Source organism: Prionailurus viverrinus, chromosome B3 (assembly GCF_022837055.1).
Source record: "Prionailurus viverrinus isolate Anna chromosome B3, UM_Priviv_1.0, whole genome shotgun sequence".
In the NCBI taxonomy this organism is placed as follows: Eukaryota; Metazoa; Chordata; class Mammalia; order Carnivora; family Felidae; genus Prionailurus; species Prionailurus viverrinus.
In genome coordinates, this window is record NC_062566.1 from 13,600,056 (window position 1) to 14,061,821 (window position 461,766).

Here is a 461,766-nt window from a genome sequence, read left to right on the forward strand (position 1 = left end):
ACAAAGTGAAGTGTTCCTGGAACACTAAGGAGAGGGACTCCTCAGGGGCCGAGGGCACGAGTGCCATCACACAGCAGAATGTGCTTAGCCCAGAGAGTAAGAGGTGAGCCCTGATCCCCAGCTGTCCCGGGGTGTGAGCTGAGGACGAGCTCCTCTGAGCCAGCCCCCAGCCAATGGCCGCACACAGCCTGGGGCACGCCCCTTCCCTCCTGCAAGAAATCTTGAGCTCCCAACTCCGTGTCTGCTTCCCAGATGACCTAGGCTGACACGTAGCTCGCCCAGCTTCAGAGAACATGTCCTAGACTTCAGTCACTTTCTTACATCTTGCACCTGCTCACCGTGTCCCAAAACAGCCGAAGGCAGCTGGGGAAGAAAAAGCAAAAATCACAGTTGTACTAACTGGGTTCTCTGTATAATCCCCCTCCCCCTTTTTAAGCTTTATTAAAGCTTTACTTTGAACTAATTTTTAACTTCCAGAAAAGCTGCAAAAATAATCGTTTCCGTATATCCTTCCCCCAGCTTTCCCTAATGTTAACGTTTACATAACCATCCTACTACTATCAGAACCAGGAAACTGACGCTATTACCACTAAGCCCCGCCTCCTGTCACTGGCCAGCATCACCACACCTGTCTGTCACTAGCTCCTCCAGTGCCAGCGCAGCCACTGGCAGGCACACCAGCAATGGGGCCCCAGCAGCTGCTTGCATGTCAAGATCAAGCCCTGCCTTGTGTTACTGGCCAGCACCACCATGCCCACCTGTAGCTATGGCTGTTCCCTTCAGCTGAGAACCTGCGTGCCCCCCACCTTTTGTGCAACCTGAACCCTGTCACAGACTTCCACTGCAGCATGCATACCCACGGGTACAGTGTGAAGTCCTAGGACAGCAGGCACTCAGTTCTGTCAATGCCAGGGAGCCTGTAGTTGGCCTCAGCCCTTGCTATCTGCTCTGACACCCGTTGCTACAACTTTGTCAAGTCACTTCTGCCATTTCATAGGTGCCTATAGCTGGCCCCCCACAGTCAAGTGTGTGCACACCTTTGGTTCCAGCCACCAATGCTGCCTGTCCTGGTCCCTAGCTACTCACTGGCCCTAGAGGCATGTCTGAGAAGCTCAATAGTGCTCATCAAGGAATACACAGTTGTCAACAGTGTGCATGCCAGTGACATGAGCCAAAGAGACATCATGCCCTGATTGGACCCACTACTGCCATGTACTCCTGTATTTATTGCCCTGCACCACTAGACCTGGGTCACAGCATGATCCAGTGTGCCCCTATCTTTAGGTGAAAGGCTTTCCTAACCAAAATCAGTCCATAAAGGCTGGAAAGGTGAGGGAAACAGCTCACTACCAAAGGGATACAGTAAACCTCCGGTAACTGGACCCAAAAAATGGAGATGCAGGTAATGCCTGACAAAGAATTCAAAATAACTGTAGTACAGTTGCTCAGAGCTACAAAAGAACACATAAATGACTTAACTATGAGGAAAACAATACAAGAACAAAATGAGAAGCTCAACCAAGAGAAAACATAAAGAACCAAACACATTTTGGAGCTAAAGAACACAATGAACTGATAAATTCAATAGTTTCAACAGCATAGTTGAATAGAAGAGCAGTGAGCTAGAAGGCAGATCAGTTGAAATTAAACAATTAGAAGAGCAAATAGAAAAAATGAAAAGGAAAAAGCCTACAGGAGTACGGGACATAATGGAAAGAAAGTATGCACTACTGGCGTCCCAGAAGAAGAGAGGGAGAAAGGAATGAAAAACTTAATGAGAATTTCCCAGACACAGGGAGGGAATTGGACGTCCAATTTCATGAAGTAATGTCACCACAAAATTTCAACCCAAAATGTTCTCCAAGAATAATGAAATGGTCTAAAATGAAAAACAGAATTTTAAAAGCTGGAAGAGAGAAAAAAATCATATGAGGGGAACCCCCATAAGGCTATCAGTGGATTTCTCACTAGATACCGTACAGGCAAAAAGAGTGGGATGATATATTCAAAGTGCTGAAAGAAAGAAACTGCCAACCAGGAATACTTCACCCAGCAAAGTTGTCCTTCAGAAATGAAGGTGAAAGAAAATCTTTCCCTAATAAACGAAAGCTGAAGGGGTTTCTCAGCACTAAACTACATTATAAGAATTGCTAAAAGGAATTCTTCAAGCTGAAACAAAAGGATGCTAATTAGTAGCTTGAAAACATATGGAAATATGCAGTGGTAAAGATAAGCATAGAGTCAGATTTAGAATACCTTAATACTGTTAATATGGTGATGTGCTAGATAAGGATTCACCTAGATAAAGATTAAGAGGTATAACTTTGACAATTTGTTAATGGACACACAATAAACAATGTAAATGGTGTCCTCAAAAATGTAAAAGAAGGGAGAAGAGGGTAGATTTTTTATATGGGATCAAATTAAACTTATCAGCATAAAATACACTGTGATATCTATAAGATTTTTTATATAAACCTCATGGGAACTCCAAAACAAAAATCTACAACAGATAACACATAAGAAGGGAATCAAAATATACTGCTACAGGAAATATTTAATTGCAAAGGAAGGCAACAAAAAGAAAAGAATTGAACTATAAACAGCCAGAAAACAATAATATGGCATAAGTAAGTCCTTTTCTGTCAATTATTGTAAATGTTAACAGACCAAATTCTTCAATCAAAAGGCAGGCTGGTTGGCTGGCTCAGTTGGTTAAACATCTGACTTCGGGTCAGGTCATGACCTGAAGGTTTGTGGGTTCGAGCCCCACATCGGGCTCTGTGTTGACAACTCAGAGCCTGAAGCCTGCTTCAGATTCTGGGTCTCCCTCCCTCTCTCTCACTCTCTCTCTCTCTGCCCCTCCCCAACTAGTGCTCTGTCTCTGTCTTTCAAAAATAAATACATGTTAAAAAAAAAATTTTTTTTAAGGCTGGCTGGATAAAAACAACAACAACAAAATTAACCCCCAAAACAAAACAAAACAAAATAGGCAAATAAAAGAGCGACCCAACTATATGCTACAAGAGATTCACCTCAGCTTTAAGGACACACATAGATTCAAACTGAAAGAATGGCAGGAGAGGATAACTCCATGCAAAGGGAGAGCAAAACTGGTAAAAGGAGACAAAGATGGACACTACAGAGTAAGGGGGTCAATTCATCAAGAAGATACAAAAATCATGTGTGTGTATATACCCACCCACACACACACACACACACACATATGCACCCAACATCAGAGCACCTGAATTTTATTAAGCGAATTCTAACAGATTGGAAGGGAAAAATAGAGAACACCATAGAAGGGGACTTCAACAGCCTACTTTCAACAATAGATCATGCAGATAAAAAAGCAGTGAGAAAGCATTGGACTTGAACTGTACTTTAGACCATGTGGACCAAACAAACATATACAAACAATGCCAACCAACAGCAGCAGAATACATATTCTTCTCAAGTGCACACAAATTCTGCAGGATACATCACATGGTAGGTCATAAAAAAAGTCTTGGGGCACGTGGGTGGCTCAGTCAGTTGAGTGTCCAACTCTTGATTATGACTCAGGTCATGATCCAGTTTTGTGGGATCAAGTTCTGCATTGGTCTCTGCTGAGTGCAGAGCCTGCTTGGGATTCTCTCTTCCTCTCTCTTTGCTCCTCCCCTGCTCACACACACTCTCTCTCGTTCTCAAAATAATAAACAATTTTTAAAAAAGTCTTAGCAAATTTAAAAAGATTGAAAAAGTACCAACTATCTTTTCTGACTCTAGTGGTATGAAACCAGAAATTAATAACAGGAGGAAATCTGGAAAAATAGTAAAAATATGAATACTAAAAAACATGCTCCTGAATAAATAGGTCAAAGAAGAAAAAGAAAAATCAAGAAGTATCCTGAAACAAATGAAAATGGAAACAACAAATCAAAAGCTATGGGATACTACAAAAGTAGTTCTTGGTTTTTTAAATTTTTTAAAATATATTTTTGAGAGAGAGAACATGTGCACACACACGAGCCAAGGAGGGGCAGAGAGGGAGAATGAGAATCCCAAGCAGTCTCCATGCTGACAGCAGAGGGCCTGATGCCAGGCTCAAACTCACAAATCACAAGATCATGACTGAGCTGAAATCAAGAGCCAGATGCTTAACCGACAGCCACCCAGGCACCACTGCAAAAGTAGCTCTAAGAAGGAAGTTTATAGCCTACATCAAGACACAAGAAAGAACTCTGATAAACAACCTCACTTTATACCTCAAGGCACTAGAAAAAGAACTATGCCCAAATTTAGTAAAAGGAAGAAAATAAAAAGATCAGAGCGGAAATAGAGACCAAAAAAAAAAAAAAAAAAATTAAAGACCAATGAAAAAAAGAGCTGTGTTTTTGTTTTTGTTTTTTTAAAGACAAGACTGTCGTGAGGAACTAAAAAATACTATAAATGAGGTGCAAAATAAAACGGAGGCAGCCATAGCACAGATTGAAGAGGCAGAGGAGAGAATAGGTGAATTAGAAGATAAAATTATGGAAAACGAGGAAGCTGAGAAAAAGAGAGATAAAAAAATCTAGGAGTATGAGGGGAGAATTAGAGAACTAAGTGATGCAATCAAACGGAACAATATCCGTATCATAGGAATTCCAGAAGAAGAAGAAGAGAGAGAAAAGGGCTGAAGGTGTACTTGAACAAATCATAGCGGAGAACCTCCTGATCTGGGGAAGGAAAAAGGCATTGAAATCCAAGAGGCACAGAGAACTCCCTTCAGACGTAACTTGAATCGATCTTCTGCACGACATATCATAGTGAAACTGGCAAAATACAAGGATAAAGAGAAAATTCTGAAAGCAGCTAGGGATAAACAGACCCTAACTTACAAAGGTAGACATACATAAGAGTAGTCACACACCTATCTACTGAAACTTGGCAGGCCAGGAAGGAATGGCAGGAAATCTTCAATGTGATGAACAGAAAAAATATGCAGCCAAGAATCCTTTATCCAGCAAGTCTGTCATTTAGAATAGAAGGAGAGATAAAGGTCTTCCCAAACAAACAAAAACTGAAAGAATTCATCACCACTAAACCAGCCCTACAAGAGATCCTGAGGGGGATCCTGTGAGACAAAGTACCAGAGACACCACTATAAGCATGAAACCTACAGATATCACAATGACTCTAAACCATATCTTTCAAAAATAACACTGAATGTAAATGGACTAAATGCTCCAACCAACAGACATAGGGTATCAGAATGGATAAAAAAACAAGACCCATCTATTTGCTGTCTACAAGAGACTCATTTTAGACCTGAGGACACCTTCAGATTGAAAGTGAGGGGATGGAGAACTATCTATCACGCTACTGGAAGTCAAAAGAAAGCTGGAGTAGCCATATTTATATCAGACAAAATAGACTTTAAATTGAAGGCTGTAACAAGAGATGAAGAAGGGCATTATATAATAATTACAGGGTCTATCCATCAGGAAGAGCTAACAATTATAAATGTCTATGCGCCAAATACAGGAGCCCCCAAATATATAAAACAATTACAAACATAAGCAACCTTATTGATAAGAATGTGGTAATTGCATGGGACTTTAATACCCCACTTACAACAAAGGATAGATCATCTACACACAGGATCAATAAAGAAACAAGGGCCCTGAATGACACATTGGATCAGATGGACTTGACAGATATATTTAGAACTCTGCATCCCAAAGCAACAGAATATACTTTCTTCTCAAGTGGACATGGAACATTCTCCAAGATAGATTACATACTAGGTCACAAAACAGCCCTTCATAAGTATAAAAGAATTGAGATCATACCATGCACACTTTCAGACCACAATGCTCTGAAACTTGAAATCAACCACAGGAAAAAGTCTGGAAAACCTCCAAAAGCATGGAGGTTAAAGAACACTAAAGAATGAATGGGCCAACCAGGCAATTAGAGAAGAAATTTAAAAATATATGGAAACAAATGAAAATGAAAACACAACAATCCAAATGCTTTGGAATGCAGTGAAGGCAGTCCTGAGAGGAAAATACATTGCAATCCAGGCCTATCTCAAGAAACAAGAAAAATGCCAAATACAAAATCTAACAGCACACCTAAAGGAAATAGAAGCAGAACACCAAAGACACCCCAAACCCAGCAGAAGAAGAGAAATAATAAAGAGCAGAGCAGAAATAAACAATATAGAATCTAAAAAAACTAGAGCATATCAATGAAACCAAGAGTTGGTTTTTTGAAAAAATAAACAAAATTGATAAACCTCTAGCCAGGCTTCTCAAAAAGAAAAGGGAGATGACCCAAGTAGATAAAATCATGAGTGAGAATGGAATTATTACAACCAGTCCCTCAGAAATACAAGCAATTATCAGGGAATACTATGAAAAACTATATGCCAACAAACTGGACAACCTGGAAGAAACGGAAAAATTTCTAAGCACCCACACACTTTCAAAACTCAAACAGAAAGAAATAGAAAACTTGAACAGACCCATAACCAGTGAAGAAATTGAATCAGTTATCAAAAATCTTCCAACAAATAAGAGTCCAGGACCAGATGGCTCCCCAGGGAATTCTACCAGACATGGAAAGCAGAGATAATACCTATCCTTCTCAAGCTGTTCCAAAAAATAGAAAGGGAAGAAAAATTTCCAGACTCATTCTATGAAGCCAGCATTAATTTGATTCCCAAACCAGACAGAGACCCAGCAAAAAAGAACTACAGGCCAACATCCCTGATGAAAATGGATGCAAAAATTCTCAACAAGATACTAGCAAATCGAATTCAACAGCATATAAAAAGAATTATTCACCATGATCAAGTGGGATTCATTCCTGGGATGCAGGGCTGGTTCAACATTCGCAAATCAATCAGTGTGATACATCACATTAATAAAAGAAAATATAAGAACCATATGATCCTGTCTATTGATGCAGAAAAAGCATTTGACAAAATTCAGCATCCCCTTGAGAAAGTCGGGAAAGAAGGAATATACTTAAACATCATAAAAGCCATTTATAAAAAGACCACAGTTAATATCATCCTCAATGGGGAAAAACTGAGAACTTTCCCCCTGAGATCAGGAACATGACAGGGATGTCCACTCTGACTGCTGTTGTTTAACATAGTGTTGGAAGTTCCAGCATCAGCAATCAGACAACAAAAGGAAATCAAAGGCATCAAAATTGGCAAAGATGAAGTCAAGCTTTCACTTTCAGATGACATGACATTATACATGGAAAACCCGATAGACTCCACCAAAAGTCTGCTAGAACTGATACATGAATTCAGCAAAGTTGCAGGATTCAAAATTAATGTACAGAAATCAGTTGCATTCTTATACACTAAGAATGAAGCAACAAAAAGACAAATAAAGAAACCGATCCCATTCACAATTGCACCAAGAATCATAAAATACCTAGGAATAAACCTAACTAAAGATGTAGAAGATCTGTATGCTGAAAACTATAGAAAGCTTATGAAGGCAATTGAAGAAAATACAAAGAAATGGAAAAACATTCCATGCTCATGGATTGGAAGAATAAATACTGTTAAAATGTCAATACTACCCAAAGCAATCTACACATTCAATGCAATCCCAATCAAAATTGCACCAACATTCTTCTCAAAGCTAGAATAAGCAATCCTAAAATTTGTATGGAACCACAAAAGACCCCGAATAGCCAAAGTAATTTTGAAGAAGACCAAAGCGGGAGGCATCACAATCCCAGACTTTAGCCTCTACTACAGAGCTGTCATCATCAAGACAGCATGGTATTGGCACAAAAACAGACACATAGACCAATGGAATAGAATAGAGACTCCGGAATTGGACCCACAAAAGTATGGCCAACTAATCTTTGACAAAGCAGGAAAGAACATCCAATGGAAAAAAGACAGACTCTTTAACAAATGGTGCTGGGAGAACTGGACAGCAACATGCAGAAGGATAAAACTAGACCACTTTCTTACACCATTCACAAAAATAAACTCAAAATGGATGAAGGACCTGAATGTGAGACAGGAAACCATCAAAACCCTAGAGGTGAAAGCAGGGAAAAACCTCTTTGACCTCAGCTGCAGCAATTTCTTACTTGATACATCTCCAAAGGCAAGGGAATTAAAAGCAAAAATGAACTATTGGGACCTCATGAAGATAAAAAGCTTCTGCACTGCAAAGGAAACAATCAACAAAACTAAAAGGCAACCAACGGAATGGGAAAAGATATTTGCAAATGACATATCGGACAAAAGGCTAGTATCCAAAATCTATAAAGAACTCACCAAACTCCACACCCGAAAAACAAATAATCCAGTGAAGAAATGGGCAGAAAACATGAATAGACACTTGTCTAAAGAAGACATCCAGATGGCCAACAGGCACATGAAAAGATGCTCAACGTCACTCCTCATCAGGGAAATACAAATCAAAACCACGCTGAGATATCACCTCATGCCAGTCAGAGTGGCTAAAATGAACAAATCAGGAGACTATAGATGCTGGTGAGGATGTGGAGAAACGGGAACCCTCTTGCACTGTTGGTGGGAATGCAAACTGGTGCAGCTGCTCTGGAAAACAGTGTGGAGGTTCCTCAAAAAATTAAAAATAGATCTACCCTATGACCCAGCAATAGCACTGCTAGGAATTTACCCAAGGGAAATTTACCCACAGGAGTGCTGATGCATATGGGCACTTGTACCCCAATGTTTATAGCAGCACTTTCAACAATAGCCAAATTATGGAAAGAGCCTAAATGTCCATCAACTAATGAATGGATAAAGAAATTGTGGTTTACATATACAATGGAATACTACGTGGCAATGAGAAAGAATGAAATATGGCCTTTTGTAGCAACATGGATGGAACTGGAGAGTGTTATGCTAAGTGAAATAAGTCATACAGAGAAAAACAGATACCACATGTTTTCACTCCTATGTGGATCCTGAGAAACTTAACAGAAGACCATGGAGGAGGGGAAGGGAAAAAAATTTAGAGAGGGAGGGAGGCAAACCATTAGAGACTCTTAAAAACTGGGAATAAACTGAGGGTTGATGGGGGGTGGGAGGGAGGGGAAAGTGGGTGATGAGCATTGAGGAGGGCACCTGTTAGGATAAGCACTGAGTGTTGTATGGAAACCAATTTGACAATAAATTTCATATTTAAAAAAATTAAAAATAAATAAATAAAGACAAGACTGAAAAACCTTTAGCTGGAGTGACTCAGAAACAGAGGACTCAAAATCAGAAATGAAAGAGGAGACATTACAACTGATACTACAGGAATACTATATGAGAGACTACTATAAATAATTATATGCCAACAAAATGGATAACCTATAGGAAATGGATAAATTCCTAGAAACATACAACCTACCAGGACTGAATCATGAAGAATTCAAAGTCTGAGCAGACAAATATTAAGTAAGGAAACTGAATCAGTAATCAAAACCTCTCAACACAGGAAAGTCAGGACTAGATGGTTTCACTGGTGAATTCTGCCCAATATTTAACGAAGGATCAATGACAATCCTTCTCAAACTATTCAAAAAAACTGAAGAGAAGGAAATAACCCCAAACTAATTTTACATGGCCAACATTACCTGATACCAAAGTCATATAAGGAGCCTACAAGACAATTACAGACAGACATACCGGATTGACATAGATGCAAAAATCCTCAGCAAAATATTAGCAAACCAAATTCAACAGCACATTAAAAATATCATTCACCAGGGTCAAGTGAGATTTATGCCTGGAATGCAAGGTGGTTCAATACACACAAATCAAATCAATGAAAGAGATACACCGTAATAGAACGAGATAAAAATCTTAAGATCATGTCAATAGATGCAGAAAAAGCATTTGACAAGCACAACAACCTTTCATGATAAAAATGCTCAACAAATTGAGTACAGGAGGAAGACACCTCAACACAATAAAGGCCATCTATGACAAACCCACACCCAACATCATATTCAATGGCGAAAGGTTGAAAACTTTTCCTCTAAGACCAGGAACGAGACAAAGATACCTACTGTCACTACTCCTAGCCAGAGAAATCAGTTAAGAAAAAAATAATAAAAGGCATCCAAATAAGAAAAAGTGAAACTGTCTTTGCTTGTAAATGATATAATATTATATAGAAAATCCTAAAGATACCACCAAAAAAAATCACTAGAACTGACAAATTCGGTGAATTTGTAGGATACAAAATAAACATATAGAAAACAGTTATGTTTACACACATTAACAACAAAACATCTAAAAGAGAAATAATCCCATTCATGGTAGCATCTAAATAAAATACTCAGGAATAAATCTAATCAAGGATGTGAAAGTTTTGTAGGGTGAAAACTATAAGACTTTGATGCAAGAAATTGAAGATGACACAAAGAAATGGAACCCGTGTTCGTGGATGGGAAGAATATTGTTAAAAAGTCCCCACTGCCCAAAGCCAGCTGTAGATTCAGTGCAATCTGTATCAAAATCCCAATGGTGTTTTCCATAGAAATAGAAAAAACAATCCTAAATCTATATGGAGCCACAGAAGACCTTGAACAGCCTAAGAAATGCTGAAAAGAACAAACCTGGAGGCATCACACTTCCTGATGTCAGCCTATACTACATGGCAGTATGGCGTGGGCATGGCATGAAAACAAGCACATAGGCCAATGGGATAGAATTGAGAGCCCAGAAATAAACCCCTGCATATACAGTCAACTAATAGTTTCTTAATTATTACTTTTTTAATTTTAGAGAGCACAAGCAGTGGAGAAGGACAGAAGGACAGAAGGACAGAGAGAGAGAGAGAGAGAGAGAATCCTTAAGCAGGCTCCACACTCAGCACGGAGCCTGATGCAGGGCTTGATCCCATGACCCTGGGATCATGACCTGAGCCAAAATCAAGAGTCAGACGCTCAACCAACTGGGCCACCCAGGCGCCCCTACAGTCAACAAATACTGACAAGGGAGCCAAGTTACTTAGTAGGGAAAGGACAGTCTCTAAAAATGGTGTAGGGAAAACTGGATGACCACATGCGGAATGAAATTGTACCTCTATCTTACACCACTCACAAAAACTAACTCAAAATGGATAAAACAGATAAAGACTTAAACATAAGACCTCAAACCATAAAACTTCTAGAAATAAACAGAAAAAATCTCCTTAACGTTGGTCTTGGCAATGTGTTTTTGGAGATGATACCAAAAGCACAAACAACAAAAGCAAAAATCAACAAATGGACTACATCAAACTAAAAAGCAAAAGACACAACACAATTAAAAAGCAACCTATGAATGGGGGGGGGGAATATTTGCAAACCACATATCTGGTAAGGGGTTAATAGCCAAAATATAGAAAAACTCATACAAATCAATGGTATAAAAACAATCTGATTTAAGAAGGGGCAGAGGATCTAAACAGACATTTTTTTCAAATAAGACATAGGATATCAAGATGACAAACAGGTACATGAAAAGATGCTCAATTTATCAGTAAAGTGTAAATAAAAACCATAATGAAATATCCCCTCACCTTGCATCAAAAAGAGGTAACAAATTGGGGCATCTGCATGGCTTAGTCGGTTAAGCACCCAACTCTTGATTTTGGCTCAGGTCATGATTTCATGGTCGTGAGACTGAGCCCTGTGAGATTCTCTCTCTCCCTCTCCTTCTGCCCCTCCTCCACTCACGTGCACATTCTCTCTCCCTCTCTTTCTCTCTCTCTCAAAAAATTTTAATAATAAAAATTTTAAAATCTTTAAAAAATGAAAAGAGGTAATAAGTATTAGTGAGGGTGTGGAGAAAACAACCCTCATGCACTGCTGGGTGACAATATAAATTGCTTCAGTCACTATGGAAAACAGTATGGAGGTTCCTCAAAAAAAATTAAAACAACTAACCGTATGACCCAGAAAATCCCACTTCTGGGTATATATCAAGGGAGAGAAAAACAAGATATAAAAAAGATAATTGTACTCCCACACTTACTGCAGCATTATTCACAATAGCCAAGATACAACCTAAGTTGGATAAAAAATGGACGAATGGATAAAGATGAGGGGGTGTGCGCACATGCGCGGGCACACAAACACACACACACACACACACACACACACACACACACACAGAGGAATATAATTCAGCCATGAGAAAGAGGGAAATCTTGCCATTCAGGATAACATGGATGGACCTTAAATACATTATGCTAAGTGAGATAAATCAGAGAAAGATGAATACTGTATGATATCACTTATATGTGAAATCTCAAAAAACTGAACTTTGTAGAAACAGACAAGAATAGTGGTTTCCAGGGGCTGCGGGTTGGAGGAATTGGGAAGGTGTTGGTTAAAGGGCACAAACTTGCAGTTAGAACATGGATACATTCTGGCGATCTAAGTCATAGCATTTTGATTATATTAATACTGTATTATATACTTCAAAATTGCTAAGAGATTAAATCTTAAACATTCTCACCACAAAAAGAAACCATGATTGTGTGATATGATGGAGATATTACACAGTAGTAATCATATTTCATTATATAAATGTACCAAATCAACACATTGTATACCCTAAACTTACACAATGTTACATGTCAATTATGTATCAATTTAAAAAACAGCTCACAGTTCATTAGAATATTAAAAGGGGTGGGGTAGGAATCTCTTCCCAAAAATATTAAGGCATTTTTCCACACCACAAAATGGTAAAATTAGTTGGTAAAATTAGTTTACTACATAGAGAAAAATAAAACTGGATTCCTACTAACATGACACAAGACGGTAGCCTCCAGATGGATTAAATACCTAAAAGTTAAAATAGAACAATGTCATTATACAAGAAAACAACTTTCTGACTTAGTGTAAGGAACTTCTGAAGCAAACCATAGTGAAAAATTTGATCAATTCGATTTCATTAAAATCAGAGAAACAAAACCAAATAACAAAATACAGTGTAATTGGAAATCACCCCCAAAAGTGGTGAGTTCCTAGTAATCTTCACCATTCTTTATAGTTGCATAGCACCACATGGTATGGATGTACAACAGTCGTCCGTGAACAGTCACAGAACTTGTTTCTAGTATTTTGCATGTATCAATGAATACACTTAACCATATGTATCTTCATAATGTTAGATATTTATCTTTAGGGTAAAGTCCTAGAAGTAGGATTGCTGAGTAAGTTCCTGCGTAGTTTTTTTTTTTTTTTTTTTTAAATTTTTTTTCAACGTTTATTTATTTTTGGGACAGAGAGAGACAGAGCATGAACGGGGGAGGGGCAGAGAGAGAGGGAGACACAGAATCGGAAACAGGCTCCAGGTTCTGAGCCATCGGCCCAGAGCCCGACGCGGGGCTCGAACTCACGGACCGCGAGATCGTGACCTGGCTGAAGTCGGACGCTTAACCGACTGCGCCACCCAGGCGCCCCCTGCGTAGTTTTAAGTAGTGCCAAATTCACCTCCCAGAGAAGTTGTTGCCCATTTGCACTTCCTCCAACAATGTATGAGAATGCCAGTTTCCCCACAACTGCACCAACAGAATGTTGTTATATTTAAAATTTTTACCTGTCTGTGAGAAAATATATCAATGTTTAGACTTGTCTTTTTCTATAATGAGTGAACTTGAACATTTTTTCATGTTTGAAGGACATTTTAATCTTTGTGTGTCTGTTCATGTCTTTTTTCCATTTGTTTATTGGGGTTTTGGTCTCTATCCTTCAATTTTTTGTGTTTTATTTTTTTAATCTTTATTTTTGAGAGAGAGAGACAGAGACAGAGTGTCAGCAGAGGAGGGGCAGAGAGAGGGAGACACAGAATTTGAAGCAGGTTCCAGGCTCTGAGCTGTCAACACAGAGCCCAAAATGGGCCTTCAACTCACTGAGAGATCATGACCTGAGCTGAAGTCAGATGCTTAACCGACTAAGCCACCCAGGCACCCCTATGTTTATTTATTTTTGAGAGACAGAGAGACAGAGGGTGAGCGGGGGAGGGACAGAGAGAGAGGGAGACACAGAACCTGAAGCAGGCTTCAGGCTTGGAGCTGTCAGCACAGAGCCTGATGTAGGGCTCGAACTCACAAATCACGAGATCATGACCTGAGCCAAAGTCAGGCACTTAACTGACTGAGCCACCTAGGTGCCCCTCTCTCCTTCAATTTTTAAGAGTTTTATTTATTTATTTATTTGTTTGTTTATTGATTTATTTAATTTAGGGATATAAGCCCTTTGTTACAGGCTATGAATATTTTCTCCCAATTTGTCAGTTGGCTTTTTGTGATACTTTTGTCAGGCAAAATTTTATTATTTTATATAGTCAAATTTATCAAGCTTTTATTGATTATGAATTTTGAGTTAAATTTAGGATCCTTTTCCCTACACCAAAGTTAGAGAGGAATTCACCAATGTTTTCTTCTAGTATTAGTATAGTTTCATCTTTTATATTTAGATTCCTAAAAACCCATTTGGAGTTTATTCTTAGGTATGGGTCTTATATTTTCCAAATGGCTATCTAGTTGTCCAACAGCCATTTATTAAAAAGTTCATCTTTATCCCACTGATTTGAGATGCCACATTGACAGCATATATTAAATTTATTTATGTATTTGGGTTTAATTCTGTGTTTCCTATTTTTATTCTATCATGACCACAAATTTTAAAAGGCTCTCAACTGCCCCAAAATGCAACTACAATCCCCTAGTATTGTTGACGTCCTCATTTTCTGACATCACTACATTTGACCCTTGAATAACATGAGTTTGAACTCAAGGAGGTCCACTTCTACATGGACTTTTCTCAATAAATACAGTACAATGATGTAATTGTATTTTCTCTTCATGATTTTCTTAACATTTTCTCGAGCTTACTTTATTGTAAGAATATAGTGTATATATTAATACATATACAAAATATGTGTTAATCAACTGTGTTATCAGTAAGGCTTCTAGTCAACAGTAGGCTATTAGTAGTTAAGTTTTGGGGTAGTCATGTTCTACAAGGATTTTCGACTTGCTGGGGGTCAGTGCCCCTAATCCCCATGTTCAAGGATCAACTGTATTTTACTCTTTCGCTATTCAAACCTCCAAGACTACCTCTTTTTCTTGCCAGCTTATTACTTCCTGTCACATTTTCCATTGAAAACATAGATGCAATCAAATGAGACCTACCTGGCCTTCCCACCATGAAATCCAGGAATCTGCCTGCATCTGTACCCATGTGCTCTGCCTTCCCTCCAGGTACGATGGATGGACTTTCTGCTCTTATCTATGGCCAAGACTTTCATGTTGTATATTGGAACCCATCACCTCTCTCCCCCTCAATGTCTTCACCCCTGCAACTATCCCCTCTCTGGTAGCAGCAATTTCTACCTCCCTCCTACATCTTTCTCATCAGCATAAAAGCATGCCTTTTGATCACCCATTTCAAAAACCTGACAGGACCAAACTCCTCAGTTATTACCCCTCTGTCTATCTGTAGCACTTATTAGAGCCCACAAAGATCATCAAATCCCCTCCACAGTGCTGTACATAATTTTTATTATTTTATCTATATGATAATGACCTCAAAAACATGGGAAGGAGCTGACCTACATGGATCCAAGAATGAGAACAGGTGCTGAAGCCTTCAGTGGATGAGAGGGAGAAACCAGAAGATCTGTAGATAATGCAATAAAAAAAGGGTAAGTAGATTATGGAGTTCTGAAAGGATTTAGGGAAGAAGGGTTGAATAATGATCTCAAAATGGCAATAAGGAACAAGGATAACACCATAACTGCCTGGACTACTGATAAATGGGCTCTCTTTTTCAACTACTCAGCTGAGACAACACACTGAAAACCAGGGAGCCTAGCACTTGACACATAAGGGAAGGTAATGTTTGTTGAACCAAATCAACTACAGGCCTCACATACAGCTGTCTTGCAGCATGTGGAATTTAGTGGACTTATTTCCAAGCCCCTGCAAGAAAATCTGTCTCTTCTGACTTCCTGTCCCATGACTTATTCCAGTTCACAAATTTGGAGTCCACCAACAGCCCCGCTCCCTTGAATCTGCCTGTAAACCAATCTTGCCCCCTCATGCCACCATTTTGGCTGCCCCTCTTCTAACTCTGGCCTATGAACTTCTGCTCTGGCCATAATGGAATAACAGAGACCAGATGTAATCTTTCACCTCAAACAAAGAATTAGACAAAAGATAGAAGACACTGGACAAAAGAGTGCAGGAGAGTGATTCCTGGGGAAAGAGAAATAAACCAGGTATAACTGGGAAGTGCCCTACCTCATTGCCTAAAAAGTTTCCAGACCAGAGCACAGAGCACAGTAATCTTGCCAAGTTGAAGAGATAGAGTCTGAAGTTCAAAGAGGCCAAGGCATCTAGAATTGTGGGGACAGAATATGGGGAAAGGAAGAGAAGAGAGATGCCCTAAGTCTCTGGCTGAGTACTGAGCTGCACTAGCATGTGAGAAAATCTCAGAGACTAGGAAAAGAACCAACAGAGGAAAGTAGGTGGAACCATTCCCATGCTTATGCAGGGCTAGGAATAACCTGCTTTCCCACCATCCAGAACAGTGAGACCTCTTACACCACAGCATTGAGTAGAGTCTTCACAAGTATCTCATCATACTAGTGGGGTTGAATTAGCCCTAGACTAAAGGCTGCTCTAGACTTGCCCTAACGGAGTATAAAAGCAAGTCTCAAAAGGATCAAACTGATTTCAAACCCCAAAGCCAAAAAATATTTAAAGGAAGACAACAAGATCTAGCACCCAGCAACATATAATTCACCATGTCAAGCATCCAGCCGAAAATTACCTAACATGCAGGAAAACAAGAAAATACAATCCATAACCAGAAAAAAAAATCTACAAAAAGACCCAGAATGAAACACATGATAGAATTATCAGATAAGGACTTTAAAACAGCTATTATAAATACACTCCACATGTTTGAAAGTATGATAAATGATGAAAAATGGAAGTCATAAAGGAAAACCCAAATAGAACTTCTACAGATGAAAAATACCTCTAGTACAAGATGTACTGAATATCCCAATTAGATATTATAAAGGAAATGGCAACAGAAATTGTCCAAGATAAAACAGAAAGACAAAGAAAAATGTGTTAGTTGTGAGACATCAAATGACCTAATATATGGGTAATTGGACTGGAATAATCAGAAAAAAATATTTGCAGAAATAATGGCTTGAATTTTTCCAAATTACATGAAACCATATAAACCTGCAGATCCAAGAAGCTTGATTAACCCCCAATAAAGAATTATGAAAACAACTATACCCAAGCTCCTCATGATCAAATTACATCACCTCTTTAAGGCCTCTCCTCTCCCAAACTAGGAGATTACTATTCTTAAAGTCAGTGCTCAACTATACTATCTCTACTGTCCAAAGATTTTCAATAGCTTCCCACTGTCCATCAAATAATGTCCAAGTCACTTACAGAATTCAAGGTTGTCTACAACCTAGCTCCAACTATTACTGCAGCATTTTCCCACATTTCTGTTTGCTTGCACTTCTTCACTCCAGGCTACTAGGCTACTCATAGTTCCCTGTTCACAAGATCTCCCTGGCTTCCAGCCTCCACTGGAGAGCATATTATGAAATCCCTCCCTCCTTTCAGGTGTCAACTAAGGAAATGCCACCTTCTCTAGAAAACTTTTCTTAACACCCATGTATCATCTTATCCCTTTTCTTCTCATGGGGTCAGCATGTTCTCCCCTATCACCACCTTAATATAAGTGTTATCTTTCCCACCTTAAGGGTATTAAGTACCTTGAGGGCCGGCCGGGTCTTGTTTTCACATAGCCTCTTGGCTCTGAAAGGTTTGGGAATGAATGCATGGTAGCACATGTTCCTTACTCAGGGTGGTGAATGCGTTTTAAAATAACCTGGTATTTCCTGAAGATGTAGGAAGACCCCCTCCCAGATCACTACTGTAGGAGTCCCTCAGGGCTCTTGCACAACAGAGGCAGGGATGGAAGAGGGGAGAGGGCACAAATTGGAGCTGCACATCACCATCATGCCATCCTTCCCAGGGCTGTGGGGCAGGGAGGGTGACCCCAAGTCTCCTCAGCAGCTCCACTGTACCCAGGAGCTGTTCTCCTGGAGAACAGGCAAAAATGGATCCTGTCCCCTACCCCACCCTCATGCCTCCGCTTGGCCTGGTGATGCCAGAAGTACCTCCTCTCCAGAAATAAGCTTGGAGGAACCCTACCCAAGGTGTTCAGTACTGCAAGGAATTGGCTAAGGAAGGCTACTTTACTGATGCAAATGAGGCTTATTTCTCACAGTCAAGGCTCACTGGCACCACTGGCTCGCTAGCACCACCCAGAAAACAGGCAGGTAAATGCATAGGGTTCTTATCACTGCATGGCCAGTACCCTATTGTGGACCAGAAGAAATCTTCTCAATCTTCTCTTCTCTCAATTCTGTCCCCTACTAAAACCCTGCCTTGGGAAGCACAGAGCAGCAAGGCCCCAAGCAAAGGGGTTAAAGAGCACAGGGTCCCAAGCCAGTCAGCCTGGGTGGGACTCCCAGCCTTCCCATTTACAAGCTATGTGATCTTAGCTTAGTTTTTCCATTAGTAAGACAGGAATAGGAAGTGCCAACCTCCCGAGGATATTGTAAGGATGAAATGGATTGATGTATAAAGCTCTTAGAGCATTGTCTGGCATCTAATGAGTACCATGAATTAAATGATGATTGTTTTTATTCTGTGCTGCATCCTAGTCTTTTCCCAAAGAGAAATCTTCACATCTGTTTGGGTCCTTCCTATAGCCAGGCTCAGCCTCCCACCTTATCAACCCAAGTGGAAACTGTCTCAATTCAATGACTTTAGACACGTGCCCTCCCACCTCTCCCCATCCACACTGCATTCTACTAGGCCTTACACGAAGCTGTGGCCATCTCCCAGGTGATGTCTTCCAGATCAGCCTTCCTCACCTCTGCGGGGCACCCCAACCAGCACCTGGCAGAGGCAGTGCTCCACATATGTCACTTGAATAAATGGATGAATTAGTCCACTGGGACGAATTAGTCCATCCCATTGCCTTCTCTTGACACTCCCTCCAGGACACCAGATGTCCTGCCAAAACACAGGGACAGATACCCTGATCTGCTAGGGAAAACAAACATTTTTAAACCCCATCTCACACACAAATGGTTATAACTCTTTCAAGACAACCATTTCCACAGAGAGCTCCTGGCTTGTGTCAGAAGGAAGCTTTGAAGGAATGGTAGAAAACAGGCCAGGAGAGGGAAGTAGAAGCCTCTCTGCTCCTCTTTTAAAAAGTGACATGAGGGGGGCGCCTGGGTGGCTCAGTCGGGTAAGCGGCTGACTTCAGCTCAGGTCACGATCTCGCGGTCCCTGAGTTCGAGCCCCGCATCGGGCTCTGGGCTGATGGCTCAGAGCCTGGAGCCTGCTTCCAATTCTGTGTCTCCCTCTCTCTCTGCCCCTCCCCCGTTCATGCTCTGTCTCTCTCTGTCTCAAAAATAAATAAAACGTTAAAAAAAAAAAAAAAAAGTGACATGAGGGGCGCCTGGGTGGCGCAGTCGGTTAAGCGTCCGGCTTCAGCCAGGTCACGATCTCGCGGTCCATGAGTTCGAGCCCCGCGTCGGGCTCTGGGCTGATGGCTCAGAGCCTGGAGCCTGTTTCCGATTCTGTGTCTCCCTCTCTCTCTGCCCCTCCCCCGTTCATGCTCTGTCTCTCTCTGTCCCAAAAATAAATATAAAAATGTTGAAAAAAAAAAAGTGACATGAAAGCAGACTACTATGAACAACTAGGTCAACAAGTGGACAAATTAGAATGGAAAAAAAAATTAAAAACATATACCCTACCAATACTGAATCAGGAAGAAACAGAAAATCTGAACTGATCAATTATTAGTAAAGAGATTGAATCAGTAAAAATCTGCCAAAGAAGAAAAATCCAGGACCAGGAGGCTTCAGAGTGAATTTTACCAAACATTTAAAGAATTAACACCAATCCTTCTCAAACTTTAAAAAAAAAAGAAAAAAATCAAAGAGGAGGGAGCATTTCCAAACTTACTTTACAAGGCCAGCATTACCTGACCAAAGCCAGAAAAGGACACCATACAAACCAATATCCCTATGAATATAGGTACAAAAATTCTCAATAAAATACTAAGAAACCAAATTTAGCAGCACATTTTGGGATCGCTCACCATGATCAAGTGGGATTTATTTCAGGGATGGAAGATGGTTCAACATACGCAAATCAATCAGTGTGATACACCTTATTAACAAAATGAAGGATAAGAATCATATGATCATCTCAATAGATGGAGAAAAAACATTTGATAAAATTCAACATCCGTTCAAGATAAAAACTCTTAACAATTTAGGTATAGAAGGAATGTACCTCAGCATAATAAGGGCATATATAACAAGCCCACAGCTAACATTATGCCTAGTGATAAAAGGGTGAAAGCTTTTTCTCTAAGATCAGGAATAAAACAAGGGTGCCCACTCTTGCTACTCTTATTTAACGTAGTACTGGAAGCTCTAGCCAGAGCAATCAGGGAAGAAAAAAAAAAATAAAAAGCACGAAATTAAAAAAAAAAAAAAAAGTAAAATTGTCTGTATTTGTAGATGACATGGTTTTCTATACATAAAATCCTAAAGACTCCATCAAAAAAACTGTTGGATCTAATCAGTGAATTCAGTAAAGTTCCAAGATACAAAATTAACGTATGGTAACATATTTATACACTAACAAGGAATTATATGAGAAGAAATAAAATTATCCCATTTACAATAACATTAAAAACAAAGAATAAATTCAACCAAGGAGGTGAAAGATCTCTACACTTAACACAAAACATTGATGAAAGAAACAGAAGATAAAAATAAATGGAAAGGTATCCTGTGTTCATGAATTGGAAGATTTAATACTGTTTACATTTCCATATTATTCAAAGCTGTCTACAGATTCAATACTATCCCTATCAAGATTCCAATGGCAAATTTTACAGAAGCAGAAAAAAAAATCCTACAATTTATATGGAAGCACAAAAGACTTAACAGCCAAAGGAATCCTGAAAAAGAAGTATAAAGCAGGGGCATCACACTTCCCGATTTCAAGCTATATTATAAAACAACAGTAATTAAAATAGTATGGTAAACGCATGAAAACAGATACAGACCAACAGAAGCGAAAACCCAGAAATCCACCCCTGTATATACACCAAGTAATATTTGAGAAGGGAGCCAAGAATACTCAATGGTGAAAAGACAGTCTCCTCAATAAATGGTGCTGAGAAACCTGGATACTTACATGTAAAAGAATGAAGGTAGACCCCTATCTTGTTCCACTCACAAAAATTAACTCAAAATGGATTAAAGACTTGAATGTAAGAGCAGAATCCATAAAACTACTAGAAGAATCCATAGGTGGTAAGCTCCTTGACACTGGTCATGGCACTGGTTTTCTGGATATGACATCAAGAGCATATGCAACAGAAGCAAAAATAAATAAGTGGGACTATATCAAACTAAAAAGCTTCTGCACAGCAAAAGAAAATAGATCAACAAAATGAAAAGACAATCTACAGAATGAGAAAAAATATTTGCAAGCCATATATCCAATAAGGAGTTAGTAGCCAAAATACGTAAAGAACTCACACAACTCAGTTGCAAAATATATTTAAGTACATATATATATATGACATATTATATATACACTCTTACATATAATATATATGCTATTATATTATATATTACATGTCATATATATAATCATAATATATATAATATACATATATGACAATTAAAAATGGGCAAAGCACCTGAAGAGACATTTTTCTAAATAAGGTATACAAGTGGCCAACAGGTACATGAAAAGGTCCTCAACATCACTAATCATTGGGGAGATGCAAATCAAAACCACAGTGAGATACCACTCCATATCTGTGAGAACAGCTATCATCAAAAAGATAAGAGACCATAAATGCTGGTGCAGATGTAGAGAAAAAAGAATCTTTATCATTCTCCCTCAAGCCCAGGCAGACTTCACTATTAACAGAGGCAGTTTAAAGAACTGTGTTTCAGAGGAAGGACTGTGACCCTACCTCAGCTGGGCAGTCCTGCTCGGAGCGACCCTGAGGCTTCTGCTGAGTCTCCACAGCCTTGTTGCCCCAGAGTAAAACGGGAACATCATTTGCCTGATGACGTAGATTCCCTAGGTGCCCACAATGTTGGGCACTATTGTTCAATCAAAAGGACTGAAGACTACCTATCAAATCTGTTTCTTTAAAATATTAACACACTAAAAATGTAGTAAAATGTGTACAAAATGAGCTTCATGGTCTCTCTTATGCATACTTAATAAAGGCACTCTAAAGCACATTGTGCAGACCAATCAGTGAGACTCTGCTGGTTTACCACTTCTGTTTTTCACCTGTTGGGATAACCTTGAACACAAGCCCTGGGCACGCCTCGCCCCCTAGACACGGACACCTCCACCTTCTCCAACACTGTTGTATCATCTCTTCATTCTGAATCACCACCGCCGAAATTTAAAAAAAAAAAAAAAAAAAAAAAAAAAAAAGAGGAATCAATTTTCCTTCACAGAAGAAATTATTTTATTCCATTTGAAAAAAGTAAAGGATACAGATAATTATTCTTTGCCTGGCAAAAGCCATTTTCCCATGGGACTCAGCTCTGCCTGGTGAAGTTAATGGTGACATATTAGAGAAACCTGTGGCCTCCAGGGGCACAGTGAGCACAGACATTTGGCTGGAAGAGCATTCACATGATCAAAACATTTCCTGGAGCAAAGATTCACAAGCTCATTTTATCGTGAAGACCACTGTGGTTTTGAAGAAAACATTTAACTTTGAAGATACTTTAAATTTACTAATTGAACCCAGGGCAAATCATTTTTCACATAGCTGAGAGGAGAAAAATTAGAAGCCCATCTCAAGTATTCTGCTACACTTCCCTCCTCTTACACGATGAAATCTTCTCAACTTATCTCTAGGTCTGATGTGTCAAATGACATAAATCACACTCAAAGCTCCCTATCTGTGCAGTGGGTCTTCCTCCCTGGTGGCAGGCTTCTCCGAGGTTAAGCCACCAGCCATGCAAGCCCATTTCTACTCTTCCTTGGGACCGAGATGGGTTCTGGCCACGCAGGCTCTCAACCCTCACCCCACACACCCCTGCTGCACCTGCAAGGCCTCAGAGGCTGACCCGGGCCTCTCCTGAGCCTCCACGTTGAGCACGACTGCTGCTGTGTAGAAGAGACAGGAAAACCTCAGGCTGATGGGTGCCTGACCCCTCTTTAATGGCCTCCACAGCAAGGGTCACCATGAGGCCCTCCATTAAGTGTTTGGTCTTTAACATCATAAGCTGCAATATACAGAGAGCGTATTTACCCAAAGAAAAACACTGAGTCCCTTTCTAGTGCAATGGTTCTAGAATTCCTTAGAATCAAGAAAGCTGCAGAAAGCATACCCATCCTCCCTGCACTTCCCTTCCAGGTACACACAGGGGCTGCTGCTCTCAGCAACACTGGACTGGCGACTGTTCAGCCTCAGAAGCGTCACACGTTGGGACCTCAGTGATAGGCACTCATTCTTCTCTCTGCACCTACTCAGCTCCAGACACTGGCAACAATTCCTTCTAAGAATGCTAACTTAGGGAATCTGGTTAGCTACTGCAGTGAGAATACACCCCAGGTGAAACTGAGCAACAGCCCCAAGTGTTCCAGCCAAGACGTGCTGGACACACCATGCGGCAGCTTAAAACAGGCTTGTGCGTCACTAAGTTAGCTCTGGAACTACAAAGAACAGAACTGCCGTTTACTCAATATTAGAGCAATTTGGATTTAGGGCATTTTCAATTCTAGAAAGGACACTGCCTCAAAAAAGCTAACTGGTGGGGCAAATATGAAGTAGGGCCAGTTACAATGGTTATCTGTCAGACTCCAAAACAGGGTGATACTCAACGCTACTGGACAGCTCCTTTGCCAGGGAGACAAAGAACATCATTTGTCAGTTGGTCATCCCTTCACAGCAGGCAGGGGACACCGCACACAGCCAAGTGACCAAAGCTGACCCCAGAGGCTCCCACACTGAAGGTCCAAGGCCGCTCTTCAACTTCCGAACACATCCAACGTGGGGGCCCACACAGTGCCAGTCCACAACATACCTTCAAGAAGTGGCACCTGCCACGTGAAAGTGTTTCTCTTGCTGTTAACTTCTGGATGTAGGAGGCTGAGGGTGCTGGTGTTTTGGCTCCCACAGCCTTGGGTTAGGCGAGCCTACTCCCCAAGGTGAGTGTTACTGAGAACACAATGGTGTTTTCTGAAACGTGTCCGTATGTCACAGAAAAGGAAATGCGGCACCCAAGGCTCTGGCCGATGGCAGGTGATGCATGTTAGGAGGTCAAATGCTGACACTGGCTGGATTCTTTAGGAACAACGATGGCTAGTTCCCTGCCCGGGTGGTCTGACTGAACTGGCTGTCTGAAGAGGGGATGGTTGGCACTGGGATGGCTAATCTGGGGGCTTGCCCTGGAACTGCACTCAGGGTCATCGAGCCATTGGGGACAGTAGTTGTGTTCAAGCCACTGGGGATCTCGCCAGTAGCCTGTATTTTAAAATAGACCAAATAAAACACTGGTAAAACAATCCCAATTAGAAGCATGATAAAAACAGCATTCCACCACTGAATCCCACAGTCTGCACCGTTTGTTGGGGTCTTCGGAGGAGCTGGAAGCAGCGGCTGACTGGAGGTCTCTCCACAGCAACTTTCATTTAAAAAGATTTCTGACTGCACAGCGCGCTCAATATTCTGGTCAATGCCCTTAAAGAAATCCGTCAGTGGGCTGGACAGGGCACTGGCGCCTACAGCTGCCCTGTCTGGGTCTGGCAGCTCCTCGAAGGTCACTCTAGTCTCTGAGGATGGGCTTGGGACGGGTCTGAGTTCTTTGTGGGTCTCTGTTAGGATCCCATGATTTTTCACTGGGATCTTAATAGATTTCAAAGCATATAAATCTTGTTCTCTGATGAAGTTGTTGACTTTCTTGATATCTGCGACCTAGGGAAGTCATGAAGACAAGCATCATGAACTATGTAAACTCCTTAGAACTAATATCCAAAAAGTAGCTCTTTCCGAAAGAGGATCCAAGCCCACCCCCCTTTAAGACCCTGATGAATATTGGAAAACTGCACCTGCACACATAATGAGTTTAGGCTGAATAGCTGTTTTTTCGCTTTAACGCAGCCTTATCACAGTTCCGAGCAGATTTACAAGTTTGAATAACATATAATCGGTTTTTGGAAAAGCGTTTTTTGTTTGTGTACAGAGTGACTGCAACAAAATGTTTTTAGGTGAAACCCAGTCATGGTACTAAAAATGCTCTAGTAGCCCTTTCTACTTCTTCTAACTTCTGAGGCAACAATGCCCCCGTCTGGCTGACTTCCCTCCCACATCAGAACCCAGTACAGTAGCTGATTACATTAGCGATCGCCAGACCAAACCTCAGCCAGCTTGACACTCAGAACCGACTTTAACTGTAATTTTCTTTTAAGAGGTAAGTCCTCATGATTCTACCATGTTTTCATGCCCAGAAGTACTGTATGGTATATAAACTTATTTTGTAGATAAAAGCAATCGAGAGTTAATTCACTTTGAGGGTTTCCTAACACTTATGATACTTAGTAACACGTAGGGAATCACAGGGATCTAGCTGGAAAGTACGGACTGAAATCTCCGATTCAATATTAGGACTCCAGGAGAAGAGGCAGCACTGTGGGTTTCACAAAGTAACAAAGAGCAAGACAAATCTTAAGGGAGGGGTGGTGCAAAATTTAAGTCAAACCCTCCCTCAAGCTAATGTTTGGAACTTAATGAAAGTGTCAGAGATGGACTTTAAGGTTTTAACTCCTAAGTCCACTTTAACTAGAGTGTAACTACGGCCAAAAGACCTTTAGACAGCACCTTTTTCAAATCAATCATCTCCATTATTTTACTTATTGAGCAATTGTTTTTATCATCTAGTTGAACTGGGGCCGTGGACATGTTTAATTTACCATGTCCTGAAACTAAAGCATAAGGTGCTTGAGACCTTTTTGTCTTTTCTCTTCATAAACTAAACACCAAAATTTATTTACTTTCAATAGGAAAACTGATTACTTATTGGAGGCATTATATGTACAGTCTTCATGGCTTAATTAAGCCCACTTTTCTAAGAAGCCCACTGCATCCACTCAGATCTTTGTAGGGTAGGATTCATTTGCGGCCCATGTTCAATAAACCATACAGTATGCCTACTAGAAGCTGGTTAGAGAGTCAAATATAAATCTCAGTACAATTGAGAGACCACTATGTGTCCCTAGGAGGTCAGCCTGTGTATTTCCTCTGGGAAATACCACAACATCCTATACAATGTGTTTAGCCATTTGAACCTCGTTAGATAAATAACAAGACACTTTAAGGAAGAAAAGATTTTTAAAACAAATTGGTTAGACAGCCTTAGAGGAGGCCATAGAAAGTTATAACACAGTGTTATTAGCAAAATGAAATAAAAAGTTTCAATCTAGGAGAAAATGCAGCAATTCTATAAATACTTTCCTACTTACTTTGCCATGTTAATCACTCTGAATGCTAAAAACATAATTAAAGAGAGAAACAGGGTTATATAGATACACAGCACACACAGGCTAGATCATGCAGTTCTAAAACAGAGAACGTCAAACTTGACCAATCCAATAGGCTGCAACCAGCAAGAAAGGGTCAGAAAAAGAGAAGTAGCCAAAAAAAAAAAAAAAAAAAAAAAAAGCAACCCTACCAAACAACTCTTGGATAAATTCTGCATGGCATCTTTGGCCCTGGCAGGTCTTACACAAAATATGCTCAAAACTATATAAAAAAGGTTTCTGAAATTACTTGGAGGGACAGGGAGAGAAGTGCTCTGCAGAGAGAGAACTGGCCCAACACCTGAGATTCCTAACCCTCACTTTTTATGACCCCAAGGTTCAGAACTCAAAGTACTTCACCTGCGTTCCATCTCGGGCCAGATGGGAAACCCCTTCACCGATACCACAGGCCTCTGGACACCACCCCTGGGTGGGGGGGGGGTCAGGAAGGGGCAGCAAGGGCCCCCACCCTTCAGTGAGGTCCTCTGTTCCTCTAACTACACAGGAGCCACCTTCACCCGTGTGGTTTCTTACTTTGCAGCCATACTGAAGAGCGAGCTTGTTGAGGCTGTCCTCCTGGGCCAGTTCCCGCTGAAGCAGCACCACGTCCCCCGCTCCTGGCTGGTGAGGGTGGGGGGCACCCTTCTTCTGGCGCTCCTTGCCCCGGGGCCGCAGAGCCACGCGGTGGGACTCTTCGTCAGAGGAGTCCCCTGAGTCCCCACCACCGTTCTCAAACATGTAAACGTGGCTGGTCGGAGTCCTACAGACAATGGCTGGGCCTTGGAAGGTCTTGGTTAACACTTCCTTCTGCCTCATTTTCTTAACTGAAAACCAAACCCCAGGGTTAATTCCACACAAGGCACATCCATTCCTCTTGTGGCTACAGTACAGGTAAAGGACTTATTGCTAGAGAGATTACTCCCGTCCCCTTCCACTATAAATACTCGACAGATACCGTCAGTACAAAAAAGAATTGTGTTTTACGCTAGCTTAGATGGAGGGTGAGGGACAGGTAATTGCCTAATTGCATACTTTCTGCATAGAAAATGAGAAGAATCGCGGGGCACCTGGGTGGCTCAGTCGGTTAGGGGTCTGACTTCAGCTCAGGGCATGATCTTGAGGTCTGTGAGTTCGAGCCCCGTGTCGGGCTCTGTGCTGACAGCTCAGAGCCTGCAGCCTGCTTCGATTCTCTGTTTCCTTCTCTCTCTCTGCCCCTCCCCCGCTCGTGCTGTTTCTCTCTCAAAAATAAAAAAAAGAATAAAATAAAAAAAGAATCCCTCTTTCCCTCTTATTCCTCTTCCAGAGCCGTGTCTCCCCAAAACCCATACAGATAAAGAAACTTCTCTGTTGGGTGTCAGAGGAGTGGAGAAGCTACCAAGATCCCCCCCAAGCAGAGAGGTTCCCACCCTCCCTGTTCTGTGAATCTTAACTCGGAACTTTGAACGAAACAATTCTTGTTCATTACTTTACACATTCCAAAGTATCCTCACCAAGAAGGTCAAGACTTAGGGCTCTTGCTTATGAGACCTAGGGGAGTACAATACTCTCGATTTCAAGTGCCGAAAGCTTGAATTACACAGTATGCGGGGCAAGTTGGGGAGGAAATCCTTGTCGAGCTAAGAAATTCGTCCAGTTTCTCGCAGGTCCCTCTGCCTTCATTACATCCCACGTCTGGTTTTTATTTTCACCTCCTGCCAAGTGCCAAAGCCACGCTACCCCCTCTGCCCTCTCCAAACTGTCCGAATGAGGTTCCAGACACGAAATCTCAAACACGGGGAATGACAGCCTCCGAAAGAGCTGGCATCAGAACCCGGGGGGGAGGGAGGGGGGGCCTTCGGGGACAGCCGGTGGCCTCCCCGCGGCCGTACTGCCCACCCCCTCTAACCCGCACCCTACAGAACCACGGGCCCGGAGGAGGGAGGCGGCGGGCGCCCGAGGACCGGCCGGCCTCCCCATCCGAGCTCGGGGCCTGCGAGGGGCCCCGGCGGCTCCCAGGCCTCAGTTTCCCTCAGCTCTCCTTCCGTGCCAGGAGGGCGGTCCCCAAACGGGCGCTGACAAAAACAAAACGGGGCGCGGCCCGCTCCTAGGCTTAGATGGGCGGGACCCCTACATTCCCCAAAGACACGACCTCCGACCTTTGCCCTCCAACCCCGAACAACCTCCAGCCAGCCCCCGACGGTGGCGGTCACTGCCCCTCCAGAGGCAGGAAGCTGGCCCACCCGCGAGCCGTCCAGCTGGGCGAAGCAGCCGCGCCACTGAGGGCCCGTGCTGTCCCCCACCCAGGACCGCGGCCCCTCCTGCAAACCCCGGTACCTCAGCGCCCGGGATCCGCCGAGACTCGCCGCCGCCGCCGCCGTACCTGCTGATTGGCTGCGAAAATCAGCAGGTCTCCAGGGGGCGGGGACGGCGAGACAGCCAATGAAATCAGCGCCGCGCAGGCTCTGGAATGAGCCGGGTTGAGCTAAGTCGGTACCGGAAGCTCAGCCCGGGGGCGGGGCCTGGGCGGGGCGGGGCTCCAGCTGTCCGACACGACTCTGGCCCCGCCCTCCTGCCTGCCACGGCGGCACCAGCTGGTCCCAGCTGCAGGTTTTGCTTCTGCTGTAGGCTGTAAGACCCCTTACCACCCTCTCCCGGTCCTCTGCTGACTCTCAGTTTCCTCACCTGTAGAAGAGGCCTGTGTGTCAATGATGTTTAACGAGGGGGTGGATTCCCAGGAGAGCGGGTGTCCCCTGCTGAGGCCTCCCGCTGCGAAGCGGCTCCTCTGGGCTGGAAGGACCCGGGGTCTCCACATCTTGAGCCCTTACCACCACAGGAGGCGTTTGCCCCGGCCCGCTCAGGAAGACACAAAGTCCACCAAAGTAAAACACCGAACCTCAACAACACGGACCACAACAACACCATTTACCCAATGTCGATGGTGGAGGACTCCTTAAGCCTAATAGTGATGGGTGAACACTCTCATGCACGAAAGCACAAAGGTTTAAAACTTCAACCCCCCAAAAGGAAACCAAAATTAAAAATCAGACCGTAACCAGGGGAAAATAATTGCAACATACACCACAGAAGATTAATATCCTTAACTGAGACAAACCTCATCGAATTAATGAGAAAGTCATGAAGAGCCCAGTAGATAAATGGGTGGGGACAATTCACCAAAGAATACAAATGATTAATAGGGAAGAAAAATGAAACCTCAGTAGCAATCAAATTAAACTACAAAGCAAAAGGATAAAAACAAAAATATCTCTCTCTTTTTAGGCTTTCCATCCTAGTCAAAATAGGAGTGAAATTCCTTATCTTGGGAGACAAAGCCCAGGATGATGTGAGGGCTTCAGTCCATTCTCTGCCATTTACTCATTCTTTTTAGCCCCTCTCCCTTTTTCTGCTGGATTTTAAACACCCAGATCTCCCACCCCTGGCCCTTCACAGGAATGTCCTTCTTTCAGCTGCTGGTACCCTTGGACTTTCTGACCCCCAGGCCTCAGATTAGTCACTTTCTCAGCAGAGCCCTCCCTGTTCCCCCCATATACCAAGGCTCTCCCTCCATTTACTTGTTAATTGCCAGTTAATTTACTTGTTTAATTGCCAGAATCCTCCTGTCCCTAATTATCTCCTGTTGCTCACCACAACCTGTGTCCAATTCAAAGCCTACACTCAGTAAAGACTGGTTCAACAGGAGAACCATTAAGTGACTTGACCTGGGCTACACAGGAGCTACACAGGAGGGCAGTGGCAGCAGCAAAATCCAAATCCTAATGTGTCTGACTCCAAAAGCCCAGCTGGCCGCCACAGCTGTACTCCTGGCCCAGAGGGCTTGGTCGTGGCCCAGTGGATTTGGCAAGTCTAGGTATCAGAATCTAAGAGTGTGATTACCGGGGAGAGAAGTCAGAGCAGAATCTGCAAAGCTGAATTAACATAGCCACTCCCTGATCAGTTACACGTGTTTCTTTCGTTCAGCATGTCTAATAAAAAACAAATCCAAACCCCACTCCCAACCTCCCCCCACCCCCTGCAAATCCAGGTTCAAGAGAGATTTTATTTGAAAAGATTATTGCAAAGGGAGAAGAAGATTGTTGCAGGAGGGAGAACCCTCTGATTATAAGGTCTGTAAGCATCTCAGGAGTTAGGCAGAAAAGGGCTTTTCTTTTATAGAGAGAGATGAACAAGGCTAGAAGGAGCCAGGTGCAAAGAAGTGGAATAAAAGGGTGGCAGAATTGGGTATTAGACATGAAAACATTCTACCCGAGGCCAGCCTATTCTCGAGAGGGATTGTATGCTGGCTCAGGCTGAATGTGAGCTCAAGTCCATTCGGGCACCTGGATGAAGGAGAGAGGCTTAATGGAATTTCAGTTAACAAGCATTTTGTTCTGATTGATCAGAGGGGACAAGGGGCTCAGCTAATCATTTATGAGGCAAAGAAACAGAATTTAGAGGGTCTGTGTCTCACCTTGTCACAGGTAAACAAGGATGGCATCCATGAGTCTTAATTTAAGTCGTATGGGGAAAGAAGGGTTCTTTGCAATAAGCCGTTTTCCAGAACACAATGGATGGGTGGGGATGGGGAGATCTTAACCTTCGCTGTTTTCCAGGAGCACAGGGCGTGGTAAAGTCAAGCTTCTGTCTGTGGATCTATCTCCCCATCTCAAGCCCTGGAGCACAGTGGTGAGTAAGGCTCTGCAGCCTCTCATGGGGCTTACACTTCTAAAGATGAGCCACAACAAAGACATACATAGAAAGAGCATGACAGATTATGCTAGATCCTTGAAAAAAGAAAAACTAGGTCATATGCATTAACGAAAATTACCCAAACTTCATAAAGGCCAAAGGATGGTTGTGTGTTCTTCCAGTATCACGCTGGAGATTAGGTAGTGAGCCTGCCCAAGAATAATCTGATTCTCTAAAGCAGCAGTTCTCAAAAATGTGGTCCATCTGATCCGGGGGAACCCCGAGACCTTCTCACTGGGTCTATGAGGTCAAAACTATCTTCATAGCAATGCCAACATTATTTTCCTTTTCTACTTCATTCTCTCTTGATAGACAAGTAATTTAGCTAACATATATTGAGTCCATACTGGATACAAGGCCACACAACACTCCTGCAAGGTAAGTATTATTACAATCCCCAAATTACAGATGGACAAACTGAGTGCAACAGAAATCGCAAGATGCCTAGCCGATACCCATTCTAGCCTTTTGCTTCGGAAAAGAACCCCAATATTATCTGGGGCAGCAATGTGCCACGCTGACAGCTTCTTGCAGTGGGGTGTGACTGTGAAGAAGTTTCAGACAATGGATCGTAAGAGGAAAATGTTGGGTGGGACTTCTGACAAAGCTTTTCAAAGGCAGACATCGGGAAAAGCTCTGTATAGTATGGGTGTTCTTTTTACCCTCTTCCCGCTGCCTGGGATGAAGATGTGATGGCAAGGGCACCTGCACTCATATCGGACATTGAAGCAACTTTGGAGGTGGAACCCATGTGCTCAGGACAGCAAAGCAGAAAAGATGGAAAGTGTGTAGGAAAGAACTAAATGTCCCCATTGTTTAAGAGATTAAGATTTCTGTTAGGGGCAGCGATGCAATTCCTGAGTTAGATATTTGGGCACAGAGGTTATATGTCCTAGATGTCATGGCTAGCAAGTACAAGAGGCAGAATTCAACCCCAGACGGTGACTACAAAAGCCCACGTTCTTATAAAGGCTTCTGGGCAGAATTCCGTTTTGCTTTCTCTGCTGGCCCAGCTCAGCCAGGATGCCTACTAACTTGATTCTGAAGGAACTAACAGTTCCTTCAGAAACATACTCTAGTTTTCTCTCCAGGCCCTTGGCTAGGTTGGCTGAGATGCAGGTGAGGTCAGAGAGGAGGTGCTCGAGCCACACGGCTCCCCCTCTGCACTGTGTCAGGGTCACATCCACCAAGGACAGTCCCACGGCTCCGTCGCTGGGACAGCTGCGATCCATCCTCCACAAGCCGGCAGGCCTACTCAGATGCCCCTCAAACTCCTGCCAAACCTAGAGCATCCTGTCTGTCCCCTGTGACAGCCTGCTGTGGACTGAAGTGTGTCTCCACTAAATTCAGATGTTGAAATCCTAACCCCCGATGTAACTGTATTTGGACATAGGGCCTATAAGGAGGTAATTAAGGTTAAATGGGGTCATAAGGGTGGGGCCCCGATCCAACAGAATTAGTGTCTTTGTAAAAAGAGACACCAGAGAGCTTGCTCTCACTGTCTCTCCTTCCCTGCTCACACCCAGAGGAAAGACCACGCAAGGATGCAGCAAGAAGGTGGCCAGATCTGAACCAGAATCTGAACCCTGATGGACCTCGGTCTTGGAATTCCAGATTCCAGAACTGTAAGAAATAAATTGCTGTTGTGTAAGCCATCCAGTCTGTGGTGTTTTGATATGGCAGCCCGAACTAAGACACCGACCTTCTCCCTGGAAGGGCAGAGGATGGAAGGGAACAGATGCTGAGTGGCTGACTTCTACTAGATATTGCAAAACTCCACTGGGCAGAGAGCAGAGATTTGTACTGGCAAAGTCATTAGAATTTCTTAGGCCGCAACTTCTCATTTTAGAGAGAGGAATTTAAGACCCAGAGACATAGGGGACTTGCCTGACGGTGCACAGCAGGTTAGCTGTAGCCTTGAAGCCCGGGGGAAGATGAATGTGTTTAAAACTAGCGCTGCACTTACCAGCTGTGTGACCTCGATCCAGACCTGTAAGCCTTCTGGGCCTCAGTTCCCTCCTCTATGGTCTCGTTCCCTATGCTTGGAACATTTTCAGTTTATGTCTGTTGTCTTAGCACAATTATGAACACCCCTTCGCTTTTCATAGTTTGGACACACCCTCTACCTCTCTTGAGGGCAGTCTGCAAGGCAAAGGCTCCCCACCCACCCCTTGGAAGATGCTGCTAGCTCATCACCGAGGCCCAGGCAGTTGTCAGACCTCTGTGTGGAGTCACCCAAGACAGCCTTAGGAGTTTGTTGGAGAGTGGTAGGGAAGAAGAGTCTGAAAAATATATTGCATTTAGAACAGCAAAAAAAAAAAAAAAAAAAAAAAAATCATTAAAAAGTAAAAAAGCTTAGGGGTGCCCAGATGGCTCAGTTGTTTGGGCATCTGACTGTTTGTTGGTTTGGCTCAGGTCATGATCTTGTGGTTTGTGGGTTAAAGCCCCACATCGGGCTTTGAGCTGGTGGTGCAGAGCCTGTTTGGGATTCTCTTTCTCTCCCTTTCTCTGTTCCTCCCTTGCTTGTGTTCTCTTTCTGTCTCTCAAAATAAATAAACTTTAAAAATAAGTTAAAACATATATAATAAATATAATAAATTGGGTAAAAATATTTGCTCTCTTTGATATGTTAGTATCCTTAATAAAAAAAAGGCATTCAGATCTCAATATGAAAAAAAAAAAAAAACAGTCCATAGAAAAATTGCCAAATGATGCAAACAATTCACTAAAGAAATGCACATAGAGAAAAGGTGTTGGGGCACCCAGGTGGCTCAGTTGGTTAAGCGTCCGACTCTTGATTTCGGCTCAGGTCATGATCTTGCGGTTTGTGTGATAGAGCCTCGTGTTGGGCTCTGTGCTGGCAACGAGGGGTCTGCTTGGGATTCCCTCTTTCCCTCTCCCTCCGCCCCTCCCCCACTCATGCTGTCTTTCTGGCTCAAAATAAAATTTAAAAAGTTCAAACAAAAAAAAAAAGAAAAAAGGTGTTAATTTGACAGATGGTCAAATAATGGAAATTCACATAGCTGCAAGAAGCTGGAAAAAGTCAAATCTAAACGCATGTGGTTGCATAGGTGAGGAAAGAGTGCTCTCAGCACCTGTAGGTGGGAGTTTCAATTGGGACATTGGTAGCATTATGCAGCAATAACTTTTACATTGTGCATATTCTTTGATCTTGTCTCTCATGTTTTGGAATTTGCCAAGAAATAAGTAGGACATGTAAAAAGATTCGTTACAAGGCTGTTCTTAATGGTGAGAGGTGAAACAACAACATCAACAAGTGGCCAACAGGAGGGGATTAGGTTGAATTCATGTAGCTCATTTATGAAATGAAATAAAGCATACTTGTTTAAAATGAGTACTTCTTGTAGAAGTAACAGTTATTCACATGGAAGGATGTTTATGAATAACAAGCACTTTAAAAAATCTCTAGAAAACAGGGGATGCTGGATAGCTCAGTCCGTTGAGTGTCCCAACTCTTGGCTTCCGCTCAGGTCATCATCTCGCCATTCCTGAGTTTGAGCCCCTCATCAGGCTCTGTGTGGACGGTGCAGGGCTTGCTTTGGATTCTCTGTCTTTCTCTCTCTCTCTGCCCCTCCCTTTCTCTCTCTCTCTCAAAAACTAAATAAACATTAAAAAAATAAAAATCTCTAGAAAAAAGAGTAAGGGACATACATCACCCCACACACATCTGAAGGTTGTAAAGCAGAATGCTCAATAGTAGTTATTCCTGGGTGATGTAATAATTGCCTTATTTATGCATGCTTGCATTTTTGTCATTCTTTTTTTAAAATTTTCTTTAGTTATTTTTGAGAAAGAGAGCGCACACAGGTGGGGGAGGAACAGAGAGAGAGAGAGAGAGAAATGGAATCTGAAGCAGGCTCCATCCAAGCTCTGAGCCATCAGCACAGAGCCCAACCCGGGGCTCGAAGCCACGAACTGTGAGATCATGACCTGAGCCCAAATCAGATGTTTAATCGACTGAACCACCCAGGTGCCCCGAGTGCTTGCATTTTTAAACTTGTCTCTGCCACACGTGTTTACTCCCGTTATGAGGAGGTGGTGCACCAAACAGTGGTTAAAGCTGCAGGTTCGTACTGAAGTTGGACATCAAACTTTGTTACAGCCAAATGTTCTACCCTTGTACTAGACCCCCTCAGACGTCCAGTTCTGAAGCCAGCACCAGCCCTTAGGATTAACAGGAAAATTCTGTGACCTCTGTAAGCCCCAGTTTTTTTGTCTATAAAATGAGATCAGAGATAGATAGATCCTGCTACTCACCAGGTGCTTGGCATACAATGAACATTCTGGGAATGTGAGATATTATTACTATGACAGGGGAAACCATAAAGGTATAAAAGTCCATTTTTCTTTAAATAATACATTCCTAACTTAGGGAGCTGGAGGTGGTTTGTGAGGATCGGATCTGTTCTGATTTGGGAACAGGTTTCTCGGGTGAGTTTTAAACATGTTTGTCAGGAGCTTTATTTGTATAGGATACAGTCTCCCCCTGGGCTAAAGTATGAGATGTTGCCCAAGAACAGGAGCCTGATGAGCCAGGCAAGCTGTCCTAGGCAATGTGGGGTGGGGTGGGGTGGGGGGAACACTGAGTGCCTGACCTGAGCTCCCGGGTCATCCCGGGCTGACTTTCGCCCTGGCCCTCCCCTTCCCTCCCACCTGGAGCCTGGGTCTGCTTTGTCACTGCCGCCTTGGTGGGAACTCAGGGTCCATTCTGGTTTCCCTAAAGAGCCATATCCACAAGACCTAGGTATATACAGCAGAGTGTTTAAAGATTTCATAAACGTATCTTACCTTCATTTTGCCCCTCTCAGTAGCAAAACCTCAGCCACCCCCTCCCCCTGCAATTTTCCAATCCTTTGCTTCCTCCCTTGCCAACCTTTAAGCTCAGCTCTGGTTTTCCTGGCCACACCCGGGAATTAGGCCCAGGTTCAGAGAACCCGATGCAACAGTTCCATGGTCTCCAGCTCTTCCCAGTGCCCTGGAGTCATGCAGGGGACAGAAATTTTATAATTTTTATAAGAATTACATGCTGGGGCACCTGGATGGCTCAGTTGGTTAAGCGTCTGACTCTTGATTTCAGCTCAGATCATGATCTCATAGTTCGTGGGATCAAGCTCCACGTTGGACTCTGGGTGATGACAATGTGGAGCCTGCTTGGGATTCTCTTTCTCTGTCTCTCTCTGCCCCTCCCCTGCTTGCATGCTCTCTTTCTCTCTCTCTCTCTCTCGAAATAAATAAATAAACATCTTTAAAAAATTGTTTAGGGGCACCTGGGTGGCTCAGTCAGTTAAGCGTCTGACTTCAGCTCAGGTCATGATCTCGCAGTCCGTGAGTTCCAGCCCCACGTCGGGCTCTGTGCTGACATCTCTGAGCCTGGAACCTGCTTCCGATTCTGTGTCTCCCCCTCTGTCTGCCCCTCCCCTGCTTGTGGTCTCTCTCTGTCTCTCAAAAAGTGAATAAATGTTAAAAAAATTATAAAAAATTGTTTACAAAAAGAACTGCATGCTAAAGCAATACAATTTTAGATATATTAGGTTACAGAAAATATTACTAAAATCAGTTTCACCTTTTCTTTGGTTATTTAAAAAAATTTTTTTTAATGCTTATTTATTTTTGAGAGAGACAGAGTACAAGCAGGAGAAGAGCAGAGAGGGAGGGAGACCCAGAATCAGAAGCAGGCTCCAGGCTCTGAGCTGTCAGCACAGAGCCCAGCATGGGGCTTGAACTCATGAACCATAAGATCATGACCTGCGCTGAAGTCGGATGCTTAACCGACTGAGCCACCCAGGCACACCTCTTTTGGCTATTTTCTCATGTGGGTACTAGAAATGTAAAAATTGCATCAGGTTCACATTACATTCCCTCTGCCTGTGGTGCCTGAAATCCACGGTTCAGAGCCTGCCTTGATCTGAGGGCCACCTTGTTCTTCCTCCAAATGGTCCCGTTTAACAGCAAATATCCTGAACATTTGCATCAGGTCGTAGCTCTGCCAGGAGGTTGATAGCTAGGGAGGGGATGTAGAGAGGCAGGCATGGTGCCAAAGAGACTCTTTTTTTTTGCACCCCCTTCTTCTGCCTTCCCAGACACTCCAACTGGGACTCTTGGAGCTGAAGGCAGCCCACAGGTGGTGTGGGTCTGCTGAGTAGGTGGGAAGTCTCTCAGCTAAAGACTCAGGGGCACCATTCCAGGGCCAGGTCTAAGGGAAAGCTGCATCCGGTGATATTTCAGAGAGCAGAGGGTGAATTCTCCACGCCAGGAGCCTCAGTTGGAAGCAGCACCCCTAACCAGGGTCTGAGGAGGGAGGGAAACTGGAGACCACGGGCAAGGAGGGGCCCTGGGCTCCTCAGCCAAGCATCCTCCAGAGGAAGATTTGCCATCAGGGTTTGCTGGCTGGAAGGACGTTTTGGTTGAAGTTCTGTGTCGTTTCAGATCAGGGTACAAATCTGTGAAACTCCAGGTACCTCTGGTAATGCCACTCATTGGGACCCCCATGCTGCACAAGATTTGATTACATACACAAGCAGGTCTGGGTCCCTCAGTGGGACTGTTCTAGACTGAAAACAGACTTCAAGCTGATGCCTCCTATACACACATAGTAGGTGTTCAATGCCAGGTTGTAAACATCTTGTTAACCCCATGCTTAGAACCCAGAAGGGGCTCAACAAAACATATTTAACTGATTTGAATATGTACTCAACTAAACCTCCTGAAGCACGAAGCTGCCGCTGACTGAGGGTTCTGCTATGTCTCTAAACTTTTCAGCATTATTTCCAGCCTCCAACCCTTTCAGGGAAAAGTACTCCTGTATTAGTTGGGATTTAACCAAGAAACTACTCAGAATACTCACATTGGAGGGAACTGCATGCTGAGATTGGGGTCACAGGTGATGGATAAGCAAAGGGGGGAGGGCATTAGGACAACCCAGAGGGTAGCCACCACTCCTCTAGGCTGGGGCCAGAGGACGGGCTGATGTCATGGGAGTCCAGGGAACCACAAGGAGCCTGTTCAGTGGAAGCTGAAAGCTTAGAGGAGACCGAATTGGCTGTGGAGCTACCTTGTGAGGCAGGAGGGAAGGGAGGGGACTTGTCTCTTACCTCTGCCCAGGGTCAGCCCCCGCTGCTGCTGTGCAAAGCAAAATGAGAGAGGACAAGGGGTGGCTTGGGGGTGTTCTGGCCCAAGGCCAGTATGACCTCCAATTGTCCTAACTTTTGAAAGGGTCTTGGAGGAACTGAACAGCCTGTTACAGGCTGAATTGTGCCTCCTATTAAATTCATGTGTTGAAGAACAAACCCTGGAGCCTCAGAATGTGACCTTATTTGGAGATAAGGTCTTTAAAAAGGTGATTCATTGAAAGGAGACAATTAGGGTGGGTCCTAATCCAATCTGACTTGTGTCCTTATAAGAAGAGGAAAGTTGGACACACAAACAGGGGTGTGTACACGGAGGAAAGACCTTGTGAGGACACAGGAAAAAAAAAAAAAATTCAGCCATCTACAAACCAAAGAAACCAGCACTACAGATCTCAGACTTCCGGCTTCCAGAACTGTGAGGAGATAAATCTGTTGTTGAAGCCACCCTGTGTGTTATGTTTGTCATGGCAGCCTGAGCTGACGAAAACTGCCCAAGATTCCGTGTTGCCAGAGGAGTCAGAATTCAGCACAAATCCATCCCCAGAGTGCAGGGAACCCACTTTTTTAACTGACAGCAGTACAAAAATGCCACCCAGATGTCCAAAGGAACCTCTCCTGCCTCCCCCACTCATCCCTGCTGGGAGGAATCACAGACTGGTGTGTGTGTGTGTGTGTGTGTGTGTGTGTACATGTGCACACTACTGGTATCTGTGAAGCCTGTTAAACATCCTACATTGCACAGGAATGTTCCCCTCCCAACAAAAAAATTATCCAGCTCACAATGTTAATAGTGCCAGCCCCAGAGACCTGTGCTACAGTAAAGCTCCATGTCTATAAGCCCACCATGTGCTTGAGACATCCCAGTAGGCTTTTGGTCTTTTACACTTTAACATAAACAGATGGATAATCATCAATTAGCAAACATTTGAAGAAAGTCTCTGACATGAATGGCAGTGATCGGAACTACAGAGAAAAAGCAACGTGGGTAAAACAGATTATACAGGGAGAAGAATATCAAAGAACTGTTAAAAGAAATGAAGGGAAGGAAGGAGGGAAATAAAGACAGACAGATAGGCAACCTGAGGGAAAGAAAGGAGGAAATGAAAGAAGGTACCAGATCCATGGGACGAGAACAGGATCCCGTTAAAAATGGATATTCCAAAAACAAGCAAGAACTTTTGAGAATTAAAAATGTGATAGTGGAAATAATAAACTCTAAATAGTTTAGAATACAAAGTAAAGAAATTCTTCCAGGGGCACCTGGGGGGCTCAGTTGGTTGAACGACCGACTTCGGCTCAGGTCATGATCTCATGATTTGTGAGTTCGAGCCCTGCGTTGGGCTCTGTGCTGGAGCCTGGAACCTGCTTCTGAATCTGTGTCTCCCTGTCTCTCTGCCCCTCCCCCATTCATGCTCTGTCTCTCTCTGTCTCAGAAATAAATAAACATTAAAAAAAAAAAAAAAAAGAAATTCTTCCAGAAAGGAAAGCAAAAATCAGAGTTGGAAGATAAGAGGGAAAAAAATGTAAGAAAACTAGGGGGCCAGTCCAGGAAGTTTAATATCAAAATAAGAGCAGTTTCATAAAGACAGGACAGGTAAAATGGAGGGGAAGAAATCATCAAAAATATATTCTAAGAAAACCTCCAAATAAAGAATATGAGTATTCAGTTTGAAAGGATGAAAGAGATCCACATCCAGGTACATGGATGTGAAAATGGAGACATTTTCAAATACTGGTGACTAAGTATGATATTGTGATTTATAATAAGAAATAAGGGCACTTGGGTGGTGGTTAAACGTCTGACTCTTGATCTCGGCTCAGGTCATGATCTCACAGTTCGTAAGTTTGAGCCCTATGACAGGCTCTGTGCTAATAGCACCGAGCCTGCTTGAGATTCTCTCTCTCCCTCTCTCTCTGCCCCTCCCTACCTCTCTCTCTCTCTCTCAAAATAAATAGGTAAACTTAAAAAAAATTGTTATAATAAGAAATATGTATTTGGTCTTCAACCCTGTTCCTGGCTCAGAGCCTCCAAAACGCTTGGGATTTCTCAAGTATTGAGAGTAACAGTTTGTTATGTTAATGAGGTGGATTTTGGAAAAGATGGAGCCTGTTTTCCAGGAGAACCAAACATGTGACTAGAAGGTTGGAACTTTCAGTCCCATTCCCCTGACCTCTGGGAAGAGGAGAGGGACTGGAGGCTAAATCAATATCGAATGGCCATTGATTTAATCAATCATGCCTATGTAATGACCTCCACTGAAACGCAAAAGGGTTCAGAGAGCTTCCAGGTTGGTGAACACGGGGAGATTTGGGGACAGTGGTGGGCTGGGAGAGGGAATGAAAGCTCTGTGCCCATTCCCTACACCTTGCCCTGTGCACGTCTTCCATCTGGCTGTTCCTGAGTGATGTCCTTTTATAATAAACTGCTAATCTAGTAGGTAAAAAATTTATCTGAATTCTGTGAGTCACTCCAATAAATTAACCTAACCTGAGGAGGAGGTCTTCGGAACCTCTGATTTATAGCCTGTCAGACATACAGGTAACAACACGGACTTGCAACTGGCACCTGAAGTTCAAGAAGGAGGTCATGGGAACCTCCAGTCTGTAGCTGGGCAGTCAGAAGCACAGGTAACAACCTGGCTTACAACTGATGTCTCTGGCAGTCTTGTAGGACTGAACCCTTACCTATGGAATCTGATGCTGCTATCCCTAGGTAGTGTCAGAATTGAACTGAATTCTAGGATACCCAGCTGGTGTCCTAAGAATTGTTGTGTAGGGACTGCCTCCCCTGTGCTCCCCACCCCTGGTCCCCATCCTCATACATTGAAATTGGGTCCAGGAACCTAACTACAATGAGACTATCTTATGGGCCTCAAAAGGGCAATGAAAAAAACCCACAGCATATTCAAAGAATGGGGATAAGAATGGCTTCAGACTTCTCACTATCACACTGTAAGAAGACAATTAAAACAGTGTCTTCAAAATTATGAAGAGAAATGATTTTCAATCTAGAATTTTTAGATCCATCCTATAAATAAGTGATAATATGGAATAAAAGCATTTTTAGACATGTAGGATCCTCTAGAATTTACCTCCCATATACCTTTTTGTAGGTATACAAAAGCTATACTGAAGGATAGGCTCCTGTAAAACAAGGGAATAAAACAAAAGTAGTGAAAGGGCATCCAGGAAACAGAGACTCCATCACAGGAGAGAAGATGTGGTGAAGGGTGTATATGAGATGTTGGGGGGCAAGTCAAATGTGTCTGAATGTATTAAAAGACACTAGCAGAGAGTTTAGAATTAGATTTTTGACAGAAACATTGAAAACTAAGCAAAAATTTAAAACCTCAACTATTATGATTCCAGGATAAACAAAAACTAGTGCAGAATCTAAAATTCAGAGTGTTCTGCTATATGACTCAGTTGTGAAGACCATGCTGATCTAACCCAGTCATAACTCTATAGGGGACTCACGAAGGGGGTGTCAATGGTGCCGTGGGGCACGAGATCCCCATATTGCACAACCTTAACTGCCATTTGTGGCAGCTAGTGGACAAGGTATGTTGTAGGTTGCATTGTGTTCCCCCCACCACTAAAAAAAAGAAACTTTTTGGAGTCCTAACTCCCAGAATCTCAGAATGTGACCTTATTTGGAAATAGGGTCTTTATAGGGATAACCCAATTAAAATGAGCTCATCAGGGTGGGCCCTAATCCAATATGACTGGTGTCCTTACAAAAAGGGGAAATATGGACACAGAGATAGATGTACACAGAAGGAAGACAATGTGAAGAGACACCAGGAGAAAATGACCATCTACAAGCCAAGGAGAGAGGCCTGGAACAGATCCTTCCCTCAGGGCCCTCAAAAGGAATCAACACTACTGACACCTTGACCTTGGACTTCCAGTCTCCAGAACAGTGAGACAATAAATTTCTTTTGTTTAAGCCCCTCCAGGCTGTGGTGCCCTAGGAAATGAATACATAGTATGAATAAAAATAATCCTCATCTTCTGAACTGGGAAGTTGCTGTAGATTGAATGATTGTGTTGCCCCAAAATTCATATGCTGAAACCTAATCCCCAGCATGATGGTATTTAGAGGTGGAGCATCTGGGAGGTGATTAGGTCATGAGGGGGAAACCCTCATGAATGGGATTAGTGCTTTTATTAAAAAAAGAGAGAGAGAGAGACACAGAAATGATCTATCAGGTGAGGACATAGAAGGAAGGTGTCTATCTGCAAATCAAGGAGAGGGCTCTCGCCAGGAATTGAATTGGTGAGCACCTTAATCCTGGACATCCTAGCCCCAGAATTGTGAAAAATCAATGTCTGTATTTTTAAGCCTCCTAGTTTATGCTATTTTTGTTATAGCAGCCTGAGCTGACTAACACCTCACCCTGGCTTCTCACCCATGACGTTGACATAGTACCATGGCAACATGCCAGAGATTATTAGTGCCTCACTTCCCACCAGTGATGGGGTCTTCACTGCTGGTCAACAGGTGATCCAGCTCCAAAATCTCAGGAAAAGAGACCCACCAGAATCTTGAAGCAGCTCGTCCCAGATGAAGTGAATTTATCAAATCAAGTGGACCCAAGTGGCTCAACGGGTGGACAGTGGTGGATGTTGTGGTAAAACACACCCTCCTAGCTGCCAAGATGGTCACTGATGGGTCAGAGCTGAGTCTGCCTGAGGTTAGGTCCCATCCTGGGGGGCATCACAAGACTGATTAATGTTGAAGTACAAAGGCCTGTCCCTTGAGCTCAATTCTGGACAACTCTGAAAAGCCTATCAGGCCCCAGTTCTCCAAGGGTTGGCCGAGGCCTCCTTATGAGATAATTCCCAAGAGCATTTTCCAATAACCCCCCCTGTTCACCAATTTCAACCTTAGCGTTTTGTTTCTCAAAAAATCAGACCTGAAACACTGATGTTCAAGGTGTGAATAAAACATAATTCATCTAACCTGTCAATGGCATTCATTTTGTTTCCTAGTTTTCAAATATAAAAACTGCTACAGTTAGCGTCCATGTAAATATAGTCTTCCACAGGTATGGGTTCTTTTATTATAGAGTCCCAGGAATGGGAATGCTAGATTTAAGAGTATGTGTAGATTTCATTATACAAGGTATTGCCAGGTTGTTTTCCAAAAAGGGGGGAAACAATTCACATTTCAGCAATGATCTTCAGAGAACCCCTTTTCCTGCATCTTTGCCCAAAATACACATTAACACTTACAGTGTTTGTTGTTGTTAGAGAGAGAGAAATGAGTAGGGGAGAGGAGCAGATTGAGAGGGAGAGAGAGAGAATCTTAAGCAGGCTTCATGTTCAGCACAGAGCCCAACTCGGGGCTCAATCATGGAATCATGACCTGAGCTGAAATCAAGAGAGTGACACTCAACTGACTGAGCCAACCAGGATCCCCAGCACTAATATTGTTTTTAATGAGTCTTATGGGTATTAAGTGATATGTTGTTCCTTTAATGTAAATTTTTCTAGCAACTCACAAGTTTGAACGCCTTTTTATATTAATCATTTAAATTTATTTTTCTGTGAATTGCTGTGTTAATTGGGTTAGGTTCAGCTACATATAGTAGAAAACCCCGAAATAATAGAGGCTTAAATTGAATAGAAGTTTGTGCATCTCCTGTAAAAGGATTCTGGAGGTAGGAACTGCAAGGTTGATATTGTGGCGTTAAAAACTTGTTCAGTGACTCAGAAGTGGAATTTATTTTTGTATATGGTATAAAATAGGGTCCAGCTTGATAATGTTCCAGATGGATGACCAACTGTGCCACAACCATTTGTTAAGTCGCTCGTCCTTTTCCTGCTGAGTTGAAATTCTATCTTTGGTGAGCATTAAAGTAATACACACAATGGGATCTATTTGGGGACATTTTTGGTAAGATGAACTTTTAAACTTCATGACTTAACTTGAAACAAATGAGTTTCACACCCTCTTTCTCTGCCTCTTCAAAGGGTGACTTGTGTACGACTGGTAACAATCTGGAGAAGACCAGATGTGAAGCATGTGGCTGTCTTACCGAGGCATTCATGCTTTGCTTTTTGGATAACCTGATACAAGGCCTTGGCCTGTGTCGCAGATAGTTTTGTAGCCAGCCCAACATCAGTTTGGGTGATGAATGGCCCATTGATGAGCAGGCCATTCACATGTTCAAGTGAGTCATGCTCTAGCTTCCTGGCCATATGCCCCAAAGGCCACCTTCAGGCTCCAGTGTTAGAGGGTAGATGCTGGATCCTGCCCACCCCACTGACACCCAGAGTGGTGTTCCCCTGGCAGCAGTGGTAGTGAGCACCAAATTCTTCTACCCTCGTAACTGCCCCCCAAGACTGCTGTTATGAGGTGCTCTTGTTGTCATCTCCACGTTACAAATGAGGAATGTGGAGAGTAGAAAGACAGAGTACCTCACCTGGCACACCCAGTAGCAGAGGTGGACAGCTAACGGCAGAGCCCGCCCCAGTTAACTCCAGGCTGTGTCCGCCCACTCACTTGAGTGTGAAGACAGATGGACAGCATGGGCATTCTTGTCGCATGTGCTCCAAAAAAACTCAGGCCCAATCTGAGCTTGGGTCAGGCTGCCATGTGGCAAAAGAAGGGGCAGAAGGGTTCCAGGGCTCTGAAGGAGCCTCTGTATTGGCTTCCTGTGTCTGCAGTGTGGATGAAAAGTGAGGGGCCAAAATAAAGAGGGTGACCAGCCTGCCCCACGGCCAAGCTCAGCTCAGGCCTGAGCTGCACTATGTGGGGTGGGAGAGAGTGGCCCCAAACATTCTGGTTCTGAAGTGGCCTCTTGCACCTGGAAGTAAATGTAAAATCTTGCTCACTGGTATAGAGCATCTCTCCCTCCATGCCCCCCCCCCCTCCACCATCCTCCTGTCCTCTCTGCCCCTTTAAGGAAAAAGGTGAGTGTTCTGGAAAACTTCAGGAATGGGAGGGAGAAATTTTTGTGGCTCTGTTGAATAAAGGTGCCCAATTCACCATCATACCTGGTCCTGTGGGTGAAGGAGGTGCCATATTCAACTAATGGGGTTTGGAATCTTCCTCATTAAGGAAAATGCCCTGCCCTGGTGTGGCTGTCCCAAGTGCCTTAAATTTAACTGATGCTGAGTGTGCCATCCCTTGCCAGACTGCTCTGCCCATGATCTGATCGCTGTTCCTCCTCGCCCTTGTCCACTGTCAACAGCAGATGATCATCCAGCTCCTGCGCTTCTGTGTAGTGAAGGGTTAACTCATCAGGCCTGCCTTGTCCAAACGCCACACCCCCCAAAGGTCTTCAGAACTGGCCCTTGACCAGCTCCTGGGGTGTAACATCTGAGTCTCTGAATACCCTGTCTGAAGAGTGTCTTTGATTACCTGGGGCCTTGGGCCACAGCACATATTTGATGTTAACAATGTGATTTATGGTGGGGTGCTTGGGTCATGCTGTATTAGTTTGACCTTTGAGGCTGAAGACTGAGTAACTAAAGTCAGTCACATGGACATCCCATGCCTACATAACTGGACCCCAGCAAAACCCCTGGACACCATGGTTAAGGTGAGCTTCCCTTTGCACATGTTGTCACATGTCACTGCTAGAAGAAATTAGCACTATCCACATGACTCCACTGGGTGAGGACAACAGGAAGCTTGCACTTTGTTCCTCCTGGACTCTGCCTTATGTGTCTTTTCATTTGTGGATTCTAATTTATATCCTTTTGCTGTAAAAACCTGTCACCATGAGTATAACAGCTTTTCTGAGTTCTGTGGGTCATTCTAGCAAATTATTGCCACTGAGGGTGGTCATGGGGATACCCTGGCATAACCCCCCACACTAACCACCTGTTAATCCCTCTGGATGACTTCCTTACACACTCCATCATTCTGTGGCTTGGACAAATGTCATCTGGCTGGTGGTGTGGACAAACAGGATACATAAGACAGGTGGCCTGAGGCCAGTCATCCCTGCAGAAACAAGGGCTAGACTGAATTATTCAAACTGAACTGAACTGGAGAGCCATGTCCGAAGCTCTGTTAGCCTGTGCCCAGGCTGATGGAGGATTTGGGTTGAACTTTTGATAACAATTGTAAACAGATTTTCTTTTCAGGAACACCCTGCCTTGGAATCCTACTTCTTGGGTGGAGGCCAGGTAGGCATTAACTTCTCCGTCTTCCCCAAACACAGATACTTGGACCCTAGAGGTGTTCATAAGAGACCTCAAATATTTAAGGAAATACCACCAGTAGACCATGTAGCCCTCCAATGACTTCCGAGATCTTTCTAAAATGAGATGACCCTTGGTTACTCAAGGAAGTTTCCTGGAGGGATAACAGACTCATTATTTTAGGTACAGCATGCAGGCAGTTTTCCCTACAAGCGAGGTCATCTAGTAGAAAGGGTGGTACAAAATTTGTCTCTGGCTTCAGCTGAAGTGATCAGTGATATGACTTTTGGTCCTAGAAGTGTTTAGTCTCAACACATATGTGCCTGGCATGGCTCTAAGTGATGGGTAACTTCTCACAGAACTTGCACTAAGGTCCTTGAGAAGGGCCTCCAAGACCACCCCTGAAACCCTTGGGGCCAGATAGAATTTGGAATCCCAAAGTTGTGTTTATTTTAGACACGATTTTAGAAGTTTGTATTATATAAAACCCTGGAAGGATTTGGAAGAGCATCTTGTTATTTTTTTAATGTTTATTTATTTATTTTGAAAGCAAGAGTGAGTGGAGGGGGGGACAGAGAGAGGGAGAGAGAGAATCCCAAGCAGGCTTCTCACTGTCAGCACAGAGCCCAGTGTGGGTCTTGAGCCCACGAGTGGTGAGATCATGATCTGAGCTGAAATCAAGAGCTGCACGCTCAACTGACCAAACCACCCCAGTGCCCTGAGCATCTTGTTATTAAGCACATTTATATTTTTGTAGCAAAACATATGAACCGTCCTACAAGTGAAAGTAAATGAGGGATATGAATGACCTCAGGTCAATATAGAAGGTCTTGCACTCAATTTATTATACTTTTCTCCCTTTCTTTGGATCTTTCCGGATTGTGAGGTTGTGGACCTGTTTTATCACCCCCATTTTACAGATGAGGAAACGAAGACACAGAGAGGTGAAGTAACCTGCCTGAGGTCACAGCTAAGGTCTGAATCAGGATTCAAAGGCAGCAGTCTGGCCCCAAGTCCCAGATCTGTGCTCTTTAGTGACCCACTGTCACAGCAATGGCAAGATCGGTGGCATGCCTATTCACTGGCTGGAGATGTCCTCTGGGCCCCCTCTGGCCTGGAGTGAGCCCTCTGTCCCATGTTGCACATCCCAGGCTCTGGGCTACAGGCCCCCTTAGCTGACTGGCTCCTGGGGAACCCTGTCCCCCTAGGAAGAACTAGCCAGGCCCAAGGCCTCAGGGCTTCCCGGTGTCTAAGCCAGCGCATTGGCAGCCTCTTCCCAGACTCTATGTTCTGCCGCTGGAGTACAGATCCATGGTGATCCCAGCACCAAGCCTGGGTCATTTGCTTTGAATGAGGCAAATATGATTTACTTAGATCAGGCTGCTTGGGCTTTTTTTTTTTTTTTTAAGTTTATTTATTTTGAGAGAGACAGAGATGGTGTGAGTGGAGTAGGGGTAGAAAGAGTGAGGGAGAGAGAAAACCCCAAGTAGGCTCCATGCTGTCAGCCCAGAGCCTGATGTGGGGCTTGAACTCACCCAGGCGCCCAGGCTGCCTGGGCTTTTAAAACCACTTCAGGGGCTCCTGGGTGGCTCAGTTGGTTAAGTGTCCGACTCTTGGTTTTGGCTCAGGTCATGATCTCATGGGTTTGTGGGTTTGAGCCCCATGTCAGGCTGACATGGAGCCTGCTTGGGATTCTCTGTCTCCCTCTCTATCTGCCTCTCCCCACTCATGCTGTCTCTGTCTCTCTCTCAAAAAAGAAACAAACAAACAAACAAACAAACCCCAAAAAACAAAAAAAAGCTTATAAGACACTTCACATTCCCATGCCCTCTTGGCCTTTTCCTCTGCAGCTTTTAGGCGGACGAAGGCAATGGAAAGGATGAGTAGACATTTGCTCTGTGGAGGTCAGGGCCACCCCTGTGCTCCCCCTCTCCTGTACCAAATGTCATTCCTCTTCTGTCCCCTCCTCACAATGGACACAGGAGTGCCCGGCTTTCCATCCACCCCCAGGGGAACCATGTCGGCTCTCACCTAGGCCATCCTATGAGCTCTCTCCATTTTATTCCCCTGACGCCTAAAATGATTTTTTTTTTCCGGAAATCTGGGTGCCAAAATTGGCCAGGGTGTTGCTAAAGTACAGCATGGCAATGATGGGGGTTGGGAGGAATTTTTTTATGCCTCCCCCCAAACTGTGCCCCAGGCTGGGGTCTACTTTTTTAAGGGTAGCTGTGGAAATCAAGAGAAAAAAAATCCTGGGAATATTGCTTTGGAAACCTAACCTGGTGCTGTCTTGTGGAAACTTAAGGGACAGTCTTTCATGGAGGAGTGCCAGGGGCACTGAGGCAGGCTGTGGCCTCTCTCTCTCTCCTGAGCCTCCTAAGCACCTGCTTGAAGTACCAACCCAGGGTCTCCCCTACTGGACCAGTGTTTTCCAGACTTTTATGACCATGTTTGCCACCTGGGGATCATGTCCATACCTACAGCTGAGATCCATTTTAATTTTCTTTTTAATGTTTGTATTTATTTATTTATTTATTTATTTATGAGAGAGAGAGAGAGAGAGAGAGAGAGAGAACACAAGCAGGGGAGAAGCAGAGAGAGAGGGAGACCCAGAATCTGAAGCAGGCTCCAGTCTCTGAGCTGTCAGCACAGAGCCCCACGCAGGGCTCAAACTCATGAACCGCAAGATCATGACCTGAGCTGAAATTGGATGCTTCACTGAGCCGAGATCCATTTTAAATGGATGACCCCTGGGGGCGTCTGGGTGGCTCAGTGGGTTAAGTGTCTGACTTGGGCTCAGGTCATGATGTCATGGTTTTGTGGGTTTGAGCCCCGCATCACGCTCTGAGCAGGCAGCTTGGGGCTTGCTTGAGATTCTCTCACTCCGTCCCCTTTTTGCCCTTCCCCCACTCGCACTATCTCTGCCTCTCTCAAATTAAAAAAAAAAAAAAAACTTAAGAAAAGAAAGAAAAGAAAAGCAAGCTTTAGCACATAATCTTACCCTGGATGCCAGTTACATTTTTTATGTAATCATTTCAGCTGCATTCAGCATTTCTCTGCTCCCCAGATGGCTGGGGTCAAGAGGCCAGTGTGATGAGCCCGTACTTACCCCCTGGATCGGGCTCCTTCTCTAGCAAATTCTTCCCTGGCTGTTGGCCTGGCTTCTTCCTTGGGGAGGTCCTATACAGCCTTTCTTCCTTTTTGCCCCCAGGAGAAGTAAATCTTCATTGTTTTCCCCCCAGGGAGATCTGCACTTACTCCCTAATGGAAATTTAAGCATCCTAAAGTTCCTCCTGGCTTCTGCTTTATTACCTTAGGGTAAAATGCTCATCTGTTTTTAAGGAAAACCTTTCAATTTTGTTTAAGGGCTTGAACCCAGTCCCAGCCCAATCCAGAATGATTTGATCACATTAGGATTGCAGCCAGACAAGACATTAGCATCCCCCCTCTGCTTTTTGTTGATTAAGAAAACTCCTTTGTACCCTATGCCTGACATATAGGCTTGGATCTGAGTTTCTGGGACCTGGAACTCATAACTTTGGGGAGAGGGATCCTCCTGATGAAAAATAAATAAAGTGAGAAGGACGGGATTTGATGTGGGGCCTCCGGCAAGTGAGGGTCCCTGAAGCTTCAGTGTCACTGTAGGTCTATCTATGCTGACATGTGTGTTTTATATATTCCTTTGGACCCTTTCTTCACTCTGTATCATCATTTCATGACAAGAAGAGCAGTAAATATTCGCTGAAGGTCTGCCCCCTACAGCCAGCACTTTGCCTATGCTACGCTGTGTGATCTCCCCACCACCAGCCAGAAGGTAGCGATACTTCTGTTTTATAGTATCTGTTCATTAGATAGATCCTTCCCTTCCCTACGGGTTAAAAAAAAAAAAAAAAAAAAGGTTATCTTTCCCAGTAATTCCAGAAACAGGTCTGGAAGGGCTCTGAGTGGCATGAGCTGGGCAATGCTGAGCTGCCTTAACCCCATGGCTTGATGGTGGGGGTGATGGGTGGGTGGTTCCCCCAGGGGACATTAGAATGTTGTCATCAGAAGGGAGTGGCCATAGGGTAGACAGAAACTGTGACTGTGGTCCCCAAGGGTTCCTGGCCATGATGCACTTCATGTGCTCTGGAAGGTAGATCATAAGAGGGTGCAAAAGTGCTCGGCTTGGGGGACCTGGCTCAAATGCAGAAGGGCAGGGTTGGGGTCCAAGATAATAAGTTCCAAATAACTCCACTGTAGGTGGGGTGGAAGGAGCACTGTGTTCACCCCAACCACCTGTGTGAACTTGAACAAAGTTCTTAATCTCTCTGGTCCTCAGTTTGCCCAATAGAGAAAAAGAGCCAATAATATCTGTTGGCCAGCAAGGGGGAGGTGAGGGCCCTCCGTTCCCCAGCTCCCACTGCAGGAAACTCCATTAAAGTCTTCCACCTGGGGGGGCACGGGTGGCTCAGTGGGTTAAGTGTCCGACTCTCTGTTTTGGCTCAGGTCGTGATCTCAAGGTTCATGAGTGCAAGCCCCACACTGGGCTCTGTGCTGACAGTGTGGAGCCTGCTTGAGATTCTCTCTCTCTGCCTCTCCCCTACTCACGCTCTCTCTCTCTCTCTCTCTCTCTCAAAATAAATAAATACACTTTAAAAAAAAAAAGTTAAAGTCTCACCCCTGGCTTCTCTTCACTGTTCCCCCCATCCTTCCCCACCTCGAGCCGGTGGCTCATCTCACTGCCAAGTGTGGGGGAAGAAGTTAGGCATGCTTGTGCTGCCTCTCTCCTCTGTTGGGGGGATGGCCCACTATGCCTCTCTGGCCTCTAAACCAGAAAGGGCTTGGGCCATCTGTCTCAGTCTGGGATGTGGTATTAGGACCACCTGTCTGCAGATGTAAGCCACATTTTACAATTATGGGATATCTTAACTTCCAGTTGGTTGACTCCTGTCTAGCTTCCAGTAGGCTCTAGGAGGAGGGTCTCCCTTCAGCCCCAGCTCCCTGTGGGCTGTGGAAAGGAGCAAGTCCAGCACGTAGTAGCTGCTCAGCAAATATTATCCTGCTGTGTGTGGTTCTCCCCACGCAGGTCCCACTTCTGGTGGAATCAGAAGCTCCCCTTTCTTCTCAAGGGTCCCAGATGACACTCAGGGGTCCCTGTGATTCTGTTGGAATGGCGTCTTCCGGCTGGGAAGAAGGCCAAGGAGAGGCCCCTGGCTGTCCCCTCACATTGGCCCAAGAAAGCACTTACAATGTGAAGGCCCTGGGTGTGGGGTCTAAAGGGTCAGCAGGGCAGGGGTCCTGGAGGGACCATGTGCCCCCCCTCTATAGCCAGGCGGGGTGGGCAGAGGGACCCTGAGTGATGACTGTTAAGGGGAAGGAAAGCAGACCAGGGTAGTTGCCATCACCTGGCCCTGTGTAGAGAGGCCCCATGCAGGCGAGTGCATCATGAGAATCACCCTTGGGGCACCTGTCAAGGCAGCAGAGGGGGGCACCATCCTCCTCAATGACATCACCGAGCACTTACATGTGCCAGGGTGGCGCTGGGGCCACTGTATGAGGTCCTTCATTTTGCATGTGAGGTCAGCATGATTCTCCCCAGTTTACAGATGAAGAAGCTGAGATTCAGTGGCTTGCTCCTGCCCAGCTCCTCCATGACTGTGTCTTTGGCCCACAGCCTAAGGCCTTGGAGAAAGAAATGAGTGTCTGTGGGTCAGGGCACTTGTGTAATACATGCAGACTGTCCCACAAAATGCTTTGTGAACATCCTAATTTGTTCCCATAACTGGGGACTTCCCAGAGAAAAGCCACGTGATGTTGAGGCCCAGGTTTTATAACACCTTCTCTACTTCTGCTCGGGACAAGTGTGGTGGAGCATGTGCCCAAAAAGACCATCTGGCCTGGATCCAAGTTCTCCTGGTAAAATGACTTCCCAGACCCTCCCATCACTGTGATGGGTTGAACTGTGCCCTTCAAGCAGGTATATGTGCTGAAATGCTGACCCCCAGCACCTCAAAATGTGGCCCCAGTTGGAAATAGGGTCATTGAAGATGTAGTCAGTTGAGTGGAGTCATAGGGTGGGCCCCTAATTCAGTATGAACTGGCATCCTTATGAAAAGGGGGGAATTTGGACACAGAGACAGACATACACAGAGGCAGAACACTGTGTGAACATAAAAGCAGAGGTTGGGGTGATGTTCCTACAAGCTGAGGAACCCCAAAGTTGCCAGCAAACTACCAGAAGGTAAGCAAGAGGCCTGGGATGGAAGCTCCCTTCCCCAGAAGGGATCGGCACAGCCAGCACCTTGGCCCCAGCCTTCCAGCCTCCAGAGCAGTGAGACAAGACATTTCTCTTGGTTGAAGCCCCCAGTCTGTGGTACCTTGTTACAGCACTGCTCACAAATGGACAGTAATCTCACCACCACTCAGTGGCCTCAGTGGGCCCCCAGGCTCCGTTCAGAGGGGTTCTCTGCTGCGGACTAGAAATGCCCTGTTACTGCTCTGAGCAGATGCCGACAAGGCCTCACAGGCTGTCATTAGCCTCCTGTTTGCTCTGGCTGACATTCCCCCTTTCTCTTTTCCCAAAACAAACTTGGCCTCTCTGAGGCTCGTTAATTTCTGTTTACAGAGAAGCTCAGCGTATAAATGCTCTCCTAGCTGTTAAAAGGGCTGCTTCTTTTACCTCAGGGTCTTTGTGTCACATTAATTATCCTGAGGAAATTTCCAGGCCCTCCCTTTCCAAATGACTTTCTGGCAGCATCTGTGAACAGCCAGCCCTCCCTGAGGCCCCGACAAAGAGAGGGGTGGGAGGTGCCCTCCTCCTTGCTAACAAACAGAATCTTGGAGAACGTGGTATGTTTCAGGGGGCTGCTTGAACAAACTATTCAACTGTTGTAAAGAGTCCTGAATTGGCGGAACGGATTCCCCAGCTTTGAGACAGATCTAGGGGATCCTTCCCACAGGCATGGTAAGAAACAATGCACACAGGTCATTATTGATTAGTGTCCTTCCGCGGGGGGCTGGTTTAATGAACTGTACATCCATGTGTCGCAGCTGTATAAACTGTGTAAGTGCTTCAGGAGCAGATAAGGAAAGGTCAGCTGGTGTATTGTGACATGAACAAACAGTGAAAAACAGTGGCGAGAGTGTGCTACACTTGTGTGAGAAAGAAAGTTTAGGTATGAATTTGTATTTCCTTCTGTTATGGCCACACCAAAAAGCATAAAAGGGGCTGTGAAGGTTAATTTTACACCATGGTGATACTCATCATTTGTTCAAACGCCAGTCTAGATATCGCTGCGAAGTCTTTTTTTTTTTTTTAGATGAGATTACCATTTATATCCGTAGACTTTGAGAAAACAAGATTACCATCCACAATATGGGTGGGCCTCATCCAATCAGTTGAAGGCACTGAGAACAAAGACTGAGGTTCCCTGGAGAAAAGAGAATTCTGCTTCTGGACTGTCTTTTGAGTCAAGCTGTGACACCACCTCTTTCCTGGGTCTCTACCCTGCTGGTCTACCTTGTACAATTTGGACTTGACAGCCCCCACGAGCACATGAGCCAAGTCCTTACTCTCTCTGTCTCCTCTCCACGTTGGTTCATGTTTCTCTGAAGAAACCAGACTAAGACAACGGTTACCCAGGGTAAACTATTAGGATCAGGACAAAAGTAGGAGTGAGATCAAGGAGGATATGACTGGAGCAAGATTGTTCGATGTACTCCTTTTTATATCATGATTTAAAAATTTTTTTAAAAGGTTTATTTTTGAGAGAGAGAGAGAGAGCAAGTGAGCACAAGCAGGGGAGGGGCAGAGAGAGAGGGAGGGACAGAATCTGAAGCAGGCTCCAGGCTCTGAGCTGTCAGCCCAGAGCCCGACTCGGGGCTTGAGCTTACGAACCGGGAGATCATGACCTGAGCCAAAGTCCAACGTTCAGCTGACTGAGCCACCCAAGCACCCCTATAGATCATTACTTTTGAAGCATGTAAATGTATTACGTATTAAAAATGTATAAAAGCACTAAGTAGATAAATGGATAAATACATACACACAAAGGAATATTATTCACCCATAAAAGGAAGAAAATCCTGCCATTTATGATGATATGGACGACACTTGAGGGCATTGCATTCAGTGAAATAAGTCAGAGAAAGACAATACTGCGTGATCTCACCAATATGTGGAATCTAAAAAAGCCAGACTCATAAACACAGCAAACAGACGTGGTTGTCAGAGGTAGGTGGGATGGGTGAAGGTAGTGAAGGTACAAACTTTCAGTTATAAGATGAATAAGCCATGGGGATGTAATGTACAGCAAGGTGTGTATAGTTAATAATACTGTATTGCAGGGGCACCTGGGTGGCTTAGTCAGTTAAGCATCTGACTTCAGCTCAGGTCATGATCTCATGGCTCTTGGGTTCGAGCCCCGCATCGGGCTCTTGCTGACAGCTCGGAGCCTGGAGCCTGCTTTGGATTCTGTGTCTCCCTCTCTCTCTGCCCCTCCCCCTCTTGTGCTCTGTCTTTCTCTCTCTCAAAAATAAATAAACATTAAAAAAGCAATACTGTATTGCATATTTGAAAGCTGTTAAGATAACAAAGTTTTCATCACAAAAAATTGTAATTATGTATGGTGATGGATGTTAACTGAATGTATTGTGATCATTTTACAATGTACACACATATAAAATCATTGCATTGTATACCTAAAATGAATACAATATTATATGTCAATTACATCTCACTTAGGGAGCCAAAACATAAGAGACTCTTAAAAACTGAGAACAAACTGAGGGTTGATGGGGGGTGGGAGGGAGGGGAGGGTTGGTGATGGGTATTGAGGAGGCACCTGTTGGGATGAGCACTGGGTGTCATATGGAAACCAATTTGACAATACATTTCACATTAAAAAAAATTACATCTTAATTAAAAAAAAAGCAAATAGAAGAACTTGAGGATGGGCACACGGCTGGTGTGGTTCTGGAACATGTCACGATTTTGCTCTAGAGCCAATGGTGACTTGTAGTGGACGACTTGTAATTCTGTTTAGCAACAGAGGCCCCGCCAGGGTGGACTCCGTGGAAGATCAAGAACCCCAGGTGTATAGCCCAGCTCATCTGGGGCATCACATGGGCTCTGTTACCATCCATTTAGAGGAGACAGGACGTACCACCAAACCTGTCTTGAGTGTCTGCAGAGGTGCCAGCCACACTTCAACTTCAGTTTCCAAACAACGGGGCATGACATTGGCTGGCGGCCATCCAAGGTGTTGTGCTGCCCAGACCCACGAGTGATGGGTCGGACTCTCCTGAGAAACTGCCATGGGCTAAGCCCACAACATACACGCTAAGCCCAGGGACACAGTGGCAATGAGAGAGACCACTTATCCTCACAGAGCTCATGTGGTGAAGGAGACAGGAGGTAATGTAAATACGGTCTGGGAAGACAAAGGGCTGCTGTCTCACTCAGTGTGGAAGATGGAGCTCTTTTATAGAGGGGATGGGGGGTGGCTTACCCGAGTGGGTGGCATGAGAGAATGAGAAGGAGCTGGCTGGGTGAGGAGTCGGTGCAGGAGGGACCCCCTTGCTGGGTGCAGAGGAGATACAGAACAGCTCATCTGTTTTCATTCTGCCTTTCACGTGCCAAGGGTGCTGAGGAGGAAACCAAGTCCAGGAGGGAGAAGTGAGCTGTTCAAGGTTTGCACACCCAGCTGTGCATGCTTCTAATCTCAGTGGGGGAGCGGTTCTCTGATTGCTTCTGGTTGTAGCTTCTGGAAGCTGTCAGAAGCCGCAGCTGTGCACAGTTGAGTGGCGAGGCACGGGCTCTGGGGCCAGAGCTGCCCGGGGTTCAAACCCGGCTCTGCCACTTCCTAGCTGCGTACCCTTGAGTCAGCAAGTGGGACTTCTCTGGGTCTCCTCTCTTGAGGATTAGATATGATACTTTGGTGCTCTCTATGTGAGGGTTACTCTACACTTTGTTCGTGTCATTTACGTAGAAAAGAGAATGAAACAGGGCAGGGAGTACATGTAGCAGGAGGGCACAGGAGAGGTTTCACAGGCAGAATTTTGAAGCGATTTCAACTGGTCCTTTGGAACCTCTGGAATGAGGGTTCTACCCCATGGACAGTCCCTGGGCCGGCATCCTTGGCATCCCCCAGGAAGCTAGAAATGCAGGACCTAAGGCCACACCTGGGAACACTGAACCAGAATTTACATTTTGACACCTGGGTTGGTGTGTACCCCAATTTCAACCAAGAAGCACTGCTCTACTGCTGGGGGCCACTACCCATGTCCTTTGGCCTCAGCCAGTCTGGCTCCTGTCCCTCCCTCCACCAAGCTAGCATCCCCAGCTTGCCTCTGGTTCCCTCTAAGGAGTCTTCCTGTGCTTTGCTTTGCTGTCACCTCATGCACGCCCTACTTCATCAGACACCTCCCTCTCTAAGCGATATGAGTTGGAGAACAGGCAAAGAAGGAAGGACTCCAGCCGTAGGAACCATGGTGGGTGCAAGGAGACCCCATTTCTTCCTCTTCTGGTGACAAGAGAGTGGGGGGAGATGTGTCCCCTGAATGGACCTAGAGACAAGGAGACTCAGGCCCTCCTTGGTCCAGAGTTTCCTGTAAGGAGGCCCTTAGGGGGCTCATAGCCTCAGAGCTGAAGAAATGAGGCATGGCATGACTGGGAAGGAAATGGGGGCCCCCCAACCCAGCCCTCTGAAGCCCTCAGAAAGCGCAGAAGAACTCATGGAGGAACTTTGGTGGACAGACAGAAGCCATAGGGCCACTTGAGCAATGGGCATGTGCCTGGAGAGTCACGTTGTGTCCCATACCTTGGCCAGGCTGAGGGGACTTGGGAGAGGTGGTCCTTAGCAAGATAAGGGCTGGAGTAACACTACACTCTGCCTCCAGAGGAGGCATCCCCCAAGGGAGATGTGAGCAGAGGCCACCAAAATTGCTTAGAGGCAGCTCCCTGTGGACCTTCTGTCTCCCCATGTCCTTACCCTGGACTCAGGATAAGCACCCAGGAGAGGGGAAAGAGTAGCTCAGACAAACCTCAGCCCCCTCCCCACCTTCAGGTGGCTGGGTCCTGTCTCTGGCTGGCACTAGGAGAGGGAGAGGAGTTTTTTGTTTTGTTTTGTTTTGTTTTTAACTTTTTTAACGTTTATCTTTTTTTGAGACAGAGAGAGACAGAGCATGAATGGGGGAGGGTCAGAGAGAGAGGGAGACACAGAATCTGAAACAGGCTCCAGGCTCTGAGCTGTCAGCACAGAGCCCGACGCGGGGCTTGAACTCACGGACCGCGAGATCATGACCTGAGCCGAAGTCGGACGCTCAATCGACTGAGCCACCCAGGCACCCCTAGAGAGGAGTTTTTTATGGAATTTGAGAGTAAAGATTCGACACATGAACAAAACCAAAAGAGAAAAAAAAAACTTTTCTCTAACTGTGACTTCCTGCCAGACACTTTTCCTTTCTTCTTCTGGTCCCTATCAAGCTTCTGGAAAGGTTTTCTGCCCTTGCTCCTTCACTTCTTCATCTCTCACAGTTTCTCAGCCCAAAGAAGATTCAGATTACTTAAATCAGGGATGAAGGAGGTGATATGGTTACCAGCCTTACAAAAATAAAACAGAGCAGAAGGGAAGAGATAAACAATTGTATGCCAACAAATTATATATGTAACTAGAGGAAGTAGACAAATTCCTAGGAAGACACAAACTGTTGAAACTGACTGAAGAAGAAATAGAAAATTGAAAAGACCTATAACAAGTAAAGCAATAGTCAGTAATAAAGAAACTTCCAACAACAACCCAAGGCCAAGTGGCTTCCCTGGTGAATTCTATCAAATGTTTAAAGGATAAACAACACAAATCTTTTACAGATTCTACCTGAAAATAGAGGACAAAACTATTCTTAATTCATTCTGTGAAGTCAGTATTACCCTGATACCAAAACCAAAGCTGTAATAAGAAAACTATAAACCCCACACTATGGAGAGATCCCAAATGTCCATTCACTGATGAATGGATAATGAGGTATACAATGGAATATTATTACTCAGCCTTTAAAAAGAAGGAAATCTTGCCATTTGCAATGGCATGGATAGAGCTAAGATGTATTATGCTAAGCGAAATAAGTCAATCAGAGAAAGACAAATACCATATGATTTCACTTATGTAGATTTAAGAAATAAAACAGATGAGCATACGGGAAGGCAGGGAGAGAAGAGAAAGAAACAAACTGCAAGAGACTCTTAATGATAGAGAACACACTATGGGTTGATGGAGGGAGGTGGGTGAGAGATGGGCTAGATGGATGATGGATACTAAGGGGGGTGCTTGTTGTGACGAGCACCGGGTCGTATGTAAGTGATGGATCACTGAATTCTCCTGACCGATATTGCACTGTATGTTAACTAAAATTTAAATTAAAAAAAGGAAAAAAAGAGAAAACTACAAACCAATGGCACTTAAAAGTATAGATACAAAAATCCTCAACAGAATATTAGCAAACTGAATACAGCAGCTTATAAAAAGGATTAAAGAACATGACACAATGAGATTTGTCCCAGGAATCAACATATAAAAGGTTGGCTCAACACACGAAAATCAATCAACATAACACACCATATTAATTAACACACGATCATTTCAATAGACACAGCAAAAGCATTTAACAAAATCCAACATCCTTTCACAATAAACACATTCAACAAACTAGAAATTCAAGGGAAATTTATCAGCCTTATAAATAGCATCTGTGGAGACTCCATATCTAACATCATACTTAATGATGAAAGACTGACAGCTACCCCTTAAGATAAGAAACAAGACAAGAATATCTGCTCTTGGGGCACCATATTCCTATCTCCGTTACTTCACCTGCATGATTTTTGACAGAGCACTTATCACCATCTAAAATATCATATATTTTGGGGGAGGGGAAGGGGTAAAAAAAGTTACAGAGAGGGAGGGAGGCAAACCATAAGAGACTCTTAAATCCCAAGAACAAAATGAGGGTTGATGGGGGGTGGGGGAGAGGGGAAAGTGGGGGGTGGGCATTGAAGAGGTCACCTGTTGGGATGGGCACTGGGTGTTGTATGGAGACCAATTTGACAATAAATTATATTTAATATTTAAAAAAATCATATATTTTACTCAAGTTTGGGGGCACCTGGGTGGCTCAGTTGGTTAAGCAATTGATTTCGGCTCAGGTCATGATCTCACGGTTCGTGGGTGTAAGCCCTGCATTGGGCTCTGTGTTGACAGTGCAGAGCCTTTTTGGGAGTCTCTCTCTCTCTCTCTCTCTCTCTGCTCCACCCTCTCTCTCTCTCTCATTCTCAAAATAAATAAATAAACTTTAAAAAAAATCTTAAAAAAAGAATATCTTCTCTTGCCACTTCTATTCAACATTGTAGTGGAGGTTCTGGCTAGGGAAACTAGGCAAGAAGATGAAATAAAAGGCATTCAGATTGACAATAACGAAGTAAAACTATCTCTGTTTGCTGATGATAGGATTTTGTACATAGAAAATCTCTTCTCAAGATCCATGAAGAAACTATTAGAGTTTAAGCAATGTTGCATAATACAAGATCCGTATATAAAAATCAGTTGTATTGAAGATACACTAGCAATGAACATTCCAAAAATGAAATTAAGAAACAATCACACAATAGCATCAAAAAGAATAAAGCACTTATGAAGAAAATTAACAAAAGAAGCACAAGACTTATACACCAAAAAATACAGAATTAAAAAGGATCTAAATAAATGAAAAGGTATCTCATGTTCATTGATATGAATATTTAATATTTCTTAAGATAGCAATCTCCCCAAATTGGTCTATGGATTCAATGCAACCCTCTTAAAATTCCAACTCTCTTCTTATTGCAAATATAGACAACCTGATCTTAGAATTCATACAGAAATTCAAGGGACCCAGAAGATCCAAAACAATACTGAAAAATAAGAACAAGATTGGAGGACTCAAGAATTCCTGATTTCAAAACCTTCTACAAAGCTACAATAATCAAAATTGGCATAAGAATAGACATGCAGATCAACAGAATAGAAGTGACTGTCCAGAAAAGTCCTCACATTAAAAGTCAATTCATTTTTGACAAGGATCTCAAGGCTGTTCAGTGGACAAAAGAACAGTCCTTTCTAAAAATAGTGTTGGGACAACTGCTTATCCACATTTTAAAAATATGAATTTGCATCTGTACTGCACACCATAGACAGAAACATTAACTCAAAATGGATCTGAAATCTAAATCTAAGAGCTAAAGCTATAAAATTCTTAGAAGAAAACATAGTTTTAAAAATTTGTGATCTTGGATTAGGCAAAGTTTTCTTGGATATGACACTAAAAGCATAAGCAATCAAAGAAATCAAAGAAAAAATGTACAAATTGGATTTCATCAAAACTGAAAACATTGTACCTAACCTAGCACCACCAAGAAAGTGAAAAGACAGCTCATACACTAGAAGAAAATATTTGCAATTCATATATCCATATATCCAGATATATATCCATATCCACATATATCCAGAATAATGTATAAGGAATTCATACAATAAAAAGACAAAAAAATCACTAAAAATAGAGAATTTGAATAGACATTTTCCCAAAGAATATAAGGAGCCAATAAGGATGTGGAGCAATTGGACCTCTCATAAATCCCTGATGTGAATATAAAATGGTGCAGCTGTTCTGAAAAAGTTTGGCAGTTCCTAAAAAAGTCAGACATCTAGTGTAATAATATGACCCAGCAATTCCACTTCTAGGTATATGTGCAAGAGAATTTATAACATATGTTTATGTGCATATGTACATATGTACAAAAATGTGTATATAAGTACTCATAGCAGCATTATTCATAATAGCCAAAAACAAAGAAACAATCCAAATGTCCATCAACTGATGAATGTGTAAACATAATGTGGTAAACCCACAGAATAGAATATTATTCAGCCATAAAAAGCATTAACACATGCTACAACCTGGATGAATCTTGGAAACAGTAATGAAATGTTAGTGAAAAAGAAGGGAAAGAAGCCAGACACAAAAAGCCATGCATTGTATGGTTCCATTTACATGAAATGTCAAGAATAGGCAAACCCATAGAGGCATAAAGTAGATTAGTGGTTGTCAGAGGCTCTGACAAGTGTGGAACAGGAATACTTCTAATGGATGCAGGTTTATTTTTGTGAAGGGGTGATAAAAACGTTCTGTGATTAGACAGTGGTGATCGTTGGATAACTTGGCAAATATACTAAAAGAAACATTGGGTTTTATCCTTTAAAATGGTGACTTTTATGCTATCTGGATTATGCATCAAAAAAAAAAAGTCTGGAATCCAATCTAGGGTCACACATTGCATTCACTTGTTATGTCTCTTTAATCTTAGTTTAAAACAACTCTCTCCTTACCCTTCTCTCATTTTTCCCTCCATAACATTGACATTTTTGAAGAGTCCAGGCCAGTTACCTTGTAGAACGTCCTACAGTCTAGATTTGGCTTGTTTCCTCATGAGTGGTTTCAGTTTATACTTTTTTGGGGGGGTAAGATTCTTGTCTTAATATTTGTTATTGGTAACACACAAATACAATAGATTTTTATAGTGATCTTGTAGCCAGTGGCCTTGGCAAATTCTTTATTAATTTTAATGTCCTGTCTGTTTTTATTACATTTGTATGCACACAATTATGTTATCTGTGAATAATGACAGTTTTATTTCTTCCTTTTCAGTCCTTATCCTTTAATTATTTTTCTTGCCTTGTTGCAACAGCTATCTCCCCAATCTCCTAACACTAACCACAGACAGTGTTTTCCATCTCTGTAATTTCATTATTTCAAGAATATTATATAAACTGAATCAAACAATATATAATCTTTGATATTTTTTTTCTTACTCAGCATACTTCCCTTGAGGTCCATCCAAGCCCTTGCATGCCAATATCCATATGATTTTTAGAATCATATTGCATAGATCTATTTGAGGAGAACTGACATCTTCCAACATCGAGTATACCAATGAACTTAGCATATCCTTTAACCTATTTATATCTTTAAGTTTTTCTTTCAATATTATCATATGATTTTCTTCTTTTTTTCTCTGCTAATATAGTAAATAACTCTGATTTTAAGTCCCTCTTTTCCTTTGCTTTGGAAGAATTTGTTGAAGATTAGTGATATTTCTTTCTTAATTGGGATAATTCACTGGAAAAATTATTTGCATCTGGTTTTTGGGCAGTTTTTAAATTAGAATATAGGTATTTTTAAGTTTCTATTGGTAATGAGTTTCTCAGTGCTGTTTGTCTTTAAACCTCCCTATCTCTCCTTTCACTTTTTGAAGGATACTTCACTGGGTATAGAATTCCAGTTTGCCAGTTATTTTTAATAATGCCATTCCTTGTTTCCTGATTTCCTGGTGTCCATTGTTTCTGTTTCAAAGTCAGTTATCACTTTAATGTTGCTCATTTGAAGGTATTTTTTTTTCCTGAATGGTTTTATGGTTTTTTTCTCTTTGTCTGTTTTTATCAGTTCATTTGCTTTTATTCTTCTTGGGAATTACAGTGCTGCCTTAACCTGTGACTTGATATTTTTTTTATCAGTTTTTGCAAATTCTCTGCTTTTATTTTTTTCAAATAGTATTTCTGTCCTACTCTCTCTTCTCCTTTACTTCTGGGGCTCGAAAATACAAATATGCTAGATATTTTCACCATATCCTAGATACCTCTTAAATTCTTTTCTCTATTTTCCAATCTTTTGTCTTCCTGTGCCTTTGTGTGGACATTTTCCTCTGATCCATCTTCCAATTCACTAATTCTTCAGTTAAATTCGAGCTCTTATTAAACCCATCTGTTGAGTTCATATTTTTTATTATTTTTTAATTTTAGAATTTCTATTTTGAATCCTTTTTATACTTTCTCATTTGCTGCTGAAATTGTATTTTAATTAATTGAACCAATTAATTATAGCTATATTGAAGTTTGTTTCTGATAACTTCAAATCCTGGATGTTCCATAAGTCTGTTTCTGCTGTTCATTGATTTTTTAAAAATATTTGTTTATTTATTTAGAGATGGAGAGAGAGTGTACTGGGGGAGAAGCAGAGAGAGAGGGAGAGAGAGAATCCCAAGCAGGCTCTGCACTGTTAGTGCCCAGAGCCCAGCATAGGGCTGGATCTCAGGAACCATGAGATCATGACCTGAGCTGAAATCAGACGCTTAACTGACTGAGCCACACAGGCAATCTGTGTTCATTGATTATTTTGAATTTTGCTAATATCCTCAGTTACTCCTGGCTATTTTTGATTGAATGCTGGACATTATAAGTAAAAAAACTTAAGAGATAATTTGAGGCTCTGGATTATTGCATCTACATTTTAAGAGGATTACTTTTCTGCACTCAGTTAGACTACAGTCACTGGAAATTCCAGGGTGTATTAATCTAATCAGGGATTGATATGATTTTGAAGCTGGGCTTCAGTTCCTCTGAAGGGTGGTCTCTTTTTAATATTCTGTGGTCAAGATGGCCTCAAATTATGGGCTAACTTCTCTGGGATTTCCTTCCTACCCCACAATTTCTCACTGGTTTGTTAGCTCTCAATGTCAGGCTTTCCTATTGTTATAGGGAGGTAAGTGGTCTGATCCACAGAGGCATTACTGGGCACAGAACCTACCTCACAGCAGCTTGTTTCTTGGCATGTTCTGTGACTTTTGATTACAAAGTTAGGTCCTTGTAACTATCTTTGAGAATTTTTTAAGGCCTGGGGTTAAGTCTTTCCCAGATAATTTATGTTTGCTTTTGGTAGGTGCCAGAAAGAATTACCAACTTTATTTATTTATTTATTTATTTATTTAAATATGAAATTTATTGTCAAATTGGTTTCCATACAACAGCCAGTGCTCATCCCAACAGGTGCCCTCCTCAATACCCATCACCCACCCATCCCTCCCTCCCACCCTCCATAAACCCTGTTTGTTCTCAGTTTTTAGGAGTCTCTTATGTTTTGGCTCCCTCCCTAACCATTTTTTTTTCCTTCCTGTCCCCCCCATGGTCTTCCGCTAAGTTTCTCAGGATCCACACAGGGGTGAAAACATATGGAATCTGTCCTTCTCTGCCTGACTTATTTCACTTAGTATAACACTCTCCAGTTCCATCCACGTTGCTACAAAAGGCCATATTTCATTCTTTCTCATTGCCATGTAGTAAGAATGACCAACTTTAAATCACTTTAAACTAAAATTTCCATTTGGGATTCCTTTTGATTCATACAGGGAGTATGAATCCTCATTTCCTACCCTATGGACTAGGTAAGTGGTTAACATTTTTTTCAGGGAGAATGCATTACTCCTTTTTTTTTTCTGTGGTCACCAACTGAAAGTGTTGATCTTCAAGAGTCCTTGCTTTATGCAGGAGACTCTGATGGGAACTTTTCCCCCAAACAACCAGCATCTTCTATTTTTGTCTCTTGTGCCCAGGATAGCCCAGTGTAACTGGGGCTCTAGGCTGTGGGGGGGAGTGGGCACTGGATTTAGAGTCAATAGACCTAGGTTTGCCTCTCAGCTCCACCATAAACAAATTGTTCCATGCAGACACTTGCAGTTTTATTTTTTTTAATTTTAATTTATTTTTTTTTAATTTACATGAAAGTTAGTTAGCATATAGTGCGACAATGATTTCAGGAGTAGATTCCTTAATGTCTCTTACCCACGTAGCCCATCCCCCCTCCCACAAGCCCTCCAGCAACCCTCTGTTTGTTCTCCATATTTAAGAGTCTCTTATGTATTTGTCCCCCTCCCTGTTTTTATATTATTTTTGCTTCTCTTCCCTTATGTTCATCTGTTTTGTATCTTAAAGTCTTCATATGCATGAACTCATATGATACTTGTCTTTCTCTGACTAATTTCGCTTAGCATAATACCCTCTGGTTCCTTCCACATAGTTGCAAATGGCAAGATTTCATTCTTTTTGATTACCGAATACTCCATTGTATATATATATATACCACGTTCATCCATCGATGGACATTTGGGCTCCTTCCACACTTTGGCTATTGTCAATAGGGCTGCTATAAACAGTGAGGTGCATGTGCCCCTTTGAAACAGCACACCTGTATCCCTTGGATAAATGCCTAGTAACACTTGCAGTTTTATAAAAAGGGATGTAAAAAGTCCTTGAGTCAATAAATATTAGCTAAGCACCTACTATGTGCAAGAAACTTTTCTAAGTGCTAGGAATACAACAAAAATCTCTACGTGTATATGCATGCCCATATATAGTAACCTAATAAAATAAGAAAAAATTGAGTGAAATACATTTTATTTTATTTTTTAAAGTTTATTTACTTATTTTGAGAGAGATAGAGACAGCATGAGCAAGAGAGGGACAGAGAGAGAGAGGAAGAGAGAGAGAGTCCCAAGCAGACTCTGCATAGTCAGCATGGAGCCCATAGTCAGCATGGGGTCTGAACTCACTAACCATGAGATCATGACCGGAGCTGAAACCAAGAGTTGGATGCTTAACTGACTGAGCCACCCAGGCGCCCCCAAAACTAAGTAAAATATATGATATTTTAGATGGTGATAAGTGCTCTGTCAAAAAATAATGCCGGGGAAGTAAAGGTGATAGGAATATCTCTGTGTGTGTGGTGGGGGAGGGCTCATTGGTTTTTTATCCCAAACACCAGCATATGACCTGGCACAGAGTAGTTCAATAAACTTTTGACATAGGAATTAGCAGCTTAGGGGACACCTATCACCATGTATGGCAAATAATAGTAGCTTTTGATTTTAGAATGGCTGTAGTTGTTACTGGATTCTCCACTTTATGCCCGGTTGATGGCAAGTTCACACAGCTGTGCTTAGGCTCAGGAATTATCCGGATGAAAATTGGGATAGAAGTTCAACTCCCTTCCTCCTTCTGTACACCATATCTGCAAATCTACTGAAAAGTCCACACATCTCTTCTCCCCCAGGGAGTAGCGTCCAGGTCTGTGGGGCTGACACCTTGCTGTCTGGGTTCTCCCTGCTCTCCAAGGAGAGGCAGGGAGCCACAAGTCCAGGGTGACTGCTGCTGAAACCATGCTGGGTACTCAGGTGTGGGCCTAGGTGCCTGCCCAGGTGAGTGCCTCGTGCAGAAGGGGAGTAGCAATTGGCAATACGGCCTGACCATGTGAATAGAGTGAGTGCACCCGGCCGGCAGGGGGCGCTGTGGCGTCACCTTGGGTCCAGTTTGTGAGAGTGCTCCTTCCCGCGGGCTTTTGTCCAAGATCACACAGCTGTTGAGTGGCAGAGCTTGGTTTTAAGTTTGCATCTCTTTGACGCCGATGGTTATGGTTTTCTCACTGTCCCGGGCTCAGTTTCCTTGAATGCAGGCTGCAGCTTCTCACTCAGAGAGCCCAGAAAGCCTGGAGTTCTGGCACAGGTCTGCCTTGTGACAAATGGCATTAAAATTGACAGAAGAAGCTCCACTGGGTTTTCTAGAGCTTCTATGCTCTCCCCCTCCCCTGGGTTTCAGCATTAACCTGGGGACTTTAAAGAGATGTATGGTTGTAAGCAAGCCTCTGATCCAGGGCCTCTGATTTCTAGGATGTCTCCAAGGCCTGTGCTGGTCAGAAGCTCATGGTGCAGCACACAGCCAGGTGGCAGTGCTGGAAGGTTCCAGGAGGGATTTAGGCATTCAGCTCCAAATATCTGGTGCTCAGAGTCTGAAGTCCCCCACTGTGGCCCTCCCCACGCCAAGAGCCTGGACTTAAATACGAAATCTCCATTGTGGATCAGATGAATCAGCCCTGAGCCAGAGAGACTTGTGACACTACGATGCTCCCGTGATGACAAGCAGCGGACTGGGGGGTATAATAGAAGCTCTGCTAAGGGACTCATCACTCTGCTTGCAGATCCACTTCTAAGTGCCCCGGGGGCAGCCATGGGAATGCCCTTGCTTATCTGCAATTGCTGACCAGGCTCTTTCTCTTTTTTTCTCCTCTCTCTCTTTGTCCCTCTCCCTTTCTGGGGAGCAAGCTGCCTCCTACCACCCTAAGCCACTGGGTTCTGAATGTTGAAGGGGGCAGAGGGGGTTCTGGTCTCTACTTAGCCACTCTCCCCAGGCAAATCACCTCACCTGGAATGGAGGGTCTTCACATCCTGGTTTTACAGGCTGCTGTTAGCACCAGATAAAGGCTTGGGGGAGGGGGAAGGATTTGAAGGTTTCCCTTGATGGTTCATCCAGGGCCAGAGCTTGTCTCTCTTCTGGCCCAAATGGCCTAAGTCACCATCCCTGTCCATCCACCCTCCCCCAGATGCCAAGTCTGTGGCTGGAGGCAGTGTAAGGGGATGGAGAAGTTTGAGGATGAGAATTCTGTCCACCAGAAGGACTCTGGGCTAGAAGAAGATGGGACAGGATGTCCATTTAGAAAGGGAAATGCCACCTTCCAGGAGATGAATGGTGAGAACAGATATCCTTGTTTTGTTCCTGATCTTAAGGAGAAAGCATTCAGTCTTTCACCATTAGTATGATGCTAGTTTTGTGCTTTTCTTAGGTGCCCTTTGTCAGGCTGAAGAAGTTCCCTTCTGTTCCCGGTTTGTTGAGTGTTTTATCACGAGAGGGTGTTGTATTTTGTCACATGCTTATTTTCAATCTATTGAGATGATGGTATTTTTTTCTTTTATTCTATTAATATTTAAATCTATCAAATTGATTAATATCAATAACATCCTACTACTATATTATTAATATGTAGTACGCTAAATAATGACACCTCAAAGATGTCCAAGTCCTAATCGCTAGAACCGATGAATATATTATTTTACATGGTAAAAGGGAATTTATAGATGTGATTAGGTTAAGGATCCTGAGATGGGGAGATTTTCCAGGATTTTCTGGTTGGAACCAATTTAATCTCAAGGGTTCTTATAGAAGGAGGATAAGAGGATTGGAGTCAGACAGGGTGGCATGATGATGGAAGAGAGACAGATATTTGAAGATACTAGCCAATTTGTGTTGCTTTTTAAGCCATTAAGTTTGTGGTGATTTGTAATAGCAGCAATATGAATTAATACAATTACATTGGCTGATTTTTGTCTGTTGAACCAACCTTCCACTCCTGACATAAATCCCACTTGGCTATGGTGTAAAATCATATACTGTATATACTGGTGTAAAATTAATATACTGCTGGAATCTGTTTGTTGGTGTTTTGTTGAGGACTATATTCATAAGGGATATTGATCTATAATTTTTGTTTTCATGTCTGGTTTTGGTATCAAGGTTATACTGGCCTCCTGGAATGAGTTAGGAAATGTTTCCATCCTTTTCTGTTTTTTGGAAGACTTTGTGAAGGTTTAATGTTAATTTTTAAACATTGGGTAGAACTAACCAGGGGAGCCATCTGGTCCTGGCCTTTTCTTTGTTGGAAGTTTTTTGGTAGCTAGCTAGCTACCTAAAGGTAGGTCTCTTTACTTGTTGTAGATGTATTCAGATTTTCTACCTCTTCTTGAATTAGTTTTGGTAGTTTGTGTCATTCTCAAAATTTGTCCATTTCATCTAGTTTATCTAATGTTTTATCATTCAATTATTCATAATATTGCTTATAATACTTTTTATTTCTGTAAGATTGGTAATGCTGTCACCTCTTTCATTCCTGGTTTTAGGAATTTGAGTCCTCCGTTTTTCTTCTTGATCATGGGAGCTAAAAATTCCTCAATTTTGTCCATCTTCTCAAAGAATTTTCAATTTTGTTCATTTTCTCGTTTTTCTATTTTTATTTTTACTCTTGTTTTTATTATTCTCTACCTTATGCTTTCTTTTAAGCTTAGTTTGCTCATCATTTCTAGTTTCTTAAGGTTGAAGATTAGATTATTTGACATTTTTCTTCGTTTTTGATGTAGACACTTATAGCTTTGAATTTCTCTCTGGGAACTAGCTTAACTGCACCCTGTAAGTTGTGGAATTTTGAGTTATTTTCATTCATTTCAAAGCATGCTCCAATCTCCCTTGTGATTTCTTCTTTAACTCATTGGTTACTTAGGAGTATGTTGTTTAATTTTCACTTATTTGTTGATTTCCCAAATTTCTCTCTGTTACTGATTTCTAATTTCATTTCATTGTGTTAAGAGAACATGCTTTGATTGGAATCCTTTTACATTTATTTAGACTTTTTTAGTGGCCATCCTGGATGATGTTCCATATGTACTTGAGTAGAATGTGTATTTTGTTGTTGGGTAGAAGCTTCTACAGATATTTGTTAGATCTAATTGGTTAATAGTGTTGTTCAACTCTTCTATTTTCTTGCTGATTTTCTGTCTAGTTGGTGTATTCATTCCTGAAAGTGGGATTTTTCAGTCTCCAACTATTAGTGTTAGTTTTTCTAGTTTTCTCTTATATTCTGTTCAGTTTTGCCTCATCTATGTTGAGACTCTGTTAGGTGTGAATATGTGTATAACTGTTAGATATTCTTGATGGATTGAACCTTTTATCATTATACAATTCCTTGTCTCTAGTAACAATTTTTGTTTTAAATGGTGTACAAAACTTTGCTTCTACATAACTCTGGTCCCTCTTACCTTCTGTAAGCTCCTACTTTCACAAATCACAGCTGTATACGTTGTGCACCCATTAACAGACTTATAATTATTGTTTTACACGGTTGCTTTTTAAATCATCTTCCTAAATGTCTCCTTCATCAATCCTCTGGGAGAAGAAAGGAGTTTCACACAAAAAGATAAAATCATACTGTTATCTTACTCAGTTGAGGCTGGTATAACAAAATACCATAAGTTGAATGTCTTACACACCATTTAATTCTCACAGTTCTGCAGGTTGGGAAGAACAAGATCAAGATGTCAAGATGGTTGAGTTTTGGGGGACCCTTTTCTGGTTGCAGACAGCCACCTTCTTGCTCTATCCTTTCATGGTGGGGAAAGAGATCTCATGTCTCTTCCTTTTAAAAGTAAGGGCATTAATACAACATGAGGGCTCCACCCTCAAGACCTAATTTGACCCCAATTACCACCTCCAAATGCCATCACATGGGGGATTAGGGCTTTGATATGTGACTTCTGGAAGGACACAAACACTCATTCCATGGTAACTGTCTTTTAAATTTACCTATGTAGTTACCTTTACCAGTGCTCTTTATTATTTTTTAAATTTTTTATTCTTTATTTTTGAGAGAGAGACAGTGAAGCAGAGTGCAAGCAGGGGAGGAACAGAGAGAGAGGGAGACACAGAATCCGAAGCAGGATCCAGGCTCTGAGCTGTCAGCGCCGAGCCCGACACAGGGCTAGAACTCACGAACCGCGAGATCATGACCTGAGCTGAAGTTGGACGCCCAACCTACTAAGCCACCCAGCCACCCCAGAGCTCTTTATTTCTAATGTGGGTTCACATTTCTTTGCCACCTGCTTCTTCTGCCTTCTTATTTATTCCTCTTTATTGTCTAATTTATCTCCTTTCCCCACAGTTTCAGGCATCCTTTTATTTCATTCTGTGGGCCTGTAAGAATTTAACTTTCTATCTGCACAACCATTGACTTCTGCCAGTTTTCAAGGTCATGGTTCCCAAGTGTCTCCTCCCCCTGCCCTCATCCCAAGTACAATGTGAGGACACCTATCTTCCAAGCCATAGAAACATAATTTATTTGAGGAAAAACTGATTGACTTTTAAAAAAATATCATATTTTCGGGGAGCCTGGGTGGCACAGTCGGTTAAGCGTCCGACTTCAGCCAGGTCACGATCTTGCGGTCCGTGAGTTCGAGCCCCGCGTCGGGCTCTGGGCTGATGGCTCAGAGTCTGGAGCCTGTTTCCGATTCTGTGTCTCCCTCTCTCTCTGCCCCTCCCTCGTTCATGCTCTGTCTCTCTCTGTCCCAAAAATAAATAAACGTTGAAAAAAAAATTTAAAAAAAAATCATATTTTCTATCTTGTCTCTAGAGGCTACGGTAGTAAGTTCTACATTTTCTATTCTACTCTTACAATTGCTCATAATTAGCAGCCATTAAATAAAGCAGTTGTCCCCTTGAGTAGATATGGGGCTGCAGTAGGGATGTTGTAAAACGCAGGGTAGACTTAGTAATGGATATCTGGTAGGAGCAGACCACCAGGGTTGGCCATTAACACCACATTATTCAGGGCCATTGTTACAGGACTAATTAATTGTGAATTAGAGTTTGAGCCACGTATAACTTAATTGTGGCATGGTGTCACCATTAATCATGTTCTGGAATGCTGAGAAAAGACTGAAGTGAGCTAAAAGTCGAAGGTTTAAGGTTTCTTGAAACAAAGCTCATTTAATGGTATTCATGAGTGAATGACGTATTGTGGTAACCAGTCCTTGGTATTAGTCCAATTCCATTGGTGATCCCAGGGGCTAGATAGCTGCCCAGATGCTGAGCTTTCTGGAAAACAGCGATTAGTATTCAGCATGTGTCTGGGGAGAAACCATATACAGCACATCTTGTATTTTCAAAGATCCAAATGGAGACCAAATGAGAAGGAGAGGTTTAAGATTTCCACATAAAATTCAAAAGTTGTATTAGGCTGAAGAGAGGGGCCAGATTTTCTTGCAGTTGGGGACTTCCTCAGGGTCCCATAGGCCTGGAAAGTGACCTAAACATGAGAGTCAACTTTAGAGGGGCAGGAAACAAAGCAAGCTTGGGGTTGGGGAAACCGCTAAGGTGCTTTTTCACGCTATTGGTCCAGTTATTACCATGAACAGCAATAACACTGGCTTCCGTCTCTTTGGATCTATTATGTATCAGGCTCTGTCCTAGGTGTTTTGTGGACACTAAAGTATATAGTTTCGTTTTCAGGACACTCTTTCATGGTAGGTTGTATTATCTTTATTTTAAGATGAGAAAACCATGTACCACATGTACCTGTGGCACTGAGCACACACAAATTCTGGAGTTAGGGTGGTCATGAATCATCTTACTGCTGCCTCTTCACTGTTCCTGTAAATCCATATTGTGGGACTGGTTCTTTCCCTGGCCCTGGATGAAAACTTTGGCCCATGAATTTTCTGGTCTCTCCTAGGTAATAAAAACAGTTCTCTGGTCACATTCTCAAGTCAAGCAAATCTACAAAATATTCTCTCAATTCAGCAGTAAAAATATCTAGTTTCATTTAATAATCTAAATTCTGAACTTAGTTAAAATTGAGATTACTCCTTCTCTCACTTGGCCTGGAAACCTCCTTGGAAGAGGGGTCCATGATAAGCCTCCTGAGTTGTTCTCACTTGGCATTCTTCTTCCATTTGCTTGGGGAGGGTGGAGAGAAAAGGGGAGTATGAAAGTTCCCACTCGTCAGGTACGCATGTGGCTATTGAATATAAGCATTCTTTGGGCCTCGGGGGCACTAAAGGCTGACTTTCCTCCTAGATCACTTTAATAGGTTGCTTGGAGACACACACCCACTGTCCCATTATCTGCTGGGATCTCCCATCTGTAGGGCTATGTGGAAGACATCTTTCCTTCATCTGTGGCTGACTTGTGGCTCTTTCCTTAGCTCCTGGATATGGGCAGGTTAGAGTTGGGCCCTTGTGGTGCCCTCACCACATAATGTTCTTGGACAGGACCTGAACCTCCCCCGTGACCACCCTCCCACCCCAAACTGGCTTTCTCTTACATAGAGCCCACACACTCTGCACACTCTGGAAACGTAGGCTGATCCTGGTGCATCAACCTCTCTTTCATTTTGCCGTCAAGGCAGCTAGGCAGCCTGCTATGAACTGAATTGTGTCCCTCTACCCCCATTTATATGTTGAAATCCTAAGCCCCAATGTGACTGTATTTGGAGATGGGGCCTGTAACAAGGTAATTAAGGTTAAATGAGGTCATAAGGGTGGGGCCCTGATCCAGTAGGATTAATATCATTATAAGACAAGATACCAGAGACTTGTTCTCTCTTCCACTCCCTTTCTCTCTCCTTCCCTCTCTCCCTGTCTCCCTCCCTGCTCAGCATCTAGAGGGAAGACCATGTAGGAACTATGGTGCTGTCTATAAGCCAGGAAGAGGGCTATAGCCAGAAACCAAACCCTGTTGGACCTTGACTTGGGGCTTCCAGCCTCCAGGACTGTGAGAAATACATCTCGATTATTTAAGCCACTTGGTCTGAGAGATTTTGTTATGGCAGCCTGCATGGACTGATACATCTCTCTCTCAAGGTTTTTACTTCTCTGGTGTGAGCTGGGCAGCAGTCTACTGTGCCACTCAAGCTTCTGGGTATGTGTTGAATCCTTGAGAGGTCCTCATTTGGCTTCTTTTCCTAGGCCTAAGGGGAGTAGAAAGTACCGTCTCCCTCTCCCCATTGACAGAGCCAGAGTGAGGCTCACAGCAGTGTTCCCCGAAGAAATCCTTGAATTATTTACTCATTCATTCATTCATTCATTCATTTATATTTGAAAGAGAGAGAGAAAACATGAACAGGGGAGGGGGCAGAGGGAGAGAGAGAGAAAGACAGAGAGAGAAAATCCCAAACAGGCTTCATTCTCAGCATGGAGCTCAATGTGAGGCTCAATCCCATGACCCTGGGATTGTGACCTGAACTGAAATTGAGTCAGGTGCTCAACTAACTGAGCCACCCAGCACCCCAGGCATCATCAGTATTTTTAGATCCATGAAGTAGGTATGTGGTTAAAAGATGTATAACGGGTTTGACAGTTTTGGCCAGGCACTATCTTAGGCATATGGCATCCAGTCTTGATATAAATCCAAACTTCCACATTAATGCCATTTAATACACAGATGGGAAGAAGATCATCTCTGTACTGAATCCAGGTATCTTTAAGATTTGTGGTCTTTCCACAAAAATACTGCACCTGCCTTCTGAAATGGAAGGGTTTCTGACTATAGGCTCATGAGGGCAGGGCTGTGTCTGTCACATTTACCACTGTGTCCCTTGACTTCTGGCATGCTTAGCACAGAGCCTACGCTATCGTGCAGGTGGTAATTGCCACATGGACATCAACCAGTACAGTTCCAGGCACATAACAAGGGTTCAATAAATAATGTTAACATTGTTGAGTGGAACTCTCTAGCACCAGAATGAGGGGTTGGGAATCAGGTAAAAATTCTGGGGTCCTCAGAAGGGTCCAAGGAAGCCTGTTCAGTGAAAGGAGCCTCCATGGGATGCAGCTGTGAAATATTACCGCCTGAACATTTTCCATGGGGCTAGAGCAGACCCATTACCGTTCGGGTCCAGCTTCTCCTTCTCCCCGCTTTCTCTCAGGCATACATGAGCCATCTCTGCTTCCTCAGGGGCTGTAGTTCCACCTGTCCCCCAAAGGAGACAATTGTCGGAGGACAGAACCACAACACTGTGAGCTGGCTGCAGCCGGTCTGAAGGAACTGGTATCTCAGCCACCCTGGAGGAGAAGAGGCCCTGCCTGGGCCCAGACCTCAGATAAGGCCTCAGTCCATGGTTTGGTGGGTCTTTTTGGCCCTTGGTCAAAGCAAGGACTGGGGGGCCCAGTTTAGGACAGGGGCCGAGGGTCATTGCTGCTTCCAGTTTCACCGCTACAGTGCTGTGTGACCTTGGCGAACATCATTACTCTCTAAACAACCTGGGGTGGGGTGGGGGAGTCTGCTGGCTAATGCGTTGCATGTGTATGTTGCAAGGTATAATAAAACAGGCTCTACAAACCATATTTTGTCTTGGAGGGACAAACAGTACAAGCTATTTATTTTAGAAGCATGGCTTAACCAGCTCTTCCAGCTCAGCTCAGAAACTGGCAATCCTGGCATAGTCTCTCAGAAGCAGCAAAGTCTAATTAGGTGTCCTTTTCTGCTTGGAGCCCAGACAGTCTGATCCAAGCAGAAGGCAAAAATGCTGTTAGGCATCAAGGTCCTACCTCTTGTCCTCATTCATTCATCCAGAATCTTTATGGAGCCCTTCATCTGCACCAGGGCCAGGGGGCGTGAGACTGGAAACATACTGGTTTTTACCTCCAGCTTCAACTCCTGTCACTTCCACCACACTACATGCACCTGTGTCCCAGCAACTTTTCATCCATCTCTGTTCTATGGCGCACTCTGTCCCTTCTACCAGGAATGCCCTTTTCTCTCTCCTGGCTGCCAAATCCTAACTCTTCCTTCAAGTACCCTCTCTGTGAGGTTTTCCTGGGCTCTGTTAAGCAGAGCAAGTCACTCTGTGTTCTTGTCACTGCGAGAGGCAAAGACAAGAGCACTTCCCTGGCTTCAGCCTTCCTGGTGCTGAACACAGCCGTGCCCAGTCTGTGCTGACGGATGGCCCTGGTTACTCTGAATTACTCAAAGCCAAATAGGACCTCATCTTGAGGTGATTTCACCCATAAATCTGCCTCAGGACCTAGAACCTGTAGCCAGCATTCCTCCAGGCCTCTGTGGGAGCGGTTTTTAGTTCTGGGAAGGTAATGTGCATTGTAGGCTTACTGAAGGCTGGGGTCCAGGGTGGGTAGACCAAAGGTTCGAAAGACCCCAGGAAGCCTGCATGATAGTAAGATAAGAATATATATTTTGGAGTTTGATTTATTAGTGTTTTCTCTTTTCAAAGAGAGGCTGATTTCCCAACTTAAGAAGGAAGAACAGGCTATGGGTCAGCTGAGAGTGGGTGGGATGAACATGGCAGGGTGGTAAATGGCTGTTGACCATCTGCTTAAACACAACCTATTGACCCATCTGCTCCCCTCCCAGGGAACCCACCCAGCCAGGCAAACAGGCCCTAGAGTATCCACATGTGGGTCCTGCCTGAATCCTCCTGATATAACGTATTAACGGAATATTTAAAGTAGAGCAAGACCAGCAGACCAAGAGACAAAAAGAGAGGTTGTTACTCACAGTTCTCAAAAGGAGGGTGCAGGGCCACATGGGGAAGTGTTAGGGGGTGGATGTAGGCAAAAAGTCTTTACCGTGGTTTCTGCAGGAAGAAATGAGCAAGGCAGGGTAAGCAGAATTAAGATTGCCTAGTTTGAATGATACCAGTGGGCTCTGGAGCATTGGGGCTGTCCCTGGTTGTTCAATACCTGGTCCTTTGGTGATTAAGGCATGGGAGAGTGGCCTGGAGTATGAAAGTGAGAGCCTCACAAAGAAGGTGATTGGGTGTGTGGTGTACTAGTTGGGGATTTGTTGGTTTGCGTGCGGAAAGCACACTCTTGGATAGTCTATCCTGGGATATTCAGATGACCAAGCATCTAGGAATTGGCTAGCCCTGGGAGGAGATCTGTTCAACTACTCAGCTCTATCTTTGTAGTGATCGAGCTGCCATAGACAATACATAAACAGGTGGGTGTGCTTGTTCCAATAAAACTTTAACAATGGGCGGTGGGAAGGAATTGGCTGATGGGCCATAGTTTGCAGATTCCTGGCTTAGAGACTTTGCTGTCCATAGGCAAGCATGGGCAGGAGGAGAATGGAGGGAGATGGAGGGACAGGGCTGGAGGGGCAGCATGTTGCCTTGAGAGTGAGACAGGGATGAGCTTTGAGCAGCGAAGCAGTAAAGAGAGTACTAATTAGACCTCAAAGGGTCATTTTGGTATTAGTATGGTGGCCAGAGGTGGCAAAGCTAGTGGGGAGGCAACTGGAATGGGCCTGAACCAGAACAGTGTCCACTGGGGGTGGGGGTGGGGAAGAAGGACAGACTGAAAGGAATTTAAGACAGAAAATGACAGGACTTGGGGATATTCTGTCTATGGGCCGGTTCTCAGGTTTCTGGCTTTTGCAAGAAGGGGTGGATGGTGGGGTCACTCATTGTGATGAGTAGGCTTGGAGAGGGACCATGAATGTGAGAATTGACTCCTGCCCATTGTAGGAGACTCTGGAGAAGGGCAAAGATGAGCTTCCCACTGTATGTTCCATGGGACACTTCTAAGCAGAAGTAGGTATCAGGGCTCTCAGCCCTTGAAGATATTCAATTTCCTTCTCACATCTGCCATCAGTTGGCTGTTATTCCACAGGGGTTACCTGGCTTTTCTCTTTGGCCGCTTCCAAGATTTGCTCTTCATCCATGATTTCTGCAGTTTCACTACTATGTGTGAGGTACAGATCGATTTCTATTTATTTTGTTCACTATTTGCAGTGCCTTTTGATATAAAAACTCATGTCTTTCTTCAATTCTTGACCATCCTGAGTATCTCTTCAAAGATGGCTCCTCTGCCATTTCTTCCATTCTCATCTTGGGAGGGCCTATCAGACAAAAGTTGATACCTCTCAAACTGTTTTCACTCTTTCTTAATGACATGTTCATTAAAAAAACAAAACAAAACAAAACAAAAAACCCAGAAAAACTTCATTTCTCAATATAGTCTTTTATGTGAAATTCTTCAATCCTACCTTCCAACCATGAATATTCTGATTCCTTCTTCTCTAGAGTTTATCCAGTGTTTTTCACTTTTTCATTCTGCTTGTCAATTATGAGTTTTCTTGTTGGCTCTTTTTCCTATCCTCTTGATTTTGTTTCATGACTTCCAGTTCCTTTAAAAATGTATGTTATTCCTTGATTTCTCTCTTTCGGCATCCTAAAATAGCCATGTAGGAGTCTACCTCACATCTGCAACTGGCTGTGTACAGAGAGATATGTCCATCTGCCATGGCCAGGCAGTGTGGTCTAGACAGATAAAACCCCACAGGACTATCCAGTGTGGTTTGACCTGTCAACAGCTTGAAAAGCACAGGTAATGTCATTATGAAGTGACATTTGTCATGAGTGCAATATTGGAGGTGCAGAATTTATTTGATGGGGCTTACAAGGGAGGCACTCAAACTTTGAGAACTTGGCTTCACTGAATTACAGCCATCCGAAAGACAGCAATCTGATTTCTTCTTGGGCAGAGGTTTGTTTATCCTAAATGCTGAGCCAACAGACCTATTAGTTTTGAACTGACTTAAATATTTTTCCACATTTGGGCAGAGCCACTATTTGCCAACAGAAGGGTACAACAACATATTGTTATGATTCTCCAAGGACAGGGGACTGTGTATCCTTTCCTCCACCCTACAGCTATCACACTGCTCCATAAAAATTTATTGACTTACACTGTAAAATGGTCATTTAGCATAGAAGTCATGATATAAATAAATTTTATATTTCATGATCTGTACATTGAGATGGGTGTTGTTTCTGCCTTGGAAGCCTCTGTCCTGAGTGATGTGGCCCCTGCTCTAGAGGACACAGGGATCCTGCTGAAATTGCTCTAGGGCCATTTCATAAGCCACAACAGACTGTCTCAAGTTAACCAACTGTGTGGTCACACTTCACATGTAAGCATTGTATTTATGCACGTATGTCTACTAGGTGCTTACAGAATACAAATGAAGTATAATATAATATATGTGGATATATCATATAATTATTTTTATAAAAAACAACATTGGAAAAAATCATGAACACATCAAACCAATATTGTTGAACATTTGCAATACTCTCTTCCCTGTACTGTATTCCAATTTAATAAAACAGCATCGGGCTTCCACTGAAGTTTCAAAATTTTTCCATATTTGATAGGTCAACAATTACAATAGTATGTTGACCTTGCAATATACTGTTTTAATAACGTGTTAATACATAGCAATCCTTGGATGGAACTTCCAGAATTGCTATTTTATAGCCATCCACTGGCATATTAAAACTAACCTCAGTGGCCAGAAAGCCAGTTGCTGATGTGTATCATTAGCTGAAGGATTGTTGCACGTGCGATTGGCACACATAGAATTAAGCTTGAAGTGAGCACCCAGAGACCTCTGAAACTTCTAAAGAACAGCTAGTTTGCAAGGATCCTGGGTGAGTGGTTTGAGAGTGCATTTGTAAAGGGTACTTGGCAATCTAAAGACTCAGTGGAAACTCAGTCCCTGGAGGAGCTCGCTGTCCCTAGTGGGCCTTCAGTGAACATTTCTACATCAACAATGGGGTCAAAGTCAGAAGTGGACAATCATCTGAAACTTGGGAATGGGAAAAATGTAGAAAGTGAAAAGGAAAAGAGGAATGATGGGTAGAGGAAGGGAGAGAGGGAATAAATAAATAAAACCGAAGGAGAACATAAGCTAAAGAGGTGGAAAGCATGGAGAAGAGAACATTCTGAATGGAGAGAGAGACTTTGGAAGGAGCAGGGAGGAGCCTGTTGGAGACTGCAGGGATACTCCTTTTTCCTGAGCTTCATTTAGGCCAACCTATGTGTCTGTGCACATAATTTCTATGTGTTGGATTTTATGGAAGTGTTAGTCACTGGGTGGGTACCCGGACAGCCCTGGTAGTGTCCTGATCACATCCTCATCACTCTGATGGAAAGGAGTTTTGTTTCAGCTTGACTAGGGTCTGTCTACCAAGGGACCCTTTGATTTACTGGGCCATTTGCATTTTTCCTACAGAAGGATTGAGTCCCCCAGACCTGAATACATAGTCTTTTCCAAGGGAAACCCTAGCATTCTCCTAAGAAATTCCAGGAGGAGGGCCACGTGGGTGGTTCAGTCGGTTATGTGTCAGACTTTGGCTCAGGTCATGATCTCACAGTTCGTGGGTTCGAGCCCTGCATTGGGCTCTGTGCTGTCAGCATGGAGCCTGCTTTGGATCCCCTGTCCTTCTTTCTCTGCTCTTCCCCTGCTCGTGTTCTCTCTCTCTCTCAAAAATAAATAAACATTAAAAAGAAAAAGAAATTCCAGGAGGAAAACCTAATTTCTTGGTCATTTTTGAGAGTTATCCCCTGGAATGCTGAAGCTGCTCGGGTTCAAAAAGGGGTTATTTATCTGAGAAGGGCTTCAAAACCAAGGGGATGACAATGTCATAGTGCATGGGGGAGTAACAAGTGTCCCTGGTCAAGGAAACCCCACAGTGAGCACCCACATTGCACTGGATCCTGCCAGGCATGGGGACCTGTCCTGACAACTCTATGAGCCTGATGGTTAAACTTTTATTCCAGAAACACCAGATGATGGCGCCACGTCAAGCTTTACAAAGATCCTCACCAAACCTCAGACTCTCTGCCTCCTGAATCTGTCACTTTCCTGTTCCAAAGATAAAATGAAAAGGAGAGGAAACAGCTTCGAGATCACCACGGCAACCATCTGGAAACACCTGTCTCTGTTGGCAAAGGGTGGCTGACAAGGGGGAGAATTTGAAAAACTGCAAACATCTTGTTTTCATTGACTTACAGCTAGTTGTCCAAATATTTGTATCATTTAAGGTATATGCAAGAAAAAAAAAAGTCATTGAATTCAGAGTGCACTTCTATTATCCAGTACAAACACCTTGTGGTACAATCTGAACTTTTCTGAAAATAATCTAAACAATATACATTGTGACTAGCAAAGGGGAAACATGTTCGCTTAGTGTCTGCATGTGTTGGGCATTAGGGATCTGATGATACATGAGGGGCATGGGTGTTTTGCCCTCGTGGCACTTACTTTCTAGGTGGGAAGACAGACTATATGGTAGTGCAACAGGTCAAGGGAGTCATGATAGGTTATGGCAAGGAATGAGGAAATATGATGAGGAATATGATGAGGAAATAAAGATGGCTGCCGTGACTAGGAAGTCACTTCAGATGGCATTCAAGGAAAGTCTGAGGAATAAATAACATTTCAGCAGAGGCATGAAGGATGTAGATAATCAGCCATGGGAAGGTCTGGGCTGGTTGGGGCAACACAAGCAATAGGACCTGCAAAGGCCCAAAGCGGGGAAGAGGGTGGGGGATGATAAGACAGAAAGGAGGCTGTGTGGCTGATGTATATGTGAGAATGACCACGTGGGAGGGAGGACAGCAGGGGCAGGATCACACAGGGCTGTGAGATGAGAAAACTCCAGAGGTGAGAAGCTATTGAAGGGTTTTAAGTGGGGAGGATGCCAGGGTTTATGTTTGGGAGATATTGCTCTGACTGGGGTGTGGAGAACATATTTGGAAGGTGCTGAAAGGAGGGAGGGAGGTGGTCAGGAGGCAGTGTCCTGGTGGGGGTCTGTGACGTGGTGCACAGTGGTGGCAGAGTCAGAGGGAAAGGCAGACAGATTAGAGACATAATTTGGAGGCAGAACCAATGGTATTTATGGCTGCACTGGACTGGGGATAAAAAGGGAAACTGAGGAAACAAGGATGACTTTGAAGTTTTTTTTTCTTTTTTGCCTTTTCTTTTTCTTATCTATCATCTGTCTATCTATCATCTATCTACCATCTACCTATCAATCTATCATCTATCATCTATGTATTTATGCATGTATGTATGTATGTATCTACTCATCCATCTATATAAATATGAGTTACTTAACATACAGTGTAGTCTGGGTTTTAGGAGTAGAATTTAGTGATTCATCACTTACCTATAACACCCAGTGCTCATCCCAACAAGTGCCCTCCTAATGTTCACTGCCCATTTAGCCCACCCCCCAACCACCTCATTAGTGGATAGTGGTGCCATTGAGACGAAGAAACCTCTGGAAGGAGTTTATAAGAGGGAGGAAATTGAGAATTTAATTTCGTAAGATCTAAGCTTGAGGCATGCAGTGGGAGTTGTGCTGTGCTACACAAATCTCCCTCCAGAATCGAGGCCTTCATTCTCCCAGCTCCCTCAGTCTTGGCTGACTCACAGCAGAGTACGTCCCCAGGCCTTGCCCTTGGCAGAAGGGAGATAACTCTTTATGTTTTTTTAAATTTACTTTTTAGAGAGATAGAGCACAAGAGGGGGAGAGAGAGAGAGAGAGAGGATCTTAAGCAGGGTCCACACTCAGCATGAAGCCTGATGCGGGGCTCAATCTCAGGATCCTGAGATCATGACTTGAGCCGAAATCAAGAGTCAGATGCTTAACCGATTGAGCAACCTAGGCATCCCAGAAGGGAGCTAACTCTTAAGACTACACCTTCCCCAGGGCAGCTGGCAGCAAAATACACAGGCCCGCCCCCTTGCATTAGTGTGGGACAACTTTGAAGGGCCATTCCAGCTTCAAAACTCCCTATGGCAACAGCTGAGCTCCTGTTGTGACTGTCAGGGGTCCCTATCTCTCTGTGCCCAACCAACCTTGATGCGCTCGCACTTTGTTGTGTTCCCGAGGGCACCTCCCCGTGAACCTCCCTCCACAGATCTCCACCTCAGAGACTGGTTCCCAAACATGCAAACTAAGGCAGTTGGTGCCAGGAGCGATCCTAAGGAAGCAGGCCCTAAAATAGGATTTTGGAGTTGCATCTCCTGCCAGCTAGATCAAGGGACCTCATGCCCCTGACATCAGTACGAGTGGCATAATGTCTCCGTCATTTGAAAGACACAGGGAAACAGAAATGATAAAGTGAAGAAATTGAATGGCTATTGCTGAGTGTCCCTGATGCATTGGCAAAAAGCAGTAAGAGTGCTGAGGATGATTAATTTAATCCTTAGTCAATTACATGCTGCACACGGGATCCAAGTTGACAATGCTGCTGGGGACCCAGAGTGTTATCATGGTCCCATTCTAGAGTGAAGGGGGATGAGGTTCAGATAATGAATGGAGTCCTGGTCCAGGTTTGATTCATAGTGGGCCCAGTGGTTCCTTAAGACCACCCAGTGATCATTTCCCCTGTCCCTGAATGGGCACTTGGGGTAGATGAACTTAGTCCTCGTCCTGTGGAATAAGGCACCATTATAGTGGGGAAGGCCAAGTGGAAGCCTGTGATCCTGCCTCCCTCTCTCCAGGCAAGAAAGTGAGTCAATAGCAATATTGCAAAATAGCAATATTGCAATGGTGTATTTCAGCATCATGCTTAAAGACCGAAAGAATGCAGGGGGAGGTTATTCCACCATGTCCCCATAAAAGTCATCAGTCTGGCCCCTGCGAAATTTAGATTTGGTCCTGTCACACGACAGTCTTAACCAAGAATTAGTCACCAATGAGTATGCTGTGCCAGATGTGGTATCCTTTCCAGAGCAGATTAACAAGCTTCAAGATACAAGGTATACAACTTTTAAGCTAGGAAATGCATCCTTTTCCAGTTCTATCAGAAAGGAAGGCCAGGTCATGTTCGTGGAAAGGTCATGTTCGTGTGTGACAGACAACAGTAGCCATCATGTACTGTCTTCTCCAGGGCTACCTTAACACTCTGTTATAACATAGCCCCGGAGGGCCTGGACTATACAGGCCCTTCACAGAACCCACAGTGATCCACTGTATCCACGATGTCATGTTAATCAGAGCAGAGACATGTAAATTGGAGGCCTTCATAAAGACACTTGTGCTCTAGCAGGTGGGAGATTAGCACTGTGAATATTCAAGGACACACCGGATCAGTGAAGTTTTTAGGAGTCCAGAGGTCTGGAGCATGTTAGCATGTCCTCAGCAGAGGGAAGGGCCCTTGACTGCATTTGCTTCCCCTACCATTAGGAATGAATCGCAGCAAATGGCAAGCATCTTTGGCTTCTGGAGGCAATTCTGGGAGAATCACTCCCAGGCAGTAGGGCTGGGTCTAATGGAACAGGCCACTTGTGCCATACTGGACTTTAGAACTGCTATGGACAGTAGTTTCTATGGGCCTCTCCTTCCCCTCCTTTTTAAACAGAGAGTATCTACATCAGCTCTCCTGTGCCCATCCCACTCTTTTCTCTTGGGTGTTGGAGGTTGGGAGGAGATAATGTCCCTTCTGAGTTTCATGGTCTTTACATTGAGAGAAATAGTGCTCAAGAAGCTGCCTACCTGTACCTGCACCTGACTTAGATGGTGAAATCCAGGGCCTTGAGCCTGAACATGACGTTGAAATGGGATGGAACACTGGGGGAAAGGTGAGAATATTCTGCATGTGGGAGTATATGGCTCTTCCCCCAAATGGCTGCACAAATTCTCATCTCAGTTGCTCTTCCAGGGTCTTGTCGTTGCCCCCAGCAAGACATAGAATCTTTGAACTTAGGTGAGCCTTTGTGACTTCCTCAACTATTAGAGGATGGTGGACGTGATGCTGTTAAATTTTGAGTAGTTACATGAGGTCAGGAGAGTCATGGTCTCTCTCAGAGTGTTTGCCACTGAAACCCTGCCATTGTGCCTCAGGGCTGCCAAGCAGCCCCTTGGAGAGGTCACTTGTAGGTGTTCTGGCTAACAGTCCTGGCTGAGGTTCTTAGAACCAGCATTGGTTGTCAGATATGCAAGCATGGGAGCCTTCTGATAACCCCAGCCTCTCCTTCTTTGAACCACCCCAGCTAAAGCCACATGGAGGGAGCCAGAGGTAAGCTATCCCCACCAAGTCTCAGATTTGGCACACCTCTGAAAGGCCATCCCAGTATCAGAGCTTCCTGTGGGCTTGCCTGTGCACATGGAGAGGTCGTGTATATATATATGGAGGTCAAGGGAGAGGTCAGGGCCAAAGATGTTCATTTGGGAGATACCAGAATGTGCATGGTTGTCAAAGTCTCAGGTCTGGGTGACATAGCCTAGGGATAAAGTATATAGAGAGATGGGGGTTAGGGCTGAGCCCTGGGGCATTCCATCACATAGAGCTGGCAGGAAAGGAGATCTAGGAAGGAGTTGGAGGAGGAGAAAAGTCAGGACACAGTGGGTCCATAGATAGGGAGAAGAGGACGACCCAAAGGAGAGGGCTGCTGAGGACAGGTGTGAAAACGTCTGTGCAATGGGATACCTGAAGGTCAGGTGACCTGAGAATAGTGTTAATGCAGCACAGGGGGCAGTGCCAGTGGTCTGGAGAGTTCATGGAAATTCCAACCCTAACCCTTCTAGCCCGTGTCCAGAGGTCAATCAACAAACCCACAAAGGAGGTCCTGACCTTTCCCTCCTTGGAGTTCCTGCAGCTCTAGCTCATTCTCTGTTGTTCTGAACTCCAGGCTTGTCGGCTCAATGGGGCTGTGGGCTTCTGAGCTGGTCTTTTGTTCTTTTGTGTTCTCATCAGTTCCAGGGAGTGCTTGGTTCCTACTAGAAACCCACTCAACACTTGCTGATTGAGCGCTTGTCAATTTCACCCAAGAAATTGAAATGGCTGAGGACCACCCCAGAGTCTAAGCGGCTTACGGAGAAATCACAAACCATCAGGGCTGTTAGAAGTTCTAGAGAGATCAGAACTCAGAGAAAGGAGGAGAAGATACTAACAGGTGCCTGAGGTAGATGGCTGATCATTAATGAGAATTAAGACAAGCAACAGCTTTTCTGGCAACTGGGGGGCCGTGGACAGTTTGTCATCTGTTAAACAAACAGTCTTTATTTCACGAGATTTCTGGGGGCTGCTCCAATGTTAAAAGGAAGTGCTGTCTGTCGAATGGAGTTCCAAGTTCTTGGCTGGGGAGCTCTTTCTCCTTGATGCCAGGAGGAGATGAGACCCTGTGTAAATTTTGAGTAGTTACATGAGGTCATGTAACTACTCCCATGAGAAGGAGAGGTGACATCCCTGCTCCCAGTCAGGCCAAGACAGGGTCCCAATAACTGCAGCAATCTCAGTTATGGTGGTGTAGTACCCTTGCTGTGTCCTCAGTCTGGGACGATGGTGGGGCCAGAACCCCTGCTCACACCTGCATGAAGAGGGGAGCTGTATGGACCATCAGCAGGGTTGGGGACGGGGGTGCTAAAGACAGACAAGCAGGGTTGCAGGGAGCAGGTGCCTATTCTGACACGACCAGGGCTGGAGCTCTGAGGGGTCCCCTGCAGCAGGGGTCACTGCACCCCCATGGTGCACGGGCGTCTCCGTGAGCGAGGTGGCTGCTGTTCTGCATCAGACACAGACTGACAGCACAGCTGCCAGACCCTCATGTCCCCACCCGGGGTTTTGCAACCACACAGGGGTGAGGCCTGGGACGGAATGATTTGTTAGTGCTCACGCAGGGAGACACAGCCACCCGCCAGAACTGCATTTACCAGCGACCTCTGACCCTGTCCACAGCTGTGGTCGGGACGCTGTTCCAGGCAAGCTATGTGACCACTCGCAGAAGGACAGGCCTCCCTCTGTCAGCCCCGGAGGACTGGTTTTTGTCTCGTACTCCACAGACAGCTTAAAATTGTTATGGAAAAACATTTTATTAACATGTTCAACTCACTTCCAATGAAATGATTAATTTTTCATTTACAGTGGTGTCCAATGTTTGTCTTCTGTTCTTTTTTTTTCTTTCAAAACCAGCACCAAAAAGTAAAACGAAAATACCATGGGTACAGTACGTAATGTAAGTTAACTAATGGAAAATATATACATTTGACTCTGAAATGGAGAAAAGAGAACAAAGCAATGAGATTATTGCTGCTGAGGATCTTTCCCTGTGTTCTGATAATGTCAAGCCATGGTCAAGTGAGAGGGCTTCATTTGCACCCACAAAAGTAGCACCATAAGGTCGTAAGGCTCTGTCGTTAGTAACGCGTTTGTGCAATCAAAAAGGTACAGTACTTGAGTGACAGTACAGGGTATTGTAAATAAAGAAACGTCACTGTTGTGATCACAGGGTTTCAATGTCTTCTGTACAAAGTGGAACAAGAGTGCCATCATGGCTTCGCCGAAATCAATCATTGCTTGTGCCATGAACAGAAGGCGGGCTGGTGAATTTCAGAGCAACAAGTGCCAGCATGAGCTAACGGAGGTCAGAGAGACATGGACTCTGGGGGAACCAGTGGGTGTTCGATAATAACCAAATCAATTATTTGCATTTTGAGAGGGTGGGGCCCTTGCCAGATGCATCCAGTTGATAAGGTAGCCAGTCGTGGGGAATATTCAGAGGCATCGGAGAAAGTGCTAGCCTAGGGGCACTTACATGCCCAGCTTGGGCGGGCCCCGTAGGTTCCTTAGCTGGCCACCCTGGCTCAGCTCCTCAGCCCCCGAGGCTGCTATCTTTCTGACACTACATGGTGAAGCACAGCCCATTTTGGAACCCTAGCTCCCCAAGAATTTGAGAGTTTTGCAGAAATGGGGTTTGGGGGAGTCTGTCAGTGGCCAAGCCCGAGCTGGGGAGGACAGCGTTTTGCATAGGCTGTGCTACAACACTGACGGGGTTTACACTGCAGGGTGGATCGCGCTATCCTGGCACTCTCTCAATCAGAGCACCCAAGCAAGCTTCTCAAATACTTCTTGTTGATTCAAGAGGAACCGCACAAATCTCTTGTCATCCCTACCACGTCTCTGTCTCTGGAATATTAGAAATCATAAATTGAAACAGCCTGTAAGACGGGGTTGAGAAGGCAGGAGATTTTCTTTTTGTTTTCTTTCTGATTTAAGCTAATGGACCCTAAAGTTGTGACATCATCAAAAACCAAAGCAGATACATAAACACAGCACCAATAAATCAGGAAGAACTTGGAGATGATCCCTGGGACATTGGCATAAGTGAGATTCCCCCGTCTGCAATAAGGGAGAAGGTGGGTTTGTCATGGTAAAGTCCTTGAACATAAGCACCCATCAAACACCCACCAAGCTGGTGAGCAAAACAGGTCTCCTGGCACCTAGGGTCTTTCTCTCCCAGCTCCCAAAGTGGGCAGGGTCCTACCATCTTCTGTGTTCTTGTCATTTCCTCAGACTTCTAGACAGGGCACAGGTCTATTCTGATAGGTTGCAGGAGGGAAAGACCTTCTTCGTGCTTTTCTGAGGGTCATCCTTATCTTACTAAGAGGATGGGTCAATACCGACAGCATGACAATAATGGGTCCCCCAAGGTCTGGGCTGTGGGAAGGCTCGGTGCTTGTGCAGTGATCCGGGCCCCCCAGGCCAAAGGGCTTCTGGAGGAAACCAGTCCCATGCCAGGGCGAAGGAGGCAGAGCTTCTAAAAAGAATCAACTTCAGATAGATGGCCAAGGTCAATGGGAAGCCACGTCTAAGGTGCAAAGCTTTATGAAGTACTGACAAGAGTGGAGGCCCCCAGAATGTGGAGGGGCCACACACCCCTGACAAAGCTGTCCTGAGCTCACCTTTATGCCAGGGAACAGTCCCATCACCCAAATGAACAGATGTCCCATTTCATAGCACCTCGAAGAAAGACTTTTCTGTTTCCCTATGTGGTAGACAGTAGAGTATACAAATTAGATGCCTGCCCAAACCCAAACACTTCCAGAATATTCTCCCCAACACAGGTTTTTACGCAAAACTATGCGGCCCTGGTGTCTTTGGCTGATACAGATTCAGACTGTCAGGGACAAGACTTCCAAGAGAAGGCCTAGGATCTAGAGAACACGTTTTCAGAGATGAGCTGAGAGGCTAAGTGCTGACCCTGGCCCTCTCGGAGGGAGCCATTGGCAGAGGCTCACTGACATCTGTCCTTCCTTCCGGGGTGTTGCCGGCTTTCAGAATAAAGCCTGTTTGAACGTGGAATGTCTCACTGGGGGGATAGTCCCCCTGCCCCCGGCACATCAAGCACCGGGAATTCAAACGTCAAAAGAAAGCTGGACAGAAGTGCTCAGTGACGTCTCTTTCTTTTGACAATTGTCTGTCAGAGGTGTTCCCTTTGAGGTACACAGAACCTTAGAAATTACAATAATTTTGTGACTCATGCCTATTTTTTTCCTTACTGGAGAAAGCCATCCAGTGGCCATTAACAATATATTAAGTACAAAAGCACTAACAGCAAACGTCAAATCCACGCTCAAGTTCTATGCGATTGGATTTTCGGGACAGCCTGGTGGGGGGAGCGGCGCTGTGGTCTGGGGGAGGGGGGTCCCGGCCGCAGGACTGGTGCGCTCTTGGGTGGGGAGGCTTTCAACTAGCCATGTCATCAGGATTCAGGCCTCGCGCTGGCGCGTCGAGGGACCCTTGGGCCACGTGTCATGAGCTTGGTGGTGGTGGCAGCGGCTGGCGCATCTTGTTCGCATAGAAGTCCCTGCACGTCTGGCAGCAGCGCTGGTACCACCGCATGTCCTGACAGAGGTTCTTTTCTCGGATGACCCGGCAGTACACTGTCCACTGGTCCCGCGTACATTTGTAGGTCAGAGCGGCTACAGGGACGGTGGAAACAGAAAGCCCAGGGGTTACGGATGGCCCAGGGACATCAGGATGCCTGCGCAGGGGCGGCCTGTGGTCTGACACACTCCAGAGCTGTCCTCACCGACAAGCACACTGGAGCCTTGCGCAAACGGAGGAAATACACCCCCTGCCGGGGCCATGGGATGCCGCTGTTTTCGACAGGGGACACGCTCCTGTGTCTAACCCAACCCCTTGGCAGAGCATGGGTCTGCCTGCGGCTTCCTCAGGGCCAGGGCACTGTGCACCCTGCTTCTCACCTAAGTGGCACTTGCTGTTATTTTTTTGGAGAAGGACACCATCGTTGCTGACATTCATAAAACAGAACGGCACGGGGCGGTGGACATCAAAGGGCCACCAAAGCATAAGCTCGTAGCCTAAGCAAGTGGCCCGAATCTCCTTCAGGGTCATCCTGCAGAGAGAATGTCCTGCCTGAGGGAGGTCTCTGGAGCATACCAAGGGGGGGGGTGTGTGCATGCAAAAGCCCGGGGTGCCCCTCTGCAAGTTCAAAGACCCTCCAGTGAAGCAACTTAGAAACCCTCTTCATTCTGGCTGTGTTCCAGCATTAGGGAAAGGGGCTCTGGGTAGGAAAATATTCCTCAGGGATTTCTATTTGCAAAAGCGGACACCATCAAAAGGAATCACCAGATTAGTGTTAAATGCTCCTCTTCTCCCTCCTGTGCCACTGAATTAAATACTCCACCCTATCAACACCTCTGTTTTCTTCTCAAGCGTTAGCTTGGGGAGCATCCCATGCGAACGTCACCGAGGCTTCGTGAATGTCGCCCCAGCTCCTTCACTTCTGGAAGAACGCACCTCCCTTTGCCCTCCTCGTGCACAGGAGCCCAAAAACATTAACTGAAGACCACCCTCCCGTGTTCCTCATTGTTGGCAGAGGGACTAAGCAGGACGCTTGAGCCGTTGTTGTGTTTGAGGTTGCCGCTAGCAGACATCTTTTTCATGACAAGAAACGAAATTCCACCTCTGAAACCTCTAACCTTCTACAGAGCTGACAAAAGACCTCTTCAGGGCTCAGCTAGGGCCCAAAGGGGGCTTTCTAGCTTACAGAACTCCCACCTCCCCACCCCAGAAACCCGGGGCCACTCACCGAGGCGAGGGGAGGTGATGGTGTTCACGTTGATCTTGTCATTGCAGACCTCCTGGTGGCACTGTCTGTAGGCTGCTGGCTTCGAGAGGGCGGGGCACTCGTTGCCATGGCGGCCGGTGACCTTGTGCATGCACTGTACTACGCGGGACTGGAGGCCCTTCCCACAGGTTGAGGAGCACTGCCAGACACAGGGACAGCCTGAGCTGGGGGCCTAACCTACGCCCAGGAGTCCTTGACAATGGCTTTGCAATGCAGCTGCCCCTCGGTGTCATTCCCAGGGGCTTGAAATAATGCGGGACAAGGGGCTTCACTGCATCCCAGGTGTCTGACAGAAACCTGCTTCAAGATGTTACGGACTGAATGTCTTTTGTCTCCCCAAATCCCTAACTCCCAATGGGATCGTATTTGAAGGTGGGGCTTTTGGGAGGTAGTTAGGTTTAGATGAGGGTATGAGGGCACAGCCTCCATGATGAGAACTGTGTCTTTATAAAGAGGAAGAGAGACCAGAGTCTGTCTTCTGCTGTGTGAGGACATGGCCAGGACATGGGCCCTCACCAAGAAACAAATCTGCTAGCACCTTGACCTTAGACTTCTCAGCCTCCAGAATCATAAGAACTAAATGTCTGTGGTTTAAGACCCCTAGTCTATGGAGTTTCACCCCAGCAGCCTGAGCTAAGATGCGAGACAGTTGCTAAAACATTAATGTATGAGGCCTGCATTTCACTTCCCACCCTCTCTACCCCCATTCCCAGCAGAGAGCTGGGCTTTTGAAATCCTTGAGACAGTGGACAGGGTGGCCTGATGGCACCCAGGAGGCACTGGGCCTGATGGCCAAGTGGGGTCTTCCCCAGTGCTTTGTGCTGTGGGAGGCTCTGGGGTCTTTGCCTGGTCTTGGTTGTGGAGGGGAGCTCAGGCTTGAGCAGGGTCAAATTTCCCGCAAGCCTGGAGGGTCGGGGCTCAGAATCAAGGTGGAGAAAACGAAGTGCAACCTTTTTTTCACATCACAGAGTCACGGAATCTCATACTGTTTGTGGCTGACAGCTTTAACTCAGACACCAAATCCCGGGCTGCTGGTAGACCTGGGTTTGCTAAAACCCGCCTGGCGTAGCTCAGCAGACATCCCAGGTTCCCAGTGAGCAGACTTGGTAGGACTTTCCCAAGTCCTGTCTCTCTTTGCATCCCTTTAAAGTGCTCCACAGGGAGACTGTCAGCGACTCAGATCCGCCACCCTGATCCTGCTCTCCGAACTCCTGGGCACTTGCACGCTCTCCCAGGAGCCCTTGGAACTGTCTCTCCAATAAGCTGGTCACTTCCAGCCAGAGAGCCAGGTTCCTATGCACTTTCTCCCCATCTGGTGTCCCCTAGTGCCCACACAACCTGTGATTTATGGGGTTCTGAGAGCACTCTGCAAAACTTTAATAAAGCAAAGGCCTCAGGTGCAATAGCCCAGCTGGAGTTAATACCAGCACCTCGGGGTGGAGAAAGGAGAGCGGGGCCTGCCCTCCGAATGCCACATGCGGTGACGACGCCAGGTGCCGTCCGGAGAGTGTGCCTCCCTGTCTCCTCCCCTTTGGGCCGGACCTTGGCCTGTGCTGGAGGGAGGACCTTCCCTCCAGGGGTCTTAGAGGAGTCACCAGGCACAGGCTTGATGGGAGACTGCTGGTACCACTTGTGACCACGTGGGCACTGTCTGCTCCGCAAAGAGCTTTTGTGTGCCATGTGAATTCCTCTGCAGAATCATGTGGGGTTTTTGTTTTTGTTTTCACTTTAGAAGGATAAAGAGGCTCAGAGGGAATGGTGCTCTGAAGGGGTCTTTGCAAATCACAAAGGAGGTGGGAAAACCACAAGTGACACCCCCTGTGGGCTCTGGCATGTTCAAACCAGAACAGGCACGCTCCCCAACAGGCAAGGCGGGCCCCAGGGCCCCCGCTTTGTGTCTTGCTTCACATCCTATCTTCTGGATACACTAGGCATGGGCTGCTTGCGGGCTTGAGAATTCACTGTGCATTAATGGATGCAGACTTCTGGGCCCCACCCTAGACCTTGGGGGTTGGCACTGGAGCACAAGGGAAGTTTGAGGGCTGCTGAGGTGGAGGAACAAGGTCACATGAGGAGATCCCACCAACAGGAGACCTTGAACTTAGGATGGCTGCCATAGCAACAGGACTTATACCTGGGGGGCCTCTGGGGGGGTCGGGGAGCTGACAGCAGGTTGGGATCTGTTCGTGGGATTACCTGGTGAGCTTCTAAAAACCTCGGTGTCCCAGGACAATCAATCAATATAGGTAGAAGGGGCACCCAGAGCTGAGAACCTCTGATTTATCCTGAACTTCTGCCCAGTGGCCTGTGTAGTGGAATGAGCTCTCTCTTCTTACACTGAAGTAGTTGAATATTCATATACAAATACCGTAAAACCTTAGATTGTAACTTGTTCTTCTAGTGCTCTGCAAGATGAGCAAACATTTCTAATAAGTTAAAAAAATTTTTTTTAATGTTTATTTATTTTTGAGACAGAGAAAGACAGGGTGTGAGCAGCGGAGGGGCAGACAGAGAGGGAGACACAGAATCCGAAGCAGGCTCCAGGCTCTGAGCTGTCAGCACAGAGCCTGATGTGGGGCTTGAACTCACAAACCACGAGATCATGACCTGAGCCGAAGTCAGACGGACACTCAACTGACTGAGCCACCCAGGCGCCCCTATTATATACCTTTAAATACCTGAATAAATTATATAGTTTATGGAGACATTTGACTAGCCCACCTATGCCATTAAAGATTTTTTATATGTAAGGTGGTTGTGAAATCAAAAAAATAAAATAAAATCTACTTCCTGGGAAAATGGGATTACCATGTACTTGGGACCAGATTCCTGTGACTATTTGGCACTCAACTGCCTTTGTGAGGAAAAGAGGTATCTGCAGGCTGATCTACAAGTGACATCAACATCCTTTTTCTCATCGGATCTTGACCTGCACCATGGGCCCTGGAGCCACCTGCTATAGGAGACACACCCGGAAGGAAGAATTAGGAATTAGGTGTCTTAATATTCCTTGGAGAGGGGGACCACCCAGGGTGGGACTGGTGGTGGTTGGGGCCCCAGGAAACAGCACAGCCTAATGGAGAAGGTGCCTAAAGCTATGCCTATCTTGCTCCTATGGCACCCCCTGACCGCGAGGTACCCAAAGCCCTGCTGGCTAGGCGGTCGGCCAGGGGTGAGTTACTTCCTGGCCAGGAACCTCAGGAAGTGTTTCGACGTCTTTTGCAGGTGTCATTATTATGTACGTAAAAATCAGGGCAAGAACTCAACCCACAGGTGTGGGTATGCCTTTGTCAAGGGCACAACTGACAAAGGTCTCTGCCTGAAAATGATCAATGACCATTGTAAAACTCAGGTATTCAGGGTGACCTTGATGGATGATTTCCTCCTCTGAAAGTTCTGAGTCATGTTTCACATGCTCTGGGGCCAGGAGGTTGGGTGGGGGCAGGGAGAGCATTCATGATGTCCCCCTGCATATGCAGATGGTGTGTTTGCTTATCCTGTGGGTTCGCTTGTAAGGTTCCATAATAAGGTGGAACATTCCACAACAATTTAGAGGCTGCTGGCCACTGAGCTCAGTGGGGGTGTCTGGTCCAAGGTCACACAGTGAGTGAGTGGCAAAGGAGGGACAGGACCCCAGCTGCCCCATTCCATGGACCAAATTCCATCTTCCTGTACGAATTACAGCTTGCACTGGTGGGAGCCTCTCTGGGAGCCAGGAAATGAAAAGCTAGGTCACTGCCCAGGTCCACCTCTTATTCATTATCTTTCCTAGTATGGGTCACTGGCCTTTAATTTCCCAGTCTGGAGAAAAGAACTGTTCCATGAGATCATGGAATTCTCTCCAAAGATCCCGCATAGAGACTCAAGTGTCTGTTCTCATGGCTCTCCAGCACCTCTGTGAAGCCGGGCAGGGCCAGGTGACAGGCTGGGGGCCGACCCTCTGCTGCTGTGGGGGCATGTAGGGACCCTGCAGGCCCTGCCCCTCATAGGGATTTGCCTCTCAGATTAGGCTTGGCTAAATTTTAGCTGGAGTCCTAGGAACTCTGCTGTTCCCACAGCGGTGGGCTGTGAAAGTCCTGTACTCATTAAAAAGAACTTTTGAGAACCTTAGAGCATTTGCTTATCCACCTGAATTGTGTGTGAGCCAGCCCCACAGAGGCTGCTTCAATGCCTCAGGTGAGAAGACAAGCATGTAACCAAGTGGCAGGTAAAGAAACTTCCATTTCAGTCCAGGTGGTGCTAAGCCTACCCACCCCTGCCGAACACCCATGGGTAACCACACTCTCCCCGACTGGGGTTTTACTGGGGACAGAGCCATAGGGGCAGCACAGGCCTATCGATGAGCACACTCCATCCCTGCTTACTCGCTGTGTGACCTCAGGCAAGTTACTTAACCTATCTGAGCCCCAGTTTCTTCATTTGTGGCTTGAGGATAATAAAACTCTCCTTGCAGAATGATTTCAGTGATTAGAATCACTTGGACGGGTGACCAGCAGGGAGTCTGGGAGAGAGCGAGCCCTCAACAAGTGCTGCTATTATTATTAACAGTTAGCGCTTGGACAAGAACAGAGAGAGCCGACCAGGGAGTCCCTCAAGCCCAGGAAAACACACTGAGTCACTTGGCCAACTAGCTTAGCTCTCCGTGGGGCGGCCATGCCCTGCCTGGCACCAGGCCGCCACAGACAGGTGTTGCGGGGCCACCCTTGCCCGGCTCCTGGCCTTGATCTGGCAGCTCAGCCAGATGACCTCTGAGAGCACAATTAGAAGCTGATTTGACCCTGAAGACAAATGTGATTGCAGACAGGTCTGAAGGGTTGCTCTGAACAGCATCCCCTTGTATGTAACTTGAGCTTGCTGCATTCAGGATAACACAGGCGCAGACAATGGACTCCATCTCTGTCTGCCTCCCCTCCGTCTCAATTTTAATTAAACAGTGAGGAGACCACAGTGTCTCCAGATTGCACCGGATTAGCCCCAAGCATTGCTGTGAAGCCATTTTCAGGCTCTTAAAATCCAAGCAAACAGATCTGTAAAAAAACAGATCTGGTCTTGTTAGAAGCACTCTTTCACTGTTGGGTATTTTTTTTTTCAGGTCGCTCATTACGTTAACATTTAACGTAGCTCCCTGAGACTCGGGAAACAAAGATAGAAATGGAGCAGGGGTAAATCCAGCAGAAAAGCTCCCTGCCAGATGACCTGAAGCAGGGGCAGCCCCCTCCCCAGCAAGTGGCCGCAGCCGCACATCAGAGACTAGGCCTGGTGACTCGCCACCTATCTCAGGGCCCTCCCCTGGCTAGGATGGGGAGTCAAAGACACTTGCAGCGGGAGTTTCACTGGAAATGCAATAACAAAATCAAAAGTTCTGGTGCACAGAGAGCAAAAGGTTCATGGCAACAAAGAGAAGTCTTCGACTTGAATTTACTCATGGGCTTGTGGTGTTAGTTCTGGTGCAGCTATGAAAAAGAGGATTCCCTAAAAGAGTGGGAAGGCCTGTGGTCCCTCAGACCCAAGGACATGGTGGAAGGCTTCCTGCCTCTGCTTCCTTGATGACAATGATGGTGACAATAGCAGTAATAGCAGCCAGGTCCACCTTCTGCATGCCCACTGAGGGCTGGGCCCTGGACTTAACGTCATTCTCGTTAGTCCTTGTTAATCATTCTACTACCAGCGGCTGTGGCCAGGGCAGTGCTCAGAACATAGTAGGTGCACAATAAACACACACCAAATGCGTGAACAGCACCACAAGGGGCACAGGACTGCCTTTCAGAAAGGCCGAATGTGAGGCTTAGGGCGTCCATGTGACTGTTCCCCAGTGACAGCTCCAGGCCCCCCACCCGGCCTCCTCCAGGACCACACCACTCCCCGGAGGGGAGGATCCAGGTCTCTGTCACCCCACAGAGGCCCGACCCTGATGACATGCTCCACTTCGGTGAGGACTTCCTTCTCTTCACTTCTCGCAGCTATAAAATCACCACTATAAATAACACGGAATCCCAAAGGGGTGTTTTGAGAATTAGCTAAAGGAGGTTGTAAAAACCTCAGGAAGGGGAAAACGCTGCAGGAATGTTTGGTGCTTGCATGAGCCCGGGGTTCCGACAGAGTCGGGGGGCGGGTGGGCTGGCTTCCTCCCCGGGGCTCTGGGGTGAGCAGGAGGCCTGGCAAGGGGGAGCCCTCACCGCGCGGTGTAACCGCCCCCACATTCTCCCGTTCTCCCGGAGCCTGGTCTCTGAGGGGCCAGCCCGCCCCCGGGGCGGGTGTGGAGGGCAGAGAATGAGGCAGGGGGTGGGGGAAGAGAATACCCTCCAGGTAAAACTCCATTTTGTGTCTGAGAGGCACTTGGCTGGTGAAATGTCAAAAGCTCTTCAAAAGCATTTTTGACAGATTTTCCCCCGACTTGGCATTGAGCAATGCAAACATCAGAAGCTGTTGAAACCTGAAATAGCAGGTTTTAAACAGTAATGAAAATCCCCACTGTCTTTGCTCCAGCCTTGAAACTGGAAATGCTTTCTTAGACACACACACACACACACACCCTTCAACTCATACTCCCTCGCAAACTGTTTTTCCCTTCTAGCCTCAGCCTTAGCTTCGGGTTTCCCCCAAGCCTCTGAATTTGCAACCTGGCGACCTACAGATTCTGGCTGGGCCACGCCAGCCCGGGAGCCAGAAGGCCAAGCTGACTCCCGAGGATCTGCAAGAGCTCTGGACTGTGCTCTGTGAGCCCGGAGCACAGGGGATTCTGCCTGGCCACTCTGTGTGTCCTTGGGCAGAGGCTGTTATCACTCCGGTAGCTTACCTCTCCCAGCCCGTCAGTGACTGTGCACAAGACGCTCCACCCTGCTGGAGGAGGCTGGCCCAGGAGCCCAGCAAATGCCGAAGCAACCCCTCTCCTGCCTCCTAGCCACGCTGTTGCCATGCGCATACACCGGGTCAGGGCACACACTGTTTTATGGGACCTGAACCACATTCAAAGAGCTGCTTTAAGATAACACATATTTGATAGGCCCATGGAAGAAATGGGATTCCATCAGAGATGCAGCAGAAGACAATGGCAAAAATAACGAGATGATGATGATAGAAACAAGCACCTCCTGGGTGATCTCCCTGTGCCAGGCCTTGGGCTAAGTGCTTTTACAGATGCCCTATAGGGGGGTACCCCTAGACCCAGCTGACAGAGGGTGATGCTGGCTCAAGTTTAGAGGAGGCCACAGCCCAGTGGGGGGTGTGGACCTGTGTCATCCTGACCGTCTGCCCTGCTTTAGGGTCACTGACGTAGCATGTGTCGAAACAAAAGTGTTCCTTAGGGGCAGCAGCTCCTCTGATTCAATGACTAGGTCCAGGTAGTGGTTAAAGCCCAGGCTGCAATGCAGGGGGAGCCACCCCCTCTCTCGGATCCCTTGCTCCACACCAAGGCAGCTGGTTTGACAAAGGACACCACTAGGTGAATGGAGGGGTCAGAGGCATCAGCTATTATTCAGCTCACTTCATGCGGGCATCTCTCCTGGCAATTTCCAGTGACTCTGCTGCTCTACAGCAAGCCCATTTCTCTCACATGAGCAGGTATGGGTCCTGGACTTTCCTCTGCAAGTCCACGACCCAGTGGCAGGCTCTGTTCACCCACGCGAAGTGCTCCACACCGAGGGGGTATTCTGCCCTCTCTCCCTTCTGCCCCTGCCTGAAACGCGTTGAGATCTGATGACCTTCCTTTCATTGGCTGCTTATGCTCCTCAGAGTAATGTCAAATAGAGAGAGAATTGGCTTATCTCTCTCTTCGCCCACGGTGCTGGCTGCCTGCGTGGTATGGCTTCACACACCCCAGAGAAGGGCCCCGATATCCCCAATGTCTCACATACTTCCTCTTTGATGTGCAAGTTTCTTTTAATAAGGACTCAATTTTTTATTTCACAAATAAGGGTAGATAACATGTAGGACCGCAGATAGAGGCAAGGGATGGCCATTATGTCAATGACTGATACAGAGCCCTTGGAGAACAGGTTTAGATGGGGGGTGGTGTGGAGAGAGAGCAGGGAGATACTTGACTTGTTTTTTTTGGGAGGGGGGTGGATCAGTCGGTTGAGTGTCCGACTTCAGCTCAGGTCACGATCTCGAGGTTCATGAGTTTGAGCCCTGCATCGGACTCTGTGCTGTCAGTGCGGAGCCCGCTTCAGATCCTCTGTCCCCCTCTCTCTGGCCCTCCCCCGCTTGCACTCTCTCAAAAATAAATATTAAAAACAAAACAAAACAAGGGCAGGTAGACACTTGACTTTATACCAAGCATATGCCTATGACGATTAGAGCTGCAGGCATAGGTCATCTCCTACCCGTTTCAGGTTAGGAATCTAAGCCTCTGAGGTTATTATGCACCTGGAAGAAAGGTGAATTAAGAGCCAGAAGGCAGGGACCAGACTCTTAGCCCTGCTATTTTCTAGCTGTGTGACTTTGGGGAAAAAAGCCACATCACCACTCTGAGTCAGTTTTCTCATCTGTAAAATGAGGAGGGGGTCAAATGAGACAATATGAGTGAACGTGCTTTGTAAATTTTAAAGCACTGGTGTATGTCAGGGGCCACTGTCACCGGTCCCAACAGGAGCAGTGTCACCCCCTGCCAGCATCCCCATCCACAGTTTTCCCAGGAAGAGGCTGCCTGGGTCCCATAGCACTGTGCTCATACTGGCCCAGTGGGACTCAGGGTGGCCTTCTGCAGTTGGCTCCCTGTCGGTCTGTACCTTGGATGGGTCACTATCCACTCTCATACCCCCAGGGCCCAGAGCGGGTTTTCTGGCACAGAACGGGAGCTCAGGAAATGCTGGCTGAATCCCAGAGTCTTGGCTGCCGGCCCCCAGCTTGGCAGGCAGGCCAGCCTTGCAGAGTGGGGAGTGGGGTCAGACCCCACCAAAACAGGTGCAAGCTTTGGAAGGGGGGTGTGGGCTGAAAAACTTCCCGTAACAAGCCCCTCTCGTGATGCAAGGTCTGTTCGTTGCTAAGGCCGTGGAGCTGAAACCCCCGTCTCCCTGCCTAAAGCACAGTAATGCCTCCACCACTGAGTGAGAGGCTCTCCCAGACTTCCTGGGGGTCTGCAGCTCACACCCTCTTCATGCTTATTTCTTCCTTTGACCTCCTATGGCCCCTGGGAGGTGCTGTGATTTCCACATCAGTCTGGGGCTCGGGTGTGAGGGGCACACCTGGGGCCTGACTGAGGCCTTGGAGTTAGACCAGCCCCCTTCCATGGGACCTTCGCGGGCACCAGGAAGTCAACGGTCACTTTGATCTCTTCAGTGAAAGGGAACAGCCATACTCTTAACACAGACAGCCAACGGTTTTCTTTAAAAACACCATCCATTATGATCCCTCCAGAATAATTTGTTTCTAATTAGAAACATCCCGTCATTTCAGCGGTGATTAATGCCTCTGGTCTTGAAACTGAAACATCTCAACTTTTGATCAAAAGTCATGCTATTCTAGAAAGAAATGCGATTTCCTCCTCTCCCATTTTAAGTGACGTCTCCCTCCCCCCGGGTTGAATACCCAGCAGTTAGCGGGTGAAAACAATGATTTGCACAGATCTGGAAATAGCTAATATCCCAGGAGGGTAGCCAGCTGCAGGCCATTTTTCAAACATGGCAGAGCAGTAATAATGCCCTCAGCAGGGATGGGAATGTGAAGCCTGTCCCTCATATGGGACCCCGGTTACGGTTCAGTCATTTGCTGAGGCTGGGGGAAGGGGAGGGGCCCTGCCTCCTCCAGGTTCTGGGTGTTGTTCTCAGGCACCCTTACCCAGCTACAGGAAGGGATGGGTGCCAGCCCCTTCTCAGGGGTGACTGGTCCTTATTTCAGTGAGTGCAGGATGGCACCTGTGGAATGTCCGTGGACTGGCTGGTCCCTCACCTCCCTGGAGACGGCTTATCTTTCTCAATGGCACCCGTGGGGCCAAGTAACAGGAGACTGCTTGGATGCAAAATGTCAAAGCTTCCAGACACACTGATGCCCTGACGGCCCTTGAAATTCTATTGACTTTCCTTTGGGGCAACTTGTGTGAAGCCTTCAAAGTCTGGAATGTGGGGAGGTTTGGAGGCTGGTTACAACAGAGAGGGTTTAAAAGTGCACTGACCCTTGGGGCGACTGGGTGGCTCAGTCAGTTAAGTGTCCAACTCTTGATTTCTGCTCAAGTCATGATCTTGCGGTTCGTGAGTTCAAGCCCTGCATTGGGCTCTGTGCTCACAATGTGGTGCCTGCTTGGGATTCATTCTCTCTCTCTCTCTCTCTCTCTCTCTCTCTCTCTCTTCTCTCTCTGACCCTTCTGAGCTTGTTTTTTCTCTCTCTCTCTCAAGAAAATAAACTTAAAAAAAATGCACCCACCCCAGGCATGCAACAAGGGGACGGTGCACAAGCCGCAGAGCAGAGACAAGATGTTACTCACAAAGCACATTTAGTCTGAATAAGTGAAAATGTCAGGGTAAGAACCATCCAGTGGAATCCACCAACACTGACCTGATCACCCAGTGAGAGAAGACAAGTATCCCCACGGGATCCTTTCCACTTCTCCAGAGAAGAAATGGGGAAAAACCATGGCAGATTTCTATTAACTGTACAGATTTCTGTAACTGTGCATGTCAGCCCACCCAGGGATGGCGGTGGCAGGAGGGAGTGGTGGTGAGGCAAACAGGGCGGGGGTCCCATGGCTGAGTTCTGTGCAGCTCCTGCCCCACCACACTTGCTCCCAGTATGTTCATGCATGCACAGACTTCCAGTTCAGTGTCCATGACGAGTTTTCAGCTTGGGAGAATGAGCCTGCGCCTGGGTCCTGGCTCTGGCCAGATGTGCTGGGGAGGGGGCCGGTGGCACCCACAAATGCTGAGTACTCTCCCCAAAGGCTCTGTGCACACCAATCAGATGCCAGCAGATACCAGCCCTGGATGGCAGCTGAGATCATTCTGTTCCATTATTCTTTCTTGTTTTTACTTTCCTTGATCGGGGATAACTGATCAAGCTGGCTGTGGTAAAAAGTGGGCACGGTGGCCTTCTAATGCCTTCCTTTCCAGAAAGCTGGGAGGGTTTATTCGCCATGGTCTGGCTACTAGAGAAGCGGGCCAGCTAAAGGCTCTACCTGGTGGGCTGTGTGTGGGAGTTGGCTGGACCACATACCAGCGTCCTCAGCCAAGGAAGCGCCCCTGAACACTGGAGGAGGGAAAGCCTGAGCTACTAGATCTGGGGCAGTGCCATGCTAAGCTTCTCAGGCACTAGTCACATTCATTTTCTGGTGTTCTGCAGCTCCTAGCGCCAGGAAGCTCATGGTACTTCAGGAAACAAAAGTGTCCCTCTGGTTCTCAAAACCAGATGGCTATAACGGCTGGAGAAAGCCAAGCCCTGGAGAGCCAACGAACATGTGTAGGGCATGCTGTGGCTCAAAGGCACCATCATGGGGACTCCGCAGCCCTTCTCGTTGTGTCCACTGGTTGGATTGAGCTCTGAACTGGGGTTTAGGAGCTTGGACTCTGCCAGAGGGGTGTGGGCATGCCACTCAGTCTTGGAGCATCTATTGCTTCTTCAGTGAACCAGGGCTAATGACCCTGGCTGCAGGGCACAGGTACAGAGGTAAACCTCAAAGGGGAAACGATGCCAGGTGCCCTGAGACCCTGATGGGTGCACACAGCCCAGGCCCTAACTGACCACTCCTCCCCTCTGCTTCCTGCGCAGGGATATCTGTGACCATGGAAGCCACTCATCAGTAGCACAGGATGCACTTAGGGTGGTGACCACTAGGACCCTTCCAATTCCCCGAGTATAATGACCGCTTTATTCCAATCCACACCTGGACTTTTGGAGTCCAGATGATGTTATTTTACTATGTTGGGTAGTTGTCCCTCCACATCTTCTGACAGTTCTGACATAGGACACCACAAATGTTTTCTTATTGGTTAGAACCCAAGCTGTTGATAGCCTGTTTACGTCAAGCTGGGTCTGACATGCTTGGCTACGAGACGGTTTTGGGTATGGTTGTATAAAAGGCTGGGTACTCCTACTGATAAGACAAAGTTAGGTGAGATCAGAACGGGTTAGTCCTGGTGCCTGTGCCTCACAATGGTGTGAGCCCTGGGTGATAGGTTTGGGGCAAGAAAACGGGCTGAGATGTCCAAGTGCTGAGTCACATATACTAGCACCTTGAAGGCTCGGAGTGTCTCTGCGAAATGGCCAGGGCCAGTGTTAATGATTCTCCATTTCAGAGATAAAGAGACTGAGAGCCAGACAGATTAAGACACATTAAGTGGTGAGTCAGAGCTGTAACTCGGCCCCTTGACATCTTTCTCACAGGATTCTAGGTTCTAATGGCACTTTTTTTTTTTTTCAAGAGCCTTCAAGTGAAGTTCAAGTGAGACTTCTTCCAATAAGACTCAGCCTGGCAACTCCATACTAAGCGCTATTACATTCATGGAGAAACCGGACCTACTGGCCTCGGTTCTATTGCTCTGGTCAGATTTTCTGATCAGGGCATAAAAAAACAGGAGGTGTTTTTGGTCGTCCCCAAATTCGCAGTTATCCAGATGCTGCATTTCAGCACAGACAACAAACTGGAACCGGAGGAATTTGGCTTTTATGCACTCCAATAGTTTGCAGGAGTTTGTATTCAGACTTGTGGGAAGGTGGCCATTTGGGTACCAGATTTGGGGAAGTTTTGCTTTCCAATGGCCAAAGCATCTCTCCTTCCATAAAGCAGAGGCACAAACCAAAGAAAGGTACTGCCTGGGCCAGGCAGGTAAATCAAAATGCATAGTGGCTGGAGGAGCCTGGGGAGAGGCTGGAGGACCAGGGTCTGGGGGAAGGTACCAGGCCTGCTTGGCCCCAGTTCGTGGTGGCCACGTGAGGACGCAGGCCACATTGGCCGTTGCCAGATTTCCAGACAGGGGCCCATATCCAGAGTTTCAGGTGGAATTGTCCTGTTTTTAAATGTTAGTAACTAATTCTAAAATGTTTAAGACATTGTGCAGGCCATGCAAACACCAGAGGCTCTCGGGCCATCAGTGTGCAACCCAGGAGTGAAGAGGCATCGAGAGAAACAAACAGGGAGTTTTCAGTTGCTAAGACCAAAAAGAAACACAAACACACTCTAGGCTGTCATTAGAAATTTTCTTAGAAAATCCGACATTAGCAAATGTCACTAGAAATTCTATAGCTGTTGGGGCACCTGGGTGGCTCAGTCGGTTGAGCATCCGACTTCTGGTTTCAGCTCAGGTGGTCACCTTGCAGCTTTGTGAGATGGATCCCTGCATCCCATCCCAGCTTTGTGAGAATCCGCTTGGGATTCTCTCTCCCTCTCTCTCCACCCCTCCCCCACTCCCGCTGTCTCTCTCAAAATAAACAAACTTAAAAAAAAAAGAAATTCTACAGGTGTTGGGAAAATGTTCTCTAGAAGGTGTACTGGCTGGGGCTCACATGTGATGACTTAGCTCAGCCCCTGGTAAACAGGCTTCAGAGGTAACAGGTTGACAGATACCAGGTGAATGAGCAAAAGAAGGGCTAAGCAGGAAAGAAGTTTTTATATCGGATTTACATTCCTGTGCTATTTAAGCCTCTCTGTCCCCCAGGGGTGCAGGCCAGGCTCTGGAAGAAGGCTCTTCCTTTCTGCCACCCCCAAGGCTCATACCTATCCGCCCCTGCATCATCCAGGCCCTCACCCAAGGGTCCTGAAGTGAATGGAAGTGTTGTTTGCCCATGAGCCCCCTCCACATTTGCCTCAGCCAAGGCTCCTGTGTGTTCACAAGGCTTTTGCCATGGCCGGCGGCCAAGTCCCCCGCAGGATGCTGGGGCACAGCCAGCACGCAGCACAGGACAGCCAACTGGCACCCGGAGCACCCTGCTTCGTGCTTCGGGGGGGCGTTCGGTTTCCTTCCGACTGCACGCAGCCTGGGGTCACCGGCAGGTGCACAGCTTGGAGAGAAAGCGCACTACCCTGGGTAGACTGGGACCGCCTCGTTGAATCGAGGCGCGTGGTGAGATCTGAGCTCCTGTTTCTAGAGTTTCCTGCAGGGTGGAAACGCAGGCGCGCTGGACTCACCTTGGACCAGTCCCCGGTTTTCCATTCGTAGCAGCCTGAGTAGTCCTCGCACGCCTCCTCTGCTTTCGGCCTCATGGACGCGTCGCATTTTCCTTGTGAGTTGGTGCACGTCACAGTTCGCTTTTGGGTCCCTTTACCACAGGTGGCAGAGCACTGCAAGACACCGGTTGGATGTTTAATCTGGTCTGATTCAGCTCATCAATGCTTGTTAAGTCGCTCCTATGTGCCAGACCCAGTTCTGGGGACGCAGGGGTGAAAAGGATCCTGGTCTTCCGGAGTCTGATGCACCTGGTCCCTTAGGTGACTCCAGCCAAGTGGCTGGTGATGGGGGGAGTAGGGAGAGCTCAGGGGCACCCAGAAGACCAAACTAAGAATTTAGTGGCCTGCTGCCAGGTCCCAAAGACCAATGCAGTGAGTGAGTTCAAGGGGCAAATGCTGCTGAGGACAGACACCAAAGCAAAGATGTGTGAGGCCCCTGGCTCCTCCCGGCTGGCCTGCAGCTATATGCACTCTGCCTGGACCAGCCTGGGGCAAAGGCACAGGTCCAGGGTGGAGAAGGGGGGAGACGCAAAGCCAGGCCACAGGTGACTTTCACGTCAGGCAGGTGGCAAGCTCTTGCAGAGAGCCACGATGACTGTTTTAAGCATGGATGCCAAGAGTGTGATGGAGCCATGTTCCCTGTGGCATTTTACTTTACTTCTTGGGAGACACTTCGAGAGACAGTGTGGGGACGGGGCCCAAGCAGGGCCTGAGGAATGACAAATCATGGGTGAGTCCTGAGAGAGGTCAAGATTCCCATTCCCCCAGGCAGCAAGATACACTGAGTTAGGGATGAGAGATGGAGTGACAAGATGTAAATAGTGCGGTCCTGCAGGGTGTATCTGGAGCCTTCTCCCCGTGAGCTCAGGGAGGGACCTCGCCCGGGCTCAAAGAGGGCTTACCCGCCTCCACACCAAGCAGAAGGAAGCCCAGGCAGAGCCGATTTGTGACCTTGGGAGGACAGGTCTGACAGCATGCATGATCTGGCCAGCAAGAGGAGACATGGCCATAGACCCATGGAGCCCTCCCTCGTATCTGCCGGGTGCGGAAGCCCTGTCTCCACCACGCAAACAAACATGGAACTCATGGCGACAGGGAGCTGAAGGCGGTGTTCTGCCAAGATGTACAGACACAAGGAAACCCAGGCTGCCTGGGAAAGTTCCTCCCAACTGCTGGGTCCCAGAGCTATGGTGGGGACAGCTCGTGAGTGTAGTCGCCCCAACATGGAGCCCTAGCAATGTGAATGCCTGTTTTCATATTTGCTTGATTTATCAGAAATACACTGCAGTGATATTCTTGAGCTACAATAAACTTGATTTTTAAAAAGTTCTATTGTGTCCCCTGAAAAAATGCACATAGAGATCAAATGTTATTCTTTATATTTCCATTATTAATGTTTATCCCAAAATGTTATTTACCTTTATTTATTTATTTTTTTTTAATGAATTCCCTGTCCCATTTAGCTCTCTGACGGGCCCCTTGGGGTTCTTCCCTTCCCTTCCCTTCCCTCCCCTCCCCTCCCCCCTCCCCTCCCCTCCTTTCTTCCCTCTTTTCTTTTTAAAACTCAGATTGGCTTGTTTTAGAAGAAATATATAGGCAGGGTCATGATCCCACAATTCATAAGTTTGAGTCCCAAGTTGGGCTCTGCACTGACAGCAAGGAACCTGCTTGGGATTCTCTCTCCCTCCCTCTCTCTCTGTCCTTCCCCCACTTTTTCTCTCTCTCTCTCTCTCTCAAGGTAAACAAAGAAACTGTAGATGAAATACACAGGCTTCAGAACTGGTCACCTAGGGGGGAGCTGGACAGCATGAGTATTTGGTCCTGTGCATGGGTGAGGGACAGCTTAACAGGACCTTAGATACAAGGAGTCGGTCTATGGCAGGTGTTACCTTCCTGGGCAGGCTGGGTTGTGGCCAGGAGGGCTGCTGCAGGGAGCCTGGGTTCCTGAGTCAACCTTCAACTTCTGCTTCTCTGTACGGTGATGCTCCATGACCATTTCATCAGCCCCACCCTCACCATTTGACGTGCGGGCTCCTCCCTGGCACCGGCACCCACACCACTGGCTCTTTCTCCAACTAGAAGCCTACTTACCACTTATGCCTGAGTTTCTGCATTGTCTTACTCTATTCTGTGTTCCCTATCCCTTTCCCTTGAAGTTCAAATGCTAATGTCCAGTCTGTTTCTTTACCAAACCCTAGCTCAGCCCTTCTGACCACCAGCATTGGCTGGAAGCCTTAAGCCTTGAGAAAGGGGCAGCATTGCAGGTGGGGTTTCCTCTGGGGGACCTAGGAGGGCCATGTTCAGTTTCTCCCTTGGCCTCTGATCCAGGGATGGGGACCAGAAGCCCAGGACAGGAGAGAGTCACTATCTTTTGCCTCCTTCCTGGTTTCTGCTCCTCATTCTAGCAAAGCTGTGAAGAAGGTGGGGTGTAGACAGTAAGGGTGATCAACACTGCTGGCTGAATAAGGGCAACCTTGTTGATCAAATACATTTATCTGCCATCAGAAACGTAAACCCATTTGTTTCCAGAAGAAATATTAAAGGGGTTGATTCAGCATGTGGTCAAGTAGTAGAAATACGAGTTTGGTGAGCATCTCATGAATGGGGGCGAGATTTGATTCCAAGTTCAATGTGCAGAAAGATGCATTTGGCTCAAGGCTGGGCTGAGCCAGAATTAGACTGATTGGTACAGATGCTATTTCAGCATTAGGATCACATATGCGCAAAGATACAGATGTGAAATTAGAGATATTTCTTTTAAAAAAAATTTTTTTGCATTTATTTATCTTTGAGACACAGAGCACAAATGGGAGGCAGAGAGAGAGAGAGAGAGAGAGAGAGAGAGAGAGAGAGAGAGAATCCAAAGCAGGCTCCAGGCTCTGAGCTGTCAGCACAGAGCCTGACACAGGACTTGAACTCACAAACCGTGAGTGAGATCACGACCTGAGCCAAAGTTGGACACTTAACCGACTGAGCCACCCAGGTGCCCCTAGAGATATTTCTTTAAATCTTGCTTCAGTTGTCTCACCTTTTTCAATCTGGTATTCTTTAACACTATGGTGATAGTTGATAATGTCAGGTTTGGTTATTTTGGTAAGGACTTTTTTTTCTCTTTTTTCAATGAGAAAGAATCCAAATGGAAAATGTATGGCTTTGATCTGATTACAGTGTAAATCTTTTTTTTTTTTTTTTTAAATTTTTTTTTTTTCAACGTTTATTTATTTTTGGGACAGAGAGAGACAGAGCATGAACGGGGGAGGGGCAGAGAGAAAGGGAGACACAGAATCGGAAACAGGCTCCAGGCTCCGAGCCATCAGCCCAGAGCCCGACGCGGGGCTCGAACTCACGGACCGCGAGATCGTGACCTGGCTGAAGTCGGACGCTTAACCGACTGCGCCACCCAGGCGCCCCTGATTACAGTGTAAATCTTGTTTGGATCAGGAGTCTGGTGATCAAGGATCTTAGGCTCAAGGTGGGTTGGGGGAAGACTGCATTCCTGCCTCTACCCCTCCAGCAAGTAGCACCCCTCCCTAAAAGAGGTCCCTTGAACGTTTAACTTACAAACCTTAGTACATGTAAAAAAAATCAAAATTTTAAACTCTCTCTTTTCTCTAAAATATAATAACGGGCAGGTTAAAGACTCAAGTCTTTAAATGGGTACATGTTAAGATCCGTCTGAAAAGTAATCCCCATTTCAGAGCAGCCAAGGGCAGACTTTTCGTTCATTAAGAATGGGTTGAATACTTTCTTATTCAAAATAATTCCAACTGTTTGGCAATAAAAAGGAACTTTAAAAATATTTTCCACACTGAAGAGTGTCTTGGATTTAGCCTTTCTGACTTTCCTAGAACACATTTGATGGGGGATCTGAGGGAAACTTGCCCTTTGTTCAGCTATTTTTTTGTTTTATGACCAAACAGTCAAAATCATTAATGCAAAGTCAATGCAAAGCCTTGAAAGATGATATTACCAAAGATAAAATATTTCCAGAATCACTCTTCAGCCTAAGTTAAAACTTAAGGCTTAATTGACCTCTTTCCAACATGTTTTATGGCATGAGGTGTGTGATTCCAACTTGCACACTAAAAACTGTCCCTTCCAGCATCTGCTTGTCTCTTACAATCTACAAAGACTGACACAGAGTTCAAAGAAAGCCTATGATACCACCTTACCAATCTGATCACACTAAAGTTCAAACGTGTTGAAAGAAAATTAAAAGATTGGTCAGTTGTTCTGTCTACCTACTTATGTACACACCTACCCATCTATCCATCCATCCATGCACTCATCCGTCCATCCGTCCATCCGTCCATCCATCCATCCATCCATCCAACTTTACATGAGAATTGTCATAGGAAATGGGATCAAACTGTGATATATATTATCAAAAACGTATACATGATCAAAGCCACATTATCCATGCTTTGTTTAGCCATATTGTTATCTCAGATGGAATTTAAGAATATGTGACTAGAATACATCTTTTGGTTATCTGGGGGTTGGCGAGGACTATGATGTGTGGTATTGAGTCACAAATACCATGGAGGGAAAGGCACCAATTGGGTGGTGGACAAGGCACAGAGGCCCTGTTGGTGGGTTCAGCACTGGCGACAGCCCAGGCACCCACCTGTGACCACTCAGACGCCTCCCAGATGGACAGGCAGTCCTGGCCTTCACAGCTCTGCACTGGTGCTGGCCGGGGGCCCGGGCAATAGAGGGGCCGCGTGGTGACATGTGTGCCGTTCTGCAGCTGGTACACGCAGGTCACCTCCCGATGCTGGATGCCCTTCTCACAGGTCGCTGAGCAGGGGCTCCATGGGCCTGCCACCCACCTGTCCAGGAGGAGGAAAGACAGTGAAAACATAACTGGGTGGAAAGGCCAGTTTCCCCGGAGGGCCTTCTGGACAGATCACGGCATCTTGGGTCTGTAGTGTGAGAGAGGGAGATAGACTCAAAGAGCTTTGCAATCAACTTTAGAAATAATTCTGAAGTATTAGGGCAGAGGAAGCCACATGAGTTGAGTAGTTCAATAGCTTATTCAAAACAGAAATCCTTCTGCACACAACACCTCTATGGCTGATTCAATTATTGCTCCCAAGTGGTCACTCTCCTTGTAGCGGGATTCCATATCCCACCCACTGTCTATGACGTGCTTTGTTCAATGGGGTGTGAGTGGACATGAAGCTGGCCATGTCCCAGCAGAAGCTTTGAGTGTGATTATGTGGTTTGGCTCTGGTTCTCCCTGTTTCCTGCCCTCTGCCATGAGAGCAGCAGGTCCCAATACAGGGGATGCTCCAACAGCTGAGCTCTGTAATAACGTGACACCATTTGTTGCAAGCCACTGAGATAGATACCAGGCTCGTTTGTCACTGCAACAAAACCAGACTGGTATAGCCTATGACAAGGGACACTCCAGGGCCAGCTTGAACACACCAGGACCAGATACCCCCTGCTTTTCAAAGAGTGGATAGCCCTTTTGGGTGGGGACTGTCACTCTTGAGGAGGCAACTTGTGGGCTGTGACAGAACTGAGCTGTTGCAAGTGCTTGACTAGAACTTGGCCTACCTGCCTTATCTTTCAATGACCCCAGTTCCACCATGGCTCCTGTTGGCCTTGTGGTGTTGGAAGGAAGCTGAGCAGTTGTAAATCATGATTTCTCAGGACACTGAGTGGGGCTTTGAATGGCCTTTTGGAGACACAAAAGGACTCTCTCCTGTTTGGTCCCTGCATGAGCCTCAAGTCCACCTAGCTCCCAGGAGCTCCCATATTGACAGAATGGCTCAATCTATGGCCATGTCTGATAAACACACTCCTCTTCATCATCATCGAGTCCTAAGTTGCTCAAACCAAATCTGATTATGCTATCCTATTGTTTAGAAATAACAGCAGTGTTGGGCACCTGGGTGGCTGAGTCGGTTAAGCATCCCACTCTTGATTTCAGCTCAGGTCATGATCTCAAGGTTCGTGAGATCGGGCCCCGTGTCGAGCTCTGTGCTGACAGTGCAGAGCCTGCTTGAGATTTTCTCTCTTCCTCTCTCTCTGCCTCTCCCTCATTCATGCTCTCTATCTAAATAAAACACTTAAAAAAAACCCTAAAAAATATATATCAGCAGTGCCTTTCCACAGGCAGGTCCTTGAGGGGACACTGGATGGTGCCACCCCCCCCCCCCCAATTCTTCTCCAGTTCTAGCTTACTTGCTCATTCACCCATCCTAGCATGGCACATTCACTGAGGGTTTCCCATATGCTGGGCACTGTCCTAGGTTCTGATGATGAGGCAGTGAACAAGACAAGGCCCTGCCCTACAAATCTTACCATCCTAATGGGGACAGACAGTAAATCAACAAATGTATACAATAGACTATAACACAGTAAACTATATATAACATATATCATATATGAATAGAGGAGATGCCACATGGTAGTAAGTGCTTCAGAGAAAAGTAGGGCAGTGTAGGGAAGGTCAGGGGAGGAGGAAGGGGGTGAGCACACAAGTTGGCGGGGACAGCCTCACTGATAAGCTGACGTGTGAGCAGAGCCTGGAAGGAAGCGAGAGAGTAAGCAGAGAAGACTTCCAGGTGGAGGGCACAGTGGGTGCAAAGGCCCTGGGGAGGAGTGTGCTGGCAGGGTTGAGGAGCAGCAAGGAGCCCAGTGTGGCTGGAGAAGGGGGGAGGAGGGAGGAGCGGAGAAAGGGGCATGAGAAGGCACAGGGGGGAGATTCTACAGGCCCTGGCTGGCCACTGTGGCTCTTGTTTGAATAAGATGCAGTCCTGGGGGGTTTGGAGACAGGAGTGACATGCCTGCAGGGCAGCAGCAAGGAGACCAGGGAGGAAGCCACTGCACCAGTCCAGGCAGGGGATGAGGGTAACTTGTACCAGCTGGGGTAGTGGTAGTGGTTGGGGTAAATGTTGAGAAGAGGGAGCTCCCCGGGCCCCTCCCTCCACTGCTCCTCCTCATCCCTTAGGGCAAGCTCAGGCCACCTCCTCTGACTTTCAGTCCCCTTGGAAGAGCTCATCACTGTCCTCTATGCCCCCAGGGAATAAATCCAGGGAAGCTTCTCTTCCCAGACCCCTTGCATAAACTGCAGGATGGAAAGGGATGCAAAGGAGTGTGTGTACCCTGGGGTGTGAGGACAAGTGACATGTTGCCTGTAAGTTGCTTACAGCAGCACCTGGCACACATCAGCCCTTATAACTTGTAGCAATTGTTATTCCTTATCTTCTTGGCAGGAGAAGATGAAGTCTCAGAGGGCAGTGAGCAAATCTTGCCCCCATTTCAGCACCTGACAACTATTTAAATGACACTGTAAGAACTAAACCCAATCCTTCCCATTTCTCCTTGTTCTGGTCTTTGGAGTGACATGATTACCTTCCTAAATATTTGAAGATGGCTCTGTTGTTCCCCTTGTAAGTCTTCTCTTATCCCGATCAAAATAATTTGCATGTGGCAGATCTGAATCCTTTCCCTTCTAATTCTCTAATCAGTCACTACTGTTCTCCAAATGGATTGCTTTGTCATGGACAAAATGAACCAGATGGGGTCTGAAAGCAGCAGGAGAGAATGTGATGATTTTCTCTCTCTTTAAGTGGAGGCTCCATGTTTATTAATGCAGCTCAGCTCCTTGCCATTTCTATTTTCCAAACAAAATAGAACTTAGAGGACTCTCAGCCAGATCCCCTTTGTCCTGACCTTTTGCAACTGACTTTGTGAATACAGACGTCAGGCTTTAGGCTGATGACACCTGCTGTTGTGCTGACCCCAGCTGTGAACAGAGCTGTGTCCCCCTCCTGTCTTTTGTATTTGCTGTGCTTCCTGGAGGCCACCCCTGGGAACTGGGACCACTGCGTCATACTCAAGAGAATGTCACCTGCAGGCTCTTGGCCAGAGGGTGCCGGTGTCTCCATCCCTGGGCACACAACCAGAGCGTGTGCTCTAGGAAATATGCAAATTGACTCTGATCCACACAAAGGTCCATCTGGGCAGCCAAGGCGATGGGGAAGAGCTGGGAGAGGTTCAGCAGTCCTGCCTCAGACGTCTCCTATGCCTCCCGTTCTATCACTGACTGGAAGAGTCAGACCCAAGGGGATCAGATTCTTATAGAGCTGTGAGGGATTGCCAATCTTCCCCGTTCCTCCTTCCTTTGCTTCTGGTGTCTCTTGTGCATTTTGGGTGCTTTGCAGCAGTATGACAGAATGGAAAACAGCCTATGCGTCCCTCCTCCCCTTTCCAGAAGAATCCTTTGACCCCCTGCAATTTCCCCTGTTGCTGTTGCCCAGAGTCTGGCAGAGGAATGGGTGACAGAGCTCCACACATGTAGACATGCATGAAACTGATCTATGGTCAGCCCTGCTCCTTAACTGGAGGGGGGGGTTTCTCTGTCCCCTGGGGCTGTGTAAAAGCGCTGTCCCTGCTCCTGTCCTTGGGGTGATAGTTACTGTCAGATGTACTGAGGATCTGCTGAGATTCAAAACAAGCTTTGTCTGAGGCCAAGGCACCCTTCCAAACCTCCTGTGGCTCTCACAGATGACCCCACACCTGCAAGTTACACGTGGGGCAGCTCATGGCACATTCCCATCTCCTTGCCCCTCCACCCTTCCTTCTCCCCTCCCACTTCCCAGCTCCACACAGGGATCTGGTTATCCAGACGCAACCATGGCATAACACCTCAGGAGAACGTACAACAAAATATCATTCAGCCTTAAAAAGGAAGGAGATTCGAAAACACACTACAATATGGAGGAGCCATGGGGACATCATGCTGAGTGAAATAAGCCAGTCAGAGAAGGACAAGTCCTGAAGGACTCCACTTACATGAGGTAACTGGAGTAGATTCATAGAGACAGAAAGTAAGATGGTGGCCATGAGGTGGGAAGGAATGGGGAGCTAGTGTTTAAGGGGTGCAGAGCTGTACGTGAGCAGGAGGTGGGGTTCTGGAGACAGACGGTAGTAATAGGCACTCAGTGTGAATGTGCCTAATGCCACTTAAACTGTACACTTAAACAGGGTTGAGGTGGTAAATGTTATGTGTATTTTCATCACAATTGAATTAAAAAATTTTTAATATATTTTATCATCAAGTCAGCTAACATACAGTGTATACAGTGTGCTCCTGGTTTTTGGGGTAGATTCCTGTGATTCATTGCTTACATACAACACCCAGTGTTCATCCCAACAAAGTGCCCAACTAGACAGAGAGTGAGAAGGGAAGGGGCAGAGAGAGAGAGGAAGAGAGAGAATCCCAAGAAGGCTCTGTGCTTGATCTTGCGAACCATGAGATCACGACCTGAGCCAAGAGCCAGGCGCTCCTTCAGAATTTAAGGAAGCGATGGTTAGGAACAGGAAGTAAGTGAGAGAAGGACAAGGAAGTGAAGTGTTCTCAAGTCCCAGGGAGGCCATGATGAGCCGGTGAGAAAGGCTGGTGCTCAGCTCTGTGCAGACATCAGGTAACCGCGGAGCATCCCTGAAGGGCGTCTTCACGGAGTGCCTGTTGCCCCGCCTGAGACTTGTGCCCAACCAGCTCCAGGAGAGCTGTTGCCCCACATAGGCCGCAAGTTGCAGGGGATCGGAGCTATTTTTCAGCTACACTTGTTTTTGCTCATCTTGACAAACAGCCACATTCCCTCCGTGAGGCAGGGGGAGCAAAAGATGACTTTCTGGAAACTTTGTTTCTGGTGGCTGAAAGAAACCATTTTACCAGCAGCCAGGAAGTCTGCAGGAGGGTCCTCTGTGGGAGAGGAACATCATGCAAGTAAACATCAGAGTGAAGTCCCACTAATCCCGAGTCCAGGAATGGGAGAAAGGAACTGTGATTCCGTAAAACAATTCATATTACAAGTGCAGCTCAAGCCTGATTGTTTTTTCACTCATGTCCTCTAAAAACCTTAACAGTGACATTTATTAGCTAAGTTTGAGTTTGTAGATCTTCTTAAAAGCAGTAAAATTCATGCTTCAGGAATCCCCCATTAACACTTCCTTAGTTCGGGCCACCCTTCCTCGGTTGCTCTTGAGTCTGGAAGGACTGAATTCCTTTCCTGTCCAGCAGGAAACAGACTCAGCTCCTCCGCACATACTTCAAGTTTGATGCTTCTCATCAGATCCTCCAGGCAGCTCAGTCACTGCCTGAGACCTTGTATTCTTTTTTTCTTTTTTTTTTATTGCTGCTGCAGCAAATGACCATAAACTTAATGGCGCAAAACAACACAGATTTATTATTTTATGCTCCTGGAGGTTGGAAATCTGACATGGATCTCACTGGTCTAAAACAAAGGTGCTGCCGGGGCTGGTTCCTTCCAGATGCTCTGGGAAGACTTGCCTCTTCCAGCTTCTAGATGCTGCCCCAGTGCCTTGGCGTATGCTCTTGTCTCCATCTTCAACGCCAGCAGCATCTGGCCAAGCCCTTCTCATATGCTATCACTCCAACATTCTCGTCTGCCTTCTTCCTCCACTTTTAAGAACATTTGTGATTGCACTGGACCCAAGCAGATGATACAGGATAATCTAGTTTAGGGCCAACTGATTAGCAAGCTGTAGTAGTTTGCTTTTTTTTATTGCTGGAAAAAGTACCACAAACTAGGTGGCTTAAAACACCAGAAAGCTATTCTCTCACAGTTCTGCAGGTTCGAAGCCAGAAGGCAAAGTGTCGTAGGGTTGCTTCCTTCTGAGGGCTGTGAGGAAGATGTTCTATGCCTCTCTCCTAGGTTCTAATGACAGCTGGCAATTCTTGGTGTCCCTTTGCTTGTATGTATGTTACTCCATCTCTGCCTCTGTCTTCACATGATGTTCACCCTGTGTCTCCATGTCCTTACATAGCTGTCTTTGGAAGGACACTAATCATATTAGGTTAGGGGCCCACCCTACCTCAGTGTGACCTCACCTTAACTAATTACAGCTGTAATGACCCTATTTCCAAACAAGGTCACATTCTGAAATACTGACGGCAATGTCTTTTTTGGTGTATGTGTGGTGGTGGAGATGCAGTTCAACCCATCACACAACTTGATTTCCAATTGCAACCCTCTAATTTCCCTAATTTCCCTTTGACATGTAAAGGGAGTTCCAGGAATTAAGATCGAGATCTCTCTGGTGGGGGGCACTATTCTGCCTACATTCCAGTTCTGAAAATTTCAGTTTCTATTCAAAATTCACTTTCTGTTCAGATCTTGATTTGGCTGAGATTTAAACTAGGTAAAAATCTTGTGAAACCCGCTGCAATGTGACTTAGTTGTTACAAAGAAACAATGACATATTTAGGATCAAGTTCTTTTGACACAGTTATTTTATGTTGACTATCTAGGGAATCTTAAATATAGAGAGCCAGAGAGAGAACACTGGTAGGTCATTCATTTTCAACAACTTCAAACTATAAACAAAACAAAACAAAACAAAACAAAACAAAACAAAACAAAACAAAAAACTGTGAGATGTATTTCAACACAAGATGTGTTGAAGCTAACAAGTGTTGTGTCTAAGGGATTCAGTCAACTTTATGCATCTACAAAATGCATCAGTAAGAAGGATCTGATATTGGCTGAGCATCGATCTATGCTTAGCTCTGTGCCAGGAATGTTCCCTACATTAGTTAAATTAACCAACGTAAGGAAAACAAGATGCCAGTATGTGATAATCTGAGCAACTGTTATGGAGACAAATGTCAGGCATAGCATCCTATAGGCCACGTGTAAAACATCACAGCATAAAAAGAATGATGGGAAACATCTCAGCCAAGTGTGTGGTCCTTGGGGGAAAGAGAAACATATAAACAGACAATTTCTTCACTATCTTACAAGTGCTGTGGAGGAAATGGACCTTGAGTTGGGTCCTGATGGTCAATGTGAAGTTGGCCAACCAAAAAAGCAGGACTGGTGCTCTCATAGAGAGAGCCTGCCCATGATCCCATGATATTTAAGCAGCAGGGGGAGGGAGGGAGGAGAGAGAGAGAGAGAGTGCGAGCAAGCAGCTGCCCAGTTTGGGATGGCTGGTTCTTGAAGAGTACTTAAGGGCGGGTGGAAGAGAGGTTGCCTTGGATGTCTCAGGTAACCATGAATCTTGGGACAAGATGATGACTTTCACTGAGGCAGTAGTGCAGAAAAACAGATATAAGACTATTCAAGAGTGGGGTTGAAAGGGCTTTGGGTATGTGGGGTCAAGGTGATAAAGGGGGCAAGAGTCAAGCTCAGGATGGGCTCAGAGGAGGCCAACAGTACCTCCACTGCAAGGGAGAACATGGGGAGAGGATTTAGCTTGGGGGCAGAAGGGTGGGCACCACTTTGAGAGGGTCAGGTTGAGGCAGCCACTGGGCAGCTGAGTGGTACTGGGAAGGGTCTGAAGGTGCAGTTCTGGAGTTCAGGGGTGGGATCTGGGGTGGAGACACAGGGTTGGAAGTCATCAGCAACAAGGTCATGGTAGAAAGCAAGATAAGAACAACTCACCCAGGGAGCTTCTACAGGAAGAAAAGAGGATGGGGGACGGATGGCAGGGGTTGGGGATGCAAGCATCTATGATTGGAATAAGGAGCCAGAGAAGGAGCAGCCAGCAAGGCCAGGGAGGGTGGGAGGACTGTTCAAGAGAAGCCAGGACAGGGTTGGGTTGGAGGAGGCCTGAAAAGCATTCTCTGGATTTAGCCACAAGGAGGTGTTGCTGACACAGGAGAGGTCCCAGGGAGAAGAGGGTGCCAGCACTGTGAATGCAAGGTTGAATGAGGGTAGAGAAGACAGACTTCGAGAATGCCCCTTCAATAAATCTGGTTTGATGCCTACACAGTGGGGTCCACAGACTCTCAGTCCTGGAGTAATAATGCCCAGGCTTTGGAAACCAGGCCTGTCCTCACGGCAGAGGTAAGGAAGACGTCTCACTACTCTCACTGAGGCTCTGGGCAGGTGGGCTGCACATGGAGGAAGGCTGAGTTAGAAGGTTAGACCTGAGGACTGAGGGGTGGAAGCAACGGATCCAGAACAGACAGGGAGGTTTCTCTCATGGACACATCTGTCTAGAGGGGCCACCCCTGCCCACTGGCAGTGGCTTTGGGAAAAGTCATCCCAGCACAGATGGCAGAGTGGGAGACCTGTCAGAGACCTGCATAACGTCTAAGACACGGGTCAGGGACTGGGTGAGTAGAGAGAATGTATGACTGGGATCACCACTGTCTCCCCTTGGGATTTGGTGGCAGAGTTCAGGCCAACTGGCTTGTGTACCTTGAAAACGGGTCTGGCCTGAAGAATGATCGTGTCCATCTGTAAGCCATGGAGGACCCAGGCAGTCTGATTTGGAAAACCAGACAGATCGAAGCTCTCCCTTCTCACTTACTCTTTGTCAAGAGAAAGTTGGAAAGCACAGGCTCACCTTTGCCCTCTGGTGGGTCAGCACTATACTCTGTGTGGGCATGGTCACCCCTCTGCTTTGTGGCCTGGTCCTTCCCTGCTGCCATCTTGCTTTCACCTCCCAGAGCTCCCAGGGGAAGGACTTTCTGCATTACAGGTGGAGAGACCACTGGGACACGTGACCAGGCTCACCCGAGACCCACCAATTATTAAGTAGCGGGGGTTTTTGTGTGTGGTGGGAGGTCCTCGGTGTCCCAATCCAGGGGCTTTGTTTTTCACTTATACAATTATGCTTCTGGTTAGGGTACGCCTGACTAACCTCCCCATGATACCTGTAAATCAAAGGTGCCCACGTATTTCAGTCACACATTCTCAAATTCTCAGAAGCCCACATTCAGGACCTGGACTAGAGTCTTCACCAACTCACCAGCCACGTGACCTTGGGCACATCAGTACTCAAGCCTCAGTTTCCTCCTCTGCACAATGTCGGTAGTACTTTCCTCTCACAGGCTTTGGTGGAGGATTGGCCCACGTGATCTCTGTTTACATGGTCCAGGCCCAGATGATAAATGCATGGGAGGTAAGATCCCAGGGAAATGGCTGGCATGGAGGAGGCCCCCAGGGATGTGGGTCTCTTCTCCTCCTCCCCTGTGCAGGGCTGCTGTCCATTGGGCTGTGAGGGTGCAGCCAAGGAAACGCATACACCTTGCTCTGCCTTCCCGTGGATGACAAGGCCTTTCTCAGCACACCTGAAGCTTCGGTCACTGCGTGTGCTGCACGCTGGGGGTCAGGAGACATGGCAGAGGCCAGCTGGCCAAGTGCCAGACCTCCTGGACTCTCTCCCCAAAACACCACAGAGGACCCTCAGGCAGCAGCAGACTCCCATCTGCCCGAGTCACTCTTGCGTCTCCAGCCAGATTAGAGCTAACAACTCCGTTAAGAAAACAATCAAAACACGACTTCAACACGTGTCATTTATAGTCTCTGAAGATACGTGGCTGCTTTTATGGAACAGATGTCTGTGAAAGAAGGAGCGGGGTGAGGAGGGACAACAGGGGCTTCACAGGCCCAGCTGTGATGCTCTCCCAAGGGGACCAGGGTGATGCTTTACAGCCGCACGTTCGGCTCCAGCTCAGCATTTCTCCATCTATGACTTGAGAATTATGAGTTCTCATATACATTCCCCCGAAAAGTAATATTATTCACATATTTGTTTTTTTAAAGGAGGAAATGAAAACCTGAAGGGCATAATGAGGAACGAATATGCTAGTCTGTGAATGTGAGCTTTTGTGGGCTTGAGGGTGTTAGTCCAGCCCTGAGAACCAAGATGAGTGACTGGCCAGAGCCTGAGAACCTTCCCCATTTTCCTGAAAGGGTCTTTGGATCACTGTGGTTGGTTCTCATTTGCTAGGGAAAAGAAGGCAAAGAGAGGGAGGGGGGATGGAAGGAAGGGAAGGAGGGAGGAAGGAAGGAATGATGGACAGAATTCCACACTTAGCTAAAATATAGTTTAAGGGAAAATGTGTTAAAAATAGTTTCTCGGGGAGCCTGGGTGACTCAGTTGGTTGAGGGTCTGACTTTGGTTCAGGTCATGATCACACAGTTCATGAGTTCAAGCCCTGCGTCTGGCTCTCTGCTGTCAGTGCAGAGCCTGCTTCAGATCCTCTGTCCCCCCCTCTCTCTGCCTCTCCTCTGTTTGTGCTCTCTCTCTCAAAAGTAAATAAACTTAAAAAAAAAAAAAAAAGGTCTCTCTAGAGGAGGTGGGGGAGATGGGCAAAATAGGTGATGGGGATTAAAGACTACACTTATGATGAGAGCTAAGTAATGTATAGAACTGTTGAATCACTGTATTGTATACCCGAAACTAATATAACACTGTATGCTAACTACATTGGACTTAAAATAAAAAACTTGATGAAAAAATGGTTTTTCTAGATATTATACCAGCTAATCCTTTTTGATGGCTTCCTTTGTACTGGGCAATGTTCTCAGCACCTGACATGATTCAACTTACTTGATCCTTACAATGGTCCTATATAAAGCCATCCTACAGATGGGGAAATTGAAGCACAGAGAGGTTAAGTGTCTTGCCCAAGGTCACACACTAGTAAGTGGAAGAATCATAACAGTTCCACTGAAGTGTAAGTCACATAGCATATAATTCATCCACATATGGAGGACAATTCAATATATTCACAGAGTTGTGAAACCACCACCAAAATCAATTTTAGAACACTTTAGTTACCCCCCAAAGAAATCCCTATGCCTTAGCTGCCATCTTACGTACCCCCTATTTCCATCCCTCCCAGCCCTACACAATCACTAATCTACTTTCCATCTTTATAGATTTGCCTCTCCTCGACATTTCATATACATGGAGTCCCATCACATGTGGTTCTTTGTGACTGGTTTCTTTTTTTAGCATAATGTCTCCAAGGGTCATGTATGTTGTAGCATGGAGCAGTATTTAATTCCCTTTTATTGTTGAATAAATAATATTGTTGCATGGATCTACCACGTTTCATTTATCAGCTCATCAGTTCATGGGCATTTGGGCTGTTTCCATGTTTTGGCTATTATGAATCATATTATGATGAACATCTGTGTATAATTTTTGTATGGATGGCTGTTCTCATTTCTCTTGGGTATATTCCAAGGAGTGGAATTGCTGGATGATATGTTAACTCTAAGTTTAACAATTTAAGGAATTTAAGACTTTTCCAAAGCAGCTGCACCATTCTGCATTCCTGCAGTAGTTAATGAAGGTTCTAAGTGCTCTACATCCTTATACATTTTTGCTAGTGTCTGTCTTTCTGATTATAGTCATCCTGGTGGGTGTAACATGGTATCTCATTATAGTTTGGTTTTATTGTGGCAAAAGACACATAACATAAAGTTTAACATTTTAACCACTTTTAAGTGTACAGTTCAGCGGCATTCACTACATTCACACTGCTGTACAGCCATCACCACTATCTGCCAAACTTTTCTTCTTCCCAAACTGAAACTCTGGACTCATTAAACAATAACTACCTATGCCCATTTCCCTCCAGCTCCTGGAAGCCACCATGCTTTCTGTCTCTATGACAACTTATATGATACAACTTATATAAGTGGAATCATACAATATTTGTCCTTCCGTGCGTGGTTTATTTAGCATAATTTTCTTCAAGTCTCATCCCTATGGTAGCAGGTGTCAGAATTTCTTCCCTTCTTAAGGCTCATGGTATGTATGTAATACATTTCATTTATTCATTTGTCCATTGATGGACACTTTGGGTTGCTTCCACTATTTGGCTGTTGTGAGTAATGCTGCTATGAACATGGTTGTATTTTTTTTTTTTTTGGTCTTTGCTTTCAATTCTTTTGCATATATACCCAGAAGTGGAATTGCTAAGTGATATGGTAATTCCGTCTTTAAATTTTTTGAGGAACCATAATGCTGTTTCTCACAATGACCGCACCACTTGACATTCCAATCAGCAATGTACAAGGGTTCTAATTTTGCCACATCTTCGCTAACACTTGTTTTTGATAGTAACTATCCTAACGGGTGTGAAGTGATTATCTCGTGATTTTGAATGGCATTTCCCTAATGACTAGTGATGTTAAACATCTTTTCATATACTTAGTGACCATTTGTATCTTTTTTTTTTAATGTTTATTTATTTTTGAGAGAGAGAGGGAGACAGAGCATAAGTGGGGAAGGGGAAGAAAGAGGAAGACACAGAATCTGAAGCAGGCTCCAGGCTCTGAGCTGTCAGCACAGAGTTCAAGCAGGGCTTGAATTCATGAACAGTGAGATCATGACCTGAGCTGAAGTTGGATGCTCAACTGACTGAACCACCCAGGCGCCCCCTTTTGTAGAAATACATATTTGGAGAAATACATAACCAAGTCCTTAGCCTATTTTTAAATTGGGTTGTTTTTTGTTGTTGATTTATAGGAGTTTTTAAAAATATATTCTGGAAATTACTCCTTTAACAAATACATGATTTGCAAATATTTTCTCCCATTGTTGGACTGCCTTTCACTCTGTTGATACTGTCTTCGATGCATAAAAGGTTTTCATTTTGATCAAGTCCAGCTTATCTCATTTTACTTTGTTTTCTGTGCTTTTCTAGTTATATGTAAGAAATCATCACCAAATCCAATATCCTGACCTTTTTTCCTACGTTTTCTTTTAAGAGTCTTACAGTTTTATCTCTTACATTTAGGTCTTTGATCCACTTTGAGTCAATTTTTGCATACGGTATAAAGTAAGGTCCAACTTCATTCTTTTATATGTATTTACCATTTGTTGGATTTCTTTGTGGTTTTGATTTGTATTTCCCTGATGGCTGATGATACTGAGTATCTCTACTCATGTGCTTATTGGCCATTTTGCAGACCTTTGGAGAAATGTCGATTCGGATGGTTTATCCATTTTTAATTGGATTGTCTTTTTTGTTACTGAGTTGTGTTATTTATATATTCTAGATACGACTACTTTATCAGATATATGATTTCCAGAATTTTCCTTCAATTCTTTTAATTATATTTTCATTTTCTCAATGATTTTGAAGCACAAAAGTTTAAAATTTGGATAATGTCTAGTCATCTATTTTTTTTTCTTTTGTTGTGGTGATTTTGCTCTCATATATAACAAACCATTGCCTAATCTGGAATCAGGAAGATTTATGCCTATGTTTTCTTGTAAGTTTTAAAGCTTTAACTCTTATATTTATGTCTTTGATTCACTTTGAGTTCATCTTTGTCTATGGTATAAACTAGGGATCCAACTTCATTCTTTTGCATGTAAACATCCAGTGTCTCAGCACAATTTGCAGAAAAGGTTCTGCTTACCCATTGAATTGTCTTGGAATCCTTGTCAAAAATCAACTAACAGTAAATTTAAGGGTTTATTTCTAGATACTCAATTATATTCTATTGTTCTTTATGGTCTCTCTTTATGCCAGTACCATACTGTCTTGATTACTCTAAATTTGTAGTAGTTTTTGAAATCAAATAATTTTTCAGTCCTCCACCTTTGTTCTTATTTTTTAATTTTTATTTATTTATTTTGAAAAGAGAGAGAGAGAGAGAGAGAGAGAGAAAGGGAGTGCAAGTGGAGGAAGGGCAGAGAGAGATGGAAAGAGAATATCCCAAGCAGGCTCCATACTCAGCACAGAGCTTGATGTAGGGCTCAATCTCATGACTATGAGATTATGACCTGAGCTGAAATCAAGACTTGGACGCTTAATCAACTGAGCCACCCAGGGACCCCTGTTCTTAAAGATTGTTTCGACTATTAGGGGTTCTTTGCAATTCCACATAAACTTTAAAATCTGTTTGTGCAATAAAGACAGCTGGAATTTTAATAGGGATTGCGTTATAGCAACCTATACCTATATTTTATAGATATAATAGTGAAATTTTAATAGAGATCATGTTATAGCAGTAGATCAATTTGTAGAGTATTTCCATCTTAACAATATGAAGTCTTCCAGTCCATGAACATGGGATGTATTTAGATATTCAATACTTCTTCAATAACATTTTGTTGGGGCGTGGCTCAGTTGGTTAAGCATCAAGCTCTTGATCCGACATGTAGCTCGGGTCATTATCTCACAATGTGAGTCTCGCACCAGGCTCTGCACTGACAATGCAAAGCCTGCTTGGGATTCTCTCTCTCCCTCTCTCTCTGCCCCTCCCCACTCATGCTTGCTCTCTCTCTCTCTCTCTCTAAAAATAAATAAATAAACCTTAAAAAAATGTTTTTTGTTTTCAGTGTAGAAATCTTGTACTTTTTTTGTAAAATTTTTTCTAAGTATTTTATTGATTTTGATGTTACAGTAAACGGAACTGCTTTCTTAATTTCCTTTTCAGATAATTCATTGCAAGGGTATGGCTATGTAATAGATTTTTGAATATTGATTTCATATGTAATAACTTTGCTTGCTCAATGCATATATTAGTTTCAGTAGCTTTTTAGTGGATTCTTTAGAAATTTCCTATATATATAAGACCGTGTCATCTGCAAATAGATACAGTTTCACTACTCCAAACCAGATGCCTTTTCAATGTCACTTCATTTTCTTGCCTAATTTCTCTGTCTAGAACCACTGGTACAAAGTTGAAGATAGGTGGTGAAAACAGACATTCTTGTCTTGTTCCTCTCTTAGGGGGAAAACATTCAGTCTCCCTCAAGTATGATGATAGCTGTGGGTTTTTTTTAGATGTTCTTTATGAGGTTGAGGAAACTCCCTTCTATTCCTAGTTGGTTGAATTCTTTGACTGTGATGAGTATTGCATTTTGTCAGCTGTTTTGTGCTTGTCAATTGCAATGATAATGCGATCTTGTCTTTTATACTGTTGATGTGGTATGCTACCTTAATTGATTTTCAGATGATAAACTGACATTGCATTCCTGGCATGAGTTCCACTTGGTTATGATGTATAATCCCTTTTATATTGCTGGATTCATTTTACCAATATTTTGTTGAGGATTTTTGTGTCTTTATTGATAAGAGACACTGGTCTGTAGTTTCCTTGTAATGTCTTTGTCTAGTTTTGTTATCAGGGTAACACTGGCCTTATAGAATGAGTTGTAAAGTGCTTCCTCCTCTTCTGCTTTTTAGATGAGTTTGTGAAGGACTGATACTAATTCTTTTTTGTATGTTCGGTAAAATTCACCAGTAAAGGCATCTGATCCTGGGCCTTTCTTTGTGGGAACTTTGATTACTAACTCAGTCTCTTGTTATAGGTCTGTTCAGGTTATCTATTTTTTTCTTCAGTCAGTTTCAATAGTTTGTGCATCTGGGAATTTGTCCATTTCATCTAAGTAATCTAACTTTCATATCAGTAGCACTTTTATTTTTTCAAAATAGTAGCACCAAATCTCCACATAATAATGGGGAGAATTGGGGGTACTTAAGGGGTCACATGTGCCAAAGTCACTGTGTTGTTTGAGAACAGGGTAGTGATTTTGAGTAACTCTGGACTTTACTAAAACTCTGACAATTAAGATATATGGGAAACATTTAAGGGTAACCATCAGAAGAACAGAAAAACTAATAGAAGGAAAAGGAAATAAGAAATGCTTGCTAGTTTTAAATGTTTTGTAATTTTCGTTACCATTTCTTCTTTTTCTTTTTTTTTTTTAGAGAGAGAGTGCGTGCAAGTGGGGGAGAGGGACAGAGGGGGAGAGAAAGCAAATCTTATACAGCCTTCACACTCAGTGTGGAGCCCGATGTGGGGCTCAATCCTACAACCTTGGGATCGTTACCTGAGCCAAAATCAAGAATTGGATGCTCAACTGACTTGGCCACCTGGGAGCCCCAGTACCATTTCCTTTTTAACCCATGAGTTATATATATTTCTAGTTTCTGAAAATATAGAGTAAGATGGATCACTACTTTTTACCGCTTACTTCCAATGTAATTTTCTTGTGCTCAAGAAACACAATGTGTTTTGTTACCTTGGTCACCATAAATGCAGCCTTGTCAATCAATGGAAAAGGGATAAACTACCCATTATGAAATGCAGAAGCAACAGATTATCATTTGGAAGAAATAAATGCATTGCCTCAACTCATACAGAGAAAGACATTCTGGATAGGTTAAAGCCTTATATATAAGAAAAGCCAAACCTTAAAAGTTCTAGAAGAACATGTAAGGAAATGTATTTATGACTGGCAAGGTAGGGAAGGAATTGTCAAACAAGACAAATGAAGCACAATCCTCAATTAAAAGTTAATCAATGCAACCTACTCAAAGGTAACAGCTTTTACTCAAACACACCATAGATGAAAAGACAGGAAGATATTTATAATCCAGGATGTATAAATCAATTTCTTGTCAATGCTCATAAACCAATTAGGAGCAGATAAATGGCCCAACAAATTAATGGTCAAAGAACAGGAGAATATATCACAGAGGAAGAAATATCAGTATCTTCTTAACATGTGAAAATAATCTCACTACAGAGCAGTGGAGTTAAAAAATCAAATAGTGATGCACCATTTCCTGCCTACCAGACTGGCAACCCTAAAAGGTCTGATGAGACCAAAATTTGGCCACGACTGGAGTGATGACAGCTTCTCCAGTGTTGGTGACATGGTATCTATAAGTAAGCCCTTTGAGAAAGTTCAAGCTGCACACATCTTGTGACTCTAATTCAGTTTCTATGGGTACAGTTTCTTACACACGTACACAAGAAAACTGGATAAGGATGTTCACTGCATAATTGTTTATATAAACCTCGACTGGCAGACTCTCCGAATGTCCACCAATGGCAGAATGACTAAAATACATAAGATAAAATAATACAAAGTCCAGAAAATAGATGCACCATAGCCACAGTGGCAACATGAACAGATCCCAAAGGCAAAATGAATGGACATATGCTATGACCTTCTTTAAACATGCCAGATTATACTTTTTCTTGTTTGTGGATATATATAAATATAGTAAACGTTTGAAAATTTGGGTGGGAAGCATACACACCAAAGGGAGGGAAGGAGAATAGGACTGGAGGGGTCAGGGAGGATTATAAATATGTCTGTAATATATTATTACTTAAAACATGGGAAGTGACGGGGCGCCTGGGTGACTCAGTCGGTTGGGCGTTCCACATTGGCTCAGGTCATGATCTTGCGGTTCATGAGTTCGAGCCCCACGTCAGGCTCTGTGCTGACAGCTCAGAGCCTGGAGCCTGCTTTGTATTCTGTGTCTCCCTTTCTCTCTGTCCCTCCCCCTCTGGTGCTCTGTCTCTCTCTCAAAAAAATAAACATTAAAAAATAAATTTAAAAAACCATGGGAAATGAAAATGGCAGTTGTGAAGATGTTAAAATGGGGAGGTGCAGTCATAGGTGTTTATTAGTCTCAGTATTTTTCTGTATATGTGAATATGCATACAAGAAAAATACATATACACACCAGAGCCAGGTCAGTATGTACTAACTGACCTTGACTGCAGACAGTGGCCACAGCTGTGGTCAAACAAGAACATGGTGCCCAGGCCCAGGGGCAGACATCTGTTATCCTGCGGCCACAAAGGTCATGTGCTGCCATAACCTTCCTTTTTAAAAGCAAAGCCGAGGGGCGCCTGGGTGGCGCAGTCGGTTAAGCATCCGACTTCAGCCAGGTCACGATCTTGCGGTCCGGGAGTTCGAGCCCCGCGTCGGGCTCTGGGCTGATGGCTCAGAGCCTGGAGCCTGTTTCCGATTCTGTGTCTCCCTCTCTCTCTGCCCCTCCCCCGTTCATGCTCTGTCTCTCTCTGTCCCAAAAATAAATTAAAACGTTGAAAAAAAAATTAAAAAAAAAAAAAAAAAAAAAAAGCAAAGCCGAAAATCCAGAGTCTTTTTGCAATCTCCTTATGTAAAAATGTTGGAAGTGGATTCTAAAACCTTAAGATGCCCGTGTGGGCCAAGCCATGTCTGCTGTGGAATTTGGCCCTGCAGTCTCCAGTCTAGGACTTCACACTTGAATATTCCGGGGAGGTGGCTGTGGTGGTTCAGACTTTAAACCCAAGTAGCGAGATGTGTATTTTCCTCCACCTCTTACCTGAGGAGACCACTCTGCACCATTTGCCTGCCACAAGGGTCCTCCATCATTGCTTTGGTCCCCACGTTCCTGTTCCACGCACATACTAGTTTATCTTTTGATCGGCTGAATAGGTTAGCCCCAAGAAGTCTGTCCTAAGAAGATTAGGAAAAAAGACTCCCCGGGATTAATGATGTGACATGGTTTTCCCAAGACGACAGTCTGAGTAGTACCAATCAGAAATAACACCAAAGTCCTGCACCAAGCGGGCAGCAGAAAACACCCAGTGGCCTGATTAACACCAGCAGGAGTCCCTGCCTGGCCATCGCAGCTACACAAAATTATTCAACGTGAAAACATGCAAGCAGACCTCCCCAACATTCCTCCGTTGCTGCTGCCCCACTTTGGCTATGAAAATGCTCAGAATTTCACAAGACTCTCTGAAAATGTTCCTAGGGGGAGTTCTCAAGAGCTGCAGTGAGCCAGCTCTGCGTCTTCTGGAAGGGGTACAGAGGGGAAAGGCCGTTGTGTTTGGAGGGACAGAGGCAGGGCTCCAGCACGACCAGCCTGAAGAGCTGGCTGACTCTGGCTCTGAGCTCGCCCTGGGAGGGTTCTGGCACACAGATTTATGAGCAAGAGAATTTATAGCTCTGCCCGCTTCCCCACCCACGACTACCTTTAATTGCAAGCCTCACATTTGCTCCCTGCACCCCTCCCACCAAAAGTGCTCCCTGACTGCCCCAGAGCAGACAGGAGCTAGCCAGACCCTTCAACAACAACCTCCAAGGTGACTCTCTGTTGGTCTATTTCAAATCCCTGGTGCCTCACACCATGCTGCTGTGTTAGAAGTGGTGGCTCTGCTGGTTATGGCTTGTGAAAGATTGTGCCCACCGTGAACCTGAGAAAAAATTCTTCAGGGGTGACAGACATCCAGGCCAGGCCTAGGGGGAGAAGGCTGGGTGATGCGGGACCCAAATACCGTTCAGTGACTGGTGTCCTGCAATGTCTACCCTCCTGCACTAAATGAAATGACTCAGGGTCTTTGGTGAGCATAACTTATCCTAAAAATCCTTAATGCAGCTGATGTCTTTGACACGTTTGACACTGGCCACCACTCTGCCTGATTATTGCTGGCTTTCTCCTTGACTCCTTAGATGCTGACAGCTCTTGCCACCCTGTCTCTGGTCTCTGTGGCCTCCTTCTCCCCAATTCTCTGGATTCTGGCCCTCCCTTTGGTTCAGTCTTTGGCTCTTTTGCTCCCATGGCTCCTTTTTCTTTTTCAAGACCTTACTTATGCCACAGTTTCCATAGGTACTTTGATACAGAGGACCCCTGATTCTCCACCTTGGGAATTCTGTCTCTCATTGACAGCTGAGAGAACAGCAGGGAATCCCACCACACCTCTGGATCTGGGTGGGTGTGGTCATAAACCATTCCTATTTTCCCCACTGACAAGTCCCGTGGCCCCTTCTTTCCCAGAGAGCAGCCATGCAGGGTGAGGATCCAGTGGGCAGTTCAGAATGCTCCCTCAGCCATGTCCAAGCATTGCCAAGCTAACCTCCACAAGGAATCTCCAATCTGCCTCATTTTCCCATTTCCATGGCCACCCTTGCCTGGGGTATTGTTACACCCTCCTAACTGGTATCCTGTCTTCTTCCCTTCAAGTGATCTGTGCACTTCTTCCATGGCTTCCATCATGTGACTTTCTCACTCTGAAATTTTCAATGGCTCCCTAGGACCTATTGTTTTTTACATCCTGGGCCTGGCAATCAAGGCTCAGTCTGATAATTGAGTCATTCCTTCAGCCCTGCTCCTCCTTCATTCCACCAAAGATTGCAGATGTTTTCAGGAATATATGCAAGCCAACAAAAATAAGACTCTGGGTTAAGGAAAATAAGAATTAGGATAGATCTAAGGTAAGGGGAACCCAGTCTTATCCCCTGGGTTTTGGTTGGCCTCACATACTCCTTCCCTCCCCAGACTGTCTCATATTCCCTGACCCAGAGATGTGGATGGGCACTGTTCCTTCTGCTTGGCACACCCTCCTCCTTTCTCTCAGTTGGCCAATCTCAAGTGTCTACCCTTCACCATGAACTCTTCTATGGGTTCTAGATGTGCCCTCTTCTACTTCTGGCACTTCTATGGTTCCTAAATGGTCTGAATAATATGGTTTCCCCTGAGAATATCTTCACCTTGCCATAGCTGAGAACCTCCTAGGAGGCAGCAGGTTCTGCTGTTCAGGCTTTTTTTTTTTTAAGTTTATTTATTCATTTTGAGAAAGAGAGAGAGAGAGAGAGAGAGAGAGAGAGAGAGAGAGAGAGAGAATATGAGAATCCCAAGCATGTTTCATGTCATCAGTGCAGAGCCCAACGTGGGGCTTGAACTCATGAACTGTGAGACTGTGACCTGCGCTGAAATCAAGAACCACTTCTTGGCTAAGTCTTTGATGACTCTGGCTAATAAACTTCCTCCAGGTTCAGTTTTCCCTTCTGTGAAATGGGGTGAATAGCTCCTATGCATTAATTGCCAGCAATTAATCATATACGGTCAACCTGTTATTGTCCTACATCCCCTTCCGGGATGACTTATGTCTTCAGTTGGCACATTAAAGAACAGCCCAGGATCTGTGCTCTCCTTCACCCCACACCAAGTACACTGACTTAGCCACACCACTCACAGACCTGCCCACTTCCTCCTCAGGCATGGATCTCACGAAGGCAGTGTGTTCTGAGTACACCCTAAACTTTGGCTCTAGCACGTTGGAGAGACACTGTGCATTAACGCTGCTGGCTAATAAAACAACCAGCAGTTTCCTATAAAAAGTTACAGTGGGATAAATCCACAATAAAATATTCATGCCCTTTATTTCACTTCACAGAAAGATTCAAACATCCCAACTAAATGGAGTCACAGCAGATGCTGGGCAGATTTTCTTCAGGCAAGCAAATGAGGGACAATAATTAGTCTCAATTAAGTTCTCAATAAATTATGTAACAGAGACCTTGAGCCACTCAGCCCGGAGTGCCTTGCTGGGCCAAAGTCGGTGAACCTGTTCCAAAATGATTTAGAAACTTTGGATTGCTTTGGATAATTCATGTTCTGAGTAAATTGCATAAAGTCTTGGCATGAGAGGACATAATGAATACCATAACCACTTTCAATTGAAAATAATAATTTGTTAATAATTTTAATAGCTAATGAGCTACAGAAAACATGTCCCTGAGACCTCCAAACAGAAAGGAAAGAAATTAATTTTATTCCTGGATTTATTAAGTCCATGGCATTAAATCACCTACATACTTTTGAGGTTTTTATTCAGCAAGTATTTCAGAATGATCTGTTTCACCAGAACACAGCTTCTTCTCCTTGATTTTAAAAAAGTTTCCTAAGTATCTGTTCAGTGAAGGTGTCTCTAATTGGGCTTTAAGGATATATCATGAAGAGAGGCACATAGGACTGGCTGTCCCCATTACACCTTCCGGAACCTGAGAGGACAGACTTTTAGATAAGTCTTGTCAAACTGAGTTTTGTGACATCTTCTCCCTTGTGCTGTAAGTGTTGCATGTTGTCAATTTTTAGGTGAACAAGATAAAGTTTTATTTAGAAAGTTGTAGAGAATGTTCCTCCCCCTGGTGAAATACCTGGGGTCACCAGATTCCTCTCCCTTCATGCTCCAAGGCCTTGGTCACATTCTGCTGTGTGGATTATTCTTGTCCACTTTTGATGGGAAGTTTCTAGCATAGAGCTTTGTGCTCATTGAAGACCCAACAAATGTTTTTTGAGTGTAATTGAATTCATGGTTGTCAATGAAGAAAATTGAGAAGTGATCTGGAGTTTCTTGAAAGGATTTTTGTGCTGGTCTCTAGAGGAATCTCTGTCTACACTTTTACTCGTTTTAGGAATCTCTCCTATAGCCATGTTTTTTTGTTTACTTAGTAGAAATTATAAATATAACCCATGCACACTGTAGAAAATCTGGAAGGTACATGGCAATATAAAACAAGACGATCAAAGAACACATATGATCCTAGTCTCTACCTAAACATATTTTCTTCAATGTTGATGTCATACTCTAAACAAGTCATTTTGTATTTTGCTTATTTCACTCTTGAGAGCAGGTGCAATTCCTATATGATCAAAAATCTTTCTCAAGAGTGATTTTTTAATGCTTGCATAACACTCCGTCACACAGATAGAGCCAAATTACTCAACTAGCACATGCTTGTTGGACATTTGGGTAGCTGCCAATTTTGTCCATTTTTTGGATGATTTCCAAAGGGTAGAAATTGAAGTCCTGGATCCAAGGTGATGAGTGATGTATTCAGACAACCAGCAGGAACTGCTAGGATCTGTGTATGATGGCAGCACATTGCACTGTGACTGTTGACATCTGTCCCACTAGGCTGCTGAAGCACCAGCATAGGCATACTTGTTCTCTAGATGATGATGCTTAAAGTATGTGCCCAAGGACACTTGGGCAAGGTCTCTGAAATCCTTCTATATCTGTCTTTAGTGTTTTTTTTTTTTTAAACCAACATACACAACCCTTCACTTGTTCTTAATGAGGCAGCAGTATCCAGGACACTCGCCCTTGACTCCCATCTCCTTCTTTGGACCAGCTGGTCAATGTTTCCTTAGCATGTGGCCTTAACAGATACATGCTCCAGTTATAACCTGACCAGCTTCCAGTCAATAACTACACTGATCGAACATTTCTGTATGCCAGATGTCATCATGTGCTGTAGTTCTCACTGGATCCCTAGTCAGATGAGGAAAGAGAGGTTCCTATGAAGTACCCTGCTCAGGGTCATGTAGCCAGTGAGCGAGGTGGGCTCTCCCATCATACTCCACCCAGCTCTGGTGTTATGCAGCCCAATCACTGCTTCCTGGGACCTCGACACACCTCTACACATATCCTGGCAGGGTGTTTGTCCTGTGTCCCCAGTCATGGGCTCTTCCTATAGGGGCTGGAGCTGCCTTGCTTCTCTTAGACTCTTCCACCCAGAGGAAGCTCTGAAGGGCAGAGGGGAGCCTCTTTATCTTAGGTAAGCCTCAAGTGGACACAACATCTGCACATAGAAGGTGCTCAGTTAAGTCTGTCAAATGAGTGAATGAAGGAACAACTTTAAGCGCTTAGGATGTTTAATGTCAGTGGACAGCCCCAGTCTTCCCACTTTTGAGTTACTTCCATATGTGGGTGTTGTATCTTGTATATTTTTATTTCTGGGTAGAGGGGGCTTTTGCATTAAAAAACTTTTTTGTTATTAACTTCCAACTTTATTGCTTTGTGATCAGAGGGTCTTAAGAGGGTCTTATTTGTACTAGCTCTAATTCATGGAGCTTTGATGCTTTCTTTGTGATCAAATATATGATCAGATTTCGTGAGTCTTCTCTGTGCCCTTGAGAAAAAGATCATTTTCTACTATCTTGGTGCAGTGTTTGAGATATATTACTTACCTTATCAATTGTGTTGTTTAGATCTTCTATATCCTTCATTATTTTTTAATATTTCTTTTTTTTTAGTTTATTTATTTGAGAGAGACAGTGTGAGTTGGGGAGGGGAAGAGAGAGAGGGAGAGAGAAAGACAGAATCCCAAGCAGGCTCTGACCTTCCAGTTTGGCGCCTGACGTGGGGCTCAAACCCATGAAACTGTAAGATCATGACCTGACCTGAAACCAAGAGTTGAATGCTTAACTGACTGAGCCACCCAGGTGCCCCTCTTTCTTTATTTTATATCTACTTGCCACTTGATCTGTCCCGCATTGCTAATGGTGTGTTAATTTCTCTTAAACCCAATAAATTTCTCTCCTAATCCCTTTGCATATCCCATGGTTTAGGCTTGAAGTTGTTATGTTATTTGGGGCATAACTATTCATAACTGTTGTATCTTCATTGTTAATATTCCTGTATACACATCTGCTTTAGTCTTAGTTTTACAAATATTAAAATGTTCACAGTCAGTCCTTTGACCAAAATGTCTCTAGGCATCTCCTAGTTAGAGGAAGAGCATCCTATCACGCAGGGGCTGGCCAACTATGGCCTGAGGGCCAAATCCCTTTGACTCTTGTTTTTGTAAAGTTTTATTGGAACACAGGCCTACATATTGGTTTATATACTGTCTATGGCTGCTTTTGTGCTACAAAGATAGAGTGGAATAGTTATGACAGAGATCATATGGCTTGCAGAGCTAAAATATTTAGTATTTTCCCTTTTTAGAAAAAGTTTGCTGAGTTCTGGCCTAGTAGATTCCTCAAGAAGGGCTCATGGATACAGTATCCTAAGCTCTTGCATATTTAAGGCTGTTTTTCTAAAGCTTCATATTTGAAGCACACTTTTGCTGGATATAAAATCTTCAGTTCATGTTCTTCTTCCTGTTCACGTTCTCCTTCCTGGTCTGCTGTCCTGTCCTGACCCCATTAATATTCTTATGATCACTGAGAACTGACACACCTCTACACAAATCCTGGCAAGGTGTGTCAGTCACTGGAGCCACAAGGAGTGGGTGGGGGATGGAAGCAAGGGAGAGCAGAGTGAGTGCCCTGGTTCTGGCAAAAGCCCCACCACTTAACAGCCACAGGTTTCTGTGGTGCATCCTGGTCCTGTGGCAGTCCCCACCATGGACCCTTGCCAGAGCAGTCACATGCTCCCTGGACACAAAGGAGACCTGGATCTAGCTGTAGCTCCATGGCGATGAGCCATCACCTTGCCCCTGTTTTCCTACTTCATCCATAGTGTAACATCATGGAGACTTGCTAAGTGCTCTGCTGACCTGACCCACCACCCCAATAACACTGTCTTACAGGCACTGGTGTTCTCATTAAACCCTCCCTCATCTGGGGCATGCATGCAGCCTTCTGCCTAAAATGCACATAAACCATCTTCCTAAGTCATTAATTTGTCTGCTAGTTGTGCCAGGGGTTGACAGCAGGCTGAGGCTGAATTCCTTGGACCTGCCCATTTATCCATTTGGGAAACTGAAACCCGCCCTCAGAATTTGGCCCCTTTCTCATCAGCCATGACTTCATAGAACCAATCAGCAGAGATTTGGAGGTAACATTTGTAGAGTTCTGTAGCATCTTGGATTGGATTTCCTTCTGGAATGGGGTTTTGGACACTTCTGAAAAATCATGATGATAACAACAGTGATCATAAAAATGACTTATTTAGCACTTACTGTGTGCCAGGAACTGTCCTAAGCAATTTATTTCTACTAACTCATATAATTCTCCTGATAGCCCTATTGCAGTAGGTGCTGTGTCTCCCGTTTTACGGAGGCTAAGTGGTCTGGTCTAGATCCCCCAGTGGCAACTGTGGAGCTGTGATGGGACAGGAACCCAGCAGCTGAGCTCTCATCCTTGAACTTGGACACACTTTGCTTCCTGGGGCTCATGCTCTACGTTCCCCATATCGTCCTTGGCTGTCATGCACACACATGTTGGTGTGCTTTTTATTCTGCCTTGTTCCAGTTTTAACCTCATTCTCCTTGTTAAAAAGCAATATATTGACTTTATCCTTCCCAGTTTTTCTTACTTTGAAGGTTAATTTAACCAACAACAAAAAGCTGCTTTTGTTGAACCCTTCTAAACAGGGCTTAGCTGGCAGGCCTCTGCTTGACCGGCCTGTTTTCTGGCCACATGTCCCTTTCTCCTGGTGTTCTGCTCCTGGGTAGCTCCCTGGGTCTTCCCCTGTCTCCCCTTGTATGTCTTGTTATGTCTGTCCATGATTATGGAGTCAGAATCAAATCCTCCAGAATTCGCCCTACCTTTTAAGGTGTACTGACCTTCTTTAGCTAGCAGCTCAGAATTATCTCTAATTTGACCTTTATTTCTTCTATTTTCCAAAAGCAGAGAGGTCTGTACTTAACCTTGTTGAATTCCCTTTCCCGACTGTGACAAACTGAAAAAATGATATGGTTAGTCATTGCTTTCTAGGTTTCTGTCACTGTCATATAATAATGACTCTTTTCTTGTTTGTAAGGATTAAAATGAGGGCGGTGGACCCTTTCACAGCACCTTCATCTGAGAGAAGAGCAAGTGGGCAATGCTTTGTCTATAAGCTTGGGTGACCAGCTGTCTGCACCCCTTACGGCCATCATGTCACTAAAGCTTCTGCCATGCAAGGCCCAGAGCCTCCTTGATGGTCCTGCTTGCTTTCCTGACTTGGTTAGGGTCTCCAGCCCCAGTTGCTCTTTCCCCTCAATGATCTGGGGTCTGGGCCACCTCGTCCTCCAGCCCTCAGAAGATGAGCTAACAGACTACCTTTTCTTCCTAGATCGTCCACACCCTCTTTCTAATGGAGGATTTTGGCATCTGCCGTTAAATTCAAGTCACGGGACCTAATCCATCAAACCTGGTTATTCCCACCATACTTCCTGAGTTAAAATTTCAAGTAATCTTTGTTACCATATGTTGGTGGCTTTTGGTGTGGTGCCTGGACCAGCATCATTGGAAAGCATCACTGGGATGCAGATTCTCAGGTCCATCTATAGATCTACTGAATCAGAAACTCTGGGAGTAGGCCTGGTTATCTGTCAGTTAATAAGCCCCCAGGAGATCCTAGTGCACTAGAACCACTACATATGCTATAAAAACAATCACCTGAGGAGCACTTGGGTGGTTTAGTCGGTTAAGCATCTGACTCTTGACTTCAGCTCAGATCATGATCTCACAGTTCATGGGATTGAGCCCCCTGTCAGGCTCTGCACTGACAGCAAAGAGCTTGCTTGGGGTTCTTTCTCTCCCTTTCTCTCTGCCTCTCCTCTGCTCTCTTTCTCTCTAAAAAAATTATAAATAAACTTAAAAAAATAATCACCTGATTTCTGACTTATTTCTGATTAGCTCTGAAAATAGCTGGTCCTCAGGTCACCTTTTGTTCTCCTTGACAACTCACTGGGCAGGTGCAGTTGAAATTTTTTCCCCTCCCTGCTCTCAAGATTTAGTGTAAAGCTCTCTCCAAGTGGCCAGTTTGTGTTTGCTTCCCAGGAAGCGGATTAGGAGTTGTGGAAGGGAAAACACTCCTGAGCTGTGTGCTGGGTGTGGGCCAGAGCACATTCATTACCTCCATGGTGCTAATTTCTGCCCTTAATGCCGTCAGGAATTCCTCTTGGAAATTATGTACTTATATTTCACCAGGCTCCTTCCTTCAGTGGTGTGTAATTCCAAATACAGGTTAGCAGGCAGAGGTGCTGGCAGGTTCCAGCATTTTGTATCCATCCATGTCAAGCGTAACCTTATTACTTACTCCCCACAATGTCTCCAGCTTGGTTTGTAACGAGCCACCTGGGCATGAGACACCTGTGAAGCTTCTAGTCACGCACCATGCCAGTAACCCAATCGTGGGGTCTGGATGATGCGGAAACCCTTTCATATAATCCCTTTTCCTCCCCAAGTCCTACCTCCATCCTGCTGATATTATCTGGAGTTCACAAACACAGCGCTCAGAAACATTCATGATGTCAGAAATGAACCACTCGAGATTTTTCTGTTATTTCAATTTACCCTGAAATACATATAAATTATATAAACTTGTTCTGACAAGAAGGGGAACATTAGCATATACCAGGACCTTCCCCCAATCTTTTATTACCAGGAAAATACTAGCACGGGTTATTTAAATTTTGTAGTTATACACTATTAAAAACGTGGTGTGTGTCCGTGCATGTGTGTGTGTGTGTGTGGGGGGGTGCATGTGTGTCTTATGTCTTAAGAAATGATGGATAATCCATAAAATGCTGGGGTCCAACAGCTGGCTGATGTTTATCATGAATATAGTTTTGTAGCTGAGCAGTGATGATGGTTTTGGCCAGCATTCATCTAGTGCTTACTTGGGATGGAGGAATTTATAGGCATTACTTCATCTAATCTTCTCAAGACTTCTATGAGAGAGGTTCTAACTTCCCAATTTATAGATGGCAAGATCATGTAACTTACCCACGTGTTTGCCTGTAGCTAGTGGTGGGTGCTGGAACCTGACCCATGCTGCAACTGACCAACCAGTCTGTGATCTCAATAACCCCCATGAGAGGCTGCCCCTGGGTAATATGGAGAGAGCAGTTCACTCTTGTCCTCAGTTACCAAGCCTAACAACTTGTGTGTCTTGGTACCTCTACACAATAAGGAAGTAATCATCTTTTCTTCCCAACCTTAAAACTATTCTATTTAAATAAAGGCCAGAGTAAAGCATGCCTGGGAGAAGGACGGATCTAAGGAACTTCTGCAGGAACTGATACTAACAGAATGGATAAGAAGGACTCCTGGGAGGGGTCAAGGTGGCCCTGGATAAAGTCCACATGGGCTGCACTGAGGATGGGTGAATGATTTAACCAGGGGCTAGTCGAGCACACACCAGCGGTCCAAACCAGCCTCTGACCTCCACCCCCTTGTCAATGGAACACCTATCCAGCTCAGACATGTGCTCCACAGTGGGTAAATGCATATGGTGCTGAACGAAACCTCATCTTCAACACAGTGCTGCTTTACTAGGAGATGAGGAATCCTGTCTCTCTGCATATTAAATAATCCATTCATCCATTCAAGCAACTTACTAGCCCTCTTAAGCTCTGGGCACTGCTGGATACCCAAGTGTTCCCTGCCCACATGGCACATTGTAGGTGCTCTACAAATATTTGCTGAATGAATGGCATATTGACAAGGTCCTTGTCCTTGTGGAGAAGAGAATAAGATAAAGAAGGGGAATGATAAACAAAGGAATAAACAGAGCCATGCAGACTACTTGGCAGGAGTGACAGATGTGCCTTGCCCATACCTCGTACTTGGCCATAGGAAAACTCACTGTTTGGCCACAGTGGACATACTGGAGGTGTTAGAGGCTACAAATTTGATCCCTAAATGGGCTGGCTTAGTTTTTAACACAGAAAAATCTTAGACCTGGGCCACAGACCACATCTTACTGGTCTAGTCGCTATAAATTTTGTCTTTGCTCATTCGGGTCTCAGTAAGTGAGTGTGAGGTTCTCCCGCAGCCTCTCCAGGCCCGTGATTGGCTAGCTGGGGGTCAAGAGTGACTTGTCTTGGTTTCACAGGAAAGCACCCCTGCAAGGATATCTTCCTGCCCCCCAAAACTTGGCACATACACAGGCCTCTGGGAAGACACCTTCATATTTGAATCTCCTGTTTTAGCTGCCAAAGTCCTGAATTTTAATTTCATTTCCAGCATGAGTCCAGACAACACAAAGAACAAACCAGAAAACTGAACAACTACAGGTCTTCCTCAATTTATGATGGAGTTATGTCCTGACAGACCATCATTAGTTGAAAATATCCTAAGCTGAAAATGCATTGAATAAACCTAACCTACTGAATATCATGGCCCAGCCCAACTTAAAAGTGCTCAGAACACTTACACTAGCCCACACTTGGGCAAAATCTAACACAAAGCCTATTTTATAATAAAGTGTTGAACATCTCATGTGATTTATTGGTTACTGTATTGAAACTGAAGAACAGAATGGTTGTATGGGTGCAGAATGGTCATACATGTGTTGGTCCTTTACCCTCAAGATCGTGTGGCTGATGGAGAGCTGGGGATTGTTGCTGCTGCCCAGCATCATGAGAGAGGATCATATCATGTGTCACTAGCCTAGGAAAAGATCAAAGTCAAAATTTGTGGGGTGCCTGGGTGGCTCAGTTGGTTAAGCATCCTACTCTTGATTTCTGCTCAGGTCACAATCTTATGGTTCAAGGAGTCAAGCCCCATTTTGGGCTCTGTGCTGACAATGTGGAGCCTGCTTGGGATTCTCTCTCTCTCTCTCTCTCTCTCTCTCTCTCTCTCTTTCTGCTCCCTCCCCTTTTCGCACTCTCTCAAAATAAATAAACATTTTTTTTAAAAGTCAAAATTTTAAGTATGGTTTCTATGGAACGTGTGTTGCTTTCACAGTACTGTAAAGGCAAAAAATCTCATGTCAAACCATGGTAAGTTGGGGACCATCTGTATGGCATTTAGCAAAACTGCTCTAGTGTCTAATTGCAAAACTTCAAACCTCTGGCTGCATGTTTCACGTCCAGAGAAGGGAGCCACCACAGCTTCCTTTTAACCCCCTCACTCTGAGCTGAAGTCTGCTCCAAGGCTATTCACTGCCTTCTCTTGTCCCACTTGTGAATATCTATTTAAAGGTGGCCTGGTCACAAAGGGTTCCTTTTCATGCTATGGTAGAAGCAGGTTGTACTATTTTTAAATAGGAATGTATAGCAGGAGTATGTCAGATTTAAAGTCAGAAAACTTGGTTTGAGTTCTGCTATCTACCTGTATGACCTTGGGTAAGTTTCTTCTCAAAGTCTTCATCTGTAAAATGAGATGACCAGCCCTTCCCTCCCTTCTCACCTCACCACTGACAGGCAGGAATGGACTGGACCCCTCCTACCCTGCTCTGGATTTCGGCCATCTCCATAATTTACATCATATCAAGAAGAACACGACTTCTCAGGTTTTTTAAAATGTTTATTTATTTATTTTGGGAGAGAGAGAGAGAGAGAGAGAGAGAGAGAGAGAGAGAGGCAGAAAGAGGGAGAGAGAGAGAATCCCAAGCAGGCTCCACACGAATAGTACAGAGCCTGATGCGGCGCTTGATCCCACAGACCGTGAGATCATGACCTGAGCCCAAATCAGGAGTCAGATGTTTAACTGACTGAACCACCCAGGCGCCCCACAACTTCTCAGTTTTAAGATTCTCTGCTTTCACGTGTACGACATAGTGATTCAACAATTCTGTATGTTACTCTCAGTGCTCACCACAGTGAGTGTAGTCACCACACATTATTGCAATACTATTAACTATATTTTTATGCCATACTTTTCATCTCCACGACTTGATTTCTTTTAAAACTTGAAGTTTGTACCTCTTAATCTCCTTACCGATTCTACCCATCCCCATCACCCTCCACCTCTCTGGCAAAGACCATTTTGTTCTCTGTATTTATGAGTCTGTTTTTTTTTCCCATCTGTTTGCTAATGAGTATGGAGTTTCTTTTTTTTTTTCTTTGCAGTGATGAAAATGTTCTTCAATTAGAGTGATGGTTGCACAGCTCCGTGAGTTCAAGTACAATTTTAAACAGATGAATTGTAATGGTATGTGAATTATATCTCAATAAAGGTGTTAAGAAAAGATTCTCTGCTTTTACAATAAATTCATTTTCAAACATTCTTTTGGGAAGGAAAGAAGTTTCTCTTAGATTTATAGGAACAGACTGAATTGTCAGTAGGGAAGCAGAAGGACAAGTGAATAGAGTTTAACCAGCAGCTGATGAGATCACTGGACCCAGAGACATTTCTTTTCAGCCGTCACACCTGATCCGGTTACACTCCAGGAACTGGCACTTGTGTTGGTACTTGTTTGGGGGTTAAAATAACCAGGAGAAGCCTGGGTTTGGTAACACATCGTACCACACCCATCACTAAAAGTCTGGAAAAAAAACTCTCATGCTTTGAGAATCGTACAATTGCTGATGCTGAAAGTTCACATCCAAGAGTAACATTCTCATCAGGCTGCCTTTCTTACCGGGACACAGGAATTTTCCAGTACAGTAGCCCTCCTGTTAATAGACTTGCCGGCTCTCACACTAGCTGGATAGCGTCTACTGGATGGTTTTCCTTAGTCTCGCTTTGGTCATGACATCAGCATGCCCCTACGTGTTCAGGGTGGAGGACAGTCTGCTGTTTCCGCCTGCTTGCTGCTGTGTTCCTTTTTTGGTTTTCCTTCTGGTGTCTACGCCATGCTTGGGCGGATCATGTGAGCTGAATCAGGCCAATCAGACCTTATCAGGGAACCTGGAGGGGAGGCAGTGAGTTCACAGTGCTGTGTGGAGCCTGTTGCCTGCAGCTGGCTCCGAGATCCCTTCTCCAAGATATGCTGTTCAGCATCTCTTCAATGTGGGGAGCTACTCCACGTCCTTTCTATGTACTCTTATCTTTTTGTTACATTTGTAGATTCAGTTGCCATTGCCTGGGACCAAAGATCCTTGATGCACATGTTTCCTGAGTCTAGCTTCACTAAAGACAGAACCCAGTGTGTTAGAGAAGCTGGTGGTCTGAGGTCACCTCTGTTGCATTTCTATGCTGTTGCCAGGGCTTTGGAGCAGGTGGGAGTCTCGTGGGGTCAGAAGTACCATTTGTAGACATGTCATTAGCTAACTGGGTGGTCTGCTGCCTCTCGCCATACTTGATCATCTCTTCAGTGGAAGAAAGAGGTCTGAGTACTGAGTGTACTTTTCTGGGAGAGGCATAGGGTCACCTTGCAGGGTGGTGGCCCCTTGAACCTTCTGCCAGGAGCACCTGCCTCTAGAAACTCTAGGAAGAGGGACTTCCAAGATCGAAATTCTCCTGGGGAAATAGCCCAGGCACGGAGTTCTCACAGCAATTCACAGGGTGCAGTGGCACATCAAAAGTGTACTAGTTAGGGACGTTGCAATGATGATCCCCATGTGGCTCTGTGTGATATCCCATTTCCCTTTCTGATGTGACCATGAAGTTCTTCCTCCTTCTAAACTTGCCATGGGCCCTGCTTTGGGAAGTGCTGCTGTGACCAGCACCAGTGTGTACACATAGTGGAGGCCTGGCCAGCCAGCTGGTAGGAGGGTCACAGGACTTGCCATCTATAATTCCAAGAAGTAAGGACACTCAGAGGCAAGACACGCACTCTTACCTTAAGAGAATCATGAATCCCTGTGGAAGCGAACACCACAGCTGGTCTTGGAACAAAAGACACTGTCATGTACCGTTGCTAGTAACTGAACTGGCATTTGTAGCAACCTTATATATTTCAAATTGTGAACCCTTTCCTGTGACATTTGAGGCTGTTCTCTACGACTCTCTCAGGAAAGGTTCTAAGCCAAACAGGGGAAAGGGCCAGGGATGGCTTCACCCTGTACTGACTTCCTCCACCCATTCTCCATCCTGCCTCCTTGTGTGCCCAACTCCTACTATTAGCCTTACTCCACCAGGATTAAAACCTCTCTCAGGCAGGTGCCTGTGTGGCTCAGTCAGTTGAGCATCCGACTTTGGCTCAGGTCATGATCTCGCAGTTCTTGAGTTTGAGCCCCACGTCAGTCTCTGTGCTGACAGCTCAGAGCCTGGAGTCTGCTTCATATTCTGTGTCTCCCTCTCTCTACCCCTCCCCCACTCACGCTCTGTCTCTCAAAAATAAAGATATTAAAAAATAAATAAAAATAAAACCTCTTTCAGAAATAGACCCTATAAATTCACTTGGACACAGGAAGAAGGTTAAGAAAAAGGTAAAATTTCTTCCCTCCCAGGGCAATGTCTTTGGCCTACCAAAGAAATCCTTCATTCCATTCCTTCCTTGACACAATGGCTCCTTAGCCTAACTGTGCAGGCACACAGAACTGGAAGGCTAGCTTCCTTGGAGTACGAGAAGCTGGTATATCTTCCAGCTAACCCCCCCCTGTTCTCAGAAAGCACAAGAATAATGCTGTGTACCATAGGGAAACCCCAAGCACTTGAGATATTTGTAAAAAAGATCCTCAAGATACTGAGGGAGCTTAGTTTTTATAAGTGTGATAAGGCTGAGCAAAGGCCAGGCATGCAGGTACACAGCTTTGCTTTAGATGCTCAGAAATAACCCAAGTCCCATGATGCCACCTCTCACAGGTACCCCTTGGAAGACTTATGGATCCAGCCTATTTGGGGTCCTTCTAGAAAGGCTCAAGTGGTTTCTTAGGAAGCAATGGATGCATAATGCCACTGTAAGGCATTAGTTATTTAAACAATTTAATACAAATGCTGGGGTATTTCCAGAGCATATGCATTACTCTAATCCAGCAAGAATGATCCTGTCTTTGTATGAAGGAGTCCTGACCAAAGCCTCTGTCAAGTTCTTTCTTTTTTTATTTTTACATCTATGTGTACAACGTAATGATTTGAAATTTGCTTATATTGCAAAATGTTCATGGCAGTAAGTCTAGCTAACATCTGTTACCATATGTGACCACAGAATTGTTTTTCTTGTGATGAGAACTTTTAAGATTTACTTTCTTAGCAACTTTCAAACATGTGATACAGTATTTTTAACTATAATAATAGTTATAATAACTATAATAGCTACAATAATGAGCCATGCTGTACATTACATCCCCAGGACTTATTTTATAACTGGAAGTAGGTACCTTTTGACTTCCTTCACCCATTTCACCCACCCCTCCACCCTCTGCCTCTAGCAACCACCAATCTGTTCTCTGTGTTTAAAAATTTTTGTTTTTGTTTTAGGTTCTACATATAAGTGAGGTCATACAGTATTCATCTTTCTCTGACTTATTTCATTTCACATAATGCCCTCAAAGTCCATCCATGTTGTTGCAAATGCCAAGATTTCATTCTTTTTTTATGGTTGAATAATATTCTACTATCTATTAACTTTATTCATCTGTCAATGGAAATTTAGGTTGTTTCCATATCTTAGCTATTGTAAATAATGCTGCAGTGAACAACGAAGTGCATACACCTTTTTGAGTTAGTGTTTTCATTTTCTTTGGAAAAATACCTAGAAGTGAAATTGCTGGATCATATGGGACTTCTATTTTTAATTTCTTAGGAACGTCCATACTATTTTCCATGGCGGCTGCACCAATATTCATTCCCACCAACACAAGGGTCCCCTTTTCTCCACATCCTCATCAACACCTGTTATTTCTTGTCTTTCTGCTAATAGCCATTCTAACAGGTGTGAGGTAATATCTCGTTGTGGTTTTAATTTGCATTTCCCTGATGATTAGTGTCATTGGACATCTTTTAACGTACCTGTTGGTCATCTGTTTGCTTTTGGAAAAATGTCTACTCATATCCTCTGACCAATTTTTTGGTTGGATTTTTTTTTCTTGGTATTGAGTTGTAGGAATTCTCTATATATTTTGGATATTAACCCCTTATCAGAGATACGATTTGCAAATATCTTCTCTCATTCAGTAGGTGGTCTTTCCATTTTTTTATGGTTTCCTTGGCAGAGCTTTTTAGTTTGATGTGGTTCCACTTATTAAATTTTCATTTTGTTGTCTTTGCTTTTGATATCAAATCAAAACAATCACCATCAAGACTGATTGCAAGGAGTTTATTGCCTATGTTTTTTTTCTAGGAGTTTTATGGTTTCAGGTGTTACAGTCAAGTCTTTACACCATTTTGAGTTCTTTTTTGTGTATGGTGTAAGATTGTAGTCCAATTTCATTCTTTTGTGTGTTGCTGTCCAGTTTCCCCATCTATTGAAGAGACTTTCCTTTCCCCATTGTATATTCTTGGATCCTTTGTTGTAAATTAATTGACCATATATGTGTGGGTTTATTTTTGGATTGTCTATTCTGTTCCATTGATCTGTGTGTCTGTTGTTATACCACTACCACACAGTTTTGATTACTATAGCTTTGTAATATAGTTTGAAAACAGGGCGTGTGATGTTTCATTCTTCCTTCTCAAGACTGCTTTGGCTATTTGGGGTCTTTTGTGGTTCCAGACAAATGTTAGGATTGTTTGTTCTAGTTTTGTGGAAAATACCATTGGAATTTTGATAGGGATTGCATTGAAACTGTAGATCTCTTTGGGTAGTATGAACATTTTAACAATATTAATTCTTCCAATCCATTAGCATGGCATATCTTTCCATTTATTTGTTTTTTCTTCCATGTCTTATAATTCTCAATTTATTCCTAGGTATTTTATCATTTTGATGCAATTATAAATGGGATTATTTTCTGAATTTCTCTGATAATTATTAGTGTATAGAAATGCAACAGACTTCTGTACATTAATTTTGCAACCTTACTGAACTCATTTGTTCAAACAGGTTTTTTTTTTTTTTTTTGTGGAATCTTTGGGGTTTTCTATATGTAGTACCAGGTCATCTGCAATGACAGTTTTACTTCTCACTTTATAATTTGGATACCTTTTATTTCTTTTTCTTGACTAATTGCTCTGGCTAGGATTTCTAGAATTATGTTGAATAAAAGTGGTGGGAGTTGACATCATTTTCTTGTTCCTGATCTTAGAGGAAAAGCTCTCAATTTTTCACCACAGAGTATGTCAAGTTCTTATTTTAATTGTCTCAACCATGTACATGGTTTGTTCATTCTTATTGTGATCTTTCTGCTTTGAGGTTTGGAGAAGAGGTGCCATGGGTGAGAAGAAAGGGAGAGACAGGGCTTTCCTCAGGGTGGTATTTGACTGATCTGGGTAGGCTAGGGGCCACCAAGAGAATGGGCAAGTCTGTGTGCTCTAGAAGGACCCTTGAAGTAGGGACTCCTAGTTTCAGAGACTGGCTTCCCTTTTCTGTTTATTGAGTCCTTTCTCACCTTGTCCAGTACTAAACTCTGTGATGAAGGTAGGATAGGGGGCTATTAAGCCAGTATCAAATCATTTGGCTACTTAGACTACTTGGAACATGGTAGTACATTGTATAGATACTAAAAAGAAATGACCAAGTAAATAAAGTGATGGAGTACCAACTGGTAGTTATTCCCTTCATGTTATGGATGCACAAGCCACTGCTCAGAGACACAGGTGGTCACCCCCAAATTCCCCATCCCCCATTGAGAGGAATGCAAAGCACTAGTTTGTGAGTGGGATTCACTGCCTCTGGATTGAAAACGCTGCCTGCTTACTTGTGTGGCTTCACTAATTTGATAATAGGGGGTGGTTTTTTGGTAAGGCCACAAGAATGATGGCTGGCATGGGGAAAAGGACTTTCAGCCTCATTTGCCAGTGTGTTTGGGGAATGGCAGCAAAGTTAGGCACATATCTTACTAGAAAGCTCTCTGGAGAAAAGGCATAGAGGACACAGGGAGGCTTGGGAGATAGCTGAGGGGAAAGGTCAATTCAAACAGGATCAATGGGAGGGCGACTGAATGCACCCATCAAATGATCTGACCCAAGAATCTCCAACCAGAGGCTCAGGGAGAGATCTGGCATTTTGTAGTGGGAGAGAATGGAAGAGATCAGCAGCCCATGCATGATAATGGTGGCCATTAAATTAAGATCTGGTGATGCTTGTTTAAGAGGTGACACCTAAGGTATTTCAGCCAATGCTCCTGTCTTGAGCTCCACATATTCTGAGATACTTGGGTTCTGGTTTGGGGCTGGCCCTTCAGCCTCTGTATTCATGGGAACCAGCTAGAGGCCTCTGCTTAGAGCTGAAAGAGCCTGCACTTTTTAAAATGTGCACTTGTGTGTTTATTTTTTAACAGCCTTACGGAGATATAACTATGCCACAGAATTCAGCAATTCAGTGGCCTTTACCACAATCTAGAATATTCTTAATATGCCAAAAAGAAACTCTATGCCTTTTTGCCACCAACCCCCAATTTCTTCTCTCCCCCTTCTCCTCAGGAGAAATATCTATTCAGATCCTTTATAATTGGGTTATGTGTCATTTTATTATTGAGTTGTAATAGTTCTTTATATATTCTAGATAGAAGGCTCTTATCAGATAGATGATTTGAAAATATATTTTCCCATTTGCGGGTTGTCTTTTCATTTGCTTAATTTTTTTTTCATTTTTCTTGATATTTCAGGGTATCTCAGGACACAGTGGGAGCCTATGAGCACATAAGTTTATAATTTTGATTAAACCTAATTTATCTATTTTTCTTTTTTTGCTTGTACTTTTGCTGTCATATCTAATAAATCATACATAATAAAGATTTTTTTCCTGCTTTCTTTCAAGAATTTTATACATTTAGCTCTTTAGGTATTTGATCATTGGGTTAATTTTCATATATGTGTGAGCCAGGTGCCCATCTTTATTCTTCTATGTGTGGACATAAAGTTGTCACAATACCATTTGTTGAAAAGACTGTTCTTTCCTCATTGAATCCTCTTGGCCACCTTGTCAACAGTCAATGGACAGTAAATGTGAGGGTCTATTTCTGGACTTTCAAATATATACCATGTTCTATATGTCTGTATTGTAACACACTATCTTGATTACTGTAGTTTTGTAGTAAGTTTTAAAGTTGGAAGTATGAGTCTTCCAACTTCGTTCCTCTTTTTAAAGATTTTTTTTGACTATTCAGGGCCCTTTACAATTCCATTTGAATTTCAGGATCAGCTTATCCATTTGTGCAATAAAGATAGCTGGGATTTTGATAGAAATGGCATTTAATCTGTAGATCAATTTGTGGAATATTTCCACCTTCACAATATTAGGTTTTCCAAGCCATGAACATGGTACGTCTTTCCATTTATTGAGATATTCTTTAATTTCTTTTAAAAATGTTTTGTAGTTTTCAGAGTATGAGCTTTGCACCTCTTTTGTTAAATTTATTCTCAAATACTTTATTCTTTTTGATGTTATTGTAAATGGCATTTTTTAAACTTCATTTTTGGTTTGTTCATCATTACTGTATAGCAATACAATTGATTTTAGCTTATTGATCTTATATCTTGCAACCTTACTGAATTTATTGGTTCTAATACTTTTTTTAGTGGATTACTTAGAATATTCTACATTCAAGATCATGACAGCTGTAAAGAGAGGTAGTTTTACTTCCTCACTTCCAACCTGGATGCCTTTTATTTCATTTTCTTGTCTAAATGTCCTGGCTAGAATCTCCAGTAAAATGTAGAACAGAAGTGGCCAGAATATTGTGTCTTATTCTTGTTCCTAGGGGAAAAACATCCAGTCTTTCACCATTAAGTATGATGTTAGTTGTGGATTTCTTATAGATGCCCTTTATCAGGTTGAGGAAATTCTCTTTCAATTCTAGTTTGTTGAGTTTTGTTTTGTTTTGTTTGTTTTTTTAAATCACAAAAAGGTCTTGGGTTTTGTCAACAGCTTTTTCTGCATCTATTGAGATAATCATGTTTAAAAAATTATTTCATTGATATAATGTGTTACATTAATTCATTTTCAAATGATCGATCAACCCTGCATTCTTGGGATAAGACCCACTTGGTCATGGCGTATAATCCTTTTTATGTGTTGCTGGATATGGTTTGCTTGCATTTTGTTGAAGATTTTTCATCAATATTTGTTTAATGTTTAATTATTTATTTTGAAAGAGCATGCATGCAAATGGGGGAGAGGCAGAGAGAGGGAGAGAGAGAATCCCAAGCAGGCTCCATGCTGTCAGCACACAGGTGGATGCGGGGCTTGACCTCACAAAAGATCATGACCTGAGCTGATACTGAGTAAGCCACTGACTTTAACCAACTGAGCCACCCAGGTGCCCCTCATCAATGCTCATAAGAGATACTGGTTTGTAGTATTTTTTTCTAGTGATGTCTTTGTCCGGTTTTATTATCTGGGTAATACTGGCTTCATAGAATAAACTGGGAAGTATTCCCTCCTATTTTTTTGGAAGAGTTTGTGCAGGATTGGTGTTAATTCTGCTTTAAATATTTGGTAGAATTTGCAAGTGAAGGCTACTGGTCTTGGGTTTTTCTTTTTGGGAAGCTTTTTGATTAGTAATTTAATCTACTTACTTGTTATGGGTCTATTCAGATTTTCTATTTCTTCTTTATTCAATTTTGGTAGCTTGTATCTTTCTAGGAATTTGTCCATTTTATGTTAGTTATCAAATTTATTGGCATACAACTGTTTGTAGTATTCCCTTATAACCTCTTTCATTTCTAATTTTAGTAATTTGAGTCTTCTCTCATTTTTTTTCTTGGTTGATCTAGCTAAATTTCATTGTTTTATTTTTGTTCTCTTCATATAATCAACTTTTGGTCTGACTTTTTATTGTTTTTCTACTCTCTATTTCAAATATCACCACCCACCCACCCCCAGCGATAAAATTTGCCCTAAGGACTACTTTAGCTGCATTGTCTAACTTTGATATGTTGTATCTTCATTTTCATTCATCTGAAAGTATTTTGTAAATTCCCTCATGATTTCTCTTTGATGCAATTGTTATTTAGGAAGTTTTGTGCTTTTTTTTTTTTATTTCCATGCATTTGCAAATTTCCAAAAATTCTTTCTGTTGTTGATTTCTAACTTTATCCCATTAAGGTAAGAGAATATACTTTGCATTATTTCAGTCCCTTTACATTTGTTGAGGTTTATTAAATGGCCTAGATGATGGTCTATCCTGCGGAATGTTTCACACGCACATAAGAAGAATGTATATTCTGCTCTTGTTGGGTAGTGCTCTATAGATACCTCTTAGGTCTAGTAGGTTTATAGTGTTGTTCAAGTCTTATACTTCCTTATTGATATTTTCTAGTTTTAAAAATCCATTACTGAAAGTCTGGCATTAAAGTCTCTAATATGGTTGAACTATTTTTCTCTTTATATTGTATATTTTAGGGCTCTGTTATTAGGTACAGACACATTTATAATTGTTATATCTTTGATGGACTGCCCTATACCATTATAAAATACTTTTTATTTCCAGCAATTTGTTTTGTTTTAAAGTCTATTTTGTCTGGTATTTGTATAGGTACTCCTGATTTAAAAAAAATTTTTTTTTAAATGTTTATTTATTTTTGAGACAGAGAGAGACACAGCATGAACAGGGGAGGGGCAGAGAGAGAGGGAGACACAGAATCTGAAACGGGCTCCAGGCTCTGAGCTGTCAGCACAGAGCCCAACGCGGGGCTCGAACTCACGCACCATGAGATCATGACCTGAGCTGAAGTCAGATGCTTAACTGACTGAGCCACCCAGGCACCCCAAGGTACTCCTGATTTTTTATGGTTTCTTTTTGTGACACATCTTTTTCCATCCTTTTACTTCAAAAAGTCTTTGTATACAAATAAGGAGGAAAGAATAATACTTTTCTAGAAAAAATCAGTTATATCTATGGACTATTTACTCCTGTAAGAGAGCCAGCCAGCACAGAACTGTCATCAGTGGCTTTCATGAGAAGGGGCTAATAATCCGGGAAGCTGCCACCAAGCATACCCCAACCTCAGTTCTGAAATATCTCCAGAGATTCTACAAGTCAGAAATACTTCATTGTCTACTCCCACTGTAGAGCCATTCCTTCTTGGTCTGATGTATTCTTTTTCCCCTAGAACGTGGAGAGTACATATTTCCCTCTCATTTCTTCACTGTGATCTTGGTTGTATTTGTTTTTATTCCTCAGACTGAGTTTCAACTTTGCAATTTACTTGTCCTTTTTTGTAATTGCAGCATAAAAAAAATCAATGCAAACATTGAGTGCTCAGTGCTCTTTATATTTTAATACTCAGAAAGTCAGAAAGAGAGAAGGACTTTTAATGGACCCCAGGGTCTACATGTAAAATATTTCTTGACAGGAGAATTCTGTTACCTGTGGAACTCATATCTCGGAATTCTCTTGTCCTCTGTAATAATCAAAGGACAGGGATGTTCAAATAATCAAATGGTTAAGTATGGTGGAAAAGAAGAAAATTGCATCTTCAAATTCAAAATAGTACTCTGAAATGCTTTCTCTTTCTCCATCTGGAATGTTTCCTAATTTAAACAAATAACTAAAGGCTTCAAAGCTTTACTATTTAATTTAAATATGAGTGAAATTCTGGAATTTGATTAGTGTTGGAAAACAGATCTGGAATCCATCTAAATTTCTCCTCACCATTCCCATACTGATAAGGCATGTAAGAGATCAGTAATGCTATTTGCTATATTTCCTTTTCAGGCACTGTTATTTCATATGGTTTGTGGGGTGCCCCTCATCGTAGACCTGTGGACATATGCTAAGGTGTCTGAAAAGTGGGCCAAGCCTGAAAGAGGGGAGTCCCACTCTGAAGATCCCCAGGCTATCACTGTTGACTTGTAGTAACATACAACCATAGGCCTTGCCCTCCTGCCCATGAGCAGTCCTGCATCATGGGCTCCTGTTCTGCCACAGGGGGTAGTCAGTGCCAAAGGTGGCCTCCTCTGACCTCCCACATCCAGGGCATGGTAGATAGAGATGTGGCAATTAGATTTACCTGTTTTATTTTCCAAGAAAGCAGGAAACTTAAAAGCTTAATGTTTTAGACTGGCTAGAAATGGATTAAACAATGTTTCTGTTCAGATTTTGGCTGTATCTAAAGATCCACATGTTCTAGGTTTCATTCTTAAATCATGATCTCACACACACACACACACACACACACACACACACACACGAATACGCTTTCATAAAAACAGGAGGGGTTCCATTCCATTTTAACTAAAACAAGGCACACCTGGTTAAGATAATGAGCAAAGAGGACAAATTTAAAATCCAAATACACTTCCTTACAGATGACTATTCAATTCAACTGGCAGTACAATATTAGATATTCTTTTCTGAATCACTGTAATTCAATGTACAGTACAGTATGTACTGTCTGGGATGAAGTTCAAATCATAAATACTATGGGAAACATCTAATAGCTTGGAATGGCCTTTGCAAGTGGCCAATAAGCTCTAAGAGACTGCAAACATATTAAATCTGGTGAAGCATGAGCTATGTGTTCCAGAATGAGCCCATCTCCCTGTCATACCCCACCTCCTTACTCCAGTACTATCTGGGACTGGGTCTTAAGGAGCTGGCACACGGTGTTACTCTTTGGATGCCAAATGATGGTGGGGCCTCTTCCCTGCAGACTGTGGTCAGCAAGGTGAAGGCTGCTGGCCACAGTCATAACAGCTGAGCTGATCTGTGATTTCTGCCTCTCCTGCCAATGTCGGGGCCAGATTTGCCGATGTGTTTGTGTTGGTGTGCAAGATGCTGGAGAGAGGCCATCTGCCCTGCGTGTCAGATTCCAGATTCCGTATGGTTATGGCAGGGTTTGGGAGAAGTATCCACAGAGCTAGGGGCAGGATTAGAATAAAGAGGTGCTAATGGTGTGCAGTTGGGAAGGTAAAGGAAACTGTCGGGAACTTGATGGAAAAAGAGGGTTGAAGAAAATTAAAGAAAGATCAGGGGAAATAAAGAAAAATATAAGGGAGAAGACAAACATTGCTGTTGTTTTAAAGGTCAAGGAGTAACAATAATATAGAAAGGCTCTTTCACCTTGCCAGATTCAACAGTGAGTTGCATTTTGGCTCCTTCAATAAAATTTACACCATTGGGATCTTGGGCTCTCCTTCCAGGTTACAGGCTCTGTCTTCCAGTCATGCCCATCCCACCTGAAACAGTCATTTATTCTCCAGATGCTATACATCTCCACACTCACCCCCTTCACTAAGGTCCAGTTTTTACTTACAGATTAAATCTCTTTCTGATTATTTAGCACTAGTTTTCTGAGGCCAATCTCTTCACTTTTCTTCACCTTCGTCCATATTGCTATATGTTCTGAAGACAGGTCAACTAGATCACGCTATGCAAGAATTCAAGTTTTATTGTTCAAATATATGTGTGTGTACATACATATGTGCATATGTATATATCTCTACATAACATTTGCATATATAGTGTATGTATGTGTGTATATACATACATGTGTGTGCATCTGTGTGCTTAAATATAAATAAATATAACTAAGATTTATAGGAATTTTAAAATCTATCAGATCACATTTCTTCAAACAATATTCTTTGATAAGCCATGACACTTCATTTTCATGAGTCCACACTTTAAGAATCAGTACAAAGTCAGATGGTTTAAAATATAAACAAACAAACAACAAATAAAACCAGACTAAAAGAGGCATCCAGGCTTTCTTTTCTAGGCTCTGAGACAAATTTCAGGTGCCGTCTTCTATCAATTTCATTTTATCCTCTGCTCTTGGAAACTCCACTCATTCTTTAAGTCTGATTCATATGATTTTACAGAGTCAGGAAGGGGGTCAGAGAGGAAAAAAAGATGACCCAGAAAGGTAGGTCAGAGAGGGGGAGGGAGAAACTAAGTCACATGAGAACAAGGAACCTGTGTGTCTTTCTTACTTCTAAATACCTTGGTACTTAGAACAGGGCCTGGTGAATGGGATGGTACTCAACAAATACATGCCAGATGAGGGAAATTACTGATGTTGTACTGTGCACTTAGGGTCAGGTTGGGTGCTTTTACATGTTTATTTTTGAGAGACAGAGAGAGAGCACAAGTTGGGGAGGGGCAGAGAGAGAATGAGACACAGCATCTGAAGTAGGCTCCAGGCTCTGAGCTGTCAGTACAGCGCTTGACATGGAACTGGAACTCACAAACTGTGAGACCATGACCTGAGCCGAAAATGGAAGCTTAACCGCTTAGCGATTGAGCCACCCAGGCGCGCCAGGCTGGGTGCTTTTAAAAAGAGTACTGAACAACTGGGCAATAAAAAGTAACTAGGTATAACAACATGTTCTTCTTTGTGTAATAAGAACACGTATTTCCTGAGGCAGTACCTTTAGAACTTGGGCTCATGCTGAGGCTGTGGTCCCAGAGTCCCAGAGGGCAGAGCAAGGGTAAGCAGTAATCTAAGGTGGGGCCAAGTCTGGCCTGCAGACTGTTTTCCTACAACCCAGGAGTTGAAAATAGGTTTTTACATTTCTAAAAGGGTTATAAACAAAACAAAGAAAAACAGACATCAGAAACCTTATGTGGCCTGTAAAACCAAAACTACTTATTATCTAGCCCTTAACAGAAAAAGTTTGCTAACCCTCGTGCTAAGGAGATACTAAAAATGTGCCTCTGAGCTTACTTTTAGTCTAAAGTGTGTTTGGCTTGAACTTGTGTTCAACCACGGTGAGACTGCAGGCCTGTGGTCTGTCAGAATGCTCTGTGAGCGTGCGCACGCGCGCGCACACACACACACACACACACACACACACACACACACACACACTCTCGATGTTCTCCATCCAAACTTAGAGCAGCTCCGTAGCACTGAATTATAGAGTTTATACCTTTGTTAATTCATGCTTGGTGATGTGACTTTTGTAGGTGTTTTCCAACATGATTTTCTCGTTAGAGTTTCACAGTGCAACAAAGTTCCTTCCTAGAATGTCTGTGTGTGGCAAAATCATAAAGGTGTTGCATGTAATATGGTGTAATGATCACAGAGCTTTGTTATGGAGCTTTGGATTCATCTGGAATCTAGCTGAAATACTCAAGGCATAACCTAATTACCTCCCTTCTGTCTTTCACTAAAGCTGGGAAATTTTTGGTCATTGTTTATGATTATTTTCTGCCCTAATCTTCCCCTCTTCCTCTTCTCTGACTCTAATTACATTTATGTTAGGATGCCTGATATTATGGCACAGATCACGGAGTCTCTGTCACTGTCAACAATCTTTTATTTCCATTTTCCAGATGGATAATTTCTATTCTTCTATCTTTAAGTTCATTGATTTTTTTTTTTCATCATCTGCTGTTAGGCCCATCGAGTGATTTTTTAAAAAAAATTTCAGACACTATATTTCTCAGTGCTAAAATTTTGTTTGCTTTTAGAGTGTCTCTTTTTTGTGCTTAGGTTTCCTATATGTTCATTGATTGTGGCTATATTTTTTCTTATGTCTTTGAGCATAATTATAATAGCTGCTTTGAAATTCTTATCTATTAATCTCAATATATGTGTCCTCTTGGAGTCAGTTTCCTTTAATGTATGGGTCACATGTTTCTGGGGTTTTTTTTTGTATGTCTAGTAATTTTGGACTGTATCTTGAACATTGTGACTGCTATGTTAATCTATAGCAGTGCAGTTCAATAGAATTAACACATGAGCCATATATGTAATTTTAATTTTCTATTATCCATATTAGAAAATTAAAAAGAGATTGGTGAATTTTACTAATATATTGCATTTAACCCAATGTATTCAAAATATAACTATTTCAACATGTAATCAGTATTAAAAATTACTAAGATATTTCACAATCTCTTTCCATACTAAACCTTTGAAAACAGGTGTATACTTTTACAGCACATTTCAAATTGGACAACACTGCTACCAAAGATGGTTATGTGCTCAGCACAGTTAGGAGTATCATTAGTGAAGAATATTGAGAGGTGGTCCAATAAAAGTAACCCCATCATTTAAATTCTATTCGTTGGCATTCTGCAGAGATACTGTGGGCCTACTATGATATGAAGAAGGAAAGAGTACACTGAGCTTCTCTTCCCCATCACATATGTGTCTCAATTCAATCAGAGAAACTCTGATTCCATGTTTTATATTATTTGGCTTATGTGCATAATTTTAGAAATATTTGGACACTAAAATAGTTTGAAAACATAAATGATTTTAAAACAGGATTCTTAGAGCACCTGGGTGGCTCACTCAGTTAAGCATCTGACTTGATATCGGCTCAGGTCATGATCTAATGGTTGTGAGATCAAGTCCTGCATTGGGCTCTGCACTGAGCGTGGAGCCTGCTTGGGATTCTCTCTCTCCCTTTGCCCCTCCCCTGCTTGCACACACACAAAATAAAACAAAATAAAATAAAATAAAGGGTGTCTGGGTAGCTCACTTGGTTAACTGTCTGACTTTGGCTCAGGTCATGATCTCACGGTTTGTGGGTTTGAGCCCCACGTTGGGCTCTGTGCTGACAGCTTGGAGCCTGGAGCCTGCTTCTGATTCTGTGTCTCCCTCTCTTTCTGCCTGTCCCCTGCTCACACTCTGTCTCTCAAAAATAAATAAATGTAAAAAATAAAATAAAATAAAATAAAATAAAATAAAATAAAATAAAATAAAATAATTCTTGAATGGATTCCTAAGATCATTCTTGCTCCGTCATGCCCTTGAGCCCATGCTGACCTCTCCTCCTCTAGATTCACTTATCCTACTTTCCAATATGTCACAGAGCTGGGCTGTCTCTGTGACCTGTCTGATCTTTGAGTCTTCACGGTGGCAAGGCCTTCCTTCTTTGGTTCTGGGTGTGTGTGGTTGATTCATTTACCAATTGATGCATTTGTGGGATGGCTGCTCATACCAAAGATGCTCAGGGAGACTTCTGAGAGTGAGCCATTCCTCATGGCCTTCAGTGTTAGGGTGGAATTTTATTCTTTCGTTTAAATTGAAGTATAATTAACATACAGCACTATATTAGTTTCACATGTACAACATAATTCAATAATTCTATATATTGCTCACGACAATAAGTGTAGTCACCATCTGTCACCAAACAACACCGCTACCATCTTATTGACTATATTCCCTATGCTGCCACTTTTATCTCCATGTCTTATTTATTTTGTAACTGGAAGTTTGTACCTCTTAATCCCCCTCACCTATTTCCCCTTGCCACCCACCTTCATCCTTAAGTTGCCATGGACCACACACAACCCACAGAGTAAGTCTCACCTCTTGCTTTCCCTCTTATCTTCCCTCTCTCACTCATACACACTTTACCAGTTTGACAAAGCAAAGGAGGTTGGCACGAAAACCAAAATGCTTTGCGAAACTTTTGTACCAGGTGAGAGGCACAAGTTGGTCTTAAAAAGCTGCCATGTCAAAAGTCCAGCTTCTTTATAAAAGAAAAACATGCAGAGAACCACAAAACAAAAACCATGTACCGCAACCCAGAGCAGAATGGGAGGCCAGGGGTGATATTACACACTCTAACAACCACAGCCCTATGCAAAGTCTCACTGAAATGGCTGGAAATAAGGAGGCTTAACTGACAAACACGTTTCACACATTCATCTCGGTTGACAGCCCAAGAAAATTCACTCCAGAGCACATGAGAAACATGGCCACGAAAGCTGGGGTTGGCAACAGACCCCCTGATGGGTTCTAAACAATGTACAGCAAGATCCACACTCACTGGTGTTAGTTTCAGCCACTGAAACAGATCAACCACAGACACTAACCTGTGTTACTTACTCATGGGTTCTCACACTCTGACTTCGATTTCCTTTTTCTCCAAGACAAAATAACTTGGCAGGAGCTGACATGTATCAGTTGAAAGCATGTGATGATTTTTTCTGCATGAGATGTTCTTAGTGGCCTGCTAAAAAATACCTTCTAGCTAGGATTGTACATTTTTATCAGACCTCTCGCCAGAAAGTCAGTATTTCGAGCAAGCAGAAATCACTTGCCAACAACAAGAGAACGTGGCAGAGAGAGGTACTGTGGTGTTAATTGTATCTCACCCCCCAACTCATAGGTGCTTCTACCCCGACCCTGGAGGGTCCAAGTTTGAGAACACGGTGACTTACCGTGATTGGCATGGGTGTGAGTTGCACCTTCGGACCTGGGGCTCTGGACGGCTTGCTTGAGGACAGTCACTGTCATTCACCAGAGTTGTGGTCTTGTTAACAATCCGTGTGCAGGACACAATGGTTCTGCGTTCCCCTGGAAACCAAACACACGGAACTGAGAGGCTATGGCTACACACACCTGGAAAGGCCGTTCATTGATGCGGATGGAGGAACATTCAGGTGCATCTTTTGATCAGTTTGCCATTTTAAAGTGGCTGTTGTAATGCTTTATTGGTTGTCAGAGAGAAAGAACCATAAGGTTAGGGATGAGGGTGTGTAAGACATGACAAGGGGCACCATGGGGCAGGAGGAAGATTCTAGAACAGAATCAGAAAGAGGCAACACCTCAGATTAGCTATGTGCTTAGACAGCTTGGGATTCATTGAGGCCAGAGTTCTGATTTGGCTCTTTAATTTCCAACAAAGATTGCCAATCTCTGTATCCGTTCCTTTGATATTTAAAGTCTATGCAGGTCTGGTCTTGATTAATTACCTGTACATCAGCCCTCACCAGAAGATCATGGCTCCCTATTACAGAATTCCTACGTGTTGGAGAGAAGTGAGAAGCAGAGGGGCTGGTCTGAAGGACACGCAGACCTGCATCGTCCAGGCAGGCAATCTCGAGACAATCTGAGAATCTATTTCGCTAACTACTACTTGTCCAGGGTATCACTTGCATTTGGGAACTTCACTAACTGGTTGTCCCAGATGGATGTAGCCATTCTCTGGGTGTCCCCAAAGCACCCTACACACTGCTTGGTCATGACTTTGCCACGGAGGCAGATGATAGGGAGCAGGGAGGGTAGTTTCTGGAGTCAGGCAGCCTGGCTTCAAACTTCGCTCCATCACTAGCATAATGATCACCGTATCAGCAGCCAGCCACCATGCTTCTGTGCCTCGATCTTCTCAACCAGGCTGGTTTATTTAACCCCCGTGCCTTAGGGTGTTCCAGGGATGGTTAAAATTAAGCGATACATATAAAGAATTTAGAACAGAGCCTAGCAAGGGTTAACACTCCATGTTAGCTGTATTTTATTTTCATTGTTATTTGGGAAGTATGGCAATAAAAGATTAAGAGGATGTCAAGGACAACTATTTGGACCCCAGATTTCTCGCTTGGTCTCCTGGAGAATTTGTCCTTTAGGGATGCCTCAAAAGTGTGGAGTCCTGAATTATACCATCAACTGTTACTGCCTGCAACTGCAGCCTTGGGTGAGTGCAGAAAGCATGGGGCCGTCTCAAGCCACATTTTCGTTTTGGCTGCAGGTTTGACAATGGTGAGTCATCGGTTGTCATCTGACAACCTGAGAGTCACTGGTGTCATAAAAGAATGCCACTGGGCCAACAGTGACAGAACAGTACCCCGCTCCTGCCCCCAGCTGAGGGGAGCCTGCTAACTGCTCCATTTGGGCCATGCTTCGTTTGCCCAAGAAAAAAGTCTGGCAATTAGGGATATGGGAGTTGCTGGATTTGGAGGTTGCAGGGACATTGGCACAGGGGGACAGCTGAGGGATGGGGGGCTCCTAGGGAGAAGTGCAAAGTGGGACAACGACAGGGCTGATGAGGGTTCCTGAAGCTATGCCAACTGCCAGGGCTGCCTGAGGAACAGGTTAAGAACAAACAGCAAGGGCAGTTAGCCAAGATGTGCAGGGGAAGAAAGGAATTCACAGCTGGCCCTGGCAGTGTCTGATGGCCCAATGATGTTGTGGATAGAATTCCTACCTATTAGAAATGGGACAAGTCACTAAATGGTAAGCAATCCTCTACATATCAGATACCTGACAAACACCAACTTGGCGGTCAATAGCCATGTGGAATTGGGTATTGGTGGGGCCATCCCACTCTCTGGGCTGGCATTCCAGAGTCTAGGTGAACTCTCCATCCTAACTCTGTGCCCATAAAAACCCATACATCCTGTGTCCCACCTCTCATCACCGGGCTGTGTGTCCTATCAGGGTGACAAATTACCCTGTCCCAAGGGGCTGTTGGCTAAGAGTTCAGAATGGCTTCCTACTGCTCCCCCTAAACCTCCCCATAATGAATATGGTGCCTTTTGCCGATACTAATTTTTACAGTATGGCAGTTCCTTCCCTGCAGTAGGCATAGGGGCCGATCACTCTATTTGAGAGGTGAGAACATTTTAGTATAGATAGGATAAGTCATTTGCTAATATATGGCAGCAAATTGTGACTCAGCCAGGACTCATGCTCGGAATGTTTCATCAGACTCGTGGGGCTTTTTCCTTCTGCTGTATCCTGTAGTGGGACACCTGTGGCAAAAAGGAAAGAGTATTTTGGGGCAACACATCTGGTTCCCTTCCACCAAACAGTAACAAGTGAAGGTCTATCCTGTTCATCCCCAGGGTCACTTACCTGTCATACCTGTGATGTATCTGCATAGCGGCCAAACCTCCACTCAGGTCAGAGTCCAAGGGCCCTGGGCCATAGGCAAAACAGCCTTGGGGGCACAGCTCCAACACGGAGGAGTTTGGAAGGCTACACAAGTGTTTTGCAGAGAGAGTTCAGTGGGGTGTGCTTAAGTTTCCCGGGAAATACAGGTGACGTGGCCAGCCCTTCTCGTGCCCTCTGCACTGGCTGCCGAGTGCCTCGAGTTCACAACCTTCCTTGAGCAAAACCCCACACCCCATGGGCGCGTGACCCCGGATGCTCACCTCCTCCGCACTGCACGCTGCACCCTTCCCAGCCGCTGTGGGTCCAGATGAACAAAGAGTCCTGGGGTTTTTCTGGCTCGCTTTGATTTTCGGCAGTGTAGTTTACAGGAACGGTGTACTCGTAATGGATTCCATAATTTTGGTCATGAAATAACAACACCTGGATCAGCAGCAAAATAAAAGGCCATTCTGGAATCAAGCGGAAGCATCCAGGCTTGCTGAATTTGCAAACCAGGCCGCCCTTGGGGCTGTCTCTCTACCAGGGTAACCAGTTCGTTTCTGGGTTTCAAAACACGTTCAGTCTAGGGGCACCCCCTTATTTGGGTCTTGGGTTCCTCAGATACTCAACTCAGGGGCTGGAGTGTATGTGGACCATCAGCAGGGAGCTCTGCCCCTTCCCATTGGAGACAGGACCAGTTTGGACGAGGAATTTGGAGACAGGCAAATTTGCGGGCTCTCACTGAACTCTATGTGGAGAGCCCCTCGGTGCAGAGAAAAGAGCCTGTTTCCGCATACTCACCCACGAAGCTGCCCTTGCAGCAAGAAAGACACAAACATACTGTTTTTCCCTAAAAAGGCATGTGAACAAGTAGGGTTATTCTACTTCTTTGAGAATGAACATCACTCTTCAGTCCCCTAGCGCCAGTCATTGGCACATGGAAGGCAGGCTCAAGGGCAAACACAGCCCACCGCAGAGGAGCCTTGGGGACTTCTGTTTAGGAGTCCAAAGACGCACAAGCCTTCTTGTTGCCACAGGAGCTAGGATGTCGATGCCCACGGGTGACAGAGGCCTGGCTTGAGGCTGAAAGCTCAAAGTGAGGGGCGGGGAGCCATCCTGCAGCTTGGGGACCCTTGGGTCTGAAATCCTGGTGAGTGAGCAGATGGATGGGCCTGCTGTTCGTATGACAAGGCATCACAAGCCCTGTAAAGACAGAAGTGCTCTCTCAGCTTTGTTTCTCGACACACACGCTTTGGTGCAGAACAAGCCTTCTTGCGGGAGCCTGGCTGGAGGTGACGTGTCTTTGGGCTAGACTCAGAACCAGTGGGTACTTCTGGGTCAAGGCAGCTCTCAAGTTCACTTCCAGGCCTGGAGAAGCAGCAGACAGCTACAGGCGGAGTGTGTTCCACCTGCCTGGACCCGGGGAGGGGACCGCACAGCTCCTGAGCATCTCCCACCCCTCCCAGAGCTTGACTGGTGGGGTGGGGGTGAGGTGCTAAGAGCAGCCTGAACCGCACACACATCCACTTCTCCAAGAAACAGACGTGCAGTAATGCATTTGGAAAAATGCCTCCAGTTAAAAAAAAAAAAAAAAAGATAAAAAAAAACCTCTTTAAAAGATCTTTATTATCTCAGTATGGGAATAAGACTGGTGAATCAAGAATCCATATGAAACCAATTTCATGCAATTTTGCAGCCACGTATAATTTGTGTGTGTGAGTGTGTAATTGGTTTCAAATGCAGGTCCCCATGCCTCTTATGGACACTCCTGACCCTGCAGGCAATGTATGCACCCCAGTTTGGGGACAGCAGACTTCTATTTAGAGGCAGAGGGGCATGTCTCCTTTCTGGATTTAAAAACTTGAAGTAATCATTTTTCAAGAGAGAAAAGTGATTAATAAATATTAAAAAGGGTTGGAACTTCAGCTGAGTCTTATCAGGCACGGTCTGCATGAGTCCAGGCTGTGCGTTTGCTTTGATGGGCTGACGGTTCACTCACAGTTGATGAAAGCATTGGGCAAAGAAGGAAAATATACCCGTCTTAGGGTCTGATAATAAAGCAGATTCATGTGCTAACAGGTGACAGTGCTGCATGGCTTTTATCTCATCTTATGCTTCCTCTTACATCAGGACAGGAGGATTTGTTCTAATCCAGTAATCTATTGCAGGGCAGTGGCTCCAGTATAGGTTCTTGGGGCCCAGAAATCAAACTTGCAGGGCTGCATCTACAGTGGACTTCGTGGGCTGAGTGCTGGTCGCACGGGCAGGCTGCAGGACGGTTGAAGTCATGCATGGAAACCAGTTCACTCTGATCTCGTCAGAAGGTGTAGCAGGGGTAGGGCCATCATGGGTGATGTTGTACTGGGTGCCCGTGCTCGCAGGCAGAGCTGGTCTCCTCAGGGGATTCCCTGAGAAGTGGCCAGGGAATCTTCTGGCTGTCACCTAACCTTGAACGGCTGCAGATTGCCAGAGACCGCAAATTAATGGAGGAAAAAAAAAATTTCCAAGTGGAGACTTTGGCAAGCACAGAGGACAAAATGTGCTTTGATTACAGACGCACAAGCTGCCACAAAATCCGTTCTTTGGAATGAGACATGGAATCAATAATTATGAGCTATCAGAAGTTAGCCATGAGAACTTCTGGACCCTGAGAAAGAAATGGTGGTATCCCCTTCTCTGGAGATCTTTAATGCTTTTACAAGGATGTATGACCGATGATAAAGTGGTTTACACGGGGTCCCCGCCCGAGACAAGAGGTAAGACAAGGTTGCCCCAACCTGGGCTGACTACCCAGGGAGTAAATCTTCCTGTAGAACCTGGTTCTCCTTCCCGATTCCCGAACTCCTGTTGCAAGCCGAGTCTGGAAAATCTGAGCGACGCTGGTTTGGAAAGAGAGTCAACAGTTCATTTCCAAAAGGTAGTTTCCAATGTGGATATACAAACTGTGGGGCGGATCTGTGCCATCTGATATAAAAACACAGACTCCGAGCGAGGCTGTCTGCTCGATGAGGCCAATTCTCCCTGGCTGCCACATGGTGAAGTATTTCCTTCCTGGAGGCGGTTCCTTTTGAAAAAGATGGTAACTCTCTCTGCCAGTGAAGAGCCAGGGCAAAGTTTTGGGAGGGGGAAATTCTCAGGCATGTGGCAAAAGGGATGAGATAAGAGAAGATGGAGAGAGAGAGGGGGCAGGGGAGGCTTGAGCAGCAGGTGGCCAGGTAACCCACCAGGAGCCAGGTCCCCAGGAACCTCTCCCCAGGGCCCAGGGAAGAAGAGAGCCAGCAGACCCCTTGGAGAACCAGGCTCAAGACAAACACAAAAGCACAGCAAGTTACCATCAGATGCAGTGGTATTTTGGTTGGTCCCTTGGCAGAAATTTTCTCCCACAGGCCCCTTCTAACGTAGCGCACAGTGGTGCCGGCGATCTGGTACTCCCCGGGGAGCTCGATCTTCCAGTCGCTGTTGATGGATCTCTTACTGGTGTCTTTCAGGGCTGGGAAGAAAAAGGGGACACCATGGGAACCAGGGGGAGTCAGTCTGGGTGTCCTGAGTGGTGGGGCAGAAGTCTCAGCCTCCGCCTCTACAGGGGAAGGGAGGAGGGTGGCGTGCAGTGATCCGGCCTGCCCCTCATCCTGCGCGCATCGTAAGGCCGCGGAAGCCTGTCCGGTCCTCCGCTGGTAAGCCCTCCGCTTGTTCCTGGAGGCCCCAGCCCGTTGCTGTCACACACACCAGCTCACCCTGCCGACCTGCCCGCCTCTCTATGGCCTCTGCACTTGTCCGCTCTCCGTGCCGTGAGTGGTTGGTGCCTCGATGCCTCCTCACTCCTTACTCAGCTCCCGGTGCCTCGGTTTTCCCCTGTCCCCCAGCCCCACCGTCCCTGAGTGCCCTTCTTCCCTCTCTGGGTTAGCTCCTCCCCCTTAGAAGGTGAGTTTTCTGTGTACCGGCAACAGAAGCCTGGCTCACAGGGGGCAAACAGCCCAAGGGCCGCAGGACCTGGAGAAACCTGAGAAAGAGCGGTTGCAATAGCGGCAGCTTCAAGTGTGGGCTGCCTCAGAATCCACCCACCCGGTGGGGGTGCGGGGAGGAGCGCCAGAGGGTGGAGACAAACACAGCACAACCACACGTTCCTAAACTCCCAGGGGAGAGGGTCTCCTGCCTGGTGGGTGAATTCTATCTTAACGTGCCCAAGCCTACCAAGAGGGGTTTGCTGCTTTAGCAAAACGCCATCAACTCATTTTACTGTTACCTACCTGGGGCTTCTTACAGTCATAGCCCAGGGGCGCCTGGGTGGCTCGGTTGGGTAAGCGTCCAGCATCGGCTCAGATCAAGAACTCACGGCGCATGGGTTTGAGCCCCGTTTGGGGTTCTGTGCTGACAACTGGGAGCTGGGAGCCTGCTTCGGATTCTGTCTCTGTCTCTCTCTCTGCCCCTCCCCTGCTTGTGCACTATCTCTCTCTCTCTCTCTCAAATATAAATTAAGAAAAAATAAAAGAAGAAGAGTCGTAAAGTTACAGCTTAATCCGGCTTCTCTTAAGGATTTGATAGCCCTGCACTAGTAAAGTGGATGCCTCCTCAAGAAACCACCGTGACTCTTTTAACTCTTTCCCAGTCGAGTCCGGGAACCCGGGCTGCCCACAGACAGGACGGCAGAGCTCCACCAGGGCTGTGAGACTAGGGCTCCGTGGGCTTCGGGTTCACTATGCTGGCTCACGCCTCCACCAGGTACAAAATGTGTTGGAAGAGACAAAGCCAACAGTGTGCTGATCGGCCGGAGCAAAACTGTGGTTTTTCCACACAAGCCACAGAGTGATGGTCTGAGGGCTGACGGTGACTCGTTAGTGTCTCCTCGCTTAGGTTTGGAGTCCTGTCCTTCTCATGAGGAGAGCACTCTGTGGTGAAAGCCCGTTTTGTTTTGTTTTGTTTTGTTTTGTTTTGTTGTTTAGGAAAGCAAAGAACTACTCTGGCAGTTAGGAGAAGGTGGTAAATGACAGTAGGTGACACCAAGTCTTATGCCGCCCCAAAAATGAAACTTCAGGGCACCCAGAGTGCAATGCCTCAGTCTCTATAAATACAGCTGGAGCCCCCGATGCCCCCAGTGGCTTGGGGACACTGCTCCGTCCACAATCAGTGAAATCACGTTCTACCCTGCTCCCTCTTCTCTGCTTACCGAGGCCAGAAATAAAACACTTGCATTTAATACCGATTTTGCATAATAAGAGTTGAAGCCAATAAGGGGCTTCCTGTGAACCCGGAATCCGTGAGCTCCGGGCTGGGTTAGGATCTGGTTGGACCCGGTCCTGGCCAGGCCACAACACCTGGGAGACGCTGGGCCTCTGCTTCCTCATCTCCAAGACATGATGGTCCCAGCCCTCACTCCCGCCCAGCAAGGCTCTCCTGGCACACGCAGAGGACATGCATGCTCAGGACTCCTTGCTTATAGGAACTGCCAAGAGAAACTGAGAAAGAAACAGGGAGGGCCGCTTTCCAGCAGAGCAACTTCCAGTTGGGGTTTCATATCCAGGGTGGTTGTGCAGAGCGAGCGGTTGAGGATTACAGGACTCCAGGGAAGGCTTAGAAGAGAGAAGGCTCTACTTCTTGGAATCAAATGTTTCCCCTCAAGAAATTCTACCTGCTACTGACATTTCCTGGCTCCTAAAAGGAAGTGAGAGTATCAGGATACTCACAATTTCTGCTTCCTCAGCCACCACCTAAAGCCACCATTTAAGGGCCATGTGCTCTGATTTAGCCCCTCATGTACTTTTACCCATGTAACCTTCCCAACAACTCTCCAAGGTAAAGGATCATTTTGCTCTTTCCTCAGATGAGGCAATGGGGGCCCAGAGAGGTTAAGTTACCTGCCTAAAGTCACACAGCTATTACGAGTAGACACCTGAACCTAAACAGACCAAGCTCAGCACCCTTACCATTCTGGCTATATAAATCCCCATATTCCTTAGGTTATAACCTCAGTCTAGAGTTTTAGGAAAAATGCCGAGATGGGCAAATGTCACCCTTGTTTTTAAAAAAAATTTTTTTTTCAATGTTTTTATTTATTTTTTTTTGGGACAGAGAGAGACAGAGCATGAACGGGGGAGGGGCAGAGAGAGAGGGAGACACAGAATCGGAAACGGGCTCCAGGCTCTGAGCCATCAGCCCAGAGCCTGATGCGGGGCTCGAACTCCCGGACCGCGAGATCGTGACCTGGCTGAAGTCGGACGCTCAACCGACTGCGCCACCCAGGCGCCCCTCACCCTTGTTTTTAAAGAGGACAAATTCCAGGCTCGAATGGGTACAGGGTCTCACATTCCATATACCCTCCTAAAAATCACTAACTTTGCAGATTTCCAAAGCTTCCAGTGAACGAACAGCCTCAAATGTGTCCGGTTATGTTAATTATTGGGGAATCTAGGTGGAGCCTGCATGGGTGTTCATTGTTCTAATTTCTCCATAGGTTTGGAAAATTGGTTCTTGCACATGCATATGAAAATTTGGTTTCAGAAATCAGTGCAGGCTGGTGGGATGTGGCAGACAGGCCAAAGGAGGGGCCAGAGTCTCAGAAAGAACTGTCTCCGAAAGAACAAGACTGGGAAGCATAGGGAGTGACCCACACATGCCCCCCCAACCCCCTCCCCCCTGTCAGCCCCTCACGCTTTTCTGAGGGCCTCCTAGCAGGTGCTAAGCACACAGCTCCTGCCCTCAGCCAACTCCCTGTATGGAAGGTGAGAGAATGGATGAACAAAACACAGTTTCATAGACTCTGTGGCAGAGGTGAGTTCGGGGCCCCCCTATGTGTGTGCGGGGGACAGGGACAGGGGCAGATGGGGAAGACTGTCTAAAAGCAATGCAGAGGCAGGGAGAAGGAGTGGCCTGGGAGTGCCTGGTAGGCAAGGACTGGATGGCATGGATCCTGACCTGGGCAGCCATGACTGATGTTCCTGTGGTGGGCTGGTGGAGAGAGGAAGGCTCTGTGTGGAGAAGAGGGAGGCAAAGGAATTTTCTTTTTCCCTAGAAGTTTGGCTGGGCAAAGGAGGTGAGGTAAAGAGTGGCTCTAGAGGGTGGAGAAGGGGAGAGAAGTTTCAGTGTTCCTGTTATTGGGGTGGGGGATTTGAGCATGTCAAGAACCCCCCTCCCTGCACCCCCCCCCCCCCCGCCCCGTAACTTGGGGTTAGAGGGATGAACAGAAGAGTTTCTTTAGAGCCACATGCTGACCACCAGCATGCTTGGGCCCATCTTAGAGAACCTACTGCCCACACAGACACCAGAGGCACTCTGGGGTGACTGTGCTCCTGGTCGCGGCCTACCCACATGCACCTGCTGACTCCCCCACTCAGTGCCCAGGGTTGGGGCCTTGGGTTTAAGACTTGGGGCCCTGACCTTCTTCTCAGGTTATGGGTGCTATGAATCGTGTGTTGTCTGGCATTTATTTCTTCAAGTAACAACCTGGGGTTGCCTTTGGGGATATGTTCTTCCTCTAGCCATGCTGGGCAGACCCCAAACTCACCCCAGTTCCAGGCATGGACCCAACACCCAACCCCGGACAGTGAGAGTCAGTCCCAAGACTTCGTTCACCTTGGGAAGCAGCAGCCTTCTTACCACAGAATTGCCCAGAGACTCGATGTAAGTCTGGGTTACCAGTACATGGGAAGAGGCCCCCAGAATAAGGTCAACTGAGAGAGGACAGAAGTGCCCAGGGGAGAGAATATTTTCCCATGATATCATTTAAAGCTCCTGGATCCAGCTGTGCCTGAAGCTGATGCTCAGCAACTGAGAACTGTGTTTTGCTTTCACATTTGCTTTTTGGAGGTCAGTTAAAAAAAAAAAAAATACTAACCATGATAGGGGCAGAGCAGTTTGGGAAAGATTACTAGTGTGGACTCCTAGAAACCACACTAGGATCCTTACTAGCGTTAAGCTTAGTAGCCAGAGATTTAGAAGGTCTGACATTATCTATAACTTAAACTGTCTCCCAGGCCTCTGCTCCTGTCTGACACTAATGTTCAGGATGAGGTGACTCTTTCTCACTCAGCCTTGTTTGTGCATTTCCCCACCCTTTGTGGGAAGCACTTTAAAGTGACTTAGTGAATTATAAACTGAAAACTTGAAAGCTACCCGGCCTCCATGCCAAAAGTCAAACATCTGGGGGGTCAGGAGTGGGAAGGACTGGGAAAAGTGAGGGAGGGCACACCTGGAGATGATTATGAAACCATCTACAGAAACAGTGCGCAGAGGTGTGGGGGCCAGCCTGGGGAGCCCTGCTTCTGCTGGCAGAGGCACCCACTGTGGGTGAGATGCAGGGGACAGATGTCCAGCCAGCTGGGGCTTGGGGCTCATCAACCTCCGATCACCAGAGGTGATCCCCTACCAGAGGAGTAGGTGGAGGAGACCTTGCAGGAGGTCCTCTGCTTTGGAGGAGTGGGTGTGGTCAAAGAATTGGGGGAAAGGAAGTGAGGGGGCAGGCTGTGGCTAGCAGGCTATGCCAGAACAAGGCCAGCAGCCGACTGGGGAAGAACACGTCAGTCAGTGGAACATTGGTAACCAGCCCCCTTAGGAAAGAAGCCTAGATCTAGAGTGCTTGTTGCTCCCATGGGGTCAATGCCCCCACCATGGAGGATTTCAAGTAATCTGTGTGCCCTCAGTGAACGCAGACCTCCTCCAAGCCACATGCCACTGCTAGGGCACCCCCATGAGCTCTGGAAGTGCCTGTCTTTGTTCTGGAGAGCCTGGTGTGGAGCTGCTGACTTGGTGAAGTCTCCCAGTATCACAGCTTTGGGGGTGGGTGGGTGGGGCTCTCACGTCCCCAGAATGAATAAACTTTGCATGTCCAAGCTCTGCTTGTGGCCACCTCCACGGGCGGCTGCAAGATTCCAGGCACTGCAAACGTGGGTTCGCAACTGCCACTTGGCACCCCCATCCTCAGGACAGTTTGATCGTGATGACCATACTTTGTGAATTTTGCAGTGGGAGGAAAAACACAGAGTTAAAAGTAGGAGCTCAGCAATCCCAAGAAGCATGGAGATCGCCTCAAACCTACTGACTTCGGGTGAGTAATTTAGTCAGCAAGATTCAAAATTTGCAAGGTTTTTGCTGGGGTCCAGCGGTGACCCTGGAACTTCCTGCTGAAATCGGAATTTAGCACCTGAGATTCCTTCAAAAGGGAGGGACAGTGGCCTCAGAGAATCTCCGAACATCAAGATCATTATCAGCAGTGAGTAAATAGGTTCCTTGTGCGTCCAATGAGAAAACCATGTCCTGGGGCCGTGTCAGCTCCAGACAGCGGTAACGCAGACCACCCCTGGCCCATTGCAGCAGCCTCTACCCTGAGCGCGCTCCTTCACTCTGCAGGGTTTGCCAGAGCCCGCCAGGAGGAAGCACCACGGCCTCCCACCCCCCAAGTTGCAGGAATACTTTCCAAGGCCTTGTACATAATGTGGCGTTCCTTTTCTTAAAGAAGGCCCCTGAGTTAAACAAGTTTTGGGCCCCACAAGTTCCCGTCCCTCTCAATCCTGAGGCATCGATGGGTATGGGCAAGGACACCCCTTGTCGTAGGCAGTTTGAGATTTTTAAGCCTAGAAACTCAACAGGGGCTACTGAAATGAAGACAGATGCTTTGATTTGACAGCCAAACGATGGAGTTCAGAACACAGGGAAATCCTGAGCGACTTGATGGGATCTGTGCTGTCTGAAGTTCGGATTCGCTGGGGAGCAAAGTTTCGCTTGCTGGTTCTGCCTGGGTCAGAGGCTGGATGTTTGAAGCCACCGTCTGAGATAGAACCAGCGCCTGCTTTTGTGTATTTGGCTCAGGAGCCATTAGAAGCCTTTTGGCAGCTTTTGGAGAGACTTTTGCAGGGATGAGGATGAGCACGTGCTCTTTCTTGCTACCTGTGAAGAACGAAACCTCCTTAACGGCCTGGAACGTGAGGTCACGTGGCAAATGTCCATTTCCATCCCGGGGCCCTTCTTTTGCCCTGTGAACATCTACACATCGTCCCTGGACTTCAGTGGGGAGCAAGTGGTGGTGGTGGTGGGGGGGATGGGGACGTTCCTGATGGAAGGGCACAGCTCCTCCTTATAGCTGGCTGGAGGCAGGCACGAGGGGTCCAACCCCATCCCCATGCCCTCCTCTTGCATGGCGCTGTGCAGAAGCTGCTTCTTTTTTGTACTTCTCCCTCTTGGATTCCACTGGAAGACTTGACCCACAGTCAACCTACTTCTAATCCTGGCATCCAGTCAGTTCCTTTTATTTCCACTCACAGTTCTGCCAGCTCTGTTCTTAGCTGTGGATGCAAACTGCAGAGGCATTTCCTGTTCCAGGTGGTTTTGAGCAGAAAGCCAGGCAGCGTGGGCTGAAGGTAGGTGGGGTGAAATTCTTCAGGAACTGCTCCCAGCAAATGTGAGAGTAATTCAAAGTTACACTGGGTTGACTTCCAAAGCACCCAGCCCCGAGTGGAAACAAGGCTTGTTTGAACTAACTTTAGAAACATAATGAGCATGGACCACCTTCGGATTTGCCCTTGCTCACACACCAGGCCCTGGAATCCTGGGATTAAAATTTATGAATAAGATAAGAAGACAAAAGCTGGCTACCCCCTTTGCAGGAGGCCTGGTGCTTCTGGGGAAGTTGTCCTGAGACACTGAACCAATTTCCTTGGGCTGGAGGTTCGCTTCTTTGAAGTCCACGTAAATAAGTCACAGCAATGGGCAGGTTTAATGCATGTTAGCCAGGGAAAAGTCGTTTCCCTCTATTGATCTCTGGTTGTAATGGAACACATCAGAGCAATTCCAGGAGGCTCTGTGGATTGCCACAGGCCCAGATGAAATGAGGACCTTTGGACAAGCTGCTGAACCCCTGGAGTCTCAGTTCCTTCCTCAGCGAAATAGGAAAAGCAATACTTTGCAGTACTTAATGGGGGGCGGTTGGGGGTCAGGTCTACAGAGCCAAGCGGGGCTCAGTGACTGGGAACCACAAACATCGATGCTCCTGTTACCTGCATGTGTGGCCCACAGGCTCTGGGAGCTGAGAGGAGCCAATAGGAGAGCTCGCCCCCCCACCCCCGCCATGGGCAGCATCACTATTTACTTGGCCCTAAAGTGGGTTCCAGCAAAACATCTGTGTTTACTACAGAAGTTGAACAATCTAAAGGATTCTGACATCCTTCTGTCATTCTTAGGTTGCCACGGAAAAGCACAGATAATGTTCCTATTTTGGACAGAAACCTGGGGCTGGGATGTCTCGGAAGCCAGGACCGGAAGCCAAGGGGCACCTGCAGGGGCACCTGCTGGCCAGCCAGTAAGTTGACCTTGGAACTGTGCCAGCTCTGGGGATATTGAGATTATGATTTTTGAATAAGATAAGGGTCAAAGGCAATGTCTGCCTCCCAAAGACACCCGGTGACCCCAGGGGGTAGACATGTCCTTTCCAGGTAGGCAAGGGCTGATGAACCAGTCGGAAAGGGTAACATCTGGGAGTGACCCAAGGTGACAGATGCCAGTGAGGCTGACCCAATTTCCTCAGGTGGGAGGAAAGGGGCGGGGGTGGGCTCTTTGAGAATTTGGTAAAAAGGCCATAGCTCCAAGGAAGCTGCCAGAAGCAGCACAAGGCTGTTTTCGAAAGCATGTATAAGCACTGTTCCATCTGCGGCGACAGCTCAGACAGCTGCAATGAGGGGGCCAGGCTAGACGGGGACAGCGTCCACGCCAGGCAGGTGGAAAAACCGCAGGGCTGATGGAGACGGTTTGAGTATGAACCTGTAAGTTTCCACCCCGGCTTAAGGAGCAGCGGTGGCCTCACGGAGGCAGAGTGGATGGCAGAAGAGAAATCTGAAGAGGAGGTGGTGACAGGGTTGCCTGGGACACAGTAGGGGCCCCAGGCGGCTGCTTGCTGGTGAGCCCTGGTGTGGGCACTCAGGAATGAGAGCTCCTGCCCCTACTCCCGCCGTTCCCCAAAGCACATGTGTGAGGATTATCTGAGTGCCTGCAAAGTGTTTTCTTAAGTGACAGGACAGTGGTCTTCGTTGGAAACTTGCCTAAGAGAGGTTTGTTTTATGTCTGTCTAACGAGACTTGGAGTTTCTCAAGTAGAGGCCATTTCAAAGAAAGACCTAGATCCTTCTGAAGCTGCAAAGGCAGGAATGTGGATAATTATATAATTAATAAAAAAATTAGTGATAAAAGCTGAACTAAAAGCATTTCACCAGGAGCTTCATTTGAGCCAAAACAACTTAATTCTTAAGTTTGAAGCCAGAGAGAGATAGATTGTGTCTTATAAATTCTTTTCAATCTCAAATGGCACCTTGCAACACAGACGGAGTTGATTATAATACGAGAAAGCCCAGGAGAAGGACCTGGGTAGGAGATCAGCCACCTCCAGTTTGAAATCCAACCTGAGACAGAACATAGGAAGGAGAAGGGCTGGCGGGAGGGCACGGGTCACAGCATGTCCCATCCCAGGGGACTAGCACTAGAGGCAGGCTCTGAGCACCCTGCTGGTCCCCACAGCAGCATAAAGAGCACATCACTCTACTCTGGTGCTCAAGTACCGGGCAGACCTTTGAGAGGGCCAATGGAGAGGCTGGCAGCTAAGCTTAGGATACACTCAGAGGGACTTCTGTGCCCAAGGAGGTGTTCAGTTGAACAATTCTTCGTAGGCTTTAAAAAAAAATTTTTTTTAAAAAACTATTTATTTTTGAGAGAGAGAGAGAGAGAGAGACAGAGAGAGAGAGAGAGACAGAGAGAGACAGAGAGGGAGGGACGGAGGGAGGAAGGGGCAGAGAGGGAGGGTGACACAGAATCCAGGCTCTGAGCTGTCAGCACAGAGCCCAATTTGGGGCTCGAGCTGTGAGATCATGACCTGAGCCAAAGTCGGTCACCCAAACTGATTGAGCCACCCAGGAGCCCCTCTTCTTAGGCTTTAAGTATGGTTCTGTTGAAGGCAATGAGGAAAAATCTGGAATGGAAGCCAATCCTTCTGCAGACAGATGCAGGCATTTGTGCCTGAAGTCAATAGAGGTGGCTGTTAGGGATTTGGGGTACACAACACTTAGTGAAAACCAGGGTTCTTTTGGCTTCCATTGGATTTAGGGCTATTACTCTTTTTTCCAGCTAAGAAATCATCCCCAGAGCCGTCAACAGCCTCCAGGGGCTCCCTCCAAGCCAGGCAACGGGTCTATGCTGTGTAGGCTAAGGCTGCTCTGAGTTCTCTGGGGGTTACTTTGGGGGGCTTTCACCACCCCAATTCCATCCTTCCTTCCTCTGTCATCTTCCATGACATATCCAAAGCTGGTGGTTCCTCCTGCTCTCCCCCACCCCATCTACTTTGGGGGTGGCTGCACTTTAGCCAAAGACGACAACATTGTGTGGAGTGCTCTGATTACTTCTGTCTTTATGTCTCAAATACTGGTGTAAAACCCATGGCCTGGGAGAATGATGCTGGACCAAATAATCAGCCTGATCATTCAAACCTTAGAACACGAACCACGGATCAGATCGTTTTCATTTTACCCAGAAAACTGTGGGCAGGTTTATCCTCCACCACGCGGATCCTCCGAGCTCCAGCTGGAATGACAGCAGCTTCAATATAACCTGTAGTGACAGACAAGATACAGGTAAAGCACACCTCCACCCTCCATCAGAGGTCCACGTAGAACCCCCCAGAAAGATCCACCCCTATGGTAACTTCAGAGCCTGTGGAATGGGATGGTCCAGCTCTGAGAAATCAAGTCAACCAACCAAGAGTTGTTCTTTGATGGCCAGCACCGCCCAGCTGCCCAAATTCCAGACAGCACCATTTGTATGTGTTAAGAGTTGAGCTGTCTCTCCCCCGCTCCCATTCTTATGTTCAAGTCCTAACCCCCACTATCTCAGAATGTGACTTAATTTGGAAATTAGGCCCTTGCAGATGTAATTCGTTAAGATGAGATCGCACTGGAGTAGGGTGGGCACCTAATCTTATAAAAAGGGGAAACCCGGATGCAGACACGCACACAGAACTCCATGTAAACAGAGGTCAGAATGATGCATCTACAAGCCAAGGGACACCACAGATTGCCAGCAAACCACCAGAAGCTAGGAGAGAGGCACGAAGCAGATTCTTCCTTACAGCAATCCAAAGGAAGCAACCCTGCCCACAATTTGATCTTGGACTTCTAGCTTCTAGAGCCATGAGACAGTCAGTGAGGGTCTGTGATTTATGCCACTCAGTTTGTGGTACTTGGTTACAGCAGCCCTAGCAGACTAAGAGAGCCCCTCCTGGGAGCATGGACGCACAGAGCCCCCGGTCACTTCATCTGCTGGAGGTTCCTTTGGTCTTTGCCGGACTTTGAGCTTTTCCTGAATCTGTGGAATGAGAGCGGAAGTGACTCCCTCAGTGACAAAACCACTCCTTACCACACTGTGCCCCCTTTCCTACTTCCATTGACCTTCAGGAATTTCTGCAACTCTCTCAGTGCATGCTTTTGTCTATTTCCTTGAGTATTTCCAGCTATAATGGGAGCCCTTCAGAGGCCAGAGGGCTTCCTCTGCCCATACTCTGACCCGACTTGTACCCAGACAGTGGGTGGATAATAATGATTCAGGGAGGAAATGGCTGAGGCTGCCAGGGAGGAGGTCAGCAACCAGCGGATGCCTGGTTTAACTGTGTCAATAAAGGAACCCAACACTATCGGTGAGATTCTGAAATGCAGGCTGGTAATCATTTTGTTATGATTTTCATTTGGGTTTTGGACAAGGGTTATGCGTGTTTGCTTCAGCAATTTAGGTGATCATTCCAAATTAGATTATGAATCCTTCCACTGTGGTTCCTAAATGTGATCATCAGAATCAGCAAGGGAGCTTTAAAAATGAGAGATTTCTGAGCCCAACTATGTAGAGATTATGGAAATATCTATTTTTGAGGGGTCTATTTACTCCCTCATTTTCTCCCAGCAAAAGTAGCTTCATTTTCATTATAAAAATAGTACATGATAATTTAAACCACAAAAGGGGGGAAAAACCCAAAATCAACCTGTACCACATTGCACTACAGAAATGACCCCTAAAAAGGTAATATTTTGGTGGCTAGCCTTTTCAGCATCTGTTAATGCACATAAAAATACGTACATCATTTTACACGAATAGGATATTGTACGTAGTTTTAAAAGGTCAAGGACAACTTTAAGATAGAGTTTTGCTAGGCAATATGTGTCCAAGGTGCAAAATTCAAATTACAAAAGGATATGGTAGAAAGTATGTTTCTTTAATAAGATATATCCTGCACTTAGCTACCATTTCATTATTTACATATTATTACTATTTATAATAATTTGTCTATTTTGGCTTGGTTTCCATAAAGCTAATTGAAACATCTGCTCATATGGCAGTTTTATTTCTTCCTTTCTAATCGTTACGGTTTTAATTTCTTCTCCTTTCACCACCGTGACTGGAACTTACAAAATCACGTTGGATGCAACATGGGACTGTGTCATCCTTGCCTTATTCGTGATGTTCACAGGAATGCCTCCAAAGTTGTCCCACTGAAAATGAGGTCTGCGTGATAATGTGATAGGTAACAATTATCAGGTTAAGGAAGTTCCCCTTCGTCCTAGTTTGTTAAAAGCTTTTGTCACAAAGAGGTACTGGAGTGAATCAAGTTCTTTTTTGCCTGTACTGAGGTCATCATATTGTTGTTTTCCCCAAACAATCTGAAGACCTCAGGACAGTTGAACTGTAATCACACTGGTCACGGCTCACATGGCATGTGGGTATCTCAGCTTTGTCTTTCCTTCACCAACACATTTTAGTTAATTGTGATTTCTGTTCTGATGTTTTTCTGTAAATCTTTAGTTATAGTTACATTTCTATTATGTGATTTGTCAGCTGTAAGTGAAATATTTTAATCCCTGGATATTAAAAGACGAGGAGGGGCTCCTGGGTGGCTCAGTCAGTTAAGCGTCTGGCTTTGATTTTCTGCCCAGGTCATGATCTCATGGCTGTGAGACTGAGCCTGTGTCGGGCTCTGTGTTGACAGTAGATAGCTGCTTGAGATTCTCTCTGTCCCCCCCTCGCTCTCTGTCTGACTCTCCCCTGCTTGCGTGCATACATGTCTCTCTCTCTCTCTCAAAAAAAAGAGGAAGTCAGCATAGCTACACTGTGCTCCACTTTCTTACATCTTTTCAATTTTTACTGTATGAATCTTACACTGTATTAATTTATAACATTTATTTTTTGCTAAGATAATTCCTGCAGTTGTTTTAGTCTTAATCCTAAAAATTAATTTAATGTTCATTATGTGTCCCTTTTGCCACAATTTCTTCAGCAAATTCTTATGTCCCTCATGTTTGCACTCTGTGATGGGCTTGTGAGAATTATATTTTCTGAAATGTAATATAGTTAAAAATTATTGTTTGTTGTTTTTATACATGAATGTCAGTTTCATAGCTATAAAATTATTGGCTCACACTTTAAAAAAATTTTTTTTTAATGTTTATTTATTTTTGAGACAGAGAGAGAACATGAACGGGGGAGGGTCAGAGAGAGAGGGAGACACAGAATCCGAAACAGGCTCCAGGCTCTGACCTGTCAGCACACAGCTCGATGCGGGGCTTGAACTCACGGACTGAGAGATCATGACCTGAGCCGAAGTCGGACGCCTAACCGACTAAGCCACCCAGGCGTCCCTCTTGGCTCACACTTTCTCTGAGCTCACTGTAGGCGTTGTTCCATTGAATGTCAATGAGGAGAAGATTGAGGCCACTCTGATATTTTCTTTTCATTAGGTTACCTAAAATTGGGATTGAATGCCTACTAGAGTCTTATATTAAAAATCTGATATCTGGGGCGCCTGGGTAGCGCAGTCGGTTAAGCGTCCGACTTCAGCCAGGTCACGATCTCGCGGTCCGAGAGTTCGAGCCCCGCGTCAGGCTCTGGGCTGATGGCTCAGAGCCTGGAGCCTGTTTCCGATTCTGTGTCTCCCTCTCTCTCTGCCCCTCCCCCGTTCATGCTCTGTCTCTCTCTGTCCCAAAAATAAATAAACGTTGAAAAAAAAAAAAAAATTTAAAAAAAAAAAAAAAATCTGATATCTACTGGACTAGTCACCGTTTAGTATAGTTTTTTCCCGGGACATGAAGGTATACTATTATTATACTTGTTTGGTTTTCTTTTTCAGGGACACCAAATTAGGCTTGATTTTCTTTTTCTTCCATTGTGTTCATTTAATCTCTTACTCTTTTGATGCTTTTTTTTCATTTGCATTTTGCTCGGCTCATTTTTCTCAATCTTGTCCTCCGTGCTTCTTCTTGTGTTCTCAGCAATATCAATTTCCTTGCTTCCACAGGGACTTGGTTTTTGTGATGGATTCATTTTCTTCCTTGACATGTTTCCTCAGCTCTGACAAGTCATGTTTTGTCTCCCTCTGCCACTTCACCATATCTTCATTGGGGTCTTATGTCCTAGTTATCAGTTCTTATTTTATTGAGGCTATTGTTTAATCAGTTTTTGGCATTTATAACAGTAACATTTGGTTGCAATTTTCATTTTCTCCTTGGTAACACTTTGCTGGTGGTTATTTTTTTTTTAACCATTCATTTGTTCTCCTTCCCTTTATTCCTTTCTTATTGCAGTTATGGATACTGCTCTGATTCTCTTTCTAGATTACTAGTTTTTAAGTGACACAAGTTCTAATTGTATAAGCTGCTTGCGGTAGGCTTATACTGTAGGCAAGGATGGGACAGTGTCGTAGGCAACAGCACTTTTTCTTGATTTACAGTAAAAATTACTAGGATGTAAGTTTATGTGTATCAGTGAGTTAATTTTTTAAATATATTTTAAATTTATACAAATACACATGTATATTTTCTCATAAGAATTTTATAATACAAGTAAATCTCAAGTCTTCTTAATCTCACTCCCCTTCCTGTGGGAACTGCCACCATCAGTTTGGTGTATATTCATTCAGATATTTTACTATTTATACATATATTCATGCAAACTAAAAATATACTGTGTGGCATTTTCATATTTATATTTGTCTATATTTTACATAAGTGTTAGGAATAACATTATAACTAAATATTGTATTATACTTTTTTTAACATGCTATTTCTTGGAGATCCATGTGAGTGTGTATAGTTATACTTCATTTTTCATTTAAATTGCTATGTAGTTATGTGACTACTCCCTTAATGATGGACATTTGTTTCAAATTCGTCATTGTTAGAAACAATGCTATATTATATAAAAATATGCACACAAACCCCTAACAAAACACTAGCAATCTAATCCAGCAACATATAAAAAGGATTGTATACCATGATCAAATAAAATTTGTTCCAGGAATTCAAGGTTAGTTTAATATATGGAAATGAATCAATGAAATCTATATAAAACACAAAAAACCACAAGATCCTTTTAATAGATTCAGAGAAAGCATTTGACAAAATTTAATACCCTTTCATGATAAAAGCACTGAACAAACTAGGAATAAAAGGGAACTTCCTCAACCTGATAAACAGCTCTTAGAAAAACCCACAGCTAACATCAGACTCAATGGTGAAATACTTAAAGCCTTCCCCCTAAAATCAGGAAGGAGACAAGGATGTCCATTCTAGGTACTTCTATGTAGCATTGCATAGGAAGTTCTCTTCATGTCAATTAGGCAAGAAAGCTTTTTAAAAGGCATCCAAATTAGAAAAGAAGTAAAAACATCTCTATTTGCAGATGTCAAGATTTTATATATAAGGAAAATCCTAAAGAATACACTAAAACATATTAAAACAGGTTTAGCAAGGTTATGGGATATGAGATCAGTATTCAAGAATCAACTGGATTGCCAGGCATTAGGGCTGAACAGTTAAAAATTAAATTAACAATCTGAATTAAATAGTGTCAAAAAAAATAAAATACTTAGGAATAAACTTCACAAAAGATGTACAAGATCTCTACACCAAAAACTAGAAAACACTGTTGAAAAGATACTGAAGAAGATCTAAATAAGTGGAAAGACATTCCATGTTCATGGATCAGAAGACTTAATAACGTTAAAATGGAATACTTCACAAATTGATTTACTGATCAACAGTGTGTATAAAAATTCCAGCTCTTTGATTTTGCATTTTTGCCAAGAATGACAAGCTACTCCTAAAATTCATATGGAAATACAAGGGACCTAGAATACAGAAATCAATACCTAAAAAGAGCAAAGTTGGAGAACTGACACTAACTGATTTTAAGGCTTTCTAGCCAGTTACAGTAATGAGGATAATGTGATACTGGCATAAAGACAGACATTTTTATTAATGGGGTATAATTGAGAATCTAGAAATAAATCCTTTATTGACTTTTTAAAAGCAAAGGTGCCAAGAATATTAAATGGGGAAATAATAGTCTTTTCAACAGTGTTGGGATAACTGGATATCCACATACAAAGGAATGCAGCTATGTCAGAGGATATGAAAACCCTAACCAAAAAATGGATCAAAGACCAAAATCTAAGAGCTAAGACTATAAAAGTCTTAGAAGGAAACACAGAAGTACAATTTTTTGACCTTGGGTTAGGCAATGGATTCTTAGATATGACTGCAAATGCACAAGCAACTAAAGGAAAAAACCAAAGTAGATTACATCAGAATTTAAAACTTTGTGCTTCCAAAGACACCATCAACAAAGTGAAAAGCAAATTCATACACTGGAAGAAACAATTTGTAAATCATTTTGATAAAGAAACTATACCAAGAATATATAAAGAAAGCTTATAACTCAATAATAAAGGGACAAATAATTAAATTTAAAAATAGGCATAGGATTTTAACAGACGTTTTTCTCCAAAGAAGATATATGGTATGAATGGCCACCAGGCACATGAAAAGATTCTCAAAATCATTAGTCATTAGGGAAATGCAAATCAAAACCACTGTGAGATACTTCTTCATACCCATGAAGATGCCTATAACCAAACAATAGACAAGAAGAGCTGTAGAGAATGTGGAGCAAATGGAGGCCTCATTCATTACCAGCAGGAATGTAAAATGGTAGACACTTTGAAGAAGAGTTTGGCAGTTTCCAAAACAATTAAACAGAATTACCAAATGGCCTACCAATTTTGTTCCTAGGTATATAGCCAAGAAAAATGAAAGCACATGTCCACGCAAATACAGATGTTCACATCAGTATTATTCATAATAGCTAAAAAAAAGTAGAAACAACTCAAATACCCATCAACTGATGAATGATTTAAAAAATGTGGTATAACCATACAATGGAATGTTATTCAGCAGTAAAAAGATGGAAGCCACTGATACATGGCTGTGATGGTTCATATGGGCGAACCCTGAAAATCTTATGCTAAGTTAAAGAAGCCAGTCGCAAAGGCCCACATACCGTATGTGCCATTTATATGAAATGTTCAGAAGAGACAAATATACACAGAAAGTAGTTGCTGAGGGCTGGGGTAGGAGGGAGATGGGGAATGAGTGCTAATGAGTGTAGGACTTCTTTTTAGGATGATTGTGGTGATGGCTGTGCAACTTTGTGCATGTATTAAACACCCACTGAATTGCACATGTTAAATGGGTGAATTTTATGGTGTATGGATTATATGTCAACAAAGATGCTTACAAAGAAAACCCAATACTGCAGTGAACAGCTTTGCACATGTCTTATTGTGCATATATATGACATCCTACCAGTCAGCTGTGAGAATTGCTGGGTCAAATAAACATCAATTTATGTGTTTATGTATAGCTAAATTACCCTCCATAACAGCTTAACTAATAGATAAGTCAACCAACACTATATGAAGTTTTCTGTTTATTCATAGACTTCTAAATACTTGAAATTATCAATCTTTTTTATTATTTATTTTTTAAATTTACATCCAAATTAGCGTATAGTGCAACAATGATTTCAGGAGTAGATTCCTTAAGCCCCTTACCCATTTAGCCCATACCCCCTCCCACAACCCCTCCAGTAACCCTCTGTTTGTTCTCCATATTTAAGAATATCTTATGTTTTGTTCCCCTCCCTGTTTTTATATTATTTTTGCTTCCTTTCCCTTAGGTTCATCTGTTTTATATCTTAAAGTCCTCATATGAGTGAAGTCATATGATATTTGTTTTTCTGTGGCTAATTTTGCTTACCATAATACCCTCTAGTTCCATCCACGTAGTTGCAAATGGCAAGATTTCATTCTCTTTGATTGCCGAGTAATACTCCATTGTGTATGTATACACCACATCTTCTTTATCCATTCATCCATCAGTGGACATTTGGGCTCTTTTCATACTTTGGCTGTTGTTGATAGTGCTGCTATAAACATTGAGGTGCATGTGTTCCTTCAAAACAGCATCCCTTGGATCCTGTATCCCTTGGATAAATACCTAGTATTGCAATTTCTGGGTTGTAAGGTAGTTCTATTTTTAATTTTTTGAGGAACCTCCATACTGTTTTCCAGAATGGCTGCACTAGTTTGCATTCCCACAAGCAGTGCAAAAGAGATCCTCTTTCTCTGCATCCTCGCCAACACCTGTTGTTGCCTGAGTTGTTAGCCATTCTGACAGGTGTGAGGTGGTATCTCATTGTGGTTTCGATTTGTATTTCCCTGATGACGAGTGATGTTGAGCATTTTTTCATGTGTCGGTTGGCCATCTGGATGTCTTCCTTGGAGAAGTGTCTATTCATGTCTTTTGCCCATTTCTTCACTGGGTTATTTGTTTTTTGGGTGTTGAGTTTGATAAGTTCTTTATAGATTTTGGATACTAACCCTTTATCTGATACACCATTTGCAAATATCTTCTCCCATTCTGTTGGTTGCCTTTTAGTTTTGCTGATTGTTTCCTTCACTGTGCAGAAGCTTTTTATCTTGATGAGGTCCCAATAGCTTATTTTTGCTTTTGTTTCCCTTGCCTCCAGAGACATGTCAAGTAAAAAGTTGCTGTGGCTGTCAAGGACCTTTTTGCCTGCTTTCTCCTCAAGGATTTAAAAAAAATTTTTTTTAATGTCTATTTTTGAGAGAGACAGAGAGAGAGAGAGAGAGAGAGAGAGAGAGAGAGAGCGAGCATGAGTGGGGGAGGGGCAGAGAGTGAGGGAGACAGAATCTGAAGCAGGCTCCAGGCTCTGAGCTGTCAGGACAGAGACCAATGTGGAGCTCGCACCCACGAACCAAGAGATCATGACCTGAGCCGAAGTCGTACGCTTAACCGACTGAGCCACCCAGGTGCCCCATCGCCTCAAGGATTTTGATGGCTTCCTGTCTTACATTTAGGTCTTTCATCCATTTTGAGTTTATTTTTTGGGTATGGTGTAAGAAAGTGGTCAAGGTTCATTTTTCTGCATGTCGCTGTCCAGTTTTCCCAGCACCACCTTCAGAAGAGTCTTTATTCCACTGGATATTCTTTCCTGCTTTGTCAACGATTGGTTGGCCATATGTTTGTGGGTCCATTTCTGGGTTCTTCATTCTGTTCATTGATCTGAGTGTCTGTTTTTATGCCAGTACCATACTGTCTTGATGATTACAGCTTTGTAATACAGCTTGAAGTCCATAAATCTTAATATTTGCTAATCTAATAGGTGCAAAAAAATTATGCTGGAGATTTCATCTGCATTTCCCTCACTATTGATGTGGCTTGGCATCTTATTATATATTGGTTGGCTATTTGCATATCCTTTTCAGTTAACTGCCTTGTTGATAAGCATCGCCCATGTTTTCTACTGGCTGGTTTTTGTTTTTTGTTTTTTTTTTGATGAGCAGGAATTTTAAAAGTATATCTTAGGGGCACCTGGATGGCTCAGTTGGTTGATGTCCAACTCTTGATTCTAGCTCAGGTCATGATCACAGGGTTGGGGGATTGAGCCCTCCATTGGGGGCCTCACAATGAGCATGGACCCTGCTTAAGATTCTCTCTCTCTCTCTCTCTCTCTCTCTGTCTCTCCCTCTGCCCCTCTCCCCCACTCGTGGGAGCTCTCTCTCTAAAATTAAAAAAATATATATATATATATATATTTTAGTACCTATCAATATATATTTAATGTTTTGAACCCAAACTTTTTACTTACTAGACTTATTGTAAACATTTTTTCTGTCATTTGTTGTTTTTTTATGAAGCTCTTTATCACATATTTTTGAGAGTCATATTTTTGAGATCTTTTTGTTTTCTGATGGTTTCTTCTTAGAACATTCCATACTAGTTTTATGAATACAGTCGCATTTTGGATCTTTTTAAGAACAGTTGGTAGAGATTTTGTATTTCTATTATTTGAGTGATCTTTTCCCATGCTTTCATCTTACCTTGCTCTCCCCTTTGTGTTGAGACTCCTTCAAGAAGGAGGCCAAAGATGGGCTGTCTTTGTATATACAGATGGGGTTTGGTGACCACGAGGGTTGGCTTTCAGCTGAGGGACAGGGAGCCATTGTTGAGGGCTGACAACCAGAATAGCAGAACGTCAGCTATAGGAGCTGTGTGCCGTGGTGCTGGTCACCAAATATTTCCAGGTCTCTCTCCAGAAATGTTAAGGATGCATCTCCCTACATTCTTAAAATTGTGGGACCATGTGACATACTTTGACCTTAAAAATGTGAGTAAAACTGAGGTGCACATAGGAGCTTTAAGAGCATCAGGACCTGATTTGTTGTGTTCCCTTTTTCCTGCCAAGGTGGCTGTGGCGGCATCTGAACAATAAAATCTGTCAGCCCAGGTCCATGAGTGGCCCAAATACACACACCCTCCTATCTCCCCATGCTGGACATGTAACATGAGCAAGAAATAAACTTTTGTGTTAAGCTACTGAGATGTGGGGGCTTTCACATTGAGTCTTGTTTATTGTGGCAAATCCAAATCTATTAATTCAGATTCATATGTGTATGATGTCCACCTGAGATGTCCTTGTTCTCCTCAGACCTTTTAATAGGCTCCTTTTCATTCGTTTTAAGTTGAGCTCAGGAAGGCAGGAAGTACTTGTTGTTCAACCAGCCATCTTTGATGGAAAGTTTGGTAGCGTCTGCCACACAGACAGCAAATGTCTGGGCATTGTTACTACAGATCCAGCCCCAGAACTTTCTGAAATACATGTTCTACTTGACTCCCCAGATGTAAACACAGTTCAGCCTGAGGGCAGCGGTTGTCTTACTTCTAGTGCCCTGATCCATCCTGATTCCCAGGCAGGATGACTGGAACCAGCCGGGGTGTGGTCCTCCAACGTGATTCCTTCCAGACACTTCCCCCAGCCACGGGGAAGGGCAGTGCTGGCTCGTCCAAACAGCCTGCTGCACGCGACCCCTAGACTGTCCAGTCCTCACAGCGTGAGGCAGGGGTTTTTGATTAAAAACAGTTTTTACTCTAGTAATGCTTCTCTACTTGAAAAAGTCTGGCCACCAAAAACACAACAAAACACACAGAACCAAACCAAACAACAACAAAACACATCTTTTAGGATTACAACATTGGCTTTTGTGCCACAGATTTCTCTCAGTGAAATCCATTCCTTCTGGGGGAGTCTGAAGACTTATTGGATTCTAGGGATACAAGACAATAAAACGTCAAAAGCAGAGACAAAAACTGTTTTGGGGTCAATGTGATTCAAACCCTTCTGGAGAGGAATCTCCATTTAAACCACAGAACTGACCCGGGAATAAGGATCTGCTTGGAGAGCTGAAGTATTCTCGGAGAGAAGCTGCTGTTAATGGAATCTTTCTATTTTGTGACTAACAAACCTCAGTGTGAACATTACTAGGCTGCTAGAATCTGAGGCAATGGATACATCCACCAAGATCCAGATTAGTTCATTTTCCACATTCCCCAGCAAGGTAGTATGTTTGCAACCAATGTCTGGTCACCATGCCTGTGTTTAAACTTAACTTTGGCACAAATAATAATACTGAAAAGGCACCCGTTTTCTCTGTTCTGTCAAGAACCCTGGGGGGATAGAGCAGACGAGCAGTGAAAAGCTCAGGGTAGATGAGGCTTATCCTCAGGTGACCCCTGAGTAACACAGCAGAGGAATCATTGCCATTCATGGGTTCTGCTAACCTTTCTTTCTAAGATGAGCTCCTCTGCTCATGGCATGCAGGGAACCAATGAAAGAGACAATCCCTGAAATGGAAGGCAAATGTTTTGTCCACAGACCAAGGAAACCACCTCTACCTCACTGTCCTCTGTCTGATGGCCCCTACTTTGACTCATAGCTCAAAGCCCATGCTGAAGTTGGTGTAAAAAGTGACCAGAAATGGTAAGAGTCCCATCACCAAGTCCCAGAGCACCCTGCTGTCATCCCTCAAACCAGATGTCCCCCTATGCAGAAGCCAGATACCACATGTTGACTAGGCATGAAATATAATTAAAGGGGGGGGTGATTTACTCTAAGAATTCACAAGATAAAGTCACATTTGAGGTAGCATAGCAGGACTTTATCTTTGGAATAATTTTTCATTCTAGTCTCTGCAATCAAGTAGGAGAAATCCAGTTAGAGGGATGTGATTTGGGTTCATGAGGAAGCCGTGGATAAAATTCAATGCCTTTGCCATCCTCCTGGGAGGACAGGTAATTTTTGCTGTAAGAACGAGTAGTTAGAAGGAACATCAGTGTGATGTTGACTTGAAACCGATCTTAAATCTTCTGACGAGTTAATATCACCAGGCTATGAACACGTTCCCCTGCAAAATAATTTTTGTCTGAATTCCCCAAGTAGCCTTGCTTTTAGATGATCACTTTTTGTGTTTTTTAGTAACATTAACTGTCTTTGAAAGAAAACCATTGAACTGGCAAGGTACCATGATGGAATGCAGGTAAAACTCTGGCTATGTGGCCTGGAGCTCTTTCACAAGATTGTATCAAACATGTAAAAGAAACCAAAGTTCAATTTTTTTTTTTTTGTAGTTTTCTTATAAAATACTTAGGCTTTTGTGTAAGTTTATAGTTTTCCCTTTTTACAAAAGTTGTTTATGAGAATACCTCTATCTTTATGTTTATCCCTAAGGGCTGTTCTGGGTCTAATTGGAAAGACCTCATTGTTTGGGAAGCCGGCGGCCAGACTAATACCCTTGTTCAGTTCCCAGAACGCGAGGTCAGTGTAGGTGGGCCAAAGCAAGGCCATGACCTTATCTCTACTATGAAGATCAGGAGGATGTTATCCCCTGCCCTTTGGGAAACCAACCCTGTGGTATGGAGACTTCGCTATGGAAGAAAGTGCCACCTTTGGCAAATTCTCTGGCACGTCTTCGCATTTTCTGCCGAAGTGTCAGGTGTGGCTGAGAATGAAGACGTATCCATGGCACACTAATGCATGTTTCTGGTCTCCAATCTCATAACCCTTTACCTTTTATAGCTTTAAAATTGGTTTCACTCTACAGTTTTTCTTTTTCGCAATCAGTCCTACACATCGATTATACGTAAGTGATTAATGGCCTTTGTGTTTATCCATGGCTTCATGCATGACTCATTCCCGTCGACTGTGCTCAGAAAATATTCAGGCATGTAAGCGAGGAAAGAATCCCACACCACACGTGTAACCACTGGTACTGCACATAATATATAAACATCTTACATGAGAAACACTTGGGAACAGCCTTTGCCATCACACACGTGGACACCTTCGTACAAGGATTATTCTTGACTGAGGAAAAGAAGTATATTGTACTTGGTTTACATGCGCAGTTCCAGAACTGAGACTGGTGTTCTTAATCACGGTGGAGAGAAGGCTCATTATTTGTTATCATAGAGGGTAAATTTCTCCACAGAACCTGCATACCCCACACGGAGAGACTTGGCACGTGACAGAGATTCTACAGGTAATTACTGAATAAATAAATATGTGACTTGAGGATCCATCCGCACTCAAAAGGGATAGATGACATCACCTTCTCTTTTAAAAATTCATCGTTTAAGGAGGTTCTCTTTGAGAGCAAGTGTAATGCGATTCGGAACCCATAGAGTGGTTCTTGGTGGGGACTTCCGTGGGTACTAGTCATTTTTGTAGCACTGAGGAGGAGCACAGGAGAAAGATACAAATGTCACAATGACAATTTAGTGAAGGAGGTGAAGGCAGCACACCAAGAACTTCCAAATTTCTAAATTAAAAAACTCCACTGTTTGAACTCAACCAAAGGCTTGAGAATGTGCAAGCCCTCCATCCATCCAGGAAGTAATATGACAGCCAATTCGAGCAGATCCCTCCTATAGCCGAGTTGCTGAAGGCCTCGGTGCTTCAAAGTCAGGAGTCAATAGGCCAGGGGGTATAATAAACAGCCAACACTGACCTCTCAAGGACCCAAGAGGGGGATACCCTGGGGGATGTGGACACAGTCCCTGTGTGGGTCTGCTCTGGATTCTCAGCTCAAGCACTTAGGTGAAAAAACCCAGAAGGGTTCAGGCAAGGGTCAGGACTTCAGATAATTGGGCAAAAATCCTGAATTTGATTACTTGTTATCTTTCTGGTATGGTATTTCTTTTTGATATTTACCCTTAAGGGTGATAAGACATTCCTCCTTTTCCCAATCTTTAGGAGCTGGGCTAAGATGAAAGTTACCTTCCTATCTAAACTGACAGGATTACTGAATCCATCCAGCCACACTTAGAGTCACCCAGATGACCTGGGGCTTTATACCAGTCCTAAATTGGGTTTTTCCTTCAGCCTGAAATGCCCTTCCTCCATCCCCCACTGTCAGTTAATTTCTACTGGCCTTTTAGGGCTTGGGGACCACCCTCATCTTTCAGCAGGCCTGGGCCAGGTGGCCCAGGAGAATTTGAGGCCCCGCAGCACCCCCCACTGAGATGCTTTGGCCTCACACTCGAGCTGCTTGCCTGGGGGTTCCCTCCCTCGACTGTGACCGACTTGGGGAACCTCTAGCTTTTATTTCTGTACAACTCATGCTCAAAGTATAGTAGCACTGGGGCACCTGGGTGGCTCAGTCAGCTAAGCGTCCAAACTTCGGCTCAGGTCATGATCTCACGGTTCGTGGTTTCAAACCCCGTGTCAGGCTCTATGCGGACAGCTCGGAGCCTGGAGCCTGCTTTGAATTCTGGGTCTCCCATTCTCTCTGCCCCTCCCCTGCTCATGTTCTCTCTCTCTCTCTCTCTCAAAAATCAACATTAAAAAAATTAAAATGTAGTAGTGTTGAATAAATGTTTGCTGGGTAAATGGACTATTGGTGACCCTTTGTCAGTATCTCTGTATATGTGCATTCCAGAATGTCAGACCACAATTACAGGGTTGATGAAGCTATGTGAAATAGCAATTCATGTATGTGTGAGTGAGCATTTCATGCACATCTTCTGTAAGCAGAATCCACAATGATATAAGCTTCTGCTCACAGACGGTGAACACTTGGGAAAAACAACTTTAGACTTTAAAACAAAGATGTGACATCTGGCAACTGCTCAGGACAGAACTTTTCCAGGTGGGTGAAGCTATGGGTGCTTATCTTTCTCTGAAGGTTTGCTAAGGCTTTTGTGCACCAGAAGCTGGAAGGAAGCACATTAACCACAGGTCTGGGTGGGGGCAGCTACCCCCAGGAGGCTTCCAATGGTTCTCTGTCCCTCCACAGGGGACTGGCTGCCAGAGCCCCACAATCCTGACCTCCCTGGGAGGAAGCCTACACATTCCTGCCCACATTCCTCCTGTGAACAGGTAAGATGAAGAAAGGGGAGGCAAGAAAAAAAAAAAAAGTTACTGTGATTGGAAGAATGCATCTACTCATGATGAGATCAAAGGTCAACAAGCAGATTAGACTCAGGAAAAAACAGAGAACATTTTTTATCCCCATTGGGGTTCTCTTGGAAATGAGCTGCGATGTTGCCTCCAGTGGAGATTTTCAAAGGTGTGTGAAAGAACCACCCTTAGTGTTCTACTGAATTGCCCCGGGGGCAGGAGCGGGCACAGATGTGTTCAACTTGCCTTCCACATAAGGGAGCAACTACAGTTAGTTCAGTTTACTGAACAACATTTGATTTAAATAAAAGGTTATTTTTTTTTTAATGTTTATTTATTTTTGAGAGAGCGAGACAGAGAGACAGAGAGACAGAGCACCCACAGAGGGTGCAGAGAGAGAGGGAGACACAGAATCCGAAGCAGGTTCCAGACTCTGAGCTGTCAGCATAGAGCCCAACATGGGGCTCAAACTCACAAACCATGAGATTATGATCTGAGCCAAAGTAGAACATTTAACCAACTGAGCCACCCAGGTGCCCCAATTTAAATAAAAGGTTCTAATCTCTTTTTTTTTTTTTTTTTTTTTTTAAATCAGTACTAAAACTTGCAGAGGTTTTGTTGCTAAGTAGGCAAGGTCAGAGTCTCATGGCAGATTGGAGCTGGGGATCCAAACAGAGAAAGTGCCATTAGACATGTCAAAACAAATAGAAATCACCAACATTCCAGAGCAGTGTTGTTCGAGAACTTTCTGCGATGATGGAAATGTTCTCTCTCTGTGCTGTCTGGCACAGGAGCCACTAGCCACGTGTGGCAATGGAACACTTGAAATGTAGCTAGTAGGACCGAGGGCTGAACTTTTAAGTTTGTTTAATTGTAATTATAATTAAAAAAAAATTTACACATTGACTTAAGAGAGAGTGCACACGCGTGTGTGCTCGAGTGGGGCAGGGACAGAGAGGGAGACAGAGAACCCCAAGCAGGCTCCTCACTGTCAGTGCAAAGTCCCATGTGGGGCTCAAACTCATGAACCATGAGATCATGACCTGAGATGAAATCCAGAGTCAGATGCTTAACTGACTAAGCCACCCAGACGTCCCTATAACTAAAATTTGAATACCCTAAAGTGGCCTGTGACTACTGTCCCAGAAGGTGTAGCTTCGGAGGGCACTTTCCCCCCAAATTGACTTGCTCTAGCACTACTTTCCTCAGTTGACCTCAGGAGCCACACAGCAGGCACAGATTCTCACACAAGTGTCCTATTTTGTAGACTGGGCACCTGTCTTTAAAATCCAGAAACCAGGCCTGAAATGCACTTCCTAAGCATAATTTTAAAATTAAATTTTGTGCTTACATTTGCCTCTGGTTTTGCTTTCACCAGATCCTGCAAAATCCTTGTGCAATAGGTTGCCCTTTCTGCAAGGTATCAAGAAGGAATGTTTCCGCTAGACCAGGTCTTCTATCCAGATAGAGGAGAGGGGGAGCACGCACAGACTTCTCCTCTCTGCCTCATTCCCAGAGGCCTGTTCTGTGGGACAGAGAGGATTACCTGTGATTGTGTTCCCCTGTGGGGTAAAATTGAAGGGAAAAGCTTCTATGGAAAGTAATCGTTCAAATTTGAATAGAGACTTTTCAGCTCAGCTCTGCCCACCAAGCTACCTTGGTGATGTCGCACTTGGGGGAGCGGACACTCACTAAGGCTTTGAGAAGAGCTCTCTCCCCAGAGGACTTGCCTGCTTCATGCTCCCCTCGTTATGTGTCAACTCAGACACATCCCTGAACATCATAAGCTAGTGTCCCCCAGGACAGGTGATCAGAAACCATTTCCCACCTCTGGGCTAAGCAGCCCATAGCTGCGAAGATAGTTCTAGCAGAAAGCCTCCGAAGACCCATCAGCTGAACTTGGATGGACCTCTGTAAGCACAGTGTTGGGGGAGGTCTACATCTGGGAAACAGGAGACTCCTCTCTTCTGCATTCACAGTTGCCAGAGAGGCAGCTCAGACTTCCCGGAACATTCGGCTTCATGCGTGTTTTAGGGATGTGTGTAAATGCAGTCCTACTTTAGCTGACAGAACACTCAGAGAATCTTCCGTCTATAGGTAAAAACGACCTGGCCAAGTGTCACATCGGAAGACAGGCTGATGCAAAGCGCAGGGGAGCCCATTGGGCAGGTCAGGGCAGCACCACTGGCCACCATAGGGAAACGGCTCGCTTCTAGGAACCTAAAGATAATCTGGCTAAAATGTTTTCTCTTTGCCTTTCAGAAATCATAAAACTGAAGGGCCAGGTCACCTATTATCAACTAGAAGGTGTGTGATCATTGGCTTTGGGTAAAGGAATTAAAATCTATAAACACTTACAGGCTGTCCTGCAGCGGCAGTAACCCTTGGGGCTCCCCCTCACCCACACCCTCCCCACCCCCCATGCATGGCCAGGGTCCCCTGTCCCTCGGGCTTCGCACTCACCTGTGCCCCGAGAGTGGCTGAAGTCGCCCTTCACTACGCGGCAGGTCTTGCCGTCACCACTGCAGACCCCACACCGGTCTTCCTTGGCCGCGGACCCGATGATGCCATCACAGCCGATTTTCTGAACAACCAAAGGGCCGGGTTATTCTGTGTCTAAGACTCAGAGGGATCTTCCAGGAGAATCTCTACAGGGCTGACTTCTCCAACAGGCCTGGCAGGCATGGTGCCTGGGGCCTGCCAGACTCTCAGAGCCCACAAAAATATTTTATTTCAAGATCAGAAGAGAAGGGGCGCCTGGGTGGCTCAGTCGGTTAAGCATCTGACTTCAGCTCAGGTCATGATCTCACGGTTTGTGGGTTCGAGCCCCGCATCGGGCTCTGTGCTGACAGGTTAGAGCCTAGAGCCTGCTCTGGATTCTGTGTCTCCCTCTCTCAAAAATAAATAAATGCAAAACAAAAATCAAAATCAGAAGAGAAAAAAATGAATAGAATCCAGCTTGTATTATATCTGTTTTTATACCCACATAGTTGCCAGACATATTTTTTATTATTTGTTACAGAGGAGGGGACCCAGGAAGGCACATATTTAGGCCTCAGAAGTCAGACTGAGGCCTGAAGCCTGGCCTTTCTAGCACCTCCTGAGGCAGAGGCCATGCCTCTGACTCCCACACATCCACTGGTGTGGCCACAACTTCACAGAATTCATGTTTCCCTGGGGCTGTGTGGGGCACCTGTATCTGGGTTCTAACAGCCAACAGAACAGTATACACAAACGACACCAACTTTTCTGTCGAGGCCAGGAAGCCCAGAGCTCCTTGAGACATGGCTGAAGACATGAGACCCCCCATTTCCCTGTAGAGACTGAGCCCAAGAAGACCCATGTCTCCCAAAACTTTAAAAAAGGCATGTATGAGGGCAGAGAAGAGTAACCTGACCCAGAGTGGTTCTGGGTGGCACAGCCCAAGTCAGTGTGGGAAAACTGGGAAAAGATTGTGAACTCTTGTTTTTCCTTAAAAAGAAAAAAAAATGCGTGAGAATTTTATATTCCGCAAAAAACCACATCTAACTTTATATTCTGGCGAACACGGAGTATGTGTTGGCTAAATTGCTGAAACTCCGCTTTCCCCCCTGAAGTGAGTACTTCCAGAACAAGAACGGAGTTTCTCCACTGCCCCGTGCCCTGCATTAGGGATTGACGGTTCAGGCCATAAGGAAGTCAACAGCCAGATAACTCAGGCCAAGGTGATTTCACTCCTTCCCATGATGCTTGGGTGAGTCTGGCCAGGGGCTTCCCTCCTTGCACCCCACTCCAGCAGGGCGTGGAGTAGAGCTGGCTGAACAGTTCATGACCTCCTGGCTCCCCAACTTAATCAGGACCCCCTGCTTCGTGATAGGAGTGGGTCTTCAACGGGAATGTGCATCCGCCTCTCTAGGGGGGCTGTCAAGGCACAGACTGTGGGATCCTGTGCCCGGCAGGTCTGGGTGGGCCTGGGGATCATGGAGACCCAGACGCCATCTGCAACACCTGGCTGCACCCAAGAACAGCCTGGAGGAAGACGGGCTGCCACAGTGGACCTGGAGCCTGGAGAACATTGCAGGAGCTGCCTAGATTCATGATTGGGACTGCCGGCTGATTATTGTAAAGTTGCTCGATACAAAATTATATGGGCTAAGAATCCAAGGCAGCCACGATCCAAAATTTTGCTCAACCAGCATGGTCAGCGAGGGCCCTGGCTGCACGTGTGCTGTCAATCTGTGCTGCTCCTTTGGGTTCTAAAGCTCCAGCTTGCTTCCGGCCCCCAAACGCTGGCTTCTTTCATGTCATCCTGACCTGTCGCCACACGTGGCTTCCCTCTCTCTCAGGTGCTCTGAGCTCTAGACTCTAACTATGCGGACTTCCTGTTATCTTTTAACCACACTCCTGCTGGCTTGCCATCCCTATCTGGTACCTCTGTTAGGGTTTCCTGATTAAATAGCTTCTAGATGTTCTAAGTTAGCATCCCACTTTGTCCAGACCACCTTTCCCCCAGCCACAATGATGGCACCTGACGAATCGAAGGCCACACAGCAAGTTGTTTGGTGGGGCCAGGAGCAGTACCTCACCTCTTGCCTCCTAGCCCTGGCTGCCTGGGAATCTCCCCTGATTGTCTTCAGTCAAGGACCAGGGTCACTGGGAGGCATTCTGGAGAGGGTAGGGCCCCTTCCCAAAGCCTGCTGGGTTTGCAAGAATGTAGAATAAAGAAGCTAAAAGAACGCGAGAAAAAGGAAAGTGAGGAGAGCATCTGCGCCAGAATTTCAAAAGGCCACGTGCCCTCTGGCTAGGCGATCAGGACAAGGAGGCAAAGTGTGCAGTTTGCAATCTTCCAGAGCAGGAGTTCACTGGGAAGCTGGAAGGACAGGCATGGGAGGTGCTTCAGGGAGGAACAGGGCAAAGACCCCGCTGGGAGGAAGGGCGCTTAGGAGAACACATGCCTTCCTAGATGAGCAAACCACTTCTCCCAGAGTCCCCTGAAAGAAGGACCTCGGTGGAAAGAGACAAATGAGAAGGAGAAAAGGCTGTGGATTAAGTGAGCACTTGCAAAGCGCCTGCACAGCCAGACCAGCACTAGGTGCCCTCATGGCCAATCCTGGCAGGAGACGCTGTTGGCCCCAAACAAGCAGAGGCAAGTTAGGGAGCAATTTTCTACTCCTCCTGATATTCTCGCCACGGCTCCCAAAACGTGGCAAAAAGAACATGTACACAATGCAGCAGCAAAGCTCTGACCAGTACTGATTTAGACCTCAGGGGATCCAGAGTTTAAGTAGATACAATGTTTGGCATTGATTTCCCTTTTTTCTGGGAAGAAGTCCAAGTTAGTTGGGAGCCCAGCAAGGCCTGATGTCTTGGCATGCTTGGCCTGCACGGAACTAGCACCTGCCTCTTTTCTGAGAGTCTAGGATGTTTCCAGGCAAGCCGGTGCGGCCCATCCTCATCAGTGTCTGTTCCTCTCAGGGGGCCAAATAAAGCATCTAAAGCGCATGGGCTTAGATCTGGATCTGAGACAATGGAGGATCCTTTCTGAAACATGATCACCTGCTTATTTTTTTGATTGGGACAATTGTTCTTGAGAGCTAAAATTAGTCTATGAAGATGGTATGCCCTTTCAGACAAAGTCTTGCTCTGCATGTTCTGGAGAACCTAAAGGAAACAACTTCTCTCAGTCTGACCAGCAGTGGTCAGTTTCTAGGGTGGACCAAAGATCTCCCAGGCCCAGAGCCACAAGATCACATGGGGTAGCTGTTCTCCAACTCCAGCATGCCAGAATCACCTGGAGGGCTGGGCGGGTCACCCATTGTTAGGGCAGGGCCCACGAATCTGCCATCCCCAGGGTGTTCTCAGGCAATGCTGTGGGCCCAGGTCAGATTGGGAGACCACTGGGCTAGGTTTGGAGCTCAGAGATAGAGTCCCTCATGGAGACGGCCACTGCCACGGATGCTAAGCTTTCTGTGTCCCAAGGAGGCAGTGTCTACTTAACTGATACCCCCTCCCCCCCGCCCCGTGCCACTGAAAGACCCGAGGCATGAATTCCCACTGGGAAAGTAACTACTGCTGCCTCCATCCTCTGTCACCCCTGAGCTGAAGCAGTTCTGGGCTGAGGTATCCTGGAGGCATGTGGGGGAGGCTAGCAGAGCAACAAGGACAACAGAGGCGGGTTCCCCTATACTCTCAGGAAGCAGATCCCCCCCTACAATGGTGCCCAGGGCAGGTAAATGATCCATGGGAGGCTCCACCATGACACACTCTCAGGTTACAAAACCCCAAATGCCCTCAACTGAGGGCCTCACGGATCACCTGGATGCTGTTCGGTCCTTCTGCTCACAGGGCGGTTACACTGCTACCCCTCTCCACCAGGGAAACAGAAACTCAGATCTGGAGCCTTTGATAGCCTTGCTTGTAGGATTCATATCACCTTATGTGTAAAACTGTCAATGGCTGGATACAGGGGGAAAGTGTTCTGCTCTTTTCTCCCCTTTCCCCACCCAACATCTTGTCTCAATTTTAAAAACCAGCCTCCTTTGCTAAAACTTCACCTCTAAGAGCAAACGTAACTCAGACATGACTTCAAATTGTAGGCTAACTGCCTTCTGGATTAGGGCTAAATTACCCAGGCAGGTAGGCCATAAGCTTCTCTTCCACAAATGTCATGCTCAAGACTGTGGTCACTATGCATATCCTGAGGATAATTACAGATTTGGATAGGAGCCTCAGTTTACCCATTCTATAAACTGGAATATTAACCTCAACCTCAACCTCAGAGGTTAAAAAAAATGACCTCTCCTCTGGCTCACTTCTTGGGACCCTCGTGACAGGTGGGTGCTGTCAGGACAGATGGAGACAGCACACAGACCATCCTCCCCCTAAGGGGATGGGGGACAGCTAGTACCTTATCTGAGCACAGTAGGGCTCAAAAGGTAATTGTCCTTCCACAGAACCCCTGCCCTCTCCAAAAAAGGAAGACAGGGAAGAACAAAGTAGGCAGGACCACAACCTTCCCCTGGTCCCTCTTCGTGAAACATGCAGAGAGAGCCAGTGTCCAGAGGGTCATCCACAGGTGGGTTCTCCCATAATATCAAGCAGCGCCCCCACGCAGTGGGTCACTGCCCCAGTGGGCTTCTCAGATCATGTGCAAACAAGGACACATGGTCACCCTTTGTATTAATTCTTCGAGACACCCAAGGGGTCAGGGCAGGTTTGTATGTTCTGCCCACTGTTTGGTATTATTTTAGGCACCTAGTGTGTTTGAAGGCAGGGCACACAAGGGATGTCAATGTCTAAGAAGCAGCAAATCACAGAGGCAAAGAAGAGAAGTCAAACTAACCTGCCAATAGTGGCATTTTCTCCCTTTGCCCCACAGTTAGTGCAAGTGACATAGAATATTTTTGCAAGGGACTGGGATTTTTTTTTTTTTCAAAATGGAAGTTACCAAAGCATACAACTCATTAATTCTGAATGTTAGAGGAGTTTTAGCAATTGTATTTATGAGGACTGGTGTTCTAAGAGGGCAAGATGACCAAACCAAAGCAAACTCCAAACAATGAATTCTAGGATCTTCCTATGCTTTCCTAGCGATCCCTAGCAGTTACTTTTCCACATACACTAGGCATTCCTGCTACCGGTTTCTGAGATTTCAGAGCAGGTCTTAAAGTTCCTGGTCAGCATCTGCAGGTCTGAGCCCTGTTCTGCTAGCAAACTGGGGTATGTAGGACACCAGGGGAGGACACTGCCGGGGGCATAATTAATCAAAGGCTCAAGATGGTAGGGAACTGGTGGGGAAAGCACAAGCTCTTTTTTGGTAGAGGCAGTCCCTGCGAAACACACAAAAAGCCTAGAAAGGCTTTAGGGCTCAGCACGCTGTGCTGGAGGAGGGGACAGGATGAGCCATGCACACTGCAGCCATTTCTCCCAGACGTGAGAAATATCCATCTTTGGTGATCTGAAACCTGGATTCTGCCCGCAGAATCCTGCCCCTGCTCGGTAGAAGATCACCAGCAACAGACAACCTCCTGGTCACCACATATAGTGGCCATTTCTTCATCTTCTTTGACTTGGTGGCTTTGTCCCCTAATAGACTGTAGTGTCTACTTTTTCTCCACGCTCATGGTCATAGCCCAGTTTAGACCCTCACTATTCAGGACATGACCTATTGTACCTGTTTCCTCCCCTCTGCTGCCAGATTGATCTTCACCTAAGAGATGAGAAGACCCATGGTGGAGTACGTCCACATTTAGGGATTCAAGATGCTCCACGATGCCATGACACCTGCTCATCACCTCAGCTTTCCTCCCTTGTCCTTTGAATGCACACTGAACCCAATCTCCTCCCAGTCCCATTGCCTCTCAGCTACATGACTCACCCTAACAACCTCCTACCTGGTTTCCTGGGTTCCATTCAGGCCCCACACAGCTGATTCTCCATAACCAAGGTGGGTTCACACCTCTGCTTCAATCCCTCCACTCCCGACAGAATGAAATCTAGATTCCTGTCATGGCCTGAGGCCCTGTAGGGTGTGGGCCCTGACACCTCTGCCCTCACATCCACTCCTCCAGCACCTGCCACCCAGATCTCCTCTGCTTCTGGAACCTACCAGCCTTGGAGCCACCTTCTGCCTGGATCATTCTGTTCTGTCTTCATGAGGCTGGATCTTCCATAAATGCCATCTCCCTGGAGAGACCCACCATGCCATTCAGTCTTCCTCAGTTCCAATCCCCCTCTCAATCTATGAAACCATTTTCTTCTTCACATGGACAAGTCCTTGGAGAGACCATGTTTGTGAGTTTATGTGTTTCTCATCTGCACATTGCATGGGGACAGGGACCCTCTCAGTCCTGCTCACCGTTGAACGTCTAGCACACATTAGTGTTTAGCACGTGAAATGTGCTCAATAAATATTTGATGAATGAACCCAGTTCTACCCTATATACTTTCTGCTATGTCTAAACCAAATCTCACTGGCTCTCAATTATGACTTCACCTTTGGTTGTTAGGGTTTTGCTTAAGTCTCATCTTCGGGACAGACCGTAAGCACATGGAGGGTGGTGTCTTACAATTCTTTGTGTATGGTGGCCCATTAGGCAAATAGAATTACTTGTGGAATTTAGGAGAATTCTAAGACTTCTTGTGACTTCTTGTATTCTTGTCCCCCACACCTGATCCCAGCAGCCAGCATGGTGTTAAGCACATCACAGGTGTTCAATAAATGCACAAGAATGATGGCTTCTTACCAAGCTGGGCCCTGGGCAAACTGGGATCAGGAGACTTTGATTTTCAGAATGGGACCTCTGTCTCTCTCTTCTGCACCCTGAACCTGCCAGCAACCCTTCCCCAGTGGTGAAGTTTATTGTCTCTTATTTGAACTGGGACTTTCTCATATAGGTTTGCATGGTCTTTGTTTTTTTGTTTTCTTTTGACCAGGAATAGAAGCACTTGCACTCTTTAACTTCATAGCTATCTTCCAACTATGCTTCATTCAGTCTTTTCTGTTGGAGGGATGCCACTGACTTCTTGTTTTAATTTTAACTGAATGCTTTTAGGCCAGCGGCACAGCCCCCAACCCAGTGTTTCCTGGGCTTCTGTGTTAGTTGCACCAATTCTTACTGTGCTTATCTTTTTTTTTTTCACTTTACCTTTGTCTTATTAAACTACACATAATTTCTTCAGAATGGATGCATGGAAAATAAAATTTCTAAGTTCTTCTGTGTCTCGTAATTATTTTGTCCACATGCTTGATTGATAATTTAGCTGTGGAGAATTCTATGATTATCCCAATTTTCTGCCGGGGTCAGTTTCTCTGTTTGTTTTTCTTGGTCTTTCTTGTTCCTGCTGCTGGTTTTCTTCAAATAGCTGTTGATCTCCAGTTGACCACTCGTATTTGAGAATGAGGTACAGAAAGGTAGACTGAAAGGGCTCTATATTTGGGGGTGGGAGGGGTCATGTGGCAGGCTTCTATTTGGGACTGGTGGGAGGAAAGCTGGAGTTCACCCTTAAACTCAGGAGGGTGAGTGTGTGCTCAAGTGCCGAGGTCGCACATCTGCCTCCGTTGTCCTTATACAGTTTATCACACGACTTTGGAAAGGAGCCCCCTGATACTTTGCATTGAGCTTATCACCTAACAGCCCATCAAGCTCCAAGTGCAGGGCCAGTCATGATCAGCCATGTTGTATGACCCTTTGCCTTCTTACAATTTTCAGCCCACACCTCACTCCCACACTCTGTTCTCAAGTCCTAGACTCCCTTGAGCATTCTGCTTTCTTTTCCATTGCGACTCTCCTCGTTTCATTTCTGTCCTCGGCTGCTTTGTTCCTTCAACGAAACTTCCATTCACTTCCACCCTCCACAAAGAGGTGGTATCTTTCTTTTGTCAAAGGGCCTCTGCTTCTTTTCACCATCATGGTTTGTGGTATTCTGTATTTACCATCGGTTTAGCGGAGTCCCACGTGAGGCTCCATCTGCCAGCTTAATCCAGAAGTTGCAATGGGAAGTTAATTAGACAAAGGGGGGTGCAGGGAATGACTCCAGACTTTTTAGGCACTGCTGTCAGTAAAGGTTCGGCACCAAAAGTCACACACTTCAGAGATGTCAACTGCAGTGTTGTGACATGGGGAGAAGCAGCAACAAGGAAGGTGTTGTTGAAATACAGGCGTAAGCGCAAACACCTGTTAGGTTTTCCTATATGTTTGTTACCTCCTTCTTCACACAGGGGGACTCTGAGGCCAGAGTCTTAGAATTCTCCTAAATTCCACAAGTAATTCTATTTGCCTAATGGACCACTATACACAAAATGGGAGGCCAAGAAACACGGGACAGTGAAAATGGTTCATTGAAATGGGCTCCAGATTCCAGAATCACTAGAGTCCTAAGAGCAGGGGAGACATCTACCCATGCATCCACTCACTGCTGTTCTCTTTTCAGTATGTAATCAAAGGCTCTCCTCCAAGCCAGCGGCTGGTGGAGCACAGATAATTGGACACAGTCCCTCCACCGAGGAAGTTTATGGGACCTGAAAGTCTTTTGGGTGTTTATCAAGCCCAGGATATGCATACAAGTAAGGATCTCAAAGAAGTAGGACCCTAATTGGATGCCTATGAGTGTACGTGAACTGGTGAGGCCTTAAAGAATAGCCAAGTGTACCTGCTCTCAGGTTATCTTCAGATCTACCCTTCACTTTGACTCATCGACTGAAGGTCAGTAGCTCTGAGGGAAGTTGTACATTTGAAACGTATGAACTTGATTTCTTTGTCTCTGCAGGTCAACAGTAGACACTGCGGATGATGGGAGTCCTGATTTATACAGACTTGCCGAAAAATAGACAATGTTTGTGTTTCTTTCCCCAGCTCGCTCCCACTTTTATGAGTGCTGTTAAGTTTCATTTCAGCATGTGAAATAATTTGTGACTCGCTGAAATGAAACTCCACTCAGTCCTCATAAAAGCAGAATAAAATGGTATTTCCATGTTTCGTGTTCTGGTTTGAATCAGCCTGCTCTGTGGAGCTTAGTGGAATCTGCTCAAAATGCCATGTGGGAGCCTCTTGTCCCCTCCATTCCCTACCAGCTCGTCACCGTGCTTCTCAAAATTTCCCAGAACTCCTTCTGCCACCCTAAAATAGCAAAATTTATAGCTGAAGGGAACAGAGGAAAAAGCTAGTAAGTGAACCATGGCAGTATTTCTGGAAGTGCTGTCTTACATAAAATGTGGATGATTTCTACCTTTTATCCAATATAATTAGATAATAGTATTGGTGAATAGGTACAGATCCTTTGCTCACTAAACTCAAGATTTTTTTTTATTACTATTCTTCTCTTTAACGGATTTTCTTTGCCTTACTCATTCACAAGTACCACCGGAATCCAAATCATTCTACTTTGGCAATTACTGTAACTAGGTATCGATACTGTACTTGTATTTAATTTCTTATACTCTTATTTAAGTATGCTCAACATTCTTATAAAACTTTATTAACTCTGACTTTACTCATTTGGATTCTTATGAGAATGGACTCCCCAAGGGGCTAAATTTAACCTTTATAGTTTCTCTCAGAGGAATAAGTGCTGTTAGAAAAATCACAGGTGGTATTTTTAACTTCCGTCAAAAAGTGAGTTGTTTTGCAGGGATTTAACTTCATGAGGTGCTTATGGGTGGATGCTCCCACCACCTACCAGGATGGTGGTCTTCCTGCTAGGACCGGTGGGCTGCCTGGAGGTAGCTGGTACTTGGGAACATCCATGCAGAGGAGATGGCAGTTCTGAGAACTGACGGGTGGGGCAAGGCTCCAATGAGCATGAGCCTGCCCACCTGCCACAGAGCATGGCCAGAGGGGCCACTGTCTGTACCTGTGTGCCCTAGTGCTCCTGTGCTGAGCAGTGGTGCTTGGTTAGTGCTAGTCTCACTTCAGCTGTCAGTAAATGCAATGATTGTTTGAGGCATTTGAGAGAGACTGGGGTGGGGGTTAGGGAAGGGGTGGCATCCGGGAATGGTAAGGCAGGTGTACCCATGTTACTGCCATCACGCCCAAGTGTAGGGCAGGTTCTGGCTTGAAGGCTGGCAGAGACCTGGTAGAGACCTTGGGTGGCATCTCACCCATATTGTTCTGACTGAAAAACTGGATATTTTGCTATCATGGCGCAGGGAAGTTCCCTAATTGAAGAGTATGCAGTAAGAACCAAGGTCACATGAGGCACCTGGGTGGCTCAATAGGCTGAAATGTCCGACTTTGGCTCAGGTCATGATCTCCCAATTAGGAAGTTTGAGCCGTGCGTGGGGCTCTGTGCTGACAGCTTGGAGCCTGGAGTCTGTTTCAGATTCTGTGTCTCCCTCTCTTTCTTTCCCTCCCCCCTCCCCCCCCCCCCACGACTCATGCTCTGTCTCTCTCTCAAAAATAAATAAACATTAAAAAAAAAAAAGAACCAAGGTCACAGAAGGGACCCACTGGCACTGATCACTTAGAGCTGAAATCATGTCTGGCCACTTAACATTGACCCCACTGGCCAGAAAATTTCAGGACTCTTAGAAATGTCTGCACATTGGCAAGAACATTGCAAAAGATGCTGGCAACAGCCCAGAGGTAGCTCAGATGGTGCCTTCTAAAGGGTACAAGTGCTTTTTACTTGGAAAATTGTCCCTAAAGAAATGTTCATCGCCACGCTGTAGGATGGGCCCTGTAAGTGTGTAAGTTACGAAAGAAAAAAATCCTCCACTTGATTTGCTAGCAGATTTATAGAGAAATGCCGGCAATTCCTCATTCTGGTGACAATGATAAGACCTGTGTTCACACCCCCCAAGGCCCTGCACATTCTCCATGACAACGCTGCAGCCCTGAGGGTCCAACTCCACCACCATCACGGCCTCCTTCCCCAGAAGGACACCTTGCCAAGACTCTTGGGCACCTAGTGCCTGTCACCCATGCATATCTGGATTTGATAACAAAGCTAGGCAGGGCCAGAGGGGTCTGGATATTGTCAAGCTTTTTTTCTGGAAAATCCCGTTTGGGGACTAGTTTGACTTTGCAGGGAAAAAAAATCCACTAGGGTTGAAATGGCCCCAGGAATCACCCTAGAGGTTCCATTTGTGTGTCTTGCTGCCTGCCTCCCCTTTTACTCTGTCTCCAAAACGCTGCCCTCAGCCATGCTTGGGAAGCAGAGAGAACAAACAAGACGCACTACCTTATGGGGTCAGTCGGTCCCAGGCCTGGAGGCAGGTTTCTGGTGTAAGTATAGTTAGGGGGAATAATAGTTTCTCTCTCCTGTGACCCCTAGACTTTAAAATTTTTTACATGCTTTTAATAGTTCCATGAATCTGGACATCAGAGATGGGTGTTGACTTTGGGAGGTGTGGGCGCCCCGAAGCATCAGTAGCCACATGGCTCCTGGGATGCAGTTTCTCTTTTCCAAGCAAAGTGAGAAGACCCCTCAGAAGCCCTTGGTCAGTGGACTCCTTGCTTATTAGTCTCATGCTGCAGCTGCTGGTCAATGAAGGCCAAACAAGGAAGAGTGAAAATCAGAGGCAAGCCCTGGTTTTCCTTTCTGTGACAAATGCACAGCAACCCTGCTATCCATCTGCCTGCTGAGGGCTCTGGGAGCCACCGCCTCCTCCGGCTCTCAGTGGGCTCACCTGCTGAGGACACAGCTGAGGCAGCCTGGCCTCAACCATGAGGAGGGCACATGTCTGTGGCTGAAGGCAAGGACTCTCTCATGACAGGTGCAGACCCAACTGAGTCAGCAGGAAATATGGCACATACAGCACAATGGAGGGTGGCATCATCTGAGTCATGGCCCTCTGGGCACACACCCTCTTGACTCCTACCCCAATTCCAGCTGCTGTACACATCAGGAGGATGGCCATTCTGATGGACAAATAGGACCGTTACGCTGGGCCAGGGAGCCTTGTGTCAGGAGGGCCCAGCTTCAGGTGAGCCCCCAGCTCAGGCAGATTTAACGCAGGTGGAAGGTGCACTTCTACCCATCCCCTCTCCCTCCCTCTCTTTTTCCTTTTGTCTTCTTGAATGTTACTTATCATCATTCTAATGAGTTGCAGACATCCAACACCAGGATGGCTTTGGGGACTAAATTGCAGTTGTCCCCAAAGCCAGCATATTGAATTGAATTCCCAGCACATTCAATTCAGCATACTGAACCACCTGTGAAGGAATCTGCTTAGCTCGATGAGATCTTTTATAGCTGAACAGAACATAGCTTGTCCAAAAGCACATGCACATACATCTTCCAGTCTTACCTTAGCATTCTACCTGTTCTTCCCTTCGTCGGAATGGCTAAAGTTATTTTAAGATTTTTGAGATTATGATGTCGCCACTACTCTTCCAGCCACCTCAACTCCCAGCTGGCCTATAGATAAGCTTCATGCTCAGTCACTGCTGAGGGAGGGAGGGGTGCCAAGCTGCCGGAGACAGCACCATGGGTGCCTTATGGAGAAAATCCGTTCCCTCCCCAGGGCTCTGCCCCTCCCTGAAACCTTCTGGGGTGAGGGAGGCTCCCCTCCAAAGAAAGCCCCACCAAAGATACAAGGAAAACATGTCACCTGGCACTTGCCGTGCACACAGAGGTCGGTCTCATAGGGCCCGCAAGGTGTGCCATCCAGGACTCTGTCGGCCACCAGCAGCGGGGACTCCTTCCCAAGGGGTGAGCAGTAGAGTTCACATGGTTTATCTGAGGAGGGAAAGGGGAAGGTGGACATTGATGTGGGAAGTGGTTTGTGGGCCATGCAAGGTGCAGGTGCATATGGATGGTGGCCCAAATGATGAGAGGTCAGCATGGAATAAAGGTCACAGGAACCTGGCACATGCTCAGAGACATGGACCTGCCCCTTGGGACACTCAACACAACAAATGGAGAAAGACCCTCAGGCACAGGTGAACAACACGTGGGTGAGGGCTCTGTGGGCTTTTATTCATCTTATTCTTCCTTTTCTTTAAGACATTAAAAATACCAGGTTGAAAAAGCATTTTGTTGTGTGCTAACATCTAAGTGAGTTGAATATATATGAAGGGTGAGACTAGGAGCGTCTCTTGTTGTGGGGGCTGGAAAGGGGGAGAAGGTGAATCAGAATGCCTTTGGGTAGGAGGGGGGTGTGAGCCCCATGGATGTCTCTACAGCAGTGGCTTTTACTAAAAGCTTTAGTGCTCCACTGGCTGTTGGATAAAAACTGCAGGGCTGAGATATGTAGCAAGAAGGTCCTGGAAGAAACTGAGCAGGAGTAAAATACAGGAACATAGCAGCCTCTAGGACAACTTGGAAGGGTCATGTCAGAACCAAGAGAGCTCCTAGAACATGACAAGCTCTCATGCCTTTGCCAAAACTCTTCTTTCTGCTTGGAAACCTCTCTCTGCACATAGCTTTCTGGGAGATTCCTATCACCCTAGAAGCTTCTACTCCAGAGCTCTCTCCTCTCATGCCATCTCTGACATGGAATCTCCCTCTGCACTTTGCTTATGCCTCCATTAAAGCCCTTAACTATTATCCTATTGTTTTATAATTGTTTGAGTAACTTCCATATACAAGAGGGTTTCTTATAAGGTGAGTTCCATTGCTAAAAGAGTTTGAAAGGGATGGATTTTAATTATTATCTTTGGATTTGAAGAACTGAGAGTACTTGGAGCCCCTGGAGGACAAGGGACTGAGATTTTCTCTCTTGTCCTCAGGCCAGGTCCAGGACCTGGATTGCAGAAGGACTTGGTAAATATTTTAATCTTTCCATATAAACTTTAGAATTAGTTTTTCAATATCTACAAAATAACTTCCTGGGATTTTGATCGGGATTGCACTGAATCTATAGGTCAAGTTGACAAGATCAACTGACATGACAATATTGATTCTTGTCATGAACCATTGAAACATGGAATTTCTCCCCATTTAATTTTTTAAATTCATTCCTTAGAGTTTTTCTCATATAGATCTTATACATATTTTGTTAGATTTATACCTAAATATTTCATTTCTTGGGTGCTCGTGTAAATGGTATTGTGCTTTTAATTTCAAACTCCATTTGCTCATTGCTGGTATACACAAAAGTGATTTTTGTACATTTACTTTATATCTTGTAACCTTGCTATAATCATTTACTAATTCCAGGAGTTTTTTTCTTTTCTTCTATTTTTTTTTTGTTTTTTTTGTTGTTGATTCTTTTGGATTTTCTACATAAATCATCATGTCATCTGCAAACAAAGGTAGTTTTATTTTTCCTTTCCCAATTTGTGTATTTTTCATTTCCTTTTCTTGTCTTATTGCATTAGCTAGGACTACCAGTATGATGTTGTAAAGGAGTGGTGAAAAAAAAAATCCTTGCCTCATTCTTGATCTTAACAGAAAAATCAAGATTCTTTTTTTAATAAATGAATGGATTTTGTTCTTCCGTATGTAACTGAGAAAGAGGAATGCACCCTTCTCTCTCTGTGTCACCTAATTCCAATGATGTTTATGTGATTATTTTGCAAGGAAACCTCCAGAGAGAGAAACAGCAGCACGTCTGTGCTGCCTCTGTCAGGCCCTTTGTTTCCATCATGATCTTTCTCCACTGGGTCCTTCGACTGGTTTCAGGTGAGGAAGAGCAGGGGTAGAAAAAGGCTTCTGGAGTTGACTTGGCCTCAGAAGACCTTGACATTCCAGCTGGATAGTTCTTGTCAGAGCAGATGTGCTGTCTCACCCAGGCTCTGCAGCTTTCATGACTGAATGACATTCACTAAACCACCACCATTTTCAGCAAAGCTCCTCTCTCATGTCTCACCTCCATTTTCCAAAGCTCCTCTCTCATGGAGCTCTGCTGACCAACATGCCCAGTGGGATGTCTTGTCTTATAATACTAGAGAGAAGCTACAGAGGTTCAGTAGAAATGTTCAGCTTGTTTGTTCCAGTTAGTTGTGGGCGGAAACTGCTGTGAAGAGTAGTTTCCCAGGTAAGTAAAGTAATGATGTTTCAATGTTTATTCATTCAAAAAACAGGAATTGAGCCCCTCCGCCACACAAGGCACTCTTGTGGCACTGTGGGGAAAGAAAGATGAGTAGTATATGCTTTTCAAGGCCCTGGTGGTCTAAGGGACAAGTACACAGCAAATCCCAGAAGAGGCAGACTGTGAAAAGCCACATGAAATAGACCTGAGCTGTCAGAGGACAGGGCATTAAGTGGAAAGAATGACCCATTTCCCAGCTAGCAGGCTAGAGGCAGTTGTCCCTCCATTTAAGTGGAATGACCCAGGAAGGCAGCCAGTGGAAGAGGTATGGGAAACTAAAATGTAAACTGAGATCAGGTTCTGGGAGGCTCATCTGACAAAAATTTTGAGGTGCTCTTTGGGACCTTGAGGTTTCCTGTGAGCACCTTGGGGAATTACTGGGAGAATGCAGCACCACAGCCCCCAGTCTGAGTTGACGGGTATATCTTCTTCACATCCTAGGTAGGCTTCCTCTAATGTTACATTGTAAGGAAGGAAGGGTCCCCTGGGTCCAAGAAATCTTAAAACTACATATTTTACCTTTAAACTGCCTCAATACTTGGCATAACTGAGCTTTGAAGTGATTTGTACAATAGCAGTAATAATGGTGATGATTTTGATAAAATCATAAATAACATTAATTATATTCCGTGTACAAGGCAGCATGCTAAGTAGTACCTGTGCACTTCAGGTGGGTGCTGTCATTGCTCCATCTTATAGATGAGCATGTGAAGCTCAGGAAAGGTACAGGCTACCCAGAGTCCCTTGATTGGCAGGGCCAGACCCTAGCCTCTTTGTGCCAGCCTAGTTTTCTTTCGGACACTGGGGGCCAAAAAAACCAAGAGACAAAATGGTGTTACTGAAAACAAACCACTAGTTTCATGAATGTTTCTGGCTTCTGAATATACTCTGACTTGAGCAGAAATGGAAATGGGATTTGGGTGAAAAAGTAGAGGGTCTTTTGAGACAAGTTAGAAAGACCAGACTTCGAGGGGTAAAGACTTTTGGGGGCCCTTTGGTGTAAACAGGAAAGTAGAGATTCTCCAAAGCAGGGGGGTTGACCTCAAATGGAGGATTTTCAGCAATGACCCCAGGCAAGAAAGTATACTCAACTCCATCCACACTGGACTCTTGCACCTGCAGACACTGTCCTCCTTGGCTTGGGAAGTCTGGGGGCACTCAGACTCCAGAACAGCGTTCAGACATAACACTTCCTTCCTTTGCTCAGACTGAAACTCCATTTGTCCATCTCCTTTTCTGAGGTCTGTGCTCAGAATTTAGGGTAACCCACACCTCTAGGAAGGTGTAGTACTCTCTCCCAAAGGGACTCTGGACAACCTTTATAAAACTTGAGGAGAAGCCCCTCAAAATTCCCTGAATATTCCCATTGGATGGGCAATTAACCTCCAGATAAATAAGGTGCTGTGATTTTCTCTGAGCACAGTATCTTACATTCTTAGTACAGAAGGAGATCAAATCTTAAAAGCTATACAACCACACACTCCAAAGAAAGAAGCTTAGAGTGTCCCTCTTGGCTGATATGTGCCAAGATGAAATTCTGATTGAGGCTGGACTGTCTGCTGTAAATCCTGGTCTCTTGCTGGCCCACTTGTCTCCAGGACTCATATTTTGATGAAGAAACCACACAGGGCAGGGGAGATGAGCTCAGGGGCTTGAGGGCCACCTGATCATATCTGCTCATTGGATGCCTGGAGGACTCCTCCTGGTGCTTCATGATGAAAAGGACACTTGTGGCTACTGGCACTCTTGCTGTTCTCTCTGCCAAGTGGTTACAAGGTCTTACTAAGGTGGAGACACCACTGAATTTTGAGGCCATCATAAGTGCTCACTCCAGCTCTGGCTGGCTATCTTGTGTGTGTGGGGGGTACATGCTGAGGAGGCTGCTTTGTCCCCTATCCCCAAAGCTGCCCACCATGACTCCAAAGCCAAGCCTTAGTTGATTGGACCAGAAGCAGCCACTTGACTGTAGTTGTGCCACTCAGTTCTTTTTCTCCACCACAACCTCATAGCCACGCCTCAATTGATTAGACGAAGTGTAGCCACAGGTAGACCAATCAGAGTCTCCCTCTTGAAAAAATCAGCACTAAATTCTGATATGGAACAGCTGTGTCTGTTCATGATTGATGGATCTGAAATAAGTCTATACCCCCTTATCCATAATCCAGAATTCCAAAAAGCTCTGGAAACTGCAAGCATGTTCTTATATTTGTGGCAAACACATTTGGCAGCCAAACCAGGCTTGACTGACATGAGGCTGTTGGTAGTGTGCAGTATCCTCATTAGAGATTGTTCATGGATTACTTGGTAGAGACATCACATGCGTCCCTGGACTGTGGGGTGCTTTCCAGGGCTCCACTGGGAGTATTAAGTAATATACGGTCGATATACTGTTGTTACCTAACACCAAAAATGTTTGGCCATATCTGGCCCCAAAGCGCTCAGATAAAGGATAAAGGTCCTTTATCAGGAAAGGTGCTGTGGGTGACCCATCAGCCTGCATGTGGACAAATCATGAGAAAGCCAGTCTGAAGGTGGGGGGCAGGAAGATACAACTCACAAACACATTAGTTGTGGTGGGCATGGAGAGGGGGTTCAGATATTTTCAGAGGCCCTGGCCTCAGACCCTCATCCGGGCCCTCGGGATCTGAGACACCCTTCATCTTTGCAACAACTTTCTCTGTTTCATTAAGCAAGTGGAGTCAGCTTGGCCGGACTGCAGTCAGAGAGTCCTTAACCATCATACCCTCCAGCCCCTGGAAGGCTAAGACCCAGAGTGGCTTCTGCCATGCCGGGGAGGCGCTGGGAATGCACCTCCACGTCCAGACATGGCCTTCGCCAAGCTCTCCGACACTTCAGTGGGCATGTGGCCTGCTGGCTTGGGCGGGAAGGACTGAACTCCTGAAGGTTTCTACTTAAATGAGATTCCATGGGGAAAGCAGAAATGGGGTGGGTCTGGCAACAGGGCATCTCAATGGGTTTCTGTCTAAAGGCTTTCCCACCCAGAACTATTTTCTAAGGAGAGCCTTTGTCTTCTTTTGGAGATGGTATGGATTTGTGGTCCTGAACCCTCTCTTGGAAAATCTACCTCTGCAAGAATTCTTTTTTTTTTTCAGCAGGAGAAAAAAGAAAAAATATAGCTTCCCCTTTCTTGAACTGTGCGTCACTCGCCAAAGAATTCCGCAGTGATAGCAATTGTATGAATAGGGCAGTCATAATGGGCTTCGAGAGAGCCCAGAGCCCGACCACAGGAATCGTTCCCATCACGGCTGAGCTAGAATTGGGCCTTTTATAAGCCGATTTTTGAGAAGAACGCACTTGTAATCTGTATTCTCCCCCTTGCCCTCTGAATTGGCCATTTATTATTTTGTTTTCATCCTTGTTAAATGCTCCTTTCACAAATGCTGGCTTCTGTTTATATTTGACAGGGAAATGAAACCAAATATGCAAGAAGTCATGACAATTCCACCCCGGAGGAGGAGGTGTCAAGCTACCCTTGCAAAGCCCTGAACTTGGGGTCCCTCCTTCAAAGACAAAATGCATACTGCCTGCTAGCTGTCCTTATCAAATAGGGTAGCACTTTCCAGATCAAAGGCAGTAGCACTCTGGCTATAATTATTGATGGTTTTGGTAGAGAGACATGAAAAGTGAGTGGGCAAGAACATATTCTGAATCCGGCAAGCTTCCCCAAATCGCTGCCCTGAGAAGCTTCTTTGGAGGGGGTTCCAGGGCAGACATCAGTTTCAGCCACTGTGATGATAAGAGAACTAAAGAGCTCAGTGATCCAAAAGTGGTTACAAGTAAAATAGAAGCTTAATCTGGACTTGGAGAAATCTGTGGAAAACCAGCCATTTAAGTGGGATTTCTGCATCGAATAAAAGAGAACTGAAAGCTGAAGCAGACCAAGGAAAGAATAACAACTCTGTGTGCATAGCTGGGTGGAAATGGGTGAGTCTTTCTTAGATCTGACCTCTTTTTGCTCCTGACAAGCAGCAGAAGACACGACAGAGGGCCTAAGGAGTCTTTACCCAGCAGGCTGGGATGGCTGATGGTTTGGAAACAAGTCGGCTCCGCATCAGAACTGACTGCAGTGCTGGAAACAGCTTCTGCTTGGGGTTTGCTCCCTCCAGATTAGGGGCTTGAATGTGCTCGTGACATGTGGAAGCCTCCTGTGTCTTCCTGCATCTGAGGAATGGCCGGGCAGAGAGAAGTGAGGATCCTGGGCGAGCCCCTGCGTCCAGCTGCATGTGTTCCTTTGGGGAGGGCGAGTCTGCTCGGCCTCCTCTCTCCTTGGTCTGCAGAAACAGCTGAGGGTACGGAGGCCACTCTTCTCTTGAAGTCTTGGTTAGGTGATGGTATACCTACAATCACACAGCTCCAAACGGTGGTGTTCTTTTTTAAAAAGGAAAAGGTCTGGGGAGCTCCCAGATGCTTTTAAATGAGCCCATAGCTGAGCGGGTCAGTATTATCTGCGATGATTTAGAGCATCTCATGTTATTTTACAACTCAGTTCAAAGCACGTGGGTCAGGTTGCTGGGTTAAAAGCGACAGGTCTGAGGCCATTACTCCCTGTGATGCCTGGGTCTACCCCTACAGCTAGGTACACTTGACCCTGTAAGAACAGACTGCAGCATGTAGATTTTAGAAGTTCTTTAAACCACAAAGAAGAAACCTAAGACCTGGCACAGGAACTTCATTCTCCTATAGAAGCCTTAGAGACTCTGTTACTGCAGTTCTTATTAAAGCCTCTTCACTTGACACTTCTGAAGTCATGCTCTCTTACTCGAGTATGGGAAGCCAGATGATAGCTGGTTATTTTCTGAGTCACCTCCTCCAGAACTGGGGTCCCTCCCTGCTTCTTATCAGCTGCAGGCACTCAGATAAGTCCCATGACCCGTAACCTCTCCTCTCTGCATGGCTCATTATGCATATTAATTGAGATGATGTATGCAGAGCTAACCTGTGCCTGGCATATGATGTGCACAACAAATAGGACCATATTGTCATCATTACAATACAGTCTTATCTCCAGGAGACAAAAGTCTAAAAAACCCTGAACTAGGCCATGGCCACAGGAGGCTGTGTGGGTGGGTGGGTGGGTGGGTGGGGGGGAGTTTGGGGGGGAAGGCAGTCTTTATCAATGATAAATAGACATCACAAATCCTACAGACAAGATATACCACCTAGAAGTTTATCAGCCACTGGAAATGCCTGCAGCGGCCCATGGGGAAGCCTCCCTTGAGTTGGGAGAAATCTCTTGGAAGGAAAATGTGACCTGTGCCTATCATCGTCTTCAGCGAGTTGTGAACTGGTCTCCAAACTTTTTTTTTTTTTTTTCAAACACTCTAGGCAAAGAGTAAAAGCCAACCCCAAAACGAACCGAGAAAGAAATGCAAGAAAGCATCAACCTTGGAAATAGAGACAGCAGATACAGAGACCCACCATCCTGTCCCTGCAGAGCCTTGCTCTCCTCAAAGCTGGCCCTGGGCCCCTCAGCACATGGCACTGTGCGGCAGGCCGCCAGCACACCCGCCTCGCTGCAAATGGGGGTGCAGGACAATTCTGGTCTGCTGCCCGCCTCACAGCTGCTTTTAAGAAATCTCCCAGGGCTGGGTCATCCAAGTTCAACCCCACTGCTCGAGAAGCGGGCCCACTGCTGCCTGGGGTAGCAGGACTGGAGCGTCCTGTTGGATGGATTGCTGGGAAGGGGGGGCCCTGTGGGTTTTCCCAGGAGGTGTTTACATTCTTGGAGAAGGGGGGGCACTGTGAAAGGACGTGCCATATGCCTTTACCATCAACCACTACTGCTGTCAGCAGGCCCTTCTTCTTGCTGCTGAGCCGGTCATGCGTCTGGCACTGCTGGTCCCGGAAGCTGGGCAGGCCCTTGGGGCAGGGAAGGTTCTCGCAGACGGCGTGCTCCACACTGGCGCCCAGGCAGTGCGTGCCTCCAGGCCCAGGGCTAGAAGGAAGAGAAAGGTCCGTGTTAACCAGACAGTGCTGTGGAAACAGCAGGGGCGTTTGGATTTTGCCTCTCTTGCCAAAAGGGGGAGGGGCCAGGCAAAGTTTCCAAAGCACCCTCCCTCTGCTCTTACACACCATATCTCGGCAATCCCAGCCCCGTGCTGACGGCATGTTTAAGTGAGCCATCAGAAAAATGCATCCAAGAACTGTAAATCAGGGTCATCTGGAAATAGAATACAGTGAGTATAAGTTCGGCAAGATCCACAAATTGTGTCTTTCATCTGAACCTAAAACTTGGCCATCTGTAACACTGACAACCCAAAGGGGAATTTTTAGTGTGTGGGGTTTTTTGTTTGTCTGTTTGTTTGTTTTATTTTTCTATAAAACAAAGGCCTTTAAATGGCTCCTGCATACATTCTGGAGGTCGCTAAGTATGAGTAAATAGCTCGTTTACTTTATAATAAAAAGAATCAGAATGATTAATTAACTTGTTCATGGGCTTTGGGTGGAGACTGGTCAGATCCGGGCTCTGCAACCTTTGCTGGGGCAAGCGTTGAGACCAAATGTGATCAATGACACGGCATGGGTCCCAGCTCTGTGCTTAGACTGGGGTTCTAAGCAGTTCCGGAGACTCAGCTGTGTTCTCTGGCCTAGCCCGTGTGTGTGAGGGGCACTGAGGAGGAACAACAGGACGCTGGTCCAGCTGTAGCTGAAACGTGGCTCTGCCCACCGCTTCCATGAGGCCCTGGGGTGTCCCCATCAGGCTCTGAACCGAGCAACCTCAGTGGCTCCTTTCATTTCCACGAGACCCAAATCACCATGATGGAGTACCGCTATTTTCTCCCTGTACTTTTTACTGAAATTGAGCATTCAAGAGAAAAGAACGCAAATCACAATTGTTTTGCTCAATGGATTCTCACAAATTGCATTTACCTGTTGGCAAGATATTTTTGACACATTAACCATTTCATACTAAGTATTTCTTTTCCTCCCTTTGCCATTCCTTGTGTTTAGACAACTGGAGGCCACCCTCTGATCACATGAGGGGAGATATATCACAGCAGAAGTCCTCAGGCTTTTGTGTCACAAAAGTCTACACCAGGGGCTCTACAAACATTTTTGGCAAAGGGCCAGATGGTGAATATTTCTGTAGGAACTACTCAACTCTGCCACTGTAGCAAAAAAGGAGCCAGAGATGATGCATAAACAAAAGGGCATAACTGTGCGCCAATAACACCTTATTTAGAAAACCAGGTGATGAACCAGATTTGGTCCATGGGCCATTGTTTTCCAGCTCTTTGTCTGCATAAATGTGTTGGAGAAAACGTCTGGAATGGGAAGAAAGGCTTCTTTCATATCCCTATTACCATTTCATATACACCAGACAACATCTCTCTCACCTGGGCATGGTGACAGCCTTGTGAGAGGGTACATACTGGTGGATCTAGAGAGGGACCCTGAGTTCTGATCTCCAAGTTAGGAAATAGCAGAACCTCTCTGAGGTGTACAGGATCTGAGAACAGAGGGACCTTTTGTTCTTTTTCCTTCCCAGAGCACAAGGCAGGCAGCTGGATCTCAGAGAAATGATTGCATGGCATAGAGAGAGTCTCAGACAGCCTCCCCAAGAACCTAGGGCCTGCATACCAAGTGTGAACAGATGAATGGGTTCCTGTGCCACAAAGCACACTGTGGAAGAAACAGAGAGGGGAAAAGCCATGCGGACCAGCAGGAGGACATCTTCTTTGTAATAGACAAGTTCCCATGGCTGGGATCAGAGAAGGGATGGGTAAGGCTACAGATGCTGTATGGTGAGAAGTTCTGGGTTGAATTGTGTCCATCCTAAAATCATATGAAGTCCTAACCCCAATGCCTCAGAATGTGGCCTTATTTAAAAATAGGACCACTGCAGATGTAGTTAATTAAGATGAGATCATACCAGAGCAGGGTGAGTTCCTAATCCAATATGACTAGTCTTGTTATAAAAAGGGGAAATACAGAGATGGAAACACAGAGGGAGAGCACCATGCAGAGATGAAGACAGAAATCAGGGTGATGTTTCTATACTCTAAGGAACGACAAAGATCACCAGCAAGCCACTAAGCAGTTAGGAGAGGTGCAAGGAACAGATTCTCCTTCACAGCCTTCTGAAGGAACCAATCCTTCCAAGACCTTGATCTGGCAATTCTGGCCTCCAGAACTAGAAGTGAAAAAACTTGTGTTGTTTATGCCACCCAGTTAGTAGCAGTTGGTCATGGCAGCCTTAGAGGACAAACACCAGACGACACAAGGATCACTGAACTTAGCTGCAGACTCAGGGAAAATGGGGCAAAAACTCCAGAAGTGATTAAGAATCCAACATGGACTAGAATGGAGTTCAAAAACACAAATTAAAAAAAATCAAAAACACAAATGCAAATGAAAAATTGGTTTCTAGAAAAATAAAGAAAGCTATGTTTTCCTACACACTTCAGGGTGTGAACTGAGATCTGTGCACATCATGTAATTACACTCCTGAGATGTCACTGAGCTTTTTTTTTTTTTATTTAAAAAAAAATTTTTTTTCAACGTTTATTTATTTTTTTTGGGACAGAGAGAGACAGAGCATGAATGGGGCAGGGGCAGAGAGAGAGGGAGACACAGAATCAGAAACAGGCTCCAGGCTCTGAGCCATCAGCCCAGAGCCTGACGCGAGGCTCGAACTCATGGACCGCGAGATTGTGACCTGGCTGAAGTCGGACGCTCAACCGACTGCGCCACCCAGGCGCCCCGTCACTGAGCTTTATTTTAGCTTCCATTGTACCCACCTGTGTCAATTGTTTTTTCCAGGTTTGCATCTGACTGACCCTCATAAACCAACTAACTTTATGGTTAATAGCAGGTTGGTGGAGAGATTAGACAGGATGAGAAAACTCCTGGATCCAGGAGAAAGTGGGTCTGGAAGGATTCCTCATGTGCCTCAGGGTGCTTTCTTCCTGAACTCTGTTTATCTTGTTTCTTCTCCCTGTCCCTTCTCCCACGGGCAAGTCCCCTTTCAGCCACCCATCTAGCTCACTGTCCCATCTTCTCCACCCCCCACCCCGACTCTCTGTCCATCCTTGAGGCCACCTCCACCATGCAGCCTCTTTTTATTTTCTACCTGGAGCCTGCCTGTCCTGACCCGGCTTGGTTCTCTGCTATACTGCTTATCATCAACCTTGTGAAATGGTGAGCTAGATTACTGTCTTCCTCCTACTTTTCTGTAGCTTTTAGCAGAGGAACTTGCACAGGCAAGTTAACAAACCGTTAACAAACCATTAACAAAAGGTAGTTAGACTGAGTTGAACTATATTATCAAAATTTATCTTAAAATGACCAAAAGATAGGGGCGCCTGGGTGGCTCAGTTGGTTGAGCGTCCAACTTGGGCCCAGGTCATGATCTTGTGGTTAGTGAGGTTGAGCCCCATGTCGGGCTCTGTGCTGACAGCTCAGAGCCTGGAGCCTGCTTCTGATTCTGTGTCTCCCTCTCTCTGCCCCTGTCCTGCTCATGCTTTGTCTCTCTCTCTCTCTCTTAAACATTAAAGAAAAGACAATTTTTAAAAAATGACCAAAAGACAGAGCAAGGTCAGGAAGATGGTGGAGGAGGAAGCACCAGGGATCCATTTCTCCACTTAGATGATAATTGTATTGGCAAAAACTGTTTGAAGTGACCATTTTGAAATTCTGGAGTCTGTTTGAAAGCGTGCAACCTACTGGAAAAAGTTTGGCTGGTAAGCTGTGGTGAATTTAGATAAATGTCAGCCTTTATTGTGGTAGTGGCTATCTGTCCTCCACACTCCAGCCCCACAGCAGGCAGCTGTGCCTGTATTCCTGATGTGGCTGGCTGGAGCCAGGGTGGACAATGAGAACCTTATTCTCCAAATACTGGGGTTCTGTTCTGATTATTCAGTGCTACTTTTGATTTCTGAGATGTGGGGACAGAGGGTGGCCACCATTGTTGCAACTCCTCTGAGCTGAAGTGACTTCCAGGGAATTTCAATGAGCAATACATTTTTCCCTTCTTTTCTCCCTTTTGGGAATCAGATATTTAAGGATTAAGTCATTAAGAAGCAACTGCACATATGGGAAAATTTAGAAAGCCACCAAGTATGCTCAGGGAAAGATGAAGTCTCATTAAAGGCTTGAGAAGACCTTATACTTTCACTTAAGATTGATCCCCAGCATAGAGAAACTTTTTAACAACAAAGAAACAGCAAATCATGGGACGGGGGAAGCTGATTATCAAGGCTACATTATAAGATTCGAATGTCCAGTTTTCAACAACAACAACAACAAAATCACAAGGGATACAAAGGGAAAGGAAAGTATGGTCCAATCAAAGGAACAAAATACATAAGCAGAAACTGGGTCTGGGGAAACTCAGATGTTGGGCTTATTAGACAAAGACTTAAAACAACTGTCTTAAAAATGCTCAAAATACTGAAGGAAGATATAAATAAAAATGATGTATGAGAAAATGAGAGTATCAGTAGAGATAGAAATGATAAAAAATTAAATTCCAGAGTTGAAAAATATAATAACAGAAATAAAAAATTCACCAGGTGGTTCAAAAGCAGATTTAAGCAGGCAAAAGACAGAATCATCAAATTTAAATGTAGGGCAACTGAATTATTGTGTCTTGGGAGTGAAAAGAAAAAGAATGAAGAAAAATAAGCAGAGGGGATCTGTGGTAAATGACTAAGAGAGCCAATATACTCATTATGGGAGTCTCAGAAGGCGAAGAGAGAGGAACAGAGATTATTTGAAGAAATAATGGCTGAAAGCCTCCCATATTTGAAGAAAGGCATGAATCTACAAATCCAAGAAGCTCAACAAAATCCCAGTAGGATAAATTCACTGATACATTTTTCAATCAAACTGTCAAAAAAAAAAAAGAGAGAGAGAGAGAGAGAGAGAGAATCTTGAAAGTAGCAAGAGAGAGTCAACAAACACCACATACAAGACAATCTCAATAAATTATGAGCCTATTTCTCATTAGAAACTTTGGAGACGAGAAGGCAGTGGCTTTATACATTCAAAGTTCTCAAAGAAAAAAAATCTATCAACTAAGAATTCTATATCCAGCAAAACTGTCATTCAAAAAAATGATGGAGAAATTCAGACATTTCCAGATAAGTAAAAATTGAGGACGTTTTTGTTTGTTTTTATTTTTTTAATGTTTATCTTATTTTTGACAGAGAGAGACAGAGCATGAGCAGGGGAGGAGCAGAGAGAGAGGGAGACACAGAATCTGAAGCAGGCTCCAGGCTCCAAGCTGTCAGCACAGAGCCCGACCTGGGGCTCGAACTCACAGACCGCGAGATCATGACCTGAGCCAAAGTCAGACGCTCAACCAACTGAGCCACCCAGGTGCCCCCGTTTGTTTGTTTTTACTACCAGACCTGCTCTACAGAAAATACTAGAGAGTCCTTCACAGTTCAAATGAGAAAATGCTAGATGGTGACTTAAGGCCATATAAGGAATTAAAGATCTCCAGTCAAGCAGGCATGATGCTAAGCTTTGTAAGCACTAGAGTGATGCTAGAGAAAGAACAGACTTTTCTCTCTGGTTCTGGTAATTAATTCCTTTCAGCAGACTCCTGCAGTGGCCTGTGATGCAGACTACTTCCCTAGGGCAGCATTCATCCCATAGGGCACCTTCCAAGAACACCAATGCTTTGGGGAAATTCCCAGCCTGGTTTCAGGTGTAGTTTCTCCCCTTGGATAGCTTTCCCTAACACCCCTTAGTGTGACTTTCCAGAGGGTTCCACCAGTGCACCATCTCTGCAAACTTCTCCCTCATCCAATAAGCCTTAGTTTCATCCACTCCAACAAAGTCCAAGGAATCTCACCCATGTGTGTGTGTGTATGAGAGAGACAGAGACAGAGACAGAGACAGAGAGAGAGAGAGAGAGAGAGAGAAAGAAAGAGAGAGAGGGAGGGAGGGAGGGAGAAGGAAAGGGAGAGGCAGAGGGAGAGAGGGAGGGAGAGGGAGGGGAGGGAGGGAGAGAGAGATGGGCACCTTCATCTGTATTTGTTCCTTCTTTGGGTACTTTGCCTCAGATCCAATGACAGTGGCCACTTTTATATTTGCTCTTTCAGTGCTCTTCCGGTGTTCTCTTTATCTCTTAGCAGTTAATTCCCATTTGTTCAATCACCTGTTATAGTTAATTTTTTTTTTTTTACATTAAAATTTCCTGCTCAAAAAGAAAATGACTCAAAGCATTGATTTTTCTTGTTTTCCTTTGGGTCATTATTTGAACAACATAGGAAAAAGAGAGAAGCAATCCATGAGTAGCATGATTTCTTACCCAAATCATCCCAGTATGTCAATCCATGGCCAGCCCCTTCCTTCTTCATGACTGTGTCTATAATCTGGGTTATCTGAGAGCTACCATGACACCAGTGATGGCTTCCCAGGTATACACTGGTGTGAGACAACAGAAAGACACCCTCCATATAGGAAGAGAGAGGAGAATCAATGTGTGGGAAGGGTGTGTGTGACAGGGTGGTCCACAAACTGAAGTTCTGTGGTGGGAGGACTTGGAAGGAGGGGGCCAACTTCACCAAGGAACCCACGTCATGTGACTGTGCCAGGCTTCACTTGTATGGACACAAGGGCTTTAGGGCATGCTGTATTGGGGTTGGCAGACACAGGCAGGAGAGATCACCCTCCCCATGTCTGAGGAGCAGAGGGCTGAGGTTCTCATTCACTCTGATAAGATTCTCTTGGCTACGCAGCATGGATAAAATAAAAAGACACCTAGGAAAACCAAAACAACAGAAACCAAGCTTGGCATGGCTAAAATGAGGGACAGGTGAAATAACAGAATTCTGGTAGAAAAGAACTGTTCCTTTTTGAGGGCTAAAAGTAGGCCTATGTCCTTCCCTCAGCCTTTCCTAAGAGGGCTGCAAGGCACAGACAAGCCTGCCAGGCTCCATAGCCCCACAAGGACTCACGGAAATAGATGGGGATATGACACAGTAATTTGAAATCTCATCTTGAGGTGAGGTGTGGTCAGCTGAGGACACAGGTGAAGAGCTTATATATAAAGAGGCACTTTCACATACACTGCAATTATAGACTAATATGGCCAGAGGGCTTACCTGTTACCTGTTCTTTAGAACCATTACCTTGATAAATCTATGCAAGACATCTGAAGGGGTTTCTGCCTGCATCCTTCAGATGAGGAAATCAAAGATCTAATATCTTAGAACAAAGCTCAGTGGGTAAGAGGTGGAGATAAGAGGTGTGATTCCCAAGAGGTTCTGGATGCAGCTGGAGTAGGCTGGCAAGGGGGCTGCCCATCAGCTGTTGTGAGGCTGAAGCCAGCCTGACATACGAGTATAGTTAGCTGGGATATGATGGACTTTTCAAGAGGCTTCTCCCACATCAATCCTCAATTTCTACTTGTACTCTGTTGGTTTAAGTTTATTTGTTTATTTTGGGAGAGACAGAGATGGCGTGAGTGGGGGGAGGGGGAGAGAGAGAGAGAGAGAGAGAGAGAGAGAGAGAATCCCAACTAAGCTCCACCCTGTCAGTGCAGGGCATGATGCGGGGATCAAACTCATGAAACTGTGAGATTGTGACCTGAGCTGAAACCAAGAGTTGGACATTTAACCAACTGAGCCACCCAGGCGCCCCTCTGTTGGGACTTTATAAACATGAATAAAGTAGAAGATCAGATATAAAATGAAATGACTTGAATGGGCACATCATAAGAAAAGATATCCAAATGGCAAACACAGACACAAACAATGCTCAGCCTCATTACTTGGAAAGGAAATGCCAACGAAAACCTCAGGGAGATACCACTCTACACCTACCAGAAAGGCTAACGTGGAAAAGACTGACAATATGGGGCACTGGCGATGCTGAGAACAAGTGGAAGCCCACTGTGGCTCACGGCAGTGGATATGGTAGGGTTGCTCTGCAAAACCACACCCTCCTTCGGTCACATACACGCACATTAGGAGGCAATGACTCCTACCTGCTGTGAACATACACCTGCCCAACACACACACTTGACTAGATGGGCAGTACTGCAGCAGGAAGCATGCTCTAGAACAGGTGCCCATTTCTCTATGTTATACCTTGATAAAGATTTTTTTTTTAATGTTTATTTACTTTTGAGAGAAAGAGAGAGAGAGACAGAGGCATGAGCAGGGGAGGGGCAGAGATGGAGACACAGAATCTGAAGCAGGCTCTAGGCTCTGAGCTGTCAGCACAGAGCCTGACGTGGGGCTCGAACACACAACTGTGAGATCACGACCTGAGCCGAAGTCAGACGCTCAACCGACTGAGCCACCCAGGTGCCCCCTTGATAAGGATGTTTAAAAATAAGGACAGGGACGCCTGGGTGGCGCAGTCGGTTGAGCGTCTGACTTCAGCCAGGTCACGATCTCGCGGTCGGTGAGTTTGAGCCCCGCGTCGGGCTCTGGGCTGATGGCTCAGAGCCTGGAGCCTGTTTCCGATTCTGTGTCTCTCTCTCTCTGCCCCTCCCCCGTTCATGCTCTGTCTCTCTCTGTCCCAAAAATAAATAAACGTTGAAAAAAAAATTAAAAAAAAATAAAAATAAGGACAAACAATAAGGTAGAGAGGCTTTGGTGAGAGACTGAAAGTGTGGAGAGACAGGTGAGCTCCTGCAGGGCAGGACTGTGGCTTGTTAGGACAGGCTCTGAAGTGCCTTGGGCAGACCCCAGGGCAGAGCAGGGATAAGACAAGGGGTCACTGAGATGAACAGGAACCCAAGGCACTTTCCCTCATGGGTGGATAAACACGTAGAATCAGGATAAGAGGAAGAGAGACACTCCAACTGAGTGACACATGTTTTTTGCTCTGTTCTACTCAATGAAGATAGATTATAAGATAAAGTCACAAAAGTGGTTCAGACCTGCTCACCATCTGGAGGCACAGACTGCTTAACGGACAGCAGCTCCAGGTGCCAGGGGTAGGGTGGGGCTGCTAACGTCCTTTCAGGGCAGCAGACATCCCAGGTTTAAGGCCTCCCCTTCAAGGTATCCAAGTAACACATGTTAACTTAGGTTCAAGCGTAGAAGACTGAGATTTTAAAAAATCCATCCGTGGGAACACCAGGTCACTGGCATTTTGAAAGTAGACACATGGGGGCTTTGCTTTGGAAGCAAAAAGCAAGTATAGGCATATAGCTTCACATCCCACCCCAAGGCTTCCTGCTTGGTCTTAGGAGGCTGACTGCTCTCCTTCTGGATGCTCATGGGGTGATGCTGTGTGCTAACCCCAGCGCATTCCATATCTATGCTCCACTCACCTTCTGGTCCTTCTCTGACAGAGCGGGCTTCTCACACAAGACCATCTGAACCCTTTCTCCTGACCCTACTTCTCCAGCCCTCTCCCTGAAACACAAGCCTCCTGATGGGGTACCAGAATTCAAATTGGAGATGAACTTTCTGCCTTGCAGTCTTTTGGCAGAAACTACCACCCACAGTGACACAAAATTATGGCAGGAAGGGGCGAGCCCAGGAAGCTGGATTAAAAACACGGATGGTCCCCAAGGCCTTGATGTCAGCTGGCAAGAAATATGAATTCCAAGAGCTGTAAAGACCAAGGCTAGAGAGAGAAAAAGGTGGGGTGGGGGAGCGGACTCTCTTGCCAGTATTTTTGGACAGTGAATAAACCAGCTGCAGAAGACGGGGAAGGAGCCAGGAATACAAAGTGAGGTGGGGGGGGGGGGAGTTGGGTAGGGAGAGGTTGGTGGGAGCGTTCCAAGTCCGAGATGTTCATAGCAGTGTGATTCGGACATCCTTGGGAAATCTCAAGGCAGCGAGCCTGGTGATTTAAGGAGTGAGCCAGGCAGAGGACATTGTTTTGGTCAGAGATTGGCTCCAGGTCCTCGATCAGCTGTGCTTTGTAACAATCACCACGTCAGGCTTCTCTGCCAAAGCAGGTTAACAACTGTTGCCTGGACTTCGTAAAACGCTGTCTGCATCTCCCCCGGAAACACCTGGGGCTGCCGCTAAACCACCCACCCAAGGACTGGGCCCTTCTCTTCCCATTCACCTGGGGTGGTTCCCTGAAAGGGAAGGAACCTTATAGAAACTACCTGGGGGAAAGAGCCTGTTGTTGCTTTCCAGAACGGAAAACAGATCTATGCTGTTATTATGAAAGGTTGGACAGGCTACCGAGGCATAAATATTACAAATGCAAAGACATAGTGTTTCTGTCACATGGAGTAAACAAGGCTGGGCTACATTTTGGACTTTGTTCTTGAGAGGGCCCTGAGCCTCCCTAGTTGTGGCCTACAACTTTGCCAGGGTTGGGCAGGTGTGTGAGAAGGTGACCCTCATGTGTAGGGGAACCTGAACCCCACTCATGGCTGTTCACGGCATCTAGGCCTCAGTGAGGTGAGACAGTACAAGAAAGGGGGGGCTAACTGGTGATCTGCCTTCTTGGCATAATAATTTACAATAACCTTTGTGTTTGGGGGGGGGGAGAACAGTATGAAGTATGTCTTCTGGGGCAGTAGAAAAGCAGAGACTGCTTTTTCTCAGCCAGCATGCATCCAAGTGATGAGGTAGGAAGCGCATATCATTGAGGATCATTCTGCTATAAGCACAGAAAGGAGAATGGTGCCCAGACAGGTGTGGCCTTCATGGAGCCCAGAGGCCAGCAGGGGGAGGACAGAGTGAAAACAAGCGAGCAAGTACAAAAGAGTAATTACAAATTGTTATCATACCTGTAAAGTAGAAAGAGGGTGCTGAGAGAGAGGGTAAAGCAGGCACCCAGTCTGGTGCAAGGTGCTCAGGAAGGAGGCCTGAGAGGACATTTAGTTAGAGACCCAAGGAGAGACACAGGCAAGCTGGGGAGAGGGAAAGGAATACTGACAAGTGTTTGGAGCCTGAAGTGCTGTATCTTAGGACAGAAAGGAAGCTGCAGTGAGTTGAATGGTGGCCCCTTCCCCTCCAAGATAATCCTACTCAGAACCTTCGAATGTGACCTTAATTGGAAAAAGGGTCTTGGTTGATGTAATTAAGGATCTCTTGGGGTGCCTGGGTGGCTCAGTCAGTTGGGGATCTGACTTTGGCTCAGGTCATGATCTGGTTCATGAGTTCAAGCCCCACATTGGGCTCTGTGCTGACAGCTTGGAGCCTGGAGCCTGCTTAGGATTCTGTGTCTCCCTCTCAAAATAAATAAACATTAAAAACAAAACAAAACAAAAGGATCTCTTAATCATGAGATGAGGTCATCCTGAATTAGGGTAGGCCCTAAATCCAACTACAGGGGTCCTTAGGCGAGGAGAAGACACACCAAGAAGACCATGTGAAGACAGAGGCAGAGACCAGAGGCAAGTCTACAGGGGCAAAGAATGCCAAAGGGCACCGGAAGCCACCAGAAGGTCAGGGAGAGGCATGGGTGGGATGAATTCTTCAATTTCAAGAAGGAATCAATCCTGCCAATACCTTGATTTCAGACTTCTGGTTTCTAGAATGGGGCGAGGAGGATAAATTTCTGTTTAAGACACCAAGTTGTGGTCAGTTATTACATCAGCCCCAGGAAATGAATACAGAGGCCATGGTCAAGAGTATGGATTTTATTCTAAGTGCAGAAGGAAATGATTGACAGGGCTGAAGCAGGAAGAAATATAACTGGATTTATGCTTAAGTAGATCTCTCTGGCTCTGTGTGGGAAATGAATCTGGGGGACAAGGAGCATGTGGGAAGCAGGGAGGCCAGTGCAAAAGGTCTGAAAGAACAATGGAGCCTCGTTGCTAGGTTCTAAACTAGCTGTGTGACCACGGGCAAGTTACCTAACCTTTCTACCACTCAATTTCTAATCAGTGGGGCCAAAAAGAATACCTATCCTCATAGGGCAGCATTTTTACATGATTCACTTTCTGTAAATGCACAGGCGGGAACGTGGCACACGGTGTGGGCTCACTGTATTTGCCATTCTTCCCCTGAGAGGACACGGAGGAGGAAGAGAGGGGACAAGAGGACCACTCACAGACTCAGGGGCTTTGGACTGTGGCAATGTCACAGAGGGTGGTGCTATGAACTGAGTGGGGAAGTGGGCTGGGAGGACAGATCAGTTTGGGAAGGGTCAGGTCCAGGAGAAGACCAAGGGAAGTCGGCGAGGACTTTTTAATCTGTTTTTGCTTGTCACTATAAGCCTATAACTAGCTGAGTCCTTAGTCCAGAGTCAGAGCCTTGTCAAGGTGTGTGAAGGCACCATGTTGGAAAGGTGTCATTGCGAAGGGGCACAGGAGCCAGGAGACCTGAGAACACCAATATTCTCTTTCTGGTCCTTCTACCATTGCGTGCCCCACAGGATGTTGTTGGATGACAGAGATCAGACATAAAGACTTCCCTCTCAGGGATGTGTCAGTGCCCATAGCCATCTGATGTGCTAAGACCTGCATACCCCTCAGTGGCCTGTTTGTGGTAGCCTGACAAATCCCCCCCATTCCTCAATGATAAAACACAGGAAGAGGGGCAAGGAGAGATAAAGTCCATGACCACCACTGGGTGGGGAGGAAGGGCACCTGATAAAGAAGAGGAATGGAAGATTTTTACAACTTTGGGATTTCTGGAACAGCCTCTCTCTTGAGGCCACTGGGTGTGGAGGGATAGCGTGAGGACCCAGCCCATGAAATCCCACAGCAGGCCAGGCCAGGGAAGCACGTTAACTTGGCTTTCTGAACTAGGGGTTCTTTAGGAGTGGGTGGGCAGAAAGCAGCTGGGATGAGAACAGTGGGTAGAGCCAAGGCATGGGGGATGCCTTAGCCAACATCATGCCAAGAAAACAAAGTCAGGGCCCTTAAAAGTTGTGCCCAATGCATCTGCTCAGCATCGATGACATCTTATTCTTGTAAGGGTTGTCCTTACCTGAATACAATCCAATTGTCAACCGTCTCTGGGCACAGGGTCCTTCTGGGCATTTAAAGGTTCTGATAGGCCCCTACTGTGACATTTCCTGGGTGACATCTGGTGTGGAATGCTGTGCCAAAGGAGACCAATCCTCGGCTAGAGTACAGGAGCTCCAGATGCAAACATGAAGCATCCATGGCAGCTATAAGTCTTACAACAAAGCCTTTCCGTGTAAATCACCCTCCTCTGAGCCTCAAACAGTGCTGTGAGTTAGGGGGCAGGGCACACAGTCTCATCCCATCCCCAATCTTCCATTAGTGCTAATATAGAGAAGGACCATATACTAAAGACAGACCATGTATGTTATATGTATGCCCATGAATTATTCCAACTTCAGACAGAGACACAGGTAATAGCCATCACCTGCTATAGGGAGTGGCCCTGGGACTTGAAGCCTTCTCTGTTTCACTTTGAAGTCCAGCTCTTCCCACCATACCGTGCCAGCTCCCTCTAATGGCAAAACTGATATCCAGAGGGAAGAAGGGGCTTCCTTGAGGACACACGACCAACAATTAAGCCAGGCCTAAATCTCCGCATCCTGATTCCAAATCCAGAGCTCTCTTCTCAGGGCCAGAGATGGAACTATTTTAACTTCCTTACAGAGCCATGAATAAATGGAAACATCTATTAATTTCTCACCATTTAGCAAAACAGGCTTTCTAACCTTCTACACATCTGTGATGGTTACTTTTATGTGTTGATGTGACTGGCCACAGGGTGTGCAGATGAAAGGTTATTTCTGGGTGTGTCTGTGAGGGTTTCTGGATGAGGCTGGCAGCGGGCCTGTGGACGAAGTAACGTAGATGGCCCTCCCTAATGGGCATCGTCCAATCCCTAAAGGTCTGAATAGAACAAAAGGCAGAAGAAGAAGGAATTCACACACGCACCCTGCGCCCCCTACCCCCACTAGGACCTCTCTTCTCATCTTCTCTTGCCCTCCCCTGGGATTTCACCATCAGCTCCTTTGGGTCTCAGGCCTTCAGACCTGACTGGATGACATCACCAGCTTTCCTGGGTCTCCAGCTTGCAGATGGCAGATTGTGGGACCCCCTCAGCCTCCATAATTATATGAGCCAAGTTCTCATCGAGATTCATACATATATTCGTTGATTCTGTTTCTCTGGAGGATCCCAGTATAGCCTCTATGCTTTTAATTAAGAAGTCATTCCTAAAAGATTAAAGACACACCTATTATTTTTCAGCCACTCTGCTAAATACCGGAAGGAAAAGTTTTAACAAGACACAGTATGTGATGCCAATTCTTATAGCACTACTGGGGGAAAAACAGTATTCTTGACGTTGACTAAACTGTGTGCATGTTTTCCTTTAATCGGGAAATTCTTGACCTTGGCTGGCCATTGGGTTCACCTGGAGAGATTTAAAACATCCAGTTCCTGGGTCCCATCTCCAGAATTTGTGAATTAATTGGTCTGGGATACAGCCTGGGCTTCATGATTTTTAAACACAGGAGGGATTTGCTAATTATTCATCACCATGACTTAATTATGGATATAAAGCATTTCTTTTTCACTGATAATTTATAACTTGCTCTTTTTGAAGTGAATGTGATGAAGCTGATGGCACACAGGACATGAAACAGACTCTTTTAAGAAATACTAAAAATGGGAAATTTCAGAGGAGACGAGAAACACCTGTGGGCAAGGAATTTTTATAATTAAGCACAACATCTACCCCTGAGCTTTCTGGAGCAAATGTGCCAAGAACAAGAGGGGTCATGGTGTCTTCTAGGTCAATAAAAGGAAGCTTATAAGATAAAAAACAAGAACAAAACAAAACAAAACAACCCAAAAAACAATTTTCTCTCAAATCGTTCTAAAAGGACCCATGAAAAGTATCTGCATGTACAGGACAGCTGAACCCCCAGGTGCTTTGTGACTCATCAACAGCCAGGCAGCTCCCAGATCAGCTAAGAGCCAATCGAAAGGTGAGCCTCTCTTTCGAAGGTCCACAGGCCTCCCCGGAAGGTCCCCTAAGGAAGCTGCAGGCCAGGGGAGTGTGTCACGCAGCTGTCTCAGGAAAGCTTTCTAGCAAGGCCCACGTGAGGAGTAAGGAGCCATGGGACTCAGGGTATCTGTGCTCACAGAAAGAGCTCTGTCGAAGTTGAGGTGGCCTATGACACACTCAACACCCTGCGTCCGTGGCCCTTGGAGGGACTTGGTCTTACTTCCGCTCAAATTCTCGCAGGAGACAGACCCTCCTTTGCCTAAGGCAGGAAGAGCTGCTGCTGGGAAACCCCGATCAAGGCACCCTGGAGAATGCCTGCTCAAGGGGAACTTACGGGGGGTTGTCACATTTCCTCTGCCGGAAGCGGGCTCCCGTCCCACACGTCCGGCTGCACATGCTCCACGCGCCCCAGGGGCTCCAGTCTCCGTCCACGTGCTCCGGGATGGGTGTCTTGCTCACGCACTCCCCTGCGCGGCACCACTGAAACACAGCAGGGGGGCCCCAGGGGCCCTCAGTGCCCAAGGATCAAACCTGCTCACTCACCCAGTAACTTGCGATTCCCACCACGTGAAAAAGCACCTTGCCGTCCCAAATTGCCTTCTGTAATTCACGTATGAGCAGACCGTTTTGGGGCATGCATGCTGCTTAGCTCTAGCGACCTTCCTTGCTCACTCAACCTGACACCTGTACACCTGTGGCATTTGCAGTGTGCCCTAAAATCCCACGTGACGTGTGCTCCGTTGGAGTTTTCTAAGTTCTCAGAAAAAGGATTAGTTCACATGGCTTACAGAGAGACCTGAGTTTCTGCCAACTTTCCTGACTGGGAGTGCATCTCTCTGGAAGGCTGAGTCTCCTGGCTTTGTGGTTTTGAACTTCAAAGTTGGGTTTGGTGCTTCGGAGATGACACCGTAAGTTCCACACGGGTGAACCTTGGCTCCGAGGATAAGGGAAAGCCAATCCTCTAAAATGGAAATTTCCCAATGTGTGTGGCACATCCAGGGCAGGACAGGTGATTTAGTGGTTCCCAACCATGGCATCTCATTCATTCCTTGCAGGAAGACTAAGAGAACTCTGCGGCTGCTGGCCCTGAACACCTCTCCTCTCCAACACCAATCTCTCCGGTTAATGAAGATCAGGCCTACAGGCTTGCTCTCTTAAACTTGAGCTAGAAGTGAGCAACACAGTTCTCATAGAATTTATTTTATGATAGCCCTTTGTGTATGGCAAGTGATCCTGTTTTTCTACGTATGGTTTATTGACGTGCAAGTTTTAAGTAAATTCACTTGTATGACAAAAAGAGTCGATTGAACAAAAATAGCAAGTGGTTCTTGTATCTTATCAGCAGAAAAAGGAGAGGTGATGTGGGTGCCCCTCTTTTCCCAGAGTGGGCTCCATGGGCATTTCTGGGGCAGCCCAGAGGGTGCTTCAGGTACTCCTGAGTAAAGCACAGACCACTGCCCTTCAGGAGAAACGCCCAATGCTCAGGAGATGGGGGCTGGGGGAGGGCAGTGGGAGGCGGGGGTTACCTTGTCTGCCCCACACTCAGTGCCGTCCAGGGGAGGGTCCAGCTTGGTCTTGCAGGACGTATCTCCTTCCACCAGGCACCACAGTCCAGCGCACATCAGATGCTGCTGACAAGGGAAGGAAGGTAACTGCCTAGAGCACCACACACAGGTCACTACTGGGGGCGGAAGGTGGGGCTTGATGACTGGTTTGGATTGAGAATTTGAAACATGAAGGGAAGGAGGGTCATGAGTCTGGATGTGAAGAAAAAAAAATATGTGCATCATTCAACTGGTTCATTTTAACTCAACAAAATTCTGTGCCTTTATTTCCCATGCTTGTCTCATGGGGATTCAGTTCGGCAATTCCTGCATTAGCTATTGAGGGCCTAGGAGTTGTCCCATGCAGGGCGCAGGCTGGGAGCCAGTAACAAACACATACTTTCCATTTAATGTAGGAAGGTATGAGGCAGACACCCATGGGTCAGACCAAGTGCATAGGAAAGGAATCTCTCCATCCTAACCTCACCAAGGAGGGCTTGCCGGAAAAGGCAGCTTCAGAGCTGAGGCTGGAGGGGCCACTGTGCAGGCCCAGAATTGAGACCCCAAGGGGTTAAAGAAGGCTTTCCATTCTCCCTGTGGTCACCTGCTTTCTAGCTCAGCTGCATCATGCCTAATTTCTTATAGTGTTTCACCTAAAGAATTTCTTAACTGCACAAATAATTGAAATAATTCTACTTAAGAATAGGCATTTAAAAACAGACTCCCATTTGTATTAATAGGAAACCTGCATGTAGACAGAGTGCTCAAGATGGGACTATTTATGAAAATAGCTGGATACATGGCCAGTGTCCTCCCTGGCTGCTTCAGTCTCCCTTGCAGGACTCGGAGAAGACAGCACATTCACCGGCTGCTGCTTCCCCAGTCTCTCCGCTGGAGGCCATCCCCTGACCACGGAGTAACCCTAGGTCATGGGGATGGGAGCTGGACACCCCATCTCCTTGGGTGCGATGGCTCTGAGGCCAGCGCCACACTTATCTCTGAGGGTCCCGGTGGGATGGTCCCATTGTCCATGCAGTCGCCTGCCCATCAGTGTACTTTGGACTTGCCACCCCCCTCTCCCTTCCCTGCCCCCTCACGGTGCTTCCTGGGATCACTTCCCAGATAAACTACTTGCACCCAAATCCTCGCCTCGTGGTCTGAAAATTGAGAACAGATGTACAGAAGGCTCTTTTAAAGACACAGCACTTCTGGGATGCCAAGCCCAAGCACACGGGGAAAAGGCCTGAGCCGCAGTAGGGAGATATCACCCTCCCGGGCGTGGCCAGGGCACCTGCGGGTACATTTTGGGCAGGGTGAGGGTCAAGGGTCCTTGCTCAGGATAGTCACAGTGGGGCTCACAAAGGGTGTGCTGTGCTTCGTGTAGAGTTCTGCTGTTCCAAGTAATCTCAAACATCTGCATAGAATAGTGTGCACTGTGCTGTCTCAAGTCAAAAAATATTTAGAAGCTGAAGAGACAAAAGGAGAAACAGGGAAGGAAAACAGGGCTGGAGGGGCTTTGACAAAGAACTCACAGAGCACAAGCTCTTGCTCATTTTTTCAAGTGTGTCAAAGCCACTCCGTGCCCTTAAAGAAATTGATGATTCAAGGGGAATAGTGTGCCTGTGGGTTCAGGAAAACCCCTGTGTTCCCATTATTGTTCAATTCTCAGCAGAACGGTAAAAAGATGAGAACTCTGAGCACAACCCCAGCTGGTCCCATAAAGACAGACTGCACCTCATTAAATGTTTGATTCCATGCACCTTGACCTCGGAGCTCTTCGAGAGTGTGGTGTCAGCGCGTGGACATGTGTTCATGAGAACAAGGCTGACCCGGCAGGTAATTTATGGGTAGGAGTGCTTGGGATTAGGAGACACACCTGTCCCATCAAGAGGGAGAGGAGGAAGGCGGTGTGAATGGTTTGTTATGCGCTTTATAGACCACGCATTCCCATAAAACTTTTCTAGCCATCAAAGAAAAGGAGATGAGTCTGGCAAAGACTTTCAAGAACACAAAAAGTAGTAACCATAAAGGCCAAAAGAAATGAATTATATTATGTTAAAATGAAGAACTTCTGTGTATCAAGAGACAACCATAAGAAAGAGAGGATATTTGCAATAAAAGGGAGATACTTATAATGCATGGAGCCAACAAAGGATTTGTATCAAGAATATCTGTAAAAACATGAAAGCTCCCACAGACAATTAAGAAAATAGCCCAGTAGAAAAATGGGCAAAAAACTTGAACAGACACTTTACAAACAAGGGCATTTAAACTTAAGGATGGGGTGACTAGCTGGCTCAATTGGTGGAGCGTGTGACTCTTGATGTTGGGGTTGTGAATCTGAGCCCTACGTTGGGTGTAGAGATCACTTAAAAAAAAACCAAAACATAAGGATGGCCAATAAACATATGAGCAGGTGCTTAATTTCATCAGCCACTACCACTTGGTACCTCTACACATGCACCAGAATGGCTAGAATGACAGAGACAGAGGATACAAAGTGTTGGCAAGGATGTGGTATGATATGAATGCTCTAAAACTGATGCTGAGCTTCTAACTTGGTTCAACAACTCTGGAAAACTCTTTGGCAGTACTTACTAACACTGAAGACATGCACATTCTAACACTCAACAATTCCACTCTGACGTATGCATCGGACAGAAATGTGTGTATCCCATTTTTATGAGGTTTAAAAACAAATAAGATAAAATTATCATTTTCTGTGAGTCAGGATAGTGGATACCTTTCTGTGTTTAGTTTAAAAACAAAGACAAGGGAGTTGAGCGGAAAAGGCAACTTTAGAGCTGCAGCCTCTGATCCCAGCTCAGCCACCAGCACTGCCGTGTATGCCCAAGCTAAGCAATCACCCTTCTGTGATTCCTTGTGAGTACAGGACAAATGGTATGGACTGCATTAATGCTTGTCACTGTGGTGCCTGTGAGATAGCTGGCATTCATGTCATGCTTTCCAAATGACCTAGTGCTCTGCCATCTGTAGGACAAAGTCCTGTAACATCTGTCATCCTGAGGACAGCTGTGGAAGGCAGGTAGGGCAGGGCTTTCTCTACTTTTTTCCGTCTTCCCAAAGAACAGGCACATGTTTGTGGAGGTCAAGGGCCTGAGTTGGTCAGAAGCACCAGACTGGGGAGTTCATTTATCAAGGTTCATATCCTGGTTCTTGACCTATGTAGTGGATCCATACGTGTGTTCACTTTCTAAAAAAGAATCAAGCTCTAAATGTATGACCTGTGCATTTTTTATGCATGCTTAGTATACTATTTATGGTAAAACCACTTACTGAAAGAGAGAAGACAAGAGAGAAATGCATGCTCTGATAACGGAAGATTCTCTGGACCAACCTATCACAAGGTAGAAGCGGGAAAATCAGGGCTTCACAAGGAAAGTACAAGGATAGACCACGTGTGGGGGGAGCCATTCCTCAGAGCAGGAGAAAGACTGCATGGTGGATAGTCTTGCAACTGCTGGTCTCTTTAGGTCAGGACACACACACTGGTCTCATGAGGAGAATGCCTGCTAGCCTGGAAATAGCCCTGACACTCTCCAAAATGAACATCCTATCTATAGCTGGTCCAGGAATAACTCAGAGGTGAACAATACATAGAAAGAATCGGGGCACCTGGGTGGCGCAGTCGGTTAAGCGTCCGACTTCAGCCAGGTCACGATCTCGCGGTCCGTGAGTTTGAGCCCCGCGTCGGGCTCTGGGCTGATGGCTCAGAGCCTGGAGCCTGTTTCCGATTCTGTGTCTCCCTCTCTCTCTCTGCCCCTCCCCCGTTCATGCTCTGTCTCTCTCTGTCCCAAAAATAAATAAACGTTGAAAAAAAAAATTTAAAAAAATTAAAAAAAAAGAAAGAATCATCACAGGATCTGTACTAATTAGTACAAAAAGGGAGAAGTTACGGGAAGGAGAAAGCATGTGAAGAATATTCACTCACTGGATAAAATGATCATAAAATGGCTAACAATGTGCAAGCACATGTGCATTATTATTTTTTAAGAACAAAGTAATTGCATTTTTTTTGGTTTTGTTTCTTGTTTTTTAAGTTTATTTATTTATTTTGAAAGAGAGAGAGCAAGTAGGGGAGGGGCAGAGGGAGAGGGAGAGAGAATTCCAAGTAGGCTCCACACTGTCAGCACAGAGCCTGACACAGGGTTCAAACCCATGAACTGTGAAATCATGACCTGAGCTGAAATCCAGAGTTTGACGCTCAACTGACCGAGCCATGCAGGCACCCCTGGTTTTTCACTTTTTGCACTTGCAAAAGGAAAATACATAAGAACTCAGGGAAATGATGGTCAGGTCAAATGAGATAAAATATTAACCATCACAGCTGGCTGGTCTCTCCTAAAGGAGAGAACCAAAGTAATGTAACAGAAAAGGTATTTGAATATAAATTCAAGGGGTGCCTGGGTGGCTCAGTTGGTTAAGAATCTGACTTCGGCTTAGGTCATGATCTCACGGTTTGTGAGTTCAAGCCCCGTGTAGGGCTCTGTGCTAACAGGGTGGAGCCTGCTTGGGCTTCTTTGTCTCCATCTCTCTCTGCCCCTCCGTTGCTCATGCTGTCTCTCTCTCTCTCAAAAAATAAATAAACATTAAAAAAATGTATATAAATTCAAGACCCTATCCTGAAATGAAAGAATACCTCAGTCTCAGATTGAAAAGCAAAGCCTTGTTCCAGGGAAAATGGCGAAGAATCATGAACACGGAGGCATGTCCTGATGAAAGTTACTGGATTTCAGAGATAAAGCAAAAAATATTTTAGGCAGCCAGGCAAAAAGACCAAGTCACTGATAATGGGAAAAGGTATCAGGCTACATGCAGATTTCTCCACGGCAGCCCTCAATGCTGGAAGGCAATGGAACAATGCTCAGAAAGACACAAGGAAAGAAAATGTAACCCAAGCAACTTCTAGCAACTGAAGTGTTGCCCAAATATTTAGGTAACGGAAAATTATTTTCAAACCTATAAAGAGCTGGATCTTTTTTGGGAGACAATACTAGAGGATGAAATTCAGCGAGCAGAGAAATGAGGGGAAAACCCAAGGATTAGAAGTGAACATGGATCAAAGACATTGACTGAAACGTGGGGGCTGAAGTTAGACAACAGAACACAGAGGCTATAAGCTAAGATGAGGCTTATAAGATGAGGCTTATAAGAACAGGCTAGAAAAGAAGGTTTTATGAGATTGTCCATATACATCAATTTCTTTATCGTTTTTGGCTGGGGGAGTAACAAAACATAACAGATAAATATAGTAACTGAGATATAAGAGCTTTTAAAGGTAAAATGTTAACCACTAAGAAAATAATTAAATTGGGGGGTAGAGGGAATGGAAAGAAGGGGGTTGAAGGTAGAAATTCATCTATTTTATCATGCTCAAGGAATTAGGATACAGTAAAATAGATAGAAGTTGGCCTAAGGCACCTTTTGCTTCCAGCAAATGTCAGACCAAATAGTCTGTGGGAGGCAGGGCTGCTCATCCATTACAAAAGCAGTGAGGTATTGTAATAAAATATCATCCTTATTGCTGCGCTCACCAGAAGTAAAGGAACTATTCAAGAAAGCAAACACAAAATACACACATAGCTATATCTGTACATACATACAACATAGTCCAATCTGGGGGTAAGCACATAGAAGAGGTGCATTCCCTTGAGGGCCAGCAATGATCTTGATACTACAGCTGGGAGAGTAAGTCTGGAATCTGGAAGGATTGGTGACATCCCCGGCTTTGGTTGAGACAAATATAAATTCTCTCTGAAGGAAAGCAAATCACCATTCAGCCTCTCACAACTCCACGGTGGTAGTCAATAAAAGTAAACTTACAATGAAACATGGAAACATGAATGACAGCTGGTGGAAGACACAAACACAAGACTTAAACTTTCAAAGTGTTTAGATAACAGAATGATCAGATACAGAATATAGAATATCTATAAAATGTTTAAAGAACCAGAAGATGAGATCACATACAGGAAGATACTATTGAGTATGACCAGGCTAATCTGAAAAAGAAACTAGAAAGAACCTTTTAAAAACTGAATGTATAATTGTTGAAGAAAAGCAGTAGATTCTGACATCATTGAAAGACAGAATGAGTGACTGGAAAATAGATGTGAATAAATTATACACAGTACAGTATGGAGAGAAAAGGAATTGGGAAATACTAAAAAAAAAATGGGTTAAGAGATAAGAAAGAAAAATACTGATGTATGTATCTAATCATAGTCCCAGAAGGAGAGAATAGAAAGAATGGGAGAGAGGAAGTATTTGAGAAGAAAATAGCTGACATAGAACATGTATCATATAGAATAATGAGTTCCCATACTTAGTGGGGGGCAGTCTTCTATTACAGCCCAACAACCCTTCCTCCTGCTACTCATACTGTAAGTGTAACGCCCTCCTCTTGTACATTTGATGAAACTACCAGCTTGCTTTGCATCCATATAATGCAGCAAAAATCACAGGATGTCATTTGAAACAATTCTTGGGCTAATGGGAAAGTCATAATGAAAGTTGCAAATGATAAAGAAAATAATGAAGGTGAAGTGCTAGATATCATGACAAATGAAGGAAGAGTCTCAAATACTCATAGACAAGAAGGAAAATAAATTAAGTATCCATTTGAAAAAGTTTGAAAGGGGAAAAATATAAATCTATAAGAAAGCAGAATAAATTAATGATGAGGAAAGGAGAAATGTATTATTTAGGAAGAAGAAAAACAATAGGCAAATAGGAGTTGGCTCTTTGGAGGAAAAATAAATGGGATAAACTGCTAGTTAATCTATTTAAGAAAAAGGGGAGAAAGCAGGAATAACAGAGAAAGAAAGAAAGAAAGAAAGAAAGAAAGAAAGAAAGAAAGAAAGAAAGAAAAGAAAGAGAGAAAAGAAAGGAAAGGAGGCAGGTTGGGGAGTTGCGGCAAGATGGCGGCTTAGGAGGATGCTGGGCTCACCGCACGTCCTGCTGATCACTTAGATTCCATCTACACCTGCCTAAATAACCCAGAAAACCGCCAGAGGATTAGCAGAACAGAGTCGCCGGAGCCAAACGCAGACGAGGGGCCCACGGAAGAGGGTAGGAAGGGCGGCGAGGCGGTGCGCGCTCCACGGACTGGCGGGAGGGAGCCGGGGCGGAGGGGCGGCTCGCCGGCCAAGCAGAGTCCCCGAGTCTGGCTTGCAAAAGCGGAGGGGCCGGGCGGACTGTGTTCCGACAGCAAGCGCGACTTAGCGTCTGGGAGGTCATAAGTTAACAGCTCTGCTCGGAAAGCGGGAAGGCTGGAGGACAAAGGGAGGGAGAGCTGCTGAGCCCCCGGACAACAGAGCTCAGTTTGGTGGGGAACAAAGGCGCTCACCAGCGCCATCTCCCCCGCCCATCCCCAGCCGAAATCCCAAAGAGAACCAGTTCCTGCCAGGGAACTTGCTCCCTCCGTGCAAACACCCGACTCTGCGCTTCTGTGGAGCCAAACCTCCAGCAGCGGATCTGACTCCCTCCCGCTGCCACAGGGCCCCTCCTGAAGTGGATCACCTAAGGAGAAGTGATCTAAGCCTGCCCCTCCTGCCCCCGAGCACCTTGCCTACCCACCCCAGCTAATACGCCAGATCCCCAGCATCACAAGCCTGGCAGGGTGCAAGTAGCCCAGACGAGCCACACCACCCCACAGTGAATCCCGCCCCTAGGAGAGGGGAAGAGAAGGCACACACCAGTCTGACTGTGGCCCCAGCGGTGGGCTGGGGGCAGACATCAGGTCTGACTGCGGCCCCGCCCACCAACTCCAGTTATACACCACAGCACAGGGGAAGTGCCCTGCAGGTCCTCACCACGCCAGGGACTATCCAAAATGACCAAGCGGAAGAACTCCCCTCAGAAGAATCTCCAGGAAATAACAACAGCTAATGAGCTGATCAAAAAGGATTTAAATAATATAACAGAAAGTGAATTTAGAATAATAGTCATAAAATTAATCGCTGGGCTTGAAAACAGTATACAGGACAGCAGAGAATCTCTTGCTACAGAGATCAAGGGACTAAGGAACAGTCACGAGGAGCTGAAAAACGCTTTAAACGAAATGCAAAACAAAATGGAAACCACCACAGCTCGGCTTGAAGAGGCAGAGGAGAGAATAGGTGAACTAGAAGATAAAGTTATGGAAAAAGAGGAAGCTGAGAAAAAGAGAGATAAAAAAATCCAGGAGTATGAGGGGAAAATTAGAGAATTAAGTGATACACTAAAAAGAAATAATATACACATAATTGGTATCCCAGAGGAGGAAGAGAGAGGGAAAGGTGCTGAAGGGGTACTTGAAGAAATCATAGCTGAGAACTTCCCTGAACTGGGGAAGGAAAAAGGCATTGAAATCCAAGAGGCACAGAGAACTCCCTTCAGACGTAACTTGAATCGATCTTCTGCACGACATATCATAGTGAAACTGGCAAAATACAAGGATAAAGAGAAGATTCTGAAAGCAGCAAGGGGTAAACGTGCCCTCACATATAAAGGGAGACCTATAAGACTCGTGACTGATCTCTCTTTTGAAACTTCGCAGGCCAGAAAGAATTGGCACGAGATTTTCAGGGTGCTAGACAGAAAACATATGCAGCCGAGAATCCTTTATCCAGCAAGTCTGTCATTTAGAATAGAAGGAGAGATAAAGGTCTTCCCAAACAAACAAAAACTGAAGGAATTTGTCACCACTAAACCAGCCCTACAAGAGATCCTAAGGGGGACCCTGTGAGACAAAGTCCCAGAGACATCACTATAAGCATAAAACATACAGACATCACAATGACTCTAAACCCGTATCTTTCTATAATAGCACTGAATGTAAATGGATTAAATGCGCCAACCAAAAGACATAGGGTATCAGAATGGATAAAAAAACAAGACCCATCTATTTGCTGTCTACAAGAGACTCATTTTAGATCTGAGGACACCTTTAGATTGAGAGTGAGGGGATGGAGAACTATTTATCATGTGACTGGAAGCCAAAAGAAAGCTGGAGTAGCCATACTTATATCAGACAAACTAGACTTTAAATTAAAGGCTGTAACAAGAATTGAAGAAGGACATTATATAATAGTTACAGGGTCTATCCATCAGGAAGAGCTAACAATTATAAATGTCTATGCACCAATACCGGAGCCCCCAAATATATAAAACAATTACTCATAAACATAAGCAACCTTATTGATAAGAATGTGGTAATTGCAGGGGACTTTAATACACCACTTACAGAAATGGATAGATCATCTAGACACACGGTCAATAAAGAAACAAGGGCCCTGAATGAGACATTGGATCAGATGGACTTGACAGATATATTTAGAACTCTGCATCCCAAAGCAACAGAATATACTTTCTTCTCGAGTGCACATGGAACATTCTCCAAGATAGATCATATACTGGGTCACAAAACAGCCCTTCATAAGTTTACAAGAATTGAAATTATACCATGCTTACTTTCAGACCACAATGCTATGAGGCTTGAAATCAACCACAGAAAAAAGTCTGGAAAACCTCCAAAAGCATGGAGGTTAAAGAACACCCTACTAACGAATGAGTGGGTCAACCAGGCAATTAGAGAAGAAATTAAAAAATATATGGAAACAAACGAAAATGAAAATACAACAATCCAAACGCTTTGGTACGCAGCAAAGGCAGTCCTGAGAGGAAAATACATTGCAATCCAGGCCTATCTCAAGAAACAAGAAAAATCCCAAATACAAAATCTAACAGCACACCTAAAGGAACTAGAAGCAGAACAGCAAAGGCAGCCTAAGCCCAGCAGAAGAAGAGAAATAATAAAGATCAGAGCAGAAATAAACAATATAGAAACTAAAAAAACTGTAGAGCAGATCAACGAAACCAAGAGTTGGTTTTTTGAAAAAATAAACAAAATTGACAAACCTCTAGCCAGGCTTCTCAAAAAGAAAAGGGAGATGACCCAAATAGATAAAATCATGAATGAAAATGGAATGATTACAACCAATCCCTCAGAGATACAAACAATTATCAGGGAATACTATGAAAAATTATATGCCAACAAATTGGACAACCTGGAAGAAATGGACAAATTCCTGAACATCCACACTCTTCCAAAACTCAATCAGGAGGAAATAGAAAGCTTGAACAGACCCATAACCAGCGAAGAAATTGAATCGGTTATCAAAAATCTCCCAACAAATAAGAGTCCAGGACCAGATGGCTTCCCAGGGGAGTTCTACCAGACGTTTAAAGCAGAGATAATACCTATCCTTCTCAAGCTATTCCAAGAAATAGAAAGGGAAGGAAAACTTCCAGACTCATTCTATGAAGCCAGTATTACTTTGATTCCTAAACCAGACAGAGACCCAGTAAAAAAAGAGAACTACAGGCCAATATCCCTGATGAATATGGATGCAAAAATTCTCAATAAGATACTAGCAAGTCGAATTCAACGGCATATAAAAATAATTATTCACCATGATCAAGTGGGATTCATTCCTGGGATGCAGGGCTGGTTCAACATTCGCAAATCAATCAACGTGATACATCACATTAACAAAAAAAGAGAGAAGAACCATATGATCCTGTCAATCGATGCAGAAAAGGCCTTCGACAAAATCCAGCACCCTTTCTTAATAAAAACCCTTGAGAAAGTCGGGATAGAAGGAACATATTTAAAGATCATAAAAGCCATTTATGAAAAGCCCACAGCTAACATCATCCTCAACGGGGAAAAACTGAGAGCTTTTTCCCTGAGATCAGGAACACGACAAGGATGCCCACTCTCACCGCTGCTGTTTAACATAGTGCTGGAAGTTCTAGCATCAGCAATCAGACAACAAAAGGAAATCAAAGGCGTCAAAATTGGCAAAGATGAAGTCAAGCTTTCGCTTTTTGCAGATGACATGATATTATACATGGAAAATCCGATAGACTCCACCAAAAGTCTGCTAGAACTGATACAGGAATTCAGCAAAGTTGCAGGATACAAAATCAATGTACAGAAATCAGTTGCATTCTTATACACTAACAATGAAGCAACAGAAAGACAAATAAAGAAACTGATCCCATTCACAATTGCACCAAGAAGCATAAAATACCTAGGAATAAATCTAACCAAAGATGTAAAGGATCTGTATGCTGAAAACTATAGAAAGCTTATGAAGGAAATCAAAGAAGATTTAAAGAAATGGAAAGACATTCCCTGCTCATGGATTGGAAAAATAAATATTGTCAAAATGTCAATACTACCCAAAGCTATCTACACATTCAATGCAATCCCAATCAAAATTGCACCAGCATTCTTCTCGAAACTAGAACAAGCAATCCTAAAATTCATATGGAACCACAAAAGGCCCCGAATAGCCAAAGGAATTTTGAAGAAGAAGACCAAAGCAGGAGACATCACAATCCCAGACTTTAGCCTCTACTACAAAGCTGTCATCATCAAGACAGCATGGTATTGGCACAAAAACAGACACATAGACCAATGGAATAGAATAGAAACCCCAGAACTAGACCCACAAACGTATGGCCAACTCATCTTTGACAAAGCAGGAAAGAACATCCAATGGAAAAAAGACAGCCTCTTTAACAAATGGTGCTGGGAGAACTGGACAGCAACATGCAGAAGGTTGAAACTAGACCACTTTCTCACACCATTCACAAAAATAAACTCAAAATGGATAAAGGACCTAAATGTGAGACAGGAAACCATCAAAACGTTAGAGGAGAAAGCAGGAAAAGACCTCTCTGACCTCAGCCGTAGCAATCTCTTACTCGACACATCCCCAAAGGCAAGGGAATTAAAAGCAAAAGTGAATTACTGGGACCTTATGAAGATAAAAAGCTTCTGCACAGCAAAGGAAACAACCAACAAAACTAAAAGGCAACCAACGGAATGGGAAAAGATATTCGCAAATGACATATCGGACAAAGGGCTAGTATCCAAAATCTATAAAGAGCTCACCAAACTCCACACCCAAAAAACAAATAACCCAGTGAAGAAATGGGCAGAAAACATGAATAGACACTTCTCTAAAGAAGACATCCGGATGGCCAACAGGCACATGAAAAGATGTTCAGCGTCGCTCCTTATCAGGGAAATACAAATCAAAACCACACTCAGGTATCACCTCACGCCAGTCAGAGTGGCCAAAATGAACAAATCAGGAGACTATAGATGTTGGAGAGGATGTGGAGAAACGGGAACCCTCTTGCACTGTTGGTGGGAATGCAAATTGGTTCAGCCGCTCTGGAAAGCAGTGTGGAGGTTCCTCAGAAAATTAAAAATAGACCTACCCTATGACCCAGCAATAGCACTGCTAGGAATTTATCCAAGGGATACAGGAGCACTGATGCATAGGGCCACTTGTATCCCAATGTTCATAGCAGCACTCTCAACAATAGCCAAATTATGGAAAGAGCCTAAATGTCCATCAACTGATGAATGGATAAAGAAATTGTGGTTTATATACACAATGGAATATTACGTGGCAATGAGAAAAAATGAAATATGGCCTTTTGTAGCAACGTGGATGGAACTGGAGAGTGTGATGCTAAGTGAAATAAGCCATACAGAGAAAGACAGATACCATATGGTTTCACTCTTATGTGCATCCTGAGAAACTTAACAGGAACCCATGGGGGAGGGGAAGGAAAAAAAAAAAGAGGTTAGAATGGGAGAGAGCCAAAGCATAAGAGACTGTTAAAAACTGAGAACAAACTGAGGGTTGATGGGGGGTGGGAGGGAGGAGAGGGTGGGTGATGGGTATTGAGGAGGGCACCTTTTGGGATGAGCACTGGGTGTTGTATGGAAACCAATTTGTCAATAAATTCCAGAAAAAAAAAAAAAAGTAAAGAAAGGAAAGGAGGAAAGAAGGAAAGAAAATAATCAAAATGTAAAGGAAATTAAAAAAAATAATCAGTAATCACTGAGCTCAATTCTATTACATAAGCTTAAGATGAGATGATTTCCTAACAGCATATAAATTAATAGATCTATTGTTGAGAATAGACTAAAAATGTATACAGTCTAGTTAATACAGAAGACCTAGGGAAGCTTGCCAATGAGCTACCCTTTCTGAAAACCTCTGGCCCAGATGGTTTCTTAGCAGTATTTTCCATAGGGGGATTCTATTTAATCTTTAAGAAACAGATAATACCAATGCATTCAAACTGTTTAATGGCATACAAAAGGAGGGAAAGCTTTCCTTATTGTTTGTATTAATCAATATGACTTTGAAACCAAACTGAACAGGGCAGGAAAGGAGAAAAGCTTCATACCAAACTCATTTATGAACGCTACTGTAAAAACCCTAAATAAAAGTGAAGCATGCACCATGACCAAGAAAGCTTTACTCTGAGAACCTGAAGATGGTTTAATATTAGAAAATCTGCTAATATAATTTGCCACATTAATAATTCAAAGACAGAACTCATCCATTCCTCATTATGGATGCAGAGAAGACATTTACTAAAATTTAATCATAACCTCTTATTAAAGTTCTTAACAATATAAATAAATGGATACTTTCTTCACTTGATAAATACCTATCTCATGGAGAAACATCAGAAGAATTTCTCATTAATGCTTCTGATGTATAGAATGTATATTATTACACTGTTTTTATTTTAGATGAGAAAAGAATGGATATTATCACACTTTTTATTTTAGATGAGAGAGAGAATTAGGGGCTAATATAGAATTATATAACTAAAAACCCAAATGACTCAATTAAAGAACTATTATAATCTCTAGAAGAATTCAGTCAGATGGCTGGACATAAAATGAAAATACAGTAATCAAAGTTATAAATATCAAATACAACCGGTTTTAAAGATATAATGGAATATGGGATTGCAAGCTGGTGCAGCCACTCTGGAAAACAGTATGGAGGTTCCTCAAAAAACTAAAAATAGAACTACCCTACAACTCAGCAATTGCACTACTAGGTATTTATCCACAGGATACAGGTGTGCTGTTTCGAAGGGACACATGCACCTCCATGTTTATAGCAGCACTATCGACAATAGCCAAAGTATAGAAAGATCCCAAATGTCCATCAGTGGATGAATGGATAAAGAAGATGTGGTATGTGTGTGTGTGTGTGTGTGTGTGTGTGTGTGTGTGTATGTGTATATATACACACACACAACAGAGTATTACTCAGCAATCAAAAAGAATGAAATCTTGCCATTTGCAACTACATGGATGGAACTGGAGGGTATTATGCTAAGTGAAATTAGTCAGAGGAAGACAAAAATCATATGACTTCACTCATATGAGGACTTTAAGAGACAAAACAGATGAACCTACGGGAAGGGAAACAAAAATAATATAAAAACAGGGAAGGGGACAAAACAGAAGAGGCTCATAAATATGGAGAACAAACTGAGGGTTACGGGAGGGGTTGTGGGAGGGGGGATGGGCTAAATGGGTAAGGGGCACTAAGGAATCTACTCCTGAAATCATTGTTGCGCTATATGATAACTAATTTGGATGTAAATTTTTAAAAATAAAAAATAAAATAAAAGATATAATGGAATAAAAGACACCATTAAAATAGAAAAATATACTATAGAAATAAATATATTAACAAACTTATAAAATATACATAAAGAAAAATTTTAAATTTCCTTGAGGGAGGGAGGATGTCTTGAATGGATGTAAAGAAATACTACGTAGGAAAACTCAAAAGTATAAAGGCATTATTTTTCCCTGAGTTAGTCTCTAAAGTAATATAACTGAATTTAAAATACCAACATAATTTGAAACTAAACAAGCAGATTCTAAAGACCATATGAAGAAACAAACAAATAATAGCCTGGAAAACTGTGAAAAAGCATATGGTTAGTGCATTAAAATATAAAATAATGGCCATGTAAATATTAAGAGGTACATGATTATATCAGTGGAACAGGCTGGGAAATCCAGAAATATATTTTTTAAATGAGAAATAAAGAAGTATAATGTATTATAAAGATGGCATTTAGAATTTATGGGGAGATATGAATTAATCAGTAAACGGTATGGAGCCACCTGAGGGGCCATCTGGAAACCAACTGAGGTTGGATCCCTACCTCACACCTTACACTAAAATAAATGATTGCTGTATTAAGGATTTAAACATAAAAATGAAATCATAAAAGTACTAGAAGATACGATACAAATTAAGTTTATTTACAATTTAGGAATGGGAAAGACCTTTCAAACCATGACATAAAAGCCAGAAGACTAAAGATATTGATATATTTGACTTTACATACACACAGACACACACACACACACAGACACACACACACACACAGACACACACACACACACACACACACACAGCACACACACACACATATACTTCTGCTTGACATAAAATGATTTTAAAAAAGTAAAAAACAAACATCAAAAAAATCTGTAACTCATATTTCATCTAAAGGGCCAATTTCATTAATCTATAAAATTTCCAACAAATCACTAAAAAAAGTCAATAATCCAAAAGATTTAAAAAGACAGTCCACAGAAAAGACAACGCAACTGGTTTTTTAATATATGAAAAAAATGCTCAAACGCATCAATAAAGAAAGTGTCATTTAACCTGCAAGACTCATTTCCTAAATGCTCAGATTGGCAAAGACCTGAGAGGCTAAGCAGATATGGGAAAACAGGCACTTCCATATGTAGTTTGTGAGAGTGTAAATAGAGAAGCCTCTTTGGAGAGCAATCTGACAATATCTATCAAGGACTGAGGCATGTACATAATTTCATCTAGAGTTCAAAGACAGGCAAAATTAATCTGTGGGGTCACAAAGAAAAACAGTGAGGGTACCTGGGTGGCTCAGTCAGTTAAGTGTCTGATTTCAGCCCAAGTCATGATCTCACAGTGTGTGGGTTTGAGCCCCGCATCCGGCTCTGTGTTGACAGCTCAGAGCCTGAAGTCTCCTTCAGATTCTGTGTCTCCCTCTCTCTCTGCCCCTCCCCCGCTAGCACTCTCTCTGTCTCTCACAAATGAATAAAAACATTAAAAAATTAAAAAAAAAAAGGAAAGAGTGATTATTGCTGAGGGTTACAGAGTAGAAGGGAACTTTAGGGAAGCTTCTGGAATTGAAGAAATGCTGTATTTATTTTTTTAATGTTTATTTCTTTTGAGAGAGAGAGAGCATATATGTGAGCATGAGTTAGGGAGGTGCAGAGAGAGAGAGGCAAAGAGAGAATCCCAAGCAGGCTCCGCAACATCAGCGCAGAGCCCAATGGGGGCTCAATCCCACAAACTATGAGATCATGACCTGAGCCAAAATCAACAGATGCTTAACCAACTGAGTCACCCAGGTGCCCCAGAAATGCTGTATTTCTTGATGTGTAGGTTATACCGGTGCGTTCAGTTTATAAACACACACACACACACACACACACACACACACACACACACACAAAAGAATGTAACTGTACACTTAGGATTTGAACTTTTCTGTGTTTCATGTTATGTTATACATAGGTGAATAAAACTCCAAAAATTACATACATGCAAAAATCGCCTTTTATCCACTTGTAGGCATTTATATTGTAGATTAATGGTTCTCAATTAGGGGTGATTTTGCCCCCCTGCAAGATATTTGACAATGTGTGAAGACATTTTTTGGTTGTCACAACTAGGGGAGGCCCCTGACTTATAGTGGAAGAGGCTAATGACGTTGCTAAATATCCTATAGTGCATAAACCCCACCGCAAAGAATGGTCTGGCCCAGATGTCAAGAGTGCTGAGGTCAGGAAACTACAGATAAACTCACTGGTAATGACAAAAAAAAAAAAAAAAAAAAAAAAAAAAAAAGTAAGTTACAGTGGAGAATCCTCCAAAACACCTTAGCCAGGTGACCAAGGTTAACATCACCAGTATGGCAGTCCCCCTTTATCCATAGGGGATGTGTTCCATGACCCCCAGTGGATGCCTGAAACTATGGACAATACTAACCCTATGGACCCTTATACATACTGTTATTTCCCGTATGTACATCCCTATGACAAAGCTTAATTTATAAATTAGGCACAGTAAGAGAGAGAGAACATTAGCAAAACAGAACAATTATAAAAATATACTATAATAAAAGTTATGTGAATGTAGCCTCTCTCAAAATATCTTATTGTACTCACCCTTCTTCTTCATGTGATGGATGTGAGATGATAAAATGCCCACGTGATGAGATAAAGGAACATCATCACTTCATGATGTGGGCATTGTGACATAATGAGAGGCTACGGGTGCCCTTCTGACCACATGTCAGAAGGGTCATCCGCTTCAGACCGGGGTTGACTGTGGGTAACTGAAACCATGGAAAGCAAAACTGCAGATAAGGGGGCACCACTGCCATAAGATGTATGGTGGGCCCCTTCCCAATAATGCATCGCCTCAATATCATCATGAGGAAACATAAGATAAACCCAAATTGCAAACGTAATTGACTAGTACTGTTCAAGTGATGAGGTCATGAGAGACAGAGACCAAGGAACTACCACAGACCGGAGGAGACCGAGAGACAGGACAACTAAATGCAAAACAGGATGCCGGTACAGGAAGAAGGACATTGGTAGGAAAAGCAGTGAAATCTGCGTGCACTTTAGTGAATAACATTGTACTGGGATTAACAACCTGGTTTTGATAATGATTCTATGATTCTGTAAGATACTGACACAGAAGGAAGCTGGGGGAAAGGCATATGCTTTCTGGACTAGTTTTGTAACTCTTCTTAAGTCTAAAGCTACCTCCCAACAAAAAGTTAAAAAAATAACACAATCTGTAGTAAAGGTGGGGGGGGGGAGGATGAGGCAACTCTATTTACACTGGTACTGAACAACTCTAAAGCGTAGTTAAGAGGAAAAAAAGATACGCAACAGTACAGTAGGATGCTAATATTTGTAGGAAAAAGGGGAAAGCAAATATGCAAACATACAAATTTTGAATTTCACACCTTGTGCATAGATTTCTTATTCAGAAAACAAATTCATTCCCAAGTCACACTGATAACCAAGCATCTGTGGTAGAGATGGTCTTTGCTATAATTATCTAGTACCCACATGCCTATTTACAAAGCACTGATGAGACAAATTCAAAGATTGGCAATGTGGCTTTTCCAGAGTGAATTCTTTCTTTTCATCTTCAATGCCACTGCCTCATTCAAGTCCTCGTCCTCTCTCATTTGGACAAATGCAGTCATTTCCTGCAGGTCTTGTGAATGCAGTCTTCCTCGGGCTCAATATGGCTGCAAAATCTTTTTGAAGACACAGATCTCAACTGAACCCATCCCGCCACTCCCTTTGGGACTCACTGAAAACCCGTACGACATAGCCCCACTCTTCACTTCGTTCCTGCCCCTCTCCTCTGCCTGCTGCCTCCGCGCACCCCTGCGCTAACTGCACCTGACTACCCACATCCCACAGCTCCTCTGTGCCCCTGCCCAGGCTGCTGCTTCTGCTGGGAGAGCCCTCCCGGCCCCTCGTCCAGGCCCACCTCCCTGCAGACTGCACCATGCCACGCTGGAGAAGTGAACAGTAAGCATCACCTGCTGCCTGCCCTCACACAGCTCAGTCCAGGGAAGGAACCAGAAGTGAAGTAAATAAGAGAGAGCCATGAAATCATCCTTTGTATTCTTCAAGGCCAAATCCAGGAGCCCCATCTTTGTGAAGTTTTCCCTCCTCTCCTCTATTCCAACCAGCAAGCACCCATCTGGGTTCAATACGCATTCCACACTCAACTGCTGAGTGACCACCCTACGTGTCTCACCTCCTACCCACTTGGTTCCCCTCCATCACGATCTCCCGGGGGGCACCGGCTGTGTTTTAGTGCCTCCTCATTGCATTAGCTGGCGCATGTCTGGAAGCACATTGAACATACCCCAAAAAAGCTTTGCTGAATGAGCAAATGAACGCATGAATGAATGAATGAACAAATACATTCACTAGTGAGGGAATGCACAGCTTTGATAGTGTGAGGGAAGAGCTGTCGTATTCTAAGCACTTACGGAGATCAGGCATTAAGCTCAGTACTTCATTACTACTCACACCAACCTTGACAGACAGAAACTGTCATAAGTCACACTTTGCAGACTGGGACTGCAGAGCTGGGACATCTCCTGGCCCTACAACACATACTCGTTATGCACTGGTTATGATACTGTCTCTTGATGGCTCCCAATTTCCTCTTCTGCTTCCTCCCCCTGCAACCTCGCATCCTCTGCACCAACCAGGCAGGAATGCCCATCATCGTCTTGTGTTTGCAGGAGAATGGAATGCTCTGGGACCTCCGCCCACAATGTTGCATTTGCAAGCATTGCCAGGCAACATAGTCTTGGTTCAAAGGAAACGTACAGCCACTGAAGCCACATCAGGGGCGGGGGCACACAGGTTTTCCCTGCTCCTGCACCCGAAAGCAGGACACTCTGCTCAAGACCAACTCTTTGATAAGAGGGATAAGGGAGAATTGTGTTTGTAATACACAGGATTTTATCCTGTCCTGGATTTTAAACTTTTTGGTAAATTGGGAAAGAATAAATTTTTATAGGGGGAAAAAAAAAGAGGGAAATAAAGTCAGATGGGAAAGCAAAACAGAATGAACAAAAAAACCCTCAAAACCAAACCAAAGCAGATCAAACAGCAGTGGAAAGCCACTGTCCGGGGCAAAGAACAAGGAAAATGAAACAGCTGTCTGGTTCTAGCATCTGTTACCTCCCTGGCTACACTTAAGCATCAACTACATTTTGCAGCAGAATTACTCAAGCGTCTGCAGGACAAACGAGCCAATGCCCAGCTTCCTTCCCCTGGAAGGAAAACACAGGCAAGGTCTGAGTCCCTCGGAAGACAGCACTGCTCCTGCACTCAAGGCTTTGCCATTTTTCTTCAACTGGCGGTGGTCCGTATTAAGTGCTGGGAAGGCTGTTTTGATCCTCTCCCTCCACTGGGCACCCACTGAGTGTTTGGAGACCAGCTCTGTCTCAAAGCAATACTGAAGGCAATGGTTATGTAAAAAGCCTCAGAAATGTGTTGCTGATAACACAAGCCAAAAGGGAGATACAATAAGAGCTGGACGAAAAAAAGTTACTAAATCCAAATTTTCCACAAGTACTACTGCAGTTTGAAGTCCTCCCCCAGGCTGGCATGCCAGCCCCACTTCTGGAAGGCTCCCTGAGTCCTGAGGTTGGTCACTCCTTCCATGTCCTGTGGGCTGCAGAGATGGTCACCTGGCTGGGGTCACTTTGTGTGTAGGGCGGGTGGGGAGGGGGGACGCTGCCGGGCGAAGGCAGGGTCAGGGCACCCTGTCACACTCCTGGCAAGGGGTGTAGATGGGGGGGGTGGGCAAGAAATGGCAGATAACACACAACTTGCAAAGTCTGGAGAGCTCTCTGAGGAGGCAGTCTACTGTAAACTTCCAAACACTTCTGGAAAATTGGGGCCATCTGCTGCCAAAGCCCAACAGTTTTGAGAGAGGCTGCAGATGCTGGGCAGTAGGCTGAGACTGAGGCAGGCAGGACAGCTTTCAACCTGGCACCCAACCCAACGTCCTACCTCGCGGCTCTGTCTGTCTGAGAGCAGCAGGGCGAGGCTCTAGTTCCGGCCAGCTGCCCACTCCGGCCAGGTATGCAGCATTAAAGGGGCAGGTTTCATTTAAATCAGCAGTTCCCAAGCCCAGCTGAGTGTGAGATCCACCGGGGAAGTAGTCTTCCAGAGATTCAAAGGCCCAAGATCTGGAGTCGGACGTTACAACTTCTGACATTCTTGGGAGGAGCTTCTAATGACCCACCAGGATTAGAAGTGACCAACATCAGAGAAAAGAGCACTGTAGTTCCAGATGGAATGTGACACCCTGAGCTTCCTGGACCCCACAGGGGTCTCTAGCCATCAAGATGCCTGTGAGAATCTCTATGGGATCTGGGAAAGTCTGCAAAGAGCTCTTCCGTCCTGGGGCCTGGGGGTGTGCCAAGAGAGAAATACTGATGCTGGAGAGCAATTCCTGGGGCTTCCAGGGTAGCAGGAGGAACGGAAAGGACAACACAAGGAAAGATGCAGAAAAGAAAAGCCGGCCAACAAGACTGCCAGCTACATAATCTGCTCCACTACCACTGGCTCCAGGATGGAAAAAATGGTACTAGCTAACCTTTCCTGAGTGTATACTACGTCCTAAGCACTCTAACTCATTTGTTACTTAGCCCTCGTAATAACCCTATGATGTTTAAGCAGAGCTATTTTCCCCATTTTGCAGACTAGAAAACTGAGGCAGAAGAGACCGTGTAACTTGCTGAAGAGGCAGAGGCTAGACATGACCCTGGGTGCCTGACTTGGGAGGCTCCCTTCTGAACCATTGTGCGTTATGAACAGAACCTCCACCCTGTACTTACAGGCCAAGAGAACTAAATGGGAAGAACGAAGGAGCAAACAATAGGTAGAAAAGAACACATAATACCCTCGAATATCTATCACCATTCTAGACACTCTCGCCTTCCTGAAACAATTGGCCTATGGCTTCTGTGCTCAGTACTTAAAAAAATAGCATGACATGCACATCTTAGGCCAGTGCAAATGCCATGACATGTAGGCACACCTTTGCTCAAGTCAGTTATAAGGCTGGTGTTCATCATTTCCCAGAACTACCTTCCTTTCCAGGTAGGGCAGTCAGGCATGGGCTTCAATGATGGCAGAACGTGCTGCCGAGAAGCTTGTCCGGTAAAGGGATGAGTGGTCATTACATAGCATCTTTCAACTCTGAATCTCCAGGAACCGGGGCGATGAGGGGGCATAGACAAATATCTTTCATGCTGGAAAGAAGTGAGGGCTTTATGAGGCTGTGATCATTGTCGGAACGTTGCCCGAGCTCCCTATTTCTTGCTCTGTCTCCGGGAGCAATGTCATAGTCTTTCTTTCAGTTGGTGATGCCTATGTTTGCCTTTCCTACCCTCTGCTGCACCTTCCAGGATATCTGAGACTCAACAGCTTTAAAGGCTTGTTACATAGTGACTTTGATTTCCAGTGACTTTCCTGACCAAGACAGGAGGAACTTGTAATCATAAAAAAGATGGATTGGGCTAATTGCATAAAGTTCATTTCCCCTTTGTCATAAATATTTACCATCCAATGTTTATAACTTTTGTGTTTGGACTTTCTTGAAATGCTTTATTGAATTAAAAACATCACATTACCATTGGCTAAAAGAGGAGACAGCTATATTTGCCAATAATTACTGCAACAAATGCCAGCTATTGATGCCAATTTTTTTTTTTTGGTAGTTCATATTTCCATAGACAGCTTTGAGGCTTACAATACCAGCATTTTGCAGATGTAATGGTGATGGTGTGGGGATCTCCAGGGCCCTAGACATGCAAATGGACTATATTTTAATTTTTCTTGGTTCTCTGGTATGCAAATATTTAAGAAGGCAAGAAACCTGGTTAATATTTGAAGCGAGGCTGTTCCCAAAGCAATCATTTTTATGAAGTTATTTACCCTATGCCCTTGAGAGAGGAAATGGCTTTTAAGTTTGACCTTAAAATGGCCATGAATTGTGTTGAAGAACATATACAAAGACCCAGTCAGGAGGTTGTGTATTTGAAATTCCAGCTAAAGAGTAAAATAGCTCAGGGCAAGCTAGCATTTCCTGTTGGGGAGAGACGGGGGCCTGACATGCCTAGTGCTGGGCACCTGGCCTTGTGCTACGAGGCACCTGGGGAGCCTATAAACACCTTTTCAGAACAATATTTGTCAGTGCATTATTATAAAATTCACAAGATTGCCAAGGAAACAAATTTAACTATAATTCGAAATACAAGAATAAATACCAGTTCGTAATATTGTAACATGTATGTATTTCTTTGTCAGCACGTTACCTAAGAAGATCTAGCCGTGGGTCTAATAACCACCATAATTTCAAATATTTTTCTTCCTTTTTTTTTCATTTGAGAGGGAGTAGGGAGAGGGGAGAGAAAGCACACAAGCGAGCAGGGGAGAGGGGCAGAGGGAGGGGGAGGGGAGAGGGAGGGAGAGAGAGAGAGAGAGAGAGAGAGAGAGAATTTTATTTATTTATTTATTTTTAATTTTTTTTTTCAACGTTTATTTATTTTTCGGACAGAGAGAGACAGCATGAACGGGGGAGGGGCAGAGAGAGAGGGAGACACAGAATCGGAAACAGGCTCCAGGCTCTGAGCCATCAGCCCAGAGCCTGATGCGGGGCTTGAACTCCCCGACCGCGAGATCGTGACCTGGCTGAAGTCGGACGCTTAACCAACTGCGCCACCCAGGCGCCCCATGAGAGAGAGAGAATTTTAAACAGGCTCCATGCTCAGCGTATAGCACAACATGGGGCTCTATCTCACGACCCTCGGATCAAGACCTGAGCCAAAATCAAAATCAAGAATTGGACACTCAACCGACTGAGCCACCTAGTGCCCCTGTAATTTTATTTTTTTTAGTATTTACTTTTGAGAGAGAGAGAGAGAGAGAGAGAGAGAGGACAGAGTGTGAGTGGGGGAGTGGCAGAGAGAGAGGGAGACACAGAATCCGAAGCAGGCTCCAGGATCTGAGCTGGCAGCACAGAGCCTGACATGGGGCTCGAACCCATGAACTGTGGATTCATGACCTGAGCCGAACTTGGATGCTTACCCGAGTGAGCCACCCAGGCGTCCCTGTAATTTTAAAGTAGAGGTGACAAAACCACAATGAGATACCACCTCACACCTGTCAGAATGGCTAACATTGACAACTCAGGAAACAACAGATGTTGGCAAGGATGTGGAGAAAGGGGAACGCTTTTGCACTTCTGGTGGGAACGCAAACTAGTGCAGCTGCTCTGGAAAATAGTATGGAGGTTCCTCAGGAAGTTAAAAATAGAACTACCCTATGACCCAGCAATTGCACTAGTAGGTCAAGGATACAAAAATGCTGATTCAGAGAGGCACATGCACCCCAATGTTTATAGCCGCACAATCAATAATAGCCAAAGTATGGAAAGAGCCCAATGTCCATCGACTAATGAATGGATAAAGAAGATGTGGTGTATATATACAATGGAATATTACTTCCATGGAATGGAATGAAATCTTACCATTTGCAACAACGTGGATGGAACTAGAGGGTATTATGCTAAGCGAATTAAATCCATCAGAGAAAGACAAATACATGATTTCACTCATATGTAGAATTTAAGAAACAAAACTGATGAACATAGGGCAAGGGAAGTGACAATAAGATAAAAACAGACAGGGAGACAAACCACGAGAGACTCTTAAATAACAGAGAACAAACTGAGGGTTGCTGGTGGGGTGTTTGGGGTGGGATGGGCTAAACGGCTGACTGGCATTAAGGAGGGCACTTGTTGGGATGAGCACTGGGTATTATGTGTAACTGATGAATCACTGAATCCTATTCCCGAAATCGTTATTACACAGTATGTTAATAACTTGGATTTAAATTTAAAAAAATAAATTAATAAAGAAATAAATTGGTGTAATAAAAAATAAAGTAGTGGTGAGTGTAAATGATAATTTGAGATAGCAGCTACAACTGTCACACAATATGAAAAGATCTGTGAGTCCTAATCACGAGACAGTCACGGGTACTGCTAACCCTGCTGTGGCTTCCTGCCAACATCTACGGTTGAAGGAAATACAGCCGATCACTGAACAGCACAGGCATAAGGATGCCAATCTCAACACCAACAAAAATCCACATATAACTTTCGAACTACTAACAGCTTACTGTTGGAGTCCTTACCAATCACACAAATAGTTGATTACCACATATTTTATATGTTACATGTATTACATACTGTAGTCTTACAGGAAATTTACTGGAAGTAAAAGAACACGTTAAGAAAATCGTAGGAGAAAGTACATTCGTAGTGCTGTACTGGATTTATAAAAAAAAAATCCATACATAAGTGGATTCACAGAGTTCACATCTGTGTTGTTCATGGTTTAACCGTAGTCGTTTCAGTTACAGATTGAAGATAACAAAATATGTAAAGTTTCATGATCCTTGTTCACAAACTCTCTGAAATCTATCCGCAGACCCTGGTTCAGAACCCCTGCTTCCACACGATAATAAAGATGTGTTCATGAGAAACACAGTCCTCTTGGGACGACAGGCCTCTACCTTCTGCCAGGGATAAGCTTTTGTTCCTCATAAAAGGCAGAAGCAAAATGAAAACTCTTCCCACCAGGAGTCATGGGTTAGTATTTTCCTCAAAATATAATCTCTCCAGTTCCTTCTCTTCTTATTTTTATGGGTCCATATTCCAGAAAGCAAAAAAGAAAATGTTCAACTCCTCAGCACTGATGTGTTTCATGGTTTCATTCCCTTGGCAGTTTCCAACCTCTGTTACACTTCATTATTATTTTCTTTTGTGTGATAGGCTTAAAGTTCTAGGAATTTCTAAGATAAAAGATACACACACCCTATTTGTCTCATTGATGTGTAGGTCCTTTTCCAACCTAACCCCCTACTGCTCTGCACAGGAATGCCAGCTGAGGGGCTTGCCAATGAACTTCTTGCCATCTAAAGTCTTTGAGGGAGCCAGGACCTGAGAACATGGACAACTTTCCCACTGCCATGCATGAATGCAGTTTGTAAAGGGAGAGATTCCTTTAGATTTCTGGAGGGTTTTTTTGTTTTTTTGAATGTTTATTTATTTTTGAGAGACAGAGTATGAGCAGGGGAGCAGCAGAGAGAGGGAGACACAGAATCTGAAGCAGGTTCCAGGCTCTAGCTATCAGCACAGAGCCCGACGTGTGGCTTCTACTCACAAACCGTGAGATTATGACCTAAGCTAAAGTCAGATGCTTAACTGACTGAGCCAGTCAGGCACCCCCAGAGTTCTGGAGTTTTAATGGCTTTATGATATTCATTCTTCTAAACTTCCTGGCTTGGAGTGTTTTTCTTTCTTTTTCATGGTATCTAGTAAGTAGTAATTTTTTTTTTCCTATTAAAGGGGGCCTTGTAATACACAGAATTTTGTTGAGAATTGCCTCTGAAATAACCAGAGATACCTTGACGTGTCATGACGTCATGGGTGTGATTATTGTGAAGAAGTCGACAGCTGGAGACATGGGATGAGCACGGGGCTACGAGGAGACCCACATCTAAATAGAACAGGTCATGGGCCCTAATGTAAATTGCAACATCTTCTTAGCATAATGGAATATAAATGTCTATGGACTTATAATTCACCTTTACATAATCAGTTCTAATATACTTAAGGGGTCACAGGGATAAGTGATATATGCTCACATTTTGGTTTTTTTTTTCTTGGCTTATTAGCTATACTTTTGCTGTGTTATTTATTGGTTGATTTACAGTTGGTATTATATATCTTTAACTTATCACAGTCTGTCTTTATGTGCAATTATTCCACCTCATACATAGCATAAAGACCTTACAATAGTATATGACCATTTTCTCCCATTCTGGTCTTTTGTGTGTATATCACACATTTTACATTTACATATGTTATAAACTCTGCATTACTGTATTGGTTTCCTATGGCAAAGCTATTAGTGTTTCCAACTTCTTCTCTAAAAAACATTGCCATAAACACAGTGGCTTAAAATAACACCAATGTCTCATTGTACGGTTCTAGAGGTTGGAAGTCCAAAATCAGTCTCACTGGGCTTAAGTAAAGGTTTTAACAGGGCTGGTTCCGTCTGGAGGCTCCAAGGGGAGAATTTGTTTCTCTGAACTTCCAGCTTCTAGAGACTCCCTTGCTCTCCTTAGTTTATGGCCTCTCCTTGCATGACCCCCACCTCTCATTTTGGCTATCATGTCTCCTCCTACCTATTCTGATTCCTGCTTCCCCCTTAGTAAGGACCCTTCTCATTACATCAGGCCACCCAGATAATCCAGGAAATGTCCCCATCTCAAGATCTTTAACCTTTTTGTCATATACGATAAAGCTCACAGGTTCTGGGGATTAGGACACTGGATATGTACCATGACTATATTCCTATTTTTTTTTTGTAAGACAGTTGTTTAAATGATCAGTGATCCTTTTTTTTTTTTTTAATGTTTTCTTAATTTTTTTTTTTTAATTTTTTTCAACGTTTTTTATTTTATTTTTGGGACAGAGAGAGACAGAGCATGAACGGGGGAGGGGCAGAGAGAGAGGGAGACACAGAATCGGAAACAGGCTACAGGCTCGGAGCCATCAGCCCAGAGCCTGACGCGGGGCTCGAACTCACGGACTGCGAGATCGTGACCTGGCTGAAGTCGGACGCTTAACCGACTGCGCCACCCAGGCGCCCCAGTGATCCTTTTTAAAGACATTTGAACATATTTAAATATATCATATATTCACCCATACAGTCACTACTTCCAGGGTTCTTCATTCCTTTGTTCTGCCTGAAAGACTTCCTTTATTTTTTTTTAATTTCTTTCTTTACATTTATTTTTGAGAGAGACAGACACAGAGCACAAGCAGGGGAGGGGCAGAGAGAGAGGGAGGGAGACACAGAATCTGAAGCAGGCTCCAGGCTCTGAGCTGTCAGCACAGAGCCCGATGCAGGGTTCAAACCCACAAACTGGGAGGTCATGACCTGAGCCAAAGTTGGATGCTTAACTGACTGAGCCACTCAGCTGTCCCTCCTTTAACATTTCTTCTAACATGGGTTGGCCAGCGACATTTCAGCTTTTCCGCTTTTGCATCATAAAAAGACTCCATTTCACCTTAATTTCTGAAAGAGATTTTTGCTGGGTGTAAACTTCTAATGTGACAGGTTTTTCTTTCCCCTCAGTACTTTATTTATTTTATTTTTTTAAGTTTATTTATTTTGAGACAGAGAGAGCGTGAGTGGGGGAGGGGCAGAGAGGGAGAGGGAGAGAATCCCAAGCAGTCTCCACACTGCCACAGAGCCCGATATGAGGCTTGAACCCACGAAACAGTGAGATCACGACCTGGGCCAAAACCAAGAGTTGGTTGCTTAACCGACAGAGCCACCAAGGTGTCCCTTCTCTCAGCACTTTAAAGATGCGGCTCCGCGTCTTTTCTGCTTACATTGTTTTGAATGAGAAATACAGTCTCTTCTTTACCTCTGTTTATGTGTTCATAACGTTTTTTCCTCTGGCACTTTTAAGACGTTCTCTTTATCATTACTTTCAAGCAGTTGGATTATGATAAGTGCTGGTCTGGATTTCTTTGTGTTTCTTGTGCTTGGGGTTCACTGAGCTTCTTGGATATGTGGGATTATCATTTTCATCAAGTTTGGAATTTTTTTTAGCCATTGTTTCTTCAAACATTATTTTTGTCCTTATTCTCTCTCATCTCCTTTTGGGGTGTCAACTGCATATGTATTAGGCCACTTAAAGACCCACAGATCACGGATGCCATCTTCTTTTTCTTGTCCATATTTTTTTCTCCTTGTGTTTCATTTTGGATAGTTTCAATCACTTTGTCCTCAAGTTCACCAATCATTTCTTCTACAATCTCTCATTTCCCAGCAACCTCATGCAGAATCTCTTTCATCTCCAACAGTGTAGTTTTCATTTCTAGAAGTTTCCTTGGGATCTGTTTTATATCTTCCATATCTCTACTTAATGTGTTAAATCTTTCTGCTACCTTCTTGAACCTGGGACCTGATGATAATTACTATTTTAATGCCCTGTGGTCTGTTAATGCTATCATCTGTGTCTTTCTTGGTCAGTTCTGATTTATTTTTCTCCTCATTATGGATATATTTTTTTGCTCCTTTGAAGGCCTAATTTTTTATTTGATGCTAGACATTGTGAATTTTATTTTATTGAGTGCTGGATGGTTTTGTATTTCCATAAATATTTTTGAGCTTTGTTCTAGGACTTGGTTACGTCACCTGGAAACCATTTAATTTTTTCAGATTTTGCTTATAAACTTACGTAGGTGGCACTGATCAGCATTCAGTATAGAGCTAATTTTGCCATGCTACTGATGCAACACCCTTATGCACATTTAAGTGAGCTCCAGAGGCTGTACCTCTAACATTTTCAGATGGTTCTTTTCCTGGCCTTGGGTAGTTTTCTCACACATACATTGCTGAGTACTAAGCTGAAGATTGATAGAGGTCTTGTGCAGATTTCTGAGGTTCTCTTTTTATAAAACTCTCTCTTCTACGGTACTCTGCTCTGTGAACAACTTGTACCCCCAGCTCTGTTTCTTCAACTCAAGAAGACTTACTTCTTCTCAGTTCTCCCTCCCTGTGTCACAGCCTGGAGACCATCCAGGCAGTAAGCCAGGACAACTAGGGGGCTCAGCCTATGTGCTTCACATCTCTCAAGGATCATAATTCTTCCTTGCTTGATGTGCAATGTCATGAAAAATCACTGTTACATACAGTTCATTGGATTTCTCAGTTGCATCAGGTGGGAGGGTAAATCTGGCCCCTTTTACTTTGTCTTGGCCAAAGGCAGAAGTCAAGATAAGAAATTTAAAGGCAACATTGCAACCATGATCATTTTATAATGTGAGATCCACTTTAATCCTCAAGGGCATTAAAGAATAATAATGGTTATAAAGACCTGTGTGGCACTGGATTAAAAGACCTTTCTGATTGGTTCTGGATGTCTCTGGCTACCAAAGGAGTACAGTTTTTACATAATGCTTAATTTTCCATGGCCCTCAGAAGTTCAATACAGAGAAATGCTGATCTCAGAGATGTACACAGACAGATTAGTTCTGTGCTCCAACGGATGGGAATCAGTGTTATCCAGAAAGGTAATAATAACGTACATATCAGCTCAAAACTTTGGGTGCTGGCATTGTGACAGACCCAGTTCTCAGCGCCTTATGTGTATTAATTAACTCACCAGGAGCCTTGGATTTTTACCAATGAGGGCACTAGTACACAAAGAAAGAGACACACAGAGGTGGTCACTAGGAACCAGCCTGTAGTCAGTCACTATCAGATCTGCCGTGCTGCTTTGGACAGTTTCTTGCCCTGGGAGGAAGCCACAGGACAGATCTGTATTGACCCCTGCAAGATATTTGACAGAGTCTTCCATGTACGCTGGTGAACCAGGTGGTGAACTGAGGCTTAGAGAATCGATATATTATAATTATACAGGGAGGTCTCTAACAGCTTTTCCTCAACTCAGCTTGCCCACAGGGTCACCAGTGGTTGGATAAAGTCACATAAGAACTTAAATTTTCTGTTTAGGGTTATGGATGGATCCCAGATCAAAACATAGTTACTGAGCACCTACTATGTGCCAGGCACTGACCAAGGTAGGTGGAAAACACTGGGGAGCAAAAGTAAAATTCCTGCCCTTGAAAGGTTTATAATCCAGAAGAGGGGGATTATCAGTAGTCATGACGAATGAATTATACAGCATATTGAAAAATGCTATGTTTACGGGGGTGCCTGGGTGGTTCAGTAAGTTAAGTGCCCGACTTCGGCTCAGGTCATGATCTTGCAGTTTGTGAGCTCAAGCCTCATATGGGACTCTCTGCTGTCAGCACAGAGCCTGCTTCTATTCCTCTGTCCACCCCCCCACCCCCACCCCGCTCTCTGCCTGTCCCCTGATCTTTCTCTCTCTCTCAAAAATAAATAAACCTAAAAAGGGTTAAGTTTATGAATACAGGGCTTTCCCTTAGGGAATCAGGAGTCCAGGGTGCTCTAAGAGTGGATGGGGGAGGGTTACCCAGTTGAAATTTTAAATAGCAGGTCAGGGCAGGCCTCCTTGAGAAGGTTACCTCGGAAAAAAACAAAATCAAAAAAAAAAAAAAAAAAGAAAGAAAGAAAGAAAAAAGATGAGGGACTTAGTCACGGGGACAAGTGGGAGAAGAGCGTCCAGGCAGAGGAAACAGCCGGCATGAAGCAAAGTGGCCTTGCTAGGAGCATGCCTTCCAGGTTCAAGAAAGAGTGGAAAGGCAGTTCAACTGGAACGGAGTAGGGGAAGGGGAGTGCAGAAGGAAATGAGGACCAGGAAGAAGAAGGACTCATACCAGCATCAAAGAGTCAGTGTTACACAGGAACAAGAAAGGAATAATACGACGTATATACACTCTCCTGTTAGACTGAACACCGACTGAAACATGGACCCGTAAAGGTACAACACGAGGAAATTGATGATAAGACAAGCCTTAGAATCCCACAGTGGGGTGCTGCCTTGGTTTGGCTTTGGGTCATATGGTGTGTCCCAGGCCTAGGGCCAGCACTTCCAAAGTTCTTGGTTCCCAGCTGGCCTTCTGTCTCTCTGTTCTCCGACACTGCCTCCTGTGCATTTGTATGAAGTTACCGCCATCTGTGAGATTCACAATGAAGGCAGCACCCTAGCCTCGCAAGCAGGACAATTTTTGCCAGCTTCCCTGAGGCTACTGGCCATCTAAGTCAGCCGTGCTAACAGGTGCTCTTTCACTCCCCTAAAGAATTGCTCCTGCTAGGTACCAGGGGGAGGAAAATGCCCATTTTATTTTTAGTACTGGTGAAACTCTCAGGAAAAGGCAAGGACGAGAACATATTTTGTGGTTCCTGGTGAGGTGTAGGAATAAAATGTTCAGCTTCCCTGTAACTTACAAAATAAGAAGATTTCACTTTATGTAATTGTATCTTGAGCTTCTAGGGAGAATAAAAAGTGACACAGCTGAGCTGATCATTACTTGTTGACATTTTCACTGTCTTCTAGCAAAATGATGCTAGCAGAGGAAAATAAAATACCAGGTCACCTTCTTCCCCTTCGGGGTCTGTGTTTGAATGACTATATGTAGCTTTCCTTTTCTCCTTCAGTAATAGACACACCTGGGCTCACTCTGCAGCCCATTCCTTCCTGGCTGGGTGATCTCAGCCCACTGCCTAACCTCTCCTAGCCTCTGTCTTCTCATCTGTTAAATGGGGTTCAAAGCCTCTGCCTCAAGGGTTGCAGTCAGGGTTTCATGTGACAGTGCATGGGAAGCTGACCCTTCCTATTCACTCTCCATGTACTCTCTCTGCCTGGGAAATCATGAGCCCCTAGCATAGGCACCTCCCCCCTCCTGTCCCTCCTGGCTCAACTGGTGTGCAATTGGCTCCTAAAAGGCAAACGTGGCTGCAGCTCTCAGGGAGGAGGCAGTCTCTGCCCCACTCTCCGTAACTCCCCATCCATCCTGCCCCTGGTAGGGCCAGTACAGCCTGGCCCGCAACAACCCACCAGCCCCGAGAAGACTCCATGGTGGGCAGAGTGGCTGCTCTGTGTCCCATGACTCAGCTGGGCACTTCCCTCTTCTCCACCCCAGGAGCTCAGGACGTTTCTACTCTTCCTGAATGCTCAGGGTCCTCCCCTGGGGTTTTAATCACATGGATTTCGTGCTGTCACCACACCATCCGAGGACCCTTTGAAACCGCCCTTTCTGATGGTTCTGCATCAGCAGGTACTTTAAAGGACCGAAGGCTGGGAAGGGTAAACAGGGTGCCTCCTGGCTGGCATATGGTATGTGAAGGAGAATCTTAATGGCCGAGGCTGATGGTGAGCACATCAGGCACCAGGGGCAGACAGCCGGGGATGATCGAGTCCTGGGGCCCACTGCATCTCCTCAGAGAGGCGTCCTTCAACCCTGCTGCAGCTGGGCAGAAGATATAAGGCACAGGGGTGTAAAGTGGGACTCAGCTCTCCATTACTCAGCCTGGACGGGACCCTTGCTGGCACCTCCGCAGGGCAATGGGGGAGGACAACGCTGGGCACAAATGCCCTTTGGGGAAACAGCTAGCAGGAGGTGCTAGCCTGGTTTGGGGGTTTCTGCACCCCAAACGATGGACTGGGGACTCCACCCTGATTTCCCAGACCAACTCCCACATAGCCAGGAAGCTCTCAAGAGGCCGCCTCCTGCCTCCCCGCGGTCCAGGCTGACTCGTTCTGCTGGCTGCGACCCCAGGGTCACATTCTAGAGGCACAGTCCCTGGTGTGTCTATCTTGGAGATGGTCTTGCCCTGGGCTGGGGTCTCGCTCGGGGAACGTGGCCAGCCCTCCAGCCTCCCTCCCTGGGACCAGATGCCATCTTGAGCTCCAGCACTTGGAGAGCCCTCCCTCAGGCCAACTGCCACTGGGTGGCTCCTGAGTCCCACATATCCCCAGCTAGTTCTGCTTCTGTCCTTCTGCTCCAGAATGGCACAGGCTCTGCTCCTCGACCTGAGCCAACTGCCAATTGCCAACGCAGGTTGCTGTGGCCTCCACCTGGTCCACGGCATGGAGACTGTGCTGCCCCAGGTCCTGGCGCCTCTACCCCAGCACCCGCACCCACAAAAGTGGCCAAGCCACGGCCTGCTGTCAACAGCATGGTGGGGAAAGTGTGTGCTCTGGGGGTGAACAGACCCGAGTCAAATCCCTGCTCTACTACCTGCTAACCAAGCCATTTCGAATGACTGCTGAATCTCTGAGGCTTCGCGTTACCATCTGTACACTGCGGACAGCAACCCAGGGAACCCGTGGTGACGGCTCATCGGGCTCACACATGTTTAGAAGCCTTAGGACAGGGGTGCCTGGGTGGCTGCGTCGGTCGAGCTTCCGACTTTGGCCTAGGTCATGATCTCACGGTTTGTGAGTTCGAGCCCTGTGTGAGCTCTGCACTGATAATGCGGAGCCCGCTTGGGATTCTCTCTCTCCCTCTCTCTTTGCCACTCCCCTGCTCGCTCTTTCCCTCTCTCAGAATCAATCAACTTAAAAAAAATTAAAAAAAAAAAGCTTCCTGTGTGTGGAAGTGTGTCTATGCACGCATGTAACTGCATGTGTGCATGTGCGCACGTGTGGCTCTCTACAGGTGCACGTATGCAAATGCCCGCGAGGGCGTACGTAAACGCACGTCAGGGTAAGCGAACGGGTGCATGCATATACGTGTGCACGTGTGTGTGTGGAGTATGGATACCTGTGTCCTCCAACAGAAGCCAGACGCTCCATCCCGAGCCGGTCCTCCCGAGGCTGCTTACCTCCATGTTTCTGCAGAAGGTGGCATTGGTGCCAAACAGGATCTGGCATTGCTCGTTGGCACTGTAGTGCATGCCTGGCAGCTTGTGAGGGAGACGCACCACATGCTGGCTCCTGGGGTCTGTGACCAGCAAACAGGTGCTGACTTTCGACCTGAAAGAGCCAAGGGGCAAGTTGACTTATAAGGCTACTTCCCAGGTTTTTGTTTTGATTTGTCACTCAAGAGAAGGGGAGAAGGACACATCTCCGAATTATGTATGGGAAGATGACCCAGGCACTGGACTCTTTTTCTACCTGGCCAAATGCAGATCTTTACTACGAAGACAATGAGGGCTTAGCAACTAGGAAAGGGCCTGGGAATAACACCCCGTGAGGCTAACGTACTTTTCTCAAGTTTGAGCTTTCTTGGGTGAAAATGTATTTCTGAAATCGATTCCCACAGTATTTTCTTCGAATACATCTTTAAGGGGTGCCTGGGTGGCTCAGTTGGTTAAGTATCCGACTCATGGTTTTGGCCTCTTGGTTTTGGCTCAGGTCATGATCTCACAGTTCGTGGGTTTGAGCTCCGCGTACGGCTCTGTGATGACAGCTGTGGTGTCTGCTTGGGATTCTCTCTCTCCCCCCCTCTCTCTCTACCCCTCTCCTGCTTCCTATCTTTCCATTAAATAAATAAACATTAAAACAAAAGAATACATTTTTGAGCAAAATTATCATGAATAAAGAAAAAATAGAAGCTAGGGTCATTTTTCCTTTATTTTGAATAAAAAACAAAGTGCTTATTTCCAACTCTGCGGACTCTCTCGGAGAGCCTGTGTCAGGCCATGGCAGCTGACTGGTCTAGGTGTCCTACCTGAGCACACATTCTGCCCTCAGTAAAAACTGGCTGGAGGCACGATCTGCAAAGGAGGTCAGGATTTCCACCACGATGGAAACATTCACAGATGTTGAGAACAACTCTGAAAAACTGAATTGGGGGCTAAGAGCCTGTGGCTCCCTTAGGAGGTTAAATATTTGAATGTTTTTCAATTCCCAAAAGCAAGGCAGATGGTAGTAGAAAGGAAACCCAGCCTCACCCCAAGATTCTTGAAGAAGAGAGTTGCACGCAAGTATACACAGGCCGACGCTGGCCACCTCCCCCAGGCTCAGACACACACGACATTTTAAGAAAGGCGGTGGGACCAGCAATGTGTATATGAGCAAACGAAAATATCCTGCCTTGTTTCACTGACCCTTCTGGGGAAAATGAAACAATGTCAAGAGGCTTACAACAACATTTCATGGAGATTCTGTGATAACAAGTACTCAGGAAGAAATAGACGCTATTAAAACTAATGAATCCGTTTTTAAGCCTTGTGTAGCACATAATTTTTCCACCCACAGGAAATATCATGAAAGAAGACCCAGGATAGGGACAGAAGGCAGAGTGATGCCTGGCTTCTGCATCCCAAATTCACGGGGGTACTTTAATGTGTTACTGAACCGCAAAGCTCCATATGCAGGTAAGACTCAGTTCCTTCCATCTCCATGTGGTGGACGGATGAATACAACTAAGTACGGAAGTGATCGGGGTCTACCCGTCAATCTGTAAGTTTATCCCTGAGGTCTTGACACTAAAGGATCCTTATGGTACCTGAGCAAAGACTTTGTTTGACGAAGGTCTGAAATCAGATGGCCAGCTCTTCTGTAGCAATCTGCAAGTGGAATGATGCAGATATATTCTGGAAAGAAGGTGGCGGTGAGATAAACACAGCCCATCCTTACATGTGAGGGGGGAGGTGAGCAAGCCCCGCTCCCCAGCAAGTGTGCCCCCTATCAAGGGAAGCAGGCTGAGCATTAAGGAAGTGACTTTTTCTGTAGCAGCCAAGGACACTGCTCTGGTGGTGTCCACTCAGAGTCAAAGTACTGCAGAGAAACGAAATGGGGTTCTTTTCAAGTCCTGGTCACTGTGCTGATATTCTGTCAATCAATAATGCATTTACGAGTAGCAGCTTGGTGCCCAGCATCCTAGCAGATGCACACGTGGGAGGAAGTTTTGGCCAGATATAGGAGACTCACACTGACCACCTCTTTAGGCCAGATCAGAGTTCTAAGTGATTCGTTTCTCTTTCCCACACTTGCTAAGACCTCAATTATTATTATGTCTTCTGGAAGCACTTGTTTAGAAACATTTTTTTATATTTTTTATTACTTTTTTTTTTTTTGAGAGTGGGGGCGGAGCCTGATGCGGGGCTCTCAACCGTGAGACCATTTTCACAACCGTGAAATCAAGAGTCGGACGCTTAACCGACTGAGCCACCCACGCGTCCCAGAAATATTTTCTATTATAGTGCTTGTATGGAATGATTCAAGGACTTACTTGAGGAAGTTTTCCAGGTCATCTCGGCTGCAGGATGACCAAGAGAGGTCACTGGGGTTCCGGCCTTTTACCCACTCTCCTGACATGATGTGGGATCTGCCAGCGCAGGATGAGTGGTCATCATCATGGTTCATTCCCAAGCTGCCCGAGGGAAAGGAAAAGGAGAGACGGACGCTTATGCTATAGGCTTTCATCTGCAGTTCCAGGTTCCAGCATACTATGCTAACTTAAATCAGGTCTGAAACACAAAGAGTGACACAGGCTGATACCCAGTACGCTATTCTCAACAAAGCAGACCAGCAACCACGAGCTTATAGAGACATTGAGCGATGACTTCTTTACTTAATGAATGAAGACAGAGCAGACACAAGGAGCATTTGCTAAGTAAATGAATAAATGAAAAATTACATTAATGCTGTGATATTATCGTTCTTACACTGTAAACTTCTGATGGTTACACTTATTTGTGACACTAAAATAGACCAATGTTAATGATCTAAGTGTATTGTTGCCCTATGGAGAAGTCATTATGGGAAGGTCTAATGGGAACCACCCATGACTTTGACTTATATAATAATATCATAGGTATAAACCTTCAAATCAGTGGAAAATGTGGCTTTTCTGTCTTTCACATCATTAAACCTGGGTCCACCAACATCATACCTGTGGCCTCCATGCCCAGTTGTACCTAATAGACACCAGGATGCCTGTCTAGATGTATGTGGCTGACCGCACACTAGAAGCTGAACAAGGATCTTAGTTTGCTCACATGCTGTCACTGGGGTAACCTGAGGCACAGAACATACAAGGTCAGATGGCCCAGACTTTGCTGACCTGTGATATCCAGGGCAGAGATTCACTGTGCAGAAGGACGCCCATCCTTTGCCAACAAGCCCAATGGAGAAAACATGTACTTCCTTTCATTCAAAAATATTTATCAGAGGTTTCCCAAGTGCCAGCTAATGGACTACAAAGACACAACGGTGCACAAAATGCCATCCCTGACTCCAGATCACTGCCTGCCTGGGCAAGGAGACAACACAAACAGAGATAATTATAAAAAGAGGTTCTAAAGGCTTCTCTGGAGCCTCATTTTCCAGTTTCCATCATACATCTCTGACCATCCTCCACCAATGCCCCCTGCTTGCTGCTTAATCCTGGGGTCTGTCGACAGAGGCCTGCCTGTATTCTTACTCTGCACACCCTCCAAGCCACTCTCATACTCTTGCCAATGGAGACACTCCCTTCACCAATACCATGGGGAGCTGGATTAGCCAAAGCTATCCTAGTCCTTGGAAAACACACCACCTGGCACTCGTGCTCCTGAATCTTCAGACTGGCAGGGGAGTCTCTGATCACCCACATATCTGCTCCTGTGAATTAAGGGAACGCTTATCAAGACTTAACTGAATTTATTCTTAAGCCTATTTATGTCAGTAATACTTGCTATTTCAATTAATACATGAAACACAAGAACAAGAGTAGTTGTTTTCATGAAAACTAACTTAGCTCGCTAAAAATAGCCCACTGCCAAATTGGATGTGGGCAAGACAAGTGTAAGAGATGAGAGGAAAAAATATAAAAATCTGGTCCAGACTGCTTCACAAGGATCTTTTGTGTTCTACCCAATCTAAAAAAGAAAAAGAAACTGGAATTTTAACTCATTTCATTATAACTCGTGGTTTGTGTGAAGAAGGTGACGTGCGAGGGCAATCAGCAGACACATACCCTCTAAGAAAAAGCGTTCACCACCACTGCAATATTGGTGAAAAAATTAACATTTTCATGGCTTAAGCTTAAACCAAATGTTTAAGGCACCTAAGTATAATTTCTTTACGTTTCTCCACTTGAACCTTTTTTTTGGTGGGGGGGTGTCAATTGGTCAATTGACCAACTACTACCCTGTCAGAAGAAAGCTTATCTGTGGTGCCATGGACCCATGTGTTGGTGGCCATGTTTTCCCGTGGTCCAGACCACTCTCCTAGACATCACCCTCTCCCTCTGCATTTCCCAAAAGGCACTTCCAACTCCCCAGGGCAGTTTTCTATCCCTGGTGGAGTCTCTACCAGTGACTGGCACAGAGTGGGCACTCTGTGAATATTTATTGAATAAACTAGCTATTTAATAATGGAGAAAGCACCACAAAAATCAGAGAATCCATGCCCATTACGAGGGCACTAAGTCTAGTACCATGGCGTCTTGCTCAACAGAATGATGAAAGCCTTCTCTGGCTAGATTCAGTCTTGCCCTCTTGCCAAGAAACCAGGTATCCGTCCAATTCAAGTTAAATGAAGAGCCAAGAAATTGTCAGATAAATCTGACCAATAGGAGTAATTTAGATACATTTCTATTGGTTACTTCACTGAATAAAATGAGTCCTATTTTTTAGCACCATTGTTCAGCTTTTTAGTTTTTTTCCCTGCTTGTTATCTATCTACGCCAATAGGTATCTACAGCTATCCATCTGTCTATCTGCCTATCATCTCTTTGTTTTGTGTTAACTTTTTTTTCTTAACGTTTATTTATTTTTGAGACAGAGAGAGACAGAGCATGAACAGGGGAGGAGCAGAGAGAGAGGGAGACACAGAATCTGAAACAGGCTCCAAGCTCTGAGCGGTCAGCACAGAGCCTGATGCAGGGCTTGAACTCATGGACCGTGAGATCATGACCTGAGCCGAAGTCGGACACTTAACCGACCAAGCCACCCAGGCGTCCCTGTTTTGTGTTAACTTTTGAAGGAAGTGGCTGGTTTTTCAAGTGCCTTTAGCAAAGGATGCTAAAAGGCATCTTAAATATGTCTTAGGGTTTTATCTGATATCTTTAAATGAAACTAGAGATAGGGTTTTCGAAATAAACAGATCTTCTGAAAATTTTGATGGATTTCGGTGAACTCTGCTAAATGTGTACAGGTTCCAGAAAGAAAATGTCTCAGGAAAACAGTGGCTCCGTTCTATCTTCAATGACAAGGTGTAAGCACGGCGCACAGACCAGGTGCAACTGGTCTGCTGTCACCCTTGGGGAATATAGTCCTACAGAGAACCAACCTGTGAGTCAGTTTTTCTTCTAGCTTTGCACTTTTATAAGCCGGTTCCCATCATCCTGGGCTGGGATCCCCTGAGTGGCCACCAGATGGGTTTTTTCAAACAACAAGGATGTTGTTTGGGAAACCACAACGGGAGGAGATCCAAGTCCTGGCAGAATGGCCTCACCACCTATGGAGGAATGTTTCATCTGTGACCACTTCTAAGTTTTCTCTCGTGGTCAAGTTGGTCGTAAAATGAAAGAGGTTCCTTTGCTCACACTGCCAGACTCTGCTGGCCAGAGGACCTCGTCTCTCAGGAGACAAAACTATGTTTAAAACAGTGCTCAGAAAAGCTGACTATGCCGTCAATAACCATATGCCTACACAGTGTGCTATGTTGGTGTTTCACTACGCCGGCCCCAGAGAAGGACTTCCCCAAGGAATGTTCCAGTCAGCAAGATCAGCCAAGAGTGGGATTCTCGGATTTCTGGAGCCTGTTTCTAACACAGATCATGCTTGATCTAGTTTAAAATGTTCAAACGCTAACTAAGTGCCTCATAAATTTACAGTTTGATGAACTAGCATTGGGCTGGGAGTCCTGATATTTGAGGTTTACATAAACTACTGTTTAGGCTATTTTTAGATTACATTCAGGATTACTTGCCTGAGAAATGTATGCTGTTTTAGGTTTATGTCCCAGGGCATCTATTACTTCTGGCAACATTATATTTAACAAGAAGGAGTAGCATTAAGCGAACACAGTAATTCTGACTCTAAGTAACAGTGGGGTTAAGGACACGGACATGCCTCATGTCACATGTGACTGAGATTTATCAGACACAATCACAACTTAATGGCCTTGAGTTGATTTTATCTTAAAACAAGTAACACATTGCTTCTGTATTAGCTTTAGGAAATCCAATATGTACCATGCAGGGAGTTCTAAGAGAATCCCTACAATGTTTCACCCCTCCTAGCTTCACCCCAAATCCTGAAAACCATGGAGATGGCTATGTGTTTTAGGTTTGGTATATCTGCCATCTTGAAAGTGTTGGTTTTACCTGGCTCTGAGTCTGTTTCTCAGAAGCTTTGGGATTTTGACAACAGGTATACAATGAGGTCCCACCTCCCCTCCAAACAGGGAACCTGGGGAAATGGCTCCCGTGACGTAGCCTCCACACTGAAGGGGCTGCTGGCCAACCCAGGCCAACCCTATTAGCCCTGTGGGCATACTGACAGTCCATTTTCAGTAAGTGCTCACGGATGCTGCAGTAATAGGGATGGCTCATGGCAGTTTCTAGGAAATAGTAGTTAGATTTGTATTAATTCATATTACTTAACAGTAACAACTAACACATCAGCTTTGTACTGGAAGGAAAATTCTCGACTGTCAATACTTCTTTGACAAGAACCACACTGTGCCCTCAATCTTCAGCTACTCAGAAACGTCACTTGCAAGTATTAAAAGTCACTAGGGGTAACAGGTCGCACTCATTTATGCAGCTTAAATTGTCATGATCATCAATAACCCGATTCAGAGGGAACAAAACAAGTAGGCAACAATAACATCAAAATCCTCTCCCTGTTGGAGGAGTTTTTGTTTGTTTCTGTTTTTGTCCAAGGAAATGAGCCTATCAGCCTTCAGGGATTCAGTAGCAATGCAACCAGCAGAGTAGATCTGGGGTCTCTACAGACTCAGCTTTGCCTCCTACACATACAGGATCATCACAGTAAGAATGATCCTAAGTCACCATGAAGTTTGGATCACCAGTGGGTAAATAATGATCAGCACAGCGTTGGTGTTAAGTGTGCTTTGCTGTAGTGGATTATATCGCAGCAGCTGACAATGGTTAAGACACATGCAGTATACACCGTCTCTTTTCACTCGCCAGAGCACAAAAGTAATGAAAACACTCAAGTTCCTGAATTTACGTATAAGGGATTTTGATGTCAGGTATATGAGTCAGGTCTGTCTCCTCCTTCTGCCTGGGCTTGTGTATTGTGTGTTTATCCGTACAGAAGATTCCCATCAAATGGGCTCTAACTTTTCATTGAACAAAAATGCAATTGACTGTGTTGAGAGAGAGGTCAAGAGAGAAAAAGAAAAGAGAGAAGGCGTGCATAACCTGAGTGATTCTGGCCCTCACTCTGTCCCTGAGCGTGTACATGTGCGTGTGCAAGAGTGTGCATCCCCTAACACAGTGGCACAGCTCTGTGTATCTGCCCTCCTCTCAGGAGGTCTCTGGGCCGCTCTCTGTGAGTGCAGCACGACGCTGAGGGTGATTCTGGTGTTTCACAACACACATTTGCATGCAACACGGGCACAAGGTATGAAGGCTTGACAGGTGAAGTTTAAATTTTATCTGATGCTTGAAGAAATGGCTGCTGGTTCCAACAGGGTCAGGAAGATCAGGTGTGACGGCCTTGGTGTCGGGTGCCTGAGGCACACCTCCAAAAAGCAATTTTTAAAGGTAATGTTGATAACTATTTTCAACTTTTATTCCTGTTTAAGAATCCACTCTGCACAAACAGTTTCAGTATCACTGGGCCATCATTTGGCCTGAGTATCTTCACTTCTATTTCCATTTGTATCTTTATACCCTCCAGATGAAGCAAACACTTCTTTCATTCTTTTTTGTTTGTTTATTATTTTGTTTTAATGTTTATTTATTTCTGAGACAGAGACAGAGCATGAGTGGGGGAGGGGCAGAGAGAGAGGGGGACACAGAATCTGAATCAGGCTCCAGGCTCTGAGCTATCAGCACAGAGCCTGACGCGGGGCTCGAACTCACAGACTGCTAGATCATGACCTGAGCTAAAGCCGGACGCTCAACCAACTGAGCCACCCAGGCGCCCCACTTCCTTCATTCTTGATGAGCCCCTTTGGGGCTGTAAAACTAGGGTGATGTGCTTCAGGTCACACACCAGGCCAGACTCTTTTTTCTGAGACTATCTTTCCAGGCCAGGTAGACCACAGCAGGCACGGTGGCTCTCGATGAGGAGGCTTCTCCCCTTCTGGCACCTTCCCCCATAGACTCCCTTCTGCTTGGACACATTGCACACAGAGCAGCTGGCTTCCAATTTTCTGATAGTTTAATGAACATATGCAAAGAGATGATACTAATTCAAAGGGATACATGCACTTCTATGTTCATAGCAGCATTATTGACAATAATCAAATTACGGAAGCAGTACGAGTGCCCATCAACAGATGAATGGATAAAGAAGATGTGGTGTGTATATATAGAATAGAATATTACTCAGCCATAAAAAGAATGAGAACTTGCAATTTGCGGCAACATGGATGGAGCTAGGGAGTATAATGTTACATGAAATTAGTCAGAGAAAGACAAATACCAAATGATTTCACTCATATGTGGAATTTAAGAAAGAAAACAAATGAACAAAGGGAAAGAGAGAGAGAGAGAGAGAGAGAGAGAGAGAGAGAGAGAGAAACTAAGAAACAGACTCAACCCTAGAGGACAAATGGTTACTAGAGAGGTGGGGTGGGGGGAAATGTGTGAAACAGGTGAAGGGGATTAAGAGCACATTGATCATGATGAATGCTGAGTAACGGACAGTATTGCTGAATCACTACATTGTACACCTGAGTCTAACATAACAGTGTATGTTAACTAATTTAAAGTAATTAAACTAATTTAATTAAAATTTAAAACTTAATAAAAAAAAGAGCTATGCAGAAAAAAATTTCTGTTGCAAGTACATAGTTTATGAGTAGACTTCAGTTCAACCCTAGTAGATGATGTAAGCGTAGACACACCAAAAAACATACACATCCAGTAAAGGGTATCAAGATTTGGATTTCTCTCGATAACTGTCAAAATGAAAGTCTGATTGTGAGCGTGTGTGTTTCAGGATAGTGGTCATCTCATAATTCCTGTTAAAGGCTTTTGAAATAAAATGAATTCTGAAAGAATCTGCTAACAAAGTGAAGTTTTCAATGATAACATACCTTAAAGAAAAAAGAAAAAGGAAAAAAGAAAGAGATGATATGAAACCCCATTCTCATCATGCAGAAGCAGGTGCTATATTTGAGGGTCCTGGCTTTGGAGTCGCACAGACCTGGATGAGGATTCCAGCAACTGTGCACCTCCAATTCCTCATCTATGACTAAACAGGGACAAAATCTTAATGCCACTCATTTATTTGTTCCTTCATTCAACAAATATTTGTCAGGTATCTTCTACAAATAGAAGTCTGGCAGAGGCTAGACCCCTGCCTTCGTGGAGTCTGTATTCTAAAGGACTGGAAGTGAGGCATACGTGGGAACACACACACACACACACACACACACACACACACACACACACACGCTTGAGGGAAGAAGGCTACAGTCCCCAAACTGCAAACCCGGTGCCCTTAGAGAGCCACAGAGTTAACGAGGAAGGTGGGGAGATGCCACACCAAAGGGAAGGTGGGCTCATGGTGAATGGAAAAGGTGCTACTCTGTCAAATGCCTTTAAATTCCATTTTTTGTGGCGCCTGGATGGTTCAGTTGGTTGAGCGTCTGACTCCTGGTTTCCACTCAGGTCATGATCTCACAGCTTCGTGGGTTCGAGCTCCGCATCGAGATCTGCGCTGGCAGTGTGGAGTCTGCTTGGGATTCTCTCTCTGCCTCCCCCTCTCTCTGCCCCTACCCTACTTGTGCTGTCTCTGTCTCTTTCAAAATAAAATAAATAAACTTAAAAAAAATTCCATTTTTCTTTTGCAGTGAGCTAACTGAATAGAACAGGTCTGTCCTGGCAGATGTAGTGCAGGGACTGGAGTAAGGCCCCTGAAGAGCAGCTTTGTGGGAGCCCCAGAAGCCCAACTGCTCTTGGGAGGAAGTCATCCCATCCAAGACTGCAGACACCCCCCAGGACACCTGTGAAGGATAATCACTGATGACCACTGGTCTATACCACTCACTGCCCTTTGTAGGAAGAACACGAAGATGGGGGCCCATGGCACAGCCTCCTGTTTCTTTACATCTCCCAGAGGCAGATCTAGGTTTGAAAGCACACACCAGTCACACTCTTGCTTGTTTCTCTGTGCATCCAGCAGCCTGGGGCTGGTGAAGCCTTGAGGCACACAGGCCTGGAGGGCTGAAGCTATTGCCATCTTAGTGAAAACCGTTTCCTGGCTCTGATAACTCCTACTGGCTCTCCAGCCCCCATGCTTCTGGTCCTGCCCTCACCTCCCCAACCCATGACAAAGATAGTCCTTGAACTGTGACATGGGCCACCCTTCCCTGCTCCACCAGGTCTCAGGGCAGGGCTGGGCACATGGCAGGGCTCGATAAATGGCTATAGAACAAAAGCAGCACGTGAACATCTAGGTCCATATGACAGCTCACCAAGCACCCAGAATACAGGCTACCTGTGGTGTCCTTCCTCTGCCTCATAAACACAAGGATGACTCCAGGATGGGATGGTCCCCAACATGAACACATGAACAAATGAGAGGCACCTTCTTGGGACGCCCATAGCCTTCTGTGCATAGGGCCCTTACTGCTTAAAGCATTCTGTGAGTGCGTCCAGAGCGAATGTTTCCATACGCTTCAATCAAATGATGTTCAAAAATTTTACAAAAAAATATCTACAAAGGTATGTTGGGTTTCTGACCCGGGAAGATATTCTGTAAAAGGGGAGAAGGGCCTTTGAAGCGGATTCCTGGTAGACATTCCAAAGATGCTACGAAAGGTAGCTACATTGATAGAATAAGGATGTACCCTCCCAAGGTGACTACTTAGAAGTGACAGCACTGATTCGGATGGAAAGGCCGTAAGTGTTAAGAAAAACTTCCATCTGTGTGGCGCCTGGGTGGCTCAGCCAGTTAAGCCCCTGACTCTTGATTTTGGCTCAGGTCATGATCTCGCGGTTGGTGAGATGAAACCCCACATTGGGCTCTGCATTGACAGTGTAGAGCCTGCTCAGGATTCTCTCTCTCCCTCTCTCTCTTTCTGCCCCTACGCTGCTTGAGCTCTCTCTTTCCCAAAATAAATAAATAAACATTTAGAAGAAAAGAGAAACTCTACCTATGACAAGGTAAACAGACTAATAAGCCAATTTTCCTTCTTTCCTCTTTGTGTGTGTGTGTTTCCAGAATTATCTCAGATATTTTAAGAACTTTACTCCCATTATGCGTTTGGCTTGTTAAGTTCCACAAAAAGGCCTTTCAGTTTGGGACTGCACTCAATGAACTAATTAATTTGGGGAGAACTAGAATCACTAAAGTTTCGAGTCTTGCCATCCTGGGACACAGGCACCTCTTTATCTTTTCAGGCTTTCTTAAGTGACCTCTGGCAAAGTTTTATTTTGTAAAGAAAGGTATTACATTTCTTATTAGCATCATTCCTGGGTATTCCATATCTCTGGCAGATGTGTGGAATGAGGTTTGCTTATCATTCTTCTGTAACTGATCTGCCTATGTATAGGAAAGCCATAGATTATTCTATATTGGTCTTGTGATTTGCACCATGATGAACACTTATTGTTTGCAATAGTCTGTCAGATGATTCTTTAAAAAAAATTTTTTTTAATGCTTTTTATTTTTGAGAGAGAGACAGAGACAGAGTGCAAGTGGGGTAGGGACAGAGAGAGAGGGAGACACAGAATCTGAAGCAGGCTCCAGGCTCCGAGCTGTTAGCACAGAGCCTGATGCGGGGCTTGAACCCACGCACTGTGAGATCATGACCTGAGCTGAAGTCGAACATTCAAACGACTGAGCCACCCAGGTGCTCCTGTCAGATGAGTCTTTTATAACATGCAGATAACAACCACTCTGACTCTTCCCTTTCAATGTGTATACCTCATTTCTTGCCTTATGAAATTTGGTAGACTTCCAAAACAATGTAAAATATTGTTAGTTACCACATGGGCACCTTTACACTGGTCCCAAGTCAAATGGAAATGCTATTAATACATGTACACTGAATACACCTGCTCTAGAGGGCTTCTAGGTAAACTGGCTCAACTTAAGGACATTTTCTTCTAAATGATCATTTGAGGACTTCTTCACTGCCATTTCAAAGTAAACACTAAGAGAGTTTAACATGGTGGACAGAGTGATGGTCCAAGGAGAAAGAGGTCATTGCTAGTGTTAAAGATTTGCCCTAATTAGTTTGGGGACCTAAGACAAGGTTCCAATCATATCAGGACTGTCTTCCCAGCTGGGAAGTGAGGGGCTTGAACCAGATGACTATTAAAAGGTTTTCCAGTTCAATTGGAACGTATTATGTATGCCAAGTGAAATAAGTCAGTCAGAGAAGGACAGATATCATATGTTTTCACTCATATGTGGATCTTGAGAATCTTAACAGAAGACCATGGGGGAAGGGATGGAGGAAAAATAGTTACAAACAGAGAGGGAGGGAGGCAAACCATAAGAGACCCTTGAATACAGAGAACCAACTGAGGGTGGATGGGGAGGTGGGGGAGAGGGGAAAGTGGGTGATAGGCATTGAGGAGGGCGCTTGTTGGGAAGAGCACTGGGTGTTACATGTAAGCCAATTTGACAACAAATTATATTATAAATAAATAAGTAAACATTTAAAATGATAATAATTTTTTTAAAAAAACAAGGTTTTCTAGTTCAAGATGTAATCATTTCATGATTCTTAATCTGTAGAACTGAATACAATTTAAGGTAGAGTTGCTATTCAGTCTTTTAATAAGAGCTGACTGAACATAATCTTGCACCAGGCATTTTCGGGGCACCAGTTTCACAGCAAGGAGTGGCACACACAGGCCTGCCTGCAGAAATCCCACAGTCTGGCAGGGATCACAGATAAATCAATACGTTCTGACCCATGCTGTCCAGTGAAACTTTCTGTAATGGAGGAAAAATCTCCCTGTGTGCTGTCCAACATGGCCATAGACCACAGGTGGCTACTGAGTGTTTAAAATGTGCTATGTGACCAAAGAATGGAAGTTCTGATGATACGAAATTTTATTTAAGATAAATTTCAAGATCCACCTGTGGCTAAGTGCCACCTCGTTGGACCGTACAGCTGTAGCCAATAATGCCATTGAACTAATTTGAATACCACCATTGTGCTAGGAGCTGTGGATATCATACACTGGTGTAAGAGTATATCCATTTCCACAAATTACTTACAGACTTACAGATTCTGGGAGAAAGAAGACAAGCTGATGACACACCTGGAGAAGAACTAGTGGCCAGGCGTAGCTATCAGGAGCTAAGAGCCATCTTAGAGAAGGGAAACTTCCACACATCGTCTCATAGTGACTTCTTGTACGACCTAACTTACGCCTACTTTTTCTGCCTGCTGATGGTTATGCTGCTGGTACCACCTGTGAAAAGTCCTCCAAATCCCTGGGCTGGAGGGTGAGGTATTGGAAGAGCCTGAATATCCTCTGAGAGCTTTTCACAGCATCCAAGAAAATGAAAGAACATCAGCCTAAGTCGATTTTGACAAGAAGGTGCCTGGAGAGCAAATAAAATCTCCAACAGAAAGAGGGATGCCTCTTCTGTGCAACTAAGCCTGGGACATTCTCAGTATCAAATCCATTTAGTCAAGGAGTGACATAAAAGAATGTGCCTTTGCAGATTGAAAAAGTGAATGGTAAGATGTTAAGTTCTGTGAGGTTCTCCTTAGCTTTTTAAAAGGAGAACATTTACTGGGAAAAAAAAAACCCATTATTTTTATTTCAAAGGAAGACTACAAAAGCACTGAGCTCTTCCAAAAATAATCATAGACACAATGAATGCCATCCTGGCCTCAGAGCTGTTGTCCCTTCTGTGGCCTGCTCTGGGCCTACAATGCAGAGATGCTCCCAGCCAAGGGTTGGTGTGACCTGTTGAAGTCCAGAATGCTGTGAAGCCCATGTAGACACCATCAGCTCCAGAGGCCAGCAGCATCAATAAGGCTGACATCCCTGTGATGTGCTCCCCCCACCCTCCCAAATTGCATGATGGTTCACTGGGCCTCCTGTTCTCCATCAAGTCTATGGTGGGTCCTCCTTTGGCTTAGCTGTATTTGATGGAGGCATGCATGGGGCATGGGAATGAGGTAGGGAAACTGAAAGACTCCCTAAAAAATCTGCCTGTTGCCCCTTTTCCTGCTTCTACTCTTGCTAGGACTTGAACCCTCACTCCACTTTACCCATGCCTCATAGTACAGATAGTGTATGTCCTCCTTACTGGGGACAGGGAGTTAATGATTTCTCTAGAACAGGCAACATCTAAGGAGGAACCAGTGAGAATGACCAAAGCTACCATGTGTGTATTCCAGACCACTGGTGCTAAACAGCTGGAGGACACCAAGAGCCCTGGGTCCAAGGAATAACACCTAGACCCTTGTCTTTGTTCTAACTGGTTCCTGGATGCCTGAGGGACTTTATACCAGACTATTGCCCTCAGTAAAAAAAAAAAAACCCAGGCCCCAAAGAAAAGACTTGTGCTCCATTCCTTTCTGAGTCTCCCAGATGCTCTGTATCTCCTCTCTCTAAATCTTCAACAAACGCTGTGCTGACTCCTATTTGATTTCCATCCTGCATAAAACCAAGGACCCTCTTGGCTGGTCCTGCGGGATCCCCTCTGTGTCCGAGGACCTGGCCTGCCAGCATTAGGAAGCGTTCTGAGAACCCAGGCTGATTCAGCGTAAGTGGGTCTCAGCTCCACTCACTTTTCCTGGTCTGCCAAAGGTGCATTGCAATGATGGGGGAACCAACCCCAAACTTTCGTTCCCGGGTGGATCTACAAGGAGACCATGTGCCCAGCTTGGCGAGCAAGACCATAACAGAGAAGTTGAACAGCACAAAGTGTTTCTCTTTCGATAAACGTGCTCCCAAGGTCCTGCCAAGGAAAGACTGTGCTGTCCCTATCACGGCACTTACTTTGTGAAAGGAAACTGGGAGGTTGGGTGAGAATGACAAACACATGCTTTCTGCTTCTTGGTCTAAAGAGTAATTAGCATAAGGGGGCTGCAGACACCGGACTGGAATAGGGCAGGAAATGGAAGGACAGCTAAAACCTTCCAAAGACGTAAATTCTGGGCTAATCCATCCTACCCTCCAGACGTCAAGAAGGAACTTGCAGTTAACAATGGATGGCACAACTGATGTGCAAATGGAGAGCACTATCCCAGTTTTAGGGAAATATATGGCCACTTCCAATCCTACAGAGCTGGGCTCTGCACAATGCCACAGAGGCAAGCACTTCAGGGAGCCAAGGTCAAATCTCCTGGTCCCTCTGCAGTGGGTCAAATCTCCATTGCCCAGCTCCACAGTGAGGTAGAGAAGGGAGAAGAATGTGGTTCCTTCTCTTCCCACTTCCAGTATCCAACACCCAGGGTTACCTGTCTGCTCCTGTCCTCCTTGAGTCCCTGATTCAGAGGAACCTTCCCTTTCCTTCCTTGCTCCCCAAAGCAGTTTGCATTTTAACACAGTCAGCCTCAGCACATCCATCCAGAGGAGCGACTGTAATGGCAGGTGTGTTGGGCACTGTGGTAGTGGATGAGGCAAAGAGGGTAAAAAATGGTGGAATCCAAGGGCAGGCTTTGCTCACCACACTCACCAGAGGTGGAGATTCATACCCTCCTGTGTCAGCTGAAGGCTGCCGTTCACTACGGTCTGAGCCAGGCAAGCCCAGAGGATATGGAGGCCCTAAGCTGACACCCTAATCGTGTGCTCATTCATCTACCAACACCAACTCCATGCCTGTCACATACCAGGCACGGTTCAAAGCACCCATGTGCCCATGGGACATGCATCAAAGGTGCAGACAAAGGTGGCTCTCTCCCTGAACATGGATGCTCAATGGGACGCTAACAGTGGGAACTGGGAAAGGAGATGCGATACAATGGTGGCCTCCTGCCTAAGAAGGAGAGAGCACCCAGAAAAGCAGAGAAACAGTGTTTTCATTGTTCCAGTACCCGTTATATATATTGCCTCACTCACAGGATACCTTACTGTCCCCACTTCACAGAGGAGGGAAATGAGGCCAAAGGAGAGGGAACTAAGAAGATGAGAAGCTTGCCCAGGGTCAAATAGCTGATAAATGGTCAAGCACAATTTGAGCCTGTGCAGTCTATACTCTGAACTTGCATGCATGGCCCAGCCCTTTGAGGATGAAATTTGCCTCCACACCCAAAGGAGAGCAAACGATGGGACCTGCTAACCCATGCAGGAGTGGCTTGTCTTGAAGGTCGAGGGGCTGGCAGGGAGCCCTCAGAATACTATGGACTGGATATGAAAACCCCTTTTAGGATTAGCAGTGGAAAGCCAAGAGGCACTGGAGGGCTCAAGGTCTACTGTCAGGGCAATGCCAGTAAGACAGTATGGAGAGGAGGGGCCTACAGAGTGTGGACATGGCCTTGCGGAGAACAGGTGCTGGGCAGCAGCCAAGAGCCTTCCTGGGCCCAGCTTGGAGGAATCACACCTCTGGTTCTCTGGGGACTGAGACACTCAGGAGGGGCTTCAGACTTGGTCTCCCTCTAGACACCTCCTAGTTCTCTTACATGAAGCATGCATCTGAGACATTGCTAGCACCCACCCTACCCTCCAGCCTTCCCATAAATACCTGAGGCTCAGAGGACATGGGCAGGAGAGGGACACAGACATATCCAGGGTTATGAAAAGCTGGGCGGGGGGCACGTTAAGGTTGGAGAATGACTCAAGGAGCGTGAGATCAGGGTGGGGAACCTTGAAGTTTTTGTGATCTCTACCCATCCTCTCCTTTTTGATATTTGAAAATTTTGCACATTAAAAAGATATTACTAGGAGACTGCCACTCAGGATACTGACTCCTTTTCTGGTTGAGACCTAGGCTCTAAAGAGCCACAAGATTTTTTTTTTTTTAATTTTTTTTTCAACTTTTTTTTTTTTTTTTTTTTTTTTTTGGGACAGAGAGAGACAGAGCATGAATGGGGGAGGGGCAGAGAGAGAGGGAGACACAGAATCAGAAACAGGCTCCAGGCTCTGAGCCATCAGCCCAGAGCCCGACGTGGGGCTCGAACTCACGGACCGCGAGATCGTGACCTGGCTGAAGCCAGACGCTTAACCGACTGCGCCACCCAGGCGCCCCGAAAGAGACACAAGATTTGAGGCATTAAGGCTTCCTGAAGCTCCTCTGTCTGAGCCAGGGTGGAAACCAAAGCCCAAAGAGAGATGCCCACCCAGTACCTTTCTGCCAGCAGCAGCAAACACTTCCAGGAACCAAGGGTTTCCTGCCAGCTGGTCTGAAATCAGATTTCTGGTCTACCTCCCAGGTTCTGCCTTAATCCAACCCAGCCACCTTGTGAACAGCGATGGGAAACAGTGTCTAAAGTTTGAGAGGACATCACATTAGAAACCCTTCAAAGGTCCTCTATGGACTTGAAGATGAAATTTGGTGTAGTGTTGGAAAACCTCATAATCAGGCCTCAAATGACCATCTTTTAGATTTACCTAGAAGAAATGGCGTACGTTCATTGGTTTTGTATTGGCCTCCCCCACCCCCACCAAGGAACAGAAGGACGGTATTTTTCTCCTTTTTAACCACTGGCATCCCTTACCTAAACAAGAGTATTTTCAAGTCCACCTAGACTTAGCAACTTTGATTTGCTTGGAAGCTTGGATTTAATAAGCTTTCCATTAGCAAACGGTGGCAACTGCCTGACTTCTCAAGGGAGGGTTTTCCTCAGCCGATAGGAGAAGGCCTGGCTTGGATAAGTGTATGGTAGAAATTGAAAAGAGACAAGGGGGTAGGAGATGAAAATGGAGTCTCCCCACCCCACCCCCCACCCCAGTGGCAATCTCAGTCACTAATTCTTCTAGGGGCTGCTGTGTTAATGGGTACTGGAAACCAGCCACCAGCACTTCCTAACCCCTTCAAAGGCAGTGCAGAGGAGGGGATTAGCTGACTTGCAGGAGGGACCTGCTGCCCAGAGAAAACCTGCAGCTTCTCCAAGTTCAAAGACCCCTGAGGGACATCAAAGGGCACAGGATGCTCCAGGCAGCAGAAACCCTAAGGATAGGCTGCTTCCTGCTCCTAATGACCATCAACCCCTTCCTTTCCTTAAAAACCACACATCAGGAGGGGCTTTATGGCCTAATTATTTGGACTCTGCCTTTTCCACCTTTCCTGGGGGGGGGGGTTGGATTGAAAATGTGGGGGAGGCATGTGTATCCCCCTCCCTTCCTCACAGAACTGTGAAATGTATGCTGTGGGTCAGCAGGCCTGAGAGGGGTGCAGCCCCAAACAACTGCAGCCCCAGAGCAAACACTGTATGACTCCCATAAGACCCCAGGGGCAACTCCCACAAAGACCCCAGGGCCTTTGCTCAAGCCCTTCACCTCTCTGTGGATGCCCCTTCCCACACTTCCTACCAGCTGAAGTCCTCTTCTTTCTGTAAGGCCCAGAGGGCAGATAACTGCCTCTCTGTAGCTGCCCTTGACCCTGCCCAAGGATCCCTCTAGCCTGAACTGCCAAGGACCATGGTCCTTCTCTCAAGACTTCCCTAAAGGCAAAACATGTCATTCTTCTTTACTCCTCAAAAACAGCCCAGAGCCTCCCCACAGTCTGGCCCAGTGCTCACCACACAGAAGGTGCGGACAAGTGTTAGTTAAGTGATAGAATAATAAATAAGTGATAGAATAAAATAAGTGATAGAATAAATTGAACAAAACCAAGTTGAGTGTATCTAAGAGTTTCCCCTAAAAGCTTTCACCCTCGTGGGTCTAGGGTCTCTTTGCTATATTTAGGTGGCAGGGTCAGTCTGAAAACATCACAGAATTCTTGTGGGTCCTTCCTCCTGCAAGTGTAATAAATCAGAAGCAAGCCGCCACACCTTCCATCTGCAACAACGGGTTCCCTGTCCTTCTTCTCCAGCTGTAAAGCAGGTTATGTCCCACCTAATGAAAGTGAGCACTAGAGACAGAGAATTTCAGAGACCAATTCTATAGTCTTGCGACCAAGAGGGACCTGGCTCAATTTCTGCAGAGCACTGGCTCTCAAACACAGTCATGCAGTGGAATCTCCAGGCGATCCCTAGAAAACACTACCCCACCAGCAGAGGTTCTGATTTCACTGGTATGAGGCATGACCTGAGCGTCAGATTTTTAAATGCTCCCCAGTGATGGTCAAGTCCATTAGGACCACTGCCACAGTGTTGACCAAGTGGCTCTTGATGAAGGAGCATAAGGCAAGCTGACAGGCTGCAACCTGCCCCCCCCCCCCCCCACCAGGTGCAATATGTGTGATATTCCTTCTCAGGCACTCCAGGCTGCCCAAGAACAAAGGAAAGGGGGAAAACAAAGGGCTAGCTAATAGAGATCATAGTCCTGCAGGACCTATGTCTCCATCACCCCTCCATAGTAATGTGGGAAACAAAGGAGAAGAAAATGGCAGATAGAACTAAACTTCCTTATAACCCACTAACAAATACTTGAGGCTGGCAGAGTAAAACATTTCCCCAGGAACTCCCTCCTGTCTTAATGCTTTGCTAGAGGGAAAAACAACCTTAGGCCTCCAGTATCCTCTGAGTCTTCTTCAGCATATGGAAATCTCACTGGAAACTTCCCCTGGACTTCCCCTAAGAACCCCACAGTATATAACCAGTCTCTCCTCATGTCCCAGGGCAGCTCTTCCTGCCCATGGGTCCTGTCCCCGTGCTTCAATAAATCACCTTTCTGCAGCAAAGACGTCTTGAAGAATTCTTTCTTGGTCGTCGGCTCCGGACCCCATGAACCCACTATCACCCCAAAAACCTCATCAACTCTCAGACTTCAGTGCACACTAGAATCCCCTATCAGGGCCTGTAAAAACTCAGAGGGCTGGGCCCCACCCCAGAGTTTCTGATTCAATAGGTCTAAGGGGACTGGGGATGGGGTGACAGGGAGGGGGATAATGATTTGTATTTCTATTAAATTCCCCAGGGATGCACAGCTGAGAGCCACTATTGATGGTTTTACCAAGTGTCCCACATTGGCCTTGGGTGACAATCACCTGAGAAACTTTGAACACACCAATACCTGGGGCCCACCTCAGACCAAGTGAATCAGGATTCCTGAGCCTGTGGCCAGCACCTGTATTTTTGAGAGGCTCCCAAGTGAGACCGGTGTACCTCCAGAACTAAGAACGTTGCCTCCAGAAACAGGCTGTCCATTAAGATGGTGGCAGGGGACCACACAACAGCTTCTTCCTATGCTGAGCGGAGATGGGCCTCCACGCAGCTTCCATGCACAGACCCCACGCCTGCCTTCTTAGTGAGCACGGACCGGAACCCTCACTCTTCATGCTGTGACGGAGTGCAAATATTTGAGATCACACTCTTGCCCTCCTTTGCTCTTCCCTCCTCTTGCCCACACATTCCAGGGAGAAGCCCACATTGGTAACAAAGAGCAGGACTTCTCATCAAACTTTTGGCCAAGCAACAAAAGGTTTAGGGACAAACCCTTCTTGGTTAGTCAAAGTCAAAATCCTAACTGTACTTTATTTCTGCCTGGATTCCCAGATTGGAGGCAAGACCGAGGGAGCGCATTACTGTTGATAGATTCTGGACACACACACACTACAAGGCCCAAACGTATCATCTGTAAATTCGACCCTGATGGTGAAGATTCTAAGGAACAGACCAATTTCGGGAACGGGACTCCCCCAATTGCTAAATTATTAAATGCTAGTCTGTGTGACTTTCCGTGAAGTATTCTGGGTCCTGTATATATAGACTCATTGTTTCTCTAACACCAAGGGTTTGTCTGAGAAATTTCAACACAATTGAGACCTTGGGGGCTTTGTTACTGCCATTTCTTTTTCCTTTTCTTTCTTTTTTTTTTTTTTTTGAGGCTCTTAAGCAATACTTTTTATCTTAAAAGAGAAATCTTCTCTTCTCCTAGTATAAATTATAGCTTCTTACAGTAATCACTACTGCTTAACTGGCATTCAATTTACAGGATAAAAATATATTCTTTTGGCCGCCTTAACGACTGTGTACACAGCTTGTCCTCAAACCCTCTCTGAGTTTTGGCTCAGAGCAGCTATCATGTTAAGAGGATGGAATGCGGTTTCAAGCAATGCCAGGAGTATTGCATAAGCGATAATTGATATTTTTACTAGCGGCAACTTTGTAGTTGATAATGGGTTATTAAAACAGGAAAAGAGGCCCTCCCCACAGAATCCCATCTGAGATGTAAAAGGAAAGGTGTTCCAGACAAAAAGCCCCTAGGTGTCAATAAAGGGTGGTTCTGGCAGGTCCCATATCTTCCAGAATGTGCAGCCCCAGGCAGAAAGCAGCAGAGAAGAGTAACCTCCTTGTTGTAGGGTCTCCATGGCTGAAGCCAGGGCAGAGGCTGCCTGTTCACCCAGCCACACGCGCCCCGGCTCTAGCTGGGACTCTGTCACGCTTTTGGAGTGAGGCAGGGACACAGAAAGAGCAAGGGTACCAAGTGTCCTGCCATCCCTGCTCCTTTTCAAAAAACGATTTTGATACTGGCTTTTATTGAAATGTCTGCTTTCAACCCTTCTGTAAACCTAACAGATCAGCATCAAATCTGGCAACCCCGATGGGGCGGAGGCTGACTGGTCTGAAATAGGAGCTGTCAAGGGCCAGCCATCCGTCCTCATCTTTGGCCACTTCCACCGCCCAAGCCGTATCCTCCAGGTAGGATGTCAGGGAGGCTTCACCTACTTGAAGGCATCAGAGGGCTCATCCACTGCAAATACCATAGGTTCCCCTGCCCCGCCCCCTGCATTTTGAGGTTTTCAAGAGAATCCCAATTCTTTAGGCAAAGGAACCAATGCACTGATCCTTCGTGCAGCAAAGGAGGCTGAGGCAGAGCAGCAGCTGATGTGCAGGGGGTGGTGAGAGAAGGTGTGCCAAGGCAGGATGGAAACACCAGACCTTAGGGGTCACCTCTCCTCACGGGTCACCTTTTGTCACTTCATTCTCACTCTCATGAAGTCACCAGCTCATGCTCAGTCTTCCTCATATCGCATCAACACCGAGTCCAGCTGCAGGGGCCACACCGCTGCTGATGTGAGTGGCCCCCCAGGAGTCAATGCGGTGGCCCTGCTTTCTGCTTTGCAAGATTTCATATGCTTTCTGTCCCTTCACCCTCCAGCTTCAACACAGACTCAGGCTTGTCAGTGTCACAGGCACAGAAATACTTTTTTAAGTTTCTTTATTTATTTTGAAAGAGAGAGAGGATGAACATGAGCAGGGGAGGGGCAGAAAGAGAAGGAGAGCGAAGATTTCAAGCAGCCTCTGCACCGTCAGTGCAGAGCCCGACATGGGGCTCAAACCTACAAACTGAGAGATTATGACCTAAAAGCTGAAATTGAGAGTCAGATGCTTAACCAACTGAGCCACCCAGGTGCCCCTGAAAATACTTTTTTGTGGCTACGGCTTTTCTTTTTGGGGCACTGGAAGGAAGACAGCTGGAGGTGCAGGGCAGAGAGGGAGAGAGAAACAGAGACAGAGAGTGCCCAAGGTGGTGGAAACAGTGATAGACTGACCTGCTGTTTGTTGTAAGAATTCCCTGGAACAAGGCTGTAATATCCTCCAAAAACAAGGTAAAGGCCCTGTGCCTGGGCCATGAGGCCAAAGTCAGAATGACCCACACGGGTATGGATTTCCTCTGCCTCCACATCTTTCTTTCTGAGTCACCCTAAGTGTCCAGAAGAATTGTCTACAAGCTGTATCTGCAGCTGGTCAAGTCCTGGGGGCCTAGGGCCTACCTTCTTGCTCCCCACCTTCCCTGCTCCATTATGGTTCCAGAAGGCACCACAACAGCAACACAGATGTGTCTAAACCATAAAGGACCATCTCCGGGTAGAAGGAAGAGATGTGAGAAACCCCAAAGACCATAATGAGTGAAGTCTTTCCAAAGCCAACTCCTCCCGACCTTCTCTGGAAACAGGGAGAGCTCTTCAGAAGCAGGGAACACACTCAGCAACAATGTCCAAGTGCCTTTTCTCCGTCATCACAGGGAAAAGTCAAAGGGACAGCACCACACCAGAACCCGTGACAGCAGAGGCTCTTTTTCAAAAGCAACGTCACTGTGTAAGAATGAGGGAGCTCCACATCTTCTATGCTTCTGAGCTCATGAGACAGTCACCTGTCCACATGGGGAAGGCCATAGAATGATGGCAGGGAATGCATGTGGGACCCAAGGTATTTTACAAAAATCCCCTACCCCTGGACAAACAGAGCAAGACTAACGCAATTTTGTGCTACACCCACCATCTCATGTATAACCCCCACATGACCTACTTATTGCTTAAGACACTCCCCCACCCTAGTCAAGCTGCTGAGCACACCCTTACTGGAAACCGGCTCATATAGGAATGCGGAACCCCTAACCGCCAAAGAATGTAAACCCCGCCTTTTGCCCGCCAAACTTGCGCGCCAATTCCGACCAGAGTGATAGGCTAGTTCAAACAGTTACTATAGGGTAAATTGTAATTCAGTTGGCCACCTGCGTGTGGACTGACATGAATGTGCAACTTTCTGTGTGTGTTACAATCTCATTGGCCACTGGCCCCCATAAAACTGCTACACCTTTTAACCTAGGGGTCCAAGTCCCTGCTCCGCCGTGTCGGGTATACTTAGGCCCAAGCTCGAGCTTGTAAATAAACCCTTGTGTGTTTGCTTCGGTATCGGCTCCTTGGTGGTCTCTCAGATTCTAAATCGGGGGCATTACATGCAGAAGAGTGGTTATTACCGACAGCGAACCGATGTGACCAATGGATGCGGGGAGCTTCGAACAGTGTGCGGCGCAGCACAAGTGCTCTATTCCTGCAGCCACCACGATGACTGAGAGGAAGAAGACAATAATGGCAAGTGCTCAACATTAATGAGAACAGCCCTCAAACTTGGCTGTTTGTTGGAACCACCTAAGGAAGTTCAGAAAAATCCTCCCTGTGGGAATCCTGATTTAATTGGCATGAGGTGTGGCCTGGATACCTGCGTTTTAAAAATATCTTTAAGACATTCTCTCTCATTCTGAAATTTAAAATTCGGAATTAAAGGTGCACAGACAGCAAAAAGTGAAATATAGGGAGGTTCTGCGCCTCCCACTATCGCAACATCTTGTGTAATAACTGCAGTGCAACGTCAAAACCATGAAGTTGACGTTGGGACAATCCATAGTGCTTCTCCAGATCTCACCAGTTATATACACACTTTCTGTGCATGGGGGTGGTTCTGTGTAATTCTGTCACACAGCTTCCTGTAACTACCGCCTCAACCGAGAAATCAGAGCACTACCACAAGACTACCCTTTTTCAGCCATACTCACCCTTTCCCCCATCCCTTTAAACCCAAACAACCACCTGTCTGTTCCCCATCTCTGTAATTATGTTATTTCACAAATGTTATGTAAATAGGATCATGTAGTATTCATCCCTTCAAGACTGGATTTTCTTTACTCGGTATAATTTCTTAGGTGTTCATCCAAATGGTTGTGTGTATCCATAATCCATTCATTTTTTACTGCTGAGTAGTATTCTGCAACACGGAGGCTCTACCAGTCGTGTCGTCATGCACCCATGGAAAGACATCTGGGTAGTTTCAAATTTGGGGCTACTACGATGAAAAGCTAATATAGACATTCATGTGTAAGTTTCTAGGTAAAAGTAAGTTTTTTATTTTTATTTATTGATTTATTTTATTTTAGAAAGAGAGCATGAGCGGGGGAGAGGGGCAGATGGGAAGAGAAGGAGAGAATCTCAAGCAGGCTTCACACTCAGCACGGAGCTTGATGCAGGGGGCTTGATCCCACAACCCTGGGATCATGACGTGACCCGAAATCAAGAGTCAGACCCTCAACCGACTGAACCACACAGGTGCCCCAAAGATAAGTTTTTATTTCTCTTGGATAGATGCCCCAGAGTGCAATCACCGGGTTGTATAGTAAATTCTAGGGTTTTTAATGTTTATTCATCTATTTTTGACAGAGAGAGAGAGAGAGAGAGAGAGAGAGAGAGAGAGAGCGCGTGCGCGCAAGCAGGGCAGAGGCAAAAAGAGAGGGAGACAGGTAATCCCAAGCAGTCTCCGTGCTGACAGTGCAGAGCCTGATATGGGGCTCAAACCCATGAACCACGAGAACATGATCCAAGGCAAAATCAAGAGTCAGACACTCAACCGCCTGAGCCACCCAGGCGCCCCAGTAAATTTTAGTTTTAAAAAGAACTGCCAAACTCTGTTCCAGAGTGGCCCTAGCATTTTACATCCCACCTGGTTTCTCCATCCTGGCCAGTATTTGGTGCTGTTGCCATCTATCTTGGTGGATGTTCCATGGGCATCCATGGAAAAGGATGTGTATTTGGCTGTTGTTGGATAGATGTTCTATAAGCATCAGATCCTATTGCTTGATGGGGTGTTCAGTCCTTTTATATTAACTTATAATTAATTGTTGGAACATTTTTATTCTTTAAAATTGTTCTGAGAGGGGCACCTGGGTGGCTCAGTCAGTTAAGCGTCCTACTTCAGCTCAGGTCATGATCTCACGGTTCGTGAGTTTGAGCCCCGCGTCGGGCTCTGTGCTGTTAGTGTGGAGCTTCAGATCCCGTCCCCCTTTCTCTCTGCCCCTCCCTCTCTCTCTCTCAAAATAAACAAACATTAAACAAAATAAAATTGTTGTCAGATAATTCCAACATGTATCACTGGTGTCTGCTGATGGACCTCTCGTTCAAGTTGTGGACTTCCCGGTCCTGGTAGGATGGCTGATTTTCATCAACTGGGTCCTGGATATTTTGGCTCTGATGTTAGGTAAGTCTTATCCTATTTAAGTCTTCTATTTTAGCAGGCAGTCACCCTGGCCTCCTTTTGTGAGCTTCGGTTCCAAAGACACTACAGTGTTCAGGACCCTTCTTCTGGTCTGCCCTGATTTCCTGGTGCTGCTGGGGCTCCCGTTCAGTCCCTGGTGGTGATAACCACAGAGGCGGAGGGAACTTGTCAAATGTCGCCTGGGGTCACCAGGCACCTTCTGGGGGCGAGGGGTGTGGGAAGGAGGAGCTGATGGGCCTGGGTCTCCCTATGCCACTGGTGGGGGCGGGGGGCAGGGTGACAAAGGCCTTCGCTGTTGCTGCAGCCGCTGGCAGATCCGGCTGCCCACCCATGTCCTGGCTGGGAGGCAGGAGCTGGGGTGATGTTAGAGGTTGTTGCTGCAGCTACAAGTAGAGTGGGCACACTGCAGTCTGTTTATGGAGCGTGTGTGAGGGCTCCCCATGAGCTCTCTCTTGGGCTTTGCCTTTCCCAGACCGCTGGCTAGAGAGAGCAGGCTGTTCTTGGGTTTTGTGTGGCTCTAGGTATTCAGTCCAGGGTTTGTGTGTGGGAAGCAGAAAGAAAACCCCAGAACTCACTCTGTGCACATTCCTCAAGCGCTAAGATTCGGCTTTCATAGCCTTTTAAGTGCTTGTCCAAGGACTCATTTCCAAGGTATTTGGTTGTATTTAAAGGACAGGAGTATCGGGGCACCTGGGTGGCTCAGCTGGTTGAGCATCCAACTTCGGCTCAGGTCATGATCTCATGGTTCTTGAGTTCGGGCCACGCATTGGGCTCTATGCTGACAGCTCAGAGCCTGGAGCCTGCTTCAGATTCTGTCTCCCTCTCTCTCTGCCCCTCCCCTGCTCATGCTCTGTCTTTCTCTCTCTCAAAAAATAATAAATAAACTTTAAAAAATAATAAATAAAGGACAGGAGTATGGAAAAGTGACTCTGGACCATCTCATTCCAGTATCAGAAGTCCCTACTGTCTCTTTTAATCCTCCTGACCATGCTGTGAGGAAGGAAAAAAAAAATCAGTATGCCCATTATACAGATGGGAGACTGGGTGGGGAGGGTGCACACGGAGGTTGGTAACTTGCTTCACGTGGGACAAAGCTGCCTCCAGGATTTACACCCTGAAAGCCTAAATTAAAGCTGCAGGCTTGGATTGCACATCTGGGCAGAAGCTCTGAGGAGACTTTTATCATCACCTGCTGACCTCTCTGCACTTGATATTTTGCACTTCACAAAAAATTGCCTATTACCAACTATCTTACTTCCAAAAGCACCCTAATATTATGAAAATGTCCTCACGTGAAACCAGTGCCTGTGATAGTGCTGAGGGTGCGAAGGCCCCATGACAGAGGCCGGGTACCCAGGGCTAGCAGCGTGGGCTCCAAGTTCTGGCCTCCCTGTTCAAATTTGGATTCCACCACCTAGAAGCTGGACCACAGAGCTGTGGTGAGTTGCTTAACCTCTCTGCGCTTCAGTTTCCTTACCTATAAAATGGGGAGAATGACAGTACTGAACCCGTGGGATGATAGGGAGGATCCGACTAATGAACAGATGTAAAAACAATGAAAACAAGCTTGTTTACTAAACCCGTGAGATTTGCTCCTATTTCACAGAGGTGTATATGTGCTATAAGCTTGGCCCTGGGGTCCGTGCACCACCCCGATCCTGGTTCCTTTCGTCTCCTATGCCGTCCGAGGGTCACAGAATCAACCATGAGAGAGTCTGATGTGAGATCAGAGATCAGTTCAGCCATCCTCATATTCCAAGAACCGCTCCTTCAACCCTCAGGCTGGAGGGCCAGCTCTGCAAATACCAGCAGGAGGAAACCAGCACTGCCTCACGAGTTTCTAGACAGCTCGAATTTTAAGAACTTTCTTCCTTCCACTGTGCTGAAACCGCTTTCCCTGTGTTTTGAGCACACTGGCTGGGCTCTGCCCCGGAGGCCATGCAGAGCTCTCTTGTGTCCTGGCAGCCTCTCATGTGGCCCCCTCAGTGCTTCTGTCCCTCTGCATACCTCTTGTTCACATATATGCTCCTTTCTTCCAGCTGTTTCCTTCATCATCCCCCTCCCTTGCATATGGGCATGGTCCTGGCTCCTGATGTCCTTCTTAAAACAGATCCCCTAATACTGAATGCAAGTCTCCTACTTAACTTCTGAAGGGTGGAGCGGAGTTCCAACTGCTTCCTTCATTCCTGGAGATGAGGTTCATGTTAATACGGTCTAAGAATGCCCTGGTTTTGTAAGCATGTAGCTAACCATGCCCCCTTACATACAGGAGATCTGCTTCATCTCTTGTGTCAAGCTTAATCTATGGGCAGTGGCTGCCTACAGAATTAGGAAGTATTATGAGCTGGGACTCAGTGGAAAAGGGTCCTGGGATCAATTAGTAATGTCTGTCAGTGGAAGCAAAGACAGACGTGTTTGTTGGCAGTGACTAGAAGCTTTTCAAACATGCTGCCATTAGGCCATGTTTCTACCATCCTGTGCATTATGTCTGGTTCATCTGGGGCTTAAATAAAATTAAATACCATCTGGAAAGCTGTAAGGCATATGGTTAGTGCACAGACTTGAACACCGACAAAGGGCTTGAAGCTGGATTCTGCCACTTACCATTGGAAGGTCCCTAGGCCTCATTTTCCTCTCTATAAAATATAAATAACCACAGTAGTAGAGATATGGGTGCAAATGAAACGCCATCATGCATTGCTGCATTGGCCACTTTTCCAAGGTGGTCATGGACTTTGTGTACTCTGAATTTTTATACACTGTTCTCCCTCCCATCTTTGTGCCATCTCAATGACTGATGAGCATGCTATCCCTCTCTGCAAGCAGGTCATGACCGAAATGTTAAATCAGGGAGCGCCACGGCAGAAGGAAGCTTCTCTCCCAGACACACACCTCTCAACAACCATGCCTTGAGTAAGGCTGTCCGGCAGTTACAAGTTCATTTGTAGGAGTATCCAACCTACAGTTCCCCCTACTTCTCATTTGGAATGTTAAGAGTTTTGCAGAAACCTTGGTGAAATTTACATTCCCTGCTTCTGCAGAATCTGTTTTGGGTGTGGCTGGTTATCCACAGATTCTTGCCTGACTTCTAGGATTGCCTCTTCTAATTCTGAATGCTCACAAATTATGTCTGACGAGCCATTTGGGAATCTTTCCTACAAATTACCTAAGTCTAAAATGTATACCACTTGTCTCATTTCCCTCTTACAAGATGCCATTTGCCTATTTAAGTCTTTGGCACACCTTGCTTCTCCTTCATTGCTTTTGCACAATTATCAAAGTGGGCTGGCACTCTCATCTGCAAACAAGTTCTATCGGTCTGGGCCAAGAGAGCCCAAATCATGTGAAGCAGCTGGTTGATCTCTTATCACCTCCTCCATCATCTGGGTCTTTAGCTCCTCACAGAACAAGGTGTATGTACAATCTCAGGATGTATGAAAACCAGGTGGGAGGCACTAGGCAGTCAGGTCTTGAGTATGTCCAGCAATAGAGGCAATTAAGTTACAAAAGGCAGTATCCTGCAGGGTGTGGCTCTTCAAAACACAAAGTGCCCCTGGTTTTCAAAAGGGGGGTGGGCTTTATAACCCACTGCAAATTCACAAGTTTGAAATTAGGATTGCTTTTGTGTGTGTCAGGGATATGAGGGGGGGCTCTTTAATTTGCTTTCCACTTGGGTAACCAACCATCATAATGAGCCATCTTTCATGAAGAAGTGAATTTTGTGATCACTTTGTAGGAGTTACTGTATGCACAAGGACCAGAGAACAGTAAGTACTGAAGACTGATGCCAGGTGATCTCCAGACTCAAGCCCCAGGGGCAGACCAGCTTCTCATGACTCAACACATGTTGCAGCAAGAAGAGACCTGGGCTTTAGGGCTCACTCTAAACCTTTGGATTGCAGCATTCCACATAGTACTGGTCTTCTAGAGGTCTTCTAGGACTGAGTAGTCAATGGAAAACGTGAAGAGAGACAATGATGTCTTTAATACCTGCCACCTGTATAATTCCACAAACAGGGCAGCTGGAGGGATGGAGTCTTCACACATGTGTCACTGGTGGCAAGGATGGGAAGAAGCCATCCTTAGGACAAGCACAGTCACTCAGGCATCTGCTTCTGCCACCAAAACCCAAAGAAAATCTGACTGGGAGGGGGCAAGACAGGAATGCCAGCATATCCAAGTCTAGGACCCTCGTCTGCCCTTTGAGCATGTCAAAGACCACTCCCTGCTTTGGGGCTTTTAGGGATAATTTGACATTCCTGTTCAGTGTTTCAGCCCTGCCTCTTCCTTCCATCTTCACATGGCACAACCTCCATTTTGTGGGCAGACCAAACTCTGGTTGATCAGCACATTCCCCAAGACGTCTGTCACTACCCAAGAGTTGGACATTCTGGAGGATAGCCAAAAATGTACCAGATTTTATGATGCACCAAGTTAAATATTTAGACTGGAGTGGGGTCTCTTTCAACACATAGGATGGGTATTGGCCATTCCAACCATGTCTTCAAAGTAAGCTGGTGTCCAAGCTCCAGAGCAAGTTGAGTGGGAACCTGGAACCTAGCTCTGGACGCCGGCGGGAGAGCCCTCGGCGCCTGCTGGCATGGCACGGGTGTTAAACAAAGCATGGGTGGAAAGGAAGGGTCATAGAAGAAATTCCAAAACCAGGGCAAGAAGGCTATTCAAAAAACTGCCCCATGGGAAAAACTTACAAATGAAACAAACATCCATGTTCCCTTCACGGCCAGCTGGCAGGTACAGCATCCAGCCAGAAGCAGCATCCGCTGAGATGGGGTCGGCAGACAGGGCTACCACTCAGATGTGCTGGAACTGCCCTGCTCAGCTGTCTTGCATCAAGAATACCGGGTGCGCCCGATCCCCACATTTCTAGCCGGCTCCCAGGTGGTGTGATGCTGCTGGTGCTCAGACCACACTCTGAAGAGCAAGGCACTGGCTAGCTGCAGTTGCACGTGTTTCTCCAGTCCATTCCTGGTGCACTGTCATCACAGTGGGGCTGCCTCATGCTTCTCTGCCAGATTCTGGACTGGGCATGGGATAGGGGGGTTTTAGGCGACAACTGTCAAGTCAGGAAGGACAATTCGGTTTGGGGTTGGGTGGGGGAAGAAAGGAGTAGGGTTTCTGGGAGCTTGCTCTGCTGACAAAACCAAGCTCTGCATGGATCAGACAGCCAACAGCAAGCTGGCCTTTTTTTTCCGTCCTGCTGATGGGGCAGTTCCTGCCTCCCCTTGGCTGTCATAGAACATGTGCAACAAAGATGAATAAGTAGTGCATGTGCTCTCCTCACCGCAGAGCTGCTCACACAGTCAACCGTCGGTTCATTAGGTGTCACTTACCCAATGAGCCCATGTGTTCCTGTCAGGAAGGCTCCTCTAACCAGAAACCACCCTGCACGTGCCTCTCAGAAATGCACAGGGTGCCAGTTGTCTAGTCCTCAGTGTGTTTAAAGCTGCCTCATGGTGGGTGTCCTACTGGACCTGCTATGTCCTCATTGTGGGGACACTGTTATCAAGTTTGACTTGCAAAGACCATGACTGTTTCTTACCCTCCCTCCTTCTCTTTAACAGTCTACCCAGTTGGAAGCTGGGTGGGAATTGGGGGAGGGGGGAGTCGTGGCCATGGTGCAGGCTTGCCCCCCAAGTGACACATCCCAGGGTCCCAGGGTCCAGCATCTCCCAGTGGCTATGCGCCCACCCCACCCTGCAGCATCAGCAGCTCAGGGGCCCTGCCAGCCCCAAGACTGTTGTTCCTGGTTCGGGTCAAAACTGACCAAGCCGCCTCCTTTCTATTCTCTCTCCGGATGATAATCATAAGTGAGCGTCAGGTAATCACCGGGCTTACTTCACACCTGCCCCCTCTCAACACCACAGAAGTGTGGCTATGATTAACAAGACAATGTCTTTGTAATGCTTCCAGTGACTTGCTAAGAAAATTATAACCACCCTCCTTCTAGATCCATATATTTATGTTTTTTTTTTCCAAGACAGGCCATTCCCAGATCCTCACATGGGCCCTTGGCAACTTCTGTGCTCTGCTCTGACGTCAGGAACAAGATGTGTGATCTCATGGCTCCCCTTGACCCTTTCTGCTGGTCCTTTCTGACACCACCATCTGGCAAAACCACTACTTCCACACCCTGTGTGCCTGCAAATGGACAAGAATGAGAAGGGCTCTTTCCTAGAACATGCTGTTGGCAATGCTGGTGGCAAAGTTCCCAAGGTCTTAGAGAATGTGCAGCTGCCCTCAGGTCTTTAGTCTGGAATTTTCCATCAGCAGTGGGCAGTAGATAAACAAGGATTTCAGGCATGAAGCCAAACACCTTGGGAGAATGGAGGGCATCTCTTAGCTAGCTTGGGCTGCTATAACAAAATACCATAAGTTGGGCAGCTTATCAATAATGGATATTTCTCACAGTTGTAGAGGCTGGAAGTCCGAGATTAGTGAGGGCCCTTTTTTAGGCTGCAAACAGCCATGTTCTCTTTGCATCCTCACATGGCAGAAAAAGAAGTAGCTAGCTCTCGGGTCCTTTCTTATAAGGACACTTATCTCATTTATGGGGGCTCCACCCTCATGACCTAAGCACCTGCTAATACCATCAGAATGGAGGTTATATGTCATCCTATGAATTCTGGGGGGTCACAAATAATCAGCCCCTAACAGAAAACTCCACCTGTAGAGAAATTTCCATCATATACCCCTGCCACCTCCCATGGTCCTTACAAAACCCTAGCCATGTGAGCAGAGGGCATCTTTCCAGGTAAAGGTGGGTAAATCCAGTCACCAGGGGACCCATGTGGGAAGGGCTAGGCCTCAGCACACATTTATTTGCTTGTGCAAAGGGCTTTGCTCGATGTCTCTGGCCACTTAGAGCCATGGGAAGCAAGGTAACTCTCCACTGGCGAAATGAGGCTAAGAGGACTGTGGACGTCCCTTGCTCTGAGAACCGGGAGAAAAGCCACTTTGGTGAAGCTGCCAGAAGCTCTGGCGATCTAACGAGAAAACTGGATCTCATCTAATTCCTGGAATAGTCTGTAACGTAAGGAAGTTCTGAGGGGATTTCGGAATTTGGTTCTTCAGCCAAAGTCAGACTTCCTCCCATTCTCCTCCAACACCATCCCGGACCACAGCCTTTTAGGTAAGGAAATCTACCGACAATTAAATGCAAAGAATTCCTGGGGCAGAGACAGACACTCGCAACAGCTTCTGTAGCCTTCCCTGTTACAGTAATGGTTCTCTGGGGGCAGCAGGCGCCCCACATCCAGCTGGATTTTCCATCAGAGCGATAACGTCCGGCCAATAGCTGCGCGGACTGGCTGCTCTGGATGCAGGTGGGACCACATCTGTCTGCTTGCAGAAGAGCTTTTAATGCTTTTCCCTTTGTTTGTGTTCCCCTCCCAGGCCTGGCCTGGGCAGATCTGGGAAGGCTGTGGTCAAGGTCCTCTTAAGGACAGCAGCTCGGGGCTCGCCAAGCAACTGGAATAAATGTTCTGTCCCCACATTCGACTCAGCGTGAAGGGTAAGACTGCAGAGGACATCCTAGTAAGTTCTGTGCAATTCCTGTTAAGACTGTGCAGTGAGAAATCCTAGCTCAGGGCAGAAAAGCCACATAAATACAGCCATCGGTTACAACATGCCTTTGCTACTCTGGACACTGCACCTCCCATTCAAAATCACACGTCTGGAAGGGGCCAGAAGGAAACTGCTTTTATGAAAGAGATGCTCAGGGCCACACTGAGTGGGCTCATAGAAGCTGTGCAGGGCACAGGCCTGCCTTGCAAATCCTCCGGCACTGTATCCTCTGAAGTCAGAGGTCACTAGCTCAGTGAAGACATGAGGAGGAAGGTAGCTTATAAATTAACGTCAAAGACCCTGCAGCTTCAGGTGGCAAATTTAAGAAATAATGATAAAATGAAAGGCAATGAGGCCTGAACGCTTTGTACAACTCTGGAATTTGGATAAGACTGGCGCGCCCTGCGGATGCTCACACACTGACTTTGATCCAGGGGCCAAATGCCGAGGAAATCGTACTCAGGAATCCCTCTAAGCTCCTCTGCATGAAACCTGAGAGCCCTGAACACTGCTAGCACCACGGATTACCCTTCAGCCTGGAGGGGGATGCCGCGGGAGGCTGTGGGAGCTGAGTGGGAACGGAGGGTAAGACCCAGAGAACCTGGGAGGAACCCTTCTGAAAACCCAGGGTCTGCTCTAGAACCTGTGCCTGTTCTAGAACCAGAACCACCCAGCAGACCTCCTGGGGGCACATACTGCCCCCCCCCCTTTCTGTTCTGTGAGAAAGACTGATCCTCTATGTGAATACGACCACCCTAACTCTAACTAGAACAAAAGCACACTCCCCCTCCTCCCGGGGTTTCTAAGCAGTTATGACATTTCCAGAAATCCTCTTTCAGCTGTGCCTTCTTTATAAGGCTGGCCCATCTGATGTCTATGCTGCACCTACCAGACTGAGACCCCCAGCAAAGGGTTCGGGCAATAGCAGTGGGTGCCGGTGCCATCGCGGGCAGGTGACCTGCCTGATCACATCTGGCCTCCATTCACTCTGCGTCTCCCCCACGCTGCGCTGGGCAGCTCATTGCTAATACAGATCACAGACAAACATTTCCCCTCTTCACACATCTGGATAATGGCTTTCCTTACTTCCTGTTCTGGACTCGAGACCACTCTTTTCAGATTGAACTGCGTCGGCTCCAGTTAGAAGAACATTCCTCCCCCAGAACAGCTGTCTCCTCCCCTTTCCCTCTGCTCCCCAGCCCTCCCTGGACACTCACCCACTCTCTGCCCATAAGCCACGATTCTCAGGGATGGGATTCAGTTGACATTCTGTGCTGCACACCAGGCGAGCACGTCCCCAGGCATGTGTAAATGAGACATCCTTCCAACATCCACTGCCCTGAGCTCATTTGCACACTGTCAACATTCTGGCTGGAAACATCCAGAGTGCCTGGATCTAGCTTTTTAGGGAATGTCTTTATTGGAGGATACCAAGCTTCACATGGGACCTGCCTGGGGCTGAAGATCCCACTTGTTACTTCAGGACATGTGGTGGCATCCCACCTGCCCTGTCCTCATAGGACTGAGCTGGGGAACAAAGTCCCTGCTCTGTTCACGTTTCAATACTCCTTCCAAGGTCGGCCAGTCAGGCCGTGTTTCCAAAACAGGGGATGGGCATGGTTCTAAAGGCCATGGGCATATGAGCAAGTCTGAGAACCCAGCCGTGCCCCACACATTGCTGCAACCGAGCCCATTTATAACTGTTCACATGCCTACAGGTGCACACATGGCTGCTAGATCACCAAACATCGCTCCTTATCAGGACACTTGTATCTCTACGTCTCAGTCCTGCGTTTCTCTCCATTTCTGAGTACTCATGTACTCAGCACCTCAGTCCTCGATGGGGCACAAGCCTCCTGTGGGCCTCCTTCTACCTCTGCTCCTCCATTTCCAGGCTTCTGCCCATCACATTCACATTTTTCCCATCACCAAGTTCTTGACGCTTTGTTCCGGGCCCTCAGTGAGGTCTCCCAGCAGGTGTCGGACGACAGGTAACAGAACTAACCCTGCCTACATACTGCCACTGTCAGGATGGCTGGGCTTTTCTTCACCTGCCTCGCCAACTGTGAGTGCATGTGGTTGGTTTGGTGTTAGGGAAGCAGCGGAGGGCGTGGGCTTCAGGGTGACCGAGAGGCCAGCCAGGACCGGGACAGCAGGACCATATCTAACACTATGTGGCTCACCTGAGGATGGCCCAGAGGGACTGGAGAAAGGGGTTGAGACAGAAGCAAGAAGGTAGAGGAGGCCAAAAAGCAACAATGAAGCCTGAGTACTATTATGAGCCATGAATGTCCCGGGAATCTCCTGGAGGGCCTTCCTGAGCTGCTTCTCCCCCAGAGGGTGTGTTCTAATTGATGTCAGGTGAAACTCAGGCTCCTGCCACTTACAAATGCTTCAGGAGCCCCCCTTGGGCAGCAACGCCCAGCTGTCACCTGTACCAGGGCCCCAAGCTTTCCTGAAGAGAACATTTTGCAGAGGCCACAACCCAAGCCGACCAACCGGAGACAAGATAAATTCCAGAATGGGAAGAGCTGAGAAAGGGCATATGGAAGTCAGAAAAAAATCCCTGGAAGAGCAGGTGGGGAGAGTGCCCACCTGGAGAACAGGCAGCAAGAGCCCAAACATGGGGCGTGGCTTGTGGGTCTGTCAGGAAGTCTTTCTGTAGATGTACTTGGGTTAGAGAGGTCACATAGTTTGACTCAAGGCAAGAACTGATCTGGCTCAGGCTTATCTAACAGAGCCTCCTAAATCCAACAGAAGCTGAGATTTATTTTCTCCAAGAGAAAGCTCTTTGTTTCTACATATAAAGATATGTCCTGTCTTTTTTTTCCCCCTGTGTGTGGGTGGCCAAGTGTGCACTATGTGGTTCCCCTTCCCCCTCTCAACTCCCCACCCAGAAGGGCCTGTGTTTAGACATTTCCCGAGAACTCTCAGTCTTACCTGATTGAGAAGCTGCGTGCATGGCATTCTGGGTCTCCCCAGGCCCCAAATGTTCAGTTGAGACTCAGCTCTGTGCCCTCTTGCCCTCCAACAGTGCTAGGGAGGGCTCTTGCCGTCAAGTACCTCCCCTGGGCCTAATCATGCCATTTTCCCCCAAACAAAAGGCATTCTAACCAGCTGTCTTAGAACCACTTACTTTCTCCCTTCTACACTAAAACTTCCAAATCACAACAAACAATATATTCTAAAATTCCGGTAGATATATATTATATATTATATATTATATATTATATATTATATATTATATGTTATATGTTATATGTTATATGTTATATGTTATATGTTATGTTATATAATATGTTATATGTTATATATTATATAATATGTTATATGTTATACGTTATATATTATATATACTATACCCAGGTGTTTACCACCCTGAGTGTGCCCAATATCATCTGATGTATTATACCCAATTATCTTAATATTATACTAAAGCCACTAGCAACTTCCTCCTTGATCTGTGAGGGTGTCCCTTGATTTTGTTTTTGCTTTTCTCGTGGGCCATCAGCATGGACCTGAGCTTCTAATCCTCGGCAGGGGAGAGTCCTTCCCATGGCCGATCAGGGTTGAGCCTCAAAAGCATGAGTTTGCCCAAGAGAAACAAATGCTTGCTTCTAGCTGTCCTTCTTTAACTTGAAAGCCAAATACTGATAAACATCTTGGACACCGAGGTCTACCATAACGTACCCTGTTCTGGTTTCTCATGGGAAAACACCTGGGCAGTGCTGGCCCAGCTGGGTTGTGTCTCTCAAGGCACACCCTGGCCCCCACTTCATCAATTTCAGTTGTAACCAATACCAGGTGTCAGCTATAGCTCTCTGGAGTAAGAGAGGTCCATCATGGCCATCTTCTAGCATTCAGGAGCTACTCCCCTCTCCTGGCCACTGCAGGATGAAGTAGTTCCTCATTTTCAGCTGGGTTCTCAAGCAATCATGGCAAGACAGAGAGACAGATGCCTTCCCAAATGCACGCTACCACATTTCTGTTCACTAGGTAAACATACAGCTGCCTACCAGGCAGTCTTTCATGAGCAAGAAGGCAACTAAGGTCATGAAGGCTAGAAAATCTCAAAGTCAAAGTCACGGTCCATCACAGCTTCTGTGTGGCACCAACTCGTCCTCCTAGCGGAAGTGCAGAACAGCCCCTCCCAGGTTCTCATCCTCCAACCCCCACCAGGAATTGCAAATCCTTCAGTCCTCATCTAAACCCAGGCCTGGAGTCTTTCCACCCCACTTCTTTACCAGGTAATCACCAGAAAGCTGTCGATTGCAGCTACAGTACTTGAGTTTCGTAGGGAAGCCCCTCTTGCTGACACATTGGCTTTCTTCTGCCACTGACTGTCCCTTCTGCCTTGGTTGGTAGCAATCTGAAGGTGCCTTGGTTTTGTGGAGATGTAAAAGTTGTCTTCTTATTACCCTTCTCTTACAACGTGGATCTTTACTTTAATAGCCCTAACATATGGGTATATTATCATAAAGGGGATCCCAAATCATATCAAGTAGAGACTAGAAATTTTTAAAAAGTAATACTAGTTCCCTAATCTATAAAAGTTAAATAATACCTACCCCACAGAACTGATCAATAGCATAATGAATGCACAGTATCTAACACAGTAGATGTTCAATAAATGAGATTGGATTTGACATAACCATCACTAGTACATTATTAATTCCTGTCCTAAGCAGAATTATTGATATTATCATGGTAAGAATTTTTCATTTAATTCATAATTTAGAACCTATCTGATTGCAGATTGGATCAGAGCCAGTGTACAGTACCAAAAAATTATTTTTGAACTGTAATATGTAAAATACAACCATTCATACAAAGAGACCCAGAAAAGGGGAGAAAACCACAATTTTGGGACTTACGAAAATGAGTCTGAAAACGAGCCTGACATTTGCTTTGCGTTTTCTGACAGCCAAAGCAGAAAGAAAATCAGGTTCACTTATGCGACCCTCATTGTCTGATAAATGCAATGAGTAGCTCATGTGGAAAGTACACCTTTCTCCTAACATTCAGAGCTGGGGTAACTGCTCTCACAGATCCTCATATGAGGTATCTGGGGTAAACAACAGAAGGGCCATGCTTATGTGTGCCCACATGCAAGGGCACACACCCCTCCTTCAGAAGACAAGTTTCACTTTATCAGTATTAAAAGGTTAGGGACACCAGTTGGTGAGTCCCCTGGGGACTTTCTAGGGGTATGCAGAAGAGTACTCTCATTTTCTAAAGCTTTCACTGAGAAATCTTCCTGAAGAACATGGACCAGTTGGCTTAGGTCCAGTGAGAATACCATCCTATCCTTAGTTCACCTGTACTTAAGGAACACAGAGTTAAATTACTCGGAAAACACGGAAATTTAAGTTGCTATATTTCAAAATATACAACAGCTTCCAGGTTTCATATCTGTGAAGCAGTCTGGCCAGTGGTTTCACGAAGAGTGCAGGCTGAGCCTTCTTGTTAGGCCTCCACACAGTCTGCTCTGCAGCTCGGAGCCCGGCTGACCAGAAGGGTCTGCAGATGGAGAGAATGTGGCTTCATTCCCGGGAGGACCCGCTTCCCAGTGCTCATGAATAATCAGAGACAACAGACTTTCTCTGAGAAAACCATAATCACCAGACTAGGGACAGGGCCAAATGCTAACAGAATTTATTGGCTTTGATTAACAATAAGGTGTTTGTTTTTGTAGGTAATTAGAGTTCAATAGCAAGCTATAAAGAGCCCTCCAAGAAATTTAAGCAGACTGTACCTAAAGGCTACTGGAATATGACTAAATCTAACCATTCATTTCTGCAGACCTGTGCTGAGGTGCCAGTGACCCAGCATGATCGCACAGGTCATCAGGGAGAAAATGGCCCTCTGTGTTCTTACTGTCCAAGGAGAAAGGCCTCTGTGCAGCACGTGTGTGTTCACACGTGGGTGCAAAAAGCACTCTGGCATGTGCCCTGGCTCCAAATGCTGCAAGGAATATTGCAGTTCATAGAAATCTATTCAAAAGTCCATGACAACCCACATGCTGGGAAACATTTTGACAACTGCATTCTCAAAACCATTAGGTAGTTGGTTCCGAGGAACTGTGACAGGCTGGGTGGGTCACTGAATAGCAGGAAGGTGTTTGCAAAAGTCGTACTGATTTACACTTTTCTCTCAGCAACCACTCTTGTTTTTTTTTTCCATAAACCAGAAATATGAAAATATATTTGATTACCATTAGTTTTAAATCATAATTTAAAGGGAGGTAGGTAAAAAGGTATAGGCAATGTGCTGTCACCAGTGTTTTATCACTCATTGTGCTCACATCATGATACTCAATAGATATAGAAAAGTCAACTACCAAACCCATCTACAGGAGTGAAAAACAGGAGAATGAGGCCAGATAAAAAGAAGGAGAAGGAGAAGGAGAAGGAGAAGGAGAAGGAGAAGGAGAAGGAGGAGGAGGAGGAGGAGGAGGAGGAGGAGGAGGAAGGGAAGGAGGAGGAGGAGGAGGAAGGGAAGGAGGAGGAGGAAGGGAAGGAGGAGGAGGAAGGGAAGGAGGAGGAGGAGGGGAAGGAGGAGGAGAAGGAGGAGGAGGAGGAGGAGGAGAAGGAGGAGGAGGAGGAGGAGGAAGGGAAGGAGGAGGAGGAGGAGGAGGAAGGGAAGGAGGAGGAGGAAGGGAAGGAGGAGGGGAAGGAAGAGGAGAAGGAGGAGGAGGAGAAGGAGGAGGAGGAGGAGAAGGAGGAGGAGGAGGAGGAGGAGGAGGAGAAGGAGGAGGAGGAGGAGGAGGAGGAGGAGGAGGAGGAGGAGAAGGAGGAGGAGAAGAAGAAATATACATCTATATCTAGCCATAGATAGGGCTAATCCTAGAGGAAATTGCTTTTGTCCTCCTCCTTATAGATGGGCTTTACTCAAGAAGCAGCTTGAATTCACATTGAGGGTCCCAGGCATCTAGTAGTCCATAGATCACTAGGAAACATTTACAGTACATTTATTCCCCCAAGAACTAGATTTCCATTTAACTTTGTTCGAGTCAACCCAATATAAATGTTCCTATTGTTCTTCATGCCCTGACCTCCTCAATTTGCTTATTTATTTTTTAAGTTCTCATGCAGTCATACCACAATTTTTCCTTCAGAGAAAAACAAAACAGACACCTATTGCAGGAGAAACAGTCAACACTCAGGCCACAGTTTTAGAGTTGGCTGGCTGGCTGCCACCTGAGACTTCCTGCAGGTGATCTTACTCATAGACCAGCCACTCAACTCTTCTGACCTTCTGTTTCCTCCTCTGAAAAGACCCTTTCTAGAACATCTTTGGGCTCTGGGGTCCAATGGCGATCCCATCCTCAAGGGAAGAATTTCCGTGTACAAAGGCAGTAGCTGATAATTCTTTAAACCTAAGACACTGACATTCTACCTTCAGACAGCTGGACTTTATCTATGAAGACAAATCCCATTATTTGAACGATATACTTAGAGTGAATCAAAGATCGTGCTGGTCCAGGAAAGGAAATGCAACCAAAGAGGACACTCTGGGAAAAACTTCTTCCCTCTACAAAATAGACATGGACACGGAATTAACATTTCAACTCTCAGAGACCATCTGTTCAGTAATCTCTGGGGCTCCCTGAAGGGCTGGGACCCAGGCTTGCTGACCTAGGTCTGTGTTACGAAAGAAGCAAAGGCTTAGAGCAGAACTGCTTTAGAACTTACAGAATTCAAGTGAAAAAATATATATATTCAGAAAGGAATCGGAAGAGGCAGAACAACACAGAGTCTGATACTTACTTGTGGCCCAGCTCATGAGCGATGGTAAAGGCCAAATTGAGACCATTGTCTTCGGCAAGGACACATTTCCTCTTAGCACTGCACACACCTCCTAAGTAAGCAATTCCTGCAGCAGAGACACAAAACACATCCTCTTCAGAACGTGGGAGGCCCTGACCTTGCGGGGCAAGTCCATACAGTCAATATCACACATGATTGAGAGAGGAGGGGCAAACTGGGAGGATGATGTGGCCACGGGGCTAGAGCTGTCATTCCAGAGCTCATGTGGGGGATGGGCTTGAGCATACCGCTTTTGGATTCACCTAAAAATAATGAACAATGATAGCCACCATGCAGCTCTCCTAAGCATCTAAGCGGTGTCAGGCAATGTGCTGAGTGTATACACATTATCTAATTTAATCCTAATTACCCACGATGGCAGTAACAGAAGGAAACCAAGGCTCAGAGGTGAAAGGTAAGGTGGATTGGCACCTGGCCCAGAGAGGGAGGGAGGGAGCATCTCCCTAAGTCCTGCACTCTGGGCACCTTCTTCCCCTCATCCCAGCCCTAGCCCTTTGAGGGCCAATGCTCTCAGGTGTGAGCAGGAAGCAGAGGAGCAGCGGGGCTCCCAGAAAGCAGGCCAGGGAGAGCTGGGCAGAATATTCAGAAAGATGTTTCAGGAATCCTTGGGAGAAAATGAAACAGGGAGCCCAAGGGAGGGAGAGGACCATGGAAGAGTGAGGGCCTGGAAATCATCACTGAGGATGCGCCCTGTGGACCAACTCCTCTGCACACACACCTGACTGGGGTCCTTAGGCCCCTCCCTGAGACAAGAACCCAACCCAGCCAACTGGGAGCAAGACTAATGTGGGGGACTGGGGTGAGTGAGGGACAGGAGGCTGCCACAGCCTCTGGTGGGCAGATGGGAGTCTTCTAGGGAAGAAAGGTTATTCTGGCAGAAAGGTGTGTATACAACAGGAGGGCCCTGGCCAGGCTGGGCACATCTGAGGCACGTACTGGCCACCTGTCTGCAGGCTGCCCCTGCCCCACGGCAGCTCTCTGCACTTCCTGTTAGCTTCTGCTATCTCTGTGCCCAGGACAGGCATCTCTTACAGATCCAGGTGGCCCTAGGGCTTATCTCAACAAAAGAGTCCATGGACCCCACCCACTCCCAGGGCTTGGGACAGAACTCGAGTGAGGGCTGGAAGCATTGCGGCACCTGCCTCCTCCATACACCATGAAATGGATGAGTGGGTGGTGGCACAGAGTGGCTGGCCGGTCACACGCCCAAGAAGATTCAGTGTTGCTCCTGCTGTGAGTTCGCAAAGGATGTGGGGGGTGGGGGCAGGCATCTGCCCAACAGCCCTGTGCCCTGGGAGGGACTGCGGCCACCAGAGCAAGAGGCACCTCTTTTCCACCCACAACGCCATCAACCGCCAAGCTACACGCTGCCCCATTCAGAGGGCCCCTTTCACAACGTGCACAGGGTATCCCTGGAGCTGACACCTGCCTTGCGGGCACAAGAGTTGGGGAGGGAACGAGTTGGCAGAAGGTGAAAGAGAATGGATGGGGCGGTTGGGGGCGGGGGGGAATTAATTAAAAATGAGCCTCTTTCTCTGCTCCCCCAAAGCTAATCCAATCCTCTTTGTTGACATCAAGTTCTAACTGAGGTAGACCTCAGCCACACACCGGACACCCCCTCCTTCCTCCTGACTGTCCCCCATGAACCCCTTAGAAGTATGGCGCCCACATCCCTGCTCTGCAGGGAGATGCTTCTCCCAGACTCCACTCACATTCGGCACACCAAGCCGGCACCACGGGGCATGTCTATTTTTATTTGGAAACATGCAATGTGCTTGGCCAAGTTTGCAGAATTAAAAAAAAAAAAAAAAGAAATGTTATTTGGCTTCAAGATGCTTTTTTTGCACGTGGACATCATAATCCAGCAATGCAGACTATTGGAAGGAGAAAAATGACAAGCAGAGAAAGGACATGCTCTGGCTTCTCGGTGCCTTCAAGGTCATTATTCTGGTTTTGTTTAAAAATGCTTTGTGGGTTGCTACACCAAGTCCAGCAGTGAGTAGGTGGAACGCTTCTACATAGTGCTGATGGTATGTGCGTGCAACAACACACGCACACACTCTGATGCACACCCAGAAGTGCTCTCCCAGCCCGGACTGTGGCCTCCTGGGTCAATGAATCAATTGGAACAATCAGATGGGGTCGTCCCCGGGAGAAGTCATCTGGTGAATGGGGGAAGGAGGCATCTAAAGCCAGCTGTGCTGAGCTTGCTGTCCCACGAGCGTGTGCTGAACCAGCAGCTTCAATGCCACAGAAACACGTCCCCTGGCCTGTGCCGCACTCAGCACCCAGAGCTGGAAGTCCTGAGTTTCCACTGGGATTAGGTAACACGCGACATGAGGGAAACGGCTAAGCAAGGAGCCTTCCAATAATTGCATTTTAATTTTTCCAAGGCCCAGATGATTTTTTTTAAACTAGAAAACAAAGGGTCGGTTTATTTACAAGAAATGTTCTCACACAAAGGTGGATTAAGGTCTAGTGCTTTCAGTGACATAGTCCAATCGTGAACAGCCTGGTCATAAGAGAGAGCAAGGCAAAGCGTGTAAAAGAGGACGGCCCCTGATCCGGAGTACAGGGGACTTGAGCATTTATGTGCCACAGTGCGGAAATGCATAGAAGTCACAAAACAAGGTCTGGAGAAAATCCCAAGTTGTTGTCAAAGTAAGAGCTTCGGGGAATAAATGGTCATTAAGCCATGAGCTCCCACAGGAAACAAAGCCACTGCTATTCCATGCTCCCTGGAAAGAACAGCAGTGTGGGGCAGAGGGTGTGCAGAAGCCCTGGAGAGAGACCTGTCACCTCAGGACGCAAAGGCACCAACCTGGAAAACCTGCCCCAATCCCACACTGGCACTTGTCAAGAAATGAGGAAATACCACTTTTCTCTACGTTGATTTCCTGTTAAAAAAATGAGGTCTGTAAGCCCAAGTTCTGGGAACATGGATGCTGAAGGTGTGGGACCAGGGGCCTTCCCTGGTCACTGGAATTCCCTACGCAGACAGCAAGACCCTAGAGTGGTGCTTTTCCATGACTTAAAATTCTCCACACACATAAAAAAATCACAGAACTTACTTTTGAAATTTTAAAAACATCAAACAACACATGTTTACAGAGCTCCCTGGAATAAAAGGGAAACAGACAACGGGGTCTTAGGGTCCTCTCTGTGGACAAGCACTGCTCTGCACGCGGGACCCTCCCTTATTTGGCGGGTATGGTTACTGGCCCAATTTACAGACAGGGAAATGGAGGCCCAGTCACTGGTTATAGGGCTGACCAAGCCCAGGCCCGGATCCAAGGGCAGGACTCTCTTTTCTCCAACACCAGGGCTTCTCCAGGCAAACCCTGGGCCTCCCTCACCAAAGCTTTGGTGACCAACAACAATGAATAATCTTTGGGGGTTTTGACAATTTTCATAAATCTTAATGTGTGTTTCTGCAGAGATGGGGGCATAAAATAAAGGTTTCAGGTGTTCAAGTCCAAACGTTTTTAAAACGAAAGATAAAGACTCACGGCATATATGCAACAATAATAACAGTTACCTCTAGGACATGGTGAAGTCATTATAAATCTTAAATTTTCTTCCTTTTTCTCGTTTTTTAAATTTTTTTTTAGCGTTTATTCATTTTTGAGAGACAGAGAGAGACAGAGCATGAGTGGGGAAGAGGCAGAGGGAGGGAGACACAGAATCTGAAGCAGGCTCCAGGCTCTGAGCTGTCAGCACAGAGCCCGACGCGAGGCTCAAACTCAAGAACTGTGAAATCATGACCTGAGCTGGAGTCGGACGCTCAACCGCCTGAGCCACCCAGGTGCCCCTCTTTTTCTCTTGGTTTAAACCTAATATAATGAGTATGTGCTTGCCATGAAAATCAAAGTTCTTGCTTATATTCCATTTATCCAAGGTGACTTATAGCAGAGGCAGAGGTGGGAGCGACCTCCCTGACCACTCCCTGCCTCAAAAAAATACCCTCCAAATTTTGATCCTGAGTATGTGGCCCTTCAGACAGCAGAGATGAAGGGAGGTCACAGTCAAGGCATCACTGAGTGTATGATTGTATCCAAATAGCGGCTCACCCCATCTTTGCTACACTTCTGGCAGATTAGGGAAGCAAAACACGCTTTTATTTTTTTTTTTAATTTTTTTTTCAACGTTTATTTATTTTTGGGACAGAGAGAGACAGAGCATGAACGGGAGAGGGGCAGAGAGAGTGGGAGACACAGACTCGGAAACAGGCTCCAGGCTCTGAGCCATCAGCCCAGAGCCTGACGCGGGGCTTGAACTCACGGACCGCGAGATCATGACCTGGCTGAAGTCGGCCGCTCAACTGACTGTGCCACCCAGGCGCCCCAAAACACGCTTTTAAAAATCTGAAATGCTGGGGCCCCTGGGTGGCTCAGTCAGTTAAGCATCTGACTCTTGATCTCAGTTCAGGTCATGATCTCACAGTTCATGGGATCGAGCCCCACGTCGGGCTCTGTGCTGACAGCACAGAGCCTGCTTGGGATTCTCTCCCTCTCTGCCACCCTCCTGCTCATGCTCTCTCTCTCAAAATAAACAAATAAACTCAAAAAAATAAATAAAAATCTGAAATGTTGATGGGCTGTAAAGAGTTTTTCTGATGCCTGGAGAAGTCTACCTGACTCATTCAGAAAAGCCTGTCTCCTAACCTACCCTCCCAGCCATGCCAACACATTGTGGACATTCTCCCTTCTCCTTTCCTTGATAGGATTGCAATTTTGGAGAGGAAATTGGCTGAGGAGATTTAATTATTTTCTTTCTCAGTAGAAAACTGCACGGTGTAAGCACAGAATTCTTAAACTCTGGGTTGACCATATTCTTTCTAGGTTTAAGAAGTAAACAACACATAGCTGTATAAACTCTGATTTATCCAGCAAATTGTCACGTGTAAACAGTTTACAGCTGTTGGCCTTGTTGCCCATTACTCAGACCTTCTTGGACTCTGCCTCTGAAAGAAACGGTTGAATTTCTTCTACCAACTGCTCCAAGTACTAACACCACTATGGTTATCACTGGGACGCAATGCTGACAATTGTGAGAAAGCAACTTATATTTACTCACTTAGCAATCACAGTGGTTGGGACAGAGTTGCACATTCAGGCTCGTGGACATGTCCTCGTGCTCTTGTAAATATTGCTAAGTGGTTGGAAGTATGAGCTAAATGTGTAAACAGCATTTAAGAGCAAAGTCTTGGGGCACCGGTTAAGCATTTGACTCTTGGGGTTTCAGCACAGGTCATGAACTCATGGTTCGTGAGTTCAAGCCCCATGTCGGGCTCCATGCTGACAGTGCAGAGCCTGCTTGGGATTCTCTCTCCCTCTCTCCCGTCCCTTCCCCACTCACTCAGTCTCTCTCAAAATAAACAAACTTAAAAAAATTTTAAAAGAGCTAAAGTCTTACAGTCTAGTATGTGACAAAAGAAAAGGAATTATAGTTGATTCTTATTATCAGTGGTAGGTAAATTCTAAAAAGTCAGTGTAAACACCGGATTCTCAAATACACAGTCATTGCTCCCAGAGGACATTATAGGGTTAGGCTCCTATGAGCTTCTAGTCACAACATCTTTGTCAACTGATTAATACATAACCTTGTGTTATGTGTTTGTGTTCAAAGACACCTCATTTAATATATGGTTGATTCCTTCACATTGAATTCATGGCCAACGGTCCTATAACTCCTGCCCGAATGAAGTTTATGTATTTTCTCTATTAAGCACATGACAGCCTTTCTCTGCTTTAGACCACTAGACAGCACTTAAGCACTATTCTTGGAAGCCATTGTAAACAGGAAAATCACCAAAAAAAAAAAAAAAAAAAAAGCACAAAAATGTAAAAAAAAAAAAAAAAAAAAAAAAGTGGCACCAGACAGGCCACGAGAAAGGCATTTGTGTACAGTATGACAGCTGGAATGAGAAGGCAAAAGGTCACCCTGTTCATCTGGGAACGTGCCTCTTTGGTGTCTCAAATTTTTGCTTCTCTGCACACGTCTGCAAAATGACCACATAAGCACTACAAAGACTGATTTTGGAGTCACAAATAAATTTTAGCAAGTAGGCAATTCACCAATGCAGAATCCTTGAGTGATGACAATGAACTGTATTCTAAAAAATCATGTCCTATTATCAGACACAGTGGAGTCCTCATCAGCTGCAATCAGGAAATTCAGCCTACATTTAACTGTCACGTTCATTTCCGAACTCTGTACTATCCAAATCGTTTGGTTAACTCAGGTCTGTCCTCCTCCGCACTTTTGCTTCTGCTTCCTCTCCAAGGTGAGTGACCTGCAGGGCCATTGCCTCCACTGTAAGTCACTGACCTCCTAAATGGTTCTGCACAGAGTGGACAAAGCCTCAGATGTGCTGAAAGACAGGCACAGCTTCAAAAAATTGGGACAAAACATTAACGGGAAGGCTCTGGAGGGCTGGTAGAAGTGGCCTGAGCGGCACAGCCCCGCTTCTTGGGACTGAAGAGCACCGCCTTCCAGAGCTGGCCCTGTCGATGGCTCTCTGCCCCAGCTCAGTGCCCCTATCTCCCAGGAGCACAGCTGGATAAGCCTTCCCAGACCTAGCCTTGTCTTAGCAATTCCACTACCAGTATGTATACCAGTTTTCCTGTTTCTTGTTTTCTGGATCCCTTGGGGTCAGCTACTATGAAAGGAAGATGAGTTAGCCAAGGTCTTTATTCCTACACCATGAACAGAGGGTGAGGGCCATGGCTCACAGAGGGGCATTAGTTCCTTCCTTAAACGTGAGCATTGCAGAGGCTGCCACTGTAATTCAAAAGTGCCGATACCTACACACCTATTTACCAAGCAGGATGTCAATAAGCCGAAAAATTCAGCAACTTACTCAAGGCTAAAGGAAGCAGTAAATGCACAAAGTAAAGGGAATAGCTTGCGAGCCTGATCACTGAAGGGTTAAACATTCCCAATTTTGAAACTAGTACAAAATTAGAGTAACCAAAACAATGTAGTAGTTGAATAAACAGACATTTAGGTCAATGGACCATAACTGGGAGTCCAGAATTAAACGTTCACATTTCTAGTCAATCATTTTCAACAAGGGTGCCAAGACCATCCAGCGCAGAGAAAAAAGAGCCTTTTCAACAAATGGTGCTGGGATACCTGGACAGCCACATGCCAAAGATTGACATCACACCTCCTTCTTCATGTGGTACACAGAAACTAACTCCAAGTGGACCGCAGAGCTAGATGTAAGATCTGAAACTATAAAACTCTTAGAAGAAAACATAGAAGTTAAGTCTTTCTGACCTTGGGGTAGGCAAAGCCTTCTTAAGTAGAACATTAAAGGTGCAATGGAGGAAAAGAAAAACTCATGCCAGAGTGTTCATCAAGTCAGACACCTTCCCTGGAACAAGAGAATAGCTGTGTGGGGCTGGGAGTGAGGTGGGGAGAAGTCACCAAGACAGGCAATGGACATACAGACGCATCCCAAGGAAGCTTCCCAGTCTTCCCTGTGCAATACGGCTTTCTGCTAATTGGGAGCCATGGCCCAGCAGCCTTTGGGTCACAGGCTAACTTGCTTAGCCAGTCCAAATGTCACACGAACTGCAGTTTTGGGAAAGGGGGGTTCTTGATGATGGTCAGAGTCAAGGAGAACTATACACTCTTACTCAAGGTTTCCCAAGTGCCTCCAGGATCCAGGACTTTGGGAAAAGATGCCACCCTGGTGAGGCAATCACAGAGCCAAGTCCCCAGAGTGGACTGGAGGGTCCCAGGGCTGGAGCCATGGCTCCAACAACATTTTGATGAGTTAAGTAAGTGTAGGGGTCAACTCTCCCTGGGGATTTACAAGTTCGAAGCAAAAAAGTTTATCCTAACTCTTTACTGCTTTCTTAGAAAACCCAACCGTGCTGGGACAGGGGAGGGAAGAGAAGTAACCGATGATATTCAACAGACCATGACCAACATGAGCCAAGTGCATGGAGACATCCTGCAGATTTCCCACCCTCCAGGGAAGATGGCACTTGTATCCTGGGGGGGGGGGGGGAGGTGGCATCACGTGGGAGGGGATCTCTAGAGTGCAGACTTAACATTCCTCAAATAAGCAAGGTGCCTCTCCTCAGAGGACTCCACAGAGGCTCAGGGGCTTCTGGAAGAGGCCTGGACACCCACTAGAAAGGGCCCCCAGCAGGCCCACCTCAGGACATTGGAGGTGGGGGGTCTGTCCAGACATCCCTGAAGATCTCTTATTTTAACAAATACTTCATCAAGTGTTTCCTGGGCTACCTATACATGACAGTATCATGCCAGGTGTCATGCACGCTTGCATGTACTCCCTGAGCATGACAGGGACGCCGACCCATCTTCTGGCATTTGCCATTCGGGAAGCACAACCACCTAATACTGAGCCTGCTCAAGGTCTGCACCTCTGTAGCACAGCAACCGTGCCTGTGTGTGTGCATGCACGTGTGTGGGTTTGTGTGTGTGCACACGTGAGTGTGCATGTGTGGACATGGTCGCAGGCAGATGACACAGAACACTCTTCCTGTAAGCTGATACCACGAGGTTGATGCCTACACTCCCATAGCAACAGATGCAAACGAATTTTGGATGCTTTCATGCGTTATCAACTGGATTGCTTGGCATTTATTTTTGCCAATAATGTAAGAAGGAACTTTGACGGTCCTGCTTCAACAGCTTTAAGACTCCTCTGTCTTCTTCTCTCCCCGTTAATGTTTTCTCTTTACCGGTAGGTTAAAATGCTCTCCCTCTCCCTCTGGAAAGGTGGGGTTTAGGTGTGGATGAGGCTGAAGGGGCATGTGAGGGGTTTTGTCTAAAAATATCTCTTCCATGAGGGGAAAGAGACAGCTGAGGCTTCCACAGGGCCAGATGTCTCCAAAGGAGGGTCTGTGAGTAAATTGAAGTGCTCCCTGTGGGAACCAAGTGCTCCCTGGAAAGAGAACATATTCCCGACTCAGCCTTCTCATGGCCAAAGGATGTGCCCTGAGTCATAGTCCCTTCTCCACCATTCTGTTTGAGCTTGTTAGAGGGCCCAAAGACAGTGCCACATGGGAAGACGGCTAAATCGTGGTGGCAGCCAGAGCCAGAGCCATGAAGAAGGCAAAATGACTGGTGGCTGATAAGAGGGATCTCATGTACGTTCATCATGCCCAGCATGGAGGACTGCACTGTGTCCCCCCAAATTCACATGCTGAAGCCCTAACCCCCACTGTGACTGTACCCAGAGATAGGCCCCTTAAAGATGTAATTAAGTTTGGGTCACCTGGGTGGCTCAGTGGACTGGGCACCCAACACTTGATTTCAGCTCAGGTCATGATCCCAGGGTTGTGAGATAAAGCCTGCTCTTTCTCTCCCTCTGCCACTCTCTCCCACTCACAGGCTCTTTCTCTCAGAGTGTGTCTCTAAAATTGAAAAAAAAAAGATGTAATTAAGTTTAAGTGAGGTCATAAGGATGGGATGGAATCCAATATGACTGGTGTCCTCATACGAAGAGGAAAAGACACCAGAGACCTCTCTCCCCATGCACGCACAGAGAGCACATGTGAGGACACAGTGAGAAGATGGCCGTGTACAAGTCAGGAAGAGTGGCTTTACCAGAAATCGACCCTGATAGCACCTGGATCTTGGACTTCCAGCCTGAAAACCTGAGAAAATAAATCTGCTATTTAAGCTATCCAGGATGGGATATTTCGTTACGGCAGCCTGAGCAGACGAATACACCCAGCATGTGACCTGGGTACAGATGCAAGTGCCCCATGTCTCCCTTATTCACGTGAGTAACTGACACAGGAACTCGCTATCCTCATGTGCCAGATGACACCAGAGCCGCCCAACATGCTGGGGGACCGGGCTCCCTGTTTAGGACACAGTTTGGTAATAGGAAACCGATCTGGAATGTTGTACGGGCCATCAGTCAAAACAGCAAAAACGCGTGGTAGTCCCAGAGTGGCATTCTGGGAGTCAAGGATGTATCTATGGCTCTCTGTGTTTAAGGTCATAAAACCCCTCAACCAGTGGCACTTGGAGGCACAGAGCTGACATCTCAGTCATGTGGCAGTGGGGTTGGGGCTGGGGTCCCCCTGCCTGGGGAGAAGGGAGAAGATGAGGTTTTGCCAAAGGCACACCCCCGCCATCCACAGCATCGGCATCTTGAGATTGCCCGTCCCTCTGAAATGCTCTCAAAAAGTTCACCAGCACAGCCTCTGAGGGAAGAGCCAGTTTCCAATGATGCTTGTAAAAGTGACACGGTGTGCCAGGTCTGAAGGGCGGGAGGCTCAAAGCTTCTCTTCAAATCCCCAGGGAACTGCAAAGAACGCCAGGGAGAGGGGACAGGGAGAGGACTCAGGGGGCAGGGAGCTAGGGAACCGACCTTCTGGGTCTGCGTGGGAACCTGGGAGCCGCACCAGGCACATAGCAGGCCCCCAAATTTCTGCCAAGCAAGGGAAAGGGAGCCTTGCTGCTGTTTCTGCTCAGTGACTCTCAATGAAAGCGGAACCGGCAGCAGCGGGGGCACTCCATGTGCACAGGGCCAAGCTCAGCAAGCCGGGAAACACAAACGCGGTTGTTCTTTTCACCTTGACTCATTCAAAAACGACGAGCGCACGAGCCAGGAGACACACGGGAGCTTTCGGTGCAGACGGCCAGACAGTGGTTACGTGTGGGAGGAGAGGAGCCATGACTGAGATGGGGCCCGGGGAGGGGCGTCTGCCTGGCGGACGAACTCCAGTGGCTGACCGGGCGGGGGTGGGGGTGGGGGGGACTGTCACACAGACGCTCCCATTATCATAATTCACCGAAGCAATTTAAAAAGTCAGGTCTGGTTACCCCGGAGGGAACAGACACGGAAGGGGCCTGAGCGAGTCTTCCCAGGGCCTGGTAGTGTCAGGTTTCCTAGTCTGTGGTCTGGTGATACAGGGTGCTCAGTTTGCAAATATTTGCTGAGCAGTACACTTAGATGGACCTGTCTCTATGTAAATTAGACTCCAATTGAATTTTAAAAACTATAAAGAGGGGCGCCTGGGTGGCTCAGTCGGTTAAGTGTCCGACTTCGGCTCAGGTCATGATCTCGCGGTTCGTGAGTTCAAGCCCCGCGTCAGGCTCTGTGCTGATGGCTCAGAGCCTGGAGCCTGTTTCAGATTCTGTGTCTCCCTCTCTCTGACCCTCCCCCGTTCATGCTCTGTCTCTCTCTGTCTCAAAAATAAATAAACGTTAAAAATAATTTAAAAAAAATAAAAACTATAAAGAGATGCACATACAAGTGAAATAGGAAAGTACGGACCTGATTTAACAGTGTGGGAATGACCACGATTATTGGCCAATTTAGATGATGGAAACTGGTCTTCTCTCGGGAGCTAATGTATGACATGGCAACTACCATTGATGCTACCGTATTGTTTAATTGAAATTTGCTAATGAGAGCGGCACTTAAGTGTTCTCACTACCCTCCCCCACCCCCCCCCAAAAAAAAAACGAAAGTAAATATGTGTGTGAGGTGATGGATATGTTAATTAACTTGAGGGGAATTCCTTTACAATGTATACATATATCAAACATCACATGGTACACTTTAAAAAGTGTATCTTACAATTTTGTTTGTCAATGATACCTTAATAAAGCTGGGCGGGGGTGGGAAACAGTTCGTATTGAGAGCATTCAAGGGTCATAGGTTGATGAAGTCACAGTGCTAATAATTAGTTAATTAATTAATCACAGAGGTATTAACTAGTCAAGGTCGGGTTTATCAGTATCACCAGACCTCACCTGTATTACCTGTATTTCTCAGACCATATGTGCTGCTTCTAGAATTCACCTTTATCGTCTTGCAAGGACTCTAGCAACGGTATGTTCTCGAAACTTGCCTGAGACAGCCCTGATAAACAGCTTCACTCCCTCTCATACTAATAGCTGTATTTCCACAGTTAGAATAAAATACGAGGTCACACATAGAAATATTTGCCAAGTTAGCAAAAAAAAAAAAAAAAAAAACCACAAGAAAAAAAGAAAAGCTTTCTCAGAATAATTAAGAAACCACATTTCCTGCTAAATGCTTAGCCCAGCAAAGTCACCCTCTTGGGGATACACTGTGAAATCTAAGTGAGACCCCAGGACAAGGGTCAACAGCAGCACCAAAGGCGCTTCCATACTGTGCTTTGTTCTACGCCCCTGTAGGGTGGGCCTGGCTCACTGGCTGTGCATGGGGCTGGGCGGGGGGAGGGAACGGGGAAAAGTCAGGCCAAGCCCCAGGGCATCTCTGTGCACCAGCTCCTGAGCCCAAATCCGTAAATCCCCCAATGGCAGGACACTACAGCTCCCTCAACTGAGAAAGTAACCCAAAGTGGAAGTTGGCTGTCATTTTTGACTCAACATTCATGAGCTAGTCCACCGACCATGACAAGCCCTCCCTTCTGATGGCCTAGGGAGGTTTGGGTGGGGCTCTGCATCTGCTGACGTCATTCCATTTGACATAAAAACAAAATAAAATCTAGCCTCTCAAAAAGCAATGTTGACAAAGAGTAATGCCATGAAGTCAGGAGAGTGCCAAGCACGTGGAGAGGAAACAAGCGGATCTGTGGTAGACGTGGCAGATGAGGAAGATGCCCAGCCTCTGGCGTGGCTGAAAGTGGATGGTATAAATTCCCAGGCCCTGCCTTTGGGCTGAAGTCACTTTGCTGCTCTGAGCTTGTGGACACAACTCATAACCACCCGGCTACTGTCTTGGTCCGTTCAGGATGCTACAACAAAATACCACAGACTGGGTGCTCATACACAACAGAAATTTATTTTTCACAGTTCCGGATCCTGGAAGTGTGTCACTGTGGTCAGGTGAGGGCCCTCTTCCAGGTCACAGACCACAGTCTTCCTGTTTTATCCTCATATGGCAGAAGGGGTGAGGGAGCTCTGTGGGGCTTGTTCTAAGGGCACTAATCTCAAACATGAGGGCTCCACCCTTGTGACCTCATCACCTCCTGACACCATCACCTTGAGGATGAGGATTTCAACATATGGATTTGGGAGGCATGGGGAGGGACACAAATATTCAGACCACAGCAGGTACATTGAGTTTCAGGATTATCTCGGACTGCAAAAATAGCATGAATGTCAGTGTCTCTACCTAAAATGTCAAAGGCAGAGAATAGGTAAGTGTTCTTCATCTTTTAAGCAATTCCACATATTTCCATCTCATTTTTGTGCTGACAGTCCCTATGCTCTATCTCCAGGACAAGACTTGGGGATTCAAGCCTTGCTGTGGCATTCTACCGAGCCTGGCCAGCCTGGCCATCCCACACTTTACCCCAGATGCAGCCCATACCAAACAGGACTTGCTACTCCAAACTAAGCATTCTCGAGCTCCCCCATCCCCCACTTCCAAGTTCAAAAGCTCACAGACCCAGGGAACCTCTCTTTCTCTCCTCCCCCACCCCATCTCAGTAATCATCAAGTGCTGTCATTTCCTGCTGCTCACAGACTTGGAGACTTACTCCTTTATCTCTGGGTCCAAGCCCAGACCTTTGCCATCACTTTAAGCGTGGACTTAAGTCATATCTCCTCAGGGGTCACCTCCCTGTGTCTCCCCACTCTAGTCCTTAAAACACCAGACTGGAGTGTGCCCTCCTCCATTGATTCTTCTCCAATCCTGCCAGGGCATGCTTCTCTCCTCCTCTAGATGCCCAGAGCCCATCATGGTACCTTTACTACAGCAGAAGCCCTGTGTTCATGGCAGCCCAGGCATCTGAACAAACCTTACGTCTGTAAAGACACGAAGCAGCTTCTCTGGCCAATTTGACCTGCATGCCACAGTGTAGGTTAACACATCCTCAAAAAGTTCACAAGTTGGGGAGCCTGGGTGGCTTGGTCGGCTAAGCATCTGACTCTTGGTTTTAGCTCAGATCATGATCTCACAATTTTGAGGGTTCGAGCCCCACATCGGGCTCTGTGCTGATGGTGCAGAGCCTTCTTGGAATTCTCTCCCTCCCCGCCTCTCTGCCCCTCCCCTGCTCACGCTGTTTCTGTCTCTCCCAAAATAAATAAATAAACTTAAAAAAAAATTTTTTTAAAGTTCACAAATGAATGAACACATGCCAGCCCTGCCAGCTTACTCTTCATATAACACCAGCCTCTGCTGCTTCAGAGAGGTCAACTGGAACAGGGAGGAATAAATAAGGAGGAGGAAGATGTTGGTGAATGCTAACATTTCTTAAACACTTACCATGTGTGCACCAGGCCCTGTGCTGATGATTTCCATACATTATCTCACTGTATGCTTATAATCACCTGATGAGCTACATACTATTATAATCCCCATGGTACTGATGAAGAAACCAAGACCCTAAGAAGTCGATAGTTTGCCCAAGTTCAAGCATCGAGTAAAGGTGCTGAGACTCAATTTCAGGGCTTTTGTACCACAGGCCTTGTCTGAAACTTGCACCAGAGGCTGGCAAACGGTGCCCACAAGCAGGATCTGGACCACAGAAATGACGGACCATTTAATAAACCGCTATGGCAACAGGTGATCTGCAGGGCAACAAATGAATTAAGTTCTCCGCCTTGCCATACCATACACAAAAACCAACTCTAAGCAGATTAAATACACAAATGTGGAAACCAAACTTGTGCATTCTATCAGAAGGAAATGCAGGGCAATGCCATTATGATCTTAGATAGTAAAAAATAAAAATAAAAATAAAAATAAAATTAAAGCAATACCTAAAGAGCAGCAATCATAAGGGAAAAGACTGAGAAGCCTAGTTAAATCCACACGGGACATGTCTATGTGACAAAAGGCATCACAAAGTTCAAGACAGAGGGCAGCCAGGATGAAGTGACTTGCGGCTCGCATGGCCAAGCAAAAATGTAAAAGATGTTCCTTCCACCTCACTAGCAGTCAGAAGTGCAAAATAGCCACTCGCACCCAGCATGTTGATAAAACCTAGCAAGGTCATCAGGATTAAAGACTCTCAGGTGCTGGGGGTGCCGGGTGGCTCAGTTTGTTAACAGCCTGACTCTTGATTTTGTCTGAGGTCATGATCTCATGGTCTGTGAGATTGAGCCTGTGTGTCTGTCATCAAGGAGCCTGCTTAGGATTCTCTCTCCTCTCTCTCTCTCTCTCTGCCCCTCTCCCTGCTTGTTTGTTCTCGTTCTCTCTCTCTCTCTCTCTCTCTCTCTCTCACTCTCTCTCTCTCTCTCTCTATCTCAAAATAAATCAATAAAAATTTTTAAAAAGACTCTTGGATGCTGTTAATGAGAGTAAAAACCGGTAGAAAGGCCATTTCCAAGAGCGATCTGGCCCGTCCATAAAAGCTGAAAGATGTGCAGGCATTGAAAAGTGGCTATACCCCAGGAAGTACCAGAATGCATTTCTGCACTGGCATGACCTACCCACTGGCCCTGGTGACAGCAATCTCTGCAATCCTCCCCCCTCCGAACACCTGGGCACGTCCACACATGTCCACATGCATGCACAAATATGCACACATGCACGTGTGCACACATACAACCACAACTCTACAAAAAGATGCTATTACCATCCTCACTGGCCCGTGAGAAAACTAAGGCACCCACAGGATGAGCCACTGTCCCAGGCTCATGCTACAAGAAGAAGAACCCACTGAACCAGGTAGGCTGGCTATAGGTCCCCCTGTCAGTCCCCAGAGGACACCTCTGCTTCAGGGAGCTGGAGGCAGGCAGGGGAGACAGACACACAGCCAGGTCTGCGCAGAACGCATTCCAGGGGCTACAGGAGAAGCCTGCCAACTACTGTTCAAAGCCCAGGGAGTTTTCTATTAAAACATAAACTCAAAAGACTCTAATACAGATGTCTTTAACCCTTAAAACTGTGCAAAATTTGGTACATGTGTGTATTTCTTGCAGGCAGGTTTATAGCGTTCCTCAAATTTCCAAAGGGGTCCATAACCTCAAAAAAGTTAAAAACACTAAACACAGGAATCCCAGAATATAATCAAGGACATTCCCTAGGAAAAAATCCTCTCTGGACAGCCAAGTCAGACCAAAAGATCCTGAGAAAATTACCCTTCAGCCCTCAGGGACTACCCAAGCATTCCTCAGAAGGTGATAACCACCAACGTTTTGCAGAATGTGCTTTTCTTTGCCAGATCTTAACTGACTGACTCATGGAGTAGACGAGTAAGGGTCGAACTCCCATTATTCACGAACAATGTTACTTTTAAAAGAGCAGCCAAAGCAGTACAAACATTGGAAGGTGGATTTTGTCAATTAGGTGCATGCACTTTATTGAGAAAACACTTTAAGTATTCAAGTTATAACGGACACTGTGGTTGTAAAGAATTTAACAATGAAAGAAAAAAAAACAGCTGGGGGATATGCATGCACATGTGTATGATTTACAAATACATAACCCAGAGTGTTGAAATATATATATGAACTTTTCAAAGAAACCACTGTTCTGTTTTGACAAGGCCCCTATCTGTTCCCTGGGGCTGCATTTAACTATAGGACTTTTACTGTATCTTAGAGTGTTTTATTGGATCAGGGAATTGCACGTATGTGGAAGTGGACCTCATACAACAGAGTACAAGTGACATTTGTTACAATTGTCTTTGTTTTCTGCAAATGACTATTTCTTAAAAATGAATTTGTTTTGGGTTAATAAGAGTAGAAACACAACATAAAAGCCATTTGTTGATTTCGCTCTCCACTTGAAGGATACTGACAAATTAGCATTCTCATTCATAAAACTTATGTCAGCATCTGCTGTATCAGCTTCAAGGTTAAGGTCAAAGGAGAATTTATCCTGCTTCATCCTGTCCACAGCACACCTGACATCCTGACAACACCAGCACATGAATAGAACAGAGCTTTGGTTTTCTTTAAGTCCTCCTCAAAATTGGTCTAACATAAACAACCAACCAAAACTTGGAGACAAGGCAGGGAGAATCCCTCTTATAAAAGGATATGTCCTTCAAGACCATCTTCTGAGAAAGTATGAAATTGCAGACAAATTTTTAAGGCATTTCTTAACCACACTGCTGGCCTGGCCACCATCCACTCTTCCTGGTACTGGAAACCACAGAATGTTCTGGGTTCATCTGCCCGGCCCGCCACCCACATAGGATGCTGAAACCATTTCTTAATGCCTCTTGTATTACCTCCCTTAACTGGTCACTCCAATTCCAAATATGCTACAGACTTCTTCTGAGATGGGCTTAGGTTATCACTATGGGAACAACGACACCATGGAAACGTGGAGGTTTGCTGTGAAACTGTCCCATCAACAATTTATCACACACCTGCAATGGTGTCTTAGTGGGATAGAACTGCCCCATTCCATTCTATTGTCCCACTGATCTTTTGAACCTCAGTCTGGTATCATGAAATAAATATTAATCCCAACCCTCTTGGTTTAGAAGATCTTCCATTCAAAAACATAAGAACCCAAGAATGCAAACTGAAAATTCCTGACGCTGTACCGTGCAGGGCAGGCTCTGGCTACAGCCAAAGCCAGCCCCGATGACTGGTTTGAAATGCAGAGGCAATAATAAATCAGACGGACTGGTGGACGCAGGAATCAAACCAGAAGGTGGCAGAGCAAATTTCCCAAAACAAAGCAAGAGGTTGACGGAGGATCAGCTGTTCATGAGATTAAGTGACAATCTTCCTGAACTCCTTTTTAGAGTTTGTGTCTGGATTTTGTCTGGAACGTCTACCAAACTGATCGAGACCCCAAATATCTGGCATTCCTTTTATAACTCCAGCCCTGTGACTGTCCCTTGGCCACGGTAGTGGGACATTTCTAGCCTTGATTTCAGGTTATGACGGACTCTCCTCTTTTATCACCTGAGCTTTTCTAGCACAGATAATGCCACGTGGAGTCTTTATACAACCATCAGAGACTAGGAAGACCTCTGGGACACCCACACTGGTCATCACTGCCCTTGGTGGGCCATTTGTCCCTCCAGCTGATAGTCAGCAAAGTCTCTGACTGTCCTGGTGTAAGTGACCAAGGCAGCAGAGGTCCCTCTCTGGGTATAAGGGATGTTCCACAAGGCCCCTGGGCTTCTCTCTAGGTAAGGGCAAATGGACCTCCCTGAAAAAAGCTTCTAGTGCATTTCCATTCTCCTGCTCAAAGACATGGCAGAATGGCCAATGAACCCCACAAGAGACCCAATTCTTCCAAAGACGGTTCTCAAACTCAGAGTTATGAATTTATGATTAAGGATACTGACTCTCCATAAGAGAATTGGGATTGTGCTTATTCAAGCAGGGCTGACTTGGAAGACACTGTATCCAACATAGCCTTGGCCATTCTTGGGGATATAAACCATGGGTAGACTTCTCTCTAGGCCAGCTGACTCTGAGGGGCTGGGGAAGACAGTTCTGGACTCAGGTCTGTGTCTGAATTCCACTCTGCCATTTACCACCTGGGTGATTATGGCAATTACTTAATCTCTCCAAGCATTTTTCCCCATTCGTAAGATGAGTCTAATACCTAACTAATGGTTTGAGGATTAAATGAATAATGCAAGTAAAGCATTTTTCACATAGTAAACACAGAACAAGTATTATCTATTACTGCAATTATTTTTTACCAAATCCAAATTTAAAAAAAGAAGTTTTAACAAAAAGTATTTATCAAGCTAAAATTCTGTGCCAAACAGCATACAACAATTTCTCAATTATAAGCTTTAGTTGCCAATGTAAAGATGTGCTAAGCCTCTAAATGCTTTTATCAACATGACAGGGGGTTTGGAAAGCACCATCCTCAGTGGTCTTCGGGGCCATTCCTCTACATGCTCTGGGGGCAAGGATGCAGCCTGGTGGCAAGAGCTATCAATGTGCCCTTCCATTGTTTGGAACCATGCTGTATTTCCTCACTCTTGATCTGGGCTTCCTCAGCTGACCCAATTTCAACTTGGATTTTGTACTGATTCCTTCCGTTTTTGTTTTTCTTTTTTTAAAGTTTATTTTTGAGAGAGAGGGTGAGAGAGATAGAGCACAAGTGAGGTGTCATAGACTCTGGGTCTGATGTTCTCTCTTGTCCAGCAAGACAGCAAGATGCAGGATTGAAAATGCAAGAGAGGTTAATGTCTGGGAGGAGACAAGAGCCCCGAATAAGGGTCCTTGCTCCATTTTTATTAAGACCAGAAGACTTACAAGTGTGATGGATGTGATGGACATGTACAAAGAGACAAGGAAATTGTGAACATTAACTCATGGGTGTGGGAGAAAGGGGGTTTTAAAGATATGCGGTGTTAGGGGTTTCGGTCAATACAAAACAAGATTCTGGTGCTGGGTGGAAGGTTGCTTACAGCAAACATGAGGCACCACCTCTGTTTACTTGAACTGATCTAGGGGACAAGAAAGAGCATGCTACCTCAGGGTCAAGAAGGCACCTTTCTTTTGCTAATTATCTCTGCTCTGGGCAACTTTGCCTGCGGTCTAAAGTCCTGTCTACCTGTTTACCTATTTTGGTCCTTCCTTCCTGTGAAAGCAGCTTTCTGCTATTATACTAAGTTGGGGGGCATTTCCACCATGAATGCCTAATCTTGTTTACCTCATCTTGGATGTTTTCATCCTGAGATTTCCCATTCCTATACCTTTGTCCTATACTGCAGGCCTTTGCTCCATTTACCTAAGCTTATTTACCTAATCTTGTTTACCCAAACTTGGGTGTATGCATCCTATGGCTTTCTAATTCTTTATGCCTTGTTAACAAGCTCAGGGAATTCCTAAGCCTATTCCCCCGCAGTGGGGGAGAAGCAGAGAGGGAGGAGACAGAAAATCCCAAGCAAGCTCCATGCTGTCAGTGCAGAGCCCGATGTGGGGCTTGAACTCATGAACCATGAGATCATGACCTGAGCCAAAGTCAAGAGTAGGATGCTTAACCAACTGAGCCACCCAAGCACCCCTGGGTTGAGTCCTTTCAAGCACAGGGCTCAAAGAACTCCCTTTGGGGATACTTCTACCTGCCCGGACCCTGCCTGTGTCCACTAAGCTACCAGGATGCTTAATCCAGATGTTTCTACAAGCCAGTTATCTACATCCTGGTGCACCAGGCATGCCTGATAACTTCCCTGGGCTCCAAAGGGAAAGAAAACCCTTTAAAAACCTTCTCAGGTTTGGAAATAGGAGGATTTCTAAAACTTGAATAAAGATATTTACTAAGATTAAATCTATAATGCATACTGAATGCACTCCTTGCAAACATCATGTTCTGTTGTCTCCCTGAAGTCACCTTACCTCCTTGCTATAAGCCTCCTATGTATCTGATCAAACACAATTCTAAAAATTGATAAAATTAGTTTTCTGAGTCAGAAAATGCTACTTTCAAGAGGAAGAGTTGACATTAAACTTATAACTAGACAATAGTGACTTATCCTGGGAGTGTGTATTATAGCTCAGAAGTATGTTTCTGAAAGGAAAAAAGAAGTAGGATATCTCATATTCCACTGGAGAAAATATCTGTCTGGGTTTCCCCACCAACTTATCATCCAGGCCAAGACAATTCAGTGGAGGAAAGAATAGTCTTTTCAATAAATGGTCGTGTACCAACTGGAGATGCAAGAAAATGGATGTAGACCTGCTCCTTGTATCACATACAAGTATTAACTCCAAATGGATTGTAGACCTAAACATAAGAGACAAAATGATAAAACTCTCAGAAGAAAACTTAGAAGTAAATCTGGGTGACGTGTGATTAGGCAAGGACTTCTTAAGTTTGACACCAGAAAGTACAAGTGTTAAGAGAAGACTCAAGCTGACTTTCATCTAAGTTGAAAAGCTTCCATGTAATACTCTTACTAAGTGAAAAGGGCAGTGCCTGCCTTGGGAGAAAATATTTGCAAATTACCCACCTGATAAGGGAGCTGTACCTAGAATATATAAAGAGTTCTTACAACTCAATAATGGAGAAGAAAAAACAATTTAAAAATGGCAAAGATGCAGAACAGACACTTTTCTCAAAGAAGATCTGCAAATGGACAATGAGCATGTGAAGCGTTGCTCATCATTAGCTGTCAGGGAATTGCAACTGAAAACCACAAGGAGATGCTACCTCACCTTCACCGGAATGACGGTAATTCAAAAGACAGGTGTTGGCAAGGAGGCAGAGATTAGAACCTTCACACATTGCTGGTAGGAATGTAAAATGGGCAGACACCTGGGAAAACAGTTTGACATACAGTTAGCTCACCACTTAGCAATGCTGCTTCTAATTATATGCCCAGGAGACCTAAAAAGCCATCTGCATAAAAACTCTTACATAAATGTTCACAGAAGTATTATTCATAACAGCCAAAAAGGAGAAATAACCCAAATACCCATCTCCTGAGGGTGGATAAGCAAAATGTAGTATAGCCAAGCGATGGAATATTATTTGGCAATAAAAAGAATGAAGAAGTGATACATGCTAAAACATGAATAGACCCTGAAAACATTATGCTATGTGAAAGAAGCCAGAAACAAAAGGCCACAAAGTGTATGATTCCATTTAGATGAAACATCCAGAATAGGTAAATCCATAGAGACAGAAGGTAAATTCGTGGTTGGCTAGGGCTTGGTGGGGGTGGGGGGTAAGGAGGGAGTATGGCCTTCGTCCAATGGGTCCAGAGTTTTTGTCTAGGGTGATGGAAACATTCTAAAATTAAGTTATGGTCATGGTTGCACAACGCTATAAATACACTAAGAAACACTGAAGTCTAAACATTGTAAACAGGTGAACTTTATAGTATGCAAATCATATTTTAATGAATAAAAATAATTTACTCTATTAATAATAAAATAAAATCATATTTTAATAAAGCTGTTTCTAAAATGTTATCCTGCAAAGGTTTTTTGCCCTTTTTCCTAATTAAAAAAAGTTTATCAGAGCAGACATTCTCGAAAACACTGAAGAACTTGGAACAGGAAAATAAAAACCACTCACAACCTTGCCCCTACATAAGGAGGTAATGTTACTCTCCTTAGGGCTTTTCTCATTTCAAACCCAGGATCATGATGGCAGACAGAAGTAAACTGGCACCCAGCATCCCCAGAAGTCCTGCGACTATGTCTTTTAGGTGGTCTCAGTCATCGTCCTAATGTGGGTTGGGGAAGGCAGGTAAGGAGAGAAGCCAGGGAGAAGTCAAGGTAGCTTTATGCTCAGGAGATGGCCAAGGGAAGAATAATTCTGACTTCCCTTGGAAGTCACCCTTCCAGGTGGAACTGAATCCATCACCTGATCTTGGGGTGCTAGAGATCCAGAAGTATTCTGAAGTAAGATGGAAATCATTCAGCTAATTCCCCTAGCTCTCCATCTCCCTCCAACTCTTTTTACCTTCCACTGAACTCGGTACATAACAACTTCTTAAACAATGTGTGCCAGGAATTGTGATAAGCACTTTCTACATGCTACCTCACAATTTTATGTAGCAGGTGCAATTATTATTTCCATTTTGCAGAGGAGGAAACCGAGACCTACACGCATGTCCTTATGTCCTAGGTGCATAACCTATTCCTGACGCACTTGCCATGATCATTTCTGATGTCTACAGTTTTACCCCCAATACACTCATTCATGTATTTAACCAGGGGTGCTAACCCGATGAAGTGAAAGTATGGCCTTGAACACTCTTCAAGTGTTCATAAATTGAACACTTTGGCTCAATTTGGCTGGACAACAGATGTGTGTCAAGTCAGGCCTCTCTACCAGGAGACTCCTCAACCAGGGTCAGACTAACCCCAAAATAGCATTCAGTAGCTTGAGGGTCGAATAGTTTCTTCTGTGTCTTTTTTTTTTTCAACTCAAATCCATCTCAAATGTGGGTACCTCAGTAGCCTAGAGCAGAAACATATAGTTTTCTTGTCTTTGCTTTTCCCCCCCCATGAACCGTTCATTGTGAAAATCTTCACACCGAAAAGTTGAAAGAAAAGTAATATGATCAGCCTTGTTCCTTCCACTAGAATCAATAACGGGTGACATTTTCTTCTATTTGCTTTATCTACCCTTTTGAGATACAATTCACATACCATAAAATTCAACTTTTAAAATGTGTAATTCTGTGGGTGTTGGTATATTCAGAAAGTTGTACAACCATCGCCAGGATCTAATTTTAGAATATTTTCATCACCCCAAAAAGAAACTGTACTCATTAGAAGTCACTCCCTTCTCCCCGTTCCCCCAGTCTGAGGAAACCACTAATCCACTTATGGTCTCTGATTTCCCTATTCTAGACATTTCCTCTAAATGGAATCATACAGCATGTGACCTTTTATGCCCGGCTTCTTTCACTCTGCTTGACATTTTCAAGATTCATCTCTGCTGTGGCCTGAATTCATAATCCTTCTCACTGAATAATATGATCCATTGTGTGGGTATACCTCAACTCATGTAATATTTGGGTAGTGTCCACTCTTGGGAATTTATGAATTTATGAATTCATGCCGTACTTCCATATTTAATTCTTTGAAGAATGGAGGATACGTTTTTTTAAAAAAAATTATTTAATGTTTATTCAGTTTTGAGAGACAGAGAGCAAGCAGGGGTGGGGCAGAGAGAGGGAGACACAGAATCCAAAGCAGGCTCCAGGCTCCGAGCTGTCAGCACAGAGCCCAACGCGGGGCTCGAACTCACGAGCTGTGGGATCATGACCTGAACCGAAGTCGGACGCCCAACCAACTGAGCCACCAGGCGCCCCAGGATATGCTTCTTGATTTCCAATTTAATACTGCCAAGTGAATGGGCAAATGCTTGTGCTGTTCTTCAAACAGTAGCCTACGAGACGTATACAAATATTCTCAATTAAAATAATACAAATAACACACTGCAAAAATTTTATTCTGCTTTTGTTGTCCTTTTGAGGAAACAGAAGCATTTCCCTGGGGTAACAGATATCCCAAGGTATCCTTATAGGTTCCCCTTTAAATATATTCTCGCTTGTTCTAAAACCTGTCAGGTACTGGGTCAATCACGACTATTTGCCGAAGACCCCATATATGTTCCAACTTCCACATCGTTCTCAGGAGATCACAAATCTTTCCAGAATGTTGTTTCTCAAAGAGGTAGGGAAAGGGTGTCACGGTATAGGGGTTTGTGGGTGGTCTGAGGGCTGGTGTACAACTTTCCGGAATCGTATCTACTTCTAAGGACTCTAGGTTCTATTAGCGGGGCCTGAAATAAGGCCCCACTGTTTGTGCTCAGGGTTGGCAGGACCTAGAGACTTCTTCCGCCTCTGCCGACAGTGGCTTGGGGTCTCCAAGAGGCACCATGCAGGCACCATCTGAGGGCCTTGGAAATGCTCTCAGCTCCACCACACGGGGCCCAGATGACACCCATATAGTCTGGAACCTGGTCGGCCATGTGGGCTAGCACATGCCCCAAACTGTTCTAGTAAACCAAACAGCGCCTTAGCCTTAAGACTGCTTTGGTGGTAGTCTGACCTACTACTGCAATCAACCCATCAACTTCCACCGCGACCATTTCCTTATAGCCCCTAGAGACGAATCCACACAGAACAACGTACTGTGGCCGGGGTGTACACACTAACATAGATCCCGGGAAGAAGCAAAGAGTCAGGTAACCACAGAGGAGGTGCTATTTTGTGCAGACGGTTCTCTGCCTTAAGTCTGGGCATCCGTCCGTCTTTGGATCGCTCTTAATACCACACTGGCAGACAAGCCGGACGCTCCTGCCAGCGCACTTGGATCAAAGGGATCATGGCACGTTTGAACAGAAAGGTGTGATAAGAACAATGTGGCTTTGTTCTGCTGGATGGCCCTGCTGCAGGAGGAGGCAGCTCAGATGGGCCTCGGCACTGAGCCAGGGGAGCATGGCGCTCGGGTGACTCACGCACCTGCGCCGCCTGCGAGCACTCCCCACACCAGACTCATGGGCTTGGGTCCCTCCACTCTTGTCGACAGCTATCCCAGGGCACAACCTGCCGTGTTTGGCCCCTTCCAGGGGGCAAGCCCTGGAGGTCAGTGCTCCTCCACCTGGGGAATATTTGGAAATACTGCGTTATGATGACTGTGGGGTCACTCGTGGGCAGAGGCCAGGGATGCCAAATGCTCTTGAGCAAAGCAGACAGACCTGCACACTGAGCATACTACTCCGCTCATGATGTCAATGTGGCTACAGTTGAGAGGTGACCCTTTTAAGGGCAAGAGTCCTAAACCCAGGGGCACCTGGGTGGCTCAGTCAGGGAAGCGTCCAAATCTTGATTTTTGGCTCAGGTCATGATCTGGTGGTTCAGGGGACTGAGCCCTGCATCGGGCTCTGTGATGACAGTGCAGAGCCTGCTTGGGATTCTCTCTCTCCCTCTCACACACATGTGTGTACTCTCTCTCTCACTCGCTCTCTCTCAAAATAAATAAATAAACTTTAAAAAACAGTCACAACTCAAATGCCAGTGAAGACCAGCTGAGTATCCCATGGGTGACACAGGTTCCCTTATAATGTCTTGTGAATTGTGTTCTTTTGACACAAACACACTGTGCTGGCCTTTTCACTACAAACGGGTATTTTCTGTGATTTAACTCTACCAAAAAATACAATCTTTCACATTTTTTTCCTTGAAACGCTCAGCCTTACTGACCCTTCTCTTCATTTTCCCACCTTTTATAAAGATGTAGGTAAAGCAACATTTTAGTTTCCTCTTAACTGTACCACAAGGAAAGCAACTGCACAAATTTGCAAATGAATGGCATTTGCCCTTCACCAATTAGCGCCAGAGAGACAAGAGGTCAAGGCAGACACTGTGGCAAACTGGAAACTGTCTAAAGGGGCAGCCACTGCTCAGCTCGAACAGATTGCTGTCATCCAGGATGTGGGCCAGGAGTTGCCAAACCTATCCAGGAAAGCCGGAGAGTCAGGGACGAGAAAAGCATGGTGTGGTTTTCTTTTTTGGTAAATACTGGAAAACTAATAAGAAAAGCTAAACCAGAAAGAAAGAAAGAAAGAAAGGAAGGAAGGAAGGAAGGAAGGAAGGGAGGGAGGGAGGGAGGAAGGAAGGAAGGAAGGAAGGAAGAAAGAAAAGGTAAACAAAACACATTTGAGGCCAGAGGCAGCCTCTCGGTACCTAGTTTGCGATTTCTGCAGGGTGTGTGAAAGCATTTCACATGCTATCCACCTGTGCTGGTCCCGAGCTGCTCTCACGAGGCCAACAGCTGGACCCTGCCTTCCTGGGACGTTAGGAGCAGGGCAGAGCACCCAGCTCCCAAACAAGGAGACTCACAAGAATCACAATGACTTCTGTTCCAGGGACCTACATGTGCAAGGGTGTCTACACTGGCTGCAGCCCTCTGGTCTTGCTCAGCAATTACACAGCAGAGACATGTCCAGTGCAAGTGTCCGAGTGTGGGGAGTGCAGTGGGGGAAGCATATGCACCTGAGGGGGGCTTCCACGGACGAAGAAGTTTTCGTGAGTAGCGATTTCTTCCTCTGCAGCCAGATGTCAACACCCCAGGGTGGAAGAACTGGCTGAGATTCAGACACGGTTACGCTGTCGTAACGTTACTCAGTCCCCACAAATTCCAAGGAGGGAACTCAAAAGGATTTGACTGGAGACAGAAAAATGCTTGTGATTGTAAAGAGGCAAAAAGTTATCCTTTCTTAGATGTCCCAGTTCTTTACCCCAAGTGCAAAGGTCAGGAAAGGCCATTGTTTTCCCAGCATCCCCTCCGATCTGCCTTGACGTTCCCCAAGGCTTACGTTTCGGAAGCAGCCACAGAGGGACACAGAAAGCTCTTTGTCCCGCACTGGCTGCCTCAGGCACTGACTGACATTCCAGGGAGGGGACCTCCCTTCAGTTCCAGAGAAAGCCCCACGGGCGTAACCCCAGGCTCTGGATAGTTCTACTCTTTGTCTCTTATGGGGCCACCCACAGGTTTTGGGGGGAAGGAACAGCAAAGGAAGCTACAGAATTGGGCAGGCAACTCAAGAATCCCACAGATGTCACCACCAAAGTTCTGCTTGGACCCAGGAGCACCCAGAATTACCCGGTCCCCAGGTGCAGTGCGGGTCTAAGTGGTGGCCTTGCTGGAACCCTGTCATCCCTCTTATGTCCCTGCAGGGAAAATCCACCACCAACTTCACAGCCTTGGGGAATGCGTCCTTTGCGGCCTGAGTTCCACAAGCAACCAATTTTCTTCCATTTGCAGCAAAGCACACAGCCACTAATTGCTCCATTGTTGAAAAGTGTCCAACCATCTTGGCAAAAGCCTTCAAGGGACAAAAATTTCACACAGGGATCTAAAAACATAATCTTTTTTTTTTTTTTTTTAAGGTTGGGGAGGCATATAAAGAATTATTTCTCTCTTGTGGCAGAAAGTGCATGTGGTTTCCTTAAAACAATCAAGTGCCAGGGCACGGACCAAACTAGGACCTAAGAGGGTACAAAGGGGACCCAGAAGAGTTCCCCCAACCTGATGGCTGCTGCACCTGAGGGGCCGAGAGTGGAGCTGTGTCAGCCCATGGGGGATGATCAAAGACAGAGGAAGACGGGTGTCCTATGTCTCCAAAGACAAGCAGGGAATCAGCCAAGGGTGGAAGGGTGCAGGGCCTTTCTGGTCTGAACCCCAGAATCATGAAACATGGAAACAGGCGGAGTCTGAGGGACCATGTCACCACCGGAAGCAAAAACTGGTATCGTCCACAGCTAGACCGTCAAGTGAAGAGAAGACTTCCGGTGCAGCTGAATCTGCGGTATGAAGAAATGCACAAGAAAGACAAGATACTCAAAGGAAATATGACCCTGAAGAAATCCTATAATCCCATCACCACGTTTGAAAATCTGGGGCATGATCTGGAGAGCGAAGTGCAGGGGGTTTCTATCAAAAGAGGAGTCTCTGGAGAGGCAGGTGAGGGGTGAACAATAAAAGGCCTTGGAAGATTCATCTCAGTTGGGATTTCACCCTGTGGGCGTGGAGGAAACCAGGGGCTAGTTTTATGCAGGAGAATGACAGGAATACATTTAAATAGAAAGTAAGCCATGGTAAACTGGTCGGTTTGACCTAGAAGACAGTATCTGGTACAGACTTGGTACCAAAGAAACATTAGGCTGAACCATCTGAAATTGCGGATAGTCAATGGCGTCGACATATAAAAATGACAATGTCACTTGATTCAACCTAATATATGTGATTTGATGCAATTAAGTGACAGGCAACATTTATCATTTAATGACTAAAGATATAGGGAGGGCTGATCAGCACTATCAACAATAGCCAAATTATGGAAAGAGGCCAAATGTCCATCAACTGGTGAACAAAGAGGATGTTGTGTGTGTGTGTGTGTGTGTGTGTGTGTGTGTGTGTGTATATATATATATATATATATATATATACAATTGAATACTAGGTGATGAAAAAGAATGAAATCTTGCCATTTGCAACAATGTAGATGGAACTAGAGGGTATTCACTTAGGTGAAATAAGTCAGAGAAAGATATCACATGATTTTACGCATATGTGGAATATGAGAAACACAACAGATGAACATAGGGGAAGGGAAGGAAAAATAAGAAAACTAAGAGGGAAACAAACCATAAATAAGAGACTCTTAAATACAGAGAACTGAAGGTTGCTGGAGGGGAGGTTAAATGGGTGATGGGCATTAAGGAGGGTACTTTTTGAGATAAGCACTAGGTGTCATAAGTAAGAGATGAATCACTGGGTTCTACTCCTAAAATCAAGACTACACTACATGTTAACTAACTTGAATTTAAATTAAAAAAAAAAAAAAATGGAGGGCTGATCAGAAGAAGGGGAGAGGTGTCTGCATCTGGCCATTTCCTTACTACCTCCCCTCCCCCGGCTCCTCCAGGTGACCTCACCCCTTTCCATGGCTCCAGTCCTGTCTGAGTGCTAATAAAGCCCCAACCGCCATCTCAGGCAGGTCCATGTAGCATGCCTCTTGGACACTTCCACCTGGATTTCTCCTGGCCTAAAGCCAAACCCCAGACTCAGGTCCAGCTCCAAATCAAAAGTGTTTCAACTTGACCCAAGTAACAACTGTCTACCATACTGGATGCTGAGCCAGGTGCTGGTTGGTGAACAAGACCGACATCCTTCATCCTTCATCTCCCACCTGCCATCTACCTTCTGTCATGACAGAAATCCTCACTAGCCCCTCTCCCTCCCTCCCCATTCACCTCCAATTCATTATGAAATCATTTCTATTTGGCTATTTCGGATACCCCCTTTCCTTCATCTCCTCTGACATATAAGTTAGGATGCATTTGGTTGTGAGTGACAAACAAGCTAGCTGACTGTGTCTCGTTCATAGAGACAACATCGCTGCACAAAACAGGGGTCTGGAGGTGGGTAGTTCCGGGTTGATTAGATAGCGGGTGGTGGCATAGCTCTGGGTGGGCAAGTCTGTGACTGCTGGCCTTTCCCTCATGGCCCCAAGATGGCTGCTGTAGTTCCAGGCACGATCCCTGCACAGCAGCTTCCCAGGGAAGAAAATCTTCCTCTAAAGCTCCCAGTAGGCTCTCCTGTAGGTTTCCCTAAATGTGGTCACAGGACCACTGCTGCAAGGGAGGCTGTACAAGGGATTATCTGGCCAAAGGGAATCACCTGCGATGACTGGATCAGCCCCTGAGGGTGGGCACTCGGGCAGGTGAGGTATGAGGGCGTGGCTGTTAGGCATGGAGCTAGCAGCTAGCGGTGTCTTCACAGGGCCATCGTCTTACAATAACTGCTTCCTCCTGATCACCACTCCACCTCCAACCCCTTAAAAGTAAATCAGGTCACAGCATTCTGCCTGAGGCTGTTTAACAATAAATCACTGCAGGGGATACAATCTATGGCCTCCAACAGCACCTACAAGGCCTCATTTGGTATGGCCTCTCACCTCCCTCCTAGCTTATCTGTCACCATTTGGCTCCTTTTTGTCCCTCGAATGCAACAAGCATTTTCTTGCCTCAGAGCCTTCAGAAGGGGCTGTCTCCATATCTAGGATATTCTTCCCCCAACTCTTTACATGGTGGACTCCTCACTTTTCAGGTCTCGACCCTCATGCGACTCTCTCAGACAGTTTCTGTAAGTACACTCTCTTAACACCATGAACTTTGCCTGCATAAACCCTAGCACGGTTTATAGTGTATACCTGCCTGTATGACCATTTCTTTTATGTCGGCCTCCTCAACTAGAATGTAAATGTTCTGACATCAGGAATTTCCCCTGGTCTACACACCACCGTAACCACAGGAGGGCACTCAGAGCCTGACAGGTAGCACATGCAAATGAACACTATCGAATTCACAGTTGGTTAATTAGAGAATGAACAAAACAGCCCTTGAAAGTCAGACTGGCCCAAGGGGAAGAGGAAGGCTCAAGGGTGATGGTGCATATGATACTTTGTGCAGGAAGGCAAGGTCCAGGACCCTGGGTCGGCCAAAGCAGAGGTCTTGGTGTGAGATACAAAAAAACCACTGAACACATAAGGTGGGCAGAGGCTTGGACTTTTGACTGTCATGCTCAGTGTGTTCTTTTTTTAGGTCTCCATCTTTTAGGGTTCTTTTAGGATGCTCCATCCGCCATGTTTCCATGTGGACAGACCTCAGCTGTGGTGAGGTTCTACCCAGTAAAAGTGGGTGGCTTGCCTGCCTGAGGGTCTGGGGGAAGGAGTTCACATGCTCACTAGCCTTGCTGGCTCACCTTTCTACCTAAGGAAAAATGAGGCCCTGGGGTGGGCTCATCATTTACAGCATGGCCTTTCCTCTGCCACGATGGCTGCAGGGGATGAAGCTTGGCCATTCTTGGGTGAAACACTCAGTGACATTCAGGGCTTTTTCCTCAGTCACCTTCTTCAGTAGGAGCTGTGGCTGCCACTGGCTCCAAACTTGGGAGGGGAAGATGGCTACTGTGTGTTAGCCCTAAAGACCCCAACTCAGCAGTTCACCATTTTTTTTTTTAAATTTTTTGAGAGAATGAGGGAACGTGAGTGTGCATGCATGAAGGAGGGGCAGAGAGAGAGAATCCCAAGCAAGGTCCACGCCCAGCACAGAGCCTAACATGGGGCTCAAGCTCACAACCGTGAGATCATGACCTGAGCCAAAATCCAGAGCTGGACACTTAAGTGACTGAGCCACCCAGGCGGCCCAGCAGTTCACCATTTATTCCACAGACAATGGCTATCAAAACACCTTCCTTCCTCCTAAGTGCCTCTCCCCATCCATTCCCAGGGCTGAGTGACCTGGTGAGTGTGGCCCAGGTTCCCAGTCCCATGGTCTCATATTCTGCCCTACTCCTCTGACCTGGACCGTGAGTCCTGACTAATCTTTGCTCATGTCCTGGTCTGTAGCACAGTTCACTCTCAGCTTGGTGGCTTCTGCTCTCTGAAGCACACAGTCCCACCTGTTCGCCAGGGCACTGACTTCACGTGTGCAAGGACACTCCATGGATTGAGAGCCACAACAAGGCTGGCCCCACTAAATTGAAGAGGCCCCACTGTCCCGGACTACAGTCCAGAGTCCACTCCACGCTGACTGCACAGAACCACACGATGTCCCAGAAGCAGCCACTCAAAGGCCACGCATGCTGTTGAAGCTGCTAACCCCCAACCACGCCCACAGAGTCTGGAGAACTCGGCACAAAGCTCCGGCCACCTGAGCAAAGGCAAAGGCTTTCTGCTGAGTGTGAGGAAAATTGTCCCAAGGTGGTGGTGTGCTGAGATGCAGAGGGCAGGTGCACACAGGGCGAAGACAGAAGGCTCACATGGGCTGCCCAGCCAGCACGAGACTACTGCACAGAGTCATGGAAAGCAACCGCCACAAGGAAACCATGACTGCATCAGCCTCCCTCACTGAAGGAAGGCAGACAGGCTGGCAGACCATCAGCCGACTTCAAGGGTTTCAAATCACTCTGCTCTGACCTCTAACCACCCAGCCCATAATGAAGTTTTAGAAGCTTCCTGGTCAAGCCTGCACGGGCATAACGAAAATGAGGCATGTAAGGAGAACCATCAAATTTTCACAGCAAAACCCCTCAGAAACATTAGCAAGGGCACTCATGGCGGGCCGAGGCTGCCTGGCCTTGCTGGCCACTGCCTTCTGACATTCTCAGGGTGATTGCCACATTCTACAGAGCCCATTGAATGAGTAAGTACCCGGGGCTAATGGTAGACGAAATGGTAGCAGATCCTGGTGTGTAAGATAACACTTTCCAGATATGGACAGAGTTGGAGGAGAAGCAGTCTATGCCAGGGATGCATGTGAGTGATTCCCAAACCCATGGGTGGTTGGGTGTGAGGTGCGGGGGAGGGGTGCTTATTCCTGAGGCCAGCACTGGCTCAAGAGCAGACAGAGGTATAGAGGAAACCGGTTTGGATTAGAATGGTCTGAAGATAGTGACAGTATGCTCAATAAAAAGCTCCTGAAAGACACAGGGTCTGAGGGTCCAGAGTCATCTTCATAACGTCCATCTCAGTCCTGGCCACAGGTTAGCTCAGGAGAGACTGATACTGAACACTTCCACCAGATGTAGCAATCCAACAAAAGGTTAGGAAATACTGGCTTTACTGTTTACATGAAAAGTACCTTGGGGGGCGCCTGGGTGGCTCAGTCAGTTGAGCCTCTGACTTCGCCTCAGGTCATGATCTCACAGCTCGTGAGTTCAAGCCCCACGTCGGGCTCTGTGCTTCTGCTTCTGTGTCTCCCTCTCTCTCTGCCCCTAATCCACTCTCATTCTGTCTCTGTCTCTCTCAAAAATAAATAAACATTAAAAAAAAAATTTGAAAAGTACCTTGTGGATAACAGTTACACTAGGAAAAAGATAATTAGAAGAGTAGATTTAAAAATATACACACACACGGAAACATATCTTAGCGGGAGAATCGAAGCCCATTGTTTACACTGAACACCACCACACAGGTGTTTTGACTCTGTCTGGTGACCCAATTAGGAGGCCATCACTCTGTCTCCCAGCAGCTAGGGGACAAGAACCATCTGCAGGGAGGAGGAAGGAGTTGGGATGGGGGGCGGGGAATTATCTCAGCAAGGTAAGTCCTGGAAGGCAGCCACTCTTCCCCCCACTCCCAGCACTGGGAACTCTGTTGGCACCAAAAGGAATTTTGAAGTTGTAAACCCTTCCCCATCAGAGTGCAGATGGAGAGTCCGCACATCCTAGTGGGGGAAATAATCCAAAGCAGTCTTTAAGATAAATACTTCCATCAGGGTAATTTAAGTGCTTTGTATCTAGCGATGGCGTGCCTCATTATTTCCAGCGCTGTGTTATGTTATGGCTCGTGTCGCGTTCAATTCTGAACTCATGCCATTTATCAAAGACAAGAAAATCCCAAAGGCACAACTACTTATCATCAGATAATCCAATGGAAAGTTTAATTGAGGCTTCAGTGCAATGCCTCTTGGCCATGACCCCTACACATCTAACTCTCCAGCTAATTCTCGTTTCATTAAAGTACATTTCCCAGTATGCCAAAGTTTCTTACTTCCTAAACTGGCCACTGGAACTGCACAGATGATGATCGCCTTCTTAGAGGAATGAGTGGCACCTCTCCACTGCTGGCCTGGCCGGGATGGGAGGCGATCAGATCAGGGGTCCAGTTACTGACAGGAGACCTTGCTCCCTTCTCGAAGGACTACGTGTGATCAAACCATATTTTTCTAAGTATTTCACCACCTGGTCTCTTAGTTGGGATTAGAAGGCCTTCTCCAGAGCTGACGTCACAGGATGAGTAATTTCCCAGCATGCCCCGAGGCTTTCTCAGGGCAGGAGGTATTTGGAATCACTTGCTTGGCCGGTCAGGTGCAGGCTTCCCCTGAACTCACTAAATCTTGTCCAAAAGGGTCGACTGTCTGCTGCTTTCTTGTGAGCTTTGAGTATACATTTTTTGGCCTTTGATTCAGCTAACGATTATATTATGTAATCTTGTGGTAATCCCCCAGAGACTTCAGTGATGTATAGGAATTCCTTGTCAGTTTTCTTCTTTTGAGCCCAAATTTGGACTGAGCACAGAGACAAAATCCTTGGCACCAATCTTCATTAGTCTCCACGTCTAATTCCTGAACCTTCATTCTACTTATAAATTACAGTTACTCTAGAACTCAGCAACTCAGCAAAAGTGAATCAAGGAGACCTTAGCCTCACTTGAATTGCTTTCAGGGTCAAGACTTGCTTTCCCTCTGCTGAAGTAATGAAGGGATTTATGCTCAGAATAAAATAAACAGAAAAGCTGGGTTGGGCTGGGGATACCTGGCCAGAAGGCAGTTCCAGATTTCACTGCAAATTTCAGAAGGCAAAACATTCTCCAATAGGGCCAAAATAGCCCCAAAGTAGCACAGAAAGCCAATCCCTCCAGGTGGGACCCCTCCTGCCTGTGGTGTGGAGTCAGCATGGGGGGGCCTCAGCTTCTCCCCTACAGCCACCTCCCCACCCCAATCTGCATCATCTCCCCAAAGGCAGAGGTGACATTCAAGTCCTGGGTGTGGATGCATCCCTGGGCTTTGGAAGCCTGAGGGAGAGGAAAACAGTGCCAGATACAGAATGAACTCTCTGGTATTCCTAGACTAACTTCAAGTCACACGGAGAGGTTATATGCACTATTAGGTTATATATATTTGCACTATATATATATATATATATATATATATGCACTATATATATATATATATGCACTATATATATATATATATGCACTACTAGGTTATATGCACTAGGTAAGCCTATTCTCTTCTTGATCAAAAACATGCTGGTGGGACATAGATGCTACTTTGGCTGTGCCCCTCCCTGCTTGTGCTGGGAAAGCTTGTCTGGCCATGGAAGGCTATGTGGGCAAGTGTCAGGCCCAGAGTTACCAGAACTGCATCCTTCCTCTTGCCGCATGCTCTCCCAGCCCACTTCCTGACCACCTGCTGCCATGGAGTGGTAAGGGTGATGTGGGCTACCGCAGATTGAGCGGGCCTTACCCGCAGACCACACAGCCCAGCTTCATCTCATTTCATACTCACAACACGTCTGTGCACAGACACCATTTCCCTTGCACTTAAGATCTGAGGCAGCACATGTTCAGTCAACTGCCCACAGTTTCACAGGTAGAAGGGCCACCTCAGGGGCGCCTGGGTGGCGCAGTCGGTTAAGCGTCCGACTTCAGCCAGGTCACGATCTCGCGGTCCGTGAGTTCGAGCCCCGCGTCGGGCTCTGGGCTGATGGCTCAGAGCCTGGAGCCTGTTTCCGATTCTGTGTCTCCCTCTCTCTCTGCCTCTCCCCCGTTCATTTTCTGTCTCTCTCTGTCCAAAAAATAAATAAACGTTGAAGAAGGGCCACCTCAGGTACACCCCACTGGAGGTACACCCTGCTTAACCTCCAAGGCCCACTGCATAGTTTTAGTCCTCAAATGTGGAAGCTACCTAGATATTTAACAAATAGCAGTTGCATCTGAAGCTCCTTTATGGAAGATTAACGCATTGGAAGGTTGCATTGGGTATCCTTTTTTAAGATGGTAAGTTGGAGTCATAAATGGGGCTGAAAACTCCCTCGTGGTGGGTCATGAACCTCTAATCTCTCTGAACACCACTACCAATTTATCTGGTCAACAAATTCACTTTAATTCATCTATTCGGTTATGTAATACACATTCATGGGGCCATCACAAGCTGGGGCTGGGAATACAATGGGGACACGAAGACAAAGAAGGGTCTTCTTGGGGTTTGCGCTCCTGCTGCAGAGGCTGACAGCACACAGATACCCATGCAACCTGGGGTACTGATTAAGCAGGAAATGGAGAGGCTGTTTCTGCTTCTCTTAGATGCTATTTGAACAGGGATCTGAAGAAAGGGACAGAGTGAACCATCAAGACGTAAGGGGGAGAGAATGTGGGGCCCAGTGACACAAGCGAGAAGCTCTGAGACAGTGGAAAGCTTAGCAAAGGAGGAACGAATGGAAGGCACAGGTGAGCAAGGCCATGAGCACTGGGAGGTGAGGTCAGTAAGGGAGCCAAGGGCTACGTGTTCTGGGGCCTTTGGGTTTTATCCAAAGCCATTGGAGGAGTTTAAGCAAGGAATGTCCATGATCTATGTTTTAAAAGGAACCCTCTGGTTACCCCATAAGAATGAGCTGTCCAGGAGGTCACCACAGAGGCCTGGAGACCCGGCAGGTGGGGGTAAGAAGCCTGGACCACAAGGAGGAACAGCAGATATGGTTAAAGGAAGTCTGATTCAGAATGTATTTTGAAGGCACAGCAGGTGGGAATTGCTGGTGGTTTAGAAGTATCAGGCACCTCCTGAAACAGACCATCGGACGGCCAGCTGACTTCCAGAAAAGGCTAAGAAAGGTCACAGCCACCATTTTCCACGAGGCAGGCAGGCCTAACGCCAAATGCTTCACATTTGTTCGCATCCTCCGCCCTGACAACACCGCCAGGCCGGCAGGCACCCCGCCACGATTCCACTGCTGTGGAGGGTGAAGGGAATAGCCCGAGGTCGCACTGGTGAGGAGCTGAGCCGGCGGGCCACACTAGAGCCCCTTCTTCTTCTGCTCTGCGACCTGCCTCCTTGGCCTTACACATAATCCCAAATTCACAGCTCTCTCTTTTACACGCAGGCTGTGCAAATCTGGGCGTGGAGGGAAAAGGCTGCTTGGCTCAACACCGAGACTGTCTTATTGATTTCCTTTTCCAAGATAAAAACCTCTTGGGGTTTCCACTTTATCTCAAAACTTATGTTTACCTTGGCAACCGGAGCTCTGTGGCAAAGGAAATGCTGTAAGCAGCCGGTAGAGGCCAGCCCCTGGGGCTCCCGCTGCTCCCCTTGCCCTGCCTCTCTGGGAACCCCTCCATTTAATCAGCAGCCCGGCCAAGGTGGAGAGCAGCGGGCTCCTGAGGCAGCCCCTCCACGACCAGGCACAGCTATTTGGTCCTGTTTGATTCTGTAACCATGGGGTACAGGGGACAGTAAGAAATATCTGGAATAATAGACCAACCAAGAGGAAAGCAGTGAGAACCCAACAGAGGAAGTGTGAAGTTGAATTGGCTTTTCCAAAAAAACAAAAGCAAAAACCACTAATCATTTTCATAGAATTGAAGAAAAAAAAAAAAAAAAAAACAACGACCCTAGAATGCCGTGGGAAAACGAAACAAGGAGCTGCATGCTATATAAGCAGCACCTTTTGGCAATTTGAGAAGCAGGCCCAAATGGCCCCACAGTGAGGCAGGGAGCCAGAAGATTCTCAGTGGGGGGCAGGAGGAAGCGGGGGTGGAGAAGGAAAAATGGTATAATCGTGTTTAGGGAAAGTGTCTTCTTCAGCAGTGATAGGAAGAGAATTCTATTTGCCAGAATACTTGGAGCGTGCTCCGGGAAGGAAGCCAGCGGTGCTGACGTTGGGGAGGGGGTCCACAGTGCTGCTTCCCTGGTAACTTAATGCAGCTGCATTAAGGGTATCTATCTAGCTTCCCTGAGCTCAGATCTCCTTGTTCCTTCCATCCAACACACACACACACACACACACACACACACACACACACAGCCAACAGAATTAAGTCCTCCTGTTTCTCTAGTACTGCCAAGGCTTAATCAGTGGTTCTCAAACTTGAGTGCACATCAGAATCCCCTGAGAGCTGGTGAAAACACAGACTGCACAGAAATTCTAATGCAGGAGAGCGTGGATAGGGCCAAGACTGCATTTCTACCACCTTCCTGCTTCCCAGGTGTTCCGAATGCTGGGATCACCCTTTAAGAACCATTAACTTTGAGCATCTCTTTTCCTGAACGGCAGCACCAAGGACTTCCAGTTCCTCTTCTGACACTTGTTGGGCAGGGGGCACGGAAACAAGACCCACAGAGTTAGCGCAGACGGCACATTTATTATGAGTGCTGGGCCTTTTATCTACGCTGACTCATCCACGATCACCACGTGAGGAGGAATTACGATTATGCCCATTTTACAGACTAGGAAAGTGAAACGTGAGGACAAGAGACATGCCCAGGTCTCTACTGTTAGCAGAGTTGGGATTTGAAATAGGTATGGGGAAACCAGAGGCTGTGCTGGAAACTTCCACTCCCTCCTGCCCTGGACTCAAATCCAAACTTGCACGTCGGGGTCCCTGGGTCCCCGAGGTCCTGCCCCAGAGTCAGCTACCCACTTTGGCAGAAGCACAAGTTGGGTGTCAGGCTGGCCTACATTCTCCCGCTGTGCAACTTAGAGTAACTCAGCCTTGGTTTCTCCATCTGTCTGTTGGAACGTTAGCTTGGACACAAGCACCTGGCAGGTGGGAGAACCTCAATAAACATCAGCCCTTGCTCCCCTCTGTCTCCACAGTCCTTGCTCACATGGTGACTCGTGCCTGAGGAGCCGTCACCCTGACCTGCTCTGAAACCCTGCCCCAGCACCCTTCCCGGAAGACCCACACAGCGGGAAGAGGAAGGCCTATAGCCAATGGCAGGGAAGCAGGCATTCAGAGCAGCACCATTATTAGGGTTCCCCGCAGGCACTTTCTCATGTGATGCTTAGAGCAGGCCTGCAGGAGGATGTTGAGGTCTCCTACAAACAGGGAAACTGAGGAATCCTGACTTCATTAAGTGACATGCCCAATGTCAAGTAAACACCAGCATGAGGATCCACACTCAGGTCTGACTGTGGCCAAGAAGCAGAGCCAGGAGTCCTACATAAGGAAAGCAAAGGTGGAATGGGCCAGCAGACACCCTGCTTGTCCTCACTGGGGGATGGCTGGTCACCCTGGGGACCCTTCCTTTGCTCTTAGGGATTAATACTGGTGGCATAATTAACATCAACACCTCTAGAAGCCCTGGCCTGCCAAACAGATTTCAGGTGATGAGTCTGATTTCTGAATGTCACCCTCTCTCCAAAGTCTTCATCCACTCACTCCTGCTGAAATCTGAAGGCCCTCTTCCTCAAAGCTCCATTTTCCTTCTCTATTTTTCCTCTTTGTTGATTACCTCTACTCCTGCTAAGATGACTTCTAGATCACACATATCCATCTCCTCTACTAAAATGTTCACACCACAAAGACAGGGACCTTTGTTTTGCACATCCAGGATCCCCAGAGCTGGAGCAGAGCCAGGCACACAACAGGTACTCAATGAATATATACAAATGCAAAGCCTGCAGAAGCCAAGTGTCTGCGAGGACACAGGTCTATTCCGAAAACAGTGCATGATAAAGACAGGGGGCAAAAAGGCCATACTGGGTAAAAATAATGATGGACAATCGATAATTGCAGAAAAAGAAAACAAATGGGCACAGATCTGGCAAGAGAGATAGGAGTTAAACCCTCAGGGTTTCCAGTGAGTTCCTTCAATGCCAGCTGTCACTCATTAATGGTATAATTTCAGACAAGAAATGTATCTTTTTGGGGGCTCAGTGTCCCCATCTGCTCACAGGAATAATGATACTTCACTTCAAAGGTTATTGAAAGGCAAAATATAGTTAAAAGACTGGAGCTGAACTGTCTGGGGTCAAGGGTTGGCTCCACCCCTTACACGCAGTATGTGGCTCTGGGCAAGTTAGTTACCTTCTTGTACCTCAGTTTCCCCATATGTAAATTTAGCAGCACTTCCTCAGAGAATCAGGAGGACTAAATGAATTAAAAGCATGAAGGATCTGGGAGCTCCTGGGTGGCTCAGTTGATTAAACGTCTGACTTTGTCTCAAGTCATGATCTCAGTTTGTGGGTTTGAGCCCCATGTCAGGCTCTGAGCTGATAGCCCAGAGCCTGGAGACTCCTTCCGATTCTGTGTCTCCCTCTCTCTCTCTCTCTGCCTCTCCCCTGCTTGTGTATATGCTCTTTCTCTGTCAAAAGTAAATAAATAAACATCTTAAGAAAATAAAAAATAAAAGCATGAAGTCTCTGATGTCCAAGTTCCCAACAAACGGTAGCTGCTCCTAGTTGCAGCTCTGTCACCACCAGACGACAGGATGAGCAGCAGCATGGATGCCATCTGGCCACGTGGGTCCGGTGTGAGGATACAGCAGAAGGCTCTGTTGAAAGCAAAGCTCCTCCACATTCCAAGGGAAGTTCAAAGAAGGCTTGGATCTTGGCACCACTCCCAGGCTCGTGAGGTGCTAAACTGTTGCCTGCTGCTGCCTGCTATGCACTGCGTGCTTGCAGCACCCCCCTTCCCATTTACTGAAGCCCTAACTCCCAGTGAGATGGCTTTAGGAGGTGGGGGCCTTTGGGAGGTGATCAGATTTAGATGAGTCACGGGGGTGGAGCCCGCATGAGGGGATGAGTGTCTTTGTAAGAAGAGGAAGAGAGACCAGGCTCACTGGCTCACTCTCCACTAGTGAGGACACAGAGGTCATCTGCAAGCTGGGAAGCTGGACCTCACCAGACACAGAATTGGCCAACACCTTGATCTGGGACTTTCCAGCCTCCAGAACTGTGAAAAACAAAGGTCTGTATTTAAGCCTCCCAGTCTATGGTATTTTGCTACAGCAGCCCAAGCTGGTGAAGACAATGCCCTTGACCAACAGGAGATGGAAGAGGGCATAAAGAGCTAGAAGAGGCTACCATTTGTGGACATGAGCAAAGAAGAGGGACCCTCTCCAGCGCTGGAGAAGGGAGCCCCAAAGAAGTGCTCTAGGACCACAGAGGCTGCCATCTTGTCCACATGTGGATGTCTACTGAGATGCTAGGTTCCTTGACCTGCCTGGTGCTACTGGACTGAGAACCAGGGCACTGCAGAGAGAACGCCAATGTGGCCAGGAAAAGGATGGACAAGGACACAACACCACTATTTACTCAACTTGACAAAGAAATCTAATGTGAATCTCATCCATCAGGGCCTTACTACCTTCAGGGCAGGAGACTGTACACCCTCTGGGGAAATATGCCCTATCCTCAGGATTGGCTCCCAGGCCCCTGGCTAGTGAAGGAGGAGGTGGTCTCCAGGTTAAAACCATCACTGGACATCTCTCTTCACCCTCAGTCACAGCATGCCCTAACCCTAAAGCCCTAGGTCATGCTGGTTCATCAGTGAATCTGCTCCCCTCACACGGGGTGGTCCAGTTGTTACAGGACTCCTCTCAATGCCCACCTGCTGCCTTCCAGACACGTGAGGGACTCTGGGCTCCACTTCCAGCCCAAGACTGGTTCTGGACTCTTGATCAAAGCTGGGAAACTGCTGATCCACACTTAGACCACCTCAAGAGATAGGAGTTGTTCAGCACCGATGGGCTCCCTGGCCCTCAGTACTGATCTCAAGGAACAGCAATCTTTGCACTTCTCTTCCCTTCTCTGCCCTCAATACCTTCTACAAGGGAAGGAATTTCCCCAAAGATCATGGTGAAGTCTGAGGAGTCGTAGAATACACCACCCCAAAATGTGCCATTTGGGCATAAGGATTATTTTGAATGAAGGCAATTATGAAGCAGTTACAAGAAAATCTCTGTCCTTCCCCCATTTGCCTAAAAGCAGAACATGCATTTGTAAAGGTGCCTCCTTCTCCTTTCCATAGAAGTTAATCACCAGAGATAACCCTAGAACTTTATCAGCCCAGAGATGGCACCAGAGGAATCTATATATCAACACAGGCTTAAACCAGCCCTTATCGACCATAGGTCTTCCTAAGACTTGTCACTACAGAAACCCAAAGTCCTTTGCCTCTGTCTGGTCACTTCTCTAAAACTGTATTTGTTTTTTTGTTTTGTTTGTTTTTTTTTTAAAGATGCTAGATAAGCCTGAGTTCTAACTACCCTTGGAGTTACCCATTACTGCACAATGCTCCCATGTGCATTGCATGTGTTAATAAACTTGTCTGCTCTTCTTAGTTTATCCTCTGTCAGTCAAATTGACAGGCACCCAGCCAAGACACCTAAGACTGGTAGAAGAAAAATAGGTTTTCCTCCCCTCCAACTCCAAGACTGCTTTTTAATTCTTCGTGGGAAGAATGCTCAAGGTTCTGGGCTCTGTCTTTTGTCCTCCCCACACCCCATGGGACACCTGCCAGATTTGTTCCTTCCAGCCTGAACGTGGAGACGGTGCTGCTGTCCTGTCAGTGCCCCAGAGCAGAAGTCCTCACTGTATCGGGACTGCCAAGTACCTCAAGGACAGAGTCTTATATGTACTCAGACTCTGGCATTTTTGGTCATTAGAGGTAAGCGCAGTAGCAGACAAGATGTCAAATTTCAGAGTCTACACACATTTTACTTCTCACTCACATAGAATCCAATGTGTTAGGGTCCATGGCTGCAGCTCCCTGGGGAACCTTTGCCAGTCATCCAATGGAGAAAGAACCTCCAATACTATTCAGAGAGATTTGTAAGGGCCATGCCTAGAAATCATTTCTACTCTCCTTCCCACTGGACAAGGCAGTCATTTAGCCACACCTATTGTTAGGAAGGCAGGGAAATTTAATCACTCAGAGAGAAAAAATATGTGTGGATATCAGCTAGCAGTCTTTCCATAACACCCTGGACTGTGTCAGCAACATGTCTTAACCAAAATTCAGCAGCTTCCTAACCAAGACTTAGCTCTCCCTAACCATGATTCAGCTCTTCCTAACCAGGACTCAAGTCCCCTCCTAACCAGGATTCAGTCCCTCCTAACCAGGACTCAGTCCCTTCCTAACCAGGACTCAGTCCCTTCCTAACCATGATTCAGTCCCTCCTAACTAGGACTCAGCCCCTTCCTAACCAGGACTCAGCTCCTTCCTAACGATGACTCAGCCCTTCCTAATAAGGACTCAGTCCCTTCTCAACCAGGACTCAACCCCTTCCCAACTAGGACTCAGCCCCTTCCTAACCATGACTCAGTCCCTCCTGACTGGGACTCAGCCCTTCCTAATAAGGACTCAGCCCTCCCTAACCATGGCTCAGCCCCTTCCCAACCATGGCTCAGTCCCTTCCTAATCAAGACTTAGCCCCTTCCTAGCCAGGACCTAGCCTTTCCAATGTATCAGTGGAAACCACCCCCCCCTCCCCCATACAACAGCGCTCGTCAGGAATTTCTGATCCAAGTTGTCCATGCCAGTAATTACAAAGGTTGTTTGAATCCAAACCCTAGATAACATCCAGGCCCAGATCTGGTATCTGTGCAACAGAACAGACCAACAGGCTGGCCTGACATAATCTCTTCTTCCTGTTCTGAAGCACTCCTAAGTGTTAAGCTTCATATTTATAGAAAGTGAGCTAGAAACCTCAGAGCCAACTTTCAACTTCATACAGGAGAATTGGGGGTCCTTCCATTTAAGAGCCCAAAGGCCACAGGATTCTGGTAAACTACCTGAAATATACAAGCAACACACAAACATTCTTCCCCAAATTGTAGTTCTGCCTCTGGAAGGTCACACACATCCTACCTTGTGGTTAATTCTGAGCACTGACCACATGGCTTGAATGTGACCAACCCCAGCTCTGTATACCATGAGTCCAACAGTTGAGCAGTCACTGAAAAGTGAATTCTTGACTCAACTATAAAGTGAGGACTTTAATGCCAGATACAGACAATGATGGCCCCATGGGCCAAAAATATCAGCAGTAACTTCACTAAGTCTCAGAGCCTGCATGGTCCAATCTGACCCTAGAATCTAAGCCAAAGAAGCATACCTAGCAACCAAGAAACTTGCAAAAGGCCTCCTAACCCCTACTTGCATCTCTCTAAGAATATTAATGAAGGCACTACAATTCAACCCCCTAGCAATGCTGCTCAGAATTCTCTCTCGTCTCTTCACTCTTCCCCCCACCTAGAGTCTCATCCTCTTCTATCTCATCACCTCCCACTCGGCCTCCCAGGGAGGAAAGCACAAGAACCTCCTTCTCTGGGAATTGTACTTCTCTCATCCTGATTAATTTTTCTCAGAAGAAATCTTTGAAAAGAAGGGGGAGTGAATAAAATTCATAACTTAGCTCTTTTGGCCATCTCACTTAAAAAAATTGTGATAAAGTATATATAACACGAAATTTACCATTTTAACCATTTTTAAGTGTACAGTTCAATAGCTTTAAAGACACTCACATTGCTGTGTAACAAACACTGTCTTGCAACTGTCACTACCATCCATCTTCAGAGCTTTTCCATCTTCCCAAACTGAAACTCTACACTCATCAAACACTAACTCTTCACCCTTCCTCCTCTTGAATGTCTGGCAACTACCATCCTACATGGTCTCTGGGATTTTGATGACTCTAGGAACCTCACATAAGTGGAACATACATTATTTGTCTTTTTGTGACAGGCTTATTTCATTTAGCCTAATGTCTTCAAGTTTTATCCACATTATAGCATATTTCAGAAAACCCTTTGCTTTTAAGGCTGAGTAATTCCCGTGTGTGTGTGTGTGTGTGTGTGTGTGTGTGTGTGTGTGTATTTGTTCATTATTTATCTGTTTATCTGTTCATTGTTCAAAGGATACCCTGAATTGCTTCTTTGTGAATAATGCTGCTATGAATATGGACATACAAATAACTATTCAAGTCCCATTTCTTTTGGGTATATACCTAGAAAAGGAATTCCTAGATGATATTTTTATTTTTTGAGGAACTGCCATACTGTTTTCCATAGCAGATAAACCATATGTTCCCTCTAGGACTATACAAGGGCTCCTGTTCCTCCACATCTTCACCATAACTTGCTATTTTCTGGGGTTCTTTTGGGCAACAGCCATCCTAATGAGTGGGATCAATCATCTTGTTTAACCTTGAGAATAACCCTGGGCATTATTATTCCCATTTTACAGATGAGAAAACAGAGCTGGAGATTTTAGATGACTCATGCAAGGATACTGGTGGAGGCAGGACTCGAACCCAGGTCTAGCTACAGGGCCAATGCTTAGACCACCACACTAAGCCAACCATGGTCCCTAAGGATGGTTCAGTGCTCACTGTGAAGATGGTGGGACTTTTTGGGTGATATAAGAGACCACCACAAGGGTCACACTGTAAAGAAAGCAGCAGTGGGAGCACTTCTCCCATTCTTTGTTCTCACTGGACCTACTGCAGATGTAAAGCTGATCTCCTCACCTCCTGCTCACTCCTGAGGCTTTCAACGAGCAGGAGGCATGCAGGCTCCAAGAATGTTCAAGGATTCACAATCACACAAAAGGCATCTCACAAAGACCTCGTTTCCTGTTTATGATTCTACTCCCTGTCCTTCTTCCCTGCCCCGGGCCCCATTCAGAGAGGGTTTTTGTTGTTATTGTTTCTCACAAAGTTAATAAAGGGTTGGGACTGAGAACTGCATGACTGGAGGCAGAGCAGTACCATAATGAGATGAAGCATCCCACTTCATGCCAAGCTAATCATAAAGCACTCCTCTGGCCATGAGAAATGGAGACGCAGAGGGAGCAATGGAGACAGCCAGCCTCTGCCCATATCATGCCAAGGCCCGTGATAAATAGGGTGGCAGACTGTGGCCTGACACCAATGTTACCGACATTATGTGCAGGTGAAAGGTCACTGGAAGGGCATCTGTTTCAGAATCCCCTTCAAGCCACCTGAGCACAGAAGCTGGGAAGGGGCTAATCAGCAGTCTTGGGGAAGGACACAAGGTACACACTTTCTGAGCTGAACATAGAAGAGGATTCCAAAGCCTACATTTGAAGGGCCACAGCTGGAAACCCTGCAGGGGCCAGGTTTTTTTCCTGTTCAGCCCTGTTGATTTCCAGCCCCAAAGGCAATCAACCATGGCTACGTGTTTTGTTGGTCTCTGTGTAGTTCCAAAATAAATAGAGTTGCGATCTCCAAAGGGCTGGCAGAAGCCTACCCCATGCAAAACAGACCCATGTACTTTCACCATTTTAAAATTTCAGCCATTATGTAACCTTGAACATGACCCTGGCACAAGGAAGAAGAAAAGTTGAATTCAGTCCCCTGGGGCAATTGGTTTCCGTGTGGACTTCCCGCCAAGTCCCAAACAGAAAGCTCCCGCCCTGGGTTCTTGTGTTATCGCCAGGGCAGGCAGGCCTTCTTGGGGCGACTCCCTTCTAGGGAACTCACAGAATTTTGTGGGCACAAAAGAAGCCCCTCCAGACTTCAATATACAGGAAGTATGCACACACACTATGCACTTCTGCCATACATGTGTGTAGTTAGGCATGTGTTTCAAGGCATGTATGTGCACACGTGTGCACGCGCCTGCGCGCGTGTGCGTGCGCGCGCGTGCGCACACACACACACACACACACACACACACACATTCATTCACCTTTTTATTCTCCCAGATACTATTTTCAAGTCACACCACAGGATAGCTGTGCAGAGGTAAACAGGCAGGAAACTCCCCAGAGCCACCCCGTTCTTGTCCACTTCTGTTCTCTTTAGGCATGGTGGCTCTTAGGAAAGTCTTTTAGAAGACCCTCTCCAACATCCAGACACAACTTAGTTGTCATTTTTGAGAAAACAATCTATGCCTACATTTAAAGCTGAATGAGTGAGAGAAGAAGCCAGCTTACTGAAGTATATACTAGCTTTCCCAGAAACTATTAGCTGAGAAATCCAAGCTGAATTTGTGGGGAGCAAAGCTCTAACATTAACAAAATGCAACTTTCCTAACCCTCTTACAGGGATGGACTATTTTTTTTTTTTTTATTGTATGATGAGGAAGGCAGCACTTGTCCAAACAGTCTGAATCCTTGATTGCTAGATGCATGCATATTTGATTTCCAAAATTGAAACCTTTCCTAAAACCTCTAAAAAATCACATATCATGGTCAAGAGCCTGACTATAAATACCAATATAACTTCTAAAAAACAGATGAATTTGCCGAAGACCTAAGGTCATCTGATTTGGGACAACTAACATGTCATTGAATGGTATGCCTTCTCCTCTGTAAGCCTCTCAGAGTAGACACAAAGGACACAGTGTGGGTAAGCCTGACACTGAAGCAACATGTGCCCAGCATGGGGTGGGGTTATAAGGAAAACACATAAGAACTTATTCATTCAACGGGGTAATCAGAGGCAATCATCTGAGACTACTTCTGACAAACAATTTTGTGGCAAAATGGAACCCTAACTTCTGTAAGGTCATAAGGAATAACAAAATAAAGCAAACAAACCCATAGGAAAGCTCTCAGAAACAAAGAAACCCAAAGCTCAAGTCTAATGAGTAAAACTTTTGTATTTTTATCCCAAACAAATTTTCCAGCCTCATTCAGCAAACAGAACCTTGACATCTCTACAATTCAAATACACCCTCACAGAATGAAGACTTAACACTACCATGAAAACACATAAAAATGAATGTGCACTCTGAAGGAAATTCCACAAAAGAGGGCAGAGGGGATCTACATACTTTTTTCAGCCACAGCACCAGTTGCCTAAGCCCTACTTAGACATGACATAGTTCAGAGCTTGATGAACTCCTTGATGCACTTAATAAAAACCCAACAGGTGCAGTGTTAGGACACTAGCCCCACCCTCCCTCGTCTCTCACTGGTTCCCCAGCACATCTTCCTTCCGTGGCCCTGTGTAGGTTGGATTGAAACAGACCTCCAAAGCAGAAATATCAGTCCCCCAAACCTTCATCCTGGTGGGTGATGCTCCTTTCTGCCTTTCCTCCCTCATTGACAGACCTGTTATGTGGAGGTCAGTGGCCATATCCATGAAGTCCCCACTGGGTTGCCCACACCTATCAGGGAGTTCAGCACCAGTGCTGTGGGCCACATAGGGAAGGGCTCCTTCCTCCCAAATTCAGGGATAGCCATGGGACCCTCAGTGCAGAGCAGCAGGGCCCCAGAGCATGGACCCATCTTGGAGCCCCTCAGCAGCATCTCCCTGGCCTTGTGTGTGAAACACTTCACGAGGCCACCGAACATTTATTTCCATTGTCCTTTGTGCAGGATTATCACATCCCTTGACTTGGCAGTGGCACGGGTAAAGGAGGCTTTTCCATTAATTAAAAAAATGAAGGCAAACAAGGAAAAATATAAATCCCAGTAATTAAATTAGTGAAGCTTGAATAAGGTGGCTATCAAAAAAAAAAATTCACCACAGCTCAGTTTACAGCTAAATGTGGGAGCAGGACAAATGCCATGGAACCAAAATCTGTCTGGTCATCCAGGCTGCAGAGATGTGTGTTGGGAAGAGGAATGTGGGAATGTGAACGGCCAACAAAGGCTTCCAGAGGTCTTGCCTTTTCACACTCCTGAGCACTCCTCACCCCTTCTCACCTAGGGCAGCATTTTCCTCAGGATGCTGGCAGCAAAGCCAATGGCTCAGGGTGAACCAATTCAACAAAGGAAAAGCCCACCCCCAACCCCCACAAAGGCAAGGTCTGTAATGTGCAAAGTAAGCACCCGCCCCCCCCTCCCCTCAGTGAGGGGGACAGTTACTTCTCTTAGGGATGAAGCTGTTTTTCCAGATCCTCCTGCCTTGAGTTGTCTCTTCTTGTGTGTGTCCTCCTCCAAGGTAGAGATCAGCAGAACCTCTATGGTGCCATCCCTTTTCCTTCCAGAGCTGGGAGGGAGGGTCCATAAGGTATGATGGTTTTAAAATCATGTTCACTCAGGCTGTGTAGGCAAATCCCTATCCAGTGTGGTAGATCTTGGCGAGCCCCCTCAGGGGTCGGGACCACCTTGGTTAGGGCCAGGGAAGCTCCCCTTGCCTCTGTTAGTAGGACCCTTGTGATGTGCACAGACAGTAAGCTGCAGATATGCTGGTCTCTCATATTTCAATCTTTACTGAAAGGAGTAGTGAACATTGGTGGTTCTGGAATGTCCAGCATCCATCCCTCCTCCTGGCTAAAGCATGCAGACCACCCCCCCTCCCCATGGAGAACTCCTTCCCATGCATTGTTGTGGGAAGCAGTATAGCCCCCCCTGCGCAAGCCCAAAGAGCCAGAGCTCCCCTCACATCCCGCGCAGGTGACCTAGGGCAGGACTGGGAGCTGGTGAAAAACAGCTGGCTGTGCAGAGAGATGGAGGCCATTCCCTACAGGCCCCAACACTGACCTCTGCATGGTGTCTATGGCCTCACCTGCCAGGGCTGCCTAGGGTGCTGTGTTCCCACCAGATTTGCCACCGTCATGGCAGCCCCTTTCTGATAAACGCCCTTTTTGCTTGCTCCTTGCAATCAGGGTCCTGGTCTGCTGAAATGGGCTAAAGCAGATGGAACAATGTAGAGGGGAAGTATTTTTAAATTTTCTTTTTATGTTTATTTTTGAAGAGAGAGAGACAGAGTGTGAGCAGGGGAGGGGCAAAGAGAGGGGGAAACAGAATCCGAAGCAGGCTCCAGGCTCTGAGCTGTCAGCACAGAGCCTGACACGGGGCTCGAACCCATGAGCTGTGAGATCATGACCTGAGCTGAAGTCAGATGCTTAACCAATTGAGCCACACAGGCGCCCCCCCCCTTTTTTTTTTTTGAGGGGAAGTATTTTTAACAGAACCCCAAATTCTACTAACTACCTCAGAGATTCTCCAAATGGATCGTTCAAATTTACTTTTAAATCTATTTTAAGCTACTTTACAGGACAGTAATAAAACATTTACAATGGTAAGTTACTTTCGGAGGGATAGTGGCTGGGAGGGGATAGGAGGGAACCTTTGAAGGGGTCAGATGACATTCCATACCTTAATCTGAGTAGTGGTTTTGAGACTACATACATATGATCACACAACAGTGTAGACGTACTTAATGTCACTGAAACACACACTTAAAAATGGTTAAGATTTTATGTATAAGTTTTATGTTATATACATTTTACCACCATTTAAAAATAGGTTAAAATAGAATTCAAAATGCAGCTTTAAAACTATTTCAATAAATACCAAAAAAGCGCATAGGCATAACTTAAAATTTCACCAAGATTTGCACCCTTTCCCATATGTAAGTTATACCCTAATCAAAACAAGAAAGCACACACACAAAAAAACACTGTAATATGCCAAGTTATAAAACACTGGCGATTCCCAAGCTTTCCTAAGTTTCTCAAGGTACCACATTATCTCATTTTCTGCAGAACCCAGGGCACAGCCCTCCTGGTAGAGCTGGATCCTGAGATTTGAGGGCAGCTGTTCAAAATCTCTTAGCACTGGCAACCACATATCTATGTGATTCAGATTATTTTTTCCATTCCGTGGAATCAAAACAAAATACAAAAATAAATTGGATGCTGGAATGACAAAACTACAGAGATGGAATACAGATACATGGTAGCCAGGGGTTAGAGAAAGGGAGGGAGGCAGGGAGGGAGGAAGGGAGATTCTACAGGAGCAGCCCAAGGGAGTTGCTTGGAGGTGATGGACTGGTTCTGCTCCTGACTCTCCCGGGGGTTGGATGAATATCTACATATGGGATAAAATGTCACAGAACCATATGTAAAAACATACCCCAAAATGGGTTCATGCAAAAACCCTGTGAAATCTGAGTAGAATTTGTAGTCTAGCTCATTGCATTGTGCCAATCAATTTCCTGGTTTTGGAAATAACACTACGGTTACATAAGATGTAACCATGGGAGGAAGTGGGGTGATAGGTACAAGAGACTTCTCTGAATTACTCTGGCAACCTTCAGCTATTCTATAATTATTTCAAAATGAAAAGTTAAAAAAGCACAGAAACAGATCAAATGAGACTGCTAGAAGCCTGTCATAACCCCAGCTTTCAAATTTTTCTCTTCCTGGACTCACCATTGTCCTTACGAACTGACTTAATAGTACAAATAAATTATGACACATTAAAACAAAAGCACCATGTAACTATTTTTTGTTTTCAAGGAAGGGATTCATTTCCTTTGTAAAAGCTGAAAATCACTGAGGTATTGGAAAGAGCATGCAATAAGGAAGTAAGAGACGGGGCTAGTTCAGCCCTGAGCTAACCGGCTGTCACATAAAGAATTATTACAGCTGGTCCATGCAATTAAAAGACTTTGGGGAGGAAATGAGACACACACATCTGGGAGGTCACATAAGGACGTAAGATTTCCCCAGCAGTATGCAAAGTGTCAAATGAATAGTTCTATGGATTGTATTGTGCCCCCCTCCCCCAAATTCCTATGTTGGAGTGCTAACTCCCAATGTAAATGTATTGGGAGACAGGGCTTTTAAAAGGTAACAAAGGTTAAATGAGGTCATAAGAGTGGGGCACTAATGGAATATGACTGGTATCCATGAAAGAAGAGGTGATCAGGGGACGCCTGGGTGGCTCAGTTGGTTAAGTGTCCGACTCTTGGTTTCGGCTCAGGTCATGGTCTCATGGTTCATGAGTTAGAGCCCCATACTGGGCTCTGTGCTAACAGGGCGGAGCCTGCTTGAGATTCTTTCTCTCTCTCAAAATAAATAATTAAATTAAAAAAAAAAAAAAAAAAAAGAGGCAGACCGGACACAGACACACATAAGAAAGACCAGCTAAGGACATGGGGGAGAAGGCAGCCATCTGCACACCAAGGGGAGAGGCTTCAAGGAGAAACCAACAGGGCCGACATGTTGATTTTGGACTTCCAGCCTCTAAAAGCATGAGACAACAAATTTCCGTTGTTTAAGCAGCCCAATCTATGGTACTTCAATAGAATAGCCTTAGCAGATGGGACTTAAGTAGCAAGGTGAACTAGTTCAGAAGAAAGAAGGAAGACAGAACTAGCTGTTCACTCTTTAACAGGGGGTCTGAAATAGAGTACATAATCACAATTGATGGTTGATGTGAAAATTATATACTCAAAAGAAAGCCAGCTATAAATCATATGAAAGAAAACCTGCAATTCCTTCATCTGCGTGTATGCATGCATTCAATCAATCAATCAATCAATCAATCAATTAACAGTGGTGACCAAGACTTGAAAGCCCTGTACCAGGTCACACAGGTGAAGGGCAGAGCTTGGCTCTGCCTGGTACAGAGTCTTCTGGGAAAGACATTCAGGCAAGGGCAATGCAACGGGTATCTCCTCAGAGGCTAGCACAGGGAGTGGGAGGGGTCTGGAGCAGCCTCAACCCCCACCCCCTGCTGGGCAGAAGTGCAGAAGCTGATTTGTGAACAAATGCTGGGAAGGAACAGCCACTCCTTGAAATAGTACATGCTTTTTTGGCTCTGCCAAGGGATACTGGTCTTCCTCAAGCCCCAACTGGACTGCGACGGGTGTCAGCTATCCCTCTGTTGGAGCCGATTTTATGATGCACTTGCATAGCGATTCCTTTATGGAGACAGCCCCTGACAATGAAGCATGGATTGGTGGGGCAGTTTTTGACACTTGTCTCCCAGATTTGTTTAGGGGACTGGTGGAATAGAAGATAAAAAAAATCATTTCAAAAACTCTAAAATGTGACATGAATGCTAGCTATCATCATACTAGATTTTTTGGTAACGTTTATTTATTTATTTTTGAGTGATAGAGAAATAGTACGTGCACACAAGTAGGGGAGGGGCAGAGAGTGAAGGAGACCCAGAATCTGAAGCAGGCTCCAGGTTCTGAGCTGTCAGGGAGAGCCCGACGAGGGGCCTGAACTCACGAACAGTGAGATCATGACCTGAGCTGAAGTCAGACACTTAACAGACTGAACCACCCAGGCACCCCCCATCATACTAGATTTTGTAGGGCCTTTTAAGCCACCTACTTTAAAATGATCAAGGTCACCCAGCTCATATGTGGCCCAAAGGCTCAGGATTACCCACTGCCAGGACTCCCTAGGAAACACAGGTTTTTAAACATTTGAATTCCACAATAATATATATTTTTCAATCCCATACCATTTTACTACAATTCAAAGCACATCACGTTCAGAATCTTGCTCTTGGCAGTACAATATTTCAACCTCCTGGTGGATAAAGGTTAGTGCTACAGCAGTCAAAATTGGAAACCGTCTTGGGGTTTCCTCTGTTAACCAAGGGCCCTATTCCTATGCTCAAAGATTGGTTCCAGTTTGAAACCTACAACATGTCAACAACAAGCCAGATACAACTGAGGATAGAAGAGAAAAAAAAATGGCAAATGAAGAAAAAGCTGAGTGAGGAAGCAAAAGTAGAAGGAGGGAGGAAGGGAGGGAAGGGGAAGAAGAAAAATGTGCCTTGTCAGCGCCACATGTTGGTCTCAGTACCATTTGACCAGAAGGAAACGAGCCTGGTGCCCAGACTGGCAGAGGAGACGTGTCTCACCCCCATACAGTCACCTGTAGGACACTTGGTAAAGATCACCCACATGCACGAGAGTAAACGGTAAGCTTTTGTCTCATGACAACTGTGTTAACTTGGTGGGGGGGGGGTTCCCCTCCTGCATGAGTGACCAAGAGGCTCAGTGCCAACTGTGTCCCCAGCCACAGTCACCTTTAGGCAGCCCCTGGAGACACCTTCTATGGTTTAACTTTTCATACCTTCCTTATTAAGCATCTGTTTGGACACCTTCTGCCATGAGCAACCTCAACATTTATCAGGAAAAAAAAATGAAGTAAAATAAAGTCAAAGAACCAATTTATAAGAAAAGAGGCAACAGAAAAGGCAGAGTGTGTCTGAGGACAGTTCCTCCAAACTAGAAGTCTTACCAAGTCTCCAGATTATCACAGGGGGGGCGGCAGCCCCTTAAATTATTATTATTCTGCCTCTAGACTTACCAACGGTGTCACACGGTTCATCTTTGTGTACGCAGAAATCTGTCCTGAGAAAAAACAAAGACAGACCTGGTCAGGTGTATGCAGTGGCCCCCAAGAATGGGAGAAGAAAACACTGTCAATGAAGCCCGATTGGTTATCCTACTCTGTTACTGGTTCGGGTGGCCCAGCTTATAGTGAAGAACACCAATTAGCCACTTGTCAAGAGTAACCCATCCACAGTGCCCACCTCGTAGGCCCAGTTACCCCACATAAAGCCCCCTTTTATAGCTTAACGACTCCACCTAACACTCAGTTGCTGGGAGGACTCCCTCCCAACAGCTGAGAAAGTTCTTGAAACAGACATTTGCAAATCATGCATCAGAGACGATTAATATTCACTATCGTCAAACTGTAGTGACCTCCACAAGCTCCTCGACGTGGGTAGCAACTGGCCTTAGATGCTGAAGTGACCAAATGGCACTTACAGGAGAAGACAACAAAAGTAATGTCTGAAAGTTATGCCCTTTAAAGCTTCCCAGGATCCCCCAGGTGTGTGGCTGTGTGGGAAGAGCACTGGTCCAGCCCCAGTTCCACAGGTACAAGGGGTTCGCTGTGGCCTCTAGCCACTCATGTGTGAAACAACAGGTCTGGGCCCTTCTTTTCCCAAACCAGAGAGTTCCCATGATACTTTCCCAAAGTTCCCACAGTTAGGGGCTGACCAGACCAGCGGTTGGGGCAATGTCCTGCCTGGGACCGGCCATGAAGAGCAGTGGCCTGGTCCTCCAGGGCCCCATGCTCATCTTCTCATGGAGGCCCATGGAGGGCTGAGAGAAAGCACCCACTCCCTTAAATTCCTTCAGGTTTACAAGGTGTGTTCTGAAGCCACGTCTCATTTCACTTTCCAAGTTCTTCCAGACAAGCCAGCCGGATAAGGTTGACACTAAACCAAGTTACGGAAGAACACGGCAGGTCTGGGTTGGGCCATCTTTCCCCTTTCTGACACTCTGTCCCCTGGCATCAGTGTCCTCAATTCTTCTCCTACCCTCTGTCACAACCTATTCTCAGGGAAGGATCCGACCCATTTGTTCACAAAGGGCACAATGACAGAGAAGGCCATGTGGTACTCTCCCAACCTAACTTTGTATGGTCATCTCTCCTTCTCCCTCCATGTCAAGCCCAATCCAATGTGCAGTGTGTTCTGTTTCATCTGTCTCCAAAGTGTAACCCGTGCCTGATGCCTCTCAGTGCTGTGTGGGATCCCCTGGAAACAGAGAAAAGTCTGTGCGTTCCTGACTCTGGCTTTGCTTCAGGCTCACCTGAAGCTTGTCAAAGACTCCACTTGCCTACTTAGACCCACAGATTCCACTTGGAGTCCTGATGTACAAAACCAGATGTGCCAGACAGCCAGCAAGCCTGGGGGAGAGGCTGGGGCAGCTTGGAAGGTGTGGCCACGAAACTGGCCAGGGAGACATCGAGGAGGAGCGGGGACCAATCCTGTCAGCAGCGCCCTTGGGTTCTGCTTACTACAAGTTTCTAATTTTTTCCTAGCAAGCCCTTCTACTTTTATCATCAATTTTAAAACAATCTTAATAAAGGGAAAAAGGAAATTTTCAAAAACCCCACATTTTTCATAACCTTACCCCAAAACCAAGGGAACTTTCATGGAAATGGAGAGAGGATAACCACAAGAGCCATAAAAGGAAGCCTTGAGGTTTCTTGTTTGTCTGTTTTTGTTTCTTTTTGTCAAAGATGACCTTTGAGTGTTTTTGTATTCTTTGGGTAAATGCCCAGTAGTGAGAATACAAAAACACTAATTCAAAGAGATACATGCACCCCTATGTTTACAGCAGCATTATGTACAATAACCAAGCTATGGAAGCAGCCCAAGTGTCCATCTGTTGATGAATAGATACAGAAGATGTGGTATATACATAAAATGGATTATTATTTGGCCACAAAAAGAATGAAATCTTGCCATTTGCAACGACATGGATGGAGCTAGACAGTATAATGCTAAGTGAAACAAGCCAGTCAGAGAAAGACACATTCCATATATTCCACTCACATGTGGATTTTAAGAAACAAAACAAACAAACATAGGAAAAAAGAGAGAGACAAACCAAGAAACAGACTCTCAGCTATAGAGAACAAACTGATGGTTACCAGAGTTGGGGGGTGGGGGGAAATAGATGATGGGGATTGAAGAGTACACTTGCTGTGATGAGCACAGGGTGATGCATGGAAGTGTTGAATCACTATACTGTGCATCTAAAACTAATATAACAATGCATATTAACTAACTGGAATTAAAATAAAATCTTTTAAAAAAAGATGACCTTTTAAAAGACTAAGTAATAGGCAGTAGAAGGTGCAAGAAGTAGCAGCAGAGAGAAAAACAAACAAGTAAAATTAGGGACATATAGATGCTCGCCGCTCTGGTATGGATCTGACCCCAACTCAACATTCTTGATCTGACACCCCTTCCATTTAAATAACCAAGCTGGCCCAATGCCTTGTTCCAGGGTTTCCCAGAGTGAGCAACTGAAGCCTGGGCAAAAGGAGAAATCACACATGACCACAAGTCTCACAGTCAAGAACTAAACAGAACCAAGAAGATGGTGCCCACTTCACGGGTGCCATCTTGGGGATAGCCAGCCCTGTTGGCTGACAGGAGCATTGTGTATTCTCTCATCCCATGACTTCCCTGAAGGGAAACAGGTGATCTCAAATGATGGACCCTGCAACACCATCCATTGCATCACCTGAGGAAGTGGGAGGAAATGCAGTCGCTCACAGAGGACAGAGGCAAGCTCAATTAGAACCCTGGCTTAAAAGGGGCACGGGGGTGGCTCAGTCGGTTAAGTGTCTGACTTCGGCTCAGCTCAGGTCATGATCTCACAGTGTGTGAGTTTGAGCCCCACGTCGGGCTCTGTGCTGACAGCTCGGAGCCTGGAGCCTGCTTCCAATTCTCTGTCTCCCTCTCTGCCCCTCACCTGCTCACACACACACACACACACACACACACACACACACACACACTCTCTCTCTCTCTCTCTCTCTCTCTCTCTCTCATCCTCAAAGTAATAACAACAACAAAAAAAATTCTGGCTTAAAAGAGTCAGCCAAAATTTGACTCTTCTTTCTCCTTCCTGCCAAGGTTGTTTCTCAGAAGAGAAAACACAAGCCATGTTGCTGCAGGGGCAGCTTCATATTCAGGTGCTCCCACCGCAAATTCATGCCAAACCCACTTTCAGGGGCTGTAGGATTCAAGTGAGGTCCCAATGCAACTCTATAGTCTCTAGTCCATTCCCTTTCCGCCGCTTGTTCCTCAAGAGAAGGAAGGCTGTGTGGACCTCTGTGACCTGGTGTGCTTTGTGCCTGTGTGCTCACAAGCTTCCCGTCCTGCAACATGGTTTTTACTGTTCTGCTATCACCATCTTGAAAGTCTTTGTCATGTGGGGTCCCGCATTTTCCTTCTGCACTGGGCCCCACAATTTATGTAGCTAATCCTGTGCATAACCGATTGCCTTGGCATACAGTTGGGGCTTAATAAATAGTGGCTCCTTTATTATTGGCAGACATACATTTCCAGACCACTTTCAACGTGCCCAGCAAGCTTCCTGGTTTGGAAACCCCAGGAAAATGTAACGTGATGCTCCACAGATACTCACTGAGCCCTCACCATGAGCAAAGCCAGCCAGAGACCCTCTTGGTCAAAGTCTGAAGAGAAGACGATTCCCAGGGAGTGGGATGGAGTTACATGGAGGGGAAGGTTCAGGGATGGCAGGAGGTGTACCTGTGGTTGAGCTCCAAGCTGGCCCTGCATGTTTGCTCCAGGTGCTTCCCAGGAGCACAGAGCTGGGTTTGGGGGGAAATCCTATTTTCATGGCTTCCTGAGGAAGATGCATGGCCAAAGGTAAAGCTGTGCCAGGTGCTGAAGCCTCCTGGACCCCAGTCCTCTGTGTGGGTCCCACATGGTCCCAGACTCAGTTCACTCAGAGGTGTTTTCTAGCCCCAGACATGACCACAGCTGCCAGAAAGCCAGCTTCTGTGGCTTCTGGCTCAGCAGCTTTTGCTGGACATGATGTCATGCTCACATCTCTGCGGCTGGCCATCTGTAGGGCTGGTGGATGTCCAGGAGAATGCACTCTAGGGCTCAGCCACAGCGCATAAGGGGGGGGGTGCAGAGAAGAAACCCTTGCATTAGCCAGTCTCAGTCCCAGGACTGGGGGACACTGGCCCCCAAACACCTCCTGGCCTGTGCAAGCTGTGATTAGACCCTCAGCTCAGATTACTCCAGGAGGAAGGGGCTGTTTCTCAAGAGCAGCTGCTGTCTCGCACCCAATTTCCACGTGAAAACATCAGCCCGTTATTATCCCAACCTAGGAACTGCAGCTCTCGGCCTCTAATTATTAAACAATGCCTCGCAGCCAACTCGGCTCCCAGCCCCGACTCTGGCGCTGCCTCCCCTGTCCTTCTGGGAGGCCTTGCATTTAACAGCTGCAAGGACCCAGAGAGCGGGTTGGGCACTGGCCGATTCGGTCCAGCAGCTCCACAGAAGCAGGTGAGAGGAACACCTCGACTGCTCAGGTAGTTCATCAGATGTCAGCATGAAACCGGGAAAGAGAATCCCAGCCCCAAGCTGGCCTCAGGGAACCGAGACGTAGGATGCCTTTGCATTGGTGCTGCCTGCAGCGGAAGGAACCTTGCTTTTCGGGGCCACCAGACGTCCCCCCCTCCCCAGCACCCATACTCAGAACCACCCCATGTATTCAGGACCACCACCCCCGGCCCCCCCAGGTGCTTAACCAGAAAAAAAAATTGTAAACTGTTTTATTGTGATTACACAGAACATAAAATTTACTCTCTTAAAACGTTTTTCAAGTGTACAGTTCAGTGATGTTGAATGCATTTATAATGCTGTGCAACTAATCTCCAGAACTCTTTTCGTCTTGCAAAACTGAAACTATATCCATTAAACACTAGCTTCCTATTCCTTCTTCTCTCCAGCTCTACACTCTGTGTCTAGGAATTTAACTGTTCTAGGTGTCTCATGTAAATAGAATCATACGACATTGGTCTTTTTATGACTGGTGTATTTCACTTAGCCTAATGTCCTCCAGGTTCATCCATGCTGTCGCATGTGACAAGACATACTTCCTTCGTAAGGCTGAACAATGTTCCGTTGCATGGATGGACCACATTTTGTTTACTCATTCATCAAAAGAAACCTGGGTAGCTTCCACTTTTTAGCTATTATGAGTCATGCTGCTAGGAACATAGGTACACAAATAGCTCTTTGAAACCCTCCTTTCAATGCTTTTGGGTATATACTCAGAAGCAGGATTGCTGGATCATACGGTAATTCTGTATTTAGTATTTTGAGGAGCCTCCATACTGTTTTCCACAGCAGCCACACCATTTTACAGCCCCACCAGGAGTGCTCAAGGAAGGGTTCCCATGTCTCCACATCCTTGCCAACACTTGTTATTCTGTTTGTTTTTGGTAGCAGCCATCCTGATGGGTGTGAGATGTAGAAAACCAACATGTTTATACCAAATATTTCCAATATAGTAAATAGGCTTGTTGGAAGCAGGAAAAAGAAAAGAAAGCCAGAAAGCCTAACTGGCAGCCTTCTCAGGCTGAGGGTGCATTCACGTCTGCAGATGGCATTTTGTGCAAGAGCTCATCCAGAAGCTTTGTCAACACCGATTTCAGTGACCTTTATTATTGCCTCTAGACAAAAAAGGGGAGGGGAGCAGTGGCTACTCTTCCCAAACCAAGACCACTTGCCTGTGCTTTCTTGACCCAGCCAAGCAATGAAACTTCAGGGAAGACACTACATGGGGAAAGTTCTCACGAACATCAGAACCTGTACATTTTATATAGTTTTGATACAAACCACTTTCAAAGTAGTGACCTTGGAAGTTTAGCATTCCAAGGGTGGGGTTTGGAATGATGCATCTACGAGGCAAAAATGCCAGACTGCAGGCAACCATTGGAAGTTAGGAAGAAGGAAAGATCCTTGCCTAGAGCTTCCGAGAGAGCACAGCCCTGCCCACACCTTGATCCTGGACTTCTGGCCCCCAAAACGGTGAAAGACTAAATTTCTGTTGTTTTGACACACCCAGTTGGTGGTAATTTGTTACTGCAGCCCTGGCAGACTAAGATAACATTGCTGCCGCCTATGTGGAAACAAGGCTGTCCCTGGTTTCTGTTGTCCACTGCTGGCCCCTGGTTTCCCTCTCAGTCTGGAAAAGTCCACCTCTGTAGTCTGGAAAGAAGCTCAGCTCCCTACTTCAAGCAGAACCGCCATGTGAATTCCCCAGGCATCTCTGCCCACTGCTGTTGTCCTGAGAGGGTCCCGTGGATGGGGTTGAGCACAGCACATGTGTGCCGACGTGGACCTCCTCCTACAGGAACTCGGGGTATCCGCGGCCCCCATAATAGTGTGTTTAAGCCAGTTTGGAGGCAGCCTCAAACACGAGTTAGCTTTTTCCCAGTGAACATTATATTTGGTGCAGGGGAGAGGTAATAGATGAATTGCTTGGGACTCCTGGATAATCAGGATTTCAGTACTTTTATACTAATAATAGCAATAGCAGAAATTATGGCTAACATTTATCATGCCCTTACTCTGGGCCAGGCACTGTGAAAAACCCTTCCCAGGGATGCCTGGGTGGCTCAGTTGGTTCAGTGTCCAACTTCAGCTGAGGTCATGATCTTGTGGTTCGTGAATTCAAGCCCCACATCAGGCTTTGCACTGATATTGCAGAGTCTGCTTTGAATTTTCTGTCTCCCTCCCTCTCTCTCTCTCTCTCTCTCTCTCTCTGCTCTCCCCCACTAGCGTTTTCTCTCTTTCTCTTTCTGTCTCAATTAAATAAACATTAAAAAAAAGAAAAGAAAAGCATTTTCCCACATTCACTGAATCCTCATAACTCAGAGGTAGGTACTATCATTTATCCCCATTTTACTGATGAGGAAACTGAGGCTCAGAGAGGTGGTCCCAGGTCTGATTTCCAAGCCTGAATTCCTAGCAAATAGCCCTCTATTCCCCTCCAAAGAGGGAAATGTCTTTTCCCCATCACATTTCCAGCTACAGACCAAATCCAGCTGTACCTGGTCACAAACACAGCAGCATCCACAGGGGGCGTATCGTCCTTCCCTCCTGGAACCTGATTGTTGCCGAGGTATCGGGCTCCTCCATATTCCTCATTCTGCCAGTGACAGAAGCTCTCCAGGGACCGCTCACCATGGTGCCCGATGGACAATTTGGCCTAAAGTAAATCAGGGGTGGGGGAGGGCAGTTAAAGAAGCAAACACCCAGGGAAGCCTGAGTTCATGTTCAGAATATAGTGTGGAGACAGCTGCTTGTTGGGATGTCATTCGATGATGTGCTTCCCCCAGATACAAACCTAATGCCGGTAGGAAGATGGAAGATGCAGAGACCCAGAGAGAGGCCACCAGGGCCTTATTTGTAAGTTCAAATGAAGACCATGTTATTATTCTCTTTTTTTTTTTTTTTTTTTTTTTTTTTGGCAAACTGAACAGTGTACCCAACCAAGCATTAGTCTCCCATTATCAAATTCATTGCCTGCCTCTGCAAGGCGACGTTATCACGTGGGAATGCACTCAACTGAAAGACCAGAAAACAACTCTACAGTGAATCCAAATTTGGAAGCTCCAGAGGGCTTCCAAAGACCTCCCCATCCAGATTGCACACATGAGATGTGCTAGGGGTGGAGGGAGGATGTGCACAGGTCCACTGCTCAGGGCTCCCTCGAGATTCCAAGCAGATTATGTGCACAGCAAGCTTCGAGTCACAGTGCCTGCCCTCCCTTCTCTGGACATCCCCAGGCCCTGGCCCAGGGCATGCTGTTGCCATCTGCAAAGCCAGGGACCACAGAGGAGACTGAAAACCTCCTGAGCTCTCAACAGCAAGCAGGAAACTTCAAGACCAGTTGCACCATCTGCACACTCTAAAGGGCACCCCTGGGGACTTACAGGCCGTTGCCGTAGCAGGACAAGCTTGGTAACTTGGATGTTCACTTTACTTCCAAGGCTCTGGTGCTGAAACATATTGTACACCTGTCAAGAGAGAAAAAAGAAATGTGGTGTAAATATAAAAATTAACAAAAATACAGCAGTATCCTGGATGGGATCCTGGGACAGAGAAAAGATGTTAGATAAAAACTAATGACGTCTGAATAAACTATGGACTTCAGTTAATCATAATCAGTCAGAATGCCAAAAAAACACAAATAATCCAAGGGGCACATGATGTGAACAGACATTTTTTCAAAGAAGACATATGGATGGCCAACAGACACACGAAAAGATGCTCAATCAGGGGAAATCAAAACCACAATGACATATGACTTTACACCTGTCAGAATGATGAGTATCAAAAAGACAAGAAATAACAAGTGTTGATGAGGATGTGGAGGGAAAGGCACACTGTTGATTGGAAATCAGTTGTTAAAAAGATATAGGACAGCAGATTCTGAAAGGAGGAATGGATATTAGACGATTCTGATAGAAAACTCAAAACTCCCATTCTTGGCTTTTATGCAGGAGGTTGAAAGGGACCTTCATGTAGGGGAGGGGGGAGGTCAATGCCTGTAGCCATCTGCCATGTGCCAGCCTGTGTCATCTCTAACCCTCATCACAACCCATCAAGTTTTTTCTCTTTGACATTATCTCCACCACCCTCAGCTCACCAAGATAACACCACCTGCTCAATACCCCCAGTCAGTTAACAATGACCCCAATTCATATCCAGGCTTGTCCGGCCAATAAGACCATATTCCTTCTTTATTCCCTAAAGTCCTCATTCCAACCATGGCACGTCATGGAGATAGAGGCACAGCAATAAAAGAGGATTTGTCCCTCAGTTTTGCACCTCTTGTTGGTAGAACCTAATTATAAGGACCTCAATATCAAAAAAAATCAAAGGAAAGCGTTTCAAGGGGAAGAGAGATAAGAAATCTCAAACAAGGCAGAGGAATCAAAGTTGACCTGGATGGGAAAAACCCACTGAATGTGAGGATCCATGGGTCCCTTTCCTGTAACATGGACAAAGCAGGAGGTAGGGGGTGCCCCAGGGGTAGATCATGTAGGTGTTTAAGATATAGAGAGAACAGGGAGGAGAGCCTTTTGAAAAAGTGCACTTTGCCCACTGCCCACCCCCTTCTCTGGCAACCAGCCATCGCTTCCTCTGTACCTAGGAGTTCAGTCTTCTTAGATCCCACATATAAGTGAGATCATACAGTTTTTCTTTTTCTCTTATTTCACATGGTTTTGAATATTCTACTTTGTTTTCTTTCTGACAGACACAATCTAGGAGGCAGAATTTTGCAGCAGGGACATTAGAACTTTCTCCAGCTGGTACTGTGTTCCTTGGTACATTGGTGGCAACATAAAGCAAGCACCAGAGCAGACAGGGCAGTCACCGTTAATTCAGGCCACATGAAGCTGGACACAGCGTCTGGCATACAAACGTCAGAAGCCAGGCACGCATGATGTTTGAGCATCTGTGTGACAAAGGAGTTAGCTGTCTCATTGCTTAGATCTTACTCTTTGAAAACTATTATTAAAGCAAAATAAAATCTTTGTGTAATTTAATATTCTTTCCCACAAGGAAAAACAGAACACGTTTAGTTGTTCTGTTCTTAATCCCCACCCCCCATTTTTTCTCCTCAAGAACAAAATAGCAGTTTTTTTCTTTTTCTTTTTTTTTCACACTGGACCATCTGTAGGCCAATTCTGAAGTCATGTCTTAATTACCTATCCCCAAACCTGGGTGAAGAAGGGGAAAACACATAACTTTTTCCTTGTTTTGATATTTTGAGAACCACCCAATGGCTGCAATTCAAATTTTTCCAGAAATATTCAGCAGTAGGATTGGGCCCAAACTGGAAAACCTCAATTCAAAACATGAAAAAAAAAAAAAGTAAGAATGAAACCCTGAAGTTCTGAGGGAGAAAATGCAAGTTGCACAGGGGTTCAAGGTGCAATCTACTCATCACCTAAAATGTCAACCCCAGCCAAAGATGTTAAAAGATATTGTTTAAAGAAGGTTTAAAGGAATGACACAGTAAAGCACTTCTCAACAGTACTGAGACACAGCACATAAAGGAGGCATAAAGAATCTGCATGAAATAGTGCAAATTTCAGGACAGCAAAACTATAGGAACAATCTGCCTCTCCAGAACGTTCCATCTCCTCCTTGCTGGGCTGATGACAGTTCTGTGCATCCTGTACAACCATGAGCCCCAAAGTCTCAGTCGTTTCCCATGGGGTAAAAAGGATGTGAGACAGAGGGGAAGAAAAACCTTCATACTTCAGGGTCTGGGAGGAAGGGGTGAGAGATGGGAACTGCTTCATGTACAGAGTTTCAATTTTGCAAGATGACAAAGTTCTAGAGATTTGGTTGCACAGTGTGAATACACTTAACAACACTGAACTGTATACTTAAAAATGGCTAAGATGGGGGGCACCTGGGTGGCTCAGTCAGCTGAGCATCCCATTTCAGGCTCAGGTCATGGTCTCCTGGTTCATGGGCTGGAGCCTCACATCCCACTCTATGCTGACAGCTCAGAGCCTGAAGCCTGCTTCCGATTCTGTGTCTCCTGCTCTCTGTACCTCCCCCAGTCTCTCTCTCTCTCTCTTTCAACTAAACTTAAAAAAAATTTTTTTTAAGTGGCTAATATGGTAAATTTAGTATGTATTTTACCACAATTGGAATTTAATTAATTTTTTTGGAAGAAGCTTCATGCCCTAGCAACATTCTCTAGCAAGACCGAAGGCAGACATTTCCCCTTGATGTGTGCCTAGGGTATTCACATCCAGGAAAGCAGATCTGGGAGCCTGACCACAGCTAGAGCACCTCGCCACCTGGTGGGCACCGTACCATGTTCCCACAGAGCTCAGCGGAGCACAGGATCTCCGTGGAGACCCAGAGCCAAGCCAGGAGAGCCAGACGAAAATCTGATGGCAGCCACAAACACAAAGCAGCAGGCCCCAAAGACATGTAACGAAGTCTCCTCGTCTTTTTTTCCCCATGGAAATTCAAGCTCAGGAGAAGTCCTGGAGGCGGCAGCCATACGATGTTTAGGGAGACACCTGGTTGGGCAAAGGAACAGCACCGCCAATCGTCTGGAAATTCTGTCTCCGGCGTCCAGCTCTGGCTGCGTCCTGGCAAGTGTTCAGAGCCCTGACTGCATTTGTCACATTTCCTTGGCAGCCTGGGGGCCAAGCCGGGTAGACCCACTGCCAGCACCACGATGCAGCTCTCCTGCCTGGGCGACTTGGGGACACAGGCAGGGAGGGGCAGACAGGGCCAGAGAAGAAGCAGGTGATGGGGACACACGGAGAGGAGCTGTTCAAGGGCCAGTGCAGGGGTTTCATAAGAGCACCACCTACCTGTGCTACCTGGAGCCTCCCCAAGGACAGACAGGGACCGCGGATGACACCCTCCAATCACATTGGGTGCCCATTCAGACCCCCATGTAGTAAAGAACTCTTTCTCTAGCACAGTGCCTCTGAGTGGGGTCCCTGAAGCAGTAGCACCTGGGCATTTGTTGGAAATGCATTCTGAAGCCCACCCCAGAGCCACTGAGCCAGAGACCCTGGGGTGGGCCCGGCCACCTGCAGTTTACAATCCCCCCAGTGGCTTCCCAGGGATGACTGCTGGCGTGTGAGGACCGGGGAGTGCTCTAACACTGTGACAGTTTCTCTGGGCACCAGAGAGAGGCTTCCTGTCTGTTTCACATGGTAATGGGGTGAAATTGATGTCATTTTTCCTCCAAACAGAGCTTGCCTGGAACACCACAGGTTTTCATCTCACTCCATGGTTGTTAAGGAAGCTAAAAACAACCAAAGCTCCGTCGAGGGGCCCCATTTTCCAATCTGGCTGCCCAAACCCAGGGTTTCTGCTGTCAGCGCCACCTGCTTCCGCCGGCAATTTGTTCTTGAAAATATTCCTGCTCCTGTGTCGTTACCACCCCCAACCGCTGGAAACCCGAGATACATACATAAGAAGGCACTTCAGCACATTTGAAAAACTGACAAAAGCCAGGTCCAGAGGACCACTCTGCAGCCTGCTGCTGGTGGAAAGACCCAGCCTGGCAGAGGTCTCTCCCTCCGTGTGCACCCGTGCACATGAGCAGTTTGCTGGGGACACAGAGCCTGGGGCAGGACTCCAGTTCCTGGGATAAGAGTCAGGCTGAGGTTTTTGTTTTTTTTGTTTTTTTTTTAATGTTTATTTATTTTGAGAGAGCAGGAATGAGCTGGGGGGGGGGGGGCTGGGTAGAGAGAGGGAGAGAGAGAATCCCAGGCAGGCTCTGCACTGTCAGCACACAGAGCCCAATGCAGGGCTCGATCTCACAAACCATGAGACCATGACCTGAGCAGAAATCAAGAGTCAGAGCGACTCTCAGTCTTAAGCGACTGAGCCACCCAGGCGCCCCCAGAGGGGTTTTTAAAAAACACAAATCAGCACATGCCACTCTTCTGCTTAAACCCCTACAAGTAGCTTCCGGTCGTGCCTGCAGCGAAGTCCACTCTCCATGCCCTGGTGTACCAGACTGTGAGGTCGGCCAGCTGCCACGGTCTCTCACTGTGTCCCCTCCCCCATCACCCACCAGAAACCTCCTCTTTCTGTGCCTCCCAAATGCCAGACTGACTTCCACTGGCTGGCTCCTCAGTGCCTCTTCCCTTCTAGGGGGAACATCACTCATTTCTCACAGAGATGTCCTGACCGCCTCACTCGCTTGCTATCGCCTGGATCTTCATATCGCAGTTTATAAAATTCACACACAAATATTACCGATTGTCAAGTTGAGCGCTGTCTGTTGGTCCCAGTGCATGAGCTCCATAGGAGTGGGACCTGTCATGGTCCCTATTCTAGCCCAGACCCTAGAAGAGTGACTAGCACACATGAAGTACACAGTAAAAAGAGCTGAATTAGTGAGTGAACTTTCTAAATTGCAGTCAATACATATGACATAAAAGTTACCATCTTAACGACTATTAAATAGTGTTCAGTAGTGTTAAATGCATTCACTTTATTGTGCTATGATCACCACCATGCATCCAAGAACTCATTCATCTTGCAAAACTAAACCCTTGTCCCCATTAAACACGAACTCTCCATGCCCCCTCCCCCAGCCCCTGGCAGCCCCCAGCAGCCCCCATTCGACTTTCTATCTCTATGAATTTGACCTACTCTGAGGACCTCATATAAGTGGAAGCATATAGTATTTGGGTATTTGTGACTGGCTTATTTCACTTAATAGAATATCTTCAAGATTCATCCACGTCATAGCCTGTATCTGAGTTTCTTTCCTTTTTAAGGCTAATATTCCATAGCACATATAAACCACACTTTATCCATTTATCCATCCATGGACACTTGGGCTACTTCCTCCTTTTGGCTGCTCTGAACAATTCTGCTGTGAACATGGACATACAAATATCTGCCTATGGCCCTAATTTCCCTTCTTTTGGGTATATACTCAGAAGCAGAACTGCTAGATGACATGATAATTCTATTTTTACCTTTTATTTTTCTGGAAGAACCACTGGTCTTTTTCCCATAAGCACTGCCTCAATCTACCGTGACACCAACACACACGAAGGTTCCATTTCTCCACATCCACTCGGCTTGCTATTACGTAGATTTTGAACGTAATCTCGATCAAAACGATAGAAAGGCAGAGAGAGATACAGGCTTCCAGTTATGGGAATGAACAAGTCAAGGGAATGAAAGGTACACCATAGGGAATATAGCCATTGGTATTGCAATAGTGTTGCGTGGTCACAGATGGTAGCTATACCAGTGGTGAGCACAGCATAAATCACCCAGTTGTCAAATCACCATGTTGTACACCTGGAACTAATGTCACATTGTGTGTCGACTCTACTCGAAATAAACAGATAAATAAATAAAAATATCCTAAAGGTAATGAAGTGGTATCTCATTGTGGTTTTGATGTGCATTTCCCTAATGATCAGCGACACTGAACATCTTTTCTGGCTCTTATCGGCCACTTCCAGATCTTCTGTGGAGAGATGTCCATTCAAGTCCTTTGGCTGATCTTTCAATCAGGTTGTTTATTTTGTTGTTGACTTTTAGAAGTTCTCTATATTCTGGATATTGTCAAATATGTATTTGCAAGTATTTTCTCTCATTCTAGGAGTTGCCTTTTTACTCTGTGGATAGTGTCCTTTGATGCACAAAAGTTTTTAAATTTGGTGAAGTCGGCTCTACCTATTTCTTCGTTTGTTGCCTGTGTTTTTGGTGTCATGGCCAAGAAGTCATTGCCAAATCCAAGGTCATGATGTTTTTCCCTATGCTTTCTTCTAAGGGTTTTATAGTTTAGCTCTTATATGTTCAGGTCTTTAATCCATTGCAAGTTAATTTTTTGTATATTATATTAGGTAAAGATCCACACGTGCCTGTCACCTTGAACAGGTGCCCCTATACTTGATAGCCTTTTTTGTCCCTCATCTCCTGCATTATTGACTTTTTTGTGTTTAGTTGATTTTTTTAACAGTGAAATTGTTTTAATTCCTGTCTCATTTTCTCTTCTTATATTCTGTAGCTATTTTCTTTGTGTTTACTGTAGGGATTATACTTAACATCCTAAAGTTATAATACTCTAAATTGATTTTATACCAGCTTAAATTCAGTAGCATAACAAATCTCCACAGCAAAATGGTTTTTAAAAAGCAAATAAATATGAAATTATAACTCAAGATAAGGACCAAGTACAAAAGCAGCCTGCTATGATAAAGAAAACAAGTTGGCCTTGGACACTTAAACTGTCCAACCAACTCTTGATTTTAGCTCAAGTCATGATCTTGAGGTTCGTGGGATCGAGCCCTGCATCAGGCTCTGCCCTGAGAGCATGGAGCCTGCCTGGATTCTCTCTCTCTCCCTCTCTCTGACCCACTCACACACTCTGTCAAAGAAAAGAGAAGAGAAGAGAAGAGAAGAGAAGAGAAGACAAAGAAAAGAAAAGAAAAGAAAAGAAAAGAAAAGAAAAAAAGAAAAAAGAAAAGAAAAGAAAAGAAGAAAAAAAGAAAAGAAAAAAGAAAAGGAAGGAAGGGAAAGGAAGGAAGGAAGAAAGAAAAGGAAAGAAATAAAGAAAGCTTAAAAAAAAAAAAGAAAGAAAACAGGTTGGCCTTTTCAGAGGGGTCTATAAGGAGAGCCCCTCTGAGGGGATATTTACCCAGAGGCTTTAAAGATAGAGAAGCTAGCTTGATAAGGAGTGGGGAGAAGAGCATTCCTGACAAAGAGAGGCCAAAGAGAGTGAGGGAAGAGCCTGGGGCAGCTGAGAAACAGTGGCCCATATGACAGTTTGGTGTTGAGGTGGAGAAGTGAATAAAGTCCAGGAGAATCAGGCAGGTCTCCACTGCACAGCCTGGGAGGGCCATGCAAAACAGGGACATTCTGCATCAACTGCACAGGAAGCCACAGAAGGGCTTAGGGCTGCTTAGTGACAAAGTCCTAACTCTGTTGGATGAACCTCTTGCTGGCCATTCTGGGACAAGGATTCAAGAGGGAAGAAAATGAAAATGAGGAGCCCAGCAAGGCGGCTCCTGCAGTCGTCAAGGCTAAAGGTAACAATGGGCAGACCAGGGTGGAGAGGGAGAGAAACAACAGGCCCCAGACACGCTTGTCACCTTGAACAGGTGAGACAGGGGTCCCTCCACCCTGGTGTTGCGTGCTCGCCCCGCTATGTACTCACTCACTTGCCATGCACCCTGACTGTGTCACTCCCCCCGCAAGGCTCCACTTCCTTCTCTGTAAGATGGGCAAACAATGAAATCCACCAGGTCAGATGATGAGGAGAAAAAACCCAGCCACTCATCATGGACATCCACTCCTTTCCCTCCTCTCAAACACGTGCCATCAGGCCACTGACGGACACCGATCTAATTCACACGTCACAACCATGAGACGCTATGAAAACTGGGAGTCGACACGTGACACCAAATTCCCCCAGCTTTGAACGTGTTTTCATATACCAAGTCCCCACAAGTGCCCAGAAGCCTGCCTAGATTTAGCCTCAAGGGTCAGAGTGGCAAGCGTGGACTGGCAGGTCTCTACCCAGAGACCCAAGTGAGACCCAATGATGCTACTTCCCTCAGCCTGGAGAGAAACGTGTTGCAAGGAAGGTGGCAGCCACTCCAGCAGACTCTCCCAAATCCATGGAAGCTAGACACACAGAGCCATTTCCATCCTGCAGCCCCACAGTAAACACTCTGGCGGGAGAGAGATGGGCTGGTTGGCCTCACCTTCCCGCTCACGGCACCTGAAGGCTTGGCTAATGACAGGGTTCGTCATCCCGACCACAATCCTTTCCCATCCTCCTGGCTTAAAGATCATCTTACTTCCTAACAGAAATCCCCTGGCTATAACAGCCACAGGAAGAACAGAATTCTTTGGAATTCTTTCAAAACTAGGGTTTTGAGGGACTGAAGGGTGGTAGTGGTGGAGGGGGGTCTTGTTCCGAACAAGGGGCAGCGTCTGAATGCAACCCGTCGTTAAACTTGCTGAAGAGCTAACCACCACTAGAGCGACGGAAACCAGTGTTCGGTGCTGAGAGTCTGTGTGACTGGGTCAGGAGACTCCGTCTTCATTTGCTCTCTGGTCTCGCCACCCCAGCCAAGAGCCTGCACGGGAGGTGACTGGAGGGCTCAGTATTAGCATACACATGCCATATGCCTCTCACCACAGCGGCACTGCTCTTATTAGGCAGGCCTCATCAGAAAACATCTAAATCCCAATTTAATGTGGCTGGCCCCAGATTTGCCCTCAGCGATGGGATCTGGAGCCTCCAACGTCTTAGTACAAGCAGTGGAAGAGAAGCCAAGGCCGTGGAATTAAAGCCAAGCAAGAGGACCACTCAGTCTCTGTCCTTCAGCCTTACAGCTTTGGGGGGCGGGGGGGGGGGGTAACACTGCCACGTACCTCCCCCTCCCTGCCTGTGATAAAAAAAAGAGCTGCCGCTGTGCTGACGATAAAATTATGAAAGCAAATATCAAAGTAGAAGCTTTGCCTCATTACTACTTTAGTTGCCATAATGAGTGTTTACTCTTGGCACTCGTACTCTGGACAATTAAAAACAATAAACGAGATGAAATTAACTACAGATGAAAGGGTCTGTGTGGAGCCAGCCCCACCAGCCGTCCTCCCGGGTTTCCTTGGGGCAGGACAAAGCACAGCAGCCCATCATTAAGCAGCCACCAGGAGGACTTGGGTTTGTGCAAATGAAGAACTCAGGCATATTTCTCAGAAACCCAGGCCAGCACCTCCCTCCTCCCTGCCTGACCCCTGCCTCCACCCTCACTCCTGCCCCCTAGCTCCCTCTCCCCAACACGTTCTCCAACTCCAATGCCCCCCTCCCCCAGGCGGGGCACAGCTGCTGGGGCCGTTCCTCCCTTCCCCCTTCAGCGGCCCCACTGCTCAGGATGTCTACCAGCTCTCCCCAACTGTTCCCCTAAGGCTTCCCTATTCCCTGTTGCAGCCACATCATACCACACACCACCACCACCCCCCCCCCCCGCCCACAAATGCAGCCCCTGTTGCACCTGCTGCGAGACCTGTCACCCCTACCCTGATCTTGCAAACCCTTACTCTTGCTCAGCTCAAAGGTCAGCTCTTTCCCAAAGTACCCATCATGCAGGATGATCGCTCAGCAGCCCTCCACCTGGGCCCAAGTGGCCCCTTGCAGATAAATCTACTGTAAGATGGTGTTTTATCTGTCTGCCGATACCACCACCTCCCAAGGGAAGGACCAGGTCTGTTGTGCACCTGTATCTCCAACACCTAACGTAGTGCCAGTGGTCTTCAGAGATGCTTGTTAGGAGAGCGGATGGATAGGTAGAATTGGGATGCATGCAAAAGTCTTTCTGTGTCTCCACTGTGAGGAGTGCAGCCCCTCCCCTGCCCAGCCATCATGTGAAGATTTCCCTCTATCCTCATTCATTGAGTCAGATGTAGACACAGGCTTCCGAGCTCCTTCCCTGGTACACTCAAACAGATAACCTCCCCCGGCGCCTTCCCCCAGCCCTCACGGCACACAGCAAGAACCGATTCACATTAAAATTTGATCCTGATTCTTTCTACTAGACCACTGACTCCTTAAAACGGGCGCTGACTCACTCAACTTCAAATCCAGGGGGTCTAGCACTCAACAAAGGTTTTGGCAAACCTCTGATAAGAGTGGCAGGCAGGGTACAACCACGGGGCAGACCCAGGCGCCAAAACTACGCATGAGGGCAGGGGCGATGGGTGGGCCCTCTCCCTTGGGAAGCCCTTCAGCTCCCTGCTCAGGGGTCACAGGGCTGTGTGTGTCTCCAGCCCTCAGCCCAGCTTCTTCCTTAGCTGGGGAAAAGACAATGACAGAGCATTCATCCAGGAGGAAACAGAGCCCCCCGGGTCAGAACACCGACTGGAGACTCACCATGTTCATGACCGTGAGGATGAACCTCTGGGCGGCCTCTGCCCCGTGGTACTGCACCATGTCGGCATCGGCCACCACCAGGGTCTCCACCGTGTGCTCGCTGGTGAGCTGGATGGCGTTCCTCCGCTCCCGCCAGTCCTGGGACGGCCTGCCCCTCCTTGGCTTCTTCTTTTCTAGAAGACAACGGAGACATTCATGCAGTCCTTGGCACTTTGATTTCCAAAGCCATAAGGTAAGCCGGACTTCTGTTGAGCCTCCCACAGAGAAGGGTCAGTCTCCAGTGGCCAGGAGATGGAACTCCACCATCATGGGGTGGGGGGTGGGGGACCTGAGCTCACTTGCTACAGGTGGAGCCAATGGGCAGAAGATGGCTCACACCTGTCCACATCACAGCCGAGGAGGCAAAAGGGACTGAATATCAGGGAAGAGAAAATCTGTCCCATCAGAGGAAGGTAGACAGCAGGACGCAGTTGGCGGAGGAAAAGGAAGCCTAGGCCCAGTGGGGAGAGATCAGAAAGCACCTCAGGTTAACGGCATAGAAAGGGTTCTACCCGCTGCTGATGGCTGGGACCCAGGGAGGTGGCATTCTGGCCACTGTTCTGAGAGTCATGAGTAAAGAGCCATAAACATTAGCAATCACAAAGCATTATTTCAAAGGAAAACAAAATATAATCAGAAAAAAATATTGCATGCCACACACATCCCGGCCAAAATGCAAGTAAGTGTGTCCTTTCCTCAACACAGGGAAAGGTTATTAATCCTCTGTTGACTCTTGGATTTTTTTTTAGATTATTTATTTTTGAGAGAGAGAGAGAGAGAGAGAGTGTGTGTGTGTGTGTGTGTGTGTGTGTGTGTGTGTGTGTCTATGTGTGCACAGAAGAGGGCAGAGAGAGAGGGAGAGAGAATCCCCAGCAGGCTCTGTGCTGTCTTGACACGGGGCTAGATCTCATGAACCGTGAGATCATGACCTGAGATGAAATCAAGAGTTGGACGCTTCACTGACTGAGCCACCCAGGCGACCCCTCTTCTGACTCTTTAGATAAACTGATGCCCTGTAAGATCTCACTTTGATAAGCAGGTGTTGTTATTAATTAGAGCCCATATCACAGTGTCTAGGCATTCAAGCTGCCATGCGAGGGCAACCTAGACTTTGTTGGTGAAAACCCCTCTGATCGACACCAAAGTGTGATATGAATAGTGTGTACTTTCAGGATCCAAATGTAAACAGAAAGGCAGTGCTTAAATTTGTTAGCTATCATTCCCATTTTTAGCACTAAACCATACAGAAGTCAGCCCTGCTACAACTTTCATGCAGCAAACCCAGCCCCATATGCACAAACTGGCTTCATAAAGTGACCTAATCATTCCAGGGCCCCAAATGCACACTACGAAATAGCCCAAGATATGGGTCATAATGAACAAACAAGAATACTCTGTATGATATAATTTACAATCATGAAAACTGGAAAGCAATCTAAACATCCAACCACAGAGAGAGCCAGCAATGGGAACACAATATGTAGCTGTGAAAGGCATGTTTGTGAAGGTGATTTAGTGATGTAGAGAAAAGCAGGAATAAATCTGCATATACAGTTCGGTCCCAATTCTGCAAAGATTCAGCACACAAGTATCTTCAGGTGAAGGAGGAGGAGGAAATAAATTTAAAAATAAAAAATAGACAGATAAACAGATGGACAGATAGACAACCAACCAACCTGGGTAGAACATAACTAAAACATGAATGATAGGGAACATATGATCTTCGTTTTTCTTTTCCATTTGTAGTTTTCAAATGTATATAATAAACTAGAATTACTCTATTCACTTAAAATAATAATGTTGAGTTTGAGAAAAATACAGAGGTCACTTTTAAACTCTCAACAATACAGAAGGCATGGGGGAACAAAGTTAGCCACAGAAATACAAGATGAAAAACATGAATGCCTTGGCCCCACAGGATGGGTCTCTCCTCGCCCAGAGCCAGGCGCACCTCCACCGAGACTTCTGGGCCTCAGCAGTGGAATGAGGGAAAGAAGAGTCCATTTCAAGTCAACAGGCAAGGTCCCAGATGGCACTGCCTTGCATGCAGTCAGAATGAAAGAGGCCGCTTGTTAAAAATCTCTTTGTAAAATCTATACCCACATATCTATAAAATCAATACCCATATACCTATCTTCACCAACCAGATCATCTCTGAACGCAAGGAAGATGGACCACACATGATCTTCAAATTCTGGGCTCAGGGTGCTTGCTTGCTGGGTGCTCACGGCCTGGATCAGACCGATCTGTCCAACTTATAAATTTGCAACAAACCCCCGTGCTCCCATTTCAACACCGTGGAAGTGATGGGCTACCAAGCAAGAGCTCTGCTGTCACGAGCACACCCACGTGCTCCCAGGCAACCAGCCAGGAGCCACATGGTGCTCTGTCTCATGGTGCTAACTCCCCTCTTGGTAACTCCCCTCTTGGAGTCACCAACTCCTGTTCTCACCTGCAGATTCCTCCCCAAGTGGGTTGCTCAGTACTTCTCTTTGCAAAGTGTCCTATATTTTCAGGTTCTCACATGAGAAGAGCTACAGTTTCAGCGTGGCCCTGAGGACACATTGGCAATATCTCTCTGGAAGATGGCGAGCTCAAACACGTAAGAGCTGAACAGTCTCGAAGAAGAGTAGCCCATCACTCCCAGACCAGAACGGCAGGGTTGCTCCCAAACATTCAACAGATCAAAATGCTGCACTGGAGCATCAGTCTTTCAAGCACAAAGTAGGACTCCTAAGACCTGCCCCTCCCTCCCTGATGGGCCACAGAGAGCTAATAAATAGGCTGTCACAATGGGCACGATGCTGGGGGTTGGCATATGCCCAGAATACTAAGTAACAGGTACAACACAATGGTCAGGTGCTCTGTGGTTGTTAAAGGATTTTCACTAAGATGGTCTCATTTCTTCCATTCATTGCCCACCCCACCCCCCAGCCCCTGGCATAGGACTTGGTGTGAAATAAATATTCATTGAATGAATGCACACGTGAGTAAATGAATGAATGAATGTATGGATAAATGAATGAGTGAGTGGAATCTCTGTTTCCCACATAACAAAGCTGAAGCCAAGTACTGGGCAGTGGTGAATTCGGCCCTAGAACCCAAAGCTTCCCCCCTCGGCTCTGACTCTCTCCAGCTGCCCTGCCTATGTGTGCCAACATGGTCCTCATTGCCATCTGAACTTAAAACATAACAGTAGGAGGGTTGAAGAAAGCTTAGTGGGAAAGGATTCTGTGTTGAGCATGATGAAACTGACTTTGCTGCTGCATGCTGCACACACAGCGTGCACAGCGACTCTGAGCAGCCTTCAGTGATAGTGCTCCTTCCCCTTGGATGGTCTCTAGCTTGTTCCAGGCCCTGCAGCAGCTATAGCATAATTATCCCTCCGGGCTGCCTGCACTCCCCTCACTGAGCGTTGCTAATTTGGTCTGTCAGGCCAGAACCATGCCAGGCTGGCTGGGGACTCAGAGACACACCCCAGTGCTCTGTCCTGTCCCCGCATTCAAGGGCAGAAGCCTGACGCCTTGATCCAAACCCCTGCAGCTAGATATGTTGCAGGAATTCAGAATTTTTCAGATTTTGCAAGGCCATGCGGTGCGTGTGCCACATACTGAATAGTTTCCCTGAGGTCTAGGGCAGCGAGCGGTCATCAAAGGCACTATTAATTCTGCAGAGAAACGAGAAAAAGGGGGTCAGGAGAGATGCTCCATAGCCTCCTATCAGGGCAGGGCAGGTCTTCCACAAAATGAGTGTCGAAAATCCTGGATTTGGGAGTTGCAGATAAGAGACCAAGGACCTGTATTCCCTCTCCATGCCCGTGTCCTTCCTGGGGGGTAGTGGCAGAGGGGAACAGCAGGGTGAACGGAAGCTTGCCTCCTCCCTTCTTCTCCGCCACTCTACCAGTAGCTCCACGATGGTTATTCCTTCCCTACAGCGAGAACAGAACCGTAATACATTTTTACCTTTAATGCCACGAACTGCATACATATACCCTAACAGACACGCTTCATCAACACCAATATTCACGAGTTGTAAGTATCATGAAAAGGAAGAAGAACAATACCAATTTCAGAATAACAAGGGTGCTGGATCCAGATCTCATGGGAGAGGTCAAAGTTCAAGCTGGGCAGGTGTGCAGCCATCTGCGGGGCCTTCCATGCTGGGCTCAGTAATACGCCATCTCCAGCCACTGTGGGAACGGCCCTCACCCCTCTGATGAGGACAGACCACAGCCTGTGGGGCCCCCGGCCCTCTCGGGCTGCTACAGATACCAGCGATCATTCTAAGTTCACCCTGTGGTCTTGTTTGCCAGCACACTGCTGGAGCTGGTGCTGACTGGGTAGATTTTCAATCTCTGGCTTCATATTATTTTTCTTACATTTATTTTCCCTTTGCCCCAATTATCCATTAAAAAAGAAAATTCTATGTGCTTATGGAAGATACTCCAAGTCTTTTTTGTTTTAATTTTTTTAATGTTTATTTATTTTTGAGAGAGAGAGAGAGAGCCTGAGTCGGGGAGGGGCAGAGAGAGAGAGGGAGACAGAATCTGAAGGAGGCTCCAGGCTCTGAGCTGTCAGCACAGAGTCCGGATGTGGGGCTTGAACCCACAAACCATGAGCCGAAGTCAGATGTTTAACCAACTGAGCCACCCAGGCACCACCCTCACCCCCAGACCAAGTCTTTTCTAGAACAAGAGGAGGAAGAGAAAAAGACAAAACAAAGGGCATTCTATGCGTGGGACTTTTAGAATATTCACATCACTATTTATCATAAGAATTTGGGGTTACTGAAAATGTTGAGCAAATACATAAATTGTCATTTTAGTTATGAGTTTTCCTCTTGGCAAGCTAAAAAAAAATCTTAGTTGTAAATTAGCAAACTCCGCATGAATTAAATATTTCTTTAGTTTAAAAATAGAGTATTTAGGTATTTCCCAAGGAAAAACAACACACGGATCACAAAATATTCTGTGTGAGAGTTTAACAGCCAGAAGTCATCCCTGAATTGCTCCGTGATTCTACCAATTTCATTTCCAGGGAAGACCTCAGGTCACCTTTGTGCCAAGGGAGAGGCAAACCAGCTTGTGCCAGCAGGAGAAGTTAGAGAGAAAACAGACATGGCAGAGGAAATGGGGGCAGCTGCCCAAGGCCACTGGGCCCTTCGAGACCAAGGACAGACAGCGCTTCAGGCCGAGAAGTCCGAGACTGGTGTCAGTGCTAGGAATTGGTCCAACATGCTTACAGAGTTACAGGAAAGATTCAGACTTAACCTTGTTGTCATGCAAGCCAGAAACGTCAACTTTTCCCACACATAGCACTCAATGTCCAGATACAAGAATGTCTGCACCTGGGCACACGGGCACAGCGGAAGACTCCAGAACCAGACATTCACCTAGCCGCGCTGACCACGGGTTTTCTCCAGCTCTCTTGAGCACAGGGTAAAGGCAATCCCATCAGAAGCCCTGGGTGCCATTGTGACATGTTGCAAAGTATTTACCTGTGGTCAGAGGAAGGCTACCCACCCCTCATTCTCATCTTGAGATACAGATGATGGGTGATTTGCACCCAAACCGCTGAGACCTTTCTAAGCCCTGGGGCAAGGAATCCCTTCCAGTGCTGGCAGGGGGATCCACACTGGCAGGACGGGGGCGGTGTAGGCCCCACTGTCCAGAGTGAGCACAGAGGGCAGGGAGGTTTGCTCCCTGAGGGCCACAGAGTTGATAAGAATTCAAAGGAGGACTGTGGTCTGGAGCAGACCAGAGGGCATGCTCAGCTTAACCAGGAGCCAGTGGGTGGGATGCTGGGCAAGTTGCAGACTCTCTCCAAGCCTGATGTGACCATCTTTCCAATCAGAATAACCACACCCACAGCCCCGGTGTGCAGTGATTAAGTGAAATGTGTATCAAACACTTACTACATTCCCTGGAATTTTATGAGTCCTCAATAAATGGCACCTGTATTATGATGAGGCGCATGCTGACGGTGGCAGTGGGCAGTTGCCTTGTGGTTAAAGATGTGGTTTTAAAGACAAAACACATGAATTCCAATCCTGGCTCCCCGATTGTTTTGTCTGACCTAGGATAAATCTCTCACCCTCTTTTAGTCTCCGATGACTCATCAATGAAGCAGGGAGAATCATAGCTCCTTACCCAAGGGGCTGCTGTGGGGCTGAAAGGAGATCCCAGATGTAAGCCCTTAGCAGAGCGCCTGGCTCATAGTAAGTGCTCAGTAAAGCTTAGCTTGACTGCTGTTGTTCAAGGAGACAGAGGAGCCTGCGGAAGCTGCAGCTAGGGTATCCCCCCAGGCGGGTCGCCTGAGTCTTCCTCTCAAAGCTGGTGAGGAGGAAATGAGGGAGCCACGGGAAGTTCAACAGAGGGAGCACACAGTCCATGCTGCAGTTAGGAGGAGGAGGAGGGGGCAGGCCCGGGCTCACCATCACAGGAACACAGCTGTCCACAGAGAAACCTTCTGAGACAGTAAGACAGTCCTCCCAAGCCACAATTTGGGTGTGAGGATTTTGATTTTTAAGATAAGGTTCCCCCCAGGGAATCACTTTGGTGAGAACCTTCTTGTTTTCACACCTGGTTCCTATGCGAACAAACAGCCCTAGGCTATTCGAGGGCACCCTTCAGAGAATCGCTCCTAGAGAGCAATTATTCCATCTGAAGGTTTTCTGGAGGAAACGCACCAGCCAAGTGTGAGCACTGGGGACAGATAAGATCACACCTGCCTTGCCAGCATGTAAGGAACACAGTCTCTGTGTTGGGTCTCCGTGTGCTCCCCTAGCCTGCAGCTAAGGTCCTGACCACAGCCTCCAGGAGCCAGGCTATCACTCCCCATGAGGAACTGATATGTGTGGGACGGTGGGATGGTGCATCCACTGCAAGCGGCATTTGGGGTCTTCTGGCAGAGCCAGCACCCCATGAGGTGACATCCCCTGGAGCGGGACAGTGACATACCTGGATATCCCAGCTCGGTGCAAAACACAACCTTGCACAGTCTTTGAGGGCTGACAGGTGAGTTTCCTCCCTCTGAGTGGCATGAAAAATAGGCCAAGGGTGGAATTTATAAAAACAGCCACTCCCTCAACTTCCACTGAAATAGGAGCCAGCTCTGGCTGATAGAACACCGTGTGGGAGAAATGAGGACAGAGAGCGAGAGAGACTCTATGCACCCTCACGATTTACCGCTGAGCATAAAAGATTTAAGGTGACGTACCCCCAAAATAGATTGAAATTAAATTAGAGACATTAATAACCAAAAAAAAAAAATCCAAATATGCTAACAAGGTCACTATGGCAGCTCTGGTGATAAAAATCACTGTGGCGGAGGTGGGGGTGGGGGCACCTGGGTGGCTCAGTGGGTTGAGCAGCCAACTCCTGGTTTTGGCTCAGGTCACAATCTCAGTTTGTGAGTTCGAGCCCCACATCAGGCTCTGAGCTGACAGCACGGAGCCTGCTTGGGATTCTCTCTCTTTCTCTCTCTCTCTCTCTCTCTGCCCTCCTGCAAACTTGCTCTAAACTACCAAAAAAACAAAACAAAGCAAAACAAAAAAACCATCACTGTGGGATGTTAGCCCAAGGCACACAGAGCACCAGGCACTGCTACCCACACTGCTGGTTTCCTCTCCTCGCAGCCAGAGTCACAGATGAACAAGCCCAGGCACAAAGACGTTTGTTAAATACCTAGCTCTGGGCCTTGAACCCACTTCATGGGGATTCTAGGGTCAATGGTCCAGCCCGTCCATTCTGCCTCAGAATTTGGTTCTGAGTGTTCTGAAATGAGGGAAAACTTTTTTTTTTTTTTTTTTTTTTGTAAAGGTAAACATGCGTGCTTGTGAGTTTTCTCGCTCTCCTCTGACAGGTGGAAAAATACCATTCCTCAGGGAAAAGCAGTATTGACCTAACACCAACCTCTAAAATAATGATAAAGATACCAATAAGACTTCACATGGGGTCCTCTTGGTGATGTACAAGGCAGTGATGTTGTTGCTGTTTTTTAACATTCATTTTTGAGAGAAAGAGCCCAAGCAGGGGTGGGGGCAGAGAGAGAGGGAGACACAGAATCTAAAGCAGGCTCCAGGCTCTGAGCTGTCAGCACAGAGCCCACGACCTGAGTCGAAGTCAGATGCTGAACCGACTGAGTCACCCAGGCACCCCACAAGGCAGTGTTTCCAGTAATGTCTTATGGCAAATGTGATCATGAATTCTGTTCACTTCTATTGGCTAGGAACCTTCTGCAACACCAAAGAGCCTAAAATTAAACACGCATCAAAAAGAATTCCAGAAAAATCCTACCCTGTGTCCCAAGGCAGCAGCCTTAGATGGTCTTTCTGTCCAAGGAGGGCCGGGGAGCCAGCATAACATGGGGAGGGCAAGAGTGGGGCAGAATCAGAAAAGGAGGACAGCAAGTGGCCTGGGTTAGAAAGGATGTGTGAGATCAAAGATGGTGACAGTAGCTTCTGGAATAAGAGAGGTGCTGTTTGGCAGGTAAGACCCACTCATTCGCCTGATGGCACAAGCCCCAAGAGAGGTCTCCCTGGCAACCCATCCAAGGCACCAAAGGTGTGTGGCTCCCCCCCGTGTAGGCTGCCTGGGCTACCATGCAGGACATGTGAACAGGTTGTTTTTAATTTTTTATTTTCTGGACTGCCATATCAAAAGCTCATTCAAATCTATAGAACACACCTAACTGTGGGAATAACAGAGCCTCCCAGACCAGATCAAGCAGGAGAGTGAGGCTCTGGGGTCCACGAAGAGTGCCTGAGAGCACCCCACCCCACCGTGGCCTGTTGCTGGTGGGAGATCCGGTCAGCCAATCTCAAGGGTCGATGCTTGCCTACTGGGGTCGACTGTGAATTCACGAGCCCAAGCTTCACCCTCTGGACCCGCCACAGTGCCTACGTGGCCCTGTCTGGTGCACAGTAGGAATTCCAGAATTATACTTAGCTGAATGAATTTCGTTAAACTCTTTGAACTTCCTAATTAATATCAAGATTAATTTTTAGGGAACTTAACATAAATGTTCCGGAATTATATTCTCAAAAGTGGCTTCCTCCACCTAAGAAGGAGGTGGCCAACCTGTTCCTGAGAGGCCCACAGCTCTGACATCTGATAGAGCTGGTTGGAATCTGCCCATGGACTTGCAGGGTGACCATGGGCAAGTTCCCTCATCAATAAACCAAGGTGATAATTACTCCTCTCTCTTAGGGTGGATGTGGGTAGTAACTAAGATGTGTGCTCAGCCTCCAACATGGGATCAGATATAGAATACCACATCCAAGTCATGCCGCTAGTCTTATTTCTGTCTTTAGCATTGCATTACTATTATTGTGGTAGTTAACCGCATATTAGGGTCTAAACACTAATTTCTAAGCTTTGCCTGATCCTGGAAACAAACAGGAAACTTGGATGCTCATATGTGCTCTATGGGCTCTAGCTGCTCATATTCTCCATCTACCAGCACCTCTAGTCTAGACACTCATCAATCAGCTTGTTGCCTTTGATATTTCTTCCTGGGTGCAGGGGGCATGAACAAATTTCTTCAAGGCTATCCTCAACCATGCAACAATAAATTAAAATAATACAGAAACAATAGCTTCAAGAAGAGTGAGGGAGTGGCCTGTAACTCCTGCTCAACATCCCAATGTAACCTTCCAACATTCCAGAGGGGGGAATATTTTAATCATCCCAAACGTGATAGAACATAAAACATGACTCTACGTGAAGTTGTCTACTTAAACCATGAAACATTCATAACATTTCACATTGGATAGAAGAATGAAAACCAAATGCTTTTCATTAGAGCTTGGAAAACAGTACAAATCCGTCTCCTTGCGGGGAGACACCTAGTGCTGCCGCGAGAGGGCTTTCTGCACACAGACCCTCACCAATTCCACCACTGCTACAGCATGAGAAACAGTAAGATGTGTTGTTTCAACTGTATATCCAATAGCCCCACTTTCCAAAAATGAGCAACCATGAGGTGTAATGAAAAGAGTTTCAAACAGAGAGGGAGGCAAACCATAAGAGACTCTTAAATACAGAGAACAAACTGAGTGTTGACGGGGGGCAGACAGGGGAGAGGGGAAAATGGGTGACGGGCATTTGTTAGGATGAGCACTGGGTGTTGTATGTAAGCAATGAATCACGGGAATCTACCCCCCAAACCAAGAGCACACTGTATACACTGTATGTTAGCTAACCTGACAATAAATTATATTTAAAAAAAGGAAAGAAAAGACAAGAAAACACCCTCAGGTTGGGAATTGAGAGCTCCAGATATTCACCTGGGCCTGACCCTGATGCCCTCAAAGGTGCCACTTAATAGAAAGGTCTCTGTTTTCCATGCATGCGTAATTTGCCTTTTGTCTCTCAGCTCCCCTTCTGCACTGTGCTCTGGGGCTGAAAGCCTGCAAACTACATTTCCCAGACCCCTTTGCCAGTTGACTTTCTGTTCGGCTCACCAACAGGGGGCACTAGAAGGAGACCAGAGGGGGACCAGATGGAGAGAAGAGGCTCCTTGTGTTCTCAGCTCAGGGTGGCACTGTTCAAGCAGTACTACTGGACCATATGGATCCAGCCTCCAGCTCCTGGGACACTCCTAGCCCAGCTCCCCTACCCCCTCAGAGGTACATCCGTAGTGACACCAGCTTGGCTACACCCCTTGGTGGTCTGATACCCCTTCAGACACTTACCCTAAGCTCTTTGGTCCTAGAAAAGCACCTCTTCCTTTTCTTACCCCAGCCCTCGGGCAACAGCTGTTTCCTGGGTACCCCAGCTCCCCCTTCTGCTCATTCCAACTTGGGCACGGCTATAACCAATTCCATGTGAAATCCCTCTAGTTAGGAACACCTAGCATTGTCTCCATTTTCTTGACTAGACACAAATGCATAGAGCCTACAATGAGAGGGTCAGTCCTTAAACTACCTACTAGATTTCATTCGCACTTCCCCGTTTTGGAACTAAGGATTCATTTTTTCACCATTGGAGTATGAAGGGATTGGATGTGTACTTCCACACCATAGAACACTGCCATGAACAGGAATGCTACCCTACATTCTGAGTCACCATTTCATAAAAACCAATCACTAGGGGGCTCCAGGAAGGGAATACAAACATGGATGCATGGCACAGATTTGTCAACCTGTCACTGTCACAACCAAGGACCTGGGGACAGTGCCGCACAGACTCAGAGTCAACGTGGGGAAAAGCAATGGAGGAGGAAATATGAACAACCAGTGAGCCAGCAGTGGGTTTTAAGGCGTAGCTTCAGAAGTCTGCACACACAGACTTACACACACTATGCTCTGCAATAAAATCAACAGGTTCCCATCACTTTTTTTTTTTTTTCAAGCAAAGCAAAGGGTCTGTTTGTAGAAAAGCCATCTTTTCCAACTGGAAACGATGGTTCCACGTGTGCAGAAGAGCTCTCAGCCAGGTGAACTTTTCGGCAGCTGCAGAAATCCAACATCCTTGAAAAATAATGACCTTCTCTCTCTTGCTCTTTTTTTTCAAATAGGGGAAAAAAAAAAAACTTTTTCTCTCCAAGTATGAATTCTTTAAATAACTTACCCCAAGGCCAAGTCATTTTCATAAAAGGCTTTTTTTTCACGTAAATTCCTTACAAAGAAAGGTGGAAAATAAGAGTTGTGTGTGTGTGTGTGTGTGTGTGTGTGTGTGTGTGTCTCAAAGATCTCAAATGAAGAACTGATCAATCTTGGAATCCAAAATCAGTCCCTATATTACTCAGGAAGTATGAGCTATACTTGTGCTCTGAGACACAGGAGGGCCAAGGGCAAGAAATGTGTGTTGGCCCCAACTGGACCTTTGACCCATGGTCAGAGTCCTATACCAAGTAGCCAAACACCACTGCCTACGGGTGAGGTTGAAAGGTATTCAGCCAATAAGTGTTGATTGGGAATCTACTGTGTGCCAGGTACTGCCACCATGTAGGTGACCATCCAGAAGGAACAGATGTTAACCAAATGTACAAATGTATGAAAGTTTATAAATGCAACACATGCTTGCAAGAAAGAATAGATAACGCCATGAGAGAATATAAAGGAGGGTGTTCCAATTTAGCCTCAGCTCCATGGGGAAGTGCCACATGGGCCAAGATCAGAAGGGCCAGAGTTAACATGGGGGTGGAGAGAGAGAAGTTGGGAGCAGTCCTGGCAGTGGGCACAGCATGTGCATAGGCCCTCGGGTCAGAACATGGCATGTTCTAGAACCTGCAGAGGGCCAAGTGAAAGAGAAAGTGTGGCTGGCAAAGAGGCTCGAGCCACAGGCAGGGGCAAGTGTGGCATGTGTTCAGGGTTTTCTTCACCCCAGGAGCAGTGGGAAGCCCTTGAATGTGTTATCCTGGCTGCTGTGGGTAGGACAGATTCTAGGGGCCACCATGGAAAGCAGGGACACTGGCTGAATGACTACTTCAGGAGCTCAGTGAGATGGGCCCCACACTTAGACAAGGGGGGCAACTGAAAGTGAAAATTTAGAAGGTGACCCCAACAGTACTGGGAATATTTGCATGAGTAAGGAAGGAGGGCCAGTAAGGAAGGAAGGAGAATGCACCATTTGTGCGTTTGGTTAACATCTGTTCCTTCTAGATGGTCACCTACATGGTGGCAGTGCCTGGCACACAGTAGATTCCCAATCAGCAAGGATGATTCCCAACCAAGGATTATTCCCACTTTGAACGTTGTGTTAATCACAAAATCAGGAACCACTGGTTCAGGGTCAGGTGGTTAAAAATCAAAAACAAAAACAAAGACAGTGTGGTTTTAGGCTAGATACATTTCAGATGTTCTTGAAGTACCCAAATGGAGAGGCTGCTGGATGTGCAGACTTGGAGCTTAACAGCAAGGTGAGATCAGAGACCAACTGGCACTTAGGAACCAGTGGTCCTAGAACAATCTCTTAGGGACTTCAAAACTACATGGCTGGATGGAAGAGCTTGAACCAACACGCAGGGGGCAAAGGCTGGGGTGGGGGGAACACATGAGGTGCAAGGGGTACAGAGCATGGAGTCACAGGAGCCAAGAAAATAAAGTCTCAGGAGGGAGGGTTGCTCAGCATCCTCAACACAGGACACAGCCAGGTCAAGAGAGATTGGATGGAACAAAAGAGGGGCTCATGAAGGTCTCAGTGAGCAATCTACCTACCAGAGGAAGATAGGAGAAGAGTTAAGATACCCTGAAACCAGACCAGGGAGGGGATGAAGGCAAGGTGAGGAAATGGTGCAGACTTTGGTGAGGTCGGGGAGCAGAGAAACAGGGATGCACTTGAAATATACTAGAATAGAGGGGCCGTTTCCCTGAGATGGCAAGAACTTGCACATCCAATGGGGAAACCCAGGCCCATGGAGGGCTGCCATCTTCACTCAATTTCTACTAGTCTTTCCCTCTCATCATGTTCACAAATGAAAATCCACAGACTCCCACCAGGAAGAATAAGGCTTCTAATATGCCCACCTTACACCAACTGAGAAAACACGACCTCCCATTCAGCAGGCATTAGCCAAGCCCCAGATCTGTAGCTGGCCCAGGGTTGTCATTACAGAGTGACACACACTTGGGTGGCTCAAACAACAGACATATTTCTTCACAGTTCCAGAGGCTGGGGGTTTAAGACAGAGGTGTCGACAGGGCGGGTTTCTCTTGACATCTCCCTCCTTAGCTTGCAGATGGCCATCCTGTCCCTGTCATTTCACAGGTCTTTCCCCTGTAAGCATCTATGGCCAACGTCCTGTTGGGGTTTTTTTGTTTTTGTTTTTGTTTTAACGTTTATTCATTTTTTGAGAAAGAGAGAGAGAGAGAAAGAGAACATAAGTGGAGGAGGGGCAGAGAGAGGGGGACAAAGAATCCAAAGCAGGCTCCAGGCTCTGAGTTGTCAGCACAGAGCCCAACATGGGACTCAAACCTGCGAACCATGAGATCAAGACCTGAGCTGAAGTCAGACACTTAACTGACTGAGCCACCCAGGCACCCCAAATGTCCTCTTGTTATAAGGACACCAGTCATACTGGATTAGGACACACACTAATGACCTCATTATAACTTAATCATTTCTTTAAAGACCCTCCTTCCAAATACAGTCCTATTCTGAGGTACCGGAGATGAGGACTTCACCACATGCATGGCAGGGAGAGAATTCAGCCCGTAACAGATATTCATTGTCTTTCCCGCCTTAAGAAGTGTGGACTGGGAAGGTCACCTTTGCAGGAGTTGGTGCATGTATAACCGTATGGTCAGGACAGTGTGGCAATTCCTAGCAAGGACAATCCTTGCGGGGATCCGTGGAGATTCATTTGGCAAATCTGAAACAAACAATGACAAGTTCTCGGAATGCTCACGTGCTTTAAGTCTTGCTGAAAGTGTATACACAAGCCTACTGGCGTTTGACAGTTTTATCTTCTAAAGTGATGGAAAAGAAAAAAAAAAAAAAAAGATGATGATGATGAAGAAGAACATTCCCCAAACGCACAGCTTGGGGGAAGAAATTCATGAACATGCTCATGTTTCAACCAGAGCAAGACAGGGCAAACAAAAGCCTGAAAAGAAATCACTTGTCTTCTGCACCTGGACTCCCCCATCGGAATCCTGGGCATTGTTCCTTTAGACAGATGGTCTTTCATCTTTGACAAGGAAACACAAGAAACTTTAGATCGCTCAGAAATTCCTCCACCTCTGCAAGAAGCGCAGGCCACACTATGGATTAGGAACTCAAATATAAAACTAAAATAAAGCAAAAGGCTCTTCTACCCCTCCCCCCGACACCCCTGTGGCATTCAGCACACCCTAGCATGGTAGGTAGGACATCTCCCCCAAGCTTCAGGGCTCTGAGGGTGGAGACTGCCCCTTTCATTTCTGTATCTCCACCCTGAGGAGGGCACCTGATACACCGTCAGGCTTCAGTCGCCGTTCTGGAATATATACGCGAATGAGAGAATGAAGTGAATGAATGATGAACAAAGGATCAAAGGATGCTTTTGCCCTCTTTTTTAGAGCCTTAGACAGAAAAAAAACAATCTCCTTGGCCTTTGTAGAGCTTTTGGGTGTCAGGGGTTCTTCCAAATGTATTAAATTCCCACATATTTCCAGAGCAGTCTGCAGTGAGACAGCATTCACTCCTCTAAAGGCCTCTTGGGTTTCACAGAAGCTCCAGATGTCCCCTAACACATGGAAAAAGAGCTCAAAATACCTGATGTACAGGTGGGAAAACAAGTCCAAGTGCTCCTCTTCTGGCCCAGAACCAGTCACCAGACTACGCTTGTTTCCCAAGTAAAGAGCCTCCTTTCCAAATGCCCGGGATGTTCCAGGGCAAACCTGAACATGGGCGCAGTTCTCCTGGCACCAGGGTGACTCTTACTAGCTGGACTCCTGCTCCCACCCTTCCAATGCCCCTACCACGTCACCCAGAGGGGACTTGTTCTCTTATGGCCAGCTCAACCATTTCTTGGATGTCCACATGCAAAGCAGCCTTGGGCTCCACCAGGGTGAGCCAACCAGCGAAGCCATGGAGGCGATGGAAGCCTCTGTCAGGCCAACTCAAAAATTCACTACTACAGCCTCCCTCTGTTGTCCTGTGGCTGCCTCTAAAATCCAAGGAGGCCTCCGCATTATTGCCTTCATGAATTCAAGCACCTCATCTCTTTCCCACATCCTGGCCTCTGAACAAGTCATAACTCCGGCTAACCAACAGTCACATGACTAACCGGTACTTACAACTCGAACGCCACTTCCTCAAAGAAACTTTCCTTGGCTTCCTTCATCTCAGTCACATAGCACATTCTCCTTTTTCCTGGGACCACTTCTCAAAGCCGGTAATCATTTAATTGTTCTACGTATAGTATTAGTCTCTTCCCCTGGACAGGAAGCTCAATGAGAACAGCACCTAGGTCAGTTTATTCATCATGGATACCTAGAGCTTAGCATGTAATAGCTGTTCAACAAATAGCTTTTTCTTATATACGAAATTTATTGTCAAATTGGTTTCCATACAACACCCAGTGCTCATCCCAACAGGTGCCCTCCTCAATGCCCATCACCCACTTCCCCTTCCCCCAACCCCCCCATCAACCCTCAGTTTATTCTGTTTTTAAGTCTTTTCTGGTTTGGCTCCCTCCCTAACTTTTTTTTACAAATAGCTTTAAAATAAGCAAATGAAAGAGCAAATGAAAGAATTTTCCACATGTGTACCATGACAAGTGAATATATTCTCAATGTTATCACCTTTTAATTGTGTTTGATATTTAAATCTTTACCCATGCACTTAAAGTGATTTCTTGGGTATCATTTCTGAGTCTTTGTCATTGAAAAGAGGATTTTAATGCCATTATATTTATTATTAAAATTAGTAATGTTTTCTTTTTAGCTCCTTTCTCCCAGTGTTTTCCTACGTGAACTGTATTTCATAAAGTTTTCATCTCTAGTACTGAGGAGGCAATTCTATTAGTGAGTTATCTTTTATAATCTTGAGAAACATTCTTTATACAGCTTTCTCATTATCGATATCAGCATAGAATTTTGGCTTTCCCCTTTGTACAGAAAAGAATTTAGCTTCTCTTTTTTTCTCCCATATTCCTTCTACTTCTCAGATTTATGAATATTTCTTAAACTTGAGGTACAGACTATTATGAAACTATTATTGTACTTCATATTTTATATTGTTTCTTAATTTTCACAACAGCTTTGTTGAGATATAATCCACATACCATAAAATTCACCCATCTTAAGTATACAGTTCAATGGTTTCTTAGTATATTCAGAGTTATACGATCCTCACCACAATAGAACATTTTCATCACCCAAAATGAAACTGCATATTCTTTAGCAATCTCTCCCTATTTCTGTCTTCCCTAATTGCAGCCCTAGGAAATTACTGATCTATTTTCTTTCCTCCTAGATTTGTCTATTCTAAACATTCCATATAGACAGAATCATATGCTACCTGGTCCTTTGTCTGATTTCTTTCACTTATGGTAAAGTTTACAAGGCTCATCCGTATTGTAGCATGTATCGGTACTTCATTCCTTTTTATTGCCAAATAAGTTTCCACTGTATGAATGTACCACATTTTATTCATCCATTCACTAGTTGACTGACATTTGGGTTGTTTTCCACTTTTTGGCTGTTGTGAATAAGGCTGCTATGAACATTCATGCACAGGTTTTTATGTGGACAAATGTTTTCGTTTCCTTTCGGTCTATACCTGAGAGTGGAATTGCTAGACCATATGGTAACTGCATGCTTACACTTTTGAGGAACTGCCAGGCTGTTTTCCAACGTGGCTGCACCACTGTACATCCCCAGCAGTAGTGTATGAAGGTTCCAATTTCTCTATGTTCCCACCAACGCTCACTATTATCCATCTCTTTAATTATAGCTATCCACATGAGTGTGAAATAGTATCTCACTGTGGCTTTAATTTCCATTCCCCTGATGTCCAACGATGCTGAGCATCTTTTCATGTGCTTATTGAACATTTGTATAGCTTCTTTGGAGAGCTGTATATTCTAGTCCTTTGCCCATTTTTAAACGCAAGTTTCTTTTTTCATAATTGAGCTACAGAATATATTCCAAATACAAGTCCCTTATCAGATCTATGATTTGGAGAAATCTTCTTCTATCATGTGAGCTGTCTTTGCACTTTCTTGATGATGTCCTTTGAAGCACAAAAATTTTTAGTTGTGAAGAAGTCCAATTTATCCATATTGTCTTTGGTTACTTGTGGGTTTTTTTGGTGCTGTATCTCAGAAATCACTGCCTGATCCAAGGTCGCAAAAATTTATACCTATATTTTACTCCAAGAGTTTGATAGTTTTAGCTCTCACATTTAGGTCTTCGATCTTCCCTTGATTTTTCAATTATTGCATTTCATGTGCAACTATATTTGCATCCGTTAGTTAGGCTTAACTCTAGCCAGTTTCAATCATGAACACCAACTCTTTACATCATGACTTCCCGATTTCCAGTCTCTCGATTTTGCTTCAGTTCAGAATCACCTGCAATTACATCTCAAGGAAATTCTTCCTAGAAGAAAGACATGTGGGGTGTAGAGTTTCGAAACTCTTACCATCGGTTGCCCTCACACCTGATCAACAACTTGGCTGAGCAACATAACCATCTATCACCCCAGCACTGCCACCTTGGTTCCATGGTCTTGGACAGCTCTGAGGCCTGCCAGATTTTCGTCTCTTTTGAATCACCCATTTTGTCTGCTTGAGGATGGCATAACTTTTATTGGGACTCTTGTAATTCACAAATTTTGCCAGGAGAAATAACTGTGGGCCTATGTATATTAATTTTGACCAGAACACAGAAAGTCTTTTATCCTGTAACTAAGTTGGTTTTTTTTTTTTTTTTTTTACTTTTTAAATTTTTTTTTAATGTTTATTTATTTTTGAGAGAGACAGAGACAGAATGCAAGTGGGTTGGGGCAGAGGCAGAGGGAGGCACAGAATCTGAAGCAGGCTCCAGGGCTCCGAGCTGTTAGCACAGAGCCTGACGCGGGGCTCGAACTCACGAGCTGTGAGATCATGACCTGAGCCGAAGTCGGACGCTCAACCAACTGAGCCACCCAGGCGCCCCGTTTTTTGGTTTTTTTTTTAAAACATTCCAAAAGTCTCCATTCATTACAAATCTTTTTTAACTGCTCCTAATCTAACCTGGGGGGATTATCTGGACTCCTTCTCCAGATATACTTAAATTGGGTTTCCATTTTCTATAATGCATTTTTTTTTCTCTACAGTGTATTTTTTTTCTTACTGCTTTCTTTGCTTTGTGTCCCAAGGAAGCATCTCACATTTTTTCTCTGCATCACTGTTTCAAAGGGCAGTGTCATTCCTGTCCACTACTGCCTTCTCCTTGGGGTTTTAATTTTGTTATAGCAAACTTGAGCTTTATAAGCTTTCATTACCTCACCAAGCCCCTTTTATTCTAAGGCTATTGTTTTTACATCTCATTCTATAGTCCTTAGGACTTTTGCTTCTTAAAAGCCCTTTTTGCTTCCCATTTGGCATACTACTTTTCTAAGATTTACTCTGGTCCCTGAAATAAATTCTTTCTGCACAGTCGGCTCTGCCAGGCTGGGATAGTAACTTAATCTCCCCAAACACTGGTACTATATATTCTGAACTGATAGGGCACTTAAATATGGATCTACAGGCCTCCTTCTGTCCACAGGGCAACTCTAGATGCGAAGTACCAGCGTCACACCTCCTGCTACAGGGCTGTCCTGGAATTGGCTACAGAATGGCTACAAAACAATGGCTAACGCCAAACCAAGAAGGACAGCTGACCAGTTTCCTAAGTATCCCAAATCCCCTGAATGTCAAAGCCAAGGAAAAATGAGTGGAGGTGGAAAAATATTTTCTCTTGCCCTCGTTTGGACAAGCAAGGTTTGGCCACTCTGAAAAGGCCACTGACTGTCCTTGGCGATCTGGGCCCACCATCCTTTATAGTCAATGGAAGGTCCTCACTGATTTTAACAGTGAAATTTAACAATTTCTTAAAGAATTAAGAAAAATCCCTTCATTTTTCTAAATATGCTTTTGTTCTTTTCGATCTTCATATGGGTTTTAGTGGGAAGGACTGCTTGCTAGATCCGGTATTAAACTCAAGGTCATGCTGCAAGCATGCTTTGTAATACCCTAGTCATCCAGAGATTAATAAGAGAGCATTTCTATGGCTTCCTAATCTGAATGTGTCATCATATCCAGGGGGATTTATTTCAATCTGCTGCCACTGCAGATTATAACAAGCGCCAGTGGACTGTCCTAAGCAATGTGGCACAGCCTTTATAAGAGGCTCAGTAAGTCCTAAGCCCAATAGCCTTAGCATTCAATTCCTGAGAGATAATACTGCATAACACTGTTGTATGACAATTCCAAATGCTGGCAATGTGTTGGACGCTGAGATGTCCCAGTACCTCCTCAGGACATGCCCTATGCTCCCCCCTTTTTTTTAATGGTACTGTCCTGCCCTATCTCTCAGAGGCAGGGAGCCCATTCATGGCCTCCCTTCCTTGCCTCCATGTCCTTTCACCCATATTTACTGCACATCCCTTTTGAGTCAGGCTTTTATCACTTCTGCTCTGATCCTGGCACACCTGAGCCAATCATTCACTGCACAAGCCTGGCTTGTACCAAGTGGCCCCAGGACTGTTCTGTTGCAGGAGGATGCCTCCCTCTATGAATTACATGGTGAGTTTCTGTTTAATGTGACTCCAGCTACTTGCATCCCTGGAAACCACACTGATTTTCTGATCTAGAAGCCTATAGGAGCAGACCAACATAAAGTCACCAGTCCAGTGAGCAATCTTCCAGGATGAAATTCTGCTACCATGTAACCTGACCACTTCCAGCAGGATTCTCACCTGTAGTGAACACCCTGTGTCACCAATTAGCACAGCGGTCTGGGATTAGCTCTGGATATGCCTCAATCTGCAATCATGCCTGCCTACATGTCTCCAGCAGGAGCCTCGGATGGGGCACAGAAGCCACATGAGCTCACCACTTGTGGCCCTAGTCCCACTGCAGATCAACCCACTCCCTGCCTGGACACTGCCCGAGAGAAGATGAAAGTCCAGCCAGGGAAATCCACAGGTCACCTGCTATTGCCATGACCAACCTGCTTCCCAGCTCTGGGAATGGCATCAATGAGTTTTTTTCTAGAATGCCCTCTTCTCAGGGCCAGCTGTCCTGGTCAACAGGAGAAAAAGCCCACACTCCCTGTCACATCCAACAGGGGGCCTCTCTTGCTCTGAGAAATCTTTAAGGAATATTAGATCACAGACTGTACTTCAGAAGATCCACTTCAATGCTGTCTAAATTAAGTCATCACCTTCACTAGCACACTGCCACGGGCAACCTAACCTCAAATTTATGACACTTAGACTTCCTGCCTAGAAGAGCCAATTTTATGACAACATTGGTTCCCAACCTGGCCATTTTTCTCTTTCAGTCCATGAGCTGCTAGAAATAGTTATTTGTGTCCCACTTCTGGGAAGAAAGTATGAGGAGCTCACTGGGGAAAACTATTAAAAAGGTTCGAAGATCTCTGGAAGTTTTCCTAAGGATATTCAGGAAATGAAGGAAATTTATTCAAGAGCATCTACTCCACCACAGTAGGAACAAGAGTCCGTGACATTTGAGCCACCACTCACTCCCTCCCATCTTAGTTCTGCTTAATGGAAGCTTCATTCCAGATGAGTGAGTCCAAGAAGACTGGCTCTTCTTCCCCTCAGTTGCCAATCAAGGGGCATGGTACTTCACCAGGAGTGGCAGGCCACCAGCATTTCTCATTCCCTCCAAGTCCAAACTGAAGAGTCTAATTCTTAATGAGTACATCCAAAAGGTCAAGGCTCCCTTCCTTCACCAAGCCCCCACCACTCAGAAGAATGTGGCTCTATCCCCAGAAAATACTAGAGGCACCAATCACCCTCACATCAGCTCTCTCATAAGGCATATATTCCATGCTAGAAGAGATAAGCTGAGAAGATCACAGATTACCAACCTGCCTACTGCCTAGAGTAATGGCTCTGAGATTTTCCCCAGGGATAAAGGCAGCATGCTTTCCCCAGAAGAACTGGTGTTATTTAAAACACAGTGTGGAAACATTCAAATCTAAGGGCACTCTCCAGAAACAACGCAGATTTTAGTAGCAAGCAAATATGAGGCTGGAAGCTCCTTTTATCTAACAGAAGCTAAATGATACACCACCTAGTTCATCAGAGAGAATCAAGGGTGGGGGGGGGGAGACAGGTAAGGACAGCCCTCCTGGAGCTAGAACAAATCTTAAAGGGTTGTCACAAAAATGACCCCTACCTGCACTCAGTTGGATCAAACTTGAAGCCAGTATGTCCCAGGGCACTGTTGAAAATAATAGAGTGATAAGCCAGCAATCAGTGAAACCTACATGCTGGATATGATATCAAATGGGGGAGACAGCTTAACAGAAAGATCATGGAAAGAGAAAGTCAAAGACGGCCCTGATTAAACCACTGTCATCTCAGAGAGACTGTACACATGCCAAAGCCTGCTCCTTCTGAGGAGCAAAACAACAGGATTCACTCTGTACAGGGAAAAAAAAAAAACAATCACCAAAATAGTCTGAGTCATCAACAAATAAATAAGCAAGCAACATCAAAAGCAAGACCTAAAAAAAGAATAGGAGAATCAGTATCCAGGTTCCTATATTTATTACCTAAAATGTACAGTTTTCAACAAAAACATATGGGACATACGAAGAAAAGGAAAGTGTCACCGATACATAAAAAAAAAAAGGCAAGTAACAGAAACTGTCTGGGAGAGAGCCCAGATGAGAGAAATAAAAGAAAAAGACTTCAAAGCAGACACAATAAAAATGTACAAAAAACTAAAAGAAACCATGCTTAAAGAAGTAAAGAAAACTATGATGACAATGTTTCATCAAATGGAGAATATCAAGAAAGAGATACAAATTACCTCTGTTAAACAGAACCAAACTGAAATTCTGGATTTGAAAAGTACCATAACGAAGATGAAAATTTCATGATAGGGGCTAAAAAACAGATTTAAACTGGAAGAATAAAAAGTGAATTTAAGGACCTATTGATAGAGATTGTATAATCTAAAGACTAGGGGAAAAGTGAACAGAGCCTTCAGAGAACATAGGACAACAGTAAGCATACCAATATAAATGTAATGGGAATACCTGAAGGAAAGGAGAGAGTAGAAGGACTAGAAAAACATCTTTGAAGATTTAATGACGGAAAAATTCCCAAGTATGATGAAAACCATGAATCTACATACGCTAAGCCCAACAAACTCCAAATAGAATAAAAACAGAAATCCACACCCAGAGATACAGTGAAAATGATGAAAGCCAAAAAAAAAAATATTAATAAATAGAGATAAAATAGAGAAAGCAGCAACAGAAAAAGGACTGGTCATGTGTAAGAGAATCTCAATAAAATTAACACCCGACTTCTCATCAGAATCAATAAAGGCCAGAGGCAGTGGGATGACACATTCAAAACTATCCTTCATAAATAAAGTCAAAATAAAGACATTCTCTAATAAAGAACAGAGAGGTTGTTCCTACAAGACTCGCCTACAACATATAGTAAAGAAAGTTCTTCAGACTGAAAACAAGTGACACCAGATGCTAATTCAAATCGAGACACTCAAAAAAGAGGAAAGGTGAATATGTAATTATAAGAGACATATAACTACATATTTCTTCCCCTTCTTCTCATATCCAATTTAAAAATAAACTGTATAAAACATTATGTATACAGTTTGCACTGCCAGAAATGTAACATGTTTGACAATCAGCACAAAAGAGTTGAGTGAGAGGAAAGTTGTCTTGGGGACCAGATGGTAACTCAAACCCACAAAAACAAATGAAGAGAATCAGGAATGGTGAATAAGGTTGATATAATAAACTGTCTCATATCTATATATACATATATATACATTATATATATAATAGCACAAAACAGGTAACATGGTGATATATGTAATACACACACACACACACACACACACGTATATATCAGCACAAAAAAGGTAGAAGAGAATAGAGCTATATAGGAGCAACATTTCTATATCTCACTAGAATTAAGTTAGTAAATGTGAAGTTGATTCTGGTAAAATGTATGATATTTCTATGGCGACCATTAGGAAAATAACTTAAAAATGCATAGTGAAATAATTAATAGAATTAAAATGCTAGGCTAGAAAATATTCGCTTAATAAAAAAATAAAGCAAAAAAGAGAAACAGAGGAACAAAAAGACAACATGTAGAAATCAAAAATTTCAATGGCAGACATAAATCCAACCATATCAACAACATTAGATGTGAGTGGATTAATCCGATTAAAAGGCAGAGACTGGCAGAACAGATTTCAAAAATCCAACTAAGTGCAGTTATTGAAAGACATACTTTACATTAAATGATACAAATAGTTAATGGTAAAAGAATAGAAAAATATAACATGCAAACAGCAACCATAAGAAAGCGGAAATGGCTTATAGCACTATCAGGCAAATTGAAACAAACTGTTACTAGAGATAAATAAGGACATGTTATAATGATAAACCATCAAATTATCCGGAAGACAAAATAATTATAAACATATGTGTACCTAATAGAGCTGTTTAATATACAAGCAAAAACAAAAAGAATTAAAGGGAGAAATAGACAATTCAACAATAATAACCAAGAGACTTCAACTCAATAACTTAACCTTTACCTTAAGACACTAGAAGAACAAACAGAATCCAAAGGAAACAGGAGGAAAAAATAATAACAAAAATTAGAGAAAAAAACTAATGAAATAAAGAACAGAAAAACAATAGAGAAACATCAACTAAACCAAAAGTTGGCTCCTTGAAAAGCTCAACAAAATTGTCAGACTTTAACTACATTGGTTGGGGTGGGGGTGGGGGTGGGGGGAGGATTGGAGACCCAAATCATTACATCAGTTATAAAAGAGGGAACATTACTACTTATCTTACAAAAACACAGCAGATTATAAAGGAACACTATGAACTACTTTATGCCAACAAATATAACATAGAGGAAATGGACAAATTCCTAGAAAGACAAAAACTGCAAAAACTGACTCATGAAGAAATAAACAATCTGAACAGACCTATTATAAGAGAGTGAATTTGTAATTTAAAAACTACCCACAAAGAAAAGCCAGGCAAAGATGGATTACTGGTGAATTCTGCCAAACACTGACATAGAAATTGATACTAATTCTTTACAAACTCTACCAAAAAATAGAAAAGAAGGGAACACTTCCTTACTTATTATACGAGGCACTTATTATACTTAATTATTACCCTGATTACCCAGACCAGATAAAGACATGACAAGAAAAAGACCAATACTATAGACCAATGCCTCTTTTGAAAAGTAAATATTCTCAACAAGGTATTAGTAAACTGAGTCCAGAAATAAAAAAAAAAAAAAAGGAATATACGCCCTGACAAATTGGAATTTTCCCCAAAGAATAAAAAATCTATTTAACATCCAAAAATAAAAAGTAACACAATGTAATACCTATAAAACAGAGGGTAAAAACCACAAAGTCACTTCAATAGAAGCAGGAAAAAAACATTTGACAAAATCGAGCACCTCTAAACAACAATATCAACCACAATAAAATATCAACCACAATATCAGCCACAATAAAAACACTCAACAAACTAGGGATAAAGGAAACATCCTCAACCCGAAAGATTACCTACAAAAATCACACAATTGACATCATCCTTAATGGTGAAAGACTGAATGCTTTCCCCCTAAGATCAGGATCAAGAAAAGGATGTCATTTCTTGCCATTTCTATTCAGGATTGTGTTGAAGGGTCTAGCCAGGGCAATGAGACAAGAAAAAGAAATAAAAGACATCCAAATTGAAAAGGAGGAAGTAAAACTATCTCTATTCACAGACAGCATGACCTAATACATAGAAACCTCTAAGGAACCCACTACAAACTCTCTGAACTAATAAATGAGTGGAATTGATATTGAATTAATAAAAGATTAAAGGACGCAAGATTAATAAAGAAAAATTTTTTTCTATAAAGTAGCAATTAAGAAACTAGAAATGAAGTGAATAAACAATTCCATTTATAACATCAAAATGACTAAAATGTTTAAGGACAGAAGTGAAAAATCTTACACTCTGAAAACTATAAAACATTGCTGAAAGAAATTAAATTAAATTAAATTAAATTAAATTAAATTAAATTAAATTAAATGGAAAGGTATCCTATGTTCATGGATCAGAAGACTTCATATTCTTAAAATGGCAATATTCCCCAAACTGATCTATAGATTCAAAACAATCCCTATCAAAATGCCACCTGGCTTCTTTACAGAAATTGAAGAAACTGATCCTGAAATTCATATGGAAATTCAAGGAACTCAGAATAATAATTTTTTTAAAAATGAAGAAAAAAAAGAAAGAAAGAGGAAAGGAGAGGAGAGGAGAGGAGAGGAGAGGAGAGGAAAACACCCTTTGTAATACAGTCTGGTACTTTGTTAAAAAGGTACTTTCTAAAAAGGGGCACCTAGGTGGCTCAGTCAGTTGAGTGTCCAACTCTTGACTTCAGCTCAGTTCATGATCACAGGATTATGGGATCAAGCCCTGCATTGGGCTCTACGCTGAGCATGGAGCCTGCTCTCTCTCTCGCTCTCGCTCTCTCTCTCTCTCTCTCTCTCTGCCCCTCTCCCTTGTGCTCTATCTATATATAAAATAAATTAAAATTTAAAAAATTTTAATGTTTATTTATCTTAAGAGACAGAGAGAGACAGAGCATGAGCAGGGGAGGGGCAGAGTAAGAGGGAGACACAGGATCTGAAGCAGGCTCCGGGCTCCGAGTTGTCAGCACAGAGCCCGACGCGGGGCTGAAACTCACAAACTGTGAAATCATGACCTCAGCCGAAACCATACGTTTAACCAACTGAGCCACCCAGGCACCCCTAATTTTTTTTAATGTAAATACATACTTACTTTATGATCCAGCCACTCCACAGCTATATGCTTATCCAAGAATTAAAAGAAAATGGTCCATAAAAACACTTGTAAACAAATATTCAAAGTGGCTTGATAGTATAGCTCAAAACTGGAAATCCAAATGTCAACCCATAGGGGAACAGATAAACTGGATTATCCACGCAATGGTATACTACTCAGCAATAAGAAGGAATAACCTAAAAATACACACAAGAACATGGATGTGTATCTCAAAATAACTATAAGTGAAAGACAAATGAGAATATACACTGTACACGGGATGCTTCCATATACACAAGACTCTACACAATGGACACCAACCGAGTAGCAGAAAGCATATCAGTGGTCCCTGAGGAGGGGAAATGCTGGGAGGGACAGGGGAAAGGCTACAGGGTCCACAAGGACAGTTGGCAGGGGGTAATGGACATGTTCATTATCTTGATTGTGGTGGTGGCTTCACTGGTGTGTTCACGCATCAAAACTTCTCAGATTGTATATTTCACACACGTCTAGTTTAGCATACGTTAATCTGATTTCCTTGAAGCTATAATCAGTTGACTGATTAAGCATACTCAGTGGGGCAGTACCACACTTCTGATACAAAGCCCTGCTTCAGCTCTGCCACCCACTGGTGATGGCCCAACAGTTTCTAAAGAAATCAGGGCTGAAGAGAGAAGCACCCAACATGTTCTCTCCTCCCTTTGGAAGAAGGAAGGCGGTACACCTCTCCTCATGTTGTCTGTGACCCCCGCACAATGGAACAGGTCCCTCATCATTAGCAGCGTCACAAACCTCAGGTGCGTCGTGGTGGCTTTGAGTAAGGCTTCTAAATTCTTCGACATTGATAGGTGCGGTCTGTCCCCACCCCCCTTAAATCTGGTTGCACTGCGTGACTGCTTCAACCAACACGGCACAGTGGAATCAATGCTCTGTGTTTTCACAGGTGGAAACAAAAAGGCTGGGCAGCACCAGGCGGGTTTGCTGGAACTCATGCACTTGCAGCCCCGACTGGCCACGGAACAAGCAGAATACCACCATAATGTGAGGTGGCCAAGTCACAGGCAGAGGCCACGTGTAGATGCTCTGGTTGATCCTCCTTGAAGTGATTCACTCTCAGTGCCAGATGTGAGCGAAGGGGCTTCCTGATCACTCCAGCCCGCCCCTGACCCTGTCTCCCCCCTTCAAATCTTCCCCAGGCTGGAGGCTCAGACACCGTGGAGCAGATAACAAGCTATCTTCTCCATGTCCTGTCTGAACTCCTGACTCAAGGAATCTGTAAGTGTATTAAAAAGGCAGGTTCAAGCCACCAAGCTTCAGGGTAACTTGTTACACAGCAATAGTGACTGATGCAGAGGTAAATGGAGTAATTTCTTGGGTTTCTCCCGTGCCAACCTAGGTATGGTGCCAACTCCTATGCCCTGCTATGCTTCCAAAGCCCAAAGTGCCTACCTATATTACTTGTGGCAACCTGGACTTAGGGGCCTGGGTACTCTACAAGAACACCGTTCCAAAGCACTGCTCTTAGAATAGTGTTTCACGCAGGCATGGCCCCCCAGCATGAACAGAACTTCTTTTCTCTACTACCCTTGGAGAATGGAGAGGAAAGCTAAAAAGGGCATTGCACTTTACAGACCCCTTGGCAAAGGCCACCCCTGGAGTCTGACCCAGGAGAAAAAGGCAGAGATTGGCAAAATGATCTGTGCCACCTAAGGGGCCATCTGAGACTGTGCCCTGTTCTGACAACAGAATGTCTCTTTGCCTTTGGGGACCATACGACATGTGGGGTGCTTCTATCACAAGCCTCCCACTGCTTCTGCATGCTGACCATGTTATGTGGGCAAAATGAAGGACTCAACTCTTCAGAGTGATTGGTCCAGGGCGGGGCATGTGACCCAAGCAGGATCGTGTGAGTCCCTTTATGAAATCTGAGGTGACTCAGTTCCTGGGCAGGAAGAGCTACATGCGATGCGGCTGCCGGGGTTTCCTTTGCTACTGTCAGGGAAGACCTGCTGAGATTGGAGCCCCATGGAAGGAAACAGAGGCAAGAGACAGCAGGAGAAAGCAGCAAAGTCCCGCCACACCTATCACTGAAAACCCAGGTTCCATTCATGAGTGACGCCTGAAAGACTTTCCACACGAGCTAATAAATTCCTTTTTCTTTTTTGCTTAGTTTGAGATAGAAAGAGACCCGATCAATGCTGCGCTCCTCCTGCCTCTAATTCCTAAAGGCTCCTCCATGTTTATTGGGCTGTAATGGGAACCATGTAGTTTGGCAGTGATGGAAGGAACGGAGCACTTAAAGAAGGGTAAAATGCCTCCAGAGACATGTCGAGTAAGAAGTTGCTATGGCTTAGGTCAAAAAGGTTGCTGCCCGCACCCCAATGTTTATAGCAGTTCTATCAACAACAGACAAATTATGGAAAGGGCCCAAACGTCCACTGACTGATGAATGGATTAAGAAGATGTGGTATATATATATATAATGGAATACTACTCGGCCATAAAAAAGAACGAAATCTTGCCATTTGCAACACCATGGATGGAACCACAGAGTATTGTGCAGAGTGAAATTTCAGTCAGAAAAAAGACAGATATCATACAATTTTACTCATATGTGGAATTTGAGAAGTACAACATAGGGGAAGGGAAGGAAAAAGAAGATAAAAACAGAGAGGGAGGCAAACCAGAGAAAAAATACAGAGTTCAAGCTTAAATACAAAGAGCAAACTGATTGCTGGAGGAGAGGTGAGTGGGGGATGGGCTAAATGGATGATGGGCATTGAGGGGGGCACCTGTTGGGATGAGCCCTGGGTGTCATATGTAAGAGATGAATCACTGGGTTCTACTCCTAAAGTCAAGACTACATAGTATGTTAACCAACGGGTATTTAAATTAAATTAAAATAATAATAATAATAATAATAATAATAATAAAATATCTTGTTTATATTTAGAAAAAAAAAAGGAAGATAAGAGGAGATAACGGATGTAATGTGACTGACATGATGCCAGGCGTGTGGCTGATGTCCTCCGTGTCCCCAAGGACCAGAACAGAGTGTGAGCTCCCACAGACCCTCCTGCACGTGAGGCTGCCTTCTGGGCCAGGAGTTAAACCTGGCGCCCAGCCACACACACCTGACGAGGCCACACCCGGGAAACCGTCTTGCCCACACATAAGAGCATCCACTAAGGCAGCCCCATTATCACAGATCTGATCTAGACAATTACGCCGTTTTATGAAAAATACAGAAGCAACCATCAAGTACATTCTGAGAAGCTAGTACATCTCCCGCCAAAAACTTCCCTCTACAGAAGGATTCGCTCCAGATTTCCTTTAAATGGTAAGCTCGTGTACTTAATTTAAAATTTGCTTCACTTTGCCAAAATCTCACTTTTTAAACAACTTTTCAGTGACACCCATTACCGAGAACATCACACTCCCGGAGGAGAACAACCTCTACTTTTTTTCCCCCCACAGGCACAGACAAGTCACACCCACACACATACACACCACAAAATGTTTTATAGTAGAGCCTTGTCAAAAAGTTATTATAAAACATTTTATTTTATCTGGCAGCCAGAAATGATGTTCAGCTGTCTGGAACACAGGCTGCTAGAGGCTGCTTGTCACAGACGACTGGAAGGGCAGGGAGGGACGGAGAAGACAGGACAGAATCTCCAAAGAGAAAGCAAGTGGCCAAATGCCATTGTTCACACTGTCAGAGTCTCAGGCCTCCTCAAGAGAGCACCATGTCTCTCACGCGGCCTGTAATTAAATCAGAATTACATTCTTCCTGCAATTTGCAAGTTTCCTTCTTTTTTTGCTATTGCTAATTGCTTTCCCTTTTTGGGTAGTTACTGGTACATCAGAACTCCAAGTAACTATTCTTTAATACAGTTAAAACTGGAGTTTCTTCAAGAAGTCTGTATCGTCAGCATCAGAATCGTGAAAAAAAAAAAAGTCATGGGAAATAAAAACAGAATCCTGGCTTAGCTATCCAACTTTGTTCTGGCTTCCCCTCCCAGTCTGCTCTCTCCACTGGATGATCTGGTGTGAGATACCTGTGGGAGCCTGACTGGGCAGCAGGAAAAATCCACCCCCAGGGACCCAGGGGCAAGTCTCATTTACCTGGATACACATCTTGGGTGCTGGTCAGAAGAGGTGAGGAAACCACACTGGGTTTAGGGCCACCAGTCCCTGCTTTTGTTTCCTCCCAAGTCATCGTGTCCCCAAATCTAGCAATTATTTGGTCTCTACCGCCAACAGGGCATTTTGTGGAAGAACACTGATTTTTCTTTTTTACAACACAGGTGTCCCAAAGGAAAGTAAATTTTTAATCACATGATGCCCATTTTCTACCATGGCTAAAAGCCGCATGCCAACAGGACTTCCCCCCTGATGCTGCTGTCCCACAGCCCAGGGGATCACACCGGCGGTCTGCCAGGGACAGTACCTTGGCGACAATCACATGGGGAGACAAGCCTGCTCAAGGTCACGCAGTACATATGTATTTTGAGCCAGGCCTCAAGTTCAGGGCTGCCTGACCCCAGGCTCTGCACTTACTCTCCTGGCTGCCATGAGCCCCTCTCCATATTTCCAGACCAATTCCTACCGGCCGAATGAGATTTCCAGGCCCTATGGGCTCCCGGGCACTCTGGCAGTGTACAAAGAGACATGTGATGGGAATGGTTCCCCTTCTCTGGAATCATCTCTTCAGCACACCCACTCAAGTCCTGTCATGTTCAAGGCCCAGCTCAAGCCTCACACCCCCCCACCCCACGCTCCTGTGAGCATTCCCAAATCCCATCCCATCCATGCCCACCTTGGGTTGGGTAACCGAATTCCGTGCAGCTTAGCCGGCTTCTTTAAGCTCTTTCTCCATGTTCCCCGCCATCCACCACGGCATCCCGCGAGGGCCTGGTACTCATGGGATGACGTGAACACAGAGGAAGAGGAAATGTGTTCGGGGCGTCCCCAGAGGGGCTCTCAAATGGAATTCCTAAACACTTCACGAGGTATGGGTCATATGACACTGGAGAAAAGAGTAACTGTACTATTCCTCAGCCTTGAGACAATCAAGTGAAATATCTCCGCCTTCGTACGGGATGGACAGAGACCCAAAAACCCTACCAGAGCCAGGTCTGAAAGGTGACAGGGTGGGGAAACAGTGGCATCTGGGACAGACAACCTGCTGGCAAGGGACACCACTTCCCCTAAGGGCCTGAAACGCAGATGCTCACATCCCTAGAACAGCCAAGATATCACTCGTCGCTGGAAAATGCGTATTTATACTGAAAGAGACAGTTTTTCAAACTCAGAGACAAGCCAACAAGGCCCCTGACAGAAATTAATTGAGGGCCTCAGCCTCAATGCTGCTCTGAACACTCCACACCAACAAAATGATTAACTGCTTCACAGAAAGGGGACCATCAGTCCAAATATGACTCAGACAAGACCCTCTGGGACAGAGAAGGCATGAAATACAAATGCTCAGCTATCCCCGCTGTCGACTGTCAGCTCCACACAAGGAAAAGGCACTGTGTCAAGGTCAGGAGGTTGGAGACAGTCGAGGGAAATCAAAACTCACCCGAAAGCAGAATCAGAAAAGTAGCAGCCGGCCTTGGCGGTGATGGGTAACAGTTTATTTTCTGGGAGAAAATTGTAGTTCATTAAATGCTGACATAAAGAAGGCTCATTCCCTTTGTGAGAGCCCAGAAGGCCAAGTATGGACTCCCTAAGGGGTCCGTGGGGACATGGCCTAGAAGCTCCATCTCTAAATAATGGCTGTCTCCTTGCAGAGAAGAAAAGCCCCTTTCCCCCTGACCCAGGCCCTGAGCATCCCTGGGCCTGGGGAAATGGCATCAACACCCCAGCAGACGTGGGCAAGGTCTCTCTGTGTCGCCTGCTGGGGGCTCTGGCCCTTCAGAGCTGGTCCCAGGTCCCATCCACACCACCATCACAGCTGCCCACCAGTGATGCCCGTTATTTTCTGCTCAACTGGGTAGGAACACTATCAGCTTTATTGGGCTTTTCCCCTATGGCCCACTGTCCAGCTCTGTCCAAACACAGTGACAGGGAATTTGATCTACGACTTGCTAATGGATTGAGAAAGGTACGAGAGCTCCTTCGGCCTGAAGGCATTTTGTGCAACCCCATACCCGTTCCAGCAAGCAAATTCCCTGTCTGTTCGTGCACAAGAAATTGCCCGTTGCTTTGAAAGAAGGCTGTGCGAAATGAACCCACTGCATTCGTGGCTGGAAAGCACCCAAGAAAACTGGGCAGCAGATGTCCTGATGAGACACTTTTTTTTCTTTCTTTTTTTTTTTTTTTTTTTGCTGGGCTTTTCCGTGAGAAATTAGTGTACTGAAAAGGCTAGACCTTTCTGCAGGGTGGGGAATGCAACCCTAAAGTCATTTCTGAAAAAGACCAAACAGTTGCTCCAAACACATCGTCTGTTCCCCCTTCCCTTTCCCTGTGTCGGACTTCCTGGCCCAAGAGTCTGCCTGCTGGGAGGGAAGCCCGGGCGTGCTCCTTCACTCAGTCACACATTCTCTCCCACTCTCTCCCTTGGAGGGAACATGAACCATGAACACTGCTGATTCAAAAATCAGACACTTCTGCGGGAGTTGGCAGGACCTGGATCTCCACCCCCACCGCCCCTGGAACATCAAGTCAGCGCCTCCTCGGGGCCATGCGCTCACTCTGCCGCCTGGGCCACGCCTTCTGGGGGCCACGGTCCCTCCTCCAGCCTCAGGGCTGGACCGGCTGCCAGGAGCTTCCTTGAGCCACCTGGACAGCCCCAGCCAGCGTGCACTTTAAATAATAAACTATGCATTCTTGATCCGTCTGCAGCTCGAAGCAGATTTTCCTATTTAAGCTGGAGGCCTTCTCTGCTTTGAGTTACCCAGGAGGGGCGGGTGTGTGTTGCATAAGAGCCCAGGAGACAACTGGGGAAAGACAACACTTCTCTTCCGATCCCTCTGCTTGGTGGAGCCGCATGTGGGAAAAAGGATTCAGACACACACGCACAAAAAAATACCCTGGTATCTTTTTTTTTTTTTTTTTTCTTGGCGCTGGAATTTCAGATTTTCTTTCTCAGTCAAGTACTGGGAATATTCAAGAAGAGGACTGATGTGCGTGTCCCATACTAGTTTTCCTGTGTTCTCTCAGAGAATATGTTCAAAAGACAACTGACAGAGGAAAACAAAGAATTACTAAATAGAGGCTGCAATGCTCAGCCTTACGGGAGAAACACATTTGTGAAATGTTTCATAGAGACACTGGAAATATATTTATGATTGTGGTAGGGTGGAGAATGCACCCCCACAAAGATGTCCACAGCCTGATCCCTGGAACATGTGAATGTTAACTTACATGGTAAAAGGGGCTTTGCAGATGGGATTAAGTTAAGGACCTTGAGACGGGGAGATTATCTGGCATTACCCATGTGGGCCTGATGTAATGACACATGTTATTATATAAGGGAAACAGACAGAGGTTTGACAAAGAAGAGAACCATCAGAGGGATGCTGCATGAGAAAAACTCCACTGCCCATTGCTGGCTTTGAAGATGAAGGAAGGGGCTGGGAGCCAAGGAATACAGGCGGCCTCTAGAAGCTGGAAGAGGCAGGGAAATGGATTCTCCCCTAGAGCCTCCAGAAAGAATGAAGGTCTGCTAACATCTTGACATTAGCCCAGTGAAACAGATTTTAGGCTTCTGACTTCCATAACTGTAAGAGAATATATTTGTGTTGTTTGAAGCCACTAAGTTTGTGGTAATTTGTTACAGCGGCAATGGGAAAGTAATACATGAGTCTTCTAGCCAGAGGGCCTTGGACGCAACTAAGACAAACAGTGGACAGAGATGAGGGTGACATTCAGAACACAGACAAAGCACCTCAGGATTCCAGAAAACTAAGTGAGGCAATTAGGATAGATTTCCTGGAATAGGTACCCTCTAAGGTGGGCCTTCAAAAATATGATGGGTGTTCAAGAGCAGTACAAAGACGGACACAAAGGGGTCATTCCATACAGTTCCATAAGCCAAAGTAGACCTTTTGGTCACAGTAGGCCCTGTGACCAAACAATTCATAATCTAGTTTGAACCACAAGAAATAATAACCATTTTATACATTAAGTAAGGGGGGAACCTTGATGCACTGAAATTTGGAAACTGAGACGAAATTTGCTAGGAAAACAAAATTCACCAACATTGATCCCATTAGCAATACAAAATGTACATCAACTTTTTAATAGAAGAAACAGGGAAAGTTATAAAGGAATTACAGTCCCAGGAAAGCACCGGACTGAGATGGTTCCAAAGATGATTCTACCAAGCCTTCCCAGACCAGACGGCCTCAACGATGCATAAATCATTCCAGAGTACTGAAAACAAAGGAAAGCTTCTACACTAGCACCCATACACATGTGCACACACACAAGCGCACACACGTGCATGCACACACACACACACACACACGAATGACAGAGCAACATCACATACAAATATGGATGCAAAAAGCCTAAACAAAGCATTAGCAAATAACAATAACACTTTAAGGAAATAATACACTACAACCAAGTGAGACTTATACCAGGAATTCAAGGTTGGTATAATTTACATAATACACCATATTAGTACATCTAAGAATAGTCACATGTATCCCTGTCTCCCCAGTGCTGTAAAAGCCTTTAGAAAATCAAACATCCATGTCTGATTTTAAAAAGCACACTCACAGGGGCACCTGGGTGGCTCAGTTAAGCATCCAACTTTGGCTCAGGTCATGATCTCATGGTTCATGAGTTCGTGCCCCGCGTCAGGCTCTGTGCTGACAGCTCAGAGCCTGGAGCCTGCTTCAGACTCTGTGTCTTCCTCTCCCTCTGTCCCTTCCCTGCTTGCACTCTGTCTCTCTCTCTCTCTCTCTCTCAAGAATAAACATTAAAAAAAATTTAAAAAGTATACTCACAGGACAAATCTGAGACCATCTGTGCATTAAAAAATATATAAGTAAATAAATGAGTATCCATAGACTAAAATAAGAATTTACAAGCCCACACAATATAAATAAATGGGGAAGAAGAGGATTAAAAATGTGGAGGAAATAACGGACTCAGAAAAGCACCATTTTGAAGCCCCACAATAATAACTGAGTCTGTGGAGAATCAAGAGATGCTAAAACTAGTGAGCGAAAGTCTGATGAAGGACAGGATATTCACAGGACACCTGCGTGGCTCAGTCGGTTAAGCATCTGACTTCGGCTCAGGTCATGATCTTGTGGTTTGTGGGTTCAAGCCCCACAGCAGGCTCTGTGCTGACAGCTCGGAGCCTGGAGCCTGCTTCGGATTTTGTGTCTCCCTCTCTCTGTGCCCCTCCCCTACTCATTCTCAGTCTCTCTCTCTCTCAAAAATAAACATTAAAAAAAATTTTTTTTAAAGAACAGAATATTCACATAGTCTCATAAATATCCCACAAAATTTTGCTAATTGTATATGTAAAGATCAAAACCTTAGATCAGATTCACCTAGAAACACAACCTGAACCAAATAGTAAAAGCTGACATCCCAATAACGGGATAAACTGCCAGCACAAGCCTCCTGATAAGATGCGCTGAGAAGAACACAATATCACGTTGGTGGTATTCCTGCCAAAAATGCATAACCTGTGCCCAGTCATGAAGAAACAACAGACAAAACCAAATTTAGAGACCTCTGACCAAAAAAAACAAAAAACAAAAAAACCTAGGCAATACTTGTGTTTTTTATTTATTTATTTTTTTTTTTAATTTTTTTTTTTCAACGTTTATTTATTTTTGGGACAGAGAGAGACAGAGCATGAACGGGGGAGGGGCAGAGAGAGAGGGAGACACAGAGTCGGAAGCAGGCTCCAGGCTCTGAGCCATCAGCCCAGAGCCCGACGCGGGGCTCGAACTCACGGACCGCAAGATCGTGACCTGGCTGAAGTCGGCCGCCTAACCGACTGCGCCACCCAGGCGCCCCTATACTTGTGTTTTTTAAAGAAGCATGAAGATTAGGAGAGACAAATACTAAGTAACTGACCCTGACTGGAGGAGACTAAGACGCAACAACTAAACACAACACGCGTGACTCTAGATTGGATTCTGGAGCAAGCAAAGAACACCAAACACCATGGCTTAAAGACCTCACTGGGACTACCAACAAAAGTTAAATATAAATTGTACTTTAGATAATGGCATTGTGTCAATGGTTCATATCCCAAGTCTGCTAGCTATACGATGGTTAGTAAGAGTTGTTTGAAGATACAAATGGAAGTATTTATAGGTAAAAGGATACGATGTCTGCAAATTACCCTCAGGTGGTTCAGGGGGGAAAAGTGTGTGTAGGGGCGAAAGCGCTGAGGAGGGTGGCAGGAAGGAAGAGGGGGAGGGATCAAGGGAGGACAAGAGGAAGGGGGTGAGAGAGAGAAAGAGAGAAAGCAAGCTACAGAGCGAGTAGACAAAGTGTTAATGATCAGTGACTGTGAGTAATGGGTACACCAACGCTCTTTGCAACTACATCAAAAGAAGCAGCTAACAAAAATATGGAGGAATACAAGAGGGCAGGGATAGCAGAGCAAACAATTTTGAGTCTGGATGGCTGGAGACAGGGAGTCAGAACACTGAGAATTAGGCCGGTGCAAGTGGGCATTGTCAGACAGGGACTTGGCTGGGAAACACCAACTTCCAGAGAGCAGGTGGTGACAGCAGCCGGCCAGCAGAGATGTGTAGATGGATCAAAGGAAAGACGAAGGGCTCAAGACACAGTCTGGGAAGAGAGTAGTGGAGCAGGGTGGAGCAGATAAGGACCCCAAGGCAGTGAGAAAAAGGAAGGGTGGCAGTGAGCACAGGTGCACCCTGGCAAGTGTTGGCATGTGGAGGCCAGGAGAGCGGACGAGGGGGCGAGCATTCCTTGCCAGCAATGTGTCCATGATGCTGGGAAAATACAACTGAGAAAATGAACTAGGCTTGGGTTCTGAGGGGGACACTTTAGTTCCACTGACCGCATCTGATCCCAGAGGTAAAAGGAAACTGGAGAACAGTAAAAGAAGGCTGGGAAGGCCATGCCCGAGGTCAGCAGGTGGGCAGGTAGTGCAGGAGGCATGACTCCCCCCACTCCCCCCATGTATCAGATTCCAATCTCAGGAGCAATGTGCCACTCAACGAACCCCCAGCCCTGGTTTGGACACCCCTCACTTGATGTTGGTGAAGTCACAACATCAGTCTGGTGGCTTGGTTCTCACTCCCTTCTTTTCTCCCTCTACCCCGCCTAGCAAGCACCACTGGGAATAAGAACATCCTTCCAGTCTGAAGCCCCTAGGTTAGCACAGGAGGAAGGGGTGAAGTGAGGACAGAGGGCCCACTTCCCTAGAGCACATCCAGAATGAGACCGGTCATCAGTCTGCCATTCGAGTGTCCGCAATCATCTCCTGGAATGTTGGCTCCATGAGGGCAGGGACCAGATAAGGTCTCTTGTTTACTACAGGATGCCCAGCGCCCACAACTGGGCCAGACACACAGTCTCAAATAAACATCGGTCAAGCGATTAAATTCCCGCCTTGGATAACAGGGCCTGTTACAAGTTTTAAGGCAGAGACCCAAGAATAAAATATGTTCAAGCCAATTTGTAGGAAATATCCACACAGTCACTGAAAGCTTAAAAGCAAAAGAATATTTACACGGAGACTCATTCAGACACTGCCTCCAGGCCTGGCTTGCCCATTTTCCCCGAGTCTCCATTGGTCAGCCCAGAATCAGAGCCTCCAGACGGGACCACAAGAGCACGGGTGAGTCCCCCAGGCAAGACGGCCTTCCCTCCCAGTTGGCCTTCACCAAGTCTCCAGGAGGCCCTTGTGTGCAATGATCTGTCCACCCCTTTGGAGATCTCGGGGCTTCTTTTGCTGAATGACCAGAATTTTTTAAAGAAGGAAGGATGGAGGAGGGAAGGGAAGAATATACCACAGGTCAGCTGATTATTCCGGTGGGAAGAATTTTTTTAACTGAATATATAGGAATTTTTAGAAGGTAACAAGCTTTCTTTAACTGTTAACATTTTTAAATGCTTAGAGGTCCCTCCCACTACATGCTGCCTCCCAGCCAGGACACCTGCAGGGTCTCTTCTGGTATCCTCCCTGCAGCACCCCATGTCACCCCAATTTCTGCTACCACTGTGATGGTCAGCTTGTGCCAACAGCGCCCCTCCTCAAGCATATGGCCCTGGCCTCTCCTTTTTTGCAGGCTCTTATACCTAAGAAGCCTGCCTGGCCTACACAAGAACAGTTGGAAATCTGGGAGACAAGAAGTGCTGGGTAACATCCAAGCTTTGCCCCATCTGCATCCTTGAGATCACTCTGGATGCTTCCATGCACTTTTCCGAGTTGCTGCTGTAGGAACCACACCCCGCTGCCTGCAGCAGTCCCCTTGGCACACTCACCTTCCACTGGATTTTCCATTGGATTCCAATGGAAGTTTTGCTCCTCCCGGTCTCTCTCTCCTGCTTCCTGGGACTCCTCCCTCTCTCAATCTAACCACCTGTACTCAAGCCCTCATCTGAGGCCTGGATTTTAGAGAACCCACTCTATGGACCTTTTCCATAAAGAGAAGATACCTTATGTTTTAAGAATACTGTCTACTCAATGAAAGTCCATCGGCATTAGTTCATTTAACTCCTAGCACCCGGGTGAAATGAAGATACTGAGAAAAATATTACCTCTATTTTACAGATGAGGAAGCATAGGAGTAAGAGCAATTAACAGGGAAGCAGTATCAGATGCTGCCCAAAGCTGCCGGGCCCCATCCCCCTGGCTGCGTTCACTCCCAGGCCACATGGACGGGCAGTGTCCATTTTACAGCATCTTACAGGCTCCAAATCCACAGAGTTATACAGCCTCAGGGAATAATAATGGCAATAATTATAATAATAGTATAATGATGATGATGATTTTATAGAGCAATATTACTGGGTTTTAATTTTATTCTTTCCAAAGTGATTACCAAGCATCCTCCTGCTACCCAAACAGCCCCGACAAAAACCCAAAAGACCTTCAGTCATTTGTCTTAAAAAGAAATAAAAATGAGATCAAAGGCATTTGGATGAACACATGGTTCACATAAAGCAAATGGCAGGATTGGAGATTGCCCCTCGAGCTTGTGAGAACTCAGTCAGAACACAAGAGCAAATGCAAAACCAATTATTACTAAACACTCAAGATGCCAAAGGGGCCCCATGGGCTTTTCTAAGAAGGCTCTGAAGTACAAGAAACACTTATCTGGTGATCTCCAAAGTGCCCCCTAGGCGCATCAGGCAGCCAGGAGATGTGGATGTGGGTCCCCAGCCTCAACAGAGGCAGAGGGTCTGTCTGACCCCCTGGCCTTCCAGGGCGGATCCTTGCCCAGCCTAACACGGGTGCCAGATCCCTCCAGAGCAGGTGGTGGGCACACATCAGAAATGCCACAGGTGGCCCAGGAAACACTCTGCCAGGTCATTACAGGAGCTCCTTTTGGCCCAAGGGAATAAACTCAAGTTCCACAGAATATGAAAATCATAGAGGATCTTCTTCAAACAACACTGACCAAGGAGATAGCGCTTCTATTCGGCCCATGAAAAGCAGTGAGTGACTCCAGTGTGCTGATTTACTAGGTATTAATGCAGTTTTTTTCTAAAGCTACTGTCATAAGGCAGCCTTTGTGTTCCTTTGCCACGGGCATTCTGTTGGGCCCAAAGCAGAAGCCGCCTGGGCATAGCTGCCATTCCAGGCTGTAGTTTCAGAAAACTAAGCTCCCTAAATGAATAACAGTAGGGGAAGGAGTGTCCTGGAGACCAGGGGCAGGGGCCGAAGCAGCAAGAGCAAAAGGGGAGGCTTCTCTGAGCAGCAGGGAGGCACCTCACACTTGTGGCCCCCAGGGGGTGGGTCCCAGCCACCCCACGGCCCCTCTGAAGGGTCCCTGTCATCAAGGATGGCACAGAGATGCTGGGAAATTTCATACCTGGGACGGTTAACGAGAACCTAGCAGACATCAGGCCCAAATATTGGCCTAAGGGTGAGAGGCCAGTGTTACACTTGCTACCGTGAGATAAGAGATGTGGCTGGGGCCCCGGAGTGGCAGGACACCTGCACCCACAGGCACAGGGAAATTGGGAGAAATTTGTCTCCGTACACAGCCCTGAATTCCAGTGGAATGTCGGGCAGAGTCTCGGATACAAACTGCCCCTGCCTGTGCTACACACAAATACACGTCACTCTCAAGGTTTTCCTAAGGAAAAACATGAAAGTAGAAATCACATTGGGACTGGTGAAAATGTCCTGGGGCATCTGACAGAAGTGCATGTGAAATTACTCAGTAGAGATTTTTCCGTAACCCAACATATAGAGCACCTCTGCAGAGGATGGGGCAGTGGGGTATATAGATGTCTACACTGAGCACAGTATAAAATTATAATCCACATAGAAAATGGTCCAGCGTAAGTGTGAGTGGGCCAATAGGACAAACAGCAAGATCAACATCCCAAGAAATTCAGAAGGTGGAATAATTCAAAAGAGACTTCAAATACTTATGGTAAGGGATGCCTGGGTGGCTTAGTCAGTTAAGCATCTGACTTCAGTTCAGGTCATGACCTTACAGTTCATGGGTTCCAGCTCCACATCAGGCTCTGTGCTGACAGCTCAGAGCCTGGAGCCTGCTTTGGATTCTGTGTCTCCCTCTCTCTGCCCCTCCCCTACTCACACTTTCTCTCTCTCTCTCAAAAATGAACATTAAAAAATAATAGTAATTAGGACAAAATTACCAATCTGATAAAGGGAAGGGTAAAATCATAATGAAAGAACAGGGCACTATGAAAAATTCAAGGCAGAACTGGAAAAGAGTCAAAATGTAACTTCCGGAAGTCTAGATTCTAAACACTAAAACTGAAAACTCAGTGGTTCGATTAAATGGAGATTAGACCCTATTTAACAGAAATCTGGTGAACTGGAAGACCAATGAGAAGAAATAATCCAGAATACAGAAGAGACCTAATAGGTTAAAAAAAAAAAATGGGGCTCCTGGGTGGCTCAGTTAGTTAGGCGTCCAACTTCAGCTCAGGTCATGATCTCACAGCTCATGAGTTTAAGCCCCATGTTGGTCTCTGTGCTGACAGCTCAGAGCCTGGACCCTGCTTCAGGTTCTGTGTCTCCCTCTCTCTCTGCCCCTCCCCTGCTCATGCTGTCTCTCAAAAATAAATAAACATTTTTTTTAAATTAAAAAAACAAAACCAGAGGAAAGAACAGGAAGGTGCACATCTACTGAGTAGGAGTTCCAGGCGGGGAATGAGCTGATCACAGAGAAGAGGCCCCTAAGACAGAGGCTGGGCCTCTCTCAGAACTGACAGAAGCTATGATTTCTCACATCCAACAATCACAGTGGGTCCCAAATGGGATAAATATGGAAAAAATCTGCCATAGATATACTATAAACACAAAGATAACATGATTTAACCTGCAGAGAGAAAAGACAGGTTACTTGCACAGAATCTAAATTTGAATGGACAGAAGACCTTCTGTAGCAAACACAGAAGTCAGAAGACAGTGGAATAATATCTTCAACGTCTAAACCTAGAGTTCTATATTCAGCTAAATCATCACCAAGAGTGTAGGTGAAATCAGGGCAGTTTGGGAAAAACAAAGATAATAATTTAACCCTCGCCAAGATTAAAAAACAATAAACAAACAAAAAAGCAGAAAAAGACCCATAAATACAGAGAACAAACTGGTGGTTGCCAGAGGGGAGGGAGTGGAAAGTGAGGCAAAGTGGGCAAAGGGGAGAGGGAGACACAGGCCTCCAGTTCTGGAACAAGTAAGTCACAGGAATCAAGGGCACAGCATAAGGAATGTGGTCAATGATGCTGTAATAGCAACATTAACAGAACATGGCATAACATATTAACTTGTCAAATCAGTAAGTTGTACATCTGAAACTAATGTAACATTGCGTGTCAACTATACCCCAAAAAACTAAAAGTAAAAAACAATTTTTTTAAAAAGGAGTTATTTCCAGAAGGATCTTAGACACAGAAAAGTAGGTTGCAAGAAAGAATACTGATTAAATTAGCAAATATATAAATAAGTCTAAGTAACTCTAACTGTAAAAATATATAATGTGAAAGTTTATAATCTACTCCACATCCATGGAAGAAAGAAGGGGGAATTGAGAATATCTGGTGAAATCAAAAGAAGAAAAACAACAAAAAGATACAGAAGCAAAGAAAAAGCATAGTATTGTCAATCGAAAACAAAATATAAGGTGGTGGAAATAACCTAATTATAAATCAGTAACACCACAAATGTAAAAACACTAACGTTGCCAATGAAAAGACAGATATTCCCAAACTGGACATTTTTTTAAAAAATTAGGACACATAATACTTTTAAGAAACACATATAAGCCACCGTTATGGAGAAAGCCTGAAAATAAAAGGAAAAGGAAACATTAGGCAAACATTGACCAAAATAGAAACTCTGACAGTATTAATATTATGTAAAAATAGCTAGGACGCCAAAAGCTTTACTAGGGATAAAAAAACCCAAAAAGTCCCATTACATGATAGTAAAAGGAATAACTCACTAGGAATACGGCTCCTACACCTGAATACATCAAACACTATCACCTCATAACATAAAGTGAAAAATTGATAGATTTGAAAGGTGAAATTGGCCAAACCACAAAAGTTATGAGACTTTTTAACATACCTCTTGGTAAAACGAATACATCAAGCCAGCCAAAAATAATGAGAACAGGATGATTTGACATCACAACAGTTAGAGCTAATGAACACATATACAGAACACCGTTCACAGCAATTAAAGAATACACTTTTTTTTAATTTACACATAAAACATTTATTAAAACAAAAAAATGCCTATACTCTAAACCACAATGCAAATCTCAACCACTGCTAAAGAATCAGTATCATATGGAACATAATATTGCCAACAAGCTTCTACTAGACCTAACCCTCCTGTAGACAGCAATTATAAATTTGAACAAAATATAAAAACCCAATGACCTGAGGGCTGGAAAGTGAGCCAATGCAGGAAGACTCTGGGGTAGGGGGTGGGCAAGGCTAGGAAGAAAAGAATAGCACAGGGGGCTGAAGAATACCACAAAGTCATGCCTTAAAGCGTGGCTTATAAGGGCGCCCGGGTGGCTCAGTCAGTTAAGTGTCTGACTTTGGCTCAGGTCAGGATCTCGCAGCTTGTGAGTTCGAGCCCGCGTCAGGCTCTGTGCTGACAGCTCAGAGCCTGAAGCCTGCATCAGATCTGTGTCTCCCTCTCTCTCTGCCCCTCCCCTGCTTGTACTCTGTCTTTCTCTCTCTCAAAAATAAATAAACGTTTAAAAAAATTTTTTTAATAAATAAATAAAGGGTGGCTTATAATCAATCCAGTAGGAGCTCTGTGGTCCTCAGGCCTGAAGACACAAAGGACAGAGTTCAGGGCAACAAGTGACGGGAACCTAACTGGGGACATGCTAGAAAGGCATTCCCATAACTTAATTACAGTATGTTGTTATCAGGTTTTTTTTTTAATGTTTCATTTATTCATTCATTTATTTATTTATTTTTGAGAGAGAAAGAGAGACACAGCACAAGCAGGGAAGGGGCAGAGAGAAAGGGGGAGACACAGAATCTGAAGCAGGCTCCAGGCTCCAAGCTGTCAGCACAGCGCCTGAACTCACAAACCATGAGATCATGACCTGAGCCAAAGTCTGAAGCTTAACCGACTGAGCCACTCAGGTGTCCCATATAACAGTTTTTTGGTTTTTATTTTAATGTTTATTTATTTATTTTTGAGAGAGAGAGAGAGAGAGCATGAGCAGGAGTGGGGCAGAAAGAGCAGGAGACAGAGAATCCCAAGCAGGCTCCACACTGTCAGCACAGAGTCTGATATGGGGGTTCAAACTCACAAACCCATGAGATCATGACTGGGTCAAAATCATGAGTTGGGCACTTAACTGACTGAGCCACCCAGGCACCCCTGTTGTCATAATCATTCTATTTTATTACGGTTGCTGTTAGTCCCTTTCTATGCCTAATTTATAAATTAAACTTTATCATAGGTGCATACATATAGGAAAAAAACATAGTAGGTACAGGGTTTGGTACAATCTGCGGTTTTAGGCATCCACTGGGGGTCTTGAATGTATCCCTCGGGATGGTGGTTTCTTCTGAGGAGTAAGTTAGAGGGACGATATGGGATGGGGCCGGGGAGATACTCAGTCATATCCATAAATGTTAATTTCTCTCAAAAAAGAAAAAAGTTCTGAAGCAGATAGGGCAGATCTTAACATTGGTTAAGTCTGAATACTGGGTTCATGGACTTCTGGTTTTGTGTGTGTGTGTTTTGCCTGTCATAAGTACTTCAGATCTAAAAATAATTTAAAGCCACTACATTTGTTTCCTTCTGCCCTATCTCCTCCACCAAAACATAAGCTCCCCGGAGGCAGGGACCATGTTGTGTCAGGCTTACCACAATGTACCCAGTGTCTAGAGGGTCAACAAATACCTAATGGCTAAATAAATGAAAAACAAGAGGAAAAATGTAAGCAGATGACCTCAAAGAGTCACTTCTGGTCTAGACACACTGAGATTCTTTGATTTCATTGTGGATTTGTTCAAGGGGCAAGAATGACAGATTCAAGAAGAACAAGGGAAGCTTTTGGCTCTTAGCTTAGTGCCCTATAGGGTTTCTCTTTCTCTCCCACTTTATACAGAACCAAGGGCATTAAGTGGTCCCCTGACAACAAAGACTGGGGGTACAAGTAATAATAATTATAAGCACGGTGGCTGCAACAGTAGTGGAAATTTGTTAGTGGCTAAGTGACAAGTGCATTATCTCCTGTAACACTCACAAAACCACTAAGAGGTGGATGGTATCACTTAGCTGATGGGACTGAAGGTCAGAGTGGCTCAATCCTTTCTACCTTGTCTGAGGCTCTGCAGCTCCTTCAGTATTTGTTTATCAAGAAAAATACGTGAACAGATGACCAGCCAACTATGACATCTATTCTTATAGAAAGGGTCTCTTCACACAGCCTGTTTCTAATTTCTTCTAAATTTGTTTTCTACCCTCTAGGCATTTGTGAGTGTTCTCAAGAATATGCCCCCCACCAGCACAGCTGGAAGTCTAACATCACTCCTCATCTGCGTGTTCCTCTTCAGCAATAACCCTGAGAAGCAGACAACACTGGTATCATCATGTCAATGTTACAGAGGACAACACAGAGGTGGTTACGGACTGAATTGTGTACTAGAACCCTCAGCAACTTAGAGTACAGTGTTTGAAGAGAAGGTCTTAAAAAGGTAATTAAGTGCAGATGATGTCATCAATAGGCTCTAATCCAATATAATCAGTGCCCTTATAAGAACAGAAGATTAGGACACAGACACACACAGAGGGAAGACCATGTCAGAACACAGGAAGAAGGTGGCCATCTACAAGCCAAGGAAAGAGGCCTCTGAAGAAACCAACTCTACGAACACCTTGACCTTGGACTTCTAGCCTCCAGAATTGTAAGGAAATAAATGCCTATTGTATAAGTCACCCAGGCTGTGGTACTTTGTTCTGGCAGCCCTAACAAATTACAACAGAGGCACAGAGTTATTAAGGGACTCTCCTGGGGTCACATCCAAGAAAGACAGAGTCAGGCTTCTAGCATGTTCTCCTTTCTTTCCTTTGGAATCACAATTCTTAAACGATCAGTGTCTGCTTTTGGAGTTAATGTTTTTATATGTAAATAAACACTTAAAATATTAAGATGGAGAAACTCTAAGCAGTAGCATTTTAATTCCATTTATGTTGGGTTCTTCTTCCAGTTAAGACGTAGAAGAACATGAAACAACAAAATACTGTATAAACTATGAAGTCATTTTTTTAAGTTTATTTATTTGCTTTGAGAAGGAGCATGAGTGGGGAGGGGCAAAGTGAGAGTGAGAGAGGGGTGGGGGTGGAATCCCAAGCAGTCTCTGCACTATCGGCACAGACACCAACGCAGGACTCGATCTCCCAGTTTGCGAGATCTCACTAACCATGAGATCATGACCTGAGCTGATATCAAGAGTCAGATGCTTAATGGACTGAGCCACCATGACATTTAGAGTAGAACCAAATTTCAGAGGGATGGAACTCTTCCTAAGTAAGTAAAGACCATTAGCCACATTTATCCCTGGACCACAGATGAGATAAGGAGCTAAGAAGCATCAGACAGAGGATCTTGCGGAAGTGTGGGGGGAAAAAAACAGCCAAATTCTGACCAACCATGTGAGCTGAAATGACGGGTCAGACCTGGAGTAGAGCCCCTAATCTACTCCACCAGATTTTTACCGATATGGTGGCCCATGAGAAGCCGGGATGAGGACAGAAAGCAGAATGATACCTCCGTGGTGATGTGGGGGCTGGGACCGAAGCTCTTTTGGTCCTGCCTCCAGACATGTGAACCAGTGACAAGCTGGAAGTAGTCCAAGTTGCAATCCGAATCAACCCACTTCATCTCCAGACTCAACAGTAGAGTTTACCTCCCGAGCCCTGCTGCCTCTCTGTCACTACAAGAGAAGCTGGCTGAGGACAGTCTGTCAGAGACAGAAGCAACTTCTGAGGAGCCCCACCTGCGTAGCCTACCTGAGGTCCAACCTCCTGCTCTGCTCCTTAGTTCCAAGAGCCTAGGGCAGTGGTGGTGTTGGTGTTTAAGCCAGTTTGGTTTCTGTCATTTCCAACCAAATGAATCTTAATGGATGCAAAGCACAAGCCCCAACCAATTATTTATTGCAGATTATAAACACAGTTGTTATGCAAATTATGGCACAAATTAGCAATACACAATTTCTAAAGACTTGTGCCATCCTCTAAATACTCACTAAAGTTAACTTTATAATGCTATATAAATGAACCAAACAATACTACAAAATAACTGTAATGATCTTTTAAAACAGTCATAACAACTTGAACTATAAAGCAGACATCTAGAGCGCCTGGGTGGCTCAGTCAGTTAAGCATCCGACTCTTGATTTCAGATCAGGTCATAATCTCACAGTTCTAGCCCCACATCAGGCTCTGTGCTGACAGCACGGAGTCTGCTTGAAATTCTCTCTCTCTTTCTCTCTCTCTCTCTCCCCCTCCTTCCCTCCCCTGCTCTCTCTTTCTCTCTCCTCAAAATAAATAAACATTAAAAAAAAAAAAGAGATATCGATGTCTTTGCAGGTACCATTGTCAGATGGCATATCTGGGTTATAAAGAGCCCACCCGAAACACTGTAGGATTCCTATTCTGACAGTGCCTTGCGGCAAAGGAGTTTTAACATTCTGCCATCTACCTCAACCATCGACATGTTACATCTACCGTGATGGAGGAGAAGACAGAGATTGAAACTATTACTAAAGTCCATGAAAATGCTAAGTGGGGAGATTCTAAACAGAACCCAATGGAGAAATTAAAATAAGCATAGAAGACAAAAAGTTTTGAAGTTGAAATTGAGACACATTTAAAAATATCCAAACTGCCAATTTAGTTGTTGGGAATAGCCCCCAAAACCTTCAAAAACTCATGCTGTGACAAAAAAGAAAAATATGAAAAAAAAGAAAAGAAAAGAAAAGCCCACAGACTCCATATTTTTCATGCCAAGTTCCAACCTGGAGTGATGCTTTATGGATCAGCTTATAAGGTCCTAAAAATAAGGAGCAATAAAGGTGATAGGATAAGACTGTCCTCTCCCTGGGAGCCCCAAAGACTGCCAGAAAGAAATGCAACCTCAGTAGTACCTACAAGAAGGCAGTGGGTCCTCCCAGGAGCCTCCATTGTGCTAGTCCATCTGTCCCTGAAGAGAACAGGGTGGCTTACCACAGTTCAACTCTCAGGTAAATTGAGTGCTTCACGGAGGAGGAAAAATTACCACACTCCTCACCTGCAAGAGCCAGCTGGTTACTCCCAGTCTGGGTCCAAAGTTGGGGCAACACAAGATACAAGACAAGGCACAATGCCACATCTGACAGCCATGTTCATCCCTAGAGAATATGTTCCCGTCGGAAATCTTGGATGATTAATCTGATTCATACGCCCAGGAAAACAAAAATGTTATCTTGCTGGTTTCCCAGTAAATTGATTTTCTCAATTTCTAAATTAAATTTCTGAACTCCCAGAAAGTTAATTCACACTAGATAGGGCCTAATTGACTGTTAATTAGCTAAACTTATTAGAAGGCCCACTGTCTGTCTCAATACAGCAACAAAATTTACAGCGTATTTCACACAAAGCAAGAAGGACCGGGAGGGAAATATACACCTTTCTCCCGTGTCCGTGTACCTACCCAGGCCAGAGCCTGGCACGGCACGGCACACTGATGGGAGATGTGGGGGCAGGGAAGGGGAGAGGATTTTTTTAAGCAAATTCAGAAATTTCTCACAAGGCTGCTCTTAGTTTAACTTCATCTATATCACATCTTCCCCACCCTGTTTTTGTTTCTTTCCTTCATTACAGGCTAAACACTCTATCAAAAGGGCGCCTTGTAGCCAGCCTCAGAGACAAAAATGCAAACCTGAGCACAATGTTTCATTTGGTCAGCAATCCTTGGTATCACGCCATGCCCCTAAAGAGGATGTCAACGGGGGGAATGAGACAAATATTCCATGAGATCAGCCACTTGAATAGAGGCAAAAGTGAGAATAAAACGTATTTGCCCTTGGACTTCACTGTGGGGCCCTGCCTGGTGGTTCTCACCTGCAAAAACCCACTTCCGATGGCCCACTGGTGCTATTACTCACGTCTAATACTCCTTAGCACAGTGATTCTCAGCACCAGCTGAACATTAGAACTTCCTGGGGAGGTTTTAAATCACCAGATGCCCAGGCTGTGCCCGAGACCAATTAAAGCAGCTCTCCGAGGGGGCAGGACCCAGGCTTGAGTGACTGTTAAAGCTCCCCAGGTGATGCCCATGGACAGCCAGTGCTGAGTCCTACTGCCTTTGCTATTCCCCCTGCCTCTAAAACAATATATTCACATTAGCAGCAGAAAGCGCACTTAGATGTGGAATGACCAACATTTACTTTGAAAGCAGATTTTTTAAAAAATGCTCCACCGAGACTGTCAAGTGGCTTAAAATAACACACCAACATCAAGCCGAAACATACAACCAACCAACTTACCCAAACCCCTGCTTCCTATTAAACAGTATTTTTTAGGGGCGCCTGGGTGGCTCAGTCAGTTAAGCATCCAACTTCGGCTGAGGTCATGATCTCACATTTGTGAGTTCGAGTCCCACATCAGGCTCTGTGCTGACAGCTCAGAGCCTGGAGCCTGCTTCGGATTCTGTGTCTCCCTCTCCCTCTGCCCCTCCCCTGCTCACACTCTGTCTCTCTCAAAAATAAATAAATATTTCCAAGGTCATTGGAATACCAAACCAATGGGGCGCCTGGGTGGCGCAGTCGGTTAAGCGTCCGACTTCAGCCAGGTCACGATCTCGCGGTCCGTGAGTTTGAGCCCCGCGTCAGGCTCTGGGCTGATGGCTCAGAGCCTGGAGCCTATTTCCGATTCTGTGTCTCCCTCTCTCTCTGCCCCTCCCCCGTTCATGCTCTGTCTCTCTCTGTCCCAAAAATAAATAAACGTTAAAAAAAAAAAAATTAAAAAAAAAAAAAAAAAAGGAATACCAAACCAAGACACTATATTTCTTTATCCAGGCAAGTATTTAAATGCCAAAACCACAACTCCCAAACGTCAGCCATGGGGTCCCATGCCCTCCAAGGAGGAAATGCCACCTGTGACAAGCAGTTTATCCGTCTTCATCAGGGGACAGTCACAGGAAGACGGCCAGTGACACAGCAGGGTCAATTTCACAGTGACTGTGACATATTCTTAAACACCTGATAAGCCACAGGTGGCTCAAACAGAAGCACAGAAAGCAAGAACCCTGGGTTCTCATCCCCAAGCTACTTATTAGAATCATGCACGAAATGTTAACACCAATCCACATAAAGAGGAAAAGGAAGTGGCCTTAGGGGCAATAAACAAAACAGCTTCAAAGTACCGGGAGAGGTGAGTTCTTGCTCACATGACTTCAGTGCATTTGGGGACATGCAACGGTGCCGAATGGTGTGTGCTGTCAGTCGTGAGGTTTCCCAGACTCACCTGTTAGAACCTTGCAGAGCTGCCCAGGTATCGGGGCCTCGGTGGAGGGGCTGGGTGTCAAGGACCATTTGCGCCTGACCAGGTGCTCTCGTCCACTGAGTGGGCCCCGAGAGCTGTTGAGTGGCTGGATTAGCACCTGCTCCTGCCCAAGCTGGATGAGGCCAACCTGCCCAGAAAGAGGGAAACGGGACATGAGTCAGCCTCGTTCACACACACCCACGACGCCAACAACCCGAGGGCAGCAAAGCCACCTGGCTATGGCCTGGTCCCCACGTCTGGGCTTTGGCTCTGCAGGTTGCTCCGATTTGCCGAGCCCAAGAACGAGCTTTTGTGTGACTTGAAACATCCCACCCAGTGGCTGTGTTTGGGGAGGGGCGGTGCAGGGGTGCAGAGATATATACCACAGCACCCACTTTCCAGGTTCACTTTCAAAAGAAATGTATTACTTTATTATTAATAAAAAGAAACTTCCTTTTAAAAATTATTCCTTAAATCATCCTCCAAAAGCCCACTTGAGGAAGCAATACCAAAACTGTTGGGAATGAATGACGGTTACATCCTTAATGGGAAAAACTGCAGCTTATTCCCGGGGATATTTAGAATTAAAGAGGATGGCTGGGGTGCCTGGGTGGCTCAGTTGGTGAAGCATCCGACTCTTGATTTCGGCTCAAGGCATGATCTCCCGGTTCGTGAGTTCGAGCCCCACATCGGGCTCTGCACTGACAGTGCTGAGTCTGCCTGGGATTCTCTCTGTCCCTCTCTCTGCCCCTTACTCCACTTGCGTGCTCTCTCAAATAAACAAACATGAAAGAAAAGAAAAGAAAAGAAAAGAAAAGAAAAGAAAAGAAAAGAAAAGAAGGGAGTCAGTCCTGTGGTAGGAATAGCTTTGTGATAGGGGTTTCGTACATTTTGTTCACAACTTGCAGTGTTTGGGACGCCTGGGTGGCTCAGCTGGTTAAGCATCTGACTTTGGCTCAGGTCATGATCTTGAGGTTTGTGACTTTGAGCCCTGCATCAGGCTCTGTGCTGACAGCTCAGAGCCTGGAGCCTGCTTCAAATTCTGTGTCTCCTTCTCTCCTTGCCCCTTCCCTGCTTGGGCTCTGACTCTCTCACTCTCAAAACTAACTAACTAACTAACTAAATAAATAAATAAATAAATAAATAAATAAATGAACTTGCAGTGCTTAAGAGAACTTGACAGTGTCCAATGAATTAGATTTGTGATTCTAGTTTAAGGTCGAGTTAGATTTGATTTTAAAGTCTTATTAGGTTTATAAGCAATATTAGAATGTGTAAGACAACTTGAGACTTCCCATGTTTATAGAACTAGCTTATTAGGTTTGGATACTTGAGTATTTACAAAGGGCTCCTCAGCCAACGAAAAAACTTGACAAGGAAACTGAATATGTTAAATTTCTCAATGCAGGTTTAAAGGTTTAAAAGTTGTTAATTGCCAAATTTACAAGGGGGGGCCAAATCTTATCTAAAGCTTCCTTGAAAAGGATTGCAAAAACCTTCCTAGATAAAAGGGGTTAAGAGTACACTTATGTAGATGAGCACAGAGAAATGTACATAATTATTGAATCATATTGTACACCTGAAACTAATAACTGTATCTTAATTATACTTCAACAAAAATCGTTGGAAAACTTGCTAGATTATAAATAGGATGTGATTTGTTTTTGTTTTTTTAATGTTTATTTTGAGAGAGAGAGGGAGAGGGAGAGGGAGAGGGAGAGAGAGAGAGAGAGAGAGAGAGAGAACATGGGCTCCAGGGGAGGGGCGGGGGAGAGAAAGAAAGATGGGGGAATAGGGGGGGAGAGGGGGGGAGAGGGGGGGAGGGAGAGGGAGAGGGGGAGAGGGAGAATCCCCAGCAGGCTCCACGCTGTCAGTGCAGAGCCGAACGCTGGGCTCAATCTCCCCAACCATGAGATCACAATCTGACCCGAAATCAGGAGTTGGACATTTAACCAACTGAGCCACCTAGGCGCCCCTATATAGGGCGTGATTTGTAAACTGAAAGGAAAATTTAAGACCTAGGATTTTTAGTTTGCTGCTTTAACAGAGTGAATACTAATTCTAAAATAAATATATATAGTACAGAGAACTTTCCTATCCCTTGGAACCAACGCTGATGGCACGAAACCAGTTTGTGCTGCTTCCCTGGGATACTAGCTGCTATCTTCCCTTCTGAGGTGTCAATAAAGCAAGGTAAACCCCCCACAAGGAACCCAACTGGGTCAGGGCTGGAGAAGGACCCATGTTTGCACACTGGTCTGTACAGTGCCCGGTGCCTCCTCTGAGTGGATGCCCAAGACCATCTTGGCTAACCAGATTCAGTAGATGAAGCAGATCAGTCTTAGGCTGAAATGAGCATCATCTCTTCTCTCTCTTCTACACTATTCTCCAAAGGCCAAGTCATACTGAACCAGGGGCTCTCAAACTCCAGTTGCACATGAAAATCACCTGGATGTCTTGGTAGACCCTGAGAATGTGCATTTCTAAGTAGTCCCCACGTGATACTCACCCCACCAGGCCAGGGACCAGGCTTTGAGAAGCATTGCTCTCCCTCCCAGCCAGTCCTCTGGTCTCAAGGACAGAGCTCCCTCAAGCCAAATGGTAGAACTCCTTTACGTTCTGAAAGGATGCCTGGATACCAAGCCTCTCTGCAAGTACATCAGATCAGCGAGTAAGATCGCCTACAACTCTGAGCCCCCAAAACACAGGGGGAGACCATACTTACAGCTCTACACAGATCTCAAGGTTTCCATTTCATTAGAACTTCTGCCAAGAACAACTCCGAGATTTTACTGCCCAAATAAAACTGTCTTAAAGTGGCACTGTGTGACCTGCAGGGAAGCACGGCCTTCTTCCCTCTCCTTTGAAGTTAAAACTTGAATTTGTTCACGAAGATACTTCGGGGAGACTGAAGCGGATGCAGAAGGTGGCTGTGGGGGTATCCAGGGCTCCACTGCAGCTACAACTAAAGAAAGCCTCAACGCAGAACACACACCTCCGTGACCGTGGCAAACACTTCCATGTGTCGAAATAAAGTTGGCAGGGATGGCCCAGCACGTGGGATGAGCCCCACATGGAAGGAACCCTGTGCTCTCTGGAGGATGTGCTCAACCTGGACTCTTCCTGACATGCTCTGGCTTTGGGAGGCCACAGGCCCCCTTGAGACTAGCACTTTCAGGGCCAGTTTCCAGACCAGTCTAGTGTTTGCATTCACAAGCTAGAGTAAAAGGCCAGTTAGCAGTGGTGTCCGGGTGGTTCAGTCAGTTAAGCGTCGGACTCTTGATTTCAGCTCAGGTCATGATCTCATAGTCCGTGAGTTTGAGGCCTACAGTGGGCTCTGCACTGACAGCACAGAGCCTGCTTAGGCCTCTCTTTCTCCCTCTCTCTCTCTCTCAAAATAAATTAAAAAAAAAAAAAGGCAGCTAGCAGGTAGTTCTAATGCAATACAAGAATACAGCATAGCCCATTGGTGAGGAAGCCTGCAGGTACGTACACACAAGCATAATCTAGCCCCTTGCAGCTCTGCCTCAGCAGGTCTTGTTTGGAGGGGCCCACAGGCTGGTTCCTACCCCTTCAAGGGAGGAAATGGGAACACTGGTAAGATGATTATGTGGCCTGATGGACTGCATCCTCTCTGGCAGCTACTTACCCGCCTGGGACCTGACTTGCAAGCAGAGATGTGGCCTGGACCAGCACCCAGGAGGGAAGGAGCCGGGCACAAGGAAGGACATTGCCCTGCCCCTCCCCCAGTCTCACAGTCTGTCACTAGGCTCCCTGAAATGTCTCTTAATGCTCATCCTGCCATCACATTACCAATGATAAAACGTTGTGCTGAAAAGTGCCGCTTATGCCCCTACTCACATGCAATCTAGGCCCAGGGCAAATACTGGTCAGCCCTCTTTATCTTCTCCTGACCTTCCCACTTCCTCCTTTCTTCCTCCCAAAGCCCTCCCTCCTCCCTGGCACTCTGTGTTGCAGCCCACTGCCCACTGTGTTATGGGGCATTTGTCACAACGTAATCGTTTGTTCCTCTGAGACAAAAAAAAATCCTTTATTTTTCCAGTGTCTGCCACCTAACAGTTCCTCAAGAAAATGTGAGTGGAGTGGAACAGAATCAAATGGGCTGGACCGGCATGAACTTTCTGTAGTCTCCTTAACTCAGTGATTCTCATCCCCGGCTACACACTGGAGTTGTTTGGCAAACTTTGGAAACTCCTGATGCCCAGCACCCACTCCAGACCAACTGAATCCGAATCCCCGGGGGGTGGAGTTCCACCACTGGTATTCAGAGCTCGCCAGGAGATTTCAAAGTATAGCCAGGGCTGAAAACCATTGGGCTAGCTTTTTTTTTTTTGTTTTTATTTTATTTTTGAGAGAGAGACAGAATGTGAGCAGGGGGAGGGGCAGAGAGAGGGAGACCCAGAATCTGAGCTGTCAGCACAGAGCCCAACACAGGGCTTGAACCCACAAACCGTGAGATCATAACCTGAGTTGAAGTCAGATGCCTAACCTACTGAGCCACCCAGGTGCCCCTCCCCCACCCCACATTGTGCTAGCTTTTAAATGGGTGCCGGCAATGCACTTGATTTAGTTGTCTGGAGGCAGCCCGGATTTAAACTGCCTGCATGAACTTGGACTTCCTCTGACCATGGGGCTCTGCCCCCTGGCTTCTAGCCCACTGCTGCCCTGTGGCCCCAGAAACAGGGCAGAGCTGCTTAGATTTGCATTAACCCTCTGGTCGCCAGCTGTGCTGAGAGGTGAGACACAGGGATATTCCTCCAAGGCCAAGGAAACAGCAGTTATGAGCTTGATGAAAGAGGCCTGCGGACTTCATCTGAAGAGGCAACACAGTAAAGGAATGCCTGTAGCAGATAGGACTGGAAGCCCTGAGGCTGCCTGGTTTTAAAGGACACAATGACCCTCCATGAAACGGTGTTCTTAAAAGAGAAATCTAAAGTTTTCTAAGATGTGGTATCCCACCAAAGAAATGTGTGTCAAATAAAATGCCATCGGGTATAACCTGATATTATAACAGTTCAGAGTGGCTCCTTCTCAATTCTCTTTGTTCTGGTGCTTTCTTTGAAGGGTTTCTGCACTGTGTTAGGAAAACGTTATAAATCAGGTGTCATGAACTCCACCCCACCCTCCGAAGCAGAACTGCCTCTCCTTACAGCGTGGAAAATGCACGAAGGACACACAGGTTTTCATCATCTGCTAACATCAGCACAACTTCTCAGCATCACGTAGAAAATTAAGATCATGCAAAAACAAAACAAAACAAAGTGTCCTATGGATGCTCTAGACCCAAAGCACACACCTATCTGAGGGGAGGACGCCCCGTGACTGCAGACCTTGCTGTCCCATAAAGACCCCACTGTAACTTTGGTACCTGGGGAGCCCTCTGAGCTCTTTCGTCAGGAGGCTGTGGCTCCTTGGTTAGCTGGTGTGGGTCTTAGGTCGCCACCTCCCCATCCATGGGCTAGCGTGGGTGGTTTGAGAGTATGAAGCAAATGGGGTTGTTAGTTTGCCTCTTGCGTGAGCAAGTCTGCTTCCAAGAAGGAAAAAGAATCCTGTGACCTCAGGGCTGCCTGTACCTGCCTCCAACTTTCGGGGGGGGGGGGGGGAGGGGGCGGGGCTCAGAGGAGCTCCTGTGGAAGAGGGGCTCCCCAACCGCCCCCCATCGAGTCCCACTGCCTCTCTCCTGGAGTGCCAACCAGAGCCCCCTTTCAAAGTCCAGCCGCTGCCTCTGCAAACGCCAGGTGCCTAAACTGATTCTTGGTCTTCCTTCTGACGCCAGCTTCCCCCGCCTTAACATGGGCCAGTCACTGCCAGGCTCTCCCTCTTTCTGATCCCTAGAGTCGGTCACAAAGACTCAGCTCTTCTTCAGAATCTCTCCTGCATAATCTTCCTTCCCATCTCCACCACTCAAGGCTTAAGCTTGTCTCCTCGGGCCTCTGAATGCTCTCCAACTCCAGTGCCCCCTCCACGCTATCACCAGGGACCCCAGTCAATAGCCAGAAATGCTCCTCATTGCTTCTAGGCCAGTGATCCTCAAAATGTGGTCCCAAACCAACAACGGCACTTGGGAATATGTTAGAAATTCAAGCTCTCGGGCCCACCCAGACAGGCTGGATCAGGAGTGCTGGCGGTGGGGCCCAGCCACCAGGGTAACAAATCCTCCAGGGAAGGTGGATTCCAGCTCAAAGCTGAGAACCACTGCTCTAGGATAAATTCCAAATGCCTTAGGTTGGTACCCAGGGCCCCCGCCTGGTCTAAGCCACACACCTGTCTGTTCAGCTCATCTCTTACCATCGCCTTAAATTACCACTCCCACCCCCATTCCGCAGCTGCCTCATGGGCCCCTGATCTGGCAAAGAACCTGGCTTTGGAGGCTTTGGGGTCTCTCCACCCTCTTAGAACCTGAGCCCACCCCCTTTGCTCCAATCCCGCTTCTCCCTGAAGACCCCACCCCACCCTTCTGCCACCATGCAGGCTCCAGTACACCTTCCTTCCTGGGTGTACCTGGACTGCCTTCTGAGACAGGGCCACCTTGTATTCCTCTCTGAGCCCCCACAAAGTGTCCTACACAGGGCAGGTGTGTGATAATGATCTGTTCATTTAGGCAACAGTGTTGACTGACTGGTTGATTTATAACTGGAAAAGTCTGGGCCCCGTAGGGCAACAGAAGAAACCTGTTTTTAATGCCTTAATGTGCCAGGCCCTCTCCCTAAATGATTTCACAGACTCGATCTTACTTCATTCTATCAACAGCCACACAAGGCTGATGTTATTTACCCATCATCTTGGCTGCAGACGGGAACGTTCAGAGGAGGTGGCTCACTTAGGATCACAGCCCCAAACGGCCGTGCAGCCTCATTTCCTAAAGAACAAGAACGTGACCGTGCATCTGTGTGCAGAGGCGTGCCGGGGGAAAGTATAGCCAGTGACTCTGCATGGTTCCCTCCGACGTACTGACTGCAAAAACATCCCCCGCTGCACACGTCCCAAACCAGGCAGCTGTAGCATTTCAAAGCTCAGGAAATAAGCCCCAAGAATGCAATCAGTCTAGGACCTCTTTGGTTTATCATCTCATCTTGCACTTCTTTCTCTTAAGATGTTGCCAACTAAACAAAAGTTCAGATGGGAAAATCTAGTTACGTGCCGTCAGTAGGACACTGGGGAGGGTTACGCGGCCTAGGTGATCCCCGTGAGCAGTGGGCGTAGAAAGTCACCATGAGGTCACATGACCATTCTTCAGAGGAAGAGGTGGAATGCCCCAGTATCCTCCGATTCAACGTCTTCCCTTCAAATCCTTCATGCCTCCCAAATTTTGCACGATCTTTTCCCTTATTTTCCTTACCTTCCCTAACAGCCACTCAACTGTTGTCTTTTTACAACACTTTAAAAATGTATATGCATTTTCCAGATACATTTATGCTGTATGTGATAAGTTGTTCAGTAATCTTAGCTGATGAATCACTTAGGACACTGTGCTCTCCCCACACCTGTACCAATAGGATGATGTCGGACACTGTATTCTGTGCTATTTGCTCCCTTCCGAATGGTCTCCATACAACTTTTGCCACAGCGGATTCCTATTCGGCTGTATGCAATCAAGTGGTGCTGTATCAAAAAGCTGGGCAATTTTATAATCAATAAAAATAGAGTCTGAGAACTCTAAAGGGAGAGGCAGCCACCTCCCACACCTGCCCCTTCATCAGAGGAGTCACGCGAACGCAGGCTGCTTTCTTGAGAATGGAGTCCCCAACTCTTCCGAGCCACCTGCTCACTGACTAGCTGACCACAGCTCCACTCTGTTCTTATCTGTCTAGCTCATGGAACAGAGAAGAACATTCTTGCAACACTCTCACGGAGATCATAAATGATGTGCTACCAAAACAGCCCCCTGTGCTGCGATCAAGCGGACCAGCCAGAGCCAGGTTGAGCTGGGCCATCAGGTCAACCCCAGTGACCAACCAGGATGAAAGAGACTCCAAGCAAGGGTTCTGTGGAGTATGGCTGTGACTCCAGAGAAAGCAGGAACATCCCTGACCTCTCTGTCCCTCTGGGGTGGCCTGGAAAACGGGCATGGCTTCTTAAAGTCCCACAGCCCAGAGCTCCTGGATGTCCTGTCTGATCTCAATATTTCTCTCACAGCACGCCGCAGGCAGGTCACGGCCTCAGCCCAGAAGTGATGGACAGATTCAGGTGGCTGGACTCCCCTGAGCTTACATCCATTAAGGAAGAAAGGCCACCACTCAGCAGCCCAAACCCGCTGGCAGGCGCCTCCCCTGCTCTCTGTCCTCATGTGTCCTCCCCTTCATTCACTCATTTCAGACAAGGAACACAGCCTTTCCAAAGACTGACACTCATTCTATCCCTTAAAGTTCCATCTCGGCGGTCTGCTCGGGTGAAGTTTAACCTGATTCCAATTCTGCTGGCCTTCTATGAGCTGGTCTGATTCCCAGGAGGCAGCTGATCCAAACTTACATAAACTCTCTGGGGGTGGAAATACCTTCTTCACATGCCCAAAGTTCACTGCTTTGAAATCATACGGTTATAGAAACCCTTCCAAAAACTTACGTGATGTCTAAGGACTCCCTGAAATGTAAATAAATGAAGAAGCATAAACAAAAAACAATTAATACTTGTACCTATGGTCTTTGAAGAGCCAAGAAGCACAGCCTACATGGCTTCTCAAGATAAGACAGAGACAGGGAGAACATCACAGGGCCCACGCCTCTGCCCACAGTCCAAAGAAGGAGGGGCAAAATGGAGCACGAGCTTTGCGCTTCATGCCCCATAAACAAGCAATTATCTATTCTAATCATGCATCTCCTTCCCTTAAACCGATAACAAACATCTCGGAAGACAGCACAGATGCCACGCAGAGGGGAACAGAACATTCCCCCGCCTGTGCACCAAACACTCCACACTAAGCCATTTGGGAGATGTTTAATGCGTCAGGACTTAATTACTACTCAACGTCGGAATAAAGTTTTATTGAATACAGCCACGTCCATCTGTTTATTTACCGTCTATGGCTGCGTTTGCGCTAAAAGGACACTGTGGACTTAACCGTGACAGAGACCATATGGCCCACAAGGCCTAAAATATTGACGATTTGGTCTGTTACAGAAAACGTTTGCCAGCCCTGGGGCTCTACATGATCTTTAGATACAAAGAAGCTATGGAATGCTCCCATCTGTGGACATTAAAAATCTCCTACTTGAGGGGTGCCTGGGTGGCTGAGTTGGTTATCTCGTGGTTTGTGAGTTCGAGCCCCGTGTGAGTCTCTGTGCTGACAGCTCAGAGCCTGGAGCCTGCTTCGGATTCTCTGTCCCCGTCTCTCTCTGCTCCTCCCTTGCTTGAGCTCTCTCTCTCAAAATAATAAACATTAAAAAAAAATTTTTTTTAAATCTCCTACTTGCAATAGCTCCTCTCCCACACCTTGTTGCATCCTGTCCTGACGAGCACACCACACACACCAAAATCCCCACTTCTCAGTGCTTCCACCAGGGTCGACAGCGACTAACACAACATTGCCACCCACCTGAACTGCCTCAAGTGCACGTGAGCACCAAAATCAAAGCAAGCTAGAGTGCGATCCAAACGTGGTTAGCCTGAGATCCTGCTGGTCTCTTTTCCCAACATGTCTCCAGGGCTACCCCACAACCAAGGGGCCCGCTCCAAGTCACCACGCTGCCGTCTTTCCCTTTCTGCCTCCAGCCTTCCTCCGTAGAGTGTACTTGGGAAGAAGTGTCCGACATCCAGCTCATACGAACAGGATGAACACAGCAGACTAAACAACAGAGGCGTCTGCTCACGCAGGAATTTTAGAATCTCAAGTCTTAGAGGTGCACCGGCGGCTGGCATACGCTGAGCTGAGCCTCTTGGCGGGGTTCCTTTATCTAAAGCACAGCGCCCTCACATGGTGCTGGAGGGAAGGACAGCCTTCCCGAACAACGGAGGACTGAAGTGAACCCTCTCTGGCAGCTCAGATGCCACCTGTGAGAGGGCCCAGCTTTCAACTCTGTGAGGATTTGGAATCCACGGTATCCAGATTTCCACCCTCAGCCCCTTCACAGATAGCTCCTCGCTGGAAACTTTACACCAAGAAGTATAAACTCTGACCTCTAGAGAAACTCACTAAACCACAGCAAATGGGATTCAGATGTTTCCATGTACAGTACAGTGATGTGACCTAGACTTTAAACACTTTGGCAAAAACAGGAAAAATGATGTGGGCCTTCCAGTCCCTCCCAGAACATGATACAGCCTTGACCCGAGTCCTACGGTGATCTGAGACTTTCTCACTCCTACTTAAGACTCCTCACCCACAGCCCACATTCTCTGCCCCCTGTTCCACATTAGCTCCTAACAGGCTCCCTCCACGGTCCGTTTTCCTTGTTTAACCAAAGACGCCAATTTCTCCCAGGCCAGCAAAAAGCAGATCATGCTGATCAGGACTCAGAAAAGTCTTTCAAGGAGAATCAGTGAAAGCCAATCCTAGGAAATTACCCCCAGAGTTTCTCTACAGGGCTGGGAAGAAAGCAGAAGTCTTACATAAAGACTTGGACCCCCAGGCTCTCTGGCTCTGCTGCAGATTCTGGAGGACTTGTTGCATACTGTGTGGGGGAAGGGCTAGAGAATTCTAGACGGTGGAGCAAGATAAGGCAAAGGTGGGGGAAGCCGTCTCTTCTGCCAAGGAAGAACAGACGCAAAAGAATAGCAGGCGCTGCATCCCCAGAGGCCGATCATGACAGGAGATAGAGAAACAACTTGTGCATTTCATGCTCTGAGCCGATACCAAGCTTTGTGGTGGGGCAGCCCATCTGCCAGCCATGTGCACTCCTAGGGGGCACAATGGAGGAGCTGAGAAGCGTTTGGCTGGGCACCAGCATGCAGTGAGCAAGCGGGAGCACAAGCAGGGCAGAGGTGCACAAGAACGTCCCCGGCCCCTCCGAGCACTGTCACAGTGCCTCAAATGTAGCAAAGCAGGGTCCCTAGGATGGGGTAGCTACTACCACAGCAAGGGCGCTTCTGGGGACTGGAAGGGGGTCTTCTCACCAATGGTAAGCACCCCTCAGGCCTGGCTGAGGGTGGCTGCTTGTGGTATAAGGGAACAAGGGTATGAACACTCCCTCTCTTGGTTCTCACGTTTCAGCTAAGAAGAGAAGTGTAGTGACCTGGCAGGGGACCCCTCCAAACTTTCCTTCTCTGGGTAAACACTCAAAAGGACAGAAGGAAGGTGAATGAGTGCTCACTACCCTACCCCCACATCCAAGAATAGATGCGATATACACCTAAAGTGTTCCCCAGGAGGCGCACACATACACACCTGTGCAGATGGACATCAATAGTGTTCTCTCTACACCTGGGTGAAGTGCGCCCCTCGGTCCAGAGGCCTGACAGGTTTCTTCTCCACCACACCGGTGCTCCCCTGGGCGGACTGCTGCATACCCTCTTATGCAACCCCCGAACAGCGCAGTCCCTGTGCACTTCAGAGGCTCACTACCTGGCTACTGGATCAATACTGGATCTAATTATCCAGAAGACGGCACTGGATAATTAGACGCTTCCCTTCTCAACCCCTTTGCTCAGACACCCTCCGAAAGGTCAGGGCGGGAAGAGGCGAGGTTCCCTTCGGACGGCAGGAGAGCACCCGTGGAGGCTGAACTTCCCACCGAGGCACCCCCACCTCATCCCAACCTCCCCCAGGGACCACCCCTGGCTCCATGACAGAAAGACGCGCAGACCCGCAGGGGGCGCGGTCAGTACCAGGCCGCCGCCGGCGCCGCAGGCGCTGAGCGAGACGAGGGAACCGGGGTGGCCGAGCACGCGGCCCGAGTAGAAGCACAGCTCGGCGGGGCGTCCGCGGCGCCCCGCCGCGCCGGCCTCCTCCACCTCGAAGCCCCGGGACAGGAAACGCAGGTCGTGGCGAAGCTGCAGGTACAGGTCGCGCCCGAAGGCCGGCAGGTGCAGCAGCAGGGCGCGCTCGCCGGGCGGGACTCGCAGGGCGGCTGGGGGCGCGCGGGGGCGCCGGCGCTTTCGAGGCCCGGGGGCCCCGGGCAGCGGCGGCAGGTGCACGTCGTCGGGGCGCACCCGCCGCGGCAGTACCACCTCCACGTCGGCCGCCGCGTCGCCGACAGCTGCGGGGAGAGAGGAGACGCGTCAGCGCGGCGGGGCCCGCCCGCCCGGCCGCCCGCCCTCCCTCCGGCCGCCCGCCGCGCACGGGGTCCAGCGCTGGGCACTTGAGCCAGCGCGGGGACAACGCGGCCCCGGGCGGGCGCTCCCCTCCCTTCCCTCACCCCGGCACCTCCGTGCCGGCCGGCGCCTCCGCCCGGGCCCCGCGCCACCCGGGGAAGGTCTCCAGCCCGGCCGCCCGGAGCACCTCCGGGGCCAGCGGCGCGGCACAAGCATCCGGAGACCCGGCGGCTGCGGTGCCGCCCGGGAGCCGCCTGGAGCCCGGTCCTCCGCCGCGGCCCGCACCCCCTCGGCCCCGAGCGCTGTCAGCGGTCCACCGCCGGACCCCGGCCGCGCAGGCAGGCGGGGGCCGCCAGGATGCCTCGGGAGGGTAGATGGAAGGTGGCCGCAAGAGGCACGAGCAAGGAAGGGGCGGTGGGCGAGGGAGCGCTACCTGTGCCCGGGTCCAGTCCCCAAAAAAGCAGCAGCAGCAAGGGCAGGACGAGAGGAGGCAGCAGGGCACCGTCACACATGGTATTCGGGAGGAGCAGCCCCCCAGAAGGTCGCGGCGGAGCAGGAGCTCGCGAGGCGGCGGCGCCAGCCAGAGTGAAGCCCTCCAGCCTTTGGAAAAAGTAATTAGCGCTGCGGACAAACCCAACGTGGTAAATCCCAAGCCCCGCCTTCTCCTCGGAAGACAGGGGGCGATTGGACTCTCGCTTTCCCCTGCCCCGCCTCCCGCTTCCCCATTGGCTAGGACAAGTCTAAACCAGGGTGCGTAGTTAGGTTGTAAGCACTTTCTTACACGTGGTTTCTGGGCAGTGGCGGGGACGGGACACCAGGTGGCGCGAGGGAGCCTCCTGGAGCTGCGCTAGCCCGGAGGACTTGGGAGGACACCTGACTGGGTCTTCAGAGTTTGTTCTCCTTGTCAAAATGCTCTCTGACCCTGCTGCCCCGCGTGCCAAGAAGACAGGCCGGTTTCAACCATAAAACCATATTCTCTCCGCATCTAGAGTAAAACTAGTTTGGGTTGTCTGCCGCTGTATACTTCTTGCACACCTGATGGTTACATACAACACGGCGGTGTTTATCCAAACCCCTCACACCTCCTGTCCTCTTTATCCTCACAGAAGCCAGTAGTCCAGGCATGATCACACCCTCTTACAGACTGAGAAACTGAGGGAGAGAGACCTTAAGGAGCTTGCTAAGTTACCCGGTGAGTTTATGTCAGAACAGGAGCTAGAGCTTAGTCCTGACTTCCAGCCCGGTGCTGCTTACAATGAACAGCAAGGGGCTTCAAAGGCAGGCAGGAGGCCATATTAGCCCGATTTTATGGGTTAGGAAACTCGCACAAAGTGGCAAAGCCTGGACTTGAATCTTCCGGCAACAAAATGAGTTCATTCTGTTCCCACCAGAGTATAACTGCGGTTTGCAAGAAAGATGATTCCTTTAGCTTCCCAAGGAGCATCTTGTAGAAAACAAAGCAAAATAGAATTAACTGAAACACTCCCCGTTCCCGGGTCTCCCCCCTCCACTCCGTGTCCTGCCTGTTACTGTTTTCTCAAAGCAGAGAGATTACAGCACTCTTAGTGGATTCTGCTTGGGGCCTTTCAAAATCTAAAATTTATCCGAAGGAATCCAGAGGTGGGGCGCCTGGGTGGCTCAGTCTGTCAAGCGTCTGATTGGTGATTTTGGCTCAGGTCATGATCTCATGGTTTGTGAGTTTGAGCCCCATATCAGGCTCTGTGCACTGATGGTGGAGCCTGCTTGGGATTCTGTCTCCCTCTCTCTCTGCCCCTTCCTTGCTCTCTCTCCCTCTCTCAAAAAATTAATAAAAATTTTTTTTTTTTAGAAAGAAGGAATCCAGTGATGAAAACTGTCCAGCTTCCATGACATTTAATTAACTCCAGGAGTCAACTGTGTTCCTGGTTCTCAATAAAGCCCACTGCTTTTACTGTAGCAAACTCGCTACTCTGCACATCCTCCAAGGTATGGCTGACGGAATCCTTTCCTGCTTTGTCTACCCCTGCCCTCCCCAGGGGCTGACCGCTGCTAGCCACTTAGCTCCACAGGCTGCCACTCACTGCTAGGTACCACACGTCCACACTTGTCCAAAAAAGGCTTGGAGCTTTTTCCCTCCCCCTTGACAGCAGCCTCAGCCCCTCACTGATGGCACAAGAAATCGTGGTGAGCTTTTTGATGCAGCTTTGTTAGCAAAAGAGTCTCCTGGGGCAGACCTGCCCCTGAAAGCCAGGGAACAGCAGCCACTGTGCTTCATAAGAACAATTACTTCTGCCATTTGAGGTAGTCATCATCAACCTACGACATGATGCTCAATGCATCAGTCCTTAGGAGCATGCAAACTAAAACACCAGCAAGATACTGTTCCATCCCCCAGACTGTCCAAGACCAAAGAGCTTGGAAATATCAAGCCTTGGAGACGTTCTCCTGCCCGTGGGTGGGAGTGTAAATTGGCACAGCCACTTTTGACGAATAACTGGGCAAACCGTAGTAAAATCTGAATGCTACACACCCTACAACTTTGCAATTCCTCTTCTGGTTCACTACCACAGAGAAACACTGGCATCCATGTAAGAATGTTCACCACAGTGCATTATGAAAGGGCAAAAATATTGAAAACCTGAATATCCATCATTACGTAAATGGCTAATAAAACACAAGGCATCAATTGCATGCAATAATCTCATATTTATAACAACACGGAGAGAACTCTAAGACTGGTTGTCAAATTTAAAAAAAAATCAAGTTGCAGCATGATGCACATGAAAATGTCAAGACTTCCATAAATACACACAGTATTAAATCGTTTGTATGGTAAGATCATAGGAAAAGTCTGGAAGGATACACACCAAACTTTTTTTTAAGGTTTGGTGTTCTTTTTATTTTAAATTGCATGAAAGGATATATGTCAGGGTCCAGGTGGGATAACTGCTACCATTGTAGGTATTTCAAGCAGAGGAGTTTAACATGGAGAATTGATTACAAAAGTTAGGAAGAGCTGAAATCATAAGTTCAGTGATTAAATGCTGCCCCTGCCCCTGTGGTGCATTCCAGCCCCAGGGGCCTCTGCCTCTGCTGCACTATTGAAGACACAGTCACAGTTGGTTCTGGATCTATCAGACGTGTGAAGTAGACTGCCCCCGTGACCATTGCTACACCAGCAACTTCAAACACCAGACCCTTATCTCTGTTTCTTGCCATCTGATCTCCTGCTAGAGCCTCTTTTCGGCAGAATCTAACAGGAAACCTAAAAAAATATAAGGGAGCCACGGCACGTAGGTTGAAGACTTTCAGCCTCAACAATGAAAAGCAGAACTTAGAAGCAAGGACATGGAGCTGACAGACAGACCTTCTAACGGTCTTAATCTGGCCTCAATGAGTCCGAATCCCCTTTGCCTCTCACCATTGTGTTCATCAGTCACCATTGGAAGTTTAAGCCTCTCTTCCAAAATGATCTATTGGTCCAATGCAATCCCTATCTAAATTCCACTGGCATTTTTTCACAGAAATAGTGAAAATCCAAAATTCGTATGGAAACACAAAAGACCCCAAATAGAAAAAGCAACCTTGAGAAAGAACAAAGATGGAGAGGTATCCCACTTCCTGGTTTCAAACTATATTATAAAGCTGTAGTAATATAGCTATATTATATATTATATTTTATATTATATATTATATTATAATATATAATATATATTATATATATAGCTAGAACAGTCCCAATATAGCTAGAACAGTAGGGTTCTAGCATACAAACAGACACACAGACCAATGGAATAGATTCAAGAGCCCAGAAATAAACCCAGGTATTTCCAGTCAACTAATATTTGACAAGGCAGCCAAGAATACTCGAGGGGAAAGGACAGTCTCTTCAATAAGTGGTGATAGGAAACCTGGATATTCACATGCAAATGAATGAAATTAGACCCCTATCTCATACCGCTCACCAAAATCTACTTGAATTGGATTAAAGACATAATGTAAAACTTGAAATGATAAAACTCACAGAACAAGGGAACATAGCACAGGGAGCAAGCTCCTTGGCATTGTTCTTGGCAATGATGTTTCTGGATGACACCAAAAGCACAAGCAACAAAGCAAAACTCAACAAGTAGATTTTACATGAAATCTAAAAGCTTCTGCACAGCAAATGAAACCACCAACAAAATGAAATGGGAGAAAATGTCTGCAAACCATTTATGGGGTAAGGAGTTGATATCCAAAATATATAAGGAAATCACACAACTTAAAAAAAAAAGTAATAATCCGATTTGCAAATGGGCAAAGGACCCAAATCAACATTCTTCCAAAGAAGACCTACAAATGGCCAACAGGTACATGAAGAGATGCTCAGCATCGCTCACTATCAGGGAAAAGCAAATCAGAACCATTATGAGATATCACCTCACACCTGTTTGGATAGCTGTCACCACAAAGGCAAGAGATTAAAAAGTGTTGATGAGGATGTGGAGGAAAAGGAACCCTCATGCACTGTTGGAGGGAATGTAAACTGGATCAGCCATTAAGGAAAACAGTATGGAAGCTCCTCAAAAAAATTTTAAACAGAACTACCCTGTGATCCAGCAATTCCATTTTTGCACATATATCTGAAGGAGGACATTATATTAGGTGAAATAAGTCAGTCACTAAAACACAAATACAATTCCATGTATACAAGGTACCTAGAATGGTCAAATTCATAGAGATGCAAGGTAGGAAGGTGATTACCACCTGCAGGGGGAATAATGGGTTATTTAATGGGTACAAAGTGTCCATTTGGAAAGATGAAAAAGTTCTGGAGGAGGGTTGTGATGGCTGCACAACAGTGTGAATGTACTTAATGAACTGCATACTTAAAATGGCTAAAATGGTAAATTTTGTGTTATGTATATTTCCCCACAATAGAAGAATGCTTTAAAAAAGAAACCATTACCATTGGCTGGTAATTGCCATTACCATTTCATCTTAACATACCTTGTCTTGCCTTGTCTTAATTTTGTGTAAGGGCAGAGCTTAATCCCATTTTGGATGGAGCAGAGGACTCAGGGTGAGATTAAAATGAGCCGAATAAGCAAACAAAACGCCTACAGGTGGCAGTGGTGATCTGACTCTGGTGTAAGGAAAGCCATCTTCCTGGTCTGGTGTTCAGAACAATTCGTTGTGCCCATAGTTGACAAAATTCAACTTTTCAGCATGAGCACAAGTTTTTTTGTGAATGGCTCTATTCTGGTGGACAGTGGTCTTTTCCAATCATGTTGTCCAGCAACGGACCCCCAGAAGGTCGGGTATATTGAGTCTCTTGGCCTCTCTCCGGATGCTTCACAGTAGACACTCGGGTTTGGATGCTGGTAGGCATCAGAGACCATCACTGTTGTTGTTAGTGAAAGCAAGGCTCTGCCAAGACCCACCCATTTCAAAGCCCATACTTAGAAATAGAGGGCCTGAGCCACAGCCCGGGCAGAGCATAAACAGAACTGTAGGCATTAGGGCCAAATAAGATCCTCTTGAATCCCTCACTCAGGGCTTTCTTGAGCTGCTCGTTGGTGAGTCCAGGGGACAAGACTCATGTGTTGACTCGATCTGTGTGTAGGTGGAAGAAGGGTCCTGAGGCCTAAAGATCCGTAGGCAGTGCCAGGGTTGAGGAGAGAGGGTAAGTGAGGTGATTCCACACTACAACCTCCTCTTTGAGACTCAATTCACTTGATTTTTGAGACAAGAAGCCCTCCTTTGGCAACCAACGAGATGGCCCATCCTCTCCAGCAGGGGGCATCCAGCATCAGTCTTGTCTTCCTAAACCAGAATTGGTTTGAAATGCTGCCGTTCCTGCTTCCAAGGCAAAGGTTTTCTGATTTATATTTCACCCTTTCCCTATTGAGCCTGGATCCTGTCCTGAAATGCAGCTACTCAGCCAGCATCCTAATCCCCTGAGTGAATCTTGCTACCCTCTCCCTGTGGGGTCTGCATGCTCCTCCCTGGTACCAGGGTGCTGGGCCACATCTGCTTCACCAGGAATGAGTGCCCTTCCCACATGGGACCATTCCTGCCTGACTCCAGGAATGGCCCCATCTGGAAATTCCTGCTGTGCTCCATTCCTCCTCACTCAAACAGGCCTGCAGGGCGATACTGCAGAACAGATGCAAGTTACTACTCCTTTGAGAAGTGTTTTTTTGAGGGGGTAGTGTCCGGGTGGTTCAGTGGGTTAGGCGTCCCACTCTTGATTTCTGCTCAGGTCATGATCTCGCAGTTCGTGGGATCGAGCCCCGCGCAGGGCTCTGCACTGACAATGTGAAGTCTGCTTGGGATCCTCTCTCTCCCTCTCTCTCTCTCTGCCCCTCCCCCCGCTCACATTTTTCCTCTCTCACTCTCTCTCTCTCAAAATAAATAAACATCTTTTTAAAAATACAAGTGATTTTTTTTTTTTAGTCTAGCTATTATTTGTTCAGTGAGGGTCTGCTACTCGCCCTACACATTCCCAATATCTTGGCCCTACCCACCCCCGGGCTGTGCCCCAGATCTCAGCCTGCCTTTTGGAGCAGAGTGTGCATCAAAGCCTTTCGGTGTCCCCATTGTTGAAAAGACAACTCTATCTCCAGCTCCTTCTGAGCATCACCAGAGGCACCGCCTGACTAGAAGGCAGCACTTTGCAGCCCCCATGTGTCTGAATTAGCACAATGAGGGCCTTTAGTGTCAGACGTGAGGACACCGATTCCTCTCCCCAGGGAACAACCGAGAGAAGCAGCATATTTTCCATTGTTCCACAACACACTGTTCTCCTCTCTCATGTCTTTCTCCTCTTTCAGCGTTGCCCGTCAAGGTCCCAGAGATCTCTTTCTGTCCCAGTTCTCCGTTTGCTCAAGAAAGCGGCTTGTCTGATATGCTAGGCTAAAGTGTGATGCAACACAGGCTGAAAAACAGAATTGACCCAAATTTATGTTTGATTTCAGTATAAATGCAAATGATGACGGCTCAAATTGTGTGGTGATGATACAGTATACAATATATGGCATTGGACAGCTGTCTAGAAACTCAGACAAAACCCAAGTTAGATTGTGTGATGGCTGTAAAATACACTTGACCTTGAATAACATAGTTTTGAACTGGGCGGGTCCACTAACATGCTGATTTTTTAAATATAAATACAGCACAGTACTATATAGGTATTTTTTCTTCCTTATGACTTTCTTAATAATGTTCTCCTTTCTCTAGCTTACTTTATTGTAAGAATACAGTGTATACTACATATCACATGCAAACTATGTGTTAATTGACAGTTTATGCTATCAGTAAGGCTTCTGGTCAACAGGAGGCTATTAGTAGTTAAGTTCTGGGGGAGTCAAAAGTTCATGTGGATTTTCAACTGCACAGGAGTCAGCACTTCTAACCCTCCCGTTGCTCAGGGGTCAACTGCATATTGGCTAATTATGACCCCCTTCCCTTCAACAGACAGAACCTAATTCCCCCACTTGGAAAGTATGCTACATTCGCTGACTTATTTCTAACAGAATGTATTGGGAGTGACAGAGTGAGGCTTTGTGATTTCTGGGACTCTGTCATAAAAAGAATACACCCTCTGCCTGTTGTTCTCCCTCTCTCTTATTCTTTCTGTTTCTCTCTTTCATCACTTACTTTGGTGGAAATAAGTGGCTATATCATGAGGATACTCAGGCAGCCCTGTGAAAAAGCCCAACAAAAAGGAAACCAACTTGCCAGAACCAACTAACTAACCATGTGAGTGAGCAACTTTGAAAGCAGATTCTCCATCCTCAGTCAAGCCTTCAGATGATTTCAGGCTGCAGCCTTAGAGTCAACCCCAAACATTGTGAGCAGAGACAAACTATCCCAACTGTGCCCTGGCTGAATCCGTGACACACAATAAAACAAGAGAAAAAAAACTATAATTAGTTTTTTAAGCCACTAAGTTTTGGGGGGCAGAGTGTATAATTTGTTACACAGCAATAGCTAACTAATACAGATTCATAACACATACTAAAATTGACTCCAAGATAGATTAAAGTTTTGTAAGCAAATGTTCATTCAATGGTGGCATGAGGGAGGTGGCCATTAGGAGTTCAGTCTACCCAGAAGCAACCTGCAGGGTAAGCAGGGTAACCACATTCACAAGAGCCTCCAGACAGCTGGTTGGTCACCCTCCATGGCTCCTTCACTAAGCCTTGGCCCAGGTCCAAGGACGAGACTGACTGGCTTGCCTGGAAAGTAATCAGTGTGGGTGCTTGAACCCATGCCTACATGTGTTTGGCACCATCAAAGAGAAACTGGGAGTCTCAGCACCCAGAACATAAGCAGAAACGCTAAAAACAAAAAGAGAGAGAGAAAGAGAGAGAGAGTCATACACAAAGGAAATATAACCATAATGCATGCATAGTCATCATAATGTAAACACTGTGAGATGATTTTTCAACTGTTCAAGTCAACCAGAAAGAAATTCCAGAATAAGTCATTCTGGCTATAGAACCAACTGTAAAAGTTATCACCCTGGAAAATGTACAAATAATAAACAAAGAAGGAAGGGAGGTAGGAGGTTAAAAGGGGGGAAAAAAAATGAAGAAAAGTGTGGAGGGCAAGTACCCTCTCCTTCCAAAGTGGAGAATCCAAAGATACTACCTGTGGTTGATAAAATAAGAAGTGAAGGTATACATATATATGTATTTTATTTACCAAGGCAACCAATAAAAGAAGTAAAAATCTTTTATACTGGGACAGGAATGTGATAAAAGTGAGGTAAATCCTTATCCATTGTAGCAGTAAATCAACTGCTATGTCTAATCTTGGTATCTAAAAAACACTGATATAAGAATAGTGTTTTAGGGGTACCTGGGTGGCTCAGCTAAGCGTCCAACTCTTGGTTTCGGCTCAGGTCATGATCTCATGGTTCGTGGGTTCAAGCCCCACATGGGGCTCGGTGCTGACAGTGCAGAGCCTGCTTGGGATTCTCATTCTCTCCCTCTCTCTTGGCCCTTCCCCCACTCACGTTGTCTCTGTCTCTCTCAAAATAAATAAATAAACTTAAAAAAAAAAAGAATAGCTTTTTTCTTTTAATTTTTTAACGTTTATTCATTTTTGAGAGACAGAGAAAGACAGACTGTGAGTAGGGGAGGGGCAGAGAGACAAGGAGACACAGAATCCGAAGCAGGCTCCAGGCTCTAAGCTGTCAGCACAGAGCCCAACGCGGGGTTCGAACTCACGAATCGTGAGATCATGACCTGAGCCAAAGTTGGATGCTCAACCAACTAAGCCACCCAGGGGCCCCAAGAATAGTTTTTTAATGACATGAAGGAAGCCATCAGAAAAACTAACAGAAATAGTTAAAAGGGAGTGAGTATGGAGATATAATTGGAGGAGGTGTCATTGTTTCAGACTTCAAGAACTTTCCTGAACTATCATTTGCTTTCTTTGTTGACTATAGTATTTTGAAAAAAAGTAAATCTTTAAAAATTCCAATGTATTCCCACCTTTAATATACTTAGCATATTGCCTTGTGTTTTCAAGTAGGGTACATTTGTATCACATAATATCCACAAACTACTTAATCTTACAATAATTCTGTCAGGAAAACACACGATCTTTCATCATTATCAGATAGGGAAAGTGAACTGAGAAATGCTAATGACTTGCCCAAGAGGACTTAGTAAAATATTTCCTTAAGAGTTATAACTTCTGGGGCGCCTGAGTGGCTCAGTCAGCTGAGCAACTGACTCTCAATTTTGGCTCACGTTCATGATCCCAGGGTCGTGGGATCAAGCCCCATGTCAGGCTCCATGCTGAATGTAGAGCCTGCTTAGGATTCTCTCTCTCTCTCTCTCTCTCTCTCTCTCTCTCTCTCCCACACACACACTTTGTCCCTCTCCCCAGCTTGCACTCTTTCTCTCTAAAATAAAAACATATATAAAATTTAAAAATTAAAAAAAGTTATAACTTCCTAAAACATTGACCATTTCTTACAAGCATCCCATGAGGTGTAAAGAGTCCCACTTCATGGATGAAAATATAATGGCAACAAAGATATGTAATCTCCCCCCTGGATCCCAAGGAGATGGTAGATGAATATGGTTCCTACTTCCATCCTGCTTTGTTGCTTCCTCTGTGGGAAGTGGTGACCATCAACACAGCATCTAACAGCTGAAAGCAAGAAGAAGCAAGTGAGGTGCAAAGGCCTCATCATAACCCTTTCTGTGGGTGTTATTAACCACACTACAGGTGGGGCCATAGCACTAGGATAAAAATAAGCATTGTGCTCATTGAGGCCACACAGCAGGTCAGTAGTAACACTGGGATTTGAATCCGTGTTGGGGCACCAGAGTCATGCCTGTCATTAAGTGGGGGGGGGGGGGGAGGGGACTGGAAATAAAAAAAAAGGAAGTTCACTTGCCTATGAATGGATCGTATGACTGGGTAGTAAATCTGTCTCTCACTGTCTGTATAGTTCAAGGCAACATTTTTCTCTCCTCAGATCCTCTACTTTCTCATCTGTAAAAGGAGAAGGTGAGCTAGGTTATCTCCCTTTTGAGCTGGAACTTGATTGTAGCCTAGCTGATGAAATCAGGTAAGAAAAATAAATAAAAATTCTATTGGGAAGGAAGAAATAAAATTGCCTTTATTCACAGAGAATATGATCATACTTGTAGCTATAAGATTTTTTGAAGTTACAAGGACTAATAAGTATGTTCAGCAAGGATCCAAAATACAAGATCAATATAAAAATTTCTTGTAGGGATGTCTGGATGGCTCTGTCAGTTAAGCAACTGACTTTGGCTCAGGTCATTATCTCACAGTCCATGAGTTCAAGTCCTGTGTCAGGCTCTGTGCTGACAGCTCAGACCCTGGAGCCTGCTTTGGATTCTGGGTCTCCCTCTCTCTTTGCCCCTCTCCAACTCTCTCTCTCTCTCTTTCTCAAAAATAAATAAAACATTAAAACATTTTTTAAATTAAATTTCAATTTTATTTCTATACATTAGCAATGAACAATCAGAAATTAAAATCTATAAATATCACAATAGCACAAAAAATATGAAATACTTAGGGATATGTCTGAAAAAAGATGCCAAAGACCTGTATACTAAAACTATAGAACATCACAGAGCAAAATTAAAGAAGGCTTAAATGCCTGGGGAGATGTACAATATTCATAAGACTTGGTATTGCTAAAATGTCAAATCTCTCCAAATTGATATACATATCTGATACATCCTTAAACAAATTCCCAGCAGACTTTTGGAGAAACTGATAGCCTGAGTCTAAAGCTCATATGGAAATGCAAAAGTCCTAGAAAACAACTCTGAAAAAGAACAATTTGGTAGGCTATGTGATTTCAAGATTTATTGTAAATCTACACTAATCAGGACAGCATGGTATTTGCAACAAGTTAGACAAAAGAGATCAATAGGACAGAAAATAGAATCCAGATATAGACCCACACATATGCAGACAACTGACTTTTGGAAAAGGTGCAAAGGTGGAGAAAGCATAGTCTTTTCAAAAATGTAGCTAGAAAATTCAGAAATCTATAGGAAAAAAAATTAACAGGCATACCTTGCATCATGTATAAAATTAATTAAAAATGGAATATAAATCTAAATGTAAAACTTAAAACTTTCAGGAGAAAATCTTTATGACTTTGGTATAGGCAAAGACTTCTTAAGATAGGTCACCAAAAGAATCATCCATTCCAGTCTATCAATATCCAAGGGCATATTGATAGACTGGACTTCACCAAAATTAAAAACATTCGCTCTACATAAAACACTATTAAGGAATGAAAAGATAAGGCACAGGCCAGGAGAACATATTTTCAGAGCATATATCTGATAGGATACTTCTATCCCAAATATATACAGAACTCTCAAAACTCAATAATAACCTTATTCAAAAATAGTAAAGATTTGAACTTTTACATTCTCCAAATGTTTCACAAATTTCTCCAAAGAAGTTTCACAAATGGCCAGTAAGTAGAAAGAAAGATACTCAACATCATTAATCATTAGGGAAATGCAAATCAAAACCATGATGAAATACTCATACCCATTAGAATAACTACTCTCAAAACAATGAAAAATATGAAGTATTGATGAGGTTATGGAGAAATTGAAACCCTCATATGTTGCTGGTGGGAAAATAAAATGTTGCAGCCTTTGTATAAAAATATGGCAGTTCTCAAAATGCCAAACAGGGGCGCTTGGGTGGCTCAGTTGGTTAAGTGTCCGACTTCAGCTCAGGTCACGATCTCACAGTTTGTGAGTTCAAGCCCCGCATCAGGTTCTATGTTGAAAGCTCAGAGCCTGGAGCCTGCTTCAGATTCTGTGTCTCCTTCTCTCTGGCCCTCCCCCACTCGCTCTCTCTCTCACTCTCTCAAAAATAATAAAAAATGATAAATATTAAAAAAATTGTAAATGTCAAACATGGAATTACCATATAGCTCAGCATATAGAATAAAGGCTGTGGGGTCAGAGAGTTGTACGATGGGTATAGATGGATGGATGATAAAAAAAAGTTTTGGGAATAGATAGTGGTAATGGTAATTGTGAATGTACTTAAGGCTACTGAATTGTACACTTAAAAATGACTAAAGAACTTTGGCAAGATGGCGGCATAGAAGGACGCTGGGCTCACCGCGCGTCCTGCTGATCACTTAGATTCCACCTACACCTGCCTAAATAACCCAGAAAAACGCCAGAGGATTAGCAGAACGGAGTCGCGGGAGCCAAATGCAGACGAGAGGCCCACGGAAGAGGGTAGGAAGGGCGGCGAGGCGGTGCGCGCTCCATGGACTGGCAGGAGGGAGCCGGGGCGGAGGGGCGGCTCGCCGGCCAAGCAGAGCCCCCGAGTCTGGCTTGCAAAAGCGGAGGGGCCGGGCGGACTGTGTTCCAACAGCAAGCGCGACTTAGCGTCTGGGAGGACATAAGTTAGCAGCTCTGCTCGGAAAGCGGGAAGGCTGGAGGACAAAGGGAGGGAGAGCTGCTGAGCCCCCGGACGACAGAGCTCAATTTGGCGGGGAACAAAGGCGCTCGCCAGCGCCATCTCCCCCGCCCATCCCCCAGCCAAAATCCCAAAGGGAACCAGTTCCTACCAGGGAACTTGCTCACTCTGCGCAAACACCCAACTCTGTGCTTCTGCGGAGCCAAACCTCCGGCAGCAGATCTGACTCCCTCCCGCTACCACAGGGCCCCTCCTGAAGTGGATCACCTAAGGAGAAGCGAGCTAAGCCTGCCCCTCCTGCCCCGTGCACCTTGCCTACCCACCCCAGCTAATACGCCAGATCCCCAGCATCACAAGCCTGGCAGTGTCCAGGTAGCCCAGACAGGCCACGCCACCCCACAGTGAATCCCGCCCCTAGGAGAGGGGAAGAGAAGGCACACACCAGTCTGACGGTGGCCCCAGCGGTGGGCTGGGGGCAGACATCAGGTCTGACTGCGGCCCCGCCCACCAACTCCAGTTATACACCACAGCACAGGGGAAGTGTCCTGCAGGTCCTCACCACGCCAGGGACTATCCAAAATGACCAAGCGGAAGAATTCCCCTCAGAAGAATCTCCAGGAAATAACAACAGCTAATGAGCTGATCAAAAAGGATTTAAATAATATAACAGAAAGTGAATTTAGAATAATAGTCATAAAATTAATCGCTGGGCTTGAAAAAAGTATAGAGGACAGCAGAGAATCTCTTGCTACAGAGATCAAGGGCCTAAGGAACAGTCACGAGGAGCTGAAAAACGCTTTAAACGAAATGCAAAACAAAATGGAAACCACCACGGCTCGGCTTGAAGAGGCAGAGGAGAGAATAGGTGAACTAGAAGATAAAGTTATCGAAAAAGAGGAAGCTGAGAAAAAGAGAGATAAAAAAATCCAGGAGTATGAGGGGAAAATTAGAGAATTAAGTGATACACTAAAAAGAAATAATATACGCATAATTGGTATCCCAGAGGAGGAAGAGAGAGGGAAAGGTGCTGAAGGGGTACTTGAAGAAATCATAGCTGAGAACTTCCCTGAACTGGGGAAGGAAAAAAGCATTGAAATCCAAGAGGCACAGAGAACTCCCTTCAGACGTAACTTGAATCGATCTTCTGCACGACATATCATAGTGAAACTGGCAAAATACAAGGATAAAGAGAAAATTCTGAAAGCAGCAAGGGGTAAACGTGCCCTCACATATAAAGGGAGACCTGTAAGACTCGTGACTGATCTCTCTTTTGAAACATGGCAGGCCAGAAAGAATTGGCACGAGATTTTCAGGGTGCTAGACAGAAAAAATATGCAGCCGAGAATCCTTTATCCAGCAAGTCTGTCATTTAGAATAGAAGGAGAGATAAAGGTCTTCCCAAACAAACAAAAACTGAAGGAATTTGTCACCACTAAACCAGCCCTACAAGAGATCCTAAGGGGGACCCTGTGAGACAAAGTACCAGAGGCACCACTACAAGCATAAAACATACAGACATCTCAATGACTCTAAACCCGTATCTTTCTATAATAACACTGAATGTAAATGGATTAAATGCGCCAACCAAAAGACATAGGGTATCAGAATGGATAAAAAAACAAGACCCATCTATTTGCTGTCTACAAGAGACTCATTTTAGACCTGAGGACACCTTTAGATTGAGAGTGAGGGGATGGAGAACTATTTATCATGTGACTGGAAGCCAAAAGAAAGCTGGAGTAGCCATACTTATATCAGACAAACTAGACTTTAAATTAAAGGCTATAACAAGAGATGAAGAAGGACATATAATAGTTACAGGGTCTATCCATCAGGAAGAGCTAACAATTATAAATGTCTATGCGCCAAATACCAGAGCCCCCAAATATATAAAACAATTACTCATAAACATAAGCAACCTTATTGATAAGAATGTGGTAATTGCAGGGGACTTTAACACCCCACTTACAGAAATGGATAGATCATCTAGACACACGGTCAATAAAGAAACAAGGGCCCTGAATGAGACATTGGATCAGATGGACTTGACAGATAATATTTAGAACTCTGCATCCCAAAGCAACAGAATATACTTTCTTCTCGAGTGCACATGGAACATTCTCCAAGATAGATCATATACTGGGTCACAAAACAGCCCTTCATAAATTTACAAGAATTGAAATTATACCATGCATACTTTCAGACCACAATGCTATGAAGCTTGAAATCAACCACAGAAAAAAGTCTGGAAAACCTCCAAAAGCATGGAGGTTAAAGAACACCCTACTAACGAATGAGTGGGTCAACCAGGCAATTAGAGAAGAAATTAAAAAATATATGGAAACAAACAAAAATGAAAATACAACAATCCAAACGCTTTGGGATGCAGCGAAGGCAGTCCTGAGAGGAAAATACATTGCAATCCAGGCCTATCTCAAGAAACAAGAAAAATCCCAAATACAAAATATAACAGCACACCTAAAGGAACTAGAAGCAGAACAGCAAAGGCAGCCTAAACCCAGCAGAAGAAGAGAAATAATAAAGATCAGAGCAGAAATAAACAATATAGAATCTAAAAAAACTGTAGAGCAGATCAACGAAACCAAGAGTTGGTTTTTTGAAAAAATAAACAAAATTGACAAACCTCTAGCCAGGCTTCTCAAAAAGAAAAGGGAGATGACCCAAATAGATAAAATCATGAATGAAAATGGAATTATTACAACCAATCCCTCAGAGATACAAACAATTATCAGGGAATACTATGAAAAATTATATGCCAACAAATTGGACAACCTGGAAGAAATGGACAAATTCCTCAACACCCACACACTTCCAAAACTCAATCAGGAGGAAATAGAAAGCTTGAACAGACCCATAACCAGCGAAGAAATTGAATCGGTTATCAAAAATCTCCCAACAAATAAGAGTCCAGGACCAGATGGCTTCCCAGGGGAGTTCTACCAGACGTTTAAAGCAGAGATAATACCTATCCCTCTCAAGCTATTCCAAGAAATAGAAAGGGAAGGAAAACTTCCAGACTCATTCTATGAAGCCAGTATTACTTTGATTCCTAAACCAGACAGAGACCCAGTAAAAAAAGAGAACTATAGGCCAATATCCCTGATGAATATGGATGCAAAAATTCTCAATAAGATACTAGCAAATCGAATTCAACGGCATATAAAAAGAATTATTCACCATGATCAAGTGGGATTCATTTCCGGGATGCAGGGCTGGTTGAACATTCGCAAATCAATCAACGTGATACATCACATTAACAAAAAAAAAAGATAAGAACCATATGATCCTGTCAATCGATGCAGAAAAGGCCTTTGACAGAATCCAGCACCCTTTCTTAATAAAAACCCTTGAGAAAGTCGGGATAGAAGGAACATACTTAAAGATCATAAAAGCCATTTATGAAAAGCCCATAGCTAACATCATCCTCAACAGGGAAAAACTGAGAGCTTTTTCCCTGAGATCAGGAACACGACAGGGATGCCCACTCTCACCGCTGTTGTTTAACATAGTGCTGGAAGTTCTAGCATCAGCAATCAGACAACAAAAGGAAATCAAAGGCATCAAAATTGGCAAAGATGAAGTCAAGCTTTCGCTTTTTGCAGATGACATGATATTATACACGGAAAATCCGATAGACTCCACCAAATGTCTGCTAGAACTGATACAGGAATTCAGCAAAGTTGCAGGATACAAAATCAATGTACAGAAATCAGTTGCATTCTTATACACTAACAATGAAGCAACAGAAAGACAAATAAAGAAACTGATCCCATTCACAATTGCACCAAGAAGCATAAAATACCTAGGAATAAATCTAACCAAAGATGTAAAGGATCTGTATGCTGAAAACTATAGAAAGCTTATGAAGGAAATTGAAGAAGATTTAAAGAAATGGAAAGACATTCCCTGCTCATGGATTGGAAAAATAAATATTGTCAAAATGTCAATACTACCCAAAGCTATCTACACATTCAATGCAATCCCAATCAAAATTGCACCAGCATTCTTCTCGAAACTAGAACAAGCAATCCTAAAATTCATATGGAACCACAAAAGGCCCCGAATAGCCAAAGGAATTTTGAAGAAGACCAAAGCAGGAGGCATCACAATCCCAGACTTTAGCCTCTATTACAAAGCTGTCATCATCAAGACAGCATGGTATTGGCACAAAAACAGACACATAGACCAATGGAATAGAATAGAAACTCCAGAACTAGACCCACAAACGTATGGCCAACTCATCTTTGACAAAGCAGGAAAGAACATCCAATGGAAAAAAAAAACAGCATCTTTAACAAATGGTGCTGGGAGAACTGGACAGCAACATGCAGAAGGTTGAAACTAGACCACTTTCTCACACCATTCACAAAAATAAACTCAAAATGGATAAAGGACCTAAATGTGAGACAGGAAACCATCAAAACCTTAGAGGAGAAAGCAGGAAAAGACCTCTCTGACCTCAGCCGTAGCAATCTCTTACTCGACACATCCCCAAAGGCAAGGGAATTAAAGGCAAAAGTGAATTACTGGGACCTTATGAAGATAAAAAGCTTCTGCACAGCAAAGGAAACAACCAACAAAACTAAAAGGCAACCAACGGAATGGGAAAAGATATTCGCAAATGACATATCGGACAAAGGGCTAGTATCCAAAATCTATAAAGAGCTCACCAAACTCCACACCCAAAAAACAAATAACCCAGTGAAGAAATGAGCAGAAAACATGAATAGACACTTCTCTAAAGAAGACATCTGGATGGCCAACAGGCACATGAAAAGATGTTCAGCGTCGCTCCTTATAAGGGAAATACAAATCAAAACCACACTCAGGTATCACCTCACACCAGTCAGAGTGGCCAAAATGAACAAATCAGGAGACTATAGATGCTGGAGAGGATGTGGAGAAACGGGAACCCTCTTGCACTGTTGGTGGGAATGCAAACTGGTGCAGCCGCTCTGGAAAGCAGTGTGGAGGTTCCTCAGAAAATTAAAAATAGACCTACCCTATGACCCAGCAATAGCACTGCTAGGAATTTATCCAAGGGATACAGGAGTACTGATGCATAGGGGCACTTGTACCCCAATGTTCATAGCAGCACTCTCAACAATAGCCAAATTATGGAAAGAGCCTAAATGTCCATCAACTGATGAATGGATAAAGAAATTGTGGTTTATATACACAATGGAGTACTACGTGGCAATGAGAAAAAATGAAATATGGCCTTTTGTAGCAACGTGGATGGAACTGGAGAGTGTGATGCTAAGTGAAATAAGCCATACAGAGAAAGACAGATACCATATGGTTTCACTCTTATGTGCATCCTGAGAAACTCAACAGAAACCTATGGAGGAGGGGAAGGAAAAAAAAAAAAAGAGGTTAGAGTGGGAGAGAGCCAAAGCATAAGAGACTGTTAAAAACTGAGAACAAACTGAGGGTTGATGGGGGGTGGGAGGGAGGGGAGGGTGGGTGATGGGTATTGAGGAGGGCACCTTTTGGGATGAGCACTGGGTGTTGTATGGAAACCAATTTGTCAATAAATTTCATATAAAAAAAATAAACTTGAAACTGATGTGAAAAAAAAAAATAAATAAAATTAAAAAAAAATAAAAATGACTAAAATGATAAGCTTTATGTTACATATATTTTAAAATAATAAAAAACTCAATAATAAGACAACACACATCCAATTTTTCAAACAATGGCCAACATTTTCTTCAACATAGTATTGGAAGTCCTAGCCTCAGCAATCAGACAAGAAAAAAAAAAGAGGTATCCAAATTAGTAAAGAAGTTAAACTGTCACTATTCACAGATGACATGATATTATACTTAGAAAATCCAGAAGACTCCACCAAAAAACTACTAGAAGTAATAAATGAATTCAGTAAAGTTGCAGGATACAATACAGATACCCAGAAACTGGTAGCATTTCTATACACAAATAATGAAGTAGCTGAAAGAGAAATTAAAAAAACAATTCCATTCACAATTGAATCAAAAAGAATAAACTATCTAGAATCAAACTTAACCAAGGAGTAAAAGACATGTACTCTGAAAACTATAACACATTGATGAAAGAAACTAAAAATGACACAAACAAATGGAAAAATATTCCATGCTCATGGATTGGAAGAATTAATATTGTTAAAATGTCCATACTGCCCGAAGCAATCTATAGATTCAATGCAACCTCTATCAAAATACCAACAGCCTTTTGCACAGAACTAGACAAATAATACTAAAATCTGTAAGGAACTACAAAAGACTTTGAATAGCCAAAGCAATCCTGAGAAAGAAGAACAAAGCTGCAGGTATCACTATTGTAGACTCTGAGTCTGGAGTTCTCTCTTGTCCAGCAAGAGAGCGGAGGCAGGATTAAAATGCAAAAGAGGTTAATGTCCAGGAGGAGACAAGAGCCCTGAGTAAGGGTCCTTGCTCCATTTTTATTAGGATAAGAAGGCTTACAAGCATGATGATATAGACACTATGGAAAACAGGATAGAGTTTCCTGTGAAAATTAAAAATAAAAATACCGTATGATCCAATAATTCCAACACTGGGTAATTATCCCTTATAAATGAAAACACTAATTTGAAAAGATACACACATCCCTATGTCTATTGCAGCATTATTAACAATAACCAAGATATGGAAACAACCGAAGTGTCCATTGATTGGTGAATGGATAAAGAACAATGGAATAGTACACAGCCATAAAAAGGATGAGACTGTGCTACGTGCAATGACATGTATGGACCTAAAAAGTATTATGCTAAGTGAAGTAAGTCAGACTGAGAAAGATAAATACCATATTAATTCACTTATATTGGAATCTAAAAAAATGAATGAATAAATGAACAAAAAGCAGAATCAGACCTACACATACAGAGAACAAACTGATAGTTTCCATAAGGTTAAGAAGGTGATGGTGTAGACAAAATGAGTGAAGGAGAGAGGGAAATACAGACTTCCAGTTATGGAATGATTAAATCACAGGACTAAAAGGCACAGTATAGGAAATATAGTCAGTGATATTGTGATAGCACTGTAGGGTGACAGATAGTGGCTACACTAATAAGCAGAGTATAACTTGAAGAGAAATTAAATCACTGTGTTGTATACCTGAACTAATACACTCAAATTTTTTTTTAAACGAGCAAAAGATTTGAGTAGAGATATTGCCAAAGAAGAAGCACAGATGAATAGTACCTGAAATATGTTCAATTTCATTAGTCTTAGGGAAATGCAAATTAAAAACCACAATGAAATAACAACTCTGTATCTGTCTAATGACTTAAAACAAAAAAAAGAAAAAATGATACCAAGCATAGTGGGGATGTGGAGGAACAGGAATTTTCATGCGCTACCAGGAGAATGTAAAATGGTACAACCACTTTGGAAAACATTTTGGCAATTCTTTTAAAAGTTAAACATATGCCTACCTAGTCATTCCACTCTTAGGTATGAAAGTATATCTCCACACAAAGACTTGTAAATGAATGATCATGGCAGTTTTATTCGTAACAATCAAAAACTAGAAATAACCTAAATGCCCATCAACAGGTGAATGGATAAATTGTAGAATACACAGTATACAGTGACGTGTACACACAATACACAATGAAATACTACTTGGCAATAAAGAAGAATGAACTATTCATACTTGTGACGATAGGAAGGAATCTCAAAATAATTGAGTGGAGGAAGCCGCATATAGAAAACCAATACATAGCGTAAGCATCCAGGATCTCATTTACATAAAATTCTAGAAAATGCAAACTCGTCTGTGGTTGACAGATCAATTGCTGTCTGGGGAAGGGGTCCGTCCAGGGAGGTACATGGAAGAAAATACAAAGGGATAGGAGGGAACTGTAGGGAGTGCTAACTATATTCATCATGTTGATTGAAGCGGTGGTCCCATGGATGCATACCTATGTCAAAGCTTATCAAAGGACACGCCTGAAATATGTGCAGTCTGTTGTATGTCAACTATAGCTCACTAAAGTCGTTTCAAAAGCAATGTTGAATTTAAAATACAAATGGGATGAAATGTTGACGATACTTTTATGTAGTTAAAGCTCAAATCAACACTGTATTGAATTCAGACAGAGAGTGGGCTGGAAAGACATACATTAAATATGCAGATTGAATTCCTCTATCAGGGAGTGGGAAGTAAAGGATTAAAAAGAAAATAATAAAGAGGGGCGTTGGGGGGCCCAATGATGATACCGTGCAGAGTATGGTTAAGTCCAATCTGTCCACTATTGTCCTGGGAGAGGGGAGGGGTGGTGCAAGGGAAAACTGGAGGGAGGAAGGAGAGAAAGAGAATTGAAGGCAGGGAGGAAGAAAAATAAAGGAGGACGAGGTGGGGAGGGGGCAGCCAGACACACAGATCTGAAGGATACATGGAGTCTGCAGAAAGGCCTCTCGCAAGCTGGGCTTGGCAAACACGCCCCTGGCGAAGGGCCAGACAAGGCCTGGGCTACATCTAAGGGTGAACTTACATGGGTTATCAAATTCCCCTTTCCTGGAGCCTCTGGAAGTTGTTGCCAAAAACAGAAGGGGGGAAAATCCGTCCCTTTGTCTTTTTTTCCCCTTGGACCTGATTTCGTGTTTTCCTCAGTCTTACTTCTCCCCGGGGACCATCCGGCCCCAGCTGCGGAGGGGGTAAGACGTGGGAGTTGGGCAAAGGGTGGCACCAAGTCAGGCGCGCTGCACCGGGTCCCCCAAAGCCGCAGAAGGGCAGCGAAGGCGGGGATGCAACCCCAGCCTCTGCCCAAAACCGCTTCCTTAGAGACGGGAGGCCAGGTGCGCCGCCGCCGCTCCCGGGCGCCGGGAGGAGAGGCCGCGGCGCTGGTCCGGGGCTCTCCAGGAGCCGCCCCTCTGCGTTCCCCCTCGTGGCGGCGGCGTCTCCACCCGCGGGACCTCGTCTCCACCCGCGCGCGCTCCCGCCCGCCCGCTCCGCCTTCTTAGCCTGGCCCGGGCGCAGAGCAGGAAGTTCACACACGCGAGGAGAAGCCTCTCCAGAAGCATTTGCACAGCTCTCCACCGTCCGGCCAAGAGCCGGGCCGTTGGGGTAGCCTGGCAGGGGTGCGTGTGTGTGTGTGTGCGCGCGCGGGCTGGGGGTGGGGGGAGCCCTTGAACTTGGCGGGCGCTGCGACTTGCTCTCGAGGAGGCTTGCTCCCATGCTTTTCCGTCCGAAAATATTTGTATTGTGATAATACACAGTCCCCGAAGCGAAAGTCAAACGGGCACTCAAAGATACCTTGGGGATCTTCCAAGAGGACAGATGGACAGAGCCACCCGTGCACCGAGATGCGGACAGAATGCAGCGGTGCAGAGAAGGGATGGTGGGGGGCGGGACGGGGGTTGGAAGGTAGGAGAAGTGGAGAGGGAAGCCGGGAGGGAGGCTGGGAAAGAGCGCGGGACGTCGGGAGGTGGGGCAGAGGGGGCGGTGAAGGCAGGGCTGAATTGGGAGGAGCCAGGAGAGAGGGGAGGAGGAAGAGGACCTCTCGAACACTCTGTCCGAGATCTGCTCCACCTCCCGGGATCTGCCCTTGTCCCCGCTTTCTCTCCCCACTACCCCAACCCACCTCTTTCTCTTTCTGGCCCTCTGGCTTTTTGTCCTTTGCTCTCTCTTCACCCGCCGCCCCCAGCCCCCATCTCCCATCTCCCACCCCATCCCTCTCTTGTTCACCCTTTCTCCCTCTCTCTCATTTACTCTTTTTAAAAATAATTTTTAAATGTTCATTTATTTTTGAGACAGAGACAGAGCACGAGTGGGGGAGGAGCAGAGAGGGAGACACAGAACTCCAAGCAGGCTCCAGACTCCGAGCTTTCAGCACAGAGCCTGATGCAGGGCTTGAACTCACGCACTGCGTGATCATGACCTGAGCAGAAGTCAGGCACTTACCCCACTGAGCCACCCAGGTGTCCCTCTCATTTACTCTTTTTGGTTTGCTCTGTTCTCTCTCCCTCTAGGTTGCCTGTGCTTGCACACACCCACTCCCCCCAGGCCCTCTATGACTCCAGTGAGAGCAGTGCGCTTGAGCTGCCAGTTATGGGGGCCTGAGGAGGCTGAGCTGGCCTCTGCAGGAGACCACAGACTCTTCCCAAGTTGGACCCCAGCCAGACATTTTCTCTAAGACTTCTAATCAGAGTGACCACATTGACCACT

At 45.4% G+C, this 461,766-nt stretch overlaps 2 protein-coding genes across 6 annotated transcripts; both read right to left on the minus strand.

The window, feature by feature from the left end:
• Window positions 1–22,605: 22,605 nt before the first annotated feature.
• LYSMD4 (LysM domain containing 4) lies at window positions 22,606–29,027 on the minus strand. Of its 2 annotated transcripts, none has more exons than XM_047861769.1 (3): window positions 28,989–29,027; window positions 27,210–27,499; window positions 22,606–25,074 (listed from the first exon to the last, which is right to left on the minus strand). In XM_047861769.1, exons 2-3 carry the CDS (start codon window positions 27,489–27,491, stop codon window positions 24,463–24,465), a joined length of 894 nt encoding a protein of 297 aa, XP_047717725.1. In that variant the 5' UTR covers window positions 27,492–27,499; window positions 28,989–29,027; the 3' UTR covers window positions 22,606–24,462. The 2 variants fall into 2 exon arrangements, with proteins under 2 accessions (XP_047717725.1, XP_047717726.1); XM_047861770.1 differs by lacking the exon at window positions 28,989–29,027 and adding an exon at window positions 28,835–28,959.
• Window positions 29,028–86,665: 57,638 nt separating this feature from the next.
• Window positions 86,666–439,222, minus strand: ADAMTS17 (ADAM metallopeptidase with thrombospondin type 1 motif 17). 4 transcript variants are annotated; one of them, XM_047864330.1, is made up of 24 exons: window positions 439,076–439,222; window positions 438,217–438,587; window positions 426,418–426,583; window positions 375,708–375,880; window positions 365,236–365,319; window positions 364,351–364,508; window positions 357,253–357,296; window positions 303,802–303,907; window positions 264,696–264,836; window positions 262,342–262,492; window positions 228,439–228,540; window positions 227,247–227,392; window positions 211,859–212,025; window positions 203,646–203,773; window positions 191,078–191,198; window positions 186,512–186,580; window positions 173,507–173,587; window positions 163,346–163,503; window positions 160,295–160,454; window positions 157,583–157,718; window positions 109,383–109,587; window positions 104,717–104,869; window positions 90,628–90,706; window positions 86,666–89,494 (listed from the first exon to the last, which is right to left on the minus strand). In XM_047864330.1, the coding sequence occupies exons 1-24, from the start codon at window positions 439,152–439,154 to the stop codon at window positions 89,325–89,327; spliced, it is 3,348 nt and encodes a 1,115-aa protein (XP_047720286.1). In that variant the 5' UTR covers window positions 439,155–439,222; the 3' UTR covers window positions 86,666–89,324. The 4 variants fall into 4 exon arrangements, with proteins under 4 accessions (XP_047720286.1, XP_047720284.1, XP_047720283.1 ...); XM_047864328.1 differs by having other exon boundaries at window positions 90,628–90,805; XM_047864327.1 differs by having other exon boundaries at window positions 90,628–90,805; window positions 228,439–228,543.
• Window positions 439,223–461,766: the final 22,544 nt, after the last annotated feature.

Excerpts from the sequence above, each read along its gene's own strand:
- LYSMD4 (XM_047861769.1), bottom strand. The coding sequence starts at position 27,491 with ATGAGGCAGAAGGAAGTGTTAACCAAGACCTTCCAAGGCCCAGCCATT. Across the intron at positions 25,075-27,209 it reads CTCTTCAGTATGGCTGCAAA|GTCGCAGATATCAAGAAAGT; the intron begins GTAAGAAACCAC and ends TGACTTCCCTAG.
- ADAMTS17 (XM_047864327.1), bottom strand. The coding sequence starts at position 439,154 with ATGTGTGACGGTGCCCTGCTGCCTCCTCTCGTCCTGCCCTTGCTGCTG. Across the intron at positions 191,199-203,645 it reads GTGTGCACGGCAAGTGCCAG|AAAATCGGCTGTGATGGCAT; the intron begins GTGACATGTTTT and ends TTGGTTGTTCAG. Across the intron at positions 186,581-191,077 it reads CAGCCACTCTCGGGGCACAG|TCAAGAATAATCCTTGTACG; the intron begins GTGAGTGCGAAG and ends TCTTTTCCTCAG.